This window comes from Polypterus senegalus, chromosome 10 (genome assembly GCF_016835505.1).
Source record: "Polypterus senegalus isolate Bchr_013 chromosome 10, ASM1683550v1, whole genome shotgun sequence".
In the NCBI taxonomy this organism is placed as follows: domain Eukaryota; kingdom Metazoa; phylum Chordata; class Cladistia; order Polypteriformes; family Polypteridae; genus Polypterus; species Polypterus senegalus.
Window position 1 is genome coordinate 75,559,044 of NC_053163.1, and position 564,894 is coordinate 76,123,937.

The following is a 564,894-nucleotide window of genomic DNA, read 5'->3' on the forward strand; positions in this document are numbered from 1 at the left end:
GGTTTGGGATAAAAGGAAAAAAGGTGTAAAGAAAGGAAAGTTGCCTTTTCTTTTATATAGTATAGAGAGATGTGTTCGCTGGCGTTATGATCGCTTTTGGGGACAGTCGGGTGGGTCTTGTGTAGACTGGTGAGACGCCCCGCCATTAATCGGCTGTGATGGCACTGTCAGTCCTCCACTCGTATGCGTGTCTTCATAATCCGAGCTGACAACCTCATAATCGTAACGTGCAAAAGAAAGTGTGAATCGCCTTAATATTATTTTGCCGGTGTAGAAAAGGGGTCCCGTGTTTGCACTTGTCTGGGCTATAGCGCAGGGGAGGATGAAAAAATTAAAAGTGCTCACTTTGACTTAAGGCAGAAGCGCAGTCAGCGTCTCAAAGGCCGGCACAGCTATGCGCGCTGGCTGCTCGACTTTTGCTGGGCAGGAGACTACAGTTTTGCAGACACGCTCATGATATCAAAAGTCTCAGCGCTCTTTGGAGGTCATTCATATATTATATATATAGCAAAATACCCGCTACGCAGCGGAGAAGTAGTGTGTTAAAGAAGTAATGAAAAGAAAAGGAAACATTTTAATAATAACGTAACATGATTGACATTGTCATGAGTGTTGCTGTCATATATATGCCTGCCTAAATAAGTCACCCTCGCTTTGCTCTTACTTTATTTACCGTTCATTTAATCATGGCTAATGGCGGAAAAATTATAAAATGGAAGGAGGATGGCTTTACCAAAACAATTATTGATGGCGAATCGATTATTCATAAAGCTTGAATTGGTGATCTGTTTTTCTGTGTTAACCTCATATTTTTCATACTTCTTCTCAAACTAAGGTGGTGCGAGGGTAAAATGAATCGGGATGCGCTGATCAATGTAATCGTGTACCAGGAAATCATGCATTGACAAAAGCTCCCTTTGCTTGTAATGCAAAGTGTGATTAAATGCATTATTTTTAGCGTTATGGAGCACATGCATGAAGCTTCTCAGCTGTGCTTGTGCTAAGAAAAGGAAAGATTTTAAAAATAACGTAACACGATTGTCAATGTAACCTTTTGTAAGTAGTGCCTGGAGGATTCAGTGTGGAGAAACTCTAGAGACAGCGTGTGTATTAACTTGTGGATTTTTCTGTGAGTATTTGGTGGCAGTGTGACAAAGTTGCTTGAAGAGGCGGCGTGGAGCTCAGCTCAGAGCGAAATGAGGTAAATGGGAGGGGAGATGATGACGTGACTCCCCCACCCGCCTTAACTGTCAATCCCCCACAAACACAGTCTCGGAATTTGCATAAGCACACCCCTTCACCTACAATTTTAACTTAGTTACAAAGTGATCAAAACTCGTTTATATCCTCGTCCTCTCATTAAACTTGTATCCCGCATTACCTGTGGGCATGTGAAACGCCAGCGTAGCCTGTCTATGAACTTAATTTAAAGTTTAGGTTTACACCTTGCTTTCTTTCCGAGGTAGCAGCAGTCATGAATATGGTAGTATATGTCACTCGCCGCTTCTTATTGTTTTCGCTGCCTTCTCAATTATATAATGCATGTTTTCTTAAGCGCTTTTGGAGGTCTTCCTGGTTTTCTACGCACTGTTGACAATCAGTTCACGTGATTACGTGGGAGGCGTGATGATGTCACACGAAACTCCCCCCACGTCATTCCAGCTCAACTCCATTACAGTTAATGGAGAAAAATACCTTCCAGTTATGACCATTAGGCGTAGAATTTCGAAATGAAACCTGCCCAACTTTTGTAAGTAAGCTGTAAGGAATGAGCCTGCCAAATTTCAGCCTTCTACCTACACGGGAAGTTGGAGAATTAGTGATGAGTCAGTGAGTGAGTGAGTCAGTGAGGGCTTTGCCTTTTATTAGTATATATATATATATACATATATATATATATATATATATATATATATATATATATACATATACATATATACATATACATATATATACATACATATATATATACATACATATATATATATATACACATATATATATATATATATATATATATATATACATATATATATATACATATATACATATATATATATATATATATACATATATATATATATATATATACATATATATATACATATATACATATATATATATACACACACACACACATACCCATATTAACACATACATACAGTGGAACCTCGGTTCACGAACGTCTCGAAACACGTACAAATTGCTTTACGACCAAAAAGTTCGGCAAACTTTTGCAGCTGTTCATGACTACACACTCGGTATACAAACAAGCCAGTTTCCCTTTCGGTTTGTGCGCGCCGATGATTTCCGCACGTGTTCAGTCTCTCCCTGTGCAGAGAGAGAGAGAGAGACACAAATACACACACGCACACACGAGAGAGAGAGAGAGAGAGAGAGAGAGAGACGCACGCACGTGAGAGAGAGACACACGCAAGAGAGAGAGAGACACATACACACGAGAGAGAGACACGCGCAAGAGACACACACACACACACACACACACAAGTGAGAGAGAGAGACGGCTGGACGCATAAGGCCAAGAAGGCAGTTAAAGAATGCACAAGGCTTGTTTTTAGAGAGATAGATCCGAGCATTGTTTTAACCTCGTTGTATTTAATGAAGACTTTTTTCTATTGGATGTTAACCTCCACTTCACTTCTGTTTACAGCGATCGGTTCATAGCGTGCATTGTTGCAATGTTACTTTTCTTGATTGTTTATTAAATTACAGATTTTTCCAAATGTTCATTTTTTCCCCGTGCATAAAACTCATTTAAAAAAAAGGTGTTTTTAGCAAACGGTTCGTAGCGCAATAGCGCAAACTCTTGCAGTGTTAGTTTTCTAAGTTGTTCAAGGTTTTCTCAGTGTAATTCAATGTTTTTACATTTTGTTTACTATAACGTTGTACATTCTATGGCATAATTAATTATAATTGTGCTTAAAAATCGTTAAAAAAATATATATTTACATACAGTTCGTATGGTATGGAACGGATTAATTGAATTTACATACAATCCTATGGGGTAATTACTTCGGTTCACGACCAAATCGGTTTACAACCAGAGTTTTGGAACGAATTATGGTCGTGAACCGAGGTTCCATGGTATTGTGGATGCTAGAGGCGCTGTTGCCCGGTAAAACCCAACTGACAGACGTCCCAGACACATGTTTAAAACACCAAGAATAATTTTTTTAATAATATTCTTCAATAAAGTGCACAAAGCACCGTGCACTCCACAATTCTTCCAATAACCACAATCCTACACTCCCAGCAGCTCCGTTACACTCCCTCCTAACTCCGGCTCGGCCTGCTGGTTTTCCCTTTTCCCAGGGTCCTTTTATAGTCCATGACCCAGAAGTATTCCTTCTCCGGGTCAAACGCCCCATCCTCCTTCCTTAAGTATCCCGGAAGTACTTCGGAGTCAAGTTCTTGTTGAGCTCCCCCTGGCGGCACCCACGGCATCCAACAGGGCTGAAGAAACGGACTCCATGTCCCATGTTGCCCTGAGGGAATCTGGGGAACCATTTCCGTCCAAAGGAGCTGTCATCTAGTGTCCCGGGGGATGTAGTGTCCTGAAAAGGCTACTTTTCTTCCTGTTCTCTGTTGAGTGATGTCCCGGCCAGGCCATTACATACATACTAGTTGTCCCATGTGGCTCTGCCTGCGTAGTAGTGAAACAGGACAAACCTAAGTGGAGACAGGGCACGCTGCAAAATGTGGCAAGAGCTAGATTGATTTGAACGGAGGCTGGCACGTGGCCCCATCTGGCTCCCCACTCCTGGGATCAAATGTCCCCTCCCCTCCCCCCTCAGCCTGCAGCCTCTGTGTTGGATTAGTGCAAATAAATCACTCCTGCTCGAGAACTATGATACTTACAGTGGGATGCAAAAGTTTGGGCAACCTTGTTAATAGTCATTATTTTCCTGTATAAATCGTTGGTTGTTGGTCAGTTGAATATATCATATTGGAGACACACACAGTGATATTTGAGAAGTGAAATGAAGTTTATTGGATTTACAGAAAGTGTGCAATAATTGTTCAAACAAAATCAGGCAGGGGCATAAATTTGGGCACCGTTGTCATTTTATTGATTCCAAAACTTTTAGAACTAAAATTGGCTTGGTAAGCTCAGTGACCCCTGACCTACATACACAGGTGAATCCTATAATGAGAAAGAGTATTTAAGGGGGTCAATTGTAAGTTTCCCTCCTCCTTTAATTTTCTCTGAAGAGTAGCAACATGGGGGTCACAAAACAACTCTCAACTCTCACCTGAAGACAAAGATTGTTCACCATCATGGTTTAGGGGAAGGATACAGAAAGCTGTCCCAGAGATTTAAGCGGTTTCCACAGTTAGGAACATATTGAGGAAATGGAAGACCACAGGCTCAGTTCAAGTTAAGGCTCGAAGTGGCAGACCAAGAAAGATTTCGGATAGACAGAAGCGACGAATGGTGAGAACAGTCAGAGTCAACCCACAGACCAGCACCAAAGACCTACAACATCATCTTGCAGCAGATGGAGTCACTGTGCATCGTTCAACCATTCGGAGATGCTGCATGCGAGAGTGATGCAGAGGAAGCCTTTTCTCCGCCCACAGCACAAACAGAGCCGCCTGAGGTATGCTCAAGCACATTTGGACAAGCCAGCTTCATTTTGGAATAAGGTGCTGTGGACTGATGAAACTAAAATTGAGTTATTTGGGCATAACAAGGGGCATTATGCATGGAGGAAAAAGAACACAGCATTCCAAGAAAAACACCTGCTACCTACAGTAAAATATGGTGGTGGTTCCATCATGCTGTGGGGCTGTGTGGCCAGTGCAGGGACTAGGAATCTTGTCAAAGTTGAGGGACGCATGGATTCCACTCAGTATCAGCAGATTCTGGAGACCAATGTCCAGGGTGACAAAGCTGAAGATGCGCCGGGGCTGGATCTTTCAACAAGACAACGACCCGAAACACTGCTCAAAATCCACTAAGGCATCCATGCAGAGGAACAAGTACAACGTTCTAGAATGGCCATCTCAGTCCCCAGACCTGAATATAATTCAAAATCTGTGGTGTGGTTAAAGAGAGCTGTCCATGCTCGGAAGCCATCAAACCTGAATGAACTAGAGATGTTTTGTAAAGAGGAATGGTCCAAAATACCTTCAACCACAATCCAGACTCTCATTGGAACCTACAAGAAGCGTTTAGAGGCTGTAATTTCTGCAAAAGGCGGATCTACTAAATATTGATTTCATTTCTTTTTTGTGGTGCCCAAATTTATGCACCTGACTGATTTTGTTTGAACAATTATTGCACACTTTCTGTAAATCCAATAAACTTCATTTCACTTCTCAAATATCACTGTGTGTGTCTCCAATATGATATATTCAACTGACCAACAACCAACAATTTATACAGGAAAAAAATGACTATTAACAAGGTTGCCCAAACTTTTGCATCCCACTGTGTGTGTATATATATATATATATATATATATATATATTTATATTTATATTTATATATTTATTAGGGGTGGGACTCGATTAAAAAATTTTAATTAATTAGAGGCTGTGAAATTAATTAATCTTCATTAAACGAATGTAAGCACACATGAAAATTTGCCCCAAATCGCAAATGTTTTTTAATTTAAAAGGGTTTTAGTGAGCGACAGAATCAAATAATAGAGCATTATTTCTTTCAATCAGGTTCGTATTTGGAGGACATGTTGTGTTCAAGTTTATTCTGTGTTTGTCAACCGTTGTAAAGATAACAGTTTTCATTCATCGAAGTGTTCACCACCCAAATCGGAACTCGTGAATGCAAGATGTTCAACAGGCATTCCCGGTGGTAAGTTGTGGAAATTGCCTGTGAATATTTAGCGGTATCATGTGTATGAACTTAATTTAATCTTTTCCAGTCCTGCAAAGTCAGTTGACGCGAGCAGCTCGGAGTACATGCATCGAAGCTTCTCAGCTGTGCTTGTGCGATCTCGCGATGTCCACGACTTTATTTAATGTTAGCTAAGACCAGGCACTTCAAAGTTTCTTGCTACAGCAATTTTAACTCCGCAACAAAGTGATCCAAAGTCTCGTTTATACCTTGTGTCTTCTCATTAAACTTGTATCTCGCGAATACCATACTTGTCGTAGGCATGACATACAGCAGCGGGAGTGTGTCTATAAACTTAATTTAAACTTACGGTTCACACCGTGCTTTGTTTCCGCAGTTGTGTAATTCGGTTTTTGTTCAGCTCTTTGGAACTGTTGCTTTTTGTCTGTGCACTGCGTTAGTTCACGTAAGCCGCTCGGTGTACATGCATCGAAGGTTCCCAGCTGTGCTGGTGCCATCTCGTGCGATGACCACAGCTGTATTTAATGCTAGCTAAGACCTGACATTAAAAGTTTCTCTCGCAGTTTTGCTGAGTTTGTGCCAAACACCACCCTGACCATCTCATCTTCGTCTGCATTAGCACAGTCCTTCACCCGTGAATATTTAGCGACAGTGTTTCTATTGGATTGCCGCTGACGGACGGCCTTATATGGACGGGCACTAAATTACGTGGGAGCCATCGAGCAGACGTCTATTATAGTATATGGATGAAAAAATAGGTTCCAGTTATGACCATTACACGTAGAATTTCGAAATGAAACCTGCACAACTTTTGTAAGTAAGCTGTAAGGAATGAGCCTGCCAAATTTCAGCCTTCTACCTACACGGGAAGTTGGAGAATTAGTGATGAGTGAGTGAGTGCTTTGCCTTTTATTAGTATAGATATAGGATAAAAAAATATATTGAATTTCATACAATATTAATGTTCAGTGCTCACAATCTCTCTGGCATTGTCATCATATTTTGTGATCTTTGCAAGAAAAGGAGGTGAAAAATCTGGCTCTCCTGCACTGCTTTCTGGGATGTTTATTTATTAACATGACATGTACAAAACATCCCATTTGTGAGCACAGACCAAAAATTCCTATCGCATTCACAATATTTTTGACATCGACATGGGTTACAGATACAGTTGTATTTGTTTTCCTTAGCTCCCACACTGCTACTGCCTCTGTTAGCTCTCCAGACAACTACTCACTAGTAAAACTCTCAAGTGGGTATACCTAAAACAAGTGGATTTCAATTTCCATTCTTCTGTAAGGTAGTGTGCTGCCACAGTCAGGTAGCTCTCTATAGACCCAGACATTCAACAGTCTGTAGTTAAAAGTGGCAGTTTGCACTTCTGTCAGTCTTCAAGTTGTACTTTTGTCTTGTTGTAGAATATAGGAATTATTGTTAAACTAAAATGTTGTTGAGATGGAATGTTGTAATGTGGCACATGCAGCATTTTCCTGAATCTTGCATACTCCACTACTGAGTAGGGCCTCACATCAGTAACCAGAGATATTTCAACTGCCACAAAGGATTCTTTAGCCCTAACTGAATCAATTGATTGAAGCTGCCTCAGGTTGTGCTGCTTTATTCTTTTGTCAATGTTTTTTTAATATCAACACAGGTGCATGCCACTCTCATGTAACATAATGGCCATGCTAAGTTATGAATTGCCACTATTGATTCTTCACAGTCACAAAATAGAGGAAAGCCAAAGCACTTCAAAACATGTTTTAGTTCCCCAAGTAGTACGTTTTGAAACTCAAGAGTATATACTTTTGTCTCTTGTATCTGGTTTTGTAAAAAAAAAAAGAATGCTGTAGTTTCGGAGGAAGAAGGGCCCCACTCACTTCTTTAAAATTTTAAACACATCTCACATAATAAAAGAAACACTTTGTTTTATAAACAAAACTTTTATTTTCTCACATCTACGTTGTGTTGTTTCATTCACAACATTACAAGCCAAGAACCCCATATCAAACGATACAAAACAATAATGGTGCATTGTTACATGAATACATGTCATATGAATACATTCTTAGTTTCACTAGCCCTTGTGCTTAGCATTGTCAATTAAATTTAAAATGCAGCTCTGATGTTAAAGCTTCTATAACATTTTATATGCATGCATTTCCCTTATTGAATTTCCGACATGGTAGCTCTTGTTCTCATTGTTCTCCTCATTATAAATTATAGTTTTGTACATAAAGTTTTACTTCATTAAAATGTGCTGTCTGAATTGCTACAGATATGATTATTTGTGCATTATAATTGAAAAGCTGAAAAACTTGCCTTAACTAAGCATTATACAGTCACAAATACCTACTCTTTCACTATAAAGTGTCAAGTAATATTAATCAAACTCTGAAAGTGCATCAATTAGTAAGCCATTGTAATTTTGAATACACCATCTATATTCCAAAAAAAAAAAAAAAAAAAAAGAAAAAACATTTTTTAGTAACAGTGCTGAAATATTTCAGTTCACTGGTAACAGCTTTTTTCAGTGACTCAGGAATGATTATCAACGCATGTAACTTGCATCAGATTTCATTATCATTACATCATATCCCAAAAGCAATACGTGAGATGATATGAACTAAAACTAACCAATGCTAAGGAAAAACCTGAACACATTAAACAAACCCCTATATTATGCCACTATGCAAAACAACCTTTCAGGCTCCATAAATGTATATAAAAAGATACAAACTGGACAATTCCATACACTCCAAATTTACACAGATGCTTCCCATTACAAAATAAACATATTAGCAGCAAGCCAGCAGTTATTGGAAATATAAAAATAAAGAACTTAATTTTTCATTCACTAATTCATATTCCAAGCCCATTTTTTGCAATTCAAGGTAACAAGGGGTCAGAGCTTTTCCCCAAAAACAAACAACCTGAACCAATTGTCCTGAAAAAATGTTTGTGGTTTGTGCTTACAGTGATGACTTCAATCTAATGAACCAAGTATATGATGAGTAAGGCCCAGGTCTTGGCAAAGAGCCCATGACTAAGCAACCTTTAGAAAAATATCCAATTATAAAATCTATCAAATGATACATACATTTGTAAAACTACCATTACAGCCATCTGGTAGAAACAATGGAGCAATGAAAACTACAACGGCACACAGTACTTTTAGGTAAATAAGAAAAGAAAAAAAAAAAAAACTGCCCATTTTTATGTTTATCATGTTTACATCCAATATCCACCTAGAGCTTCATTTTTTATTTTTATTTTACATTGCTCCATTAACATCATCCACAATCAAATGATAGACATAAAGCAAAACAGATAAAATTAGTAAAAAATAAATGTAATTGATTTTTCAAACAGCTTAACCCAAGAACACATTATAGGGGACTCTTGCATATTTTAGAAGCACTGGGCACAATGCGAAATCACCAAGGACAGATGAAGGTCTTCAAAGAATTGTGGGATACACATACACATCAATGACCCCTATTACTAAGTCAGACCAATAGTAGTCGATTAACCTAACCTGTAGGTCTTGATGAACAGGATAAATTCAGCCTTGTTTGGATTCTTATGAATCAAGAGATAAGAATTGTATTCCCATAGACTACCACACCTCCCATAAGCTTTTAACTTTACCCTCACAAACATTTTGCATTAAGCTGTAAAAGAATTATGCAAACAAGATAAAGAACATGGCACATTATGCACATTATGTACTGGGATCAGCTAAAAAAGCTTTTATACAATCATACATTATCTATAGTATATTATATACATACAGTGAGACTTCTGAACTCTTTCAAGACCCTCTGCAATGGGATGACACACAGAAGTGCAACTGCTGTGTGAGCTAATGGTTGCTTGTCTGTCACTGAGGCAACTGCAGATATGCAGTGCCACAGAAACAACTACAAGCTGACCACTGCTATGCACAAAGCACCGATCACCCAATAGGTGATGTAGGGAACGCAACTTGGCCCTGGCCCCAACCCTACTTGTTTGCTGTGTCTGTGTATAACAAAATGGTAGGTCCCATTACAATAAATAACCTTGCTGTTCCTGTTTCGAAATGAATAAAGCTGGTTTTACTGAGACTCAGACTCAGCCTCGTCTTTGGGGTGCAAGACTCACTCATTACATGGTACCAGAAGTGGGATCTTAAACTAATGGAACCCCAAGAGGCATGCAACATCCTAATACCAGCAGAGCAAAATATGGTTCCTGCGGGGGCACTACTGTCTTCACGCTCCCCAGGGATGTGCTGGTCAATATGGCTCCCTTGGAAGACCCAGAGTGCTTCCTATTCTGCTTCAAACGCACGGCAACATTGTACATGTGGCCCCATGTCGCCTTCTGAAGGTAACGAGGAAGGTGATACATGAGGTTCAATAGATGCTCAAGATGGGTGCAATTCGTGAAAGCAAAAGCGAGAGGAAAAAAGCCGTATTGCTCTTGTCTCCAAACTCGACAGTTCGGTTTGGTTTTGTATTGATTTTAGTAGGTTAAATAAAATTTCTAAGTTTGACACATACCTGATGCCATGTGTGGATGGCTCGTTGGACCTCACATATTACCACCCTAAATCTCAGAAAGGGTTATTGGCAAGTGCCCATTGAAGAGTCTAGTTGCAAAAAGACTGTGTTCGCCACTCCAAGATGGACTATTTAAATTTAAATATTTAAAGGGTCCCTTTCGGTATCCATGGTGCCAAGTTGACCTTTCAGAGGATGATGGACCAGATTGTGTGTCCTAGTGCTAGGAGGTATACTGGTCCATACTGAAAACCATTTTTTATTTTTGTTATTTTTCTTATACCACAACACTGGTTTAAACAGCCTAAAGAATGTTCAGAACGTGGTGCAGCAGGAAACTGTTTAAGGGGGGACCTTTTTCACAGCTACACCGCTAAACATGCATACAATGGAGTACATGTGTTAGTGGAGGCATTGAGCGGTGAAAATGGACAGAGAACATTCTGAAAGTGAAGCTGTAGCAGACAATAAAGTTAAACTGGATGACACAGAAGAACTTTTGCTGAAAAAAAAGGACCTGTGTCTGTTTTCTGGAGCTTACTTTGGTTTTAAAAGGTCAGATGTGGACCAAGCCACTATTAACTGCAAATGCTGTCGAGCTAAAGTTGTCACCAGAGATGGCAACACAAGCAATCTGCTGCTGCAAACATGCTTTGGAGTACCATGAACGTATGGAACTAAGATTGGCACCCTCCACGTCCTCATGTAAAACTGAAAAAACTAGAAGACACTCGAGTCAGACGTCACTTGTAGACGCATTTGCTAGAGGTACGGTCTACGACCAAAACAGCAAGCAGTGGATCGAGATAACTAATGCCATTACAATCCATATAACTAATGTGTCAGTGGACAAAGATTGTTAACATTAATGGAAAGTGTAGTTGGTTTACAAAAAATATTCAATATTTATTCCTTTTCTAAGACATATTCAGTGCATTACAAGTTTTGACAAGCACCTTTGGATATTTTACTAAGCGTTAATGCCTATTTGGATGGTTGAAAATATGTTGTCAAAATTATAGTTTAAGTTGTTTGCAAAATGTGCTCAATAATAAGGTTCTATATTTTGACTGCAACTGTCATGCAATGTGATTCCTTCTCTTCATTAGTGACAACCTCTTGAAAACTATTACTTTATGGGGCCATGAAAACCTGTATTAATACTTGTGCGCACATTAAAATGTTTTATTGTACAATGTACAATTCTCATGATAATGGAATACATTATTCTTAGCCAGTCTACTGCAGTAATTGCAATGGAAAATGTGATTAACATCCACTCATGCATGGGAAAAAATTACTGTTGAATACCGTGAAACCGGTATAATTTTAAAATACTGTGATATAGAATTTTGGTCATACCGCCCAGCACTACTGTGTCCCCATTCCACATACGCAAGAGCATATCTAAATGATGATGTAGTCATTTTTAGTAATGACTGGAGATCTCATTTTGTTCACCTGCAGGCTGTGCTTGACAGTCTGAGACTGGCAGGGTCGGACAGCTAACCTTAAGAAATACAGACTGGGTATGGCAGAAGCTCATTATTTGGGATATTCCATGGGGAAAGGTTTGCTCAAGCTTCAAACGGACAAGGTGGGGCAGGTGCTTGCGTATCCACATCCCGAAACACAGGCAGGTTTGTGCTTTCCTTGGGCTCACAGGATATTACAAGCGGTTCATTCACAATTTTGTGCATCGAGCTGCCGCCCCCCTCACTGACTTGACAAAGGGCAGGAAGACCATAATGTTGTATGAACCAATACCTATGACACAGTCTTCTCAGCCCTAAAGTCCGCTTTATCCTCATTCCCGGTTCTGTGAAATCCAGACTTTGAGGGAATTTATTCTGCAGACGGATGCAAGTGCTTTCAGTTTAGGAGCAGTGTTTTCACAATGTTTTGAGGGGGAAGAACACCCAATCGCGTTTCTCAGTAGGAAACTGCTTCCCAGGGAGCGCAATTACTCAACCATTGAGAAAGAATGTTTACTGATTAAGTGGGCTGTGGAAGCTTTCCGGTACTATTTGGTGGGAAGGTGGTTTACCCTAGTGACTGACCACACCCTGCTCCAGTGGCTCTACAGACAGAAGGATACGAATGCCCGGCTCACTCGGTGGTTTATTAGTTTACAAGCATTTGTTTTTGACACACATCAATGCTAACATTCTCGCATACCTGGCCAAGCCTAGCTTGGATGGTCGCATTGCCCACATTGGAGTGGACAAAGCTAAGAGAAGGGATGCAAGACTTCTGAACTCTTCTGAGACCCACCCCAACAGGATGGCACACAGAAGTACGATTGCCTCCTTTGAGACCCTCACCAATGGGACGACAGGGTTGCTTCTTCTTGCCGAGACAACCACGGATTCGCAGCACCACAGAAACAACTACAAACTTACCACTGCCATGCGTAAAGCAATGGTCGCCCGATGGGTGATGCTGGGAACATTATAACTTGGCCACTGACCTGGCCCTGACCCTACCTATTAGCTGTGTCTGTATATAGCATAATGGTAGATCCCATTACAATAAATAATCTTGCTGTTCCAGGTTGGAACTGAATAAAGCTGGTTTTGCTAAAGTACTGGGAGTCAGCCTCGTCTTTGGGGTGTAAGACTCACAAGTCATAATACACACACATACAGAGTCAAAATTATGTTACCACTAATGGTACTGCTATGTACATACTTATATACAATTTATGTACCACATATGTCAAAAGTGTTGAACGTGATGGCAAATAGGTTGAGACATTCCTGTAAATCATCTTGCACATATTAAGTATGTTTTGTGAATAAATTGTTACCGCCATTCAAATTGGTAACATCATTTTGACTCACCCTGTGTGTGTGTGTATATATATATTCTTATTAAGGAAATATTGTTGCTATGCTAACAGGCCTGTATTTTGGCATTTTCTAAAATTACACGGTAAAATGTGTTTTCAAAATTCACCAGATCACCGTCTACTATTGTTAATAAATAATAAGTGTTCCATTTGCTCTGAGAACTACCTTTTTTGAGGACATGGGCTATGCTAGGTGTTATGTTGGTAAAAATAAGTTTGAATTTTCCCCGCTCCAAAGACATGCATGTTAAATTAACTGGACACAAGAATGGCTATGTGCAACTAAATGCAATTGTGAAGGTGTCCTCTGATAGACTGTCAGAATTTAATGCTGCATAGTCAACCTAATACTGCTGGAATAGATGGCTGGTCCCCACAACACAATGACTTTAGTTTGTCTAGAAATAGACAGAGTGATATTTCTTGTGCTTACAAATGTAACTACTCAACTGCATGGTGGGTCCAAATTAAAAAGGCAGTATAACCAGATCATAATGACCCCTGGATGGGTCTCATACATGTTACATAGAAACATCACAAAATGGCAGTAACCATATGCTTTCTGCTTATGTTTTAACATTCATGACAATGTCTGCCACACATATCACTCATAATATAACATAGATGACTGTACCTGAACAGCACGGACTGTTACTGACCATTAACAAAGCGTCCTAATTTTTTCTCTTGATGAACACTAGATTAGCAGACAATTGCGCATTTCAGACTACACAGTCCCATCAGTACAACTACCAGGACAGGAGGTGCCAGTGTATACCATTGCTCCTCATCAACTTACACAGGTATCCTTGTTGTGCACACATAAATCTTTCCTTTATTCCGATTTTTTTTTTACATGTTTCTGTCACCTGATTTCAGACAATCTTGATTCAACATCCTTTTTATATCATGATTTCCATATTTAACATTTTACATAAGCATTGCATGCCTGCAGCTGCTATGCTTCTCTCTCATGACTGATTAATTTCACATTAAATATTTCATCAGGCATATAGTTTTAATTCCCTATATTAATGTGAGTATTTGTAACTCTCAAAACTCTGCATCGTCTGCAAATTAATACATCCTTATATTAAAGACGTTTCTCAGAAGCGCACCTATAGCTAACAATCACGTGTACAGAGATGACAAAGCATTTTTTAAAACAGTACAGTACAGAATAACACAACACAAAGTGCTGGTTTTCATTTTAAGGGATGTTTTGGTTAGAGACCAGATCCACATGTTCAGTTAAAACTTTTTTTAAATGACTAGGAAGGAGCTATAAATAGGTTTTACATCTGAAGCAACATGAGGATAGAAATTTGTGCGTGTAATATTTTTTTCTTGTCAATATATTTGTTTATGACATAATTTCTGTTGCTGCACAAATATATGTTAAAAAAATAACTAACTACACAGTGGTACAAATGAACTGAAAAAAGCTGCTGAAGAGATGAAACAGAGATGTTAAAAAATCTTAACACGTTACAAAAAAAACGAATTTTCATGGCAAGTCATTTTAAATAACATTACGCCACTGATGGTTTTATGAGCAATATATTTCAGTTAAATGGATTGGTTTGTCACTCAAGATTCTGTCTGTGCTACTTAATGTGTCACATACTAAATGTGCTTAAATAGGACACATGAAGCACGTGCATTTCTGTCGACACTCTTCGCATAGCCGTCTACTTACCAGTACTGAAATTTAAGCACTGGACCCGAGTACAGTCTCTGCTTAGCTGCAATGTGTGGCTCTTTCTCCTCTTGCTTTTCCGGCTTTAGGCCCCTGCTGTCTTTGGCCTCTTGCAGCTGAACTGTTGTTTTGCCCAAATAGATATCCCGCACGGTCAAAACAGTAAACAAAATCAAGGCCACCATAAGGCCAGTCTGATTGTACTCCGCCATCTATACCCACAAACACGAAACCATGCCAGTCACTGTTAAAAAAAAAAAAACAGGAACCTTCCTGACGCAAACAGGTACTAGGAAACTGAGAAATCCTACTATAGTAATACGGTAGTAAGGAAAAAGGCGGGGCACTAGAGATAAGTCATCGAGTTCACCAATAAAACGCTAACAGGGGCGGGGAAAATGTAACTAACTCATCGATTGGTAAACTCCATGCCAATCTTTTTGTGCCGAAAGATCAGTTAAGCGAAAAAGATGAAGAGGGCTCAGATTAAATGTAAAAAACATGCAAAATGGTTTACCTTGAAATAAGCAGCGCTATGGAATATAATCAGTACTACCAACATATTCCAAAATAACAGGATCATTAAAGAAGTACAGCAAGTGAGTTTATTTATATCAGACTGATTTTTTTTCTTCGAAAGACAGTTGGATGGTCTGTGCTCCGGAAAGTATTTCACCATCTCCCGCTAGACTTTTAAATGTATTTCTCTTAATGTTATTATTAATAGCATTACCAAAAAACACATGAAAAATGTATCCTTACTTGAACTTCAGGTTCAAATAATATATTAGTTTGAGCAAAAGTCTAAATTAAAGTCGTTTGTCAATCAGTTTGTCAGAATCAACAAATAATTAAATAAACAAATTAATCTGTAAACCCACACTACAGTATTATTAGCAAATATTATAATCACTGGTAAGAGTATATGTGTTTTAAAGTAAAGTATACTTATAAATGCTTTACTTTTATTCAGATGTTACAGGTGTGTAGGTGTTCATATCTCAGCTTACATGCATTTTCAGCAGGTTTCAATGGTTTTAAGAACCATAGTTCTGATAAATTATCTATCTATCTATCTATCTATCTATCTATCTATCTATCTATCTATATAGACCTTAAATACCTTAAAAAAGGATAAGTATGGATAATATTTGTGTGTCTGTCTGTGTTTCTCTCTGTTGCTGTATATGTCTTTCCAAAAGACAGCACATCACAAACATTTTTATTAATAAAATGCATTGTATTTTTCATTCCATTAAATTGTACATCACAAACATTAACACTGTTTTTACAAATCCCATACCCAATAGCATATAAGAGACACACATGTATTGCATGATGCACACTGCAAATGTTCATACCGAGGCTTATACTGATTATTTAGATTTCAACTCATCTTAGATGGGTAGCCCAGACAGTCCTCTCCTTTCTTCTTCAGACCTGGTGACCGATTACGGGAAGACAAGTGGAATCACTTCCAGGTTCCCTGAGCCCATCTCTTCTACCTTGCCTGGCCAATTTCACCGCTATCTTGCCTCAATCTAGCGTTGGACTCATGTCTGGAAAGACATTACCGCTTTTGTTGTCAAACCACCCTATAATTTTTTTTGCAGTTATACAGGGATCATTGGCTGGTGCCCTAATTCTTTATGTTCCCTTTGTGTTTTCTTTCTTACAAGAGACAAGGTCAATAGCGAACACCACAAAACATAAATCTAAGTTACCTTGATTTGATCTTTTTTTCTCCTATAAAAAACATATAAATTCTATTTCCTTATTTTTTTATCTGAAGATATGCCTCCTAAAACTGTCTTCATGTAGGACATTTAGGACATACTTTTCTGAGAGTTCTGGTGTTTCAGCCAGTCAGGTATTTTAGTCTTCCTAGTTTTCTTCCTTTTCAGCATCTGCACTAGCTTACCCACCTGCCTCCCCAGTGTTACTTGTAAATTTATGAGAAGAAACTTTTAAGAGCTTATAGGCTTACTCTTCTCACCAAGTATTATTCTGAGGTAAGGTAACACCAACAACCAAAATGATATGTATGTTAATACATTCTCTGGTTTTATCCTAACTATAAAAATATAAAGTATACAGTTTTTGTAATTGTAATTTGTCTGTTGGATTCAAGATGTCTCAGATGGAGATGATGCTTTGTTTCTGATTCCTTCAGGATCAGCTTTTCTTTGACACACACTGAAAGGATGCTGTGAGCACTTTCTCCTTTGTGTTCTCAAACACACTTTCCCCATTCTTCAGCGAGATACTTTTACATACAGTCTCCCTTGTGCACTTCTCTGTCCTTGACTCAGCAGGGCACCCACGTCCACCTCTGTTATGATGTAACACTACGTTACCCTTTGGACTAGAGGTGTCTCCCAGGCTTTGTTACAGCTACACCCTAGGTAATCAGGGTCTATCCATCCATTTTTTTAACCCACTTATTCAGTAAGTATATTAAAATATATGGGCAACAGAATATTAAAAAGAAAAGTAAAAAGCACAAAAAATAATTGTTTTATTGTCCATTATGTGAATTAAGGGAAAACCACCACCATGTCATAACTGTGACAAAATCATTTGTTGAGCTGTAGTCATGTTTTAATTGAACATAACATGTTACATTTCTTCTGATTTATGGTCAAAATTGTACTGCTTAAAAGAAAGACATTTTTACTGTGGTTCCCTTTCATTTCTTTGATGCTTATATTTTTTTGTCTTTCCCATTAGATATGACACCATATTAACTCTAGAGTGGGTTTCATTGATTTCATTCACCATTAAATTGCACATGCATTACTTTTCACTTTGCTTGCATCCATTACAACATATATTTCAGCATATCTAATTTCCTTTTTTCTTATACAGTTTTCTTGTGTTTGATGAGTCCACTTTTTGTTTTTATTTTATAGCATTGTCTAAAATTGTCTTTTGGTTTGCTTTTTTTATTATTCTATTTGAGGTCCTGTGTTTTGCACCATACAGGTTCTTTAATTAAATTTATCACCTTCCATTTCCTGTTCCCTATCTTGCATTACATAAATTATTAATATATTACTATTTTCTTAGTCATTTTTTGCTTTTCAGAAATATTTTTCCATTTATCCATACTGCAGAAATACATTTTTGCTTAATGTTTCATATAGTCTTCCCTTAGGCTTTTAGAATTTTATCTTGTTCTTTTGAATAAAATGTCAAATTCATCAAGATACTTGTGTTGGATAAATTCACAGATAAGCAAGGGTGCATTATGATGGAAATAACCTCAGAGTGAGGGTTTAAAGTTCACCTCTTTGTCAGAAACCTTCAAGTCTAGAGTTTGGTAGGAGGTTAACAGAAAAGAAGACAAGCCAAAGTAGGAAAAGGGACATGAGAGGTGATAGCGAAGAAGCTTTCTGGAGGTGGGAAGGTGGAGAAACATAGTCATATAAGTAAACCAGTGGCACATACAAAAATAGACAGTAATTCCTGGAGAAGACAACTCAACTTTTGTGACACACCTGTCTGTTATGATAATTGTGTTCACTTATGATGACATCTTTGCATATGATTGACTATGGCGGCAACAACATCTGGGCTACAGCCCGAAGGGTTTTTTGATTTCTGTCAGGAATCTAAGGTTTTTCTAATAAAGGAATGTTCTGTCCAGGTTTTGCACATATAGATTTTATTTTTCTATTTGATTTTTTTGGGCGGCACGGTGGCGCAGTGGGTAGCGCTGCTGCCTCGCAGTTAGGAAACCCGAGTTTGCTTCCCGGGTCCTCCCTGTGTGGAGTTTGCATGTTCTCCCCATCAATCAATCAATCAACATTTATTTATATAGCACATATTCATACAAAAAAATGTAGCTCAAAGTGCTTTACAAAATGAATAGAAAAATAGAAGACACAATAAAAAAATAAAAATAAGTCAACATTAATTAACATAGAATAAGAGTAAGGTCCGATGGCCAGGGTGGACAGAAAAAACAAAAAAAAACTCCAAAGGCTGGAGAAAAAATAAAATCTGTAGGGTTCCAGACCAAGAGACCGCCCAGTCCCCTCTGGGCAATCTACCTAACATAAGTCAAACAGTCCTCTTTGTATTTAGGGTTTTCATGGAAGGACCTGATGATGATGGTCACATAGACTTCTGGCTTTCAGTCCATCAATGTTGGAGCATCATGATGCTTTGAGTAGGTGGTGGCGCAGGCCGCCACCACCACAAAGAAACCAGAAATAGAAACAGAAGAGAGAGTTGGGGTCAGTATGGATTTTAGAGCCACTATGAATAGTTATTGTGATGAATTGAACATACAGAGTATCAGAATTAAGTTAAAGTGAAGTTATAGAAAGGCCATGTTAAAGTAATGTGTTTTCAGCAGTGTTTTAAAGTGCTCTACTGTATTTGCCTGGCGAATTCCTATTGGCAGGCTATTCCAGATTTTAGGTGCATAACAGCAGAAGGCCACCTCACCACTTCTTTTAAGTTTAGCTTTTGGAATTATAAGGAGACATTCATTTGAAGATCTAAGGTTACGATTTGGAATATAGGGTGTCAGACATTCTGATATATAAGATGGAGCGAGATTATTTAAGGCTTTATAAACCATAAGCAGTATTTTAAAGTCAATCCTGAATGACACAGGCAACCAGTGTAGTGACATCAAAACTGGAGAAATGTGTTCGGATTTTCTTTTCCCAGTTAGGATTCTAGCAGCTACATTCTGTACTAGTTGCAAACGATTTATATCTTTTTTGGGTAGTCCTGAGAGGAGTGCGTTACAGTAATCTAGTCGACTGAAAACAAAAGCGTGAATTAATTTCTCCGCATCTTTCAATGATATAAGAGGTCTAACTTTAGCTATGTTTCTTAAGTGAAAAAATGCTGTCCTAGTGGTCTGATGAATATGCGATTTAAAATTCAGATTACAGTCAACAGTTACCCCTAAATTTTTTACTTCCGTCTTAACTATTAATCCTAGTGCATCAAGTTTATTTCTGATAACCTCACTGAATCCATTATTGCCAATTACTAAAATTTCAGTTTTCTCTTTATTTAGTTTGAGAAAATTACTATTCATCCATTCAGAAATACCAGTAAGACATTGTGTTAGTGAATCGAGAGAGTCAGAGTCATCAGGTGCTATTGATAAGTACAGCTGTGTGTCATCAGCATAGCTGTGGTAGCTCACGTTGTAACCTGAGATAATCTGACCTAACGGAAGCATGTAGATTGAGAAGAGCAGCGGACCCAGGATAGAGCCTTGTGGAACACCATATCGGATATCATGTGTCTTTGAGATTTGATTACCACAACTCACAAAGAATTTTCTACCTGCCAGGTAGGATTCAAACCAATTTAAGACACTGCCAGAGAGGCTCACCCATTGACTAAGGCGATTTCTAAGAATATTATGATCAATGGTGTCAAATGCAGCACTCAGATCTAAGAGGATGAGAACAGATAAATGGCCTCTGTCTGCATTTACCCGCAAGTCATTTACTACTTTAACGAGTGCAGTAACTGTACTGTGATTTGTTCTGAAGCCTGACTGAAATGTATCAAGAATAGCATGTTTATTGAGGTGGTCATTTAACTGCATAATGACTGCCTTCTCTAGAATTTTACTTAAGAAGGGCAGGTTAGAGATGGGTCTAAAATTTTCAAAGGCAGAGGGGTCAAGATTATTTTGTCCCCGTGGGTTTCCTCTGGGTGCTCCGGTTTCCTCCCACAGTCCAAAGACATGCAGGTTAGGTGCATTGGCAATTCTAAATTGTCCCTGATGTGTATGTGTGTGTGCGTGTCCTGTGGTGGGCTGGCGCCCTGTCCAGGGTTTGTTTCCTGCCTTGCACCCTGTGTTGGCTGGGATTGGCTCCAGCAGACCCCTGTGACCCCGTAGTTAGGATATAGAGGGTTGGATAATGGATGGATGGATTTTGTTTTTATACTATTTTGGAAGCTTGTATGTGCTCATATTTTTTATTACCAAAATTGCTGTTATTGTTCATGTGATTCCTCTAGCCACACTAATAAAAATTGCATGAAGGTGTAAAGCCTCCAAGAAACCCATAAAACAGACCAGGACCCTCAATAGGTTGCTCAGAAAAGGCCTCACTGAACACAGCCTGGCCCAAAATTCCACATGCAGGCTTCGGCTTACTGAGGCCCAAAAAGGGGGGTTTTGGTTTGAAAATTTAAAACATTTATCTTAAAGATCCACTCCCCAGCTTCCCAATGCGCAGGCTGAGCACTGTTCTTCTGTGGTGACATCCGGTGTTCCCGCCTCTTACAGTTTCACCTACAAAGCACAAGGAACATAGAAGAAGAACACAAAAATACTAAGAAAACAAATATTAAACAAACAACAATATTAATAAAATGTTTATAATTAATTTAAACAGATAAAAATAATACATCAGAAAAAACAAGAAGGGCAAAAAAATTAATAAAACAAAAGGATCTGACATTGTATTTCATGTGGAAGCCTGGCCAATGTGTTTTGGACAAGTTAAGTCCTTCTTTAGCACCGCAAAAAGTTTAAAGAGTTTCAAATTACAGACGTGACCAGCCAAGGTAGGGCCAATCAGACTGCCTGAAAAATGTATAAATAAAAGTGAAACTACAGGACACATTTGATAAAGTGGAGAGTATTCAATAACCTACTGAATAGCTCACCTGCACAAACAGGGTCTACAAAAGAAGAAAACAATAAAACGTTGACAGAAAATTAAAAGAAAAACTAGTAACTCTCTCGTTCCCCTTCTTGCCCAAATTAAGCACACACACATCACTTTTTCTCTCCTAACAAAGCACTTAACATTTTTACAATTTCTCAGAACACAGGAATGTTATTATTTCCATATCACACTAGCCAAGGATAATTCCCATAGTAATCAAAAGCTGACATTTCTAACTAAACAAAATATTCTGAATCCTGCGTTGCCTTGCAGCTTTCCCAGAATATTTTGCACTTATTCTCAGCTTGACAAGACTTTAAGGCTTTGACCTGTTACCTGAAATCTGTCAGATTTAAAAGTTAAAGTATCCCCATACTGCAGCAGATCCAATACTTCTGGGTTTTTTATTTGCTGTTTGTGAAACTGACACAGTTTGTTGAAGCATTTTAGATTCTCACAAATACGAAGCATATCTTCCACCTTATAATGTTTTCACACGTCTTTTAATCACTATTTGTACATGTCTCTCAGACCATGCTCTGCAATGTTGATATCACATGAAGCAGCAGAAGGTAACTTATGAAGGAGCTATTACTAGGCAGGAGTACTGACCAATGATTAAAAGAAGGAGATGGTCCTTAATTTAAAACTTTATCTAATTTCAGTGTACTCTACTTTTGTTCACAAGATGATATTTTGGAAATGGTTTATTTAATAATATGTTAGCAAAAATACAGTATATACTATCGGATCTTTTAAGTATATGGCTGGATACCTTATATGAGGAATATGCGACCAGTAATTTGAGATTTTTTATGGACATTTTGGTGTTGTTTGCTGTTGTTCAGTGTTGGTTTCCACAGAAGCCTACTGTATCAGGAATTTTTGTTTATCTTGTTCTTCTTCTTCTTTCGGCTGCTCCCATTAGGGGTCACCACAGCGGATCATCTTCTTCCATACCTTTCTGTCCTCCGCATCTTGCTCTGTCACACCCATCACCTGCATGTCCTCTCTCACCACATCTATAAACCTTCTCTTGGGCCTTCCTTTTTTCCTCTTGTCTGGAAGCTCTATCTTTAACATCCTTTTCCTGATATACCCAGCATCTCTCTTCTGTACATGTCCAAACCAATGCAATCTTTCATTCTACATAAATACATATGATTAATATTTTATTCAGCCATAACTACAAGCAACATGGGTTAAGTAACAGATAAAAAATTACCTTTTTTGGGTGGAGTTTTCCTTTAAGAATTTAGTTGCTTAGGTGTTTTACAAATTAATTCCAATTTTTAAGTTATTCTGCAGTGGTATAAGTTAAGTTCATATATGCTGTGAATGCCATAATGGAGGGATGGCATCCAGAAGGAGATGGATGGCAATATCTTGCCTGAGCAGTAATCCACAATGGAAAAATGTGGAAGTACACACATCCGGCCATTGTGATTGTTGGTAGCTTTCCTGGCCAGGCGGCCATCATGGAAAGAAAGAGGAAGACTGCTTCCGGGGACCATGTGTTCCCCTTATGTGCAGGGTGGTAATATCCTTCTGATGGAACTCCAATTTGTACACCCATAGGGCATATTTGGAGCTGTACTCCTGATGGGCAGGCCTATTCATGTACTTGGGTGCCACCAGGGGGAGTTGCATGGAAACACAACCACTACTTTGGGGGTCTTCTGCCTGGTCCAGAAGTGCTTCTGACTCACAGTGTTATGGCACAGAAAGTACTCCCAGGCACTTCCTTAACATCAGAGAGTCAGAGTTATGAACTCACAGATGACACTCATGGAGGAGTGGTGGAGGAAGGAGAGAAAGGTGACCAAGTGTATGTTATTCTTGTGTTGGACTGATTGAAATCACTGTACATGAAACTAAGTTTTATTGTACCAAAAATTGTGTTTTGCTCAGTTGTGCCTGGTGTATGGGGTTCTGGGTGCCCCTTGGTGGCCCCAATGCCCAATTGCTTTCAGTGTAGTCTAGAGAGCCATAATAAATATATAGAGCCAATAACAGCATGACCTTACCTCCACCCTGAGGCTGCTTTCGTTGTCTCTAGCTCTCAACTCGCCTGACCAAACCAGGTTAATCAGGTTTAGAACAATAAAGAATGGATTTTTAAACCGTTAAATTACTCTATTTCTTTTATAATCCATCTTTGTTGAAAGCAAGACACTGATACAGTACTTTAAAATCATATTGAAGTGTCTAATTCATTCACACCTCTGCAGCAAGTTCAGAGAACAAAGTGTGAAGATGAAATCAAAGCTCACTGTGGGCAGTGGGCATAATTTTATCATCATGGGCCCACATACAGTACCTCAAAGATACTCAGCCTCACTCAGTAAGAAGCAGACAAATATATACAGCCGAGGTCATAATTAAACGGCCTCGGCAATTAAAATGCAAAGGAGAATACACAGCGGCACCCCGGTAAGCTTGCAATTAAAGGCGGCCTGTTCTGATTCCCAGCAGTCCAACCTATTTAAAGCTAAAACCTTTAATTATCTCACAAGTACTCTGTGTGAAATAAGAGGAAAAAGTCTTAAGACGAGTGATATACCAGTGAGAGAATTATGAACGGATTATGATATTGAGTAGGACTTTGAAAACAAACCACAAACAAGGAAAGGTAAATCACTGTTGTGAATCTACTGAAATCTGCCTGCAGTACGCCAAGCGTATCTCATTAGAACCGTGTGACAGTTTGATAGCTTTTGCTTTCGGGTGGCACTTTGTTAGCACTGTTTTGCCTAAGCTCAAGGGACGTGGCTTTGATCCCAGGCTTTTTTGTATAAAGGTAGACATTCATCACACATTCTGGGTACTTTCCAAAGATGCATAAGTTAGGGTTACTGCTGCTCAGCACCCGTCAGTCTACCACGGATGTCAAACTGTCCAGTTCCGTGCCTACAATAGAGCCTGCCTTCCTCACCAGTTTGTCCAAGCGTGAGGCGTCCTTCTTCTTTAAGCTGCCTCCCCAGCACACCACCGCATTGAAGAGGGCACTCGCCACAACCATCTGATAGAACATCTGCAGCATCTTATTGCAGATGTTGAAGGACGACAACCTTCTAAGGAAGTATAGTCGGCTCTGACCTTTCTTACACAGAGCATCAGTATTGGTAGGCTGTATTATTTAAGGATGAGTGGAACTCACCAAGTTTGTTATAGAATTGGTGTACTCTTGCACCTTAAGCTCAATACACACACACACACATAAACACACAGATCATATCCACACAAATATGTATGAGTGATGCCTACACTTCCAGTCACTCTCTAGTACTCAGCCTGAACAACATATGGATGTCTGTGGAAATAAGACAGACATAATTGCTACTTTGGTCCCCAAGAATATCCTAGACCCTTTGGTTATGTGCCATTTATCAGCCAATGATATCCTACTTCTGTTCCACTACTGGGGTGCCCCTGTCTGCCTGATAATCCTGGCAATGCTGATTATCTCCCCTACCCCAGGGGCCTTGTATTCACTTTATTACTTCACTCATGGCAGATATATAAGCAAAGAATAGAACCTTAAAAGCAATGTGGTATTTATTAAAGTAGAATAATACCAGTAGAAGAAAGTGTAATTGAAAATAAAATAGTAAAGTCATGGATTTATATATTAGAAAACATATTGAAAATCAGCAGCAGTGTCAAAAGTGGCTGTTCTCCTGGGCAGCTTTTGATTCAGCAGCTGGAGTGATGCATGAGTTGTGTTCTCAGACATCCAGATGGAATAGTATTTCTCTCTGTAGGGTATCTTTGTCTTTCACATTGCTTTCACCCTATCTTGTTGCTCTCTAGATCTTCGGATGGGCCCTTATTTACTGTATGTCAAAAATACACATGGGGTTCTGGACCATGTGATATTACACACATATGACTGGCCAGCTATTCTGGGGATGGATGGCTCAGCCCAAAAGCTTCGATCCTCGTACTTATCTCTCCAAACTCTTGTTACCTCCCAATTTCTTTATTATCATGTTGCAAACTGATGGACTTTTATATAATATTTCAGTCAAGGTTCCTCCCCTGGCTGTGGTTCAGTTCTTTCTTTTATGCCCTTTTCATTCATTTTTGTAACATATGTTAGGTTGCTTTTATTACTTATCTGCGTTGTTTTCTATGCCTGTGGTATGTGCCTTGTGTCTTATGGGTGGTTCCCACAAGCTTGTGCTTTTGTGATTTTCTAGATTTTTTGACCTTCTGCTCAGTTAGTAGACCATTCTCTGGATTACTGTATTGGGTATTGTTACCCTTTGCAATCATTGCATGCTTTTTGTGCTCTTTGGAGTGTCACTGTGTATCAGAACCTTGTGTGAAATGAATCTTTCATTTTATAAAGATCCCATGTTTGCCCTTATAGTTGACTGTAAATCCCCCTAATGGCCATTTTTGGAAATATTGTGATTCAAAACTGTCATTACATAATACTAACAATTTTAACTCTTTGAGGGCTGAATATTTTTTCCAAAAAACAATGGTTTCACTCAGAAATCAACATAAAACATCTGTTGCTGCATGCTGTGGCTGCCAGTTTGTCAAGAATGTGCGGCAGGCTTTCTGCCAGGCTGTCTACGCGTGGCAGGGACAGCAGCAGCGGCGGTCACGGTTGCAGTGCATTACATTCTGGTTTCTACCTCTAGTCATTGTTAAGTGTCAGTCCTCCCTGGCGAACAATATTAGTACCACAACTAGCTGGGGACTGATCAGCTGAAGCTGGAACCTCACATTTGTTTTCGATCACTTGTATCAAAAACTGAGTCCGACAAGTCATTGTCCAGTTCAGAGATAACAGGCAAAACGTCTTCCACGGAGTATTTTGCTTTAAGCTTTCGCTTTCATCTCTCGCCAGATGTTAGTGCCATTTTTGCCCTTGTGTGCGCATTGCTAATCACACGAGCGCAGGGAATTTCAGTCAAACCAACGAATCTACCTTTCCTTCTAGCAAAGAGAGTCCAACTAAAACATAACGGTTGGGTTTGTCACAGTTTACAGTTGATTACCATCATCAAGTCCTCTTTTTGACAAAAGTCTACATCAGCCCTGAAAGAGTTAAACAAAAGCACCAAAAATAACTTAGATAACAAGATATATAGCTTTTAGCTATTGGTAAATTATTGGTCACAAGAAAACAGAATGTATGATTATTGATCAAAATGAAGAAAGAATGCAGGTGCAGTTAGATAATGTGTTTTCAAAGGACCTGTAAATTACATTGTAAAGTATTTGATCCTTTATTATACTTAGTTTGAGTAAAATTTAAAAAAAAAACTTATAATAGAAGCAGTTTGCAGTTTCAAAAAATGATGATTTTTATACTCCAAGTGATTGTGTCCTGCTATTATCTGATCTCCTACCCAAGGATGCTTCTGATCTTGCATTTAAAACTGAGTTCCCAGTTTACAATTAATACAATACAAAATCCTACATAGAGTGCACTATACAGGTCAACGGATGTTCAGGATGGGTTATACGTCTTCTAACAACTGCTCTCACTGTCAAGGCGACACCCCTGACATCTACATCCATGCTCTTTTGTTCTGTCCACCTGTTCAGAGGTTCTGGAGCAGGATTTGTGAAGACTTATCAAAGTGTCTGAAATGCACCATTCCAACCTCTCCTTCAGTCTGCTTGTTGGGCGACCTAGACTGTGTCACCACAGAGATTAATATAATCCATATGGCTTATATCGCCTTATGCATTGCTAAGAAGACTGTTCTCATGAACTGGAAAAATAAAAACAATCTTAATATCAACCAATATAGAGACCGTTTGTTGGACTATATTTGTCTTGATACAGCTTCTGCCACCACATTAGATCAATCTCCCTGGGCTCCCTTGATCAGTTCCATTACTTAGTGGGGGTAGGGATCGTGGCTCTGTCCCACTTTGGTCTTTGTTGTTGATGTGGGGGGGACATACGGGCCTGGGGCATCTGGGGGCTCACGGGGGCAGGTTTCTTGGGGGTGTCAGCGCTGGGGCTGTGGTCCTGGCCTGGACGGGGCATAGGGGGCTCTTGGATGGTGCGTCTCTGGTAGCTGCATGCTTCGCTACTGGCGGAGCCTGTGCTGGTGGGACGGGCTGCCAGCCTGGTAGCCGTGCCGCGCCCGGGAGGCTCTGGGCGGGTCTGGGGTTCTGGGGCTGCTCCGCCTCTGGGCTAGGTTTCTGGCTGGGTCTGGGGGGCTTGGGTCCTGCGGGGTGTGTCGCCGGGGTTGTGGGTCAGTGAATGTACTCGGGCCCGGCCCTGGCGCGGGGGCTCTCAGCGCATCGGCGGAACTGGGGGCCTCGTTAGCTGGCGGGGAAGTTGTTGCCATCTGTCTGCAGGTGGTCCCTGCTTATGAGGTGCCCACTCTGCAGGCGGGGGGAGCCAACAGAGGTGGAGGATGGACTCGGCCTGGGTTTCTATTGTCATATGTAGTTTGGGAGTTGACTGAATGTTGGGATGGGCATAGTTTTTACATGGTGGTGGGGACCAGAGGGCTGCGCCGTTCTCCGGGTCGCCTGGTGGTACCGCTGGCGTGGGCCCTGGTCTCGTTGGGCCTGGCCCCCCTGCCCTGGATGGTTTCTGGGAAGCGGGGGTGCCTATGGGGGTCAGCAGGGGAGCTGGCACTGGGGTTGGGGGGGCATTCCCCCCATTCTTAATTTCCTTCCCATCCCTAAATGCTCCCCTTCTCCTGCTCCATCACACCAACACTCATGTAGGGCCTTGAGGTGCAGGTGAGTCACTGGGGTGCAGGGGAGGTATTCCTCCTTTGTCTCCTAGTGACCACCTGTATCTCTATTTTAATTCACAAATTAGACATTCTCATTACCTACCCTTTCATGACACATACATGTAGGGCCTTGGGGGTGGACACACTGAATGGTGTCAAGAGGCGGTCTGTTCATTCAGCCTTACCTCTGGCCAGTGTCTACTTCTCAATTTTAAATCACACATAGACAGTGAGGGTTCTCGGGAGGAGAGGTGTTCAGAGCCATATCCTCCTCCTGTTTTAAAAGCACTTCAGAACAACACTCACCAACATCATATTAGAGCGGGAGAGGCGGGGCCCCGCTCTTTCTGTTCGCCGGCTGGGGCTGGGGGCTGAGAGGAGGAGCTGGCCGTCGAGTCAGGTTCTGGGCTGGTGGGAGCTGGGGCGGTCCTCCTGGTCTACACCCCAGAGGTAAAGTATACATGGGGAGTGTGAGTGTGTGTACAGTGTTCATTTTTGTATGTCTCCATGTTGGGTGAGTGTGTGAGCGTTTGTATATGTGCACATGAAGGTGGGAACGTATGCTTGTGTATACGTGTGCCTGTATGTCTATGTCTTTGTGTCAGGTCAGATCTTAGACTCCACCTCACTCAAAACATCGCAAGCCAGAGGGGGCCTTACTCCCCCCACTCCCTTCCGGTGGATGATCCCCCCAACCGCTGTTGTGTTGGTGGTTCTCGATGTCCGGGGCTGGATACTCGGGTGGGTACTGGCTCACTCCTGGCGATTGCTTGGCGGGACCTGGACCTCACAGCTGTGTCAGGCCCCTGCTGGTGGGCGGGGGGCTCTTGGATCCCGGGGCACAGGGCCGGCCCTCCCTGGTGCGGCCGACTGCCGACGGGGCCCGCGGGCTCGCCACCATGGCCCCCCAGGGCTTTGGCACAGTGGCTGCTGGATGACCTTCCTCCGGGGCTCTCCTCTGCTTTTTCTGAGTGGGGGCTGCAGTCATCCCTGCGTGGATCCACCTAGGACTCCTGTGTCCGGGGGTTTCTCTGGATGTCTGGGGCATGGGTCTCCTACATATCTGCTTCGGGTCCTGGGGAGCGGAGCTGCTGTTCCCCACACACACTATTACACTATTAGACATTTACATGGAAGAACCTTATGAATACAAGTGCGCTCACATATACGGGTGTGCACACAGGTGAACACGTGTGTATAATCAGGTAATCACAGACACACACTGTCTTGCCTAGCGGCTCCCTCTAATCCTATCTTGTAATATTAGTACTATGTGCTGTTCAATAGCATTTAATATTTATTAATCACTGTGATTGATACAGATGTTGGTTGCTGTGTTTTTGTCTGCTGTTGTTTGTTTTTTTGTTTTTTTTCCCTTTTGCTCAACGGGTATTGAAGCAGATTGTCGGTGTTTTGTTTTGTCTCCCCCTCTCTCTCTATCCTCCTTTTTATCTTTTCTTCCATTGTCCACCATCTGACTCTTTCCCCACTTTCTTCCTTTTTTTTTTGTTTTTGTTTTCCCCCGGTCCTGTCTGTGACTATAACAAACCTATTTAAAAGAAAAATAAATATATCCATCCATCCTCCATCCATCCATTCTCTTCCGCTTATCCGAGGTCGGGTCGCGGGGGCAGCAGCTTAAGCAGAGAGGCTCAGACTTCCCTCTCCCCGGCCACTTCTTCCAGCTCTTCCGGGAGAATCCCAAGGCGTTCCCAGGCCAGCCGGGAGACATAGTCCCTCCAGCGTGTCCTGGGTCTTCCACGGGGCCTCCTCCCGGTTGGACGTGCCCGGAACACCTCACCAGGGAGGCATCCAGGAGGCATCCTGATCAGATGCCCGAGCCACCTCATCTGACTCCTCTCGATGCGGAGGAGCAGCGGCTCTACTCTGAGCCCCTCCCGGATGACTGAGCTTCTCACCCTATCTTTAAGCCCGAAGAGGTAACGTGGGTCCTCCTCCCCATGGGCTCACCACCTATGGGACGGGCCAAGGAGGTTGGGTGCAGTGTGAGTTGGGTGGTGGCCGAAGGCGGGGACCTTGGCGGTCTGATCCTCGGCTACAGAAACTGGCTCTTGGGACGTGGAAAATAAATATATATATATTTAAAAAAAAAAAAAAGCCATGAATGATCACAGCACAGCTACACATACATTACATACGCATGTGTCATCTGTGTTACTGACAGGCTGAAAAAAAAAAAAAAGAGTTTAAAACTGAGCGGGAAGCTAGTAAAATGCTAGAAATTGCTGGTTGAAGAAATGGCTGAAGTTGGGAAAACTTTCTAATGTTTTTAAATTGAAAAATATGAAATGCTTGTTAGGGGAAAAATCCCAATTCCAGTCTGCTTCAGCACTCATACATAAAAATGTTCTTCAGACTGTAGCACAGCTATATATAAGAAATTTATTTAACTAAGTTGACTTTGGAGCACCACATGCACGTTACATTGTAATCACAGGTGTGCTAACAATCCTTTGTTAAACAAAGCCTTTAAAATGTGTGAATAGAGCTGATAACATGTTAATCTAATAGAAATAGGTCCATATATGGGACATTAGGAACATTACATTCTGTACTAGGTTACATAGGGAGATAAACATTCCAAGCCTGGGGCAACCTTGAGGGACTGCTTACTAAAATGAGGTCTTCCTACCTAGAATAGTTAGACAAAATGTAATATAACTGAAAAGCTTAATAGCCTAAAAATATTACTGCTGCATGATCTAAACATTTTATGTATGGAAGAGATGGGGAAATATACATTACCTGGACAGGAGGCAAGAGTGATGACAAAAGGATATTGGTTGGCGGACCAGAGTAATAACTTTGTGCCTAATCAGCACATGCTCCCAAACACTACCAGCAGCCAGCAGGAAATAATGGACGGACCAGCAATAGTCGGAAATCGAGAGTTGTCCCATCCCTCATACAGTATGCTAGATGGCAGTGGTTCTCATATGGGAACCCAGTTGGGATGCTTGAGAATTGTAATGCGGAAGTGCAGTCCTGTCGGAGTTGCTACATATCGATAGAGGTCACTGTAATGGGAGGACCTCCCTAATTTTCTTATAACCTGGAAGTGTTTCCCAAAGGATATGACATGGCTCTGGAAACACTCAACTGGAGGAGAGAAGGAGGAAGAATCGCTAATTTATTGTATGATTTACTGTATTTTCTGGCTTACATTTGGAGAGGATTGTGGAAACTGATCTGGGCGAGAATATAAAGCCTTTGTTTTATCCTAATAACGTGGTGTATTGCTGGGTCTGTGGTTTGGGGCTCTCTGGCGCCCCCTCGTGGTTACAGTGTCTTACTTCTACTACAGTTTACTGATGCTGACTTTCAGAATCATACTTTCACATTGTCTTGCTGCATTATGTTACAGGATCCTGCTGTGTGAACCAAACTGTGCAGAGCTCTGATTTATTTATGATATTTGGCATTGACCATATATTAAAGCTGTCAATTGTATGCAATATTTATTTATGTTTTATTAATCACTGTATTTCAGACTGCACAAAAGTCACAAAAATTAATTGTCAGGCTTGAAGGGTAAAGAGTGTGAGAGAAAAGTTTTTTCATATAAAGGTTTATTTAGAAAGTATTTAAAGGAATTAATCTCAACTAACTATTAACCACCACCACCTCTTAGGATTTTAGTATAAAGGCTGAATGCCAACATGAAAACAACTTCACAACAGAATTAAAAAAAAAGAAATTGTAATTTGCTGTGTGCGTCAAAGGTTCTTTTTAAAAGGTTTCTATGAGGTTACCTCAGTAAAGTTTTGGATGACAGCAGGTAATTTTTGCATACACTCCAGATTGCAGCAAAGCAGACAGATAATCAACATCATCACTAGCGTACGCATCAACACATCTATTTTGTGACAGTTTTAAGCTTCTCCAGGTGTAAGGCGTAGGCAGAACTCATTTAAAGTTGCTCTAAAATTAGGCAGCGGCAGCTGCTCTTAAATCCTTTGGGACTGCATCCTGGACAGGAGGCGCTGAAACAGCAAGCGTTTTATCTTCACATCAAAATATTTCTTGAGAACTTTCTCATTTATTTTTCAGCTGCTAGCGTGTAACCAAAATAATGAAAGATATGATACAAATTGAATGACTCAGATTTTTTGGTTCTGTGTTAATTACTTGTTAAAGGTTTATTCAAATATATATTCAAGGGTTCCAAAAACTAGTCTCGTGCAGTCAGCATCCAGGAACTCTTATACAGGAAAGCATACTGTGTGGCCACTTTATTAGGTATGCTAATGTGATAGTGATGTCATCACTCATTTGGCGAACAACAAACTGAATTCGCAGTGTGCTGACTTTGAAGTATCCTGTTTGCTAATGTTGGCTCTCCAATCTGAATTGATTATTACATGTCACCTAAAAGGCGCTTGATAGGACTGATATTTTGTAACTGTAGGCCAGTTTGTTAAGTTGAATTTACTGTCAAGGCTTGACTAGCTTTCAAGCATGTGTGTCATGGTTTTCTTCATATAGAAGTGCTAACTGAATAAATATCACCACATTTACATACAGTGAAATGCCACGGGGGGCTGGGTGGGTGGTCTTTTGTCTATAGAACTCAGAGAGATTTATTTTCTCCAGGTGTGTTAAGTCTACTGGAAAGGCCAGCAAGGCGTAAAGGGATTGGAAATACAAGACAAGCAGAGGAATAAGAACAGAAAAACAGTTGTATCTTTCAACTTTGTCAGATTGTTAATCAAGAAATCATAGGGAAGAAAATCAAAGCAAAAATCAAGAACCAGAAAGTCAGAATAGCAAAATGAATGTATGCATTAAGGCTGTTTTTATCGGAGTAGCTGAAAGCTTGAATGATGACATGTCTGATGCCCTGCTTTTTATATCATCACTTAGGTTACGCTAATTATGGCATTTCTGGAGACGTGCTCTGTAGCAACTGACACCATTTCGTAACGACGGCAACTCAATGTGGAGGTATTCATAAAAAAATAAACTCAACAGAAATGGCACAATTATTTTTATTCATAACTGAAATAATAATAATACACAGAATCATAACAAAATGGAGTTTTTGTTTTCCTTTCCTATTTGATTAATAGGTTAAAAGAACTGGACTTGAAATTATGATGATTTTATTTATTTTATTTTAATACATTTAACTTATGTGAATTTCTCCTTGGGATTAATAAAGTATCTATCTATCTATCTATCTATCTATCTATCTATCTATCTATCTATCTATAATGCTTTTTTATGATGTTTAATATTTAAATTACTATGTTTATTCATTTTTACAACCTAATTAAAAGCACTTTGAGCTGCACTTTTATGTATGAAAGGTGCTAAATAAACAAAGTAACATCCATCCATCCATTATCCAACCCCCTATATCCTAACTACAGGGTCACGGGGGTCTGCTGGAGCCAATCCCAGCCAAAACAGGGCGCAAGGTAGGGCGCCAGCCCACTGCAGAACAAAGTCACAATTACTATTATTACTATTATTACAATGCTGAAAATAGATTTTTCAGGTACTCTGTAAAATTAAAAGGCGATGATGATTGTATATTCTTGCTCTTGGCATGTAGTTAAGCCAGAAAAAGAGTGAAAGTTGGGTGAGACTTTTACAGGATCCTGGAGCAAGCATATAAGCTACTTCTACAGTACAATTGGTGAAAAAAGTAGGCCAATGAGGCTGAAAAGTGCTTTATTGTTCCATTATGTATGTTGTATTTTTCCAAATGTTATTCTTCCCTGTTGTGAGATAAATGTCTTTTCTTCTTTGCAAGCTCTGGTGTCCTTTTCTCCATATGGGGTTCAAAGACAGTCTGTCACAATAATAAATCAAATCTTTACAAATCTTTGCCTGTGTGTTAAAAAAAGTGTTGTTGAATTACTTAATTTAGGAACTGCATGCACTTTTAGATTAGAAACAAAATTATTAATAAAGAGTAATCCTCGAAATTAGCAAGTTCCTAGATTAATTAATATTAATAAATTCAAACTTTCCCAGGTAAGGCTGGTATATTTTGTACAGGGTGTGTCAAAATTATGTTAACATTTGAATGGTGGAAACAATTTATTCACAAAACATACTTCATATGTGCAAGATGATTTACAGGCCTGTTTGCCATCATATTCAACGCACGTATCATATGTGGCACATAAATTGTCCACAAAAATTGTATTTAAGTATATACATAGCACTACCATTAGTGTTAACATAATTTTGACTCACCCTGTTGTGACAGATAGGGGGTGCTATCGCTCCCTTGAACCCCTGACAAAAACTCCAGACACCTAATAAAAGTCCAAATGTTGGCTTTATTAATTCACCACAGTGCACAAAAGCACCCTCTCCTCCACTATACTCCCCCGATTCCCAGACGCATTGCCAACCTTCCACCCAGCTCAGCTCCCCGTCTGGGAGCTCCCACAGTCCTCTTAGATACCCTGTCCCGGAAGTGTTCCCAATCCCCAGTCCATGTGATTCTCTATCACTTCCGGGTCAGGAACAAGTCCTTCTTCTCACCCCGGAAGCACGTCACTCCTGTCGTCGCTCTTCCTGTGACGCACTTCCGGGTTATAGGGCACAAATGATTCTTCGGTCCTCCCTGCAGCTCCCTTGTGCGGCCCCTGTGGTATCCAGTAGGGTCGTGTATAAAAACTACATAGTCCATGACTCCCTGCTGGTCTTCGGGGCACCTCCATACTGCAGGGAGGGCTCCATCTGGTGGCCTGGGGGTATTGGCCGGGATGACAAGCCGGCCAAAGACCACACTGTATATACAGGACTTTCCAGAGTAAAGGTGATCCAGTACCAAGGTTGCGATAGGCTGTTTTTATATGTTATTAATTCGATGGTTTGTTGGTAATTGTACAGTAGAGACCCCAGTCATGATCAGGAATGCTGGTTAAAAAGGTGGTGTATATAAAAGTCAGGGCTGTACAAGGCCCTAATAGTGAGAAAGATGCATATGCTGGAATTAGCAGTACATCATCGTATGAGTGCAGTTAGTTGAGTACTACTACCAAGTGATACAATCTTTTAATACCCTTTGAGTGTCCAACAAGGAAAACAGGTTGGAGGAAGCCGCCTACCTAAACCTCCATTAAGAACGAGAATGAAGGCAAAGATAAAAGGCCTTATGTCCTTGCAGGGAATTCACAGGAATGTACAGTCCATTATATTATTCAGCTAGCTAAGGCTAACTAGGAGACCTGGTTCTTTAAGGCCAAATGAAGGCTAAAAACATACTGAGACAGCATGCACCACTGGAATTCATGTCTCTTTTGCAGTTTATAGTGCACTATCTCCATAATGTAATTCTGGGACTAAGCTAGAAGTGACCCTGGGATGGGGTTTATAGGCCACTCCATAACAGGCATCTTGTGTGAAGCTGGGAGCAGATCAAGGACATACCAGCTTGGAAGAGCCATCACATTAATGAAAGACATCAGTATTTTTGGAGGGAATTTTTCTTTATTCAACTGGACATTAAATGGGGAGTCCCCGGAAACCACAACCCTTTCCCTTGTACCTTGTGATTCTTTTACATACTGTAGGACTTTCTGGGATATAATCAAAGCTGTCAGGTGTTTTGTTGTGTTAGGGTCATAGGGTGAGCCCATTCCCCTTTATGCTCTTTATTTTGCATAGTTTAACAGAATGCTCTAAACTCCATATTTAACTAGACTGTTAGGGTTTACTTCTGTTGTAGATCAGTATCTCCATCCATCCATCCATTATCCATCCCACTACATCCTAACTACAGGGTCACGGGGGTCTGTTAGAGCCAATCCCAGCCAACACAGGGCGCAAGGCAGGAAACAAACCCCCGGTAGGGCCCCAGCCCACCGCCGTGAATATCTCCACCTTTTTTTTATATTCTACTAGCCGTCCCCCACAGTTTCGCCCGCATAGTAGTGAAACAAGACAAATTTTTAAAATCAATAAACAAACAGGTATCTTTAGCTAAGCGGAGGCAAGATACACTCCATAATGCAAAGTTAGAACAACTTGAACAGAGGCTGGTGCATGAGTGAGGAGGGCCCCACCTGGCTCTCCACTCCTGACGTAACGCTTCCTCCTCCCCTCAGCCCGCAGCCTCTGTTTCAGAATAGCGCAAATATATCGCTCCTGCAAGCAAACTATGATACTTAGCATGATGAGAGAAGTTGCAAAATCAACCGGAATATTCAAGAAAATACCCGATCTAAATCTGTTAAGTAATTCTCTCGTGAAAAGTGGACAGACAGACATTGGATTTTATATATGTAGAGATGAAGAGTATCAGAACAGGCAGGAGAAAAAGTTACACATTTATCCATACATAAATAAATATTTAAAGAAGCTCTTTAAAGAAATAAATACACAGCTGGACAAATAAACATATATTCACAAACAAAATAGTGTGAACAAACACCAGAATAACTAAAAAGGACGACAAAATTAAAAAGAAAGAAAGAAAACATCTGTCTCGGCAGTCACAGTAAGGCATTATGCAGGCATATTGCTGTTGGTATGAAGTAGAGTTTCTTAACACACTTTTGCTGAATAATTTGTTGGCTGAAAGTGCTCAATGTTAGTGTGTCAGACAAGGGATGTGCAGCATTGTTCATAATGGCACTCAGCTTTGTTTTAATTCTCTCCTTTGCTACAACCTACAGGGAGATCCAAAGTGTCTCCCATAACTGAGCCTGCTCTTTTAAAAAAGCTTGTTCATTCATTAAGTGTCTCTTAACATGATGTTATCAATATAACACAAAAAGTATTGAATCATCTCAGAATTTCTGCAAGTGACATGACCTGGTGTTGTATTGATAGTCAAAGGTGTACAGAGTGAAGAGAAAAGGAGACAGGACTGTTCCTTGTGGTGCTCCAGTGTTGCTCACATCCATATTAGAAACACAGTCCCCGAGTCTCACAAACAGCAGTCTTTCAGACAGACAGTTCATTATCCAGGACGCCACAGGCTCATCCGCCTGCTTAACTCTGAGCTTACCCCCTTAACAGGGATGGCTGGATGGTATTGAAGGCACTGGAGAAATTTAAAAAAACACAATACTCAGTGCTGCCAGCTTTGTCCAGGTGAGAATAAGCCTCGCGGAGCAGATAGATAATTGCATCCTCCACTCCAATCTTTGTCTGATAGGAAATCTGCAGGGGGTCCAGGTAGTCTACCACAAGAGGACTGAATCAGTCTAGGACCAGCCTCTCTCAAAGGTCTTCATGATGTGAAATGTAAGTGCCACTTGTCTGTAGTCAATAGGTGAAGAGGCTCATGCCTTCTTCAGAATAAGAACAATATAGGATGTTTTCCACAGTAGCAACACTTTCTGGAACCTTAGAGAAAGACTGAACAGGTGACACCACAAAGTTGGCCAGCATAGACCTTAAGAACTTGAGGACTGAATCTATCTGGTCTCCTAGATTCTCCTGTATGTAGCTTCCTCATTTGTCTTCTTACTTGGTCTTTAATTATGGACAGCCCATACTGATGATCATAGGTGGACTCATCACTGGCCAATCCAGTTGGTGTGGCAGGAGTTACTGATGTGGTAGGAATGGTATGGGAAGACTAGTCATTGGAAAAGGTGGCAGTGGGAGAGAAAATCTATTAAAAAACTGGTTCAGGGCATTAGATTTGTCCACATTTCCTTCTAGCACCTGAGCCCTGAATTGCTTGAGTACAGCAATTATGTCCAGTCCATTCCTGACATTGAGTCTGTTTTCTATTTTAGCTTCATGAGCTTTCATTCCTTCACTCAGGTTTTTCTTAAGCATTCACTGTGTGTCCTTTAGAGCCTCTTTGTCACCAGATTTGAATGGTGTCTTTTTTAGCTCCTTAGCAATACAAGGTTTGTTGTCCAGAAAGCAACATACTATCTTTGAGGGTACCATTGTGTCAACACAAAAATTAATATAGTCTGCGATGCAGTCCCTCGATATCATTCCATTGTGACTTACGCCTCATTTCACAGTTTATCATTTGGAAGCAGGCAATAGAGCCATTTCAGCCTCCTAGCTCCACTTCTTCACTATCCTGGTGGTAACATGTTGCTGTCTAATAACAAGCTTGTCGCTGAGAATGACATGAATCAGGCTGTGGTCAGATCTGCCCATAGGTGCCAGTAGTTTACACTTAAAGTAATCTTTCACATTTGAAAAGAGCGTGTCCAGCTCGTTTTTTCCGGAATTGAAACAAGACATAAACTAGTAGAAATTTGTCATTGTTCCTTCCATAGTCACATGGTTGAATTCACCACATATTATAACTGCAGGGTCTGAGTGAGTCATCAGTAAAGTGTTGGTGACAGAACAAATCATTTCTGTTGCTAAGACCGCATTTGCAGGGGGAAGAATGAAAACATTAATAAGGATGATGTAGTTCATCTCTCTGGGCAAATAACGTTGACAAATTCAGACAGCCAGAATTTCAATGTCTGAATTACTAACTGTAATTTTAACTGTAATATGCGCCCTTTTACACCACCCACTCCTGTATTTTTACACTCCACACTGGGTATCTGTTGGCTCAAATAATATGAAATCCTTCCAGCATTAAAACAGTGTCAGGCATATTGGGTTTAAGCCAGCTCTTTGTAAAACACAAAAATGCCACTGAACTTGTATACTCCATGACCCACTATAAGAGCAGACAGTTCCTCCATCTTATTTGACAGCCAGTCCTAAAACCTTTTCACCTTGCTTTTACTCTCCATCAGTAGACAAACAGCTCCTGCAGTAAAGTGAAACTGAGCTGCTTAGACTCTCATGATCGCAGGGCAAGTAGCTGATTATGGGTATATTTAATATATTTTAATTTTCTCAGTGTCTATTACGTTTACAGGTGTTGCAGATATAAGGCAGTCTTCAGGTCCTCTTCACAGCTCCATTGAACTTTGCAGCACTTTTGAAGTGTAGTCAAGACATGCCGGGGTTTGCATGCATTGCCATTGGTTGGTAAATTTAAGATACAATACAATACAATACAATTCATTTTTTGTATAGCCCAAAAATCACACAAGAAGTGCCGCAAAGGGCTTTAACAGGCCCTGCCTCTTGACAGCTCCCCAGCCTTGACACTCTAAGAAGACTAGGAAAAACTCCCAAAAAAATCCCAGTAGGGAAAAAATGGAAGAAACCTTGGGAAAGGCAGTTCTAAGAGAGACCCCGTTCCAGGTAGGTTGGGCGTGCAGTGGGTGTCAAAATGAAGGGGGTCAATAAAATACAGTACAATACACAGAAGAAATCCTCAATACAGTATAAAAATAAAAATTTTACAAGTACGGACCAGAATTTAACAGTAGATGATATCACATAATATGATTTGGATTTGTTTAGAGTCCTGGAGAACTCAGCCATCAAGCTGCCTCCTCCATTTGGCCACACAGCTGAAACAGCGCTGGGCCAGCCAATTCAATGAAAGGACTCGACTACCCAACGAATCAGATAGATAGATAGATAGATAGATAGATAGATAGATAGATAGATAGATAGATAGATAGATAGATAGATAGATAGATAGATAGATAGATAGATAGATAGATAGATAGATAGATAGATAGATAGATAGATAGATAGATAGATAGATAGATAGATAGATAGATAGATAGATAGATAGATAGATAGATAGATACTTTATTACTTTATTAATCCCAAGGGGAAATTCACATAATCCAGCAGCAGTATACTGATACAAAGAAACAATATTGAATTAAATAGTAATAAAAATGAAAAAAAATAAAATAAAATTAATGTTATCATTTACTCCCCCGGGTGGAATCCTGCGATCCTCCATCGGGGATGACTTTACCTTAGGCAGGTGGGCCGTGGCACCAAGTGTCACATTTGAGTACTGAGAAAGGAAACAGAATAAGTGAGGGTTAGTATCCAATTATAACTGTCGTGTTACTTATGTTTTAGTGCTAATGACTAACAACAGGGATGCAGTCTGTACAGTTAATCAGCAGCTCTAGTCAGGATATGCTAAACTGAAGTAGTGAGTCTTCAGCCGGGATTTAAAAGCTGAGACCCAAGGGGTGCCTCTTATAGTAGCATCCATTTAAAATATGTTTATACAGTTTCTAGTGTCTACTATTAGTGACAAGCCAGTGGACAAGTCAATTCTAACCCTAAATAAGATTAGTAACTAGTAAATAAGTTCAGTTACCAAAAAAAAAAAGAGAAATATGGAGTGTCTATAAAAGACTACTGCCTGCACAGTGCCCAGAAGTAGATTGATATCCAGATATTAATATATCTACTGTATATATCAATAGATATCCAGGTACTTCAATTTTAAACTGCCTTCTCAAACCTGCTACTCTCTCAATCATCCCATCCATTCCAGAAAGCCTCGTAGAGTGTAAAGTGTTCCTGCATACCTGGCCCGCTCTGATCAGCTCCCGCCCTCCCTGTCACACATCACCAGAGTACATAACGAAAGGCCTTATCTGAACTTGTAAGTCGCAAATGTTCCAGAGCAACAACTGGCTTATCTAGGTTCCTGCATTTTAAAATTAGATAGTTAAACAATAACTTCCCTGCCTGTTCAAACATGTATTTTGTTAAAAAATACAAATAAAATATATTTTCAAACTGTATGCTAGATATTATTCTCTTTTATAGTAAGGTTGGTACACCATCATTCACTAAAGTAGTGGCTACACTAAAATCAAAGCCAGGAACAAAACTAAATTAAAGTAAACATGAAATTCTAAATTATTTGTTTACTAAAACACAAATCATTTGCAGAGTATTTTCTTTAATTTTGTTAAAGTTCACATGCTTTTAAATACACATGGCCATATTTTTTAGTGTGGGCATCATGATGTCACACATCATGTAGTCTGTGCATCACATACCTAGAAATACACAATGTCTGAAACTCCAAAACAGTGGCAAACCTTACAAAAGAAGCACACAAAATGGTCACAAGATGATGTTGCCAAAATAATGATAGAAATATAAACAATTGCTAATAAAAATGAATAATGGGTTATAACCTTTGACAAACACTAGAAACAAATTTGAAAGGTGTTCAAGACACATTTATTTCCCTCAGTTTCTATTCTTTTTCAAATGTCCGGTTTGTGTGTGTCGGGAAAAAGTAGAAAGAAACCCTGTCTACAAAAAAGAAAACATCAAATTATATAAAGAAAGTGATTGTATTTCTTTAAAGAAAAATAAAACTAAAAAACAAACATTCAAAATACAAAACATAGAATCCTAGAATTAAAAAAAAAGAATAATCTCAGAGGTCCACAATCCAAAATACAAAGCCAAAAATCAAAACTCAGACAGGCCAAAACAAAATAGTCAAGGACCACTAAATTACAATGAAGAAAAAGAAGGACAAAAGTGTCAAACGAACGCAGTTATTGCTAACCAACGCCACTGCAAAAATATAGCGGCAGACAGAACCTTATATAGTCACCAGATGCAACAGGCAGAGTAAGAATAGCACAAGTGTCCTGTAAATTAATTAGGGACTTCACCTCTTTTACATTAAATACAATAAATCACTTGATAACACAATTAACAGACAGTAATAAATTCAACTAATAATAAGAACATAATAATTACAAAAATCATTAAGAGACATCAAATGAAACATCTTCAGAAAAAAAGCCAAAACAATACAAAAGAAAACTCCAGGGCAAGATTCACAACAGACAATAACAGAGGTCTACACTAACACTAATGCATGCACAGTTTCCCAAGTTTAACATGCAATTTAATTGCATCTACAGTTAGTTCAACATCTGTGTGCTTTACATCTTTCATGGCCTTTACCTGCTATGTAATAAGTCCTTAGGTATCACACCTACAACAGAACTTTTTCAGACCATTTGGAAAAGACGTTTGTTAATTACAGTTACACAGCATCTCTTTAGTTATAGTCTTTGCCTGTAACTCCTGGTATATTTTCTTTCCATCATTCATAACACACCATTCTAGTTTGTTTTCATATAAATTTTGGACTTTAATCTTTGTCATTCAAAGTACAATATAAGTAGAAACATATAACGATTGCATTTAATGCAATGGTCAAAAGAGGTGGATAATAAAATGTTACATTTAAAATGAAAAGTTAGTTGTCCTTAAATACATTGGGGGAAAAATGTTCTTGTCATAGTAGTGGTTGGCAATGATACTTCTTGCTTTTACTCGAGTAAATCTTTAGACAAAAAAAAAAATGTATATTTATTCCAGTCAATTGTTTAACATTTACATTTATTTATTTGGCTCACGCCTTTATCCAAGAAAAGTTACAACATTTGAGAGATACAACTGGTTGAATTCTTTTTTTTTTTCGCTTTTCCAATTGGAGCACAGGCTTGTGAACTAACTTGGCTTGTGGTCACACAGTGTCAATTGCAAGATTTGAACCCACAACCTCCTACATTAAATTTCTGTCACCCATGTTACCATTACATCTGAATATTTCACATTTTGTGTTTTAATATGCTGAAATATCTTCTACGGGGCGGCACGGTGGCGCAGTGGTAGCGCTGTTGCCTCACAGTTAGGAGACCTGGGTTCGCTTCCTGGGTCCTCCCTGCGTGGAGTTTGCATGTTCTCCCCGTGTCTGCGTGGGTTTCCTCCGGGCGCTCCGGTTTCCTCCCACAATCCAAAGACATGCCGGTTAGGTGGATTGGTGATTCTAAATTGGCCCTAGTGTGTGCTTGGTGTGTGGGTGTGTGTGTCCTGCAGTGGGCTGGCACCCTGCCCAGGATTGGTTCCTGCCTTGTGCCCTTTGTTGACTGGGATTGGCTCCAGCAGACCCCCATGACCCTGTGTTCGGATTCAGCGGGTTGGAAAATGGATGGATGGATGGAAATATCTTCTACTGTGAAGAAGTAGCAATGACACCTTATTCTGTAAATGCTATTGATCAGTTTCACCTGTCAGTCACAGATTTCTTGGCAAGTGCTTTTAGCCAATAGCAAAGCCTCTTCATTTGCCAATGACTTATTCTGTGGAGTCCACTGCCCATAACTGGCTGTCAGTCAGTACTCATCTAGTGTCACCAAGTCCAGAAGGAGTTGTCTTAATGCAGCAATATGCTAGCAAACATGTCTCAAAAACAGAAATGTAAGGAGAAGTCAAGAAGCAGAGGAAGAGGTTGAAGAATCCAGCAATCGACAATAAACACAGTAATAATCACAAAAGAATTCACCAAAACCACCAAACTCTTTCAACAAACCACAGGAGCTGTGTGTTTCTTCATCCTAAATAGGGCAGCCCCTTGATGGTGATGGCCTCTTGAGATGGCAGGAATCATGGGAAAGAGGGGTCCTTTCATCGGATTGGCTGGCCCAGCGCTGTTTCAGCTGTGGAATGGCCAAATGGGGGAGGCAGCTTGATGGATGAGGTCTCCAGGACTCTAAAAATATCCAAATCTTATTATGTGATATCATCTACTGTTAAATTCTGCTCCGTACTTCTAAAATTTTTATTATTATGCTGTATTGAGGATTTGTTCTGTTCTGTGTATTGTATTGTATTGTATTGACCCCCTTCTTTTGACACCCACTGCATGCCCAACCTACCTGGAAAGGGGTCTCTCTTTGAACTGCCTTTCCCAAGGTTTCTTCCATTTTTCCCTACAAGGTTTTTTTGGGAGTTTTTCCTTGTCTTCTCAGAGAATCAAGGCTGGAGGGCTGTCAAGAGGCAGGGCCTGTTAAAGCCCATTGCGGCACTTCTTGTGTGATTTTGGGCTATACAAAAATAAACTGTATTGTATTGTATTGTATTGTATTTGAGTGATAAGGTTTTAAAGTAACAGTACTTTTACTGGCACACAGGTTTGGGCTACTCTGTCCACATAAGCTTAACAGACTATTGTTCAAATATAATGGCGTTTACTGCATCACACAATGCATTAAACATTCTAAATATGTCTTATAAACAATAAGCAAAAAATGAAATCGAAGCAAGTGAAAATGTTTAATGCAAGCCATGAAATCTTGTCTTCCTTATTGTAAGATTTTTTGACTTATCAAGAATTTTGTATTTAAGATGATTTAGTTTATTTTAAGAAATCTGGCCAAGTAAATTTTGATTACACCATTGGCAGATTTTTTGTTAAATAAAAGTAATACAACTCCAGTATTAATTTGTTTCTTTCAAATTTTTTTCATAGTGTACACTATATAAATGACCAGTAATAGAAATATTCAATTTCTTTCAGTATTCTTCCCAAAAATGCCAGGTAACACTAACATGATATTGTATCTCCTGTACTTCTGAAATACTGCACTTTATTACATTTTTAGCCAAACCGTTTTCCTTGGAAGTGCAGAATACTGGCCAAGACTCTCAATTGTAAACCACAAACCTGCACACTCAACTTGTGTCTCTAATGCGCTGTAAGTCCATTAACCTAACAGTACATCAACTGTATAAGAAACTGGCTGTCATTGTATGCAATAAATCAGATGTGTACAGTTTATGACACTAAGTTTTTTTTAAATACTGAGCTGCTTAATTTAATGGATGGATAATGACTCTAGTGAACAAAGAACTTCTCTTTCCACTGAAAACTCATTCTGCATAATTAAGAAAGGCATTTAAATTTTCCCTGTCTAGCCAGCCTTTCTTACCAGACTTACTGAAATGTTCACTGTTTGCGTGGGCGGCTCCAGCTGTTTGCACTGCCTTTGATAAGGCTTCATGGAAAAACACAGCTAGCAGCACATGTGTTGTGTATTGTTCCTGGGTCATTGTTTTCAGTTTGAATTTCTATGAGTTTCTGAAATAAGATATTTAATGCCATACGTATGTGAATATATACTGTCACACACATGCACACTTAGGAAGCAACCAACAAGTCCTGAGGTGGGTGAACTGTCGCGAGACAAGGGGGTAATATCAAGTAATAACGCCTCTCTCCTTCTTTCACCAGAGTTGTTGAAGAAAAGTAATAATTCACTCACCTTCAACAGTTCCGGATTCCCAAAATGGCTCCCATTTCATTTCATCACTTCCGCCTCTGACTCCCAAAGACAACGTCACCTCCAGTCGTCCTCCCTCTGACCTTCCCTGATGACGTCACTTCTGATGACATCACTTCTAGTCACTTGCTAATGACATCACTTCCAGTCGCCTCCTGATGACGTCCCTTCTGTCATCCAGTTATGACGTCATTTCCACAACTACTTCCTTCCGGTTGCCATTTTCTATAAATACTCACCTCCAGCTTCTGTTGAACATAAAATGTTGATCTTGATCACCTTGTTTTGCTTATTTTTGTGCAAGCTCGCCAGATATTATAAGGGGACAATTCCCCAACTCTTTTTTGAGTCTTTTGGTCAATCATTTTCCTACAATATATATTCTGAAATATTTAACTAGGCAAATGAACACGCTTTTATCAATCCAAGAATAAATTAAAGTAATACAGGCAGCTGAGACTTTAACTGCAGAACCCCAAAGCTGTGGAATGATGCACCATTTTCTCTTTTAAATCCAGGCTGAAGTCACACACTACTCGAGTGTTAAAGTCCACTACTTTAGAGATAATGTTTAGCTGCTCACATTATAGTACTGTTTGTTTGTCTTTTGCTCAAAAATACATGTATGGTAATCTGTATTAACTGCTACTGACCCCAGTCTATCATCTTTGTCATCTCTGTAATCCGACTGTATTACATTGTTGAGCTGCCTCTCGGACATACGAGATACAGTAATCCCTCGCTATATCGCTCTTCGACTTTCGCGGCTTCACTCTATCGCAGATTTTGAATGTAAGCACATCTAAATATATATCATGGATTTTTCGCGGATTTCTGCGGACAATGGGTCTTTTAATTTATGGTACATGCTTCCTCAGTTGGTTTGCCCAGTTGATTTCATACAAGGAACGCTATTGGCGGAAGGCTGAGAAGCTACCCAATCAGAGTACGTATTACGTATTAAATAAAACTCCTCAATGAAATACGATCTGTTTCCCGTGGGGTGCTTTTCATGCTTAAAAGCTCTAACAGCACCTATTAATTTTTTGATTGTTTGCTTTTCTCTGTGTCTCTCACTCTCTCTGACATTCTCTGCTCCTGACGGAGGGGGTGTGAGCAGAGGGGCTGTTTACACAGAGGTTGTTTGCCTAGAGGATACGGATGCTCCTCTAAAAAATGAAGAAAGACTACCTTCATATTGCGCCCTTCCTTGCGTCCGCTTTATCGCGGTGCTTCACATAGTTAAAAGCCCAACAGCACGTATTGATTTTTGATTGTTTGCTTTTCTCTCTCTCTCTCTGACATTCTCTGCTCCTGACGTGCACTCCTTTGAAGAGGAAGATATGTTTGCATTCTTTCAATTGTGAGAAAGAACTGTCATCTCTGTCTTGTCATGGAGCACAGTTTAAACTTTTGACTAAAGGGTGGTATTTCATGTCTGAGGGCTCTAATAATGTTAAAAAATGTATTTAGAAGGTCGTAAACAGGTTTTCTATGCTCTAACTGCAAAAATATTAGATTTATAAATAAAGAATCCTACTTCGCGGAAATTCATTTATCGCTGTAGAGTCTGGAACGGATTAACCGCGATAAACAAGGGTTTACTGTATAGAGAGCCTCGGGATTCAATTACTCAAGGAGTTCATCTTTTTATACTGTCCAGTATGTACTTATAATACTGTAGGATGACTGAAACAGTTCACATCCATTTGGCTAACATCATAAGAATTAGGTGTTTATAACCAACAGCCAAATCTCCAGAAGTTTATTGTCTCCAAAAATGCTTTTAGGTGGACCATTTATAATTATGCTAAAAATTATGTCTTTAGTGGGATGCACACTGTCATGATTTGTTTATGAACAAATTAAACTGCTGTTTTAATTTGTATTTAACATGGTTTCTGTTTTCATGCAAGTATGGTGTAAGAAAAGTGCTATATAGGCCCCTGACCCGACACAGATGGACACGGAGGCACGTATAAAAACCAAGAAACATTTTTTGTTCTTCACCTGTGGGGTACTTCTTTCCCATAATCCTCGCAGGCACAACACAGTCCTAAGTATACAAACAGCACTTCAAACACTCCTCTCTTCCGGCACCACCACTTCTTCTCCAAGATTCGTCCTCACCCACCCGACTCTGGCCAATGAGTGACGGTTGCTGGCTCCTTTTATTAGGCACTCGGAAGTGCTCCAGGTGCTTGATTGCCGATATCCGGCTGCACTTCTGGGTGTGGTAAAACTAGTGCCCAAAAGGGGCTAGCAGCTCCTGCTGCTGCACCCCCTTGCAGCGCCTGTGGTACCCAACAAGTCTGCACCAAACTCCAACTCCCATGAAGCCCTGCGGGAGTCCGAGGCACTGCTGCAACCCTGGAAGGCTGCCATCTGGTGTCCAGGGGGAGATATTGTGTTTCCCATGCTTGCTCCCCTGGAACATATGTTGCAAGGGTGTCCCAGCCAGGCATGGGCCCCAGCCATCTGTCACAATGGTAAATGTGATAATAAATGTGAGCAATGGTATTGTTAATGCATTAAAGTTGTTAAACAAATATTCCACCCAAAAATAATCGTGAACATTGACAAAATAATATCAAAATAGCTATAAAATAAAAGTTATCCAGCTGTATGCACCAAACATGTGTATTTTAACATAACTACAAATAACATGGGGTAAGTAACAGATAAAAAATGACCACTTTGGGTGCAGCATTCTTTCAATATGTCCCCATGTGACCAGGTCTGTACTTGGTGAGGACCACGTGATAGTAACACAGGGTGCAGCTCTGTGTGTAGCAAACAAGGAGTGGTAAAGGGCAAGTACAGGGCCTGAACAGAACTATTCAGTGGTGGGGGAGCTCCTGACAGAATGGTAGCACTGGTAGCAATTAAAGATCATAATCAAATAATAAAAACACAAAACATATTAAAAGCATATTTTACATTACTCTCAGTGCAGTGCACTGCAAAGACTCCATTATTGACTGTTTTTTTTTTTTGTTTTGTGTTAATTTGGCTAATATGCTAAATAACATTAGCATTGATGGGTATTCACATGAAATTTTCTCCACCTCCGATTGAATGTGAATGCAGCATTAAGTCTTTTAAGATGACCTTTAAATGTGCTATATTTACCATGTGTGATTGACCAAATGACTTGGGTTTGTATAAGAGAGGTAACAGTCTGGGAGATGTTTGAATCAGGTAGGTAGGCAAAGGGCCTTAATTGTATGAGTTCATATAGGCCAACCAAAGAGTATAGATGGACTAAATGGTGCATAATTTTTCCCCTTTAGATTTAGACTACATAACATTCCCTAATAAACCATTTTCAAACCTCTCCACCTTCTACCTCGATGCTCATATGCTCTAATTTGTCACTTTTATATACAACTTCAGGTCCAGGGGTCTATAAACCAGTGCTTGCTGTTACATCCTATAGCGCATTGCACCAGTCATTGTCTATTACTCATTTATATGGCCATACACCTTTTGCTATTCACTGTCTGCTTTTTCTCATAGTCAGCAGAGTTTCAGGATTCCTGGAGGAAATAAATCCCAGAAATAAGCTTTAGAGAGTAAATCTTCTTTTTTGGAGTATGCTGCCTATAGAGAGTGAACACGCATTACGCCAGATTAGGAAAGTGCATTCAGTTTTATAGGCAGACAAGGGGGAAATAACTCAATAAATTGGAGTATACCCTGGAAAAGGCTAGAGAGCACAGTGCAAAGTACATTGAGTGTCTGTCCTTTCAACAAATTATTAACTGATCTTTTAATCAAGAATAATTAATCAGTGTCTGTAGAAATGCATATGCTGTATTGAGATTTCTGTAGCTGCAGCAAGGGCAAAGACTCTGAAGTTATATTACAGTCAAAACGTAGTGAAATTTGTGCCTGCAAATATGAATAACAATCACAGCAGTAGTAGTAGATGTATCAGTAACATTGTTACTTATAGAGAGTCAAGTGGAACTATTACTTGCATTTTTAAACAAAGTGGGTGGCATGGTGGCACAGTGGTAGTGCTGCTGCCTCGCAGTTAGGAGACCCGGTTCGCTTCCCAGGTCCCCCCTGCGTGGAGTTTGCATGTTCTCCCTGTGTCTGCGTGGAACTCTGGTTTCCTCAAACAGTCCAAAGACATGCAGGTTAGGTGCATTGGTTATTCTAAATTGTGCTTGGTGTGTGCCCTGTGGTGGGCTGGTACCCTGCCTAGGGTTTGTTTCCTTGCACCCTGTGTTGGCTGGTATTGGCTCCAGCAGACCCCCGTGACCCTGTAGTTAGGATATAGTGGGTTGGATAATGGATGGATGAATTTCTGAAAAAAGCAGAATTAATAGGAATGGACATGGAAATTAAAGATAATTGTGGCACAAAACAAGCAGGGTTCTGCAAAAGAGAATAATATCTAACATATTGATTGATAATAGATTGATATTACAATGTTAGAAAAATAGATGTTTAGTCATGTCTTATTTTAAAGGGAAGAAAGCTATATAACAAATTGTTTCCCTTGAACATTCATGTCCATTTCTAAATCAGATAAGATCTTTTGAGCCATCTGAGGGGAAGAGATTACCACAGTTGGCCAAGGAAACCTAACATTCTTTGAGCCTAATAAAGTATCTATCTATCTATCTATCTATCTATCTATCTATCTATCTATCTATCTATCTATCTATCTATCTATCTATGAGCCTAATAAAGTATCTATCTATCTATCTATCTATCTATCTATCTATCTATCTATCTATCTATTGTAAGATATGGCCGGCCATGTACCCCGGCCAATACCCCCAAGCCGCCAGGTGGAGCCCTCCTTGCAGCATGGAGGTCCCCAGAAGACCAGCAGGGCATTATGGACCATGTAGTTTTTGTGCACCGCCCTGCTGGATGCCATGGGGGCCACGAGAGGGAGCTGCAGGGAGGACCGAAGAATTCTTCATGCCCTATGACCCGGAAGTTCGTCATAGGAAGAGCGACGGGCTTCCGGGTGAGAAACATTATTTACCCTGACCCGGAAGGAATAAGGACTTGTGGACTGTTGGGAAGGAACACCTCCGGGTCAGGGAATATAAAAGGACTGTGGGAGCTCCCAGACGATGAGCTGAGTTGGGAGGCAGGGTGGCTAAGCGTCTGGGAGTGGAGGTTTTGTTATTGATTATTGTTTATTGGAGTATTTGGGAGTAGAGGGTGCTTTGTGCACTTTATTATAAAATAAATATAATTATTGGACTTTTACCTAGTGTCTGACGTGGTATCTGAGGGTGCAAGGGTGCGAGAAGCATCTTATTCTGTTACAGTTGGCGTAGCTCCGGCAGGATTCTCTGGCCGTCAGTTTGGCAGAGGACCTGAATTTAAAAAATTTATTGTGGACAGAATATCCCGGGAAGACAGCGTCACGACACACACAGAAAAATCGCCAGAAACCTCATCTTTATCAAGTCCGTCATGGGGAAGAAGAAGACAAAGCAGAGCGCCAGCAACAGCGGAGGTCTAGCGCTCGGCATTGCCTGCGCTCAAGAGGAGCTATGGAGCGGCTACGCATTTCGGAGAGATTTCGGAGGAGGACGTCACCGGCGAGGTATGTACGGGAATGTACTGAATAATCTTTTTAAATTAACACATGATGTCCCATGTACATACCTCCCAGATGTCCATCCGAAGGCTCTGCGGGAGGCAGAAGACCGACCCGAAGGCGATGGCGCTCTCATTCAGGCAAACGAGTAACCCGAAGCACTTCCGCATTACGGGTGCGGCGAGGACACGTGACCTACCACAAGGGATTCCAGGAAGGTGACGTTCCGTATCCAGCTGTTTGTGGCTTCGCCCAAGAAAAGACGGACTTGAGTTTTTCGAAGGGGAAAGGGGAGGCGATCGAAGTACCGCTCTCCCTACAAAAAGGTAAGGAGGTCCGGGAAATGATTGATCGGTCCGTCGATAAATTGATACAGACGGATCACAGTCAGCCAAAAGCGGCACCGCGTCCTCGAAAAGAACTCCAAATCCCAGGCTCCCTTGCGGGACCTGTCTGAGCACGTGCCAGGAGCGGCCGTGTTTATTGGCTCCCACCCGGAGGGTAAGGCTAATGATGGCTCGAGCATGCCTCCGGGTGAATTAAGTAACTTTTTGGACGTGCACGAGCTGGAAAAGTTGCTTCAGCCCGTGCACAAATTTTACAGGTGGTGGAGACAATAAAGAAGATCACTGGGGATCTGGGAGCAGCGGCCGAAGCGCCTTTAAGGAGGGTGGATGAATTCCTACGGCGATTTGGTCAGGAGTCTCCCATTATGATTGATTTGGCGGTACAGGTGAGTTTTACCGGTACCGTACAGAATAAGGGGACACAGAGTGACGGGCCCGCGGTTAATTAGTAGCGGGTGCCAAGTCACTACGAGCCCTACAAACGAGTGTGGTGTGATGACAGAAGGCGGAGGAAGCACTGATCGTACCAGAGCAGCTGAAAAGTGCTGTCTCGGAGCGATGCGGTGCTGAAGACGCCGCCTCTGGTTTCTTTAAAGTCAACGGGCATGCAAACAGCAAAGAGGCTCTCTTTCTCTAATAGAGACTCAAGCTGTGCGCCGACAGAGTAAGCAGGAGATCCCGAAATACACCGTGGGTCTCCTGACAAGGTGGGAAAAAGGGCGGAGAGCAGCGAGAGGCCAGAAAACCCTCCTTGGCGGGGAAAGGGTGGAGCTGACCGAGTTCCCGAGATGTTTCAGGTCTCGGGAAAAGAACCAACCAGGAGGACTTCGTCGGTGCTACAATTGCCAGCGACCGGGTCACGAGTGGCGCCAATGTCCCCGGGGAGACAGGAGGTACACCGTCCCCCCAAGGTTTGCTCGAGGACAGGGACAACGCAGTCAGAGCCCGGATGACGCGTCCTCTTGGAGGAAGACTTCCTCTCGGGGCAGGCCGCTCCGAATCTTTATAATTGCCGCTGGGGAGTACTGTAAGATATGGCCGGCCATGTACCCGCCAATACCCCAAGCCGCCAGGTGGAGCCCTCCTTGCAGCATGGAGGTCCCCAGAAGACCAGCAGGGCATTATGGACCATGTAGTTTTTGTGCACCGCCCTGCTGGATGCCATGGGGGCCACGAGAGGGAGCTGCAGGGAGGACCGAAGAATTCTTCATGCCCTATGACCCGGAAGTTCGTCATAGGAAGAGCGACGGGCTTCCGGGGTGAGAAACATTATTTACCCTGACCCGGAAGGAATAAGGACTTGTGGACTGTTGGGAAGGAACACCTCCGGGTCAGGGAATATAAAAGGACTGTGGGAGCTCCCAGACGATGAGCTGAGTTGGGAGGCAGGGTGGCTAAGCGTCTGGGAGTGGAGGTTTGTTATTGATTATTGTTTATTGGAGTATTTGGGAGTAGAGGGTGCTTTGTGCACTTTATTATAAAATAAATATAATTATTGGACTTTTACCTAGTGTCTGACGTGGTATCTGAGGGTGCAAGGGTGCGAGAAGCATCTTATTCTGTTACACTATCTATCTATCTATCTATCTATCTATCTATCTATCTATCTATCTATCTATCTATCTATCTATCTATCTATCTATCTATCTATCTATCTATCTATCTATCTATCTATCTATCTATCTATCTATCTATCTATCTATCTATCTATCTATCTATCTATCTATCTATCCTCCTAAGGAGAAAGACTGTAGTGGAAGAGATATGTAGAATGTATGACTCAGGAAGAAAAGCAGGTTTGAGAAGGCAGTTTAGGACTTTACTACAGGTGTATTCTTTGTTTTTGTGTTCATCAGAAACTGGAGAGGATGCTTACATACAGGAACGAAGCAGCAGAACTAGTTGTGGCTGTGCTCTTTTATTGATGAATTCTGCAGCACTACTCTGATCCTAGAGGTGTCCAAGAGGTGTACCAGGGTCTACAGAGCCATAATAAATAGAGACTTGCATGCTTCTCTCTCTCTCTCTGCCATTTTCCATCCTGAAGAGACCATATCTCTTGGTGACCATTTTCCAATAAGTCATGCTGCCTTATTTACAACCCATTGAAATTGCATGTGTGAGCAGAGAGCAGTCAACATAATAAGACAGAGAGCTACCTTATAGCCTATTATCAGGCTACCTTATTTTACCAACACTCATTGCAGTCTACTGTTTTTGGGCATATAATCTATGGTGCATTAATAAATTTGTAGTTTTTCTCTTGTCTATTCGGGTACTCTACAGAGTTACATTTTTTACAGATGTAAAAGAAACGGGGAAGAGTTGAAGTACAGTAGCAGTCAACCCTGACAGTGTGGTAGGATTATGGATCATTCTGTTATGATCTAGGTAGGAAAGAGTGTGGTGGAAGGCTGGGGCTTATGCCCAGCTGGAATGCCCAGAGAGTGGAAGGACCGGTAGATGAGCAGTACCTCCCCTGGAACACGAGAGGGCACGGGAGCAGAGCTTGGGAGGGCTGTGGAGGCCCGTGGTCACTGCCAGGGGGCACCTGGACAATTCCAGAGCCCTGGAAGGCAGCATTTCCTCCACACCAGGAAGTGCTGCCAGAAGAGAATTCAGGCATACCTGGAGTGCTTCCGGGTGCTCATGCAGCACTTCCTCCACACCAGGAAGTGCTGCAGGAAGACCATCAATGAGCACCTGGAGAACATCTGGGTACAACATAAAAGGGGAGTTGGGAGGTGGAGGACAGAGCTTGAGAAGGTAGGAGTAGAGGCAGCAGAAGAGAAAAGGAAAAGAATGAAGGGACTGAGCTATTGTGGTGATTGGAGCACTTTGTGCTGCGTGCTAAAAAGAAAATAAAATAAAAGCGTGAGCTTTTGTAAGTGTGCCTCTGGTGTCTGCCTGTGTCGGGTTGGGTGGCTGGCACGCCCCGGCAGAGTTGTCACCTTGGGACCCTACCATGACAAAACATGATCTAAGCCAGAAAAAACAAAAAATATATAAAAGAAACCAAAGTCAAAAATGTTAACCAAAAGTAAAGATTTAAATCGCATGCAAAATCCTGCTTCCCTAAAAAAAATGACACTAACTAAACACATGACAAAGTTTTATTTTCACTCTAGAAACTAAGATTCTACCAATAGTTGCGACCTTCTTAAATAGGAATGAACCATCACGCCCATGACGCCTTCCAATCAAGTGGTAACAGTTGTACAAACAAATGTAAACAACAGGGGTGTAATCAGGAATTAATTTTGGGGTGGATGAAAAAGTACATGAATCATAATTTTGTCTATTATCAATCAGATGTAACTATCATTAAAATATATTTTGGGGGGCTTCAAATTCATAATATTCCCATTTCCTGGGTATACCCATTGTAGTTTTTACACATTTCTATACATGCATATCTAAGTTATTTTTATAAGTACAGAATTTGATTCTTGTAGAATTGTTAACACTTTATACATATAATTTTACTTAGTTTATGCTTTTTATATGAATAATTCTAATTTTGTGGTTAGTTTTTTTATTTAAACTTGTTTTAAAAAGGGTCTTTTCGTTCACATCTCACATTTATTGTTTATGCAACACTCAAAGTAGTGTCATGTGACTGATTCTGTTGTGCTTATGATGTTTCCAGAAATGCCAATATTCAAGTTGGTCCTGGTGTCCTTTTGATCTCTTCACTGCTGCTTTTTGCTCAGTCCTTTGGTTTTGGTTACTCATTCTTTTTCTCTGCACACAATAGTGAATGTTTTCATAACCTGGTCATTTCTTCTTTTTTTACTGACAGTAAATCCCAGAGTCCTGTTGTCCCAATAGCCCTTAACAATTATGTTATTCATTTTGCATTTTGAGTTGGAAATAAAAAATCAATTTTTATTACCGTCTTCCATCCATCCATTTTCCAACCCGCTGAATCCGAACACAGGGGTCTGCTGGAGCCAATCCCAGCCAACACAGGGCACAAGGCAGGAAACAATCCTGGGCAGGGTGCCAACCCACCACAGGACACACACAAACACACACTAGGGCCAATTTAGAATCACCAATCCACCTAACCTGCATGTCTTTGGGAGGAAACCCACGCAGGCATGGGGAGAACATGCAAACTCCACGTAGGGAGGACCCAGGAAGCGAACCCGGGTCTCCTAACTGCAAGGCAGCAGCACTACCACTGCGCCACCGTGCCACCTATTACTGTCTTGATTTTCATTATTTTTGCAGCACATATTATGGATTATTTGACCACATCAGTCATACCTGTGACATCATGGGACATGTCACATAAATATTGTGACACTTGCACTTTCACTTATTCCTGCCAGTTGGCTTTAATTAGGCCGTAGTATCAGGTTTGATTGCCTGGATTTTAACCTTCATAAACCTTTGACTATAATTTTTCTCTGCCCTCTTCTGGTTAGCCATTATCATTTTGTCTTCTGGCATTTTTGATCCTCTCTAATCCTTTTTGACTTTGATTCTCTGCTTATTCGCCATGATCCTTTTTACTCACAATAGTCCCTTATTACCTCAACAGATAAACAACATACCTGCATTTATGAAAAAGCTTACACAAAGCTAAAACTCATAAAATACTAATAAAAATGCTTCCAAAAACTAGTACAAAATATAAAATAAAAAAGAATCATAAAATACAGTACATATAAAATAAAAGTCAGAATCATTAGCACCATAATAAAGAAGAATGAATTAAAATGCAAAACTTCATTTTATTTAATAGAAACCATAAATCTACCTATATGATGTTCCTGTTCTTATATCCATTCCTGAAACCCTAGTGGAGAAAAACTAGTGAGACCAACTACCGTATAATTGGTGTAAACTGCAAAGTGCACAAATCCCCATGGTATCAGCACGGCATGGTCAAGACACTGGAAATTAAAGGCTTTTACCAATAAGAGCATCTCTTTACTAATCTGCATCATCCTAAGGAGCAAAAAGCCTAATGATGTATTTGTTGTCATGTACTAAAAATATTTAATATATAAAATTACATCTTCCCAAGAGAACAGAAGTTTTCAAAATGTCATCGGCACTAAATTTATAACATTATTACCATCTAGTGGTTGATTGTTGTAATTGAAGTTTTTCTCAGCATATTTTAATGGAAATGAAACGTGACTACTCAACCATCCATCCAGGTATAGCGCAACAGCGTTGCAGGAAGCCTGTGTCAAGCAAAAACAAGTTTGGATGGCATACTAAGTTCAGGGCAATGTAAAGTTGCCAATCAAGCTAAACTATAAAACCTAAAATAATACCGGGAGAAGTAATCTACACATCGACACTGATCAGATGTGAAATGAAGTTCCTGGAGTAGCGAGGAAGTGTCAACTAGAGAAAGTGCTCTCAAAATAAGATAAAAATGTCAGATCCATGAAAGGTGTGCACTCCTGCTAGTTACTGGCCCCCTCCACTATGCAAGGTTAGTGTTAAGATGCCTGTTGAAGAAGAGAAGATTAACTGGGATTGTGCCATCTCCAAGATTTGGTATTTTTTATATTGAGATGATTATTATGCATATATATACACTACTGGTTGAAAACCTTTAGAACACCTCAGTTTTTCCAGTTTTTATTCAACTTTGGTCAGTTTAAAGGCAATGAATGACCTAAAATGGTGAAAGGGTAAGCAGTAAACTGCTAGAGGTTTAACTTTAAAGTTTAGGTTAGCAAAAACTGAAAAAGGAAGTATCAGAATATTACAAATGGGCCTTCTTCAGGGATTAACTAATAGGACACAATATACAGATGTTCTGCAGAAATTAAAGTAAATTAAGCCTTGCAAGGTGAAGCAAACAATTTACAAAGGTGTCCTAACTTCGGCTGCTTATTTAAAAATCCTCTGCCTGTCTTAAAGCAGAGTTGGAACAGACTGTGTTACTACACCCTCTGAAGTACTATTTGGACAATATTCCAGTGATAATGGCAATTAAATGAGACAGATCATTATTACGCTAAGAGGTGTGCTTTTCATTTGGAGAAACAGCAAAAAAATCAAAGTGTCAGTGAGTGTGGTGTCCTACACAATCCAAAGGGAATTGAAAACTGGGAGAAACTCTGATAGGAAGAGATCTGGTAAACCCAAAGTCACAACCCAATCAGAAGACAAGTTTCTGAGGGTCACCAGCTTGCGTGATCACAGGTGCCTCGCAGCACAACAGCTTCAAGCACAGCGTAACAGTAGTTGATTAAAACAAGTCTCAGTTTCTGCAGTGAACAGGAGACTTTATGCTGCAGGACAAGGTGCAGTAAGAAAGCCATTCCTTTAAGGACAAAACAGAGTCTTCAAATGCCAGCTGTGGATTACTGCAGACTGGACAAAGACTCCTCTTCACAGAAGAAACTAATATTTGCGCATTTTTCTTTTAACTGTACCTCTGTGTCTGCCTCCTTTTCTGCTTCACTGCCTTCAATCTCTATGTCCTAGTTCTGGTCATGCCTAACAGACAGGTTGAGGACACCAGGGCTTCACATCCATATAGAATGTTCCTCCTTTTGCTCCCACCTTTACCATAATGAACCGTGGTGGTACCATAGTAAGGTTAAGTTTGTTTTCCTGGTGGAGGAGAACTATGGTTTTAGTACTTTAATCAAACACTACTATGGTTCGACCACTATTATTGCATTATTATAGTATCTCAACCATGGTTCTATTACTACAACTATGTTTTATAGTGTTACATATATGTGTCAGAGGATCGCTTTACGGACTCATCTAAGTTATGCAACACCACTCCATTAAATGTGTCATCTCCCTTTTTCTCCACAGTTCTGAGAAGACACCCAATTAAAGGAACTGACTTCTCTTATGGTCAGAACCCTATAAAGCCAGGATGTCCCCAGAAGAAAGGGTCTATTTGTGGACCAACCAAACCTCAGGAAGAAGCTCCTACCATTTCTGACCTGCTCAAGAGAGAAAACTAACCCAGATTCCAAAGGTTATGCCTTGCTGTTTGTTTTGTTTGTTCCTATGCCACACCAATGTGCGCTTGTCTTGATTTTGAGACCACTGCTGATTAAAAAGGACAACCTGGTTGTCACCCTAACATTTCTTTTTGGCCTCGGTCATTCCCTTATCCTACCACAATTGTTTACCCAGTTTATTATATGGGTTTTGAAACTTCCATAGTTTACCAACTTCAGAAAAGTTATTCAATACAATTGCCCTTAAAGTGTATACAAGAGTGGATATCTCAATCTTGTGAAAAGCATAAAAAAGAGACAGAGCACAGTACAGCACAGTGGAATAGCTAGGAGTGGGCGGTCTGCCCCAGGCAGCACATTGTTGGGGGCAGCACCTAAAGGCTCAGTACAATTCGTGTGTAAGCAGCAGGGTTCGGAAAAATATCACTCATGAATGAAAAAAGTAAACTTCTCTGATTTTTATCCACAAATAATACAAAAATAATTTTCAGACTGTCCTTCTATGATGGCATCAGACACAGCAGTTGAAATTTTTGAGGCAATAACAAAAATAAACATAAACATTTCACCAATAATAATTTCTAGAAAGACAAACAACTAATTTACAATTTATAATTTCGTTTTGTTATCAATCCAAATGCGTTCTTGCTCTGCGCAGAAAACATCCCCACCTATCACTTGTACATTACACTGGTTCTGGTTTTCGCAGCGTAATTATATTAAACTAATAATTAGCACACGGCTTATCAGTGCGTCTATACTAGATTCTTATCTAGTTGGTACTTATAAATAATTAGATGTGTATTGCTGTTTCTCTATATATGAATAAATCTATGCAAAATGTATCTTAATTTTTTTCTATATGTCATTTTAATTTTCTATTTAAATAGGTTAACATATTCAGATATGTTGGAGGGCGGCAAATTGAAGCACCACCAGGTCCCAAGCGGCATGAACTCTAGCTATGCCACTGGTACCGCATTTAATAAAAGAAAACAAATCAATTAATGACATTTTACAACTGAACACCTGCTAAATCAAGGAGCTGGTGGGAGATTTTAGGAGGCCCAGGCCCCTCATGGACCCCGTGATCATCAGAGGTGACTGTGTGCAGAGGGTGCAGACCTATAAATACCTGGGAGTGCAGCTGGATGATAAACTGGACTGGACTGCCAACACTGATGCTCTGTGCAAGAGAGGACAGAGCCGACTATACTTCCTTAGAAGGCTGGCGTCCTTCAACCTCTGCAATAAGAGGCGGCAGATGTTCTATCAGACAGTTGTGGCGCCCTCTTCTACACGGTGGTGTGCTGGGGAGGCAGCATAAAGAATAGGGATGCCTCACACCTGGACAAACTTGTGAGGAAGGCAGGCTCTATTGTAGGCATGGAGCTGGACAGTTTAACATCTGTGGCAGAGCGACGGGCACTGAGCAAACTCCTGTCAATCATGGAGAATCCACTGCATCCACTGAACAGGATCATCTCCAGACAGAGGAGTAGCTTCAGTGACAGACTGAGGAGATCGTTCCTCCCCCACACTATGCGACTCTTCAGTTCCACCCCGGGGGGTAAACATTAACATTATACAAAGTTATTGTGTGTCTGTTATACCTTCATTTTTATCACTCTTTAATTTAATATTGGTCTTTATCAGTATGCTGCTGCTGGAGTATGTGAATTTCCCCTTGGGATTAATAAAGTATCTATCTATCTATCTATCTATCTATCTATCTATCTATCTATCTATCTATCTATCTATCTATCTATCTATGATATTGTTCCTTATCTATCTATCTATCTATCTATCTATCTATCTATCTATCTATCTATCTATCTATTTACTAAAATATTCAAGAATAGTCCCACACACTATTTCAGAAATGGATATATGTAAAAATAAATAAATTAATTAATAAAACAATGGCCTAATGTCTCCATGAGACCTGTACACATACAGAGAAGGATGGAGTGATGAGACATATTTTGAAGGGTTGCAGGCAATGTTGTGGCGTTTGTTTACTGTACTTACAGTGCCTTCTGGTACAGCTTGCTTTCATTGTTTTTAGCCTGTATGGGAAGCCGCCACTAAATCCCTGACGTGAGCTGCAGCAAATTTTTTCAAGGTGTGACAGAAATTGAACTAAGACGATTTTATTTCTGCCATTGTATTGTTGTCACCTGTTCTGCACAAGTGTGAATTATGTACATTGTACTATGTACACATGACAACAAGCTTTACTTGAAATTTAAAAACACAAGACATGAGGTACCTACTTGCTATTTTAAGTCCTACAAAAGTGATACTGTTCAGAAAAGAGATTGCAATAATGAAAAAAGCTGAATGACATTTAAATTGCTCAGACACTCTAAAGGCCACAGGTGTTCCTTCTGTTGTATTAATAGAGTTCACTCAAATAAAAATTGCACTGAGAAATTGACCATTGAGGTGAGGTTTGACATTTTCTTCGGCACTCCCTTTGTGGCCAGTTAAGGAGTGTGTTGCCAACTCTCTTCTGCTAAGCACCACACCAAGGACATTACAGGCCAATTTTGTTGGATCCTGATAGTTACACCCCAGCTGTTGAGGTCATGTTGTTGAGCTCTGTGCTTTCTGCAATTAGGAACAGAAAATATAAAAGTGACACATTAATTTATTCATTTCTAAAGACTAGGGGGCGCTGCCCCCTGTTCGCTTCGCTCGCCTACCCCCAGGTTTGGTTTAGCGGATATAAACTTTAAATAGATTTTTTTCATGGGAATTGTTACACACATTTGCATTATTTTCACTTTTACTTTAAAACTTTTGTAAAACCAATACTTGTCCTTTATTTCTGGTCCTGGGCGTGGTTAAATCTCTTTCTTGCAGGACGTATAATGCTGCTCGCATTGTGAAGGGGGCTGAACACACGCTAAGGAGATGCTGTCGGATCATCTTATGTCTTATTGCTGCTGTCTCACTGTGTCGTTTTCTTGTCGTGCTGTGCGTCGATCATTTAAAAGCCTGTACAGCAGCTGTACTTTTGCCACTTCGCGTCTCTGCCAGTCCCGTTGTGAATGGGGGGGGGGCTGAACGCAAGCTAAGGAGAAGCGGTTGGATCATCAGCTGGCTTCCTGCTGCTGCTGCTGCTGCCGTATTCTGTTTGTTGCATGTCGTTCTTTTAAGAGCAGGGAGCGCATGATGTCTTGCCTGCCAAAAGCATTCCAACAACTGCTAGCTTAGATGTCCGTGAACTTGTTTTAAATGTCTCACTGCCTTGTCTCGTATGACGTTAAAGTGGCTGTCGCAGGACGTCAAATTGCAATCTCTTGGCACCAACTCTCATGTTTAAGGTCCCCACGAGACGCTCCGTGGTAAATCTCTTTCATCTCGTGGGTCTTTTAAGTGTCTTCCGAGAAGACCACGTCTCGTCTCCCTGGTCTCCCTTCCACCAAGATTTTTTTTTATAATAGAGGGATATAAATGCATCCCAGGTCATCTAGCAGTTATTTCCCCTGCTTTCTTTGGGTGGCTACCTTTGGATTGATTGACTTCTTTTGGGGTTGTAGGGAGTTCAAGTCAACTTGGGTCTGTATTGAAGAGATTAGAGGGGAGATAGGAAGTGGTCTTGTTAGGTTTTCTCTTAGCTTGGAAATAATATTCTTCCTCTCCGTCAACACCGTCTCCATCCCTTACACACAAACAAAAAACATTTGAGTCAGCACAGATATACACAGTAAGGCGGGACTAACGTTTCCTTCACTTTAAGTATTAGTAAAAACAAATTTACCTTTCACAGTATTTACTGCGTGAAGCGTTGACTTCTGTTTCTCTTCATCGAGTCACTCGTTGCTGTAGGGCAACACAATTCACACATGGTGCTCCTGAGGGCTGCTATTCAAATATTCTTCATTTACAATTTCATACATACTCTATAAGGTGGTGCAGTGGTAGTGCTGCTGCCTTGCAATAAGGAGACCTGGGTTCACTTCCCGGGTCCTCCCTGCGTGGAGTTTGCATGTTCTCCCTGTGTCTGTGTGGGTTTCCTCCAGGTACTCTGGTTTCCTCCCACAGCCCAAAGACATGCAGGTTAGGTGCATTGGCCATCTTAAATTGCACCGTGTGTGTGTGCAATCTGCAATGGGCTTGTGCCCTGCCTGGGGTTTGTTCCTGCCTTGCGTCCTGACTGACAGAAGTGCTGTCCCCCAGGTATCAAGGACCAGCCGAGTGCCCAGGGAAAAGAAGCGCCACTCCCCTGGTTCCTCCTGTATATTTTTAAACAATGTCCTCACGCTCATCTTTGGAGGTTACAGTGCATCCGGAAAGTATTCACAGCGCATCACTTTTTCCACATTTTGTTATGTTACAGTGTTATTTCAAAATGGATTAAATTCATTTTTTCCTCAGAATTCTACACACAACACCCCATAATGACAACGTGAAAAAAGTTTAGTTTTTTGTGAATTTATTAAAAATAAAAAAATTGAGAAAGCACATGTACATAAGTATTCACAGCCTTTGCCATGAAGCTCAAAATTGAGCTCAGGTGCATCCTGTTTCCCCTGATCATCCTTGAGATGTTTCTGCAGCTTAATTGGAGTCCACCTGTGGTAAATTCAGTTGATTGGACATGATTTGGAAAGGCACACACCTGTCTATATAAGGTCCCACAGTTGACAGTTCATGTCAGAGCACAAACCAAGCATGAAGTCAAAGGAATGTTCTGTAGACCTCCGAGACAGGATTATCTCGAGACACAAATCTGGGGAAGGTTACAAAAAAATTTCTGCTGCTTTGAAGGTCCCAATGAGCACAGTGGCCTCCATCATCCGTAAGTGGAAGAAGTTCAAAACCACCAGGACTCTTCCTAGAGCTGGCCGGCCATCTAAACTGAGCGATCAGGGAAGAAGGGCCTTAGTCAGGGAGGTGACCAAGAACCCGATGGTCACTCTGTCAGAGCTCCAGAGGTCCTCTGTGTAGAGAGGAGAACCTTCCAGAAGGACAACCATCTCTGCAGTAATCTACCAATCAGGAAGCCACTCCTTAGTAAAAGGCACATGGCAGTCCGTCTGGAGTTTGCCAAAAGGCACCTGAAGGACTCTCAGACCATGAGAAACAAAATTCTCTGGTTTGATGAGACAAAGATTGAACTCTTTGGTGTGAATGCCAGGCGTCACATTTGGAGGAAACCAGGCACCGCTCATCACCAGGCCAATACCATCCCTACAGTGAAGCATGGTGGTGGCAGCATCATGCTGTGGGATGTTTTTCAGTGGCAGGAACTGGGAGACTAGTCAGGATAAAGGGAAAGATGATTGCAGTAATGTACAGAGACATCCTGGATGAAAACCTGCTCCAGAGCACTCTTGACCTCAGACTGGGGCAACGGTTCATCTTTCAGCAAGACAACGACCATAAGCACACAGCCAAGATATCAAAGGAGTGGCTTCAGGACAACTCTGTGAATGTCCTTGAGTGCCCAGCCAGAGCCCAGACTTGAATCCGATTGAACACCTCTGGAGAGATCTTAAAATGGCTGTGTCCAACCTGATGGAGCTTGAGAGGTGCTGCAAAGAGGAATGGGCAAAACTGACCAAGGATAGGTGTGCCAAGCTTGTGGCATCATATTCAAAAAGACTTTTAATAAATTTGCAAAAACCTCACATTGTCATTATGTGGTGTTGTGTGTAGAATTCTGAGGAAAAAAACGAATTTAATCCATTTTGGAATAAGGCTGTAACATAACAAAATGTGGAAAAAGTGATGCGCTGTGAATACTTTTCGGATGCACTGTATATTCAGTTTTTCATTTATTTGCCTCTGCCACACAGTTCATCATCATTCTCTTTCATTTTGGTGAACATTTCTCTTTTCTTCACAAGGCTGTTCTTAAATTCTTCCTTTGGAATTCTGCACTAAAATAATCAGATCGATTAGCACTGCCACTGGCTCCAGGATGAACTCTTAATCCTTGGGTTTGCTATCTTTATTTACATTAAGAAATCTAAGATTAAAACTACCCATTCCTTAGGTGTTGAAGATTGATCCTACGATACACCATGCCTTTCCTTCTACATTTCTTTATAACAGACTTGGCTGTGCATACCTTTTCATTTTCACTCCAGCTTCTATTCAAATCTGCCCCAGATAAGCACGTTAAGATGGATATTGCTCAATAACAGTCTGAATTCATGTGTATTTTATATTTTATTATTGTTTGAATTATTATTGCTTTGTACGCTCACCCTCCATAACCTTTTGTCTATGGGGGAGGAGCAAAGGCTTTCAATTTCTCAAAAATTTTGATCTCTGGTTTTTGATCTGGTCCCCTTATACCTAAAATATTGATATCTTGATGATGGGTGTGTGTCTGTCTGTGTGCGTGTGTGTTTTCGTGTGACACTGTTTCCTGAGGGTGGTCTAAAGATAAAACGGCTGGATGGAAAAATACCAAACTCAAAATGACGATGTGCTGATTAGTTTTTGAGCCAAATCGTGCAAGAGAAAGAGGCCCTCTAGAGGAACCCTCAAATACAGTAATTATGAATTCTTCTTGTCAATTGCTATTGTAATGACCTATTTTATGATCATAATGATCAGCATCAGAGCAGTAAATAATTACTGAAATGTTATAGAATAGTTTGGGTAACTTGGTTCCTAGGCGCAAAGCCTACTTACGCTCACGTCTGAATTTTTTTTCATACCTTTACATCACAGCAACCCTCTCCAGGTAAAGTGGTTGAGAAGATGGATGAGATGATGTATCTTTATGTTATTTCTGTTACACTTGTAATTATGTCCTGTGTGACTCCATAACATTTACTTTGTGGATGAAACCACTGGAGGCAGAACCGCCCTGACATCACCACTCCTGAGTCATCCCTCGGGCTATTTAAGGCCAGAGACCAGGAAACTCGAGTCGCAGATCACTGTGTCTGTGGAGGAATTCATGTGTGACTGGTACTATTTTGTTTGATTTTTTGGTTTTGCTGATTTTCTTGCTTCTGTTCTGTGGATTCCACTTACTAGACTGTGTGTTTGGGCTTGTTCACTTCAGATTACCTTCTTAGGCAAATCCTTTTTGCCTCTTGTTGCTCTTTTGAGCATTCTGTTACATTTTTCTATTTTTATGTTAATGCATCTGTACTCCTAGTTCCTTTCTTTTCCCTTTCGTTTACAAACCAGGGGTTTATGGTTACCCTCTCTTGTTGGGCTTTTTGATATATTTTGAGACATTTCTTGTTGTTTTGCCAGCTCCTCATGTTTGGGGCCTGCTAGGTTTAAGTGTCAGGTAGTTGTTGGAGACTGGCTAGATCTGGGATGTGTCTCTTCTGGCAGGCTGGTGAAGGTACTGGCCTGTCTTTATGGTCAGTTTAGGAGGCCTTAAACCCCTTTTTGCTATTTTTGAGACTTGGAGTCATACAACACATGTGACTTATGTTGTTGAAAATGGATGTACCTTGTTGTTTGTAAAGCACCTATTAAAAACAGGATCTTACAACACTATCCATTAACTTATGAAACGCGTGAATATACTAATTATAAGGGTAATAGTGGAATAATAGTTTATTTTTTTTATATTTTGCTTATTGCTTCACAATTCCATAAGAATAGATTCAAATCCTGGACAAGTCATTCTCTGTGTCTAGTTTCGTCTACTGTATGAGGGCTGCAGAACGGCCAGGAGCCTCTCCCTGTGACCCTGAGTAATGAATCACAAATCACACCTGGGAATGGCTGGCAGTACTTTGCAGGGCACAATTGAGTGCCCACTCAGAGCTGGCCCATCCATGTAGATTAGGGCACGGCCTAGATTGTTTCATTGGCTACGGTGGCTGCAGTCAAATGTACCACTTTAAGCTATTATGTGATATATCAGAAACTTGTTGATAAGAACACATTCCTACCAAGCTTACTCTAATCATGATAAATGTCTGAGAAATGTGTCAGTCCCAGCTCAGTCCTCCTCTGACTTTATGGTACTGGCACTAATTGTGATAAGTGGGGTGAGAGATTTTTAATTAACAGCAAAGTGCAGCATATTAAAAATGACCAAAACTGTCTGGCTCTTTCTTAAAATCCACTGAATTAGATGGTAATATTAAGAGGACTATTCACACTTCCCGTCTTGGTGACTTCAGTAGAGATGAGCTTCTCAAAAAGCAGAAACCTACCTTTGCAGTGCAATGAAGAGGGGATGAAACAGGCAAGTTTCAATTCACATACATTTTCGCAAAACTGACACTAAAATTTGTTTCACAAATGACTTCATAATTGCAACACCCACTAAAAAATCTTTTGGGATTTTAATGTTGGGTGAGATACAAGAAATATTGCTTCCTAATAGCTTCCCTATTGCTTCCTAAAGCCTCATTCACATAAGCTACTTAAACCATGTAAGTTGTATCAGTTAAAATCAATTTAATTTATGCCTCTCATTCACATCACACAGAATACAGTGTGTTTTATATAAAAGTGACATGCTGCATATTTTCCAAATTTTCTCCAAAGGAAAACTCACTACATGGACTATCTCTGATTCCAACCAGACCCCCAAGTCCACTGCCATTACATAGCAGCCATCTTAGATAGATAGATATCTATACTGATAAAGAACAATATTAAATTAAAGAGTGATAAAAATGCAGGTAAAACAGACAATAACTTTGAATAATGTTAACTTTACCCCAAAGGGTGGAATTGAAAAGTCGCATAGTGTGGGGGATGTAATGATCTCTTCAGTCTGTCAGTAGAGCAGGACAGTGACAGCAGTCCGTCGCTGAAGCTTCTCCTCTGTTTGGAGATGATGCTGTTCAGTGGATGCAGTGGATTCGCCATGATTGTCACGGATGTCAAACTATCCAGCTCCATGCCTACAACAGGGCCTACCATCCTCACCAGTACCCCAAGCGTGAGGTGTCCCTCTTCTTTATACTGCCTCCCTAGCACACCACCGCGTAGAAGAGGGCGCTCACCACAACCGTCGGATAGAACATCTGCCGCATCTTATTGCAGATGTTGAAGGACACCAGTCTTCGAAGGAAGTATAGTCGGCTCTGTCCTCTCTTGCCCAGAGCATCAGTATTGGCTAGGGAATCCATTCCTGGACATTTTTAATTCCCGCATTCCCGGGAATGAAACTGCTGTAATTGCCAGCAAACCGGGAATGGCCAAGCTCGCATATATAGCGTGTAAAAGTGTAAAAATTGATCAAGAAATAACAGAGTTATAGCTGAAAATAATTAAGTGGCACGGTTTTTTGGCCCACGGTGTAGTGTGTTGCCAATTAATTCAGTCAACAAAACACACCAGCAGCAGTCGTCAGTCTCCCGGCTCTGACTAAGACTGAGCACAGTGGACTGGGACGGACGGGGCAGACTTCATTGACGTCTCTCAGACAATAGCTTTGAACAGCAACTTGAAATTGCAATGCGTCAGTCTGTTGCATCCGCATTATCTGTGCCAAGAATCTTGTCATCACAGAATGATGACAAGAAACTGGATGCATCAGTAAAAGCTGAAATGGCGGTTGTGATGTATGGTTGGCCGTTCATCCCGGCCAATACCCCCACGCTGCCAGGTGGAGCCCTCCCTGCAGTATAGAGGTGTCCTGAAGACCAGCAGGGCATCATGGACACTGGAGTCTTTATGCACAGCTCTGCTGGATACCATGGAGGCCGCTAGGAGACGCTGCAGGGAGGAATGACGATTATTTGCCTTACGCCTCATCATTCCCCTTGTCCATGTGACTCAGACGTACTTCCAGGGTGAAGAAAAGAACTTTTGATCTGACCCCGAAGTGACAGGAGATCACATGGACTGGGGATTGGAACACTTCCGGGTCAGTGATTATAAAAGGTTTATAGGAGCTCCCAGACGGAGAGCTCAGCTGGGTGGAAGGGTAGCAACGCGTCTGGGAGTGGAGGATTGATTAGTGATTGTATTGTGATTATTTAATGAGTATTGTGGAGAGGAGGGTGTTTTGTGCACTGTTGTTTATGAATAAAGTCAACTTTTGGACTTTTATCTGGTGTCTGGCATTTTGGACAAGGGTTCAAGGGAGCGATAACGCCCCCTATCTGTCACACAGTGTTTCAGAGCAACGGCAAGCGCGGGCATTGTTTAGAACAAGTGTATCAGTATCTGATGACTGTGCCGCCTACTTCAGTGGAAGCAGAGCGTGCTTTCTCAGCAGCTGGCATACTCTGCATGAAGTGCGCTCTTGCCTGGACGACTGCACGCTGGACACGTTGTGCTTTCTACGCTCTTATTACCACAACTAAATAGATACATGTACTTATATGACAGCATGAACTGCGTGTAGATAAGGTTAGTCTTTTATTGGCGTCAATATATTGCAGTAGTTTTATTAAAAATAAGTGTTGGTCATTCTAAAACCGTTCACATGTGAGATGCCCGTGCACTGTGTCATCCCCGGGAGCCCGGGATTCCCAGGAATGACATGCAGGATTCCTGAATTCCCAGGAATGGATTCCCTAGTATTGGCAGTCCAGTTCAATTTATCATCCAGCTGCACTCCCAGGTATTTATAGGTGTGCACTCTCTGCACACAGTCACCTCTGATAATCACAGGGTTCGGGAGTGGCCTGGGCTTCCTAAAATCCATCACCAGCTCCTTGGTTTTGCTGGTGTTCAGTTGTCTTATCTTAGTTAAGGACATGCACACTTCTGGTAATTTTCTTTCACTAAAGATCTCTATTTAAATACTATATGATTGGCAGATGCATGCAAAATTATTGCATGAAAACGCTTCCAGATGTGAACTAAATGCCTTTTTCACTTTTGTGAATGGCACAAATTTCACTGAGGTAAAACACAGTTTATTTTGCTCATTTCTTTCAGTTTCACTATGAATTAAATTTTGCACAAATCATATCACTCATCGGTGGACAGGATAATGTTAATGGACTGGCTATGATTTCCACAGAGCATTAAGTGGCAAAGAAAATTGAAATAGAATATTGTAGCCATGTAGGTCTGGTCTGCACACTTCTAAAACACAAGGTTCATTAATGTAATAATATAATTAACATAATAGTACTTTTTTTAATTAAGTACACCTCCAGTCTGGCTTGTGCAATTTTTTTTCCACTGTAGAATTTCAGTTTTCTGTGTGATTTGCACTGGCACAACATTTGCGTATTGAACCTCGGTTAAAGCTTCAGAAATCTTGCAGGGCTCCAGCTGTTCTGTAGCACAGTAAATTAATGTTTAAAGCGGAAATGCCTTAATGCTACAATATTTACTCTTAATGCATTATTATATTATTATATTGTGATCCTGCTGATTCAGAGAGGGGTAGCACAACTGTGTTTTGCCTAAGGCCGCAGAATGACGTGTGCCGAGCCAGCACACTCCCACACTCCTTCTTACCAAGTCAATTCAGAGTTGCCTGTCATTGTAATCTGTTTGTAGGTTTATACTGTATTTGGGATGTGGAAGTAAAACTCACACAGATATGGCAAGTTATATTGATGTCAATGTGAATAAAATAGAAAAAAATGTGACGTAGTGTTGGGGCCTCAAGTAAAATTCCCTATTTAGTCTTCAAAAGTTAAAAGAGCAAAAATGTTAAAGATTGAAAAATTCTAGAAGGAGAATGTCTACTTAATAAGGTCATGATTTGCTTCCTTTAGCATCATCCAGTTGAATGACACTGGCATTCCTGTGTTGGGGTGATTTGTATTCCAGGAATCAGAAGGGAGGAATTCAGAAGGCACATCAGGTTTCCTCACTGACATCCATCCACTCCACCTAGGGATCCAAATGGCCTTCGACTGCTACTGAATGGAAATGTTGGCACGACTGAAGTGCGACCCTCCTTTCCAATCCTCCTTGTGTCCGCATAAACCTGTCCCCATAAGACACTCACCAAACTGAAACATTTGAACAAAACAAAAAAATTAAGTTTCCCATGACTTTGAACACTCAATTTAAAAGCAAATGATTTCCAAGGCACTGACACCACTTGATGTGGAGTGAGGTCATCATTTGATTCCCTTAGGGGGTCTCCCCTTGATCTGTTCCTTTTTCTGATTCAAATTAACGATACAGATTCTGATATAGTTGATAAACTTGTCAAATCTTCAGATGATGGAATGACAGACACTGAGGAAGCAGCAAAGACAAATCAAAAAGACTTGGACAAGCTTCAGAAATGGGCAAACACTTGGAAAATGCAGTCGAATGTAGAAAAGTACAAAGTACTAGAAGTGGGCAACAGGAACGTCAATTCTAAATGCAACATGAGATTTGCGCAGGAAACAACCTGTGAAACGGATTCAGTAGTTTATGTTGACACATTTTTATCAAGTTAGCAATGCAGAGAAGCAAATTAAATGCCAGATCATATCGTAAAATCTGCTGAATATCAATTAAGGAACATTTTTCTAAATGCACTAGTGAGACCACATCTGGAATACTGTGTGTAATTCTAGTTACCAAGCTATAAGAAAGACATAGCAGCACCTGAAGCAGTACAGAGGTGAGCAACCAAGAATTAAGGACATGTCCTACTCTGAGAGACTAAGAGGATTAAACTTTAGTCTCAACAATAGGAGTCTGCATGGGGACCTAATCCTAGTCTTAAATGCATCGATAAAGTAAACCCAACAGAATTCTTTCAGCTTAAGAGTGAATCACATACTCAAGAACACCAGTGGAAATAAAGGAGAAGTGTATTTAGGGCTGATGCCAGGAAGCATTTCTTTACTCAGAGGGTTGTGGGAATCTGGAACAAACTACCGATACATGCAGTTGAAGTGGAAAGCCTGACAACCTTTAAGAAGAATCTGGATGATATATTGAGACAGCTTAGCTACTAGCTAAACAAGCAAGTTTGAAGGGCTGAATGCTTTCATTTGTCCAATCTCTTATGTTCTTGCTGATTTATATTGCCTTGGACACAATAGCTAGCCAAGCCCATTTTAAGATGGGGCCGATGTGGCAGTAATGAATTACTTGTCCAGAAAGAGATGTGCATCACAAATTCAAAAAATATCAAGAGAGGATCGTAATAATAAACATTTTACCCTTTGACATCTTATAACCAGAAACATTTTGCACTTTACCTATTCATCCATTTTTTTAATGCAAGTTAGGATGGAATGCCACTCACTACTTGGAAAAATGATTGTCTCGAATGAATCCACAGTAACATACATTGAGGCAACCAGAGGCTAAGAAGAAAGTCTGCAGGAACACATTAATAATGTGTGGACACTACACATAGACAATGACCAGGCCTAGAATTGAACTTGGGTGTCTGGAGCTGTGAGATAGCAGCACATACCATCCCAAAATTGCAGCTGCCTTTTCATATCTTATATCATCAATGTGATTGCAGAATCTGAAAATCCAAGCTTTTTCCTAAAGAACATCATAGGCTTAGTTCCTGGGGTTTCGGTGTTGCTCTTCTTTCTTAAATCTTGTTCAAAACTCACGTTGAATGGAGAGACAGGTTTCTTTCTCTGGCCTACTTTTTCCCCCGTAGCCAAGTAGAGCTTAGTGAGTTGCGACCTTTTTCTTATCTGCAGACACCAACTGTCAAAACCGACACCTCTCCTGATAAGCCGTCAGTGTGCTAAAGCTTCAGTATGTTTTAAGCACAGCCACTGCCTGGAGAGTCCCGATAAGTGCAACAACAGCTAATCCCTAGTATGTCTGTTAAGCATACGTTTGAATTATTCTTTCATCAGACATTTTTTCCTTCTAATTTCATACATCTGTTACTCAACTTTCCTGTTTAGCAAAGCCAGCTTCACAGATGTGTAGGCCACATGAAGATTAGCATCACTTCTCTATTAGGAGTCTCAAGGCTTGACTGGCTGTAGATCTTTAGCACCTACTGGCCCGTATCAAGGCAGTGAGACGCAATGTTTTAATGTGTTTACCTCCAGATTAGCTCTTTGATAGTGTTCAATTTGTACCGCTCTGTGGACTTGTTCATGAGGAAAAGGCTGAGAGATGACGAGTTTGAAAGGGACAATTTAAGGTAACAAAAATGTTAACTTTCTAACTCTCTCTGTTATGGGTACACGGTGACAAGGCATCAGTCTACACTTCTTTGTACACAATGCAATTGAGAGCTGCACATACTTTGAAATAGCAAGCCATCTTTAATTTTATAGCATTTTACTACAGTGAAGTCCTTCACAGACAGTTTAGCATAATCCTATCTGCAATATAATTTGATTATAATAACCAGACAAGCAGAAAAAAACATAAAGAGTTGGAAAATAGGCCAGGCCTATTTTTTTGTTTATTGTCATAACTGTTTGAGGTGGACGGCTGGCTGCTCAACCTGGCCAGGATGCCCAAAGAGGAGAAGTAAGGGGAAAGGCAGCTACTGTGGGACACTGCCACCCCCAAGATGCCAGATGGTAATTTCCCTGCAGCATAGCGGTGCCCCGGATTCCTGCAGGGCATCATGTGATCTGGAGTTTGGCTTCTCAGCCCTGCTGGGTAGAGTGGGTGCTTCCAGGAGATGCTGCAGAGGGACTCATACTTTATATATAGTCCTGAAGTACTATCGAGTCATGGGGACAGAAGCTCCAAAGTACTTCTGGGCTGACCAAAACCTCAACTTCTCCATCTGACTGGGAAGTGCAGGAAAGTCACGTGGACAGAAGAGCCAAAGTACTTACAGGTCAGACACTATATAAAGGACTGTTTGAGAACCAGCAAATGAGCTGGAGTTGGGAGAAGTAAGATAGAGCTTGCTGGGAGGTGTGGAGGAGTGAATTGTAGTGATTTACTGTTGATTTACTTGTGTTTATTGGTGGCTGTGGTGCTGAAGGAGCACTATTTAAAGACGAAAAATATTAAATATCTTCTTGGTTGTTTTACCCTGTGTCTGCATATCTGTCTGTTTGGTTTAATGGGACGACAGCGACCCCTAACGTTTCACACTGCTATTGTATGGAGAGAAATAAAAAAAAGTAAATAAACGTTTAAAGAAGCTACCTACATCTTTTTACTACCTTTAGGGAACTTAAAGAGGCAGATTTTTTGGGCAAACAGCATTTTTGTCTCTAGAGTGAAAGAAAGAAGTATGCTAGACTTCCTATACAAGAACCTGCTCCTTCATGTATTCCCTCAGAAGCATTCCAAAGAAGAAATTTTCAGTACATACATCCGTAACAAAACAGGACAGCCATTCAGCAGCTCCCCACACTTTGAATAATGCCATAAAAGCCACTGTTATTAAAAATGAGACTTTTCTCTATTATAAAAAAAAATCTTGCGATGATACAAGACTTTTCCTGTGACGAGACGTGATCTTTTGAAGAGAGACAGAGAGACACCTTCACGTCATACTTACAACCTTTGGAAACAAGTCCCCTGATACACATGCAGAGCAGGTTAAAGATAATGGAAGTAGGAAAATTCGAATTCGAAAATACTCAAAAAAATTAGAGTAAAGATCTAATTAGCGGTAAGATTACTCGGTGAAATAACAGAACAGCGAAAAGAGATTGCATAGTGTTTGAGGATGTCTGGGGGACAAGCCGGTGAGACAAAAGGACAGGTGCTGTACAGGCTTTTAAATGGTCGAAGTGCCACACGAAATTCAGATCACGCGGCAGCAGCAGCAAGCCAGTAGCTGATCGAGTAAAGAGGAGGTACAAAAAAATGTATTTGTTTCCCACTGTATCACTGTTTAAGAGGGTTTCAGAGAAATTACTGCGTCTCCTTGGGGTGTGTTCAGCCCCCTTCTTCACAATGGCCCGTAGCACTGGCGGGGTGGGGGGGCGGGGTTGGCAAGCAAAGGGAGCAGGGGGCAAAGCCACCAAGTTTCTTAGAAATAAATTAAAATAAGGCCCAGAGGGGAGAGCCAAAGTACCAAAACAACAGCAGACTTGTAAAATTCTTCTGCCAGGGGGGAACAAACGGGACTCTTGTCCGGGGCCCTAACAGAAGGGGGCCCCTTCACGCTTGATTTTTTTTTGTATACGTATTTGAAGGTTTTGGCATGTGGGGACCTGGGGGAAGGCAGAGGGGCCTACACGTACCCAGTTGTCTGGGGCCCAAATATTTCTGGCGGCGGGCCTGCTTCTGCCACTATGGTCCCTCCAACATGGATTCTGAAACCCTCTCTGGATGGTGTGATGGTTGAGCCAAACATGAGAAGTAAAAAGAAGATTGAGATCGGGAAATTAAAACAGGTCAAAGGTTAAAGTGAAAGACGTTACCGGGAGGGCAGTGAAGTGAGAAATCAAGGTGTTCTCTGGAGATCTCACATCCACAGCTATGGTCTGAAATGCTATCAAATAGTTGCTAAGACTTCAACTGCCTTCTCTTAAGGGATTTATCATGGCAGATCTAACATGGAGATCAAAAAAACTTTTGAAAATCTTTTAAGAAAATGTCTAAGGAATTAATTCTTGGATGGCTCTCCCGGTAAACCGTAAAAAGAACAGCAGAGAAAGTAGAGGTTAGTACGGATTCTGGAGCCACCAAGAATGATAATGATAATTAAATGCATATACAGAATATCAGAGTTAAGCAAAAATAAAGCTACAAGAAAGCCATGTTAAAATGATGAGTTATCTAAAAGTTATATAGATTTCAAAAGACTTCCAATTTGTTCAGGACTGGCAAGCCCAGCAAATTCAGCCTAAGAGCTGATCATTGAATACTAAAAGAAGTCTATAAGAACCCCAGAGTTTCATCTGCTTACAAAAGTTGGTGTCAAAGTACATTTATCTACAATCAGAAAGAGATGACCTGCATGCAAAGTTTGCCAAAAAAAAGCCTTTGCTGTTCAAAAGGAACATTAGAGCAAAACTGTAACAAATAGGTCAAAACCAGGCCCCCTGGAACAATACGTTCTAGACCAGGGGTGTCGAACTCTGGTCTTAATTAGTGACTTCTTTTGCCTTAATTTTAATTAACTTGGCTCAGGCCCCTTTGCTATTTCTTTTCCCATAATTAGCAGCCAAGCAATAATGAGACACAAAATGAGCTGCCACTTGACCAGCTCACTTGTGCCCATCACACAATATGTGGAAATAAAGAAGGGTGAAGGTCTCAGTAAGGTTGATCTCTCAGGTCACCAAAACTTTTTGAAGTTGTTCTTAGAAAAAACAGAAAATCAACAGTTTTGGTAATGTCTTCTGTGGCAGCATGAGGGCAACAACAAGCCATGGAATTAAAATACGGGCTTAATTAACAGCAACATCAGCTTTTCATTAAGAAACTGGTTGGAGTTTGAAGACCCGATTTAGCTGGTCATCTGTCACCTCATTTCACATCTCATTTCTGTTTGACAACCATTAAGGATGAAAGGAATCAATTCAGAGGACTGCATCCTTAAAAACAGGGAAAATAAGTTAATTAGCAGTGAAACCTGGTCACTGATAGGAAAAGGTTTAGGATAAAAACCTGCAGCCACTGCAGCCCTCCAGACACAGAGTTTGATACCTGTATTCTAGACAGACAGATGAATAAAAGATTGAGATATCTGGCTGCAGTAACAATAAACAAGTTGGGCACAAAATGATTTCAGGAGAAGAACCTCATACCAACTGTGATGCACTGTGCTGGAAATGTCATGGTTTTCTGCTTCAGAGTCTGGTCAGTTTGCAGTTATTTTGTCAACTATGAATTCTGCCTCATATCAAGTGTTCTTATGAGGCCATCTGCCCCAAAGTTGAAACTGAACCAGAAATGGACCTTTCAACACACAAGTAAATCCACCAAGGAATGGCCCAAGAAGAAGGAATGAACAGACCTACACAAAGCCCTGATTTCAGTCCCATTAAAATGGTGTGGGGGTTTGAAAAGGGCAGCACATGCAAGAAGACCCAATTAAATCTTGCAGCTGAAGGAGTTTTGTGTTGAAGGAGTGGTCAAAAATGTTGCCAATTCAATGTCTGATTTCTGAGAAATAAGGGAAATCCAGCTTCTAAGGACATGGGTGTACTTACTTTTCCACCAATAGGCCATTACATCTATTAAAATTTTTGTTGTGTTTTATTCAAGTATATCACATTTATCTGTAGGCTACTGTTTGCCTCTTCAAATATGTTGAAAAGGTCAAATATTTTCAAATGGCTGTATTTTATTTTTCATAAGATTAGCCTTTGGAAAAACTTCTATGGCACTTTGCCTAGGGATACAAAATTAAATTACTGTGAGTATTACACTGCTGTCTGTCCCTTCATATAAGGTTCTAAATTTGTCCTGTCCTAAACTGTTACTCCTCCATTCTCTAGTTCAAACAACTCCTAACTAACCTACTCATTCACCTCCACAACACATTGGTACCCCTTCTGTTCAAAGGTAACCTGTTATAGCAGAACAGGTCCCAAATGTTCCAGAAGAAGTCCCTATAAACCTATGCCCCTCTATCCTATACCAAGATTTGAGGCACGCAATAACCCTTCTAATCTCCTCAGTCTTACCTAACAGACGAATGGCATAGGACTTGTATTGTACCAGCTTCTGCTCCTCAGCTGGCACATAACTTTTCAGATTTGCATGGAAGAACTAACATCCATGCATCCATCAATTTTCCAACCTGCTGAATCCAAACACAGGGGTCTGCTGGAGCCAATCCCAGCAAACACAGGGCGCAAGGCAGGAACCAATCCTGGACAGAGTGCCAACCCACACACCAAGCACACACTAGGGCCAATTTAGAATCACCAATGCACCTAACCTGCATGTCTTTGGACTGTGGGAGGAAACCCATGCAGACACAGGGAGAACATGCAAACTCCATGCAGGGAGGACCTGGGAAGCGAACCCAGGTCTCCTAACTGCGAGGCAGCAGCACTACGACTGCGCCACCATGCTGCCTAGAAGTAACAGTCTGCTTTTAAATATATCATTAGTGGGCAAAGACAACTTGCTCCACTTTCCCACTCTGGCCAAGAGCATATCCACCCTTTCAGGCAGATCTCCCACTCATGCACCCAAAAGACAACACACTATGTGAGACTCTTTGTCACTGTAGTGTAAAAAAAACCTGTGTCTCAATTCCTCTAATAAATGAGTCCCCTACAATCACACCTTTCTGGTGACTGATTTTGAGGTGCCCTATGGGAGTGCCTCATCTCTACACATCACCGCAGAGTTATCTGAACCAAGCTCCACAAGGTCCTGAAAATAGGTGGAAACCTCCAACTCTGGGGTTGATGGCCCTGAACATTGAGCACCATTGTCTTGTTCTTGTGTTAAACCATGACCCACCCGTTTTTAACTCTCTGATCCGGAATTACCTCCCACACCAGTTTAGGGGTGCACACTATTCCCGTAAAGGACACTTGGGCAATGATCTGCCAGTTAGTTACAACACTGCAGGCTAAACACCTCCTCCTTGAGGTCAGCAACCCAAGCTCAAGGTGTTGGATCAGCTGGCACCTCTCACAGATACAAGATGAAAATAGACTTTCAAAAAGCCCAGCATCATACAGGACTTGTATTGTACCAGCTTCATGTTTAAAAATGGTTTGTGTAACATCCATCCATCCATCCATTTTCTAACCCACTGAATCCGAATACAGGGTCACGGGGGTCTGCTGGAGCCAATCCCAGCCAACACAGGGCACAAGGCAGGAACCAATCCTGGGCAGGGTGCCAACCCACCGCAGGACACACATAAACACACCAAGCACACACTAGGGCCAATTTAGAATCGCCAATCCACCTAACCTGCATGTCTTTGGATTGTGGGAGGAAACCGGAGTGCCCGGAGGAAACCCACGCAGACACGGGTAGAACATGCAAACTCCACGCAGGGAGGACCCGGGAAGCGAACCCAGGTTAAGACCTTTTAAAACTGAACATAATTTAATTATAGGTTATCAGACACGTGCGCTTGCGAGTCAACCAAAGGGACCAGGAAACGCCAATTCCATGCTAGGCCAGGGGGCAGTGAGGTGCACTAAACCGCTCTCTTTTCTCTCCACAGACCAACCACGAGAAATCCCTCCTGTCATGGCCCTGAGGACGTCACTTCCTGTGACCCACCTATAAAAACTCCTCATCTGCCAAACTTAAACAGTTCAGTTCTGGACTCTAACCTGTACACATTTTACACACATGTAAGCCTTTTGCAGCCAGGGAAATTATACGGGTGGCTACCCCAAATCTTCTATTTCTTTCACAAGGTTTAACCTGTTTAATACTCACAGGCCCTCTCTAAGACCCTGTATTAACTGCTGAAGGTGCTGTCACTGCTAAATGCTTTCTGCATTCTTCTGCTGTCTCAGTTTAAGCAGCCTGTTGAAGGTGTTTTTATTTCTTTTTTATTTTTATTTTTATTAATTTTATTACAATCCATACAAAGCAATCAAGTTTTTATTTCTTACTAGATATTCCCTTAAGCCTGTCTATGTTTTCAGCCCAACTCTACTATACGGCGGAGTGGTGGCTCTGAGGCTAGGGATCTGTGCCAGTAATTGGAAGGTTACTGGTTCAAATCCCGTAAACACCAGACATGACTCTACTGGGCCCTTCCCTTAACCTGCAATTGCTTCATCCTGGGTATGACATAAACCTGCATCCAGCCCTGCGAGCAGGTCCTCCAAATATGGGTGTTGGTGGCAGGATTGGCACTCCAGCCACCATAAAAAACCTCACACTGTTCCAGTGTGGTGCTGAGGTGTCACCCACTGCACTCGGGTCCCAATCCAGGTGGTTCTGCATGTGGTGGGTGCGGCAATGTGCTATCAGCATATGTTCCAGCCTCCCTCAACTCTACTATAAATACTACAATCATTTAAATGTCTGCATTTTTAACTGTAGCCCCCTTGCATCAGTCATCACTGGCTTGCACTTAAGGTACCTGAGCTGACTTGTAATCTTTTACTAGAGTAAGAAAAATCTGTGATACCTTACAACTCCTTCAAACCAGAAATTTAAACTTTAGCCATTCACCATACCAAAGAAAATTTTGAATAATGCAATTTAAAGCTGAACATGGCAAATAAGGATAATTGCAAAAATGTGATTAAAGTTGCGTATTTCAGTGAAAGAGTTAAAACTCTGTGGTGTCCCCTCCTCTTGCTGCCTTAAACACGGGCTTATTTTAGTTAATGGTTAATTGAAGTCTGACAGGAACACAAACCTGAAGAAGACTGGCCCACTGCTGATGACAGAATAATCCTCACTGTGGTAAAGATAAAGCCCCAAATAGTCTTCAGGGGGCACATGTGTATGTGTCAGAGACTACTGTCCGCAGAAGACTTCATGAACAGAAATACGGAAGCCACACTGCAAGATGCAAACCACAGATTAGCCAGAATAAAACAGGATGGCCAGATTATAGTTTGTGAAAAAGTACTTAAAAGTGCCTGCAGAATTCTGGAAAAAGGTCTCGTGGACAGAGGAGACAAAGATGAACCTGTATAAGAGTGATGGCAAGAGCAAACTGTGGAGATGAAAAGAAACTGCCCAAGATCCAAAGCATACCAGCCCATCTGTTAAAAAGGGTGGTGGCACAGGTACTGGCATAATTATCTTCATTGATAATATAACTGCTGATGGCCATCACACAAAGAATTCTGAGGTGTACAGAAACATCTTATCTGCTCCAGATCCAGAAAATGCCTTCAAACACATTGGAAGGTGATTTATCCTACAACAAGATAATGATCCCCAAACACAGTGCTAAGGCAAACAAGATTTACAAAGCTAAAAAATGGAACATTCTTCAATGGCCAAGCCAGTCACCCAATTTAAATTAAATTGAGTATACTGAAGAGAAAACTTAAGGGGACAAGCCACCAAAACAAGCAGAACCTCAAGATGGCTGCATTAGAGGCTTGACAGAGCATCACCAGAGAAGATCCTCAGTACCTGGTGATGTCTTTGAATTGTAGATTTATGCAGACATTACATGCAAGGGATAAGCAACTAAGAACTAAATATTACTGCTTTAATATTCCTGCCATTGCTGTGTGTCAAACATTATGGTGCCCTGAAATAGAGGGACCATGTAGATAAAGTGTTGTTATTTCTACACGCTGTGATTGAAATGTATGCAAATACCCTTAAATGAAAGTCTGTATTGTACACTTTAATCATGTTTGAATTGTTTGATTTGTAATTTAAAACTGTGGAGCAGAGGGCTAAATCAAGGAAACATGGGACTTTATTTACACATTATAGAGGGCACTGTAGCAAATGTTTTAAATTGTGCAAATGAAAAGAGGCTTTTTGTTTTTGTACTCTGGAGTCAGCACAGATATCTGCTAGATGTTTTGTGTTTGTTGAATCTGAAAAGAAACTAAAAAACTTAGGCCAAGTCTGTAGCCTGTTCTAGCCTGCTCCATGCTTATTGACTGTCAAAATTATTCAATATTGCGACAGTTTCACAACAAAAGATTAGGAACTGTGATGAATGGAATGAATGGATGTGTGGAATTGTGTAATCAGTCACCCTCTGTGATTTCTTGGCATATAATTTGAGACTTTCAGAGGAGCAATGAGATCAGTAATGAACAACCTTCTACTGGAAGTCACGTCACGTCCTATAGAATGATGCCAGCCTAAGGGAGTGCCTTGAGGTCTTTACATTCTACTGAAAATTTTCCTATATTAATCAATCTGCCAAAACTCAGGTTTACAGAGAAGTTACAAGTAAATTATAACTATTAAAGACTCCTAAATATTTGTGAATAAGTCACAGAAGCTTGGTATGCCCTGTGATAAAGCAGGTCAATCAGTGTGATCTCCTTGCTGCTGTTGCCGGATGCTACCATGTCAGCCAGTCTCTGAAGATGAGAACTGAAACGCATTAGCCTTCTGTGCATGGTGCCAGGCCCTGCTCTTTAAAAGAGAATTCAGGAGATTTATTTGGAAAGAGTCAAAATACTTTGTGGTCTTTCTTTACAATAATCCTAACGAACTGGATCAATGAACAAATTTAATAACTACCCTGGAGAGTAGGAAATTTTATGGAGCACAAAAAGCTTTGAATTGAAATTCAGAATATTATTATTTTTTTTTACCTCAGCAACATTTATGAGGATTTTCAATTGTGAATGCAATATCACAAGTGCCCACAAGACTAATTCATACCGCGCTAGTACATGGCGCACTCCAGTCATAAATTAATGCTAACAAAAAGGCCAGAGGAAAACTATCATTGGCAAATTAGGTAGTCGGCTAAGGCTGCTTGCAAGACTAGATAGCGCATTCATCTGAAGGGCTCTGTGGACCCTCATTGAGCAAAGTAACTCATTTGCCATTGTTGAAATGGTCTATCAAAAATGCATTCCCTGCTTTATTAGAAATTCAATTATCCAGGCAGAGCAGAACGCCTTTCCAGGGGGAATCTTAGAGATCTAAAAGAATGAAAGGGAAAAAGAAATGGATGTGTAACTAGTCAAGCTCTCTGGAGTGCCATTGAACCTCGAGTGATAACAATATGGTGAAAGCGAAAGAAAAGCACCTGCTAGCTTTTGTCTTCTTTAAATGCATTATCTTTCAGCTCCTACTTTGCATGAAAATTAAAAACTTACATCAGAATTCCGGCATAACTGTATATTTTAGGGGACTAATAACTCTGAATCCAAGTATTATGGAGAGAAAATTACAAGGCACAAGCTTTTTTTCATCAATAAAAACTTGAAGTGAGGTCACATTGAATGGTTTGTGCAGGATTACAGAGTAACCTATGACCCAGTGTATTTTACTCCAACACCTAAGCTACACCAAAAGAAAAATTTGCAGCTAACAAATATTGTCAATAAGTGTTGGCAGGGGAGTAAAGTCTCAAGACTGATCTTGTGAGTTTTTGTCCTGCTCAATCAATATATGTAGATTTTGCGTATCTTTGTTTTTGGTGTCCAATCTAAGAGATTATGCTAATGCACCTACTAAGGCTTTCTACGGAAAAAGCACTTTACTATCTCATTGGCGCCTTAACAACTCAGATGTATGGACTTAGTCCGAATTTAAACGGTGCGTCGGTAAAGAACAACTGCATAAAAGCAAAGCCATATGTTAGCTGTGTAACTGAGAAGTTAAGTACTGTTGTAACACAACACATTTGTGAAAACATTTATCCTGATGTCACCCATAAACATAATCTCAGTTGACACCCAAACAAGTTGAGCCTAAACATTCTACGTTGGAGATGGCAGATTGCTACAAGCTTCCATTCAATTTGTATCGCACACATAAAAAGTTTTAACCTGTAAAGATTTGAGACCCTACAACATCATTGAAAACATGGGCTTTTGACAAATGATACTGGGTTTTGAACTGCAGTATGCTATACCAACAGAAAGCAAACGAGTGAAGTTATTGCACCTAGGCTTTATGAAGATTCTTTAGCAAAGCATCAGCACATCTCTCAGGCCATTGGAGACAGTAGCCCTAACTTGAGACTGCTGAATATTCAGGGCAGCAGATTTGTACGTGACAATCACATGTCACTACATTAAAAATAACTGTGTTGCAGACAAGCGTGTTACATGCCAGTCACAGAGGGAAACAACCTCGCTGCCAAAACAGTATGCAGAGCAACTCAGATAGCTTTCTGTTGTTACAAAATCTTTCTAACATTTTCAATATGCTGTTCCATCACGTGACCGCATCAGTCACAAGTTTGAGTGTTGGCAAATCCAATAAACATTGCTACAGTGGAAAATGTTTGCTACGTGCCTCACCCTCAATTTTCAGAGCAGCCTGTAATGCCAACGTGAACGTGTGCAAAAAGCATCCAACGTGAAGTATCTCCAAAATCTGCACCAAACAAATCATATTACTGACATTGTCAGTCACAATGGCCAGTTCAATTTTTTTATGCTCCATTCATTCATCCAACACCACTGTCAACAAGCATCAGCTCTTGATCATCATTTTAAAATGCTTCCTTTTTGTCTGAGGAATATCAGGACGCATTTTCGAGACTGATTAATATTATTGTAACATGTGAGCAACTGAAGATTTGTGTAACTTGTAGAATTCTAGAAAGACGCGAGTCTTCCCACTGCATCTTTAATTTCAACTAATTCAAGGTTATTTTAAATGTCCAATAGGGGAATAAATGTGGCTAACAGTTTAGTTGAAGGGTGTCTACATGGAGATTCATAGCACAAAAATAGGTTATTGAATAATGTCTATTATTTAAGAAGCAATATTTGACTATTTTATAATGATATCATTTGCAAGATAATAGAGATGTTTTATAAAGTAGATTCCATTGCATTGTGTTAAAACAAGGAGCCCCCCCATAATATTTGTGGACTCTGATGGTCTCAGTCCAACTGGTTCATCATGTGGTGGGTCTGGCAACTCTCTGTCTCAGCGGATTCTCCCAGCCTGATGTAGCGATACATATGTTATGTCAGTTAAATTATAGTGAATTTTATATTAGTGCAGTGCTTTGAATTTTTTTTTAAAGAGCAATAACATTTTGTTCCACATCTTGAAAATACTGATGCTAACTGTTCATTACTAATCAAGTGTTACTTCTTAAATGGCATTCCGTGCTTATGTATGTGTTATGAGGTCACTTTGTAGACACCCTTCAAATGAAGAGTTACTGAAATTTGTCACATTATATTAATGTTCTCTATCTATGGTTAAGTAATCTCTAAAAAAGCTACCACTTCAAATATATCAGTGCACACTAATTCAGTCAACATAGAATCGATATTGAGTTGAATCACGGCATTGTGAATTAGAATCAAATCGAATCAGGACATCAGTGCCAATACTCAGCCATAGTGTGGACATAGTCTGAGGAACTCACCCTCCAGCCTGAAATATATAGGATGAATGAATGTTTTCAAATATACACAATACAAAAGCTGTAAATAATACCATATTAACCATAACAAAATTAACAAAAATTGCATAAAAGGTAAAACTCATGGAAAATAATAATTCAAAAATGACAAAAATAACAATAAAATAGTACATAAACATAACCCAGTTTTTTTGTCTATTCTACTTTCCGCTTTTGTATTATTAATGTGTAGCCTTTGTCAGAATGCCTCAAATCTCACAGACTTACCACTGTTTATAAGGTATTGTACGATATAACATCTCCCCACCTTCCCTTCTACATTTATAACCTCAGGCAATTAGGTGTAGTAAAAGACGAGCAGGAGTTAAGTTACACTTTAAATAATGTATTATTGATAATATTCATAAATAATAACAATATGCAAAGTAAAAGTGAATATTTGCAACCATACAACATGATAAATGCTGATGTGTAGTTTCAGGCGGCACACAAACTTGTAGTTACTTTAAATGTCTCTAGTTAAGTCCTCAGTTTTGGTCAGCTTTCTTCAGAACAGGCTGCATGCCTGTCCCAATATGGAAGCTGAATTGTGTTCCTCATGACAATGGTGTGACAGAGAGATACTTCTTCATCAGTTGGTATTAGAGAGAGGGAGGGACTATTCTTCTTGCTGTTCCTATCAATAACAGACATTAGTATTATAAGTAACAAATAAAGACATACAAAATATATATGAACTTATATGCAAAATTTCATAGGAAAACAAACCCTGGCTGTAACATAAAAGTAAGACCTGTTTGCTCATAAAAGTCAGCTTTTGAAAAATACTTCAACGTGGGTATGATTACATATTCAATACAGATGCACTGGGACACATCATAAGTGATATAAGCAGGAGATCTATGAGTGCTTTGAGTCTTTCAACATCAGACACCCTCATCTAGGATAACCAGCCAGGGGGGATTGCGCTGAGTTACTCTATGTTGATGATTTTGTGCGTGTTAACTATTTATAGATGTTATTTTTGGTTTAATTAGTTACATAGGGGAACTTACCTTGAATGTTAGAAGGAGATGTTGATGAGAGAGGAAACAGCAAGACAGCTGTGCAGGTTCACACATTTGCAAAGAAAAAGGGTGAGTGATGGGGCGCTACACCTCATCTGGACGAAGACATGAAGAGGCACCCTGGTGAGAGGTACTGAGCTGCAAGAAAGAGTAAAAGTATGAAAATGAACCCAGTGAATGGAATTACTTACTGAAGAGTAGTCAGAGTTGGAGTGGCTGTTCATGCATGGGCAGGAATTTATTGGCTTGCCTCTAGGTAATGGAACATAGAGGACCTAGAGGCACTAGGTAATTGGGAATGGAGGAAGGGATCAAGGGAGTGGACAAAAATGGGAAGATGGTCATCAGAGATTGCCTACATTGTCCACATTGAGTCCATCTTAGTGGAAGGTGCACTACAGTACTCCTGAGCCACATTAAAATGTAATGGGTGAACTCACTCTTGTTTACCCCCTAGAGCACAGATAATAGGAGATAATGTGGAGAGCTGGATGTTCATTTTATTTGAGTTATTTTTCTTTTGGAAGAAGTCCTTCGTTCCCTGGAACAGCATAAAGAGAGTGAAGGGAAAGTCACTGGGAGTTGTTGTCATGTTTGTTTTTGTTTTCTACTTAGAAAGTCCTAAGTCTAAACTAACAATATAGTACATCCCCCCAGAAGCTGATCCTATTAAATCCTGGTATTCAATTTTAACTGAATTAAATTCTTTCACCAGGATCGATTTACCCAATCTGTATAGAATAATTTCTCAACTGAAACCCTCCACCTGCATCCTTGACCCAATAATATCAAGCTTTTTCAAAGAAGCATCCAATGTGCTAATTGAGAGTGTTCTTGACATAGTAAATTCATCATTAGATACGGGGGTCTTCCAAGACTGTCTTAATACTGCTGTTGTTAAACCCCTACTCAAGAAAAATAATCTGAACTACACTGTTTTTGACAATTTTAGACCCATTTCTAATCTGCCTTTCTTAAATAAAATCCGAAAAAAGGCAGTCATTACACAGCTAAATGATCACTTGAATAAACATGCTATTCTTGATAAGTTTCAGTCAGGTTTTAGTACAAATCACAGTACAGAAACTGCACTTGTTAAAGTAGTAAATGACTTGCGGGTAAATGCAGACAGACACAGCGTATCTGTTCTCATCCTCTTAGATCTGAGTGCCGCATTTGATACCATTGATCACAACATTCTTAGAAATCGCTTTAGTCAGTGGGTGCCTCTCTGGCAACTTTTTAAATTGGTTTGAGTCTATATTTATCAATAGCACCTGATGACCACGACTCTCTTGATTCACTGATACAATGTCTTACTTATGTTTCTGAATGGATGAGTAGTAATTTCCTCAAACTAAATTAAGAGAAAACAGAAATTTTAATAATTGGCAATAATGCATATAATGAGGTTATTAGAAATAAACTTGATGCATTGGCATTAAAAGTCAAGACGGAGGTAAAGAATTTAGGAGTAACTATTGACTCTGACCTGAATTTTAAATCACATATTAATCTGATTACCAGGACAGCATTATTTCAGTTAAGGAATATAGCAAAAGATGGATTCCTTATAACTTTTCAAGATGCTGAAAAATTAATTCATGCTTTTGTTTTCAGTCGACTAGATTACTGTAACGCACTCCTCTCAGGGCTGCCCATAAGAAAGACATCAATTAATTACAGTTAATGCAGAATGCTGCTGCCAAAATCTTAACTACTGTAGGAAAAGAAAATCCGAGCACATCTCTCCAGTTCTGATGTCACTACACTGGTAACATGTGCCATTTAGAACTGATTTTAAAATCCTGCTTATGGTTTACAAAGCCTTAAATAATCTTACTCCATCCTATATTTCAGAATGCCTTTGACCTTACATTCCAAATCGTAACCTTAGATCTTCAAATGAGTGTCTGGTAATATTTCCAAGAGCTAAACTTAAAAGAAGTGGTGACGCAGCCTTCTGCTGTTATGCATGTAAAATCTGGAATAACTTACCGATAGAACTTCTCCAGACTAATACAGTGGAGCACTTTAAAAAATTCCTAAACACCGACTATTTTAATTTGGCTTTCTCAAAGCTACATTTTAGGGTAGCCCTGATAAACTATAGAGTATATGCATTGAATAATCATTTTTTCATTGCTCCACAATCCATACCAACCACTACTTTTCTCTACTGTTCTTTTTCCAGTTTTTCTGTGGTGGTGCCACCACCATCCGATCAAAGCACCATGCAGTCCCTACGTTGAGGGGTTGAAGGCTAGATATCCACATGACCATCATCATCAAATTCCTTCACGTGAAGATTGACAACCATAAGGACTGTTTGAGATCATTAATGTTAGGTAGAATGCCCAGTAGGGGTTGGGTGGTTTCGTGGCCTCGGAACCCCTGCAGATTTTGTTTTTTTTTTTCTCTCCAGTTCATCTGGATTTTTTTCTGTCCTCCAGGCCTTATTTTATTTATTTTTACTTAGTATTGCTAAACTTATTTTTGTTTTAGAAACTTTTCTTTCTTCATCTTGTAAAGCTCTTTGAGCTACACCATTTGTATGAAAATGTGCTATATAAATAAATGTTGTTGTTGTTGTTGTTGTTGAGCAGCCTGGACAAGGGTTAAGGAAAATGATTAGTCACTGTGTTTTTATCTATACTGTATTTGGATTCTTTATTTCATCAGTTTAATCCACAAAAATCAACTTTCATTTTGATGGACTTTCTAGGGTGATTTTTCACTTCATTGATTGAACTTCAACTTTTAACACTTAATTATTTTAGATCTGTTTTTGAAAGCGCCCCTGTCTATTTTTGTATCATCTTAAGTCCCTCTTACTCACGCTGGCTTATCCTCGGTATGACTACTAGATGCCCCCTGGTTAAATCGTTGCAAGGTATGTGGTGGGATACGAGGCATCACAGTGGTCACTCTCCAGCAACAGCAGACCTTAAGGCCTCCCTCTTTGGCCAGAGTCATCTAGTACAACATCAGTGATTTTATTAGCAGGCTTTTTTTTTCGCTGCAAGACATAGTCTTGGATAATGATCCATATAATATTTTCCTAAGACTTAAAAAGTGAACACCTAATCCCTACAGTGTTTATTCACCTCCTTACCACTTTATTAAAATTGATACAGGAGAAAATAATTTCTTCATCGTGAAATAGGGGCTTATGTCAATACTTCCCATGTGAAAAAAACATTGAGCGAGATGAACTGTGGGTTATGAAAACACAGAGTGCGTACAAGAAAGCGAGATTGGATCAATTTTCTGCTCCTATAAAGGAGTACAGTAATGAATATGGCAAATGTAACAGTCAAAGACTCAGTGAGAGGGAGAGATTGGAATGACAATCTCCGTGTCATCTCTTGCATAACAAAACACCTATGTGAGCTAAGACAATAAATACAAACAAATTGACTTCAGAGGCCTTTTGTGTTTCCATTGTACTCCTGCTCTTTTTTTGCCTCGTCATCTGTTTATATACCAGCATAAATTAAGGTTTACAGTGCGAACGACTCCCTAAAACAAATGACAGCACGGTGAAATGTAATAAGAGTGGTTTAGCAATGCGACAGCCAGCCCACGCAGTGGCAGCATCTGGCAGTGATTTATTTATCACTGTAAGCGCTCTTGTAATGCTAGGAGCCCCAGATGCCCTGTAGAAAGGAAATTAATTACTTTACTGAAGCGTGGAATGTACACGGGTGAAGATTAACCAAAGAGATCCATGATCAAGCACTCAAAAGCAGATATTGCCCAGGTCAGTGTCATCCTCTATAATTGCAGGATACTTTGATGATCTAGCTTTCCTTATATTTTATAATAACAAGTTTGATTTTTTTTTTTCTAATCCTCTAATTTAGACTGTTTTAAAATGCAACACTGGATGTTTTTGCCAATAGCCTTCATTAGTGGCTGCGAAGCATTCAATTACCTTTTAATAAATGTGGCCCAGAAAGTTACTTTATGCTGCCCTCTTCTGGTCTCTCTTTTGAATTTTATTTAGGCACTGATGCAGGGCTTCAACAATCACATAAATTACATTCTTTAAAATAAGTATAAAGATAATTGCATCTTTACATTTTCTAAACTCATACATTTGCTTTAAATAGCTGCAAATAAATGATTGCTCATGCCAGAAGCCATTAGCAAAAGCTCAAGTCTCACTCTGCTTACTGTGGAGCTATCAACATCATTACATTCTTAAGCCCACTTAATCGAGTTAGACTTATGAAGGGGTGAGCCTATCCTATCAGCATCAGCAGCAAGGCAGGGCCCAGCCTTGGACAGAGTGCCAATTTGGGATTGACAGTCAAACTCACTGGCACATTTTGGGTATGTGAGAGGAAGCCCCACACAGGAAAGGACCAGGCACAGGATTCACATCCAGGATGGTGGATTCTGCAAGGTGGCACCCTACCCAAAACCACTTTAAATCTCTCCATTATAATAAAAAAAATCTTGGGAAGAGAGATGAGACATGACTTTCTCAGAGTGATACTTTCGCATCCTGTGATATGAGACGTTGTGTCAAGAGATTTAACGATGCCCGGAGCTGGAAATAAAAGACAAAGGGTATATGACAAAGTAGAACGTCGTAAAGAATTCAAAAAACGTTGGCACGATACACATACAGAGCAGGTCAAAAATAATGAAAGTACTAAAATTCAAAAGACTCAATAAAATGATACTAAACATCGCATTAGCTCAAACAAACGGAAATTATTACTCGGTGAAATAATGGAACAGAGAAAAGAGATTGAATCTATTGTTTGGATTTAAACTTTAAGTCAGAGACTTGTAGATCGTCTAATTCGTGTTGCCATCAGGAAAAAGTAGTGTTTCTTCCCAATGAAAGGATGTGTTGTTTGGTAAAAGTGAAATTCACATACGCTGTCACGCTTGGGACACAGAGTTGCACAAATACACAAGAGATTTTAGAAACAGAAACGTTATTCAGACAATTCAAACAAACAAGCCAGCAGCTGATTGAGCCAAGAGGAGGTAAAAAAGGGTTTCAGAGGAATGACCGCGTCTCCTTGTCTTCACAACGTGAGTGGCAGAGATGCGAAGTGGCTGGTGCATAGCACAGGCCGTGGGCGGGGGGTTGGTGAGTGAAGCGAGCAGGGGCAAAGCCCCCTAGTACTTTTCAAACAAATCATATGCTTATTTATTTCGACTTTTACAGTAGACAGAGATGCGTAAGGGTCAATAATTAAGCAGAATGGTTGCATAGCAACAGACTGGTAAAGCATGAAAAACTACATGTAGAAACATAAATGATGGGATGTCCACGTACCTGTGAGTTCTGCATAATGTGTCAATATTGTAAAATTCTTTATACAGCATCTAACACAACTGTCTCAAATGGCCTTACAAGGCAACTACAGTAAATAGAAGCTGATAATCGTGCCAATGTACGATTTGGTAAGAGTGTTTGTCAAGGTTACGAGGGGCTGGAATCTATCCCAGCAGCACTAGTAATATGGCAGGAGACAGCCGAAAGCTTGGATATGCTGCCAGTCTATTGAAGGACCCACTAACGCATGCACCCAAACAAGCCAGGAAGCACTTCTTTATTAAAAGAGTTGTGAGACTCTGGAACAAACTACCAAGTCATGTAGCTGAAGTAGAAACTTTGACAGCCTTTAAGAAGAAGCTGGATGAGATACTGGGTCAGAAATGGGCTTGATGGACTGAATGATCTCCTCTCATTGGTCAAATTGTCTTTCAACAGGGCCAGTGAACGTTACCTGTATGTCTTTGGGGATGTCAGAGGAATACAGGAGTGCTTGGAGGAAAAGTCAAGCAGACAAGGAGAGAACATGACCTCTCCACAAAGACAGCAGCTGGGCACAGGATTCAAAGCCCGAATTCTGGAACTGTGAAGCAGCCATGTGCCATGCTGCCCAATGAACATTTTTTTTAAAACAAAATTTCCTTTTCACATTAGAGCTTAAAGGAACCTGCCAGATCTTTATTTATTTATCAATAAAAGTGGGGTGATATGTAAGAAATCTGAACGAGGTTTAGATGATGTAATGAAAAATCACTCAGTGCATCCATTATTAAACCTGTCTTATTCAGCAGCGTGCCACTGATGTGAAGAAGTATCGCAGGAGCTGCATTGGTGTAGGTTAAACAGCTTCCAATTGCAGTCATTCTATAGCATTTATTTATTTATTTATTTAAAGGCGCACATGCGTCTCGGTGCCCTCTCAGTTCTGTAATGGCTGCTATGAGGTGAGGGTTTTATTCTTTTGGCTTCTTATAGTGTTTCAATTGTTAGTCAACATTATTATTTTAATATTAAATGTAAACCTCTTTTGTATTACAGGGCATGCATATGATGAGACCCTGAAAACATTTTGTATTAGAGGTATCTGTTATGTTTAATAATTTTAAATTTTCTAAAAAAAATAAAAGTTAAGTATCACTTCTGGTTAATAGAAATAGCCCAAAAGTTGATAGAAATCTATGTTTTGTACCTAATACTTGTATGCAAAATTTGTTTGACCCAAATGAGAGCTTACTCAAGTTATCGTGTTTACATATACACACATAGACAGACACACGGACATAATTCCAAAAATGGCATTTTCGGACTTAGGGAGGTCTAAAACGTTGAGATGCTTCAAAATCTTTTGTGACAGATAGGGGGCGCTGTCATCCCCTTGAACCCTCAGATCAGACGTCAGACACCAGATAAAAGTCCAAATAATGACTTTATTATAATAATAATGTGCAGAAGGCACCTCTACCTCCACAATCCTCAATAAATCAATACAATTCTCAATATTAACAATCCTCCAATCCACTCAGCAGCTCAGTCACCCTTCCTCCCAGCTCAATCTGCTGGGGTTTCCCATGGTCCTTTTATAGTTCTTGACCTGGAAGTGCTTCCTTCCCTCAGTTCATGTGATTTCCCAGCACTTCCAGGTCAGATGAAAATTCCTTCGTCTCCTTAGCCCGGAAGTAGGTTTTCTCTTCTGTCCCCCTGACTGCAAAATACTTCTGGGCTATACGGACGATATAAATCTCTGAGCCTCCCTGCAGCGTCCCCTAGCGGCCCCCATGGTATCTAGCAGGGCTGTGCATTTAAACTCCAAGGTCCATGAGGACCTGCTGGAATTTGGGGCACCTCTATGTTTCAGGGAGGGCTCCATCTGGCGGCCTGGGGGTATTGGCCGGGATAACCTGCCGGCCATATACCACACTTGAAATGGAATTTTTGGAGGATTCCAATACTTTCCCCATACTTCATATACAAGAAAGTCAGGTAGGTCTAAAACATTGAGATTCATCAAAATCTTGACATCGAAAATTTGGATGATTACAATACTTTCCCTATACTTCGTATAAAAATGTCACTTCTGTAATGACTGCTGTGAGGGCATTCAGGTGCTGAGAATCTGTAAAAATGTTGGATTACAGTGAAATAAAGAATTAGAGACGTGTTGGACAAACCCCTTTTAGTCGCCTCTAAATGCACATAAACCACAATGTAGAGGAGAGCCAGAGACAAAGCAGCAGACGGAAACAACAGGTGAAAATGATTCCAAGTCTGACTTTTTCAGCACTGAATTTACTGTTAAAATAGAACAACATTAGAAATCTGACAAAGGAGAGGAGACCATTCAGTCCATCAAGCTCATTTGTTCAGTTAATAGCAAAGCTGTCCCAGGTACTTCTTAAAGATTGCCAAGGTTTCTGCTCCAATTACATGTCTCAGTAGTTCATTTCAGATTCCCACAATTCTTGGAGTAAAGAAGTGCTTCCTGGTGGCAATCCTAACTGCACTCTTCTCCACTGGTGTCCTTGAGTATGTGATTTGCGATTCAGCTGGATCCACTTTATCGATGCTTCTGAAGATTTTGCAGGCTTGGATTAGGTCCTCCTGCAGTGTCTTTTGCTTGAGACAAAGAAGGATTCATTGTCTGACAGAGTAGGACATGTCCTTAAGTCCTGGAATGTTCCTGGCAGCTCCTGACTGCTATGATTTTTTTTGTAGCGTGGTGACCAAAACTGTACATAACACTCCGACCTAATGTATTGTACCATCCCAGTTTGATGTCCCCAGTCTCAGCATTTGGCTACCCTAACCAGAAGCCAATGGGCTTAGATGACAAACCTAACATGAACTGGCGTTAAGGTCCCATCCCAGAGAATGATTTTAAATAACACGTGAACTGATCTGTAGAGATGAAGAACAAGCTGATTCAGAAGAGAAAGCTCTCGATTTGCTAGTCAATATACGGCCCTACCCTCATCTGTGGCCATGAGCTTTGGGTAATTACTGAAAAAATTAGATTGCGGGTTCAAGCGGCCAAAACCCGGAGTGTGGCTAAGCTCTCTCTTAGAGATAGACATCTGGGAGAAGTTTGGAGTAGAGCTGCTGACCCTCCACATTGAGAAAAGTCAATTTAGGTGGTTCAGGCATCTGATACAGATGCCTCCTGGGCACCTCCCTGTGGAGGTTTTATGGCACAACCTGCCGAGAGGAGATCCTGTGGAAGAAAGGAGGATTATATCACTCAGATGGCCTGGAAGGCCTTGGGATCCCACAGTATGAGTTGGCAAGTGGAAAATGAATGAAAGAATGAATGAGGACTTGGCCAGGGTGGGCTGGAGAAGTGAAACTGCTTCTGTGGCTGGCCATATCATAACCAGAGACAGAGAAATATTAGAGTTTGCCTAATTTGGTGGGGACTACATCTCATTTAGTGTGTACGGCCAGTACAGAAAGAAGAAGTTTTCATTGTCCCCTGTCATTCTGCATTTAACTGAACTCCTGTTGTAATTAAGCAAGCTGTTATTAACCCAAATTCTATCTTTTAGTGTCAATCTAAAAATGACAGAACTAGGTTTCCTAAATTTTAAATGGCATTTAGCAAGCATTCAAATATATTGCAGTGGGATAATGTAGTATTTTTATTCTGGATTTAAAGATATCCATCATCACATTATGATTTCATTCCATTTTTCCAAATAAGCCATTACTTACTAATGACCCTGCCATTGAGTCTGACACAGAAGTAAGTGTGGCCTTTTATTCGGTGCCGTTTGCCACTGTGTCTATTCTGCTCCTTGTAAAATGGCACTATGTTAGGGTACAGGTAAGGGAGCAAATCCACAGCAAAAAATAAGTTAATAGGAACACCACAAATGACAGTTATGTAAGCTTTAAAAGAGACTGCAGAAATACTAACATTTCTAGATGTCTTAACAATGTAAATCAAACACTATTGTGATTTTTTTAAATGCAGAAAAAATGAAGAAGTAGAAAAAGACCAGCTAAATAAAGTTACTGATTGTGAAACTGAGCAGCTCCTAAACCTGTAGCCATTGGGGCTGACCTTGAGAAGCCCTACCATAGTGGTTACAGGATATTTTTGACATATGGCCGAGGTACTCATATTTTAGGTACACCCCTGTCTATTCAGTCAGAGACTATGCTGTCACTTCTCTTTAAAGCTAACAACCATGCCAAAGGATACAGGCTTGTTATTGGTTTATACAATCACATTATGCATTAAAACATCACAAAAAATATTTAATTCACCTGCAAGTGCATTTTGTATGTCTGTATGCATTTTCTAGTGTATCTCACACACTATTGAATTAAAACATGAACGCTGTCAAAACAAAACAATGCAATTACAAATACACAGATATTCCTTATTCATTTGTCATTTTGTTACATCACTATTTCACTTCACAAGAGTATTCACATGTCCAGTTGCATGTGTGATGTGTTTTTTAGTTAGTCAGATAACTGGCACTGCATGGAGTCAACAAGAGAGGTGTATGGTGGAGTGTAGCCACTTAGGGTCACTCTTATGGAGTCATTTAAATGTTCATCTGTCAGTCTTGTTCTGAACTTTGACTTCATGACATTCATGTCAGACTCACAGAGGTATGTAGACCCGAACAAAGCAGACATTTTCAGAGCTGCTTGATGAAGATTCTTATAGCTATCTGGCTCCAATAAGCTCCACAAATGCTGATAATGCTGTTGAGACTTTAACTGCACATTATTTTGAAGGTTTACTAATATATAATATATAAAATCCAATGGCTGTCTGTACGATTTTCACGAGAGAACTACTTAACAGATTTAGATTAGGTTTTTTTCTATAATTTACTTGAACATTCCGGTAGATTTTGCAACTTCTCTCATTTCGCTGTGTATCATAATTCACTTGCGGTACCGATTTATTTATGCGAATCTGAGGAACACGCAGTGGGCTGAATGGAGGGGCCTTCCTCACTCACTTGCCAGATTTGGGTCGTGTTCCTTAATTCTGCTTAGCCAGTAAACGAGAGAACAATTGAATTCAACTTTGTTTGATATTTAAAATAAAGTATTACTTTGGTCTTGATGAGTTTGAGTCCAGATATTCTCTTAAGTGTATGCCACATTGAAAATTCAGATTGTGGATCGTGATATGATTTTTTGGAAAGATCGCCCACCCCTAATTTGACTAATCAAGTTTTCAAATTGGAGTTTGCATGTTCTCCCCGTGTCTGCGTGGGTTTCCTCCGGGCACTCCGGTTTCCTCTCACAATCCAAAGACATGCCGGTTAGGTGGTTTGGCAATTCTAAATTGGCCCTAGTGTGTGCTTGGTGTGTGGGTGTGTTTGTGTGTGTCCTGCGGTGGGTTGGCACCCTGCCCAGGATTGGTTCCTGCCTTGTGCCCTGTGTTGGCTGGGATTGGCTCCAGCGGACCCCCGTGACCCTGTATTCGGATTCAGCGGGTTAGAAAATGGATGGATGGATGGATGTAAGTTTTCAAATTTATGTACGATTCCTACCCTTTGGCGAGCTACTTGGAAAGGGGTTGTGAGCTACCGGAAGCTCGCAAGCGACGTGTTGGAGACCCCTGGTTTAGACATAACATATACATTACAATACTGTAAAGTCACTCCTGGAGTATTAAAGCAGACAAGCAGAAGTTCCATCAACAATAACTCAAAATATCCAAATGAAATCTGCACATATGAAAGGAAACAAAATTGAAAGAAAAACACAAAGTTCCCATGGCCACATTTCTTTTTTATTCATTTTTTTTTTCTGTCCAACATCAGCACTGGTTGGTGTTCCTGGAGTGCTTATTGCAACATTACATCGACATATTGCACAGTAAAGACAGATATTCACCATTTGCACAAAGGCTGCAGACAGGGGGTGCTGCTGCTGCCCTCTGCTTAACGCCCCAGTACTACATTGCTGTTCCCTTTCCACACGGGTGCACTTGTCCGTAAAAACAGGGACCTTGCTTTTAGTAGAAAACTGCACTATTAAGAAATTGCAAACATCTTGAAAATGTGAACACAAACAAGTGTTTTAAAATGTAGAACTCATTTTGACTCCCTGTACCTGTTAACCAGTACCTGGATTTTACGCCATTTATAATTAGAACTTAAAGCTTTTACAGAGGCTCTCGCAAAACCTCAAAGACCATTTTCAAAAATGTTTGTTTTTTTTTCTTTCAATTGACTTATGGCCACAAAACCCAGGGACAGGACAACTCCTCACTAAACTGCTGACAGCCAGGAGTGAAAGGCTTCAGAATATGCTACAGCAGTTAAAGGAAGAAGAGCCAGGGATGCTGGTGACAATCCGTAAAAACAGTGAGCACACGTGTATATTCATATTCCCATTTTTAGTGAAACATGCAAGGCATAAATGTGAAGAAGACCCAGTGACAAAATCCATGCAGGGACAAATGTCTACAAGATGTCGTTTAGAAAATTAGCATAGCAAAAAGATAAAAAGATGAGGAGCTTACTTAAAATGGGGGCTGATGCGGGGAAAAAACTGCCAGGAAAAATCAAAAGGCGGACGAGTGTTTACGAGCGGCCATTTAAATCTGACCATGTGATTTTCCTGGGAGGCAATTTCCAAAAGTACAATCATCAGCGGGCAGCACAGAGGGTAAGGAGACCTGGGTTCACTTCCCGGGTCCTCCCTGCGTGGAGTTTGCATGTTCTCCCCGTGTCTGCTCCGGTTTCCTCCCACAGTCCAAAGACATGCAGGTTAGGTGCATTGGCGATCCTAAATTGTCCCTAGTGTGTGCTTGGTGTGTGTGTGTGTGTGCCATGTGGTGGGCTGGCGCCCTGCCCGGGTTTGTTCCTGCCTTGCACCCTGTGCTGGCTGGGATTGTCTCCAGCAGACCCCTGTGACCGTGTGTTAGGATATAGCGGGTTGGACGATGACTGACTGACTGACTGACAATCTGGATTTTGTGCTCATCTTCTTTTTGCTCAGAGGGTGAGTTTTCTAAGGGGGTACAGCACAATCGGCCTCACCCTTTTGATAAATCACTCCATATATCATGGTGAAGTTTGCACATGTTTTACTTTCTGAAACCAAAAGAATGGATTCTTCATTTCACACTTTTATTCCTAAGAAGATAAACCATACATAAAGCTAAACTCACAGGTTTAACAAAATCAGTAATACTTTTACTAAAGAAAAACCTTATGGTGTGAATTGTAGCTCCTGTCAGAACACCAGGCAGTATGATGGCACAGTGGTTAGCGCCTCAGGCTCACACCTTTAGTTTCCTGGGTTCAAATCCAGCACCTGGTGGGTATCCTTGTGGAATGTCTGCAGAGGGTTTCCTAAGACACCCCCCCCAGACTTCTATACAGCACTGGTTCCTGCTTTGCATCTGATGCTTCCAGGACTGGCACTTACCTCCCACATCCCTCAACTGGACTGAGATGGGATGAAAATGTTCTGCTAGAATAACCCACTTTTGTTTCCTTCCTGTGGGGCTGAAACACTTTTCAGTCACAGTGAAAAAGCTGTAAAAGAACATATTAGAAGATCATATTCTCAAATAAATGCATAAATAAAAACACAATGATAGGTGAGCATAAAGAATGAAATGTGTTTTTCTTACTTTTATCTTTCTGCATTTATTTATTTTTTCATTTACATATGTCAGTGACACCACAAACAGCATGAAATTTGTGTTGAAATGAAAACTGCCATGTCAAGTTGAGAGGGAGGGCTTTAGCAGGCACGGTTTCTTTCATTGGTGAATTGTCAGCAGAGCACCATAGATATTTGGCCATCATGTGCTACATTTATAGTCAAGTCAATTTTCTTTAGGGAGCACATTTAAAATCAACTGAAGTTAACTAATGTTCTGTACAGCTTCCATAAATACACCAACACAGCACAAACAGTATATAAATACACAATAAAAAATAAACCAAAAAAATAAATACTAACATGCAAGTTCAAAAAGCTAAGGCACACAGATTTTAAAGTGACCAAAGTTGGTGCTGACCTTCTATAATAAGGTTGACTATTCCAAAGCATAAAGCATAGGGGCAGCCATTGCAAAAGCACAGTCTTCTCTAAGCTTTAGTCTAGTAACTTGTCACAACCCATAACCTCTGGTCAGAGGACCTCAGTGATCGTGAAGGAGAGTATGGGTGAAAGAGGTCAGTTAGATAAAAGGGGGCTAAACCATTCAGGGACTTCAAAACAAACAGTCAAATTTTAAACTCGATCCTGTAGTGAACAGGAAGCCAGTGAAGAGAAGCTAAGACTGGTATGATGTAATTCTGTTTTCATGTGCCTGTTAGAAGCCTGACAGCAGTGTTCTGGACTAGCTGAAGATGAGCAAAGGATGACTGATTAACTGCAGTTTATAATAAGTTGCAATAGTCAAGCCGAGAAGAAGCAAATGCATCAATTAGTGTTTCAAGATCATGTACAGTACAGAAAGAAAGGGCGTGACCTTAGCCAATACCCTGAGATGATAGAAACATACTTTAACAACAGAGTTCATTTGTTTATCAAATTTGAAGGAATATCAAAAATCAGACCAAGATTTTCTGCTAAGGGTTTACAGTAGGTTTTGAAGGGACCAAGACTAATTTCTATAAGAAAAGTAAGATCAAAAGGTCCAAAACACACAACCTCTGCTTTTTTGTCATTTAAACTAAGAAAATTTTAACAGGCAGACACCACGCGTCAGATATGGCCTCCTGATTGGATGATGTGTTCAGAGCTTCTAGAATTTAAGTATCAGCTTTGTGAAGTCATTCTGGCCAATGTTTTCTTGTTGGGCTCACACAGTCATAACCCTAAGCAGGCACTTTGCTGGCTTTGGGCACCCTGTGGCTCACAGGCAAGTACAGAGTTGTGACTGTGAGCGTCCCCTTTACTGGTGATTCACCAATCACAAAACAGTACTTGTGAGGACCCACCCTCTCAACTTCAACAGGTAAAAAGGACAGTTTTCATTTCAAGCCATATTTCATGTTGCAGAGATCCACCTTAAAGAAAGGACAAGCGTCTGTTAGTCTGCCTGTGTCCCCGTATGGTTGCTTTTTCTCTGTCATTCCCACAGTTGATGCACCACAAACTTTTTTTTTAGCAATAAAATACATTGCATTTGTCATGTCATTCCAACAGATGGAGCATCAGACACATTCACTCTGTTTTTAAGAATCCAGTACCAAATGGCACACAACAGAGACACAGGCATTGCATAGTGCACTGCTAATTTTCATGCCGACGTCTACGTGGATTACTTAGATTTCAACCCATCTTAGACAGGTAGCATAGCTAGTAAATAAATAAATACATAAGGAAATATATATTTCATGGCACATTTATTTATTTATGCTCACATGTCATTCATAGTCTTTTCATTTATTTATTTATTTTCACATTTCACAATACTTTTTATTATTTGCTTGTCCCAAAAATTCCTCCATGCAGAATAAGTCAAATATTTAACTCTCTGTCTTCTACCAAAACTCTCCTACTGTTGCTCTGAAGTAAATGACCCTACAAATGGACAGCCAATGAAACTGTTATCATTTAAAATCATAAAGACACTATCATGGTAAATCCAGCATTTCAACTCTGCTCAGGGTTAAAAGCTGAAAACAGTATAAATCCTATAATTCAGCATATTTTTCCTTCTGAAAAGCAAAGAACAATACACCCTCATAAAGTTGCACAACAGCCAGGAATAAATGGATGAATAAATAAAAGAGAACAATTCAATGACACTGGCAAGAAAATGATTCATTTTGTGGGCTTCAGATGGTTAAGGCACCTGTGCTATGACAGCCTGGACAAGAAAGCCAAATGAAGCCAAGAGAGGAGGGCGACACTCCAAAGTGAAAAAGCGCTTTTCCCTGGCACAGCTCACTGTTTATGGCTTTGTGGGTGCTCAGTTTCTTTTTTCATCATCCCATCTTTTTAGCCTGACATACACAATGCTGTTTCTTCTGAGAGTCAGGTTCACGGGTACACACATTTTTTTTTTTTTTTACCCATAACTACACAATATTTGCTCTCTTTAGTCAGATAACGTAAACATTTCTTACACTGGCAATATGTTGAAGAATTCAGAGTGCAGTTACCAAAGAGGCAAACTACAGAATAAGCGAGGCCTGACAATCAGTTACTGTATGTACAGTAGTTGCTGTTTACAACCAGACTTGAGATATTTAAGTCAGGTCACCCGCTGTGGGGGTGAAATTATGTTCAAGGTGGAGCACCCGATAAGCAAACATAAGCAGAGTCCAATTCATAGCGAAGGTTCATATTTACATACAGGTATGCACCATTTTTTGATGTTAAAAAAATGACTAAACTTGAATAAATTACCAAACAAACCTAAACATTTCCCTAGTTAATTTGTCTTAGATGCCCCTCATTAGTCGTTTGCTTAATGTGAGCAACCATCTTGGACACTCTGAGCCACTTAACATGCACATCACGTGCCTACCAAACAGACGGCATTACAGCTACCAGACACAAATTAAACAAATATTCCCCCAAAAATCATCAATAAAAAATACATACATTTTAAATCTTGTGTTTTCATGGAGAAAGGAAATAACCTTTCTGATAGAACGGGACACATTAGTGACCAATGCAGTACAATGGCAAACATTGATGAGAAATAGGAATAAAAATCTCATGTTAGTTTGTGTCGCTTAATCCACATGTCAGCTATCCAGTCGTGGGCTCAAAATGCCAAAACACATGGCTTTTTTTGCTAAAATATTGTTAAAAATTGACAAATAATAAACAAGAAGGTAAAAGCATTATGGGAAAGATTTTTTCATTAGTCAGAAGTTCTGTCTTCAATTAAAAAAGTCCTTCCCATTATGCTTACATTTCCTCTTTATGATTTTTGAAGTCAATATTTAACGATATTTTAACAAAAAAGCATGCATTGTGCACATGCTGAGCATACAACTGGGTAGCTGACATGTGGATTATGCAATGTGAGTAACGGGAGATTTCTTTTTTTCTGTTTTGTTTTTTCACAATGTTTGCCGTTGTACAGCATTGCTCTCTGTTGGGTTCTGTTCTATCAGAAATTTTGTTATGTCCCTTCTTACCGATAACAAGAGATTACAAATGTTTCTTGCCCACCACTGGAAACTGCAAGGAATAAGTAATATATACAGTGGAACCTCGGGTCACGAATGTCTCGAAACACGTACAAATCGGGTTACGACCAAAAAGTTTGCCAAACTTTTGCATCTGTTCATGACCACACACTTGGATGACAAACAAGCCTTCCCTTCCGGTTTGAACGCGCCGATGATTTCCACACGTGTTCAGTCTCTCCCTGTGCAATGAGCGAGAGAGATAGTGTGTGAGAGAGAGAGAGAGAGAGAGCAGTTAAAGAATGCACTGGGCTTGTTTTTAAAGACACTGCAAGGTTAGTTTTCTCTGTGTTATTCAATGTCTTTACATTTAGTTTACTATTAAACTGTGCATTCTATGGTATAATTAACTATTTTTGTGCTTAAAAATCCATCCATCCATCCATTTTCTAATCCGCTGAATCCGAATACAGGGTCACAGGGGTCTGCTGGAGCCAATCCCAGCCAACACAGGGCAGGAACCAATCCTGGGCAGGGTGCCAACCCACCGCAGGACACACACAAACACACCCACACACCAAGCACACACTAGGGCCAATTTAGAATCGCCAATCCACCTAACCTGCATGTCTTTGGATTGTGGGAGGAAACCCACACAGACATGGGGAGAACATGCAAACTCCACGCAGGGAGGACCCGGGAAGCGAACCCGGGTCTCCTAACTGCGAGGCAGCAGTGCTACCACTGCACCACCGTGCCGCCTGCTTAAAAATCTTTAAAAAAAAATATATTTACATACAGCTCGTACAATCCGGAATGGATTAATTGTATTTACATACAATCCTATGGGGGAAATTACTTCGGGTCACGACCAAATCAGGTTGTGACCAGAGTTTTGGAACGAATTATGGTTGTGACCAGAGGTTCCACTGAAAAAAATATTTTTAGATGGAGTATTCCTTTGATGATATGGCAAGTAGTTTTTGATGTCCATCCATCTTCTAACCCGCTGAATCCGAATACAGGGTCATGGGGGTCTGCCAGAGCCAATCCCAGCCAACACAGGGCACCAAGCAGGAACCAATCCTGGGCAGGGTGCCAACCCACCGCAGGACACACACAAACACACCAAGCACACACTAGGGCCAATTTAGAATCGCCAATCCATCTAACCTGCATGTCTTTGGATTGTGGGAGGAAACCGGAGGAAACCCACGCAGACACGGGGAGAACATGCAAACTCCACGCAGGGAGGACCTGGGAAGTGAACCTGGGTCTCCTAACTGCGAGGCAGCAGCGCTACCACTGCACCACTGTGCCGCCCTAGTTTTTGATGTGCACATCATAATCCTTACACTACGGTGTGATTCTTTTTCATTGTAATGTTTGTTTTGGACTGATGGAATGGTCCAAATAGACAAAATTCTTATAGGTAAGCACAGGAGATGTGTAAACATTTCTCTTAAATGAAGAGGCAAGAAGAGTAGTCTGAAAACAATCAGGACTGTTAGACATGAAGATGTAAGACTGGCCATTAAAACCAAACAGAGCCAAAAATCTGCACCAGAAGAGTTTCTCTAACACTTTAACTTTTGATACTCACAGGTCATCATAATAAGCTGGACCCTTGATTAATGCAAATGTCCGTGGCTGCCATAATGACCCTTCACATGACATATAAATCATGGGGCTAACAACCACTTAGCATCATAGTGAACATACACACAAAATGGTGACAATCATGAAATCTACACACATCAATGAAATCTACACCCATGAACAAACTAATATAAACAAGTGAAAATGAATATTAAATAGAACAGGGGTGGCCAATGTTGGTCCTGGAGGACCACAGTGGCTGCAGGTTTTAGTTCCAACCCAGTTTCTTAATGAGAAGTCAATTATTGCCGATGAAGCACTTATTGCTCAAGTGTGATGCTTCATTTTAGTGGTCTCGCTTGTTAAAGTTCCTCTCCCTTTAATTGCTTATTCCAGTCTTAAAAAGCTGCACTCTGTGTGTCTTTAATGGCTCCTGATTAGCAATAAGCAATAAGTTCTCCATCTAACATGTTTCCACTTACACCATGTATGAATTCATCATGCATTGCTTGGTTTAATAAAACACTTACGAGAAAAATGTGACGGACTGAAAAAGATCTGTTTTAGGCCTCAAATCACTTAAATGATCTCCTTGGAAAGGAAAAAGTCTACGATATAAAAACCTAACATTGCACCCTAACAAGCCATACAATTAAATAAACTCTGAGATTGGCAAGGATTTCGAATTAAACAATTGGGCTGGAATGAAAACCTGCAGCCACTGCGGGCCTCCACCCCTGAAACAGAATATGCAAACAACATAATACTGCTCAGTACACCGGACATGTCATAAGACCACTGGAAGTGAAAAGAAGGTTAATACTTGGGAATGATGGGTTATTTTCCAAATTCCTTACAACAAATACATCAGAAAATGGGGAATGCTAGCTGCACAGAGATGGCATTCAAATAATGATGAGCGAAACTGATAAGTTTTGATTGAAAATAACACTAAAATTCAGTTTGCAATTACGAAACACAAAACTTACTAAAAATATAAACATTTCAAAGTTTCGAGGATTTTTTTGCATTGAACAATAAGGAATACTGTTGCCGAAAGCCTTGTTCACATTTTTATGTTAACTGGTGTTCTTTTCCACGGCTGCCTGTGTAATGGAGGTAATCAACTACATACTGTAGCTGAAAAATCAATTTTATGTGCACCGCTTGTTCACATCATTATAGAAAACCTCAGTGTGTTTTTTAAAATTGTGAAATGCTCCATATTTTTCACATGAAGATGTGTTTTCTCCACAGGACATCTAACTCCACAAGAAGCAGCCTGCCCTCCACTGGACCAGCTGTTACCTTGCAACTGCCCTTTTCGGCTTCTGGATTCCAGCAGATGAACTTGATGGAACGTGTGCTCCATACATGGTGGGGCTTCTGTATCCAATGCATCCTTAGGACTGCCATCACTAAGATTATACCCGTAGAGCAACCACAACTCACACCTGCAAGGTCAGCAGAATGTCTATATGTGGCAGGAAGTGAGTCTGGTTATTTTTTTCTTTTTGTTTCTCTAAAGATTTTATTTACATATGAAATGACAGACAGATGTGTGTAGAATGAATGCATGTATATGGTTCCAAAAAGACCTAAACGTTTTTCTTCTTGTCTCTATAAAAAACAATTTTTTTGCGAATCGAAACACTGAGTTTCGCTGCACATTCATTTTCATGCAAATTGTTCCGCCCATCACTGCTCCCAATATAAGTGAATAAAGATGCATGGCAACACTGCACCAGTTTAGCATTCTGATTTGATAACAAATCAACTAGGAAGCATGGTGACCGATTTGAAAAAAAAACTTCTTTCAAGTGTGCTGTTCCTGTTAAAAGGTTAAACACAACCATTATTTTAAAATATACTGCAAACACCAGGGATGTGGCGACCAATGGACAAGGAAAGTGAGAGGAAGAATGATAACTTTGTCAAAGGGTAAACACTTTTCCCTTCAAATCTGAACAGTAAGTCATTTTGTTTTTTTATTAAATTTATATTGAACCCACACAAAGTGATGTAACGTAACAATCGAAAAAACAAAATGAAAGCATCACTTCTCTTGAAAAGCAAGAGGTATACCAAATCAATCCCATTCATAAAAAGGTTAAAAGCACAGTTGTCGGATCCACGTGATTTACATCAAGCATTTCTGAAATGGAAAAAAAATCCATTCTTGGGCAGGATGCCCAAAGTTGTAGTGAAAGAAAACAAATGGACAGCAGCCGCCTTGGCTTTCAGCAATCACTTTAAAAAGGGAACTCTCCAAGAACAGAACAAAGGGATCAATATCACTTGCAGACAGGAAATGGAAATTTAAAAATAATAATAATTAAAAAAAAAAGGATTGTAAAAGCGGTTTGATTGGATCAAGTCAGCAACACAATGCAGGCACATTCTTGTTATCTAAAAACTCTAGACCATCCATCCTCAGCACGGACAGGCGTTCTTGATGGTCGATTCATCACTGAGCTTCACTTTGCCCTCTTGCCTCTCCACATCTCTATACAACAGAGACTTCTGAGCCTTTAGACGGCAAGCTAGGCACATGAAAATGGACTCTACGTTTTGGCTCTCCTTGGGGTCTTTGGCAGAAGTCTCGAAAAGCAGCATGTTGTGGGAGTCAGCAAACTTGAGGGCCATGTTGGAGGGTACCTGGATTTGGTCCACTAGGTCACACTTGTTGCCCACCAGCACACGAGGCACACAGGGTGAAACGTGATGGCCATTACACTCCTGGATCCAGGTCTTGAGGTTCTCGAAGGAAGCCATCTTTGTGACATCGTACACAAAGACCACAGCATGTACGTTGCGGTAGTAATGCTCCACCATGCTCTTGCGAAATCGCTCTTGACCTGCTGTGTCCCACACTTGTACCTGTTAATAAACATTGAGAGATTCAGTTGCGGTTTTCTTATATCTGGAAGAACCTAACTTTCAGTCAGCAACAGTGCAATGCCCATGGGGTTTTGATCGAATGAAAGCAGTTAATATCACAATACTGCACTTTTGTAATCAATGACAAAAACACTGTAGCAGTGATAAGTACAGAGGAAAATAACACTTATTTAAAATAGAGATATAAAATATTTCCATAACACACAGTAACAGCAAAATTCACAATGCCCAAACAAAAAGTGTGCATATTTTTTACACTTAGGTGATGGGAAAATCACTTTTTTCCCAAACCGCTTCTCTCGATTTTGAGGTTGTGACCAAGGGGTGTGTACAGCCGCCCTAACCCGACACAGAAAGGCAGAGGCATGAGTTTGCCACACAAAACACATTTTATTCACAGCTGGGAAGTGCTTTTCCTCACTCCCCACAGCACACTACAGTCCAAAGCGGCAATACCAAAAGATGGTCCTCCTTCTCCTTTTCCTTCTCCTCCTCCTCCCCTGACAAGTTGGTCCCCCTCCTCCCGTCTCTGACTCTCCGAATTGAGTGAAGTGGCTCCTTTTAGTTAACACCTGAGAGTACTCCAGGTGGTTCATCAGGATTACCTGGAATCACTCCCAGGTGTGGTGGAAATCCATTGAATGGCTCTGCAGCTCCCCCTGGTGGCCCCACGGAACCCAACAGGGCTGCACCAAACTCCAGCTCCCAGCGTGTCCTATGCGAATCCATGGTGCCACAGCCACCCAGGAGGGCTGCCCTCTAGTGTCCCAGGGGAGGTATTGCCTCAGCGGTGCTCTCTTCCCTGTTTCTTCCATTCCATTTTCATCCTGGCTGGGTAATGGCCGAGGCCACCCATTACAGGTTTTGTACTAGTAACTAAATGAGCAAGTCTGACCAGACAGTGCTACATCAACTATGTGGGTACAAGTCCGCCAAGAAAACTCCCAGGAGCTCCAAGGCCAAATGAAAAACAGAATACCATCAGTGTGTACAAAAGACACATAAACCAGCACATCATAGGGTGTTAGCAAACTTCAAGGCCATGGTGGATTATCTGGGTCTGGGGCACAGTGGGTCACATCTCTCAACCGGTTCTGCCTAGGGCTGAAATGCAATAGACGCCCACAAACTTTTCACTTTCTAAGTTAGGTAAGTTAACATTTGATGGTTCAATTAAGTGAAGTGCCATTCAGAACAGTATCTCACTAAAGATGTTTTGACACAACATCAGATGAACTGTTGGTGGTGCAGCAGAAATGAAATTTGGATAAAATCAACACAAGGCAATCATAAATATCTAGGATAAGTTCTGTCATTGAATGCCTGGCTCCTTTGTGTCAAATGAAGTGTTCCTCACAATAAAATATCCACTGACACTCAGTGAGTTTTGGGCATCTCTTGAGCAGCCATTATTACATACTATATATTTAGTGTAAGTGCTCATCTTGGATGGAGTGGCGACCTAACTTGGATTGAAGGTGGATCTTTGCCCGGCCTGGAGGCCATAATGGAAGGACACCATTGAAGGAGGCAGAAGACTTGATTATTATCCCATTGGGGTGAAGAATTAATGGAGGGACTGGGGGAGGTTGTTTCTCAAGAGCAGTGGCTCCCCCAGTGCAATGGATGACGGTGCTCCTCTGGTGTAGACCCGATGTGGACACCCACAGGAATCCATGGAATTGCAGACCTGAAGCACAGTCCTGTCTGGGTCTTTGGGTGCTGCCAGAGAAAGAGGGACCAACTACTTCACAGTGCTTCCACATGACCCAGAAGTGCTTCCACCATTCTGTACTATGGCACCAGAAGTACTCCTGGGTCCAAAATAAAAGGAAGCCATCTAGTCTACTCCAGTTGAGTCAGAGTCGGGAGGTAGTGGGCGGCACTCAACTGAAATGGAAGGAGAAAGAGATTTACTTGTTTTGAGTGTTTTGGATGGCATTGGTGTGTAATAGTGGTAACCCAGCCACATGGGATGCACAAACCAGTGTGTTTCATCGTATCGGTCCCAAGCCCAGATAAATGGGGAGGGTTACGTCAGGAAGGGCATCCAGTGTTTGGCAGTGTTTTGCCAAATCAATACGCGGACAACAATACAAATTTCCATACCGGATCTGTCAAGCCCCGGGTTAATAAGGACCGCCACCAGTACTGTTAGCCAACAGGGTGCTGGCAGAAATTGGGCTACTGTTGGCCAAAGAAGAAGAAGGAGAAGAAGAGGGGGGAGACGTGTCCGGAGGCAGGAGGAGAGGAGGAAAGTAGAGTGGAACTGAGGGTAGGAACTTTGAATGTTGGCAGTATGACTGGTAAGGGGAGAGAGTTAGCAGATATGATGGAGAGAAGGAAGGCTGATATATTGTGAATGCAAGAGACTAAATGGAAGGGGAGTAAGACCAGGTGGATTGGAGGTAGGTTCAATTTGTTGTATCATGGTGTGGATAGGAGGAGAAATGGAGTATGGGTTATTCTGAAGGAACAGTATGTCAAGAGTGTTCTGGGGGAGAGAAGAGTGTCAGAGTAATGATTATGAAGCTGGAAATTGGAGGTGTGATGATGAATGTTGTTAGTGCATATGCCCCGTAAGTTGGGTGTGCAATGGATGAGAAAAAAGATTTTTGGAGTGAGTTGGATGAAGTGATGAACAGTGAACAGACTAGGGACAGAGATTTCAATGGGCATGTTGATGAAGGGAACAGTGGAGACGAGGAGGTGATTGGTAGGTATGGTGTCAAGGAGAGGAATGAAGAAGGTCAGAGGATAGTGGGTTTTGCCAAAAGGATGGACATGGCTGTGGTGAATACGTATTTTAAGAAGAGGGAGGAACATAGGGTTACGTACAAGAGTGGAGGAAGATGCACACATGTAGATTACATCCTATGCAGCAGAGCTGATCTGAAGGAGATTGAAGATTGAAAAGTGGTGGCAGGGGAAAGTGTGGTTAAGCAGCATAGGATGGTGGTCTGTAGGATGATGTTGGAGGTCAAGAAAAGGAAGAGAGTGAGGGCAGAGCCAAGGATCAAATGGTGGAAGATGAAAAAGGAAGACTGCAAGGTTGAGTTTAGGGAGGAGGTGAGACAGGCACTGGGTGGCAGTGAAGAGTTACCAGACAGCTGAGAAACTACAGCAGATGTAGTAAGGGTGACAGCGAGAAGGGTGTGTGGCGTGACATCTGGACAGAGGAAGGAGGAAAAGGAAACCTGGTGGTGGAATGAGGGAATACAGGAGAGTATACAGATGAAGAGGATGGTAAAGAAGAAGTGGGATAGTCAGAGAGATGCAGAAAGTAGACAAGAGTAAAAGGAGATAAGGTGCTAGGTGAAGAGAGAGGTGGCGAAGGCTAAAGAAAAGGCGTATGATGAGTTGTATGAGAGGTTGGACACTAAGGAGGCAGAAAAGGACCTGTACCAATTGGCTAGATAGGGACCAAGCTGGGAAAGATATGCAGTAGGTTAGGGTGATAAAGGATAAAGATGGAAATGTACTCACAAGCGAGAAGAGTGTATTGAGCAGATGGAAAGAGTACTTGAGAGGCTGATGAATGAAGAGAACGAAAGAGAGAAGAGGTTGGATGATGTGGAGATAGTGAATCAGGAAGTGCAACAGATTAGCAAGGAGGAAGTAAGGACAGCTATGAAAAGGATGAAAAATGGAAAGGCCATTGGTCCAGATGACATACCTGTAGAAGCATGGAGGTGTTTAGAAGAGATGGCAGTGGAGCTTTTAGCCAGATTGTTTAATGGGATCTTGGAAAGTGAGAGGATGCCTGAGGAGTGGAGAAGAAGTGTACTGGTGCCGATATTTAAGAATAAAGGGGATGTGCAGGACTGCAGTAACTTCAGGGGAATAAAATTGATGAGACACAGCATGAAGTTATGGGAAAGAGTAGTGGAAGCTAGGCTAAGAAGTGAGGTGATGATTAGTGAGCAGCAGTATGGTTTCATGCCAAGAAAGAGCACCAACGATGCAATGTTTGCTCTGAGGATTTTGATGGAGAAGTTTAGAGAAAGCCAGAAGGAGCTGCATTACATCCATTAAAAAAGAGCCTACTGCCTCATCTCTGGGAGTTAGAGTCGGGAGATAGTGGGCAAAGCTCATCAGGAGGAGTGAAAGGAGAAGAGACATTTATTTATTTATATTTGTGGCTGTGTACACTGGAAAAAAGCTTGGTGAAAATAAAAATCTATTATTTTAAACTCAGGGTCATGTTGGGAGATATTGTGTCTGAGGTCTCTGGCTCAGTGGCGCCCCCTTGTGGATTCAAAAGGAAATTGTACATCTTGAAGCTCAATGCCTGACATTTCTTGCTGAGCTGCGGCAACATTAATGCCCAGAAACCCCCAGATACCTCTCCAATTCAGAGAATAAGGTGCGACGGCACGGACTGATCAGACTGTCCTCTCAAAAGGGAGAACTCAGCAGATGTCTGGCTTCAATAAGCATGTGATTGAAAAAAGTTGCCTCATTCTAGAAATCAAAGCAGATGGATGATGTTGGTGTTTTTTATGAAGTGTTAAACTCACACTCAGAAGCACTATGAGAGAGCCTGGACTCTTATATTCTTACAATTCTCAACAAAGAAAAAAGCATTTGGGACAGTTAGGGAAAGTAGGGTTGGAATTGCTGCTTTTAGTCCGGAAAAAGTTTACTTTGAGTCGTCTCGTGGTAGTGAAGTGGCACGATGATGGGAAAGGGTTTTGCAGCCAGGCGAGAACTAGTTTGTTAACAGACATCCAGACCCCCATCAAGACAGAACCATTTGGTAACAGCTACAGTTTGCTTCCATGGAAAAGAACTCGGTAGGTTCTGGGAAGTGACCAAATAATGAATCTGCAAGTATAAGCAGCCAAAGTGATCTTCTTGGTATGCAGAGTCGCTGGACTTGTCCATCACGATAGAGAGTTTAGAACTCAGTGACATGGAAACAGCTTAATACTTTTCGTGCAGTGAAGACTAACTAAAGCAAATGTATTTCATTTAATTCAGCAAAACAAAGGATAAAGAAATTTAAAAAGTGAAAAAAAGTTTTCTCCTTTAAAAAACGAAAATCAACAACAGAAAAAGTAACTTGATAGGTAGGATATCAGCCTAGCTACTTTAGCCCTACATCACATTTGGCCAATCAATTATGCTCCTTTACATTTCTTAAAGTTTTGAATACTGACCTAATCTTCACAAGGAGCCTAGCACCCTGGCTGAGGTGTACACCAAAGCAGAATGGAAAGCCACCCCACCCCTCCATTTTTGGTTCCAAATGTATGTTAAATATGTCAAATTCCAACCTGTATCTGGACCCTTATCTTAAAGGGGAAGTCCACCCAGAATGAAATATGGGCTTAGTGTTGATAACCAAACGTTTTTTAAGTCTGTGGTCAATGAAAAGGGAATTGACTTGCACTGGTAAGAACGAGGTCTTTTTTTTAAGCCGTTGATGTTATATTTGAATTATGCTTGTAATTCAAATTGTAAGGATAGATCACTTACAGTTCATTATAACGAATGCTTATGTGTGTCAGTGTTGGAGGGTTGTGCACACTTCTGTAACAAATTTTACTTCTGTAGGTCTTTGTAAGCACTCTTAAATCAAAAGTGCTCTATCTGAAAAAAATGAACTGAAAATAAGGGGACACAAGGATTAGTGCTGCTGAAGTTTGAAGTGCATGAAGTTTGTCCTTTTATCTGTCTTTGCGTTGATTTTCCCCCACAGTTATGTTAAATAACTTGGATTCCTCTGTATATGAACGGGTGTGGGTACAAGTGTGTGCTCTGGTTTGCCTTGTGAAGGACCCCTGATTTTAATAGTCAGAGGCCTATCTCTAAAGTCCCACTCCTAGCTAAAATGTTAGAACAGGTAGTTGAATCACAGCTGACTGCTTTTCTTAATAAATATCAAATTTTATATCCATATCAGTCAGGCTTTAGGAAACAACATTCCATAGAAACGGCACTTCTTAGGGTGGGCTAAAGACCTTCTGATGGCTGCTGATGTGGAGGAGTGTTCGGTCCTTGTACTTTTAGTCCTTACTGCAGCATACTGTAGACCATAAGCTTCTAATTAACAGGTTTAAGTATTGCATGGGTACCTTTGGGACTGCTGCAGACGGGTTTACTTCTTATTTGGCAGGAAGGAGTTTCTCAGTTGGCGTGGGTGAGTACTCGTCAGCCCCAGCATCCTTGTCGTGTGGAGTGCCGCAGGGATCGGTTCTTGGGCCAGTGTTAATTTCCTTGTGCATTCTTTCTTTGGCTCAAATTTTAAATTCTTTTAAAGATATTTCATATCACATTTATGCTGACAATATTCAGCTTTCATGCTCTTTTAAACCACCTCCATAAGTTATCTGCCCTGGTCAAATTTCAGAGTGAATGGCTATCTGCTAATTTTTTATAGTTCAATTGTAAAAACAAGCTGAGGTTTTCATTATTGCCCCTTTAAATTTGCATGCACAGATCAGTCTCACGTTATTGGCTGTTTCACTCAACTTTAAATCTTGTGTCTGGAACCTGTTTGACCAGTCTTTAAATCTTGATGCTCATGTTAGGTCCCTTTCTCATTCTTGCTTTTATCAGAATCCCTTTTATTAGCCAGTACTTAATGAACAGGAATTTCACTTGGTAGGAGGAGGATGAGGAGAGTGGGAGCATGTGCTTATGCAGCGCATTGTTGCACCCACCAGACGACGAACCACCCAGATTGGGACCCAAGTGCAGCCGTACAACGGGCTACTCCTCAGCACCACACTAGTTCGAATGTAGTGGAACAGTGAGAGGTTTTTTATGGTAACTGGAGTGCCAATCCTACCACCAACTCTCAAATTTTCCGTGCAAGTTGGAAGACCTGCTTGCAGTGCTGGATGAAGGTTAACGTCATACCGAGGATGGAGCAATTGCAGGTCAAGGGCCTAGCTCAAGGGCCCAATGGAGTGGAATCACTTCTGGCATTTATGGGATTTTAACCTCGGTAGATCTGATTGAAAGCTAAGAACAATAGCATCGAAGGCTCAAATGTTCAAATGAGACGTTAGTGCATGCTTTTATTTTTTTACGTCTTGATTACTGCAATTCTTTATTTACATGTTTAAACAAGACATCGCTGCTGTGTCTTCACTCTATTAAAAATGCTGCTGCCAGATTTTTAACCCGTTTCAGGATGTTAATCTTATCTTTATTGGCTTCCGGTGAAAACTGGAATTTTACTAATCACCTTTAGAGCTCTGCATGGTCAAACACCACAATATATTTCCAAATTTTTACAACATTGTACTACCAGTTGCCCACTTAGGTCAAATAACCAGGGCCTTCTTATTGTTCCACGTAGTCCGCTAAAGTCTCGTGGGGATCGAGCTTGTAAGTTTGTTGTACTGTAATTGTGGAATAGCCTTCCTTGTACTTAATGGGCTGCTGATATAATTTCTACATTTAAAAAACAGTTGAAGAGGAGCCTGTTTAAGTTAGCATATGGGTAGCTGTTTTTGGCTCTTCTGTTTTATGGTTCATTTGTTGAAATGTTAGTTTAATTTCATTTTGTATTGTTTGCAATTATTTCTTTCAATTGTTTTACTTGTGACTCTGTCTATGAAAGGCACTTATATAGACAAAAAAAGCTGTCACCTATCCAGGGCTGGTTCCTGCCTTGTGCCCAATGCACTAGCCTCTAAGACTCTAAACTGCCTTAGGTACTGGCAGTTCAATGATGGATGGAGGAATTAATAGCAAAAAAAATATTAATTTCTCTTTTCTTTGAGCACCTCAATGTTTTCTTACATCTCTGTGTAAAAGATTAGTTGAAAAACAGACTATGCTTAGCCTCTGAGGAATTCAAGCAAGATCACTGAGTTTTATTCACAGGAACAAACAGATCGTACTTATTAAAATTCTGCTCTCTTATTTCTTTCAGAATGTCTCTCATTTGAACAAGTGCTTGATGATGAATGCAAAACAACAGATGGATCTCCTGTTCGTGATATATAGTCATTGTCACTGCTGTTTGTTAATAATCCTTTCTAAAATAAGTTGTCAATGATGCAAACTGTTAATAAGAAAACAAAATCTTAAAATAGAAAGAAAATAATACAGAGCTTTACGTGTGAACACAACACTAGCGTGATCCAAGCATTCTCTGCACTTGTTAATCTTTGTCAAATTGGTGGGAGCACACTACCCAGCCAAGCATCATCTGCACTTTTACTTATTCTTGTTATTAGTTTTTTTGTTTTCTTTTTTTTACAATTCCTAAAGCACTCTGAGCAATACTTTTGTATGAAATTGTGCTAAATACATTTTGTTGCTGATGTTTTAACAAACATAATGATGGATGTGTAAAGATGATGCCTATTGTGAAAAATTCAGCTACCAGGCAGAAACCAAACTTGTATGGACTGATGGAATGTGCAACAAAAAATACCACCTGTGCACAGGGAGAAGTCAAAGACCTCACACAGAGAAGTGAACAAGATGGAACTTACTAATGTTGCTGGAATTCCTTACATATTAGGCATTAGCTTTGACACTTTTCAACACCCATATTATCTAGTTTTTGCATTCACCATCTCAGAAACATCTAAATTAAGATAGTCCATTCATCGGATTGGCTGGCCCAGCACTGATGCAGCTGTGGAATGGCCAATAGGAGGAGGCAGCTTGATGGCCAAGGTCTCCAAGACATTGAACAAATCCAAATCATATTATGTAATATCATCTACTGTTTTATTCTGCTCTGTACTTGTAATAGTTCTATTGCACTATATTTGTATTGATTACTTGTGTTCTGTTCTGTGTATTGTACGGTTTTGTATTGACCCCCTTTTTTGACACACACTGTACGCCCAACCTACCTGGAAAGGGGTCTCTCTTTGAACTGCCTTTCCCAAGGTTTCTTCCATTTTTTCCCTACAATGTTTTTTTGGGGCTGTCAAAAGGCAGGGCCTGTTAAAGCCCATTGCGGCACTTCTTGTGTGATTTTGGGCTAAATATAAATACACTGTATTATATTGTATAGTCCCTTAACATGCAGGATTAAAAAACAAGATACTGTATTTCACTTATTTACAAAACTGACTGCTCCAATTTATTGTACATCACAGGATCTTCAAGGAATATCTTTAAGGAATATAGGTAAAGTTAGACCTCTTATAACTTTACAAGATGTTGAAAAATGAATTCACTCTTACGCTTTTTCAGTCGACTAGATTACTGTAATGCACTCCTAACAGGACTACCTAAGAAAGACATCAATCAGTTAGTTAATTCAGAATGCAGCAGCAAGAAACTTAACTAGCAAAAGAAAATCTGAGCACATCTCACCAGTCTTAGCGGCATTACATTGGTTACCCATGTCATTTAGAATTGACATTAAAATATTACTAATGCTTTACAAAGCCTTAGATAATCTCACCCCATCCTAAATTTTTGAAGGTCTGTCCCCTTACACTCCAAGTCGTAACCTCAGATCTTCAAATGCTTATAATTCCAAGAGCAGAAGTGAAAAGAAATGGTGAGGTTGCCTTTTGCTGTTATGCAGCTAAAATCTGAAATACTTTACCAATTTCAATTCACCAGACTAATACTGTAGAACAATTTTAAAAACTTCTGAAAATCCATTACTTTAAAATGGCTTTTTTGTAGCTACATTTTAGTTGTATCCCTATTAGTCTACATGGTCACTGAATTATCATTAACCTCTGAGTTCTGCAATTCTCTACTAATCTCTACCTGATTAAGGTACAATGCTGCCCCCTGTGTTTATGGACTCAATGGCGCGTGACCCAGATGTCCACATGACCACCATCCTCTTCAATTTCTTCCACGTGAAGCCTGAAAACCACAAGGACTGATTTAGACCACCTACAGTATGTTAGGCAGAATGCTCAGAAGGTGATGGGTGGTCTTTTGGCCTTGGAACCCCTGCAGATTTTGTTTTTTTCTCCAGGCTATTCTGTTCTCCTGGCCTCTCAAACTTACCTTTTTCTTTGTTACGTACTTTAAAATATTATTGCCTAATCTTGTTTGTTTATGCTTTATATTAACTTCCTTTTATTTCCTTTAGTAAAGCACATTATTTGTATGAAATGGTGCTTTATAAATAAATGTTGTTCTTCAACCTGCTCTGCGTGTCATTCAGAAATTTGCCGATTTAGGAAATATGGCTGTACATCTTCAGTCTTTAAGTCACCACACTTTCAGTTAACTTAAGAAAAGATTTTAAAATTCTCCTATTGACATAACCACCTTAATACAGTAAAATGACATGTGTCTGTCTTTGTGTGTGTCCATCTGGTTCATGTACCTTTGGCATTCCACAAAATGGTGTATCACAAACTTTTTTTAGTAATAAAACACATTGCATTTGTCATTCCAACTTATGGGGAGTGCAAAAATTAACACTGCTTTTACAAATTTCATACCAAATGGCATATAAGGGAGACATATTCTTTGTATGGTGTATTGTTCCCTTTTAATATTGAATTCATTTTCCTTGATACCAGCAGTTACAATGCTGGTATTGGTGTTTTTAAATATGATAACAAGAGTTATTTAATTGATATCAACTTTAAAAAATGTGATATCAACACTTGGAAATTTGATATGGAGCACTTGAAATTTGATATCACTTGTTTAAAATGATACCAGTTTTCCCAAATTTAATATCATGCTGATCTTAAACTCTCATATCATATTTTGTAATTTTGAGGACATGTTAAATTTAATATCAAGTTTTTAAAATTTGATATTGAGCTTTTAAAATGTAATATCAAGTTTGAGGATATTGATATCAAATTTCAAAAGCACTATATCAGATATTTTAAATTTGATATTAAATTTCATAAACTTGATATCCAATTTCAAAACCTTGATATAAAATTTTAAAGACATGATATTAAATTTTATTAACCCGATATCAAATTTCATTAACGTGATATTCAATTTCCAAAATTTGACATCAATTTTAAAAGTGTGATATCAAATTTTGCCCCAAAACATGATGTTTTTTATTCCTCCGTGCCAAAGTCAAAACAGCTAAATTGTGTAACGACTGCCAATGCTATGTGCATAACAGTGACCAGTAGTACTTTCAAAGCATGCCATATGTAATTGTAAAAAGGTTTCATATCATATTTCAGACTCATGATATCAAATTCCAAAAAGCCGATATCAACATTCGGAAACCTGATCTCAAATTTGGAAGGCTTGATATTATATTTCAATATCATGATATCAAATTTATAAAACCTGATATTGAATTTGAAAAGCTTGATCTAAAATTTAATAACCTCAATATCTCATTTAAAAGCTTGATATCAAACATTACAATAGCAAATGTATTTCAAACGGGCGGCATGGTGGTGTGGTGGGTAGCGCTGCTGCCTCGCAGTTAGGAGACCCGGGTTCACTTCTCGGGTCCTCCCTGCATGGAGTTTGCATGTTCTCCCCGTGTCTGCGTGGGTTTCCTCCCACAGTCCAAAGACATGCAGGTTAGGTGCATTGTCAATCCTAAATTGTGTGTGTGCCCCCTATGGTAGGCTGGCACCCTGTCCGGGAATTTGTTCCTACCTTGCGCCCTGGGATTGGCTCCAGCAGACCCCCGTGACCCTGTAGTTAGGATATAGTGGGTTGGATAATGGATGGATGGATTGATGTATTTCAAACGTTTGGTATCAAATTTTAAAAACTTGATATCAAATTTCATAAGCTTTGATATTTAAATAAAAAAGTATAACTTTTTATATCAAATTCTATAAATATCATACAGTACAGGCCAAAAGTTTGGACACACCTCCTCATTCAATGTGTTTTCTTTATTTTCATGACCATTTACATTGGTAGAATCTCACTGAAGGCATCAAAACTATGAATGAACACATGTGGAGTTATGTACTTAACAAAAAAGGTGAAATAACTGAAAACATGTTTTATATTCTAGTTTCTTCAAAATAGCCACCCTTTGCTCTGATTACTGCTTTGCACACTCTTGGCATTCTCTCGATGAGCTTCAACAGGAAGTCACCTGAAATGGTTTTCACTTCACAGGTGTGCCTTATCAGGGTTATTTAGTGGAATTTCTTGCTTTATCAATGGGGTTGGGACCAGCAGTTGTGTTGTGCAGAAGTCAGGTTAGTTGGATGATCATTTATTTTTCAACAGGACAATGATACCCAAACACACCTCCAGGCTGTGTAAGGGCTATTTGACCAAGAAGGAGAGTAATGGAGTGCTGTAAATGGTCATGAAAATAAAGAAAACACATTGAATGAGGAGGTGTGTCCAAACTTTTGGCCTGTATTGTATATGCAGCAAGCCATTTTCACACTTAATCACTCTCTTTTGATATCAAATTTTCAAAAACAGATATCAAAGATATAACAGTTGACATCAATTTTCAAATATCAAATTGATATCAAATTGTAAAATTCTGAAATCAAATATAAAAAGCCCGATATAAAATTTCTAAGTGCTGATATCAAATTTAAAACTCATGATATCAAAGATTTGAAAGCAGATATTCAGATTAATAGAATTCAATGTTAACACAGCCTGCCATGGTGGTCTACGTTGATAGCTTGGATTTCAAGCCGCCTTAGATGGGTAGCACAGCTTAGTAAAGCCAGAAATGGCTAAGGGCACTCAATCCACTCCTGGCCTAATAGGGTTTTTATAACTTTATTGCTCTGGAACATACACTGAGGTCTCAGAATGCAAGTCTTTTTTATTTATCTTGTAATTTTAAGAACTATGGGGCCCCAAACTAGCTGCGAACATTATAACAGAAGACACTCCTTTACTACTGCACCATTGAAATCAAGCCTCATGATTTTAGCATAGCATGCTTTGTTATTGCTACTGACATTGTCATTTTGTCACTACTACCCAAAATCCATAACTTAAGACCTAATATTTAATTCTCTTATTTGATTCACACAGTTTTCCTAGCAGTTTTGGAATCATTTTGTGCCAATGGTTACCTTTATGCCATAGTCCCCAGTCTGTGCCCTTCATGTTACTTTCATCCTTGGCTTTACTTTTTGTCATTGCCACCACTTAGCTACTCAAAGTTACCATTTCTTGCGTCCTCAGTGCTCTGCACCAATCTCCATTTCTTAATATTTTACTCCAGATCACTATTTCACATTCTACTTCAGCCTATTACACATTAGCGTCACCTATGGGTATAATTGATATGGCCACCTGTTGCTTTTTTCCCAGTTTCTGCTTCTTCTTGATGTCCCTCTGTGATATCTAGTGACACTGTGGCTTTGACTAAAAAAAAAAACTCCATCTGACTTTGGAACCTCACAATGGATGGGAAAAATGGCATCATCATTAACAGGCCTACAGTTAGCCCCTGACAAGATTCCACTGCAATTATGATCATCACTATGCACGACAGGCTGCCTGAATTATTTTCTGTATGACTGGAATTCAATTTTTCCTCCCTTCCATTGCTACCTGCCCTTTAAAGTCATGAGCATATTAACTTTTGTGAAGTATTGTGTGGTATTTTGTTCATGTTGTACCAGGGAACTGCTTAAATCTGAAAATCTGTGCAGCGCGCCCAGCCTGTTCAGATACATAAGGCTATACCATTTATACCTAAAAGTATTTTGAATTGGTAGGATTATAGGGTGCCATTGTCTCCATTGTTGCCTCTCACTATCAGTGCCTCAGGTTCAATTCCCAGCCTGGCACCTTCCTCCAACACCCCAAAGATGAGCTCGGATTTGCAATGTGGATGGGCACCGTGTCTGGGAGTGCTGTCTGTGTTATGTTCAGGTTTGGCAAAATAGGACTCTGAAGTAAGAGGTCTGAAAAATGAATCAAAGTTTGATTCGGTAATTTAAATATACTATGCTGCATCGTCACAAGGCGCTATATTTCAATTTGTTTTATTCACATTCAGGTTTTTCAAAAAAAAAAATCTCAGAGCACATGCACAGATTCACCAATAATAATGTTAAGATAAAAAGGAAAAAGAAAAGAAAACGAACCAAGATAACAATACAGCATCAAAACAGACGCATCCCTGGATCGCCATGTTATGATACATAGCCTACATGGTCCGGGGGCCACAACATACATTCCTGTCAATGTGACTGCAACACATATGCATAAAAAAATGGAGACATGAATTTGGTAAGTGAAGGGTGAATATTGAGAAAGTGAATTGAAAGGCCAACTCCTGTGAATGCTCACAAAGGCTTCTCTCTCAGCTACATTGTGGGCACTTTCGTGTAAAATGATGCCGTTTAAATACGCGATTAATACGCCTGATGCCCACACAAGAGGCGCAATCCCGACTCGTTTATCACAGGATGCTCGCTGGGGCGGAAGGAAACATCCACTTACTAGTGTCATCACACTGGCGAAGAGGGGGAACTTAAAGAAGACACAAAAGAATAATTAATATGGAGTGATCCCCCCGCCCCGAACATGCAGAACCTATATGTCAAATTACAAAGTGCAAAGAAAGTGACAGGAAGAGAAAAAGGAGGTTCTTTTGTTCTCATGCCCAAAGAAAAGAACACCAGATCGCTTTTACGGGGCGGCGGTCACTTTACCTTGATTTTTTCCCCTTCTATTTCGACCGTTTTTTCCCTGAAGTCAACACCTATAGTAGCCTCCGTTTTATCAGGAAAGCTTCCCCCGGTGAAGCGGAAGCTGAGGCACGTCTTTCCCACGTTCGAGTCTCCGATCACTATAATCTTGAATATCCGGGTCTGGACACTGTGATCCAGGGATGAGTCGAGCTCCAGAGAGGATGCCAGATTCCTCGGTTTACTGCTGCTATTGACGTTTCCACCACCAGATAAACCTCCATTTGCCATTACGGCAGTCAAGGATGACCGTGAGGTATGATGTAGGGGGTGGGTGTGTGCTGGTCACAGAGCACAGCTGGGCAACGTAAGCCAACGAGAATCCGCCGCAACACCACTGGACCTTCAGATCTCGCCGGCCTCCTTGTGGTGCACGCGCACTTCTCTACTCTGTCAGAAAGCCGCAGTGGTCGCGAATCATTTTAGCCTTTATAAGCGACTCATCCCATAGGATGCTGATCTCGATGTGATGCAAGCGAACTGATCAGCACAAGCTGCTTTTTCCCCTTGTTTTCCAACTGACCCTCAATCGTTCGTCTCGACCCGCAGCTTGGAGATAGACAGGTGCTTCTAGGGCTCACCAAACCACGCCCACCACACGCTCCTTCTGTTGGTCACGCCTCCACCAGAAATCGCCAACGCAAAAACTGCAAATGTCAGTTCGTGGGTTCGTACCTGTGATGTTTGTGACATTTAATGAAGTGCCACATGTAGCTATTTACTATAGACGGCTATTTATCCTTAGCTATAATAGTGCTAAAATATTAAGGGTTTCTTATACCGTAAAAAAAGTAGTCTTATGGGAAAACTTTTCTGGAGCTCCATATTCAGATATTCTTTGGTATACCGGTAAGCCCTGGACGTTGCCCTTTCAATTTTGTATTTCAAATAAAGCTCTACAAAAGCATCTAAGAAATTTGCACAACAATTACCGTTGTAAATATAATCTAGCCAAATTTCTTAATATTGAAGACAAAGGCAGCAGCAATTCAGAAAAGTTAATACATTTATTTTATACGTGTACCAATTGTATTAAACTTTGTCAGTGAATGATGAAAGATTGAGTTGCATTTAGTTTAGCATTCCTAAGCAATTATTGATACAAACATTTAATGGCGAGAGGATTTTGTATTTTTTATAAAACAGAATTCAACATAGACCATGCAGCATTCAGAAAAACACCAAAGTGATTCATCTTTATCTTTTGCTCATGGTGGCGTCATCTACAGTAATGCCATTTATAGTGTGTAGTGACCTTTACAGGCCCTAAGCATTTAAAAGATTTTTGTGCCCCCAGATATATCTAATTTAAAATATAAACAATAATTAACTAGAAAATGAAATTTAATTTTTCAAAATGAAACAAAAGGTACAGTAAGATGAGGGGATGCGGGAGCCCCTTCTTGTTGAACCCGATTCAACTGCACTATTTGCAGGTTTGTATCATATGGTCCATAGTAAATCCAGCAATGGAAAATTTCTGTGGTGCCCCTTTCTCTTGATGGCCTAAGCACCTGCTTATTTTCCTTAATGGTTAATGTGCCCTGGCAGTTTCCAAAGCCCTTTGCAAAACAGTATATAGCAATACTTGGAAAAATGTGTATAAGGAAAACACTAAAATTGAAACATATGTTTATTTACTAGAGCATCCTTGGTAATGAGCATTTTCAAAAAGCCTTTTAGAAATCAATGTGCCGCATCACGTTTTGAAAGAACAACACCACTATGGAACCACACAGTGCAACAACTATTGTGGATTACCTGTGTGAAGGGTGCTGAAGTTGGATCGCTGCTGTGGTGTTGGTTTTTCTCATTTTATTTTAACGTTTCGTTATTCAGTTTTGCTTTATGTTTCCCATTTTGGTTTTAGGATTCTACTGCCCCATCAAAACTCTTAAGTCCTTTTTGGATTTAGCTTGTTCTCCACATTTGACAAGAGTTTTGTCCATTCTTGAACCACTGCGAATGGTAAGGTGGATGGCGATTTCCATATTTAGGGCACCTTTGAAGCTGGAACCAGAAAAAGACTGACATGATGCTTCCAGATGCTTTTTTTCTGTTACATGCAAGAACCCTAAAATAGGTTGTATCCAGAAAGGATGCTCGGAAAGGCACTTTGGAAGGGTAGTTTTGCTTAAAGCTCAACCTCTGAGCTACAACAGCAACAAAATAACCACCATAACACAAATACGACCACAACAGCCCAAAACACCTGCACTTCAGAACAGGTCATCCAACTTAAGCTAAGCATGTTCAGGAATGGGAAACATAGGAAAAGCTTGGGTTGCTGCTAGAAGTGTTGGAAAAGCCATCAGGGGACACTTACCCTGTTTGTGAATCCCAATGCCTCAGTGCAGTGACAGGGGCACTGTGCTGTAAAAATGGTGATGTCACTCAGCTGAGGCGTAAAACCGAGGTTCTGACTTTCTTTGGTTATTAAAGATCTCTGGGTTTCCTTCATAAAGAGCAGGGTGCATCCTGAAATTCAGTCTAAATTGCCCTACATGGCCATTTAGTAATTCTGCCCACCTAATCACCCCCTGTCACTATTTGGCTAATTATCTCTCTCACCACACCACTTTTGGTAGGGTGTTTTATTTTTGCCTCTCCAGTGTACCTGTTGTCACTTTCATTGGCACCAAAGCAGGTGAAGTTGAATCACAATCGCGTATGCTTCATAACTGGACAGACTGATATCCCTGAAGCTTAATTGACTTAGTTTTAGACCGTGATGATTAAATGTTCCCTTAATCGTTGCCCACCTATATATATATATATATATATATATATATATATATATATATATATATAGTAGGAGGAGAACAGGAACCCCTGTTGGATCAGAGGACGTACCATTAAACGGAAAGGACGCCCAAGAGGAACAATGGATGGATTGGTCAGCAGGGCAGAAAGATTACTCTTTGCCCAGTTGGTATACAATAATGGATGGATCAGTGGAAGCCAGAACTTGGGAGTGGTTCCATCCCCCATGTGCTAGGTGGCAGAACCCAGTTGGGAGACCTACAGGGGTGCTAGGAAAATGGGGTCTGGAAGTGTAGCCCTGTAGGGGTTCCTTGGGATCAGTAGAGGACTTTGTCGGGCGAAGACCACCCTAGTTTGTCCTTCCTAGAGGAGACAGAATGGCATCGGAAGCATTCCTTTCTAGGTCCGGCATAAAAGGAAGCCTGCTGTCACACGTGGATAAGACAGAGTCGGGAGACAGCACAATTACTGTGTAATTGTGGCTCACATCAAGAGAGGACTGTGAATAGAGCCTAAGAGAAGAATAAAAAAACATTATTTTATTTATACGTATATTGTGTGCATTATTACTGTGTCTGTGGTTTGGGGCTTACTGCAGTATAATCCTGGAGAGAATCCTGGTGCACCTTGGGAGAAGGTCTGTTTTTCAGCAAGACAACCAGGCCATAATAAAGCCAAAGCTACACAGGATTGTCTCAAAAACAAAAATATGAATGTTCTGGAGTGGCCGAATCACAGCCTAGATCTCAAAGTAAATGAAAATTTGTGGCTGGACTTTGTAAAAGGCAACTCACTCACAATCCCCTAGCAACATGACAGACCCTGAGCAGTATTGCAAAGAAGAATGGGGAAAAATTATTCTCCAGATATGTAAAGCTAACAGAGACCTGGGCATATGGCTGTCCAAGCTGCATCTATTAAATACTGACATGAAGGGGGTGAATATTTATGTGGAATTCATTTAGAACCCCTTGCAGAGATCTGTTTTCTCTTTGATATTAAAAAGTCATTTTCTGTGGATTAGCGTACAAAAATCAAATTAACTCCACTTTGATTCAATGTCATACAGAAATAAAATGTGAAAATGTCTAAGGTTACTTTTTATAGGTAATGTATATGGTAAATAAACAAAAAAGATCTGTCTTTTTTCCCAGTAGCACCTTACCATAGATGTCTTACACAAAAATACTAGAGAATTGTACAAGAAAGATGTGCTACAGTTAAAACAGTAGAAGTAGATGAACGCTGCAATACCTTAAGTGGGCAGGGACAGGCTTAAGACAGAAGCAAGTCTGATATTAGAACTGCCTGCTCAGATTCATGAGGCCATACCTGAGTTAAGTTTTCAATTTTCCCCTTGCATTCTTCAATGTCACATCGGTCACATTAAGGATTTATTTTCAGCCAAAGCCCATAACTGCCATTTCGCTGCTATGATTCCAGGAAAAGAGTGTAATCAATAACTTGTATTTGCAGTATTGCATAATTTACTCTTTGCCAAGCTTTTATTTACTTCATCCATTTATCCAATTACCAAATCTGCTTAATCCAGTTTTAGAGTCCTGGGGTTCCAGAACCTAACATTTTTAAAATAAATTTATTTTGCAGTTAGATTGCTATGTACATTTGCTCTGTAATTTTTTTTACTGATCATTAGTATCTATATCATGCCACTTAACAAAATATTCTACAGTAGACACTGAACAGTTTCTGTGCAAAAAAACAACCACAGAAATAATCTGTTAATTTTACTTAAATATCCCTAATCAAAATGATTTGTTGGACTTTTGCAAGGTCTCAGAAGATCTACATAAATCCTAAAAATTTCTGCAAAGATGTGACACTTGAGGGATGGACATTTGTGAAAATATTCAAACAAGGTTTCATTAGGGGATGTGCAGTGGGTAGTGCTGCTGCTGCTTGACAGATTATCTAAATGTCACGGGTGCAAATCCTGCACTTGGTTGTTGTCTGTGTCCCATGTGAATGTTCTGTGTGGGTTCTTCTCTGGGGATATTGACTTTCCTCAAACATCCCAAAGACATGAGTGTAAGGTTAATTGGTGAATTTAAGCTTGTGCCATGTTCAAGAAGAAGCCTTGTGATGGGCTTGGGTTTTGCCCAGGGTTAGCTCCTGTCTGATACTCTTGGAGTAGGATCTGAATTCTTGCCCCCCTATATTGGACCCAAATAGGTTTGAGAATGTTATACCAGTTCATTAATGTTCAGGAAGCTTTGTTTTGTTCAGGTATAGTATGTGCGAATAAAGTCATGTGAAAAAGTAAATACACCCTGTGGAATACAGTTGGCTTTGTCAACATATTCGAATAGACAAAAAGTAGAACTTTTTGGAATAATGCCTACAGATAAAGGTGATATACTTGAATGAAAGCACAAGAAAAAATTGTGTTTTTAATCATTTATGCAACAAAAATATTAATAAATGTAATGGTGTATAGAAAAAAAAGTAAGTACACTCAGCCTCAGAAGCTGCTATTGCCACCTTTAGCAGAAATGATTTCTCATAGAGGTTTTGCATAACTGCTAACCAGTTTCTGACATTGAATTAGTGAGATTTTTGGCCACTCCTACCACACAAAAATCCTTCAGTTTTAAGATGTTTCTAGGCCTTCTTGTATGTACTGTCCATTTCAAATCCCCCCAAAACATTTTAATCGGATTCAAATCAGGGCTTTGGGTAGGCAGTCCATAACCCTCCACTTCTACTTTCTCAGCAATTCCTTGGAGGATTTGCTAGAGTGTGTTGCATTGTAATCTTGTTGAAAGGTTCATTTCTGACTCAAACTCAACTTTTGGACAGATGTCCTGAAGTTCTTGCCAGCTGCTCAGACCTTGAGACAATAAAACAGCCCCAAACCATAACATTTACACTACCATGCCTCACATTGGGTATAAGGTTCATCTGCTGAAATGTTGTGTTCAGTTTGTATCAAACTGTTGCCAATCAATTCTATCTTTGATTCATCCATCCATAGCATATTGTTACAGAAGGCCAGGACTCATGTATAACTCCTTGCATAGAATTTACACTAAAATATGGCATATGGACAAAACTAGAAATGTATGTATGCACAAAAAAATTCAGATACATAAAACTGTGCGTAAGCAAAGTTTTATGCAATTTCTCTTTATAAATCCCAAACAAAGTTAAATTTAAGCGCCCACATCCCCACCCTGACACGCGCGGAATTTTGCCTATTTGAATATTCAAATCAACATAAGTAGCACCTTCTGTTCAGTGTTTTGTTAACAATGTCAAAAGCATGTGTAAACAAGAAGAATTTCAGTGAATGCAAAATGGAGGTCCTGCTGAGTGAAGGCAAACAAAAACATACTATTTGGTGGCTTAAGCAGTGGTATAAGCAACAGAAGGAAACTGATGAAGTGGCACAGAGTGGCGAAGGCATTCAAAAGTTCAAATTTAGAAATTCACACAGTGCCTGAAATAAAAAAGAAGTGGTCACATATCAAAGTCAATGTGAAAACGAGAGCCACCGCCCACTGTCTGAGTTTCAACACCACTTGAGGGGGCAGCGGAATTCGGGGCTCACATCGTTTGTGCAACAAGCTGCTGCAATTATTGGCGAGACACTAATATATCTCACAACAACATTAATAAGATGCATTTCCACAGATAATTTTCACGTTAATAGTGTGGAAATGCTTTCTATATACATAAGCAAATTCATTTTTTGAAGGCGCCTTTATAGCAATGTGTGTGCAGTTGTCTACTCCGATTACATTTGGAAAACCAAATGCTGCTGCAAATTGCTTTGATGTTTGCCTGTTCAACTACAGTGTAAGGAAATCTTATATATCTGGATGTCAAATGGGTCTCAATACTCAGAGATAACTAATAAATACCCGATCGGTCAGCCAGTTCCCGCTGAAAATCTCCTGTGGCTAAAAAGCTAAGAGTGGACAGAACTTTCAAAGGAGCAGGTAGAGCACAATTCCTCAAAGTCTTCCTTTGTAAAGCCAGCCACAAGTCAGCACACAATTCCAATAGGATTGCTCTAGGAAATCAAAATCAACTTAGAAGCCAGTCGTCTTCTAGGGGCAAGAAATCTGTATGATCTCTAAATACATGCTCTCTTATAATTCTTCCATTTGCAACGTTTTCTAACAAAGCTAAAGCAGACATGTTATTTGGAATAGTTTGGCCATTTCGTGCACCATTATATTGTTATAGACTGATTACAATCAAATGCTTTAAATCTGTAAACGATATGTAATTAATTTCAGTGTATTTGATAAAGTCTGCATCATTGATGCAAATCTACAAAAGAAAGGGAAACCACAAAGAAACAGTAGCACTGCTTTGACACTGAGTGCTGCCTGTCTGCAAAACCGAGCAGAAAGGTGCGTACGTATGGTGTGAGGCTGCTGTGAAAATGTATGTGACATCATGCCAAGTTTAGTTTTTATACATCTCGACATAAGCGTGGAAATAGGTGTATGCACTGCTTATACATAAGGCCGCTGGTCTTTCCCTAAATGTCCAATGGCAAATTGTAGTCTTGCTCTAATGTTTTATTTGGACAGCAAACGCTTTTTCCTGACACACCAAGCCATGAAAGTTGTATTCTTGCAATCTCTGATTGCACGTTGACACCAACATTTGCAAGTGTTATATCTACAGATTAGATTCCACAATGAAATTATGTGGTTTTGCAAGACTTCTTTTAGTATCAGAGAGTCAGCTCTTTGGCTGAACTTTCTGGACTGGCCAGTCCTGGACAAATTATCAGTTGTTTTAAATCTACATCACTTGTAGACAAGTGGTGATAAATGTAGGGGTCTACTTGCTTTTTCCATATGACAAATCTACACTTTACTTAATTTAGATTATAAAAATGAATACACAATGTGAATTTGTGTGCTATTTGTTTAGATATATCAACTTTTTCTGTAATTACTGTCTGAATGAAGATCTAATATTTGCCTGTTGTGGCAAGCGGCTGGGGGTGGCACTCAGCTGCGATGCCTGGAAGGACTAGAGGAGGGATTGCGCCTCCTCCAGACTGCGAGGGGGCGACCACCCTGGTGGCTTTGGGAACCACAGGAACTGAGCTTGGAAGCTCAACCCTATAGGGGCCCATGGTCACCCCAATGCCTGGAGAGCCCTAGTCCTCAGCACTTCCACCACACCCGGAAGTGCTGGGGGGGAAGATGACCAGGGACACCCGGAGTGCTTCTGGGTACGCAGCTGGTACTTCCCCCACACTGGGGAGTGTCGGTGGAAGATTATCGGGAGGCACCTGGAGCACATCCGGGTGATTATAAAAGGGGCCACCTCCCTCCGTTCAGTGGCTTAAGGGTGGAGCAGAGAAGGACAGAGCTCGGGAGGAGTGGAAAGGAGGCGGCCTGAAGAGAAGGCAGTGTGAGAAAGGCCTGGACTTTGGGGGAGTTTGGGGTTGGGTGCTTCATTGTATATAATATGTACTGTATAATAAACGTGTGTGGGTGTTTGAACCATTGGTGTCCGCCTGTCTGTGTCAGGGCCAGCCTCCACCCTGTTCAGATATAGAAGAAAAAGTGAACAATTTCCATACTTTTTCACAACCATGTCAGCTGCTTGCACGAAGTTATTCCTCATGCTGCTGGCAGTTGTACCAGATAAGATAAACAAATTTTAGTAGAACATTTATCAAGTAAAATAAGAAGTTACTCATCTAGAAGTGAATGAAAGAGAATGATCCTTAAGCATAAACTGTTCTGCACAGAGTGATGAAACATATACTCAATATTTTCATTACATTAAAAACAATACTAAGAGCATGAATGCTAACCTTTTTCTCCAACATTCAAAGTGTCCCAAGCATATCTGACTGTTATGTATATTTTATCTAGTTTCAGTTGAAGGTGCTGATTCCTCACAGTTGAGTTGCAGTTCAAGTCTGGTCCATGATTGTGTGTGGTGTGAACCTTTCTTCATGTTCATGTGGCTCTTCTCTATGTACTACCAATTCTATCTCACATCCAAAGCATTTGTATACTAGGTTGATTGGTGACTCTAACTTCATCCTCCTTTACTCATTGAAGTGTGTACCATAATGGAATTCCTTTAATTCCTAACTGGTGCCTGTACCGTCCTCTTCAGTGTCCCGTGGAATGAGTGGGCTCAGAGCATAGATAGTTGGGTGGACAGTTTTTTCTTAATTTATTTTGCTGCTTAGTGGCCATCTGTCTGGAGTTTTCATTCTTTCATTGTGACATTGAGTTTCTCCAGGTACTCATGTTTTTTTCTACCAGAGGATGTGGCCCATGGTGGTTTGAGGTTCCTCTCAGGTTCAGTTCCTGTCTGGTGCTTAGTATGAGTGGGAACCATTCCAGCTTTCTACAAAATTGAAATGAAAAATATAGGCCAGACAATGGATGGACAAATAAATGTGGAAGCTTTGACGTTACAAATATTTCTTTAGAGCATCTGTCACAAAAATAATGTTAATGAGAGCTAATTTATTTTTTAAGTAATTTTGGCTAATATAGCGTCAGATATATGCGGCTGAATGGCATTTAAATATTTCATTGGCATATCACTGAAACAGTTTTCCTCCCACAGCCCATCGGCATGTGGTAAAGTTAAAAGAGGACATGAAAGTAGCCTGCTGTGTGGCCAGGTTGGCCTCCCACTCCCCCAAAACCATTACCGCCTAAAAGTGAGTGTAGGGAAACCAGAGCTCCTCCAAATGTTTATAACACATTAAAAATTTGTATTTAACCAAAGTATCTTCCATCCCCCCTCTTTTTAAGAAAAAAAAAACACTTGTTTCCATAGGAACCCTTGGGACTTCATCCCAGGCTGCTCTCCTCCCCCAGGCTGTCAGGACTGCTTGAGATGAATGGTACACTAAAACACACAAACTGCCATAGTGAAGAAGACAACACGAGCCGCAATCATTTGGAAAGCATCGCATGAATCAGGCATCAGATGTTGCCGTACAAAAAAGAGCAGGTCTTTGATTTGCCATTGCTTATTATGTTCTAATTGAATATGCAGGTCTATTGAAACAGTTCAAATATTATGCAACAATTATAAGCATGAGAAAATCATCTTTAAAAGACGGATAACAGGAACATGAAGCAATAATGATTTGATATGAGCAGGACTTTTAATGTAAATATATGATGCAGTAGTTGGTGCTCCTGCCATAAAGATCCTGCTCCCTGTGTTTCAGTTTTTCACCTGGGTGTTGCACTTGTGGAGTCTGCATGTTCTCCCTGTGTTTGTGTGTGTTGTAACCTGGCATTTCAATTTTCCTCCCATGTCCAAAAGAAGTGCAATTGAAGTTAACCAGCGAATTTAAATGAACCCTGTGTGCCCAAGCGGACCCTTGCAATGGAATGCTTCCTGTCTTAAAAATGGTGACTCTTTCAATGAATCTGTCTTTTTCAGACATTCACCATCATAAAGCACTTTATGCAGAAGCTCAGAATAACCAAAATTCTTGAGTTTTCTGAACGTTTTATTAGTGGGGCTCTATGCCTAAGTCTTGCAGAAAAAGGTAACGTTGTGCAAAATTAAATAGGTAGTAGATTCATCTTTATAATTTAATGTAGTGTTAAAATTTTTATTGCAAGTTCAATTTACATATCATAATCACTTTCTATTATGTGCTTAATCTAGAAAAATATGTTTGAAGTATGTGAAATATTCTTTGTGTCTGGCATTATCAGCCTGTTTCCGGGTTGCTTGGTCAGGCACTTGGACCGCATAATGTCCTAGATTTACTTTTGTTTAGGTGTGTTGTGACACAATTTAAATGTAAACTTGCATATCTAGCTATTTTGGAGTAGTCATCATGAATTCCATCAATTATTTTATCTACAATATGTCTTTACTATACAGTACACCCCTGAAATTCATAGGGGTTACGCTCCTAGTGCACCCGCGAATTGTGAAAAACCGCAGATTTTGGATGTGGTTAAAAAAAAATGCCTACAAATGCCTATTTTTAATAGTTTAAACCCTAAGTATGCCCACAAAACACTTTAATTTCATTTCAAACTCAGCTTAATACATTACCTAAAAAAAATGTAAAGGTAAACCCGTATACTGTACAGTACTGTACTGCTATGTCTCCCACACTGCTAGAATGTAAAATACCGATGTTACCACTATATGTACTGTAATTCATGCAATCGTGTTTTCTTTGTTATAAGTAGGGTAAATATGTAATAATTTAATTTAATAAAAATACAGTAAAATGTATGGGTCCTCACCAATAATGAATGATATTGATGACGATGATGAATTAGCTGTGCAGTACAACGCAGAGGATTTACAGCTTCCTGCAGTCGGTGATCCGCATTGCCAAGGCAGATTCCATCCCGACTCTTATTTCTTACAGTCGTTACCTTTTTGGTACTATCACTGGTATTCCTGATTGCTGCCTCGTTCTTCATTTAGTGTAAGGTGCTTTCATTGATGACATAATGGCACGCTGCTGTGACATAACTTTTTAGTTCCTGGAGCAAATCCAGTAGTTCAACCTTCTCCTGGAGTGTCTTAAACCTCTTCTGGTGCTTAGGCTCATTGCCAGAAGCCTTAGAAGTTGCAGAGCGTTTTGGAGGCATCTTGGGGCTTTAAGAGGAACAAAACGGAAAACACAAGGACAATCAGCCGGAGATGCGTCACAGGGCAGCAGTCAATCAGCAGCAAGGAGAAATGAATAATGCTCTCAGATTGGCTACTTTCACCATCCCAAGCTGCGTTTTCCTCTATGGTTGCTTCCTGTTCTCTCTACAGTACAGTATTGCCACGAAAAAAGTAAAAAAAAAAAAAAAATTGAGGAGGATATGTGGGGTTTCCACTAACAATTATTAATTAGGTTCTAAGGAAAAATCAGTGAATGACTGAGGCTGCAAACTCTGAACCGCGACTTTGCGGGGGTCTACTGTATTGTTTGAATAAAAACTGTAAATTTTTGAAAATTCATCTGCTTTCTGTGTTGAGCTTTTCATTCTACTGTCGATACATCTTTAATACTGTCTTCTGGTGGCTACAGTGTACAACTATATGTTTACAGAGTTTTGTGTGATCACATTTTGTGTGATTTTTTAAATGGTATTATTGAACCAACAATTTATCAACAATGGTGTAAGGTTAGCCCAGGGGTTCTCAAACTCGGTCCTGGGGGACCCCTGTGGCTGCAGGTTTTTGTTCCAACCAGCCTCCGTTTTTAATTGGACTCCTGGACTAATTAAGTGAACTGTTGTTTCCCAAATTTCCTGTTTTGGGAACAATATACAAATTAGAAAACTAGGTTTGGTAAAAAAAAAAAGTATTAAAATGTACTAAGCAGTTACATGTATTTTTTTCTTTTTAATAGTATTTTCATCTTGAATGTCATTCTACTTTTGTTCTAATTGTTTCATTAATCCATTATTTACTACTTTGTGGGGCTGGCACTAAAGCAGTTGCAGCCTTTCACGATTGAGTGTTGTTTTCTTGGGTTTCGGCTCTGCTTGTTTTAAATTGTCATTATTAAGATTCAATGAAGGGAGCAAACTGCACAGAGAAAGGGCGAAATATAATAAAAATAGAGTTAATCATTTAAATCCATAGCAAAACCAGAAATATTTCTAAGTTTCTTATAAATGTAAAAATCATGCTGCTGTGCTTTTGTGAATGTAGAATAAAACATAAATAATATCAGCTAATTAAATGAGATCAGTGCTATTACGTGTTGTCACCGATTAGGAATCTGGTTGGAACAAAAACCTGCAGCCACAGGGGTCCCCCAGGACCGAGTTTGAGAACCCCTGGGTTAGCCTAACACATTGTGAAATGCACTGTCCGTTCCTCACTCATGCAAGGTTTACCAAAGGCCACTTCCATCCAACTCTGTTGCAACAGCTTGGATCTTAAAAGCTCCTTCCTGGTGGCTCCAATCATCTTTTTTCTGCCACATCCACTGCCTGTACATGCACACTGCCTACTCCCTACCACATTATTTGGGTGGTGTCAGGGGCAACACCACCTGCTTCACTTTCCCCAACTCTGTGAGCTAATCTGACACAATCCAGGAACCTTTCTGAGACTTGCCTGTCCCAGGCTAATGGATTTAAGAAGAGGAGCAGGTCTCACACATTCTGCTGTCCCAGTGCTCCATCATCTTCTTTCCACTTTTCACGCACTTGTCCATGCTCCCTGCATGGCTGCTCAGGATGGCTCCGTTCCTTCTGATAGCATCTCTCTCGAGTGATTCGACAAATTCTTTATTACTGCTTTACAAAATATTACTTATTTGACAGTTTTATCTTTTAAGAGGAGAAGCTCAAGACCCCAACTAGACTAAGTGTTCCTGTATCATAGCTTTATTTTTTGCATTTTCATTGTGTATAAAGATCGAATATATTAATAAGATAGGAATAGTGGACATGAAAGCATTAGCAAAAATTCAGGTAAGAAAAGACATTAAAGGAGGGGTGACATTTTCTGCATTCAAGTTTGAGGCATATTTTATAAAATTTAAAAAATAACTAGTCCCCTCTTGCAGTTTAAAATGGAGCTAATGGGTACCACCATCCCATTGTGAAAAAAAGCCGTAAAACTTTCTGAATGTGCCCAGTTTGAAGTAGCCAAGGTTTGAGCCTTCACCATTTCTAAGGCATGTGACAGCAAAAGTAAACTTGAAATAATACATTTTATCATATTCTTGGTATTACTTTATTGAAGTAAAGATACATTTTTGTTCCTTTCCCTGCTTGCAGCAGCTCTCACTGGTAAATTGACAACCCCCACTTTGCCAAGCTATATCCTGTTTATCATTCTACTTTTGCTTCTGCTCATGGCTTGTAATAACAGACCGATACAATCATATATTCCAATCATATGATTATTTTTTCCTAAATGGTGCCCAGGTTTCAGCCATTACTTTCTGTGTTGTTATTCTACATAGCCTACAGAGCAAAATTCATTGTACCTTGTAAAATAATGATAGATCTAAACTGGACTGATTACACTGCATTGTATTTTTGAATGGCACAGTCATGCACATGCACAATTATGTATGACTGAGCAGACTGAAGCACCACAAACCAATTTTCAACTTTTTCAATGCATGAGGAGTCATTCTTGCTGAGAACATGTTAATAAAAGGATGGACAATAATGTTTTTGAGTGAGTAAGGTCACTGACACCCACTGATACTGTAAATGTGTAAATACACAGGGAGAACATACAATCTCCATATAGAGCCTGGCACTGTGAGGCAGGAGTGACAGCTCTGCCCTACCATTCTGCCTATAGTAAAGTATCCTTACTAAATTTACCAAACTTGAACCTGATCAAACATAAGTGGTGTTGATAAACAGGCCCTAGTGAGTGTGTGTAAGTATTCATCCTGTGAGGGACTTGTACGCTGTCCAAGTACTGATCCTGTCTTGTACCCGATGCTTGCTAGGATAGGCTCCAGTTGTCTTGGGACCCTGCCCTAGATAAGTGGGTTAGGAAGAAGGATGGGTGGATGCCTGTAATGTCTGCTCAGTTCTTGTAACTTGACTGCATGCTACATGCATGGTCAATATTCTTTCACACTGAAGCAAACTCATACATTATCAGTCCAGTGGCAGTAGGATGTATCTTTGCGAAATAAGATTTCATGTAGTGGAACAATATAAAAAACAGTAGCATGTGACTTTTTTCAGTTATTATTGTCTAGGTTCTATCTACAGAACAGAGACAGCAATTCACATTTGGACATCAATATTCAATGTCAATAATAGCACTTGGCAAAAACTTTTTCAGGTGAATGCACAACCCCAGCTCTGAAATGTGCCGAAGAGGAAAATGAACAGCATAGTGAAGAGCACAGCTGGACCCCTTTAAACAATGGCTGAACCTCACAACAATATTTTTCCTTCTTTAAAATGACATGGAATCACAGTTTTGCAATATGCGTGCAGTCTTTAAGATGCAAATCAATACTCAAAACATTTTTAGCTTGACAAATTGACATATTTGGTAAGTTTTAAAGCATTTTTTTTTACAATGGGACACCGATACCCGTAAGCTCCAATATAAAACTAAAGACTAAGGTAGTTATTTTTTAAAATGTATAAAATATGCCTCACTTTACAATGCAGTTTCATGGGCAAAATGAATAAATTATGATTGTGAGGAAATAATGAACAAATCAAATGGAGAAACCTACAATAAGAGAAGCATGCAAAGCTGGAGCAAATGATACTCTGAATCTGAACTCAATGCAGAGAACACCTCACCCTCAATCTTTTAATAGTTTTCAGAAGAGATGGGAGAACAAGGAAAAGGAGGCTAAGGGAGAAATGTCAGTGACAGGAACCTTTCCTGGACACTAGTGGGCACATTGTCTTGGAAGGGCAGTGCTGTTTCATATACTGAACAGGCCAAGTTTTGCCTTTGAGGCCTGGGACTTTAAATGAAGGTTCAGGGTGGCCTCAGGACTTTAGGAAAACTGCCCATGGTCCTAGAGGCAATTTCAGGCTTATCCAGAAGAGACCTCCGCCCAAATCAGCCTCACCACTAGGGTCTGAGTGTAGAGTCTGCAGAAAACACCTGATTAGCATAAATATTCAGGCTAGAATATAAAGTGTTAGGGTGTGAGAAGAAGGAGTGTTTAAATAGTATAGGAGGTTGGAAATGGGGCCAGCATTATCCTGGTACACAGAGGAAGTCCCAGACAGGCAGCAGCATCTTGTGTTCCATTTTGTTTATTTTGTATTTTTTACTCCTTGGTCCAAACCCTCTCGGCTTTCTTTATTTTGCCTAAAAAGTACACCTTTCCCCTCATGTCTGTTGTTTTGCTATTATTCCGGATTCAGAGACACTAGTAAATTCACTGCAGACAGTGTATTGGTACAAAAACAGCAGTAAGCGACATTGATGCAGGTTGAGGTATGGTAGGTGGGCCAGGGTGTTGATGACTATGTGACGTTGTGTGGTAAAAGGACTACAAAGATATTAAATTACCCTTTACCTTAGCCTTAAAATGCCAGCAGTCATCCTAAGGGTGTCTTTTCCAAGGAGTCAACAAACTGTTCAGTCATTCTCTGAACCCATAAAACTCCAATCCGCCCAGTTCATTTTAATTTTTTGTTTCATTATGTATACTTTGCTGTTTTCAACAGCAACCCGTTACCAATATGAAGTGGAATGCAAGCTAACCATTAGGCTGTCTATTGAAATCAAAACCTCCTGGGGTTAGGAGACTGTAATTACCGCTTAAAGTTGTAAACACTATATAATTTCTGTGAATTTGGTAAGCCAGCAATGTCACTAGAAACATTTCAAGGCATGGATTGGACATGAACGCTCTGTCAATATTTCAGAACAATCTTACCATTCTGCTAGACACTGATTTTACTTATCTTTTAGCAAATATATTTAAGATTTTTTAACCCATTGCATCGAAAACATTTCTTTAGCCACTGTATAACTATATGTATTTTAGTACATTTTCAGGAGTCAACAGTATAACCAGCTCTACTGTTTTGCCTCCCAGAGTGCTCTATATTGACAGGATTCCCAATTCTATATGACAGTGTTAAGTCCAGCATGACTCCTTGGTCATTCTCTTTCAAGTTTCAGACTTCCATTGTGTATTTAAGACTGTACTATATTAACAAAAAAATGAATGTAAACTGGTTGTAAAAAATTCAATGACTACAGTATATATCCAATCAGTACTTTTTACTTCTCATGGATGTTTTCATGGCTTCTAATTTGTCCAGCCGACAGAAAAGCACTCCAGTATCTGGACCCAAAGCACGTCCTTCAAAGGGACAGTAGCCCCCCCTATACTTTCTTAGAAATGCGAGATCATCCCAGGTTCTTTCACTACTTTCTACAGAGAGCCTGTCTAATAGTCTATCAGCCAACACAGGAATGACTGGCTGCAACAAAATCCCAAACACACGTAAACACTCCAAAGAAACATGCAAAATGGTGTTGAGCCAACGAAGGTCATGCTCATCATTTCTGTTAAGCTTCCATGGGGCATGTCTCTGGACAAATCCATTGGTTAGTCTCACGCACTGATTGATGGCCTCCAGTCCTTTATAAATTCTGAAATTTTCAAAGTGATGCTCCACCTCTGCTGGAAGACAAGACACAAGTTTTATAAGGTGGTAATCCTCCATGGAAGACCTTCTGTTAGATGAACCAGTTGATGTAAGTTCAGGGAAGCAGGTGGTACAAAACGAAGGATATGTTTGTTCAGGATTCATATTAACAGCTGTGCAACGGTTTAAAAGGCCCCCTAAAGAATCAGCGAGCTCAGAATTAAGCAGCTTGACCATCTTATCATCATAATAGTCACAGTCTGTATCTGGGACTCCCTGTCTTAGAAGAAAATATCTTAGACCATCAACTGTAAACCTTTGGGACTTTTCATGTGGGTTGACTACATTCCCTAGACTTTTAGACATTTTTAGTCCATTAGCTGTCCAGTGAGAATGCACATATATTGCCTGAGGGAGAGGTAAGCCAGATGCTATTAAAAAAGCTGGCCAGTAGATAGCATGGAACTTTAGAATGTCTTTGCCTACCACATGATAAGTTACCCGACTCCAGTCTTCATGTTCTTCAGGATATCCAGCTACAGTGAGGTAATTTACCAAAGCATCAAGCCAAACATAAATAGTTTGCTCAGGATCTCCAGGAACTTTGATACCCCAGTTTAGACGACTTCTTTGGCGAGATACAGAAAGGTCTGGAAGGTCTTCCTCAAGCCAACGGAGGACAATATGATAGAACCTTTCTGGCTGAATGACTCTGGGATGTTCCTGGAGCCAGTGAAGCAAAGGGATTCTAAATTCTGAGAGACGGAACATATAATTTTCCTCTTTCATCCACTCCACCTGTTAAGATATAATCAGCGTTACTATTTTCACTAAAAATAAACCTTTCTCTAATACCGTGTTTCAGTCCCCACGGCTCTAAACTACAACTGGAAAAGGACTAAATGATAACGGAGTGAACAGCTCAAAATGTTTACCAGAGATTAAAACTAAATTCTGCATTGGTGTGAATTTGTCTACATTTATAATGATTTATGTATGAATAAGGAGGTTTTTTTTCCCCCCATGGATGATAAACATTTAATTGTGATTACAATTCACATAATTAAAATTTATAATTAAACACAGTTGTCTGCTTATTTATTGTTCTGAAAAATTAATTTTCTGCTTATTTAGAGTTACTGAAACTGGTATCAATAAATTTTAAAACCATTTACTTATTATAAACTATTTGCTGTTTGCACATTTCAATAATTTTGTTATTTTATTTTGAACTGTGCAGCCTTATACTAGGGTTATGTTATAGTCTTTATCTAGAAAAAATTAGTCCCATGAATATAATGCAACCTTGCACAACTTAATTTTTTCCAGTCTGCGCAATAACCAATTTGTTATTATAGTTATTATAACTATTTGGTATGAAAAGTGCATCCTCCATGTCAGAACCCTATGTTTTCATAGGCATTTTTAGAAATAGAGGTTACACGTTTGGTGCATTAGTTCATCTAAGCTTGTGGCTGTAAAATCTGTTGAGATTAAACACAAGTAAAAATTCTGATGTCCTGGTAAATTAAGCACCCAGATGATGCTATCAAAGTATGTTGATAACCATGTAGTCAGAATGCTTACGGCTTTTTGGTCGGATGGTCCTGAAAGATCAGCCATAGTGCAAAACCGTGAGTGTGGCCATAAAAATATTATTATTACAGCATGCATATTTATATAATGCTGTTACATGACAGGGTGGAATGGTGACACAGTGGATAGTGCTACATCCTTGGAAATTCCGTAGCAGCCAGTCATTGCACATTATGAATTTATGCCTGTGCGGACCTCTCGCATCCCCCAAGACAGGCAAATTAGGTAAAATGGCTATATTAAATTAGCCCTTTCTTTACATATGAGTGTGTGCACAAGTCGTGCCTGCAATAAACTGGCACCATGTTAGTGACTATTTTTGCCTTCCAAGGAAAGGCTCTTTGTGAAGTCAACGTTTTATTAGTTTGTTCTTATATGCATCTACACCCTGGCTCCACCTCTGGTTTATTTATAGTAAGTGTTCCCATTAAAAGGCAGACCATCTGACAAACCAGGAGAAAACAGGGAGACGTCTCACGAGATGGAGCAAATTTGAGTGTTAAGGAGACTGCAATAGTAGCAGTTGACAATGCATTGGCAAGATTAACCAGTGCCATTGTTTTTCCTTCTGATAAATGAAGAATCTATTTCATACGTAAAATTCTCTTCTGTATTACAATAGGCAGATATGTTTACAATCAATTTAGGCAGATTTGGGGGTCTCATGTGAGCAAACAAACATTTAATTATACAGAGTTTAATTTAAACATTTACATTATTACCAAAATCCTCCCATATGTAACAAAATGTAATTTCCTCTTTAAGAGGAATATGACTGAAGTAAAGTATATGTAAATGGAATGGATAAACATCTGCTGTTGGAATTTTTTTGGAGTTACTCAGTCAATAATTAATTAATGACATTTGTAATTTACTCAAAGCACATTAAATACATAATGGGAAACCACTTCAATCACAGCCAATGTTTAGGATCCATCTAGATGATGAAATGGCAGCCACTTCAGTGCCAGTATGTTCAAAAAACATTAGTGAGAGAGAGATAGTCAGTTAAAGACAGGAGGCCAGAATGACCAGGCTGGGCTGTGAAATTTAGCTAGGATATTGGGAAACACCATACTCTTTTTGAAAGATGCCCAGGGATCTTTGATGACCACAGAAAGTCAGGAACCTCTACAATACTTACAGCACAGTGTTACTGTCACTGCTCCGCATACGGAACACAGGGTGAGCACACCCAAAGGCCTCACCAACCTCTCTACCAGCAGTAACACCCAAGCTTCTCCTAGATGTTCTCCCATTCAAGTATTGCCTGGGTCAAAACAGGCTTAACTTCTGCTAGATTGCTTATTTTGAAATAGGTGGTATGGATGCTTTCAAAGATATAAGACTAATTGACGCGATGCACAGTTGTCCTCTAACTAAATCTATTTGAAATGGCTTGCATTCTTTATTTAAACAAAACATAACATTTTATTGCCCTGTCTAGCGGTGCCTCCTGCCTTGTGCCCAGTGCTGCTGGAATAGGCTCTGACTCCTTATGCATCCTGACCAGGATTAAGTAGGTTTTATAATGCTATGTTATAATATTATAACACTATATTTAGTAGTTTAGTTACTAGGTGATAATTCTGACTCAATGTCTATTTACTTGACTAGATAATATTAAGACCAGGAAACCACCCTATTGCTGTCATTTACAATTACATGCAATGCAGTAGTACATAATCAAATATACAACACTAGTGAATAACTATGCAGCATCACAGCCAAAAGGACCTGGGTTCAATTCTCTGGCCAACTAGTGTCTAAATAGTTTGCTTTTTACAACTTTCTCTGTGTGTGATTTCTTTTGTTATCCTAATTACCTCATCCATTCCAAAGACACATATTTCCGAATCATTGAAAGCGATGCAAGGATGGCACCTGCCTTGTGCCTTGTGCTAACAGGTATCTTGGACAAAAAAAAAAAAAAAAAATATTTTTTGTACCTGATGACCACTGTCCAATGAAACCTTGATTGGATTTCCATTTTTATCATGACTACTGGTAACCTGGGATTCTGTGAGGAAACTTTCATCAGGAATGGAATACCAGCCTTGGTAAGATCCTTTATAAATGAAACCATTATCAAACAGGATCTTCCAAAAGTGTGAAACGGCTCTCAGATGTCTCTCTTCAGTTGTTCTTACATAATCTGTATAGGAAATGTTGAAAGTCTTGAACAAATCTTTAAATGATTCAGACACCTCTGTACAAAACACCAATGGGTCTTTCCCCGCATCTGCTGCAGCTTGTTGTATTTTCAAGCCATGCTCATCTGTTCCTGTATATTAAAATGAAAGAAATATTTTGAACCCGTTTTTTAATGTTAAAATAGTTGTCTGAACTGTTATTCTTTAGTATTTAATAAAGCATTTCAGAATCATATTGTATCTTATTGCTAACTTATTTTTTAAAATGATGAGTATGGTATTTTTCAAGTCAAAGCTATTCCTTCACAAGAATAGTATATATGCATTTGCCATGTAAAATTGTATACTGAAGTTAAGTGTTTTCTATAAATTAAAAAAAATATCTTGCCCTCATGGATGCTTTACAATAAAGACTAATGGGCCATGGGGAGTCACTGGAAAATAAAAGACTAAAAATTCACCAATGAAGCAGCAAAAATTTTGATATGAGAAAACATGCTGTGTTTGATGCATGTTTGTGACAACAAAAGGTACCTGGAAATAATCATTTTATCCTATATTCCAGGTACTGTTTTTTCTTATGGTGAGGATATGTTTTCTAATCACTTGTGGGAGTCCTCACATAAATATGGAAATAAATGAAAAAAATCAGCTATGTGGCATGAAAGGTTTACTATTATTTGGTCTTTCAAAAGCAAATCACACTTCCTTTGGGGTTATTCTGAAAGAAAACAAATGCTAAGATGGCATGCATACAAGTCGCCTTTTTAAAAAGGCTGAATCTCATAATACTGTATTGGTGTTTTTGTTCAAAAATGGCATGCATGAAGTATTTTACCACATGTGTGTAATCACAAGATGGGGATCAATACTTGACAACCTGTATTGGATGTATTAGTTAAGTTTTTAAGCTTTTATTTTCTGGTGATGCCGCAGTAGCTTCCATTATAAAGCACAAGTGAGGAGAAGATTTTTTTTTTTTAATTTATAGGAAGAACTTAACTGTAGAAAAGAATTTCACATGGCTAATTCATATACTACATTTGTGAAGAAATAACTGACTTGAAAAATACCAAAAATTATTCTCTAACATCAGGTAAGCAATATGTTATACACATTTTATCAGTCAAAAATTAAAACACAGTATTAAGAGTTCTTGGAGTTGGAAAAAAATGTCCATTTAATTCAGCAGGCCATTGCACAAGCATGGAGTCAGTACCTTAATAGAATGATACCACAGTTTAAGACTGGGCTAACACAGTGCCTTAAAGTTTTATCACCTGAAGATACTAATATGTGACTCTAATCTGCCACAGTAGAAGCAGATTATGAAGAACTGGCACCCCAGCCATACTTTCTATGAGAGCCTAATATCATAATACTATCTCTGACTAATGCACACCTTTGTTTTACTACTAAAATAAACATGCTTTTCACAATCAATCGTCTGATCCAGTGGAAGGGGTAAAGGGACATTTGTACCAGCCCCAACTTTTGCAGCTTTATTCAGGTTGGCCACAGCATGCTAGTTTGCTTCTTGGACAGAAACAGTGACACTCATTCTTGGACACTGCAAATTGCTTCATTTTATACTATTATTTTCTCATCACGTCATTGTTGCTAGGGACACTGAGCAAACATCGATTTTAAAAATATACAATTCCAAGTCTGAGTCACATACATAACAATGTGTGCATCTAACTCTCTAAAGGATAGATAGATAGATAGATAGATAGATAGATAGATAGATAGATACTGTAGATAAAAAGTACACTACCTGGACCCAGATCGAAATTTAGCTTTTTACAAAAGCAAAATAAACTTATTCTAAAAACAACCACCACCCTCTCAAATACACCAGAATAACTAAAAAGAAAGAAAACTTCAGATGTTGCTAAATATAAAAAAGAGCATTAACAGTGAAGCATTATGAACTTCTATTGCTCTTGGCATAAAGAAGCCCGAGTAGTGTTTCTTAACACATCTACTGAATAATGTTGGCTGAAGATGCACAGTGTCAGAGAGATGTGTAGACTGAAGTGAGTCTTTGTAGTGCCAATACACAAGTACACTACCACTCAAAAGTTTGTACATCATCAGACACTTTCATGTTTTTGATAGAAATTGACATTTTTATATCAAGATAACACTTAAAAATATAACCAAGACTAGTGTTTCTAGTGAGCAATTAATGCTTGAAACAACTAATTTTTAATTTATTATTGACTGCAAAACCCCATTTTCAGCAGCCACTCCTTCAGTATCCTAATGGTAAACTTGCTTAGCTCATCTTTAATTTGTCATGGATAAATGCTAATTGGTTATTACAGAAACCATTGCAGTTGTATTAGCATCACTGAAATATGTTACTCCGAATAAAGTGGCATTCCTACAGGTCATCCTGGGGTTCAAAAATGGCCAAAAAGGAACGGTTTCTTCAAGAAAAAATGTCTATTTTTCTTGAAAACTGAATGATATTCCAAGCAGTAGACTGCCATGGAACTTAACATTTCACACAAAAGTGTCTATTACTGTGTTGAGGGAAGAGGGAAAACTGGATCTAACCAAGAACGAAAAAGGAGAAGGCTCAGGTGCACAACAGCATAAGCAGATAAGGACTTCAAAGTCTGTAGTCTGAAAAACAAAGCTTTACACATCCTCAGTTGGCTTTTTTAAATACATGCCAAACACTAGTGTCACCTGCAATACAGACACAATGACTCCAGGATGCTGGACACTGAAACAGAGTTTCGAAGAATTGCCATAACTGAAACCGCCAAATAAAAAGAACACAAACTATGCCTAACACATACTTTGGATAGATGATGACTGGAAACGTGCATTATAGTTAGCATACTGTATTCATATATATTTTTTTTTTGCAGATGACACTGATATTTGGTGTGTATTTAATTAAGATGCCAGCGGAGGGCTAGCAAAGAGCTTGTTTCTCAAACTACAGACACTAATGTAGTGCAGTTGTGCATCAGGGGCTTTCTCTTCTCTCAAGAAGTGCAACAGGCACTTTTGTATGAAAGCCTCAGATTCTAGGCAGTCTGTTCCATGAAAAAACACACACAGAAGCACATAAAGAGTAGACCATTGTGGATATTTTTTTAACCTTTTTTGAACTGTAGGAATGTCAGTACCTTTCAACCCAAATGAATAGCAGCGTTTATTGTTGCTAATACAATTACAAGTTTCTCTAACAACCAATTTATATTTATGCATAACTAATCATGGATGAATGGCTGCTGAAAATATGTCAGTGATAGGTGAATAATAAATTACTCTTTTCAAACTGTAACAGCCATTAGCCGCACTAATAAAGTATTGTCTGCATTTTCAAATCTGCACTCGTGTTATAACCCCGCAACTAACCCCAGATAGCGCTTCTCCGTTGTGCGAATTCCTGTGCGGAACAAAGCTCAACGGCGATGCCCCATTCGATGTTATACTTATCGACATTAGAAACTTCGCGATAGTAGTGATAGTTCAAAAGTAATTGAAAATCAGATTCTACTATTTTTATTGTTTTGTAAATAAACGAAAGTAAAAAAAGATTACGTTTTTCTCCTGCCTGTGGCGGGCTTATGACAGACGAGTACCTTAATATTTACTTAATGGTATCTTGATAAAAAAAGGTATCAATGCATTAAAACATGTGGGTGTATCCAGACATTTGCATGGTAGTAGAGGCATAGACCTCTCAATGAAATGAACCTCATCTATCTGACTATGACCCACCGTTAATGATCAAAGATCTGCTAAACATTTAGGGTGATTCAATTTATAAACAGCCGTAGTAAGATACGTATAACATGGAAAAATGGAAGGATAGTAACAGATTACCTGTGGAAAATTTGGACTTGAAGCCACGTAAACGTTTATAGCGACAGAGACAATCCGCAAGAACCGCCGAATACAGATGACCAATGTGTGGCCCGGCGTTGACGTAAAAGATCGGAGTTGTGAGGTAATATTTTTCGTTGTGTGAAACGCTGGTACCCAGGCATCGAAAAGGGACTTGACTTTCCCAAGTTCGCTGGCTTACGCATTCACCGCTGGCAGACTTTTTCTCAATACACGGAATTCGAGAAGATGTAAAGGTTGAAAGTTTAAAGCTGCAAAACTCTTTTCTAAAACGGACATAGTGCAAAATAAACCTCGAAAACATCGCTGGATAAAACAAATAACTGAACAAAACTTTGATGTCCATACATTTATAATGAACGTGCGTTTACAAAAACCTATTTCTTTGTTTAACCTGGAAATAAAACTACATATACACTAGCAAAAGACAACTTGTGATTTGGTCCACACGCTTCCAGAGATACATTTCGAGGAATTAAATTATCTAAAGTTTCACAGTGATACTAAAGTATACATAAAACTCAAAGGCATACTACAGAAACCGTCACAATTTCCCATGTGACATTCAATGAAATATTCCGGGTTATTGATCCGCCTATAAATTAAGTGATGACTTTTTTAGCCAATAACTAGACATGAAAGAGCCACGTGCATTTTTTAAGGTAGTGGATTGGATGCGCATTGACCTTCGTTAAGTAAATCATTTGATTGACAACGGATGACCTCTAAATTCGTAGGCGGGAACCTTAGAGGGTAAAGGTTGCAAGTCTTAAAAAATCTATCCAATCAAGACGAAGCAACCGTTAGTAACTCTGAGTGATAATGAAGTAAAGCAATCTGAGGAGACATTTGTAACATGCCGTCACCAATTAGGATACAGCACTGTCTCTGAGGGTGGAGATTCTTCTAAGGTTAACCACGGCGAGAGGCGGGCTTCGTTGACTGCTGCTGCCTGGCTTGTGTGTCCTACTGAATGGTTCTCTCTGAACGTAGGGCACGTTAGAAAAGAGTCTGCAGAATGTTGAAGTGTAGGGCGACGTGGCAGAAGCTGGCTCCACTGGCCAGGTCCTTCACTCCGTGGGGCCGAAAGCCCAACGGTAAGGATAAGGTCTTTTTGATTGTGATCGCAAACGTGTTTTTTCGATCGGATTAAGATCCAGTAACGTGGAGTTTTACTTGAGCAATAATGTGCCAGGTCGATCTGTTAAGAGAATTTCCCACATTGTGATTATCACCAGTTCTATTGAAGTGGTGACATTTCCAGGATTCCGTACTCAGAAACGTATTGAAATATTTATTATAATTATATATAGTTATACAGTTAATATTTAGTTATAACATATTCAACGTTTTGTGGCAAGGCCGTGAAGTTAACTTGTATCCAAGGTTAGCTTGCAGCCTTCTGTCATTACATCTGAAACGCTGCAGAGTCGGATGTAAGGAGTTCTGTCATTTCTTGTTTTGCGATGCGTGTTTTTTACTTTGAGCAACTCTTGATACTCCGACAGGCGTCTGGCAAGAGTCACGAAAACCTCTTACTGTTCCTTTAAAGTAATCGATTGTGTTAGCAGAATGTGAGATGAAATTTGCGCCACACAACATGTAGCACTGCACCGCGATATTTGTACAGTAGTTTTGCACCTTGCTGTTTATGCCATAGGGTAACCACCAGCGTCGATGTAAATACATACTGTATTCATGATGGCATGGAAGGTTACTTAAATCATCTATAGTTCGTCGTTTCGATACAATTATACCAGTTGTCACTGACATTTTCACTTCTTAAAAGAATGTTTCAGCTCAAAACGATGTATCCCTATGTGTATATTTATGTAAGGTAGACTTTTATTATATAAGAAGCAAACTGAAAACGGGTCATTCTTCTGTAATTGATGTAGTCCTTCCCCAGATTTATTATACTTGTTCAGTTTGTGAGTTAATGTTATGAAGCAGCTGGAGGAAAAACTCATTTTCCTCTGCGTGAAGCTGGTCTCCCATATTAGTCAAGTAAATTTTCTTTATCCACGTGTTTTTTTTAAATTTTTTTTACACAAGGGAAGATGGGCAAAGTCTAATTAAAATGATAGCAGCAGATGCATTTTGAATCTTACAGAAACATTTGGAGGCAAACAGGACAAATATATATCGTAAATTGTGTTCCAAAGTGAAACATTTTTTTATAAATATAAAAAAATAACTACCCCCACTCTTGTGTTTTAAAATGGAGCTTATGTATACTAGGGTCTACTCATGTTAAATAAAAACCGTAAAACTTAGTGCTTGATAACATTTTTGACTTGAAAAATGGAATTGAGTATTAATCCGCATTTTGAGATTACACTCACATTACAAAACTGTGTGTCCATGTTGTTTTAAGATTTTAAAAGGCAAAAAAAAAACCATTGTTGTGAAATTCAGCCATTTTAAAAGGAGACTGGATATGCCCTTAATTTCACCAACTACGCTGTTTGTCTTCTTCCATGGCACCAATTTAGCCCCCTGGGAAACTGTCCTCACTGCAGAATGGTATGGAATCACCTCAGAAACTCATTGTGACATGATGTTGTTCGCATTATTAATGTTGATGCCCAGTTGTGAATTCCTGCCTACGTTCTGTAGACAACTAGACAATGACAACTAAAAAGGGCACTTTTACGCTTGGTTATATTCTTTAAATATATGGAGGCTTATTGCTTTTTCAGAGATACTGTCTGGTGCCACTTGATTGATAATGAATGTGTGTGCTTCAGTGAGAGAGTGCACACAATCAAGTGACAGGAACTAAGCGCATGTTACAAGCATTCATTCATCTATCCATCCATCTTGCAGAGTTGCTGGGCAGGTGGAGCTTGTGCCAGCGAAAATTGGGCAAAAGGCAGCAACATAAGTTTATTTAGTCAGACTGAAGTTTAGTAAGTTTACCACAGTTTAGCATAAGCAGAAGGGTTGCACAGAGCATTCATTTTTGCTTCTCAAGTGCAGGGTCTTTCTCCATATGTATTATGGACTGTTTGGAATAAATGTGTCAGTGAGTTTACTGGCTCGAAACACATTGTGCAAAATTATCCTGGCTCATCATACATTTTAAAAAAGCCAGTAATTGTTTTTTGGTGCTTCACATTGGTCTATTGGACACTCTGCCTTTTCCGTGTTCTTTTTTTATTTTGCAGATAACTTGGCTTTTTCAAAAATGTAAGTCTTTTATAAAAATACAATGTGGTGTGATCAGTTCACATCAGATTTCTTGTTATTTGTACAAAGTACTATACAATGAAACAAATGCTGTTTTCACTATGCTGTTACTTGACAGTTACAGACAAGCAAACACAAAATGTATTCTTACCTCGAGAAAAATACTTTTAAGAATCTGTGATAACATAATTATTTCCTTTTGTTATCATAATGATGCCTCGTAAAAGCAGAAGACATGTTTTCTTAAATAGAAACCTTTTCTTATGCAAAATGGATGTATTTGGAAAGTTTTAAAGCTCTTTCATTCACCTATGGACCATGGGAAGAACAAACAAGATATTCTTAAAATTTATCAAAAAATGTTTCACTTTAGAACACAAATGTATGTTTCTTATTTATTTGTACAACAACTTTGAAGAAATAACTTTGACTTTAAAAATACTAGACTTGTCCTGTAAAGTGGTGTTTTGCAACCCAATTTTCCTTTGAAATTATATTCATGACACACCAGTTTCCCCCCTTGACGATCATCAGAGTACCTTGGTCTCTCTTGATGAATTAAGCACAAACATCAGAGTGCAACCCACTACTATTTCAAACATTTGCAACTCTGCTTTGAAGGTACTATTTTCCAGCATAACAATAACAGTATCGTCAGTTTAAAAAATCAAAATAAGTTAATTAGGTATAGGCAAGAATGTTAATTTTTAAACACTTGTCTGTATATAATTTAGGAGTGGGCAGTATGGTGGCACATTGCTTAGTTCAGCCTCACAGTTTTCGCTTACATGTCTCGAACCCTGTACCCATTCTTGTTCTGTACAGTAATCCTTCCTTGATCACGGGGGCTGCATTCCAGAACCCCCCGCGATAGATGAAAATCCGCGAAGTAGAAACCATATGTTTGTATGGTTATTTTTATATATTTTCAGCCCTTATAAACTCTCCCACACTGTTAACATTATTAGAGCCCTCTACACATGTAATAACACCCTTTAGTCAAAAGTGTAAACTGTGCTCCATTAACAAGACAGAGATGACAGTTCTCTCTCACAGTTAAAAGAATGCAAACATATCTTCTCTTCAAAGGAGCGCCGTCAGGAGCAGAGAATGTCACAGAGAGTGAGCGAGATAAAAGCAAACAATCAAAAAATCAATACGTGCTTTTAAGCAGCGCTTAATAAAGCGTCATTTTGTAGAGGAGCGTCCGTATCCTCTAGGCAAACAGCCTCTGTGCAAACAGCCCCTCTGCTCACACCCCCTCCGTCAGGCGCAGAGAATATCAAAAAGAGTGAGAGAGACAGAGAAAAGCAAACAATCAAACGCCGCACGGGAAGCATATCTTGTATCATTGAGGAGTTTTAGTTAATATGTAATACATGCTCTGACTGGGTATCTTCTAAGCCATCCACCAATAGCGTCCCTTGTATGAAATCAACTGGGCAAACAAACTGAGGAAGCATGTACCATAAATTAAAAGACCCATTATCCGCAGAAATCTGCAAACCAGCGAAAAATCTGTGATATATAAACTGCTCAAAAAAATTAAAGGAACACTTTTAAAACACATCAGATCTCAATGGGAAAAAGAAATCCTCCGGGATATGATATAGACTGGGTAATGTGTTAGGAATGAAAGGATGCCACATCATTTGATGGAAATGAAAATGATCAACCTACAGAGCCCTGAATTCAAAGACGCCCCAAAAATCAGAGTGAAAAAATTATGTGTCAGGCTAGTCCATTTTGCCAAAATTTAATTGCAGCAACTCAAAATTGTACGCAGCACTTTGTATGGCCCCTGTGTTCTTGTATACATGCCTGACAGCATCGGTGCATGCTTCTAATGAGATGACAGATGGTGTTGTGGAGGATCTCCTCCCAGATCTGGACCAGGGCATCACTGAGCTCCTGGACAGTCTGAGGTGCAACCTGGTGGCATTGGATGGACCAAAACATAATGTCCCAGAGGTGTTCTATTGGATTTAGGTCAGGAAAGTGTGGTGGCCAGTCAATGGTATCAATTCCTTCATCCTCCAGGAACTGCCTGCATACTCTCACCACATGAGGCCAGGAATTGTCGTGCACCAGGAGCCACTGTACCAGCATAGGGTCTGACAATGGGTCCAAAGATTTCATCCTGATACCTAATGGCAGCCAAGGTGCCTTTGTCAAGCCTGTAGCGGTCTGTGTGACCCTCCATGGATATGCCTCCCCAGACAATCATTAACCCACCACCAAACTGCTCATGCTGAATGATGTTACAGGCAGCATAATGGTCTCCATGGCTTCTCCAGACCCTTTCACTTCTGTCACGTGCTCAGGGTGAACCTGCTCTCATCTGTAAAAAGCACAGGGCACCAGTGGTGCATCTGCCAATTCTGGTATACTATGGCGAATGCCAATCGAGCTGCATGCTGCTGGGCAGTGAGCTCAGGGCCCATTAGAGGACATGGGGCCCTTGGGTCACCCTCATGAAGTCTTTCTGGTTGTTTGGTCAGAGACATTCACACCAGTGGCCTGCTGGAGGTCATTTTGTAGGGCTCTGGCAGTGCTCATCCTGTTCCTCCTTGCCCAAAGGAGCAGATACTGGTCCTGCTGATGGGTTATGGACCTTCTATGGCCCTCTCCAGCTCTCCTAGAGTAACTGCTTGTCTCCTAGAATCTCCTCCATGCCCTTGAGACTGTGCAGGGAGACACAGCAAACCTTCTGGCAATGACACGTATTGATGTGCCATCCTGGAGAAGTTGGACTACCTGTGCAACCTCTGTAGGGTCCAGGTATCGCCTCATGCTACCAGTAGTGACACTGACTGTAGCCAAATGCAAAACTAGTGAAGAAACAGTCAGAAAAGATGAGGAGGGAAAAATGTCAGTGGCCTCCACCTGTTAAACCATTCCTGTTTTGGGGGTCATCTCATTGTTGCCCATTTAGTGCATCTGTTGTTAATTTCATTAACACCACAGCAGCTGAAACGGATTAACAACCCCTTCTGCTACTTAACTGACCAGATTAATATCCCATAAGTTTCATTGACTTTATGCTATACTCTGATTAAAAAGTGTTCCTTTAATTCTTTTGAGCAGTATATTTAGATATGCTTACATTTAAAATCCGCGATCGAGTGAAGCCGCGAAAGTCGAAGCGCGATATAGCGAGAGATTACTGTATTCACAATTTGTCATATTTTTGTAAATAAATGTAAAGTATTATTTGTAAGAAACAAGAATGTGATATTATGTGCAATACAAAAGAGAGTAGCACTGTCATTTCAAAACACCAATAATGTACGATGTCATAGCCTGTGCAGGCTGCTTGTTTATTTGGTGGATGGGTGAAGAGATGCTTGTGGATGACGAATCTCTACTCACTCACTGTATATAGTGTCTACACAGCTTTTGCTGGAGCTTCAATTTACATGTCTCTACCTGTGAGTATAGGCATTTTCACAACTGGTTTGTTTGGACCAGTTTTTGTAACTCTGATGTGATTTTCTTAAAAGCCTGTTTTGTTTTGGTAGATTTGAGAAGCTAGTTGCTCCCTGGCACAAACCAAAATGACTGTACTGAGACCCTTTTTTAAGTAGTGGTCTTTGTGCAGTACCGAGTGAGCCATGGAGCAGTTTGCACGAGGTATAAATGTGATCTGACATGTGACAGATCCGACTAACTACATGAAATACTGTGCATGGTGGATGAAATTGTGCATGCTGTTGTAGTCATGGTCAGCGTCCACTGTCAGTAATCGGGAATCTCATTTACAGCATAATGTGTTGAGAATTAACATGGAACATTTTTAAACTATATAGATGTACAAATAAAAATGCACGTATGTACAAATGTAACACAATTCACATAAAATGACGCAAATACCAGTCAATCAGAGCAAGCCAAGCACCTGGTTAGGCTCACTGCTTCTCTCCTGTGTGTGATCAGAAAATACAGTAGTTGTAATTTCTCTGTGATCCAGTTGATCAAAACACATTGTAATGTGGCAAAGTCCCTAATCTTGTACTGTGAAAGTGGTGCTCAAAGGTGATATGTACATATGTAGCAAATGTTAATCAAACAATTCAAAATTAACATTATTAACAAAATATATGCAAGAATTAAGACAGTAAACGTGTTATTTGAGAGAAGTTAAATTAAGGTTTTATGTTTATAGGGTGCCTACTGGAAGTAAATACTGAACATTGTACGTTTTAAATGAAACCTGCCTGCTATGTCTATTGTCATAAAACCAAAGCACATTCTTTCCAACAGATCTGGCTTTTTTTTTTTTTTTTTTTTTTTGTACACTTTGCAATTTCAAACCTGTCCTTTTTATACCAGGCATAGCAATGCATAATTTGCCAGTAGTCTTCCACTTGCATGATAATACGTGTTTTGCTCAGACAGTCGTGTTTGGTAAATATTCCATATAATTGGGGAAATCGCAGAGCTGCGCAAACACAATTGTTGACCCTTCATGACATATTTTCCCTGTAAAATATGTTTCTGCCCAATGAAAGAAACTCATGACATGGCCTTGGGGTGTTTATTGATATGATTAGTTTGCTTGAAAGTTTGCAAATGCAATCCAGCTAACTGGAAATTGAAACGGAGAAATTAATCTGATTCAGAACAAAAGAAGTGGTGTGACAGACCTCATGAGTGCTGGACAGCTTTCTTGTGATATGTGCGAATTAAAAAAAATGTGTTGGCTGAGGTGTGACACTTTGAAAAAATTTCTGGAAATGTTTGGTCCATCATTGATTTTTATTCACATTAACAATGTAGACTGCTAATCGACACTGTCATCAACCATCGTCTCAGCCCTAAATTGGAGGTTCTAATCTTGAGAGTACATCTTATAAGAATAACTAAGAAATTGCTGTAGAGTCTTTAGTTTCTACATCCAGACCGAGCACAGAAGTGATTAAGAAGACTAGCAGGATGTTAACTTATATGGCTCAGCATGTGGAGTATAAATCAAGGTAGGTTATGATTAAGCTATATACCTGTACAGTAATATACTATTGAGGCATCATTTTGAGCACAGGATGCAGTTTTGCTTTCCATATTAGTATAAAGACAGTAGTGCTAGAGAAAATACAAAGATGTACAACTAGACTGATTCCAAGACAGTGAGCCATGACTGTGATGAAAGTTTGAAGCAGATGAGCCTATTTAGTTTAGCAAATGGAGAAGATATGAAGGCTAGTAGTACAATGAATCCTTGATATTACTCAAAAAAAAAAAAAAATCAAGAAAATCATCAGTTTCTTCACATAGAGAACCACAGATATATGGCATTAGTTACCAAGAATTGTGGTATATACTAGTACTTTAGGGACTTTCAAAACTCTACTTGATGTCATTTTAGAGAAATGTTGTTAATATAATTAGTAGCTTGTTTGGCTGAATGGAATTTTCTCATCAAAATTGTGTGAATGTTCTAATGTCAGTCTGAGCTACACAACCCACTTGCACAGATCACCTGGGGTTATGCTGATCTTGTTCTCCATGTGCATAGTTTTTCACTGTACAAGACTGGTGTTTTTCAAAATTCTAACTCGAAAACAAATGTTAAGAAAAGGTAATCATTAAAATCCTGAGAAGTGTTGGTTGTTTTTCGTTGCAGTATACTTTCAACCAGCCCAGCCACAACCCCTTAAGCCATGATGTCTTCCTGTTCCAAAGCAGTTAGTGTGATTGGAATCTACTGCTACTTATAAACAAGCAGCAAATTGAGAAATAAACTGTAGGTATGGAAAAGGTGGGTGAAAGAAGTGGTTAACCACTTGGATCACACCTTTGTCTCTGTAGTAAGTGGCCTACAAGTTTGAAAAATTCTCAGTACATTGTTAGCAGTCAAACATCCAAATGCTTTTCTCTATGTAATTAATGACAACTGCCAGTTTATGTTGCCAGATTGTGCCTTGTTGACTCCAGTGATCTGGTGCTTGTGACGAGTCACCAGGGAGTGTGGCATATATTTGTAGATGAATTGTGGCATGTAGCATTGCAGTCTTTTGGCCCCTGAGCTTCTAATCTCTTTATAACTATAGTACCATTTGTGTGAAGTTTTTAGGTTCATGTTTTACATACATTTTTTTAAGCTTACTTCTACAGTCAAAATGCAAACTTGAACTTTTATTTTAATAGGCAATATAAATACTTGGAATTATTCAAGGTGTTTCAGCTGTAGGTATAATTAACAATAGTGATATTATCACAACAAAACAAAGAAAATGATAGTAGTATACAAGAACACAAATGTATACCATAATTTGACATTGTATGGAATTGCACTTGTGTCCTGTATCATAGAAGTTGTTAAAAGTAACCATTCAGTAATTTAGGTTTTATGGTAGTTTTTTGGAAATTTCAGGAATGCAGATATGAATCAGTGTGGAGAGAAATGTTTTATTTGGCATGTGGATTTTGCTCCGAGTGAATGGTACTACAGTGGTACCTTGGTATACGTCCTTAATCCGTTCCAGATCCTTGGACTTCTACCAAACGGATTTTTCCCATAAGAAATAATGGGAAAATGATTAATTCGTTCCCATGAAAAAAAAATCCTATTGTTATTGGCATATTATACATTGATGGGGTTATATAAAATAATTTAAACACTGCTTAATACTAAAATACATAAATACAAAAGCAATTAGATGAAGTAAATGAAAATGACTTGTCCAATAACAATGAGTTTAATTTTACTGCACAACAAAGGAGAGCGTTACACCTCTTCCAAAGGAGCCTCTTCAGGCGATTGTGAAGCACTGCCCTTGTTCTTCTTCTGGCAGTCTTCAATCCAAATCCCTAAAGCAGATTCCATCCAGACTACTGCCTTATTACATCCACTTACAACTCGTTTTGCACCCTGGTTAAAAGGACACTGCGGCCATAGATCTTATATTCCTTTCCTACTTTTTAAATAAAAAGAATCGTAGCCTTCAACAAATCCAAAACGTTTACCTTTTCGGCAATCATTAACATCTTCCGTTTGTACTTGGGCACGGCCCCTGAAGCAGTAGCAGATCGTTTTGGAGCCATAATGAAGGGCTTGACTATGCACAAAGATAAACACAAAAGAGCACAAAAGGTAACTCTTCACACAGCGAAACACGTTAATGCTGAATGAGCGAGACGAGACTTCCTGGTTAACACTGCATTCAGCACACAGGAACTTAACTGCGTGCTCTGATTGGTTAGCTTCTCAGTCATCTGCCAATAGCGTCCCTTGTATGAAATCAACTGGGCAAACCAACTGAGGAAGCATGTACAGGAAGTAAAAAGACACATTGTCCACAGAACCCACGAAGCAGCGAAAAATCCGCGTCATATATTTAGTTATGCTTTCATATAAAATCCACGATAGAGTGAAGCTGCGAAAGTCGAAGCGCGATATAGCGAGGGATTACTGCACAGGTTAAAACTTATTCCAAACACGTATTCCAAACAAAGGTCGTATACCAAGCAAAATATTTCGCCTCTAAACAGGACATATACCAAGTTGGACTTATTCCAAAGCAGACGTATACCGAGGTACCACTGTACTTTTGTGATGGTAATAATTGAAAGAGATGGTTACCTGGGTAGGTGTGATTTTTGGTTATACTGCCTGCTCATTTACTGACTTAAGGTGTTTATGTGTCATTAAAAGAGTTCAGTTCCAGGCCTGCAGCCTTTCTGCTGTCAAAATAACACACTGCAGTTTGTTTTGAATAAACCATATGCACTGACAAGCCAGACTGTTATGGAGGAAGGTAAGGATGTGTTTGGTACCTACTGTTTCAAATGAGACCAGCAATGATTTGGAAACACTTAACTTTTTTATTTGCTAAAGAAAAAAAAGTGATTTTGATCATTTTTGATGTTTTATCCTGATATACATGATGTGTCATATTACCAAAAAATTAAAATGATTAAACACTCTTGTTGGTGACTTTATTCATAACTGGGGCGCAGGAGAAGAATGATGTGTGTATGTCAAAGTTTACAATCCTTTCCACTGTTTTCAGAATATTGAAGTCCTGGTTGTTGAGGGAAATCTGACAAGACAACCGATTCATTTCCATCTGGTATGATGTCATCAGCAAACTTAAGTAGGTGTGTAGAAGGATTGGTGAAGGAGCATTCATTGCTATATAGGAGAGGAATGGATAGGAAAGACAATGCACCCCAGGGGAACCCTCTGCTAGTGAATAGGGACTCGTAAACTTGCCCTGCTTCACTGATTGAAGTCTGTTTCTTAGAAAATCACATATCCAGGCGCATGTCACATAATCCAAGTCCATATTGTGGAGTTTCCTATAGAGAGGCTTTGGTATGATTGTAATTAATGATAAACTCAAATCCATAAATTGGATGCACTATGAAAAGATTTAAAGAGCCATGTCAACAGCATTTTCTTGTGATGTGTTCTCACAATAAACAAATTGATGCAGGTCTTGGACAGAATCTGTGATAGAATTGAGATGTTGAAGAATTATATGTCCAAATGTTTTTATTAATACAGAGGTCCATGCCACTAGTCCATATTACATAAATCAGGAAGTGTTTTATGTTATGGGCTGCAGGATAATTGCGAAGATGGACTGTGTATTTTTTTTAGGATGACTGAGAATTCATTAGCTCTGTAAACTGAGAAATTAGGTTGGAAATGAAAAATGCAACATAATTACTAAAACTTATTTTACTGTTCTGTTATTTTAATTTTTCCATTGTTTGTTCTGAAGAGAAAAAAAAAGTTATTTGCCCATGATCAAATGTGCTTCATATAATATTACAGCTCCAGGTACAATCCCAGCAGAGTCTGCATATTCTTTTTATGTCACCATTGTTTTTTTTTTTTCTGACCACCCTAGTTTTCTCCTACATTGGGAATTGGTGAATCTAAACCAGTCTGCTTTGACTAATTGAGCTTGTATGGGAGTTTCATGTGTCTGTGCTGTAAAGGATTCATATTTATGTTTACATTTCCTGCTTCTTAAGAAAGTGTATGTGTCTATTTTAGCTGTTTATTATGAAAACCATAAAGCTACAATTAAATAGAAGTAGAGTTTGTAAGGTGCAAATTTAGTTGGAAAAGAATGTTTTTATGGTTTGTTAACATATACTGTATAAGACTAAATGCTGTTGTTATTCTGACAGTTCTTTCCATTTTGATTGCCTTTAATTCATTGCAACCCTGAATTGGATTAAACAGGCTTGGGAAATATATAATAAACTACCTGATTTATCTTAGTATCTCCACTTTCTAAATTTATTCTCTTACATTTTCTGTCCAGTTGCTGAAAAGAAATACTTAAAATCCATATTAAATATAAAAATTTAAATATTAGTACACATGCACTTCGAAATTAGTGAACTACAAGATAATTCCAGATGTTTCCATTTAAACCATCTCTTTAAAGCTGTTTTTGTAACAAAATGCTTATAAAGTCTGATTTGTCAGTGAACTCTGGTCGATCTCCTGCACATTGGGATGCAGCATCCCTTGAGGTGAACCTGAATGGCTGCCCTATTAGTTTTTGTGGGGACAGCCAGGGAGAACTATTGGGAAATGAATGCCCTGTTGCAGGGTGATTCAGGAAGTGCTTCCATGGGGCAGTGATTTGGGCATTGGAAGTATACTCCATGGTTGGGTTTGAAAGAGAGCCCTCCGCTTTACCTGGGGAGTTGGATACTGCAAAGGAGCTTAGCTGGGTAACACTCACCTGGGAAGAGTGGAGGAGAAAAGAAAATGTGTATTATATTATACTATACTGTGCACTACTAAGGAAAAGTAACCTGTCAGAGGTACTGCTTGCATATAAATATAAGCTTTGGTTAAACCAAAGTTGGGTTTTGGGTTTGGTGCTCAGTGATACCCCATAGCAGCCACTCTGTACTCTACAAGTTTGTAATTGTGAGATAGCATTACATTCTTCAACGTACCATTCAAACATATGATGTGCTTTCTCTTATGGGTTATACTAATGAATGTTAGTTTGCCTCCAAAAGCCAAACAAATGACATAAATTTAGTGTTTGCAGGTTTGTATTAACCAGTGAAGTATGCTGTATTGGTTGTCCTGCTGACTGCTTGTTTCAGTGATTAAACATCTCCGTTAACACAGTACATGTTGTATTAATAGGGAGATATGCATTGTCCTTTGAGGCATTGAAACACTAAATAAATATTATTTTGGTATTAACAAATGGAGCAGCTCATGTTATTGCTGGTGTAGACAACCCAAATCGCAACATTGTTTGAATTTTGTACCTTTGGTTACTTCCTACAGTTGATGTTGACACTGGCAGTTAGCCCCCAGTCCTATATGCATAACTGTGGATGCGTGTGAGTTGAACCCTGGTACAACTCCAAACGGTAAACACTGGTTAGAAAATGGGCAGATGCTTGGGCTGATGGACATCTATAGAAGTACTCATTACAATTGGAGAATGAATGTGAAGCCTCCATTCATTTATTGGGGCTGTCTAGAACACTATTTAAAAGTGATTTTTCCATTATCTTTTCATCTCCTCTTACAAATAAATGTGTTATAATACAAGTTAAACAATTACACTTTATTTGATTGGTGACATTATTTCACTTTTGAAGTACAAAGCACAAATCTGTTTCTGAATTAATTCCATGGGGTGGGGGGGAAGTACCAATGTCGTGGATGTGTGTGTCTGAATAAACACAAAAGCATTTCTAGACATGACCTCTGCTGATTTTCTTTTCAACATGTGTGATGAAGTGGTGTATCAACACTATGAGACATTTTTCAATGAAGTTTTTACCCTGGTTTTATCATGCATTATTGTGCTATCTGAAGTAATTACCTACTTGCCGTTATGCCTGAGTGTAGTACCGCCTTTCTTGGTATTACCGATATTGTAAGAAAGCTGGTACCAACTTAACACTGAAATATTGGTTCTTGTGACATCCTTAGTTGCAATTATAACAACTGAAATAGATATCTAAACAGGAGTGACATGTATTTCTTAAACATACAAGAGAATAACAATTGTCAGTTTTGTAAAAATCTGCAGTTTAAAATACCAGTGTTCAGAAGCCACGGGAATACAAAGTGTCCATGTAGAACAGTTAGTGATGCTAGTAGTTACCCCTCTCACTGTTGTAGGCAAGCAACTAGTAACCTCCATGCCATTGTACAATATTCAGGAAATGTGAAAAAAGGTGTTAATTCTTTTTCATGTAAATGACAGAGTACAGAGGTAGACACTGACAGTATCAATTTTCCCAGTTTCAATTAAAGCCATTAATTAATCTGACAAAAAAATGATTTTTTTTTTTTTTTAAGTTGCTTCTAGAGTGGGCCTTCCAATAATTCTCCAAACCAGCAATCTTGTGCTCAGAGTTTCTCGGTGCACACATCACCCTTAAGCGAAATGGCATTTGATCAAAGGCTTAATCCTGCTTTTTACATTTTGCTGTCCAAGTATATTCCAATATGTTAATAAATGTAGACAGTGTTCCCTCACTTAATAGAATTTTTACAGTGTGCCTTTCATGGAAATATTGGTAAGTGAGGTTAATCTATGAAATTCATGTAAATTTGGGCTTTTAAAAGCTCAGTGGTGTCCCTGAGGATAGGCATCTGCAACGGTAATTGGAAGGTTGCTGTTTTGAATATCGTAAAATGGCAGAAGTGATTCCACTTGAGCAATGGGAATGACGTTAACCTGCATCCAGCCCTGCAAGCAGGACAACCAACTTGCAGAGAAAACTTGGGGGTTGGTGGCAGGATTGGCACTCTAGCCACTGTAAAGAAAACTTGCACTGTTCCATTTCATTCGAATTAGTGTGGTGCTGAGGTTGTTATCTTTTGCATGGCTGCACTCGGGTCCTAAATTGGGATCTTGAGGTGGTTTGTTTACGTGGTGGGTACAGCAGCGTGCTGTATCAGTGCATGCTTCCATCTTTTCCTCAGTAATAAAATGAAGAGACCTCCAAATGGCACTGACACAGCTGTGTGCACAAGAATTTTGTTTTTAACCTGCAGACTCAATAAATAGTGGTGTTTTGTATGTATGCAGTGCTTAGAAATCATACCTGTGGAAACACTGCATTAGTAAAAGCCATGTTTAAGCTTCCATATTGTATATGCCAGTAGTTATTTTCTAAAAAAAAAAATATGGTCAACATCAGACAGCAAGCCTTTCTTGATGCCTGAGCTGCTGGAAGATGCTCTTTAATTCTGTATTTCACCTGGGTCTGTGATCTCCATAAAGCAGTTTAGTGTCTTCATCTTAGAGTTTTTGATGTCTTTTATGATTGAAAAAAATTTACATCACAGTATTCTTGACAACTGCAACTTTAAAAACCTTTAAACCTTTAAATCTACAGTACTGGTCAAAAGTTTTAGAACACATGCATTTTCCAGTTTTTAGTGAAGTTTAAGCAGTTCAAGTCAAGTGGATAACCAGACATGGTAGAAATGTAAGTGTTAAACTTCCAGAAGCTTAAAAAAAGCAGTTTAGGTTACCAAAAACTGAAGAATAATGCAGTTTTTTAGAGTTAGGAACAAAAGCCATTTTCAGGGAACAAGTAATGGGTTAACAACTTGATTGATGCAAACCATTTCTATAGGCATCCCAACTCTAGTTGATAATTTGCAAACTTTCAGTCCGTATGAAATCGCAGATGGAACAAACTATGTTGCTATACCCTCTGAAACATTATTTGGACAATATTGCACTGCATTTTGTTAGTTGCCCGACCATATTGTTACCATTATAATAATAAATTGCCAAATATTTGTAGACTATGGCTTGCTTTATTATGAGCCAGTAAAACTTTTCCCCCTCTACTTTCAGTTTTTTTTTCTAATTGTCAGTTTTGTTTCAGTATCAAATTTCTTGAATTTATTCTCTGATTTTTTTGTTAAGAACTGACATTGTTGAATTTAAATTTAAATGCTAACACCTATAACATGAAGAGATTTTTTTTGATTGCATTTTAGCAGTGTAATAGCATAATAGTAATCTTGTAGAATACTTGAGAGCACTCTGTAGGAACAATACATTTGCATATTTGAAAATGTGGCCTTCATCCACAACACTGACACAGTTACCATTTTAGTAAATATTTAAAATTAAACGGAAAACTACCGGTAATTAATTCATTTTAATAGTGGGAGAATCACTGGTTTTGCCTGCTAATACTAAACTTGCACCTTACAGTTGTTATGTTACACAAGTATGAACTGAACAGGAATGCACATAAATGTTTCATATATGTATTTAATGTCCTACGTTCCATTAACTATTTTCATCTTTTTTTCCCTCCTTAGTATCAAAATTCAAGGATCCTTGCGGTGGTGTACCTATAGCTCAGATGTCTTCAAATATACCAGGTCGTAGCAGTGAAAACATGATTTATTATCTACTTGTAGGTGGGACGTTTGTTGGTTCTGGTATATATGTGAGTATTTACTTTCTTTATTCATTTTTTTTAAGTTTTCAATAGATGTATCCAAATATCTTGAATATGTCATTAATTATAGCAATGGTGCTATTTTGTTTTGAATTAGAAGCAGCACCAGCATTGCAGGGGTAAGTGATTTTAAGCTCTGGTGCGTTTGTTTGGTAGTCTGGTATTGACTTGTTCTGAGCTACCAGGTTGATATTGTCAAAGGAAAAAACAAAAAAAGCAAAGGTAGCCCCTGGGTGAGAATTTTGAGTCGGGATCTTCCCCTGATCAATTGAAGATGGTGTCTAAATTTTGGCAGAGACTGGACCGATGGTGTGGATTTATATACTGCGCACACACATACACACACACACACACGCACACAGATTTGAGTTTTATATATTAGTTAAGTATGGAAAAATATGTATGGATACAGTGCATTCTTTCTTTCAGTGTGTTATATTCCTGCCATAAACATCCAAACTTTTTCTGTACATTCCTATTTTAATCTGCGTCACTGACTGTGGGAGACCAAAAGGAGGCAACTGAAGCAAACCAGGGACTGGTTTCATTTATCATTTTGATTTTTTGTTCCCCACATGTTTGGGGAAATATCGAAAAGGTCCCTGCAGCAAAGATCTAAGCATCAGACAATAAAGATGTAAAAAAAAATATATATATTACAAAAAATGCAAGTGCAAGCAGGACATAATTCCTATGCCATGCAGTGCTCATGTTATTGAGTTTTCATACTACTTGTGCTTAGTCCAGCAGTTGACATTTCTGGGCTGCATTTGAAACAGTAAATTAAATCTGATCTAGCTTATGAGTGTTCACACTTATTGAAAGGTAAACTAGTTAAGCTAAACCACAGGTGGGAAAGCTAGCTCACGCCAAGCTATCACTCCAAGCTATATTGTACCAAAACACTTCTCTTCAATTGAGTGTGATTAAATATCGACACATAGATTAAAATCCTAATATGAAACCAGTATTTTACTTGCACTCCTACATGAGGAAAACTCAAGGCTTAAGTAAGCATTGTGTTTGGTTAAGTTCACTACCTTTCTTTCAGCTATGACTTTTGTGTCTTTGGCTGAAAACCTCTAGTGAAATAGTTTTCTAAATTGGGGTTTTTACTAACTAGGGAGTAGTGTTTTATTTTTATTCTTCTTTATGCTGCATTTTCAAAAGGATCTGAGTTTTTCTAAATCCTTCCAAAACCCAGCATTTTATGAAAATAATATCTGTCTTTTATCAGTAGCTTTAAGGCTAGTTCATCATTTGTTACTGAGAACAATAATGTGGAACTGTGAAAATAATTGTTTTTATACCTGAAAGGAAAACAACAACATTTATTTATATAGCACATTTTCATACAAAAAAATGTAGCTCAAAGTGCTTTACATATTAAAGAATAGAAGAATAAAAGACACAGTAAGAAAATAAAATAAGTCAACATTAAATAACATAGAATAAGAGTAAGGTCCGATGGCCAGGGTGGACAGGAAAAACAAAAAAAACTCCAGACGGCTGGAGAAAAAATAAAATCTGTAGGGATTCCAGACCATGAGGCCGCCCAGTCCCCTCTGGGCATTCTACCTAACATAAATGAAACAGCCATCTTTATATTTAGGGTTCTCATGAAAGGACTTGATGATGATGGTCACGTAGACTTCTGGCTTTTAGTCCATCAATGTTGGAGCATCATGATGCTTTGAGTAGGTGGTGGTGGCGAGGCCGCCACCACAAAGAAACCGGAAAAGAAACAGAAAGAGAGTAGGGGTCAGTACGGATTTTAGAGCCACCATGAATAGTTATTATGATGAATTGAACATACAGAGTATCATTAAGTTAAAGTGAAGTTATGAAAAGGCCATGTTAAAGTAATGTGTTTTCAGCAGTGTTTTAAAGTGCTCCACCGTATTAGCCTGGTGAATTCCTATTGGCAGGCTATTCCAGATTTTAGGTGCATAACAGCAGAAGGCCGCCTCACCACTTCTTTTAAGTTTAGCTTTTGGAATTCTAAGGAGACACTCATTTGAGGATCTAAGGTTACGATTTGGAATATAGGGTGTCAGACATTCCGATATATAAGATGGAGCGAGATTATTTAAGGCTTTATAAACCATAAGCAGAATTTTAAAGTCAATTCTGAATGACACAGGTAACCAGTGTAGTGACATCAAAACTGGAGAAATGTGTTCGGATTTTCTTTTCCTAGTTAGGATTCTAGCAGCTGCATTCTGCACTCGTTGCAAACAATTTATGTCTTTTTTGGGTAGTCCTGAGAGGAGTGCGTTACAGTAATCTAGTCGACTGAAAACAAAAGCGTGAATTAATTTCTCAGCATCTTTCAATGATATAAGAGGTCTAACTTTTGCTATGTTTCTTAAGTGAAAAATGCTGTCCTAGTGGTCTGATGAATATGCATTTAAAATTCAGGTTACAGTCAACAGTTACCCCTAAGTTTTTACTTCTGTCTTAACTTGATCATTAATTAAAAGTTTATTTCTGATAACCTCATTGAATCCATTACTGCCAATCACTAAAATTTCAGTTTCTCTTTATTTAGCTTGAGAAAATTACTATTCATCCATTCAGAAATACCAGTAAGACATTGTGTTAGTGAATCGAGAGAGTCGGTGTCATCAGGTGCTATTGATAAGTACAGCTGTGTGTCATCAGCATAGCTGTGGTAGCTCACGTTGTAACCTGAGATAATCTGACCTAACGGAAGCATATAGATTGAAAAGAGCAGCGGACCCAGGATAGAGCCTTGTGGAACACCATATAGAATATCATGTGACTTTGAGTTGTAATTACCACAACTAACAAAGAATTTTCTCCCTGCCAGGTAGGATTCAAACCAATTTAAGACACTGCCAGAGAGGCCCACCCATTGACTAAGGCGATTTCTAAGAATATTGTGATCAATGGTGTCAAATTCGGCACTCGGATCGAGGCGGATGAGAACAGATAAATGGCCTCTGTCTGCATTTACCCATAAGTCATTTACTACTTTAACAAGTGCAGTTTCTTTGCTGTAATTTTGTTCTAAAACCTGACTGAAATTTCTCAAGAATAGCATGTTTATTGAGGTGGTCATTTAACTGCATAATGACTGCCTTCTCTAGAATTTTACTTAAGAAGGGAAGGTTAGAGATGGGTCTAAAATTTTCAAAAGCAGAGGGATCAAGATTATTTTTCCTGAGCAGGGGTTTAACTACAGCAGTCTTAAGACAGTCTGGAAAGACCCCCGTATCTAATGACGAATTATATGTCCAGAATATTGTCAATTAGCACGCCTGATACTTCCTTGAAAAACCTTGTTGGTATTGGGTCAAGGACCCAGGTGGAGGGTTTCAGTTGAGAGATTATTCTATGTAAATCAGGTAAATCTATCCTGGTAAAAGAATTTAATTTGTTTAAAACAGAGTACTGGGGCTTAGGAGGTTCCGCAGTGTTGGGGAGATGGACTATGTTATTTCTAATATCATTAATTTTTTGATTGAAAAATAAAGCAATGTTCTCACAGGTTTCACTGGAATTATTTTGGGGGGCATTCCTTTGTGTTACCTGGGTTTAACAGACGATCAGTTGTAGAAAATAAGACTCTGGGATTACTAGCATTGTTATTTATAATCTTCAAGAAATAGCATCGCCTCTCAAGACGGACTGTGTTATTGTATTCTGTTATTTTAACCTTCAATATCTTATAATGGATAGTTAGTTCACTTTTTCTCCATTTACGCTCAGCTCTACGACATGTTCTTTTTAAATCAGACACTCTTTGGGTCTTCCTGTCTTTTCAGGTGCAACCATGTCAACAGCAGCTCTTACTTTAGAATTAAAATTTTCCACCTTACTATTTACATTATCCTCGCTATTATAGTTGGCACTATAAATGGACTGATTGCTTAGAATGTTTGTAAGTTTTAAAGCTGCTGATGAGTCAAAGAAGCGTTTTTTAACAATACGCTTCTCATGAATGTTTTCTAACATTATTTCTATATTAAATAGTAGAATAAAGTGGTCTGATAGACCAATATCAATGATCTGCTTCACATCAGCTTTTAGACCTTTGGTAATTACTAAGTCTAACGTATGACCTGCTTTATGTGTAGGTTGATTAACGAGCTGTCTCAAATCAAGAGTCCAAGAGATTCATGAATTCCTTTACTTTTAGGTCACACTGAAAAGCACTACTTATTTGTAAATTTTATTATTTTGATGAGCAAGTGATGCCTGTATATTGCAAATAGTTCTGGTATTTAATGTAATACTAGGGCTCACTCTCTCCATTTTTACTCTAGGATATTTTTATGATTTAAACTTATCTAAACAACCACACAACTTAAAAGAAAGGAATACTAACTTTCCCTTAATATCTAAGTAAACTGGCTGTTTTATACTTTTTTGTTGAGCCTACGCCCTACGGCAGTGGCTGATGTGCAGTCCCTCAAAACTCTGTCAATGTGTCTCCTACGACACTGATTGGACAGTTTGGTTACTATGTATTTCCTGAAATGCGGTTCGGTTCATTTTCCACTATTCTGAGGTAAACATGTAGCAGATCGGATAAGACTTGTCGAAGAAGTTGGAAAATAAACATTTACTGTATATGATACTTAATCACAACACTGTAAAGACAATCAGATGGTGGTCAGTTTGCGGCAAATGTGTGAAAAAATGCAAAAATGTAACAGACAAAAACGTTTGCCTAAATAATAAAATGTGTATGAAGAGGAGTAGAGATCCAGAAGGAAAAAAACTGCCTGCATTATAATGGACTAGCAGAATACCCGCGCTTCGCAGCGGAGAAGTAGTGTTTTAAAGAAGGTACGAAAAAGAAAAGGAAAAATTTTAAAAATAACGTAACATGATTGTTAATGTAATTGTTTTGTCATTGATATGAGTGTTGTTCTCATATCTATATCTATATCTATATATATATATATATATATATATATATATATATATATATATATATATATATATATATATATATATATATATATATAAAATACCTGCTTGGCAGCAGGAGAAGTAGTGTGTTAAAGAAGAAAAGAGAAAGAAAAGGAAACATTTTGAAAATAACGTAACATGATTGTCAATGTAATTGTTTTGTCACTGTTATGAGTGTCGCTGTGATATATATATATATATATAGCAAAATACCAAGGCAGCGATGTCATGTGTTAAAGAAGTTATGAAAAGAAAAGGAAACATTTTAAAAATAATGTAACATGATTGTCAAAGTAATTGTTTTGTGTATTTGGTGGCAGCGCCACAAAGTTGTTTTCGTAGCTGCATCAGAAAATGTACCACACGCCTGACACGCCTCCTTCTTAGTGTTTTCTCACAGCTTGGATTGCTGCTGTCATATACACACACACACACACACACACACACACACAACATACATACATACATACATACATACATACATACCTATATATATCTAGATAGGGGTGTGTGTGTGTATATATATGTATATATATATACATATACTTGTGTGTATGTTTGTATGTGTCTATATGTGTGTGTATAGCTTTGGTCACTGAGTGCAAGGGAAAAATAATGAAATATAGTCTATAAGTTATTAAACAGTAAAACATTAACGTTTTAAGAAGTACAGGTACATTGAGCACTACTGGAGTGGTTATGGGTAAACTACATTTTAAAGACTGTGTAACAAAACAGGTAAGTAACTAACAGCAGCTAAAATGTATATGGATCATCTCTCGGTAGTAGATCCCTTTTGAAAGGCGCTACACGACGGCTGTGGTATAGAAATTACATTTTCTATGTGAACGCTCAAATTTGTGCCTCTGGTAATGTGCCTTACCGCAATTAAAGAAAATTATTTTTGTGTCCTCTGCCGTGTTAAGAGAGAAAGGCTTTGGTTTGGGATAAAAGGAAAAAAGGTGTAAAGAAAGGAAAGTTGCCTTTTTCTTTTATATAGTATAGAGAGATGTGTTCGCTGACGTTATGATCGCCTTTTGGCGACAGTCGCGGTGGGTCTTGTGTAGACTGGTGAGACGCCCCGCCATTAATCGGCTGTGATGGCACTGTGAGTCCTCCACTCGTATGCGTGTGTTCATAATCCGAGCTGAGGACCTGATAATCGTATCGTGCAAAAGAAAGTGTGAATCGCCTTAATATTATTTTGCCGTGGTGTAGAAAAGGGGTCCCGTGTTTGCACTTGTCTGGGCTATAGCTCAGGGGGCGGATGAAAAAAATTAAAAGTGCTCACTTTGACTTAAGGCAGAAGCGCAGTCAGCGTCTCAAAGGCCGGCACAGCTATGCACGCGCGCTGGCTGCTCGACTTTTGCTGGGCAGGAGACCCAGTTTTGCACACACGCTCATGATATCAAAAGTCTCAGCGCTCTTTGGAGGTCATTCATATATTATATATATAGCAAAATACCCGCGCCCGAGGAGAAGTAGTGTGTTAAAGAAGTAATGAAAAGAAAAGGAAACATTTTAATAATAACGTAACATGATTGACATTGTCATGAGTGTTGCTATCATATATATTCCTGCCTAAATAAGTCACCTCGCTCGCTCTTACTTTTTACCGTTCATTTAATCATGGCTAGTGGCGAAAAATTATAAAATGGAAGGAGGATGGCTTTACCAAAACAATTATTGATTAGGAATCGATTATTCATAAAGCTTGAATTGGTGATCTGTTTTTCTGTGTTAACCTCATATTTTTCATACTTCTTCTCAAACTAAGGTGGTGCGAGGGTAAAATGAATCGGGATGCGCTGATCAATGTAATCGTGTACCAGGAAATCATGCATTGACAAAAGCTCCCCTTTGCTTGTAATGCAAAGTGTGATTAAATGCATTATTTTTCAACGTTATGGAGCACATGCATCAAGCTTCTCAGCTGTGCTTGTGCTAAGAAAAGGAAAGATTTTAAAAATAGCGTAACACGCTTGTCAATGTGACCTTTTGTAAGTAGTGCCTGGAGGATTCAGTGTGTTGAAACTCTATAGAGACAGCGTGTGTATTAACTTGAGGTAAATGGGAGGGCAGATGATGACGTGACTCCCCACCCGCCTTAACTGTCAATCCCCCACAAACACAGTCTCGAATTTGCATAAGCACACCCCTTCACCTACAATTTTAACTTAGTTACAAAGTGATCAAAACTCTCGTTTATATCCTGCGTCCTCTCATTAAACTTGTATCCCGCATTACCTGTGGGCATGTGAAACGCCAGCGGTAGCCTGTCTATGAACTTAATTTAAAGTTTAGGTTTACACCTTGCTTTCTTTCCGAGGTAGCAGCAGTCATGAATATGGTAGTATATGCCACTCGCTCGCTTCTTATTGTTTCGCTGCCTTCTCAATTATATAATGCATGTTTTCTTAAGCGCTTTTGTAGGTCTTCCTGGTTTTCTACGTACTGCGTTGACAGTCAGTTCACGTGATTACGTGGGAGGCGTGATGATGTCACACGAAACTCCGCCCCCTACGTCTTTGCAGCTCTACTCCATTACAGTTAATGGAGAAAAATACCTTCCAGTTATGACCATTAGGCGTAGAATTTCGAAATGAAACCTGTCCAACTTTTGTAAGTAAGCTGTAAGGAATGAGCCTGCCAAATTTCAGCCTTCTACCTACACGGGAAGTTGGAGAATTAGTGATGAGTGAGTGGGTGAATGAATGAGTGAGTGAGTGAGTGAGTGAGGGCTTTGCCTTTTATTAGTATAGATCACTGGCTTTTCTTGTGGGCCACAAACGCTGCCAGGTAGCATTCAGGTATGTGCCTACAGCGAGGCACGATGCAGAAGTATAAACTGCTTCCTAAGGCCCTGCTTACTGCTTTGGCTTGACCTAGAAGTGTAAATATGCCAAAAAGGCAACTTACATAGTGTATCCGGAAAGTATACACAGCGCATCACTTTTTCCACATTTTGTTATGTTACAGCTTTATTCCAAAATGGATTAAATTCATTTTTTCCTCAGAATTCTACACACAACACCCCATAATGACAACATGAAAAAAGTTTACTTGAGGTTTTTGCAAATTTATTAAAAAATAAAACTGAGAAATCACATGTACATAAGTATTCACAGCCTTTGCTCAATACTTTGTCGATGGACCTTTGCCAGCAATTACAGCCTCAAGTCTTTTTGAATATGATGCCACAAGCTTGGCACAACTATTCTTGGCCAGTTTCGCCCATTCCTCTTTGCAGCACTTCTCCAGCTCCATCAGGTTGGATGGAAAGTGTCGGTGCACAGCCATTTTAAGATCTCTCTAGAGATGTTCAATTGGATTCATGTCTGGGCTCTGGCTAGGCCACTCAAGGACATTCACAGAATTGTCCTGAAGCCACTTCTTTGATATCTTGGCTGTGTGCTTCGGGTCGTTGTCCTGCTGAAAGATGAACCGTCGCCCCAGTCTGAGGTCAAGAGCGCTCTGGAGCAGGTTTTCATCCAGGATGTTTCTGTACATTGCTGCAGTCATCTTTCCCTTTATCCTGACTAGTCTCCCAATTCCTGCCGCTGAAAAACATCCACACAGCATGATGCTGCCACCACCATGCTTCACTGTAGGGATGGTATTGGCCTGGTGATGAGCAGTGCCTGGTTTCCTCCAAACGTGACACCTGGCATTCACACCAAAGAGTTCAATCTTTGTCTCATCAGACCAGAGAATTTTGTTTCTCATGGTCTGAGAGTCCTTCAGGTGCCTTTTGGCAAACTCCAGGCGGGCTGCCATGTGCCTTTTACTAAAGAGTGGCTTCCGTCTGGCCACTCTACCATACAGGCCTGATTGGTGGATTGCTGCAGAGATGGTTGTCCTTCTGGAAGGTTCTCCTCTCTCCACAGATGGCCTTTGGAGCTCTGGCAGAGTGACCATCGGGTTCTTGGTCACCTCCCTGACTAAGGCCCTTCTCCCCCGATCGCTCAGTTTAGATGGCGGGCCAGCTCTAGGAAGAGTCCTAGTGGTTTTGAACTTCTTCCACTTACGGATGATGGAGGCCTCTGTGCTCATTGGGACCTTCAAAGCAGCAGAAATTTTTCTGTAACCTTCCCCAGATTTCTGCCTCGAGACAATTCCTTTGACTTCATGCTTGGTTTGTACTCTGACATGAACTGTCAACTGTGGGACCTTATATAGACAGGTGTGTGCCTTTGCAAATCATGTCCAATTAAATGAATTTACCACAGGTGGACTCCAATTAAGCTGCAGAAACATCTCAAGGATGATCAGGGGAAACAAGATGCACCGGAGTTCAATTTTGAACTTCATGGCAAAGGCTGTGAATACTTACGTACATGTGATTTCTCAGTTTTTTTATTTTTCATAAATTTGCAAAAATCTCAAGTAAACGTTTTTCACATTGTCATTATGGGGTGTTGTGTGTAGAATTCTGATGAAAAAAATGAATTAAATCCATTTTGGAATAAGGCTGTAACATAACAAAATGTGGAAAAAGTGATGCGCTGTGAATAATTTCCAGATGCACTGTATGTGTAATGTTAATGACAAATATTATTCTAAATGAATGTCAATGAACTACTAATAACCCAAATTAGATTTGGTACAATAGTTGTGGCTCTGAAAGATATAGAGGGGGAAAACCCCACACTTTTAGAAATGTAAATGCGTAGAATTAAATGAGCACTAGAACGTTTTGTGCAGGTGACGTTCACACGTGATTATTTATGAAAATAAATTATTTAGTGAATTGAACATTGACAGTCTGAGAGATTTTCCCCAGGTTTCCTTTTCAAATTGTAAAGCATATTTAGCATCGAAAGACTTTAATAATGTCATGACCTTAATGAACAGATTTCTTTTTGAAACTAACAGATATTTCCATTTCTTTGTATTTTGTAGGTATATAGACATTTACAGGAGGATAAAGCCCGATTTAATGAAAGAATGGCTCTTGTTCTGAAACCTGTGAATGAAAAACCATTTACAGGTAAAATATATTTATTTTTCTAATTATTATAATTTGGCAGAATTACTAATCAGCTATGGTATCAGGTATCAGTTTTTTTTCTTTTTTCAAATTTGCACATGAAACATTAAAAGGCAATGGAAGAAAAATAAAGTTTTTGAGGATTAACAATATGTTAATATGAAATCTGTTGCTGGAAATTCTTCGGTATTATTGACAATTAACAATTTTTCTGTTAACCACCATGTGTGGACATAAACATCTCACCAACCTGTGGGATTAACACACATTATGTAGCACTTTTTGTAGTATACACCATTCCCAAGTATTGTACATGTGTGGGATGGAGTGGAGTACACTCTTGAATTTTCATGCCTTTTGTCTCTTTCAGTGTGAGGGCATATGCTACTGTGCTCAAGTTTCTTAGTAGTTGTAAAATAATTTTTTTTGGTCTGCGTTTCATTTGTTTTAATATAAGAGGGGTTGAAATGAAATTAGCTCTGGCGTTTGGTCAGACCATCTATTCAATTGCATCATATCACACTGAAAACATTTCAAGGTGCATTGTTTTATCAATTTATTTTATACAGTCACTGAGGATGTTTGTGTTTCCTTGTGTAGGGATACCATTGCACTTCAGTGGATCTTTTAGGAACAACAAATAAATTCATAGTATGGATACTTTAGATAATTTCCATTCTGAATTTTGTTTATGGCAGAACTCTCTCAGTTTTGCATTGGGAGCAGTTTGGCTGTGGTGCTAATTAACAGTCCATATAACTATTGTAGGGAACAGTGAGTTGTGAGAAGGTAATATTTACTCTAATGGAAATTAACATTCTCTTTGCTTTTTTCCTGAAACTTGCATGCCCTTGTGATTTTAAGATTTTTTTTTTTTTGCTCAGCTTAACAACTTTTTTTTTTCTGTAGTTGAAACAACACTATAATTTAAGTACAGTCTCATCATTTGGGTTTTCTGTTTTTTTAATATTACCTTATTGTTGGTTGCATTTTGGTTTTGAAATCAAGATTCATCAATATATGACAAATCTCCTGTGGCTAAGACAGAGGTATCCCCAGTTGTAGAAGAACAGGGGCCTAAGCCCCCAGAAGAAAGTGCAGGTGCTGTCACTGAGGAATTGCAAAAAGTGTCCACTGAAGAAGCCTTTAAAGAACATGCAGGTTTTTAAAATTTTCATTGTGCCAGAGTAACAGAAGATATATCTTGCCTTATGCTTTGAGCAAAAAAATCAATAAGCTCTAAACATAGTTTGATATGCCTTTTGCTTTAATATCAAGCAATTTCTATGCTTATTCCTTTTTTAATCAGTGAAAGAGGCTGGATATTGTAAAACAAATCTTTTTTCTGTTAAGGACAAAAGATTCAGTTCTTTCTCTGCATTTATTTCAATGTTTACTAACTGCTAACCCAAATCTATTTATTGGGGATTTAGTTTGGTCTCCTTTGGTACTAATGACAAACCTAAACCTTGCATTCTTTGTGCTTTGTACAAACTCAGTATTCAACATGTGAGGTAATCTAAATGTTTTAGAGGTGATGCATGGTCATCAGTGGGCTTCATTTTAAGTGTTCTTTTCATTTCTTATTGAAGCAAGATTTTTTAATTCGCTAACATATTAAAATAAGGGATGGTGTTTTGAGGTTATGCACATTTCATTCATTTTTATTATAGAACTGAAATTTCTTTAAAATGTAAAATTGTTTAGTTTAATTTATGTTTTAATTTTATAAGTAATCTCAGGAACAACTTTTACATTTTTTACTGTTTATTTTAGGTACAAGTTAATCTTTTTTTCTATAATTTATTAACTTATGCACTTGTGGACTGTTTTTATGTTTCGTAGTATGAATGCATCAATTCTATTTTTATATTCAGTTTTCCACAGCTGTTTTATTTGAATTTATTTTAATTTCTTTTATTAATTATATGGTCATTTCTTGCAGAGATTACCACATCTTCTTCAGAACCCATATCAGTGGAAAAGAATGAACAACCAGAAGGGGGTAAGGTCCAATTCAGTTTTATCTAATTAAATACTTAAAAATTGTACAAAAATTAAAGAATTAAACAAATACTTTAAGTATTGATTAAAAAAGTTTTTATGTTGTCACAGAATACAGAGCCTAAATTTGTAATGCATCCTTCAGTTTAAACTTTTGTAATTTGTTATTGTTACTTTTATGCGAGGGAACAGGGGAAATTAGGGGGATACATTTTAATGTTCGTTGAAAATGAGTAATAATGCAGAGCAAAGTTAATATTTGAGTGCAAGAACTCATTCATTAGGAGAAACCATCCATTAACCGTTGAATGTCTTTTCACACTGATGAATGACATATGAGGGAATTTCAAAGGGACAGTTTTATTTCCTAGATATGTTTGTGTAAGAAAGGAAACTGATCCTAGTGGTTTTTTTGCATGTTACTACTCAGATTTAAATAGATTTACAAAATCTCCACTTAGCAGCGCAACAATAATAAACCTACTATCTTTCAATTAAAAAGATTTCAGACTCCAGGAGGGAATGAAAGTAGGTTTGGTTTGGGGAGTCAAAAATCCACAGTTTAAAAAGCAGTTTAATATTAATATGTCAGTGGCATTTTTTAATTTCACAGCTTCTTCTTTCTGATGTTTACATCAGTTTATACATTTATTTAAAGTTAATTCTGCATGTAGATGTTTTCACTCATACTCAGGCAAAAAGCCAGACTTGCCAAGAAAAAATTGCATCAGTAGAGTAATACAAAAAAGCTGCAGAATGTAAAGTTATGTATGCTGAGAAAAACACACACACACATATATACATATATATATATATATTATATATATATATATATATATATTTATATTATATTATATATATATATTTTATATATATATATATATTTATATTTATATATATATATATTTATATATATATATATATTTTATATATATATATATTATATATATATATATATATATATATAATTTCATATTCACATTGTAGGTGCATTCCCACTGTGAGAGACAGAATGTAAAAAAAAAAAATTCTGGAAATCACATTGATGTATGATATGTACAGAATTTATTTGTATTGCACTGCTGTACATAAGTATTCGAACACCTGGCAATCAGCAAGAATACTGGCTCTCAAAGACCTGTTACTCTGCCTTTAAGAAGTCCACCTCTACTCTACTTAGTAATCTTAATTAGTAGCACCTGTCTGAGCTCTTCAAAGACACCTGTCCACCCCACAGTCAGTCAGACTCCAACTATACCATGGGCAGGACCATAGAGCTGTCAAAAGACACCAGAGACAAAATTGTGGACCTCCACAAGGCTGGAAAGGGCTACAGGGCAATTGCCAAGCAGCTTGGTGAATATCAACTGTTGGAGAAATTGTCAGAAAATGGAAGAGGCTAAAGACGACTGTCAGTCTCCCTCGGTCTGGGGCTCCATGCAAGATCTCACCTCGTGGGGTATCACAGATGATAAGAAAGGTGAGGAATCAGCCCAGAACTACACGGGAGGAGCTGGTCAATGACATGACCTCTGCATGTCCTGAAGTACAAAAGAAACGGCACCATACAGCAACATGTGCGAACTGGCAAGATCGGGGAAAAACACGCGGTCACTGATTACAAACCGCAAGATGAATGAAAGAGACAATATATGTAAAAACATCATCGCACTAATGCAATATTATTTGAAAACGAACAGCATCAGATCGGGTTTGAATACACCCTGACGCTGTTACAGAAGTAGTCAGCTTATTCAGTGCAGCAGTTTCAACGCACAGTACATGCAATATGATTTGAAAACGAACAGCATCAGATCGGGCGCATATTCAAACCATGCAGAGGACAGAATAGTACAGAGCAAAAAGTTCAGCGCTATATGCAATCAGACAGACAAACAGGCAGAGAAGGCACTAGATATATAAATAAACAGGGAAGGCACTGTATAATAGATATATAAAAAACAGCTAAGGGGATAGATATATAGATAGGTTGGAAGGAAAGGCACTATATGATAGGCAGACAGGGAAGCTCCTATATAATAATAAAATTACTGTTATTACTATGTAGATAGACAGGGAGTTCAGCGTCGCAGCGTGTATTCAAACCCGATCTGACGCTGTTCGTTTTCAAATAATATTGCATGTACTTAACTATTTTAGAATAAAAACATACATTTGATTTCAGTTTTTTTTTTTTTTTATTCAGTTCCATTCTCTCAGTCGCGTTCACGATTCCCCCCCATCAATCTGACAATGCTGTTTTCACATAAAGATGCGCTTATAACTCAAATGTGATTTATTTGGAGATGCGCTATACTCGAATGTTATTTATATAGGGAAGAAAGTACAATGTCAGGTGCTCATTCAGTGTAATAGGAACCATAGCACAGAGAGATGTGTACACTGCAACAAGTACACATGTCGTGAATGTAGGAAGGGTGTGTGGAAATTGTTAATATTTGAATGTGATGATTTTATATAGCACGGATCGGAAATCAGCAGTTCTTAGCATTGCACCACGCAAGCTGTTGTATCAACCGCCTACTGTAACTTGCTTTATTTTTTCTTCACTTATAGTCTAGAATAAAAGTGCACTTGTTTTTTTATTCTTGTACACCAACATATGTTCCTGTGTTTGAGCGACACGGGCATGCTCAAAAAAATAGACGTAATGCCACGAAAAGTGCACGCAGGCACTTCAGTTCGCAAGCATTGCTACGAGAATGCAGTCACAAGTACGCTGCAGAGCTACAGCGCATCTTTATGTGAAAGCAGCATTCTCAGATGGGGGGTAGGGAAGGATCCTGAACACGACTGAGACTGAGAATGAAAAGTGAATAAAAAAAACAAACTAACCTTTACAAGTATCATAAATTACTGGCTGTTACACACTGAAATCAAATGCGTGTTTTTATTCTAAAATAGTAAGAATAAGAGCAGTTTACTTCTCAAAAGTGAACCATGTGGGATCGAACTCATGGCCTTTTGGATACTAGTCAGTGGCTGATACCATTATGCTACCGTGGTAGCTGTAGTAAGCATGTGTCAATATGGCATGCTAAGGTGGCTTTTTTCTGCAGTTATATTTTTGAATAAAAGCATATTTGTTCTATTATATTTGTACCTTTTGTGGAAGTGTTTGATATTTGGACTTCAGGCTTCATACATTATATAGTTTATGCTTACATTTTGTCATTTACTACTACAATATGAAAAACGTTTCTGTTTTAAAAATGTGTTTACACGGATTATAGAAACGGAACACACGGAAATGCGTGTGTTCCAAATAATGATCTATTATTTCCACTCTAAAACTCCACTTCACTCCCAGATAATCAATCAAGGCATGAGCTGGGAGAAGTTTGTGCACGTTCTAAGTCGGTGGGGGGATGGAATAGCCGGCTGCTTGCAGCCTGATTTTTATCAGCACATTTAGATGACAAAAGACGCTGGTGGAGAGCTGTAAACGATTTTAAGAAGCGATTTAAGGTGGGACGGAATTACGAGTTTTTTCGTAGGCTCCGGTAATTCTAGTGTTAAACTATTATACAAAGTTAATGCACCACAGAACCATGCCAAGTTAAATTTATCTTTTTGTTTTGTGAGTTAACATCACACATTGATCCAAAATACCCTACTGACCTTGTCAGCTGTAGTTCCAGACTATATCTACAAATAACTTATAATGTATTTCCTTTTAAGAAAAATGAATGTCAAAAATGCATGAAGCTGAGATCTCTCTGCTTTGATAATATCGTCTTTGCTAACTGGGGACAAATATATGATTTGTCCAGAAAAATAAGCACTGGAAATGTGGCTGCTTTCTCTTCACACCTAGAGGACTGCTATTGAGAGAAATACAAGATTTACTGCTGTATTATTCCTTCTTGCTATAATCTACCCCTATTTGATTGCTGCTTCAATTAGCAGTTGAATATATAATGAGAACTGTTCCAATAAATTGAGCTTTACTGGTTCCAGTAGAGTCCCATTTGAAATCAAGCCTGTGGATTCAGTAGTGGACTTATGAAACAATGTTGATGCTGCACTCATCAGAGAATAGTATTCACTAAATTGTGTGTATGAAACATTTAAAACCTGTGGTCCCAGCCCACTTTCATGTACAGTAATGGCTATGTTGCGCATCAACAATTTTTACTTTTACATCATTACACAGGCATTGAATAAAGGTTCTGTCAAAGTTTACTCAGTGCATCATGTTACACCTTAGTTCTAATTTTTCAGTCAGATTTTTCAATCAAATTCCCTGCTTTCAACTAAAGATGTTTCATTTGCCTACATGTTTCATTTCAGTTATGTGGTAATGTCACACAATATACAATAGTGTCACATTTTGTATTATCAGTATTCTGTATCGCGGCATTTGAGACAACACAATTTTATATCATGCCTAGGAGGAGAGACCAATTTATCATTGTATTGGTCTCCAATAATAAACAAGTTTTGTGACTTTATGCTTACTTCGTATAATGTGGTTTATTTTCTTTGAAAATATGCTATAAAAATGTATTTATTTTATATGGAGGATTTGCTGAATTCAGATACATTAATGCATTCTTTTTAATTTTTAAATATAACTGTAGATTTAGGTGTTTTGATTAAAATTTGTTGTATTTTAAGTAGCATTGAAGATCACTCTCCTTATTTATTTGATTTTCAGCTCAAGAAGCGACAGTTGTTCAGGCACGGCCTGAAATACCTCCGCATGCTCCTTACCTCCTTATTGGTGGTGGTACAGCATCTTTTGCAGCAGCAAGATCCATTCGAGCTAGAGATCCAGGTGCAAGGGTGAGTTGTTAACCATTTTGATCAAACACATTTTTAGATTCTGGCTGGAGATTGGATTAATCTATTATTTGGCCAACTGTTGGCATTAGATTTTGCTAAGCTATGTGAGATGGCGCCACATAATGAAAAGGTACAGTATAATTGATATAAAGGTTATTATTTTTACAAACAGCAGCATGAGTATTTACCTAGATACTTATTTTTTGGCTGAAGCTGTGTTTAGTAATTTTATGGAGCATCACATCAATTAGAAAAGCTTACATTGGTGGCAAAGGGGATACCAGTCCACTAGTGAAACAAAGGTCACTTTAAGTGAGAAATGTTTATGCATTTTACATTACATATTTAGATTATATGCATATTAAAAGGGTGGTAATTTTAAACTGTTTTCACAAAGGTACAGTATTTTTTTATTATGAGACTTTATTGCAGCAAGTGATTTTCTCTCTCGTATTTGGTAGCTAGTTTCTTGAAAGATCAAGATATCCAAATTTCTTTCAAAGCATGTAGAGAAACAAGATGTTACTTATTCCACTGATATATCCAGCGTTTGGGTAGTGAAACATGAGAGTAAAGGTAGTGAAACATATATACATTTGTTGCTAAGATTTGATTGAGATACTGTCAGCATTTGGTAGAGAAAAAGTTTGTGAGTTTTGTGGACCTTTCAAACAGAATAGGCAGCTGAAAACATTGCATTCATTTGCATTTTTGTTATTACTATATTTTTGTATTTTTAAATTGGAAATATGTGCTATTGATTGAGTATTATTATCATCATCATCACTGGTATAAAGATCATTTTCAGGGTTTATCCGGGTTACCCAATTATAATCCCAACCCCAAACAACCCCCCAACATCTTTTTCTTTCACTCTTCATGATGCTGAGCAGCGATGGTGTAAGACCCATTTTCTTATCATCCTGCTCCACCTCCAGCCACATCTTATTCAGCCTCCCCTCCTGCTTACTGTTTAGTCATTGTGTGGGTGCTGAAGGCCAAATGAGTTGGCAGTGACAGAATTATTTTATCCAACTTCAGGACACCTTTCACAATAAATTCTTTTCATCAACCAGTGGTAATGTTGGATGGAAGTCTTTTTTTCTCGGTATAGAAGAATAATTCAGTTTTGTGCATTTTAATTACTGATTTCACATTTTTGACGTGAATATTTGAGGTCCTTTTTTATTATGTTACTGCTGTAACACAATATGTGTTGCATCTTGATCAGCACATACAAGTATGCATTTCACTGTACTGTATAAATGTGACAGCTATGACCCTAATAAATTACTAAGTAAAGTCACTGCACTGCAAAGCCATACAAATTTAAACTTTTTGTTTCCTATGTTATCAACAAACATTGCTTCAATAATGTCTTGTCGTTTTATTTTCTGATTGATTGCCTTACTCTGGCCCCTTTAGCTGTGAGTCCTGACTGGATCTACGAAGAACTTATAATGTTATTTCTGTTTAAGAAAAATAAGAATTTAAACACTCTGCACTGTAACAATATCCTCTGCAGTTGAAAACTCATTCACTGGGCACAGATTTAGCAGGGACAAATTTATGATTTCACCAGAGAAGCATGCATTGGGAATTTGGCTGCTTTCTCTCTCCACCATGGTAGAGGACTACTGTCGAGCAACACGAGGTCCACTTCTGTATAATTCCTCCTTGCTGTAATCTACCTCTGTTTTTGAGTCAGTATCAGTGAAAGGTATATCTGTGGCTTCTGAGAGCTGCAGCAACTGTAAGTCCTGAGTATATTAAGACTGCTATTCCAGTATGATGGTAAGTGTGTGCTTTGCTAGTTGAAAGAAAGGTAGATTTGAATAAGAGCCGGTGGGTGCAGTGGTGCATTTATGAAAACTGAGGCAACTCACTGAACTGTTTTTATTTGAAACTCATCATCTGCGGTCCCAAACCACTTTCATGTACAGTGATATCTGTGTTGTACATTTACAACTTTTACCTTTACATCATCATACTGTTGGTCTGGTAAACAGTAAACCAAGGGCAAATGGGTTGTCCTCTGCAGCATCAGGCTTATAATGTAATGTGCTTGTTGCACATTGTTTAGAACATTTAATACTGGGCTTTGACCTGCTCTTCCTTGCACTCTCCTGGTCTGCCACAGCAGTAATTCTAATCTGAAGATGGGTTCTAAAGCAAGGCGATTGCCCCCCTGTTGTTGCTCCTATTTTGTGTGCTTGAGTGCTGAAGTAACAGCTTCTATGTTGGATGAAGTCTTGAGACTCTACCTGCCTTCGATATACACTAATAAAGTATCTGTATTTTCCTTGGAAACCTGGACTCACCTTCTTGTCTCATGCAACTAACTCTGTGACCCACACTTGACAATACCTGTAGTTTATATTAAAAAAAAAAAAAAAAAATTATTAAACTGAAAAAATATTTTATTTGAAATTGAGACTTTTTTTTATAGAAATATAGATATGAATACAGAATGAAAATGAGACATTAAATGTAACTTTTTTTTCATATGGAAATACAAACATTCTTCTAATTTATTGTTCAGGTCCTAATGCCCGATCTTTAACTTTGTCATCTATTTTTTTGATCCTTGGAAAATTGTTGATAGTGTTAAAGGTGCGATTCCGAATGCTTTTGCCACGTCATTTTTCATTTCAGAATTAGCTTTTTCCAGGATAGTTTACACTGAAAGAAAAATGAACAAACACCGTTTCTCAGTTTTTTGTTTATTGCAAAGAAAACTTTGAGAAGCGTTATGAAACTTGAACAGTACAGTATCCACACACACCCATGTGGACACTTGATTGAGCACTGACTCAAAATTCGGCGATACCTGTATGATGTTGCACCTACAGTCTTGCCGAGAGTACCCAAGACTGGAAATTTTGCAACAGACTGTCCCTTTCTTTTGGTCTAACCACAAAGGGACAGCTTGTTGCAGGGTTCCCGAGACTCGGCAAAAGTGTAATCATGGCATTAAGTATTTTTGCCATTGCATTATTTTATTTGCTGGCTATTTTGGGTCGAAAAAACATTTGTTATTCGTCAAACATGATGTTGTATGAATGTTTGTCCGGGCCAACAAAAAGTATTTGTTATTTTGAACATTTTGTTACTTCAGTATTGGCTATTACAGGATTTGACCTGTACAAGTCACTCTTAACATTAGCTCCTGATTAATGCTGTCATTTTGATGATTGCTGATTTTTTTGGTAAAGATCTGCTTTCGGGTATTGATTATTTCTAAATCATCTAAAGCACATTTTCCAGACCCTTATTGATCCAGAATGGATCTAAATATTGGGAGTATGCTAACTATCTACATTTTTGTAGCCATGCTGATATACTTTTAGTGTCTATTTTACATAGACACTTTTGGTTATGGAAATTAATTTTAACGGTGTTATTCAAAATATGCTGTGCTACTTAAATATTAAAATCAAAGAGATACATCTGGCAAATAGTTGTAAATTAGTATTAAAACTGTGGTTGTCTAAGTGTAATTAAGTTCACAGTTTAGTATTCAGATTTTATTTCCATCTTTGTGTATTTCTACATATTCTATTGACAGAATTGATACTATTACTGCTACATTTCTTTTGTTTATTTTCATTTATTTCTTTAACAGTGCAAACTTCATAGTGATGTGTCTAAGTCGATTGTCAGTAGTGCCCAGTAGGGGGCAGACTTAGACCAACAGTAGTTCATTTTGTGTATATGGACTGTAATTACTAGGTCTTTCTTTCTTGTAATGTTACTTCAATTTTTTTTAGTTTGGACTTTCTACTTAATATAACTCACATAACTGAGGAACAAAAACTGGTTAAAAACTGATTTTGCCTTGTTCAGTTTTCTTTTACAAATTAGACTTCATGCAACAGTGACAAGAGGACCTGAATAATAGATAATAAGCATCCAAAATGGTGTTTTGTTTTAAACAGAAACATTAATATGTATAGTTGCACTGTCCTCTTTCCAAAAAAATGTACTGAATTTTTAAAAATGTTTGTTTATATTCATGTGTTTTTCTTTGACAATTAATGTGTATATTACATCAGCATATGTACTTAACCTGTTGTATTTCCTTCTCTAATTTTAAACATTCCTGATGAACAGTGTCAAACTATCCATTAATTTTTTTACATTGATAATCCGGTTCAAGGTTGCATGGTAGCACGATCACTCATCCTTATTTTAAAAGTTGTATATCCACTTTTATCTGTGATAGGTACTTATTGTCTCTGAAGAAGCAGTTCTGCCATACATGCGTCCACCACTTTCCAAAGAGCTCTGGTTCTCTGATGATCCAAATGTGAAAGAGACATTAAGATTTAAGCAGTGGAATGGAAAAGAAAGGAGGTGACTTTAAAGCTTAATTCAAATCATAATAATTTTAAGATATTTCTTGGACAAAATTCAAATTCAGATATACACTTGTATGTGGTATTACTTGGGGTGGAATAGGGATACAAAGGACAGTGTCACTTTCTCCTGGATTTGAATCCAGTGATAGCTGACCATGTGTAGTTTGCACATTTTATTTATTTATTTATTTATTTATTGATTTCAAGTTGGCTTCCTATGTATGTGTGTGCATGTGGGTGTGTGGGAGTCCTACTGTGGACCTTTTCAAGGCTTTATCCTGTAATGTGTCCACTACTACCAAATTAAGTTGTCCCCTTTACCGTCCTTGGAGTTTGAGAATGCTATGTTATATTTGCTGCTTATCAATTTCCTTTCTTCTTTTTTTCTGTAGTATCTATTTTCAACCACTTTCTTTCTACGTGAGCCCACAGGATCTGCCTTACGTAGAAAATGGAGGAGTAGCTGTACTTAATGACAGAAAGGTAAATGGTTCTCTTAATAACTTCTTTTATGTATATTTTCTACACCAATATTACTGCTTTGTTGAGTAGCAGAATACTGTATTATACAAAGTTACTACTATAATAATCCATAGATCAAGGTCTGATCTGAACATAGGAGAGGTATGTATACTGTTACACTTACATGAATTTAGTACATAAAGTATGTTTATTGTCTGCATTGAAAAGGCTGAATACTTGGCCTGGTGGATAAAGCCTGGAAATATGGGATTTGGTCATTATAATATATATATAATATACACACACATCCTTATAGCCCAGAAATGCTCCCTGGAAGACATGGTGTGGCACCAGAAGCATTTCTGGGTCTGGCATAAAAAGGGGCCTGCTGCCTTATGTAGTTGAGTCAGAGTTTGAAGGCAGAGGGCAACACTGAATGGGATGAAGAAAGGAGGAAGAATTTGTATATTTTTGCTAATCTTTGGGATTGTGATTATTGGAGAGGTGCTGCATTTAAACATCTTTTATTTGAACCCAAAAGTGTCCTGGGCATTGCTGCATCTGCGGTTTGGGACTCTCTCTCTCATATAGTTTATTACACCTAATAAGAAAAACTACTGGATTCATTCATCCCTCTGGTATATATTTTTTTAAATATTTCGAATTTCAAGTTTTTTAATGGTCTTCTCAATAAGATTAGGAATACTTGGTTGTTGTAAGTAATACATTAGTACATCCTCCACATTTAGCTCTTGGTGACATATTTTGAACTGAGCCCTTGTTTTTTTTTAGTATGGTTGCCTACAAATGTTTAGGACTAGAATGTTACATATTTGTAACATACTATTTTCATGATGGGTAGCATAGTTTTACAGTAGTTAATGCTGCTGCCTCACGTATGCAGCTTAAAGGGTTTGAATGAGAAATAGAAGAGAGACTTTGTGTATAATGTGTGCTTCTCTGCTTTCTTTTTAATTTAAGTTTCTGTGCCTGAAGAATCCAACATTATTGGATTATTGATGGCATGAGTATAAAAGCATACCTGTAATGTGGACGGGAATGAGTTGCCATGGTAGAAAGGAAGGACAGAACCTACCTACAATTAGGCTTATTTTTACAATTTGAAAATTAAAAGGCTATAGTTTCGTATCTGATAGAAAGTAGTCAAGTATTTTGGTAACATCAAAGCTGTCCAATTAAAATAAATAAGTAAAAATATTCTGTCTCTGGCAGTGAAGTGCAAAGATGAGAGAGCAATCTGAAAAGACAAACCGTGTCGCATACTATTTCAGTAGTAACATGATGCTGAATAGAGACATTGTACATTTTGACATTTCCAACTATAATACACACTCATATTATTTATAGGTAAGTCCAAAAAGGCAATTTTCATGTGACAGTGCTTGCAAAATGCTTGTTTCATACGAAGCTGTTTCATATAGATACAATCCTGTGCTAATTTCTGAAGCTATACTTTTGTGGTAAATTTTGTGAAGTGTCCATCTATCCTTGTCAGTGAGTTTTGACTAGCGACTATGCTTTCTTTTTGCCAATGTAGTATGTTCGTGTTTGTCATATGCTATAACTATTTTTAAGACCGTTTCCCCTTGACGCATTAAGTGGCATTGATGCTCCTCTGAGTGCAGTTTTACTTGTTTCTGGTTAAGGCAAACTTTTATTTATATATATATATATATATATATATATATATAAATATAAATTCATGGATATATCTATTAATATCTTCAGAATCTCTACAAATGTGCAGAATATTCCAGGAATTTACCCTTAAATGGCTGCGTTATAAGGACAGAGATTTTGTGAAAGGCAAGTCAGAAATTGCTAAGTTTGGTTCTTACATAATTTTGCTTATGGCTACTTTAAATTATTTTTCATAGGTTGTTCACATGGATGCCCGGGGAAACAAGGTGAGACTAGATGATGGCTCTGAAATCTCATATGAAAAATGCTTAATAGCTACAGGTTAGTGGCATAAAATAATGGTTTACAGAGTCTCTGCCATTGTTAAGGAAATATTCATTTTAAGTTTTGGGTCTGATGATAATTTTTTCTTTTTGCTGTTTCATTTTTTTTTTTTTTATTTAGGTGGCACACCAAGGAATTTGCCATCTATTGAAAGGGCTGGAGAGGAAGTGAAGAAAAGAACAACACTTTTCCGAAAGGTTATCATTTTTCTTCAATAATATTGCATACTGTCATCATTTTTGATATTTAATATTGGTTTTTTACAGGTTTTTTTCTCGAAATACACTTTTGTTTAATTAGGGGGATCTGCCCCCTGCTCGCTTCACTCGCCAACCCCCAGGCAGGTGCTATGCGTTAGCCACTTTGCGGCTCTGCTGCTCACATATGAGGAAGCAGATGTACAATTTAAACAGATTGTTATTTTCATGGGAATTGGTACATATGCATAATATTGTAGAACTAACTATTTTACATTACAGTGAGTAATTAACCATAGTAATAAACAGTAAAATGTAATAAATTGAAAGAAAATTTTTCATGTTGCGTTAGAGGTATTCGTTGCGTTATATATTTTCATTCTGTTTGGCTTTGAAATTAATACGCAAATACTTTTTAAACTTACACTTACACAAGTAATTAACTTTTCTTCAATATCGCATTGAATTTTGATTCCGTGTTTGGACTTGTACTTTGCGTTATCACGATGTAGCTGCCCATGAGTGTATTTTTTCTTTCTCTCTAATAAATAAACCGACTTTTTCGAATGTTTGTCTCTGTGATTTGTTAATTGTCATAGCAAAAGCTGTTCTAATGGGAAACTGTAAACGTTTTAATACAAATGGCATATCAAGATCTCCTTTGGCCTCTGTTATCTGAGGAATATGTACTACATTACCTTTCTTGTCGCCTGTTTTACATGTCAGAATTGTTCGACCAATTTTCAATAAAACTAATCTTTTCAATTGCATAGCCCATCACTCGAACATAAATTACGCATTAACATTATGATACATCCTTCTTTCAACAGTAATTTGGCCGCTGGAAGACTGGATGGTGTTAATGGTTGTAGATATTCTATGGGATATTGTTAGCTGATGTTTTCATCTTCCGCACTATCCCCACCAACTTTTTCAGCATAGTCTATTGATATGCATTTAACCTGTAACTGATCGACAATTCTCGCTTTAGTTCATTTGACTTCGTTTCTCGGTGCTAAGATTGCCCATGTACTCATTTCTGCTGCTGTTAATCCTTTGGGATAAAACAGATCAATAACATTTGGATATAATAAGTCTTCTTTTATTGGGAATTTAAAGTGAGGAAAATGTAAAAACTTATAAGAGCTGGGAGCGCAAAAACTGTGTCTGACAAAAGCATTCACACAAATGAGATGTGAGAGGACTGTGGCCGTGGGCCATTAACCAGAAATGGTTGAGAGGAGGGTGAGACCCCCTCTACCAACTTGAAAAAATCTCTTGGCAAAGGTCTTGTCTTGTCTCAGGATTTTCTTTTATAATAGAGAGATTTGTATATGATCTATTGTTACAAATGTATTTTTCAAACATAATAAATAACAGTAGAGTTGCAGATGGAAAAGAGTACTATGAGAGGTTGATGAATGATGAGAAGGAGAGACAAGATTGGATGATGTGCAGATAATGAACCAGGAAATGCAACAGATTAGCAAGGAGGAAGTAAAGACAGCTATGAAGAGGATGAACAATGGCAAGGCTGTTGATCCAGATGACATAGCTGTGGAAACATGGAGGTGTTTAGGACAGATGGCAGTGGAGTTTTTAACGAGATTGTTTAATGCAATCTTGGAAAGTAAGAGGATCCCTGAAGAGTGGAGAAGTGTACTGGTAGGTGATGTGCAGAACTGTAGTAACTACATGGGAATAAAATTGATCAGCCACAGCATGAAATTATGGGAAAGAGTAGTTGAGGCTAGGTTAAGAAAGGAGGTGATGATTAGTGAGTAGCAATATGGATTCATGCCAGGAAAGAGTACTACATATGCAATGTGTGCTCTGAGGGTGTTGTTGAAGTATAGAGAAGGCCAGAAGGAGTTGCATTTTTGTCTTTGTGGAACTTGCAAAAGCTTATGACAGGGTGCCTAGAGAGGAGTTGTGGTATTGGCAGAGAAGTATGTAAGAGTTGTACAGGATATGTACAAGGGAAGTATGATAGTGGTGAGGTCTGTGGTAGGAGTGACGGATGTGTACAGATATTGGCTCTGAGCTCTTTTTTATTTGCAGTGGTGATGGACAGGTTGACAAAGAAGATTAGACCGGAGACAATGATGTTTGCTGATGACATTTTGATCTGTAACGAGAGTAGGGAGCAGGTTGACGATACACTGAAAAGGTGAAGGTATGCTCCAGAAAAGAGATGAATTAAGGTCAGTAGGACCAAGACAGAATACATGTGTGTTAATGACAGGGAGGTCAGAGGAATGGTGAGGATGCAGGGAGTAGAGTTGACGAAGGTGGATTTTGGGATCAACAGTTCAGAGGAATGGAGAGTGTAAAATAGGGGTGAAGAAGAGAGTGCAGGCAAGGTGGAGTGGGTGTAGAAGAGTGTCAGGAGTGATTTAGAGTGTACCAGCAAGAGTAAAAGGGAATGTGTACAAGATGGTAGTGAGACCAGTTATGTTATATGGGTTGGAAATGGTGGCACTAACGAAAGACAAGAGACAGAGCTGGAGGTGGCAGAATTAAAGATGTTAAAATTTGCATCGGGTGTGTTGAGGATAGACAAGATTAGGAATGAGTAGATTAGAGGATCAGCTCAGGTTGGGTGATTTGGAGAAAAAGTTTTGACATGTTTTGACATGTACCGAGAACAGATGCTAGGTATATTGGCAGAAGGATGCTAGGGATGGAGCTGCTAGGCAAAAGGAAAAGAGCAAGGCCTAAGAAGATGTTTATGGATGTGGTGAGAGAGGACATGCATACAGGTGATGGGTGTGACAGAGCAAGATGCAGAGGACAGAAAGATATTAACTGAAGAAGACGACGAAAGTGGCATGCAAAAATTTTAAATCCCCTTGAAAGTCGTCATAACAGTCTATATGACTAAAGGTTTTACACCTATTTGTCCATTCAGTATTTTCAATGTCAACTCTTATGCTTTAACAATTTCCAAAGTCAAAATAAACTCTTTTGTAGATATTTAACCGAAGAGGAAAAACTCAAAACTTAGTGTTTGCATAATATTTAAACCTAAGTGCTTTGGTACAAATGACTGATTGATCAGAAATGACACAAAGGTGACAGTGATTTGACCATAATTAAACATAATTAGGAACTACATTTGAGTTCTTTATATCTCCCTCTGGATGTATGGGCAATCACTGCAAAAATGAAGATGAAGGAGCATTCTGCTGATGTGATTAACAGAGTCATTGAAATACACAAGGCAGGAAATGGCTACAAAAAAATATCAAGGAGTTTGAATGTCCCATTAAGTACTATTGGATCCATCATCAGAAAGCAGAAATTTCATCACAGCACTAAGACTCTTACTGGAACAGGCCATGCCTCAAAACTAAACATCAGAGGAAGATGTCAACTGGTGAGAGAGGTTATAAAACTCAAGGCATCACTCTCAGAAGTCTGCAGTGCTCTTTTGTTGAAACTGGAGTGAAGGTGCATGGGTCCACAATTTCAAGAGCTTTCTATAGAAAAGGGTCTCTGTGGAAGGGTAGCTAGAAAGGACTCCTTTACCGAGTTGTGCAAGTGATTAAACTTACCAAAGCATGTTGTTGCTCTTGGCTTGTATTTGTACATGGGGCTTGAAATGGGCAGGTACACCGTACTTACACTTTCCTGTTTCTGCTTTGTGAACCATGACGCACGTCGCAGTTTGTCCAATGGGGCAGACCTTTTCTATTCAATATTGCTTGTTTTTTTAACCCCAATGTGAAAATGATGTTCTTTATACAGTAGTATATGCATGTAAGTGCATTCAGAAATCCAATCCTGCTTGAGTTTAAACGTATTTTATACCGCATTGGGAAGAATAAAACTATTATGTGCCATTTAATGAAGAGCCGTCTAGGTAAGAGTTTTTGAATGACTAAAGAGTTACCAAAAAAAAAGAAATCTAAAATATGAAACCTAAGGTTCTTTGTGATCTTTACTCCACATTTATAACATGGATTTAAAACACAGCATTTGGGTTATTTTCAAGATGACAGGAAGAAAAAGATTGTCCAAGGATTTATGTCTCGTTAATTTTCGTCATTTTAATGCTGCTTTTTCTAGGAATTCACTCTATCTCCTGGGGAATTCCTATATACATGTAGAGTTGTTAACAAAATTTAATCCCTGCTGCATGTTTTTGGTCTGCTCCCGGTGTTCTTGATGCTTGGTAAACACCAGAGAGTGTCCTAAGTATATGTTCAAACCGTCCCAATGAATCCCCTTTATTCCAGGGAAGCACTGCTTCTTCTGCAAGGTGCTCCCATATTGCTGAGCTCTTCACCCTGTTATTGACAGAAAGCCCAGTGATCCAGTTCAGAAATCTCATTTTGGCTTCTTGTACTCATGATCACATTTGTTCCTTCACTACCCAGAGGTCATAACTGTATGTGAAGATGGGGCTGTCGGCTTACTGGTATATCAAAAGCGTTGTCTGAGGACACAGTGCCATCTTCACTACCATGTTTTGGTATGACATCTGTAAAACAGGTGTCATTTCATTGATTTATTGGTCAGTCTTGCAGTTATCTGTACCTTCTCTTTTCAACCTGATCATCATGCATTTCTTCTTTGTAATCATAAATTAAGAAATGCACATCAGTTTTGACATTATAAATTAGAAGGCAGGTGTCCCGGGGTTAAGAAATACTGTAATTAGAAGTCGTGCGTAACCTTTTTGCTTCTGGTCATAATTCAAGAGACAGAGGATAGTCAAGATTTGTGTTATTTGGGAGTACCAGTAATATCTGTGACATATCCATCTAAAACATGTATTTTACTCAAATTCTGTCTCTTTTTCGCCATTTCAGCCTGCCATTATGCTACACTGATTAACTACTTTCTAAATTACAGTATAAAATTGTACTACACACCATTACACATTCATTATGAGCATCTTTATAGGTTCAGAATTCAACGCATTGGCCACTTCATGATACAGTTCTATACCTATTTTTTTAATTTTATTTTAAAAGAGTCAGGTAAACCTGACTACTCTATATCGGGTCATAAGTAATTTATTTACATAGTGCTATTCACCACATTCTAAGGCTAAAATGACTATTACAAATGCATACTCTTTATACAATGGCTATTTTGCATTTTGTCTAACCTAATTCAATGATTTTATTTTTTTTTCCTCTAAAGTAGCCCTGTGTTTAGATTGTGCTTTGCTTTTAATTTTTCTTAATGGTTAGACTGTGGTTCCCCATGATCCTGAATTACAATAATTGGGTCTGGAAAATGTTTTTTCTTCTTAAAATACACTTACTTTTTCTCCTTTATTTCTAGATTGAAGATTTTAAGTCTCTAGAAACTATATCCCGAGATGTAAAATCTGTCACTATTATTGGTGGAGGTTTCCTTGGAAGCGAATTAGCTTGTGCTCTTGGAAGGAGAGGTATACCAAAATTTTTATATCCTTTTTTTAAACATATGACTAATTAAATCTGCAATTATATTTTTACAAACTAAGTGAATCCTCAAATTCAGTCTATTTTCATTAGTACAATATATATGTGGGTATAGCATGGTAAACTTAACTGTAAATACTGTGTAGAAAAACACAAAACAAGTTAGTAAAGTTTGACATATATTGTCTTTAAACCTCAGAAATACTTTAAAAATTATTGTATACCTGCAGTTATGCTGAATGTGCTTTATTTATTTAAAATGGTCAAATATATATTTTTTTTATCAAAGCACAAGAAACTAGCCTTGAGGTCAACCAGATATTTCCGGAAAGGGGCAATATGGGGAAAATATTACCAGAGTACCTCAGCAACTGGACCACAGAGAAGGTCAAAAAAGGTATGTGTATTAAATATAATTCATTTTAATGATTCCTTGGTCCAGGTACCTGGCAGATTTTTTTTTTTTTGTTTTAAGTACTATTGAAGCTGAGGTATTTTAAGTTATTTTCCCATGTTAGAATAAAATTTACTTTGTATGGTTTACACCTACAGTCATGAGAATAAGTAAGTACACCCCATGTAGTGTTCTTTTTTCATTTTTTAAAATATGTGGACATACCAAGATTAGATTAGAGGATTATAACTGGCTAAGTTGACTTAGATTTCCAAGAACTATCCTCTTGGAGATATGTGCTATTAGAATACTAAGATGTATACTTGATGTCATTTTTATGATGAAATGCATTAACGTATGTTTATTACATTTTACAGATAAATTGTTTAATTATTAACAGTATAAATTTAAATGAATTTAATATGTAGGGGCACGATAGCACAGTGATTAGTTTATAAGCTGATGTCCCGTCCAGGGATTGTTCCTGCCTTGTGCTCTATGCTTTCTGGGACTGGTGTGACCCTGAGTAGATGATATAATTAAACAGGTATAATGAAGATTTTTTAAAGTTTTGAAGAATCTGCATTCTAAGCTTACAGCTGGTTTTACGTTTATTACAGTTGCTTTAATATTATTTATTAAAGAAAACAGAGGGACAGGAATTGGGGGTTGGTATGTTTGACAGAGACCGTACTGCTGCAATAAATTATTCCATCCAGGGTTGCACGCATTCTAGCAAACGTCTTGCCACAGTCGGGAACAATCCATGGACAGTGCGCCAGCTCATCACTAATGCTATGCCACCATGCTCCTGCATGTTTAATACATGCTTAATGCATTTCATCATAAAAATGATATCGAATATATATCTTAGTATTCTAAAACATTCAGAAAGCTGTGATATCACAAATGTAATCTTTGTAGCGATCACTGCCTGTGCACTCCAGTTGACTGGGTTGAGGAACACTTAGAATACGAACCATTTAACGTGCTTCTTTAGTTTTGATGGGGTTTGAGAAACTATAGTAAATTAAACATTAATGTTAAGATGAAGTTTACGATGTTCTACTTTAATGACAAAATAACTATGAGATTAAATTGGAAATTTCGAGATTAAAGTCAACATTTCAACTTTAACCTTGACATAGATCTTATTTTTCTTCACTGTGTCCCAATTTTTTTTTCCTTCCTTTTGGCCCTAATATGCTTCTGTATGACACTCAGACACTTGGATTTTCATGTCGACTTTGACATCTGACCACTTTTTTTATTTTGGGTCCTGCACAACTTTGTAAAATTGAACTTTTAAGTGTCACACGTATCAATTTTCTTTTGTTGGTAATATCACTGCCTAAGCCACCAAATAGTATGTTTTTCCTTGCCTCCACTTCACTGAGTAGGACCTCCACTTCACAGTCTGTGGAGTTATTCTTTTTTTACACGTGCTTTTACCATTGTCTTTTAACAAAACGCTGGATGGAAGGGGCTATTTATATTGATTTGCATATTCAAATTTGCAAAAATCCTGGGACGGTTGGGGCTGTAGGCATGTGCATTAAAATTCACGTTGATTGGGATTTATAAAGGGGAAGTGTGTGGAACTGTACTTATGCACAGTTTTATGCATCTAAATTATTTTGTGCATATGCACATTTCTGTTTTTGTCCATACGCCATGTTTTAGCGTGAATTCTATGCTTGTCGTTATACATGAGGCCCCTGGTTTTTGCCTGGGTATTTATAGGCAAACTTTAGTCTTGCCCTGATGTTCTTTTTGGAGAGCTTCCTGGCACCTCATTGATATAGATCAAATTTGTGTAGACAAATGCACTTTTACATCAGCAGTAGTAAGAGTAGGTCCTGTGATGACATTTTTGGAATTCTCAGAGACTTCAGCTTCCTTCATTTTGCTCTTGGGCTGAACTTGCTGTGGTGGCCTGATCTGGAAAGTTGGGCAGTTGTTTAGTAGAATGTTTGATTTTTAGTTACCTGGGATAATTTTTAAATCTCTTCCCAGACCAGATTTATAACCTTTATGAGAGAGCTCTTTCGATTTAGGTATGGTGATAATACACTTCAGTAACAAGTTTCAAGTCAAACTAAATTTCTGGAGTTTAAATAAGACAGGTTCCTACAAGATACTTGATAAAGGAGTTCGTATTGAATGTTTTGCGCATATGGAGCTAGAGTGTATTCTATGCATGGCTGCCTTCCGTTCCTTTTCTGAAATATTAAGTGAAAGGTCTTTTCCCCACTGTATCCAGAGATCTTTGAAAGGAAGGGACTTTAAAATGTTTTTATATAGTATAGATATGCTATGTGAGTCTTCAAAACTGATCAGTGTTTCCTCAGGAATGGAAATGGGTGGGAGGTGTGAAAAATTGGACAGGTTTTGTTTAGCAAAATTTCTAACTTGAGAGTAGCAGATAAATTGTGTTGATGAGAAGTTAAACTTAAAGTGTAATTGTTTGTGGGATGCAAACATATTATCTATTTACAATTCTCAATGTTTTAATCCCAGAAATTTTTCAAACATTAAATACTGTGTATGTTTGAGGGTGTAGAAAAGGGTGGTTGTCATGTGGAGATACAACAGATAAAAGCTTCTCATTACTTCCTACATTGGTTCCATATTCTGAGTGAATGAATGGCAGTTGGATTATTAGTATATTGATAACTAGCAAACAAAGTACTGCATTAAAATTTTTATTAAGAAGAAAATTAAACCTTTTTAAACTGAGGGAAAATATGCCAATAATTATTTGTTAAGGATCTCTTTGTATACCATGTTGTCAGTTCGGGCCTCCGGTTGTAACATGACCAAGCTGTGCGCTGAGCTTACGCTTGAGCATGTAACTTACAGTTGGCCATGTGAACAGTAATCTTGTCTCAAATGTCACAGCTTGGATTGCTGCTGTCATAATCGGTTTGAGTTTCATGGTTTGTTTCAATTGCGACAGTATTTGCAGGATTTGTTGTGTTGAAGTGACATTTGGCATCTGTCAAGCGTTGTAAGCACACAACCGGTTTCATTGATAAAATCACACCCAGTTTTTGAGAGTTTAAACATTCATAAACATCAAAGTGTCCACTACTGAAATCGTCCCCTTTGAATCTAAGATGTTTAAGAGGCATTGGCGGTTGTCGAAAGGTGTAAACTATTTGGCCATTTCGGTACACTTGAAAGCGACAACCGAACAATTCAGCAGCAGCCATCAACTCACATGCAGAACCATAGGTGAAGGGCTTAAGCATTTCACTCTTCTAGTGCTCCTGTGTAGTATAATTATCTCCTGTACCATCATCAGTCCACACCTTGAACCTGTCCCAGTCATTCAATACATAAGACAGAATCTTCCTCAGGATATCAAGAGTGAGCCTGATCTGGCCGTGCAATATGTAACAAAGAGAATAGAAAAGGTAGGTGCTATCTCCGGGCATGGAAACCACTCGGTAAGTGACAGTTCTTTGATCGATAGTGATCATCTCGATAGACATGGTAATGGGGGTTGGAATGATAAAGGAAATGGGTACCTGAGCAATGTAAAGTAAGTGTAAAATACCTATACAATAACTATAATTGTAATAAACAAACAATAAAACAGCGGAGAAGCCGTGGATTAAACAAATTAGGGCTGTAGTTATCAGTAGGGAGACGTGAATCCCGTGGCGAAGCAAGGAAGGGAATGTAGAGACCGGAGCGACGGACAGTCTTATATATGCAGGCAGCCAGCCAACAACATGGGAGGCGTTGGGATGGGGGACACAACGCCACCTCACGCGGTGACCGAGGTGCAGGCTATGGACGTATATATATGCGTAAGTAGGATTCAGTTAGCGTTGGGAACCCGTGTACCAAATTTCTTGAAGATGGGCCCATAAGTAACAAAGACTGTTGAAAAGTTCAATATGTCAGCCGACAGTGGCGTCATACCACCGAAATAAGTATGTGCATTGGTTTCGGTTAGCTCAGGGAAGCCACCTACCAAATTTCGTGAAGATGGGGCCGTAAATAAGAAAGTTAAACATGGTGGACGTTGTTGACCGTTATGACCGTTACGCGTAGAATTTCGAAATGAAACCTGCTTAACTGTTGTAAGTAAGCTGTAAGGAATGAGCCTGCCAAATTTCAGCCTTCTACCTACACGGGAAGTTGGAGAATTAGTGACGTTGGAAAGTTCAATATGGCGGCCGACAGTGGTGTCATACTAACGAAATAAGTACGGACATCGGTTTCCGTTAAAAGTTCAATATGGCGGCCGACAGTGGCATCATACCACCGAAATAAGTACCAAATTTCAGCCTTCTACCTACACGGGAAGTTGGAGAATTAGTGATGTTGGAAAGTTTAATATGGTGGCTGACAGTGGCATCATACCACCAAAATAAGTATGTACATTGGTTTCGGTTAGCGCAGGGAAGCCGCCTACCAAATTTTGTGAAGATGGGGCCATGAATAAGAAAGTTCAATATGGCGGACGTTGTTGACCGTTATGACCGTTCGCGTAGAATTTCAAAATGAAACCTGCTTAACTTTTGTAAGTAAGCTGTAAGGAATGGGCCTGCCAAATTTCAGCCTTCTACCTACACGGGAAGTTGGAGAATTAGTGACGTTTGGAAAATTCAATATGGTGGCAGACAGTGGCGTCATACCACCGAAATAAGTACGTACATCGGTTTTGGTTAGCGCAGGGAAGCCACCTAACAAATTTCGTGAAGATGGGGTCAGTCTTCTACCTACACGGGAAGTTTGAAAATTGGTGACGTTGGAAAGTTCAATATGGCGGCCGACAGTGGCGTCATACCATCGAAATAAGTAAGTACATCGGTTTCGGTTAGCGCAGGGAAGCCGCCTACCAAATTTCGTGAAGATGGGGCCATAAATAAGAAAGTTCAACATGGCGGACGTTGTCGAACGTTCTCGACCGTTATGACCGTTACGCGTAGAATTTTGAAATGAAACCTGCTTAACTTTTGTAAGTTAGCTGTAAGGAATAAGCCTGCCAAATTTCAGCTTTCTACCTACATGGGAAGTTGGAGAGTGAGTGAGTGAGTGAGTGAGTGAGAGAGAGTGAGTGCTTGAGTGAGAGAGAGTGAGTGCTTTGCCTTTTATTATTATAGATTTGTATTTACTGGGGCACAAAGCAGGGAACATAAAGAAGTACTGCAAGATTTTAATTCTATTGCAGACCATGCTTGTCTATGTTCATCAATTTGTGTCGCTGTCCGGGTCTTTATGCCTTGTATATTTGTCGCCCAGGAGTAAAGCTGAAAGTTGGGTAGTGCCATGCCCCCATCTGCTTTAGGTCAATGTAGAGTCACCCTATGGATGTATGCATGTTTCAAATTCCAAATAAATGAGAATGTGATTTACAATTTTTTTTTTAAGAAATTAGATTCAATGTATTTTAGGATGCATTAAAATAGAAAAAGAAGCTTGGGAAGGATGGTTATCTTAACAGTGTTGAATCTTCCTGCTAATTTGAGGTGGATGGCAGGCCATCTATTCACATCTTTTTTTTACCATGCAGATTTTTTTTTAAAAGAGCTGTGTGTCCACATATGTTAAAATAAATTAATGGTGTATACTTAATTATTCACATGAATGTTTAACTTCTATTTGTATTTACATATTAACTACTAATTCTGCCTTCAGGACTTCTGTAACCCTACTACTTGCACATGTCTGATAAATTAGAATTCATTTCACACATCCTTCTCATAGGATAACTCACTCTCACAGTGTTTAATTCCACCTTAAGCAGCAGTCTCTAAAACTCTGTACTTTAACATCTATCTAGAAAGGAAAAGTGTAAGCATTCTAAACTAAAGTTCCTTGATATATAGAACCTTTGTAGAGTGGTTTCTTAAACACTCTATTGTACTCTTAGATGAGAAAAACATAGGTGGAAAAAAATGCAAAGTAATAAGTGCTGTCTTTTCTGGGAGGCAAACGCTTAGAAGTATTATATACTCTGTATATAAAACAGATATTTATGAATTAAGATGATAATACTGTGTAGTTGGCTATCAAACAGATAGAATCATTAGAAACTGCTTATTCAGGTCAAAGGGTCATCTTATTTATTGGGGAAAATCTAGTGTATTGATCATAGCCATATAACAGATTTCCTATGCAGATTGGAATGATGATGTATATACATTATAAATAAGTAAATGTAGAGACATTGTAAACATTTGTAACAGATTTTAAAGGAAAGCTTCATTAAAAAAATTGAGGCTTATTTTACAGATTTTTTTTTTATGCTTTTCGTGTAGAGGGTGTGAATGTGATGCCAGACTCCGTTGTAAAATCAGTGAATTATGAAAATGGAAGACTGTCAATTAAACTAAAAGATGGCAGAATGGTAAATATTTTCCTTGTCTAAAGTTAGTTTAAATGGCCAATCTGTAGATCAAATTAATATGAATTGTATGAAATGTTGTTTATCACCATAGAATACTAATTATGATCATAAAATTAAAACTTTAAGGGGGTAATTGTGTGAAGCCTTTGTAGAATATTTTTGTAAGAACTGGAGCATTCTGCATTAAAGCAAACCAGTGTTGTTCTTATACAGTGCTTATATGAGTGAATAAATGAATGTATCAGTTGTCCCTTTATGGGACTTTTCAGAAGAAAATTATTGAAAGATCGTTTATTAAACAAACAAGCAGTGTTTCTTATAGAAATCTGATATGGCAGTGGGGCCAACTCTTTAAGTGGAAAATCCATAGCGGTAAATATCACTGTCTTAGTCTCATGACCATTTCCATTATATTTTAATGCTTACAGTTACATTTTTTTCAATTTATTCATAAATATACTGTATTTTAAATGGGATGATTAATGGTATTACTTTTTTATACTGCTAAGCTGGGCAATTAAAAAAAAAAGCTTTTAACTTTAATTTTTTAATAATAATAATAATTAACAACAATATATACGTTAACAAATAATAAATAATAGAAATTCAAAGTTTCTCTGTATACATAAAGATTAAAATGTAGCTGCCATGATGCACGCAAACTTCTTATTCAAAATCTATTAATTCTTTGCATGTTAGTAATGTCTTCTTGTTATGAACACACATCATGTACAATAAGTACAACCCCAATGTTTTAATAAGCATCTTGAGAGCAATGTTAAGTTGAAACAATGAAATTAAGTATCAGTAAAATTCCATTTTGAAACTACGTACTATGCTGTATAACTCGGGTTGTATGTTGGTACAGCCTGCATGAAACTGCATACCACGACAAAGTTTTGACTTGGTCACTATCTGAACATGAAGCTTGGATGTAATTTAAGAGCTTGCATTAAGTCAATATAAAGTTAAAAAAACAAATATTGACATCCCTTATTGAAAGTATATGCATGTTGTCTTTAGCTTACCCTATTACTGCTTGCACAGCCACCATCCTATAATGAATAAGCTAGCTTGGGAAATACAAGATTGGACATGAAGGTTGTAAGCAGATAGTGTTCTGTCATTGTCCAAAAGACATTCATGGTATCTAGTTGAACAAATCAGTTGGGTTGATTGTCTGCATAGCAATTAATAAATAGCTTGACTGGTTTATCAGTGCAGTACAATCACAAGGAAATCTGGTTATGAAGTCATTATCTAGGTAATCGTAACATTGCAAATGAAAATGTATAGATAATAGATATGTTTAAATACCATATGGTATCAAATTGATTTTACTTTGCCTGCTAAAACACCCACAATAGGCAGTGAACATGTCCTTTAAACCATGACGTTGCAAAAACTCTAACAAATTAATTCAATAAAAAGATACCTTGTGCATATAGTTTTCACAGCATGAATTCCTAAAATCATTAAGTGCAGAGTGAAAAATAGTTATGGATTTTCATTATTTATATAATTTTGTAGCAGCACGTGTGGTGGAAAGTTTTGCAGCAGCAGCCCCTGCTAAATTTTCTGTGTACAGGAAACAATGAAACAAATAAACATTTGAAAATAAAAAAACAAGTATACATTAAAAACCACAAAGAACCCAAAAATATGCCCCTTGCATTGAACATCCCTTTCTGCTAATTGAATGTGCTGTCATTTTGAACATACTCTTAACTTCATAACACTTTTTTTTTCTTTTCAGAAATCACACTTAACCTTTGAAGTAGCCAGTTATTTCTAGAGTGTCATGAACTATAAAGATGTTTTGCCATTTTTTTCAGTGCTGTTTATAATGCGGGTAACACAGTGTTAGTGCTACTGAATTGCAATAAGGGGTTTGCATCAGTGGTTCTCCTTGTGGGGAGTTTGTATGTTTACATTAAATGTTTACATTAGCATCCTCTGGGTGCTCCAGTTTGCCTCCATCAGTTTAGTGACATGCAGTTTAAGGGTACTGTTGTTACTGAATAGGCCTAGTTATGCATATGTTCACCCTGTGATGTATTGCCTTTCTCCCAGTAATTGGTGGAATAGGCTGAAATTGCACTGTGTTCCTGCCCTGGGTGAGTAGATTAAGAAAATAAGTGTATGGGTGGATGTTTACAGTGTTCAGAACAAATAAATCATATTGTCACCAGTCATTTTCTGCATTTGCTATTTCTGTGTATTCCAGTGATTAATATAAAAAAAAAAATCTCTTCACAACAAATCACAGTATGTTACTAAATAATCAAGAAACAATATCGGTGCAAAATATGCAATTGACTGGATTTATTACACTAAAGGAGTAATATTAGATGACATTGCATTCGATTTGGGCCAAATAAGGTACAGTAAAGATGAGAATAGTCTTTAATCATGATTTTAATATGAACATTGAATGAGCCTGATGATCATAAATAATAGTTAATAGGGTAATACCAAAGTGTGTCATTTAAGATATCTTTTCACTAAGAATATGTCTGATTTGATTAGGTTTTGTTTCCTGCTTAAAAAATAAAAAAAATATTGCATAGTATTGTCATATTCATGTACACAATTAAAACATATATAAATTAGTATTAGATGATGTTACAGTGCTTGATGTTAGGATTTGAGATACATAGCCCAAAATGAGCGAATCTAATAAGGAAGTGTAAATCAAAATTACACGTTCTTATGAGTATGCTTTCTTGTTTGTTCGGGCAGCCCCAGTCACATTTACACTGCCTTAAGACACTTGAGCCAACGTAGCTTGCACTTGGTCTTTTGGCTAGTTTCTCGGAATTCCTTACTTTAGCAAGAACTTACTGTCGGCAGTTTAGCATAACATTAATCTTAAACATTATTCAGTGACAGAGTTCACTTTCAAGATTGATGGCAGCTGTGATTTCTTCTTAGATTTACTAAAGCTTTTTTTTTTTTAATTATGTGAAAAGTTAATTGATCAGTTTTGAAACATAACAATAAGTACCTTTTATATAACAGAATATATATTAAAATATTCTGAAATTGAACAAGGTTTCGTTAATATTAACAAATGTTTTATCCTAATATATTAATTTGTATAAGGGTTAACTGTATATTTTCCTTAACTTTTGAACACATTTAAGCCTAAAATAATCATGCTTTATCTTTTTTATTCTTGGTATTTTGATATTTAATTTGTTTTAGATGCCCAGTATTTTTTAAAATACTGTTTTGTTTTTTTACAGTGTCATTTTGAAATCTTATTACACAATTGCCATCAAAAAGGTAAAAATTATGAATCTATATTCTTATGGTAGGTGAAAACAGACCACATTGTGGCAGCTGTTGGTTTAGAGCCAAATGTTGAACTTGCGAAGTCAGGAGGCCTTGAAGTAGACTCTGATTTTGGAGGGTTTCGGGTGAACTCAGAACTTCAGGCACGATCAAACATATGGGTGGTAAGTATTGTTTGTTATATTAATCTATGATAATATTTCTAAGGATTGTACATATAAAATTATGATAGTCCTGATCATATTAGGAAATGCAATTTCTATCAAAATCTAAAATTTAGCAAAACTTATTTCAGATAAATGCTTACTTAAAAAAAAATGCCAGTCTTTTAGTTTTTAGGAATAACAACATCATTTGCGTGAAATTTAATTTGGAGATGCTCCAAATAATATGGCCTCAATATAAATATGCAAAAGGACAACGGTAAGTGTAATTCCCCAACAACCCACAAAAATCAGATTGAGCTAATGTTACAGGGTTGTTACAAGGTTGGAAATTGTGGTGCTCAGTATCTGAGCACTTGCTTAAGTTACTTAAATTTGGTATGCAGGAACAGAGTCATCATTGATCATTTGTTTTTCCAAATTAACCTGTGAAACACAATATTTTTGTTGTGTGATGAATAAGAAGAGACAAAACAATACAGATGACATACAGTATGCTTTGGATTGAATGGCTTGGAAATGGAATCACTTAGCTTCAACATTTTCTTTCTGTCTAAAAGGAAATCTAGTAGTCAATAACTGTGTGATGCCAATGTCTATCAGTTAATTAACTGTGTTATAGTAAAAGCAGTTCTGTTGTAAATAAAAGCTACCAGATGTGCTAGGTATTTTTTTATGTTTTGAACAGTGTCAAAAAGTTTCGGCGACAATCTTACCTCCATTTACCTGTTCACTCTATAGGCGAACAGGTTTTGGTCCAAATGCTATAGGGAGCAAAACTGGCTATTAGTTTAATATAGTTTAATTATGATAGATGTCAAGATTGGTTTATAGCCATTGATTAAACAATAAGAATTCCTTTGGAACATGTATACTAGCTCGCAGCTTTAAGCAATTGGAACTTTTACCTACTTGACTGAAAAACTAAAAACATCTACAAATGTAGGAGCAATCTGACTAGCACAGCATTTTAGTGTGCTTGGTGAAATGAAGATGTACTGAGATAGTCTCTTGTTTTTCCTGCTTGCAGAAAAGTTTTGCATTGTGTTCCTAAATGATAAAGGACAGTTTGTGGAACACCTCTGCTTGTCTGAGTGAAATCCACCATTTCATGTTTTTGGAGCATCAAGTTACCCTCACCTCCTTTACATACTTTTATGATTTAGTATTTGTATTTAGTACTAAAGATGACCCAGTTTTATCTGTTTATAGTATAAATATGTTTTTTGTAATTTTGTAATGTATAATTTTTTCCATTTACTTGATTTATGTTATTTTTCAATATTGGTTACTGTATAAAATGTAATTTTCTTCAACCTATAGGCTGGGGATGCAGCTTGCTTTTATGATATTAAACTGGGACGTCGGCGTGTTGAACATCATGACCATGCTGTAGTCAGTGGCAGGCTAGCTGGAGAAAACATGACTGGGGCAAGCAAACCATACTGGCACCAGTCCATGTTCTGGTAAGGGTTAGTTTTGGTTATTTTATTGCACAATAAATGAAAAATGTTCAAAAAAAAGATATGGAACCGAGTTTTGTTAATTTTAAGTTATTGTTTATACAGTAATTAAAATTTAATAACTGATATTTTAACCTTCAACTTAATTTTTCTTTTAATATTCTAAATAGATTAGACAAAATACCTATTATTGCTTGACAATATGAAGACTGTGTTTACTTGTGCATTTTTACTTTTTTCTTTTTCTTTTTCTAATTAGGCATTTGTCTAACCTATCTGTCTGCAGTCTAAAACCTTACACAGTGGTTATTGCTGAAAGCGAAGCAGCTCCAAATGTGTTGAGAGTAGTTTTCAGTGGAAGTTAAATATGAGACTACATTTACATTTCAGTGCTACATTTTAGGTTTAAGCAGAACAAAATAAAGCGATACTGACTTGTTGCATTTTGAAAAGTTTTTTTGTTTATGTTTAAATGATTTTCAAGTGAGATATGACAGTGTAAGATACAGAGCTTGCTTTAGGGGATATGCTGTGTTGGTGAGGCAAAGAAATGAGAGATTGACTGTTAAATAAAACTGCACAATCCTTTTGTATTCTGCTGTGTGTAAAGTGGGAAACAAGTAACAATTTTTCAGACTACGATAGAAGGGACAGTAGGAATGTGACCAACTATAGTGATGTGCTGTACTTTGTGTAACCTCTTGATTTCTATGAATACTTCCTTAACCTCTGTAGTTTTAATAAGGAATACAAAGCCCATTTTAGCAATTACGGAGGCAAGAAAGTCTCTTACACTTTTCATACACTGAGCTAACAGGATGGCACCATGGTGTAATGGTAAGTGCTATAGCATAAGTAATCTTGGGTATATCACTGTGTAGAACTTGTATGTTGGGTTAACTGGTGTCTCAAAATTCACTCACTGTGGAGAATTGTGGATGTATGCATGAGTTTGTCTTACTATGAGTGGTATCCCATCAAGTGCTAGTTCCTGTTATGTGTATAAAACCTTCCAGAACAAATGGAGTCTTGCTGTCACCTTGAAGTAGAGTCATGGATGAATTTTATGACTTGGTCTTTCATGTTGGTTCACTTTTAGAATTACTGATTGAGCAAAGATGGATATTTTGTTACTTTCTGCAGATGGTTCTTTTCATATATTTTCTCTGACTCCACAGTGGTAGCATCTGTACTTCTATGTGCAAAACTATACATGACTTCTAATTCTGAGTAACTGACAAGGGAGGATGGGAACATGCATTGTAATGTGATTGAAAAGAAACTTCATTCTCCTACTTCACACTAACAGCATTGCAGTCAAAAAATAATTAGGGCAAAATTCATTACTGGACAATATTAAATTAAGAATCCTTTTCGAGTTAATTCAGCTGTTCAGGGATAATTTGTCATTATTGATGTAGTGCGCTTGCATGTAGGAGATGCTTGTTTAAGAAAGATGCAAAATAGGTATACAATTAATGATATGGCTCAGAAGTTTGAAACATTTTTAATATTCTTTGTACTGTGTCTTAACATGATCCCATTATTTTTATTTTACAATGATGTATCAATTCAGTCCTTTTACAAGTTAGCTCCTGTTGTCTGGGCAGAATAGCTGTTAGACATGTAATAAATAAACAAACAAATAAATGAATAGTTATTGATCAACTGCCAGGTTTTTATTCTTAGGGGGCAGGCTAGAAAACTCCAATTCAAATACAAAAGTAGGGATACATCCGTAAAATGTAGACTAGCAAGATGCAAGTTGTCATCAAAACTTTTTTTTTTTCTTCATTTGAGTACAGTTTAAAGACATTGACTTTTGCAGGTTAGGAATCCTATTCAGGTTGGGTTATATAGGTTGGGCTGGGTGGATATTAGGAGTGTTTAATGGTTATGTGATGTCCAATTAACTTGTCTTAAGGGTGTACACTGAATAATCTTATCAATTATACTCAATGATTAATATAAATTTACAGTAAATTGAAAATGTAATTACCTTACTGTACTGCAATAGCTGAAACAAATTTTTAGACATTAAGTTCATAGATGCATGTGGGTTTTATTTCAGCTCCCTATCCCCACCCCCCACCCCCCATATACTGAGGCTTTTAGAGAATTAATGAATGCTCAGTATGCTTACTTAAAGGCAATATTTAAACATATTTACCAAATTCTAAAAAGGAGTTGGACAGTTCCTTCAATGGAAAATGTGATTTTTATTGTCCTTAATAAAATAGGACTTTCTTTTCTCATCATGTTCTAAATTGTTCTTTTGGGATTTTTTCGGTTGAATAAGATAAAAGTGAAAAGTGAGCAATGCAGTGGGAAATATAACAACATAATTTTCAGTATATAGTAGTCTATCATACCATCTGATCATAATATGAAAGTGCTGTAAATAGATTAGGAGTAATAATGATTCCAATACTGTCTGACAGGAAGGCAAAGATTTATTTTTTTTCGTTAGTATGGTCTGAGTATAGAATGGTCCCAAAATACTTGGTCAAGCAATGCAGGTCCTGATGACATTGTTCACAATTAAAATTTTATCCTGGGTAGAATTTAGATAATCAATATTGAGGGACATGCAGTTTATAATTTTTAGTTTAAGTTAAACCAAGCTTTTCACAGATCAATGAAGCTGCATCAAGTTCTTCCTATGACAGTAACTGTTCTTGGCTTGAAGTCTGACAGTAAATTGGTTTCATACACAACTGACTCCAAAGCATATCAATATGTTTTCCTAAACAAAACTAAAACCTCTTCTCGGAAATGTATCATTGCATCATTTTTGGGTTATTAAGCAGTGTGTGTATTTTTAAGTTTAATTAATAACCCTCAAAAATTGATGATGAAATATGAAAATAATAATCTACTCCTCACCCTTTCTAGGTATTCCCTGTTCTTTAAATCATGTAGATGAGGGAAAATAGTAGCTATGAAAATAGTAAGCTATTAGATTATAGTACTATCTAACTTATCCTGCAGTTTGTGTTGTATTGTCATTGTTGTAGCTGATTCCAATCCCAATGAAGGCAGGCATAAGATCATGAAGGCGAAATTCAGCCTAGCTTTAGATGGAATGTCGAGGTCTCTGAGAATTAATGGTAACCTAAAAAAAAAACAAAAAAAAAACCACAACATTGGTTTCCTGGTCCCGGACAGGACTGACAGTAACAGATAAAAGGCAGGGACTAACTTTGGACTTTATGGCAGTAGATTGTAAGGCACACTCACTAGTTTTCGGCCAATTCAGATTTCTTAGATAACCTAATTTGCATATCTTTGCAACATGAAAGAAAACTGGAGTACCTGGATAAAATCCACACAGACCTTGAGAGATTGTGCAGGATCCTCATGCAGTACCTGGCATAGGGTTTATACACTAACTCGTGTGCTGCCATATCTCCTGCAAAAGAAGAACAGTCTAAAGTTATAGTATTTGGTGTAAACAGGAACAGTATGATTTTTGGGAGAAATAAAAATATTCTTATAATTGCTTTATTGATCTATTAGTAGCTTGAGCGCCACTAGTGCCTTTCATTCAATATCTTATCACAGTCTGGGCTTGTTCGGTTTAATCCCATAAAGATAATAAGCTAATTTAAAAAAAAATGGTTATGTGCTGAAAATAATAGGAGTATGGTTAAGTTTGTATTAGTTATTTTCTACCTCCTACGTGTATTTTTCAAGACCGCTAGTCTCTGTGCTTTCTTGTTACATTCATTTTCTGAGACTAGTTTCTGCTCCCAAGGTACTGACATGTATCAGTAACGAGAACATCTCAAGAGATTCTCATTAGCTTGTAGGTAGCTGAAATCATTTGTAACATTTGGAGATGGAGAAAGTATCCCTGTTTTTAAAATCTTTTACCTTTATGTCATCAACTGTTGCGTAAATTTAAAGTAATAAAATGACATTTTCAGTATAGGTATTTTTTTTTTCTTCGCAAGTTTCTGATATGTGTAGTTTTGCATGTTGATGTATGTAAGTGAAGTGTTCGTTTGTATGTTTTTATGTACAGCAGCCTACATACAAAATGTAGAGTACAGCAAATAATGCAATTATCTTTGGAACAAATATTTGTTATGTGGTTTGAGGAATTATGCGCATACATACATTCTATAAGAGATTAAGATAATTATTTTATTTCATATAATTGCCATAGGGTTCATTCATCAACTATCAAGCCTGCTTATTCATTTTCAAGTGTACAACCTATACAGATAACATTGGGCACAAGACCAAAACCAGCAATGAAAAGATTGTGAGTTCACTGTATGACATACTCATGCACATACCCACCCTCATCCATAATGAGCATGTTACACTAAAATGTTTTGTCTTTATAATGTAGGAGGAGACCAGTTTCACTGAAGAATAATTCACATGCACACAGATAGTGGCTAAGCTGGGATTCAAACACATTCTGGAGGTGTGCTAATTAATGCATCACTGTATAAGTGAGAAGTGTATTATCTAACTGCTATTTTATAAATGAATCAAGTTTATTACTTGGATTGTAGTGCTGACCTGTACCCCGTGAATAACAGTTCTGTGACATAAGACTTTCTACCTCCATCAGAGATGAAAAGGAAGCACTAGACACGTAGGGAGAGCTTGATGATGGGCACCATAGCCCTGGAATCATCCATCCCCTTAACTTGTGTATTAGCTTGGCCACATCAGCCTTTTTGCAGGTCTCCTTATGGCATTCTCCATCCTCCCATTCCTGTGTTGTGGTTTTAGGTCAAAAACAATGACTGGCATAGGACTTATATTAATCATAAAGAGTTTCATAAGGCTCCTGAGGTCTACTCCTAAGCATCTGTTGTAACAGCTGCTTTTTCTCTAAACTGTTCACTGCAGCTGACTAGACATGGTCCAAATCGCCATCATACATTGTCATTACTATATCTCAGAGATGCAGATGTTTTTTATGAAACTGTTGCTTTGATTCTGTGTTTAGTACATTCAGCAGATTTTAAGTCTTTGTTTCTTTTTTTTCCTGCCGTTCCACAGTATGTGCTATAAATTTAAGCAATTTGGGGGAGATACCATTTTTTTTTATAAAGTTACTAAATATATTTTCATTAAGAAATAAGTGTTTGGCGGAATTGACAGTAGACAGTGATTGTGGAAAAATAACCATTTTAAAAATACCACATTATTTTAAATGTTAGAGGGCTCCCTTTTTCCACAGTTTACATAAAGAAGAGTTTCTGTCATATTCTCCTGGTCATTTATTTTGCAATTAAACCACTCTTAACTTGCTGCTCTGTAACTATGGGAATGATGGTTGTCTTTGTCTTTATTCAAAATAAGTTTTATGCCTGTCCATTGTTCTGAAAGAGGTGGACTGTAATTATCAGATCTCCCGAAAAAGTATTGGATTAGCACCTAATGAATGCAACTTGACAATTTCACTTTGTTTCTTAGTTTCCTAGCTGATGGCTTTCTGTTGTTTAACACATGACAAAGAGCTTGCACCTGATTGCAATACTAAATTCTAACCCATGCCATTTTATGGTGAGGTCTATGCTTATAAAATACATCTTAACGCTGTTGGATTAAATCTGGATGAACTTTGACCTTTTGCTTGTACATGGTACGTGTTAAGCATCCTGTGCTCCACTTCATTGTTTCAATTAGTTTTGACTTCAGAATGGTCACATCTCACTTGTGCTCCTTTGCTTCTTTATTCTTTAGTATGAAACGTGTCTGCTGAATAGAGACATCAATGAAACCGCTACTTTAGATTGGTATGTTAATGTATTAAAAAAAAAATCCCCATAGTATCCAGCAGTGAGGTTGTTTGGAATTCTTTCATATGTATGGAGTCTTCATGCTTCCCAATAAAGCTCCTCTGCAGTAATTTAACCTTTCTGCAAAGTAAACTCCTCAATGCACCTTTCATGAGTTTTTGGAATGCTGTCTTAGGGAGAATGCAGTATTTTGAATCCATGCATGGAAACCATTGAACTCTGTGAAATGATTTTTCCTTCTCCTTTTACTTCTACTCTAGTATTCCTGATTTTTTTCTTTTTTGTAATTTCTCACAAATTTCGAATAATATTCTAATACATTTTTGAGACCCGCTCTCTGTCACCTTTTTGTTTCCTCCTGTCTGTCTAGTGATATTCAAGAAAGTGTAAAGTCATAATTCCCCCTCCCAGAATCAGTTTTTGTGCCTCCTTTACCAAGTTGAATGTGTGATTGTACCTAGGTTGCTCCCTGCTTTCATCCTATACAGTATATCAAGGAGAAGCATAGTTTGACACTTGATCACCTTTGTATCAGTCACTTATTGTCCCTACTTTGCAGTAGCCAGTGACTAGCTCACAGGTCCGTTTTTTAATTCCATCTGTTGCCTTGTGTTGTTTCTCTGCACACGTCCCTGCATGTTACCAATCTCAGAGGTTCCATTCCACCCTTAAACCTTTTGTTCCTGTTAATAATGTTAAATGTATTACTCTAAGCTGGGTTATTCTATGATTTGAATTTTTTTTTGTTATTTTATTTTTTATTATATATTGCCAAACTTTTTTGATGAGCTAAGCAAGTTATTTGCCCACAATTGTCAACCCTATCTTGTTTTTACATGTTTTTCCTTATCTGCGGAGCTTATTTTTTGTAGTGTTTAACTATCAGCTTTCTTCCTGTTTTTTTTTTTTCTTAATTTCATTTTGCTGTTCTTTGCTATTTGATTATTATTGCCTATTAGCACATGATTCTTAGTTGTATCATGTACATTCTTCCATATCTATTTGCAACGTTTGGTTTATACAATGGAATAAGGTTTTGGCCTCCAGACTTACCAAGGATCTATATCAAGTTTTCAGTCTCTGCATATCAAATTAAAAGTTTTTATAAAAGGTATTAGTCCTTAAACAGATTGCAATTTGTAAAGGAAATGTAAACATTATGTTAACCTTTCATCAGTTTCAATCTGAAACTGAGCATGGAAAAGTTTATATCAGTTCTTACTCGATTCTGTATTTATATGGATGGGTTTTAAAGATTTCATACTAGTTGTTTAATTTAATATCTCTGTTAGGTTAATTGACAACTTTAAATATGCTCTGTGTGTGCGTGTGTGTGCGCTTTTGTTCTTGGTTGATGCTGCCAGGAGCCATGCAATTGAATGGAAAATTGAAGAAAATCGATGGATGGGTAATTTTCATAGTAGCTTTTAAAATGTAATTGCATTTTGGCAAGGGTTACAGATGATTAAGACCTTTTATGTCTGCATTTCTTCTTAATTCATATTGCATTTTTTTCTCTGTCTCTAACAGGAGTGACCTTGGACCTTATGTGGGTTATGAAGCTATTGGGATTGTAGATAGCAGTTTACCAACTGTGGGTGTTTTTGCTAAAGCAACAGCAAAAGACACACCAAAAGCAGCAACAGAGGAATCAGGTATAATGCAAAATGTTTGCTTTCTGCACAATGTGCTGTAACGCATTAAATGCAGCTGCATTTATACACACAAAACATATTCATAACATATTCTCTAATTAGTAAAGCACCATTCTGGGCATTTTAAGATTGTGCTGATCTTACTTGCTCTATGATTAATATAATGCACACTTTCCGTATTTAAACATTCATTTTTTTTTGTTTTCAATTTATATTAATGCTAATTATATATAAATGGAGGTCCATTGTAATATTGAGTAATGAACAGATACAGTACAAAACTGTTTTATCTTTTTTGTTTTGAACATTGTTCCAAGGTGACAGTGCCTCAAGGTCATTATAAGCATATTTTTAATTCATTTAACTTTTGCAGGTACTGGTATCCGATCAGAAAGTGAGACTGAAGCAACAGCTTCTGGGGTTGGCATTTCCACTAAGGCCGTGTCTACACTTAATACACCTCAGCAGGGAGACGATTATGGAAAGGGTGTTATTTTCTACCTAAGAGACAAAGTGATCGTTGGTGTCATACTCTGGAATGTATTTAACAGGATGCCTATAGCTAGAAAGGTATATTGTGTCCATTTTTGGTACTTATTAGTATATCCTTTTTGTTTAAATTATTAACATGCAGGTCTGTGTTTCTGGCATTTTTTTTTAATTAAGATGATAAGGAACTTTCTTTGTGATGACAAAGCTATGCCAGTGTAGAATGGCTATTTTTTTTATTGTTAAATCAGTAATTGATAAGGTGCCATTTTGAAAGGCGCTTACCACCAGCATTGTCCCACTTTTTATAATACAATGTTAAAAGTGAAAAAACCTTTTTGGTCTGATTAAATGCAGCTTGCCCACTTGCTTATGCATGTTTTGACTTTGTGCTTGCTGTTAGACTGGCAGAGTACCCAGAAATGTATGACACAAATCTTAAATGGCTTAATTTGAAGTATTTATTTATTTTTTTGCTATTTGTACATCAATGAGAAGACAAATGTTAAAGGCCTTTGTTACAAGATTTGTTAAGGCGAGTTGCTCCCCATTCCTGTCTTAGAGAGCCAGAGTGACTGACAGCCAGTGTCTTATCAGAAACAAATTTCTGCTTTTGATGAAAAATGTACTTGATAAGATCGTTTATCTTATGTTTTTGTCTGAGGTATCAGAATTTAATAGTAGTGTTATGGGACTCTGTTAAGCCTCTGACTGTTTAAAATTCACAGAGACTGGGGCCTCATGTATAACGCTGTGCATAGAATTCATACTAAAACATGCCATATGGAGAAAAATGTGTATATGCACAAAAAAAAAATAAGATTCATAAAACTGAGTAAGCAAACTTCTACACACTTTGCCTTTATAAATCCCAATAAACATTACACCTATTTGAATATACAAATGGATATAAATAGCCCGTTCCGTTCAGTGTTTTGTGGGGGGAAAAAAAAAAAAAAACAACACTGGCAAAAGCATGTGTAAATGGTGTGGCTTAAGCTGTGGTATAAGTAGCAAATGGAAATTGATGGAGTGGTACAGTGTGGTGAAGCCACTCAAAAGTTCAATTTCAGAAAGTTGTACAGTGCCTGAAATAAAAAAGAAATGGTCAAATATCAAATTCGACATGAAAAGGCAAGTCACAGCCCACCGGCTGAAAAAAGGTCTATGTCAAGAATAACATCAAAATGTTGACTTTAATCTTTAATCTTGAAATTGCCACTATAATGTCATAGTTTTATTTTGTCATTAAAGCATAACTTCATAAACTTCATGTTTAAATTGGTGTTTAATTTAGTAGTTTCACAAACCCCATCATAACTAAAGTAGCATGTTAAATGCTTTGTATTCTGAGTGTTCCAAGACCCAGTCATTAATCGCTACGTGCTTCTCTTACACCGACATGAGTGCACAGGCTGTGATCACCACACAGAACACATTACATTCAAGATACTACAACTTTTTGAACATTTTAGAATGCTATGATGTATACTTGATAGCATTTTTATGATGAAATGAATTACAGCATGTATTAAAAATGCGGGTACATGGTAGCACAGCAGTAGCAGTGGGCTGGCTCCTTGTCCAGGTATTGTTCCTGCCAGGCACATGATGCTTGCTTGGATTTATTGCAGCAGTACTGTCTCTGTCAAACATTCCAACCCCCAATTCCTGTCCTTTCATTTTCTTTTTCCATGTAACCAATTGCCACACAATAAGTGTCTGTAATAAATGTAAAGCCATCTGTCAGCTAAGAACGCAGATTCTTCGAAACTTTTAAGGAAAATTAAAAATCTTCGTTATACATGTTTAACTATTCCATACATCCAGGGTCGCACCAGTCCCAGCAATCATTCAGAGTGAGGCAGGAACAATCCCTGAACAGGGCGCCAGTTCATCGCAGTTTAAATATGAGACACGCATATACAAGTAGCGTCAATTTAGTATCATCTGCATGCCTTTGGAGAAAACCAAAGCACACAGAGCGGGGACACCCAGGACATGATCCCTTTATTGCGAGACAACAGTGCTTCTGCCGTGCCACTGTGCCCCCACGTTTACTAATTAACAGTATACGTTGTTTAAATGAAGTTAACAACTAATCTGTAAAATGTAATATACATAGGTTAATGCATTTCATCAGAAAAATGAAATCAAGTATACGTCCTAGTATTCTAACAGCACACAGCTCCAAGAGGATAGCTCTTGGAAATCTAAATCAACTTAGAAACTATTCATCATCATGGGCCAAAAAATCAGTATGATCTCTAAGTATGCGTTCTCTTCCAATTCTTCTATTTGTAATGTCTTCTAACAACGCTAGATCAGCCATGGTAATTGGAATAGTTTGGCAATTCCATGCATCATATTGTTACATAATGATTACAATCAAGTGAATTAAATTTGTAAATGATAATCAGTTAATTTTGGTGTATTTCATAAAGCTCACATCATGGATACAAATCTAATAAAGGGAGACCACACAGAAACTGTAGCACTGCTTTGACACTGGGTGCCACATGTTTACAAAACCAAGCAGAAATGTGCACAAGTATGGTCTGAGGGTGACATGAAAATGTGCGTGGCTTTCACAAAATTTAGTTTTTATACTTTTCAAAGTGAGTGTGGAGATTTATACATTTTTGTATGTAAGCACCAGGGGCCTCATGTATAATGCTGTGTGTAGAATGCACATTAAAACATGATATATGGACAAAAACAGAGATATGCGTATACACAAAAAAATCCAGATGCATAATAAATCTGTGCATATGCCAACTTCCACGTTCTTCTACTACATAAATCCCGGTCAGTGTGAAATGTAACACATGTGCAAGCACCTGCCGCCCCACCCCAACTCCTCACAGAATAGCACTTCATTGAATATGCAAATCAATGTAAATAGCCTTTAAGCTCAGTGTTCTGTGAAAAGACAATGGCAAAAGTACTGGGAAAATAGAAGAATTTTAATGAATACCAAATGGAGGCATGGAAAAACGTACCATTTGTTGGTTTAAACAGTGGTATAAACAACAAAAGGAAGTTGATCAAGTGACAGAAACTCGAATGTTTAAGTTCAGAAAGTTATATAGTGCCCGAAATAAAAAAGAAGTGGTCAGATATCAAAGTTGCTATGAAAAGGCGAGTCGTAGCCCACCGTTTGAGTGTCATATGAAAGTGTATTGAGATACAGAGAAAAAAATAGGTACAAAGTGGAAAAAAAAAGGTCAAAATGTCAACTTTAATGACAAAATAAAACTACATAATTAATGTGGAAATTTCGAGATTAAAGTAGAACGTCATAAACTTAGTCTTAAAATCGTTTAACTTACCAGTTTCTCAAATTCCATCTTAAATAAAGTAGCATGTTTAATGCTATTTGTATTCTATGTGTGCCATGTACGACCCTCGATGAAATAATTTTATCCTTTTCTTTTTCCAAGCAACCAATTGCCACACAATCAGCTCTGTAATAAATGTCAAGCCATCTAAACGTTTAAGGAACATTGAAATATCTTTGTAGTACATGCTTAATTATTCCATCCATCTATCCATCTAGGGTCACGCCAGTCCCAGCAAGCTTACAGCACAAGGCAGGAACAATGCCTGAATGTGGCGCCAGGTCATTTCTACCGCTGCGCCACCATGCCTACATGTTTAATTATTAACAGTATACATTATTTAAAAAAATATATCTGTATAATGAAATATATATATATATATATATATATATATATATATATATATATATATATATATATATATATATATATATATATAATGCTTTAAGGCATTTCATCTTAAAAATGATATCAAGTGCTCCAAGAAGACAGGGCTTGGAAATCTAAATTGACTTAGAAGCCAGTTGTCATCTGTAAATACATGCTCTCAATTGAATTGAATTCCTTTATTGTTATTGTATGGTACAGTGAGATTCAATATGCAGATCCTCCATAAATTTATTTTCCAATAAAATGATAACAACAATAACAATTATTATAATATGATAAACAATCAGGCAACATTTTTGTGCGTACACACCATTTATACATGAAACCCCAGATCCTTACTCTTGGTGTTCTAGTTGTAATATTTGCTTCCATATATGCTTCAATAAGTGTTAATATTCTTAATTTTCTGGAATGGGATTCTAGAGGAGTTTTTCAATTTCCTGAATGTTTGTTTTTCTTTGAAGAAATCACTTTATATAATGCTTTTCAGAAACATTTAATATGAAATATTTAACATTTTCAGGTCCATATCTTGCATCTTCTGAAGTCACACAGAGCAGTGTTTTGAACAGAAAGACAAAAAGAACAAAAAGAATGCTCATAATTAAATGCTAACTTCTGAAATGATTTCCTTACAGATTTAAATTGTATTCACATGCTTTTTTTAATTTTATTTAGATCATTAAGGATGGAGAAGAACATGCAGACCTGAACGAAGTAGCCAAGCTATTCAATATACATGACGACTGAAAACCAATTATATTTAGCACTTATGGACTAGTTTTTTAATATTGATCTTTTTATGTGACTTTAAACCACTCAAGAGATGCTCTTAAAGACCAGAAGAGTGCACATTTATTTCCTCTGTATTGTCCCAGCTTCAATCAGTGAATGTTTGTTAAAATTGTGTTAAGACTGTATGATCTGCAAGTTCTATGAAAATAAATGTATATTTGAGTAACAGCTGACAACTAGTTTACAAAAAATTGACTTTTGTAATTGGTAGAATTTTACGTATCCTTTCTCCAGCAAAGCTCTTGATTTTTAAATGGTCATGAATCTAAATAACAAACTATCCCGTGAAAACTCATCATTAATGGATATTCCAGTTTCAAGTGTGAGAATTTGTAAAATCTATTTTATTCATTTGAAAACTTGACTTGGTCAGCTTGGTATTAGCACAGATTTCTACAGCATTTCGGCTGGATCTTTCCCAAACAGATACTATTTTATATTCATGTTTTCTCATAATGAAAATCTATATATATGTGAACAACAAATAAAACTTCTAAATTTGCATAAAAATTGCATTAATGCATTGAAAGAATTTTTTAATATCTTTTTTTCATAATTCAAACCAATTCAAAAAAATGAATGCCTTTATCCATTTTTGTTGCACTTAAAAATGTTAACACAACATTGGGGACAAGAAAGCAGTATATTAGAACTGCAAAGTTTGGTATTTCATCAGATTCCTTATTACAAGAAAGCATACTGTAGCTCTGTTCTTAATATCCTGAATTGACATAGCACATTCTGAGTTTTTAACACAATTTAATGTTTACATGTTGCTAATCCACTTTAAATAGAGAATGTGTGGTGAATAGCTAAGCATTTTTGTGTGCAGTTTATTAAAAAAATAAATTTAAGTTCAAACTACAATGAAAATGAATTGGCTGCAAGCAGAGTGAGTCTGTGGAGAAAATAAAAGTCTGACGCACTCCTCACTTCGCATGCCAAGGTTGAAGGCAAACGTGATCAGTCATTTGGAAGACACAGTAGGTCCAGTAGTGAATAAGGAAATGACGTTTTCTCTATACTTTTGCCCTGCTTTTTAGAAAAACTGTGTTTGGGTGTTACTAAGTAAATGAATGATATTTATTCTGGAATTGGATTATTTTACCAGGAATTAAATTGCTTGTGGTTTAAATTATTTTTGGACAGTAGATGTTTTACCTACATCCCTGGAAAATGACTGACATTATCTTATATACAAAACACTCAATTTGCTATCTGAATAGATTCATCCAAATGAAAATGGTGGGCTCATTCAAAGTGTTAATTTGTGATGTTTAAGCAGTGAAATGGAGTTTTATAATTGCTAAATTAGTACAAGAGCGATTTATCCTTTTAAAACATTACCGGTTTTGCCAGGTAAACGTCTCAATGTTTTCTGTAAATCTGAGTTTCATTCCTTACTTTTGTTTTTGGGAGTGGAAAGTGTCGAGTGTCAGCATAGTCAGATTTCTTATTGTGGCGGCAGTCTTCGGATGTTTCATTTATGTCACAAATCCAAGAATAGTTGGAATTGGTGCTCATGTTTATAGAAAAATTCAAAGGAAGCTATGATGTCATTTACAATAATTCTTCAAAATGTTATCGGTTTGCAGGCAGCGTTTCGGAGTTCAGATGATTACTTTTTTCCACTTTATGGAACGTTTGTTAAAACAATCATGAAAGAATACTGATGTGCTAAATTAAGAAATACACATCACTTCCGAAACTGGTCCCGATTTCTTATAAAGAAAAAAGAAGTTTTAAAGATTAAGGGGCAAGTGTGTGATTGCTCATTTGGATTTAAAAGAAAGTTCAGTTTTTCGTTTAGCATCTCACATACAAGTGCACACACTTTCACACAATGAATAAGCTATATTAACTGTCTAAATGGGGTCGAGAATGCAAATCGTCATAGCGATTTCTTACTATCAGTTTCTATCCACCTCAATCCCGTAAACTGTTTTATTTTTCTTTTACTGTATTTCTGTATGTTATAGCGATTAATGGTGACAATAGAGCCGTTGCAAATTTCGTCACCTTCGCCAAACATGAGCGTGACTCGTGCTACTGCTCGGACATTCACCAAGTTGTTGCTGTTTTTACTACGCGCCAGCAGAAAGCGATCTATGTGAACACCAGACTTGTGCCAGTAGTACCTGCCTGTTTGATAAACCCTTCGATCTTAAAAGGCGTAAAGCATCCTTTGTAAACTGAAAACATCGCGGTTTGAGAAGAAAGCAAGAAAAAAAAACAGAGTGACGTCTAATAAGAACAAAAAACAAGATCATTATTTATCAACTTCCCATATGGTCTAGCGGTTAGGATTCCTGGTTTTCACCCAGGCGGCCCGGGTTCGACTCCCGGTATGGGAACGAAGAGTTTTTTTTTCCCCTGTTTATTTCGTTTAACTCCCTTTTGGCATTTTACGTTTTCATTTTGATGTTGTGATAACGGGTTTCACTGCGATTAATGCCCAAAATCTGCAATCAGTCGCGGTATAACAAATCTTTACCCGTTTCGGAAATGCTACGTCAGGAACTTTGCCTCACATCACCACAGTCATTTCATCCGTCAACCCACTCCAGCGTTGTCTTAATATCAAGGGGACGGTGTTTTTTGGACACTTTTGGTCTTAATCAAAAGTTATTTAAAGATAGGGACCATCTCCAAAAAACATTTGAGAGCCTGGTACGCATACTACTAGCACGTTCGCGTACTTTTACACCCGGTTGAAGTGTTGCGTTAGGATCACTGAACGTTTTGTGTCTTCCATCTATCGCTCCATCCATTATCAAATATTCATTCAAATACAGGCAGGGTATACTTACCACATATACAAATTAGCGTATTTCTTACTTTATGCGGCTGTTGAAATTCAGAGTGTGCGCTTCAAATGTGTAAGTTATGCGAATGATTAAATAAAAGGAAAATCATAAATTCCTTGTAACACATATGCCTATACAGTGCCTCTATCCCATCAGTCGTCTTAAAACATTTTAAAGGGTTAAGATGACATCCCAATAGCCACGTACGATATGCATGAATGAAGTCAAAAACAAAACTGAACGGGAGAAACCAACGACGCGACGATTCATACGTAACGCGTGTCGACAAAAGAGGTTGTTTTTCGCGATACTCCCTAAGTGTGGCCATTGGCCAATGTTATGGAAAAAATGTGACTCGCCCACATGAGCCAATCAGGGGAGAACGCTGCTAGGAAATCCCCAAACAGTTACGGGACCAAGTGGGATGCGCGGCGCTCGCTTCATCTGCATTCTTCTCAGGAGCGACTCTAAAATTAGGAAGTGGGTAAGTGTGTCGGAGACACGAAGGCACAAGCGCCGTATCGTCCGAAATCGTATAAGTCTGGAGCGTGACAGTGACTGGGATTTTAGCGTGTTGCCGCTCTTCGGCTTGGAGTGAACAACGAGAGAAGTTGACTTTCTTGTTGCTGAAGCTTTGTCACTGATGCTATTGGTCGGTCCGACTTTTAGGTGTGTCTGGGGATGCTTTCGAGTATCTATCTATCTATCTATCTATCTATCTATCTATCTATCTATCTATCTATCTATTTTCTATCTATCTATCTATCACGAAGTGATGTATCGGCAGTTATGTGGCTACATGGCAACAGACACGCCTGACGAGTGGTTGTGCGCAGTTTTCATAAGTGCAGCGTGGATGTTCCACAACAGAAGGATGCCCCGCGGATGACTTTAAAAGTTTTGTGTCTTGTGTTATGTGCAGATTATAGTGGGAGGGTGTGGTGCTACTGTCACGTATTGTCATGCGCGGGCCAGCCGAACCCTTGCTTTTTTGAGGGTAACGCGCAGTCCGTGACCGGCTTTCCACAAGAATGTGACGCATCGGAGGTTACGCCACACAGCTGTATTCTGCCTCTGCCCTGGGGGTTCCCGGGGGAGGGGTCTGGCCCCTTCTCGTGATTTAATCTCATATTTGATCGGCCAATCCCGAGTGGACATGCCAGATAACTTTGGCACACTCTTGCATTCACATCACAGGCCTAACTGTGCCATTTAATCGCCCCTACCCGTTTTAACTCTTTACCCGTTTTAACTCTTTAGTTTTTTTATGGCACAGTTAGCTCTCCATATGCTTAACAGTTTAGTTATTAGTGATTTTAACTCACAAGTCCAGATCAGCTGGTGCTCATCCAAGCCCACAATCAACAGTGGGCATAGTGCCAGCTCATGACAGGGTTGCAGGAAGTACGTGAGTTTAAGTCTGAAGAGGTGACATGCCCTTGGAGACACACGTACACACACACATACACACACACGAGTCGCCAGAAGCCATACCACCAGTACTTAAGAACAGATAATCCACTTGTAGCTAAAACACATTTGGACCCAGCCAATACTTGGGTGGTAGACCAGCAAAAAAAGCTTGGGTTGCTGCTTGACGAAGTGTTTATGTGGACAGCAGGGGGTGCTTACCTTGTGGTCTGAGAGTGTAGATCCCAGTGCAGGGGCGAGGGCACTGCGCTGTAAAAATGGCACCGTCCTTCGGGTGAGATGTAAACCTAAGGTCCTGACTCTTTGTGGTCATAAAAGATCCCTTGGAATCTTTTGAAAAGAGTATATCCTGATTAAATAGCCCATCCTAGCCTTGTCTATTCTGCCCACCCCCCAATCATCCCCATCGCCTTTCTCTAACTGCTCACCCCTTCATCACTTGATAGCTAATTTGTGGTGAATGTACTTGCACAAAAATGGCTGCCATTTCATTATCTAGGTGGATGCTGTGCATCAGTGGTGGTTGAAGTGGCTCCCATTTGTCTATATTCAGCACTTTGAGTAGTTAGGAAAGTGCTATATAAATTTCACTAATTATCATCATGTGATGGACAGCATTCATCCACTTTGTTTGCTTTACCGAGAAAAGTGTAAGTGCAGCTTATGTCCACTGAAATCACTCCTGATATGCCTATTGATGTCATTTGCAACATACCTGATGTCACATGCAATATGGCCGTAATCATTGTCACCAGAACTCTAATTATCTACTACTGATCACAGAAGAAAGATCAACACGACTGATGTACAGTTAGAGTAAGATAATCTTTGTCAATCTTATTCATAACTGTAAACTTGCATTATTGCATCCTTACAGAGGGCCTAGTGTAATGATATTTTTTGATAACATCATACAGGGCACACATATCGAAAAATGAACAGTTGACTAGGCGCTTTGTGAGTGTCATTTGTAGGCTTCACATGAGTCGGTCACATCGTGGGTGCTGTAGAGTGCTGTTACATCCTGTTGGCTTTACGTAGTACAAGATCACAGGACAGCAATGGCCACAAGGTATGACACACTCATGAATGAGGTTCCATTAGGTTTGGAACTGCATATGTTTGGGTGGTGGTTGAAAATGAGACTCCTCAGGAAACCTGCAGGACTACGCAGTCTGGAATGGAATGGGGGTAGAGTGGCACGTTTCACCATTGTGCCACCCTGTAATGGATACTTGGTAGTCCACCCCTTTTTTTATCTGCATATCCAGGGAGCTGCAACACAATAGAGGAATCTGGTGGAAGCCTGTTGGATGAATTGGCGGTTATAATGTAACATATCAGAACATTGTGAGGCTTCTTTTGTCCAATGTGGTGGAGCCAGTCCCAGTCACACTGGGTACAACCCAGGAGCCAATCTGAAATGGGACACCAGACCATTGCAGGACACATTGACATCTATAAAGTTCTTTCTAAATTGGACAGCCGTACTCCTCTATAGAATGTAAGAAGAGCACCACAGAAACAGCAAGTGTGTTTAAAACCCAGTTTTCAGGCTCCAATTATTATCCGGTTATGTAAACACCACACTGTGATGAAATATTCTCAAAGGTTCAGATCTTGGGAGGTCTCCTGCCTTAAAACCAGTGCATGGTTTGACCTTGTACAGTATCAAATGGTTTGAGGTAAAACTCAGTGAAATAATCAGATCTCTGAATGTATTTTTTATGGGTATAATCACGTGAATCTTTTGAATAGCTTGTGATTTTTGTTAGTTTTAGTTAGTGGCTCAGGTCTTGTGGGATGTTCTTTCAATCTCAGAGATTAAAACAGAGCTGAAGTCACAACTCTTAAGGATCCTGTAAGAAATAAAAACCAAAAAGGTTTTCTTGTATAAAGCTCAGTTTCACTAAATGCCTAGCAACCAGATTTGCATGAATATTTGTTTTAAACCAGCAATGTCTCTGGTTGCTTAAGTTTGGACTGCCTTGACATTACCATATATGCATGGCACAGCAAGAATAGCAGAAGTGAATCACTTCGGCTACTTTGAAGCTTTTGTGTGGTTTAAAGTGATCTCAGCTTTTGCTCATGTCTCTCAAGAATCAGTGGACGTTGGTAGGCCCACAGATGGGACAAATGCATGAGTAAGTGTGTGCATGTGATCTTTTTGTCTGTAACATTAAGGTCTACAGGTATTTGCCAGCCAACTGTCCTGGCATCACCCAGGTAATACTAGCACTTTTTTAGAAACTGTTGCAGTGTTGAAAAACTAATATTACAAGATGTCTTTGTAATGAAGCACTGGCTTCCACAAGGCTTATTTTAGAAGTAGGAGTGAATATATAAATATTTTTCCTTCTCAAACTCTTGAACCCCATTTTATAAGAAAAGAGCGAATCTTTAGGTCACTAGTTTAAACTTGATATTAAGTAATGGATGTCACAAAGACAGGACCTACTGGAAACTGTAGGCATTTTCAGTGTCAGTAGGAGTGCTCTGAGAAAAAAAAATAGCATTTATTTTGAAAATACTAAAAAAACTGAAGTTGCAAACAAAAATGAATTTTTCTAGCAATAAAGTATATTAAAAGTGCTGGATTAGGAATTGTAAAATGGGGTTTGAACTTTTTAAACGTTTCTTCACAAGCTGAAATCTGTCTCTTCATCATGTCTCTTTAGATGGCATTGGTACAAAGATAGGGGCAGAGCACATCCATGTTTATGTACTTACTCTGTCTGGATGAAGAGAAGAGATTTGTGTAATATAACATAAGAACTTAACATTTCCATACACGTGTAGTTTTTTAGCATCAGTAAGAGGAAGAGCCATTGGATGCAAGGCAAGAACCAGACTTGGTCGGGAAACCAGTCCACCTAAGACATTCTAGTATTGGGTTTAAATGGAGTCATATTCAGAATTGAGTTAACCTGGCAAGTCTGGGGATAAAAGTAATCTGTCTCCTTCTCTGAACAAAATGTCTTTTGCATTTAACTAGCAGTGTTTTCTGGTGTAATCCAAGTTTTATTTCAAAATGTTCCTGTAAAATCTTTATAAATAACTTTTGGTCACCAAAGAGAGAAATAGTTTGACAGGAGATTTGTGGCTGTAAAACATACATAGATTGACACGACGAGGTCACTGGACCACATGAAGGAATAAACACAGATTCTCTTTTGTCACATACTTCATACTATTAGGATATTGGCCTCTCATTCTGTTCACACGCTTCCCCAGGCAGACGTCATTTATGCACAATCAATCAGATTTAAAGTTGGCTATTAACATTCATTTTATTGGATGGAAATTACTGATCAACATCTTGACAATATCAGATTTGCTGAGCCCTCCCTGCCACTGAATTAAGATTCCATATAGCCTTTCTTAAACGTTGGACTACCCTGAGTTATTTTCTGTTTTTTTTTTTTTTTAAAGTACAGCTCTTTTCAAGTAATTCTGGTAAAAACATATGTAGTATAGATACAAACAGATGCCACATCCACTTTATTTATGTAGACGTAAGCTGTGTTTCCCCATTTTGCCTGTGTATTACTCAAAAAGCTGGCTGTAAATTTAAAAACAGAAAAATGATCCTGCTTGGAATACATATGTTAAGTGATTCCAATTTTTTAATGTGATTTGGTTTAGTTATTGGATTACGACTATTGAGCAGCAGAGTACAGTTTCAAGTGTGCCAGAGAAACAGGGCAGAAGGTTTTGCGCTTGGTGTACCGGTGAGAAATTACATATGCAACTCCAAATCAGACTCCAGAGGCAATATGGCTCCACCTGGTTTGACTTGGGACCATGATAAACATAATAAAGGAAATACTTCATTAAAGAAAAAAGTTTAATGTAATGAGCAGGAACCAAATTCGGATGTCTTGCTAGCATACTAACCGTTACATTACCATTACAAGGTGTTGTTGTTTCTCTGTCAGTAGGTCACATTTTAGTGTTTCAACTGCCTGTGCTCCAATTGAAAAAACACAAGGAAATGTCACCAGTTGTATCTCAGATATTGCAAGTTGTTCTGGTTGAAGGCGTCAGCCAAATAACTAAATGTAAATGTAAATAATATACATTTCCACTGTGTACCCTAAGGCCAAAGTGATCTGTTAAAATACAAATTTTTGGTGAGAATACCAGTAGCAGAACAGTGCATAAAAAAAAAGAAATTGTGTTTTATAAATACTAGGGGGCTTTGCCTCCTTCTTGCTTCGCTTGCCTATGCTATATGCCAGCCACTTCGCATCTCTGCTGCTCACGTATGTGGATTTCTCTTCCACCAAACAACAAATCTTTTAATTCTCGCGGATACGCCTCTTTATTGGGAAGAAACACCACTTTTCCCTGATGGCAACACGAATTAGACGACCTACAAGTCTCTGACTTAAAGTTTAAATCCGAAAAATATATTAGATCTCTTTTCACTGATCCGTTATTTCACCAAGTAATAATTTCTGTTTGTTTGCGCTAATGCGATCTTTGCTATAATTTTTTTGAGTCTTTTGAATTTTAGTACTTTAATTATCTCTAACCTGCTCTGCATGTGTATCGCACCAACGTTTTTGAATCTCTTTACAGTGTTCTACTTTGTCATCTACTCTTTGTACTTTATTTCCGGCCCCGGGCGTGGTTGAATCTCTTGGCACAAAGTCTCATTTCGCGGGACATGAAAGTATCTCTCTGAGAAAGTCATGTCTCATTCCAGACTAAAAAGTCTCATCTCGTCCCAGGATTTTTTTATTATAATAGAGAGATAGGTTAACAAAGCAGTATTGACGTATGACGGTTCCACAAATGTGAATAAGCACATACTACCTCAAATCTTTTTTTTAACTAAATTTCAGTTAATTTTCATCTAGCAACTAGTTATATTTAAGCATAATGACGACATACTGTGCAATTTAATTTAAACTGTTTGTGTTTTGTGATTAAAAGTACAGTAGTATTGCTTCACTGTCATTATATTAATACATCTGAAGCATTTTTGTATAAAGCAATTAATAAAGATTATGCGTATTTGCAGATTTTTCACTAATGTGCATTTGAGCTCTGAGTTTAGCCCGTGGCACATTACAAAACACCTGGTTGAAGGGCATGTCAAACTTAAAAACTGTAGTTGTTGATCTGAGTGCCATCCTCTCCCTGATACACTAGCAATGAGTACTTTCAGCCAACACATTATTCAGTAAAGATGGGTCATGAAACACTACTGGGGCTCCTTGCCAACAGCAATACACCAACATAATGCCTCACTGGGACTTCTTTTCAATTGCTCTGGTGAGCTAGTTGTAATTGTTTGTAATGTTCGAATTTGTCTGTCTCTCTGCCTGCTTTAATATCCCTCTTGTAGTTGAGTTTGAAGTATCACCTAAGTTTTTTTTTCTTCAAACTTTCAGTCTGTAAACTTTTTTTAGAGGTTTGTATTAAACCAAAGTTTTGACCTATTGATTCTGGTAGAAAAACAGCTTTGTCTTTTGTGCCTTGATGAAGGATGATATCAAGTTTATTTATTCCTAACTCAATTCACAGTTTAGCTGGTAGGCCCTGAAGTTTTATCATCTTTCATTTATAACTCATGCTGCTGTTGCCCTTAGCTGGATTGGCAATTTTCTTTTTTTATTAGGTTATTTAGGATCCACTATTCTGTTGGCTGCAGTACTGTTTCAGTGTGCTCTTTTACAAAGGCAGAGGGGTGCATCTTTAGCAGCAGGCCTTAGAGATGGTTTCTTCACACCCTCTCGGCTCTCAAGCACAGCATCTGCTACAAGCTGTGACTTAAGATACCGTGGGTTCAGTGTGATTCATTCTCTCCACATGACTGCCTGCTTTGCAGTCACTTTAATTTTTAACCGTCAGGCACTTTCTGCTTATTTTGCTTCAGTATAGGTTTTCATGGAAATTACAGAGAAAGGAAAAAATATGAGTTGGTGGCATCTGAATAGCAGATTTGTTTTATGTTGCATTGGATCAGCATCCTGTTTTAAAAACATTACAAGAGCTGAGTACCCAAAATTGAAGTAGCGGGCAGTCACATTTTATATTGGATTATAGGACTGAGGTCCAGAGCTTGACAACCAAATGCATCATTCTTTAGTATAAAGGCGGTGACTACTCTTCATGTTAAAATTGTTATTCATTTAATAAAAATAAATATTAGTTTATTCATTATCAGAGTAGTAACTTTTTAACCCTTCATGCTTTTAAGCATCTTTGTAAATTAATGTTTGTCTATTTTATATAGCATCTTCCTTAGTGATGAGCATTAATGCAGAGAGCTTTCCACAGTAAAATCCAATTCAGGAATGCATGTAAAATAAGGACTGTTTCCTTGCTGTTGTTCTCCTGGGCATAAATTGATCCAGTGTCTGCAAAAACATGATGAAAGTGTCCCGTGAAGAACAAATAATGAATGTTAGGTATATGGAGAAGTTCACATTTTTATTGGGAATAAAACTGTATGTTTATGAGAAGGGACAGGGCTAAAATCTGCAGGCCTTCCTAGGAGACCTCTGCCATGTGATCCGAAAGGGGGGAATAAATGGCACTTTGAAGTCTAGAGGCAGGTGAATGAGGGTGATTGTTACAGAGGCAGAACATATGAATAGATTGCCAGTGGCATGAAAAAGAATTGTAGAGACGAGGGGATATGGACACATGCTTCCAAATAATACAGAGCTCAAGCACATTTTCTTTTTATTGCACCTATTTTACAAGTGCAGCACAGGGAAATTAACTAACTTGCTCAGGGTTACACTGAGAGCCAGAGGTGAACTGGCAAACTTTTCATTTATACTGAGACTTTTAAGCTAATAGACCACACTGGCTGCCACAGAGGGCCCTTTGCTCGTTTAATTCAGCCTAGTGGAATTGTTATATTTTTATCTTTCTCATCTTATGTACGCATAAAGATGTCCTTGGACATTAGGAGAATAACTTTTCCTGGGATCTTAAGCACTGTGCTTCACACTTACCATGGGTGTGCCCTATCTCTCTGTATTTATGTGATGCATTCTGAATTCCAAATATAAATCCAAAACAGCTGAGCAACCTCATTTTATTGGATACACAAGCAAAAGTCTCTGACAGTCTGCCGTCTTGGCGATTTCACATCTCAACTGGGGGAGTTTCCTCTGTCCGCACTGCCATACTTGCTATTAACACGCAGCAGCCCTGCACGTCTGTGTCCAAGCAGATAAGAGCAGTGGGCGAGTGGATTTGTAATGCTTAGTTTCTCCAGTGACCTTGGCAAAGCATATTACCTTGCATTTCTGTCAGTACATCTGCTCCTTTTGTTCATAATTAGTGGCTTTGTTCAACTGAGCACTCCTCTGCATTTTCTTTCACCAAGCCAGAAAGATGTCTGTTTTAAAGCCTGCCATTCTGCACTTCCCTGAAATGAGCTTTGATTTATCTGTTGTTGCCATTGCTCTGCCCTGCTAATTTATCTTTCTATTTTTTATTTTCTTTTAATTATAGCCTTCCTATTCTGTTTCATCAGCACACAGGAGCTCACATCACTGTATAGCATGTACCCCTCTCGTAATCGTTCTTCACTCTTTGGCACTAAGGAAACATTTTTACATAGCAAGTTATGAGGTTTAAGGAAGATGGATGTGACATACTGGATAAGGCAATGGACCCTCAACCACAAGGCAATCAGTTTAGTTTTTGTGTCTGACACATTTTGTAGCTTTGAGCAAATCACTTAAGCTGCCTGTGCTCTGAATTTGGATTGTGTTAATGGAATAAAGGCGCTATATAAGGTAAAAGTTTGTTGTTTGAATGGAATGAAAGGAGGAAACTGAATCACATATGTGTTTGTGTGGAAGAGGAAGAGAAGAGAAGGGATTGATTTGGAGGGTGGTATGTCATTTTTTAAGGAGAGACGGGCATTTGTGTATGTGAGGAGTCAAGGCGGAGAATCATGGAATGAAGAGCTGCATTTTGACTGTCATGGTGAAGATGACATGAAAAAAATAAGTCTCACCAAAAAAAAAATCTAGGAATGTGGAAACAGGAGGAACGTGATTTGGGGGTAATCAGCCAACTTAAATAAGCAAACATAATAGCCATTTGTGGTTCTTTTTGCATCTCTTGATTCAGTATCTGTGACAATGCGACAATACAGTATCTACATGGCACTGATGAATCATTCATACAGTCATGGAGCCATTAAATATATCACATATGAAGTGGAGATCCGGCTTATTTTCTTGATCTGCTTATTCCAAAGTTATTAGAGTTTGTTTTGCCTGGTGTGCCAATGCATCGAAATGGTATACACATTTTGTTACCAGCTTGCACTTCATTGTTATTTTGGAGGAGCACAGATGTGAATGTGCAAATTAAGCAGACACTTGAATTCCAACCAGGATTCTGGAATTGTGAGGCAGCAAAGCTAGCACCTATTCTGCCATTTCATCAAACTTAAGGTAGTAATAATATAAAAGCATTTAGAGGAATTTAAAAGAGACTTTATTTGTGATTTCTGTGGTTGAATTTTTGTAGATAATTTTGAAAAGTTTTAGATTATTGTCATGAGTGCATGGTACAATGAAATTCTTAATTGCATGTGCTCAAAAATCAACGACAATACTACAGAATCAACAAAAGTCATATACAAAAGTATACAGCTGATTCTATGTATACTTTTGTATTCACACTTACATGTATATGTGTTCATGTATACAGACATTTACATGCATATATACGTGTGTGTGTGTCTGTATAAATGTATATATGCATTGTGGGGAGCATCCCGGACACAGACAGGCAGACGTCGATGGTTTACCACCACACATGCCTTTATTAAACATTACTACTGTATACAATGTCCAATAGCACACAACCCAGTGCCCCAGCACCGATCATCTTCAAGTCCAGGCCTTACACAATGCCTCTCTTCACTGCCTCCACTGCTCTCCTCCAGGCGTTGTCCTCTTCCATCCGACTCCAGCTCCTGAATGGAGGGAGGTGGTCCCTTTTATGTTCACCTTGGATGTGCTCCAGGTACCTCCCAGTGAACTTCCACCATCACTTCCTGGTGTGGCGGAAGTGCCGGCTGCACACCCGGAAGCACTCCTGATGTCCCTGGTTTTCCTCCCCCCAGCACCTCTGAGTGTGGCAGACATTCTGACATCCAGGGCTTCTCAGGCATCTGGGCGCCCCCTGGAGGTGACCATGGGCCCCTATAGGGTTGGGTTTCCATGCTCCGTTCCCATGGTCCCCATACTAACCAGGGCGGGTGCCCTCTCGTGGTCCGGAGGAGGAGTAATCCCTGTTCCAGTCCTTCTGGGTGTACCGCCTGGGTAACGCCCCCAGCTGCTCGCCACAGTATATATACAGTCAACAGCCACATTATAATGTACACCTGTTTAAACCCAATGCATTTAGTCGGTTAGACATTGTCAAGGCGACCTGCTGAAGTTCAAATTGAGTATCAGAATGGGGAAGAAAGGTGATTTGAGAGACTCTGAACGTGGTGTGGTTGTTGGTGCCAGATGGGCTGGTCTGAGTATTTGAGAAATTGCTGATCTACTGGGATTTTCACACACAACCATCTCAAGTGTTTACAGAGAATGGTCAGCAAAAGGGAAGAATATCCAGTGAGTGGCAGTTGTCTGGGTGAAAATACCTTGTTAATGCCAGAGGTCAGAGGAGAATGGTCAGACTGGTTTGAGCTAATACAAAGGCAATAATAACACAGATATCCACTCGTTACAACTGAAGAGCATCTCGGAATGCACAGCACGTTGAACCTTGAAGCAGATGGGTTACAGCAGCAGGAGACCACACCGGGTACCACTCCTGTCATCTAAGAACAGCCAACTGAAGCTACAGTTTGCTTGGACTCACCAAAATTGGACAATAGAAGACTGGACAAATGTTTCCTGATCTGATGAGTCTCGATTTCTGTTGTGACATTCAGGTGGTAGGGTCAGAATTTGGCGTTAACAACATGATGGATCCATCCTGCCTTGTATTAACGGTTCAGGCTGGTGGTGGTGATGTAATGGTGTGGGGGATATTTTCTTGGTACACTTTGAGCCCCTTAGTACCAGTTGAGTATTGTTTAAATTCCACAGCCTACCTGACTATTATAGATGACAATGTCCATTCATTTAAGACATCAGTGTACCCATATTCTGATATCTGCTTTCAGCAGGATGATGCACCATGTCACAAAGCTCATGTCATCACAAAACTGGTTTCTTGAACATGACAGTGAGTTCACTGTACTCCACAGTCACCAGATCTCAATCCTATAGTGCACCTTTGGGATGTGGTGAAATGGGAAATTTGCATCATGGATCTGCAGCAACTGGGCGATGCTATCATGTCAATATGGACCAAAATCCGTGAGGAATATTTCCAGCACCTGGTTGAATCAATGCCATGAAGAATTGCGGCAGTTCTGACGGCAAAAGGAGGTCCCACCTGGTACTAGCAAGGTGTACCTAATAAAGTGGACAGTGAATGTATAAGCACTGCAGAATATGCATATGCAAAAACTACACAAAAAAAACAACTTTAAATTGGAGATGTTATGCTTTTATTTAGCAAAACATTCTGCCAATAGTGTAAGCCAAACTTACTTGACCAGATTTCTTAAAGTAAGCTAAATAATTGTAAATATAAATTTCTTATCCAGGGTTGGCCCTTGCCTCACACCTGTCATTGCCAGTGAACACATTGAGTTGGACTAAGCCAGGCTGAGAATGTTATGCTAACATAAAAAAGATGTAACTCCACAAGTACTCCATGGGGATCTCCGGAGCCTCATTTATTATTACGAACATAATGTTGGATATATGAGGCTTCAGCCTTACACACTGTGGCACCATGTTGCTGTCATATACTGTATTTATTTACTTGTTTGCCAGACACGTTTATCCAGGTTGACTTACAAAAGCAAACAGTAATACATACAATTTTTGATGACTTGAAAGTATAAAATTAATAAGCAGTAGGGAACAATATTCAAACTAAAGAACAAAGATTTTAGTATTATGGTTAGCTCCAAGGACATATGAGGAAGTGGATTTCAAACAGCATCAAAATTGCTTGTCTTGCTTTCCTTGCTCCTAAAGTTTTGGAGTGGTTTATCATTAAAAGCATTAATGGTGAGCACAGACATTGGGGTCTGTAATTCTCACCTTTTTGTTGCTCTTACACATTCATCTATCCCACTGGTGGATTTTGACCTTGCAGTTTGCCAGAGAGTGTGCCGTTATCTTGAGTGTTGCTCATCTTATTATGACTGTGACTTGATGGGTCAGGCATTTATTAGATTGACGGCTTTAAGATATTTCACTGCAGCTGCTTTAGCAGTGATTAATCTTTAATGGAGTGGTGCGTTTTAAAGAGACTGCCGGTGAGCTGAGTTTTGCGTCATTCCCCAAAAAATCAATAGATGAGACGCCATCTTCTAGAACACTTTATTACAGTAAGTCAGGGTGACATGTTAACAGAGTGGAGACAAGGGGGACACATGAAGTCAGGAATATGTTAAATATTACTGATAGCTGTGTTAGGATATAGCAGGTTGGACAATGGCTGACTGACTGACTTACTGATAGCTTAACATCAGTGGTGACTTGTGTCTAGTTCAGTAAGTTAAGAAACTTTGCTAGCTTTTACTTACCTTGCTATCCTGGATGCTAAGTTTATTTTGTGCATTTTCATCATGTCTAATGTAGACCAAGGCATCCCTTTCCCCACCTAATCTACTTGCACCAAATCTTAGCCAATTACAGTGCTGCTGCCCAGATTTTCAGTTTAACCAAACAATATTATTAACTTCTATCTCATCTTCATTGTACTGGCTACTTCTCCATTTTGGAATATTTTTCAACAGCTCACAAAGCTCAGAAATTCAGCAGCATAATTTTACAAGTAGGCTGGTTTCTTTTTGGCAATGACGTTTTGGAGCAATGATTAGTTTTGCTACATCATCACACTTCCAGAGTCCCTGGGCCAAATTCCAACCTGGACACTCTCTAGGCAGAGTTTGCACATTCATTTTGTGCCCATGGATGTTTTGTCTTGGTGCTCAGTTCTCTTACTATATCCCCCAAGACATGCATGTGAGATTGACAGTTGAATGTGTCCTACCAATGGAGTTGCATCACATACTCAGAACCTTTAGGATGTTGCTTCCTACAACAGTATAATTAGATTAGGTGAGGTTAGACAGAGAATAGATAGATGGATTGATGAATTGATTGAATTAGCTTGAGCTACACTTGTTTTGAATTGCACCATTGTGTCCTTTTTAAAGTTCCTGGTACTAGTGTACGTAAAACTAAAATGTATTATTTCTAGCGTAAGAAAAATGAATGGCTTTGGCAGCCATACAGTCATTCTCTTTGATGCTCTATTCTAATAAGCAATCTCAGAAAATGAAATTTCATGCAAAGTTCACATCACAATTAAATATGAAATGAAACAGAGCCCAAAATGGACACAATCAGCTTGTTAACTGCATGTACCTTTTCTTGGAATTAGAATATATATGTGGGGCATTGTTGAAGTCAAACGCCTGAGTGTCAGTGGAATGGTTGTGTGTTGGAAGCAACCTGATCTGTCTTCTTATGTTTTAATTTGTGAATCTCATAAAGTTTATTGACCTCAGTACCCCTGAATTTGAATATGCCAACCACACTGGACACTTATGCAGCATTTTTTGAGAGAGAATATAGAGCTGGGCTTTTCAGCCTCAGCAGTCCTAGCAGAGCAATTTTTTCTTTCTTTCTTTCTTTCTTTCTTTCTTTCTTTCTTTCTTTCTTTCTTTCTAGTTTCACATTTAAAATCCAATGTAATGTCATGCACCAGCAGTAAACTGCACTTCTACATGCAAATTGCTTAAGCCATATCTGTTATTGGTTATTGCTGGTCATCAGAGGACACCATACATTCTAATTGAATATGCCTTGCCTATTAAGATTTGTTTCTCCCTAGTTTGTTAAAGCACACTGGCATGGTCTGAGCAGCAGGATTGAAAAAGCCACTGAAAGCAGGAAAGGAGTCAGCTCTTTACGAGAAAGAGCATAAAGGAGATGACGGGCTGGGCCTGGGGGTTGGGTTTATGGAATGATAAAGGGATGTGCCTGCAGACAGCAATTCTTCCATCAGAGACATTTTATAATTCTTTGCCAGTACATATTCACAAAGGAGGTCTGGGTGATGACTTAACAGCATTCCTGGAAGTCATACAATTTCTTTTGTCTTCATACCCTGCAGAGGGAGAATTTATCTGAATGTAGTCTGCCACTCAGGGTCACTTTCCCAACATTATGTAAAGGTGAGTCTTTTTGACCAGCATAAAGGCTCATTTCTAACATTTTTGAAAAGATGATAAAGCAGTCACTTGAAATTGCAGCAGAACAAAGAACTGGAAGCCTCTCTCACACAAATCCAGTGTGATATCACTGTGATCACTGAAGTGCCAATCTGCTTTGTTTTTGAGGTGGTCTGGGTGATAATTGGGTCATGTACTGAGTACAGCCCACTTAAATGAGACTCCTTGTTACCATGTGACATGGTTGTGGAAGGTGTAATAGGGCATTGTTTAAAATGGAAGGTCTCACAAACCCCATTGTTCACTTCTGGAATATGACCTAGAGAGATCTGAGCGAGACACACACAATGGGTGGAGGAGAGGTCATGGTTAGAGCTTTAAAACAAACCTCCACATCACCAGTGTATATAAAAAGGCTTTTAGATTTAACACATTCATTTTTTTTACCAAATGAACATGATTAACATTCTTTCAACAGATTCATCATACATGCTCGATTGGTCAGCAGCCCCCTACCGTTTTATTAGTTCTGTTCTGGGTCATGACCTCTGTCCTTTAAATGTTTATTTGATGACATCAGCAGAGCTCCGCAGTAGACATGGAGTAAACTTTCACGTTTCTCTTTTTTTTTTTTTATAAAATATCTTACAGTGTCTCATTAAAAGATGACTATTCAGTTACTTGACATGATTTTACTTAATATATTCCGCTTTCCTAGCGAGTGTACATTTCAGTTTGTTTTGCTTATTTCCTCTGATGTAGGTAATGCTGTGGATGGCCCAATGTACATAATGTTTAGTACATAAACTAAACCAACCTTTGTACATTATTCCACTTTAAACCATACTTCTCGCCAAGGGTGCTCAGCTCCTTTGAATATAAAATGTTCACAACCTGAAAAAGTTGTTTGACATGGTGCAACATTTAGGTGCATTTGGGGATACAGTTAACTGATTGAAAGTTGTAGTGTTTTACAAGTTTTTAGTTATTTTGCCTAAGAATCAGTTATCACATTTTTGTTTATTAAACATTTTTGTAACAGTGAGGCATTTTCAAAAAAACAGTGATAATGACTTCATTAAATACATTCTTTTTAACAGTACTATGTCATTTAGTTATAAACATAATCCAAAAAGACTTGTGGTGACTCAATAGCTCTCATAAGCTGCACACTCCGATTCAAGTAATGTAAAAATGGCATCAGTTGATGTCTGTTATTGGTTGTGGGGAGCTGTCGCTAATTGTAGTTCAGATTTCTTAAACTTTACATTTTTGAAAGAAACACCTGATGGAGAATTCAAGTAACTGTTGAGTCATAAGGTAAAATTGTTGGCTGATGGTGAGCAGGTCTGGAGCTTTGCCAATAAGTTATAGCATCAGAGAAATATTGAATCATTATAATGTGCAAATAAAGCACCTGTGGTGTTGTTTTTAGTGTAATGGACGGTAAATGGCGAGTACATATTTGTTCACTCTTTGCTTATAGAGTGACGCTTACATAATTACTTTTTTCTTACATTAATTTATGTGCCGCTCCCCGCATTTGACAACTTGTACTGGGGATCCGTTTTGCTGTCAGGAGGAGCTGTCAGATGAGTAAAACTGGAAAATATGCAAGATATACAAGCTGAAGTAACATCCTTCAAAGTAAATTTGAAATGGCAAACCAATCCATAATTAAAGATGCACAGAATGTTTCTCAAGTTTAAGATAGACGTGTTCTCAAATTCCCCAAATCTTTTCAACGTATGGATTTGAAATTTCTAAAATTTGTACTGCGCTCAATTTGAGAGGTCTCAACTAAAATTTAAAACTCAAATTTCCTTAAATAGTAAATGGGCTGAAATTAAATAAAATCATTCCACCGGAAGCCAAATTGTTTCAGATGGACAGACATATAGACATGACAACAGCAGCAGGTGCTTCTCACATTATATGCAAGTGCACCATAGACTTCTTTAAAGCTTTGTCAGTGTGTTTTTTTTCCTTTTGAGCAGCATGTATGTTCATGTGTTTGTGTCTCCGAAACTGAAATTCTTAAAATAATAAAGTTTTTGCATGTTTCTTTAATTATATAGCTACATGAAAGAAGATATGTGGCATTTCACATGCCCTAAGGTCTATTAGTTTTACCTGTTTCACCTTCCTTCATTTCCCTCTACCAACGTTTGATGTAGTTTTTGAAATTCACTGGGCCTTGCCTGGCATTTTGGGCCGGAAATTTATAAAGGCCTTGTGGAAAGAGATGTGATGGCTTATCTGTGTGCTTTCTTTAGGATTTTGACAGCAATAACATTTTTTTCTGAAAAAATGCTTCTCTGTGCATTTGTACTGGTTTCCATTTGTTTGGTATATTTTTTGGGTGTGCTGGATATTTATGCCACATGAGAAGCTATGTTTATTTAGTCTGCCTAGATGGAACAACTGAGAGCATGCAGATGGCAAGTCAGATGGTCCTGGTTTTTTACTCTGCCTGTGTTGTCATTGCAAGAGAGAAATGAATACAAGCAAGAGAAATTCATGAAAGTTATCTTGCTTAATCAAACTCAATGTCACAGGGAGCTGGAAAATGATCCCTACATCAATGAGGTGAAGGCCAGAAACAGCCCCGGATGAGGTGCCAGTCCATCACAGGGCTCACTTATGCACCCAGTGCCAATTGGGAATCAGCAATTAACCTAACATGCACATCTTTAAGAGGAAAAACCAGACAGCATTTACATATTTGGCTGACACCTATATCCAAGGAAACTTGCAACATTTGAGACAGAATTGGTTACATTTATTTTTTAATATGAGCCCAGGCAGGTGTAGTGACTTGCTCCTGGTCACACAGTGTCAGTAGCAGAAATTGAACCCAGAACCACAGGGTGCAGAGTCCAGTATTAATAATCATTAATATTTAGCAATAAAAACCATTATTATTATCTGTATATGTAATTCACTAAGGGCTTGCAACATAGTGAGCGCAAGATAGAGAGCCCCGCCCACCAACTCTAAGACCATGGGATATGCATGACAGAGCCCCGTCCGCCAACTCTAACCCTCCTCCTGCATCATGGGATATGCACGACAGAGCCCCGCCCACCAACTCTAACTCTCCTGCCGTGTCCACTCTTGCTCTCGAGGCATGCATACTGCCTGCTCATGTGCCTGTACGGAACACCTCACCAAACATAGCCTCAGTCGCTTTCGTCTCTGCTACAGTCCATATGAACCTCAGAGCCACGTTGACTTTTCATTGTTCTTTTCGATACCAGCTGCTTTTCTATATATATATAATCGACCAAGTCGCCCGACCACAGGGTATGCACGAAAGAGCCCCGCCCACCCACTCTAACCTTCCTCCTGCGTCATGGGGAACGCACGACAGAGTCCCGCCCGTCATCTCTGATCCTCCTTCCGCGTCAACCGTCACTCTCGAGGCTAAAGAGAAGGCTAAACCAAACAGCAATAATTAGCAAACAAACAAAGATAACTGATAACAAAGAGCGGTATTTAGTATTGTATTCTGTAGTTAACAGGGAGACAGTAAAGTTGAGAGAGAATAGGTGTAGTATGTTCAGTGGATTTAGAACAGCAGGTTATTATCCTGGCAGCAGAATTTTGAATAAATTGTAAATGATGGATGTTTTTGTGCGATTACAGATAGAATAGCATTACAGTAATCTATACGTGAGGTGACTCGGGCATTAACCAATACTTTAGTACTGTGTTGCGTAAGAACAGGAAGAAGTCTAGAAATGTTTCGGAGATGGAAGAAAGCAGTCCAAGAAATGTTACTTATACAGGAGGAATTATTGAATAACAACAATAAAAATAATAATTATTATTATTTAGTAATTGCCATTATTAGTGTATAAATGGATATAAATAATTGCATGTAAACGATTCGCCAAAATCTGTTGTATGTAAACGATACTGTTTAAAACATTATTGTTTTTTCATCAGAAAACCCGGTTTCCACGTCTACCTTTATTAGTTTAGATGGCACTTTTACCTCTCGCAATAGTGAAGATGCAATGACTTACCGTGTCGACTGGGCAACACAGTGATTGCGGCTATCTATATATGTCTATGTTTTCCATAGCCTGCTACAGGCTTGACCATTCTTGACCATTGGCATTGGTTTCGCTCCTTGCTATTTTCGTTTTACTGCAACGGTGGTTTCCTAAGCCTTTGTTATACTGAATTCCTTTCTCACCATATTCTGTTCCTATCCTTACACCGCCGTATGCTATGGCGGGCTTCTGCTAGTTATTATTATTACTCATAATAGTTAGTCTATATGGCTTTCAAGTATGACAGCTTGACCATAACTAGATTAATTAGAGTTAGACAGTGGATGGTTGGTGATGGATTAAATTAATTTGCACTGCTGTTGTTCTGAATTATGTTGCGTGCTTTTAAAAATATCCTCTACTGGTTTACTGTGCATAAAATAAAGATTTATTGATTCAAACACAAGATAACTGATGGCTAGTGCAAATGATGAGTTTGCTCCTTTGACCCTTTATTGTAATAAACAAGCTAAGAAAGTAACACTTTCAACAAGACACAGTGTTACATGTGAAATAGAAGAGAGCCCACAACAGTCATATTTAGCATGTTCATTGCACATGCCTTTTTATAAAAGAACAATATACAGGTAGCTGTGCACTGTAAAGCCTCACTTAGAGACTAGTGTCACAAGGGGGTGCTCGCAGTACTTTTTACATAGAAACTCTCAGTCTTACCAGAGCGTGACTCTTTCCTATAGGGGACAACCTTGAAGTCATATCCTCCCAGTGTCAGGAGAATGGCTGACTGTTGGATGGTCCCTCGTCTGTCTTCGTATTGTTGATTTGTTAATACCATGGAGGTTGCCGAGTCTCATTAACTCTGCATTTGTAGCTGGTAATCAATCTGGACACTTCCAGCTTTGTGTGTCTAATGCAGGATTTTGCTAGGTGGGCTTTTGAACCTCAGCATTCTTGCATTCTTGCCAGCATACCAGGCCAATGGGGGTTGGATATTTTGAGTTTATGAGGCAAAACAGAGCACCTGGAGGAAATCTACATAGGGAAAATGTGTAGGCTCAACAGAAAAAAGATCAACCACAGAATTTAAAGCCAGAATGTTGGATCTTTGAGAAACCACTGCTAAGCATGTCACCAATATGACACTTGGGTGAAGTAATAAAAATAATGATAATTCATCTACATGAATTTCCTGTGGGTACTCTGTTTTTCTCTCCCATTATAAGGAGATACATATTAGATTTATTTGCATTTCTAAATTGTCACAGTTTGGGTGTGGTGTGAAATGCTGGTACGCTGGTTAACACTGTTGTCTCACAGATCTATAGTTCTTAATTCACATCCCTGCATGGGCTCTGTTTCTGTGAGGTCTGTACAGTCTGCTGGTGTCCATGTACATTTTGTCCTCATACACTGGTTTCTTCAAGACATTTAAAAAAAAATCTTGTGATATTTTCCATTCATTTTGTAAAACCACATTTTTCAGTACAGACTTACACTGGACCAGATCCGACCCTGGCAGCATTGAGTGCAAGTCAGATATCAATTCTGGATGAAGTGCCACTTTATTACAGGGCTTGTGCACTCACACTCATTCACACCAGATTAGTTTTAAGGTGCCAGTCAAGTCTTCCTGTATGTGTTTATAGTCAAATTAAATTCATCTTTGACTAATACCATTCTTTGCAATTTCTAAATGCTAAAAATTCATGGCGTATTAAAATTAAAGAGTTTTATATCTGCAGGGGGACATTTGTATTAAATAGGTAAAAATCTGCAGTACTTTAAAATGTAGGCTATACATCACAGTCACTTAACTTATGGAGTCCCTATAATGGTCCAAAAAAACCCCTAAAATTATTTATGTTTAGTGGGTATATTATAAAGACCTCCTGGTGCAGTCAGGGACCAAACAAGTGGTAAACATTATGCCAACCTGTCACTAGAATAATAATGCATTTTTATCCTAGGTATTATTGCAGTTCCTCCCTTTTTTTGCAGATAGCTTAAACAAGCAGTGCTTATGATAAATGGTATCAATATATTCTGGTGTATCTGAGCACTCGTGTATGCTTGTGAGAAAGATGACTTAGTTAAGAGAGTAGGATGAGCCTGTTATTTTTGAGAGTGTTGGAAGGTTGTACTTAGGTTTGCCTTTCTAAGGTGGTGTTGTTTGATTTGTCTGTGTATTTGTAATCTTAGTTGATACTGGAATCTAATAAGCAGTGCAAATGTTAGATATGTGCCATCTGTTGGAACGTATTATATGTTTCATTAATACAGATGACACATTACAAACATTAGCACTGCCACAGACATTCCAATGTATGATAGTTTAAACCTAAAATCTGCACCTCGATAAAAACCGGAGTGCTTCTAATGTCATTAAATAAGCAGGGTTGGTATTGGTTAGTGGCTGGAATAAATGTTGTCTATGAATGTGAATGTCTGTAAGCTGTTTTCATTTTCTGTCCACTAGGAGGTGGTGTTTCGCCCCTTATCATCATCTGCTTGATTTAATAAGCAAGCTGGAATGGAGGAGATGTAAAAAGTATTTTGGATGAGAAATAAACAAAAAATATGTTGTTTTCTTTATAGATGACTATCCATTCAGTTATAGCAAAAAAGTGAAAAAAAACATTTTTTTTTTCAATTGGATGTTGATATTCAGTCCAGTTTTTGTCACTTAAAGTAGAATTTAATGGACATTGGCATTTTTTGCTTATAAAGGCAGTGCAATTTGTGTTTATTTCTTTATTATCTAATGGCTAAAGATGTACTACAAAGAAACATATTCATACCAAGATGCAGAGATTTCCTTTAGAGTCATCAAGTGGAGCAGGATAGTTGTTGACAAATAATTACTGCATGCAGAGTCAAAATGAAGATATACACATGCTTTTTTATAGGCTGGGTCTAAGGTCTGTGCTAAAAATGTATCCACTCCTTCAGAAAACATGATCAAAAAAGTCTGGAGATGACATTAGTTAATGAAATAGAGGCACTGTTTAGAATTTAAAGTGAATTTGCTGGTTGTAAATGAACTAGGCCACTGTCATTATGCATGGGTGTAGTTTTGCCATAGCCTATTTTTTTACTCTGGGCACAAAGCTGGATGTGAGCTATGAAGATAATGGGAAGCAGGAACAAACAATGTTTGGCTAATAGCTAAGGCTAATAATAAAACGTTTATTTTACAAAGAAATATGCTTTCAAAGGAATTAATAGCCTATAATGTATTAATGATATTGTACAGTATATCCCTTTTTACTCTATATGATGAATACATAATGTGTGGTGGCGTACACAGTGAATACTGTAGTGCTGATTCTCATGGATGATGGTACATTGCCTTTGCTGCATGTTGTCCTCATGTTCACTTGGGTTTTCCTACAGAGTCTATATTACCAGATCAATGGTCACACTGCAGAAAATTAAATCTAAGTAAGTGAAAGGTATTTATATGAAGACATTAAATCCTGTTTTCCTTATTTTAAGAATTACTGACTTATCAAAAAATTTGTATTTATGATAATTTAGCTTCATTTAAGAAATCTTGTGAAGTAAATTTTGCTTACCACATTGGCAGATATTTTTGCTAAATAAAAACAAAACAACTCCCATTTAAAGTTTTTTTTGTCTAGTATTTGTATATGTATTTTTTTGCAATGTATCTAATTTTGTTCAGAATGAGTGCATTTTATGATGGTCCATCATCCCAACTGTGTCTGTATGTGGATTTAAAAATGAATGGATTCACTAATGTCTAGATTCTTATGGTGCAAACAAATAAAAAGCGATAATACACTAAAGGATCAAGGAAGTATGCATTCTGGAGTAACCGATTAAACTAGAACATGGCCTGTCTTTACAGCTTTTTTTTTTATTTACGAAACTGACTAATTTCGTTTTTGGGTTACAGGGTTGCAAAACTTATCCTGACACCATTTGGTGCAAGGCAGCCCCAAGCATGATGTGATTTAATCTCGGGGCAAATTCACTTATACTGTGGTAGTTTAGAGTTAACCTGCAGCTGTTTTGGATATGGGAGGAGAAGCCAGCCTATTTGAAATAATATCCACATGAACAATAGGAGAGCACATCGAGACAGTGACTGGGTATGATATTCTAACCTATTTCCTTGGAGGTATGAAACAGGAGTGCTAACCACTAGCCATCATATGAAATACCAAAGATGAACTTGTTCACCATGGGAAAAGACCACTTTAAGCACAGCCAGGCGTAAAGAGCTTAATGGAAGGGTTGTAATATCAAAAGAAAATGTAAGTGAATTTAAAAAATGGCCACTAGGTGTCTCTGTGCCTCAGGGTTGGCTCTTCGTACAACATTTATACAAGTATAAAACGTACTTCACCTGCCAAGTGTAATAAGAGAGAGGGGTGTTAACTTTTGTGTGTACAGTGAAGTCACATATCCTGGACTTTCTGCTCCTGTCAGTTAGAGCTCTGCCTACCTGTGAGCTGATAAAGTGCCTGTTTGTTTAATTTACTGGTAACAATCAAGCTGTTGTATTTGACCAAAATGGCTGTCAGAAGGATTGTAAAAGTTTATTCCTTTTTTCTTAGATACCACCTAATTATAAGTATTGCTTCAGAAATGGAGTAATCTGTAGCCTCACACGGGCACATAAAAGAAGGGAATGGTCATTGGAAGAAAAGTCGAAGCATGTGACAGCACAACTTACCATATGTGCAGTCAGCCTCTTGAGAGACAGAAAGAGGAGCAGAGGCAGCTGACCCCATGGTAGGAAGTGGCAACTTCACTGCTTTTCTTTGTACACCCAGTGTAGCTTCTGCTTTAGCTGTTTTCTACTGGGACAAGAAAAAGAGTTTTCAATGGTAATCACTGCTTTCAGTCAAAAGGAATGCTCATACTGTCTGGCCTGGGTGCTTCCCAGGTCAGACTTATTTGCTCCTTTAATTGTTTGCTTTGTTTGTCAAGGAAACTTTGATTTGACGCTGTCTCTATCAGGAGTTATGGATAGTGTACAGGTATAATTACAGCGGGGTGATTGTTTGGATTTTCAGAAGCCAAGAAAATCATTTCAGAAATGATGCAGAGATTCTGAGTGGGTGAACTTTCCTTCAGAAGTGTTACCTCTAGTAACCAGAAATATGGAGAACATCCTCCTCCAATATGTGTTTTATTACAGAGGATTTGCCCTGAAAGTGTAAGGCACAGAGGACTTTCTTTAAGAACAATTCATATGGTTTTGATTCATTGGAAGGACCTTGTCGTATCTCTAGACTTCCCTGAATTTACCTTGTTCAAAGGTGATTAGAGGCAATGCTCTGACACCACTGACTGTTCATGCAGGTGGCCAACTGGCCTCGATCCACCAGATGTTGACTTTGAACTTTGTACAGACGTTTCTATAAACTTTTCCTCTCTGCTGTCAACCATCTTTAAATGAGAAATATATTTTGTGTTTTATGATTTTTGTGTGTGAAACGCCCATTCATTCTTCAAGTTTGCTGTCACAAGAAGCTAAGTTATACCAGCAGTAGTGATGCTGCACTAATACCAGTGAAATTTCAGGACACTCGATAACTATTGAACACCATAGAAATTCCTTATACTGACTTTTTAATTTAAGGTACCTCTGTTATTCATGTTGAAAATATTGTGCCTATTTCTTTAGTAGAATATAAAATATATAAATACTAATATTAACAGCATCTTTAAATTAGTGGTATACCAATCAAATAGGTGCCCAGTTATTATTTAAGTAAACTAGTACTGGCATTCATAAATATCAAATTACAATGCGAGACTTCAATTTAATTTGTAATAGACCAGAGTGTTCCTCCATTGTATCATCCAGTTAGGGGGATGTTATAATCTTGGAGGGATTTCAGAATAGGGCTTTTTAAAAAATGATATCATCATGGGTTATCTGATTGATCTTAACATGTTCACAATCTAATTTTATTTTCTGACATTTTATCTCCTGTAACTACAAAATACTGCTTTAAAGCAATCCTAAAAATACAGTTTCAAACATTATTATATCTCTGGGCACCACGATGATGCAGTGGAGTGTGGTGTCTCACAGCAAGGAGAGCAAGGTTCATGTCTCAGGTCATCCCTGGGCAGAGCTTGTATGTTCTCCCTGTGTCTGTGTAGATGTGCTCTGGTTTCCTCCCACAATTCCAAAAACATGCAAATTTGACTGTGGTGTGTGTTCACCCTGACCATGGGCAGATGCTGTGCTTACTGGGTTAGGCCCTAGCTTTTTATTTACCCTGTTCAGGATTTAACAGGCTTAGAAACTGGTACGGTATTATATCTGTACTAGCCATCCACTGCGGCTCTACATGCATAATAGTGAAACAGGACAAGCTTTAAAAATCAATAAAGAAACAAGTATCACTAGCTAAGTGATAGACAAGGAACACTCAAAAACGTGGTGGCAGGTAGACCGACTAGAGTGGAGGTTGGCGTGTGAGTGAGGAGGGCCTGTAGCATCTCTCTCAGATTAGTGTGAATATATCGCTCCTGCAAGCAAACTATGACCCTTACCGCGATGAGAGAAGTTTCAAAAATTCTAGAAAAAAACCTGATCTAAATCCATTAAGTAGTTCTCTAGTGAAAAGTGGAAAGACAGACAGACAGACATTGGATTTTATATATACATATATACATACACAAGGTAGGCCAGCGAGGAGAACAGGCAGGCACTGTCACTGTTCATCCGCACCATGTGGTGAGGGACCATTACTTCGTCAATATAAATCCTTTCTTCCTTGGTCATAGTATTGCAGGTTTATTTAAAGAGGTATAAACTTCATAGAATAATTTGTTTAGAAAGTAAGAAAAAGAATAAAATAAAAAAGGTATGAAAATCAAAATCCTCAAAAAAATACATTTGCTTTAATATACCTTGGAATAACCTAACTAAATTATTTTAAAAAGATAAATAAATGTCAAATTATAAACACTTTGTGGAAACTCGAAAATATCAAAACAAAACTTGTACTCTTCAGAAAAATGAAAGTATTTTTAATTTACTTTAAAGAAATTTATTTTACAAAGAAATGGAGTGAATGGGTCTAAAGAACTACTGTATAAGAAATTTCACGCTTGGACCGCGGAATTTTTAAAACCATTTCTTAGCGAGCACCTATAGGCTAAGGGTAACCTACATTCCAAATGTCAAGTCCAAAGTCTTGGTTCGGGAGATTTCCTGATTAGTGAGTCAGTGGTGTTTGGCTTTTATATTTATAGATTGTTGAATTAGTGAATTCCAAGGTAATTCAGAATATTTTCATTTAAGTTAACTCTTTAAAGCTGTTTTTGTAACAACATGCTTTTAAAATCTGTATTTTGTCAGAAAATAGCATTGATAGATTTGTGACATTTGCCGTTGAACAGATTTATATTTGCATCATTAGCTGGTAAAAACGTCATAAAGATTAATATGTAATGAATGAGTCAAATCGATTGAAATTTCAAATGTCACAAACTCCTGAGACTTTAATTGACCAAATTTGTCGCATATTTTACATTTGTCCCAACTTCAAGGCTTCCTGTGTGAATTGTGAGTTTTACATGAATCTGTTAATCAAGGATCTTTATTTAAACTGCCTTTGTTGTTCTGTTTTCAGGGTATCTTACATGAGTGATCAGACTTTGTTATTGTGTAGCATGTGTAGAAATCCAGAATTAGAAAATGAATGAACTGATATTTCTTGTCAATTAATTGTAACTTAGAGACTGTTACATTTCTCTGTGTACCTTTCAAATATATGATATACCGTATGTGTTTTCTCTGTGCTCGTCAAATATTTGGGGTTATACTCATGAGCGTTAGTTTGCCTTTAAAAACAAATCAACTGACACTCATTTTGCATTTGTAGATTTGTATTCAGTATGATGTTTTGCCCGTATGGCTGTAAAAGCGTGTCCCAGTAATGTGTTTCTGTTAGCACAGTAGATGTCATATTACCTGAGAGTCATGGTTTGTGCTTTGAAGCATCAAAACACTAAACACATTTTATTTTGGTATTAGCAAATGGTGTGGCTCACTTTATTGCCGGTGTACACAATTCAAACAACCTCCTAGTTTGAAACATGTCTTGATACTTTCTTTCTAAAACTGCTTTTAACACTGCTGGTGGTTCCGTTTTCTCCTACATTCCACAATTCTATATGCGCGATTCTCAATGCATGCAAAGTTTCCCCTCTAACTTTTAAATGTATACACCAGTCAGAAAATGGATGGATGATCAGGCAGATACCTGTAGACATCCAATCAAAGAATCAATGCAAAACCTATGTTCCTTTATCAGGACTGTGTAGGACATGGTATTAAAAAGCAATTAATCTTGCTATCTATAAAATATAAGAATTATTTTACTCACATGTTCATAATGGGATACCAAAAGCTTATTTGTGTATGTTTTGCCTTTTTATTTTATTGATAGGCATGGTTCTGGCAATTACGTGCAGACAATTCTCCACCCTCAGACCAAAAAGGATTCCCAGACACGACTTCTGCTGTTTTTCTTTTTGAGATGTGTTATTGCGGTGTCTTAGCACTGTGAGCCATTTTCATGTGTCATATATATTCACACTTTTTATCACACATTGTTGTTCCTTAAGAAGTAATACGTTCATTTGCAGTCACTCATCAGTGCAGTACGAGCTTTCATGTCATACTACTGATACTGAAAAAATAACTAGTACCATTTAAAATTTTCAGCACTTTGTTATTGACTTGGTACTAAAGGTTCAGTTCTTGTGACATCCCTAACCAGCAGTATCAAGTACAAGTGAAGGACCACCTATGTACAAACTTGCAGTGCATTATAGCCCACATGCTGCAGAAACCCGAACCAATTTGAGTTCCCACTCACCTTAACATACATGTCTTTCAGATGTGGGAGAAAAATTACACAGACACAGAAAAAATTTGTATACCGTCTGAGAGTCAAATGCAGTCTCCTGGAGCCATGAAGCAGCATCCCTAACTACTACTCCATTACAGTTAAACGTTCAGTGAAAAGTCATAGCCTGGCGATCACTATAATCACTATTCCTAACAGCATTTTAGCAAAGGTGTTGTATAAAGTTGTGATTGTTTCCTTGGGCGGTCTATTTATTTGTTCCTGTCTTAGTGTTAAACATGTATTTTCCTGATTCTCATTGAGTGCTTGCCTTTAAATCTGCTTTTGTTTGTTTTTCTTTTTAATTTCCTGCCCACACCGACCTAACATATTAGATATGATCATGTTTCTTTTGTGGTGGTGCAGTGGTGAGTGTTGCTGCCTTGTGTTTAACGTCCTGGGTTCAGATTTTTTCTGGTTGTTGGCTGAATGGAGTTTGTACATTCTTCGTGATGTGTGTAAGTTTCACACTTTTTGTCCTAAACACATGCAGATTAGGTTAATTATAAACTGTAAATTGACCCAAGTAGGCATGTGTACAGGGTTACTTTCCTTCCTAATACTACTGTGATATGCTCTGCTGTCACCATGCACTGTATTAAGCAAGTCTGGGAATGTATGTACTGAAAGTGTACTTTCTGGGGATGACACAATACTGTCTCATAGCTCCAAACTGCAAGATTCAAGTCCCAAGTTGGTCATCAATGTTTTTAGTTTCAGTCACATTTGTGTTGTGCTAGTTCATGTTACACAGGCCCACAAGAACTATTCAAGAACCGTTCATGTACAAGTGTGCATATTAGTTGGACCTGAAAGTTAGTAATATCACCGTACTCTATGCAAGTGATACGACTACTACTATTTCAAGTGACAATTTTATTTGGTAAAAACGTTCACCTCTTACACTTAATATTGTACTTGGCGGTGTAGTGGTTAGTACTGCTGTCTCACAACACTTAAGTCCAGGCTTTGACTTCATCATTCATGGCTGGTTCCTGCCTAATACCACCAAGAAAGGTCCTAAGCCCCTACAACTCTATTGGAGTAAGCAAGATCATTGAATGAATGGATGCACATTTGATTGCTAAATTTGTTGGTTATATGGTTTAAGCAGGTTGAATACTTTTTTTTTATCGTTTTAACTATTATGCAATGTAAGTCTCAGCTTTGAATGGCCATGCAGTTTACTAATCTACTAATCATTCATCAAGCCTGTTCTTTCTAATACAAGAGTATATGTGGCCAAAGCCGGCCCTTGCATTATTATTAAATTGATGGATAGCTGTTTTCAGTGATGAAAGTATGGATGCTGCTCTCTCATTTAGGGTTATTGTGTAGCATTTTGTAGTGGCCTAATGATCTTGGATTGGATTAAGCAGGTCTGAAAAATTATTGATGGTTTGATTTCATAATGGTCTCATTTTGACAGGTTTTACTTCATCTATGGTAGAAACAAATCTTGATTTTAGTATGTTGGTGTCCTATATAAAGCAACCCTGCAATCATCTGTCTTTCTTTTCAGCAACTTTACCGTCTTCCTGTGTAGCCAGGTGCCTTTTTAGCCGGTACTAACTAATCTTTTGCTTCTGTTGTAAATTTCTTTTTTTTAATTAAATTTTATTGATTTTATTGTAACCACACAAAATTCCATTCAAATAGATACATTTTTACAAAAATAGGATTGAAAACAAATCAACCCCCACCCTTGAGAAAGAGAGCATGGCCTGCAGAGTAAAAGTTAAAGCTAGTAAAAATAAATAAATAGATTAATTAATAAGTGAATAAAGATAAACAGAGAAGAAAAAGAAATTGGGAGAGAATCTGCTTCCTCAGTTTTTTATAAGCTTATTCTAAAATGTTATTGATTAGATCCTGCCAAGTTTTGAAAAAGTTCTGCACAGATCCTCTAAGTAAGAATTTGATTTTTTCCAATTTCAAATAGTATATGACACCAGTTACCCACTGACTTAACAGAGGAGAGTTAGGATTCTTCCAGTTGAGTAAGATATGACTATGTGCCAATAGTGAAGTAAAGGGAATTACAGTTTGTTTGTCCTTCTCCACTTTAAGCCCATCTGGAAGAACACCAAACACAGCTGTTAATGGGTTAGGAGGGATTGTGACACAGAGGTTGTCTAAAATGCATTTAAAGGTTTTGTTCCAGAATGATGTTAATTTGATGCAGGCCCAAAACATGTGACCCAGTGAGGCTGGAACTTGATTGCAGCGTTCACAGGTTGGATCTTGCCCTGGAAACATTTTGGACAATTTTAATAATTTTGAGTTGAATATTTGTATGCTTTGCACATATGTAGCTCAAGTGAATTCTCTGAAGTGCTACCTTCCACTCCTTTTCTGAGATGTTGAGTGAGAGATTCTTTTCCCACTGTCCTCTTGGATCTTTGAAAGGGAGGGACTGTAAAATGGTTTTATACAGTATATTGCAATGATGCTGTCTGAGTCCTCACAACTGAGCAATACTTTTTCCAGCATAGAGGGAGGTGGGAGGTGAGTAAAATTGGGCAGGTTCTATTTAACAAAGTTTCTAATTTGAAGATAGTGAAAGAAATGTGTTGCTGGAAAGTTAAATTTGGAATGTAATTGTTAGTAGGATGCAAAGACATTGTCTATGTACAGATCTCTTAATGATTTAATCCCAAATATTTTCCAGATATTAAAAACTGCATATGATTGCAAGGGTTGATAAAGGTGGTTCTCGTGCAGAGGTGCCACAGATAAAAGTTTCTCTATCTTAAAATACTTCCTACATTGGTTCCATATTCTGATTGAGTGAAGCACAATTGGGTTGTTAGTATATTGGAAATAACTTGCATTTTTTGGGGCACAAAGCAAGGAATATAAAGAAGTACTGCAGGATTTTACTTCCATTGTGGACCAAGTTTGTGTATGTTCTATTTGTGTCCATGTCCAGGTTTGTATAGTTTGTATGTTTGCTGCCCCGTAATAAAATTGAAAGTTAGGTAGAGCCATGCCACCTTCTGCCTTAGGTCTTTGTAGGGTCACTCTTTGTATACGTGGATGCTTTGAATTCTAAATAAATGAGGTTATGGTTGAATCTAATTTCTTAAAAAATGATTTACTGATGTATATTGGAATGTTTTGAAATAAAAAGAGAAGCTTCGGAAGGATATTCATGTTAACAATGTTAATTCTTCCAGCTGAAGTGAGATGAAGGGTTGACCATCTATGCAAGTCTTGCTTAATTTTTTCCATACTGACGCAAAATTTTGTTGATAAAGAGCTTTATGTTTACTTGTGATGTTTACCCCTAGGAATTTAAACTGATCTGCGATGATAAAAGGTACGGTGTCAAATCTAATATTATATGCTTGAAAATTCACTGGAAAGAGCACTCTTTTATTCAGATTAATTCTGAGACCAGAGATCTTTTGAAATTCTGTAAGTGCTTTTAAAACTGCAGGCACAGTATTTTGTGGGTCTGATACATACAGTACCGTATCATCTGCGTATAGAGAAATTTTCTGTTCAAGTAGTTCTCTGATAATCCCCTTTATCTCATAAGCATTTCGACAGTGAACTGCCAGTGGCTCAGTGGCAATTACGAAAAGTAATGGTGACAAGGGGTATCCTTTTTTGGTACCACTTTCTAAGACAAAAAGTCCTTAGTACGGGCTGGCTTCTCTGCTGCCACCAGGTGGCACGGTGTGAAATTCTGCAGACCCTTCTTCAAAGAATCAATAATGGAATCTCCATAAAGTGTAATACATATTCTCCCTCCAATGTGAAACATACCCCTGGCCCAGAAAATTCCTGCCACCTCTTGTGCTGTAATGTAAAGCAGCAGAGCACAGTAAGTTGGACATTAATAGAACAAAAAGGAACAGCAGAGGAAAAAAAACTAAACACTTCCTCTGCTGGTGACTCTGCCTTATCTTCTGTGAAAATGTTTCTGTCTTGTTTAAAAAAAAAAGTGAAGGGGAACTTGACTGTCAGGCAGACTCTTCCTCTTTTTTTTTGCTTTATTATATTTGCCTTTGTTGATGTGCAAAAAAAAGGGCTGGGTTTCATTTCCACGCCAGGCTGGAGGGAAGGGGATCCAAAACAATGAAAAGCATTGATCCATTCAGACTCATGTAAAAGACGGTTAATCTTGCTGCGGAATCATCATCTTCTCGTTTCACTGTAATGTCCAGGAATAATATGTGGCTCAGTGGTTAGTGCTGCTTCTTTGCAACCCTTACAGCTCTGAGTTCAAATGCTTGCCCGTGGCTGTCTGTGTGGATTTTGCATGTTCTGCATCTGCCTCTGTGAGGTTTATTCTGGAGGCTGTTCCATGTTCCAAAGACACACGTTAGGGTAATTAATGAGTTTAAATTTACTCCATATGTGTAAGTGTCCTGTAACAGAATTTTGCCTCATTCAGGTTTGGTTGCTGTTTTGCTCTTAAGACTGCTAGGATAGGCTTTGACCCATCTGTGACCTCGAAGATGGTTTAATATTGAATTGTATTTAAATGTTACCTATTAGACACTCATATTCACCTTTTTTCCATTTTCCTGGAGGATTGCTTGCCTATTTTTTTTGTCTCTGGTGGACTACTCTGCCTTTGCCAGCTTTTTTGATGCAGGGCTCAGTGAGAACTGTATTTCTATTTCTGGGCATTGAACTATGTGACTTCTTGTCATTGTCCTCTTCATTTCAGCTCTTTCTTTTTTAGTTACAGGCAGCTTGACAACTTGAAATATCTGAATAATTAGTGAGCTGCTTTTTATTAAACATAGCAGATGTGCGTTGGTCTTTGAGAATTGGCTTGTAACATCACTAATGCATCTCCTCGCCAATGGACAAGGAAAAGTGAGTGTTAGAGAAAGATCCAAGGCTGTGCAAGGAGTATAAATTCAAGCCTAGGGCACTGTGGCCACTTGGCATGTCTCTGGGTAAGTTGCTCCAGTAATCTGTACCTGAATGATACTTGCACAAAACACACACCAACAACCAAGCATTACAAAATGTGTTATATTTCCAGCTTCACTAACCTTCTGTGTCTGATACATTGTTTTATGGCAAAACAGAAGTCTTTCTATGTCTAAAGTTCCTCATGGATTAGAATCACTACATAGGTAGCACATTGGTTAACACTGACACCTCACAGATTTCTACCAAGGAATTAGTATTTTGTTGCATTCTTCTCATGGGTTTCCTTCCAAAGTCCGAAGATAGGCTCTCAGTTTGATTGGCATGTCTACAGATGTTGGTCATAAAATTAGAATATCATGACAAAGTTGATTTATTTCAGTAATTCCATTCAAAAAGTGAAACTTGTATATTAGATTCATTCATTACACACAGACTGATGTATTTCAAATGTTTATTTCTTTTAATTTTGATGATTATAACTGACAACTAATGAAAGTCCCAAATTCAGTATCTCGGAAAATTAGAATATCAATTAAGACCAATGCAAAAAAAGGATTTTTAGAAATGTTGGCCAACTGAAAGGTATGAACATGAAAAGTATGAGCATGTACAACACTCAATATTTAGTTGGGGCTCCTTTGGCCTGGATTACTGCAGCAATGCGGCGTGGCATGGAGTCGATCAGTCTGTGGCACTGCTCAGGTGTTATGAGAGCCCATGTTGCTCTGATAGTGGCCTTCAGCTCTTCTGAATTGTTGGGTCTGGCATATTGCATCTTCCTCTTCACAATCCCCCACAGATTTTCTATGGGGTTAAGGTCAGGCGAGTTTGCTGGCCAATCAAGAACAGGGATACCATGGTCCTTAAACCAGGTACTGGTAGCTTTGGCACTGTGTGCAGGTGCCAGGTCCTGTTGGAAAATGAAATCTGCATCTCCATAAAGTTCGTCAGCAGCAGGAAGCATGAAGTGCTCTAAAACTTCCTGGTAGATGGCTGCGTTGACCTTGGACCTCAGAAAACACAATGGACCAACACCAGCAGATGACATGGCACCCCATACCATCACCTTGACTTTGGAAACTTTCCACTGGACCTCAAGCAATGTGGATTTTGTGCCTCTCCTCTCTTCCTCCAGACTCTGGGACCTTGATTTCCAAAGGAAATACAAAATTTACTTTCATCAGAGAATATAACTTTGGACCACTCAGCAGCAGTCCAGTCCTTTTTGTCTTTAGCCCAGGTGAGACGCTTCTGACGCTGTCTCTTGTTCAAGAGTGGCTTGACACAAGGAATGCGACAGCTGAAACCCATGTCTTGCATACGTCTGTGCGTGGTGGTTCTTGAAGCACTGACTCCAGCTGCAGTCCACTCTTTGTGAATCTCCCCCACAGTTTTGAATGGGTTTTGTTTCACAATCCTCTCCAGGGTGCGGTTATCCCTATTGCTTGTACAATTTTTTCTACCACATCTTGTCCTTCCCTTCGCTTCTCTATTAATGTGCTTGGACACAGAGCTCTGTGAACAGCCAGCCTCTTTAGCAATGACCTTTTGTGTCTTGCTCTCCTTGTGCAAGGTGTCAATGGTCGTCTTTTGGACAACTGTCAAGTCAGCAGTCTTCCCCATGATTGTGTAGCCTACAGAACTAGACTGAGAGACCATTTAAAGGCTTTTGCAGGTGTTTTGAGTTAATTAGCTGATTAGAGTGTGGCACCAGGTGTCTTCAATATTGAACCTTTTCACAATATTCTAATTTTCCGAGATACTGAATTTGGGACTTTCATTAGTTGTCAGTTATAATCATCAAAATTAAAAGAAATAGACATTTGAAATACATCAGTCTGTGTGTAATGAATGAATCTAATATACAAGTTTCACTTTTGAATGGAATTACTGAAATAAATCAACTTTGTCATGATATTCTAATTTTATGACCAGCACCTGTATATTAATGGGTTGGAAGTGTGTGTGTTTTTGTGTGAGCACTGGCTTGCTTCTCATCCTAGTTTGAGTTTCTGTGTTTTAGCTTTTTTTCTGGACTTCCTGTATCCTTGAAGTGGATGAGCAAGAAGACTGACAATATTCTTAACATCCTTTAGCTTAATAAGGTATAAAAAGCTCTTCAGTGATTATTTTGACAATGCACCTGGAGTCTCTTACCTGCTGTGTCAGCCTACCTGCTTTTCAACCAACCCCCGGTCTTACCCCACACATGGTTCAGCGCTTCTGGTTGCACCGGCACTGTCACCTAAAGTATATAATAAATCGAGTTCCATGGCAGGTAAAAGCACTGTGCTCAAAGTTACTGCTTTGCATGACATGATTCTGTGTTGCTGTTCCTCTGAGATGCAACTTTTTGTTTACAGTGTGCCTCATGCACAAAAGCCAAAAGGACCTGCAGAAAAATAAAAAAAATTCTGAATTCTCCATGTATTTATTAATGTTCTTTTCTTGCAGTATATCTTTATATATGTGAGGTTAGCTGGCATCTGTAAACCGGCCTGGTATATGAGAGAGTGTGTATGCACATTTATGTGTGTGTGTGTCCCATCCAGGACTGATTTCAGTTTACACTGTAATTAATAAATGCACCTCTAGAATAGAAGGCTACTCATATACAGACTCTTGGAGGCACCATCATGCACTATGTGAAAAACATCCCAGCTCTCTTTGTCTAGCAAGAACTACTGAGTGGGTTTATGTGCTAGAAACGCTCTGTGTCTCTGCTTCTATAAGTGAGTTTAGCCTGTATTTTCACATTAGGGCTTGTTGTGTAGGAATTAACACACCAGATATATCATACTTTCAGCAATGTAGCCTTTGTAATGCACTTAGTCTTCATCAACAAATCTATAGAATAAATACGCATAATTGCAATGAAGCATATGGCTCTGCTCCTTAAATGCCAATTTGGTGTGCAGATCAGTGTAAAGCCGTGTTTTGCAAATTTTCTAGCTCTTTCCACTATTAATTTTTTATTCATTCACTGACTTCTAGTTAATCTTTGCCTCGGCTATACTTATCTGATCTTTCATTCTATATAAATCAGAACATGACAACTCTCAAGATGTCAGTCTGCTAAATGGTTAAGGTGAGGGTTGCATGGATTAATAACAGTGAGGGGTCAAGCTTTTAGCCACAGAGTCCTCAAACTGTGGAGTATCTGCTTGCTAGTATTAAAGATGCACCTTCAGTCTCTCAGCTTTTAAATCCTACTTTAGTCTAGCACACTGTGATTAGAGTTGCTAATTTGCTGTGCTCTGGTTTAAATCATTTGCACAAAAAATCTAACAATTTCCATAATTAAGAACTGTTTCTGACCCTTTGTTCTTTTTTAAATCTGGATATCTTGGTGTTATGCTTGATGCTACTGGTCTTCTAGGTTGTTTTACTGACCATAGGAAAGGCCATGGACTCTAAAGGTGAAAAGGTTCTGCCATCTTACTAGATTTCCCAGAACAAAATTATACTGTAGGATTCCCAGAAGGTGGTAGGCAGATAGTTGGCCTATGTGACCAATACTGTGACTGGATCTGATTTTGTCTTTTCACTTTCAGCTGCAGTATAACTGATCATAGATCCCCCAGAGGTTTATTTTCTCTGGGGATCCTACTGACTTTAGTTTTGGTTTTCCTTTGCTCTTGTCTGTTGCCAGTGATATTAAAAGACACAAACTTTTCTAGATCCTTTCATATCATTTAGTTTGAAGTTGCTTGATTTTCAACTAATCCGTACCTTCATGTACAGTGTGTGCATTAGAATCTTGTCATGTTTGTAATTGTATTTTTTATGTAAACTTGTTATGGTTCTCAGAGCCTGCACTTTGTGAAGAGTGCTATTGCGAAAATCAACTGATTTGAATTTAATTTATTTCTCAACCCGTTTATTCCAGTTGTTGGTTGTAGGGGGCTAATCTTCGATGGAAACACTGTTGTGCACAGCTAGACTTCTAGAGATTAAAAACAGTGTACATGCTGCTAATAAAGGTGAATTTGTTCATATTCCAAACCTAATCCTCCACTTCAAACTTGGAGAGAGGAGGGTCTTGAGTCAGTCCTAGCACCCGTGGGACAAGGCCATAACCATTTCTGGACAGGATACCAGTTCATTGAAAGTTACAGTCACTCATATGAATCATGCTTACATTGCCCTAACCTTAACAGTTATGGAATATGGGAGAAAAGCTAAAATACCTGGAGAAAAGAATTCATCCATCCATTATCCAACCCACTATATACTAACTACAGGTCATGGGGGTTCGCTGGAGCCAATCCTAGGCAACACAGGGCGCAAGTCAGGAAACAAACCCCGGGCAGGGTGCCAGCCCACCACAGGGCACGCACACCCTTGGGACACTTTAATAACTGTGGTACCTTTTGGTTCTGTGTCCACTATATTGAATTGGAAATCAATGGTTACTTCTAAGACATTGAACACTTTAATATCATCTGTCAATTATCTGAGTGTGCTTGCATTCAATCATCATGTCTTCTAATGATTTAGTGCCATGTTCACCACAAATTTGTGATGTAGAAGAGGCAGATGGTGTAGCTACGTCTCTGGGCTTTATCCTGGCCTGTTCTTAAATAACTCTCTGTGTCAGTCCACCCCGAGTGGTTGGCTGCCAGCTATCTCTAGTCCTCCACATGTCTGTGCTGCTAAGGTATCGTCAGTTCTAAGAGGGATTCTGACTTTTGGGGGTTGGGTATTAATTCAATAGCAGCTTTGCACCAGTGGCTTCTCAGCCAAGTGCATACTGCAGATGTTTGAACCAGTGGTTCCTCTTGCTTCCAGCAGGATCTCTTTTGCAACAATATATCAGTGGTAGGGTGTCATCTTACAAGTGTCTAAAACTAGCTCATATTGCATGTTAGTAAATGAGCAGGGTCACAAGGAGCTGAATGTTACCCAGCAATCAAAAATAGTTTACACTTACTCACCGATGGCTAGCTAGCTACCTGCATGTTTTGGGTTTATGAGAAGAAATTGGTGTAACATGAGAAAACCCACATGGAAAAGGAGAATGTGTTAACTAACATGTTGGAAAGAAGCAGGGGAAATCTAACACAATTTTTAAGGCTTTATCATTCTGCAGTCCTAAGTTGGATAGATGGGTGATTTGTCCATTACTGTATTGTATCAGCAGTCAATAATTGTAATTTTGTTTTCATTAACTGAAGTTGCAAGTAGTGCAGTTGAAATAAAATTGAACAGTTATCGCTTTTAAATTTCTCATCACTGTACTCTACTGTACTTTTATTTCTAATTGTAAAAATTATCTGGATTTTTTTGGAATTTTGCTTTCTGGTGACACAGAAACGTAAGGGTTAGTGCTTTGACTAGAATTTGAAATCATTACAAAAAGTGACAGTTCAAGGCGTGAATTAGGCAAGATTGATAGGGGTTAAAAGTATTGCACATACTTAAGGGCTTCCCAGGGTGTGCTACCAGAGACCTTGTGAAGAACAGTTTACTTTTCATAAATTTAGCTTAACAAAGCTTGATGCCAATTAAGCAGTAATTAGAGTAACTTGTGAGCTCATTCATGACTGAAATATACCTACCATAATCCTCATTTATGGTTGTGGATCATCCATATTGAATGGGTCACAGGCAACAGGATGACACCTTACAGAACAGAACATGGAGATGCTGGGAGTCATGTGACACAGCACAAGAAAACTGCAAATAATGTGTTATAGAAAACCATAATTAGGGGAAACATTAGGAAGTCCAGAGAAATATGACTTCATATTGTTTTCTTTGTAAATTGTTGCTTTTGTGCTCATTCCCACACAACTTAACTTTTTTGAAAAGGGTTGATTCCAGCTTGCTCCCTGACACCCTTCTTTTTAACGTAAAATATTGATGTAGGAGGAATTGATATTTAATTTTTCTGTTTTCTGTGAGTAGATATCAACAGCAAATTAATTTATGACAACAGTCTTGTTCTTATTTCTAGTCTACATATGGTATTAGTTGTGATGCTGTGGTATTTGTTCCACCCTCTGTCTGGACCTTCTTTGGCATCAACAATCCTTTGAACAAAAGCCCATCACTTCCCGGTTCCTTTAAGAAACTCTTTGTTTGTTTCAATCTTCTTTTTGGAAACAATGTTTGTTTTACTATTGGTAATTTTAGGACGCCCCTCTTTCTCTGTTTGCCCTTATAATACTGTATATGACTGTTGCCAGTTGGGCTGCTCTCTGTTTCTGTCACTCAGCATCCTCTAAACTGATCCTTTCCCACTGTGCAAGTATGGTACAGCGGGTCCATGGCCCAAAATAGAGTGTCCGTTTTAGTAAATAAATAATGAAAATGCTCATGCTAGGGAGTGGGAGCAGGTGCGAATTTTCTACTGAAAACGCCCTGTCTCCCGGTTGGTGCGAGGCGGTCAGCCATCCGTGCACTGCCTTGCCTTATTATCAGCCAGGAACAGCAATCAGGCGATTGCATCTGCAATAGCTCCCCAGCATATAAAAGGCAAGCACACATTAAGAAAAGAAAGGAAGAACAGAAGAGTCAAGAAAAGAGTGGAGGTTAAAAGACGGGAGAAGAAGCAGGCAGGAGAAGAGAGAAAAGAAGCTGGTGAACAGAGTGAAAGCAGCTAGACGGGAATAGAGCCCAAGGAGGAGTGAGTGGCCATCGCTCAAGGGTACTTTCGCTGGGTGAAGTAATTTGCTACGGTGAAAGTGCGGAGCACCGGCACTGGATGGAGCCTGGAGTGGCAGCAGTTTGGGCAGAGCAGGGCTCGGTGGTTGCCCGCTGACACCGTGGGATTGGCAGCGTTGGACACGAGCTGGAAGAGATGGGTGTCTGCACCTGCTGGTTGACGTCTATCCAGACTGGAAGGTCCGAATAGGATAAGCCAGAGAGGTATTAGTTTTTTAAGGAAAGCACCGGGGCTTGCAGATTTTAATTGAGTTTCCTGCAATTCGTTGTTTTGATCTCGTTTTTAGCAGATTTTTCTAATTATTAATTTTAACCACCACATGAACACTGTTTTTAATAAAAGCACTTGCACTTTTCACCATCCCCTTGCTTGGTGTGTTTTGTCCTCACCTGCCAAGCTTATCTCGGTTACGGTACTGACAGTGTTGTAGGGAGGATCAGCTCACTCCAAACCATACACCAAAGCCCTGGAGATAGTTGTAACCACAATTTCAAATAAAGGTCATGATTATTCTTTATCAAAGAGGAGCTCATGTATATATGTAAGCAGAAGTTTATCCTTTCTGACAATGGTATAATAAGTTGTTGCTTTTGTGAAAACTCAACAGAATATTTTAAAAATGAAGCTGGCCAAGCACTCGCAGGCATCAGGGAGAGTGGATGTGATGCAGTTAAAGTACAAACAAGTCATGAAATAGTGGATTCCACTGAGCCAAAGATTTGTGTGTGTGGTTAAGTGATGTCATATTTCTTATTGTTACATTCAAGGCATTATACAGCATCAGTTATAAATACTTCAGACCTGGAATTTTCCTGTTATATGGAAAAAAAATATCTAATATAAATTAAATGTAACATAATTCCTAACACAATTTAATCATTTACATTATTACCACATTAATATTCCTTATGAGACCCTCCCATACAATATAGGACCGGAGTGGCTTCATCTGGTTTGTTCTCAGACTACTGCAGTAAAAATTATGTTTGCTCAAGTATGATTTATTTTATACAATTACATAAATCAATCTAATACGAGGTGAGACACAAAAATAACTGGATTGGTAAAAAAATATATTTATTGATGAATTACAACATTCTAAACATTGTCACCTTCTGTGTACTCCCTCTCCCAATCTCTACACCGCTTCATACATATCCTCCATTGATTGAAACAGTGCTGGAAGTCTTCTTGCTTGAGGCTCTTCAACAGGCTTGCTGTTTCTGTTTTCACTTCATCCATTAAAGAAAAATGTGTTCCCTTCAGGTCACTTTTGATTTTTGGGAACAAGTAAAAATCACAGGAAGCTAAATCGGGCAAATAGGGAGGATGATCGAGGACAGGAATGTTTTTCTCAGTCAAAAACTGCTTCATGGAAAAAGCAGTACAATCATTACGAACAATTTGATTGACCGTTTTGATGTTTTAATCCGTCCAAGAGGAGCGTGGGTGACCTTGGCGTTTAACGTCTTCCACATTTTCTTGCCCTTCCTTGAAACGTTTGTTCCACTCAAAAACTTGTGTGCGAGAAAAACTTTTTTTAACACCATACACTGTTTTTATCATTTCATAAGTTTCTGTGGCTGTTTCGTTCGATTTCGCAAGAAATTTGATGTTGATTTGCTGTTTGATTTTTTTTCATTTGACATTATAGCAGCAACTTGTGTAGCAATTGTAGTGCAAATACTGATTGGGCTATTCACAGGATATACCTAGCCGGTCGGCAGTTTGAGAGGACATGTAGGAGGGGATATAGTTCTATGATTCACGTTCGACCAACCTTCAGACGGTTTTCCAGGAGAGCCCCAAGCCTAGTCTGGTTATTTTTGTGTCTCACCTTGTATATCAATCTGTTTGTATACTGCATATGCATGTCCATTATACAAATCCACTCTAACCCTAACCATAACCTCCCTCACTTGATCAGGGAAAGACTGAAGACTATGTCCCAACTCAAAATTTTGATCCTGAGGGGTACCTTTGGACTTTTATTTATCATTTTCAATACAGTTGAGTGACAGTGCCAGACAAATGGACCAGAGCTTAAAATTACTTACCTGTACAATGCTGGGTGCTGCTTGTAGTATAACACAAGACAGACAAGAGGTAAAAGATTTTAAGAGTTAATGGTCATTGGCTCTAATTGCATATAATACAGGCCATTCACATCCATGTTCGTTCTCTTGAGATACAGGCATGAAATTTATCAAGCCTGTCTTTCAGATGTGTGAATAGTATGCAAATTCCACACATGAAGCGAGTAGTATGAGAATCAAACCCAAGTGTCTGGAGCCATGGCATAGCAGTGCCACTGAGTCAGCATGCTGTCTCTGTTCAACTGTCTTAACACTCTCAACACAAGTTTTTAGTTAATTACCTGTTTATATTGTCAATTAAACACTGATAATATAATCTAAATTTCATTGATCTTACTGCCTTTTAAATCTTAAGCATCTAAAAACACAGAAAATTATAGCAAAGTAAAGTCTCTGTGGATTATGCACATATGTTCCTTGTCCATTGCTCCAGGTTCCTTCTACAGCTTCTTCTTCTTTTGGCTGCACCCATTAAGGGTTGCCATCCCAAACTCAAATGTGTTAGGTCAATTAAAATTATCTTACAATGAGTGAGTAGTGGTATGTGTGTTGGTGACATGAGATGGACTGGTGCTCCGTCCAAAGCTGGATTCTGCCTTGCACCTAATGCTGCTCACATAATCTGCTGAGTTCTATGTCCTGTAATACACTTAATAGATTAGAAATAGAAAATGAAGAGATGGAAGAATGGATGGAAACATACAACACATCAGCTTACTAGCCTGACATTGTGTTCTTGCCTTGGGAATTGCACCGAAGGACTCTCTCAGCTTTACTCTCCTTTGTGGCTCATTAGCACCTATACACCCACAGGTGCAGCTGCTCTTCACAGAACTAAGTGGCAACACTGCATTCTCTGGGATGAAAATACTGTCTTGGTCAGGTAGAAGTCAGTGACCAAAACAGATAAAAGTGGAGACTTTGGGTATCAGAATTTGACATCTCCATCCTTCATTTTTAGAGAGAGCTGAAACTGCAGGGTGGTGAATTTACAATCATATTTTTTAAAGATATTTCTTTAAATCTTAGTTTTGAAGTGTGCTATATTACAGGATGGTTAATTCCTTAATTGTGTTAACAGCAGGAATTAGCAACTTATATTTTTAACTTTATCTCTCATTAGACAACAGGACAAAATACCTACTTTAATGTTTTATCCATCCATCTATCGTCTAACCCGCTGAATCCAAACACAGGGTCACGGGGGTCTGCCGGAGCCAATCCCAGCCAACACAGGAACCAATCCTGAGCAGGGTGCCAACCCACCGCAGGACACACACAAACACACCCACACACACACACACTAGGGCCAATGTAGAATCGCCAATCCACCTAACCTGCATGTCTTTGGATTGTGGGAGGAAACCGAGCACCGGAGGAAACCCACGCAGACACGGGAGAACATGCAAACTCCACGCAGGGAGGACCCGGGAAGCGAACCCGGGTCTCCTAAGTGCGAGGCAGCAGCGCTACCACTGCGCCACCGTGCCGCCCTTTTAATGTTTTATGGAACTGGAAAATCCCCCATGTAGATATATTTTATTTTGTTTCAATTCTGATCTAACTTAAATGACACCACTGTCAGCTCCTCTGTCTTTTTGCCTAGTTATGCCACCCTGCATTAAAGAAATTGTTGCACTTCTGCTGTCTGCCACATTATTGTTAAAGCAGAAATACCTTTTGCACACAGCCATTTCATTACTTGAATTCTTTCTTCTATATGTAGCTTCTGATGTGTTGAGGTTGGGCTATTTTTGCTCATACCCATGGATGAATTCTACCAATTGCATTCTTTGTACTCGTTTTACTGTTGTTGAGCAAAACCTGTTCATAGCTAAAAGACATGTATAACTTTGTGTCTTCTTACATTTGTGTGCCCGTTTTTATAGTTTGTAGCCCCTTGCTCCTAATGTCTGCAATGGTAGCACTATGCTGCTTCTGCTTGACAGCTTGTCTTGTACAGCATGTCTTGAGCTGGAGTTGGGCCTTTCTTGTTCAAGAGCACAACACTGGTAGAGTATTCCACTCTTTGCCTGCCTTCTACAAAGAGTTTGGCTACTCATCTTGTTACTCAGTAGGTAGAATTGCACTGCTTGCTTTTTCATGTGTTTGTTTTAGAATGATTCATTGGTAGAATGCTTCATTGGTAGAAATGTTAATGGAGTTGTGTCACTCTTGTTCCTAGTGTGTGCACTGGTTTAGCAATGTTTCTCCCCTCTACACCTCTGTGAGGCAGAATTATGCTTTTGTGACGGCACACTGTGACTTTGGTTCAGCTGCTTCCTTGTGCTTTACTTTACATGGTTGAGAACTAAAGAAAAGGTCCAGTGTCCATTTTCCTACAGTTTATTGTATTGGTTATTAACAATAGAGGAGAAAAGTATCAATAACAAGCCCATTTAACCCAGCTTAGATTCAAGTGGCAGTCCTATCAGTACTGGGGGAAGGTAGGAACCAGCCATAGATGGGCTGGTAGTCTTTCACAGGACTTACTCAAGTATTCACTTCATGCTTTAGTAATTTAGAATTGCCTAACATGAACAATTAAAAAAAGGTGTGGTGAGAGACCCACACATGGGGAGAATATGCAAACATTACATAGCAACTAGATACAGTTAATCCAGGACACTGAATTGTATAGCTTCCCGTCCCCTTTGTTCCCCTATCTATACAGGTAAAATTCCGTTATAACGAATATCTTTACAACAAAATTTTTGTTACTGCGAAGTACATTCAGCAGATACTTTCATTATAACAAAGTGCCCAAAAGACCTTGAAATGCCTAAATGAATCATCTGCAGAGCAGCTAGTTCTGTGGCCGCAGCTCAGTTGTGCACAATGATCCCCAAACAGAAACATTGTAATTTTTTTTCTTTGTTCGAACTTTCCTCGTATTGTTTTTTTTTTTTTTTGCCCTTTTAGTTTCCTGCGGTTTTCAGTGATACCTTTTGCTTATTGTTTGTCAACATTTAAAAAACATCCATTGGAATTTAACTCATTGTCACCCTCCTATAGAAACGGCAGACACGGAAAAATGATAACAGTTCATATCAGAAAAAACACTTTACATTTTTGCACCTCTCGATTGCAGCAAAAAAAAAAAAGATGTTGCCAGTGAATTCGGAATTTCGCCATCAACACTGTCAACTTTAATGAAGGACTGAGCAAAAAAAGAAAAAAAATCTCGGGGTGCAAACGTATGTGAACTGCTGCATTTGAAGACGTCAAAAAAGCAGTTTTTATGTGATTCAGAGATGCTCGTTAAAGAAACATTCCTATTAATGTGGCACTTGTTCAAGAAAATGTGAGGTTTGTAAACTCCCTTGGGACCTCTCCTAACTGGACGACACACCGAAGAGCATTGCGAAGTCTGATCTCTGCGTCTATGGAAAACTGTTTATCTGTTGCTGGGGCAACAGCTGGATCAAAGATATTCTGCATCTCTCAGCAATGCTGCGTCCCTCCGCCAAAGCAAACAGAAAAGATATTGATGGGTGATGCAGCCTGACTGCTGTGTCTGTGTATAGCAGAGTAGCAGATCACGCTATAATAAATACTGTAAGTGTGCCATTCCTGTTTCAAGCTGAATAAAGTTGGTTTTCCTAATGTACTGAGACTCAGCCTTGTGTTTTGGGCTGCAAGACAGGGACTTATAGCGCAACCCCGATCTTTTATGATTTGCTTCTGTGTCACTTCACTGCAGCACTATGAGCCTGTTTTTGCCCTTCCCCGGCAACGGACAAACAATCTTCCACAAACGCTGCAATCGTGCTTCAGGAAAGTGTATTTTCATAGGAAATGCTGAGAAAAATTCTCGTCAGCATAACTTGTAGGCAGGAGGAGATTAAAATTAACACAAAAGAAGCTATTGAAATGATTGCAAACGCCTGGGCTCAAGTTAAAGAAAGCACTATAGTAACAAATACAGAATCTCATTACAACAAAATTTTCGTTATAACAAAATATTTTTTAGGTCCCTGGGAGATCGTTGTAATGGAATTTTACCTGTATTAGGTTTCATGTGCAATGTATTGAAATGTTTGGTCGTTCCCTACTTGTGATTTAATAGGTGCTTATGATATCTAATGCTGCAGCTTTTACACAATTTTTGTGTAATGTAAGGAAATGTCACACTTTCCCTTATGCTGGTAAAAGAAAGGCTTTGAAGCAAAATGAAATTGGTTGCTTTGCTGTGAAGGAAAAGCTGACCCCGCCAAGCATGGAAAGTTAGATTTCTTTTCCTGGAAGGAACCTGAGCAAGTTCTAGCAGCTGCCTGGCACAGAGTGCAAGCTTCTTACTCAGTGATATGAAACAAATCCTGACCGCCTTCATGAAGTCTCCCTAACAGAGCTCTCAATGCAGAAATGTTGGCACAGATATCCCACACTCTCTAGTTCTGTCTCACTGGTGATGTTTAAAGAGAAGCAGAGGAAAGGATGAGTGGGTAGAATACTGATCTGTGGTCCCTGCTGGCAGGAACACTGACTCATATTTCTGTTGACCTTGTTAAGAGACAATTCCAAATGAATCTGCAATATTTTAGTTGACATCTAGCTCTAGATTTGATTGATTAATAAAAAGATGTTCATTATATTGTCAGCTTGCTTGTGGTAAATGTAAGCAAAGCGCCACATTTTAATGTTGATTGCAGGACCTAAACTGAGTTTATGTTTTGTGATGGATGGCATCCTGTCCAGGGTGTGTTCCAGCTTTGTACCTGATGATTCTGGAATTTCCTAAAACTCCATACAACTCTCTGACGAGAGTGAATAAGTAGTCAGAGGAAATTTTAATAGGCAGCGAATGATTATCATAAATAAACTGAAAACTGCACACATAAAGAGCCCCATTTGTTTTATACAAAGCAATGCAATGTGCAAAATACAGTACTGTATTAGCTATAACATTGTACCTATGTGGCATTTGCTGCAAAATGTACTATACAATATGATTATAGTTGATACATTTATGGTGATATCAAATATGTTTGGCAGGAAATATCAACATCCTTAGTTGGGGTTAGAACAAAAAGTAGCTGCCTCCCAGCTTTAGGAATATTATCTTGTTTCATTGCTCAGTCACAGACTTTATGTTTTATACACACCCCTGTGTGCACTCTCTATGAATGCTGCAGTTTTTTAGCCACATATATAAGATATGTCTCTTAGTTTAACTGGTTTCTGTAAACTTGGCCCAGCATGGATGTGTAAATGCATATACTGGTCCACTTTTGCTTCTGCAAAGGCTTCTATTATATGTTTTTATAGTCTTTTGCTTTTCATCCGTCCATCCATTTTCCATAACTGCTGCATCTTGAGTAGAGTTTGAGTAGACTTGGAGATCATTTTGTTATCTTGTATTTAAATTATAAATCCTTCAAAATCATAGAATATTGAAGAAAAAAATCAAATATTTAGTAAGTAATGTACTGTGTTTGCAATTGTTTTCGTAACCTACAGTGTCAATGTTTAGTGGTACTTGCTTGCTTGATAACCTACAGTGTCAATGTTTAGTGGTACTTGCTTGCTTGGTCAGCCTGAGAACCTAATAACTTGGAGTGATGTCTTTAAATGTTAGATTTTTAGCAGAACCTCTTGCCATAGGTAATGTTCCACAAAAATGTGCCTGTCAACACTGCCTACAGCTAGTTTGATTTTTTTACTGCACAACTAGTTTTGATATACAGTAAAATGCAAGTTGTGATATACAGTAAAATGCAATTGTATACATTCGCTTGATTTGTAAAATCAAATGATGACATAATGCAGAACCTGTAACTGAGGTGAAAAACAGAGTGCAACTTTAATTCCTTCTGTTGGGAGGTAGTGCTTGTTTTTCAAATGTATTTATTTATCATTTCCACACGTATAGAACTTATAAATAAAGCTATAAGTAAAGTAACTGTCAGGCACAAGGATATGTGATAAAAACGCTTGATATTTATGGTAAATCTGAACAGGCACAAGGATATGTGATAAAAACGCTTGATATGTACGGTAAATCTGAACAGGGGCCAGGTAGTGTCCTACTGGGGGTTAAATCTAGGAAATCAATTTTGTGTTTTTACAAGTGTGTTGTACTCTCAAATTAAAATTTTCCCTACTGCCTGACATTATAATGCGGAAACTGTTTTCCCTTTTGCCTGTCACAGTTTTTTCTTCAAGTTTGAAATTCCTATACAGATCTGGTAGTTGTTTGTCCAAGGATTCATTCTGGTCATAGCTCCCCCTTGAACTGAACTATCACATTTATTCAAATCTAATATTTTTCCTAGCCTATGACCTGCAACCATATGGGTTCTTTAGCTAGTTTAGGTCCTATCTCCTGCTATCCAGTTGCAGTTCTTTATTGTGCCATCTTTGTGGTCCTGTCCTCTTCTGTGCCAGTGTCTAATTGAATGTAAAGTATTTCTTAAAAATCATGTGAACCTTTACAGTTAGTACATTTATAGGTTGTTCTCTTTTTTATCCGGAACTCTCTTCTTCTTGTTCAAGAAAGAAAACAGAGACCAGGCTGCCATGTTAACATGTATCACAAAAATCCAAGATGATTTGTGGTGTGCAATTCTAGAAGTTTTTACTTTCACAAAAGCATCACAAAATACTGATGATGAGAATGTTTTTAGTCTCAGTCTAGCTTTCCGCTGTCCAGAATGTAAGATGACAGGCATACTTTGACCCTTGAACTATGTAATAAAACAGACAGGCTGACAGCTTTATGTTTACGCTTGGATTCAGGGAACGGTTCTCAAAGCCAATGATTGCGTTGTCCTGTCCCAAATGAAAGTTCTTAAGGATTTTGCTCAATTGCATTAGTAAGACCTTTTTTGGTTTTTGGCCTTGGCATTCTCGTTAGGCTCTAAATTGCAAGCATGTCTATCTTAACAGATCAGGGTTCAGAGGAGCCTTCAGGCCTAGGCACAGTTCAAGGGGAGATGAAATTCATCTGATCTGACCAAAGCAGAACACGGCACGCACAGACCAAAAACTTTCATCACACCATCACTCCACCCCCAGTACTGGCAGTTTATGAGGAGACATGTTGAGACAGCATGGAACTTTGATCATTTCCCCAGCAGCCTTTTGTAATCAAAGTCACATTTTATTCTAAGCTGAAGACATTTTGCAAGAGGATGGCATGGTGGTGCAGTGATTAGTCTGTGTGGTTTGTACATTTTTCACATAAATGTTTTGTTGTTTTTTTCAAGGTTTCACCTTGACTTCCAATGACATGCAGAGTAGGTTCAATTTGCATGAAGTGAGTGAGTGAGGGAGGGAGGGAGTGAGTGAGGGAGGGAGGGAGGGAGTGAGTGAGAGTGTGACCATCAACTGATTAAAGCTCTGTCCACAGTTGGTTTCTATCTTGTGTTTGTAGATGCTTAGGTAGACTGTGACTACCTGCAAGGCTGAGTGAAAGTGATATATAAAATAGCCATATTGGTAATATTGGCAATAATTGATCAGACTGAATTTCTAGATGAATTAATTAATCTAAAATGAAAAGAATAAATAATGTAGGCAGGTGGTGTAGTGTCCTAAGTCCTAAACTGTGAGGTTGATGTTTAAATTCCCTCTATGACTCACTGTATGACCCTAAGCAAGTCACTTACCCAATTTGTTCTCAAACTGTAAAAAATATCTGCAACATTTGTAGCACATCCTATAACTGTAAATTACATAGAGTAACTCATTCAGGCAAATCTATAGTAATATTACTCATTACATTTCCTGTAAAAATCACAATTTCACCAGAGCTGAAAAAGACACTGCTAGAACTCAGTATCCTAGTCTGGAAATTCTCTGCATTTATGAGACATGTTGCTACCCGAATGCTCAGCTCCACCCCCTTATTCATTCCTTTATACAGTAAATTCACTAAGAGTGTGAGCATCATGGCTAGGAATGGTTCCTGCCAGGGACACCATGCTACTGAAATAGTGGGATTGAAGATGGAAGGGTGGATTGATTAATGATGATTTTGTTCATTTGTCTCATATAACTTTAATAGTATGCATAAACCCTCTTCACAAACTGAGTATGTGTGTCTTTTCTCAGTAAAAACATGGTTTTAATCATCCAGGCCTGAAAGATTTCACTTCTGTGTGAAGTATGTGTACTCTTTCACCGGGTATAACATTAGCTGGGGTGGGCCTGTGACCTCTGTTCTTCAATGATGCTCATTTCATGCAAGTTTCAGTTATCTGTTTATGATGGCCCAGTTACTTAGCTATGTTGTCTTAGTTTAACACACAGTAGACTTCCCTTAAAATAGTTTTTGTTGGCTTCCTGCTTGTGGTTGTCTTTGTTGAGGCACATTTCAGAGATGAAAAAATTTAAAGGTTGTTTTTTTTTTTACTTGACTCACAGTACAAATAGTTTTTATAGTCAGAGAGCACTGTCAGTGTCAGATACTAAATAGCACAAAATTATTTTAACATATCAAAATGGAAAATACTTAGTAAATAATCTGAAAAGGGGATTCAGTGTCTGTTCACGAATTTCTTTTGTTTTAGCATATTTTTGTAACTTCAAATTGAATAAATATACTTTCTTTTAATTGAGTGCAGTTTATAATGTGCCATTATATACTGTATAATGTACAGTTCTAGAAAGTGAAAGAAGCCACTTGCTTACTGAAGCATGTGTGGTCTTCTGTGTTGTTTTCTCTGTTGGACTGTTTCCTACTGGACACCATCCACAAGCATCAACAGGGACGTCAGTTTAAAAGGCTTGCTCTGGGTCACTTAAAAAACAGTGGCAGGACTGAACCTGTCACCTTGCGGTTTGAAGTCCTTATACATTTTTATTTTAGTGTTGTTCCTTAACATTGTTTCTAATGGTCCAGTCACATTATTAGTTTTGTTTGATAAATTATTCCATTGATACATGTAGCAATTTGATTAATCAAGACCTTTTGCTTAATAATGAAACAGTGAATATTATGGAAATTCTGTAAAGCTTTGGATAAGCTGTGTGAGCAAACCAGCATGTGTTGTCATATAGTGGTACATCTTTAAAATTCTTAAACATGCTTTCTGTGGGACTGCCTCTGTAAGTATTAAGGATTATGTACTTTGTGACTGAATCATTGCTATCAGTTTTTGTACCTTTGACAAGTCATGTCACAAGGTGTTGTAATGGGTAAAATTATTAAAATAATTTTAGAAATTTTAGTGCTTGTCTCGGTATTGTAGCTTTTATGGAAATGTGGCTTACACATAAGTGCCTGCAATCACAGGTGTTTGTTAGTTACGGTGGAATTGGCAGTAATCAACTAGTGACAGCGGGGGGTTATCACAGTGTAAAAGTAAAGTAAAATAATTTGGGGTGTATCTTTTGACTGTGACAGGATGGAAAACATTGGTTTTGCTGAGCTCCGTGAGGGAACAGGACCGGTGGCTGTGTGGAGGGGGAACAGAGTGTTGTGGCATTGATGTGGAGAGAGCAGAGCAAAAGGATGTTATTGAGGGCTTTGTTAGGGAAAAGAGATGTGGTAATCTTGCTGTTCCAAGTGAACTAGCCTGCGGGTTCTGATGGAGGTAGCAGATCAGTATGATGTCGGGAGGACTTCACAGGATGGATTTGTTCTTGTGTCCTGAGATCAAAAGGAAATGAATCAAGCATGAGTTTAATTTTAGTTGTATTTATTATTTTTTATTGTACTTTGGAAGACATTGTTTTATGACATTATTTTGCAGAGATGTATTTATTTATTAATGAATGCACTGGGGCACTTTTTGTTTGTTTTTAATAAACACTGGTAACTGTTTTGCACTTGTACGGTAAGTTGTCTTCCTTCTCACTTGCTCCTTAGTGGTCCATCACAGTCATAAACTACAAAATACTCCAAAAAGCGTTGGTGCCTATGGCTGCAGGCACTGGGGCATCATATTGTCTTCTCACCATTTTTAAGCTCTTTAGCAGTTTTTCCATAAAATACAGTAGGTTAAGTAAGGTAGTAAGGGATTTAGAAGATGCTCAAGCCCACTGATTGGAGGAATTAGAAATGTTATCCATTCATTTTCTTACCTAGTTTGGAATCAGTGTTCAAAAAACTAAGACTTTCATTTACCAGGCAACTAATTTCAAGCCAGCTTAGAAGTGGTCCCTTCACCATCTACATGGGTTGGCACAGTATTTGAGGGTCTTCACAACCCAGTGTCATCAGATGAAAATTATACTTCAAGCCAGTTTTTTGCTGACAAACCAGATTATTCTCATCAGGTGCTACAGTTGGTCCATCAGCACTGGGTGCATAATAGGAACCAGTCCTGGATGGGGTCATTGCAGGCTGCCTTTCATAGACACCCAAGTGCTGGCCCTCCTCACATGCACAGCCTTGAGTTATGGGTGGGAAAACTGGGTTATTATGAAAAGCCCTCACGGGATGAGCAATCATCATATAGGTTGTAGTCAGGACAGGTTTTAAACACAGTTACCTGGAGCTACGGGTCAGCAGTGCAGTCTCCTGAAATGAGACATAGCACATCCAAATCTGAGGTCTTGGTACTTTGCTGGCAGTTTTCCCTCTTGATAAAAGAAGGAAGTAGCTACCACTAGTAGAGGACTGGAAAATGTACCATTCCTGTTTTCAAGAGAGTATAAGCAGTTTATTAGACTGACAAGGAGAATCGTGGATTGATGGCAGTTCTGAAGTTGATTTACCTATCATGAATTTAATGCATCTGTAAATTTTCAGGAGATTCGCAAGATTTTGGGTAGTTTGAGTAATGACTTTTTTACCTCATCTGCTATAATCACTGCTCTAAGGACACGCTGATATGTTGTTTATTTCTTCTCTTATTGTGTAAGTAGACCTGTATCCACTCCACATTTTAATTAATGTTTCAGTAGAAAATGAGAGGTTTTTCAAAAGTACCTCTGGACTTACTCTGTAGAATAAGGTGAGAATCAGTCTGGCCTTAAGATTGACAAACTTGAGCTGCTAGCACTAGAGTCTAGCAGACAGAGCTCATGACAGAGAGAGCACAGAAAAAATGCAGGAGTACACCCTTAGTTATTACAGGCTGAATAGCAGACCTCATTTTATTTATTTACTGCTGTCATCATGGGTGCGTATTCAACATCTCACGATTATTGTTAGAATTAGTCTTCAAGAAAATGCATGAAAACAGAGTTCTTCAGTAGGATACCCTAGAATTGTCAAACCTGTTTAAATCTTACTTAGGATTACAAGGCACTGAAGCCTAGGTGCAGGAAACCAACCCTAGCTTGGGTGCCAATTCATCGTAGTGCCCACAGACATCCACATCCTCACTTAAACAAAGTCAAAATAGAACTGCCAGTTAAGTAGTAAATCAAATGTACGGTCTGCTTGATCAAGTATATCTTATGTTTGGTCTCAGAATCTCAGGCTGGGATCTGCTTCTTCTATGAAATTTAAAGTAATTATATATAATTTAGATAAGGAGCCTGTAGTACCGATACTTTACAATGACTATTAATCTGTTAACGTAGCTTCTATAAGACTTGTACTTCATTGCTTTTTAAAACATGATATTGTGAACCCTTATCAGCAAAACTCAGCCATTTGTGTCAATGTTAACCTGGACAAATCTGTTCCCACCCTTAAATCTGATTGCCTTACCTGATTTTTTTTTTTTTTAATTTTATTACTGAAGATAAAATAAAATAATGCCAGTGTAATTTTCAAAAAATGAACAGCCAACATTAGTAATTTGGATAGGCCAGTTCATAAGATAAATGCAGGTGGAATGTGTAAGATAAATGCAGGTGGAATGTGTTATCTGTGTTTATTCACATAGAGGACTCGGTATAAGCGTCTAGAGGACCCCAATGGACACTGCAAACTGTCCATGTTCTTTACGAAGCCTCATTTTTCTCAGAATGCAGAGGAAAGGTGTGTCTCCTGCACTTAGTCACCACAGTCACATTTACCAGGGGGAGGTTGGTTACACTTGCAGCCACTTTCACCACAGTTTGTTTAGCGCACTAAACTTAAGCCACGCCTTTTTCCCTACCCCCCAACCTTTTTTGCCGCCTACTGAGCAAACTGAAAGGAAATTATCAAGTAAGAACTGATGCCAAATAGAATGATGGTGGGACTCCGGGTAGTCTGAGAGTTCCAAGTTTATACCAAAGAAATAGCAGCATCACGCAATCCTTAAAAAAAAAAAAACTCTCAAAGCTTTACAAAAAGATTCCCACATTGTTCAGTTTTTGTTTTCTGGGTAAGTCAGTTCCATATTGAAGTTATTTTACTTTGAATTTTTTTTTTCAGAAACTAAAAGAAAGAATTGATCATTTTCTGTTTATGAATGTGAGTCTTTTTTTTCTGGATTCTTGCAGTTTTCCTATCACATCCCAAATTAACATATTTAATTGTAAGTTGATATGTAAGTTGTCAATTGGCCCCCATTGTGTGTGTGCCCTACGGAACAGCAGCCACTGTAGACTTCATAGATGTTGGTGGTTAGAAATAAAAGTTTGACGATAAATGTTGCTGATCCTGTCTTGACTTCAAAAATGATTAATAACCATTCATTTTATAACCATGTATTTAATGTCTTGGTTAGTCACCTACTCTTATGACTGATCATGGTTTTGTTGATAGCAGCATAGCAGTGATAGTTTACTTATTGAATTCCTCCTGTCTATTGTGTAAGTAGACCTTTCTTAACCCTTCATTTAGTATAGATACAATAAGGAAGTAAAGTGCTCTTAAAAGGGTGGATTCATAAAAAAATATTTTTTAGTTCACTTTTAAATCATATTTATTTGATTGGGTGTGACAATGAGTTTACCATATCACAGTGTGTTTTGGAGGTGGTGAATTCAAAATCTTTGCATAATTGCCCATTTCATAAGAGTTTGTAAAGATATACTGCTATATAGACATTTAAGAGTAATAATCTGTTGTTTTACTGGAATGAAAGTAATGGACATGCAGACCCCCAAATTCTCACCCTAGCATTGAGTACTGCTCATACCTCTATTACATTTGATCTTTCCTAAATTAATGAGGTCTGGAAATTACACTTAAATATTGGACAAGTTGATGTAGGGATGGATGATGTAGGGATGGATTCTAGCAAGGCCAGCCACATGACAGAATAAAGTCTATTTTGCATCTGAAATGTATGACTTGTACAACACCAAGACACAACCTGTGATGTTTAGTGAGAAGGGTCATAGTTTTGTGGGTTCTGATTGTCAGGTGATGAGCCTGTCAATGGCCGATATACCTAATTTTTACAGTGACCGGTTTCATGGTTCCTGGTTGACCTTGCAATTGTTGCTGTAGGAAGTTTAGACACTTTTAAAGGTGACTCTGATCCTTGTGTGTGCACAGAAAATACAGTTATTATGTGTGGAATAGGTGTCACACAACCAAAATATTGTCAGGTAGGTGAATCTGCCCAAAGGCACTGCACAGTTGCTAAAGAAACATTATTATTATTATTATTATTATTATTTTGAAATCTATGTTGTGGAAGGTGTTAAATGAATTACTGTATACATTTCTTTCTTTAGTGAAAGTAAGCGTACAGTAAGAATTATGTTTTCTTTATGACATTTGGGAATAGAGCAGCTAATAATAGAAAATAAAACAACTAAACGGGAAAGCATGTTGGCTGCTTTCCATAATACAGAAGCTAAGGAGATTACCAGCAGATCAAAGTACTGTCAACAAGGCGTACATGATATATATATAGAAGATACGGATGTTGTTTCCATCAATTGAGGAAGAGAGACCTGTCTCTGTCCCAAAAGAGTATCAGAATTTACATGAGATGTGTCAATTAAACAGAGCCCAAAGAAAGAGTTGGTGATGAATGTTAATAAAGAATTGGAATGACATGAAATGAGTAAACTTGGGGGAAAAAGGAAGATGACAACATTTTTTTATAGCACAATTTTATATACAAAAATAGATTCAAGGATTTTACAATAGTAATAACTACACTGAGTTACAAAAAAAAGTAAAAAATAAAGTACAGATGTGTATAAAAGGTTGTATGAAATAGTAGAAATAAGAAAGAATATCCAGTATAGTAAAACATGCTGTTGTCATATGGCCAGGAAGGAGAGAAAAACAAAAACACCTGACAATTTGGTCTGTGGATTCCAAAGACAATAGACCATGTTGCCCCCTCATTGCATTCTACATATCATAATTAACTGGATACTCTTGTTGAGCTTTCTTCATTTTCTCAAACACAGTCTGTCAAAATCTTACGTAGTTTTAAATGATGCTGTGTTTCACTGTAAAGATTTACAATTTTTCTCATAAATTATGACTGTTGCTGCAGTGGAGAACTGAAGAATATAAAATATAGGAGTTATGAAATGAAGATCAAAGAGAAGAATACAAAGGTCACTTGTCTTGATACCAAAAGAGAAAAAGGACACATGAACTTGTTAACATTTACTTATTTTACTGATGCCTTTATCCAAGGTAATATGCACCATTTCAGATACAATTGGTTAAACTTCTTTTGTCTCAATTAGGGTACAGACAGGCAAAGCGGCTTTCTCATGGTCACAGTGTCGGTAGTGGGATTTGAACCCAGACCCTAAGGGTTTAAAGTACCATACCATGCCACTTTGTAAGCTTGTATAATCCTGAGCAAGGTCGTTGGGGCAGGAATCCATCCCAGCAAGCATAGGGCACAAGGCTGAGCTTGCTGAGCTCAGACGATGGAATGAATGAAGATACAAGAAAAGCCTATACAGGTAGTCCCCAGGTTACGAACATCCGACCTACGACATACGAATGGGTCCGCAGCTGCGACGCATGCGCCTTAGTAAGTGCCGCTCCGTCATCTTCTGCCTGGGGACGCTGCAGTCGGTGGCTGGAGGGGGGCGATGTTGCTGCTCACGCAGTGTAGCGTCACGCCAGGCAGCTCCCGGCGGCCTACTACACACGGCTGCCTGTTCATTCTAGGTGGGCGGCTGGTAATGCTGCAACTGGTGACCCGGTTGTGGCTGAATGGAGGCCATTGAGGGTGAATGTGGCGGCGGGGGGTAACATTGTAGTGTGCCTCGGATGGCTGCGTGTTGAGTGGGGGTGGTTGTGCGGCGGACATTGCAGGCAGCATACTGTAGTGGAGGTGACTGTAAGGTGGGCTGGTGAACCACCCCTTGCTGTCCCCATTCATTCTCAATAGCAAGCCTGCTTGTACTGTTATGCACATAGCAGAAAGTTGTCTCTTGTCAGTAAAGGTTGTATAAATCTAATTATGCAGAACCAGATCGTCTGGATGAATTTGATTTATGCAGGGACGATTCCAGTTCGGCTCGAAGACGATTCTTCATGTCGTCAGTTCGCAAACTTCTCGATGGTGCGGAATTTTTCAGGTGATTTTCTATGTAATAAACTGAATAAGTTATAGCGTAATGAAAATTGCATAATTAGATCTGGACCACCCTATACATCAGACGTGTTGACATCTGATGCCTTCCTGCTGTGATAACGTGCACAGTGCTGTGCAGAAGAGCTCATCTTAACCTTTTGTCTTCACCCTTCAAGAATGTCTCTGAAACACAAATCTGATGCAAGTGCAGGTGATACAGTAAAGATGAGAAAAACCATCATCATTGAAAATAAATTAGAACTATCTTTCATTGGCAGAGCACTTGGTTACAGTTGGTCAACAATAACATTTATTAAAATAATGTACCTATTCCGACTTACATACAAATTCAACTTAAGTACAAACCTACAGTCCCTATCTCGTACGTAACCCGGGGACTGCCTATCTACTGTAAATCTGAGGTATTTAATTGTGCTTCTTGGACAACATAAAGTAAGATGGTGGGCCACTGCTTTTTGTTTCTTCTTGTCTTTGTTGGTATGAGATAATTAACTTGAAATATTCAAGAATGTTATGTTCATTTACTGTCACATATTAGTTCCCCTACTCTGCCGAGGATGTTATTCTATTTTTAAATGATAATTTGTAACTTTAGTTGATAAAATGTTTACCTGGAGACATGTCATGTTGGTGGTGGCTTTGTGTTTAACATATGTGACCCATCGGCAGGTAGCTGAGTCAAAATGGCCATAGATATATTACAGGTGAACCAAACCACACTGAGCTCAAGAAGAAGATCTTTCAGGTATTATAGAGTGTGTTATGGTTGAGAAATGTTGATATTAAGTGTACAAAAGATAAGCAGGTAAGAGGATTTTGAAGTAGGAAAATTAAGGAATGAAACTGGTCAGACCATAATATGAATGAATGAATCTTAATAAAAGAAGGTAAAATACAGAGACCTGGAGTATTGTTTCAGGCTAACAGAAACCATTTTTTACCATAGTTGTACATTGTCTGTATATCTTTTTGTTACTTTTATGTTTCATATTTTAGCTTTACAGTGTAGCCATATCTTATTCTCATAGATGTTTTGATACTTTAATTTTCTGTCTAGAAGTCCAGTCTTCTATTTTCTTCTATTTCTTATATGTACTGTACTAATTCATGATTGCAATTTATTTCTCTTAGCCCTGTAATGCATCTGGTGATGGTGTATATAGTAAGCTAATAGTGCTATATAAAATGAAGGTTGACAGAGTGAAAGAGCTTTGTCTGTATGGTTTTAAAGTGCTGTTAATTGTAATAGGGTGCTATTACTAGTACTACAGATGACATCTCTCACTTCACTTTGATAGTATTCTGTATCATTTTATATTTTATTCTTTATTCTGATATTCTGTTTATTTTCTGTTGTTCTAGTAAAATGACAGCTATGATCCGTTCAGTAAAAACACGGATAAAAATACTAAATTACCTACAATGAAAGAAGAAGAGCTACAATTTGCATAGTTTCTAATGATATGCAGTTGCTCTTGAGATTTAAAATGTGAAAAAATCACAAAATCATACTTAAAAAATTATTCAAATCTGAAAAGGATCTTTCCGACAAATTAGTTCCATAGTACAAAAGCAGCATCATTGGAGTATACAAAAATACAAAAATTGAGTATTTGCAGTAAGTGTACCTTGCCTTGATTGTTGACTGATTGACCCAAAAGATATTTTAAATTGCTTAGGAAATGAATGGATGCTCCTGTTTAGTGAGTCAATCATTTTCTAAACTGACATTTTGATTATAGTACTGTACTATAGTTAGCTGGAACATAACATGGCAGCATTGAGCATAGCACAAAAACCTTACCTTGACTGGCATATCCATACTTACATTCATATTTCCAGATTATGGTGAAGTTTAGACTTGGCAATCAATCTAACCTTATGTGTTTATGATGGGAGGGTAAAGTGATGTATCTGGAAAAAAACAAACAGAATGTGACCTTAAGGAGACCATGCAGATACCACCCAGACTGTGTCCGGGTATCAAGCTTGAGTCCTTGGAGCTGTGAGGCAGTCGCAGTACATGCTGCCACTCTATCCAGTAATCTTAATAAATGTAACTTTATTGGTATTTGTATAGTACAGCACAGAAGATAGTTACCATGGTACAAGGCTGTATGCCTTTCTACCTTTTTCATTAGTGGCTTTTAAATGCATGTGTATGGATTGTATTTAAAAATCTTCTTTCTTAAAATATACATGACTGTGTTATCTGAGGCTTCAGTAGCAGTGTTATTATTTATATTTAGCTAATTATCTAGTAGTTTTCATAACTAACAGAAACAAATACCCTGCAACCACCATTGTGCTCCTTGACATACTCATGGCAGTTCTCCCCACAACATCTGCACATCCTATTTTAGTAAATTCAATTTATTTTACATGTTTTTTATGACCCCATTTTTCTCATCTTAGAATACAACGTTTCTGTTTTTTTCAACTGGTCAGACATTTCACAGTGCCTCGATACATGGTTTTAGAGTGCATGTGTCATGTTAATGAATATTAAACGAGGTAGGATTATATTTTTTTATTCTATTTCCAAAAGAAATGGCCTCAATTGAAGATGGTGTAATAAAGCAGGCTGTCATCTCATATTTTGCCCCCGTGTTTTTCTTTTTTCCAGTGTTGTTCGACATTTTTATGTTTTTTCTTTCATATAACTTTGCACGTGTTGCTTGACAAAGCCAGGTAATGGTGTTTATCTAGCAATGAATATGACGGTGGAGAAGGTGGACATACAGCAGATTCACCTATTTGGGGGAAACCATAATGGCATATGAAGCACAAACCAACCTACCAAGACCTCTTTGTGGGTATCAAATAGTGTAATTTCTGCCAGTTGTTTTTCTGACATATAGCATGGGCAAAAGATAAGTAATGTGTCCACTTGTATTGTGCTAAAGTCCATAATGAACTTGCTTGCTCCCAGACAAAACACCTTTGTGAACAATACCAGAATACTGCCCATTGATTGGCGTGGTTAAAGATGACAGGGATGCTCTCTTAGAGGGTTCTCAGACAGAAAACCATGAGTTTGATAAGACAACCAATAAGAAAATGGCTAGATGTTTAGCTTCTCGGGAAGACAGGGAGGTGCTGTAAATACTTGCTTAGATTAAATCCCTGAATCAGAAACATGCAAATATCAGAGCTACTGAAAGGACACAATTGTAATTTGTTTTCTACAGTCTTATCCCTTTTTCCCTTATATTATTTTACATTGTGTGCTGAGTCAGAGAAATGCTTTATCATCCAGAAACGGTGACTGTGGGCATATCATGAATGTATACCCTACATTTAAGTGTGTTTATGTTGTTCAGTGTTGTCAACTGAAACAAGAAATTTCCATTTATGGACAATGAAGGCAATAAAAATTTTTTTGCAGTCAGATTGCTCACAAGCCGGACACTTCTTTATTCTATGGCTAGCCTTCTTTTCTTTCAGGGAGCTGTATAATTTTGAAGAAATACATACTTACAACTTTATTTGAGCGAATTTGCACATACTATAAAGCTGCCTGAACCTTGCAGCCTTTTTTAGCTTTTCAAACTGTTTCCTGTTTACAGAATGTATTCAGGGTGTAAGTAATCCTCTAAACTTTAAGAGGTTCTGGTGGAGTTCATAAATAATACTGAATAATAACTAATCCATTAAAGCATTAAACACCAAATAAAAATAAATAAAGGAATCACAAAGTCCAGAGTTAACACATGAAGACAATAGAAAAGAGGATATTGCATAAAATCTCACAGTTTGCAATTTTCTCTGGAAAGAGAGCATGAAGTGGAATAAAAGGTAAGAAAATAAGTGTAAGTTAAGAACCTTCTGTGGGTGACATGTCTTAATTTGCATTTTTGAAGAATGTATTGAGTCAGCAAGCCTAATTATTTTAGTGTTGCTAAATGTTTGGGTACAACAGAAATAAAGGCTTTATCATCCTTAGAGCATAGGGCGTATGGGGCAAGCAAAGCTTTAATGGACCAAAGTGGACATGCACGATTGTAATGCTGGTGGTTACTTACGTAATTTAGTGCCAGGTCATTTAAAACTTCATGAGCTAGGAACAGGATTTCTTTATTCAGTCCTTCAAGATACAGGAAGCTATTGAAAGCTGAACAAAATATGCGATTGTTGTAAGACTCAATGTAGATTCTGGCAGTAAAGTTTTGAGTTAACAGGACCTGAGATAACAGATTAGAACAAGCACATCTCAAAAGAGTTAGAAAATGCTGGAGGTAATGAAAACATAGGCAAGCTTCTTAGTATCAGAAAAGGATGAACGAGTTGACATATTGTCAAGGTGGAAATAAGAGGCTTTCTTGAAGGAATACTCCACAAAAAAATGATATATTTTTATATATCATTTACTCCCTATAGTTTGTAGTGATGGCTTAGAAAATGTTTAGTCGAATTTTTTGTGGAGAACGAACATAACAAAGTTCCTGATTAAATGGGACCCAATGGTGGCCAGCACTGGACAACAGCAAACAGTATCAAAAACATCCATGAAAAAATTTCACTTTAACTGAAAATCACACGTTACTTTTGTCACATAGTCCACACATTAAGTCATTCATTTGTATGCTTACAATGTGCAAAATGTATGAGTTTTTAAGTAAATATTGTTGAATGCTGTAAATAACTCTGGAAAATGAAAGTAGTCCACAATCAAGAAGCCCCTTTACATGGGATAGTGCTTTTGAGTTGAAAATAGGATTCTTAACCTATGAATGATGAGTGGGTGGTGGGGGGTTGTGGCAGATCTTGAATTCAAAGGTGCAATTACCCAATGTTTGTCACCATTGGGTCCATTCTATCAAAAATTTTGCTATGTTGTATTTTCCAAAGAACATGAAAGCATGAGAATGAGACTTTTTGGGGTAAGTCACATAAAAAATATTTTGGGTGGAAAATTACTTTTAATATGATTTATGTAAGCTAAGTAAGAAAATGAAGAATCCAAGATGGTGCATGCTAGTATCATCACCTAGACTGAATAAAAAGTTAATTTTAATAAGCTGAATTTTTGACTCAGTTATTTCTCTAGTTTATATTTAAAAGGGTTGTTCTCCAGGGTGGCATTGTAGCACTTCTAACTTGCAGTAAGGAGACGCAGTTTTGCATCCAGGCTGTTCCCTGTGTGGAGTTTGTACAGTATGTTTACCACAAGTGTGTGTCGGTTTCCTCTAGGTTCTTCAGTTACCTCCCGCAGTCCAAAGACATGCAGCTTAGGTGAATTGCCATTGCTAAATAGGCCTTAGTGTGTGTGTGTTTGTGTGTGTATGTTCGCCCTGCAATAAGCTGGTGCCCTGTCCAGGATTTGTCCCTACCTTGTTCCATTTAATTGGCGGAATAGACTCCAAATGCCCCACAAAACTGCCCTGGATAAGTGGGTTAGGAAAAAGTATGGATGGGTTGTGGTCCATGTAGTATTTAATCTTTATAAGGCAAGTCATGAAACAGGAAATGGCTGATGGACATTTGCTTTTACACTGAAATAAATCAGCATATCATCTGCATAAAAATGATAACCAAGCCTAAATATTAAAATAGAAACAATTACTGTATGTTGTATTGTGATTATATTGTACTTTGTGGTTTTTATATGTCTTTTTCAATTAGGATATACTAATTAACAAGAAAACTGGAGTGTCTGTTTGACTCTGTCTATCTTGTAATGAAACTCAGGTTAAAGTATACTAAATGTTAAAAAAGACTATAAAGCATAATGTCTGTGTATGAAATACTAGGTCTACCTGTGATATGGAACTGGCAGCATTCCTTTTTCTGTAACTTCTGGATTAAATTATGGGGCAAGTGAACAACAAATTGTATATAAAACAAGCATTCATCTGTTCTGTGACTTTCAGCTACAGGTATAACATTTGTAGTTAATATAGTATTACCTGTATTCATTGGACTTAAACTTAAATAATATAGCCAAGAGGAAGCATGTAAATACAGAAATGCAGAGTGAAAAGCAGTAACTGGCACTAAGGTACCAGAAGTGAGGTGACAGCATTACTTGGCATGGTTGGTACACATATTCTTTGGTGATGTAATCTACCTCTCTGTTATCCTCTTCTTATAGATGATTAACTTCAAGAGAACCGTTTTTGCATATCTCTGTTTTGTGTGGAGCAGACTCAAGGCATTTGGCTGCATTATTTGGGATGATGCTTACTGTGAAGGATACCACATAGTGCATCATTGGATAAGACGACTTGTAACAGTCTGCCCCATCAACCCCACCCAAGATAAAGCTTCTTGTCTGATCGGAGCTTGATAAACATTTACTTTGTGATGGTTTGAGTCTCTGAATTCCAACAAAGATACTGGATTACCAGGTAGAGCATCAACATTTTTTATTATGTATATTAAATTTAATTTTGACACTTTATTATAAAACATATCTTGGGAGTTTCTAGATTTGTGAAACTAGATGTATACATATTTTAAGACAGATAAGTGACAAAAGTGAGCAACAACAGAGGTGTAAGAGTGTTTTAGCCAGTGGTAGTCAGTATGGTTTCATTGACCAAATACCCTCAACCTCTCCTCACGTCAAGGGAACACATTTATATTTGAGTCAGTGTCTTTAGCTCCCAGGTGCATATGTTAATTTCCCTAGGCTGATTTTGGACACACCACTCCCTTTACAGTCTCTAAAGTTCAAAGTCCTTCACTGAGCCAGTAATTGTTCATGGTAGACTGAAGTACTTTTTCAGCCCTCCCCCACAAACAACATCTGAAAAGCCAGTCTCTTCAGAATGCATCCCCACTACAGTCAGCTTCTTGTTGTGCTAAATAAAGATGTGAACTTTTCTCCACTGCAAGACAGCATTACTTGTCAATGCTTTAACCGCAGGATGGCTAGCAAATGAGGTGGTCAGTTTTATCTCTCGTGCACCATAAAAATAGGAGCTGTGCTTTTGACGCATGTGACAAACTTTTGTTTGCGCTGCCCTGCCAAGAGCAGTAACCACATGCGCATGCCTGTAATGCAGCCCACACAAGCCTTTGAGGGAACCTGTGAGTGGCCTCCTTTAGAAGGAGAAAAGCACGGCCTGCAGAAACTCATTCAAGACTTTGTTGTCTAGTTTCTTTGTGAGATATTGTTCAGCGTGGCATTAACAATATAAAAAAAAATTAATTAATACATATGTTCCTCTGTGCACCCATATTCTGAAACCCTGCCCAAATATCGGTTCAGAGCACTCCATATGAAATTTCCTTGTTAATTTTATGTTTGTGTGGCTTTCCTTCACATAGATTGTTCTTTTTACATGTCTTGGTGTGGAAATGTTCCTTCTGTACCTTGCTGTGTGGTTTGACCATAATAAGGAAAATGGATATAGACAGATGTATGTTCCTTTCTTCTTCAGTGTTCCACACCCAATTGGCTAAAATAACTTTTCTTAATAGTATTCTAGCAATTTCATTGTCAAACAAAACTGTTTCTTTCCTAACTCGTGGTGATTGCATATTATATTTTAACAATATAATACTTTTACATGTACAGTATCTGTCTCTTTCTCTTTATCTCTCTGCTATTATTATAAAATACCTTTCCTTCACTTTTATTTGCTTTGCCAATATATAGTCCTTCTTCTAGTGCTGACTTATAATTAGTTCTCATTACCTTTTCACACAGCTTTTATGTTTTTATGGTCAGTTCTGTAGTCTTGCTTGCTCTGTAAGGGGCACCATAGCTTAAAGATAGTGTGTTGTTGAGAACCCATATGTCATTTCTGAAGCAAACACCAAACTACATATTCAGCTTCAGGAAAGATACTGAAGAGATGTAAGTAGTTTGCCGGTTTGATTGTTTCCTCTTGAGGCATCTCTCCAGGTTTCGTTAATTGGCAGTGATTTGCAGAGGTTAATGGGTGTCTAATAGAGATTCCAGAGGTAGAGTGGCAAACCTAAGTAAGTGGGTGTTGCAAATCCAATGCAATTAGCAATACTCTATATGTGTATTTACTGTGTTGTACGGTTTTGGGAAAGTAAGGGTGATTAAATTGGTAGACATATTGTAAGTCTGTATATATCAGATGCTAAGGGCTGTCTGTTTGTTATGCAAAAACTTATGAACCATTGGGCCTCGAACCTTGATCTCGGTCTATATCGACAGTATATGCCATGATATGCATAACATAACCCATGAATTTGATGTGTGGACATCCTTGGCCACGTGGATGGGCTTCAGGTCCTTCTCACTGCAAGTAGCAGCATGCACAGGAAATGAACATCAGTGACATCTGCTGAAATTGAGGCACATTACACTGGCAATTATGATCAATGACATCACCTCAGCATCAAGCCAAAAGCAGGGGCTGTTTCACTGACAACGAGCAAGAAATGATGAGATGGTGTACTATCTCAAAGTTAGAGGTCATCTTGAATATAGAGCCCTTTATCCACTGTACAGAATGCAGTACAAGAAAACAGCAGTGGCACCATGCACCATACATCATGCATCATGCATGATACAATTGCTTCTGAAAAATGACAAAAAACACTTTGTAACTTCCTTTAGGATGTGCAAAAAAAAAAAAAACTATTTACAGCACATACATAGTATCAGCAGCTGTGAGTGTGACATGAATGATGCATGGTGTTTAATACAGACTACAGAATGCAAGAATTGGAACAACAAAGACATGCGTGCTGGTAAAGTAGTAGAACTTTGGACATTTCATGACATTTCATTGGACATTACTTGGCTCTGCAAAAAAGAAATCATGCACAACCAACGAATTGGAAGTGCAGATTCCCTCTGCACTCTAATTGGGCTCTGAGACCTTCACAAGTTATTGGCTCCCAAGTGCAGAAGACAGTCTTACACACCATTAGGTCACAAAAAGTGTGGTAGCACCTTTGCCACAGTTACCTGGGAAGCTGTGTTTTTTAAGAAACACATTAATCACCTTTCTTTGAGAACCAGGAGTCTGAGTATTTCCAAATGAATGAGTAAAAAACTACAAGGCCATGATAAAAGACTTTCTTCTTCTTTCTTTTCTTTACATCAGGAGTATATGCAGATTAAGTGATTTGCTCAGATTCTTATTTGTGAAGCTGGAGCTAAATGATCATAGAAAGCTCTCTTTATATCAGTCAGACTGTGCCTACATCCCCTATGGTACAAGTGGGCCAAAAAGATCTTCTGAGCTCACTCTTCATTACAGGGCGAGGAGATCAGCAATACTTGAAGATGATGAGCAGGTTGATTTAAGCATATACAGTAGTTAGCATACTCCTGAGTTCCTAGGTGTGCAAGACACAGCTCGTTGAGAGAAGGCTGAGGGACAGACCCACTGTGGAAGAATAATTTTTCTTTACTGCAGTGGGAGAATTTGTAAATTCCCCAGGATGATCTAGATAAAGTATCTGGAGGTAGGGTGGTCTGCTGACTGTTTAAACCATTACCCTTATCATCTAAAGCAGAATAAAAATGATGAAGGATAGTAATGACATATTTCATTGGAATGCAGTAGTATGTAAGTACTAATGTCTAATTCAAACACGCATTCTTTTGGTGTAAGAAGGTTATTGTTTCACTGGGTTATGCAATACAGTTAAAAGTATAATTTGGCTCGTCAGTTTGAATACTTTGGTTAACAATTTGTACTGATTATATATATATATATATATATATGTGTGTGTGTGTGTGTGTGTATGTGTATATATGAGTATACTTTATACATAAAATATATGTTGTTGTTAACTGAATAACCTTTATAGCACAATAACGATTCAATACATTTATGGTCACTACGGTATTTGGACTTAATAATCTTCATGTGGGAAAAGGCTGACTCACATAAATAAGTAGAGCCGAATAATGCAGTCAATGAGGTGGCACATTTCCTCATGTTTGTGTACTTTTTCTTTGTGAGTAAGTTCCAAAACTGTCCAAGAGCACCAGCTGTCATAGCTGAATGTCATCCTGTAGTGTCAAAATCTCACCCTCAACATCTTCCGTAAATGGATAGCACTTAAATGTTGTGATTGGCTCAAGTAAAGCTGAGTCTTGAAACCGTCTGTCAAAGTCTGCAAGCAATTTTCAATCTATGCTGTCAAGTTACGCACACGCATACGCTACAGAGCAGATTGAAAATTGCATCTCCAGCTCTGACGTGAGGTTTTGGATGTTCCCCAAATATCACCCGGAACGATGCTTTGATGTGTCTGCCTTTGCTTTTGAATTCAGCCGAGTGAAAAATGACGGCTGTCCGATTAACTGTGATTTTAGTTCCCTCTTCTTTCTCTTTCTCAGATCGCTTTTCGGAAGGAATTCATTTTCATAGTTTTTATGAACAGTTTGAAAGTGCCTTTTCACATTTTTCTTCCTTGGAATAGCAATTATAAATTGACAGATCAGACAAACGCACTTCGATTGTGATATTGTGAGAAAAAAAAATCCTCTTCCAGTTCACATCCAGCCCATACCCTCCCCAAAGAATTTTTTTTTAAAAAAATCCCTTTTTTAGTCGATATAAATTGGAAGGCTAACTAGATCACTTAGATAGCCGGAGTTTTGCAGTAGCTCGTGCATTTGATCATGCGTGCGGAATGACCAGTGTGTTAGAAGAAAAGAGATCTTAGACTTAGTATGTCAATCAAGTGGCAAATGCCATACGGAGGATATATGATAGACTAACATTTAAAAAAAAAATTATTTGAATGCAACGCGATCAACCTGCACTACCTTTGCGATCTACTGGTCTATCACGATCGACGCATTGGGCACCCCTGCATTAGACCATGATTAAAGGGAATACATAAACATGTTTTTTAGTTGTTCTGTAGGATTTGCGTGGTGGGCAAGTATTGCCAGGTTGGAATGTGAAATGAAATAAGTACAGGACAAAGGAAACAGAGAAGACTGTCTGAAGTGGCAATGGGAGTACATCTTTACTAGTGTGGGAAGGCAGACATAACTAGGGGATGAAATGCCCTATTGCAGTAGAGCAGTAGTGGGTACCTCAGAAGTCATTTACCTGGGCATATCAAAGAAAGAAAGAGATGAAAATGTGCTAAAACCTTGAGAGGAAGTTACTGGATATTTGGCCCAGTAGGGAACTTTTGATCATCTTAGGTTTGGAGAATTAATAATAATCATTCTTCACATTTATATTACGCTCTTACTCACTTTTCTCTTTTAAGGATTTTGTCTTGGAGGATCAGCTGGACTCTAGTCATTAGGTGTTCAGGCTGGTGAAGTATTGCACAATTTTGGTAGGAAGGTGTCTGAAAGCCCTGTCCCTCTCTGGGCTGTTAGGGAGTGTTTTAGCCTGTTTTTCCCAAGCAAAGCCATCTCTCTCTAACCCAGAAGTGTTTCCACACCTTTGTCAGAAGTACCTGGTTTACCTTTCTGCAGATATTCATATTTTTAAACAACATTACCATAACATGATCACTAGGTGTCAAAGCTCGTCTCAGGCATTACTGTACGTGACAGGAAACAACCCTTGAAAGTATGCTAGTCTGTTGCAGGATTCGGTCACAAACTTCTGCACTTATCTTCATTCACTCACATTAGGCCTTTGTAGATTTATTGATTGACTGTCATTATTTTCCGTAGGTAATAAATCTTTTATGTTTCACACTGCACCTCTAAATTCACTTATTCATACATCATTATCAAGACTGGCCACATGCCAGGAGTTGCCAACAGTGTAGCATCCCTAAGCATTTTAGGCTTCGAATAGAATACAACGTAAAATCCAGAGAGAAAAAAGAAGACATGAGAAACAGCCCAATGTTTTATTCCATGATGTCTTCGATAAACCACAGATGATTTTAAAGCACACTTACAGTAAGCAGGACATCCTGTCCTGTAAGAAGTCATTCTCCTTGACCATTTTTTCATATGTTGTCTGGAGCAGTAGTCCCTTTATTATTGTTTTCCAAACCTTCTAGAGCAGACATCTCCTATGTAGGATCTGTATGAGAGTTTGGGTCGACTTCTGCTTTGATCACTGGGCACTTCCAACCTGCCTTTGCCAGTATACAGTAATGATCCGGAAGGTCAGCTGACAGCAACTACAATTTCATATCTCAACATCGGGGTCCTCGCTATTGGGCACTTGTCTCAACTGAAGCTATTCTATCACTGGAAAGGTGGTCTATCTGTGCTTGTTTTCTCTGTTACCTTATCCATCGTTAGAAGATCAGTGGACCCAGTGAAGCAGAGTCTGTTGAATAGCACACGTATCTTTTTTAAACACTAGGCATAAAAACCTGTCCTAGAACATCATACAACTTTCTAGATACTCTGAACACACTCACTAGAAGCTCATCTGTGCCTTCTATTTACAATTAACAAAACCAACATTAGTGGTCACTTAACACATTTAAGAGGACTATAAATATCTAGAGCAGCGGTTCCCAAACATTGGTACGTGTACCACTGGTGGTACGTGGAGCCTTTTCAGGTGGTACGCATCGCGGTCCCTGAAATTTTATTTATCTGTGCAAAACCCTTTATGACAAGCCTGTTGTGAGCAAAAACCAATGAAACTGTTTAAATACAATAATACGTGGATTCCCAAATTTAGTGTGGTGTGAAATTTCGTCATCTGCATAAATTAAACCTATTATTCGAATCAGTATTTAGTTCATTTAACACTACCATAATTCCGTTTCGTGGAAGTCAGCTTCTACTTCTTCACTGTTTGAGCTTTTGGTCACTAGACGAAAGCACACCGACACTATTTAGTCTTCGGCAACTCTGCCTCACAGAAACCGCTCGCATTTGTTGTTATCCGTGTACTGCCGCTGTATCCCATCATAGTCACTAGATCTAAGCACAAAGCCAATACCATTTCGTCTTCAGTAACTGCATCACATACAGGCCGAAGGCAGGATTTAGTTTCGGGGCAGAATTTATCAATTTATGTACATGCACAAATTTTTTCATTAATTTTATGCATAATTTCTTCCAATTCTTTAACTTTTATTCATATTTCGGGGCGGTTTAGACCCGAACTCCCCCCCTTACAGCTCTCCCTCCCTTTCAACAAGGTGCGGGTGGTACGCAACGCAACTCACTTAACCTCAGGTGATATTTGACGTACAAAAGTTTGGGAACCCCTGATTTAGAGGACAGATTAGAGTATCGTTGACTGGTATTTTCACTGGTAATTTGATGATTTCTATGATTGCTGAAAAACAGCTGAAAAGTTTCAAAACGTGTTTTAAGCAGATAGTCTGCATATTTTATTATTAACAACCACTTTCATTTGCAGCATTTGTACAAAAATAAAACTGCAGTGCCTCAGAGGGTAAAACCTTTTCCTACCATGAACATACACAATGACTGGAAAACTCCCAAAATAATTGAATTAAAATATCAAGACTTGTTTTCCATACCATTTACAGTATTTAAAACATTTGTTCAAAAGAGGAACTTTTTGGATCTCTTTTGTTGAAAAAATGTAAATCATATTCAACTGAAATATTGCTTTCTATGAACTGATTTTGTTCAAAATCGTCATGGTTTTAGCTTTTAAGGATTGTTTGTAATAATTGCCAGATTTGATCATTATCATTTGATCTTTTTATATGTTATGTGGTCCACAGACACTTCAAGCTGTGTCTGTGGCAAGTGTTTGTCATTAAAGCATGTCCAGCTATACCTGAAATCTGTCAAAAACTCAAGATTGACATTTCAACCCTATAACAGTGCTACAACAGAACAAGACCAGTAAATGGGAGCAGTGAGGTGCTGAAAAATAACATGGCAGCTATTCATTTTGGAGAGGCCATTACACCTAACACATATTTGGAATTTAGGAGAATGATGAATAACCCAAGAAGAACCTCAAACAAACATAGGGACCACATGCAAACTCCACCTAGGTCTTGACCAGTCTGGGAATTGAACCCTGTGAGGCCAGGGTTATTATTAGCCACTGCATTACTTTGTTGAAATGCATTAATTTTAAATACATTATACTGTATCTCTATTATTAAAAAAATCAGGAGAAATTAATATTAATATCAAAGAATTATTTACTGGCAAGGAAAAATTTCAAATGCTTTTGTCTTTTGTAAGTCTGCCATGCCCTTGTGTACCTCCCCTCCACTTTTAGTTCTTTAGATGCAACCACCTGTGCTGACTTATTGTATGTAGGACAATATATTCATATAACTCTTTGATTAGCTGATAGCTACATTAATGGAGCTTAGCATCTTATCCATTTGCTTCCTGGAAGACAGCAGTTTTTCCACTTCAGATCCATGACCAGGTAGTTTACTGCAGACTCAAACAAGAATTGAGCTTAGAGATGAGAGGGTTTAGTACTCAAAAGCCATTCATGTACAGGGCTGTAGTCTAATCAAACTTAAAGTCACCAAGGTCTTTTATCTTAAATAAATGACAAAATAAAAGACAAATAATTACATTTTAGGACAAACATGGCAGGTCATCACTAGTTGTGTAGTTAGCACTGCTGCCTTGCTGTGCTCAGGCATGATATCTTGTCTTTTGTACTCTTCTGCTTATTGCATAGATTTTCTCTCCTAGTTACAGTTCTATTTCCTTTTGTGTCTACAATGATCCAGTGTGAGTGTTTGCATTTTGTGTGTTTATGAGCAGGCTATGTGATGGAGTGATTGTATAAAGGACTAATTTCTGCATTATGAATAATGCTGTTGGGTTAGGCTCCAGCTCCCTACTACTGTAAAATGAAAAAGTGGGTTTAGGAAATTAATAGATGGATTAAAAATACTGTACATTTGACAGATTAGTATAGTCAGCATTAGTGATCGGACAGAAGTAGAATAAAAAATCTAAATCTGAAGGACTATGCAATCAGATAAAAAGAGATGTCAACAGATATGTGAAGACTTTTTGGGTTGCATAGACTCTCCTAACTTTATGGATCTGAATTGTTTATTTATAGAATATGTGGAACATCACAAAGGAAAGGAGAAAAAAAGTTCATTTTGCCCTATTAGTTAGGTAGCAAGTCCTTTATCAGTCCTGATAAGCAAGGGCAGAAGTAGAAGGACAGTTTCTCTTTATTTCTTATAATAATTTCTCTGTTCAGGATCCCAGCAGGTGATTCTAAACACACCTTGAAGTGCTGTAAAAGGAGAACGCCCTCTAGGGATGTCTCCACACCTGGAATAATACAAAGGACAGGGCCTATCAAAATAGGTGTGCCAGTTTTAGACGTAAACCGTACCTGTTAAGATTAAAAATTACTAATAATTGAAGAAAGTAAAAACATCCATTCTTATTGTTTTGAAAGTATTAAAAATGATTTCTGCAAACTATCCAGAATGGACTCCTTGGGTGGTGCATTGATATGTTAATTCCAGGGCTCTTTGACACCAATTTTCCTCTAGAATTTCCAAATGGGGCTTGTGAAAGCCAATGCAATCTGCATAACAACTGTTTGTAAGAAGAATCTTCTGTAATCACTGACATTTTCTGATGCTGCCTTAAACCATTTTAGGGGACATTCATGCACACCTCCTAGTCTCTCTCAGTTGACAAATTCCAGTTAACCCAACTGCTTGCGTTTAGGCCTTGTAAACGATCCATCTGTCCCTGGAGGAAACCCAGGGTTTCAATTGGCTGTGTGGCCACCACATTACCAGCTGTACAACGATGCCACCCAGTACAGGTTTACTGTATATTTTTCAGAGATTGGAATATGCGCTTGATGTAAATTGCTTGACATTTATATGCATGACCACTGATACCCAGTTTCTTTACTTTGAAAACAGAATTAATAAGACATATGTCACAGCTGGCTACTCCATATTTCCTTCCTGTATAAGTATCGAGTTGGAAAAATAGAGGGTAATTTAAATAAAATTTAGAGGCATTTGTTTAGATCTTGTTTAGATAGCATTTAAATGGTGGAGGGTAGACTCAGTACAGCTTTACTTTACATTATCCATGCAGTGACCACTCTATGAGGTACACCTACATGACACCTACAGTCAATCATGTGGCTGCGACTCACTGTATACAGTATGTTTCGTTGTTGTTTGAATGAACATCAGAATGGACACACGTGTGATAAATGAATTTGACCATGGTATGATTGCTGTGTCATACAAGAAGAATACAACATTTTTGGTACAGCTGCCCTCTTCATTTTCACAAATTGCCATCTCTAGAGGTTACTGAGAATGGTGAGATAAACAAAAAAGGTGAAAGTCTATGGATGAAAATGTCTTGTTAGTAAGAGAGACTTGCTAAAACAATGGCCATAAATAATCAAATAACACTTTTGTACAGCAGTAAAGTGAAACAGAACATCAACACTTAACATGTTGGACCTTAATGTAGATAGGCCAGTGACCATGCTGGATTTCGCTCCTGGCAGCAAGGAACAAGAAGATCGGGGCTACAATGGGCACAGTTCAAGAAAATTGTACAATTGAAGACTGGTTGTCTAGTCTGAGGAATCACAATTTCTACTATAGGGAGTCCTCGGGTTACAAAGTTTTGACATACAACGTTTCGAGTTTACAATGCTCACTCCCATAAAACATAAAAAAATTGAGACATTAGAAGGAATAAAGATAAGGATTTTTTTTACACTTATTTTTTCAGTTACTACAGTACAGTATATTTATGCCCTTTTCTTTTTTCTCAGGCTTACATTTTGTGTTTTAAGGTTCTAGATTATGATTTTGCAAATATGTTAAGATAGGTAAATGACTTAGGCTAGAGTGTGTTTTGACTTACACCAAAATTCAGGTTACATCACTGTTGCAGGAACGGAACTGTGTTGTAACCCGAGGACCCCCTGTACAGCATGCTAATGAGGCTTCACCTAAAAACAAGAATTCATAGATTTATCCTGCTTTAGGCTACTGGTGTTGAGTGATGATTGTCCTAGGATCAGAGTACATAATATGCAATGAAGTTGCATCCCATCCATGGCTAATTCATTTACTGAATTCAGTGCTTTTGGGGTAGGCTGTGGTTCTCCATTCCTTGTAATGGAATAAGTAGGTTCATAAATTGAATATACAGTGGTGTGAAAAACTATTTGCCCCCTTCCTGATTTCTTATTCTTTTGCATGTTTGTCACACAAAATGTTTCTGATCATCAAACACATTTAACCATTAGTCAAATATAACACAAGTAAACACAAAATGCAGTTTTTAAATGATGGTTTTATTATTTAGGAGAAAAAATCCAAACCTACATGGCCCTGTGTGAAATAGTAATTGCCCCCTTGTTAAAAAATAACCTAACTGTGGTGTATCACACCTGAGTTCAATTTTCGTAGCCACCCCCAGGCCTGATTACTGCCACACAAGTAGACCAAAAGCACATCAAAAGCTAGACATCATGCCAAGTTCCAAAGAAATTCTGGAACAAATGAGAACAGAAGTAATTGAGATCTATCTGTCTGGTAAAGGTTATAATGCCATTTCTGAAGCTTTGGGACTCCAGCGAACCACAGTGAGGGCCATTATCCACAAATGGCAAAAACATGGAACAGCGGTGAACCTTCCCAGGAGTGGCCGGCCGACCAAAATTATCCCAAGAGCGCAGAGACGACTCATCCGAGAGGTCACAAAAGACCCCAGGACAACGTCTAAAAAACTGCAGGCCTCAATTAAGGTCAGTGTTCACGACTCCACCATAAGAAAGAGACTGGGCAAAAACGGCCTGCATGGCAGATTTTCAAGACACAAACCACTGTTAAGAAAAAAGAACATTAGGGCTTGTCTCAATTTTGCTGAGAAACATCTCAATGATTGCCAAGACTTTTGGGAAAATACCTTGTGGACTGATGAGACAAAAGTTGAACTTTTTGGAAGGCAAATGTCCCGTTACATCTGGCGTAAAAGGAACACAGCATTTCAGAAAAAGAACATCATACCAACAGTAAAATATGGTGGTGGTAGTGTGATGGTCTGGGGTTGTTTTGCTGCTTCAGGACCTGGAAGGCTTGCTGTGATAGATGGAACCATGAATTCTACTGTCTACCAAAAAATCCTGAAGGAGAATGTCCTGCCATCTGTTCGTCAACTCAAGCTGAAGCGATCTTGGGTGCTGCAACAGGACAATGACCCAAAACACACCAGCAAATCCACCTCTGAATGGCTGAAGAAAAACAAAATGAAGACTTTGAAGTGGCCTAGTCAAAGTCCTGACCTGAATCCAATTGAAATGCTATGGCATGACCTTAAAAAGGCGGTTCATGCTAGAAAACCCTCAAATAAAGCTGAATTACAACAATTCTGCAAAGATGAGTGGACCAAAATTCCTCCAGAGCGCTGTAAAAGACTCATTGCAAGTTATCGCAAACGCTTGATTGCAGTTATTGCTGCTAAGGGTGGCCCAACCAGTTATTAGGTTCAGGGGGCAATTACTTTTTCACACAGGGCCATGTAGGTTTGGATTTTTTTTTTCTCCCTAAATAATAAAAACCATCATTTAAAAACTGCATTTTGTGTTTACTAATGGTTAAGTGTGTTTGATGATCAGAAACGTTTTGTGTGACAAACATGCAAAACAATAAGAAATCAGGAAGGGGACAAATAGTTTTTCACACCACTGTATGTATGGGCATTTTTACTAACTAATAATTTTCCTTCTTGTAGTCATTTTAGGATGTTGTGTAATATACAATTATTCTACAAGTGGGATTCAGCCTGCTAACCCACAAATCACTGTTGAGTACTTTTGCCACACAGCCACGTAATGTACTTTTAGCTCATGCTGAGCTCTAATTATTTTTGTTTTTCCTTGCTTTACTGTTAGATGTGAAAAAATACAAGAACAGTAATGTCTAAAAGTCAGGAATAAAACTTTGAAATTATTCTTTTAGGTCAATGTACCATTGATACAGTAGATTCAGGAAGTATTCAGACTGCTTCACTTTTTTTTTTACATTTTGCTATGTTACAGTCTTGTACGAAAATATTTAAATTCATTTTTTAGCTCATCAGACAACACTCAGTACACTAGAATTACAAACCAAAAAACAAGACCTTAGAAAATGTTGCAAATTTATTAAAAATGAAAAACTGACATAAGACATTGACACAGGTATTCAGACCCTTTGCTAGAACATCATAGTAAAAACCAAGCTATGAGGTTGAAGGAATTGCCTGCAGAGCATAGAGACAGGATTGTGTCGAGGAACAAATCTGGGGAATACAATAAAAAAGTTCTGCTGCATTGAAGGTTCCCAAGAGCTCATTGCCCTTAGTAATTCTTAAACAGAATAAGTTTAGAAAAATCATGACTTTTCCAAGAGCTGGTGTCTTGGCCAAACTGATCAATAAGGGGGGTAAGAAGGTGACCAATAACCGGATGGTGGCATTGGCAGAACTCCAGGGAACCTGTGTGGAGAAAGGAGAAACTTCCATAAGGACAACCATCATTGCAACATTCCATTGATCTGAGCTGTATGACAGAGTGGCCAGACATATGGAATCCTGCTTGACTTTCCAAAAAGGCACCTAAAGGACATTCAGATTGTGAAAGATGAGATTCTCAGGTCTGATGAAACTGAGATTATTATTGTGTCCTGAGGAAACCAGGCTCAGCCCATCGCCTGTACAATACCATTTCAACAGTGAAACATGGTGGAGGCACATCATGCTCTCAGGTTGTTTTTCATCAGCAGGAACTGGAAGACAAGTGAAAATCAAAGGAAAGCTGAACTGAGCAAAGTACTGAGACATCCTTATTAAAAACTTGCTTCACATTCAGCCAAATCTTTACCTTCCAACAGGACAATGACCCTACACACAAAGCAGAGACAACACAGGAATGGCTTAGGAATAACTCTGGGAATGTCCTTGAGTGGCCCAGCCAGAATCCAGACTTGAACCCAGTCAAACATCTCTGGAGAGAACTGAAAACAGCTGTCCACCGATGATCTGAGTTCAGCCCGGCAGAGCTTAAAAGGATCTGTTCAATGTGGTATTTAATTTATTTTTTTTTTATAAATTTGCAAAAACTTTTCATTTGCTGTTATCATTTATTTTGGGTTATTGAGTTTTGCTTAACATGAGAAAGAAAGTAATTTAAAGAAATGTATCACAATACAGTAGAATATGAAACAAGCGAAGGGGAATACTTTCTGAGTACACTGTAGGTAGGACATGCAGAGACCTTGGCACAAATGGGTAGGCAGCTCCAGTACTTTATATTAAATGGCTGCTTGTTGTTTTAGGCCCAAGTTAATCACTGACTCCATGATTGCTAAACCAAAAATGCAGATGTTCTTTCAAAAAAGATGAGTTAAATGATGAAGGCTTAGATGCAGTGCCTCACCAGATGGAAATAGGCAGCCACTGGCGCAGGTAAAATTTATTTGCACAAGAGACAAAGCATACATTGTTATACCACAGTGCAGCTCCTGTTTGCTTTTTTAATTAGACCCCAGTCACTTGTGGTATGGCCTGACCACACTGATGAGGAGCAAATTTACAAAAAATCACTCAGTCCTCCAAAACCAAGTTTTTGAACAGAATGGTTTTTATTGTAAGAAAAGTTTGGAAATGCATGTGAAGTATGGATAGAGATAGATAGATAGATAGATAGATAGATAGATAGATAGATAGATAGATAGATAGATAGATAGATAGATAGATAGATAGATAGATAGATAGATAGATAGATAGATAGATAGATAGATAGATAGATAGATAGATAGATAGATAGATAGATAGATAGATAGATAGATAGATAGATAGATAGATACTTTATTAATCCCAAGGGGAAATTCACATAATCCAGCAGCAGTATACTGATACCAAAAAAAAACAAACTATTAAATTAAATAGTAATAACAATGAAAAAAAATAAAAATAAAAAAGCAGACAATAACTTTGAGTAATGTTAGCGTTTACTCCCCCGGGTGGAATTGAAGAGTCGCATAGTGTGTGGGAGGAACGATCTCCTCAGTCTGTCAGTGGAGCAGGACAGTGACAAAAGTCACTCTGCCTGGAAATGACACTGTTCAGTGGATGCAGTGGATTCTTCATGATTGACAGGAGTTTGCTTAGTGCCCGTCGCTCTGCCACAGATGTTAAACTGTCCAACTTTACTCCTACAATAGAGCCTGCCTTCTTAACAAGTTTGTCCAGGCGTGAAGCGTCTTTCATCTTTATGCTGCCTCCCCAGCACACCACCGCGCAGAAGAGGGCACTTGCCACAACCGTCTGGTAGAACATCTGCAGCATCTTATTGCAGATGTTGAAGGATGCCAACCTACTCAGAATGTATAGTTGGCTCTGACCTTTCTTACATAGAGCATCAGTATTGGCAGTCCAGTCCAATTTGTCATCCAGCTGCACTCCCAGATATTTATAGGTCTGCTCCCTCTACATATGTATGTATTGACACTTAGGCATCTTTGGTCTCACAATATACTCAACATATTTACTGTATTTGAAGAACATATATTTTTTATCGTATCACTTTCGGTGTGTATTTATGTTCAGTCCTCTTTATAATTGAGTTTTCCTCCATGTACTCCGGTTTTCCTCCCATGTCTTAAAGAAGAGTGTGTAAGGTTTATTGGTGACACTGAATGGACACTGCAGGCATGAGTCAGTGTATCTATGTTGTGGAAAGCATACCCCCAGACACAGACAGACAGACAGCAGAATGTCCAAAACACACTCCTTTATTTCTTTTGAGCACCACAATGCCTTTCTCCAACAAGTATCTTTCTTTCTCTTTCTCTCTATCTTTGTCTTTCTCTTCTTCTTCTTCTTCTTCTGACCTCCACTCCCCTCCTCACAAGCACCATCTCCTTCCTCCCAACTCCGGCTTGTCTACTGGAGGGAGGCGGACCCTTTTATCATGACCTGGATGAGCCCCAGGTGCACCCACCTGACGACACTTCCTGGTGCCCCTGCGATTACTTTCGGCAGCACTTCCTGGTGTTGCGGAAGTGATGCCATCCAGGATTCCCTAACCGCCTGGGCGCCCCCTGGCGAAGGCCACATTCTCCCATAGGGGTGAGCGTCCCAGCTCCGTTCCCGTGGCCCCCAAGCAGACCCGGGCAGCTGCCCCCTCGTGGCCCAGGGGAGGTATCGTTCATCTCAGGGACTGTCCAGGCGTCCCATCTGGGTAGGGTTCTCAGTCATCTGGGACAATGTCTATATGTATCCTGTCCACATTTGTCTCCTCACTTGTCCATATTGCTTAGATAGACTCCACTACTAAATTTCATTGATGACTAGAAGCGTGCGCTGTCTTAGTGCACACTCCAGCTCTCTGTGACCTTTAATTGTATTTAGAGAATTAGAAGATGGAAGAATGGGTGGTTTAGACTCCCACTAGGCAATAGGTATAAGAAACCTTTACTTGAATAAGCAGTTTTGAAATTGGATTCCTGCATAAAAAAAAAGAGGGATGCAGCTTGATATAGTGCCTTTTGCTGGCAGCTGCTTGCCTCTTCATGGCTAACTCAGCTTTAAGGTGGAATAATTTCTGTTGGTGAAGGTGAGGGTAAGCTCTTCAGCCGATCTGGCAGACCTGTGCTTGAGACAGTTTTGTAGACTGCCCATACTCTGGATGAAGAGTGGCTGCTTTTCAGATCCGTGCACAGTGTCTTGCCAAACCAGATGGCCGACTGTATGGTCGTAAATAACTTTGCTCGTCAAAACATTTTCTGCACATTCCTCCTGGTGCTCGCTCGGCCCTGTACAAGGCAACCAGTTTGTATGCTTTGATCTGAATCCAGACCCATCCCTTAAGTTTTCTAGGTGCCATTTCTGCTCGCTTGACCTAGTTAGTAGTAATTTTGAAGGATAGTTTCAAGTCAGTTGTGCACGTGGAATAGAGAGTTTAATGGGGTGGGCTGGGGGGCAGGAGGTGTTTCGTCATACTGGCAATAGTAAAGCTCTCGTCAGATCTGCCCCTGAGCTGGCTGTAGTAGATGCAGGTGTAGTTTTCCTCCCCCTGCCGCCCTTTACCTGTGGCTGCTTGTGAAACAGATGAGCAGAGATAAAGCAGTGTTGGAGGTGCTGGGGGGGAGGGGTTCTTACCTGAAGGTAGATTTGCCTACTGGCTCCACCCCTGACCTGTGATTGGCTAGGTGAAACAAGGCTTATCTGACCTCGCCCCACGAACCACTGACTTCTCTGTGTGAATCACTTTGAGAAAGCGAGCCACTACAGAGCACTTCTGCTTTTGGTTTCCACCAGCAGCCATTTCAGTGCTACAGTTTTTTTTTTCTTTTTTTTTCTTTTTCTTTCTACTGAGTTGTCAACCTGAACCTAGGTTTTAGAATTGATTACAAACCTCACATTGAGTACACTCAAGGATTGCTTTCTATCATCTCCGTTTTTTTTATTTCATTTTTGATAAGTTTGTTTTGCATTTTTTGTTTGGATTTAGTTGGTGCTTCTTAGCTAGTGACTCTGTTTTTTAAATTTTTGATACTTCTGTTTCATCTGTGTGGACTCCGGCAGAAAAATTCCTTGGCTTTAAGGTTAGTCAAATGGCTGTATTCTGTGTGGAATACAGGTGTGTGTCTATGCGTAGGTGGGGTTGGGCTACATTAGGAAAGAATCCTGGGATTCAGTAACTTGTATCATTAGCATGTTTAAATGGCACTGGACAATAAAGTCGTGTTTTTATAATGCTAACGCCTGTTGTTTTGGTTTTAAGGCGATAGGTAGTTGCCATGTTTGTGTAGCTTTGAAAGTAAAGTATTTATTTATTATTTGACTTGATTATTTGTTTATCAGTCTGCTGCTTAATTTACTATCAAATAATGTAACCGTGGAGCATACATGGAAGAGCTTGTCTTAATAGTGGCAGCAGGAGTAAGGTACAGGGTGGCTCCAGGCATCAGCAAAATTTGTCCGTTCAAGCCCCGTCAAAGCTCAAAGCGTGCAATGTAATGACAGTTCAGGAAAGGCATGTTGCCCCTTGTTCACGACGATCCTGCTGTCACTATTAGTTTGGCCGACTTGCTTCTCTTGTCTCCACACCTTTACCTTGTATGGGCAGCTTCCCTCCATGTTGCAATAGAGTTTTTAAGAACCATGTTGTAACTGAGGGCATTTGAGCCTGCATCTCTGACAGCTACAGACTCTACAGAGTGTATGTGTGTGTGTGCATGCGTGCCTGTATTTTTGGGAGAATAAACTAAAGGCTTTAAACTTGCTATCCCGTAGTTGGAAGCTTTTATTTTTTGGATGGAAATACAAACATGTTTTATTTTAATTTGTAAAAAGACTTGCTTCATACAATATTCCATTATAGATAAAGATTACGCTTTGTTGATTGAAGATACAGAATTTCATTCAACTTCCGTGCCCGTGGTTATTAAGTTTCTCTGCTGAGCATTTACCCTGGTTTCTGCTTTAAATATTTATTTCTTTGCTAGTCCATGGTGGGATCATATCTATCTATCTATCTATCTATCTATCTATCTATCTATCTATCTATCTATCTATCTATCTAAATATTTTTGTATGTCTATTTATTTATTTACTTTCAATAGCTGCAGTTTTATTTTTTCATTCAAATTTACTAGATATACTATGCAACCTGTTGCCTAGGAGCTCCTTACAGCTTTAATGCAGTAATATACCCTAAAACTATATTATGAAATTTAAAATGCAAAGTCATCTAAATTAAAATGATTTGTTATTGTTGTGTTAGGCTCATCTTTTTAATTTTAATTTCATTTTTAATTTTTGTAATTTCACTGTAAGTTTCATGTTTATACTATAATTGGAAAGTGAAAAATGGCAAATACTGCACTTGCTTCTGTATTTGAGGACATATAGTGTTATTGATTATAGGTGTCTTATCTATCTGTTTATTTAGTGCCTCATATAAAGCATATTGCGTGAAGCTGACATACCATGCTATTAGTTTTCTTTATAAAATCATTAAGTACTTCCAGGATCTTGTTCTGTAGGGAAAATTGTTTTTTTTAACAAGGATTTGCCTTCTGGCTTTACCTTACAGATGAAAGCTTCCGCACAATTGTCTGCTGTTCCTTTAAGAGCCATTCCAGGCACACTGGCTTGGTGACCTCAGGCCCGTGGGTGTTGTATGCTCCTCTGTCGACGTCAGCTCTGTTTTGTCATTTGAGAAGGGTGTGTCTAGGATCTTGGCTCCCTCCTGTTGCTGCAATAAAAATAAAAAAGCTCCTTTATCCTATACAAAAACCTACAGCAATCTGGTGTGTATTGAGTAAGCTTTTTCAGTGCTGTTCTGCATCAGTCCTGGCACTTCTGGTACATTTCTTTTACTTTACAATACGTTGCTTAAGATAGGCACCATGGCACAGTTACATACTGGTTAAGTGCTGGTTCTGCACAGATATCAAAGAGCACATGTTCCCACAAGAGTGAATAGAGTGTGGAACATAGATGTAATTTGGGGACCTCTAAGTTTTAACTTTATAATTTATGACATACTGATTGCATAGAAATGGATGAGCTATGCTTAGCTTGTTTCTAACAAAATGTTTGTTTATCCTACATTTTTTTAAATTCCCATGTGCTTATAATTTCCTACTTTTCTTTCAAACCAATTTGCATTGTAATGCATGTGTTGCAACCAGCCAACAATTCTTTGTCTCTGTAATGAATCCTGAAGGATGGACCTGTATAGTAATTTGGCCGCTTATTTTATTTTATTTTTTACTTTCTGGAATACTTTGCAGATTGGGATTACTATGTACAGCCCTGTGTGATGCAATGTTTATGTGACGTATGACTTCAAGCGTGTTTTACATACCAAGCATTATAATGAGTAAAATTCTTTCAAGTTTGGAAGCCCAATTCTGACACTTATTTGGATTAATATACTTTTTGACTTGTTTTACTTATATTTTGCCATTTTTACTTGTCTTTTTGCCCATTCGCCCTCTTATATTAGAATCTTACAATCAGTTTTTATTTAATATAAAGCACTCCAGAACAATGCATTTAAAAACCACACAACAATACGACTTAGAACAACAACACAGAAAGTACAATGCAAAATAATTACATCCATCCTTTTTTCTGAACCCACATAACCCAGTTCTAGCATTATAGAGGCTGGAGCCAAACCTGGCAACACTGAACAGTTGGTAACAGGTAACAGGGTTCCAGTCCAGACCAGGCCACACTTGCATGTAGGGAGTCAATTTAGAGTCGTCAATCACTACAATCCTTTTGGGTATGCAGAAAGAAAACACTGTCATACACAGACAGAATATGCCGAAATGTGAAAACAGTCATATATATAATACATTACAGCGAAATAATCAGGCTAGGAAGATTAGCAGAACACACTTCAAAATAGCTTGACATTAAGAGCTGATAAGGTAATGTAATCGAGTCTTCTTCAGTTTGGTCTTTACAGGATAGTAGGTTAGAAAATTCTTGTTATTGACAATTCAAGATGTACAAAGAAACACTGGAAAATGAATGGTAACAGTGATGGAGCCTTGCAGTATAGACCCGGGAGATGAAAAAAGTCTGACGGTAAAAATAAATGCACACCTGTATTATGACATTTAAAAAGGGAACCAGAAAGCCTAGTTTTCTTTCCAGTCATGTGTGCACCATGCAGTTTTTGAAATGTGTTTTTTTTTAAATAAAAATAAAGATACAGAAGTGGATCTTTTGCCTTCCACAATGTAATGATCATTGGTAGGCAGTGATTTGTAGAATTAGTACTGCATTCTGGCTTTGGTGCCCACTTCACTTATGGGCTGAGTTAAGTTGAAATTAATCTATGTAATTGTACTAAATCATGATTAATATTGAACAAGGAGATGTTAAATGTGAAAAGAAATTAAAAATAAAACTGAAAAAGTAGTTTAAGTTGTTCTTATCTCAGTTTCTAAGCAGTGACATGGAAGAAGACCCACAGTACTGGAGTACTGTTCAACATTGCTTTCTGCTTTCTAAAGTAGGGTTCAATCCCTAGTGTCAGCTCACAGCCTGGTGTAGGCTGTCTCTGGGTACTTTTTGGCTTCCTTCCACATCTGAAGGACATGCTCATTGGGTAAACTAGAGTCACTAATATGGCCTGCTGTGGATGAATGTGTGCATGTTGAGTGTCTCAAAGTGAGCCTGTACGTTGTTCCGGTTCTTTTCAGGCCTCAGTGGCCTAGGTTCTCACAGCTCAGCACTTGTCCAGACAGGGTTACGTTTTCTGGGTCATTGCAGCTCTAGGTTACCCCAGTGTATGTTAACATCGGAACCCCTCTTTACTGTGCCTTTCTTAGCTCCAGTGATAGGTTCCTGAAACTCTAGAGAAGTTTTGTGTGAGTGCTGCTCTAAAAAGAAGTATCATTTATACCTTGATACTTCACTAGATTCATCACCTACTAGCCATGCTGCTTAATGCTGCTGCATGGTGTTGCGTAAAAAGCCTTTGTCCATTTGGGAGGTCATGAGCTTATATCCTATGATACTGTGGTGTATAACACAGCTACAACCTCTCATCTCATTTCTTTGTATAAAATTTAAAGAGCAGTAGTACAAATTGACATCATTTGGTTATACTGTGTTGCACACTTCATGCAATTAGTTTGCTTTAAACTTTCAAGAAAACAATTAGAGCTAATCTTTAATTGCTTTTTGTGTGGATCGAGAATGAAATCAACCACAACCGCACGTTCCTCCCAAAATGCAAACTGGAAATAAAGTGAATGAAATAAACGTTATACGTTGTAACTCCAAAAATTCTGAAAGCAAGTGAACGCGCTGAACCAGCATTGTGAAGCAAACAGTTATACTGGTTTTCATGCTGTGTCAATGACTGAATCCTCATAAAGACGTCTGCATGTTGTTTGGAGATGCAGGCATAGCTGTGCTTTATTTATAATAAACTCTCCAGCACAATGTTTTTCATGTGTTTTTCTGTAGAGAATGTGTTTAATTTGATTGTAGAATGTAACAGACATAATTTTTTGAAAGTCCTTTAGGCTTTTCACCCCAAAAGACTAAGGTGTTATACCTACTCTTGTCAATGAAAGCAACAAAAAAATTGTTACTGTGGGTGGTTATTGTAATATGAGAAGCTATGAATTGTGTGCATTCATTAAAGGCAATGCACAGTCTTGAAAACACAGTTGGGCTTTAGTCTTAGCCTTTGCATGGTATGAGGGGTATGAGGGTTGGAGTCCGTGGGACAGTGATGCTGTATTTTTTTTTCTTTGACTTATGCCCTGTAATTCTGTTTCTCCTTCAGAGGATGAAAACTCCCAGCATCGTCTCATCTTGTGGGCTGCCAGGAAACGCATGAAGCTAGCTGCAGAGAAGGTGAGATGATTTGCATGTGATTTACATTTGAGACATTTGGTTTCCCCTTTTACAGAAAAATGATTCTTGGTTCAAATGCAAGTGTGTTCAGTAAATGAACTGAGAGTGGCGCTGCTATGGCTGCTGTTTATTTATGTATTTATTTCGTTACAAGCCTTAGGCAAATGTGGGAGAAAGCCGGCAGCAGGTGACATTTAATCATGTCAGCCGTTTTCTTTCTTTGTTGAGAGCCAAAGGTGCCGAACTGATGTGCTGGATATGGAAAGGAAATACAAATGAACAAAAATTCAGAGGATGGAACAAAAAATGGGCATTGAAACAAACTTGGTAAATGGAGCACTCCAAGAAATTGCCATGGAATGAATGGCATGAGATTAGAGTGGTGCCTGTCACCTGCAACTTTCTTTGTTTATCACATAATTTTTTTTCTTTAATCAATGACACTTTAAAGACCTTTTCTGGAATAAAACAGTCCAAGAATAGAGATAGAGGTCATTAAAGAACAGTTGTCAGAGACTTTGTCCTTGTTTGGAATCGAGTTTAGATTAATTCTGGGTAGTTTTTTTTTTTTTTGGCCCTTACCTCAATGGTCCGAGCTTTGGCTTTTGTTCTTGGAAGGGAGTGGTGTGTTTGGCGCTATGCGTGGCATGTGCTGAAAGCTCTTGTTATTTGCTTGATGAGCTGGTTTAACTGCACCTCATCCAGCTTTCTGGGCTTCATTGTTTAACACTGGAGGAGTTAGTTTGCATACGGGCTAGCCCAGCTCTAGCTTGCAAATTGCGACACCCTAGTAAGGAGATTTTTTTCCCCACCTCTCCCACCAAGGCTTGTAGTTGTTTTTTTCACCATATTTGAGCATGCATCAAACTACTGTGTGTAGACAGGGTGGTTATCCTTGAATTGCAGTCGTGCTCTGACCACCACCTCCCCCCTTTTTCCTGCCTTCCATTGTTGCTTATTCTTAAAATTGCTTAATTGTTTTTAAAGCCAGGAGGAACAGCAGAAGGTTGCACATTAATGAGTCACAGACATAAAAAAACAAGGCTTCAGAAGCCATGAGCTCCACCAGTATGGCTACACTTTGTCTGCAAGTCCATTTTCCCTCGGGAAAGTTACTATTTGCAAAGGCCTTTCTGTGAAACTGGCTGAAAACCCCAAAACGTAGTATAAAAGCGGCCAATTCTTATTTTAGCTAAACTGCAAACAGCTCACCTCCAGCTGACATTTGACAGAAACCCGTTTTTCTTCTTCTTGTGATAGGCACCAGGACCTCCTTTTCGGAATGAAAATCAGTGAAGGCTTAAAGATTTGTGGAGGGCACCATTATATACACTGCAGTGGCATCTTCAGCATTTTGTTGTTCTATGGTTAACAGTAATGTGATGCTCAGAAAAGTGGAAGCAGCAGAAAAATTCCACCCGTCTCAGTTAATAATTCAAAACTTTGTATAGCGCCTCTGTTAATGAGTCTGGATTTTCTAAAGGAGGACCAGAATAGGGAAGTTCAACAATTTGTTTAATATAGGGATTCAGCACAATTTCATCCTTCAGTGAAGGGAGGAGGGAAGGCACAGTGGTTAGTTATGTTGCTGCCTTATGACTCTGCAGTCGTAGTTGTAAATCCTTCCCCAGCTGCTGTCTGTGTGAAACTTGCATAATCCCTTTCTTGCTTTGTGTGAACTTTTCTCCAGGTAATCAATTTTTTTTCTTCCAAAGATGTGCAGTTTTAGTTTAATTGCTATCTCTAAACTATGAGTGAGTGTGGGTATATGAACAGACCCTTTAGTGGACTGGTACCCTGTTCATAATGTTGTTGAGGTAGGTTCCAACTGCCACTGAAGTTGAATAGGAACAAGCGGGTTAGTCCAGTGTTTGTCAAGTTCAGTCCTGGGGGCCCCCCTTTGGCTGCAGGTTTTTGTCCCACCCGTTTCTTCTCTTAATTGAACTTCTACATTTTTTTTGCAACCATCCAGAAATTACAGACTGATTATACCATATTTTTACTGAAAGAAGCAGGACTTTATATGTGCTAAATGGGTAAAAAATGAATTCTGTTTCTTTTTTATTTTTTTAATGTTTAAGGTTATGGTTATTTAGGCAGTTATTTACTAATAAGCATGTATGTGGGTAACACTAAAATAGTTTATCCTTTTAGAGTCATTTGTGCTGTGTCTTCTCAGCTCTTCATTCATTTTCCACATTCAGATACAATTAAGAAAGCAAAGTCTACAGAAAAGGTAAATTAAAAAATAAAACAAAGTGGGATTTTAAAGATACAGTGAGACAAAAGCCGCTGTGTCATCACTCAACCCAGCACAGACAGACGCAGGAGGCACACTGATAAAACAAACAAATGTTTTTATTTTATTTTCTTCACCTGTGGGCAACACCTTCCCTGTTCCCACAGTCTCAACACAGTCCCAATAAGCACAAGCCCACACGATTCTTCTTCTCTTTCTCCACCACTCCTCTCCAGCAAGTTTCGTCTCCCTCCTCCCGACTCTTAATCTTGGAGTGGTGGCTGCTGGCTTGTTTTATAGCCCACCCGGAAGTGCTCCAGGTGTTTGATGACCCATTTCTTGTTGCACTTCTGGGTGTGGTGGAAGAGCCGCCCACATGGGCTAAGGAACCACTGCGGTGCCCCCTGGCGGCATCCCCAAATCTCAACAGGGTTGTAAAGAATTCCATCTCCCATGGACCCCTGCGGGAATCTGAGGCACCACTGCCACCCAGGGGGGGCTGCCATCTACCGTCCCGAGGGAGGTACTGTTCCCCCGGACCAAATAAAGAAGAGGTGTCCTGGCCAGACAAGGGACCCAGCCATCTGCCACAACAGAAAAATACAAGTATGTCTTAATTGTCCTATAAATGTAAATTACATACATCTGCACTGTTCTAAATGCAAAATAAAAGTAAAAAATGGGTTAGCTAATTGAACAGTGAGATCAATTAAAGGTAATAATGACTCACTTATTGAGAAGCTGGTTGGAACAAATACTGCAGCCACAGGACGCACCCTGGACTGAGTTTGAGAACAACTGGGTTAGACAATGGATGGATGGTGTCAAGGGAGAAACTGCATGTTAGAGAGTTTAAAATTTTAAAGGTCTGGTCATGTCAAACCATTCTGGTAGGCAATTTCTTAGTCCTGAGGATACCCTTTTCTTATATTGTTTTAAAGATTTTCACTATATAGAGTCTCCTTGTGACAAAGAGGAAATTAACCTTGTCTATCCCCATCAGTGGAATGCACAAAACGGCTCTGCATCACCCAGTAAAATTGGAATCCATTGTGGCCACTAACCAGTTGCACCACATTTCCACTCCCGAGCACTATCAGGACTCTACGTTCAAAGCAAATGGTCTCGCCTCCCTGTTGTCTTCAAATTGTTTATTTGTTAATTCTAGAACAGTGAAACTCAATTGTCTTTTCATATTCTTAGGCTCTAATAAATTACATAAAATGGCTTTTTTTGGTCTGAGAGCACCCCAGGCTAGGTCATGCGTGCAACTTGAGCTTATCTATATTTGGTTACCCAGTACTTGGAGAGTTTGTTGACTTTGGGGCTAGCACATCATGTTATTTTAGTTTTTAATTCACTAAGTAAAACTGTTGATACTGTATATTATCTATCAGTTGGTCCAAGAATCTTAAATTATTTACAAGAATGGCAGGTAGTTAGGTGTAATGGCTATGGCGTTAGCCATTAAACCCCAAGGGGCTGGTTCAGTTGCTGCATTTGACACACTGTATTACCCTGAGCAAGTCACCTAACCCAGTTGTTCCCCATCAGCACCCTCAGGGTCTGACCTACTAATTTGCCCATTTGTAAATAAGAGCTTAAAAAGCCATAATACCAGGAAAGGCAGAATTCAAATTGTGATCATGACTGTGATTTAAATCTTAAAAATTAAGACAAAGGAACAATAAATCATGTTCATGTAGCACACATTACAATAAAAATTTAGAAAGCCCAGTTTTGTTGTTTTATATTGATACCTAAATATTGAAGCTTGGAAATAACAGTTTTCTTAATTTAGGCAGGAGTTCAATCTAAAACAGAAGTTGTTCGGGACAAAAACCAGTATGCGACTTAACTGAGCCTCAGATGTCCCCCCAAGATACTGAACTTAGGAACCACTTTCCTAACCAAACTATTTCAATAGTGTAAAATACCAGTAAGCAGTTGTATCCTAAACTTGTAAGTTGCTCTGAATAAAGGCATCGACCAGGTGTAAAAGTAAAAATTTTTTAATTTTAATTTTGTTATTTGTAAACTTAGGAGTCAGTGTTTCAGCAATATACTGCATACATTTCTTAAAAGATTTAAACATAAAAAGTAATATATTGGTGGTTGAAATGTGAGAAAAGCAAATCTTAAGGAGTGAACAGAAGGATAGCTGGGGAGTAAGACACCCCTGTCAGCCATTATGGCACTTCTCACTTGTGATGTTCTCTCTATGTGTCTCTTCCCCTCACTTGCCTACTCTTCAGCTGATTCCTTAAAGGCTCACCTTTGGCTCTGTCTCTGTTTTCCATGGTAATAACACATTTTAACACACGGAATCTGGAATCTTGTGTGATTGTCTTGTTCACACTCACTGTGTACTAGTAGTAGTAGTAGTACTAGTAGTAGTTGAAGTAGTAGTAGTAGTTTAAGTAGTTATATTTTTGTGTTAGTTTGGTTCCTTAATTTCAACCATTTTGCCCAAATCAATGGAAATTCTTTTCAGTTTGATTATAACTAGAGCCCATTTTCTCAGCAGAGCAAGTAAATTCAGGACCATTTCTCTTGGATTATATACTAGTTTACTGTTCTTGAAAACTGTGTTGCAAAATTTCACCTCAGCTAAGTCTGAGGCTAGCTCCATTCAATTTCCAGAGAGTTTGCAAGCAGCCAATACTTGGAAACAATCCATCCATCCATCCATCCATTACCCACTGCTTATCCGAGGTTGGGTCGTGGGGGCACCAGCCTAAGCAGGGAAGCCCAGACCTCCCTTTCCCTGGCCACCTCCTCCAGCTCCTCTGGGAGGACCCTGAAGCGTTACCAGGCCAGCCGGGAAATATAATCCCTCCAGTGTGTCCTGGGTCTGCCCCTTCTCCCAGTGGATATCCGGGGGGTATCCTTACCAGATGCCCGAACCACCTCAACTGACTCCTCTCAATGCGGAGGAGCAGCGACTCTACTCCGAGTCTCTCCCGGATAACTGAACTCCTTACCCTATCTCTAAGGGAAAGTCCAGCCACCCTGTGGAGAAAACTCATTTCGGTCACTACCCAAAGCTTGTGGTCATAGGTGAGGATAGGAACGTAGATCGACTGGTAAATCGACAGCCTCGCCTTTTGACTCAGCTCTCTCTTCACCACGATGGACCGTTGCAGAGCCCGAATTATTGCGGTTGCCGCACCAATTCATCTGTCAACCTCCTGCTCCATTCATGAACAAGACCCCAAGATACTTGAACTCCTCCACTTGAGGCAGTAATGTGTTCCCAACCCAGAGAGAGCATTCCACCCTTTTCCGGCTGAGAACCATGGCCTCGGATTTAGAGGTGCTGACTCTCATCCCCACAACGAGCCTTGTACCCCGTACTCTTGGAGCACACCCCACAGGATGCTTTGAGGGACACGGTCGAATGCCTTGTCCAAATCCACAAAACACATGTGGACTGGTTGGGCAAACTCCCATGCCCCCTCCAGGATCCTGGCCAGGGTGTAGAGCTGGTCCAGTGTTCCACTGAGACCCCATATGGATTTAAATCAATGATTGGTGTTTCCCTTGCTCGGGAAAGGGTACCCGGGGCCCCACCCTGGAGCCAGGCCCAGGGGAGGGGCTAGCTGGCGAGTGTCTGGTGGCTGGACCTTTGATTACTTGGAAACAAAGAAAATTAAATTTCCCGCTTCTATGTGTTTTACTCAAATTGTATCATAAAATGTCATCATGATGGTTTTTATGGTTGACCTGGGAATTATGCAAATGGTGACTTCCCAAGAACCATAGTGGATCCCAACATTTGAAATCTGTTGATTTCATCTGTGAATGTAACTGTGGTCAAAGAGATGCAGTTGCTACCAGACTATATCCTCCAGAATATAACCTCCAAGATTTTTCTTTTATTTGGATGTGATGAATACTATCTCCGTCAACATTGAAAATAAGTGTGGTGTCTCTGACTTTTTTGTAATATTGTTGTTGTAGTAATTTATACTTTTATTTGGTAATTGTTATTTACTGCATGGCTGCACAGCAGTCAATGTCCGTGTCTCACAACTCCAGGGTTTCTGGGTTTGAATCGTTGTGGAGTTTCCACATTCTCTTTGTGTCTCTCCACAAAGAGGTTGATAAGGTTTATTAGAGACTCGAAACTGGTCTCATATGTTTGTGTGCCTGTAAATATGCCCCATGCTAGAATCTTATCTAAGGTTATGTGGTGTCTCGTGTTCATAGATGATTGGGTGGATATTTTCAAACTTAACTGTAACACAGAAGGTCTGCTTTTGAAGTAAACTGAAATTATATACTTTTATTTGATAAATGCCACAGTCACATGTACTCTATTATATTCATGGTGTTTTAGTTCATTTGCGAAAGCAATAAGGAAAGGTAAAAATGACCCTAGGCAAAGTGGGTTAAAATATATCAGTATGAAAGCAAACACAAGCAGCTGAAGGCAAACTTGCTTTTAAACTAAACTGCTAATTTGCTTAAATCACCAGAGCTAAACAAGCTTGACTAAAGCTCTGTTCTCACATTTCAACTTACTATAGATGTACCCATGCTACATAAAACCATAATGTTGAACTTCTAGCAGGGTCTGGTTCTGCACTACTGTGTCATTGCTATGGAGTGTTGAAAGTTCAGCAAGAAAGTCTTGGTAGTTTCTTATAGCTTAAAGGTCACACTGTTTCCTTAGGCTGTTGTACGTATATTGCCATAAGTACTCACAGTCACAGTGATTAAAGATTTATGGGTTGCTTTATCAAGTGACTAAATACTGGGGAGGAATAAACAAAAACAACAGCTACAAATACATATAAACAATAAAATAATAAATCCTATAGCCATTTTGGCCTGCCTACACAGACTTTATTTTCTGCATATCAGGTATGGTTGGTTTTCCCACATACCTACCATAAGTAACATCAAGCAAATGCTTACCCTATATGTCACTCTCATAAGGCCCTATTACATTACACAACTTTACTAGCAATTTAGAATCTCAGACTTCGTTTACATAATCTTATGCAGTCATGTAGTCTGACAAACCTGGCAACTAAGTCCAACAAGTCTGCATCTCACCTCAACAACAAAATCCAATGGGTTTACTTTTATCTTAAGTTATAGGTTTGGGCCCTGTGTGTGCAAGAGATGAGAATTAATGAACACTCAGCTGGAAGTACAATGCATATATAATGCAGGAATAAGAAACATGACTTTTTTAGATCTCACATACAGAAGAGAGGTTCATCTGTCTGATGTCTGATGTTTTATGTACTGCAACAGAGGGAAAAAGGGTTGAGATTGAGGCTGAACTTGCTATACCTGCATATAAAGCATATGTACAGCACCAGCTCTGTCAGGCAGCATGCTATTGGCTGTCAGAGAAAAGGGTGAAAGTGGTGAAACTGAGCTGGAAAGTTGTCACAGGGTCATGTAATTTGCCAGGCCCTGCATTTTCTAGTCCTGTCATCTGACATAATCCGGCGACAAGATCACAAGTACTGTCGTCAAGTTTGGCATCTCCTCTGACTAAAAGTTATGCAATGTGCCACTGGCTTTTCTCTCGCTCTCCTCTCCCTTCTTCCTCACTATTCAAATCTCTCTTCCTGTCATAAGCGAGCTTTTTGCCAAACTTGTCTTCCATTGTAGTTTCAAGGAATGTTTTGATTGAAGTTGCTTTTAATCCTTGAATTACTATAATTTCTTCACTGGTTTCTTTGGGTCAAGGGAGGCACTACTTTGGGCTTCCAAAAGAATATCTATCCAGTTTTTAGTTCAACTGTGAGCCTTCCATTACTTTCAGAGCACCACTTCTCTAATTAAGCTATTTAGCTTCATAGCTTCTTATAGGAGGAAGTCGTTAGTTTCCCAGCCTATGCCTGTGTGTTGCTGTTTATCAGGACAGAGGCCTTTTATCCTTTTCATTTAATGTGCTGAGAAGATGATGTGCATTGTCACTACCGGTGCATGACATATTTTCTTTTCTATTCATTTGTTTTATATTCCCCTAATTTTTTTCACCATCTGACTCTGAAACCAATTATCCATCGAGTGACTTACCAAAACACAGGCACCCAGTGTATTTCTAGTCCTGCCTGCCCCAGAAGTAAATTAAGAAGGTTTGAAAATGTTTTGGTGCTAGTGAAGGCATTCAAATACTCAAAATAAACTCAAAGAATCTGACTCAAAGTGAAAGAGGGTGACTTTTTGACAAAACATAAACATACAAGAAGAGGTAGAATCAAAGGAGTTGTAATAACAATAGATAAACAGATAAAGATACCAAAGCCTCTTTCAGCCTGCATGTATAAAGTGTCCTTCTCTAATCCGTGGGGTGGCTTCTCCATTCACCCTCAAGGAACCATGAATAGGAATTTATTCTTACCTCATTGCCTAGGTCCATTTTCTCTGCCAGGACATGCTACTGAGAGTGCCCTATCCATAGTATTTGCTTATTTTGGTGTGGTCACTTTTACTAGATTTTATATATATATATATATATATATATATATATATATATATATATATATATATATATATATATATATATATATATATATATATAGTATATTTATTTATCAAACTGTATATGCATGCATCCTGTGCATTTAGACAGTGTTCATTCTGAAAGGTGCAGTATGAAGTTAAAATTGATTTTTTTTTTCAAATAACACTAAAACCACTGAGACTCTGTGCTTAGCTCAAGCTTTAGAGTATTTTCTTCCATGAGGTAATATGAGATCAATCTAACTTTATATCCTATTTTATGTCTTTCATTCTTAGTACATAGAATCTGAAAGTGAGAAGTAACAGTAGAAAGTCCACATGAAACCGATTTACCTAATCTGTAAACATGTGCAATTTTTGCCTGTTAGACTAAATAATTATTCAGATTGGAGCTCAGGAATCTATTTGCTACAATAGACTGCTGCACATGATAATAATGGAATAAAAATGGCATAAAAACAACATAAGCAATACACCTTGACTTGTTGTTCAATATGATTGTCCATCATTTATGTTTTGCCTCTATTCCAATGAAAGATGACTCATTGTTCCATTTTTTCAGTTAATTTGCATACACAGATACAATAAGATTGTTTTGGTTACATTTACTTCAAGACAGAAACAAATACTGCATAAGACACCAGTTTTTCTTGGGGCACACTCACACACAATCATATTTGCCAGTACCAGGCCAAGGTAATCTAATACTGACAAATTTATGTTTTACAAGAAGCCCAGGTGAGTATAGTGAGAGAATGTGCCATCTTCACATGGATCAGGCCTACAAATAAACCCATGTGTTCTGAGAGCTCTGAGGTAGCAGAGTTAGCCCATGTAATCTCCGCATATGATAGACAAAAGAAATACATAAGTAATGAGATAGGTTGGGGCATGCCAACCTCCCATTCGGTCTGCTAGATAAGAACATTTGAAGATTATATTTGTGTTAAACAATTAAAGTATAATCCCAAAATAATATTATGTGAATCAGAATATACTGTATACTAAGCAAAGAAAAATATTACACACATGAATACTTTGTCATCATCATATTAAGTGTGGAATCAGAGAAAATGGAGAGGCTTAGGTTTTATCTTTTAATGTAACTCAGTTAAAGCTTGTTTTGAAAGGTCATGGGAGTAAACTCCAAGAAGAGATGCCTAATATGCATGCAACAAATGGCAAGTTGTGAATAGTATATAACTAGGTGTGTACTTTAGTGGATACTTAGATTTATCTTTTTTGTAAACTAGCTGTAGTTCAGTAAAAACATTTACTTATTTTATGTCTGGTTTGCCTTTTTTCCCAAATCATACTGTAACTAAAGGTGATACTCTTGTAGCACATTCTGTTTCCCACAAAGAAGCCATAAGGTATAAAAAGGTGAATGAACAAAAGGAGTAACTAAATCATAAAATAAAAAACAAACATATTAATCTGTAGCCTGTCTTTGCTTCACTAACAGGTATTGATCGCTCAAACACAACAACCTAACCCACTTGGCTATCTTATGGTACCCATCTCTCATTCTCTTCACATTCTCTTTAGTGTGTCCTCTTTACCTCTTGTACCATACGTATGAATATGTTCCTGTGTTGTATGCCATTTGTGAAGAGAAAATTTATTTTGAATACTTGGTATTAAGTTAAGGCCATTCAGTGCTTCAAGAGTACATCTTCTCTTGCCTCTTATTCATGATTTTGTTGACAGGTTATGAAAGTGCATCTGAAGTTTGGAGGGTATCTAGATTGAGAACCCAAGGGTTGCGTCTGTTGTTTACTGATTTAGCTCATTACACAATAATCACTTCACACTGGAATGATCCCAGCAGACTATGATGTGGTTCAGGAGTGAATTAGTGCCTCCTGATCTGAAGTCATAGTTCTCTGTCTTAGAAAAGTGTGACAAGTTCCCAGCAGGTAAGAAAGGAGCAGTTGCAGCAAATAGATGAGTTTGAGTGTTTGAGTATCTTGTAGTTTAGTTCACAAGTGATGGTAGAGATTACAGTGAGATTGACAATCAAATCAGTGCAGCAACAGCAGTTTTCTGAACGTTGTTTTGCTCATACCTATGGTGGTGAAGTGGGAGACAAGCCTGTGGACAGAGTTGTTAATTTACTGGTCAGTGTACATGCCTCTATTCTTCTGTGGGAATGAGCATAGAGTAGTCACTGAAAGAAAGAGATCATGTGTACAAGTAGTACAAATGAAGTTTTGTGCAGGGTTTTCTGGGCCAACTCTCGATGACAAGGTGAAGTGCATAGCAATATGTAAGGATATCAGAGTAGAGGCACTACTTCTCCATATCAACAAGAGCCATTTGAGGTGGTTTAAGCATTTAGTTACGATTCCCCCTTAGCAACTTCCTTCACAAAGCACAACCTATGTGGAGAAAACCTAAGGGCAGATTCAGTATATGCAGCAGGGATTATATCCATCAACTATTGTGGGAGCATCTGGGTAGTCACCAAGAAGGCCTTAAAGAAATAACTGGGGATAGGGAGTCCTATTTATCCCAGCTCATCGTGTTGCTACAGTGATCGGCACCAGAAAAAATGGAATTAAAATGGTGAAGATGAGATGTAATTACTTGAGTTAGTGTAACTCTTAAAGTAGGATGCTAAAAACGCTGTTCATTTACTCTCACCATGGTCTGACATGTTTGGATGTAAAGTGAGGTGTTCAAGTTTTAAACTCCATTTAGACTAAAATATTCCAAAGTATTCCTTGAGGTTCATTGCAAAGCAACTGACATCACAAAGCAGGCAATCCAGGGCTGCCTGTGCTGGATTTCCTAAAATGTTCCTAGGTTTATATGGCATCATTTTGTATTGCCAACTGTGAGCAGCAAATTGACCAGAATACAAGAGCCATCCCAGCTCTGGAAGTGATTTTAAAAGGCAGAACTAAATAGATCAAAGCATATGTGCAGGACCTCTGCTTACAGCCTCAATACTCAATTAACGGAATAAACAACAGATCATGAGCCACAAAGTAAACCAAAAAAGCATTGCCTGAAGACAATTACAGGCTTGCATGGGTCCATATTTTATGCAGTGTTTTCCATATTTAAACAGAAGAGGTCTCCTCTTGTATTAAATCAATATGGGATGTTGTTTGTCTCAAATTTAAAACAATAGTATCTAGATAATTAAAATACCATTTAGTTTCGCTATAACATTACACGGCACTTTATGATGCTTGTTTATATAATTTGGGTTATGTACTAAGAAATTAGTCTGATGTGCAGACTATTTTAAAAATAGGTGAGGAGAATGAAAGCATTCAACAATGTGTGTTTAACAGAATTAATCTTCTATGCATACATATGTCTAGGCAATAACATCAAAACAGCCTGTTGGTCTATGAAAATGTGATGATGGTTAGTGAAGACGGTTGAAGAGTGCACCAGTTTTTTGTACTAGTCTAGCCAGATATCCTCAATTTCCTTTCCCAGAATCGATGTTACTTTCTATGTTAGTTATATGCAATCCTCTTAAACTTTTGTGTTGTAAAACTAATTTGTAGGTCATGGTGAGAATTAACTGTTTTATTATTTCTATGATTTAAACTCAGAAAAAAAAGATATAGTCGTTGGAGAAGAGAAGGAGAGATTCCACTTTTAGTACATTTTTACAGGACAGTTTTAGAAAAAACACTGTCATTACACCAATACAAAGTGTTTTACAGAGGAAGTATCATTAAAGTACAGTATAAAGCAGTTAACTCAGTATAACAGTACAGCTGAATGTCTTGAACAACAAATAACTTTTAGTGAATGTCAGTGATAAAATATAAAGTGTTATAAAAGAAAAAACACCAGATACAATGTGATTCTTTATGATCTCTCCTAAATGGCCTTATTTAGCTACCCATCTATACATATAATAATAATTCTTTGCATTTATATAGAGCTTTTCTCACTACTCAAAGCACTCAGCAATTGCAGGTTAAGGGCAATGCTCAAGGGCCCAACAGAGCAGAGTTCCTTTTGGCATTTACGGGATTCGAACCGGCAACCTTCCGATTGCCAGTGCAGATCCCTAGCCTCAGAGCCACCACTCTGCTCTAAGTCTAATGATTGCCCTTGTCAACTGGACTTAAAGGCCTCAGCCATGGTCAACATACTAGTCTTTTCTTCCAGGCCACTTATAACAGAGTGCCACCCCTTTCCTCCTCCAGTTCCACTGAACACTGCTTTTCCAATCATTTTGTTTTGCCTTTTTTCCTGCTCAGAATCCTAAAGAGCTGAAATTTAGAATCAGATGAGACATATCTGGAAGCAGCCTAGAAAGAGACCTTTGTTCATCACATAAGTCAAACATAGTTAAAGTCACTCTTACTATGCCATTTTGCAGTCATCAGTAAAACATGAGTATTTTTTGAATTTTATAGGGAATTGGAATTACAGAAGTTTGATTTTTGAGTTTTATATCTATGTCACAATCAGCCATCACAGGGAATTCTCCCACTTGAGGAATACTTTGATCTCAATTCGCTGTGTATCCATCCTGTACTCATTAACCTGTTTCAGGTCACTCTATATTAGTAATAGAGTAATAAATAGAAATAGTCGTCCTAGGGCTGTGGGGGATGCTGGGGTTTCAGGTTTTTGTTAGCACCAAACACTCAGTCAGTGTCACCCATAAATTACCCCCTTCCTGAGATTCTTTTCACTGTATTCAGGGTACCTGGCATAGTAAATTCTTCTTAATTTTTGTTCATGGTAGTGCTAGTTGTATTGCTTTTAGAACTTATCAAAGAAGTCCAATTTCTGTGAAAAAAAGAAATAATTTATGATTTACAAAAGGTGCAGATGTGAAGTACAATGCACTCTTTATTAGAACAGCAACCATGTTGTTTATGTCATTTTGGACTCCTCACTGTAAACTGATCTGTTCATGGCCTTTAATAAAAATTCTTGAAAATTTTCTAAATCTGCAGTAATGCCTTCTTGTGAAAGCCACATTTTGTTTGCAAAGTCATTCATACAGCATGCCTTAAGAAGCCAGTTAAGTACTGAATTTGTTAGTGTGCATTAAAATAGAACAACAAAAACCCAAAGACCCCCTGCCATAAACAATTTAGCTGCATGTTTAGAGACATTACAATAAGTAAGAATGTCAACTTCTGCTGGCACGTCTTCAGCCTTTGTGTGAAATTTGAAGAGAGAGTTCCAGAAATCGAATCCCACCAATCTAGAGAAACTTTATATATGGCAGTACAGTTTTGCGTCATCTTCAGAAGTTTCTGCATTTGCAAAGTGTTAGATGGGTTAAAAACAGTGATGAAGGCCAGTCTGAGGTTTCTACCATTTGAGTGGGCTGTATGTCAGTAGCAGGATCTTCCAGAAAAATAACATTATAAGGGCTGCAATGTTTTATGATGCACAGTATTGTTAATTTAATTTACTGTAGATGTTTTTATTTAGGAGAACTTCACTTTTTTCTTTCTTTCTCTCTTTAAAGAATCCACACTCTTTTAGATAGATAGATAGATAGATAGATAGATAGATAGATAGATAGATAGATAGATAGATAGATAGATAGATAGATAGATAGATAGATAGATACTTTATTAATCCCAAGGGGAAATTCACATACTCCAGCAGCAGCATACGGATAAAGAACAATATTAAATTAAAGAATGATAAAAATGCAGGTATAACAGATAGTAACTTTGTATAATGTTAATGTTTAACCCCGGGTGGAACTGAAGAGTCGCATAGTGTGGGGGAGGAACCATCTCCTCAGTCTGTCAGTGGAGCAGGACAGTGACAGTGTCACTGAAGCTGCTCCTCTGTCTGGAGATGATACTGTTTAGTGGATGCAGTGGATTCTCCATGATTGACAGGAGCCTGCTCAGCACCTATCGCTCTGCCACGGATGTCAAACTGTCCAGCTCCACCGCGTAGAACAGGACACTCGCCACAACCATCTGATAGAACATCTGCAGCATCTTATTGCAGATGTTGAAAGACGCCAACCTTCTAAGGAAGTATAGTCGGCTCTGTCCTTTCTTACACAGAGCATCAGTATTGGCAGTTCAGTCCAATTTATCATCCAGCTGCACTCCCAGGTTTTTATAGGTCTGCACCCTCTGCATACAGTCACCTCATGATCACAGAGTCAATGAGGGGCCTGGTCCTCCTAAAATCCACCACCAGCTCCTTGGTTTTGCTGGTGTTCAGTTGTAGGTGGTCTGAGTTGCACCATTTAACAAAGTACTTGATTGGGTTCTTATACTCCTCCTCCTGCCCACTCCTGATGCAGCCCACGATAGCAGTGTCGTCAGTGAACTTTTGCACGTGGCATGACTCCGAGTTGTATTGGAAGTCCGATGTATATAGGCTGAACAGGACCGGAGAAAGTACAGTTCCTTGCGGCGCTCCTGTGTTGCTGACCACAATGTCAAACCTGCAGTTCCCAAGACGCACATACTGAGATCTGTCTGTAAGATAGTCCACGATCCATGCCACCAGGTATGAATCTGCTCCTGTCTCTGTCAGCTTGTCCCTAAGGAGCAGTGGTTGGATGGTGTTGAAGGCGCTAGAGAAGTCCGGAAACATAATTCTTACAGCACCACTACCTCTGTCCAAGTGGGAGAGGTATCAGTGTAGCATATAGATGATGGCATCCTCCGCTCCCACCTTCTCCTGGTATGCGAGCTGCAGAGGGTCGAGGGCGCGGCGGACCTGTGGCCTCAGGTGGTGAAGCAGCAGCCGCTCCATGGTCTTCATCACATGTGACGTCATTCAGCTCACTAGGATGTGATACTATTGGGACTGGGGTGATGCAAGATGTTTTCCAAACCCTTGGGACTCTCCCGTGTTCCAGGTTCAGGTTGAAGATGTGCTGTAGAGGACTACCCAGCTCCAGGCCTTCGGCAGTCGTGGCGGTACTCCATCTGGACTAGGGAATCCATTCCCGGGAATTCGGGAATCCTGCATGTCATTCCCAGGAATCCTGGACTCCCGGGGATGACACAGTGCACGGGCATCTCACATGTGAACAGTTTTAGAACGACCGACCCTTATTTTTAATAAAACTACCGCAATATGTTGACACCAATAAAAGATTAACCTTATCTATAAGCAGTTCATGCTGTCATATAAGTACATGAATCTAGTTCATGGGTGCCCACACTTTTTAGGCTTGCGAGCTACTTTTAAAATGACCAGATCGAAATGATCTACCTACATTAAAAATGCTATATTATATACTGTATATATATTGCATAGTTTTACTGTCAAATAATGCAAAGAGCATGCGACACGTGTTTCACCCTTTACGTTGCGCCACGGCGTGTGGTTAGTTTATTTGACAGCATGTAGATCGGGGTGATTACATTCATGGCATTCGTAGTCTGAATCACAATCTGATTGTATGTGTGCATGTGGGATGACCAGTGTGTTAGAAGGAAAGAGATCTCAGACTGGCCGCCCTGTATGTCAATCGAGTGGCAAATGCCATAGGGAAGATATATGATAGACTAATGTTTAAAAAAAAAATTTTTTATTGAATGCAACACGATCTACCTGATCAGATACTGATATACTTGTTCTAAACAATGCCCGCGCTTGCCGTTGCTCTAAAACACCGCCATTTCAGCTTTTACTGATGCATCCAGTTTCTTGTCATCATTCTGTGATGGCAAGTTTCTTGGCACAGATAATGCGGATGCAACAGACTGACGCATTGCAATTTCAAGTTGCTGCTCAAAGCAGTTGTCTGACAGACGTCAATGAAGTCTGCCCCGTCCCGGCATTCGTGAGGTGCCGAGTGCAGACTCCTCCCAGTCCACTATACTCAGTCTTAGTCGGAACCGGAAGACTGACGACTGCTGCTGGTTGACTGAATCAATCTACAAAACACTACACCGTGGGCCAAAAAAACGTGCCACTTAATTATTTTCAACTGTAACTCTGTTATTTCTTGATCGATTTTTACACTTTTACAAGCTATATATGCAAGCTTGGACATTCCTGGTTTCCTGGGAATTACAGCAGTTTGGAAATGAAAAATGTCCGGGAATCCGGGAGCCCGGGAATGGATTCCCTAATCTGTACCCACTGCTTTGCTGGCATGAAGTCTCCTCAGCTCTCTGCTTACCTGGGCTGCTGTAATTGTGGATGGGGGGAAAACATTTTTAAAGAAGTTGTTCATCTGGTTTGCTCTCTCCACTTCTCTCTCGATGGTGGCACCCTGCAGCCAGTGATGATTTTCTTCCCATCCCACACTTCCTTCATGCTATTATTCTGCAACTTTTGCTCCAGCTTTCTCCTGTACTGCTTCTTCGCCGCCCTGAGCTGCACTCGGAGTTCCTTCTGCATGAGGTTGAGCTCATGCTGATCACCGTCTTTAAAAGCCCTTTTCTTCTGGTTCAAAAGGCATTTGATGTCACTTGTAATCCATGAATTGTTGTTAGCATAGCAGCGTGTTGTGCATGTCTGCATGTAGTGTTTGCACTGGTAAAAAAATACTATAAGTGGTTTAGGACCACTGTCTGCAGAAAACCTGAACAATGTAACATTTTCCCAGCACACTGTGAGGTCTCTTTTTTGTTGTTATTTACAGAGCTATTTCTTGGGATCTTTCCATGTAATTATATATAAAATTACCAGGGGTTTTCACTGTGACTCTTCTGGATTTTTAGAACACTTTTTCATTTCATCATTTGTTTTTCTTAAGTGTATATGTTACATGTTGTCATACATGTTGTCATTCTTCAGTTACAGTCCTAATCTTCATTTGTATTTTATTTTTAAGTTGCAATGTAGTTCACTCTTACAATACCATTGAAAGCCAGTTCATTCAAAAAATGTTCAACTTCACCAAAAGCAGAAAACATCACTTCAGGTCTGCTTCTCCAGAGTGATTACCCTTCGGCATAATCTCATAGTTTTGGTTTTGCCAGCTTTAGCAGAGCTCAGGAAAATTGAATTTAATTTTGTGAGACACTTCAGGGATAAAAGAGAAAATTGCAGTTAACAGATGATTTAGAGAGTATGTAGAGGTTAAGAGAAATGTCAAAGACAAATCCACAGGTTAGATTAGAAAAATAAAAGCAACAGTGAAAGAAAAAACATAATAAAAATAGGACTAAAGATGAACTTGCTAGCAAGTTTTTCTCCTGCACTTTTTTTTTATGCTTAGTATCAGAAGTCACTTGTTTAGCAATAATACATGCTAGAAAAAAAGCATGAAGATGGAAAATTGAGAAAAATCAAATATTTTTAGAAATGTGCTCCCCTGCCATCAGAATGTAACAGAGAGTAGAAATTGCTGGCCCATGTGCAGCTCATACAAAAATGCCAGTTAATCATAAATACAAAATACTAATGCATATACACTCTGTGCTCCAAATTAATCTGTCAGGTTTCTATTTCTCTTTATTTTAAATGCGTGGTTCTTGTTCTTTTTCTAAATATTCCTGAGTTCTATCAGTGTACTAAAATTGACTGTACTACTTTAACATTGGTTGGAATGGAATCCACAGGTTTGCAGAAGAAGGGCTTGTTACAAATTCGAGCCTAGTCAAGGTTTATATGGAGCTGGCACTTAACACCCCATGTTTACATTAGTTTTTCTTTTGTTGCTGCAGTTTATTTCCCATGTCCCAAAAATTTTTCTGTTAGTTTGATTGATAACTCTGAATTGGCCTGATATGAGTGAAAGTGCCTCGACAGTGTGTGTAGGTGTGCCATGTTATGGGCTAGTGCCCCCTTCAGGACTGGTTCCTGGTTTTCATCCAGTGCTTCTGGGTTTGGCTGTGACTTTGATTTGGATTAAGCAGGCTGAGAATATAGATACCATAGTTGCTTTGATTGTTTTTATCAGCTGACAAGCAGACTGTTTAATCCATCAAAGCAGAAATTTACTTAGATTTGTTTTATTGCTATTTATTTTTAGAATGGAAATTTCCTGAATGTTCTTGTAGTGAGAAGTCAAGCAAAATGACACCTTTTATTGGCTAACTAAAATGATTACAGTATGGAAGCTTTCGAGGCAACTTAGGCTCCTTCGTCAGACCAGATGTAATCAAAAAGGCTAATGGCTAATATGGCACAACACCCTAGTACTACTGAATATTCTTGTAAGTAAATTCTGGTTTCTTTGTTAGCCTGAAGGACAAGGGCTATTTAACTGTCTGGAATTTTTTTTCCCTCATATGCATTAAGATTGCCAAAACAGTGTTTAGCTCTCTACCATAATATGTGTGTGTTTACATTGTACAGTATGCATAAATTATAATGTTTTGTGGTTTACTCTTAACGTATTACAAGAGTAAATGTGTGTAAGCTTACCAAACCTGTATTCAGTGAAGTGAACTTTACAACAGGGAACTGAATTAAACTGAACTGAATCTTTAGGCACACTTTTCTAGACTACAAAATGTTTGACTTCTGATTCAGTCATCACCTCTGACTTCCTTTGTGTCCTTCAACTAGTCCCTTAGCCTATAGAAACTTTCAGTTATTTCCACTGTATAAATAAAATACCTTATTATGTCAGAGTGTATAAAATTGGGACAAAATATAGAAATAAGGCTTATTTCTGAAAATGTGGTCAATAGACTGTGAAATTGGACTCAACACATTTTTATAAAGAAGTCTCCACCATCCATTATAGTTAACATGGGAAGATTACTGAACATGCATGTATGAATCAGAATTATCAGTGACAGGGAAAGGAGTTGCTTATGGATTTTAATTGCTGAATTACTTGAGGATTATTATTATGGGTGAGTCTAAGAATAGATGGGTGAATCGGTGAATACTTCTCTTGAAATAGAGAAACCCCAAGTTTTTACTGCAAGTTGGAGGTCCGACTTGCAGTGCTGGATAAAGGTTAACGTCATACCAAGGATGGAGCAATTATAGGTTAAGGCCCTACAGTGATATCATATGTGTGTATATATGTATGTGTATATGTACAAGCTGTGCTATCCATCTAAGAATCAAATCTCCATGCTTGTAATAGGTGTATAGATGTGAGATATATATATAAATATATACATATATATATATATATATATATATATATATATATATATATATATATATATATATACAGTGATCCCTCGCTATATCGCGCTTCGATTTTCGCGGCTTCACTCCATCGCGGATTTTAAATGTAAGCATATCTAAATATATATCAAAGTTTTTTCGCTAGTTCGCGGATTTCTGCGGACAATGGGTCTTTCAATTTATGTTACATACTTCCTCAGTTTGTTTGCCCAGTTGATTTCATACAAGGGACACTATTGGCAGATGGCTGAAAAGCTACCCAATCAGAGCACGTATTACGTATTAAATAAAACTCCTCAATGATATACGATATGCTTCCCGCGCGCTGCTTCGCACACTTAAAAGCTCTAACAGTCCGTATTGATTTTTCATTGTTTCTTTTTCTCTGTCTGTCACTCTCTCTGAGAAATACAGGCAGATACTTATCCATCATGCAATACCATCAGGAAGGCGTATGATTGGCCCCATTATCTGCTCCTGACGGAGGGGGTGTGAGCAGAGGGGCTGTTTGCACAGTGGCTGTTTGCTTAGAAGATACGGACACGCCTGTAAAAAAATGCTGAAAGGCTACCTTCACATTGATCCCTTCATTGCGCCGCTTTATCGCGGTTCTTGCATACTTAAAAGCGCAACAGCCCTATTGATTTTTGATTGTTTACTTTACTCTCTCTCTCTGACATTCTCCGCTCCTGACACGCATTCTTTGAAGAGAAAGATATGTTTGCATTCTTTTAATTGTGAGAAAGAACTGTCATCTCTGTCTTCTCATGGAGCACAGTTTAAACTTTTGACTAAATGTGTTATTTCATGTCTAGAGGGCTCTAATAATGTTAAAAAACGTATTTAGAAGGTCGTAAACAGGTTTTCAATGGTCTAACTGTGAAAATATTAGATTTATAAATAAAGAATCCTACTTCTTGGAAATTCATTTATCTGTCTGGAGAGGATCAACTGCTGTAAATGAGGGTTTACTGTATAACTGTGCGGAGAATATTTGTAAACAGTGTGGGAGAGTTTCTAAGGGCTTAAAATATATAAAAATAACCATACAAACATACAAACCAGACGCTCCAAAAATCAGAGTGAAAAAAATATGTAACAGGCTAGTCCATTTTGCCAAAATTTAATTGCAGCAACTCAAAATTGTACGCAGCACTTTGTATGGCCCCTGTGTTCTTGTATACATGCCTGACAACATTGGTGCATGCTTCTAATGAGATGACAGATGGTGTTGTGGGGGATCTCCTCCCAGATCTGGACCAGGGCATCACTGAGCTCCTGGACAGTCTGAGGTGCAACCTGGTGGCATTGGATGGACCAAAACATAATGTCCCAGAGGTGTTCTATTGGATTTAGGTCAGGAAAGTGTGGTGGCCAGTCAATGGTATCAATTCCTTCATCCTCCAGGAACTGCCTGCATACTCTCACCACATGAGGCCAGGAATTGTCGTGCACCAGGAGCCACTGTACCAGCATAGGGTCTGACAATGGGTCCAAGGATTTCATCCTGATACCTAATGGCAGCCAAGGTGCCTTTGTCAAGCCTGTAGCGGTCTGTGTGACCCTCCATGGATATGCCTCCCCAGACAATCATTAACCCACCACCAAACTCCTCATGCTGAATGATGTTACAGGCAGCATAATGTTCTCCATGGCTTCTCCAGATCCTTTCACTTCTGTCACGTGCTCAGGGTAAACCTGCTCTCATCTGACAAAAAGCACAGGGCACCAGTGGTGCATCTGCCAATTCTGGTATTCTATGGCGAATGCCAATCGAGCTGCATACTGCTGGGCAGTGAGCTCAGGGCCCATTAGAGGACATGGGGCCCTTGGGTCACCCTCATGAAGTCTTTCTGGTTGTTTGGTCAGAGACATTCACACCAGTGGCCTGCTGGAGGTCATTTTGTAGGGCTCTGGCAGTGCTCATCCTGTTCCTCCTTGCCCAAAGGAGCAGATACTGGTCCTGCTGATGGGTTATGGACCTTCTATGGCCCTCTCCAGCTCTCCTAGAGTAACTGCTTGTCTACTAGAATCTCCTCCATGCCCTTGAGACTGTTCAGGGAGACACAGCAAACTTTCTGGCAATGACACGTATTGATGTGCCATCCTGGAGAAGTTGGACTACCTGTGCAACCTCTGTAGGGTCCAGGTATCGCCTCATGCTACCAGTAGTGACACTGACTGTAGCCAAATGCAAAACTAGTGAAGAGACAGTCAGAAAAGATGAGGAGGGAAAAATTTCAGTGGCTTCCACCTGTTAAACCATTCCTGTTTTGGGGGTCATCTCATTGTTGCCCCTCTAGTGCATCTGTTGTTAATTTCATTAACACCACAGCAGCTGAAACTGATTAACAAACCCATCTGCTACTTAACTGACCAGATTAATATCCCATAAGTTTCATTGACTTTATGCTATACTCTGATTAAAAAGTGTTCCTTTAAGTTTTTTGATCAAATACATTTAATTATGGCTAGTTAGTTTTTTACTGAATTTACTAAAATCATGCAGCTATTTTGTGGAATAAGTGGTTCTTTAAAACAGAAATTCTACAATGAACATAAACAAGTACTAATAGGGCCAGATTAGTTAGTTAGTTTTTTATTGCATTTATACTTTATTATTAACAGTCATTGTTACCTGACTTAGTTATACTGTAGTGCCAAGGATTAATCAGATGTGTCAGAAGTACTAGGTACGTAACTGGATACTTTTCCGTATACAATATATTTTTCCCACCCCGGGGATAAAATTATTAGTTCACTGAAGCTCCTTACTCTTGAACATACCATAGCATTTTCTAAGCCCACTTAATCCTAAAAGGGGGATCTGGAGCCTAATGAACACAAAACAGGAACAATCCTTAGACAAGATGCCAACTCATTGTGGGGTGAATGCACACACACACTTTAGTCAATTTAGTGTTATCAATCCACCTAATCTGCATATCTTTGAACTCTGGGAGGTAATCCATGCAGACACAGTGCGATCATTCAAACTTCATACAGGGAGCACCCAGAATGTGAATTCTTGTCTCCTTACTGCAGGGCAGCAGCGATACTGTACCTCTGCCATTCTGTTTTACCACTATTCCTGAACATTCTACATAAAGTAAAACATTCCTGCCGTAAATCAGGTCTTGGTTTTTTTAGTGACTTAGCTTTTGTTTAATGGTCATAGCAAAACACCATTTTAGAGAAAACTGTTCATTTAAATTCAAACAGGTAGTTAGGGCTATTGTGAATTTTTGGTATCAATATAATAACACCTGTAGCAAATCCAGTAAAAATGGTCAGTCATAATGTAACACTTTGAATATAACACTTTGATGTGTGTTGGAGGGTTTAGATCAAAAGCAATATACACTGAATTGTGGTTTACTTTTAACTCATTACATACAGCAGTGACGTTTAAAAGCTGCACATATACATGTCCCATGGAACAAATTCTATGTTATAAGTATTGAACAGATATAAAAAGGTGAAAAGAAAAAATATAGGGCAATAAGTGCAGTTTCTACCTCCTCTATGTACTGTCCATGGGGGATCCCTTTAGTAAGTTGCGCAAGCATTTAAACTGACTAAGGTATGCCTTTGCCTCCAGCTTGTGTTGTATATTGAGCTTTAAGTGGGTTGGTGTACTGTACTGGCACTTGTCTATTTGTGCTATGTGAACCAGGGTGTAGCCGCACATTGTGGTCTGATGTTGAAGGGGACATCTCAGTTCCCTGCAACACTGCATGCATTTTACCACTAAGCCAACCCCTCCTACAACACATTCTTTGAAGTTTTGTATATAAGATTGCTCAACAATCCAATCTTCCTTGAATTTGAATTTATTTTATATTGCATTGAAAGGAATAAGAAGCCAAAAGAGTATGGAGTACTGTTAAAAACCCAGAGGTCACTTACTAATCACATCCGTGAGTTTCATCTGACTTTTCTTTGTCCACTTAACAGCTCATTTTCTATGCAGCTTGCCACCTTATCTCTTTTTCCTTTTTTTACTCGCTGCCAGGCCCAATTCACTGTGTGATTACTGTGTCAGCTGGTACAGTAGCATGCTTCTGCTTGTGGCATTCATTTGCAAGAACTGCCTGCCCCATTTTTCTGCTCAGTCACTACTGAAACAAAATGATTCCTAAAGCTAACGTCACATAATATGTTTGTGTTGTGGAATATGTCAGATTTGCCAATCTCATTGTCGCACCATTTTAAATTACACAACTGAAAATTCAGCCCATGTCACCTTTACCAACCAAGCTCTGATCTTCCAGTCTAGTCGTAATTGCCACTTTCTCTGACGACGTGTTGCCTGATGGAGTGGCACTTTATGAAGGGATAATAGCTGCAGCGAGTTCAGCAGCGATCTCTGCCTTTTAATTCTTTTTTCCATTTTGTTATGATATATAAAATATGAGATATCAGATAGACAGATAAACTTCTCTTGTTTTTGTGAAGTTCAAAACACAGATCTTCCTTATTCCTTGTCAGTCACACACTATGCATTGTATTTCTGAAGGAGCATTATTAGTTCATTTGATCGCAGCTGTCCAGCATATATAGCCCACCCCTCCGACTAATGAGAAAATTAAATCTGTTTGATTGCAGACTAGTTGGTCTCAGTCATTGGGTATGTCACATCAGACATTGGATTTTATGGGAGTGTGACGCCAAAAGCTTATGACTGGCTAGGATTATGTAAATTAAAGCTATGTCTGGAAATCACGGAAAAGTCATCTAGTGTGACATAGCCTTTAAATTCCCCACTGATTACAGCTTTATTATCAAAAAATATTCAAAAATAAAAAAAAGTGTCTGCTAATTTTCTGTTTTTTATAATATCACCAAATTTCAATTAAATCAAAACATTTTTGAAATTTGGGGGTATTTAGCTTTTCTTTTGGGGGGGGGTATGGGCTGACAGGTATCACCTCTAAATATTGATGAAATGTCCTTTCCATCAGTTACCTTCTAACTTCGATTTACCTTCCTGCCAAATATCAGCTTTTTAACTAGCAGGATATAGTATTGTTGTTAAAATGTGAGTAAGTTAGTCAATCATATTTGCATTATATATACTGTACTTTATATACAGTAGATATAGATTGGCAGCTGCTAATTTCAAAAAAGAGGGAACAAATTCTTTGGAATTCTAAAAATGGATTCCAGGTATGTTTTGTTACCAGTAGTAGCTACCAATAAAAACCTACAGACACTGTAGACACCACAGGAGCTGCATTTGAGACCCCTGCCTTAGAATAACTCAGTGAATCAGAAGCTGACAGGCTGCCATATGCTGATAAGTTTGGCTTTTTTGTTTTTAACTTTAGCAATGTGCACACACACATCAGCTTAATTTAGAAACTGAGATCAGTTCAAAATGATTGTGCTGCAGTTTAATAATAGAAATTGTGGTGATGTATCAGTGGTCTTAGATATCTTCCATTTTGACCCTTAAATGCAAAAACCAATTATATAAATAAAAAAAAATCTCACTTCTGACATTGGTCAGCAACAATTTAATGGTAGCTCACTTGGACATTCTCTTATCACTGGCCCAGCACCTTGCATAGGCATCTCCTCTCTGTGGAATTGCTGTGCTCATTCATTGTTCATTCTTCATTACCTTCATTTTACTTTGAGCCCTTGAACAAAACTAAGGTGAGTGAAAAGTACAACTCAACTTGGAGGTTTTTATTTCTGAGTAGTGTGGACTTTGCCACTAAGTGGCTGTCATAGGTGTGAGAAATTATGCAGGACTGTTGAAGGCAATGAGATGACCCGATAAAATAAACCCATTTTGATTTTATTCTCTTGGTTAAATAGCAAGACTCACAGAACTTGGTGGGGAAAATTATAGCCATATTCTTTAACCTTCTTTATATATACAGGTAATCCCCAGGTTACGGACATCCGACCTACGACTTACGAATGGGGCCGCAGCTGCAACACATTTGCCTCAGTAACTGCTGCTCCGTCATCTTCAGCCAGGGGACACTGCAAGCGGTGACTGGAAGGGGGCGATTTCGCTGCTCGCACAGGGTAGTGTCCCTCGGGCGGCTCCCGGCAGAAAGTGGTGACCCGTGGTCCATAGTCACTGGGGCCACAGCTATCGCTCGTGTGCAGGACGGAGGCTTGATGGAGCAGATCGCTGCCCGCCCACTACTCCACCGCAGCTACTGCTTCTGACTGGACGCAGGCTGGATGGAGCATAGGGGGGTGTTTCACTGCCCGTCCATCACACATGGCTACCCCGTTCGTTCTCGAAGGGCGGCTGGTAATACTGCAAGCGGTGACCTTGTTGTGGCTGATTGTAGTGTGCCTCAGATGGCTGCCTGTTGAATGGGGGCAGTGGTGAGCGATTCACTACCCGCCTTTGGTCGCACCATGTTTGTTCTCAGTGGGCAGACGCTGCAGGCAGCATACTGTAGTGGAGGTGGCTGTGTGGTGGGCGTTTGAATAACCCCCCCCTTGCCGCCCCCATTCATTCTCAATAGCAAGCCTGCTTGTACTGTTTTGCACATAGCAGGAAGTTGTCTCTTGTCAGTACATCAGACGTGTTGACGACGGGTGCCTTCCTGCTGTGATAGCGTGTACAGTGCTGTGCAGAAGAGCTCATCTTAACCTTTTGTCTTCACCCTTCAAGAATGTCTTTGAAACACAAATCTGATGCAAGTGCTGGTGATACAGTAAAGAAAAGAAAAACCATCACCATTAAAAATAAAGTAGAAACAATAAAAAGGTCAGACAGAGGTGAAACTCCATCATTCATTGGCAGAGCACTTGGTTACAGTCGGTCAACAATAGCATTTATTTAAACAATGTTCCGACTTACATACAAATTCAACTTAAGTACAAATCTACAGCCCCTATCTCGTACGTAACCCGGGGACTGCCTGTAATACCCTTTATAGAGCTTTACATTAACAGTATGTAGTTCATACTTTGATCCATGTTCTGAGCCAGATTTTTTCATTATGAAAAAGCTTACCAGTTCCTAAAGTCAGTCCTGGCAACATCAAGAAGTGGCCTGGGATGGAACATCATTCCATCACAGGACACACACTCACTAGTTTAGAGTGGCCAATTAACCTAACCCATAAGTCTTTGGGATTTAGTAGGAAAATCATGTATGTCTGGATAGAATAAGCAGACTCCACAGGTTCAAGGTAAAAGTTCCTGGAGCTGTCCTTAAACATTAAAATGTAGGATAAACAGCCTTGTATTGTAATTGCAAGAGTAACTTGATTAAGGTCAGACAGTGAGCAAGCCATGGGACTTAAACCCTCCACTGTGTGTTGAGGCACTGATCCATACTGTGAAATGCTAGATGCTATTATTATTAATTAGTATTTTACTTATTTGCAGCTAGGGACTATAGCCAGTCTTCATCTTATTTATTAAAACTCCCAGGTTAGTGTCTGTCTGGACTTTGCACATTCTTCCTAAGTCTCTATGGATTCTTCTCAGTGACAGTTATAATTTAGTCTGGTATGAGAGAGTGTGGTTGTGAACGTGAATGTACCCTGCAGGGAAATAGTACCACATCAGCTGTTGATTCCTACCTTGTGCCTAATGTTGCTTGTGCACAATGTAATAGTGGTCTGCTGTGACTCTGAACTGGACAGAGCAGCTGCCAAAAAATTATGTATTGACAGACTTTAGCAAGAAGAAAATACTTTAGACATAAAATATTACACTTTGTTTAAGTGTTTCTTCAAGTGACTGATACATGAACAGTTTGCCAATGCCATTTGGTTTGGGACAACAAGGAAACCACATCATTAAGATCATAAAATAACATTCTCAGATCTGCTTAATCTAGTTCACAGCTGCAACGAGGAAGAACCTATCCTAACACAATTGGATTCAAGGCAGGAACCAGCCTTGGACAGGTCACCAGTATATCTCAGTGACTACTCATTGGTTCACACAGAGCCAGTTTAGAGTTGTAAATTAACTTAGCCATTCTGTAATGGAGATAACATGCAGAATCCACATGGACTACAAATAGGCATGAGATTTATGTATAGGACACTGGGTTTTTGAGGTGATAGTATTAACCACTGAGATGCCTACATTACAATCATATTGCTAAAAAAACCTAAACTGTCAAATCTCACAAAGTATCCCCCATGTTATAGATTAGGTTCTGATCAGTAGTATATTGTGTGATTCTCCACTAATGAAATGGTTCTCTCCTTTGATACACTTCATTTAGACAATAAAGACAATTTTTCATTATCAGGTGGAGACCTTTTTGAGTGGAGGAGGTTTGCAAGCTCTAAATACAGATATTCTAAGTCTTCAAAGTGAATCCAGACAAACTTTTCTACATAAACAGTGAAACAGCAGTGAAAACACAAGAGGAGCCACAGTATATTCAGAGTGGGAAACCAGACAGCACTTCTTCCAACCAAGAGTGACTAATAAGCGACTGGATGTGATATTGGCAAAAAATATTGTAGCATATCAAAGGAGCAGCTAAACTTTATTGCACTCTTGGTATGCGGCTCTCACATGATCACATTTTTGTGTGCTAACTGTGGCACACCTCTCTTCCTTAGCAACGTTCAAGCTATTTAATTGGAAAACGAAAAAGCTCTGTCAGAATACTTCAGTTTGAACTAATACAGATCCAGTCTTTATGTCTGCAACCAAACACTGAAGAGATGAGTTGGGGCCAGAATTATTTTAACTGCCAACTTGACCAAAGCCGTAGTTGGAATTCATGTAAGTACTGTAATTTTCATTAGCAGGCGTATCCCAGGATCATTGACGCTGGATGATAAGTACCTCCCTGGCTTATTTTTTATGCATGACATGCAATATGATACAGTGCTCACTTCCTTTCTTTGAGGGTGAAAAGCATGTGGAGTGAAGCCATGTCTGAAGAGAAAAGCCAGTGTGGCATATATTCCTGCAGTTTCAAGTCTGATCATTCTTAACCCCAAGCCAAGTAGGAGACGCATGGTTTTAAACTGTGGTGGAACATGGTCTATGACAGTAGATCCTTCATTTGTGACTTGCAAGTCTTGTCCAGCTGGAGCACAGTTTACTGTACACACCCATAGAGCTTACAGATTATGTAGAGAGAACATCTCCAGTATTATTGATCATTTGCAAAAATAGGAAGCTAAAGAGCCATATTTTTCTTTATAGCAATGGTTATCCTTATTTTGTCATCATCATTAATGTTCTACCTGCCTCAGTGCCTCTTTAGTGCACCATCCAGCCACATGCATGATGTGTATTGATTGTGTTTTTTGAATATTTGTATTGTGGTGTTATTTGATCTGATGTGATTTTTGATAGTGACAATTTGGTGAAGGTACTATATTAAATGATAGACAAAAATTTTGATTGCAGAAATGTTTTTTTTTTTATTTTATTAATTTTATTGCAATCCATACAAAGCAATCAAGTTTTTACAAAAAGAAAAATTGAGTTAAAGAACAGATCGATCCCCACCCCTGAGAGAGAGAGCAAGCCAAACGGCGTAAAATTTAAGGCTTGTAGACATACCTAAATTAACACTAGAATTACCAGAGCCTACGAAAAAACTCGTAATTCCGTCCCACCTTAAATCGCTTCTTAAATCCCTTCACACCTCTCCGCCAGCACCCTTTGTCTTCTAAATGTGCTGATAAAGAGAAGCTAGGAGCAGCCGGCTATTCCATCCCCCCACCAATTTAGAACGTGCACGAACTTCTCCCAGCTCATGCCTTGATTGAGTATCTGGGAGCGAAGTGGAGTTTTAGAGTGGAAATAATAGATCGTTATTTGGAACACACGCATTTCATGTCTGTTCCGTTTCTACAGTAATCTGTGTCAACACATTGTTAAAACAGAAACGTTTTTTATATTCTAGTAGTAGATGACAAAGTGTAGGCATAAACTATATAATGTATGAAGCCTTAAGTCCAAATAGCAAAGAAACATTTTCATAAAAGGTTCAAATATAACACAACAATTGCGCTTTTATTCAAAAATATAATTGCAGAAACAAAAAGCCGCTTTAACATGCGACATTGACAGCAGCTTATTATAACTGCCTCCGTGGTGCAATGGAATCAGTTCTCGCATTGGAATCAAAAAGTCGCGAGTTCGATCCTGCACCACTCTGTTTTGAGAAGTAAACTGCTCTTAGTCTTACTATTTTAGAATAAAAGCATACATTTGATTTCAGTCTGTAACAGCCGGTGCAATTTATGATTCTTGTAAAGGTTAGCTTTTTTTAATTCACTTTTATTCTCTCAGTCGCGTTCAGAATCAATCCATACAACCCCATCTGACACGGCTGTTTTCACTAAAGACGCGCTATAGCTCTGCAGTGTACCACGATGCATACTAACGACCCCCAAACGGGTTCTGACACACAAACGCTGGCGAAGCTGCCTTCTTCGTATCTCACCGTCACTTGCTTTTCTTTTTATTCAGTTTTATTGAGTGTTCCTGCCAGTCCCCGCATGTTGCTGTGTGCTGTTTCTTTTGTACTCCAGGACATGCAGAGGAGAGAATGGTAAAGAACAGTAACTTCGCGCTTATATGCAATCCTAACCTTTACAAGGATCATAAATTGCACGGCTGTTACAGACTGAAATCAAATGTATGCTTTTATTCTAAAATAGTAAGACTAAGAGCAGTTTACTTCTCAAACGGAGTGGCACAGGATCGAACTCGTGACCTTTTGATTCCCAAGCGGAACTGATTCGATTGAACCACAGAGGCAGATACAATAAATGGCTGTCAATGTTGCATGTTAAGGCGGCTTTTTGTTTCTGCAGTTATATCTTTGAATAAAAGTGCAATTGTGTTATTCTTGTGAAAATGATTCTTTGATATTTGGACTTCAGGCTTCATACATTATATAGTTTATGCCTACATTTTGTCATCTACTACTAGAATATAAAAAACGTTTCTGTTTTAACAATGTGTTTACACAGATTACTGTAGAAACGGAACAGGCATGAAATGTGTGTGTTCCAAATAACGATCTATTATTTCCACTCTAAAACTCCACTTCACTCCCAGATACTCAATCAAGGCATGAGCTGAGAGAAGTTCGTGCACGTTGTAAATTGGTGGGGGGATGGAATAGCCGGCTGCTCCTAGCTTCTCTTTATCAGCACATTTAGAAGACAAAGGACGCTGGCGAAGAGGTGTGAAGGGATTTAAGAAGCAATTTAAGGTGGGACGGAATTACGAGTTTTTTCGTAGGCTCTGGTAATTCTAGTGTTAATTTAGGTATGTCTACAAGTAATTCTAGTGTTAATAAGTTCTCTGTGCTTCATGAACTTATTTTAAAATATTACTGATTAGATCCTGCCATGTTTTGAAAAAAGTCTGTACGGATCCTCTAAATGAGTATTTGATTTTTTCCAATTTCAAATTATGTAACACATTGGTTTCCCACTGACTTAAAAGAGGAGAGTTTGGGTTCTTCCAGTTTATCATAATAAGTCTGCGTGCCAAAAGTGTAGTGAATGCAATCACAAGTTGTTTGTCTTTCACCACCTTAAACCCATCTGGAAGAACACCAAACACAGCTGTTAATGGGTTAGGAGGGATTGTGAGTCCAAGGCTGTCTGAGAGGTAATTAAAAAATTTTGTCCAGAATAATGTTAATTTGGTGCAGGCCCAGAACATGTGACCCAGTGAGGCTGGGACTTGGTTGCAACGTTCGCAGGTTGGGTCATACCCTGGGAACATTTTGGAGAGTTTTAGTCGAGATAGATGTGCTCGATATATAATTTTAAGTTGTATTATTGTATGCTTTGCGCATATGGAGCTCAAATGAATTCTCTGCAATGCTACTTTCCACTCCTTTTCTGATATATTAATTGAGAGATCTTTTTCCCAGTGTCCTCCTGGATCTTTGAAAGGGAGGGATTGTAAAATGATTTTATATATTGTAGAGATGGAGTCTAAGTCCTTGAGATTGAACAATATTTTTTCCAGCGTGGATGATGGTGCAAGATGAGGAAAATCTGGAAGGTTCTGTTTAACAAAGTTCCTGATTTGAAGATAGTGAAAGAAATGTGCAGCTGGAATGTTAAATTAGGAATGTAATTGTTCATAGGATGCACAGATGTTGTCTATATAAAGATCTCTAAGCAAGTTAATTCCAAATTTTTTCCAGATATTAAAAACTGCATATGTTTGTGAAGGTTGAAAGAGATGGTTCTCTTGCAGAGGTGAGAAATATGTACTTTTGATTGGTGGCATTCATCACTCATTAAAACTGCAGCCCTGACATACAAAACATAATATTAAAGTAAAGCATCATCATAACCTATAAAGAAAATGCTACTTCAAATGCAAAAAGAAAAAAGTGTTGAGTAGTTAAAGGGTATTTTCAAAATGGCAGACAGCACATTCAAATAGTGGAGTAGATATTCAGTGCAGGGGGATGTATTTAGATACAAAGTGCTGTGTTATTTCTGGAGGTTGCAACTAGGTGGAAGGCGGCATTTATTTACAGACACTATGTTTCAACACAGGGTCCTTGCCTTTTTTAGAAGACATGATCAAAAATGAAAAGTAGCATAATACTGTGAGAGGATGCCTGGTAAAAGAATAATTTTCTTTGGTTTAAACTCAACTCATCCTCTGCATTGTCACTTTTCCACTAGTGCGAGGAGTTAGCCTAGATCCTGTTTTATTTTTGTTTCTCAAATGTTCCTGGAACCAGCCATGGAATGTAACTGCATTTGCCTTTTACTTTGTATCTGGAGCCCTTGCTGACCTGAGAATGTCTCAAAGATGCTGCTGGATGGTGTGGTTACTGATTCGTTTCAGTCCATGACATCATGATATTGTATTGTTTTGGTGATTTGGATGCCTGGAAAATAATATAAAAAAGCAGGAAAAAGTTTAATTAACATGGTTGTAATTTCCTCTGTATCATCCATATGGGTAATTATACAAAGGCTACTTTTCGCAACTTATGAAATAAACTTATAGATATTGCCTGTTTTACTATATTTTCCTTCAATGGAAATGCACTAGTAATCAGAACATCAGCATTGCTCTTATTCCTGGTGTTATTGGAAAAGAAATTACGATAGAGCAGTCCACTCTGTTTAAATGCAATCTCTCTTTTGAATTCTGAAACTCTCTTTTTTTCTTTTATTACACTTTGCTTTTTATGATAGACATTTCTTTAGAAATTGTATTATGCACTGCAGGGCCACCACAGACAGATAATTGCCATCTTCAGCCATAACTAGGTAAGTTTTATTCCTCAATACCTTTTGAAAAGTGAGTTAGTGCTCATTTGTCTTGGCTCCAGATGCCTAATTTCAGTTCCCAGAGTACTGTCTTCTAGCAATTTAGACAGGTATCTGAAGTGGTCTTCATTCCTTTCACTCCTCAAAAACATGCACATGAAGTTAACTAGTGGATAATCATTTGTATGAGAGTGTCCAGTGATAAGCTCCTTCATTGTTACTTCGTTCATTGTTAATTAATGTCTTGTACCCAGTACTGCCAGGACAGTTTTCAACCATGCCATATATCATATCCATTTGAAACCCACTTAATCCAATTTAGGGTCACAAGGAGCCACAGCCTTTCCTTGGCAGCACTGGGTGCAAGGCAGTAAACAGCCCTGGAGTGGGTGCCAGTCCATAGAAGAGCCTGGTCACACACACAGCCACACATCCACCAGTTAACCAAACCTGCATATCTCTGAGGGTGTGGGAGAAATCCCAGGGTACCTGGAACAAAACCCTTACAGACATAGGGAAAAAATGGCAAGTGATACATGGACAATGTCCAGTCATAGGATTTGAAGCCGGGATTACTGGATCTAAGGAGCAGCAGGACTAACCATTTGCTGCAATCCTTTATAAAATAATTGGGTAATCTGAAAATTAGGAAAAAAACTTCCATCGTTGTCCATTAGAGTTTTCTACTAAATATTTATGTGCATGTTGTAATATGACAGATGCTTGTAGTGGTACATTATTAAAGAGTACAAAAAGAGTGGAATGGCTATCTATCTATCTATCTATCTATCTATCTATCTATCTATCTATCTATCTATCTATCTATCTAACGTACCTACCTACCTACCTACCCAACTACCTACCTACCTACCTACCTGTGAATGTTGTAGTAGTATATCTCATATATCTCATAAAAGGGAACCAGAACTGTATCTCTTAGAGACAACTCACTGCTGTAAATGAAAACAAACACCCACCCAAGGCATTCTTTCTCCTGTACCCAAAGTCCTGGAGAACACTCAGTCCCTTGACTCTAACCACAGTACCTGTAATCAGTAACCCATGTAGACTTCACTCCAAAATGATTTGAACCATTCTTACTGTCTAAATGCTCAATGCAATGTGTTTTGTACCTTACACTACCAAGGGAACCAGAACTGTATCTCTTAGAGACAACTCACTGCTATAAATGAAAACAAACACCCACCCAAGGTATTCTTTCTCTTGTACCCAAAGTCCTGGAGAACACTCAGTCCCTTGACTCTAACCACAGTACCTGTAATCAGTACCCCATGTGGACTTTACAATGATTTGAACCATTCTTACTGTCTAAATGCTCAATGCAATGTGTTTTGTACCTTACACTACCAAGCAGAATACACCCCTGCAATGGTTCTTCCCATCTTCCTGAAAAACATGCTTCCATCATATTAGAGTGTTCATGTTCTTAAATGAGTCCTGATAGCCAAAACAGAATGAAGCCTATAGTTAGGCAGTCTGCATTGGAAGTCAGATCCAAACAACACAGTCTGGTTTCAGGAGGGTAACTTTGAATATTTTTGGTATTGTGTAACCTTCCATTAAAAATAACCCTGTGTGGTTGCATATTGCATTCACACTAGCGTAGTCTTGTCAGCTTCATTGGGTCCTAAGAGGAATTCAAGAGCTTATTTAAGGCTTACTTGTTCAAGTGCTAATATTAATGGATACCCTTGTACTTACAGTACAGACATATAATCAACTTCAGAATTTACTTGTTATATTTGTTTGCGAGCAGTGCAATGGTTTCTCACACATGCAGGAAATGGGATTTAATCTGATTTTTCTTCCATTTAACCATTCATTTTCCCTTCATCCTATTGTTTTCTTCCCACATCCCTGAGATATATAGACTTGGCAAATGTTTACTTCCTTTATGGGTGTGTGTTAGCGTGAACTCTGTTTAGGTGTTCGTTTTTCTGGCAAGATGCTTTTCAGACAGACAACTGTGGTCTTGACTAATATACCTAACTTGCCTGAGCATAAGTTGGTGGCACAGTGGCGCATCAGTACGACAGTAAGACATGCAGGTTAAGTTATTTAGTAGTAGTAGTATAGTAGACTTGTACATATGAGTGAATCTGCCTTGTAATGGCAAGGGGTGTCACATCCAGGGTTGATTGCCTCTTTGCACTTGGTGCTGCTGGCCTACAATTCAGGTCCCCTTGACACTGATGTGGATAAGGAAGATTTAGAAACTGAAATTCTGTGAATGTGATATCATTTTTATTGATATCATTTTTATTTTATGTTTCTAAATAATGTAGAAAGATCAGGTGTGGAGGCAAGTATACAAGTTTGAAGTTTAATGCTACCACTCTTGATAACAAGATAGTGTGTTTAAAATGCATTTGACCTCTTAGTCCTTATCTGTCGTTCTGCAAAAACCAATGTCATCATCGTTCAAAACAAGTGTAACATTTTGCAGTTCACAAGTTTCAGTCTTTGTGCTGTTTTAATGATACATGCATTTGTAAATGGTATTTGGTTTCTTCATTTATAGCACTATTGATGGAAAAAATGTGACACTAGCTTTAACATAGTGTGAAAGCTCATACAGGGACGGGCCTTTGGGACATAGCATGCAGCTTTAAAGCGACATGGGCCTTGCAGCGCTGTGGCTGAATGTGCACTAACCACCCTCCTGAGGTTTCTTGATCTGACTGCGGCAATCACATGACTAAATGAGCAGCAGTTGCTGTCATTTCTTTCATCTTGTGAGTATGAGGTCAAATTCTATCCTAGCATCTAATGGCATACCTGTACTCTTTATATATGGAGACTTTCATCATGAACACTGTCTTAAAAGTATTTTCCAAATAAGAACAGTAGAAAAATAAAAAAACAGCATTTTTGAATTTTTGTGTAACCCTAATTCATCCAAGTCCTTCCATCTAATGGGTAAAATGGCTGTACATATGTGCCCACTCTCCTTTTTCATCTCACAGGTTGACTCCTGAGAGAGTAATCACTGAAAAACTAAAAAAGGGAAGTTATAGTAGGAATAAAGCTGAATAAAAGAAGTCCCTTCCAGGGCCATTAAAGGTTTAGGTATGCCCAGCAATGAGGGAACAGAGGCTCGAATAAGGTCAACTAATGTGTGATCTGATGTGTACCATATGGCCTTTTTCTTTACTGTTAGATAAAAGAGGAACCACCCTTTAAAATGTCCATGTCTCATTTTTTTGCAGTGGACAGACTACTGTAATAGTAAGCTTTACTTTCATCCTTTTCTGAATCCTTAGAACTAAATAAATAAATTGGCCATGTCTTTAAATGAGAATGCTGCTGACATACTTGTTGAGTATAAGGGAATGTTAGCAAGGACAACAACGTGTTCACAGTCAAATGAAGTAACGCATAACATGAGGGACATATGTCTTAGAGCAAATGAGGAGTTAACAGTAATTAGTATATATAAACTAAGAAGAAGGTGGGTTGCATATTGAGTATGAACAGAATAAAGATGCACAAACCTGCAGAGATGGCAGAAGTTAATTCTGTTGTAGGCAATATATTTGACAATTTGCTCTACAGGTTCAGAGGCAGTGTGAGGAATGTGTCAAGGTACTGCCCTAAGCCAACACAAATATGCAGCGTGGCAGGTGGTGTGACATGGTCGCTGTCAAGTACAAAGCTATCAGCTCACATCCCATCATTAGCCTACTGTACAAATCTGAGTAAGTCATGTAACTTGTTTATGCTAAAAGTGTAGAAAATAAATTTGCAACAAATTTGAATTGTAAAAAAAATTGACTTCTGATGGGATAAGAAACATCCTAAAGATTTCAAAGTGAGCCAAGTGCTGGTAACTGTAAAGTTCAGTGCCTTATTATTTAGGTAAGATTGTGTGTTATACTGTAGATCATAAATAATGAAGGTTGTTTGTTGAAGTACAACAGCAGGGAAAACAAAAAATTGGCCATTTCAAGCAGAAGTATATATTACATAAAGATCGAGTGACAACCATCAAGCAAACACTGGGATCGAACAAAAAAGTGACATATAAAATGGATGGATAATAACTACAGACAACCTAGAAAGAAGGAGAAATATATTAAAAGGAAATGTCTTCATGGTGTTTTCAGTTGGTAATTTGACATGCAAAACTGGTGTGTGGCTTTAAATGATGAAGAGATAATGTGGGATCGTTCTTTATTACTTTGGATTCATGAAGAAGGTGATTAGAGTAATGTAGAAAAATGAGCATAAAGAGCTGACCAACTGGGTGTCATTTACCAGTTTGTTTAAGAGGTTAAAAAATTTCCGTCTTTTATGACAGATTCAATTCCAGAAATACTATTCCTGAAGATGCATTGTAAAATACTGCAAAGATACATTCTTGGTTATCTGTCCGCCTATTTTGAAAGCTAAAAATTTGACTTGTATGTTTTTAGAAGCCCCTGAAATAACTTATAAAAATAACACTGTCAGAGTTTATATTTATTTCATCCTTATATTTGTCATAATAACTGTGATGGTTGGTAGATCAGAGTGTAGCACCTAAAAGAAATAAAGATTGAAACCAACAATAACTGCTTGCTTAAAAAGCACTGGTTCTGTGCATCTAGACAATGACATCCTTTATCATCAAAAGCAAATTGGTCACCATTGCTGGTGTATCACTTATTGCAAGAAATGTGCATTTGTAGTGACATTTAGATCACATGCTCCTCCATCGTTTCTCTCACCCATTTATTCTGGTTTAGGCCTGAGACAGAGTCAGTCCTGGAAACAAGGTGGCAATCCATCAGAGGGTTCACTAACACACATGAAGCCAGTTAAGAATCACCTGCAGTACTTGGATAAAAGTCACTTGTAGTCCTAGGGTGAATGTGCCAACTCCACACAGGCAGTGGCAGGGCCAGGATTTGAACCCAGAACGATGAGACAGCAGTGCTAATTACAGTGCTGTTACGTCACCCCTTTATGTTTTGTACTGAGCTAAATTTGAATTGTACAATACTTGGATTTGTGATTCACACCATTTGATCCAAATTAATTTTAGTGAAATTTCAAAAATTCGTAGCAAGTGATCGTAATGAGGAGCCCACCCAAAAGGTTCATTTTAAATCTTTAAACTTGTCAAATTAACTAAAGAAATATGTTTCTGACAAGTCTAGTGTCCCTGCATCTTCCCATAGCAAAGGTGAGCCCACACTGTCAAAGGAGAGCTGACCTTAAGTATTTGTATCGTCTGGATTTAGCCAAATAAATACAGATGTTTTGTATTTGTTTTCTTCTTTTTTGCTGTTTGTATTTGAGAAGAAGAGAAAAACATGTCTTACAAAAAGCTCTGTGACATAAAAAATATTTTTACTCTTGGTTGACCAGTTTTGTTTAATCCAGTTTTTTAGGTTTGCAGGGGAGCTGGACCTTAGTGTAACAGCATCAATGTCAAGGCAACAGTCACCCTTGGACAGGATGCACTCACTCACACAAACACACACACGCACAAGGCCAATGTAGATTATCAATTAAACCAAACTGCTGATTTTTGAGATAGGGAGGGAACAATATGCAGACTTCATGCAGAAATGATCAAATGTGTGATTCATACACTGGTTCCTGGAGGTATGAAATAGAACTGAAAACTCCTGCACTGGCTACACTTTTACTAACTAATGCGAAATGCTGGTGCTGTCCTTCTATATTAACCTCTTAGAAATGGGTAGAGCCGAGTGAGCAAATATCACTATAAACACCACCCCTTATTGTGTCATTGTATTTAAATGACAGTGCAGACAGCATCTGCTTAACATTGTCCCTTTCCACATAATTCTATGTACTCTCACTCTACCATGTATCAGTATAGCTTAGCTAATAAGAGCAAAAGAGTCCATTATACAGATCACATCTGCACCCCCATTGATACCATCTTTAATCCAGAGGCCATGTGTCTCATTTATAAAACTGTGTGCATTTCAGCGTGAAATAATGTATATGCAAAAAAATAGGAAAATGTATATGTCAAAAATTAAATTTATAAAACCTGGTGTACACACATTTGTACACAATATATCCTTTATAAACTGTAACCATCTTGTAATTGTCTGTATGTGAACACTTCTTTAACCACACCTGTTTGCCACCTTTAAGCAATCATATATGGATGTATGCTGATCAGTCTCATACATAAGCAGTTATGATGCTACATACCTTAATTTCAGAAATCATAAAGCACTGGATAGGACATTAATCTGTTACTGGGCACACCTAAGCAAACATTTGCACTCACTCATACCAAGTCAGTTTACAGTGTCTAAATAATCTAATGTGCATGTTTTTTGGGATGTGTGAGGAAAGTGAAGTACTCAGAGAAAAATATGTGACCAGGGGAAAATGTCACACAGTCAGTAACCTCCCTATTAAATATAAATGTTGTCTATACATTCATTTGCTAAATATACATTCTGCATTATAGTGGAAAGATGTTATAGGTAAATTCTCCTGCAGACACCCACTCTCCCTCATACTGATTCAGTTTAGAGTTGCCATTTAACCTAAGATGTACAGTTTGTCTTTTGGGATATGGGAAAAAGCAAGAAGTACAAAGGACACGCAAGCCCAGGTTCTTGATGACATATACAGTATACTTTCAGTTGCCAATTCATTTGGTACACCTATCTATTACTGAGTAGGAAATGCTTTTGCATCTTCAACACGCTGAAATCTGAAATAGCATCACATGTACTTTCCAGATTTTTCATCCACACATTCGTGCTGTGATTACTCCATTCAAACTTATCTCAAAGGTGCTGAATTGGATTGTAATCTGGCAACAGTGCAGTCCATTGGCATAAGATGAAGTCACTGTCATGCTTGTATAACCAGTTTAACAAAATGTGTGCTTTGAGACATGGTGCATTATACTGCTTTAAGTATCCATTTGAAAAAAGGGTATTCTGTGCTGATAAAGAGGTGGAAATAGTTAGCAAGAAATCTTTAAGTAAATTGCAGCTTTCAAGTAACACTGTGTTAGAGCTAATGTGCTAAGAAAACATTCTTCATACTGTTAGACTGCCTTTATTGATAGACCTATAGATTCATGCTGTTTAAGTCAAATTCTAACCCTACCATCTTCATGTCACAGCAGAAATAAAAATTGTGTAGATAAAGCATAATTTCCCCAGTATTCAGTCATCTGTTATGGTGAGCACATATCAGCTTGTACCCTTCATTTTCTTAGCTGAGAGGAGCCCAGTGTGAGCCACTTTAGCTCATCTGCTTCAGGGTCTGACACACTGTGCCTTCAGATATGCCTTTCTATACACTCATTGTTTTAAAGAGCTGTTATGTGAGTGTTTGTGGCCTTTCTGTTTACCTGAATGAGTCTGGACATACCTCTCTGAGCTCTTCGGGCTCAGAACAGCCTCTTAATGGCTGTTTTTTTTTGTTATCACACTTTTTTCTGAAGGCAGCTGTTTCTGAAATGATGAAACAACCATGCTGACAACAATCACACCATAGTCAAAGTCACTTCAAACAGGTGACTTGCCCATTCTGATGTTTGCTTTAACAGGAATGCCACTGCTAGACTGTATGTGCATGCTATGTTGTAGTCACAGGATTGGCAGTTTAACTATTTGCATTAATAAGCAGGTATGCCTAATAGTACCAATGAGTGCATGTTACATCTGTAAAATACATCTGTATCTTATGATTGTGTTGATTTTGATCTTTTATTCCCAAAAAACAGCATATACATGCAATTGAAAGGTTGTGAAGTATTTTATACAGTATATCCTCCATTGCCCTGAAATCTTTTTGATTATCTCATCTTCCAGTGGTTTGTGTTATGATCTGTTTTTTTTTCAATGTTTTCCAACTTTAGTTTGCATTTATTTTGGATTATTTTTTCTTTTTAGGTTTGAATGCATATAGATTTGATCTATCAGTCTAAAAATGTATTCAGGTCAGAGATCATGGTTTATTACATCAGCAGCGTGGATGTAATAACGGTCACCTCTGTGGACTCTTGGGTCATCTGAGATTTGGATGCAGTACTGTATGTGCATTGTACTTTGCTTTTGATGTTTTGAACAATCTTTTCAGACTTCTTGGTTTATGGGTTTGGTGCAAGACAGGACTGACATTTTTGGTTACAACATTTGCCTGGTTTCTGACTCATGAATCATCTCCCAACCCTTATTTGAAAAGAAATATCTCTGCTTTTCTGTGAAGGCAAATTAGAATACTTTATAGATAGTTGATGAGACTTAAAAAGCTCTGCTACCATACAAACATTTGATGCAAACATTTGTTGTTTTCTAGGACCAGAACATCTATCCACCACCAGTTTCACTTAATTCAGTTAATCTCAGAGATCCTTATTTGTCAGCACTTGGTAGAAACTTACTCTGAGTGACAGCATTTTACGAAACCCATTGTCTGCTTATTTCAGCAAAGCAATTCTGCTCAATTATGAACATATACAGTTTGTTGAGACAGTAGTAGAGTGAGTGAGTGAGAGTTAGAGCTTCTACACTTTGCTAGTAACCCTACGGATACCTTTCATCACTACATAGAGAAAACTTCCTTCCTCTCAGGAGATGATAAAACTATTAGAAGACCTGGTTGCCTTTATATCAGCTGAAGAAAAACAAGCCAGAAGCTTAAACCTTCAGATTGGTTTATTTTATTCAGTATCTTCAGCCCACTCATTCACTGATCTACCATTTCTCACCCACACAGAGTCCAGTAGGAAACTCAAGAGAGCAGGGTTGGACAGGGTCTTAAGCCTCTTGCTCTTAAACTGTGTGTCAGTCATGGTGAATATTTGCTGCTTGAAACAACAAAGGAAAGTAAATCTGTCTTTGTCACCAGACACTGGTATATTGCCTTAAGGAGGTACATTTCGTGAAGCTAAATTTATGAGGTTCAGTTTAATAACCTACATTTAACACTTACAGGTTGGGAGCACTGGAATTAGTTTGGCAATAAATTTGTCCACTTGAAACAGCTACAAAATATAGGCCTGAATGTGCAGTCTGTTTTGGTTCTGTAAACAGTGGTTCAGGAAATTGTTACACAGTACAATCAAAGACCTTTGTTTTAGGTAGCTAAGCCATTCACAACATGTCTGCTCTAGTATCTCAGCTAAGATATTTAAAAAATTGAGAAAGTAAAAATATATGCTGTATATATATTTTTTGCATTTTGCAGCAAGACCCCCATTTGCATGAATTCAGTTTGGGTAGACCATTGCATCACCAAGAGTGTCTTCTGGTACATTACCAAAGATGGACTACAATATGAAATTCCTTTTATGCCCTTGGTCTGCCTCCTTAGTTTTGGCTGCTTTGTTTTTCCTTACCCTTGAAATTTATTGCAGAAGTATAGATTTGGCTGTAGTAACAGCAAACATGTAATTAACTTCACAAGTACAAATAGATTGCTTTTAAATCCTCATCAGCTTGATTAACACATTAATGTTTATATGGCACTTTTCCTTCACAGTTCTCTTAGCGCTTTATATATTTTCATGGTGTGACTGAGGCTCCAGTGAGGCCCCCTAGGAGTCGTGTTATAAATTGAACTTAGACAGGGAGATGACTATTATCTGGTAAGCATCTTTAAAATAATAGATTCATCTTTTCATTAGTGATGGCAGACGTGAAGAGAGAGAAGACATTCCTTGTATGCCCAAAGTTAATTTGCTAGCTGGGAGCCCTTAGCTACAGTAGAATTTTTCCTGAGAGATTCACATAATATGCTGTGGGCAGGCCTCCTTCATTTTTGTCTGTTTAAGACAGCAGGACACAGGAGCAAACAACTATGGATTGACTAGTCACAACTAAGGACTGAATAACCACCCAGGACAGTTTAGAATTTGTATTTTTTTAATCTCTCTCAGTTTACTTATATTGTTCAAGTAACTTCTGTGTTAGATATTCTTGATTATGCAGTGCATAGTATGTAGGACATGTTTCTTTTGCTATGGCAATGTACTTTATTGTCTATTTAGTTAATGTTTAGCATAAATTGTTCACCACACCATTGGCATATCCTCATCTTTTCAAAGGACTCTGCACCTTTAGATCCCCAAGATTTTTGCTGTGAGAATGGCTGGTTCGGCAGCATCAGAGACCAAATGCCAGAAATTATGATTTGTGTATCAGAAACCTCAGGAACATGGTTTGTAGTTAGTCTCTGGCTAAGAAGATGTTTGACTTGTATCTACTCTGTAAGTCTGATGCTTGTCCCTGGTAAAACGCCTGATATTTGGGGAGCTGTTATGTTGATTACTGGGACCATGTAATTGGACTTACATTTAGAAGGGTGGGCATGTCACTATTAAAGGATGGCACTATAATCTTCATATTATAGACATGAACGCTCATGGAAGTGCTACCTGTACTGTTCATATCTTGCAGGCCTAGCACTGTTGCTGTGGAATGCTATAGGTATTACCATAGAAGATGCAATAAGCTCCTTCCTGGTGTGATCAGCTGCTCCAGAGGTAGTGACTAGTCCTCAGATGGCCATTACTGTGCTGTTTTGTGTTTTATGACACTTTCTTGATGGCTGTGCCTTTCTCTCTATTAACCCTCCCCTGCATGTTTATTTGTAAAAATTAAACAGAAATCTTTTATGTATTGTGGTCTGATACTGTCTCTTTTAGATCCTGAGCTACACAACAGGGGGTCTTTTACCACACAGAAACCTAGCTGTTGGCACCACCCAGAGCTGTAGTGTTTTTTTTGTTCTTTTTCTATATATATGCAAGTTTGTCTTCTACTTTTAGGCAGTCTGTCTTCTACTTTTCATTTTTGTCTAAAGACTTGTTGGTCTTCATTTTATTGTACGTAGCCCACACCAGTATGCTTTACAAAGCAGTTAGAAGGAATTCAGAAAAGGCTAATGTTGGGTGCACTCCTACTACCAGCATTAACTTTGCACCATATTTTTAAAAAAGCTGATCTGCATTCAGATGTACTATAAATGAAAATAAGTGCAATATTCTACTAGTTTTCATTTTTTTAAAAAATGGTGAGGGCCAAAAGCATATTTATGCACATGGATATGAACTGTGTGAAACATGATGATATGGGAAACATTTTACATGAGGATGCATGAGGATATTAATATTCTTTTTAGGGAAAAAGTCACTGAAAATCCTAAAATTTTATGTCATCACATCAGTTTATACAACCACTTAAAGTCAATTTATTACGCAATATCTACTCCAAAAATAAAGTGAGACTTAAAGGTATGATATAAAATGGGGAGGGGGCAATGTTTATCAAATCCTTTGCCCAATAAGAGGATTTTTCAGAGAAGAAATTTTTGAAGAGAATATTTTTGCACTTTGTTTCAGGGTGATCTAACTGTCCAAAGAGGTGTGTGCTGAGTGAATGATTTTATGCCCTGGCCATTTCCTAGCTTGAGGTATAGGAGCAGAACAGATTTTGTGCAGTCTTCATGACCAAATAATTTTTTTCTTGAGTAGTTAGGTGTATTGGCAAACCAGCCCATTATTGAGCTATTGGGATGCTTTTGGTCCAATAAAACTGAGTTGAGATGACAGGTAATAAGGCAACTGAGAAGTAATATTTATTACAGAACTTTCTGTTTAAAAGACGTAATAATGTACACCAAAAGATCAGGGTGTGATTGGAGTCTTTTGATTAACAATCATACTGTTCTGTTCATAACCATTTAATTTTGTTTTGTGAATGTCAACCAAGTGTATCTGTACATGTGCTTCATCTTACTTAATGAAAACGGGTATTGAATTGTACTGTGGTTGGGGTCTTATTGAAGATAAACATGGCAGCTTTTTAATTTTTCAACTGTTCCTCTGTCTCTCTCTCTCACTTGCTTGCACATTCTACCTGTCTTTTTCTATTTTTCTTGGAAAAAAACAAAAACAAATCACAGTAATAGCGCTGAAAATGGGAAAATCATCAGCTATCATCTGATATAATGTTTTGAAAGAAGCCAAAAGGATGATCACAACAATTTGAAATCTTAGAGCAATCATAAGCCATCCATTCACACAATGTTTGAAAGAAACCAAAGAGGATCTTTGTGTTAAAATTCAAAGGGAATTTCAAACAATATACTATGGGGGCCCTTTAAAATGTGGGATCACTTAACATTGTAGCCTATAGCACCATGGACCCCAATTTTAAATGCTTAATAAGCAATTACATTTAATGTGCACATTGTATTCACTTCCATAGCTGATCTCCAAGGTGAGCAGCCTTTGGCTATTTAGAGTAATGTATGCAAGGCAAGTTGGCAAGTCCCTGCTGGATCATTTATGCCAGGTTGAAAAGCAGAGCTTGGGGCTAACCATGTCCAAATGAGAGGCCAACCCCAAAAATACACACCAAACATTTTCCATGATCATCCAGTACAGTTTAGATGATAATGCTGTGTAGTGCATTGAACTTATTATTTTTATTCATTATTTGATGCAGTAATCCCTAGAAACATGCAAATTTAATAAGTTAAGGCACATATCTAATTGTGCTTCTGTAATTTTGACATTTGGTTCCTGTTCCTTATTCTGTTTATTAACATTCTTTTCCAACTTCAGGAAATGTAGGATTTTGAAATTTAAGATCCAGAATGTGCTGTGTGCTAGAGATGTTTTTGTTAGATTCTGCAATTTAAATGTATGCGGTACCTGCCAAAATGTATTTGAAAGAGAAAAGCTTATTTTTGATATGTGATATTTGCAGATGGAACATGTTCTAACATTGGGGAGTGTATGTTGATAGCCTGTTTAGTTAAAAGTTATTGAAGGTGGAATTAATAATTTAAATGTATGTTTGGTGAGTAAATATTTTTTTACATATTTATTTTTATACCATACAGTATAGTAACATGGTAGCACAGTACGAAGCTTTGCTACCTGACAGTGCTTGGACCCCTGTTTATTATACATACGGGGTGCCTTGTTTTTAGATTTTGCATAAGTGTCATTTGTAAGCTTTAGTTTCCTTGAGAGTATCCAGTTTCTACCCACAGTCTACTGATGTACTGTATTTCTGATTTGTACTTCTAAATCAGTAAGTATGGATATATGGGGTTGTCTGTACAAGTGTGTGCCTTAGAAAACTGACATCAGGCTTGGGCCCTGTGACCCTGGTAAGCAAGTTTAATAGGTTGTAGAAATACAAATGGATGGCTTTTGGGAAAAGGTTTAGTCTTTCTTTATTCCCTACATACATAGAATAGGAGAATGTATTGTTAATGTCATTCTAATTGATAATGATTTGAACAACAGGAACTTCGTAGCTAGTAAAATAGTAACTAGTATTGCATTGTACTGTTTGGTTTCAAACTGTTCACTTGTGACAGCTAATTTTGCAAACTTGTCCTGTAACCCTTGTTTGAAAACAGTCCTCAGTTTGATGTTTACTCAGGTATGTTGAAGTCTTTTGTAGGTCACGTTGGATAAAGAAGTTTAGTAGTAAAATTGGTACATGTAAATGTAAATATGGTAGAAATTTTAAAGACAAATGTTTTTCTGAATATACCTGTACATGTAATGTTTGGTGACTTTCGAGGCCAAGAATGTCAAAATAAGTTTTAAGGTGGAAAAATTACTAAAAACCTCAATTCTACTTGATAGAGAAGAAAAAGAAAAGGAGGCAGTAAAGTGAGATGACATTTTGATAAAAGAGACGTGTTAAAGAAAGGTTGTACAGCAAGTCAAGGGCGGGCCCCAAAGAGACTAATGGGAGAAGTCAGCAGAGGCCTGCAGGCAGTCACATTTTGAAGAAAAGTATCATGTGGCCACAATGACATCAGAGCAGCTTGAGACCTACTTTGATGGTAAAATTCTTTCCTGGTATGATTTAAGACACTTCTCAAAATCACCTAACATTTTTATCAAAAAGATTTTTTTTTTCATGCTTTGGTTTCTGTCTTGTTTTTTTTTTTTGATAGCATCTTGCTTCCCATACCAAGCTATTTTGAATCTCTCTAAGTTTGTCTGTTAGTTTTTTTCTTTCTTTTCAACAGTGAGATCATTAATATTTACCAGAAGCAGGGTGCTATCAATTCTAGGAGTTTTCATCCAAGATATGCTTACACTGTGCTGTGTTATACAAGAGTTACTCTTGAATGTCCCTCTGAGCAGAGAACTTTGAGAATTTTCCAATGTGTCATTACTGCTCTGGTCATTTAGTTTCCCCCATTACTTTGTGTTCTTTGTATTCTTTGTATTCTTTGCATGTGTGAGATCTCAGTGTATGTCTTTTGTTGATTGGTGCTCCAGTAAAAAACTGAACTGATTTGATCCTATCTTTGAAACATCAGGGCCTACAAATATTACAGTAATGACATGCACTGTGTGAAGACCTCATAAGCCTTCAGCAGGCATAATTGTAATGGCTTATTCAGCAGTGCAGCTTCATCTTAAAGAAGTCCTATTTGTATACATAACACAGTTTTGTAATCTGTATAGCATAGGTTCTGTACAATGTGCATTTTTTAAATACTTGTCCTTTGAAGCCAGCATTCACATTATTTTAGAGCCTCAACCTGACAGCTCTTCCTCAGTACATTTCTTTGGTGTCAGTGCTACCATTTATTAATGGTTTATTGCCAGATAGTACTCATAATATTATTATATAGCATATAACTGACCAACAAGTGGAAGGCCATCTATGGCTATTTTTACAGCACAGTGTTAACCAGAGTTACCTGTTGCTTGACAGGCCTGTGTTGAGTTTACATGCTCTTTCTGTGTCCTTCAGTGTTTGTGGGCATTCTGGTTTCTTACCATGTCCAAAGAGAAGCCGATTGGGTCGATTGAAAATCTAACATGTATATTTATGCGTGTTTAAGCGTGTCTTGTGTTTGACTAGCAGTCCATCCTGGGTGGGTTCCTGCCTTGCAGCAGATGCTTTTAAGATAGGCTTCAGTCCTCCGTTATTCTACATATTTGAAGAGCATATCATGAAAAGCTATACAGTCTTACTAACAAAGGAAAGATAGCATGATGGCACCATACAAATCTGCATTTAAATCCCAGCCTGACCATTGATTCTGATTCTTGTATACTTAGTTTTTTCTCAAGTTACTCCAGTTTTCTTCACACACCCTAAATGCCCATGGGTTGTGTTGATAAGAAGTTGTATTGATTTCAGTGTATTTGTCTGACTGGGCCTTATGCTACACTGATGCCTTGTCTAAGGATAGATTACACCTGCTCTCGTGACCCAAATTTGGGTTTTAAGTCAGTTCAAAAATGGATTAGTGTGTGAAACAAAAGAAGCAGTTTTATCTCAGAGGTCAGCAACTTATAGTGTGAAATATTAAACTTTGCTCTTTATTATGTATATTTCCATAACTCTTTTTATCATCCAGTGCCATTTTCCCTGCTTTCAGACATTTACATTTGTGTTAATCTATTATATTACCTATAGTTTTTTGATTATTTGTTGTACAATATCATTTCCCACAATCAGTTGTTTTCCTGCCTTCATTATGCACTTCTTTTCTTGAAATATGGCAGAGTAGTCTTAGCTTCCAAACTACCACTTCCTAACCAGGTACTTCCTCTTTTCTTTCAGAAATGCAAATGGCAGTAATTTTCACTAGTGCCTACAGTGTAAGTGCAAATCATTGGCCAAACATTTGTTTATATTGTATTTTTCATGTTTTGCATGTGCATCACGGCATACAGTTAATTCTACTCTGACATTCTAAATGCAGGCTGTGAAAATGAGCTTACAATTGAATCAAGTCTCAATCCTGTTTTAATCATTGTTCTGCATTGCCTAACTATTTGATGTGCTGCCTTTAAAACAAATAAGCTACGGTGGTGCAGAAGCAAATTATGTGATAACTGTAATCGTGCTTGTATCATTCTACACACAGACAGAGCAGAGCACACATGTGAAAATATAATATGGATCTAAGATGGTGGTGCTCGGTGTTCTGTCTCTTCATCGTTTTCTTGGTTATGTCTCTTAACCTGCATTGTATTTAGTGTTCTTGGATTTTATTGTGATAGAGTAGGTTTTGTATTGCTTTGATTTTTGGATTTAGACAATGCACTGCTACTCCTTGAGGACCATGTGCATGTGAGGATTGAGTTTTCCTGTAGTGGTTAGACTTCAAGATAGAAGGTGTGGTGTTCTGAGATCTGACATGAAGGACCTCATTCTAACTCCTTCACTGGGTACTCCGCATTACCAGACCTCCACAGATGGTGACATGTGGTCAGGGGGAGGAATTTATTCTGAGAGAGTCACGCTGTGACCAGCATCTATTGTGCATGGGTGGGGATGATTGGCCTCTTTGAGTTCCTCAGGTTACAGTTCTCTGGTTACCTGCCTTGGACACTGAAACCTTATTGAAAGTGACACAAGAGCACCTTCAGACTGACCTTTTTCTTATTGTTGTATTCTGTATTTTGTGTTATTTTGTTATCCATATGGTAGGTTTTGTTCACTTCAAACTGAATTAAAAACTTTGTTGTAAATATTGCTTACGTCAAAATAAACCTAGAACCGAAAGGAAGGAGAATCTAAAATAAGCAAGATTATTGATTAGTGAGTCTAAATAGAAAACAATATTTTCAGTTACATTATACACATTAAAATATGCAAACATTAAGAACACAAGTGCTGCAAAGTAACTAGACTATCTCAGGCTTACTCTCCAGGTCCTTCCATTTCCCCAAGAGATTTACAGTGTCGGAATTTAGTTCTGTGTAGGTAAAAGTGTTAATGAGTCTTGGAAGTTAATTTCAAAAGTGCAACTAGACAGACTGGTCAGGAATGCATTATTCATTTCTTTAGAATGTTTGATTTTTTTTGTGTGTTATTAACTTTTATTCTAACTTTTTGTTATTTGTATCATTATCCTGGTGAGATCATTGCACTGCCATTTTTTGTATCTGTTTTCATACTGGTCTGTTTGGTGTGGCTGTTTTGTGTAACTTTGTACATGGACAGTGCAATTTGGAGTTACAGATGCAATGCTTTGTTGGGCATGTGACGTGTACATTGCATTGACATGTGACATAATCACGTCTGCACAATTAAAGTTCTCTGTGCACATTAAGCAAGTGTCCAAACGTAATTATTAAATTACTTAAAGTAATGATTCGCAAGAATAACATACAAGCAAACAAATCAAATATTTAGGGAGTGAAGTTTTTGTGTACAGGCCCTTGGTGCAAACTTGACTATTATTTTGCTTAGCCATTCAATTAAGACTTCTGTATATTTTCTGCTACCCAATATTTAAAAATTCTGAAAATATTTTAAACTATCATGATGTTCAAGCACTACAGTTGACTGAGGAGAAAATCTTAAGAATCATTTGCTATATGGTATTGTATGTAAATATTGAAAATGAGCTCATTCAGCACCCTTACGGAAATCTTAAAGCTTAGACATAAATTGGGTAGCATTACATCAGCCTTCAAGAAAAAAAGTGTAAACCTCCCAATAATTAAAATATCTAAAAATAATTTTAAAAATTACCACAGTAAAATACATTCAGGTGTTGGTAAAAAAACATACAAAAAAATAACAAAGTTCTATGTTCAACATAGAACATGCAACATGCAACACTTAATACATTTGTGAACTCGTAATATAAAGCAGCTCTTTCTCCATTTAGAGAGGCATAAATACACACACATGACTAATTATTGCCAGCAGGCATTTTCTTTATTACTTAATGTCTTATAAAAGTGTTTCCTAATGTGGTTAATTCACAAATAAATTTAAAGCAGGGATGCATAACACCAACAAGTTTTTAGGAGTGAAACAGTCTTACCTTCTTTCTTAAAGTGTAAAAAAATTAAATAAAGTTTAAGAAACTGGAGTTGTTGTGCCATCATTTCAAAATCACTGTTACTTTTGTAGTCTAAATGGAAACAAATTTTTGCCATGCCAGGAAAATAGGGAGAGGCTGGAAAATACAGTGGTTTTATGTAATGTTTTTGCTTTATTTTTATTTTATTAAGACAGAGGTAGAGATTCCTGTGATTTCTTCTCCCATTTCTTAGTGTTTCCATTTCTTTCCCCAATATGATGGTGTCTTAGATCTTTAAATGTTTTTACATTCTCTACATAATAATATTATAAAGTGATGAAATCTTGCATTCTACAGTATTCCCTCATTGTCATTTGCTTTTGCTTTGAATCCTTTGTCTTTTGTAAAAATGAGGGTGCTTGTATGTCAGCACCCCAATGTCCTCAGCCATTTTAACTAGCCTTGGATTTCTTTTTGGAGAAAGCTACACTTTAAGGTATTTTATCTTCATGTCAGGCAAGGCACCATCTGTCTTAGTAAAGGTCGATTATTTGCAAAGATTAGATATTGTTGACCACTACTGTCAGCTGTCCATTTTGTACAAGTTGTGCAATGATAGAAGGAGAGGTGCCTTGTGGCCTCATGAAGGTTCTCTCTAATTCGTGTTTACTTGCTTGTGGATCAGAACATTACTGGGAAAAATACATTTTCTAACAACCCTGGAAGGGCCACACTTGATTGAAACAGATGGAATATTTCAGGAATTGTCTATCTTTGGATTCCTTGGGTTTCATATTTGTGGAAAAACAGCAGGATATACAAAAGTCCCTCTAAAACAAGATGCAGAGAGTAATTTTTTTTTTCTTTTTTATCCTAATATTAGACAGTACTTGTAATGTGTAAGCAGTTTGATCTTTTCCATTTAAACACCACACAATAATTGCAGTACTCCTGGGTGCTTCTAAAGCATGTTTTCAATGAACTCACATGACTTACAGGCTGATTCACTTATTTGGAAGTTCTGGGAGTTGTTCAAATTTGAGCCAGTTGCTGACTACAGGTAGAGGGCTCAGGATAACTGCTTGCTTCTACTTGGTTTAACTCAGTTGCCTCATCATCACAGATTATGTGTCTTGCTTTTTTAAGCAGATGGAAAGGCTGAAAATACTGAAGTTCATGTCACATTATGTATTTAAATACAGGAAACCCAAGTGCTAATGATAACAGTCTATGATAAGTCCGGAAGAAACACACAAATGTTAGAAAACTTTTCACACCAAGAAATGTTGAAACATCAAAACTATTCACTTGCCACCATTTTTGAACTAGCACCTTGGGTAACTTCAGATGTTAAGAGAGTATTATTTTGGAGGCACTGTATAAATGTGTACTGATAAGCTATGCTGAGCTGGGTAGCATTTTCTTGTCAGAAATACTTTTGTTTTATCAAGAAGTGATCAGGTGGAGGTGAACTTTCGTATACCTGAATGGGAAATTCCATTAGTCTGGTGTGTTAAATGTTGAATAACTCAAAATATCAGATAAAGTTAACTGAAAGCCAGCAGTAAGATTTAAACACACATTTGGTATGCATATTTCACTATAAAACAGTCAGCATTTATGGAATCACATGGCAGACCCACTTCACCATTCAAAAGCTTTTTCACTGACACTCCTTTTATGGGAAACTCATGTATAAGTAGAAAACAGAGTCAAAGGAATCACTTTATTTTTAGTTTATAGTTTTTTTTTAAATATAGTAAGCAGTCATTATTCCTTAATAATCTCACTAGTACATCCATTTACAAAACTTTAAGTTTTTGTGACAATGAGCCAAATCTGATTAAAGCAGCATTTAGCATCAGGTAGTTGTATATCTCAGTTACTCGCAAAGTACAATCAATGGCATTTTAGCTATTTACGGTCTTCTTTCAGCCTGACCATCAAATAATTGAGATGTAGGAGAAAAGCCAGAGAATTTAAGTAGAACCTGAGAAGATTGTATTAACTCCACACAGAGAACAGTCAAAACAGGGATATGAACTATGGACTGAACCGCTGTGCTCCCAGTTTCACCAGCCCAGGAATGATTACAAGGGTTTAGACTCCAGTATGGTGTATATTGCTAAGAATCCATTTACATCTGGACATTATCCCTGGTAAAGGTAAGCAATTATCCAGAGAGATATCAAAAGTTTAGAGGCCAGAGTGTTTTCACAATTATGTACTACTGTTACTGCCATTTACAGGACACTTTAATGCATATAATAGTTTAACATGTGCCACCCTGAGAGTCTAGGCCAAGACTTGCTTTCTTAACTCTGTGGGACATGTAATTATCATATAGCAGCAGTGCTGTCTTCATAATCTGGTTCTTGTATTGGAATGCTATATTATGTAAACATACAATATGGATTAAATACGTAAAGGACCACCAACCACAACAGTGGCATTCATTTTGTTTTTTATCTTCATACCCAGGGTCCTTTTTATAGATTTTTAATACTTTAGATACCAACTGGTATTTTGTGGTTAATGATAGTTTTGTGGCCTTACAGACCTTCAATATGTACTGTAAGCTCATTAACATGAGAAGAAGAGCATCAAATCTACATTTAAAAAATACAAAACAAAAATAGCTCTTTATTACAATAAGCCAAAGCTTTATTCCAAAAGTACCCACTAGGAGTTGATGGTTATATAAATGGGGCTTCATCGATTTTCTGTGACAGGGAAGCTTAAGCCTGGTTTAATTGTGTTGATGTGATTTTATGACATTTCTACAAGAATTTATCAGTTTTAGAATGGCAAATCTAAGCCAAGAGAAACCCTGTTTGACTTTGAATACATTCTTTGATGATCAGAGTATTCTGTTACCACGTGATTCACATATCTCCTTGTGTCATCTCAGTGTACATGTGTGTGTATCTTAGCACATCTCAGTTCATCTCAGCTCATCATCATCTGCCGCTGCATGTTGCTTTGAGCACTCCGATCTAAAATGGACATTTGGAGTGGATACATCATCACATACAATGGATCTATTTGAAGACATCTTCTAACAAAATATTTGACTATGCATCAAATATTTAAGAATGTCGCTGACCTAAAATTGTTGAAATTAGCACAGACACAGCACTAGGATTTCCATTCCACTTCCTGCCCTTTTTTGTTTTTCATTGAAATGTTTTCTCATAACAAGGCCCTGATGATCAACAACATGACACAGTACACTACATAAAATTGTTCATAAAATTTGATCCCAGTACCATTCAGTTATTAATAATCTATAGGACACAAAAAAGAAATGATATTAAAGTAAGGGACAGCTAATCACCTTTAATGCTGAAATAACATTGTGTGATTGTGATAAACTAAAAAAGGAAAAATACAGATAGTCTGCTAGTCACATACTGAAAAATGAAAATAATTGAATGGTTTTAATAGCCTTATTTGATTTCAGACAAAAATTAATTTCTATACATATATTTATGTTGACTGTTTTTTGTGTTAGGCAAAATATGTAAGTACAGTATGTCATAAAGATCTGATGATAGAATTATGTACCTGCAGTTTCTCTCTGTATGCGTTTAACTTGCATAGAGTTTTCTAGTTCACCATGAAGGGTCACAAAATTCCAATTTCGGAAGACCGCAAGGACATAATGTAGTGGATCACCAGAAAAGACCCAGGGGACTCTTGATAACTTTGGCAGAATACATGTGGCAGATCTGCATGTCAGTAAAAAAAAGACTGGCAAAAAGTACTATAGGTTCTATAAGGACATTACCAAGCAATGCTACCTTCATTATGCAGTATATACAGTATGTCTTAATGGTGAAATCCTGTCAAGTTTTGGTAATGCTGGGACCATCATTATGGGAATAAAAAAGATATTATACATTTTTTTAATATTAAACCAGCTTCAAGCTAGCATGCTGTAATGTGTCTTTCACCTTTTAATTGTCTTTTTTGCTGCCCCTACAATGGGACTTCTGTTTTAATGTATATTTTTCCTACCATTTCAATAGTATTAAAAGGCTGAAAGACCTCTTGATGAGTTTCCTGCTTTATTCACTGGTTAGAGGCTCTAAATGATTTGTCAACAGTAGTCAGAGGGATGCCAAAAGATCTTTTCCTGCAGCTGAGGAAAACATATTTAAAAGTTGCCTATTAATACTTTCTCCACCTTTAAAATGTGTTTTCTTCTGCATTGCAAATAGTAACATAATATATTATGTAAAATAAACCTTTCAGTGCTCAGCATTATAAACCTTATGTCAATCATCATCAATCCACCAATTTTCTAAATTTGCTCATCCCACGTTAGGGATGCCTTCCTTAACAGTATCAGCCAAGACAAGAAACAATTCTGAATGGGGTGGCAGTCAGTTGCAAAACATTCCCGCATGTTTTTGTACTGATGAAACACCAGGGTACTGGACAAAACTTACTTTGGACAAATGAAGACCATGTCAGAATTTAAATCCCATCTCATGCTGCAATAAAACAGTCATTAAGCTATTAAGTAAACCCTGTCAGTAAAACATCACCCAATATGAGGAAAGTCCACCTGAAAGCCTCACAGTTAAATTGAGTGTGTCCTGCCCAGGTTTTGGTAAGGAGAAAAACAAACGAGTGCTGATTTCAGTCCACAGTTGTGGTGACTGTGAAATTTATTTTGTTACTTTCAGTATTTCTTCCAGTAAAATAAAACCAAATTGATTTCAAAGTAAATAAGTCCAAAATAATAATCCATGGCATGTGTTTATGCTGTAATTCTATGAGCCATGTGCATTTAAGTTAAATATAGGTAACAGGCAGTAGCTCTACTATAGTTGCTCCTTTATGTTCTTTTATAGACAATTCAGGTATACCTAGACTAAATAAGGATCTGTTTCACTGGGTGAAGTTTGTAAACATCATCAAATGTTGGGAGGATTCTGCCATACACTGAATTTAATTTCCATTTGTATTTTATTGATCATTTTTATACAGTGAAACCAGTTTAATGAAGTGCATTGTGGCTGAAGGTATACCAGAAATAATCCATTTCAAAATCAACTTCCTTCCATTCTACTCATATCTGAAGTTCTTGTTTTGACCTTGTAGTATTTAAGGAAAAAAAGATGGAAGTGGTGGATCTTACAGAATTAAAGTATGGCACCTTGCTGATCTTGTTGGCTGCAACATGTTCCAGAAGAGACAAACAGATGTTAGAGCAGGAGGTGAGAGTAAAGTTAACTTCAAAGGTACCGGTCCTTAGTGAATGTGGTCATAATGGAACTAAATCTGTTTTTATGATCAATTCAGCACAGTTCTGCATCAATTTCAAGGGAAGTACACTTGACTTAGTGCAATCTATTTTTTTAGTTAGGTGATGTTTCAAGTTTATTAAATAAACCTAATACATGTGTAATATTATTGGACATTATTTATTATTTATGGTATTCTGTTTGCAAAAAATTTGTGTAATAATGGAGAAAATGAATATTATATGTAGGGAGACACACATGATTTCAGTGAGTATATCAATTGACAGAATATTTTGATTATGTATTGTGTATTACTGGCTGCAGCCCCTTTAAATATAAAATAGTGAGTTAAATTTAGTTTGGAAAGGAAGAATATGGAATTTTAAATATACGGATAACATTTTCCTCCAAAGCTAAAAACAACAGTTTGAAATAAAGGTTTTGTTGATATCCATGAAAAGGGGCATTATGGTGGTGGAGTTGGAATTGTAGGATGAGTCACATGTACAGTGACTGTATACTGTTGTGTGATGTTGATGTTGTATGTGGTTTTTATTAAATGAATAAACACAATATGGTCAGGATGTAATTTATGAATGACTTTGAATGCGCTCTGCAACAACATTTTTATAAGCAAATTGGCATGTATTTAAATTATTGATATGAGCTATTAATTCTGGCACATCTTGATAACTCCTCCCCCCACACTCAGCTCTTCTCACCTTCTCCATTGTCCTCCCTCCTCTCCTGTCCGCACAGCTTGTCTCTCTCCGTCTCTCTCAGCTGATGACATTAGAAGGGAACTGTGTAGACTTCATCCCAGTAAAGCTGCAGGTCCTGATGGCATCAGGATGGCTGTGTGGAGTTCTACATCTGATCTTCAACAAGAGTGAAACTGCAGAGGGTCCCATCACTCTGGAAAACATCCTGCCTGGTTCCAGTCCCCAAAAAGGACCACCCGTTGACCCCCAGCGACTACAGGCCAGTGGCTCTGACTTCACACGTTATGAAAGTGCTGGAGAGACTTCTCCTGAAACATATGCGTCTGCTGGTAGAACCTTGGCTGGACCCCCTACAGTTTGCTTATCGGCCCCGTATCGGTGTGGAGGACACCATCATCTATCTGCTAAACCAGGCTTATGTTACAGTATTGAGTCAATGAAAGTAAAAGAGAAATCATGGACTAAAGGAGCAATTAACCTCAAAACCTGAAAAAAAAGCTGTAACATCAGAAATGATGGCCTGATTTGAGATAATTCATTTACCATTTAGGAAATGTCATATAGTATGAATAATAATGTTGGCAATAATGATAAGTACCTTCTACTCCTCCAGTTTAGTACAGGCAAATCATTAGGTGACCTGCCTTAAGCCACTGCCCACCCTGCCAAGTTGAGGGATTATTTCAACTTTGACATTTTCTCCTAATCAAAATAAGAGTGCTACATAACTTTAAGGATGCTACAGAAGTGATATGACACAGAAGACATGAAGACAAATGCACACAGATTAAACAAATTTGGTGCCAGTAGTAGGGAAGGAAAAATGTCAAGTGCAGGGTGTATGACATTCTAATTAGATCCGAAATCCTAACAGTGGAATTGTGTTAATAAAACTAATGGGAGAAAATGGTCACCATGATATCACTATCCAGTGTACATGCGTGAGCTTCACAATCCTCTTGCTAAGTTCAAGTAAGTGAATGTCTGCACAGATGGTGAACCTAACAGGAAACGGGTTCAATTCTGTAAAACTTCTCTATCTTAACTAGTAACATCAGGTACCAGTGATTCTTGCAGGACAATATATGTCTACATGCCAGTAGATGCAGACAAAGCAGATCAGATGTTCGTAGGATGTTTTAGCTCTAGGTGTTTTACAGGGCCTGGTAGTACTTTTGTCTCACAATCCCAGGTACCTGGATCACTGTTTCAGAATATATAATTCAATAATGAAACTGAATCTAGAGTATTGTATACATTTCTGGTCCCCACCCTTCAAGAAAAGACATTAAGCTGTGCAGCGCAAGGCAACCAGGTGCATCCCAGGATATAAGGTCATGTGCATTTAGGGCTGAAGTCAGGCAGCACTTCTTTACTCAATGAGATGTGGGAAGCTGGAACAAACTACCAAGACATGTAGTTGAAGCTGGAAACCCTGATCATTTTTAAGAAGCACCTAGATGAGATATTGGGACAGCTTAGCTATTATGTAGCTAAACAAATGATCTTGATTGATTGAATGGTCTCCTATTGTTTATTAGTTTTATTAGGTTCTCAAGTTATCACTTATCATTGTGTTTTCTCCCATGTTGCTGTAAGCTTGGTGTTGGTGTTGGGTATTGCACTTTCATCCTGTATTGATTGAAGACTCTAAATTGATCTTGTGTTAGTGTTTGTGTGTGTCTTCTCTACAGCAGGTTGGTATTCAGTACAAGACTGATTCCTGCCTTGTTCCCATTGGTGTGGAGTTAAACTCCTCACTAACCCATGCTGAGCAAACACGGTATATGAATGGATGGACAGATTGCATATTGTTTATACCCCTTTACTAGTGTGTACTGAATTGCTTTTCTGTACTCTTGTTTTTTTGCTTTTGTTTATTGAAGTGTCTTTGTATTATAAGTCAGAAATCAGTTGTGGAAAATACCATGTGCTGCTTACACATGCCAAATAAAACTTGATTTTGAAACTATAGATCTTGAAAGAAAGGGCATATTGCTCATCATTTTGTGCAAATAACAAAAGAACAAAGTATGAATTGTCTACTAAAAGTGAGTAGACTATTCATTCCTAGCACAGCCATAATAAAAATATGGATGAGTGCACCTGGCCAGGTAAGCCTGCTGTTTTGAAGATGCCCTGTTCCAGTCGTCGAGCCATCATAATTTGGCCATAATCAAAGTTGCTCAGATCCTTACACTGTCCCATTTGTCCTGCTTCTAACATATCACCTTGAAGAACTGACTGTTCACTTTATGCCCACCACTTGACAAGTGCCATTGTAACGAGGTAATCAATGTTACTCACTTCACCAGTTAGTGGTTTTAATGTTGTGGCTGATTGGGGTATTATCTAGTATGAATTTGTAAAATAAAAATCTGCCCATTTTCTGTTTGTGTTATGCTTCTGGTAAAGTATTGATGTAATGTGATATGTGGGTGTTTGGGGGCACTTTGGAGTTCTGTTGGGTGTGGGCATCCTTCAGTAGTCTGGGCATGGCTATTCTGAGCAAATCAGCTTTGTTAGAATGTGACAGCAGCTTTCAATTACAGCTGAACATCTTGAGCTGGAAGCTGGGCTGAGTCATGATTGTTTTGTTGGTGTCTTTTCAGTATTTTTCCAGCCTTCCCATGCTATGACATGTTAGTAATGGTATGAGTGATGCGTGCAAACACAGCCCTAAGCTAGAGCTATGATTGTGAAAGAGTGCCAGAGCAGCTCATTGCTGAGCCCTTGGTTCACTGTCTCACACTGAGCATGTCGCTGCAAGCCTTTCTGCCCACCCTTGTACCTTAGCTGTAGCTTCTCTCTACTTAAGACATCCCGGGTATTATGAAACCGAATTTGCTTTTTTTTTTCTCCTTGTTTTCAAAAATACTCTTGTACCAGATTTAGACCAGAAAATCCTGTCCATATACAGCATTAATGAATGGCTGAAGTATTGTAGGCTATAGAATAACAGGGTAAAAATAAAGGAAAAGAAGAACAACGAGAAAGGTAATTGCCTTGAAGATATAATGTAATAAGAGCATTAAATGAAGATACCCTGAACTTGTGTTGTTTAAGTTTAAAGTGTCCCACAATGATTACATTTGAACTTTAATCTATATTTTCATTTCAATAAACATGTTTGACCTGTTTAAAAATGAATGTATTACGTATTTCACTTTTTCAAGTATCAGTTTGTTATGTATCCCTACAGATTTTATTTTTTCTCCAACCATCTGGAGTTTTTTTGTTTTTTCTGTCCCCCCTGGCCATTGAACCTTACTCTTATTCGATGTTAATTAATGTTGATTTATTTTGTTTTCTTATTGTGTCTTTTATTTTTCTGTTCTTTATTATGTAAGCACTTTGAGCTACTGTTTGTATGAAAATGTGCTATATAAATAAATGTTGTTGTTGTTGTATCATTCTTGTCTTTAATGAATTAATTATATGTCAGAAAATGAGCAAATTATATGACACTGCATTATACTGACTAGATTCAACATACATTATTTTATAGTTGCCAATGATTTTAATGTGTTTAAAAATTGTTACATCACTGGAAAAGATGACTCATTTCTGGCCACTTCAACTGCAGATTCCCAGTTAAAGTTGAAACATAATATACATTTCAAACCTGCCGAATCTGATTCAGAGCCACAGGAGCCCAGAGAATATACTGATCCATGGCATTAGTCCATACCAGGGCCCACTTATGCAGTTGCTGACTCTCACACTAGACCAAATTAGCAATTACGGTTTACTTTACCACCAAGTTTTTAAGAGGGAGACCAGAGCAAACACGAAAGCATTTTGGAAATGTGCAAAATCCATTAGGAAACTGCCTAGGCTAGGATCTGAACCTGTGATTCTGGATCTATGAGGCACCAGCACTGACCGCTATGCCAACACCAAACCCCCCCACCATATAAGAAGCCTTCTGTTATCTCCTGTTCAATTCAATTTTGCAGTTGGAAAGCATGGTGACAGTTGCAAGTTATAAATGATTCAAATCTCTTAGTCTATTAATAGAATGTGAAAATTGTTAGTGAAATTTCCACAAGAAGGAAGGTGACCTGCATTCTTGTATTAGTTCCATCAAATATACATTAAAATACATGGAAATCAGCTACATGCATAGAAAGAGATAACTGCATAGGGCAGTAGATTAAACCTTGTAACCTATTCAATGATATAGGAAGAAAAGGAAAAATTGTATCTCTCTTTAGCCAAGAGCTGAAGAAAAATTAATGTAAAATGAATGAAGGATTCAGTTACCATTGTAGAAAGACTGAGAGAATTAAAAAAAAGCATCATTTTCAAATATGGTGTAGCTCCTAGCGAGATATGATAGCATTTCTTGCCCATTTGTGAAGGCGGACAGCGACAAACGTACATTTTTGGGGCCCTGCAGCTTGAACTGTTACAGAGGCCCCTTAGCAACTAGCAGTGGTCTTGGTAACCACTATTGAGAAAAACAATAATAGGCTTAGGCTAATCTAACAGTGCTTCTCTTTTATTACTTACCTTACCTTTCTAAATATAACATTTTATTTTTAAGTATGGGTAATAAAAATATTGTATCCTTATAAACACTATACTGAAAAAAATCTTGTCTATCATGTTGAAAAGACAGTCATAATGCTAACGTTGTGATTGCCTTTTCAACAGCTCCACTTTTTTATTATAAAACATCATCTACTGATTATATGTACGAAAGGAGATATTTTTATTGCCTTTTAATTTTTACTGTATTTTAATTGTACATACAGGTTGGCAAAATTGTTAATATTTCTTGTAATAGTATTTTATATTTAATATATTTTAATATAGCATTAGATTATTTAACTACGAAAAAAATTATAGAGATGTTGGCCTTTACAATGTCCACAAGCAAAGAAATATGATAAAATAATTTAAATACAAACTTCAATTTCTGTCATAAATATTAATAGTGCTTTAAATTGTTTAGAATCATTTTATATTAAATAGAACAAAACACCCTTAATCCTCAATCTGAACGCATTTTTGTTTACAGCTAGCCTACATAATGCTTTAATAACATTTAAATTTTTATTTTAACTATTTTGTATTGAATTGTACTATGTTAATATCATTTTAAAAAAAATCCCTTCTCACAGTAGACACCCAAAAAGTTCAAGCAATGTGGACTAATGTCGCTTCTGAGTTCCCTACAGAATTAGAAGCCCTAAAGCTTAAGCTTCCTTAGTTTTATAATATGGACACCCCTGGTGTGCCTGAAAGGTGTTATTTAAATGGATGTTGTCCGCTGCTGCCCAAGAACTGTAATATTAGACTAATGACCGTACTTACTCCCCTTTGTACTTACCCATGGCAGTTTCACCATAGTCCATCCAGGGCCACTAGCAAAACATAGTCTCTAGCTATCATTTCATTTTGAAATATGTCAATTCCAGTACTAGATTGGGGTGCCCAAAACCAAGCTTAGGAGCATAGGAAGGAACCAGCCCTGAATTGTGAGCCTCTCCAAGTCTTTGCACACCAATGCTCAGTCAAAAGAGGTAGATTTGCATTCTTAATTTAAGCTAACAAAGAGCAAAGATCACAGAGACAACCTCCTACAAACATGAGGCGAACCTGCAAACTTGGCAGTGCTTCAGGTCTTAAGAGCTTTGAAATAGCCTCAGCAAACACTGTGACACCATGAAACCACAAAAGACTATAGTAACACATATTAAACCTGTAGCACATATAGAACATTGTCTTTCATGTTTCTGAATCACCTCAATTCTGTGCAAGTATGGCCCTCACCTTTCATGTTAAATTAATCTCCTCAGTTTAGTATTTCTATTCTTGAAATAGTCTATGCCTGTGTTACTCTACATGGATTTTGGCATGACTCACTGTGTTTCAATGAAAAGATATACCTTACAATCATCTATTCATAGAGTCTCTTTTGGTTTACTCCAGTTCAGAACTGGAATTTTGCTGAAACGCAGATGCAACTTTAAGGTCAAATTCAAGTTTAGATTTATTGTCATTTGTATATGGTACAATTCATAATTGCTCATAGTTCTCTTAATGATGCTGCAGTCTCAGGTCTGTTTATTGTATGGTGTTTGTGTGGAAAAATAATTTCATAATTTCCCTTTTCAAAAAAATTTTTGTTAAGATATTTCATTCCTGCGTGAAACTGGCATTGATTACTGAAGCTATTGTTTAGAGGCTGTGATGGTACTGTATGTAGTTTTGTTGTTACTGCTTACTAATAAAAAGACAATAAATTTGGAAACTGCATGTTAAACTCTTATAACAAAAGCAGGTAAAATGGGCTGGGTACACTGTTCAAAGTGCAGTCTTTAGGAAAGAGTTTAGGAAAGAATTACATTCAGAAAAACATTTTAAACCTTTATGTCCAGAATGGGGAATCTTTGTGCTTCATTGTCAGCATTGGATGATATTTAGCTTGTACCTGTTGTAGATCTGCTCACTCGTGGTTTATAGGAGGCTGCCAAAACCAATGTATGTCTTTTATTTATACACCCTGCCAACTCTCGCTTCAACTCTTCTTACTCCTAGTTAAGAGTTCATGCATCTTGGTGAACAAACTGATGTAATTAATACATGTTTTTTTTCTGTTAAAAAAGCAAGGTGTTTGTTGTATGCATATTTATATTTCTCCTCTCAGAATACTTGGTGAGTTAAATGTTCTGTTAGATTCTTTTAGGGAATTTTTCAATATTTGATTTCATGAATATTATTTTAATGTTTTGTTTCCTTCTTTTGTTATCACTGCCTTGATGACATGATGTTGTGTTTCAGCCCTGTTTCACATCCAAGGACACATTACTATTGTAGTAATATCCTCCTCATGCATTAATTGATAAGGCATCAAACGTTGCCTGTTTGAGAGCCTTTTCAAAAATAAATTTTAAAAGACTTTTGTTTAGTTCTGCCTCTGATTAAATCTGTATACTTCGATTTCATTTTTGCCATCTAAGTAAAAAAAATTTTTGAAATCAAAAATTGTTTGACCCCTGCTTGTCTTCGATTTTGATTTCCATTTAGTGTTTTCAACCCCTGCCACCTGAATAAACATTTGATTAACACTCTGCTCTATTTTCTTTGAAAGACTTTCTTCTAGGTCACATCTCCTTTGAAAATGTATGTAGAAATATTTATGTGTACACTGGATACGTGTATGAATCCAGTTGGTATATGCCATCGTGTCACATTACATGAGGGGAAGGATACTTTTGCCAGTAGCAATTACAGTATATTGTCAGATGACTTTGAGTAACATTTAGTGATAGAGTTAACACTGCAATTTTATGTGGTGCTTCACCCCACCCTCAATATCTACCATTTACGATATCCCCATCTGACCATCCACTGTTTAAACCAAGCTTTTCTATTACATGATTGTAAGAAGGAAAGTACAGTGATGAAGCCTGAAAGTTGTCCACTGCAGCAGTGTTTTAACTGCTACATCATTGTGTAGGTACGGTAAATATCTTTGCTGCCTTGCACCATGGCATATAAAACAAAAATGGTATAGCCTACATCAGTATTGTATTAGTTATTTATATTAATTTCTGTCCAGAAACCTGAAGCTACCGTACAGCTGCATGCTTGTACATATGTACAGGAAAGGCTTCACTCATTTACCACATCTAAAAGGCATTTCACTTCGGTCCTAAGAACAGTTGATGTTTTAGAATGGGTGTCATTTCTACAATGCACTCAACTGCTGCTGGGGTTGACAGATTGATAAATGTTTTTTTAGTATGTTAGAACTGTTATATAAATTCAGTGATATGTAGCGTGGATATGAGTGCTACTCCGTCTGTAAAAATGTACAAAAAGAAAAAGTAGTAGTACTAAGGTTAATACAGAGTCATTTTTTCTTTGATGTCTTTGAACTTTGTTCACTTTAACACATATCTTTTACTGGTGATGCATTAAATGTAATGAAAAAAGGTGAACTGAAGCACTGAGGGGAAAAAAGAAACCATTGCCAAAAATACAAACGCGACTGAGAACGCCTTCAGTGAAGAAGTCAGCTAGTCCAGTGAGGCAGTTGTGCTTCATTGCTGCAATTTCCTGTGCTGTTTTCAAAAGCTCTGAAGATGGCAGCTATAAGTTACAAGGCCTGTCATTGCTCTGTGCCTACAGTTTCTTCATAGTGTAGCGACCCTAGGAGGAAAGATGACGCGGCCAAGCTGTTGTGTACTGTTGTGAGTAAATTACAGATATTTTATTTATTATGCTTTGTTCCAATCTGCAAGCCAGGAAACCCATGACGAATGTTTGTGATGCATTGTAAACCCCAACAGCAAATATTTAGAGCAGAATCTTATTTATAGGTATTATTCATCTAGTAATATGTTTAGTCTTTTCAAGAGTGTCTTGCTAGATATGTAAAATAAAATGATAAGCAGCAGAATCATTGAATACTGTAATATTTTAAATTGAGGGAGTGGTAGCTAAATTAAAGTAGTGTTAAGTTCTGATATGCTTCTATACCTGTCTCCAAAATACCAGAATTTTAAATGTATGGTGTGTGATGGGGTACAATAAATATGAATGTAACCTCAATAATTTAAGCAGTACTTGCAGAGTGTTAGGCTGCAGTGCCAAGTAACAAAACTACTTGTAATGCAGTCCATTAGTGAAATGTCTCTAGTCGTGGAATCCTAAATCTGTGATTTATTTTTGTGAATTAGGAATTTTTACTTATAGTAAAGTCAGCATTTTTATATAAGAGGGGACCTGGACCCATTACCTACTATTTTGTGTGTGTATGTACTGTTTTGTATCTTGAGAAAATGGCAGATTGCTTCTGCAGAGACAGGTTAGACGGTTTCTGGGTTGGGTTCAATATGTCTGTCTTCATTTGTGAGCCCAATTCTTTATTAAGCTAAAATACCACAACAATGTTCTGTGAGCTTGTTCATCTGTTAAGTTGCTGTACCATGTTGTATTTTTTTGCGGAGTTCATCTTTTTGGTTTGAATGGCACTTTTTTTTCCCGCTATAAGTTCCCTTAAAGTGCATGAACAGACTATCATGTTTGCTTTTCTAAACACGTACACCTTTCAGTAGTTCACATGTTTCAAAGATGGCTTCAAAGTAAACCAGCACAGCTAACACAGCATTTCTCAACTAGCACAGCTTAATTATCTTTCCTATTTTGAAACTTCTAAAGTTCTTGTCGAACTTAAAAAAAAACAGGAACAGTTTTTTTTTTTTTCTCAGAAGAGAAATGCAGAAGCTTTGTGGTAGAGGGCTAATGCACACTGTAACCATTGAGCTGTCAAGCCAAGGAGGGGGGCAGGGAACTTTAATTTGTTGTTTGAGCCAACTATTAAAATGGTGCTGGTTTCTAAACATTTCATCCAGGTACATCTTGTCACTTAAATGCCTGCTTGGCTGAGGCACTACAATACAAATAAGATGTGAATTATAGTAACATGATTAACAAAAAAATAATTTTTTCCTTATTTTTTCCCTTCTGTAATTGCTAGTAGTTCTCCCTGTGTCTGTGTGGGTTTCCTCCGGGTACTCCGGTTTCCTCCCAAAGTCCAAAGACATGCAGGTTAGGTGCATTGGCGATTATAAATTGTCCCTAGTGTGTGCTTGGTGTGTGGGTGTGTGTGGGTGCCCTGTGGTGGGCTGGCACCCTGCCCAGGGTTTGTTTCATGCCTTGCGCCCTGTGTTGGCTAGGATTGGCTTCAGCAGACCCCCGTGACCCTGTAGTTAAGATATAGCGGGTTGGATGATGGATGGATGGATGGATGTAATTGCTAGTAGGCCACGTTTTCTTATTAATAATCACACTCAAATAAATCATACTGGACTTCTCAACTAAGTTTATCACTTTGTCACTTATGGAGTTTCTCCCTTACAGTGTCACAAAGTACACGAGTAGCATGAAAAATACAGAAAGTAGCTCCAGATTGGACAACGGCCTGTCACAGGGTGTCCTAATCCACACACCTGCTCTCACTCACACTATTACCTGATGGGAGAAAACCTGCAGAAATTCAACTCTAGGTCACAACTGTACATTGTAATACATTATGTGTGCATATCATACACTAACAAACTTCATAGTGAGCTTGAGTACTTCTTAAAAACAGTGGCTACAACGTATCTGCCAAAGATAGAAAATTATGAAAAAGCTGGAATATTATGTCTTGAAACTTTTTTTTTGGTGTGAATAACTAATACATGCTGATACATCCCTTCAGTAACTCCATCTTCACTCATGTATGAGTTTTATATTTTAATGATCACTAAAGTAGTGTTGTGTTGCTCAGGTGTTTTTCTACCAGAAGCTTATGGAGTTCATCAGAATAGCATAAGCTTGTTCTTGTTGACATATTCAGTGACAAGCCAGTCTACAGCTACTGTTAACCTCCAAGAAGCACAATGCCTGGTCTGTTTGTTATCACTCCATTGAACAGATGTAATCGGTGATCATCAGTCCCATACAACTACACCTGGAGGTACCTACAGGGCCCACTAGAAAGTTTATTGTCTGCAGTTTAATTAAACAACAATAATGCCTGTGTGCATTGATTTAAAAAATCTTTCATTGTTATGATATGCTAAAGTTCTCTTCACTATGTAAATGAAGACCTGTTGGTAAATTACAATAATCTATGGTCAATAGTTAATGCTGTATTTTGCAGCAAGTATCTTTAAGAAGATCGATAAATTGTAGTCAAAGTGAAGGTCTGTACTTTCTATACCATTTCTCCTATTATGTAGTACTTAGAAAAAGTAACTTGGAGCACTGTACAGTACAGCAAGACAGTAAATCAAATGCAAGTTGATTTGATTTTTTGCATTTTAATTGAATAGTATTAAGTTCCAAAGCACTTGAAAAAGGGCTGATAATTTGTCTAACAGCAGCAACCAATACCGTAGCATTGTTGTATATTAGAACATCAGAACTATGGCAAGAACAGGCCATTCAGCCCAATAAGCTTGTCAATCCTAATTGTCAGTCAGACATTGTCCAACCCGCTATATCCTAACACAAGGTCACGGGGGTCTGCTGGAGCCAATCCCAGCCAACACAGGGCACCAGCCCACCGCAGGGCACACCCACACACCAAGCAAACACTAGGGACAATTTAGGATCACCAGTGCACCTAACCTGCATGTCTTTGGACTGTGGGAGGAAACCAGAGCACCCGGAGGAAACCCATGCAGACATAGGGAGAACATGCAATCTTTATGCAGGGAGGACCTGGGAAGCAAACCCAGGTCTCCTTACTGTGAGGCAGCAGCGCCACCATGCCGCCCCAATCCTGATTATTGTTCTTTAAATGCTCAGTTGCTTGTGGTGAGTCTAGAAATCTCTGATAATAAGGCTAGCAATGGGCTTGGTAATCTTTCTGTCACGGAGCTGACTACTGCTATTGTCGGAGAATGCCCATCGTTCTCGTTGATAGCAAACAGATTGGGTGAACAGAAAAGTGTATGTAATGACAACGTAATCTATCCAAGGAAAGTTCTGGTTAAGTAGCTCAAGAAAACATGTTATTTTTATTTATTCTTTTACTTGTATAAATTTTGTCAGACGAACAGACATTATTTAATATGTAATGAAATGGGCGCCTGGTTCGTGGCAGCTAGTCCTGTTTTCAAAACATGATTTAAGTCCTGTCTGTGTGGAGTTTGTATGTTTTCCTCATGGCTATGTCAGCTTTCTCAGAGTACCCTGGTTTCCTGCCACATCTCAATGGCACACCCGCTCAGCTAATTGATAGATGAGTGTGGGTGTGCCCTTTGATGGACTGATATTGTCATCCTTCAGCACAACCCTGCTTCGGAACAAGTAATTTTGGAAATGATTGAATAATTGAAAAGACGCCTGTGCAACACATTGGTGTGTGGGTTTAGATCCAGGCCTAGGGCCTTTCTGTATCCATAGAAGTTTTCTCTTGATACTCTATTTTACTCCCATATCCAGGGGTTCCTTATTTGCTATTTCTGAAGTTCTAGTTGCTTTTATCCCTGTATTGGTTCTAGAAAGAAAGTGGGTTTGGGAAAAAAAGGAGTCACAGCCTAACAGATTTGGTTTCCAGATGTGGAATACATTTATTTATATTAGTCCAATGATGCACAGCGGCTTAGCTCTACCTGTTTCTGGATACACAATTATACAATGCAGGTTATTTTTTCAAATATTTGTGCTGCTTTCATGAACAGAAGCATTCCATGTCTCACTAATGTTCACCCACTACTTTTGAAATACTTAAATACTTTAATACTTTAATTTTCATATCTTGCTTAATACAAGTGTAGTATCATGGGGAGTTGAAGCCTATCCTGGAACCATTAGATGAAAGGCAAGGCAGTAAGCGTCCCTGAATAGAACAGTAGTCATTCAAGTCAGGCCAATTTGTTTTCTCCATTTAACCCATTATATATGTGTTCTGTGTTGACACTGGATGCAGTGGTTACATGTGATTGCATGTACATTGATGTCATGGTGGTTTTTTATTTAAGGTTGAGAAATTGTCTAAGCTTTGTTTGGCAAAGGGAATATATTTAGTAAATTTAAACTAGTTTCCCAAACATTTTCTTCCAAAAGATTTTGATGCTGGTTTTTCACTCTTTTTTGTTCATGAATTTTAATCTGGTTTTGCTCCAATTTTTTGATTGCTAGGCTGATTAAGTCGTGTATGTAGGAAAAATGTAGGTTTTGGTGCGTCCTAGAAGTTTCCCTAACTGGCCTTTTATCTTCCCATGTTCAGCAGATCAGGCCTACAAATGGCATACTCATCATGAAATCATTTGGTCTTCCCTTAATTATTTGCTTGTATTATTTATTTGTTATGGAGAGACCAAATGCCACAATGTTGAATGAGGAGGAGGGGAACATATTTTCAAATTCCGTGAAACAGACTTTTTTCCAGTGACCTTGATTTGTTATGTGTCTTAGTTGATTTTTTAAGCTCACTTGAAAAAATATCTTTATTTCGCTGATAAGAAAGAATTTTTACTTTTTTGGCGTCTGGTCTGACCCTTTATTGCATCTTTTGCTGATTTATTTTCGGATTTGTGCTGTGATAGTTAGGTAGTGATTCAGCAGTAACCAAAGTGATTAAAATTTATCTTCGTTCATGGTTTTAGGTATTCATAAAGTGAACAAGAGCAAGTATGTTTAGAAAAATTATCTCTTTGAAAAACAGAGTTATTGTGGCTCTCTTAAACCTCAAAGTACACAAATAAGCTGCAACTTGCTGACTGTGTAGCTTAGGCGTAAAGTGTTGCATATCAGAGTAGAGTCACCTCCATTAGCACTTGGGACATGAGAAACCAGCAGCTTTCAGAAGTAGCCATTTTGTTGGTGTGGGCGAGTCATTTAGACTGCTGATATCTGAATGTGCTTTAAGTTGAAGAAGAGCGGCTTTGGACCTTTGAGAGAAGCAGATCTTTTGTTAATTTCTTAATCATAGCTGTAATCAATGACTCTTGGAGTTGTTAGGTGCATCATCAAGTTTTTGTCTACATCATTGCTCTAATTGCTGGCTTGGAGGATTAAATGGGGCATTCTGCAATAAACTGCTTCTTACTTGTTTGTCAGGAACAACCTGAAACCTGCAGAGTCGCATTTTTATCGCTTTGTCTTTTTTTTTTTTTTTGAAGGCCAGTTGGTGCACACCCTTTTCTTTCCCAATATCTAGCTGTTGAATACACTACTGAAACTCAACAGTTTTCATGTGCTTCATTTCCTAGCTCATTTTAAAGCCATCACTTCAATTTTATATCTGTTGCTTTAGGTGTTTAAACACATGGCTGCCCCATTTTATTTGATAACGTGTATTGAAATGGCCTTAAGCCCAACATTCCTGCCTTGCTCTGTATGTTTTACTGTGTGAATTCGGGGGTAAGCCACTATATAGATAAAATGTATAATTATTGTTATTATGGATTTTTAATTTGAATACCAATCCTCTATGAAGTAGCATTAGCACTTTATCAGATCACTAGCTGAGTCTGACAGGAAAATAAATTGGTGAAAATAGCTAGAAGCATTAGTAGTGACTGGTCAACAAAAATTTAGCAAAGCATGGCTTTTGAAACAAATTGGCAATATTCTTGAAAGCATTGCACAACCTCTATTAATTTCTTAGATCTTCTGAAGAAATAATTGTAGAGGTATTTAAACAGCAAGTCCGTTTAACGTTCTTTCTTACACTGAAACTCCCTGCTGAATACCTTCAGGTTGTAGTCAAAAATTGCAGGCATAGTGATCTTTGAAATCTCTGACAGATAATCCATTTTATCCGCCTTATATAGGGTGAGCCAAAATGAAGTACCACATTTCTCAAAGTCATTGTGTGAGGTAGAGGCAGCCGATTGGGTTGGGGGTAAGGGGGTGTCCTTTGATAGGTGAGCCCTTGTAGTTTTCAGTCGGCAACATATCTTGGTCCAGTGTGCACCATGCTTTCGCTGTCAAAGTGTTCTTCAAAAACAACAAATCCATAATCACTATGCGATGCACCTTCTGAATGCACTTCAGCATTCCTCCTAACAGTGATGTCCCAAATTGGAAAACAGTTCTTCAGTAGGTGGCTGAATTTAGACAGACGGGTACAACATTGAACAGAAAATCTCCAGGCCATCCTCAGACTGTACGAAAGCCTGAAAACATCTTAGCTGTAAGAGCATCAATTTTGCAGTCTCCTGGATATTCAGCATGCAAACATTCTTCTTCCTTAGGCATTTACAAAACGTCTTCGAGGAGCATTTTGCATGAGGACCTAAATTTCCATTCATACAAAATGATGGTACTGCAGGAACTCACTGAGAGAGACTGGGAGAGCCGTAGAGAGTTCTGCTCAAACATACTGCAAACCGTTCGTTGTGGTGCCATCATCATGTGCAGAGACGAGGCACATTTTCCTTTGAACTTTCTCTATTGGGCTGAACCCTCGTGAACTTCATCAGAGACCGCTGCACAGTGAGCGTGTTACAGTTTGGTGTGCCGTTGCAGAATTTGGCATTATAGGCCCATACTTTTTTGAGGAGGGTGGAGCAACGGTCACCGTCCCTTGAAATGGCCAAACGAGTCATATGAGTGTCTCATCACTAATGATGGCCACCACCATGAAGACATCATTTTGAAAACATAGTGAAAAAAAATCTATTTTGTAAACCCTTTCTTGTGTCGTAATGAAATTTATTTTATCTTGTACCGTTTCTGTAGAATAAACATTTGAAATGTGGTGCTTCTTTTTGGCTCACACTGAAGGCAGCTTCCCCTCTCTGATGCATGTGAGATTTCTCATAAGGGTGATGTGATTTTCTCATCACAGTCGCTCCATATGCAGAAGATAAAGTTTCACTTTGCCTTTCCTTTTCTATAGTCTTTGAAGCATCTTAATATTGATAAAAATATGCCACCTAAAATTAATTTATTTTCTGAACTCATACTCCCCAGTACAATTACATTTGGGAGGTGTGCACAAATCAGAAACCAGCCATTGAAAGGATGCTAATCTGATGCAGGGCACACACACTCACTCATACCAGAATAATTTAGAGGCATAAATCGTCCTAACATACATAACTGTAGATATGGGGAGAACTCCACACATAAGGAGGCCATACCTAGATTATAAACCAGAAATCTGAATCTGTAAGGCAGCAGTGCTTGCCACCAGAACACTGCATCATTCACCCTATTTCATTGGACCAATTTCTGTTTCATTTACTCCACAGCTGCCCAAAAGCACTGGCAGAAGGACGCTGTCACTTGCTGCATGATCATGTCTTAAAGCTGGTAGCAGAATCTATGTACACAGCTGTAAATAACACGGAAAGCCACTGTCCAGGCAAGTTACTAGTCATCTTCATCAGGGCAAGGTCACATCCACAACCACAGCTGTGCAAGAATGCTACAGAAAAGGATGCAGAGCATGATATGACCCCATCGAAGTCGGGTACAGAGGATTTGTTGTCACCTTGTACTGCAGAACTTACATTTTGCTTATTATCATAGGGGTAGTAAGGAGCAGAGCCAGCAGAGCAGCCACGGAAGCTGCAGAGAAAGCTTCCAGATGGTTCTGGATAATGAGCAATGACCTGTGGACTAATCCTGCTGGAACATAATTCTGACTAGGTAGATTGGACAAGAATATTCTTTTGTTCAAAGAGCTGAAATACCCATTTACCGTAAGTAACATCACTGATGATGTGTATCAGCGTACTGCTTGAAGAATGTTTCATCTATGTTCATCTATGGCTATTAACACCTCCATTAAAATGTACGGGTACTTATTTGTACAGTTATTTGCATCACAGACATGACAACTGACTTGCTCAGGATGCCCCTTATAACCTCAGTAATTGAATGTGAAGTTGCAACTTTCTGTTTGCAAATCCAGTTTACAAGAAGCAAGTCTGTCTGTTATAGACTCAATACACAACTCTCTTGTCATTATGGGTGCAGTGCAGCACCATTCTCTCTATAACCACAGAGCGATATATTTCACTTGTTAGACTTGGGCAATAACAACAGTTTTCTGTGGTGTGCCTTAATGGACCTTGCATGAAAAGCAACTACTCTTGCTCTGGACGTAATCATTCTTTTTAATTTTTTTTGGGCATTAATGTTTTTGTTGCATGAAATAGATGTTGCCAACCTGTAAACCTTTCTATAGGTCAATTTTAAAGGTATAAATCTTAAAACGCAAAAGTTAAAACATATGCGATTGTTCTATTCTTGTTACCATTTTATTTTATTTTTTGGCCGTGAAACTGTGATGTGTACACAACTGATTAATGATTGTCAGTGCACTCATGTGGTCACTTCATATACAAAATAATGGAGTGAACAACTCTGTCATGGAATGGCCAGTTTGCTTCTAAAATGAGACACACAGGGGGCTGTCTCACAAGATTAACATAGATTTCACCAAGTACCCAGGATATTGAAAACAAACAAAAACACTGCCTGCTTAGGTAAATGACCAGCATATCAGTCTTTTAGATATCACACCTAAGCATTTTCTTCTTACTTCTGAACACTCTCTTCATGACATTGTCATGATTCTGCACTCTCTTCCTCCCTCCAGTGAGCCTTTGCCCACACAAGACTACAAACATATTAATCCCTGAATGTGAGGCAGTTTTAACTTCCTTACTGGGGTCACTTCCAGGTCATGCTTTGGAATTACATCCTGAGTCAGAGGAAGCTCTTGTTAACTATAGGGTCAGCAGAATCTAACTGTCAAGGTGCTTCTGGTGTCCTTACAGCACAGGGCTCTGCATAGCTTCTAATAGCTCATATCTTTTATGCAGCCTCCATACTTCCTGCTTTATCTTTCTGGCAGCGCAGACCCAAATATGAGACATCTGGTGCCCCCCCTGCTGGCCTGGATTTCATTTCATATCTTAATAGTCATCCATGGTCTCATTTTCAAATAAGCATCTTGGCCCTAGTTTTCTTAGACTGCTCCTTTCAGCCTGGAGGTTTTGTGGTCTCTTGCCAACCCTCAGTGGAGATATTGGTATCTCACTGAGAGTGGAAGGCAGCTTTAGCTTACTATATCTGTCTGTAGGTTTTTCAGTGCCCTTTGTTGTCCTGAGAGGTAGCTTTCAGCTTTGTACTGAGCCACCAAGACCCCTTTACCACTTTTGATGTGCTCAAAGGTTTTGTTTCTGATCATCCATCCTGACATGATTTGTCACCCCCTAGTGGTCCTGGTTTTTCCACAAAGGTATATAGCTGTACCCTGGCATTACAAGTTTTATGTGGGATTGTTTTTGCAGCACTACTGAGTTTAAAGCTCTGATTTCCTCCAGTCAGCTTGGGAAATCTTCAGAATATCAGGCTAATTTAAATTAAGGGCATAAAACAAACATGGAGGGTAAAGATGATAAATTGAAGTGCCCACCTATTTAAACGTCTACGGATTATATAGTAAAGGAGAAAATGGGTGATTTAGTGTAAAAATGTTAAAAAGGTCAGTGTTATTATTTGCCTTTTCATCCAACAGGAATTGCCAGTTTAACTGGTTACTAAGACCAAACCTGAATATTTACCCAGCAAATCACCTTTCTACTTGATCTTTAGACTAAATGAAGCATTTTACCAAAAGCAATAACGAACATCATGAACGTTACTGAATGTTTTCATGTGATGTTTTATAAATTTTTTTTAATGGCAATGGAGGTCAAAGGAGTAAAATTAGAGTATTAAGAAATTACAGTATTAAGAAAGTATGAGAAACAGACGTTAGCATCAGTTGAATAAAATTTAAGAAACACAGTAACTTTAGGCTAAATTTTAACATGTAGCAAAATGTTATTAATTATATTCTTAGTGTATATTTTTACCAGTTATGTATCTATGAATGTTTTACCAGAACATATGCAGATCATCAAGACAGGATTAGCTTGTTCTCGTTAACCTATTATATTCATTACCTTTTAAATAAAGGTAGATGGATTGATTGAACAGGTGACAAGAACAAATAGACTCAGCTTCTTGTTAGCTAACTGATAAAATTGTTGACCTGAATTGGTTCCAATTGAATGTAAACTTGAAGTTCTAAATTTAAGACGTGCAAGAAAAGTTGCAGATGGAGCAAAGATAGTAGTTATGGTTATAGACCCTCAAGATTGTGCAAGAAGTGAATACTATCTGTATTATGTTTTGTTTTGGCACCAAGAAGAGTACCATAGCTTTGGATAGCCTACTGGAAACTCCTAGCTATAAGGCATTTGGAATAATTAAGCTACTGTTAATACATGAAAGAAAAGAAATTCATATTTATGTAGAAAAGATATGCACTGGACAAAGTAATTATAACATTACACGCTGCAGTTCCTATTTTCGCTCTGCTTGTTATACTGAAAAACAATACTACACCAGTTCTCAAGCCTACTTAATCCAAAAAAGTTTAATGGGGGGCTGGAGCCCATCCCAGCAATCATAGGGCCCAAGGCATAAACAGTCCCTGGATATGGCACCAGGCCTTTGCTGGGAAAATACGCCAGTTTATTGTCACTAGTCCACCCTACCTGCATGTCCTTGGACTGTGTTTGAGGAATCCACAGCACCTGGAAGGAAATTCACCCAGAGGATATGCAAACTCCATGCAGGGAGGGCCTAGGACACGAACCCTGGCCTCCTTACTGTGAGACATTAACACTACAACTGTGCCACCATACCTCTTGCTGAAAATGAATTTGTTTTCTAAAATATTGGGTAGAGAAGAAGTGTCATTGTCTTTCTTACATGACCCAGTTCTTTTTTGGATTGTTGAGGACAGGAAACTGAAAAGTAGCTGAAACGTATCATTCACACTACTCCTGGCTGTTTTGTATTAAAGCCGACCTGATTATGGACACCTTAAAACATAACAGGCTAACACCTTTGTTTTAATATATATAAAACGTTCTGGCTTTCATGACTGCAGTGTTTACACCACACACAAATGAAATGGAAAAAAAAGATACCTTGATGCAAAACTAAGCCATGTTGGAGGCCCAGGAAAAAGGGGAAGCCAGAAACATTCGTCTTTGCTTTCCATGTCAAGTTAGAACTGAATTGTAACACAACATGGAATAATCACAAAAGGCTAAACAAACTGCAATTTCAGAAAGCTGTCAAACACTTCGTCAGGATTTCACTTAAGAAAGTGACAGAAGAACTGTCTTTCTACAGCTCTTCATCAGGCTGCCACACTCTTTCCAGTTTCTATGTTGCATTTGGTTTGCAGGTTGGTTGATTCCATTTGTGTTAATAATCTGATGGCCACATCCAACACATAAGGTGCTGCTTAGTATTTTTTGGAGGCACACTGTGGTTTAATAATTCATGCTTGGTGTTCCTGGACAAATATTCTGAATAAAACATGAACTAATGAGACTGCGTTTTCTCAAATGCAGATAAAGAAGGTTTTTTTTTTATTATTATTATTAAGATCACTTTATTTCTGTAATGTCTAGGTATGTGTTTTGATTTTCTGTATGTCTGTATCTTCAATAGATGTGTGTATAAATATATGAATTGTAATATTGTTAGAAGGAGAATTGAAAGTGAGTATTCTCCTTCTGTGTATGTCTTATTTTTCTACATTTGTCTCCATAGTAATATAAATATTTTAATGTCCATCCATCTATTATCCAACCCGCTATATCCTAACTACAGGGTCATGGGGGTCTGCTGGAGCTAATCCCAGCCAACACAGGAAACAAACCCCAGGCAGGGCACCAGCCCACCGCAGGGTGCGTACACACCAAGCACACACTAGGGACAATTTAGGATCGCCAGTGCACCTAACCTGCATGTCTTTGGACTGTGAGAGGAAACCCACGCAGACACAGGGAGAACATGCAAACTCCACGCAGGGAAGACCCGGGAAGCGAACCCGGGTCTCCTAACTGCGAGGCAGCAGCACTACCCACTGCGCCACCATGCCGCCCAATATTTTAATGTGCATTAGGGAATACCCATTATTTTTGAAGTATGTTAATATCAATACATCTGTTTATATATATTCTTTTTTTAAACTCTTTTATCTACTTCAGTGTTTCAATATATTGCATACATTAAAGATGAGTAAAACATGAAGCACTGTATTTTATTCCATTAAAGTCATAGAATCAGACTGATTCATGTAGCAATATCATCCATTTCTTTTTCTATTCCATTTATTCAGTTCATTGTAGGGAGGTCTATCTTAGCAGCACTGAGTGCAAGGTCTGAACAGGGTTCCAGTTTATAGTGATACTGCAAGGTAATGCAGTCGTTAGTCCATCTGCCTTGCAGATCAAGTGATCAGGGTTTGATTTCTGTACCTGGTTGCTGCATGTGCAGAGTCTGATTATTTACCCCATGTGTATAAATTCTCCTGCTGGTAGTCAGGCTTTCTGTTCATTTCAGAAAAGACATACAAGTGTAAGTTGGGCCTTTATGGGTGTACCCCATAGCTTACTGACACCTGCTCAAGGGCCAGTTCCTACCTTAAACTGATTGCTGCTAGAATTGGCTAAGGTCCCTATAGCCCTGAGCTGAATCAAGCAGAACTGAGCATATTGTGTCATACTACATCTTAATTAATCATGGCTAAGTTCTTACTAAGTACTGTATTGTGTATACTGGGCAGCACTCATGACATTCTCGGTTGACTGCAACTGGTTCTTCCTCCTTCTAGACTGTATCAGTCTCTCTTAAGTCTTTTTGACAGTGCTACACTGCCCCAGTTTAGATCTTCTTTGTCCCATCTAAGTATTGTATTGTTATTTTGGAGTATCAGTTGTCAGAGATATGTGAGGTGTGTTCTGCCAAAAGACATTACATTCAGCTGTAATATCCTGTAATCATTGTGTATGGCTTCTTTTAATTTGTAAATGATGTAACTAAACTATCTAAAATAACATCATAATATTTATTTGTAGAGGTACAACCTCAAATTTTAAATGCTGAGTACATCTTCTCAATAAAACAGACATGATTCATTAGACACTTGGAAGGCATTATCATAGTGCTTTATTTTTTTGATATTATACTGGACTGTAGGTTATCTAAGCAAGACTCAACTGAGATTGAAGAATTCTGGAAATCCTTGTAGTAAATGTATCCAGTGTATGTGTGTATATTTCTTAAAGGGGCATGGCTGTTGTCATTCTGAAGCCTGCTGTGATATGCTCCTGCAGTTGTTTACTGCCCAAAAGGGTGTATAGTAAGTGGGAGTGATTAAGGGACAATTCAGGCCTGTTCTGTCATTGGCTGTGGTGCTGTCATAGTGGTAAATCGAAGTACAATGTCAAATGTTTAATTTCACTGAAGTAAAAAGTATTTCATTAAAAAAATACATAAGTAAAGTTAAAAGTATTAGCTTCCAAAAGCACTCAAGTACCAAAAGTAAAAGTACATTTTATAATAATGAGAAGGTGCAAGGCTTTGTATAAAAAGCAGTATTAGTATATAGTATTTTATTTTTTCATGCCACGTAATATTTTTGATACAGAAATGCAAACAGAATAATGAATCATGCAAATCCAATCATTCCTGTGTTTGATCAGTACATAAATGCAGTCAGTGCCACAGTGATGACATGTGTGGTACCAGTGAGTGTGGATATGACTTAGGCTGTGCCTCCCCTATTGGGATACCTGGCAACAATAGACGAGGCACTCCTACTCGAGAGAAACTAATAATAAAATAAAATATAAAAAAAAAATAAACAAATTTAAGTGATCAGCCCTTCACCTTATCACTCAAACAGATACACTATATAAAGTAACTGAGTGAAAATCCACACAGATTGGTTTTATTATTTTTATTAATAATTTGTTATTAACTGAAGTAAAGATTGATTTTAGAAGGGCGATTATTACAATAAACACTATAACACCAATTTCAAAGTTGTTGTTTATCTTTAACAAGAAGGAAACAAGAGGACAAAACGCTTACTTTAACCTGCTTTTTTATTTTGAAGGTGAATTTTTGAAAGCAGAAATTTCTTTAGGTGCTGTTTTTAAATACAACCATGGGGAAAATACACATTCAATTTCCATGTCTCGACAGTGAGTGGAAAGCATGGGAATGGCCCTCAAATAAGCAGTGGAAGGCGCTGTTCTTTTAGTTTTGAATGATACATTGAATTTTATTGTTTGTGTCTGAGGAACAATGAACTTTAACTTAAGTTGACACCACACCTGATAGGTCTGTTTTATGATTTTTCAATAGTTTGGTCTGTGTAAAGAGTAACAAGGACTTGCAGGAAAATGTAATGATACAAAGTGCTCTTTGACCTAAAAATATAGTGGGGTTAAAGTAAAACATGTATCCCTACATGAAATGTACTCATGTAAAGTACAAATAGCTAAAAAATGTAATTAATTAATGGAACAAAGCAGTTAGCCTTCGTTATTTTTCATCTCTGGGTGCTAATATTGTTGATTAAAATGTTCTAGTTAGGTTGTTTCACAAAGAAAGACACTCGATTTCAGTTTTATACAGTATGCTAAAAGTAACATAACTAGGCAATTTACCAGGTGTCCTTGAACTAACAGTAAAATCGCAAGTCGTACAAATGGCAAAAGTGATGTAGCAAGTGATGTAACTAAAGGGCTTATTACATGCATGCTTACCATCAAATAAGTGCAATTTATAGTCCTTTTCAAAAATTGAACAGCTCCTAATTACCTGAGTAATTTTTGTCTGTTAATATAGTAATATTAAAATAAATGAGAGAATGAACAAAAAAGAATTAAATCAATAGAACTTAGTTTACATTTATACTCTGTGTCAAACCAAATCAATATTATTCAAAATAATTAGATTTCCAGTTTTCATATTATCTTTATTAACATAAAACGTTTTGTGTCTTCCTACAGCAGGAAAGCTGATATCAGAGGAGCTCCTTCAACTGAAGTTTACAGGATTATCAGGTCGTAGAGGAACTGAGATCTCATGTTCTGAAAAAGTGCTTTATGTAAGTAGAAAGACTAACTGAGGTAATTGTAAATGGTCTTTGTGTAAAAGCAGAAGACAGACAACTTTTCACTTCCTACTTAGAAAGCTGTTTTCATGTTTTGGATATTAGCATGGCTTCCTACTTTATAGGTGTCTGGATTTAATTATTCCAACAGTAACCTGTCAAAAGCAATACTTTTGGTGTTGTTAGCAGTGTGGGCTTTATCAGTATTATTAGTCAATTTCACTTTGCAGGGTGTTACTTTTTAACTCTGATAACTAAGAACCTCAGCCAAGATTGATTTTGACTGCTGTTGGGTTTTCAAGATGTATTTGCATAAAATGAGAAAGCACCTACTGCTGCTTGTTGCATTGTTCTGTCTATCAGTTTGGCCACGTGAAACAACTCCCAGTGGTTTCATTTTGTTTAGGTTTAATATAGTCTTTCTTTGAAGACATTTGTCTGGAAAGTTTAGTTTTCTTGGCAATATCTTACACAGAGTGCACTGTACAAATACTTAGAATTTCAAAATTCTTATTTTAAATTTATTGGTAAATTTTCATAATCATCTTTCTTAAAACAGGGAAGCATTTTGTATGGTCACAATTACTGATTCATATACTCTTTTACTTTAGGAGTGGTAATTTCAACCTGTATATTTTCCTCTTTTACACATTCAATAGCTGCTCCAGATGGTAAAAACAATCCACAATTCAAGTTATTGAATTGTCAGTAGAGCTGGACTTCAATTTTAACACTCCACTTCTTTCAGCAACCTTATTTTCCAGAAATATAAACTAAAATTAACTATAGACCCTCCCCAACTAACAATAGTACATCAGTTGATGTAATGTTTATACGTATCTCTTGAGTTAAATGTGGTGCCTATGAACACTACTTCAGCCACTACAAGTCTGTGTTTAGTTTTTAATTAAATGATATTGTAAAACGCTTTTAAAAATCTGTATTTGATCTGCTCTACTAATACATGCTTGTACATTACATTATCACTGTTATTTTTAAACAAGGCATTGTTACAAAAATATGTAATAAACAAGAAAATGTAATCTGTTCTGCGGTGGGTTGGCACCCTGCCGGGGATTGGTTCCTGTTTTGTGCCCTGTGTTGGCTGGGATTGGCTCCAGCAGACCCCCGTGACCCTGTGTTCGGATTCAGCGGGTTGGAAGATGGATGGATGGATGTAATCTGTTTTTGATGAAGTAAATAAACAAATAAAAAATATTCCTACCTTAAAAGCAGTTAACTAAGTCCTTGAATGCACTGGACTGTTTTGCCATACATACATTTTTTCACTTGTTACACCTGTTTAAAGAACAGGCTGGACTGGAGAGGACTTGGTAGCTGTGTCTGGGAACAAATTTGCATACTATGAAAAACACCTCTGCATTTTCTAATACAATTTAGATGTATTTTATTTTTTGATTTTGACCATGTTTTCTGTAATCTTCCTGCTTATCATTTATGGTAATGTGCAGTGTGGCAACAAGCATATTCACTTTATGTTTAATATTAGCGTGGCAATGAAGAGTGAAATCTGTTCCTACAATAAATTTATTTTGGCAGTATGTTTTCAAATGTTGCTGGATAAAAATGGTACATTCTTTATTCCAGTTTGGATTTTTATTGCAGCTGCTTTGTTTAAAAATATTTTTAAAGAGAAACATATTTGTCGGTGAACTGAACTCTGCTACATGTAGAAGTATTCATAACCCTGCATGTTTCTGGTGACATGGTTATAATTGCTTTACATTGTATACCATTGAAGTTACTGTCACATTTCCTGGATAAAAATTCCAAATCTATCTAGGAGTCATTGTCTACATAGAAAATTTGAAGAAATGTTTAAAAATGAAGCATAAATAAAGTCTAAAAAGTCTGAGATAACAAGATAAAAATCTATCAGTTTCGCCTCAAAGAAAAATCTACAAATGAGGAAAAAGACACAAAACTAATTTAATGGTCTTGATTCTCACTCTGACCATTATTAGCTTAATAATTAAGAAATGCCAGATGGAACTTAGAGAAGGAAATCTTTCAAAATTCAATACCTGAACAAGAAAGGTGTGTAAGAGAAGACATGGAGAGTCCAGAGAATGCAGTAAAAGTGCATCTGTCAACTATATTAGGAGCCCTGCATATTGCAAGTCTGCAGACAGGATGGCAAGAAATGAGCAGCTGTTCAAAAAGAGCCATAAATGAGTTAAATTTAAGGGAAAAATGTGATTAGTTGAGGCCTAGACTGAGGGTTTTGCCAAAGTACAAAGTAGTGTGCTTGGTGCAAGCGTAACGGTGCCCACACCCCTAGAAACACTATCATATAATAAAATAAAGTATCTATCTATCTATATAATAATAGTAATACATTTTATTTATACGAGGCACCTTTCTAAGCACTCAAGGACACCGAACAAACAATAAATAAAAAAGAACCTTATAAACAAAACTTAAAACATCAGAAAATTTAATAAAACCAAACAAAGCCACTGTAATCATAAAGAAAAAGCCATTTTAAACAGATGAGCTTTAAGTTTACATTTTAATGTCGAAAATGATTCAATATTTCTAAGCCCAGTAGGTAGTGAGTTCCAGAGCTTAGGAGCGGAATGGCTGAATTGCTCCCAGTGGTGGTTAGACGGGCGAGAGGGACGGTCAGATGAATAGAGGAAGAGGATCTAAGATTACGGGACGGAATGGCAACATGAAGAAGGTCGGACAAGTATGGAGGGGTGAGATTATGAATGGCCTGTTAACTGCAGAATTTTAAAATCAATTCGAAAGTTAATCAGGAGCCAATGAAGCTGCTGCAAGACTGGAGTAATATTGTGAATAGACAGGGGTCGAGTAATGATGCGAGCAGCAGAATTCTGGACTAGCTGAAGCTTATGGAGAGATTTATTAGAGAGACCAAAGAGGAGCGAATTGCAGTAGTCCAGATGAGAAGTAAAAAGACTGTGAACAAGGATGGCAGTGGTATGGGAAGTGAGAGAGGGACAGATGTGATTAATATTACGTAGGTGGAAGTAAGCAGACCAGGTGATGTTATTAATGTGAGATTGGAAAGATAGAGTACTGTTAAGGATGACACCCAGACCCTTGACCCGAGGTGAAGGGGAAACAAAGGAGTTATCAATAGCAAGTGAAAGATTATCGGCTTTGGAGAATGTTGATTTTGTACCAATGAGGAGAACCTCAGTTCTGGAGGTGCCTCTTACCAGCAGTAAATGAACAACTAGTTAAACTGGAAGAGAAACAGATGAAGCAGTGGGGGAAGATTTTTTCAAAAGGGATCTTGGTTTAATATGTCAGCATGACAGTGATCCCAAGTAACAATGGGGAGGCTCAACAGTTAAAGATAGAAAAGTTTGTGAAAGGCCTACTTAAAGTTTCAACCTCAAGCTCATCAGGAATCTGTGACTTCATGTGAAAATGTGCAAACACATGATCCTAGAAATTTGAATAGAGCAAATCTTTGAAGAAAATTCTGCAAAAATCTCTCTAAAGTGGTGTGTAAAGTTAACAGCACCTAATTTAAATGATTCAGAGCTGTTATTAAAAGATCACTAAATAAAAAAATGGCTTAATAAGTATTAGCTGTTGGGAACGGAATACTTACGGAAACCATTTCATTTAACAGTTTCAGTTGTCAAATCATTTTGCCATTCACATTTTTCTACGAGATTTAAAGTTTGAAAAAAACAAGAACAAATTGTAACCCAGCAGCTTTTGAATGCTTTTCAGGGGCCTGTGTACTTTTGGACTGTTACTTGGAAAGCTGGTAAGTCAATAGGTTGTGGTACAATTGTTACAGTTTTTAGAAGCAGGGGATTGTTGTTTGCACATAAGACGTGTGCAGTGAACTTGTGAAGTCTGTTAAAAGTATTCTTAAGTGCTACCATGTGCAGAAACCAAGTTATAAAGGAAATCTGCTTTGCACTTGAAATTGCTGCTTCATTGGTATATGATTTTTCATATAGTGGAAAGTAGTTTTACTTCACTCTTATAAATTTCACCTATAAAAGAACGATTACTGCCTGTAGTTTTAGAGATATTATTGTAACTTTACTCAAAAAGAAATAAAACAACAGCAAATTTTACACTTTGCAGTTAAATATTTCTGCGCTCAGAGGATTGGTAGGAATGAGTTAATCTGGTAGATTTCATATAGTGAGAAAGAGAGTTTCCATTGCTTCAAGTCACAGCAACAAAAGAGAGAACTTAGTGTCAGTGTGGTCTAACAGACAGGAAGTGACAGAAACCCCCTTCCATTTCCTGAAGTTCTAGATTCTCGGGTCAGTTTGTGGGGACCTTTTTTTCTTTCTCTTTCTCACTTTCTTCCTGCTTACACTATTAAAGTGTGGTGTGCTACATGAAGATAAGAGAAATCCTTAAATATTATCTGCACAACTTTTTATGCATATATTTTTTTGGTTCAAAGCAGAAGAAAGCTTGTCTGTAAAGTATTCTTTTTTTGCTGATTCCACTAAGACCTGCTTATCTTTAGTTGCAAATTTTTAATCTTGTTTAATGAACGCTACATGTAAGCCTGTATTTTAAATGCAAGCACTGCAGACCTAAGAGCTTCTAATATTTTCCTGGTTCCTAAATGGCTGGATAAGGTTTTGTCATCAACTGTGTCCATGAAATGCTATCTATATTATTTGAAACTATCCCTACTTACATTCAAAAGTATGCTGTTTTCAATAAATATAAATATTATTTTGTCTAATTGAGACTATAATTTACTGCAACATGAATTGAACCTTACCCATAGACAACATGCAGGAGACATGTAACATAATGCCATTTGAGTTGTGGTCCTGCTTCATGGTTCTGTGAATGAATCCTTCATGATATAATAGTTGTTCCCATCATTCTATCCTTGTTTATTCCAAAAAGTATACCACAGTAAACCAGAGAAATGATTCCCTTTATTTTCTGTAACTACACTTAAAAAAACCTTGTTCATCTTGCATATATACCTATCAGACTTGAAGTCCATGGTTTTTTATTCTACTTGTGCCTTTTCTTGCTCCAGGCTATCTGACACCCATTAAAAAGACCCTAGGATAACTAAAAACATCCTGATAATGAAGCAGGCCCAGGTAACCTGACAAAATGGAGTTGATGTTATAGAGCTGATGAAATTTAAAGATGAAGAGCAGCAATATATGTCATTTCATTTTGGGCAAATTGGACAAATACCTTGCCAGTCTCAACAAAGTCAATGTGGCCCATTGCCTTTTTTTAGAAAGGTAATGGTGCCAGCCTCTTTATCCTGTACCTTGGCACACCTCCTTCTAGTTATATGTTGCCTTTCAGAACAAGCATCCTTCAGAATGTAGCTGGTCAGCAGCCAATATATAAGAACCCTGGGGAAAGCAAGGATATGTCAAGTGCAATGATTCTTCAACCCCTGAAGAAAGCATGATAGTGATTACCTTTTGGCATAATGTCACTGCTGGTTCATGGGTTAAAGGACCTTGGTTGAATTCCTGGTGTGGTTATTGTCAGGATGCATATTGCATGTTCTTTTTGAGTCTTCTTTGAGTATTATGGGTTCTTCCCCCATAGCTAACACATCCATGTTTGTTTATTTAGTGATTTCATGTTGGTCTGATGAAGGCATGAGTGTTTTCCTGGTGTCATTCCTGCCTTGAGAGTTTTACTGCAGGGAGAGCCTCTAGCTCTCTGTGACCTTATACTGACATAAGTGGGTTGAGGAAATGAGTCGATGAACCACTTTATTCAGTATATCATTGAAACACATTTAAAATGTAGTGTAATTTAGCATTTTAAAAAATGTTGTTTTTATTGTAAATTACCCTACTGCAAATAATTTGAAAATGCCTGACTGATTTGGTTGAGGTTTCCATTTTTTCATTTTTTTATTTAATATGCTTTACAATTCAAAAGACATAAAATACAATAAATGCAATAGAAAGGTTTTGCTGTTGGATAATGCTTCATAAATGTGGTACATTTGTGACAAAAAGATTTGAACTAATGTCACGTAGTAGTGCTGTGGTTTCATAGCTTCAGAGGTTTGTGTTCAACTCCTAGTGTTTGAAGTTAGTATGTTCATTCTGTGTTTTATCCAGCTTTTCCAGCTTTCCTCAATGATTAAGCATATTGGGTTAGTTGCAGACCCTAAATTTATAATTAAATCTAATTCCAGTGTGGGCATGTGCACTTTGTGAGGAGCTGGTGGTCCCTTCTAATTGTGAGCTTTAACTTTTACACTTGTCATGCATTATAGGCTCTTATTCTAATGGAAATAGCAGGTTCATAAAATGGGCAGTCCATTTAGTCCATTGACAATAGCTGCTTTGCCAGTTTCTAATAAATGTGTATTTGCACCAGCTTTTATGTTCACAGCAAGCTTTCTGACACATCTGTGATTAATTTTATGACCCTGCCATGATTTGCATTGCAGTGCACAAAGTCATATTTCCTGCTCATGTTGATCTGCCTCTGGATTGTTATCTTATGGTCAGTAACTACAAACAGTCCTGTAACTTGGCACTCAACAAGTCAATTGTACTTTTTGCTGTTTTGTGTTTTACTTTACTTAAAGCATGTTTAAAACAGCTGATGTGAGTGATACTGCGCCAGAAGCAACAAGGAATGACTTGCCATTAGAGAGGAAATGTTAAATATTTGCTGGTAAAAGAAGTTCAGTGTCTTTGTGTTGCTGTTTCTTTGCAGATGAGTCTACAGCCATCCCCTTTGCTGTGCCATTTAAGATGCCTCTGGGAACTCTAGCTTCCTTCCTTAGAAATGCCAGTCACATAACTGCAAGTGATGTATATGTGTGGCACAAATGAGACTTGAGAACAGATACTGTAGATTAATATGTTTTAATTTCTTAACGTCAGAATTTTGGGATAGCACTGCATCTGCATTTGTGCTTCCAAGTGTGATTGATTATAGTGTAGCACAAAGAAGTGCTTGACTTGTTCATTTTTTGTATTTTCTGTCATTTTTATTAGCTGTGTGTTTTGCACTTAATTTACAGAAAGGTTTAACAATAAAAACATTAAATTGTCTGTAACTGAATGGCAACTATCTCCTAAACTGGATAGAGTGGGTGGATCCAAGTTTATTTTCCTTGCCTAAGGTGTGTGTTTTGTCAATATTAAAGCATATCCTTAGTTTTCCTTTACCATGGCATTCTCATATTTTACTTGGTTACCACATTATAGGATGTATGATATGACCCTTAAGCATTATTTACAAAACCTACAAGCTTTCTTAGTGTGACAGGTAGATGAATCCCAATCATTCTTAAATTTGTGCAGATATTTATCCTTATCTAAGAATAAAATAAAGGGTATTGTGAGAAGCAGTTTGTCATGATTAAGAAATACTATAAAACATTTTCATTTTCTGAAACTTCTTTTTTATGGCAAAGCTGCTAGGCATACATGTAGCTCCAACTCATTCCGACTAGGCCATCTAAGAGTCATCATTTTAACTATTGTGCATGTTTTTGTAATTTGAGAGAAGCAGAGTTACTGTATAATAGGAAAGCTTATAGAGAAACAACAAGAACATGCAAACTGCTTGTACACTGACAGGATCAGAAATTAAAACTTTGTCCTTAGATTTATAAGGAAGGAGTTCTAACCATCGTGCTTCTATGCTGCCCAGCTGTTAAATACGAAACCATCCAACCATCCATTTTCTCATACTACTTAATACAAGTCCATGTTTTGAAGTGCTGAAGTTTGTTACAGTAACAGTAACACAGGTAGATGAAGGCTATCGCTGCAGCACAGATCAAGAGCACAGCCTAGATGAGGTGTCAGGCCACTACAGGATACCCTCATGTATATTCTCACAAAGGACCAAATTTATCCCATTCAATTAAACTTCTAAAATTCTTAAGAGACATCCATTCAGCCATTATTGAACTTGCCTAATCCAGTTCAGGATCACAGAAGCAGGAGCTTATATTGGCAGTATTGGGGGGAAGGCATGAACCATTCCTGAAAGAGATGCCAGTCTTTTGCAGGCAGATTCACATGAACTAATTTAATTTTTTTATCTTCAAGCTATGAAGAAAATATCTGCAATAGTCTTGTATCTGTCTGTTCATTCCAGCAGCAGTTTAATCCATTTCAGGATAATGGAGGCTTGAGTCTAAATAGGCAGATGTGACTGCAAAAGTCAGTACAAGTGCCTGTTGATTACAGTGCATATTCACTCTCATTCCTAGCTGGCAAATTTAGAACTTCCAGCAGACAGTGACTGGAACGGCCTAGAGCTGTGAGGCAGGAGTGCTGTTCGCTGTACAACTGTGCTGTCAACTTTAGAAACATATGCACAAATTCACTTTTTATCTAGTTATCTTAAAGCAGGGTGACTCAGAGAATAGAACAGTTTGTCAAAATAAATAAAACAATAGTACAAACACTACATTTTAAACAATCAGATGAAGTATTTGCCACTCAGCTGCTTTTACGTGATGAGCAGTCCAGTTAAATCCTTCCATGTTCATAGCTGTCCCCCTTTTTTATTAATCATTGAGAAGTAAATGCCCTCTCAAGGTGGAATCTTTTACTTAGAATATTGGATAGATTGATAATCTAATTCTATCTAATAAATTGTATTCCCTTTTTCCTTGATATGTACTTTATAAAGTCATTGTAAGCCATATTTTTAAGACATGTCTGATTAGATTATGTTCTTAAATTGAATTGTCTTCGGCACACCACACCCTATAAATACTACTAGAGCCCTGACAGTTTGGTTACTTTAGTTGTTAAGAATAAGCTTGTAATCACCTCACTTTTATAGGTGTCCTTCCACTTTGTAGTTTCTTTTAACAAAAAAGTGAATAATTAGGAAGTGTTGTAAAAATATTTTTGAGTAAGATATGGTGCATGACTTCACAGTTAAGGCTCTGGACTTTAAACACGATGTTGTTCGTTCAATCATGTGTCACCTTAAAAAGCTCATATTATCTGCCTGTGCTGTGATTGTAGCTTGTAACTGTACTTATGTAACACTTGTAGTAAAGGGAAGGCAATTTTATTGACAATCATTTAAAATGTAAGTGGAGCCTCAGAGTCCAGAAATCTGAAAACTAGTAAACTTTTACCCTATAAACATGTTTGCGTTCCGTCCATTCCATTGAATGTTGTTGTCCCGAAAAAGGAGTTCCACAGAAAGGAATTGTTAGGCCAGGCCTGCTGGCTAAAGTTTAACTCCATGTAATATTTATAGAGCAAATTTCCTTTGAAATAGTTAAGTGGTAATGGTTTGGATTCTTTCCCTACTTCTTTAATTACATAATGCCTTTATTTTTAATAAAGTTACATAATTCATAATGATTATTAATTTTCAGTTGTTTGGTATTTAACAGAATACCCTCTTTAGTAAAAATTCCAATAACATTTCTAATGCTCAGGCTCAAGAGATAGCTGAAGTAACTTTATTTGAGTGTTTTCACATTTGCCCTAGAAATGTAAAAGGTGTGTGGTGGGTTTAAAATCCTTATCATTCTCTTGCACGTCAATTGTTCAGCCTCTTCCTGTTTCTACTGGTTTAACTGCCCAATCTTTTTTGTATGTAGTATTTACTGACTATGAGGACTCATAATATCATGAATAAAGATACAGTGACACAATCAAACAGTGATAAACACTGCTGCCTCACCACTCCAGGGATCTGGGTTGTATTTACAACTGTGTTTCCAACCTTATACAAAATGTTAATTTATTGTACAGTTTGATTTGGTAACATCATGATCATCTGCATTTTGTGAAGTTCATCACAATGATGCTGCATGTTGTTGCATATGTGGACCACACATGGCATGGTATAATAGTAATAATGATAAATTTTTTTATTATATCACGTGACCTCGTGATAGCCATCTTATTTAAGATTAAGCAACTTTATTATTTTCCAAACTTTGTTAAAAATAAATAAAAAAAGTTGAGCATTTCAATTTGGAAGATTGATTTGGTTCTGATTCTGTGATTATTTAGTTACTTTGAATTTAGTTTTGCCCTGTAAATTGGTTTGCCCATCTCTGTCCTTGATTGGTTTATGGAGTCATTATTGTCATGTGTACTGAGTACAGTTAAAATTGTACTTAGAAGTGCTAATCATCCTGCAACACATTGAAAATCTCTGGCACCATGGTACTGTAGTGAGTAAAAGTACTTTACCTCAGAACGTTTGTCTTTCTTACCTGAAGTAACTACCTTATTATAAAATTAGTGTATCATTGCCCATGGTCGTCTAGTGACTCTGTCAGTGTTTGGCTATCAGTGAAATTGTTTTCCATTCTAATACATTTCATTTTTTAATAGAGACATACACAACAGGTTGTGTTTACTCTAGGAAGTACCCGTAGCCTTCAACATTCAAAAGATGTGAATACTTGGTTAATTGGCTTGCTATGAATGAGGTTGTCAGCGCGCATGAGTGTGTTCATAGGAGTGAACTGGTGGTCGTGGATTCTTGCTGCATGCCCAGTGATATTGGAATAGGCTCTAGCTATGCAAACTGCAATATTGGGAAAAGTGGCTTTATTAGTTAAATGGGAGCCTGGTGCTCACCTGAGTTGATTTATTAAATAGAATTATTAAATCAACCTTATTTGTTGTTCATCTGAGAAAAAAAATGAGTGATTACATTAAGGCACAAAGGATATTTGTCTCCAATCTTCCATTTTGAACCTCTCAGCATGATTTAGGCTTGTGGCACTATCATGCATAAGGCAGGGACCAACCCTGAATTGGGTGCCAATCCGCCATAGGGTACAGTTATATTTATACCTACTATCACTGTGATAAGTGTAACTTAAAGTTAACTGGTAATCTAACCTGCATGTCTTTGGGATGAGGAAGGAAACCCCAAGTGCCCTGAGGGAAACTTGAAAGGTTCACATAGACAGTAATTAGGCCAGGACTAGACTAGGAGTCTATTGCTGTGAGGCAGCAGCATTAACTGGTGTACCATCTTGCTTGTACTGTATGTTATGCATATAATAAGTCTTTGCAAAAATAAAAAAAAAAAATCAATTTTTGTAACTTGCTGATAAATAAAGAAATCGTCAGTAAGGCATGTTTGAGACCCTATTTTGCATATCTGATTTTAACAACCACATTGATTTTACATAGTTTTGGAAAAATATGGTAAGTTTAAATTTAATTTGGATAGGTGAAACAAAAAACAATTGAATAATTAGTACTATTTTGGTTGCACATTCTTAGTAATGACACACTCGTTCTGAACGACTTTTGTTTTAGGGAAATGAAGGCACCAAAAAGGAGCTCCAAATGCAAACAGTCATTTGACAGGCAAAAGCTGTATACCATAAAAAATGAGACTTGAAACAAAAATGTAGTGCCTAAACAAGAGCTAAAATTCTTTTGAAAAGCTTTTCAGAACTCCTAGCTACTTTGTGATCATTTCTGTCAATAACTAGTGCAAAGCAAGAGTCTTTTGTGATTTTTATCCATATATTCAAACACAGCTACTGTTACAGCATCTTCCTAAATTTCATCAGCAATTGTGACATCATGCGTAGCTTTGACATCAGAACAATTCTGTTGCTTGCAAAAATACTTCAGCAAACATAGAAGAAGCCACAAAAATGCACCATTAACAGAATTCTAAAACATAATAACCATAAGAAACCATAAATCTAAAAAATACATAATCATGCCATAATAATCTTAGAAGCATAAAAGTAGAATAATAACACTTAAGTGAGCACTGTCACAAACACTTTGATTACTTATTTATGAAGTTGAGCTGGGTCAAAATTTTCACTAGACTAGTTAAAGAAATGGATTGAATACAAGCATTTTATTAAAACAGTGTAGGATATTATATTGAAAAATCAAAGTTCATATTTTTCAGCTATATAACATAATTTAGTTCCTTGCCCTTTGTTTTTCAAGTCTTGGAGTCACAGTTCAGTGTTAGTGTCTGTTTAACTTGTTTCCTCTTCTTTTACCTTTAATGTTAAGTCTTGATGTATTCTCTAATAAGCCTTATGTTCTTAGATATGATGAAAATATTTTATTTTTAGCTGAACTGTAGATGAGGCCAGTAAAAGTGTACAATGTTTCCCAGTAGCAAAACATAGCTGTAAACGTTATGCCATCATGAAAGTGGAGTGGAAGATACTGGATTAAATACGTTACTGTGCACATCATGAGCTGGAAGGTATTCAAATCATTTCATTTTAAGTCAGGTAAAACCAAATGGGAGTACTGAAATCATCTGTTGTCAAACTAAAGTTAAGACATATCAGACATCTTTCACCCATCTATCTTCTAAACCGACTTTGTCATAAGCAGGGTTCTGGGGAAGCTGGAGCCTATCTACAAAATGAAAGCTAAAAATAACTAAAACAGGCAGTCAAACCAAATAGATCATAAGGTAGAAAATAAAGTGGAAGGGGAGGGTGGAGTGAACATTATCACACAATATGAACTGAACAACATATACTGTAGTAGAGAGAAAAGTTTGGAAAGCTGGTTTTTGTTGAATCTCCAAGAACTGGATACTATATGGATGAAACAAAACCAAAAGCACATGAATAATCCACTCAATTGGATTTTAGGGCGTCCAGGACCCCTAGCCTATCTTGGGCAAACCTGAACAGAGTGCCAGTCTATTGTATGATTCACTCAGTTTCACAAGGGAAAATGGCAAACTTAAAACAAAAAGACCAGGGGCCTCATGTATAACGCCGTGCGTAGAACTCGCACTATAACATGGCGTAAGCACAAAAGCCGAAATTTGCTTACGCACAGAAAAATCCAGATGCAGGAATCTGTGCATATTCCAACTTCTACGTTCTTCCGCTACATAGATCCCGATCAGCGTGAAAAGTAATGCTCGTGCACGCGCTTTATGTAATGCCCCAACTCCTCCCAGAATTACGCCTCTTTGAATATGCAAATCAATATAAATCGCCCTTAAGCTCAGCCTTCTTTGAAAAGACAATGGGAAAAGCATGGGGGAAAATATAAGAATTTCAGCGAATACCAAGTTGAGGCAAAGGAAAAACATACTATTTGTTGAAATAAACCGTGGTATAATCAACAAAAGGAAGTTTATCGAGTGACATAGCATGTTGGAGAAACTTGAAAGCTCACGTTCACAAAATCGCACAGTGCCGGAAATAAAAAAGAAGTCACATATCAAAGTCGTCGTGAAAAGGTGAGTTGTAGCCCACTGTCTGAGTGTCATATGAAAGCTTATTAGGGTACAGAGAAAAAAAGGCACACAGTGGGGAAAAAGCACGAAATGTCAACTTCAGTCTCGACATTTCCACTTTAATCACGTAGTTTATTTTGTCATTAAAGTAGAACATCATCAACTTTGTCTTAAAATCGTTTAATTAACCAGTTTCTCAAATCACATCGTAATTAAAGTAGCGCGTTTAATGCTTTGTTTTGTATTTGATCTTCTATGTGCACTATGTGTGTGAATCACTACTGACTTCTTAAACTGGCTCTCTTCCTCCAACTGGACACAGAATCCATTACATTCGTGATATTACAGCTCTCTGAATAACTAAAATACTGAGATGTATACAGTACATGATATCATTTTTATGATGATAGGAGTTAAGGCATGTTATTAAACATGGGTTTCACGTCGATGAAATAATTTATTGCAGCAGTACTCAGGGGCGGCTCTAGGCTTGTGGTGGCACTGGGCAGAGGAAGAATCAGTGGCTCCTTCGCCCGCCAATGTCAGTAAGGTAGCTCATGCACGGTGGATGGCCACGTCCGTTGCAGACACTGCATAGCCGCCTCGTGCTCATGACACAAGCATTTAACTTTTGCCGAAATTTGTCGCTGTTTTTAGCTGTGTTGTTATTTTCTCTTTCTGTTTTATATTCAATATATATTGGCGTAGCCGCCACTGCAGTCCTTGCTTTTCTTTCCCCAAATAACCGATCGCCACACAATCAGCTCTGTAATAGAAGTTAAGCCATCTGTAAGCTTAGCGCCGATTCTTCAAAACGTTTAAGGAACATTGAAATATCTTCGTAGTACATGTTTAATTATTCTGTCTTTCACGACACTCCCAGTGAAGAATATAGATTATTTAAATGAAGTTAAAGATTTATCTGTATAATTTAATAAACATATTTTGCTGCATTTCACCTTAAAAATGATATCGTCATCATATGTAAATACGCGCTTTATAAAGTGGCTCAGGTTGTGCAATATTATAACTATAGTGCAAGTTTACAGTGGGGTGATTGTACTTATAAGTACAAACAGTTCTACAAGGTGCAATTGATTGAGTGCATTTAAAGTTCTTGGGAGGAAACTGTTTCTGAACTGCGAGGTCTGTACAGGATAGGCTTTAAAAGGTTTTGCAGTGGCTGTAACAGCGTGTCCTTGAAGCTGTATACCGATCAACTGCTGCTGTGATTCACACTCAGATACAATGATATAAATACTCCGAGTGCTGCAGTGAGAGTAATGTGGAAAAAGATGATCCGGTGTGGCAACTCCTAACGGGAGCAGCTGAAAAAAGAAGAAGAAGGAGAAGTGAGAGTAGCAGCGCTAAAGCAGTTATGGTATTTGGAATACTATGGCTGTTCCCTGGACCATTATATTGTTACAAGTTAATTACAATCAGATGCGTTACACCAATAAACAGTATGCGGTTAGTTTCAGTGTATTTATAAAGCCGCGTCAGGAAAATAAGGTGTAACCACACAAGAACAGTAGCACTGAATTGACGCTGGGTGTCGGCAGTCTGCAAAACCGAGCGGAGAACTTGCGTACGACAAGGTATGAGGTACCGTGGAAAAGTGCGTGGCTTTACGCCAAGTGTAGGTTTTATACATCATGATTTGAACGTGGAAAAGTTCTTACGCAACTTTTCTGTGCGTACGCACCGTTTATACATGAGGCCCCAGGAGATGAGAAGAACACTACATATAAATGGGTCAAGGTTAAAACCAGGAAGTCAGAAAATGACAAAGCCCAATTCTCAATTCAAAAATCAAAATCAACACCCCTAAAGTCTTTCATGAAAAGAAAAGCACACAAATGTTTTTGAAATCACTATCAAGAAGCTTGAACATGGAGGAATGGACACTGCAAAAGTGACATAGTACATAAAAGATAAGGATTGGACTGATAGCTTTGTGTTTAAAGTCCAGAGCCTTAGCCATGATGTCATGCACCATCAAAATATTTTTACAACAGTTCCTAATTATCCACCTTTTTTGTTATAAGGAGATACAGAGTGGAAGGACACCTATAAAACGGAGGTGAACACAGGATATCAAGCAAAAGAACGTGGTAGCCAGATTGCCATTCTTAAAAACAAAAATCATTTCCCACAGTCAAAAAATAAAACTAAATTTCAGTGAAAATGTAAACATTATTAGATTAATCACGTTATGAAATAATAAATTAAAAAATGCACCAAAATTGTTATTAATTGGTTTTGTTTTCTGTTTTTTCCACATTTTGCAAGCCTTTATTTGGGACTTTATACATGCAATCATAGGGTCTTTGAGTTGATGAATCTATTTCGGATTCCATTTTGTTGTGATGGAGGCTGCTTTTATAGGTTTTTTTGTATATAATTGTCAGTGAAGATGCCAACACAGAAGAACTGGAGGTCATGACCTGTGATGTCATTGGGTCAATAGTTTTAAGGTGCACAACATACACTCAGAGACTATAGATAAAAAACTTAACTTGTTGGGATGTACTATGCGTCATTTTTTTCCTTAAATACCAGACTTGTGAACTTCAATTTTCATTTATAACATTTGGGTTGTGGTAAAAGACAGGACTGATAATTGGCTGTAGACTTTAGCTTGATATTATATTGTTAACTCTTTTCCTGGTACTTTCAAAAAATTCACTTACCTTTTCCAGCAGGTATAACAAAAATGATCCTAACAACAAATACATATCACGCTCACTTATGCTGGGCTGGTTACTGCAACCTGTGCATCTTTGAGATGAGGAAGTATGTAAAGTAGAAAACGTACAGACAGGGAAAATTTGCATGGATCAAATAAGACCATTTTTGGACTAAATCTGTTAAAAAGGTGGGTGGTGTCATGGATTAGTGCCTGTAATGAAATTGCATAATAAACTATTGGCACATTCTGTTCCAAGGTGAATCAGGCATATTCATGTATCTGCTTCAGATGATGTTTTCACAGATGAGGCCTAAACTTAAGTTCAAGTGATATAAAAAATAAAATTGTGGCTTTATATGTACAGGATTGATAACAAACTCTTGGGTTGTTAGCAAAGTCTAGAACTGTCTACAAATTCAGGCTCTTTTAAGCTTGATATAAATTCTTAAATTATGCTTAACTTTTTTCATTTTTATTTAAACATGAACTTTATCTTAATATTTTTGGCCACTGCATGAGTAATTAATTTTAAATGATAGATATTGTTGTTTCTTCATATAACCAATATAAACCTATTACTTGTTACCAGCTCTAGTTATTAAATTTATTTTAAATAACAATTTTTCACTGCTTTGTAAGCATAACTGGCAGTTTCATCTTTCATAGTAAATGCTGGTATATCAATAGGAAATACTTAAATATGAATATATGATGTGATAAAGCCAGATATTTATTCACTTGCAAATCCTTATTTCAACTACAATGAAGCTTACTTGTAGAATTTATTAAAAGTTGGATATTTTTTTACAGAACAATATAAGAAAAAAACAGTAACATAGTTAAGATAATAGGGGTCTGATTTGAGAGAGGACTTAATAAAAGCATGAAAGTGCTACAGAAATATTTAAAATCTGTAAGCAAATTTGATTGGAAGTTGTGCAAATTATGACTACATGAGCCATTATTGTTTGTCGAGTAAATCGGAGGTATCTGCCTGATGATTTTGTTATCAATGATACAATAAGCATTAATGATCATTCCTAAATTAATTGGTAATTAGTCCCCATGCATTTGTCTGTTTTCATGAAGCACTTTTAATATGACATTCATTTGCATTGTATAAATAGAACATTCACAACAGCATGTCTCAGCAATGACAGCTCTTCAAACAAACATATTAGTAATGTTATCACCCATTAAATTACCGTACTGATACTGTATCACTAAAACCTCCAAGCACAGTTAGAAGTTACCTTGACGGCTCATAAGAGTGATAATTACCGATACTGTGTTTTGAATGGAATGATAATAAATTGATCAGGTAAATGTGTAAGGTCTGAATAATTGTACTAGTCATACATGCATCTCTATGAATATGCACTCAAAGGTGGCTGCCGTTTTGTCTGGTATTTAAATAACATTTTATAATAGTAAATGTTTAGCCAAAGAAGACAATTGAAAGTATATTAAGAAAAATACTGTATGTACCCCCTATTTGAAAATGGGACAATATTAATCTAACAAGTGCATCAAGTAAGTGACAGATTTAGAATCACTAGTATCAAGTTGAAATCACAAAGTATAATAAGACATAAGGAATGGACAGATTTCAATGAGTCAGCAATCAGTAGAGTCAAGTTTGTTTTTTTTTTCTTACACTGCCAAGTGTTTTAGTAGATTAAAGAAAACGACAAATGCTAACAGTTATTATTAAGATTGTTTGCTATTGAGTTCCAAAATGAAGCAGATTATTCAAACAAAAATTCTCTATATTTCTTTTAAATTAATTTTGATTACACAACATTTTCAAATCTTTTTAATCCACTTCAGGGTAAGTGAGGGCCAGTCCTTTACAGGGTCATCTTACACACACCACAATCCCAGTCACACGAGGCCAAGAGGGAATTGACAACGAAACCAGCACATGTTTAAATTGAAGAGGAATGGGGAAAAAAAATGTTTTACTTTTGATAAAGATTTTTTCTACACATTGCAGATGATGCATCACACAGTGCAATCATTAGAGTTATAATACATCCTTTGTTTACCTATTTAGACATTTTGTTTGCAGTGGAAGTATTTCTGAGAAAATACAAAATTAAATATTTAGCATTGTAATTATGGCAGAGGTCAGTCTGTGAAATGCTTCATTAATGTAAGTCACAACCTTAATGCACAAATTTTACCACCCTTCAACAACCTGTCAGCTAGTGCTTTCATGTTTTTTATTGAAAAACCAGTTCAAGATATATATTTTCCCAGATGACTGCATACATAGAAAAAAAAACCAAAAGAGTTAAAATGAGTCCACCAGAGATGAAATGCATGGAATAAAACAATGAATTTAGGTGAGAATATTATGTGCTATTGAAAGCTGAATAAAATAATATTTATGAATGTAATGGGCAACTAGTCAACTAATGCCTGTTAATAATTTACGTATGTATCTACAACTTGATAAAGTAAATGTGAAAGTGTATCACATAATCTCTGCATAGCAGCCACAAGCAACATGGCTGCAGCCATGCAAAGATGGATGCAAAATAGTGGCACCTGGGACCAAAAACTATCTCAAAATGGTGGTAAGGTGGTGTCCCAGACAGAGCAGTAAACCAAACACTTTCGGAAATGCTCAAAAATTTTAAAAATGATTTTAAATAATTCCAAATGTATTAAAAGCAAAGATTAATTACAGTAAACTTTTAAACAGATCAGAAGGAAAAGGAACATAAAAGAAACCCATTACAAAACTGCTGGAACACTGTCCTTTAACATGTATGCTAACCTTTAAAGAAACACAACATAAAAATATAAAGTGAAAAGAGGGTCTAAGTGGATTGTTCACATTTGCAAAATGATATGTACATAGCCGTGATTAGCATTTTGCACTCATTAGCAACACAAAAGGCACCATTTTATGGCACTTGATATTCATCAGGCTGCTCACCTTCAGGTGCGTTTCTTTCAGTTTCTTCCAATGTGGTCCTACAGTTCTATCTTGTACTAGGAAGGCTGTTGCAACCTTTTTAGGTACACTGACTCTGCTAGCACCGGACAGACACCATGCTTTATAGAATCTACACACCTTTCAGTGACTTTTTGTACCCTATAGTGGCTGAAATTGAATTGATCCTTGGTCATTATCACATGATTAACAGTGCACACACCCAAAGCATCTGCCAGAAAATCAGCTGATATGCAAATTTTCTCACAAAGCAACTTACCTCTCAGTTGTATGTAAAGTCTACACAAGTCTGCACAAACTTTTCTTACTGATAATAACGTCTTCTCGGTGAAGATGTTTAAAATCAGGAAATCATATCAAAATCAGTCCCAGATTGGAAGAGGGTCTTTTGCTTTGAATGTAAATATAGACAAATTTTAGTTTTTTGCCTATTTTATCTAGTTTTCACAGGGTAATCATTCATTATGTACTATTCTTGTTAGTTTCATAAAGCATCATGTAATGGTATATACCGTGAAATGAGTCATGTATAATAAATTAAGATGACATTAAAAGCTTCTCTTATTTTTTCTGCTCAGTTTGGTGCATTCATGCATTGCCTATATTGGTAAGGCTCAGAGCCAAGCTTATTAACAGTCTGAGCAAAACAAAAAATCAACAGTACAATAACACACTCAATAGAACATTTTTAAAATAAGGCTTTAATTGGAATATTTGATCCCCTCCCCTCAAGCAAAATTACTGTACAATTAGTCTATACTTTTGAAGCAGCTATTTAATAAAAATTAAATTTTTGATAATTTACGTAATTTAAATTACTCATTCCAAGGTAGGTTTGCTCGAGTCTGAATAAAAATTTAATTTTTGATAATTTACTTAATTTAAATTACTCATTCCAAGGTAGGTTTGCTCGAGTCTCTGGCCTATCACAGTATCATTTAAGCTTACTAATTGTGTTGTTTTAACATATAATTTAAAAGAAAAACTAACAAAAGCAAAACAAAAAAAACATTTTAAAAGTATGTATATGGTTACTTCATTAGTGGCAATTATAAGTGTATGGGTGGGGCTAAGCCTGTTTTAACTGCAGGTGACAAAAACAGTTTAATTTTGGTTAGTGTTCTGGTTGTAGATGTATACTATGTATAAATTTACTGTATCTGTTTGAGAGCATTCCCATCTTGTGGAATGAAAAGAGGTATAATCAGGTGTAAGCCAACACATTTTTGTGAACCTTTTAAACATTTTCTTGATGCACCGGAATACTGTGATTATGTCTCACTTTAAATTGCAAAGTCTGGCGTCCATTCAACATGTTATCTAGAGGAGCAAATCTTTTATAGCCCATCAAAATCTAAAATATTTCGAAAGAGAATGTGATTAAAGAACATCATAATTTGCAGTTTGTTCCAATTATCTGAAAGAATGTACTTAGATTAACTCAAGATCCATAACAATGCAGCATACGTGAACAATATGGGTAATTATTTGTAGTTTTAAAGTCATTTATTTTACTGGGAAAAAATTAATAATGAAAATGTTACAAATAATTCTTTCCTTTTTTAAAAGAGTTAATAAAATAGTACAAAAACTTTAAAAAATACTTGCTGATTTCAGCTTCTGACCATTTTAAATATGGCAATGTAAGGAGCCATTTAAAACAGAAATGATACATTTGTGCATTAACATGGTGAGCTGGGACAGACCCTTCATTGAACTGCTATTGCTGTGACCGCCTCGACTGCTTTGGTTGTTGAAATTTGATTGATGATTCTAGGCAGTGTAACTGACTAGTTTAGTTAACGTATGATGATGAGATGGAAAGACATACTCGATTTTACAGACAAGACATGTGTAATATTGAGGGTTAATTATTACATTTAAAGAGGAAGTGAAAAGATAAAATAGTCAATATTAAAAGGAAAATTTTTAAAAACTTGTAAACTCATGAAGGAAAAATAGTGTGAATGAAATGTGACAGATTGTTTTGCTGAGGACTCTTTCATGCTGTCTCTTGATGTTGTACTGAGTATGCCAGTTAACAAAGAACTTTGTATTTCAGTTAAGTTAGCCTTCAAGCTATCATGAGCCCATGATGGGTATCCCATGATCTGACATTAAAACAAAATGTTCAGTTTGCCAAAAATGCAAACATGAGCTCAGAAATATGCCTATGCACGGCTTTTCTTTCAAGACGTTACTTTGGAAAGGAAATATAGTTCATAGTTATTTTAATCAACCAATTTTAGTGTGCATGGAAAAGCTACCACCAAAACTGTTCTGTATAATTTCTGTGTACTTGGATGTTTGATACAAATGTGGCCTTTAAGTAAAACTTTTTTCCACTCTTATAAACTAGAACAAAGAATTAAAATAATTCAGTTTTCAGACATCCACATCATATGAAAATAAATTCAGAGACTTCTGTTAACATTTCTGTAGCATTGTAATGATTTGAGCAGACTTCTGTGATTGTATTTGTTACAGTATATGTGCATGTACTTAAGTCTCAGCCCTTTCCAATTGATCATCACTTACATCTTCTTCAGTTGTTCCTTATTTAATCTATCACTTGTAATTCACTCCTTCAATGGATAAATAAATAGCTTTGTCGCCTTTTTTTGTAATGGTTGCTTTTTGCATTTGTCTCAAATATTTACCTGTAATTCATAAGTCTAAGATGTTCTAAACACCTGCCACATCCTTGACCATACCATGCACTGTTCTGCTGGCTTTTCTGTAATTTCTGAATATGGCAGTATATTGTGCTATTGCTTAGTCAAGCATAAAGTAGTGAACAAGACAAACTGAATGGATCAGGTGTCAAAAGGTCTCAGATCACGTATGATTAATTTTATATAAGCATACCAGACAGAAGGTACTATGTTTTTTCCTACATATTGGAGACGTGTGTGTTTTTTCCCATATACCTGAGACATATGTGTTGTGCTAATTGGCAATTCCACGTTGGACTAGTGTTTTTGAGTGTAGAGGTGATCCTGAATGGTCTGTGCATTCATGTGGTTCAGGTTTGGTTCTTGCATGGATCCAGTTATTGACTCAAATGATTCCGGCCAGTGTGTCCCAGAACCAGAATAAAGAACAGTACAGTATCCACACACAACACAACTACCCACACAGATGTTCTGTGGAGCGCTGACTCAGAATTTGGCTGTTAGTATGATGTTGCACCTACACTCTTGCCGAGACTGTCCGAGACTGGAAATTTGTCAATAGACTTTCACTTTCTTTTGGTCTAACAAGAAAGAGAACAGTCTGTTGCAGGGTTCTTGAGATTCAATGAAAAGTGTAGTGTGGCATTAAGTATTTTTTATGTTGTATTATCTTTGGTGGCCATATCTGGCTGAAAAAAAAGTTAATTATAGTGAAATTTACATTTCATTAAAATTAAATCTTTTAAACATGATGTTGTATGAACATTTGTCCGGGCACACAACAGGTATTCTTTATTGTGAAAGTTTTGTTACTTTGGTATTCGTTATCGTGGGATTTGACCTTTATTATGATTCATAATTTAATCTTTTACAAACTACACAAATGATAAATGTGATCATGTTTTCTTTTGCAAATGGAAGAAATTCTTTTAAGGCAGAATAGCAGGGAATAAGTACTCTTTTCTGAGCACATTTTCCTGAATAAACTGGCTGGTTTCTTTACTAGGTTTATCATGTCAGTCTGAGTATGTGTCCATTTTTTCTGAGTCTTGCTCTGTTTTCAGTGGTGGTGTGTGCACATATTTTAGTTATTTTAAACAAAAGAAAGTATGACATTTGTAGAAATGTCTATGTTATGCTTTGGTGACAGTCCAGTGAATGAACACAAACATGAGATAAAACAACCTCATTAACTGTCTTATTTAACAACCTCGGCTACTGTAGGTTTGGTTGGTTGCTGCAGTCAGTGCATTGTGCTTGCTCAGGATTGGCTGATAATATAGTCATGGAGTTTTTTCTAATTTGCGACTCGTTCTACTAAACAGACAAAGGACGATCATTAACCAGTATTAGTCAAGTGAATTAAACTGTCAATCTACAGTGGTGAATATAAAATGCTAAAAACTGGTTTAGCTTGCCCTTCACACCTATAGTACATTACCTCTTGTTTTTCAAGTGACAAATAGCACTGCTTTATAATGAGCATGAAAAAGTTAACATTGTCATTTTTGTTGTAGATTAAAAAAATACCATGCCCATTATAACCATTAAAAATCCCAAAAAGCCGTAAGCCATTCATTTAGTGTCATGAAATGAATGATGTTACATATAATTATAATGATAAGGCTTTTGCTTTTGATAGTTTATAAATTTTTCTTCTCAAAAAGTTGTTTGGGCCTTATTTTAAGGTTTTTAGAGTTGAGGAAATTTCATTTTTACATTCATTTTTGTGCCTGGTATGGTTTTAATGATAATGAAAATAGATAGCAATCTCCTGCAACACTATGCTGCTTTTCATATAAGCATCGCCATTTTGAGAATTTTTTTTGACATTTGCTATGCCATTGCAAAATAAGGTCAATCAGAAGTGTGCAGCGCGTAACAGGTCAAGGGATAAAGGTCCCTTTGTACACTTTCTGGTTTTCCTTGAAAGATTCAACCTAAACCTTAAAAATGTCGTTTTGAAAAATTTCTGGTTATGTTTGTGTTTTAATGTTTTTCATAGATCTGTCTTTTCTATTTGACTATGATTTCAGTTACATGTATTGATCCTTGGTTAACATTTTTTAACTTCTCATTTATGGCCACATGTTTGGTTAAAATTCCTCTTCTGATTCATTTGTAACTAAGTTGTGCTGTTGTCCTGTACAGTTAGTAACCCAATCACCCAGCATTTTTAACCCTAGCTCTGTGCGCTCCCAGTACTCCAAGCCCCAATTACTTGTTTGCCTAAACAACATCTCATCCAGAACTGATTGGTCAGTCATTCTCTAACCCGCTAAGCTTTCAACAAGTTTATGGGGACAGCTGAAGCCTGTCCCAGCTAGCAAAGGGCACAAGGCAGGAACAACCCCTGGAAAGGGCGCCAGCAGTAGTGATCAAACTTATATTACATCTATAAAAGTTATCATCAACCAATTTGGCTGTTGAATGAATCTCAAAAATGCAGGGATGTAACAAGATAGAACTTGTTTCACACTTTTCCGTAAAGTGCAGGCAAATCGTTGATGACCAGTCAGTAAGGTTTTACCTAAATAAGAGAAGGCATTGGGAGGGATTCTGAAGCATTTCTCATTATGTATAGAATTCTACAGGATTCTTGACACATACTCACATCTATACAAAGGATCACGCGTTCTCAGTCAGATTAAATAATCCAGAGACTGATTTCTGTATCTAGTCAACCATATGCCTTATTGATTTGAAGATGTTTTTTGGCTTAGTTGCTTGCTAGAAGTTCTGTGACTGGGTTACTGCTTTTTGGTATCTCCAGCAAGGTTTGTGGTCAGAACGTACAGTTCATTATACCATTGATTTTTAACAAGACAGCCTCATAACCTAATTTTTAAGCAGTCATGCTTCAAAGGAAGATTGATATTTGTTTCTCTTCATATTCCAAATGTACTGATAATCCAAGTGACAAAACAATTCAATTTGGATCATCTCTGACAAGAGCAGACATTTCCTATAAGGCTAGCCACTTTAGCCTTTCAAATGATAGCTAATTGTTGATTTAGAGGCAAGATGATCCCAAAATTCGATCATGTAGTTCTCCACTTGTGATTACTCATCCTTCTCACTGTGTTTGTGCATAATATACAGTTGCATCATGTTTGTTTTATGTCAGCCATCGTTTTAATAGTAGCTTTGAACTTCTTTACATTGTCCCAATATTGTTAAGGAATATGTTTTATTTTCTAAGTATTTTTGTACCAGTTCCCAGACAATCATTTGTCTCTTTTAAATTTTTTGTCTTTTCTATTGGAAGTGACGATAGGTTTTATTTCATGTTACCTATTTTAATAAAAACACTGGTAAAATGGGAAATCAATAAATATTTCATGAAGTTATTTTAACGTGGAGGGTCCAGTAATTCAGAAAATCTTTAAATACAAACCGGATTCCAAAAAAGTTGGGACACTATACAAATCGTGAATAAAAACTGAATGCAATGATGTGGAGGTGCCAACTTCTAATATTTTATTCAGAATAGAACATAAATCACGGAACAAAAGTTTAAACTGAGAAAATGTATCATTTTAAGTTGATTCAGAACATATTCAGAATTTCAGAATTTAACAAATCCCAAAAAAGTTGGGACAAGGCCATTTTCACCACTGTGTGGCATCTCCCCTTCTTCTTACAACACTCAACAGACCTCTGGGGACCGAGGAGACCAGTTTCTCAAGTTTAGAAATAGGAATGCTCTCCCATTCTTGTCTAATACAGGCCTCTAACTGTTCAATCGTCTTGGGCCTTCTTTGTCACACCTTCCTCTTTATGATGCGCCAAATGTTCTCTATAGGTGAAAGATCTGGACTGCAGACTGACCATTTCAGTACCCGGATCCTTCACCCTACGCAGCCATGATGTTGTGATTGATGCAGAATGCGGTCTGGCATTATCTTGTTGAAAAATGCAGGGTCTTCCCTGAAAGAGATGACGTCTGGATGGGAGCATATGTTGTTCTAGAACCTGAATATATTTTTCTGCATTGATGGTGCCTTTCCAGACATGCAAGCTGCCCATGCCACACGCACTCATGCAACCTTATATCATCAGAGATGCAGGCTTCTGAACTGAGCGTTGATAACAACTTGGGTTGTCCTTGTCCTCTTTGGTCCAGATGACATGGCGTACCAGATTTCCAAAAAGAACTTTGAATCGTGACTCGTCTGACCACAGAACAGTCTTCCATTTTGCCATACTCCATTTTAAATGATCCCTGGCCCAGTGACAATGCCTGAGCTTGTGGATCTTGCTTAGAAATGGCTTCTTCTTTGCACTGTAGAGTTTCAGCTGGCAACGGCGGATGGCACGGTGGATTGTGTTCACTGACAATGGTTTCTGGAAGTATTCCTGAGCCCATTCTGTGATTTCCTTTACAGTAGCATTCACGGGCATCCAGTATGGTTTTACGGCCTTGACCCTTACGCACAGAGATTGTTCCAGATTCTCAGAATCTTCGGATGATTTTATGCACAGTTGATGATGATAGATGCAAAGTCTTTGCAATTTTTCGCTGGGTAACACCTTTCTGATATTGCTCCACTATCTTTCTGCGCAACATTGTGGGAATTGGTGATCCTCTACCCATCTTGGCTTCTGAGAGACACTGCCACTCTGAGAAGCTCTTTTTATACCCAATCATGTTGCCAATTGACCTAATTAGTGTTTATTGGTCTTCCAGCTCTTCGTTATGCTCAAATTTACTTTTTCCAGCCTCTTATTGCTACTTGTCCCAACTTTTTTGGGATTTGTTGACACCGTGAAATTTTGAATCAACATATTTTTCCTTTAAAATTATACATTTTCTCGGATTAAACGTTTGATCTGTCATCTACGTTCTATTACAAATAAAATATTGACATTTGCCATCTCCACATCATTGCATTCAGTTTTTATTCACAATTTGTTTAGTGTCCCAATTTTTTTGGAATCCGGTTTGTAACTATATTAGAATAAATGCCTGTAGGTACTGTATTTTTGACTTTAATAATAGCTCATCAGCTTTGCATTTTGTTTTTATGTATAACTAGCAAAATACCCGCGCTTCGCAGTGGAGAAGTAGTATGTTAAAGAAGTAATGACAAAGAAAAGGAAACATTTTAAAAATAACGTAACATGATTGTCAATGTAATTGTTTTGTCACTGTTATGAGTGTTGCTGTCATATATATATATATATACACACACACACACATATAAACATATATATACATATACAAAGTACATATATACATATATATATACATATCTACATATATACACACATACATACATACACACACATATATATATATATTTGTGTATATATATGTGTGTGTGTGTGTGTGTGTGTATATATATATATATATATATATATATATATATATATATATATACTGTATAGCAAAATACCTGCGCTTTGCAGCGGAGAAGTAGTGTGTTAAAGAAATTATGAAAAAGAAAAGGGAACATTTTAAAAATAACGTAACATGATTGTCAATGTAATTGTTTTGTGACTGTTATGAGTGTTGCTGTCATAAAGGATTTGATTATCATTATTTTATTCAATCAGGTTCGTATTTGGAGGATGTGTTATGTTCAAGTTACATTCCGTGTTTGTCAACCATTGTAAAGATAACAGGTTACATTCATCAATTCCTTTTTTACTGCATCAATAAACAGCTCGTCTTCCTCTTTATCTGAGATATCACACACTGCATGCACTGTTTTTTTTTACACTGTCTTCCTTTGGCTGGACATTGACTTTTTCCACCGTGTGCTTTGTTTCCGCAGTAGCTGCACTTATGAATATGCTTGTATGCGTCACTCACTTCATATTCTTTTGCTGCCTTCTCAATTGTGTAATGTGTTTTTTGCTCAGCGCTCTTTGGAGTTCTTGCTTTTTGTCTGCGTACTGCGTTCACAGTCAGTTCACGTGAACTGCTCGGAGTACATGCATCGAAGGTTCTCAGCTGTGCTTGTGCTGTCTCGTGTGATGTTGCGATGTCCACGGCTTTATTTAATGTTAGCTCAGACCCGGCACTTAAAAGTTTCTCTAGCACTTTCGCTGAGTTTGTGCCAAACACTAGTCTATCCCTGACTATCTCATTTTCGTTTGCATAAGCACAGTCCTTCATCCGCGAATATTTAGCGGCAGCGTGTCTATTGGATTGCTGCTGACGGACGGCCTTATATGGGCAGGCACTCAATTATGTGGGAGGCGTGACGATGAGGGACGCAACTCCACCTCACACTGCGGCCATGACCAAGCTGCAGGCTATGGCCGTATATATGCACATAAGCAGGTTCCAGTTATGACCGTTATGCGTAGAATTTTGAAATGAAAACTGTCTAACTTTTGGAATGAGCCTGCCAGATTTCAGCCTTCTACCTACACGGGAAGTTGGACAATTAGTGATGAGTCAGTCAGTCAGTCAGTCAGTGAGGGCTTTGCCTTTTATTAGTATAGATCAAGGGTGTTGGTAATTCTTGAGTTAGTTGTAACTAACTGAGAAAGTAATTACAAGATTATTTAATGCCACTGTGAACATCTATATCTTAATTAATATGTAATAGCACATCATTCCAGAATATGTCCATCTAGTCTATTGCCTTCTTTAGTCTGAGGTGTGAAACCATTTTTGATTGAGCTACGATTCTTCATGCAATAATGCTTAATGAACAAAAAAATCAGTCTCTGCTGACAAATGCTTGTTAGTTTTGATGCAGTGCTTGTTTTTCAAAATAAACAAATGATGGATTATTACATACCCGGACATTCCAGAAATCTGATATGCTGCATTTTAATACTGTAACACTGCTGTATGATGAATCCTGAAGAAAAACAAATCCATGCACTAATTTCAGAATTAAAGTTTCCCTTTTCCTCCTTTGACCACTGAGTTGTTAACAGCCCCATTGGAAAGTAATCAGAAGCCAACCTTTTAATAAATCTAGAAAGCGACTGAAAATAGGCCTTATAGGAAGAAGACAGAGCTTTACATAAAATACTGAAACCTCTTATCCCTGAGAGGTCATGTAATTTGGATTTAATCGTTAAAAAATGAATTAGAGTTTAATATGTTATATGGCCTATTTTATGTCATATTGACAACTTCTGTATGTAATGATTTAATTACAATATCAAAGATTTATTCTATATATCTGTATATATACCGAGCTATTCAAAATGAAAGAGCAGATTTCAAAAATGTGTTTCAAACAAACTATACAGAAACCCATTCCGCACATCACTGGATAGAGGAAAGTTCAAAGTTTAAAAGCCCTCCTTAAAGTACCAGCGCTGTTTCTCGTTTGTAGTAAAATGGCGACAACACCACAAGAGAAATCATTTTGCGTGCTGCAATTTGCGAAATGTGAGTCCATTGTTCAAGGGCATTGTGAATTCCACAGATGGTTCAACAAACAGCTGCCTCGTCATAAGCAAATTTACGAGTGGCATAAAATATTCGTAGAAGGTTGCATATGCAAGCATAAAAGCATTGGTCGTCCACACACATCAGATGAAAATGTCGAGCGTATCCATGGTTTGTTCAAGCGGAACCCTGAACAACACCATTCCAGGACGATGGATTAGAAGAAATGGACAACAAGATCTTACTCATCATCTATGGCCTCCTAGGTCTCCAGACCTTACCCACTGCGATTTTTATCTGTGGGGTTACATTATAGAAAGAGTGTTTGTTTCACCTGTGCCCGCTAATTGTCAAGATATGCCGACATTGAATTGAGTAAGCTGTGAATTCATTAACTAGGGAGCAGTTGACTCGTGTGTGACAAGAAATGGTCTACCATTTTGATGTTTGTCGCACTACACATGGTGCTCATTTTGAGTACATGCAACCTCAAGGAGTATAGGACCAAACTTTTAACTTTCAGTGATGTATGGAATGTGTTTTTGTCGTCTTATACAGTTTGTATGAAATACATTTTTGAATAAACACAGGGCTATTCAAACTGAAAGAGCAGATTTCAAAAACCAGAAATTTTGGAAATTTGAGGTGACTTGATGTTTGTGTGTATTAGGGTTATTTACAGTTTCTACATTGGCCTCTTGTTGGAGCCTGCATGGCCTCTGTGCTCCTTCAAGGGTTAATTGCTACCTAGCACCTTCTGCTACTAGGATAGGCTGTATTCCCTGAATGGATATGATTGAGTATTGCATTATGTTTACCAAAATGGATTAAGATTTGGCTAAACAGTTTTTATGTTCACCTGTAGTATATCTCAAACAGTCTTGTAAAAAAATAACAAAATAAATGCAGTGTCTCTGGTCACATGTAAGTAATAAAAAGTTTAACTTAATTGAGCTAAAAACCTGTTAAGTATGTTTAACTTCTTTATTCAAATTTTCTAAATTAATCATCAATTATATGAATCTGCTTTTTCTTTTGTGGAGCCGTAGACAGATGTTAATATTGGGCACAAAGCAAAAATGAACAGAGAACTGAATGAGAATGTGTACACAGTTTTGCAGTGAGTTGATTCAGCATCCCATTCAGGGTTAGCTCATGCTTTGAATTTCGTGATGTATTGCTTTCAAAAAGAATGAATCTTAAACAGAAAGTTTGCTTTCAAGACAGGTTGCAATATATCTTATCTTTGTGATACACTTCCCTTTTTTTTTAGTAATAAACTACTTTTTGATGAATTTCTCCATATTTTCTCCATAGTGTATATAGTCATTTGTAGCAAAAATGTACAAGAGGATTCCAAAAAAGGATACTTGATAATATATTTTGCAATTCCCCAAAATATTTTAAATGTATTATGTTTTCCTCTAAATGTGATATTTTTGCATGAATAATATTAGATATGTAGTAAGAAAATCAAAATAGAACTGGTAAATTCAAGTTTTGCACAATCTTCAGATTAAAGATAAACAACATTGCATCAAACAAATATGCAGCATTTTAATTTGTTAGTACATTTTGGACTGATCACGTTCAGTTGAATGAAGGAATTTTGTTTGTCCACTACTAGATGGATGTGAATATATAATACAGAGTAACATAGGTCAGGTTTTATTTTATTTTTTGCTTGTAAGCTTTGGGTGTGTTTCAGTTGACATCATTATTTACTTTCAGTATCAGGATTCTGCATAAATTAATGTATCTGATCATGCAGAAATACGCATCAGTTATTTCCTCTATTATCATCAAGCTATTTTCCACCTGTTTTTGCAGAAATATTAAATATGACTTATGACCAATGTCTTATGTTTCTTGTGTTATTTTTATCTTTCAGTGATTTACATTACTTCTTATGGGACAAGTCAATTGGTCACATAATTTCACCCTGATGGATACATGCTGTATATGAAAAAAAGACTGTGGTTTGTTATCTGATTGACTAAAAGGGCCAATCAATAAATCAACTTCAAAGTCCCACTGACTCGTCTGTAGACACATCACACCATCTGGAAAGAAACTGAAGAGCTTCGACTTTCTGGTACAAAGTGACGGCTTCCTGTATTCTGGCAGATTACCTGAGAGAGGGAACCCCCCTCTCTCCTTATCTCCAAAATCTACTAGTGGCCTAGGCGTAATGGCAACAGTGGTCCACCCAACAGAGCTGGTGTTTGAATTTGCCAGCAATGGGATGGATGAAATAAACCAGGTAATGCAAACATATTTTCTTGCATACTATAGCTGGTAAGATTCTTTGTTTCACTTGCAGCTTAGTAATATAAAATTCAACTAATTTAAATTTCAAGCTTGTTTTTAGTTTTTATAGCTATGACTTTTCTCTTAGATACAGAAATAAGTATAGTGGGTGGAAGAACGCTGAGGAAGCAGTTTTATCATTGTTTATCAAAAAAGGAACTTAGGAGAAGTGCATTCTGTTAAAGGACAAGCCCTGTTTAGATATTTGTAATGGAAATGCTATTTCTGCTAGTTACTTATAATAGACTGTGGTTTTCCTTTTAGATTGTGTCTAACTTTATTTATTTAATATTAAAATCTGAAATGTACCAATTGCACATTGAATAAAGTGACTTTCTTCTTTATACAAATCATGCTTTATATTTGAGCTTTTAGGGATGTGAAGCCATCCTACACTGCACCAGTATGTTGTTTTTAAATACTTCTTTTAAGTATCACTGCTTTTATTATATGTTTTAATTGATATCTAGCTTTAATTTGATGCTTGTTTCAGGTCCATTTAACTGAATTAAATGAATTATGCTAACAGTTTAAACATAGCTGAACATATGTTATTTATACATATTCTTAATTTGAAAAATTGTTTAATACAAGAAAGCAATACCTATATATTCTTAATATATGTGAAATAAAAGTCAATCTCAGGATTTTATGTAAGTCACTGGAATGACAAAGATAAAGAAACATTCACATTTATTAGTCACTCACTGTTTAGCACTGAACTCAGTGCCTGTGCTTCCTGTAAAGTCATATTGTGTATTTTAAAACAAACATTGTGAACTATGTTCTATACAGTTAGGTTGAATGGAAAATATAAAGTCTACTTGATATGTCTCAAGCTAAGAGCAATGCTAATAACAGCATTTTAAAGATAATGCATATTCACTTAAATAGTGAATTTTAATTAAAAAAATGTGTTTTATGTCTAGCTGGATGACCCCTCTGTGTTCCCGGCAGTAATCGTGGAACAGAACCCTGCTGCGGATCTCATGCAAGTGTATTCAGGGCTGGAATCGGATGAAGTTCCTAATGGGATAATGGCTGATACCTCTTTGGATGTTGCAGCAGAGCAGATCATTGGAAGCAATATTGCACTTGCAGGTTAGAATCACATCATTAGGCAGCTAAGCACCATATCTGCTGAATGTGCTCTAATTTTGTGATGAGTGCAATTAATTTCATCCAAATGAAGGGAGCTGCTGGTGTAGTCTATTGTTCTTACCTGCTTTCATTAATGTTACTTAATGCTGCTATATTTGTATTTATTTTTAGGACTATTCCTATTACAAGCACCACAAATGTAACATATTAGACACATGAACAATATTCAGTGAAATGTTTGACCATTAAACTCCTGTTTTTGACTATCTCTTCTCTCTGTACTGCCTTGCCATTTTTTTTCTCTGCATCTGTATTGGAAGCCTCAGAGTATGTAACTTAACACTTTGCTTCCAGTTCCCACAGCAACAGACTTAAGTGGCTGAAGTAAGTGCTACAGTATTTCAGACAATGTCTATCATGTGGTAAAGGCATTTCAGAGAAGGTATGAAGTGTTGCAGTATTGTGTTGCCTTTGGGAATAAGGAATAAATAAGCAATCATTCCATGTTCCCAAAAAACAGTAAACACCAAAGAGACACAAAAATAATTGCCAGAAAGTTTAAGAGTATACCTTTGCCTATCAGAAGTGGCAGGTTATTTGCTTTAAACTCTTATCTTTAATAATTCCTACCTTCTAAGATTTTGTAAATAATAGCTTTCCTGATTGTTTCCAAATTATAACCACCCTTTTCCATATTATAAATATAATTTCCTCTGTAATTTTATTTGCTTGGAAGGAGGCAGCCACTTAACCCCCTCCCAACATTTACTTTTTGAATTCCTCCACATCATTTTTAGAGGCACGAGAGTCCAAGTGAAGTGTAAAGGTCTCCACATATAGTACCCTCTGGTGGCTTATTAGTGCCTCTGAATTTACAAATGGTTATATTCCATTAAACAACAAGGCAGTAAAATGAGTTCTTGGCCATCTAGCACTAGCTAGTAGATAACAGAGTCTCATTAGCATAATGTTGAGAATCCCTGGTGCCCTTTGGCTGTCTGAGGAACATGGGTCAAGCTCATTTTATGGTCCCTGTTTTTTTGCCCTTGTTCAGTACTCTGTAGTTTCCAAATTTCAGGTCCCCTAACATAATGCACACCTTCTCATTTAGGCCAGTCATTGGATATTACACCTACATTGATCTGATGATCACTCTCTTCTTTCCATAGTTGCAGCAAGGCTTTTGCCTCCTTTGGTTAGGAAAACCTATGTACTTTGGTGATTCTGGTGACTTGTCAGATAACCTCTATATCCTTTGTAATTCATGGTATTGTTTTATCAAAATGGCAATCAAGGTGCAAATTATGGGTGTCCTGTTAGATAACCTTGAAAACTTCAAAATCAAATTTACAGGGGGATAGGGTCCTTGAGAATAAATATTAATGATATGTCATGGTATTATAAATCACTAAGTGCCCTCTACTGGGTTTGTAATAAAATATGCTCAAGTACAAACACTGAAGATTTGGATTTTATCCAAAAAAACAGTGTGCTTATGTTGCATATAGTGTTAAATAACTAGAATTATGCCATTGGTTTACTATATGCAGTTACTTTATGCAACATTACAAGATTGTCATTTTAGCCAGTGATATTTCATTTAGCCTAATTCCACCCAGAAATTAAAAAAAGAAAAATGTTTTAGGTTATCTGATTCTAAAAAAGATAAAAAAAAGTTAAGGAAAATGTTCCAAATGATGAAATTTTAACAGAACCTTTTGATACGGTTGAAGCGAGCATGAGCACAGTTACAGCAAGCAAGTAAGGAGCTTCACACAGAATGTCCTTTGCGTAGATAAAATTTGCCATTTTGCATGATTCTGGGTAAAAGTAAAAGTAAATATCATTTTGTATGTCAGAGTAAAATTTTAGTGATTAGCAAACACTGGAGCACTAATGTAACCCTGGATTACTACAAGGTATTTCCTACACTAGGGTTGATCAAAAACTCTTAGTTGAGTTTATAGATGGTCAAAGATTAGCATCTATTTACAAAAATTATACTAAAACCAGTAACGGCGTACTGGATGATAATGTGAAGTGAATACACTTGACATGAGCATTCCTAGTTTTCATACTCCTTCTCTGTCTCTGTTTAGCATTCGTTTGCTCAGAGGCTGATGCGCTTGCTGCTTCTGAGCAGCTCTTCTTTTCTCCACCCAACCAGCCCGCTGCTTCTCTTCTTTCATCGGCATCTTTTCGCGTTAAAACTGATTAAGTTAGTTTTTGTGTTGCAATTACTTAGTATGTTTTCTTTAATTTTTCACTTAAGCTGGCACTTAAGTCTTCAATCTGCCTCAAGAATGATTAACGAAGGTGGTAGGGAATGAAAAAGTCACCCATACGCATGCGCCGCACGGCCGCCATGCTGCGCGCTGCCGAGAGTTGATTCTACAATAAAATAAGATAAAAATAAAAAGATTAATAAAAACCATCACCCGGAAAGCGGATAGTAGACGTCATGTAGTATATGTGTACCAAATTTCAAGTCAATAGGTGAAACGGTTTGCAAGCTACAGGTGATTTAAAATCCTGGACAGACAAACAAACAGCCACAGTAACGTATTATATAAGAAGATATTTGAAATTCGAGATCCCAGCATTCATGGTTTATAGTATGTTTCTTGTTTCAAATCCAAATCAACACAGATGCTGAAAACCTTAAAATCGTGTGTTGTGTAATTTCTGATTTTCTAAAACTAGAGGTCAGATATACCTTCAGAAATTCATTCTTGCATAGTCAACATATATCAGGACCAATCCACAATTTTGAAAGGATGTCTCTCAAATATAAGCCAAGGTCTGGGTGACCTACAACACTAATAACCAAAGGAATTGTTGCTGCAGTGGAGTGAAACAGTAGACACGAAAGGGATTAGTTAAGGGTCAGCTGAAATCATTCTTCATGTATAATTAAACGTGAGGCAAGGTCAGTGTACATTGGTGTCCAGAATTTTGACCCTTGAAATGTAGCATCACCATATCTAATGATCCAAAGAGAACCTTAACCTAATGCATTTGTTAAGAAGTAATTTATTAACCAGAGATGAATCTTGGCAATGAACAATGGCACAGAGTTTAAACAACAATCGAAATGATGGAAGCATGGTGAATTTCCAATGTCAAAGAAATTCAAAGTGAAAAGCCAGTGCCAGTAAAAACATGTGCATAATTGTTCATGACACTGATGATAATGTCCATTTTAATTGCACTTTTCAAAGTCCCAATAACTGCTCCATGTTATGCTGGCTTGCTTTGGGTTTTACAGCAGTCAATCAAGGTAAAGTGGCAAGGAAAGCTGCTAACCATCCCCACTGCTTGTTAAGAACAATGTCTCTGCAAATACTGTTTGGATTGCAAAAGATGTTCTACAAAACTTCGGATGTGGACAGATGCCATACCTACCCTATTCCCCAGGCCTAGCCTTGTTCAAATACTGTAACTCCTTTTTCTCAATCTGAAAGGAACCTCCATGGGATTTCAGGTCAGTTACAGAAGACAAGTTGCACTAGCAATAGAAAACATTTTACCTGAGTGGAACAAAAAAATTTTAACCAATGTATTATATTGGTTAAAACATGACTTGTTTAGTGATACTCTTACAGTTGAGGTTCAAAACTTTTTGTTCAACCCACATTTACATAGCGTTCAACAAGACATTTCAAGTAAAACACATTTTTGTTGTTTTATTGTAAAACTGTTGAGTTTAAAGTTTTTGATTTGTTTTATATCTAATTTTCAAGTAAGGGACTGGTGCACCTATTGGTGTAGACATGCCAGTCACAAACGTATGCAAAGTAAACACTCTTTTTGGTTCTGCAGTTAACTACTTACTTGGTTGTTACATCTGCATTCTTTTTACAGATACATTTTAAAACAATTTAGTGCTGTGCTAAGTTTTAAAATCATGCTGTGCATAATCTAGTGTATGTTTTTTGTTTGCACTGCTTTCATAATTATCTTCACAATTTTTAAGAAGGATGAGAATCCTGAAAATTACTTTACCTTGGGGACAAGCCTGGCAAACTGATGTCAACCTATATATCAAACTCTGTTTGACCCTTGTCACTTTTATGTTAGCAACACTAACACTTCTCCACTACACACTATTTTATTGCTTTGATTAACAGTTTTTAACTTACATGTGAAGCACAACTGCCCTGCTGTTGGCCTGGATTTAGATATGTCTTCCAGGATTTGACTTGTTTAAGTCTACTTTGCCATCTTAGTGGATTCTCACTCTGCACTGTTGCTTTATATTTTTTGGCATATTGACTGCTGTTTACAACCACACTATCTATACAACTGCTATAGTGTTACTGTCGTTCCCAGCTGCGGGAATTCTGTTTCTGCTTGGCTAAAATTCTGCCATGTCCTGTTCTCAATGCAGAGTGTTTGGGTCAGGGTATAATCAGAATAAGTTGCAAGTAAAGTACTATTCATGAAGCTCTCCTGCAAGCAACCCTTCCTTTCACAGCGCTTTACTTTTTTAAATAACAATTAATGAACAAAAATAATTTTCTTTATTTCACAAATTAATTATGTTTTTTATCCTTCTTCATAATTAGCAAAACCACTCTATTGCATGTAGTAGTTGAGGTTTGCTTTCCCTGCCACAAAATAAAACAAAACACAGTCAATGAGTTTGTAAATGAGTTCCACTTGATTTGCTCTGGTGCTGATTGGGCACCATATATTTCTAAGTATGTCACTTTCATTACATACTGCAAAGTTTAAAGGTATTTTCCTCCATCCATTTAATAAAACAACTTAATCCACTTCTTGGATTCTGGGAAAACTGGAGCCTGTCCTTTTAGCATGAGGTTGCACGTAAGGCACCTGGGAGGGAAAAGGGAGTTCCTGGGAAAGAAAAAAGCATACAGGTTTGGGGTAATATGCGAACTCAGCACAGTACCCAATATCATTTATGAAGATGGATTTAAGTGTATATTTTGTTGGATTTTGCTTCAGAACACTGCCAAAATTTTAAATTATAAATCCCTACTGGCTGGAATCATTTAGTTGGATTATATACTCATTGTGAGGATCTTAATTCTCATGTTTATTTATTGCATAACAGCTAACAGTGATACTACATAGCAGACATATTTTGTTACTATGGCCATGTTTGGAAAATATTGGATTATGTGCAATATCTGGGATGTTGGTCAGTCATTCAGAATAATGGCTTTTAATTTAATAATTTTTAATTTAACAATCACACTTCTCTCAACTTTTAAAACCAGAATAATGTCTCCACCAACCTGGCAGCATTTTCATACACTTGAGCACTGCATGAAATGACAAAGAAGTCAATGCCAACATTTTACTTCTCTTTCATTTCCAGCAGTACTCCAGCTCTTGTACAAGTTCAAATGAAACACAATATACTCAGTCTTATTTTGCTCCAGAGTAAAAGAATAGATAGTAAGTGAGCTGCTTTTCTTAGGGAAGCCTTTTATGGCTATAATTATCCATATCAAATAGCCACATTTTACATGTTTTAAGTATAATTCCTCAACATGAATGCATTTCATGTTTATCAGATTTTCCAAAAAAAAAAACATATACTGATGGGTAATTTACAGTAGCATCAGGGTGTGCAGCAACAAGCCAAACAAGCAGAGCTGAATAAACTGCAAGAATATGTAGGTAATTAAGAAAAAAACAAAGCTTGGTGAACCTGGGGTATAGTGTGCCAGGGCCAAACGTCTAATTAAAGCTGTAAGATTTAATTTTGTCACAAGTCAAGTGCGTATCAGATAAGGTTAATCATAGTTTTAACCATCCATCCATGCATTTCTGTTACAACTTAGTTGGTGATACATACAATAAATGTAATGCATTTAAAACTTTGTTTAAACAAAAGACCCCAGCAAATATGATATACTGTAAAGTGCTATAAAGCTAGGATTTTCAGATTTATGGTGTGACTAAGCCATCTAGTGGTTAAACTAAAAATAGCACAAACAGGTTTAAATGTTTAAGGTTTCATTTCATCATGTTTAAAAAAAAAAAAAAGAATTTTGACCTTTCAGTTTATTTGGCATTAAAATCAATGTTCAAAACGTAGTATAAAAAAGTTGCTATTTCAGCACTATGTAGGTTTTTCCTAATATATGATCATTAATTAAAGGACAGGATATTGTAAGTGTGAGCTTTTGACCCTGGACAATGGGAAGCCTTGTTTTCTTTGGGTTTTCTGGGCTTTGTAGATTCTCGATAAACAACTTGCAAACAGATGTTTTGGAGATGATTTCATTTAACATAGTCTTATTTATAAAACAACATTCTGTATTTTGTTTCTGTGACAGTGACACTTGATTGTTACTAAAGGTACCCTTTTAATTTTTTTAAATTATTTATAGGAAGACTGTAGACAGTGCAGTACAAAGTTTGAGTAAATTGGAAATACTAAATGCACCCATTGCCAAAGGTAAATTGTTAGAGACAGAGAATTATATTGAACTTCACATTTTTTAAGGACATATTGAGTTCAGACAGATACAGTGCATCCGGAAAGTATTCACAGTGCATCACTTTTTCCACATTTTGTTATGTCACAGCCTTATTCCAAAATGGATTAAATTCATTTTTTTCCTCAGAATTTTTCTACACACAACACCCCATAATGACAACGTGAAAAAAGTTTACTTGAGGTTTTTGCAATTTTATTACAATTAAAAAAACTGAGAAATCACATGTACATAAGTATTCACAGCCTTTGCTCAATACTTTGTCGATGCACCTTTGGCAGCAATTACAGCCTCAAGTTTTTTTGAATATGATGCCACAAACTTGGCACACCTATCCTTGGCCAGTTTCGCCCATTCCTCTTTGCAGCACCTCTCAAGCTCCATCAGGTTGGATGGGAAGCGTCGGTGCACAGCCATTTTAAGATCTCTCCAGAGATGTTCAATCAGATTCAAGTCTTGGCTCTGGCTGGGCCACTCAAGGACATTCTCAGAGTTGTCCTGAAGCCACTCCTTTGATATCTTGGATGTGTGCTTAAGGTCGTTGTCCTGCTGAAAGATTAACTGTCGCCCCAGTCTGAGGTCAAGAGCGCTCTGGAGCAGGTTTTCATCCAGGATGTTTCTGTACATTGCTTCAGTCATCTTTCCCTTTATCCTGACTAGTCTCCCAGTTCCTGTCGCTGAAAAACATCCCCACAGCATGATGTTGCCATCACCATGCTTCACTGTAGGGATGGTATTGGCCTGGTGATGAGCGGTGCCTGGTTTCCTCCAAACGTGACACCTGGCATTCACACCAAAGAGTTAAACTTTTGTCTCATCAGACCAGTGAATTTTGTTTCTTATGCTCTGAGAGTCCTTCAGGTGCCTTTTGGCAAACTCCAGGCGGGCTGCCATGTGCCTTTTACTAAGGAGTGGCTTCCGTCTGGCCACTCTACCATACAGGCCTGATTGGTGGATTGCTACAGAGATGGTTGTCCACAGAGGACCTCTGGAGCTCTGACAGAGTGACCATCGGGTTCTTGGTCACCTCCCTAACTAAGGCCCTTCTTCCCCGATCGCTCAGTTTAGATGGCCGGCCAGCTCGGAAGAGTCCTGGTTGTTTTGAACTTCTTCCACTTATGGATGATGGAGGCCAATGTGCTCACTGGGACTTTCAAAGCAGCAGAAATTTTTCTGTAACCTTCCTCAGATTTGTGCCTCGAGGCAATCCTGTCTCGGAGGTCTACAGACAATTCCTTTGACTTCATGCTTGGTTTGTGCTCTGACATGAACTGTCAACTGTGGGACCTTATATAGACAGGTGTGTCCCTTTCTAGATCATGTCCAATCAACTGAATTTACCACAGGTGGACTCCAATTAAGCTGCAGAAACATCTCAAGGATGATCAGGGGAAACAGGATGCACCTGAGCTCAATTTTGAGCTTCATGGCAAAGGCTGTGAATACTTATGTACATGTGCTTTCTCAATTTTTTTATTTTTAATAAATTTGCAAAAATCTCAAGTAAACTTTTTTTACGTTGTCATTATGGGGTGTTGTGTGTAGAATTCTGAGGAAAAAAATGTATTTAATCCATTTTGGAATAAGGCTGTAACAGAACAAAATGTGGAAAAAGTGATGCGCAGTGAATACTTTCCGGATGCCCTGTATATTCAAAGGTGTATAGTAGTACAACTAATAGAAATACTACTCTTGAAATGTAGTAGTAGCACTATTGTCATGCGTACAGAGTTCTGTGAGATTCTTTCTTTTATATCTGACCAACTTCAAACACATCATCACTTTCCAACAACAACATTTATTTATATAGCACATTTTCATACAAACAGTAGCTCAAAGTGCTTTACATAATAAAGAATAGAAAAATAAAAGACACAATAAGAAAACAAAATAAATCAACATTAATTAACATCGAATAAGAGTAAGGTTCAATGGCCAGGGGGAACAGAAAAAGCAAAAAAACTCCAGACGGCTGGAGAAAAAATAAAATCTGTAGGGTTTCCAGACCATGAGACCGCCCAGTCCCCTCTGGGCATTCTACCTAACATAAATGAAACAGTCCTCTTTGGATTTAGGGTTCTCACAGAAGGGCTTGATGAAGATGGTCACGTAGACCATCCAGAGCTATCCCAGCAACATCAGATATTTCTGTTATCATAAATTTAGGAAATAAGCAAATGAAGCCTTATGGTTTTAGTTTATTTCTTGAAATATTTATATAGGGTCTGCTATTAGTCTTTGTATTAAAATAAAAACATATAATTTAATGCCAAACATAAATATTTTTTAAGTCATATTTCTTTACTTTCATATTATTGTCACTTGCAGTGAGCATAATCAAAGCTCAGTGACAAACAGTAGGAAAAGAGCAAAAGGAATCCAAGGACAGGCACGGTTTACATGTAAATCTTACAGCTTTAATTAGATGTTTGGCCCTGGCACACTATACCCCAGGTTCACCAAGCTTTGTTTTTTTCTTAATTACCTACATATTCTTGCAGCTTATTCAGCTCTGCTTGTTTGGCTTGTTCTGCAGTCCATCCATCCATCCCACAATCCATAATGAAACCCACTTTAGGGTTAAAGTGAGGAAATAATGAAATATTCCATATAGAATATTTGATATATAAATTAATTTGATATTTAAAGTCATTCTTTTTATCTCTTATTGGTGATTATTCTAATAAACCCTGCTTACACTGAAGCTCACTTGAGTTTTTGAAGTACCAATAGTTTCAGTATTTTATTAAATTTTGACATGTAAAATTATATATGCATTATTTGAACAACAACAATGTTTATTTAAATAGCACATTTTCATACAAACACAGTAGCTGAAAGTGTTTTACTAGATATCAAAGAGAAAGTTACAAGAAAAGAAAAACAATTAGGCAATAATATTAAAGAATAAGTAACAGAGAAAGAAAAAAAAATCTAAATGATCTTAAAAAATAGATAAATATCAATTAGAAGATCATTTAGAAGAGTAGTGTCCTTATGTACAATTTCATGATGTAAGGCACTAAAGATGAGTCTGGTGATAAGATCAGATGGCCGGGAGGACAGAAAAAACAAAATCTCCAGTTGGGCTGAAGAAAAAAAAAAACCAAAATCTGCAGGGGTTCCAAGGCCAAAAGACTGCCCAGCCCCCATTGGGAATTCTACCTAACAAAGATATTTTTGAACAGAATGACAGAGAAATAACAGGTAATGCTGGCCAAGTTACCCCATGTTTAATTTTCGGTTAAAGTTAAATCTATGCAAAGTGCATTGAAGCTTTACTGATGGGCTTCATAAAAGCTTTACGTAAATGTTTTTTTTATTTATTAGGTGCCTGAACATAAAATAAGGCTACTCTTCTGAGAGCTATTTTTGTAAACACAGCAGAGCTGGATATACTGATAAGGAACCTGTCACTTGAATTTAAACAAATACTTTGGTAGTACCTTGATATTTGTTTTTCCTAAAACCACCAAACAACACAAAGAGAAATCTTCAAACTACTTTCTCATCGCTATTGAGATATTTAAAGCAGACTAAAGGATACAAAGAAACTTTTCCAACAAAAGACAGACTCTAAGAAGTACTATAGTTGTTTTCATACAAAATTCTAAATGTTCTTAACACTTAGAAATAAGAAATTAGACAAATAGAGTGAAAGCACACTTCAAGTATTTATCAATATTTATTAAACCATTTTCATGACAGTAACCAGTCTTGACTCAAATGGCTAGTTTTTTAACACAAAATTCAAAGGAGTAAACCATTAGCCACTTTGAGATGATTACCAGTTTACATTCTTATATTGCACAGTTATAGCATTTATCACTCAACATTTGCTAAACATTTTCAGTTTTATAACATTTACTTTGATTTGTGGAGCTACTTCTATTTTTTTAACTACTTTCCAATTCAATCATCTTAAAAGCATGTGTAAATTGCATACTTATTCAAAGTGTAGTTATCATATGATTGTGTTTGAATATTTTTCAATGCAGAGTGACAGCAATCAAGCAGAAATGTAAAATGAATGCATAAACTGTTAAATGACCTATCATTTTATATTTATGCATGACAAAAATATTGTGGATGCCCTTGGTGGTGGGTGATGTACTTAAGGAGATATCCACTGTGTTGAAACTGACATTTAATCTGAACAGCCTTATAGTGTCTGTGGTGAAATTTACCAATACCTATGCTGTCAAAAAAGGAATGCTGCTTTGTAATTGGTATTCTTAGACTATTGGTGCAAGGTTTATCTGCTACTAGCAAAATACCCGCGCTTGGGGGGTGTGTTAAAGAAGATATGAAAAAGAAAAGGAAACATTTTAAAAATAACGTAACATGGTTGTCAATGTAATTGTTTTGTCACTGTTATGAGTGTTGCTGTCATATATATATATATATACTAGCAAAATACCCGTGCTTCACAGCAGCGAAGTACTACCTTAACATTTTTATTAAGAAGAAAATTAAACCTTTTTAAACTGAGGGAAAATATACCAATAATTATTTGTTAAGGATCTCTTTGTATACCACATTGTCATTTCGGCCCTCCGGTTGTAATATGACCAAGCTGTGCGCTGAGCTTACTCTTGAGCATGCAACGTACAGTTGGCCATGTGAAAAGCAACTTTGCCTCAAATCTGACAGCTTGGATTGCTGCTGTCATAATCGGTTTGAGTTTCATGGTTTGTTTCAATTACGACATTATTTACAGGACTTGTGTTGAAGTGACATTCGGCATCTGTCAAGCGTTGTAAGCATACAACCGGTTTCATCGATAACTTCACATCCAGCTTTTGAGAGTTTAAACATTCATAAACATCAAAGTGTCCACTACTGAAATCGTCACCTGTGAATCTAAGATGTTTAAGAGGCATTGGCGGTTGTCGAAAGGTGTAAAATATTTGGCCATTTTGGTACACTTGAAAGCAACAACCGAACAATTCAGCGACAGCCATCAACTCACATGCAGAACCATAGGTGAAGGGCTTAAGCATTTCACTCTTATAGTGCTCCTGTGTAGTATAATTATCTCCTGTACCATCATCAGTCCACACCTTGAACCTGTCCCAGTCATTCAATACATAAGACACAATATTCCTCTGGATATCAAGAGTGAGCCTGATATGGCCGTGCAATATGATGTAACAAAGAAAATGGAAAAAGCAGGTGCCATCTCCGGGCATGGAAACAACTCGGTAATTGACAGTTCTTTGATCGATAGTGATCACCTCGATAGACATGTTAATAGGGCTATGGTTGGAACGATAAAAGAAATGGGTACCTGAACAATGTAAAGTAAGTCTAAAATACCTACACAATAACTATAATTGTAATAAACGAACAATAAAACAGCGGAGAAGTCGTGGATTAAATAAAAAGGCTGCAGTTATCAGCAGGGAGACGTGAATCCCGTGGCGAAGCAAGGAAGGGAATGTAGAGACCGGAGCGACGGACGGCCTTATATAGGCAGGCAGCCAACAACGTGAGAGGCGTTGGAAAGGGGGACCCAACGCTGCCTCACACGGTGACCGAGCTGCAGGCTATGGATGTATATATGTACGTAAGTAGGATTCAGTTAGCGTTGGGAACCCGAATACCAAATTTCTTGAAGATGGGCCCATAAGTAACAAAGACCATTGGAAAGATCAATATGGCAGCCGACAGTGGCATCATACCACCGAAATAAGTATGTACATCGGTTTCGGTTAGCGCAGGGAAGCCGCCTATCAAATTTCGTGAAGATGGGGCCATGAATAAGAAAGTTCAACATGGCGGACGTTGTCGACCGTTATCGACCGTTATGACCGTTACATGTAGAATTTCGAAATGAAACCTGCTTAACTTTTGTAAGTAAGCTGTAAGGAATGAGCCTGTCAAATTTCAGCCTTCTATGTGATGAGTGAGTGAGTAAGTGAGTGAGTGAGTGAGTCAGTCAGTCAGTCAGTCAGGGCTTTGCCATTTATTAGTATAGATTGTCAGGGTTTTATTATTCCTAGAACAAAATCAAACTTATTCTTTAAGGAAAAATCATTCAAATTCATCTAGTCAGTTTTAAACTTAGCATCTGACATTATAAATTATGAAACAGATAAAAACATGAAATACACTTGTTTTTAGAAATAAAGTCACTTTGTTATACGAAAAACAATCAAAATCATCAGAGATTGGATAAAAGAAAAACCTCTCGTAATTTAAATTCTCAAGGAATGGTGAATGAGTGTGCTGGAACAACAACTTTGATTTGTGCTTTAGTCTGGACAGTATGGTAAATAACTCTCCTAGCTCTAATGTCCTGGGTTCAAATCCCATTCTGGGTAGTATATTTATTCATCGTATATATTTGTGGCATATTAGACATATCTCATGACCAGTTGCATTACAATGTAGTATGGAAATTCTGCTCATCAGCAGAGTGCTGTGTTCATTGATTCAGGATGTTTATAATGAGCAGCATGTGAGTAAAGCTAGAAGTGTCTCTGCATAGTTTGCACATATAAGCCACGGGTTGTTTGGTCATTTTGCATCCAGCTAACAGTAACAGAATATTCTTCTGTACATCAAACTTCTAGATTCACAAATGGCTTTTATCCATAAATAATAAACTCATCTTCTTTGCATGTTTTGATTGAACTGTTAATTGTGACATCTGTTTTTATTTGATGCATTCATTTACTTGTTCTGCAAAAATATCAAGTCATAGATTATTTAGTCTTTGTTTGGTTAAATATGATGTTCTTTCATTTGTTTATTGCCAGTCACTGTTGTGTTTTGTTGTGATTGTCAGTCTTCATATACTGCCTTTTTATTGTGTTACTGATGTATTGTTACATTATGAGACCATTTTGCAAAAGCTTCACTGCAATTATACTAATTTATAATCATAATGACAGGAAACTGAATTGAACTGAGGAGGGCAGGAAATCTGAGTTGATAAACGGCCTCTGTGGTGTCTGTGGAATTTACAATGTCCCTGTTTCTGTGTGGGTTTTTTTCCCATATCTCAAAGATGTACAGATTACATTACATTCAGTTGACACTATAAAGTGGACCATTGTAAGTGAATGTGGGTGTGCTATCATACATTGCGATCCCATTCCGGGTTATTTCCTGCATTGCATCCAGTGCTGCCAGCAAGGACTTTATCCCAGTATCCAGTAATGGGATAATACAGTACTGAATTATGTTTATTTTTTCTGACTTCTTGTTTACAGAGTAATTAAGAAACCAAGCAATATGAATAAGAATTCCATTACTAATAATGTACTTTTCATTTGTTCTGTTATTTTCCAGGCACTGTCAAAAGACAGAGGCTTTGTAGTTACTGCACAACTTGAGTTTACAGGTTATTTGATTGTATTGCCTTAGACTTGGGGTCTGTTTTTAAAACACCGAAAAGACTGAAAATTATAATTCCTGAAACACATTGGTTACAGGTTAAAACAGTTAAGAAAAAAGAGCTGCACCGGGTTGGTGTCTGGGTAGGCTTTGCACAGTTGTGAGAACGAGTTGGAGTTTGTGTTTGTGTGAATGGGGCTTATTCTAGCCTTGAGTCCACTGAACCCAAGATAGGCTTTGGGCTTGCAAAACACTAATTAGATTGAGCAACTTGAGAATGAAGTGTTCATTTAACTGTTTATACATACCAAGTTACATTGAGTACACCATGCTAACATTGCATATAAAGTGTAGTAGCCCATAGGAATACAGGTCAGATTTAGTGTTCAGAAAAGTATGTTCAGCTGGAGTGACACATACTAGACTATACCAAATTCAAAATAATGTAACCTTACCTAATGAGTGTTGTTCCCTTTTTATCTTGCTTTACAATTTTTTAACATTAAAAATGATAATACTTGGCATCTGCTTAACATTTATTTTCCTTCTCTTTTCCTCTTCTTTGCTTCTGAAACCAAATTTACTCTATTTGATCCTAAAACCCAGGAATACTTTAAGAGTCAAACGGACTGTAGTATCTACAGGGGGATAAAATTGATGAGCCGCAGCATGAACTTATGGGAAAGAGTAGTGGAAGCTAGGTTAAGAAATGAGGTGATGATTAGTGAGCAGCAGTATAGTTTTATGCCAAGAAAGAGCACCACAGATGCGATGTTTGCTCTGAGGGTGTTCATGGAGAAGTATAGAGAAGGCCAGAAGGAGTCGTATTGTGTCTTTGTGGACCTGGAGAAAGCATATGATATTTGCAATGGGGATGAATAGGTTGACAGACGAGATTAGACAGGAGTCCCTGTGGACTATGCTGTTTGCTGATGACATTGTGATCTGTAGTGATAGTAGGGAGCAGGTAGAGGTGACCCTGGAGAGGTGGAGATATGCTCTAGAGAGGAGAGAAATGAAGGTCAATAGGAACAAGACAGAATACATGTGTGTAAATGAGATTGAGGTCAGCGGAATGGTGAGGATGCAAGAAGTAGAGTTGGTCAGGACCCTGGATATCACCAAGAGTGAAAGGGAAAGTCTACAGGACGGTAGTGAGACCAGCTGTGTTATATGGGTTGGAGACGGTGGCACTGCCCAGAAAGCAGGAGACAGCTGAAAGTGGCAGAGTTAAAGATGCTAAAATTTGCATTGGGTGTGACGAGGATGGACAGGATTAGAAATGAGTACATTAGAATGTCAGGTCACGTTGGACAGCTGAGACACATAGTCAGAGTGGCGAGATTGCGTTTCTTTGGACATGTGCAGAGGAGAGGTGCTGATGAGTATATTGGGAGAAGGATGCTAAGGATAGAGCAGCCAGGCAAGAGAAAAAGAGGAAGGCCTAAGAGAAGGTTTATGGATGTGATGAGAGAGGACATGCAGGTGATGGGTGTAACAGAACAAGATGTAGAGGACAGAAAGATATGGAAGAAGATGATCCACGGTGGCAACCCCTAACGGGAGCAGCCGAAAGAAGAAGACTTTAAGAGTCAAACATCTTCCTAAGAAAATGTGCCATTAGTCACAGTTTAAGATTTCCTTCATGAATATTAATCATTATGATTAGTTCCTGTTTGTATTTGACATCAGTATGCTAGTTATTGCTTTGCTACATTATATTATGTAATAAATCACATAATCATTAGTTCAACCGGTATTACCATTTAGACGTTTCCAGAGCCATCCAATGCACAAACATTCCAACAGAGATAGTATTTTTTATTCATAATAAACAGGGTTGTTTTATTAACATCACAGCCTTTTTTGTCATTCCCTCTTCTTCAATGATGTGAAGCTTAGTAATCTCTTTCTAATATATTTCTGTAAAGTTTAACAGAGTCAACAGCAATTTGTTCCAGCACAGGGAGATAATAGTTATGGGATTTTACAAAGCCGAATGAAGTGAAAGCACTTAGAGTGGAAATGTATCTCAGCAAATTGGTTTGAGATAACCTAATATTTCTGGATGTTTGCATGACATTCTTGTGATTACTTTATATTTATAAAGCATCAGATATGTGGAATAAACTACCATATTTTAAATTTTGAATTCTTTGTCAGTATGATATTATAATAAATTCCATACCTGATTGTGAAAAAAAATGAAAAGATATAAAACAAAAAAATTACAAGACCAACCCAGGACTATTTTTATTTGATATTATTTGTAATAAGTTCTTATAGTGTAAGCCCAGAAATTTAAAAAGGGTGGCCAAAAGGTGAGGTATAAACATGCTTTAACTTTAAGTATGGCTTATGTAATATTAAACTGCTTAAGTACTGCATGTTGATTTATGATAGAGGAAGTTTATTCTTTGCTCGGGCAAAATAAGTGAATTAAAAAATCCTATCTATAACAGTCACCTGTTGCAATTATCTTTATATAATAGCCAATGTGTATTTCTATAAATGAATGTGTGGGTGTGTGTGTGTAAGCCGTATGAAATCTCGTATTTATATAAATGTATTTTTAGGTATGCTTAGTGCCCAAAAAGCCATGACATTCTATATACAAGGTTCAGGAAAGTCTGTGCCATCTGTTTAAATCTTAAACAAAGTGGGGAGCCATACAGTGATAACCTTTCTATCAAACTGTACCTTAATATATAATAATAATATATATAATAATAATAATTAATAATATTAATAATTATTAATTAGAAAATGTTAGTGATGTTAGATGTCGCGGCAGCAAGTTAAGCAGAGAGGTATCAAACTGTACCTAGATTTCCAAATTTTCTTAACTCAATGTTAACTTCTCCATCTCAGTTCGGGGGACAAAACGGTAAATGGTTTTAATTTCATTTTTTTTCTTTTTTCCCAAAATAGATGGGGTTTGAAATACATCCTAGAAGCGTCTGTTGATTTTAGATTTTCCAAATAAGTAAGCTTTTTTTACCTTTCAGGCACTGCCATGTTATGATATACATTGAATCTTTAGTATGCAGTGATTCTGTAGTGTTAGGATGAGTGGGAAAAGTTATGGCCCTGTAATATGAGGCTCAGAGTTTTTATTTTTGTTTGTTCCTGTAAGTTATTCAATTTCTACAATTTTTTCACTTTTAGTTGAACCTTCTTGTACCAATTCAGAAGACAATATGGAAACCATTGTGGCTGCTGAAGCACTTTTAAACATGGAGTCACCTAATAATATTTTGGATGAGAAAAGAATGCGTAAGTGATGCCTTCCCTTTTATCTGTTTTTATTTTTACTTAAGCTAAGGTGTTAAATACACTTATTTCAGAGAGAATATTAGTATTTTTGAGTGGACCTGAACACCACTTTGACAGTGATTAGTTCAGATATTAAACCAGGTCTGAACATTACAATGGCATGCTGCTCAACCAAACATATTATAATAACATAACAGGTACAACCATTTATTTTGAAATTAATACAAAGGAGAAAAAAGAGCAAAGTAAGATTCAGCCCCCACCCAGGTGAAAAAGAAAAAGAAGGACAAGGGAAAAATCAAACCAATCTAACTTTTAAAATTCAATAAAACAACATAAGAGAGTCACTCACAGACTTAGCCTGCTTATTCTAAAACAATATTAATAAATTTTTGCCATGTTTTAAAGTTTTGAACATATCCCCAGAGAGAGATTTTGTTTTTTTTTTCTAATTTGAGATATTATAGTGTGTCATATGACCCACTGAGTTACAGAGGGTGGGTTGGGATTCTTAAATTTGAGCGAGATAAGTCTGTGTGCTAGTAAGAGTAGTATAGGCAACTAGCTAAAATACCCAGTGTTGCACAGGAGGAAAATAAAGTGTTTTTTTTTTTTTTTAATTTTTGAGAAAAATATAATTAAAAAAACCCACAACTTTTTGTGAACCCGGCCCAGACACAGACAGGCGGACATGTTGTCTTCAAACCACCACACGTTTATTACCACAAGTGTTTACAATACTGGTCATTGGACCTAGTCCAATGGTCACTCAGACCCAATTCAAAGTGCACAATACCCCACTAAATACACAGTCCTGGCAACAATGCCTTGTCTTCGGGCCGCCTCCACATCTCCTCTTGCCTCGTCCTCCTTCCACCCGACTCTAGCCTCGAATGAATGGAGACGGCCCCTTTTATATGGTTCCCGGATGAGCACCAGGTGTTCCCGGCATTCCTCCTCTGGCCACGCCCCAGCGTGACGGAAGTGCCGGCTATCCTCCCGGCTGCTCTCCGGGCGCCGTCATAAATCTTCCCCCCAGCACTTCCTGGTGAGGCGGAAGTGCTGGGATAACAGGTCCCTAAGGCATTGGGGCGCCTCCTGGCGGTGACCACGGGCCCCTACAGGGTAGGGCTTCCATGCCCTGTACGCGTGGCCCCCAAAGCAACCCGGAAGGCAACCCCCACGTGATCCAGGGTGGGTGCAGACCCACATCCGGTCCTTCCCGTCGTCCCGGCCGGGTCATGGCCCCTGGCATCCCTGACAATATATATATATATATATAGATTATGATTGATTTATGCACTTTAATGCCTTCTGGAAGTACACCAAATAATGAAGTGAATAGTGAATGTAATACCAAGGCCATTTGAGAAGTATGTAAAGATTTTTGTCCAAAATGATGTTAAAGTATGGATTGCATCACCAAAACATTTGGCCTAGTGATGTTAGAACTAGATGGCAGCGCACAGGTTGGGTCTTGTCCTGGGTATATTTTAGACAATTTTAAACAAGATTAATTGAAACTTGATGGCCCAAAGAGCCTTGGTCCTGAAACCCCCTTTTCCCATAGGAGGCATACTGCAGTATCCACGATTTCCATATCTACATGATTTTTTAGGAACGTAACTCCCATGGATAACAAGAATTGACTATATACAATTATATATACTGTATATAGTCAGTTGTGGATTCTGATTGATGGACACAGGAGGTTACAGGGTATGGTTTCAGAGAGCTCAGTCTCCTCTGCTGTTTCAGGTCAAAAAAGACAACATTCAGCTCAGCTGCCCAGTTATATTTGGCCACTCACAGAAGGGAAAGGGGTCTTAGAACATCAAGCAGAGAACGACAAGGCATTGTCTCCTGGCAGTGAATCCATGCTGTGGAGGAAACAAGAAACATGATTAGCAACAGCGCCCCTCCTGCCTGGCAGTGGTATTACTTGGCTTACCTGAGTCACCTGGATGGTACCTAATGGCGCTTTTCCACTGCATAGTACGGCACAGCACGGTTCAGTACAGCTCACCTTGGTTCGGCTCAGTTCGGCTCGGTTTGCGTTTCGACTGCAGTTTAGTACCGCTTTAGAGTGGGCGGGATTATTCACATGTCGTTATAGTTGCGCCGACCTCCTGAAAAACTTTTTCATTCCGCGTCGCCCATCCAGCTCTCGCTGGATCCGCTCCTCGGCTACCAACGAGAGGAACGTCTGTACTTCCTCAATAGACCACGAAACAGCCATTTTTGGTTAAAACAAAATGGTGCGTCCGAACCTTCGCTGGCTGTGCTAAAAATCTAGCGGGTCTGTTGTGTCTCGTGTCGCAAGTTCAGTGATGCAGTAATGACGATTTTCTCCGGTCAATCAGTGACCAGCAGAGTTTACACGTCACGTTTTGGTAACGGTTCGGCGCGCTTGGAACCTCGGCTGAGGTGGTACTAAAAAAAGGACCAGGTACTGTTCCCAGTGGAAAACCCCCCAAAAGTGAGCTGAACTGAACCGTGTCGTGCCGTACTATGCAGTGGAAAAGCGCCATAAGTGTGCATGCATGAATATATATACACAGAAACAAACATTTGTGAACAGATGCCAAGCTTAAATATGTAATTATGCAACATTAATTTTAATATTTTTCTACAGAAGGCTATATTAAGTAGGTCCTACTATGAATTCATTATGAAAAGGCTTATTTAAGAAAATGTGTTTTAGTGATCTTGATAAACTGTACTAGCCTGAATTATCCCTACTGATGAGAAATTATAGATATTAAAATCAAAAGGCCACCTCACCAGTTATTTTACATTTCACATTGAGCAAGCCAGTTGTCAAAGATCTATGGTTACCTTTACAGGAGTATGGGCATATCTTGAAATGCAAGATTTTTGATAATCTTACATGCATTTAGAGTATTTTAAAAAAGCTAGTTTAACAATGCTGATTTGGGTAAAATGTGTTACAGTTTTATCCTTATAATTTTGGTTCTTGCTGCTACATTTTCAACAAGATGAAGCAGATTTTTATTGTTTCTTAATAGCTCTGATAGGAATGTATTGAGGCAATCTAGTCAGCTAAAAACAAAAGCACGTTTTAATCTTTAAGGTTCTTTAAATGATATTAAGGATCAAGCTTGTGCTATGTGTTAGTAAAGAGAGTGGAGAGGTATGAGGTCAAGTATATAACAACTGCATAGGAAAATAACCATAACCATTATAGAAGAAAAATTCTATAATATTATGCCAAAAATCTTAGGTAAGATATCTCATGTTCTAAGTACTTTACTTTAATAATAACAGAGAGGGAGATAATACAGCAAGTAAAGAAGTTAAGTTAAATAAACAGGAGTAAAGAACATTTATTCTTTAGTCTTTAAAGACTAGTTATTGTATTAATAGATTCTTACCCTAATTTTTGGTAGTCAGCACAAACCAGAGTAATTCAAACAGGCTCATGTTTGATTTTTAAAAATCAACATTTTGAAAGTAAATGCCATTTTTATTAACTTATGTTATATAAGTAACAATGGAAAAAGTTATAGAAGAACAGCCAATGTTCAGTACCAGTACATCAAGAGACAGAGAAGAATGTATTTTACTAAAGTGCTGTAATGTTAAGAGAAAGCCAACAAACATATGATTTTGTTTTTGTCAGAAGAACATTATGAGACAGTAAAAGTAGAAAAGCCCAGAGAAGAACTGCTGGGTATATTGTTCAACTGAAGGACAGCCAAATAAAGCATAAACTAAATAAAGACATGGCAAATGTATTTAAAATTATGAAGGTCATAAGTAAGATTATTTTAAGGTTACATAAAAATAGTTTCTGAAATAACTATCTATGGGTACCACATGTAGCTGGTTAAGGGTAAATCTACCACAGATATTACATAGTATTATTACTTTCTCGTATACATAGTATAGAGAAATCATAGGAATTGTGAAAAAATTCATTCTCGAGATTTTGATGAATCTTGACGTTTTAGATCTTCTTGAGTCTGAAAAAAACATTTTTGAAATTATGTCTATGTTTCTGTGTGTAAACACAATAACTTAAAAACGCTTTGACCTAAGTCAATAAGATTTTGTACACCTGCTTTATATCAAAACAAAGGAATCCTGTCAACATTTGGGCCACTTCCAACCAACCGGAAGTGGTACTTTAACTGAATACTTTTGCAAATTTTCAAGTAAACTATGGTTATAATTAAAGAGAGATGATTCAGATTTTATTTAGATATAGTGATAAAAAGCAAACAGATATGAAATTTGAGAAAAATTATTAAACCGGAAGTGTATTTTATTTAAACGACCATCCAAATTTTTTATATCATGGAAATATAAATGTGTACATGATGTTAAAAACTGTATTCAATATAACGCATATTCTTTCAATAACTATTATCAGTCTTATTTTAATTTGTACATCATCAGTTTAACAATAACGTGTACACATTGAACATGCCATGTAAATATAAAGATATAATTGGAATAATAAGCTGCTACGTTCCTGTCATTTTCCTGGTAATATATTTAATTTAATTTAATGATTTTTTTTATTTCTGCCATCATTATCATAATTAAATGTAGCTAAATGCAGTTTTACCTATTGCAATTTATTGCAACAAATATTATTTCTATGTTTTTAGGTGACTATAACTCTTTTTACTTTGCACATAATCTAGGGTAATGCATATGTTATCCTGAAAAAATTCCACCACCGTTTTCAATCTCCCTAAGTGCGAAAATATTTTAATATAAAGTTTGATTATAGAGATAAATGATTGTGTGTTGATATTATAAATTAGTTATGATGAGAAACAAACACATACGATATTTGAGAAATATTGCACAACTGGAAGTGGTTCTGATGACCTTTTCCTCTATCTCAGTATAGGAGAAAGTCAAAGGGAGCACTCTTTTGTAATGACAACTGTTAATAGGCAAAAAGAAGGTGGCTAATAGGTTGATTTAAAATGTAACTATTTTTATTAATGAGATTCTTCCGCCCTGAATTATATAGAAAACAGGTATTTGTTTTCAGGTATACATACTGTAAACGACAGTAGTGATTTATTGTAAACCTTTAAAACGTCTTCCAATCTTTTTAAGAATTACTTTGTGTGTGTGTGTGTGTGGATCCAGGGCAAAAATTAGAATTTTACAGTATGCTTGTCTGTCACAGAAAACTACTCCACTAGGTCAGTTTATATTTTCCAATAAACCAAACCGCTTTTTCTTGAACTGTGAGAGTAAGAGAATAAGCAAGATCTACACAGAAAGGTAAAATTACAAATAATCCATGGTTACAGTCAGATTAATATGAGGCTCTATCAGACCCATGTCCTGATTGAAGCATGTTAAAACCTGCAAAATGTCAAAAAATGCAATTAATGTGCCGTTTATTTTAGAAAATATACAAAAGGAATGGGTGAACAAATGTGGGGAACAACAATATACAAAATAAACAAAAAATAGTAAGCCCTGTTGTCTGTCTTTAGGCTTTCCTAAACAAACTCTTCACAAGGTCAGATTGCTTTCCCACCATAAAGTGTGACACAAAAATTCAAGTTTTCCACCCTCTAAATCCCCAACTCTGCCTCTGGCTGATCTCTCATCTTTCTATCAGTCATTTGTGCATACATATGAGTATCATCTGGAAGTTGTCTAGCCTTCTCCACGGAGCTTCTTCTGGCAGACTCAAGTTCCCCTGCACCCCTGATCTCCAACTTTTGTGGCAGTTTCCTGGTGGCCTGTCCTCCATAACACATAGAGTCAGTTGGATCCAAGGTTATGCAGCATTTTAGAATTTTAAAGTTGTTCACTTTTTAATAGGTCAATAGATTTTACTCTTACTCTTTTGAACACTTCTTGCATTGTCTTTGCACTGCATTCAGCTGTTAGCTCAAACATTTATCATTTCTAGTGCTGCATATGCATTCTGATCTACAGGCAATTCTAAAAAAAAGTTCTCATTTCATTATGAAAGACTGGAGATAGCTGAATGAAATAAGAGAACAATTGAATGCAGAAGTGTTTCATCATGTTGAGGCATATTTAATATTAGTTTTGTTGGAGGAGGAAAAAACTAAACAGATGTGTTTTGTATCTTAAAATCTAAAACCCAAATTTGGTTTGCATTGCAATGACATGTCTGCAGCTGAAGGCAATTTCTGTGAAAATCTGTTACTGTTTACCATTTTCAGTGGTATGCTGACATTATGTAAAGATTTGTTCCTTTGCTTTTATTTAGAGTTTCTTTAATTTCCTATTTGCCTTCCTTCCATCATTTCCCCCAGTTTCTTTCAGTTTAGCTGTTTTATATAGCAAAAGTTATCTAAAACATTTAATGTTCTGTTATTAATGATTAGACTAAAGTAGAATAATTTGAATTGTGGTAGTCATCATGCATGGTATAAAGAATTACATTATTATTTCTCATTTTTAACAGTTCATGGCTACAGTACTTTGCTGGAGAGTGAGCTCACATACATATCTCTCCAGCCTGAGCAGCTGCAGAACCATAATAATGGAGTAGATGTATCCCTGGATGAGGAGTCCACTGATGAGATTTCACAGAAAAGTCCCACAAAGCCGCCAAAGAAAAAGAAAGGTAGGTTGATGATTGGTTTCTTTTGTATTATGCATCTCTCCTGGGAACACTGGCAGAAAAAAATCTTAACAGCAGTATTGCCATTTCACATTCAGCTTTCCTAGTTATTAAGATGGGAGAATAAAGTAGATGGCTTATAATTTAATAGATTTAAAATGTAGACCATATATCTTATTTCCAGTCAATGTGTGGCGTCACAAGTTTGTACTACTGTGTGGCCATCAGCTGCATATTTTCTAGCCACATTGTATTGCATTGCAAACAGCAGGTGTCTGTGTTGCTCAGAGGAATTTCAAGAAATCAAACTGGGGAATAAATTATAATCAGATGTTTCACATAGTGTCAGACATTTATAATTTAAAAAACATTAATTATTACTGGCCCAGCAGTGCTGAGCACAAGATGGATGGCACAGCAGTTCAGCATGTATATGTTTTACTTTGATTATAGTTGACAGCTATAAATATATTGGAGATGAACAAGAGTTTTAAGAGTTTCCTTCATATGACTTCTTCTTCATTTATTTATGGCAACAGTTAATATTCTTTACTCTCAGGTAGTTATGTATGTAATGTCATTTTTATCTCTTTCAGTTTTTGTATTCTGCTCTATTAATGTCATATGCCTATTACTGATTAGAACTCTTACTTGAAAAAGTATTACATTGCCTTTATTTCTTCTACCAGTCAGGAAACCCCGGCCAGTCAGACCATCATCACCAGTCTCCACACCTAGTCTACCTCTTAGAAAGAGGAGCAAGGATGGGAAAGGTAAGGATTCTACAGACATGTACCATGTAAAGAATCTTTCTAAAGTGACAACCATCCCTGAAACTTTACAAGTATACTATTATGATAAAATTCTGCCCAAATGTAATATTAATAGTTGCTATTAGTTGGTAATAGTCACACAGTTATGGAGATTACACATGCTGCACAGTGCTTATATCAAAAGGGGTCACTGCAAATGACTAATGTTTAGTTGGACTTGATGTCTGTTGCTTTTAAATACTTTGTTACAAAGGACATTTTTTGTACAAGATCTCTTTATTGCTCACTTCAACACTGGCTTGTAACCCAAAGACAAATGTAAAAGTGAAGTGAAGCTGCTAATGTGTGAGAATTGCTAGAGGATATAAAACTAGAACTCACCAAATAACATTTAATTTTAAGAGCTATTACAGCTAACAGTAGAAAACAACGCCAGCCCATGACAAAGCTTTTACAAAGTGATTTTTTTTCATATCCAGAATGCAGTTTATTGCTATATTTCTGATGCTATTGCCTGCATTATAATGCATTTTTATATTTAGGCTCTGCAGAAGTAAGTGTTCAAGATGTTACATTCAACCAAGTGCCCTGGGTGCATACTGAAAAAGCCAGGGGTCTCGGCACCATCTGGCTACATTTCTTGTTTCAAATTCAGGCAGGAGTTGAATGATGGATGGTGCAGTGCAGTAAGCTGGCATGAATGAGCACCCTGGTGTGGGCTCCTCGTCTGTATATCTTAACAGTCCTCCACGTAGGACCAGATGCAGGGTTACTTTGTTTTGTTTTTCACTGTCCCCGGGCCAGCAGGATCTCCTCCGAGACTCACTTGGTTCAAACAGGACCGATGCCTGAAAAGAGAGGACAGCCGTTGGCACCTCAGGGAACTCATCTGCAGACACTGTTTGAATTCAGTGCTGTCTGTCTTTCTGAGGTCAAACCACTGAGAATATGAAGCATTTTTCATGTTTGATCGATTGCTTGTTGATAGCTCATTTGTTTTCGCAATTATGTTTAATTTTGTATTTCACTGAGGTAGTTACCGTCAGGGAATACCAGTACATTCATTCAACTCTTCTGCAGGAAAAAAATAAAAATAAATTACATTGCTTTCTGTTAGTAATATGGTTGAGTCATTTAGTCAGTGATTTCTTTATTTATTACATTTCCTATTATTACTTGCTTGAAGCAATGAGAAAATGTGAATTGTTATTCATTTTGTTTGTAAAATGTGTAAGAATATTGAAAGTGCTAATGTGTTCTGTGTGAGTGAAGCCTAGTTGAAAATAAGAACTTCTTGGTTGCTATAAGATGAGTGTGAAGCAGAAAAAAACAGGTCATGGTCAAGTGGAAAGAAGTTGCTGTATTATTACTAAATATATGTATGCTTATTATTTCTTAGTGCAGTTTGGCTTCACAGTGGCGAGCAGTGCTGTCAGACAGGTTTACATCCTGAGATCAAATCCTGTACCTGTTTATTACCCGTGTAGACTCTGCTTCAGTAGTCCAGGATATGCATGCTAGGTGAACTGGAAATACCAAATTAGCCGTGCATAAGTATAAGAGTGGCTGTGTGTAAGTGGGCCCTACCTTAGGCTGCAGTCTTGTCCAGGGATGGTTCTTACCTTGTGCCCAGTGCTAGCAGACTATGCTTTAGTTCTCTGCCCCCCAAATTGGATAAAGTGGGAATGAGAATTATGTATTGTGTTATCATTTCTTGTTTAGTGTGAAAATCTAATTTTACTATACTGCACGGGTGTCGAACAAGGTCCTAGGGGGCCACAGTGGCTACAGGTTTTCATTCTAACCATCTTCTTAATTAGTGACCAGTTTTTTGCTGCTAATTAACTCCTTTTGCCTTAATTTTAATTAATTTAATTCAGGCCCATTTGTTGTTTCTTTTTCCTTAATTAGCAGCCAAACAATAATGAGACACAAAACAAGCTGCCCACACGACCAGCTCACCTGTGCCTATCACACTATATCTAAAAATAAATAAAAATTAATGTCTCAGTAAGGCTGATCTCTCAGGTCACCAAAACATTGGGATGGTGTTCTTAGAAAAAACAGAAATGAACAGTTTTGGAAATGTCTGCTGTGGCAGAATGAGAGCATAGCAACAAGCCATGTAATTAAATAATGAGTTTAATTAACAGTAAGAATCAGCTTCTCATTAAAAAACCGATTGGAGTGAAATTGGTTGGAGTTTGAAGCCCCAATTTATCTGGTCATCTGTTGACTTGTTTCACGTCTCATTTCTTTAATGAAGAAAATCAATTCAGAGGACAGAATCCTTAAAAACAGGGTTATTAAAATGAATGGCCAAAGGAATTTAATTAGCAGTGAGAACTGGTCACTGATTAAGAAAGGTCTTAGAATGAAAACCTGCAGCCACTGCGGCCCTCCAGGACCAAAGTTCAACACCCCTGCTATACTGCAAAAAATCTAGTACACTGGAGATTTTACCTCTTTTGTTCGGCTACTGCAAGTTCAACTAATTTGATTCTTTTCTCCTTAGGGAACACAATTTACCTTTGGGAGTTTCTCCTTGCTCTTCTTCAAGATAAGAACACGTGCCCCAAATACATCAAATGGACACAGAGAGAAAAGGGAATTTTTAAGCTAGTAGACTCGAAAGCCGTCTCCAAACTGTGGGGTAAACACAAAAATAAGCCAGATATGAACTATGAAACCATGGGGCGTGCTCTCAGGTAAGGCTACTTGTGTATCATACCCTGAAACTGCCAATTTTTTGCTGCCACATGTTGTTTCTCCCACTTTGCAACAGAAGAAAAAGAACCCTCACTACATTTTTAAAATATGAACAAGCTTGCCAAGCACATTTATAGAGAATTATTTCGTAGTTGAAGATCTGCCAGTGATGTTGGGTATTTCCATATCCATAGGATTTTTACTGGATGTTCACCTATTTGTTCCATATGAACAGCACATTATTTTGTGATCTATACATTATGATGCATTTAAAATAATTTTCTTAGCTGTGGGTTCCCTGACATTTTTACTCACATATTTTGTTTACTTCCAGCATTTGTACAAAATTATAAGTTAAACCTCCCCTTTCCTCAAAGAGTGCAAAGTAGATCCAGAAGAATTGCAGTATTTATAAATAACAGATTGTATAAACACTTAAGATGGTATAAATTTAATTGCTCCTGAGTGATGAGGTACCAGATGTTTTAAGTATGCAATATCTAATGAGTACGCACAAGAGCATTCTATTCAGCAGTAGGGGCACATTGCCTAATTTCTGGACATTGTTCCATACTGCTCAAAATTTCAAATCTGATGAAAGGCAAAGCAGGATTCTTTTTAATGCTTAGTGGGTTTTGAATGAAACACTGTTTTCCAAATTGAGCATTCCTTTTAATTGTACCTTACAAAAATGTCTATATTGAGCAAGCACCAACCTGTTCCAGAAAAAAGTACAGCATAGTAACTAAATATAAAATAATACAGCCCATTCTTTATAGTTTCTTTCTCCTGCTGTTTTCTTATATTTGTCATGTTCTTCTTCCAAACTAAAATCTCTTTGATCAGAATATCCTATACTTTTTGTGTTTTTCTTAAAGATATTATTATCAGCGTGGAATTCTTGCCAAAGTTGAAGGACAAAGACTTGTATACCAGTTCAAAGAAATGCCCAAAGACCTGATAGTGATTGATGATGAGGATACTCAGGTCTCTGATTCAAGACCAGATCAGGCACTTAACCACTCGGTTAGTCAAGGTCGAGGAGGACAACGAGCAAACTCACGCTCAAGCCAGGGAAAGTCTCCTGCACATCCAGTTCTGTTGAAGGCAGTCAGGCAACAGAACCCGGGAATGACATTCCAAGAAATCAGTGGGGGACAATCGGAACAACTTCTGCAAACTGTTCATGTCCTCCAGCCGAATCAGGGCGCAGCAGTCCCTGCACCTCCACATACCATTAGGTAAGAGAAAAGTCACATTTCTTCAAATGACCTAATTTATTATACCTGATTGGCTCCAATACTTTGCAGCTTGGGGCATTTGAGTTTAATATTCTGTGTTGTGGGTGCTTTTGTCCTATTACTAAGTTTCCTTCCAAAGTATACTTGTTTTATATATATATATATATATATATATATATATATATATATATATATACACACATATACACAGGGTGCTCCAGATCTAATTATGCAGATCCAGATTGTCTAGATGACTTTGATTTATGCGGGGACGATTACAGTTCGGCGTGAAGAAGATTCTTCATATCGGCAGATTGCACACTTCTCAATGGTCTGAGATTTTTCTGGTGATTTTCTATGTAATAAACTTAATAAGTTATGGTGTAATGAAAATTGCATAATTAGATCTGGACCACCCTATATATATCCTTTCAGAGTAGGGTAGGATAGTCTTAAGTTTCAAGTGAACTTAAGAAGAATTTTGATCTTAAAGCTGCAACCTTAGTCAAAGTTCAGTAAACTGGAGTGTTATCTGAGCATAATAAATTGCTACCTAAGCATATTATGTAGTGGTATATAATATGCTGAACATAAATGAGATATAATAATTTAGTCTATAACAGGAACTGAAAATCACTTAATTCTCTTATGCATTCTTTTGCTAAGCAAAGGTGAAAATTCTATTTAGGTTAAAATCAGTACATAAGTCAATAAATAATCCATTAAAATCAAGGGTAAAGTAAAAGTCAGGATTCAAAATATTGAAACCACAAGCCTCAGTGCATCCTTCTAACTTGAATACTGATTTCACCTTCAAAGTTTCTTTCAACACAAACCCAGTACATCTTTCTCCTTCAACTCCACAGCTCACCCTTCTCAGGTCTTGCTCACAGGTAGAAACGCCGAGAGCTACAGACCCTCTTTCTGGCTATTGTCCCAGTTACCTCAAGCAGTACCCACTGGGGCACTTGGAGCCAGACTTCCATCTTCCTGCCACCTCAGGACCCCTGGAGCACTCAATCATATCTTCTCCAAGATGTTCAGCAGGAGCAACCTAACCCTGGGGCACTGCTCCTCTTGCTCCCTCGCAGGGCCTCCAACTGGACCGCCTTCCTTCCTTTCTTCCATTATACTGGCTCATACTCCCAAAACCTTCTTTTTTGAACCTTCACACAAAAATCTAACCACATCAGGCATCTTTTAAACCATTACAGGTGCAGGTGCCTTGATTATGCCCCATGAAGTGCCAATGAGAAAATTCTTAGTAAACACCTGGAGAATTCATGGATACATTACTGTACATACCCACTCCCCGAGCACGCTGTTTGTTATTTTAAACATGTACCCTGCCATGGACCTCTATGTGCTGCATCACACTGATACACACAGTAATCAAACATTCAGCATTTGACTAGAAAATATTATTTTCCTCTTCGTGAAGCCCTGGCAGATCCCCGTGACCCTGTAGTTAGGATATAGCGGATTGGATAATGGATGGATGAATGAACTCGCCCCCAAACAAAGGTACAATTATTGTTAACTGTTTTCTCCTGACTTGTGTTACACAGGTTTGAGTATGTTAAGTTATTTTAAAATATTGGTTAACATATTTGCATTGATTAGGTGGTCCCCTCCCAATATAAATATGACTAACTTAAGCCCTTAACATTAGAGTGATCTGGCCTCAACTAAAGTACATTCCTGAAAACTTATCAGATCATTAAAAAATTGTAACAAGAACAGGCAATTGAAGCCAACAATCTTGTCCATCCCATTCAACTTCTACAAAATATTTGTTGATATGCATTGGTCTGAAAAGTGTTACAAAGCATTTTCTAAGGCTCTGGGCTTCCACTGTGCCACAGCAATATTTTCTAAAAGGAGAAAAAAAAAATTTTGGCCAGTAAATATTCCAAGGTGTGGATGTCTGAAGAATTGATAATATTTACAGTAAACAATGTGCAAAAATGCAACAAATCAGAGTGGGTGTATGTACTGTATTTTATATTGTACAATGGTACTTGATGAGTGACTGGTTAATGTTTTACATAAGGCACATTGAGATCATCAATCCAACACAGAAAACCAGTAGAACTAATTTCATTACACATTTTTGTTGCCTGCTTTGCAGTACAGTAAGACTATCAACCTAATAAGACTCAGTATCATGGTTTTCATTTACAAACATCTTACAAAGCTTTTTAGGCATAGATGACATTTGTAACTGTGTGAGGACCACCTCTGTTGAGTCAATCTACTCTTAATTCTTGTACTCACACTTAAACTCACACTCTTACTGAGGCCAATTCTTCAATGAACCTAACCTATACATCATTAGGAATGGGGTAGGAAAACCCACACAGACAAAAGAGAGACTGTGCAAACTCCATACAGTCAATATCTGGGTGCAGGATTTGATCTATGAGGCAGCAGTGATAGCCTTTGTGGTACAATGGCACTCGGTGCTTAAGTTCTATACTGGAAAACTACCTTATTTAAGATTTGAAAAAAAAAAATTTTTTTTTAGTTTTGCTCAATTGGGAGTGTTTATTATATTTTTAATAGAAAATGCCTGAATCTTCCAAGGGGAATCTGCTGTCATTATGACAGTAATGATTAACAGCCATTTTCCTGGCATGTTGCACGCAATAATCCACAGTGCCAAATGACACCATCCATTAAAATTTCTCATTATAGTTTTTGTGGCTTACTGTGTGGTGCCATTGGGATTTATTTTACATTGACTTGACCGTGTGAAATTCAGTTTTAATAAAACATGAAATGTTTTCATCCTTTTTCAGGACCATTAATGTACCAGCTTCAGTCCAGGCAAGTGTTCCAATGATGCTGACATCCAGAGCACAAGCTACAGGGACAGTGACTCTACAAACTGTGCCTCTAACAACTGTAATTTCCAATGGAGACCCTGCCTCCTCTACTAGCCAGCGAGTCATTCTTCACACTGTGCCTTCCTCTACCCCAGGGATGAAAGATATGATGGCATTTCAGACAACTCTACCCTCCGCAGTCAATGGGTTGTCTGACAGCTCTCATCAGCAACTCTTAGCTACTTTGTCATCCTCTTCTAGCAGCTTGATTAACACCACAGCGCAGTCTCAACCCATGAATGGAATAACTCGTCTTGTCACACTGAATGCTAGTGGGCAGCCTGTTGTGGCGCAACACCCCGGCACAGTTATTGCTACTGTCCTCAAACCTGGTGAGGTGAATGGTATTAACATTAAGGAGGAAATCTTAGATGCAAACTACTTTCACTCTTTGGTCACTGGGGATTCTGTCAGTTATGCAGGATCAATCAAAACATCCGATGAAGATACAGATCTCGGTTTCCAGACTGTTATTATTGGAGGCTCTCCGGAACCCACTCAGGCAATCACAAACCACATCAATGGGCATTCAGAGCACATAGCCAATGAAACGGTCATCAAGGAGAGTAGCAGCCCTACTGTTGGTCTGACACCTTCTACAGAGCTGGAGGAGTTCCACAACATGCAGCTGACAAGGTGTCAGCCACTGACTGTTCAGGTGAGCTCTCCATCCTTCAGCCCTGTATCAGTAAAGCAAGAAGCTGCAGATACATAAAAAGGACTGATTTGAATAAAACCGGGACCATCATTTGTGTGAATGACTCTTTAATTTATTGCTCTTACAAGGTTTTCTTTTGACCTGCTGGACTTCTGTTTGCTTCCACATAATGTGCCTTATTAATGTTTCAGAGTTGTCCTCAATGCAGTTATAGGGAGCATCTTATTTATCCTTCTACAGACACTGTCAACTCTGTTGTGACTGATCGGAAGAGGTATCACTTTAATCCGCTACACATTATACCCACACATCTGTACATGGTGTAGTGTACAGAAGAGATTCGGCTAAAGGAGAATGCTGATATCTCTTGTCCACATTCAGGGTTTAACAGAGTATTGCATTCAGTGGAGGAGAATCAGATTGTGGTGGAATATGGTGCCATATTTCCAGCCACTCATTTGTACCACAGGGTAACCGATGACACCAAAATAACACAGATTTCCTGATCTGCCAGCCAAAACAACTCATGACAACATCTTTCAGTTTTGTTTTTCCTGTTCTCTTCTGCACCTTGTTAATGTCAGAGAGGCTGAAAATCTTTGATGTGTCTTCACTGGCACATCTGCTAGCATCTCTTCTTAAAGCATGAGACCCTGCGTAAGGGAAGTCTCTCCAGATTGTATGTCAAGGAATATCAGGCGCTACCTTTGTCAACAAACCAAATTAAAAGTAGCAATTAAGATCAATTTTGCATGTGGAAGGTTTTATAACTTTTTGATATTGCTGCTTACTTTCCAATTCTTAATATAAAAACAATTGTAAAATGTGATTTCTCAGTAAGGGGTAATCACAGAAAATGTGGATTCCATAGAATCGTAAATATTTTCCTTAAGTATCAAGGGTGACCAAACAAAGTTTTCTCATCCTCATAGCATTATTTGCAACCGTTGTATTACTGGTGTGTAAAATGTGTTGTACAATTTAAATTAAAAGCAAAGCAAATTTGGAAAATTATTCAGAAAGCCTTCTTCAAATACGATGCTGTAAGTAATATAGGAAAAAGAAACGTCTGTGCCAAATCCAACTTTTAGAAACTGTGAAAGTTTACATCTTCATTATTAGCTTGCCCCCGTTGCAATGTCCAAAGTCCAAATAATGTGCCACTGCCTCTCACAGCAGCGTCTGATTGGCTCTTGTCTTTTATTGCCATTTACTGGGCCTTGCCTCTTCTGTTGATACAGTGATTGTTCCCTCTGAACCTGAGTGGCTTGTATAGACCTCGATTATTTACCATGAAACTGTAGTTAAAAGCTTTAACTCTTGTAAAAGAGGAACCCGGCATGTGACAAGCAACTTAGTATATATTGACTTGATGCTCAAAGAAAGGACAATGATTTTTGTGAGAGAAAGTCAAGGGGTGTCATATTTAAAATATGAAGTTCACTTTTTTTCTATGGCCTTTAACTTTGCTGTATTTTTTGTACATTTTATTTTTAAAAAAATAATTCAACATAAAATTTTATGGTAGGACTGCTTAAATAAAAAACTGAGGAAGATGCACAGTATGTATTTTTATATATGAATAAGAATAAATTGCAGACTTGTAGACTGGTGAATGAAGCAGGGCTTCTAGTTCAAGTTAGCTAACAGGAGCTGTGTTTACTCCACTTCTTTCAGGCACTTGTGACACGGTTTAGAGGACTGTGTAGTAGCAGGAGAAATACAGACGTCTTCCAGTGCCTGAGATTTACAATAGTTGACTTCCTCTACCAGGAAGCAGCAGTTTTATTCATTCTGGTATGGTTGTCATGGTAATGAGCAATTTCTGTTGACGGAGCCTGGAGGTCCGCAGCGCATGTATATAGCTGTAAACATCATATATGTATACACAAACAAACAGACACACACACACACATTCCATTTCTGTTCTTTCGGTATCCACCTATCTGGGTGATGTCTAAAGCCCAGATATATACTGCAAGTTTGTGCATATGTGTACAGTATATATGCGTGTTTATGAAAAGAGATACTGTATAAGAGAGGCAGGATGGTGGGTTGAGAATTATTTATTTATAATAAATTCTTTACAGGTATACACACAATTATATATGTGCATACATATAGCTGTACTGTATTTAAAAAAGATATCTGAAACCAAAAATTTTTGTACAAATTATAATTTAACAATAAAACACACATATAACTTCGTCTTAAAAAAAAAAAATTAAAAAAAAATTTGATTTTTTTTCTAAGTCAGTTTGTTTCTCTATAAATTTTGGCAGAATTTTTATATTTCCTTTGAGTTAAATTTTAAAAGTTTAATGTAAATGTAAAGCTTTGTATAAACAGTTTTAACCAATTGTTTGTGTATATAGATTTTTTTCAGAGGTGTATTTTTGTTTTCTTGTACGTTTTAACGTTTAGCTCGCTTTGCTGGCTGTACTGTATGTTTGTAAGTTGTTTACAGCTGACATACCTCCATTGCCATTCTAACAGTGTGAAAGCATGGAGCAAAGCTATATTTATTTAGACATCAAATGATTAAACTCAGATATACTGCCTTCCTTAGTAACGCTTGGCTGGATGTCCTTATGATAGCCAGATGAGTTAATAATGTGAATGCACAAGTCCTCAAGCTCAGATGGTGGCCACGTTAATTTGAGTGCAAACAATTTGACAACAAGCAGCTCAATTTCTGAAGGTACAAATCATGACTGTTATAGTAGCACAAATTTAGAAGGCAATCCATTGGTATTTCCATTAGTCCTTAGTGTAGGAATGCCATGTGCACTTGCTTATGCATTTATAAACTATGTATGTGATAAAGAACTCATGCTTTGAGTGTATTAAAGTACACTTTGCTGTTCAAACCCAAATTCAGCCACATGGCAGGTTTATAGGGGGTTGCAAAATATGGGCCAACACATCCACTTTATGAGAGCTTGTCAGAAGTGGTATCATATCATGCCAACAGCAAATAGGGAGATTTGCTATCACAGACAAGTAAGAGAGTGTATGTTTGTATGCCACACACACACTCACACACACACACAGCACAGCACAATAAGGTTGGACACGTGAATGCAATGTTGTATGAATAAAAATGCAGACCACATTAGGGTGATGGATGACGATGATAGCTGATCATTCCCTATGCTGTGGCTTGTAGACGTGCTTTAGTTCTCTAAAGCAGGCAGTTTATTTTATTACATGGGTTACAACATCACATTAAGATAAAAAATAGTGGTCTTGAGTGTTTTTAAGAAAAAAATCCACTGCACTGTCCTTGAAAAGTTAACATATCACTCAGATAAATAGTATTGGTCCACAACCCCCTGTTCCTTAAAGTGCCCTCCCTAATTGTCCTAACTGCTGTTGGTTGTGGAAAAGGTGTTATGACAGCTGTGTGTTTTCTTTTTATTCTTCTTTTTTTTTTTCTGAAACCATGGTAATGCTTTGCATCAGGCATATAAAGTATTGTGTCTTTTTTTGATTTTGAAAACAATAAATTCTTTTGCTTGCCATACTTTTTCCATTGTTTTAGAAATATGTTGGATGACCACTCTCGGCTGAATGAGAGGCTTGGTCTTTAGAACAAGGGTCTTTGCCTGCCCACCCCAATCAGCAATTTGTGAAGTTTTGCATTCCACTGTCCTTGTGGCAGCCGCGCCTCATCTAGTAGCTTTGTGTCCTAAAAGGTTTTATCAGATAAATGTAGGGCCAGCCTTTGTTGACAGATTGAGCTTCTCTTGCCTTTCTTTGTTCTCTTCTTTCAAAAGATCATGCAACAGATTTATGTTACACACCTATACTGTATATGGGGCTCTCAATTGTGTCTTTTATACTTGCCTCCATTAATTTCTCAGGTTGCACTTTAATCCTTTAGCCACCAGGGTCAGCCTATTCTTCGTTGTGTGACACTGATTAAGTTGCATAACATCTCTCTAATCCACGTTTTACAGGTAATGTGTTACAATCAGTTGCACTGCAACTATAAAGTCTAGTTTACTTCATTTGTTCATGTCTGTGAATTCTAACATGAAATGTTATACATTTTATTCAAAGTTCCACACTGTAGATAAGAGTGTAGTGCTGAATTATCTTTGAGCATTGTAAAGAAGTTAAAAAGACCCTAGCAGTAAGTGACCTGAACATCTGTGGACAGAATAAGATATGGCCAGCTCAGAACACAGTGGTGTGTTTGTGGCTAGAAGAGACCTGAAAATATCAGTTGAAGCCAATGAGCACATATTCTTGATTATAAAGTCTTAAAATTAACAATATAGAGTTACTGTATTGTTACATTTTGCCTTGAACTGAAATTCCAAAGATGGTTGTTTATAATGTTTCATTTCTAGACAAAACTGAATTAGCCATAAACAGAAAAAGGACACATCTGACTTTGTTTTCTTTTCCACTAGCAGATATTATTGTTGCAAAGAGCTGTGGAGGCTGCTGCTGCCTGTGGAATATTGCGTGTTAACAAGAAACATGTCAGCAAATTTGAGTGGGAGCCATGTAGGTGAGGTTCACAAGCAAACATTCATGAAATAATTTGTGCAGATTACTTAGAGGAAGGAAAAAACAGAGAACATTCTACAAAACATTTAGTCTTTTTAAAAATGGACATATAGTCAAGAAAAATGACAAGAACTACTGCAAAAAATATTTTAAAAAGTATTTAGTGATATCTCTCTATTATAAAAAAAAAATCTTGCGACGATAGAGAGACAAGATGTGATCTTTGGAAGAGAGACAGAGAGACACTTTCACGTCCCGTGAGACGGACAAGTCACGTCATACTTCCAACCTTTGGAAGGATGTCCCGTGACACACATGCAGAGCAGGTTAGAGATAATGAAAGTAGGAAAATTCGAAAGTCTCAAAAAATGAGAGTAAATATTGTATTATCACAAACAAACGGAAAATATTACTCGGTGAAATAACAGAACAGCGAAAAGAGATCGAATAGTGGATGTCTGGGGGTCAAGAGACACGAGGCAGTGAGACAAAAGGACAGGTGCTGCACAGGCTTTTAAATGTTTGAAGCGCCGCATAAAATGCAGATCACGCAGCACAGCAGCAGCAACAAGCCAGCAGCTGATCGAGCAAAGAGGAGATAAACAACTGTTATTTGTTTCCCATTGTATCACCGATTAGGAGGGATTTCGGAGGAACGACCGCGTCTCCTTGGGGTGCATTTAGCCCAACTCTTTATAACGGCGCATAGCGCTGGTGGGGGGTTGGGGGACGGGAAGAGATGGACAATCGAAGTGCAGATCATGTGGCACAGCAGCAACCCAGCAGCTGATCGAACAAAGAGGAGGTTAAAAAAATATAGTTTTTTCCCATTGTATCACTGTTTAAGAGGGTTTCAGAGGAGCGGCCCCGTCTATTTGGGGTGTGTACAGCCCCCCACTTCTCAACGGCACATAGCCTAGTAGTCTAGTTCTCAGTTGAGAAAAAATGCAAAAGAACTAAAAAAATTGCAAGTCCAGGACATCAACGATGTGAAAGCTTCACCAGGGGCAAATGTGATACTTTTTCATGACCAGAGTTCTATCAGTTGACTTTATGCTTTTGTATCTTCACAGTAAATATTAAAGTTACTTTTTTCTACACACACATATATATACTGTATGTGCTATCTATGTGAACACAAGGTGGTGCAACCCTGGATATGTAAACGTCAAAATCTCCACTTGCTGCAGGGACATCGAACTATTGGCCATAAGTCTGGGTCCCTACTACTTGTCCAGAGAGTTTCCCCCCTTGGGCAGACATGGAGATAGCGGGTGACATCATCCACGCTGCTGTTGCTAAACTACAAACACAGCACCCCGAGGCACTTGTCCTAATCTCTGGAGACTTTAACCATGTGACGCTGGACAAGACATTACCTGTCTTCTCCCAGTATGTGGATTGTAACACCCGTGGAAATATAGGACTATTGATTGACCTACTGTATGCAAACGTTAAAGACGCATACAGTGCCACCCCGCTGCCTATACTTGGGAAAGCAGATCACAACCTTGTTCTGCTTCAGCCTCACTACAAACTAAGAGTGAGGGAGCTATCTACAACCACACACTTATTTAGGACGTGGTCCCCAGAGGCAGAGCAGGCTCTGAGAGACTGCTTTGGAACTACGGACTGGGAGATCCTGAAGGGGTCAAATAGTAAGAACATTGAGGAGGTTGTTGACTGCACTACTGACTACATCAACTTCTGTATGGACATTTTAGTTCCAGTAAGAACAGTACGCAGAAGGAACTCCGAGTCCAGCTCAGGGAGGCGAAGGAGCAGTACAGGACAAAGCTGGAGCAGAATTTGCAGAGTAACAGCATGAAGGAAGTGTGGGATGGGATGAAGATCATCACTGGCTGCAGCTTCAAGCGGACTGCCACCATCGAGAGAGCAAACCTGATGAACAACTTCTTTAACAGGTTTGACCACCCTAACCCACTGTCACCTCAGAGTACTGCATCCTCCACACATCCTTCTGTTGACACCAACATAGGAGAGAGTTTCCCCCCACCCACAATTACAGCAGCCCAGGTAAGCAGAGAGCTGAGAAGACTTCGTGCCAGCAAAGCAGTGGGTCCAGATGGAGTATCACCAAGACTGCTGAAGGCCTGTGCATTGGAGCTGGGGAGTCCTCCACAGTGCATCTTCAACCTGAGCCTGGAACAGGGGAGAGTCCCGAGGCTTTGGAAAACATCTTGCATCACCGCAGTCCCAAAGGTATCACGACCTGCTGAGCTGAATGACTTCCGGCCTGTCGCACTGACATCACATGTGATGAAGACCATGGAGCGGCTGCTGCTTCACCACCTGAGGCCACAGGTCCGTCATGCCCTTGACCCTCTGCAGTTTGCATACCAGGATAAGGTGGGAGCGGAGGATGCCATCATCTATATGCCACACCGATCCCTTTCCCACTTGGACAGAGGCAGTGGTACCATAAGAATTATGTTTTTGGACTTCTCTAGCGCCTTAACACCATCCAATCTCTGCTTCTTAGGGACAAGCTGACAGAGATGGGAGTAGTTTCATACTTGGTGGCATGGATCGTGGACCATCTTACAGACAGACCTCAGTATGTGCGTCTCGGGAACTGCAGGTCTGACATTGTGGTCAGCAGCGCTGCAGGGGACTGTGCTTTCTCCGGTCCTGTTCAGCCTATATACATCGGACTTCCAATACAACTCGGAGTCCTGCCACATGCAAAGGTTTGCTGACGACACTGCTATCGTGGGCTATATCAGGAGTGGACAGGAGGAGGAGTATAGGAACCTAATCAAGGACTTTGTTAAATGGTGCGACTCAAACCACTTACACCTGAAAACCAGCAAAACCAAGGAGCTGGTGGTGGATTTTAGGAGGCCCAGGCCCCTCCCGGACCCTGTGATTATCAGAGGTGACTGTATGCAGAGGGTACAGACCTATAAATACCTGGGAGTGCAGATGGATTATAAATTGGACTGGACTGCCAATACTGATGCTCGGTGCAAGAGAGGACAGAGCCGACTATACTTCATTAGAAGGCTGGCGTCCTTCAACATCTGCAATAAGATATTGCAGATGTTCTATCAGACGGTTGTGGCGAGTGCCCTCTTGTACACGGTGGTGTGCTGGGGAGGCAGCATAAAGAAGAAGGACGCCTCATGACTGGACAAACTGGTGTGGAAGGCAGGCTCTATTGTAGGCATAGAGCTGGTCAGTTTGACATCTGTGGCAGAGCGACGGAAACTGAGCAGGCTCCTGTCAATCATGAAGAATCCACTGCATTCACTGAATAGTATCATCTCCAGATAGAGGAGCAGCTTCAGCGACAGACTGCTGTCACTGTCCTACTCCAGTGACAGATTGACGTGATCATTCCTCTCCCACACCATGCGACTCTTCTGTTCCACCTGAGGGGGAGGGGGGTGGGGTAAAAGTTAACACTACACAAGATTATAGACTGTTATACCAGGCTCACACTCTCCACCTTGCATTTTTTTAACTTGCACTGCGCTTTTATCACTAATTAATATTGTTTTCATCAGCATGCTGCTGCTGGAGTATGTGAATTTCCCTTTGGGGATTAATAAAACACTAGCCCACCCGTGGCGTACCATACGCTACATAATCAGGCCGGTTTTTTAATAATTTTTAAGCACAGGGAGAAAATTAACATTTGAAAAATCAGCAAGATTTTGATAAATCGGCAAGAAAAGCAACATTGTAACAATGCACAGAACAAACCAACACACAATCGTCCGTGCGGCACTCAGGCGCGAAGGGTGGAACGGGGGGAAAGGAGAAGGACGTCCACTCTGCTCCCTCTGTCATGCTAGTCTGCTGATTTCTCGTTCAGTATACACTGCCTGCTCATGTGCCCACCTCCAACTCGTCACTCGAGTCGTTGTCGTCTTTGTACAGTCCAGATGCACCTGTGACTCACGTAGACTTTTCACTGCTCTGTGCGGTTTTGGCTGCCTTTCTATATATAATCCACCAAGACACCCGACCACGGTGGAAGCAGTTTGCTATGGTGCACGCGGTCGTGCGTCGAAACTAAAAACTCATTTTTTAAAGACTGCTCACTTCATTGTGTTTTAACCTCAGTTGTCAAGGAATGTTTTAAGGATCCCATGGGATACCCCTCGGAAACAGTTTTACACTCTGCATATGGCGATTCACCTCCGTGAGAAGCATACCTCTATGAACAGTCAACGTGGGTCGGAACTGCATGTGACCTCTATGACAGACGAATATAAATGACGGCGGTTTTTCTGTGTCGTCGTGACCGAGTTGGTGGGTGCGGCTCTGTGAGTTGTCGTCGTATCCAATGGAGTTGGTGTGCGTGGCTCCTTCCTGCGTGAGCCATAGGTGTCTCACTTGTCGGCGGCTTAGTGAATCCACGCCCCTTCCGGCATGCTTTTCATGGTTGTCTTGCCTTAGTGAATTATATATATAGATACTCCTGTTACCCTTCTCTCTTCCAGCTGTATGTCTTCACTATTCTACTGAACGAGGTGTCCTTTCCTGTCTTTCTATACATACTGCTTATAGGTTTGTAAATTTGAGAATTACATTTTCCTGTCACATTCTAACCTTTAATGACTTTTTTCTGCCATCTGTGAGCTCTGTTGAATCCTCACTTCTCTGTATCTTTTATTTTGAGGATTAATTGGCCACTCTCCTTGTTCATAAATCAGCTGGCCGTCTTATTATGATAAACATGAAACTATAATACAGAGAGAAGGTCTCACTGTGAACATTTTTACCCACTTCACCACAACTTACACTCAAGACAGCACATTATAATGTCACTGAATATGTATGCAACAACTTGATGTTAGACATTTTGCTTCTATTCTAAGTGCATTTACCACATGTATCCCCAGACCATAGGGCTATGTGTTCTGTGCTCCTGCACTCAGACAAGTGAGCATCCTCCCCATCTGCCCTTCTCTTATTATTAGGCAATAAGGAAAAGTACAGAAATGCATCCAATGGTGAAACACTTCTATCTATCTATCTATCTATCTATCTACAGTAGGTATACCCACCCAACCTTCCATCCATCCATTTTCCTAACCCACTTTATACATACAGGGTCCTGGGGCAGCAGGAGCCTATCCCACCCATCCTTAGTTATTTAGTAGATACGAAATTAATCCTTAATAAAGGAAGCTCCCCATGCTTTAATACAGAACAATCAGGTGGTGCACAGCCAGAAGTGCATGCAGTGACAATTGTGGGCCGTTAAAATGCAGAAATAAACATCAAAAATATTGAAATGTTTTAATCAGTGGTTTTCACACTCTGAGGACCGCCTGTGTCTGCAGGTTTTTGCTCCAAACGGTTTCAACCGGTCATTTTTAGCTGATTTCATTTTATTAGCTGGGTTTTTTGAGTAATGCGCTTATTAGCAAATCATGGAATAAATAACAGGAACACCTCAAAGCAGAATGAAAATCATGATGAGTATAGACATCTTAAAATCTAAATTAAAAAATATACTGATTTATCCACATGTAACATGCTTGATTCATTGTAATAAAAATGACTAGACTTAGTTTTCTAATTTCTGTTTTGAGCCCAAAATGGAGAAACTGGAAAATAGCAGATTGCATAATCAGGCTAGGAGTCCAACTGAAAACAGAAGTTGGGGGCCCCAGACACCCCGACAAGTTTGAGACGTGTTGGTTTAAGGCAGGGGTTCTCAAACTCGGTCCTGGGGGCCCAATGTGGCTGCAGGTTTTTATTCCAACCAGATTCCTAATCAGTGACAACACGTGATAGCACTGATCTCATTTAATTAGCTGGTATTATTTATCTTTTATTCTACATTAAGAAAAGCACAGCAGCATGATTTTTACATTTATAGGAAACTTAGAAATATTTCTGTTTTTGCTGTGGATTTAAATGCTTAACTCTCTTTTTATTACATTTCGCCCTTTTTCTGTGCCGTTTGCTCCCTTCATTGAATCTTAATAATTACAATTAAAAACAAGCAGAGCAGAAACCCAAGCAAACAACACTCAATCGTGAAAGGCTGCAACTACTTTAGTGTCAGCCCCATTAAACAATTAGAACACCTAGAAAAGTAGAATGAAAATCAAGATGAAAATACTGTTAAAAAGAAAAAATACATATAACTGCTTAGTACCTTTTTATCATTTTTTTTTTTTTTTAACAAACTTAGTTTTCTAATTTCTATATTGTTCCCAAAACATGGAACCTGGGAAACAACAGTTCACTTAATTATCACAGGAGTCCAATTAAAAACAGAGGCTGGTTAGAACAAAAACCTGCAACCATAGTGGGCCCCCAGAACCGAGTTTGAGAACCCCTGGTTTAAGGCAATGTAAGGTAACCAGCCTTTATGATTACTTCTCTTTTTCATTAACGGCACACATACACATTTAATTTCAGTTATGACACATTAGCCTCTCATGAACTGTGATTTTACAATTCACTTTATTTACTTTAAAGATAATATTTTAATAAAAATTTTAAAATGTGGCAAAACAAAACATATAATGCAGGAGGAACACAATGCACAAATGGACAACACAAAAGCCCGAAAATGAAATGGTAATTGTACTGTATAATTTATAGCACGACATTATGTGCAGTCCTTTGCAGAAAAATGTAAAAGAGGCCTCCGTGCAGTGTGTCAGTATTAACTGTTGCAGACAGGGATTAAGCTGGACGGTTTGGGGTTTGGACGTCTCTGAATGAGGTTTGAATTTGGAACTAAATGTGATCTGCAAAACATGAGGCCAGTCTTGGCAATCCACTGTTTACTAAAAAAATGGATGCCAGCTCTCCACAGAGTTGCTACTCTATTGAAGATTGCCAATTATCCTGTCTTGCAAATTCAACTGTTTTATGGCAAACCTGGCAACCTGTCTTTGCTGCTTTCCAATATAATGTGTCTTCCCGATTGTCTAACGGCTACAGCTCTAGCGTCTCCTTTATAAAACTTTCAGTGGGTCTGAATTTGAAAATAATTGAATGCCAAAAAAACAGGGAAATGAAAAATCTGATTTATAAAACATGGCATATGCACATTATCTTCATAAATCACAATCACCTTGTAACTGTGTGTAGACAGACACACCTTAAACATATGTGCACAGCATTAGTGAACCTCATACATATGCAGTCCCGACACTGCAGGACTTCATTGGCGGGCACAGCAGCCTCCGTCATTACGCATTGAGACCACGCCACCAGCAATCAAGAGTATCTGGGTGTTTTCCGCAGCTGAGAGTGCAAGATCATAGACGGCATTATAGCATCCCTCTCCTATGCATTCTAGGGGTCAGAGAGGGGCATAATTGCCAATCTCTAAGTGGGCAGCTGCAATTCCCTGGCACATATAATGACATGGTTACTGTTACAGTGAATAGTATCGACCATATACAAGTCTGAGGGTTCAGCCAGTTACCTCACTACCAAATCTACGACCACGTACAGCACCATCACATCTGTCAGCTACTTTGCCTCACAATAAATGAATCACGAGTTGACTCAGCCCACAGGAACGCAACGTTTGTCAGTCACAGATGGCTTGTGCATTAATTGAATGTCACTGCTCACAGCAGCTTCATTCTCGCTAGGTGCCCTTATTGCAATATGAGTGCAGGAAATTGCTCAAATTATAATAGGAGAACCGGGCACTGCTGCAAATTGACTTTTTATGTTGGAAAAAACATGTTCTGTTTTGTGTATGTTCACCCACACGAAAACCGGATGTAGCGCCTTGCTGGTTGGTTAATGGCTTCCAGCCCAGCAGGCATGACAGAGTGAAGCTTGACTGAGACATTCCTGAACTGTTGGCCAGTTGCCTGTCACCTTCTCCTGTTAAGTTTTATAAATCACACATTTGTCTGGAAAGCTGCGTATGCACAAAAAGAGGCTCAAAATCTATATATTTATAAAAGTCAATGTATGTATGTATGTTCCAGCATCACTTCCAAACAGCTGGAGCGATTTTCATGAAACCTGGTACACATGTTTCTCATTGTTTGACTAAGAATACTGCAGGGTGAAATCAACCATAACTCACCCCCTTTTGGGTAGGGTGGGGGGTGATCTTGTGGTCTTGTATGCATGTTATCATAGAGTTGACACTCGGAACGACCACCAGAGGGCGAACTGGAGGTGACTGCCAGCATTCTTTATGTTTGAGTGCCACCACCGCGCCCCTGGTGATTTTGAAATTAAATCGAGTTGTACGCGTGGAAGTGTGTGTGTCTGTCCAGCCCGGAGGTGAGATGTAGAGTCGGGGTGAGGGCTCCAGCTCCGAGGATACGCAAGCGAGGTAAGCACACCGGCAAAAGAAAACCTCCTAAAAAAGACAGTCGCTTAGCTGTGACGTGAGCAAGTCGGCAGCACAAATCCTCATAGCAGAGAGATGCCCAGAGTAGTTCTGACGATTTCAATACTTTCTAGGATCCATAACAGGCGACTGCCAGCATGGTTTATGTTTAAGCACCACCGCACCTCTGTTGCTTTTCAAATTAAATTGAGTTGGCCACGTCCGAGCGTCAACTGAATGATAAAAGACCGCAAGACAAGGACATTAGTAAGTCTTTATTGTTTGTTCATTTATTTTTATTTTTAAAGTGTTTTTGTTTGTTCGTTTATTTTTATTTTTAAAGTTGTGTTTTTTTAAATGATGTTTTTCTCAAACAATTAAAAAAAACACTTTTATTTTCCTCCCGGGCAACGCTGGATATTTCAGCTAGTGTTTTATAAATCTGACAACTGGAGAGGAAATCCCATTTTCCCCAGCAAGCATGCTTTTCTCCCACAATGGTTGACTTTGTAATTGTTATATAATCATGGACCTGTTTTCCACAAAAAGTGTTTATATACCGAATTGTGAAACTAAACAGGAATATGTTCTTTAAAAGCCTGCAGGTTTAATACACACTTTTACATAATTCTTTTCATGTTGTTACCACATTGTCTTCTGCCAGTAAGAAAAAATAGGCAGGCCACCAAGACTTTGGGTTAAAGAAAAACGCAAATTAATGTGAAATAACAGAAGGAGTATGAGAGAAAAAAGACAATAAAACACCTGTGAGACTGAAACCAAAAATGCTCGACAAAGCTCATAATCAAAAAACATTTGCAGTCCTAATTCCTCAGGAAAAGTTTGAAATAACTAAATCACATGGCGATGTATTTTAGAACCAATCCTAAAACCTGGACATCGAGACTAACATGCCATCTTTTACAGCTGGCTGTCACATGACTGTGTTGACATAAAATCAGCAGTTTTCGAAGCTCCAACTTGCAACATTCCAGTTTCCCATGTCAGTGTGTGCACATGAGTTTCCAGTCAGATTTTACGATTGGCTTACATTAAAGGTCAGTGTTACATGACGACTCAGAGAAGTTGGGCAGCACTGTTTTCTCTCACTTGACCGACTCAGTACTCCAATTTTCTAAGGCATTCAAATGAAATTTCCAAATCGGAAACTTGGATAACCCTAATGTGTGATAGCTTGTGAACGCAGCAATACCAATAGTAAACTACCCATGGCTCTACTAGGACAGTCACAAAATCGCCATGAGATGGCAAAAATAGAATAAAACTCGGGAGTGGTCTCCCCTAGACTTTCTCATATGCTAATATATGGGGATGGATATTTGAGGAGTAAACCTCAAGACAATGATATATTTTATATTACATTGTACATTAAAGAACCATCAACAACAATTCAAATTGAATTAACAATATATTGAACAATTATTGTAAAAGTAAAGTTGATTAAATCAGACTCCGCAGCTTCATGAATAAAACGAAAATTGCAACTTCCGGTTAATGGAAATATCCCAAAAGTTGAAAGAAATCTATGTTATGTACCTAATACTTGTATGCAAAATTTGTTTGACCTAAGTGAAGCGTACTCCAGTTATCTTGTTTACACACACACACACACAGACATAATTCCAAAAATGGTATTTTCGGACTCGTGGAAGTCTAAAACATTGAGATTCGTCAAAATCTTGAAATGTGATTTTTGGAGGATTCCAATACTCTCCCAACACTTCATATATGAGAAAGTCAAGGAGGTCTAAAACATCGAGATTCATCAAAATCTCAACACAAAATCTTGGGACGATTACAATACTTTTCCTGTACTTCGTATATGAGAAAGTAAAAATGGAGTCTTTAGAATAATAATAAATGATATCTGAAAATAAAGGTGCCTAAAACAAAATAATAGTACCATAAAACTTACAGTTGTGATGTATGGCTCTTGTAAATTACAGTACAATAGAAGTGCAAAACAAAGTTGAAGAGGATTAGCAAACATGAAGTAAAGCAAAGAAACTACAAGTTATCGTGTGGAATTTTTGAGTTGTCTTTAAGGCAGTGAAGGAATTGTTAAAAATGGCACATTGCACAACATGTTCTTTAGTATGCTAGGCTCAGTGTATCAACAAAAAAGCATGTCCGCTATCAGCAACGTGCATGAAGTAATGCAGCAAACAGATTTCAAAAAGCAAGGAAACTGCCATGGAGCTGCAGGAAGCCTCCAGACATTCAAAAATGGAAAACTAAGTCGTTAATCGTGCCAGACACGCATTTTAATTTTCCACCAAAATGTAGTTCTCAATATTCTTCCAGGTTGACTGAGGTGAAGTTTAAAAAAGCAAGAAGAGTTAAGAAAAAAAAATCTTTGGCTCCCATTACCCTGAATTGTAATAGTGATGTGAATGCCATGGAGGAAGGACTAGCATCCTGACTGGGATTGAGGGTGAGTCCTTGCCCGGACAGGAGGCTGTAATAGAAAAACAACATGAATGGAGGTTCAAGCTGGCCAAATAATGGATGAGCCACCGAAGACACCGTATCAAGAACATTTCATCCCCCAGTACAAGAGGTGGCATTGCTCCTCTGACTTGGTTTCAGTTTGGACATCCACAGAGTTGTATGGGACTGGTAGCTTAGAAGGACAACCTTGTCATGGTCCTTGAGTGCTGCCGGTAGAGGACCTGTCTGTTTTGTTGAACTTCCATATGACCCAGATGAGGAAGAAAGAGGGCAATGCTTGTTGAGAAAACATTTATTATAATGTACAGTGCTGGATTAAATAAGATGCATACAACAGTACCATTACAGCATAAAATAACCCGGGACTGTGTCTGGGGCTTTGAGTCACTCACTAGTGGTCATAGTGGATTTGGAAACGTAATACAGTACTGTGTTAAGAGGGGGAGAGCATGTGCTGATTCAGTACGTTGCTGCTTCCACCAAACGATGAACCACCACTGGATCCCAAATTAGGAGCCGAGCACAGCTGTGCAACAGGTGACACTTCAGCACCATATTAGTTCAAATGGAGTGGAACAGTGTGAGGTTTCTACAGTGGCTAGAGTGCCAACACCCAGGTTTTCCCAATAAATTTTGAGACCTGCTTGCAGGTTAACGTCATACCCTGGAGAGAGCAATTGCAGGATAAGGGTCTTGCTCAAAGGCCCAGCAGAGTAGAATCACTTCTGGTACTTAACTCTTTGAGGGCTGAATATTTTTTCCAAAAAACTCAGGTTTCTGAAAAGAACACATAGCGATGGTTTGACACATAAGTCAACATAAAACATCTGTTGCTATGTGCTGTGGCTGCTGTTGGCGCATGTTTGGCATCTCTGGCGGCAGTGGGGCACCTCGATGGTCAGCAGGAATACACGATCGACCAGCTGCCTAGCTGTTTTCGCACAGCAGGTGGGTGGCAGTTGCACTGTGTCGCAATCTGGTTTGTACCTCCTGTCATCATAAGTGGTGGTCCTCTGCTGTAGGCGTTCAGCACCACGATCAGCTGGGGACCGATGAGCCGATGCTGGTACCTCACTTTTGGTTTTGATCTCCATCTCCAGATCACTTGCATTAAACTCGAACTCCTATTCAACGAAATAATGTAAAATATCCATGGAATATTTTGCTTTGCACATCGCTTCGGTCTCTCGCCAGATGTTGGCACACACATAGGGAATCGAAGTTAAACCAACAAAGCTATGTAACTTGCCTTCTAGCAAAGAGAGTCGAACTAAAGCGTAAAGGGTAAGTTTAGTTGCAGTTTACCGCTGATTACCGTCCTCTACTCCTGAATTTTGACAAAAGTCGACATCAGCCCTGAAAGAGTTAAGGGATTCGAACCGGCAACCTTCCAGCCCAGATCCCCAGCCTCAGAGCCACCACACTGTGTTAAACCCCTCCATATTTAATATTTAAAAATAGATTAGCAAAGGAGATCTTAGTGACCGTTTGTTGGACCAACATCAGCAACTAGCATCTATAGACAACATGGCAAACTTTTTAACTTGCATGTCTGTGCATTAATTTGATATACATAGGAGGCAAACATAATTATCCGGATGCGGTTCACTCCCACTGAGAGATTAGCCAGGAAATGACATGCTGTGTTCTTCTTGTCTTGAACTCCCCAATCTGCAATAAAACTTTCCATCTCTAAGCTCTTCAGTTATTCTATATCTGGGAACCCCCTCACCCAACCCAGTGAATGAATCCCTTTTGGTAACTTTTCCTGTCTATGAAGGGTCTCATCCTTAAAGGTGCAGATCCCTGTTTTTCCCAATGGGAGGCCAACCCAATCCAACGCAGGTTCCTGTGTTACATGTAAGTATTACACAACTAACATAAGGCTGATAGTACAAAGCAAGCCTTCTTCTTTTGGCTGCTCCTGTTAGGAGTTGCCACAGCGGATCACCTTCTTCCATGTCTTTCTATCCTCTGCATCTTGCTCTGTTACACCCATCACCTGCATGTCCTCTCTCACCACATCCATAAACCTTCGCTTAGGCCTTCCTCTTTTCCTCTTCCCTGGCAGCTCTATCCTTAGCATCCTTCTCCCAATATACTCCACATCTCTCCTCTGCACATGTCCAAACCAATGCAATCTCGCCTCTCTGACTTTGTCTTCCAACCATCCAACTTGAGCTGACCCTCTATTGTACTCATTTCTAATCCTAACCATCCTCGTCACATCCAATGAAAATCTTAACATCTTTAGCTCTGCCACCTCCAGCTCTGTCTCCTGCTTTCTGGTCAGTGTCACCGTCTCCAACCCATATAACAAAGCTGGTCTCACATTTCTGTGACTACAGTAGCTAATATTATCAGTAGGTTTAAGGCGACCGTCCTGGATGTGACTGCAAGAAAATTGACTCCGGATTGAAAGGATGATAATTTGAATGATTCATGCTGACCTCCAACATCAAGGTATGACTGTTTCAAGTGAACTATCTAATGCTACCTGAATGAAAGTGGACTCCATGGTAGAAGACCTAGGACAACCCCATTCCTGAAAGGAAGGCCCAAACAAGCCTGACTGAAGTTTGCTAAAATGAATGTGGACTACAGTTCTTCCTAGAGTATATCTCCTTAATACAGATGAAACTAAATTAGAGCTTTATGGTATGTCACAGCAGCTTTATGTTCACAGATGACAAAATAATGCTGACAAAGAAAAATAACATGAAACATGGAGGAGGCTCCTTAATGTTATGAGGTTGCTGTGCTGCTGTCTGGCACTGGATGCCTTGAATCTTGCAGGACACAATGAAATCAGAAGGTTATCAAGGCATCCTGGTGCAAAACATACCACTCAATGTTAGAATGCTCTGTCTCAGTTGCTGGTCTTGGGTTCTCCAGCAGAATAACAACCCAAAATATGCACCCACAAATGGTTGAAAACAAAATCCTGATCTGAACCCAACTGAACATCAATAGAAAGAGCTGAAACCAGAGAGAAGGAATCAATGAAACATAAGAGACCAGACTGCTCAAGCAGAGTGGATCAGGTCACCAGCTGATTGGTGTAGAAGTCTCATTGAGAGCTGCAGAAATACCTCAAAAAGGTGTGTGATTGGAGGTGCCAATAACTTTATCCATGCCAATTTCATTGGTTTTATTTTTTAAACAATGTATTTAGTTCTGAATGAAAAGCAAAGTGTCTGGTCTATGGAATAAAGAATGGTGGAGGCCAATTACTTTTATCAATTTCAGCTTATTCCATGTCATTCCTTTTTAAACAGTGAAGGGCTGCCAATGCTTTTGTCCAGTACTTCTTGGAGTTCCTTCTGTTCACATTCTCTGTCCTCCAGCTTCTTCTTTTATTGGGGTCTGCAGAGACAGGTGAGTGGATGAGGTAGTCCTCTGCTTGACCCTCTTGGACTGTCCTCACTCCCAGACACCTCAGGGTGATTTACTGGACATGTCCTCCATGCATTCTTTACAGTCTGCAGAAGAACTCAGAGAAGACCACACTCTGAGGTAAGTGGATTCCTTGTCTGCTCCCTGTGCTCCCATCTCGAGCAGAAGGAGCAAATTGTGACAATGTAAAATAAAAGCAAATGCTCTGTATACTGGATATTGTTAAAAGGTGAATCAGGATATTGTTTAATGTGATCAAATATGCAGATTTTAAGTTGAAATCAGCAAAGAAGGCTATTCAGCACTTTTGTAAATTGGACAGGGATTTGTATTTCCCATCTGCATGCAGTAAATGCAACAAACCAATACCCACCTTCATTCTTCTTTCCTGCTTTCATTAAAGAAATGACCCTGGATATTCTTCACAGTACAGAATAACTCTGGAAAAACACTTTTTGATGATCTGTGCCTTAACTGCATGCCATGTCTACTGTAACAATTACAATTTAAGGGCTGCCACGAATGCAGGTTTTGAGTATTAATTGCATAAAAGTGTGAAGGTTTTGGAGTGGCCTTGGCAAGAGCAGTGTGTGAGTCTTTGGTAAAGGCATGGCTAGTAATTCACTAATAATTCAGTCATTATTTTATAGGTGCATTTTTCAAACATGTCCATACAGCTTTCTCAGACAGAACTGACCATCTTGCTGCATCTCTGCTGTACCCATAAACCTGTTCTGCAGACTTTCTTCACAGCCTGTAAGAGATTTATTGATTTGCACATGAAAGTCAATAACCCTTTTCGATCAGACACGGTTACACAAACTATAATTCTCATCCTAATATACAAGGAATTGCTTTGGAATATGTGGACACTGTATTTTTAAATATGACGCATTGTTATTCTACAATCTAAAATGACCATCATGAAAGAATCAGCCTTGGCAGCCGTCCAGTCGTCCTCTACGGGTGCTGCCTCAGTTTCAGAGTAGCTAAATGCTGTAATTAAAGGTGTGCTCTTTCACTGAGCGAGGGGGATTAGTAGATTCATAATCGCTCTTGATTTGGTATAATAAATGGACTTTTACATGTTGTGCTTGTCAAGGCTCTGGAGAACTCTTGAGTTGTGGCAATCGTTCAGTAGTTTTACATCTAATATGGACGTTAAGCACTGCATTCATGATGATCAGCAGAAGATGGTAAAAACAAACTACTTCACCGTTAATGATATTTGTTTACAAAATGTAGATAAAAGAGTTCTGCTATTAAAGATGAAAGTCATTGAGATGACATCTGAAGCAAGGTCAAGTCCGAACCTTCTCTGTGCAGGCACACTGCAATTCAAATCATTGTTAATAATTTATACTCTTGTCACCTAATGTGATCTCCTGCAACAACAAGCCTGAGCGTCTGTGGAGAAGTAGAAACCCACCACTGATTGGAGAGTTAAAAAAGAATCACTCGTCCTAATTTAAAAGAAAAATAAAAAACAATGCATACTGCAGTAACAAAACAACACGATAACCTCCACACATCTGTTCTTATTTAGCGGACTGACGTAAACCAGAACTAAACAATACATTATGTGAGCTTAAATTTTAGCCCCCAGTATAAAACACCTAAGCAGGCAGATTATGTTTTTCGCATTATGTATGTGAGAACATACAACAGGACTTGGGGCTTTAACTTTATGGAGACATTATCTTTTGGGGTTCAGATTTTGTTTGCTTTCCTGACTGCTTGTACCACCTTCACTTCTCGGCCATCATATTCTCCATCAAGGAACTACTAGCATTCTCATCCCTCATCCCAGCACCTAAAACTTCTTGTGTTATTAGGAAGTTTATGGACATGTGCTACATGATGTTTAATGTAAATGAACGTTACTCATTTAGGAAATACAAATATTGTATATAATTATATATTGCAAGCCTGACGCATGAGGGAACACCTTATGGGAATCTGAAAAGAGTTTTTATGGACTCCTTGCCATCCCCTATCAGTGTAATGAAGAACTGGAGGTTGGGTTATGGGACACCATATTAGTAGGAGCCACGGTAGGCTACATTTGTGAGGCAACACATGTGGAATGGTGTGTGGCAGCTTTAGTCTCCATGTTACAAAATGAATGTAAGCGCTACACAAAGTCCACACAAAAGTTGTGGGACATTCTTTGTTCTGAAGCTACGTCCGCACTGCTATATTTACATTTAAAAACTGTGTTTTAAAATGAAAATCATCTCGTCCACACTTGTGTTTTCACATCATTTACAAAAGTATCTTTACAGGGTGGTCCAGATCTAATTATGCAGATCCAGATCGTCTGGATGACTTTGATTTATGCTGGGATGATTCCAGTTCGGCGCAAAGACAATTCTTCATGTCGTCAGTTTGCACACTTCTTGGTCCCAGAGTTTTCGGGTGATTTTCTATGTAATAAACTTAATAAGTCATAGTGTAATGAAAATTGCATAATTAGATCTGGACCACCTTATACTAACGCTAAAATGAGCAAAAATGCATATGATTTAGATGTTAGCCTACACTGGGCAGTGGAAACGGAAACACGCTAACATTCATTTGCATCTTTCGTTTACACACAAAATAAGAAAAAACAAAAAAACAGATTCTTTTCTTTGGACTGATGATGAGGTGGAGTTGTTTTTGAGAACAATGCACGAGTATAAGGCAAGAAAGCAGCAGAGAAAGTGTAGCAGGAGCAAGATCCAATCAGGGAAGGGTGACATAATACACATGAGCCAATCAGATTGCAATAAGCATCTGCGTTTTCCACCCTTTCACACATCAACACTGAACCAGAGCTATATACAACTCTTAAAGACATCTTCAAAAGTGTTCCAATGGTCGCTAGGGCTCACCCGACTTGACCACGTCATGAATGACGATGTCTGATGAATGATGGGCGTTGTGCCAATCGCTGAGAAGATGTGCAAGGCCGGGCTCCGATAGTATGGCCATGTCATCCGTAGCGGCAATAACTCAGAAGTGCAAACTGCGGCCCATCTCAGCCCATGCACCACGAGGCCGACTGAAGTGTTGGTGGATGGATTGAATTAAGAACGATATGTAGCACACGAACGTAGACCCTGAGGACACTCTTGACCATGGAAAGTGGAGACATGCGTTGTGAGCTGGACAGCAGACCCTGCACCAACGCTGGATAGTCGCTGGGACAAAAAAGAAAACATTTTCAAAAGTCTCTGTTTTTTAGGAGATAAAAGCGGCAGGGTAGTATGGAGAAAAGGCTAAAACAGAGACTAATGTCTGCATTTGTAAACAGAAACTTGATGGTGTGGACATTGACGATGGTTGCAGATGATAAGATTTGAAAAAAGATTGAATCTTTTTAGCTGAACCAAACAGATTTTAATATCACAGACAGCAAGAAACCATGCAGTTCATCAGCTAATGGCCATGTTGTCTCAGTGTTTGTCCCTGTGGAGAATGCGATGTGTGTTTTCAGTATCTGAACAGATTGCTTAGGCTCTGTGGGTGCAGGTGCAAGCTGCTGCCAAGCTATGGGGTATTCAGTGGGGAAACTGGGTGATCGCATTTTAACGTGCAGTCATGATCAGTTTAGCTAGTTTCCTCATTGACACTCCGCAGGTCATAATGAAGGAACCTGCACCCACAATCGCATTAAAGGAGCCTGAGTAGGTTTGACTGAAAAAAAAGAAAATAGAAGGAAGGAAAGAGAATGAGAAAGATGGAAGTGAAATCAAAAGAGAGAAAAACAAAATTAATGTTAGGTTCATGGCAGAGCTGGAGTAGCTGAGAGGAGTCATGGAAGTCAGGGAAGAAGCAGAAGCACTCCAGAGATAGAGTCGCTTCTGCTGAACACTGTAGAGGAGCACAACCAGCTGATTGCTCTCTTAGGTCTCACGGATGGCCTAGGGTTGGTGGTGGGGCAAGGGTGCAGGACTCACATGATCCCCACAGACACCGAGGGATGGAGATGGAGAAACAAGCCATTAAGGTCAGACTGTACCCACCAAAGGACGTCTCCATCTGCTTAGCAGACCCTAGGAGTGAGCAGAGGAGATGTGGTTGTGGAAGAGTGCACTGAAGCTCAAGATGGGCAAGAACTGATCCTGTGTTTTAATCCTCTCATTTGGATTATTTATTGATTGGGATTTTAACCTCCACAAAGACCCTACTTCTATCAGATTACTTATGCGTTTATTGACAAATGCACCACACTTTCATTTGGACCCTGCTTATTTATTGTTAAAAATTACTGTAAGCACTGTTGCACCAACGTTTTCTTGTTATGTGACCTCACTGTACCAGTCCAACCTCAGTTCATGACTGTCGTTGACCGGGGTTCAAGAGGATTATACCAGCTGCGGGCAACCTGGAAGTCACACTCCCATCACTCCTTAGCTACAAGTCCCATGATTCTAAAGTACTTCTTGGTTTTTGACTTTAATACACTTCATAGTATTTTCTTCTCACATTATATACAGTCTCCTTAAGTGGCTCACTATTTTATGATGTCCAAAGCCTTTCAAAATATTAAAATGATTTTTAAACAAAATTTATCCAGAGCAAAATAAAAAAATAAAACACATACGGTATATGGGTAATGTTATATTAATAATGCTAATAAGTTTTATTTATGTAGCACCTTTCATGCACTCAAGGAAACTTTACAATTCAATAAACACATACAAGAAAACGATTAATACTCAATGAAACAGAAGTTTGAAATTAATAATAGATTTTTCCTCGCGAAGGCTGAGAGGATGAGAATTCCAAATTTTAGGGGCCATGTTGCCTAGGGATTCTAATTCAGCCTGTTTGAGTTGTAACGGGCTGGCATCACAAGTTGAGTATGTTGTGGTGTCTAGAAGACTTTCTTTTTGGTCTTGTCCTTGTAGGAGATGGGCGTGAAGAGGGAGCTCCGCTACCAGCGGTGTTATTTTACCTTTTTTTTATTATCATTCTGAAGTATGCTGTATTTACTCATCCCGAGAATTTCATTTTATTACACACAAGTACAAATAAGCATGAGCAGCAAAGAAAGGGCTTAGAAAGAAAGGGAAAAGGAAAAAGATAAGGCACCAAAAGTTCCATCAAAGTCTAAACCGGCTTCAAGTTTATGGTATGGCCTCCTACAGACTGACCTGGAAAAGACGGACGAAGGTACAGACCTGCCCGGCTCCAGCCGAGAGCATTAGTAGGAGGGAAACTCCAAGCGAGGTGGGACAAGACTATTTGTCGAGTCCAGGAGGACTATTGGAGCCAAGCATGGCCTCTTCATCCCCACTGCCAACTACAGCTAATACCCACCTCGAGTTACCCACTGGAGTCACAACTCTGCCTATGGAGCCACAGGGAAGATGGAAACACACTCTCCGAGCTGAAGGTAATGAGTGCCGCACTCAGTGGGGACATAAATGATATAAAGAAAGATATAAAGAAGAACAATAGGGATATAAGGTGTGGAGGATTGCCGGCTTTCCATGCCGGTCCGCACCCCCAGGCTGCCAGGAGGAGCTCTCACGACAGCAGGATCGTGCCCTGAGGTCCAGCAAGGCCTTATGGACCTTGTAGTGTTTATACACAGCCCTGCTGGATACCTTGGGGGCCACCAGGAGTCGCTGTGGGGGGACTTATGGGCTCTTTTGTACCCTATGACCCGGGAGTACGTCATGGTCATGTGATAGGAAGGACCGACGTGCTCCCGGGTTGAAGAAAAGGACTGTTTGCCCTGACCCAGAAGGAATGAGGAACTATGGACTGTCGGGACAGGAACACCTCCGGGTCAGGGACTATAAAAGGACGGTGCCTCAGTCCAGACACTGAGCTGAGCTGGGAGGTAGGAGGGTGAAGTGTCTGGGCGAGGAGGAGAGGTTATTGTGTTGGTTAAAGTATATGAGTAGTGTGGAAGGTGCTTGGTGCACTGTGAGTCACAATAAAAAGTATTGGACTTTTACCCGTTGTTTGGAGTCATCCCTGAGGGTTCAAGGGTGCACGACTGCCCTACTGCCCCAAAGGATTATAAAAAACTAAATATAGGGCCTAAATGAGAAAAATTAGAAACAGCTTCAGGATATAAAAGACCTGGATATACGTTTAAGTTCTAAGTTTACTATAACCTTTACAGAAATGTTGTGAAAAATTGATGAAAAATACAGGAAAACAAAAGTAAAGTAGAAAGTAAAATTAAAGTACTTTCTGCTCAGCTTGAAGATGTTAAGAAAATGTTTATGACTCACATTGAAATAGTTGAATAATTGACTTATGCTGTAAATTAAAAAGCAACGGCTACAAAATCAGAATGCAAAGTGCTTACTGACAAACTGGCTGCACTGGAAGACAGATATAAAAAGGAACAACATCAGAACTGAAGGTCTTCCTGAAAAACGGGAAAGTCCAAATCCAGTGAAATTCACAGCTGAACGATTCCGTAAAATAACCGGAGAGAACTTTAAATCAGACATTGAGATTTCAGCAGCCTACCATATACGTGGATTGAATGCCTCCAAACCAAATAGTCTGATTGTCCGTTTTGGCAAACTACAGGCCAAAGAAAATTTGATGTCTCTTCTCAGATGGAAAGGAGAGATTATATTTGAAAATACCCGCGTTAGTATTTACCCAGATTTCTCCCCTGCAACGGCTGCTAAGAGCACCTAATTCTACAGCAGTAATGTCAGATACAGCCTCTTACACCCTGCCAAACTGAAAGTGGTCATTGAAGATCAGTTTTACACTTTTAGTTCTCTGGATGAAGCACAGCTAAGAAAACTGATCCTAACATTCTTTTGAAATACACAATCATGAGTCAAACCGTGTTCTGACAAGATTCTGATTGAAGCTTGCAATCTGGGCTAATGCAACTTTTGCCGTAACTATATATTATATTTTATTTCCTTTTCGGCCATCCCTTTCCTGTTGTTTTTTTTAAGCTTCAACTATTATATTTATATCCCTTTCATTAATTATATGTATATTTTGGCTACTTATGGCTTTTTTATGACATTTTGGGTACCATAAAGTAACCGCATATTGACAGTTTTTTCGTGTAAGTTTTATTTATTATATTGAAATTTCTTCCATTAATTATGTGTACACTTTGGCTACCACAAAATAACCAGACTTTTTGTAAAATTTTCATTTTTATTTTGAAATTTCTTCCTTCAATTATATGTACACTTTGGGTATGGCAAAGTAACCAGCTATTTACAGTTTTTTTTTTTTTACATCATACCCATGATATACTATATTTGGACTGTTTAAGATCATATCTGTGTTTTATTGTTCAGTTCTGTACCTTCACAAGATATCTCAGTTTTAACCTTCTCTTCACCACTGATGGGAGTTTCTTTTTACGATATACGTACGTACGTGTGGCAGAAAAGTAATGAGACTGGCAACACTGCAAGCGATCTGGCAACGCTGCGCTGTTGTCCTTGATAGAGCACGTGTATCAGTACCCTCCCATAGCTCAATGCGAGTTTCAACTCTTTCCGTTAACTACGTGATTTTTGTGACTGCTATTAGCGAAGTTGTGTTTTTGGTTGTGCGTCACGCAAAATGGAACAGCGGAATTTGGAGCAACGTTGTGCTATTAAACGGCAAGTGTGACGTTTGAAAAGTTAAAACAGGCCTATGGGGAACATTCTTTATCCCGAGCTCAAGTTTTTCGCTGGCACAAATCATTTTTGGAAGGCAGAAAACACGTTGAAGATGAACACCGTTCAGGGAGGACTTCAACTTCAAAAACCAATGAAAACATCGAACGTGTGAACACTCTTGTGAGATCAGACCGTCGTTTAACATTAAGAATGTTGAGTGAACAATTAAATTTGAACAGATTTACCGTTCATCAAATTTTGACTGAACATTTGCACATGTGAAAGGTCTGTGCCAAAATGGTGCCGAAAAACTGCCCTCTCCATAACAGAATTTTTGACCTCAAAAAGGCATTCCTGTAGTTCCCCAGCCCCCTTATTCACCTGACCTCAGTCCGAGTGACTTTTTCCTTTTTCCTAAACTGAAAAATGTCCTCAAAGGACGTCATTTCGGGACTTTAGAAAACATCCAAAAGAGTGTAACGGACATGCTGAAGACCATACCAGTTGAAGACTTCCAGCGCTGCTACCAACAGTGGGAACAACGTCTCCATCGGTGTGTAGCTGCCCAAGGGAACTACTTTGAAGGGGATAACATTGATGTTTGAAAAAAATAAAAACTTTGGTAAATAAAAAATTAGTCTCATTACTTTTCTGCCACATGCTCAATATTGGCATGTCAGAGGAACAGGATTTTGCAAAGTGTGTTTTATCTCACTTGTAGAGGAAAAATGCTGAGGGATAGACATGCTATTTCTTTTTTACACCTTCATCCGCAATAACCGCAGGTACCAACATAACAATAGGCTCCATAACAATGGCAATAACGTGAAGTCTATGTCAAAGCGATCATATGTAACAACCTTAACCTAAAACTACAAAATGTCAACAAAACTTCAGATGCAATGTCTTTATGACCAAATAATGAACTTTGCGAGCTGGAATGTTAAGGGTCTCAATCATGAATTAAAGGGAAAGGTCTAATTGCCAAGATAATATTTTTGCAGGAGACTCATTTATTAACCAAGGACCAGTTTCGGTTGCAAAGAGAGTGGTCTGGACAAATTTTTGACACCAGCTATACAAAGAAAACTCTTAATACACAGAACTATTCCATTTGTAGTGTCAGATGTAATATCTGATTGTGAAGGGCGAAATGTCATGATGACGGGAATTCTTCTAGTACTAAAGTGATTTTGATTAATATCTCTGCACCTAATGTGGATGACAGAGATTTATTCCAAAATGTATTTTCATCTATCATTAGTATGAACACTCACAAAATTGTAATGACCAGAGAGTTTAATTGTGTTTTAAATCCAGGTCTGGCGAGATCCCTAGCTATAGTGACACTAACATCTAATACTTCAAAGATAATTATACCACTTGTAACAGATCATAACTTATCAGATCAATGGAGGTTTTTAAATTCTAACCTAAAAGCATACTCCTTCTTCTCACAAGTACATCATTGTTTCTCAAGAATTGATTATTTCCTCATAGACAATAATTTTTTGCCCACTATCAAATCTTAAAAGTACAACACTATTGTTATTTCTGACCATTCCCCTCTTATCATGGAGCTTAAATTAATGCATTCTACAAGGTCAAGAGAACTATACAGAATTCATATCCAAGCAAATTGATTATTAATTTCTTGAGACAAATGCACAATTATATGTCTCAGTAGGTATACTCTGGGAAATTCTGAAGGCATTTTAAGATGTATCTTTCTCACAAAGATAAATCAGTAACCAAGAAGGTGTCTGAGTTAATCAGCATAATTACCAGAATAGATTTAGAATACGCCAGGACTCCAAATGATGCACTTTGTCAGAATTTAACCTCTTGACTTCTAAAGAAACAGAGCAGCTCATCTTTAAATCGTGACATCATTATTATGAACATGGAGAGAAGGCTAATAAGATCTTAGCCTAACAAATCCACAAGCTGGAAGTCCGCAATGCAATAACAGCAATTACCAACACAGACGGAGATAAAATTATTGACCATAAAAATACTGTATAACTTACATATTTGGAGACTACTATAAGTCCTTATATTATACTCAGTTTAAAGAAGATAAGACTAATTTTGATGAGTTTTTTATTCATTACAGATGCCACACCTAGATATTCTTAGTGCTGTGGAACTGGATATACTTCTGACACTCCTCAGAATTACTAAACGTTATAAACTCACTTCAAACGGGGAAAGCAGTAGGGCCTAATGACTACCCAGTGGAATTTTATAAAAAAAAATTCAAATAAGTTAGTGCCACTGTTATTAGCAACAATTCTAGAATATATAGACAAAAAAATTCTACCTCTGACTTTTCACCAAGGATTAACTACCATCTTTCCTAAGAAAATAAAGACTTACTACAATATGCATCATACAGACTAATCTCACTTCTGAACAATGACATTAAGATACTCTCCTGAGTTCTAGCCAGAATGATTAAGAAAGTGCTTTCTTTTGTAATATCACAAGACCAAACCTGATTTATTAAAGACAGACATTTAACTTCTAACTTCTAACTTTCAATGTTTGTTTAATATATTATATTCACCCATTAAATATAACATCCCAGAGATCTTATTATATTTAGATGATGAAAAAGCATTTGATATGGTTGAATGGGACTACCTATTCATCACATTGCACAAATTTGTGTTCAGCCCAAACATATGTGCATGGATCAAACTACTCTATACCAGTCCAGAAGCCTCAGTTTGTATTAACAACATTATTTCAGACTACTTCAAACTAGAATGTGGTACTTAACAAGGATGCCCATTATCACCTTTGCTGTTTGCAATCTCCATTGTACCACTGGCAGTTCACTTTTAAAATATTTCTGAGATAAAGAGGATTGTCGGAGAAGGACTTGAACAGAAAATATCATGGTACTGTATATGTCAGACCCACAAAATACTGTGCCAGCAGTCCTAAAAACATTAGCAGATTTTCAAAAGATATCTGGACTTAAAATCAATTTGAATAAAAGCATGCTATTTCCAGTGAATTCTCTAGCACACAATATTGGACTGGACACCTTCCCTTTTATCTTAGCAGATCAGTTTAAATATCTAGGGGTAAATATCACAAATAAATATAAAGCTGTTTTCAACAAAATATTGCTGTCTGCATGGAAAAAAATAAACAAGATGTGAATAGATGGTCTACCCGCCATCTCACATTAGCAGGTAGAATCAACACTGTTAAGATGACCATCCTTACCAAGATTCTTTTTCTGTTTTAAAACCATCCTCATATAGATTAACTAAGAAGAAACTAATTCAGTCATGAGATTCAATCATGACCTAATTTATTTGGCATTCTAAACATCCACACATCCAAAGAGCGACTCAATGACAATCTAAAGCAGAAGGTGGCATGACACTACCTAACTTTCAATACATGCATGTGCCTGCTGCCCCACCCCAACTCCTCCCAGAATTACACCTCTTTGAATAGCGTTCTGTGAAAAGACAATGGCAAAAGCACAAGGGAAAATAGAAGAATTTCAGCGAATACTAAGTGGAGGCAAGGAAAAACATACAATTTGTTGCCTTAAACAGTGCTATATACAACAAAAGGAAGTTGATCATGTGATCAAGCTCAAGTTCACAAAGTCACACAGTGCCTGAAATAAAAAAAAAAGTTGTCAAATATCAAAGTTGCCGTGAAAAGGCAAGTTGTAGTCCACCGTCTGAGAGTTATATGGAAGCTTATTAGGGTACAGAGAAAAGGGAAAAAAAAATAGGGACACAGTGGAAAAAAATACTTGAAATGTCAACTTTAATCTTGAAATTTCCACCTTAATCACGTAGTTTATTTTGTCATTAAAGTAGAACATCATAAACGTCATCTTTAAATCATTTAATTTACTAGTTTCTCAAATGCCATCATAACTAAAGTAGCATGTTAAATACTTTGTTTTGTATTTGTTCTTCTATGTGCTCTATGTGTGTGAATCACTACGTGCTTCTTAAACAGGCTTTCTCTTCCTCTAACAGGACAGAGAAACCATTTCATTCGTACTATTACACCTCTCTGAATAATTAAAATACTTAGATGTATACTTGATATTATTTTCACGATGATAGGAGTTAAAGCATGTTATTAAAAATGGGAACACGGTGGCGCAGTGATAGTGATGAGTTTTCGCCCTGTCCAGAGATTGTTTCTGCCTCTTGCAAGATGTTTGTTGTGCCGTGCGCAACCTTCGATGAAATAATTTATTACAGCAGTACTGTCTCTTTTAAACGTACTAACCTCCAATTTCTGTCTTTCTTTTTCTTTCTCCAATCGCCACACAATCAGCTCTGTAATAGATGTTAAGCCATCACTTTTAAGGAACATTGAAGTATCTTCATAGTACATGTTTAATTATTCTGTCCATCTATCATTCCAGTGTCACGCCAGCCCCAGCAAGAATACAGTACGAGGCAGGAACAATCCCAGAACGGGGCGCCAGCTCGTCGTTAATTATTAACAATATAGATTATTTCAATGATGTTAACATTTTATCTCTATAATAAACATATTTTTCTGCATTTCATCATCATATGTAAGATGCGCTTTATAAAGTGGCTGAGGTTATGGAATATCATAACTGTATCGCAAGTTTACAGTGAGGCAATTGTACTACTAAGTACAAACAGTTCTACAAGGAGCACTTGATGGACTGATTGAATGCGTTTATAGTTTTTGGGATGAAACTGTTTTTAAACTATGATGTCCCTACAGGAAAGGCTTTGAAGTGTTCGCCGTATGGGAGAAGTTCAGTAGACAATGCGCATGGCTGAGGCATCATGTGCTTGATGCTGTATGCCAATAATTCTCTTTCCGATCAGCTGCTGTAGAGCTGTGATTCCACACTCCGACACAGTGGGAAAAATACTTGAGAGTAACAATGCTAAAGCAGCTATGGTATTTGAAATAGTTTGGCAATTCTGTGGACCATTATATTGTTACAGGTTAATGACAATCAGATGCCTTAAACTAATAAACAATATGCGGATAATTTCAGTGTATTTGATAAAGCCGCATCAGGGATGTGGATCTAAAAAAGAAAGGGAAACCACACTGGAACAAAATCACTGTTTTGATGCTGGGTGCTGCCAGTTTGCAAAACCGAGTGGAGAACTTGCGTACGCCAAGCATTTAGCTGGCGTGAAAATGTGCGTGGGTTTACGGCAAGTTTAGTTTTTATACATCGCGATTTGAGCATGGAAACTGGAGTACGCACATTTATGCGCGTATGCACTGTTTATACATGAGACCCCTGGACATCGACACAAATAGATGAATATACACAAGCCAGGTCTGCAACAGAATTAAAATCTTGTGATACTTCTTTATATTCCATGTTCTGTGTCCCAGTAAATTCAAATTACTATCAATACTCCAATTGCCCTTCATTCACTCACAATATGGAACCAATGTAGGAAGTACTTTAAGACAGAGAAGCCTCTATCTGTTGCAACTTTACATGAAAACCACTTTATTTCACCCTCCCAAACATACACAGTGTTTAATGCTTGGAAAATGCCTGCGATTAAATAATTTACAGACTTGTGCATTGGTAATGTTTTTGCATTCAGCGAGCAATTAAGCTTCAAATTTAACTTCTCATCAAAATAAGTTTTTCACTATTTTCAAGCTAGAAACTTTGATAAACTGAACCTGCCCAATTTTTCCCATCTTCCACCTATTTCTATTCCAGAAGAAATATTGATCAGTCTTGAAGACTCAGAAAGCATCTCCACAATATTTATAACAATATTTTAAATTCCAATCCTTTTCAAAGATCCCAAGGCACAATTGGGAGGGAATCTTTCACTTAACAATTCAAAAAAGGAGTGGAAGGCAGCCATGGACAGAATTCATTGTAGCTCTGTAAGTGTAAAAAACTCAATTATTCAAATTAAATTGTCTATGAAGTGCACTTAGCTCGGTTAAAACTGTCCAAAATGTTTCCAGGGCCAGATTCAACATGTGAACGTTGCAGTGTAGCTCCAGCCTCACTGAGCCACATGTTTTGGTTGTGCCCCAGATTAACAACATTTTGGACAAAAATCTTTGAATGCCCATCAGGCATCCTTGGATGTCGCAATCCCTCCTAACCCACTAACAGCTGTGGTTGGTGGACTCCCTGATGGGCTCAAAGTGGAGAAGGACAAACCAACTGTGATTGCCTTTACCTCACTACTAGCATGTAGACTTATCTTGTTCAACTGGAAGAATCCCACCCCACCACTTTTAAATCAATGGGTAACTGATGAAAAAATCTAATTCTCACTTACAGGATCTGTTCAAAACATTTTTTTAAATATGGCAGAATCTAATCAATAACACTGATGAATAAGTTCCTATACCAGGGAAAAGGACATTCTTCCTTCATTTCTGCTTTTAAAGATTAGCTTTGATTGTTGGTTCGCCTCTCTTTCTCTTGGGTGGGGGTTGAATTTTGCTTTGTTAAGTTTGACTTGATTGTATGGAATGTTATCTGCTTCTAATTAAAATTAAAATCAATCAAAAAACAATAATAAAAAAATCTGCTCTTTTCAAGAATGGTATACTAACTCTGATACCAGGAGAAAAAAAAATCAAAGCTCTCAAATGAAAAGAAAAGATCAAGACTAACAAAGGTTTATAACAGTGATTCTCAACCTGTGGGGTGAAGTAACAAAAAAGGGGGGCGAAAAGATGTGAAAAAAAGAAAACAAGAATCGAAAATATGAAAAATACATCTATTGAAACCAAAACAAATTAACTTAAACTACATTCTGATACTAGAAAAATAAATATAGAGTTAGATAAATGTCGATAAAAGTTAAGTAGGTATAATAAAACTTGTAGTGGTGTATTGGCAGCAAAAAATATAGGAATACATTTTATTAGGGTTTCAAAAAAACTTTAGGGGTGCGCGATTAAAACTGTTATGAAAACTCGGGTCACCAATACTTAAAGGTTGAGAAACGTTGGTTTATAAGAAACCACTCAAAGAATTCTAATCTCAGTATTTCAAATCAGGCTTGGCTTGAAGCCCACAATTTAAAAAAGAGGGCAACCTGTGTAAACCCTGGCTCAAAAGACAAAACAATTATTTCTATAACTTATTTTATTAAATTAAGGGAAAACTGCAATTAATACAATCAAAGTGAAAAACGAAAATCACTAAAAAAGACAGACACAGTCATAACACCAGGAAACCCTACATGGAGACTGCATCATTTATATGCGAATTTAAAGAAGACTTCCAAAAATGTTAAAATAGAATCCTATTCTTCTGTAGGTAACCCCAAATTATTCACCATAACATTAAAATCAATATAAGACAGAACATCCATCCATGTATCCATTTTCTGCTGCTTATCTGCTTTTCTTCCCTCCACCTCCTCCAAGGAGACCCCAAGGCATTTCCAGGCTAGCTTGGTGATATAATCTCTTCAGCATATCTCTGGGTTTGCCTGTTGGGCTCCACCAAGGTGGACAATCCCAAAACACCTGCCCAGGGAGGTTTCTAGAAGGCATCCTAAATGGACACCTGCACCACCTCAACTGGCCAAATGTCCATGTTCCTCGTCCTATCACTAAGGCTGAGCCAAGACACCCTACAAAGGAAGCTCATGTCTACTGCTTGTATCCCTGATCTAATTCTTTTCACCACTGCCCAAAGGTTGTGACCATGTAGATCAACCAGTAAACTAAGACCTTTGCCTTTTGACTCAGCTGTCTTTTCACGATGATAGACCAGTGCAATACCCACCTGACTGCGGATGCCACTCCAATTGTCCTGTCAGTCTCCCACTCATGAAACAACACCCCGAGAAATTTAAACTCCACCACTTGAGACAAGCACTTCATTCCCAACCTGGAGAAGGCTCTCTACCCTTTTCTGGTTGAGGACTATGATCTTGGACTTGGAGGCGCTGATCCTCATCCCTGTTGCTTCACACTCAACTGCAAAATGCCCAAGTGTAATTGGATCTCCTCCATTCTATAAATTCTGTCCATAAAAACTATAAATAACGTTGGTGACAATGGGCAGACCTGATGGAGTCCCACGCCCACTAAGAGTCTGACTTACTGCTGCTGGCAAAGAGATAGGGGCAGAGTAGCCCCCAACAGCAGGCCCGGTACCCCTTACACCTGAAGCCAAAATGATTTTGGATATCAGAACGATAATCTTTAATGATTTAAAACTGGATGACTGTCCTTTGAGTGGGGTTGGTTCATAAGATGAAGGCAGGTGTTTTGTCTTGGTAGAGAACAATATTACTCTACTTTCCCCTTTTGTATTATTAATATGTAGCCTTTGTCAGAATGCCTTAAATCTCACAGACGCACAGATATGGTATTGTACCATATAACTTCTCCCTACCTTCCTTTCTACATCTATAACCTCAGGCAATTAGGTGTAGTAAAGGACAGGCAGTTGTTAAGTTACACATAAAATAATGTATTATTGATAATATTCATAAACACAGTAATCCCTCCTCGATCTTGGGGGTTGCGTTCCAGAACCCCCCGCGATAGGTGAAAATCCACGAAGTAGAAACCATATGTTTGTATGGTTAGTTTTATATATTTTAAGCCCTTATAAACTCTCCCACACTGTTAACATTATTAGAGCCCTCTAGACATGAAATAACATCCTTTAGTCAAAAGTTTAAACTGTGCTCCATGACAAGACAGAGATGTCAGTTTTTCTCACAAATAAAAGAATGCAAACATATTTTCCTCTTCAAAGGAATGCGTGTCAGGAGCAGAGAATGTCCGAGAGACAGAGAGAGAGAAAAGCAAACAATCAAAAAATCAATACATGCTGTTGGGCTTTTAAGTATGCGCACTGCGATAAAGCGGCCGCAAAGATGGGAGCAATGTGAAGGTAGTCTTTCAGCATTTTTTACAGGAGCGTCCGTATCCTCTAGGCAAACAGCCCCTCTGCTCACACCCCCTCTGTCAGGCGCAGAGAATGTCAGAGAGAGTGAGAGAGACAGAGAAAAGCAAACAATCAAGCACTGCGCGGGAAGCATATCGTATATCATTGAGGAGTTGTATTTAATACGTAATACATGCTCTGATTGGGTAGCTTCTAAGCCATCCGCCAATAGCGTCTCTTGTATGAAATCAACCGGGCAAACAAATTGAGGAAGCATGTACCATAAATTAAAAGCCCCATTGTCCGCAGAAATCCGCGAACCAGCGAAAAATCCGTGATATATATTTAGATAGGCTTACATTTAAAATCCGCGATGGAGTGATGCCGCGAAAATCGAAGCGCAATATAGCGAGGGATCACTGTAATAACAATATGCAAAATACATTTGAATATTGGCCACCATACAACCTGATAAATGCTGATGTGTAGTTTCAGGCGACACACAGACTTGATAGTTACTTAAAATGTCTCTAGTTAAGGTATCATTTGTGGTTCTGCTTTATTCAGAACAGGCTGCATGCCTGCCGATTTCTGCTCTTCATTGTGTTGTCCTTTCAGTTCATGCATCAGTTTTCATGCATCAGTTTGGTGAGAGAGAGAGTGAGGTTAAGCAAGCAGATTTATAGATGTTCTGTCCAACCCCTAGAGCCAATAGGATGTCATGGTACTTAAAGGCTTCTGATACAAGCCAGTTTCAAACAGCCATACTTCGGACCAATGGGGGGAATAGAACACCTTCACACCTGCCACCCCCCAAAACCATATGTTAAGGTAAAGCTTGGCAGTTAGGCAGCCTGGCTTTCCTATGGGGGTTGAGAGACTTCATAGAAACATTAGCCAAACAGCAGGTTTTCCCTTCCATGAGTAAACAGTAGTTTGTTGCTGGTGCAAATATAATTTCCTTACCTCCCACACTCCCCATTTTACTAAAGTAACCACTGCGACAACATTACATAGGCATGGAAATAGAAAAGACAAACATTTGTGAATTTTCCCTTGGGATTAATAAAGTATCTATCTATCTATCTATCTATCTATGATGCCCTAAACAATGCCCATCCAGTATAGTTTTTCAAAAATCTTCTAGTCCAGCTTCTAAGGCCACCTTTTTCCCACAATGCCCTGTGCCAAACACTGAAGAGTAATGTGCAGTGTGTAGCTGTCGGCAGGTATACTCCATGCAGCTCACATTCACTTACAGAACGCTTACTATGGGTATGCTGTGTTTGAGTTATTTTTAGTCCCATTTAAAGAGCGTCACTGAGACAGAAGCCCATGACATCTCAGTTGTGTTGCAGTCATTTGAGCACAATTTCTACTTTTCAAGAAAGCAGCATCCTTAATTCATTTTGTAGTGTCCATAATATTAGGCATTAAGAAAACAGCAGGTAGCAGGGTAACTTCATATTGTATGCCTCTTGTTCTGCATCTGGCTAATCGAGGCTGAGCCATGGGGGATCGCAATCTCGTCAACATCAATAAAAGACACAAGAAACAGAAACTGCAAGTTAAACTGTGCTGAAGGGAAAGGATTGTGACCATGAAAAAATAGTGCTGGAACGCCACAGGGATTTACCCCCTCTGCACCTTCACCTAGACAGAATAATTCAACCAAAATATTTAAGGCCAACATTATTGGATTAATTTCAAGCAACAATGATAATGAATTACAAGCAAAAAGACATGCGTAGTAACATCGTGTGAGAGCAATGAAACAAAGGCCTCCTCGTCAATAGTTTATAAATAATTATAAGCTTCAGAAGATCACAGAATCAAAGAAAAGAATAAATGGTCCATTTACTACCACATACTTTTTAAAAAGGTCATCATTCATGTATCACCAAATCATTAAAAAGACGGCAGGAAGGCCCTGCAAACACTACATGTTCTCAGGTAACTGAAACACAGCAGTGGGTGAAATTGTCTTCTGCGATTATCGACAGCGTTCTAATAGTATGGAGTTAGTGCAAGGCAATGTTGGCGTGAATCTGCAAAGGAATGAAAAGGATGAACATTATCACCATGTTGAAAATAAATGAAGATAATAGATACAACATTTGGGCTGTATAGCGTTCATCAGGTTTGCGACTGAATAAAGCAGAAAGCCAGGGCAGATGACAGGAGAAGGTGAGAGGAGGTGAGAAAAAGCCGATGACGATGAAGTGAGAGATTAAAACGTTAGCTGGTCATTAAGACCTGGAGAAACAGGTGATCCCAGGGTGACAATGAGCTTAGAATTTTGTTTTTCTTTGGAAAGTGTCTTTGAAGCCCTGTGAAAGAACACAAACAGAGAGATTCATGGATGTGAAGTGTTCGACAGTACGCTTTGTAAGGTCTTTGAAGTCTTCATGGCTCAAATGTGCTTCCTGAAGCGGTCAGCTAGCCCTCTCCCTGTTTTACTTATGAAGATGGCTGGATGCTTCCCACAAGAAATGTAGCAAGTTAGATTTTTAAAAAGGCAAACGTCCTGTTGTTTTGTATCAATACCTGAAAGATATGATTATATATAATAAAATGAGGGGCGGCACATTGGCACAGTGGTAGCGCTGCTGCCTTGCACAGTGGTAGTTCTCCGCTGCTGCCTCCAAAGCACTTAGGAGACCGGGTTCGCTTGCCCGGGTCCTCTCTGGCGTGGAGTTTGCATGTTCTCCCCGTGTCTGCGTGGGTTTCCTCTCACAGTCCAAAGACATGCAGGTTAGGTGCATTGGCGATTCTAAATTGTCCCTAGTGTGTGCTTGGTGTGTGTGCACTCTGGTAGGCTGGCACCCTGCCTTGCGCCTTGTGTTGGCTGGGATTGGCTCCCGTGACCCTGTGTTAGGATATAGCAGGTTGGATAATGGCTGACTAACTGATAACAAAATGAGTAGAGAACCGGCAAACTGCACTACTCCTCTACTGAGCTCACACAGTACAGACCATACCGGACACACTAAGTACAAAACAAGTTAAATCTAAATGTCTGTATTGCAAGAATGAAAATGAAACAACACACAGTATAACAAATACTCTTCTTGTGATGCCTTCCACAATACTTAACACAATATGAAAAGAACACATAAGTGCAGAACACAATCAAAAACAAATGATGGAACTTGAGTAGGAAACGTCCAGCAACATTATTGGAAAAAGAATTTGAATTGAAGTCTTGACAGAGTGATGGGTAAAGAATTGAAAACAGTTCAGGACTACTCCGGCATATTAGCTTCCTTCCAACACATTAAATAAAACCCTTAGAACATTTCACTTTAGCCTTCTTAACCTTTGTGTTGCATTCATATTTTTGTTACTCAACTGGTATTCATGGGTCTGGTACACCCACAGTGTTAAAAATAGTAAAATAATAATATTTTATGTCAAACTACTGAACAGATGGGGACTTTTTTCACTTACAAACAATACAGTAAGTAAATATGTTTAACATTTACTATTCATCTCTGCTAAATCAGATTTGCCAATGAAAGTGCTGTTCAATTCCTATTATAAAATATGATTTTTGTGTAGAAATCAATAATTTATGGAATTTATCATTAATATTGAACAAATATAAATGAGACAAAGTTTTCAGAGCTATTAATATTTATTGTTTTGAATTGAACAAATTGAAAGGACAAATGGGGTTATACTGAAATGGTACAATTAGCCCAGTTGAACACAAATTATAGTATCTATACAGTGCATGAAAGGCAGACTTTCAAAGTGTGTTCCATGCTAATGTATTTCTTGCACTTGAAGCATGTAAACTGTCCTTCTTGGGTCCTCAGACATCACAGCCTCACATCAGCCTAGAATGATGACAGTGCTAGTTAGTCCTAAAAGTCTACTGACGTCACTACGTGTCTCTGCTCCTCACACAAACATATAAAGTATACAGGTGCATCTCAATAAATTAGAATATCATCAAAAAGTTAATTTATTTCAGTAATTCAATTCAAAAAGTGAAACTCGCATCTATATATTTAAAATTCTTTTCACGTTTGAAACAGAAATTACGTATGACCACAAAACATACTACCTGTATAATGCACTCGCGCACTCGCGTTTGAAATGGAAATTACGTATGTCCACAACAGTCAGGTTACACAGAGAAAGTGAGACAGAAGCAGACTCGCTGATCAACGTATACGACAATCACAGTTGAGTGCTGAACAGAATCGAATTCGACGGATGCAGTATTCACAGGCTACCACGTCACACAGGCGTCAGGGTCTGTATATGGAGGGATTCAATTATAACATTGAAAAAAATTATTGCTTACATCCAAAAGTTACAATAGGAGAAATGAACATCATGTGTGAGTACTGCCAAGCACCGAGGGTTAAATTTGAATCACGTGGCATGTGTTGTTCAGATGGCATTAATGCTGTTGCCCTCATGAGAGCCACAAATTTTTCCCTTCCACTCAGTGAGCGAAGCCACTGGGTAATCTGCTAGTATATCTACACTCACCTAAAGGATTATTAGGAACACCATACTAATACGGTGTTTGACCCCCTTTCGCCTTCAGAACTGCCTTAATTCTACGTGGCATTGATTCAACAAGGTGCTGAAAGCATTCTTTAGAAATGTTGGCCCATATTGATAGGATAGCATCTTGCAGTTGACGGAGATTTGTGGGATGCACATCCAGGGCACGAAGCTCCTGTTCCACCACATCCCAAAGATGCTCTATTGGGTTGAGATCTGGTGACTGTGGGGGCCATTTTAGTACAGTGAACTCATTGTCATGTTCAAGAAACCAATTTGAAATGATTCGAGCTTTGTGACATGGTGCATTATCCTGCTGGAAGTAGCCATCAGAGGATGGGTACATGGTGGTCATGAAGGGATGGACATGGTCAGAAACAATGCTCAGGTAGCCCGTGGCATTTAAACGATGCCCGATTGGCACTAAGGGGAATAAAGTGTGCCAAGAAAACATCCCCCACACCATTACACCACCACCACCATCCTGCACAGTGGTAACAAGGCATGATGGATCCATGTTCTCATTCTGTTTACGCCAAATTCTGACTCTGCCATTTGAATGTCTGAACAGAAATCGAGACTCGTCAGACCAGGCAACATTTTTCCAGTCTTCAACTGTCCAGTTTTGGTGAGCTCGTGCAAATTGTAGCCTCTTTTTCCTATTTGTAGTGGAGATGAGTGGTACCCGGTGGGGTCATCTGCTGTTGTAGCCCATCCGCCTCAAGGTTGTGCGTGTTGTGGCTTCACAAATGCGTTGCTGCATACCTTGGTTGTAACGAGTGGTTATTTCAGTCAAAGTTGCTCTTCTATCAGCTTGAATCAGTCGGCCCATTCTCCTCTGACCTCTAGCATCAACAAGGCATTTTCGCCCACAGGACTGCCGCATACTGGATGTTTTTCCCTTTTCACACCATTCTTTGTAAACCCTAGAAATGGTTGTGCGTCAAAATCCCAGTAACTGAGCAGATTGTGAAATACTCAGACTGGCCCGTCTGGCACCAACAACCATGCCACGCTCAAAACTGCTTAAATCACCTTTCTTTCCCATTCTGACATTCAGTTTGGAGTTCAGGAGATTGTCTTGACCAGGACCACACCCCTAAATGCATTGAAGCAACTGCCATGTGATTGGTTGATTAGATAATTGCATTAATGAGAAACTGAACAGGTGTTCCTAATAATCCTTTAAGTGAGTGTATCTTGTCTCTATTTGTTTATTTCATTCTGTCTGTTATTAGATGCAGCTGAGAAGACAAATTTCATGTTTTCTTGTTGTAAGAGGAGTATCCCAACCTGGGAGGAAGAGGATTCATTACCCAGATGGGAGGCCAGAGAAAAAAGTAATGAATGGACCAGCGATAGCTGTGAATTGGAGGCAGTTCCATTCTCCATATGCCAGATGGCAGTAGTCCTCACCTGGCAACCCATTTCAGCAGGGGTGCTTGGGATCTGGGGTTCAGAAATGCAGCCCTTTTGGGGGCCCTACGTGCCAATAGGGGTGCTTAATGAGGCGCTGATTCTTGTCGTTAATCAAACTTGTCCTTTACTTCCATGGCTTCTTGCTGCTCTCATTGTGCAATAGCAGACATTTCGAAAATTGTGGATTTTCTCTTTTCTAAGAGCAGATCAGCATTCCTGAGACCTTCACCTTTCTTTATTTTCAGATATGGTATGATGGTCACAGTTTGCTGGTCCGGTTTTGGTTCATTTTGCATTTCATTATTGTTTGACTGCTAATTAAGGAAAAAATATCAATTGAGGGGTCTGCGTCTTCAAGAGCAAGTTAAATAAAATGAATTCAAAAGGAGTTCATTGGCAGCAAAAACAGGTCACTAAATAAGAAAAGGATTAGAATGAAAACTTGCAGCCACTGCGGCCCTCCAGGACTGGAGTTGGGCACCCCTGCTTTAAATGCTCTCTCAGTCTGGTTCAGCAGGCCACACAATCCTCCGGGGAGGTCATTGCTAAAGAAGCTGGTTGTTTACAGAGTGCTGTATCCAAGCAGACTAATGGACAGTTGAGTGGAAAGATAAAATGTGGCAGAAAAAGGTACACAAGCAACAGGGATAACCAAGAGCCTTGAGAGGATTGTGAAGCACAGCCCATTCAATCTGAGTACCATCCAAATGAGAAACACATTATAGGCAGAGATATCCAAGATATTAAACAATATTACAAGTGGCCAACGTAGGGTTCTTTTTTTGCAGCTCTAACCACTTACTAACTTATCCAGGTTATCCACTTTTGTAGCATTATAATCCATAATGATTTGTGGTTTATGATGCTCCATGCCACAGCTTTTTCTGGTCTCTAGGCAGGGTGCTCATAAATACCACACTTTTTCCTTTTCTGGGGATGTATGACATCAGGTATGTGTTCGGCTGTAAACAGAAACTTACTTGAACTAACAGGCCTGTACTTTGTACTCATCAGCTGAGGTGGGAGCTCGGGAGCTCTGGTTTGTTTTACTTTTTGTTGTAAGCTAAATGATTTAACTTTTCTATTACATGTAACTTGAATAACTGTCCGAATATATATCTACGCGCACAACATTTGCATAAAAAAAATCAAGCGTGAAGGGGCCCCCTTCTGTTAGGGCCCCGGACCAGAGTCCCATTTGTTACCCCCTGGCAGCGTGCCTGGTTGATGGGAGGGGTTTTTCATGGCTGATAGTGATATAAATCATTGCTGTGATTGGTATGATGGGATTAGGTTTGGGTTTTGTGGAAACAACGCTTCTAAAGTGATGTTATTGTTGTCTTACAGACACTTTCCACAACTGCCTAGTAGACCCAATGCCACCAGTAATACGTAAATGTGTTGGAGGGGCACAATATATACTCATCAAAAAATGTTTCCTTAACGTGCTCTTTAAAGAAAAGGAGCCAAGGATATCAAATTACTGGTTGAAAAAAGGCAACATTTTAAATTGGTCTCACATACCTGATAGCCTCACAAGGGTTAAGGTGCTGTTTTCCTACTATCACTGTATTTATCACAGACTCCTTCCCTTACTGGCAAAGCACGTTCCAACTGGTCCATTCCAGTTTTTATTCCTACTGCAAACATCATAAGACTTGGCCATTGCTACAGTTTAATACTGAATTAACTGAGAGACCTGTTACAACGGCATTGTTGGTAACATATAATTGCGTGTAACACAGGGTTTCCAGCTACAACTTAAAGTGACTGTTGAGGAATGCGACTCTCCTCTGTGAAGTGAGCGACAGGTGAGTATTCTGAGTTTTTTAGGTGGTCAAAAGAAAGAGATCAAGGGTAGGGTTATGGAAAAAGGGTCCAGTTGAAGGAGGAGCCTGCAAAATTGGTAAATTTCGTTTGAGACCTGTGGGAGAGATAGAATGTTAGCGTGGAATGGGAGGACCAGCAGAATATGGGCTTCATTACTGGGGTACTTCTTAGAGTGGATGTTACAAGGTCTACTTCTAGCTTGATTGAGTGCCTTGTCTTCAACCTAGGAAGGGTATCCTCTGTCAATTAAGAAACTCCACATTCTGAGTGCTTTTAATGCAGACGTCAACCTCATCACTGCAGAGGTGGTAGAGTCTTAAAGAACTGTGGAAGAGGTAGAGAATTTTTAGTTTGTCTGGGATGGAAGGGGCTGTAGAAGAGGTAACGGAAGGTGATAAAATGGTAGTGTTTTGGTAGAAACATTGACTATAAAGCTGGGAAAATGATTGAAACTAGTAAAATGTTGATGAATTTCTGTAGTTGGCTTCTGGAATAAGAGGCAGCATCAACACAATCATCAATTTATCTTTTGGAAATTTCTGGTATGAAGCCTAAATAGTCAAGTCAAGTCAAGTCGGGGAGCATGCACTGGTACAGTGCGCTGCCACACTCACTACACGATGAAACAACTCGGGATCCTGGTTTGCAACCCCCCAGGTAGACACGTGGTCCAGTCCCACCCTCCGGCAGTGACCCTCTATCTGCTGCAGCCAGGTGTTACGTGGGCGACCCCTTGGTCTGGTCCAACCATTCGGATCCTCAACGATGAGGACCTTACGAGCCGGATCAACCTCGGGGAAATGCTCCACATGGCCGAAGTGCCTTAACAATTCAGGTAATGTGCCTCATTCGGGACTCCAAGAGCAACTGCTCATTCGACACAAAGTCAAACCAATGGTACCCAAGGATTTTCTGGAGAGACACAGTACCAAAGGAGTCCTGTCTTTATCTCAGGTCACTGGATAGCGTCCATGTCTCACAACCATATAGCAAGACAGGAAGCACCAGGACTCTAAAGACTTGGACCTTCGTCCTTTTGCATAAATATCAGGAGCGCCACACACCCCTTTCCAGCGACCTCTTGACCCTCCATGCTCTCCCAATCTGTCTACTGACTTCATAGGAAGAGTCACCAGAGACATGAATGTCACTGCCAAGGTAAGTAAACCTCTCAACAAGGTCAACACTCTCTCCGCAAACAGACACACTGCTGATGGCTGTGCCCAAGTGGTCATTAAAGGCCTGGATCATGGTTTTTATCCAGGACACTCGCAAGCCCACACACTCAGACTCCTCGCTCAGACTCTCAAGCACCCCGATCAAGGCCTCCATTGACTCCGCGAAGATCATCAGCAAAGCCAAGATCCGTGAACCTTTCTTCACCAACATATGCCCCACAGTCAATGGACCCCATGACCTTACCCAACACCCAGTCCATACAAGCATTGAACAAAGTAGGAGCAAGAGTACACCCCTGATGAACCCCAGAATCAACTGGGAAAACCGCAGAGGTCCTGCCTCCACTCTGCTCAGCACTCATAGTACCAGTGTACAGGCCAGCCATGATATCCAGCAACCTCGAGGGGATCCCATGAATCCTCAGGATTTCCCACAGGGCAGCTTGATCAACTGAGTCAAACACTTTGCGAAAATCGACAAATGCTGCAAAGAAACTCTGGCAATATTTGCGTGTGCACTCTATGAGAACCCTCATTGCCAGGATACGGTCGATGGTAGACTTCTTAGGCGTAAAACCAGACTGTTCCGGTCAATGGTAGGTGAGCAAGTAATCACAGATCCTATTGAGGATGACCCTAGCAAGGACCTTACCCGGCACTGAGAGCAGTGTTATCCCCCGGTAGTTTCTGCAATCTGCAATCCTTTCCATATATGGAGGACAACTCCCATTTTCAAGTCAGTTGGGATAATGCCAGTCTCCCAAATGGAAGCAAAGATTGCTTGCAATGCCAGGAGGACAGCCTTACCACCAGCCTGGAGAAGTTCACCCCGGATACCACAGGTCCCTGTAGCCTTTCCCCCCACTCAGCTGGTTCACCACCTGTGCAATCTCAATGAGATTGGGCGGTTCACAGCTAAATGGAGGATCAGCCTCAAGATCTGTGGACCCAGAGATATCAAGTCCTAGCCAGAGGATCGGCTTTGAACAACTGCTCAAAGTAGCCAGCCCAGCGGGTCACAACTGCAGTGTCATCCGTAAGGACCGTTCCATCAGCTGTCCTGACTGCGACTCTCCGAGGAACAGATTCAGATGTGCGTAATGCTTCGATTCCTCTGTAAGCAGGACGTGGGTCACTAGACCACAGATGGTGTGTTTCTTGCTCACAGATTCCTCTAACAAATGCCTCTTTATCTGCCCTCAGAGCCCTCACAGCTGTCCTTCTCAGTTCCCAGTACAGACCAGACTTGCCATTGGGCCGTGCGCTGCGACTCCTCTTGATGATATCCAGGGTGCCCTGCGAGATGAAACACCTCCTTCTGGGAACGCTGGTAACACCAACACAACCCTCAGCAACCTTCAGGGTCTTATCATGGAAAGTCTCCCACATCACATTAGGATTAACAGTCGTACCCACATCTGAATGTTTCTCACACTAACTGCGTGCAAACTCATTAGAAACAGCCTGGTCTTGGAGTCTGGCCAAGTCCAGGCTCATTTTCCTAGCAGGTGGTAACCTACTGGACCTAAACTGGATCCTAAAAGTAGCAACAACAAGTCTGTGGTCAGAATTCACAAACTGGACACTTCTGTAGACCCTGCAGTTTTACAAGAGCCTCCAGCCTAAATAGGAAGAAAATAAATGCTCTTCCACCCTGCTGATAGAGATGTTTGCGTAGCCGAGTACCATTCCGGTGTTCATTATAACACCACTAACTTGATGAAAAAAGTTGTTATTGAAAGAGAAGGAACTGAGGGTAAGGACCTGCTCTGCCACTCTCATGAGGGTGTTTATGGGAGGATCCTGACCTGGAGGTACATTGAATGCCTGTCTGAGGGTGATGAGGCCTTCATCATAAGGAAAGGCTATGTACACAGAGGTGATGTCCACAGAAAAGTCAAAACAGTTAGGACCATGAAACTAGAGCATGGCTAGTATCTTTTAAATATGAAGGAAGACCTCCAACCAGTGGTCTCATAAAACTGTCAGGAAAGCTAAAATATAAGTAGTGGGACAGTCACATTCAGAAACAAGAAGAGACCCAGTATTGTCTGGTTTGTGGATTTTAGGGATAGGGTCCAACTGATACTGAGATACTGTATCTGTTAAAAATGGGAGGCAATTCCTTTGTGCTGATGAGAAGAGCAATGGTAGAACTTACCTCCTGCTGTTAATCACCTGCTGGCTCCTGTTTGAGGGGAAGATAGGCGGCCGTATTAGAGAGTTGTTTAGAAGCTTCTGCAATTCATCAAGTAACTTTTCAATTTCTCACTTCATCTTCCCTAATGGCAGATTTCCCCAACTGCTCTCACCTTTTTTCCTGTCACCTGCCCTGGCTTTGTTCCCTGCTTTATATGTTAACCTGCTTGTTCCTTTTCAGTTGCACATCTGATGAAGACCGTACAGCCCAAATGTTGTGTCTTTTAACCTTCTTTTCTTTTCAGAATGAAAATAACCTTAAACTTTTTTATTCTAATAGCACACATTATTATATAGTATGGCAGCACAGACTCCAAAACAAACATGTTATCCATAAAGCGTCAAATTAATGGATGCCATCTTCTGTCAGTCCAGTCTCTCTCTATCAAACACATCACGCAGAAGGATATCAAAATTGTCTCTGACTCCATTCACCCGGCACATCAAATATTTCAGTCTCTTCCTGCAGGCAGACGACACAGACTTTTAACTAGTAAGACCACCCACTATAAGAACAGATTTTTTCCCCTTCTGCTGCCAGAACTCTCATCTCTCGGAGTTAATCACTTGTCTCTGTTTGGCACATCGCCCTCCCTGTCTGGCACTGGAGTCTGCTTTGTGTTCATCTTGCATATGTTCAAAGCTGAAATGAACAGTAACACCAAATCACCAGCGGGTTTGTGAACGCATGCTCTTCATACACAGTATACACTACCTTGAACACTGGAGGAGTTCATTTAATGTTGGTAAGTTTGCCATGCACCACTCTTTTCCTCATTTCAGTTTCCATGCAATGAATAAAGCAAAAGATCAGAGACACAGAAAACAAACTGTTGCTGCTTGATGTGTTTGCTCTTTTTGCCTGGCTGTGCTTTCTTATAAGACATGTCATGTTTGCCATTTTGAGGATGCACAGTCTTTCGTTCTTCAGTTCTGCTGCCAGCTGGCCTTACTGTTCTGAGACAATGTGGGCAGAAAAAAAGGCTTGTTGAATTACCACTGCATCACAATGATTATTAGAGGAAATTCAAACCCCGTGTGTGCTGTCAATGCCACTGCACTGCTAGCTGGCTGGATGACAGTGCAAGTGAGGCAGTTATCAGCATGTCATATGCTGCAGTGAATATATTTAAGTGAATTTTAGTAGTGAGTGTCAAAGCCCACAAAAGGAGGTAATTAAGAAAAAGGAGCAGGAAATGGAATTGAACTAAAAGAACAAGCAAAAGAGTAAGCAGATGACAAGAAAATCGGTCTAAATGGGAAGGAACAAGTCAGGCATCAGTTCACAAATCAAAGAAGGCTGAAACCTTAGTCCAAAGGAGAATGTCCCGACAATCTTGACACCCTTTTCCTATTTAAAACACAAAACGACATAACATAAAAACTTCTGTAAACATGGACATTGGGCTTACTGCGCTGCCATGTTAAATGCCAATCATGTGATGACATCACGTGTCACAAAGCTAGTGTTCATGAGGCAGCAACAGAAGTCGTCGTTATTTACAAAAGACTAGCAATCTGTGCAGTGAAAACTCAAACCAAATTGGCAATGTGATGATGTCACAATCATAACGGTAAAATAAATTAAATGAGGATTAAAGGTAAAAGTAAAAACAAATGGCAATAATTATCATTTATAACATAAGGCCAAGTCAGCACCTTGAATTGCGTGAACAATATTTGCAGTGCGGCAGGTTGCATTATCCTGCTGAAAGAGGCCACTGCTGCCATGAAGGGATGTACCCTCTTCACCTTTAGGTAGGTGGTAAACATCAAAGTAACATTGTGGTGATCAACTTTTCTTACCTGTCCTACTACACTTGTTGACTAGCAGGCCCTAACCTAATATTACTTGATTATGTTTACCTCTTTTGTAAGTCACTTTGGATAAAATTAAATGTAACTTCCACATGAATGCCAAGAGTATAGTTTTCCCAAAAGAACATTGCCACAGGAACTAAAGGACAATGTGATCCATCAGACCAGGCCACCTTCCTCTGCTGCTCCCTGGTTCAGTTCTGATGCTCACATGCCCACTATAGGTGCTTTTGACAATAGACAGGGGTCAGCATGGGCACTCTGACTGGTCTGTGGCTTGGCAGCAAGTTGTGACAAATGTCATTGTTATATGCAAAAGAAAAATCACATAAGACTAGCATTCTGTGCAATGAAAACTCAAACCAAATTGGTGAAGTGATGATGTTGCAATCATAACTGTAAAATAAATTAACCTCAAGAAAAATCAGAATTAAAGGTAAAATTAAATATAAATGAAAAATGGCAAAAATTATTCATAACAAAATCATGGCAATTGTTCTATTTTCAGTCTTTTCAGCCAAACAAAGCTCATTCATCATCGTATTTCTCGAAAATAACTTGTGAAGCTGCCCCAGAAACCTGGCAAAGCGAAGGCCTCAGCCGATGTCCCTAATTTACCAGCAATGCTAATGATGGCCTCCCTTTGCCTTAATAGATGCTATGTTTTGCCTTGCCAGGGTAATGCACCCTGCCGCACAGCAAATATTGTTCAGGAAATTCAAGATGTTGACTTGTCATCCAAATTCCACAAATCTCAATCCAGCCGAGCATCAGTGGGATGTGCTGGACAAACAAGTGTGATCCATGGAGGCCCAACCTCGCACCTTACAGAACTGCTGCTAACATCTTGGTGCCAGATACTGAAGGACACGTTCACCGGTCTTGTGGAGTCCATGCCATTGATGGCTCAGAATCAAAGGTCAGGATGTTTCACAGAACCAAAAAATTTGAGGGAATATTCAGGATACAAAGAGATGGAGAAGAAAGGGTGAATACCAAATTGTATGCATCATTGCTCACTGACTATCTATCTGCCACTATGGTTTAACACCTGACTGTTGTGCTGTTGAATCTCATTGAGCCATCTAGTCGTTGGATCCTCAAACCAGGTCCCCTCAACATAGTTTGACCAGAAACCTGGCAAATCGAAGGCCTCGGCCGATGTTCCCGTTTTACTAGCAATGCTAATGATGACCTCTCTTTGCCTTAATAGATTAAATGCTGTGTGTTTTGTCTTGTGTTCAAGTGTTTGGTCTTCTACCTCTAATTCTGAAGTGTATACAGTATGTGTGTGTCTATGGGCCAGTATCAGTTGGTGACATAAACAGATCCTATTCTTCCAGGAGTGTGTGCCCCCCATTGAATAGGACACTGCTGCCTCCCAGCTGCATTCTCGGCCTGGTTTGATCCTTGCACATTCTCTCTGTGTGTGCAACAGGCTTTTCTCCAGTCCTCCCACATTGCAAAGACATAAGCAGTGGCAAGAAAAAGAATGGGATCCCTAACAATACACCTGTGAATGGCTGAATGAAATATTCAATAAACTGTTCTGACACCATTCTTTCATGGACAGCATTGTACATTTTTACCAATTTGTGCTATAGTAGGTCTTCTTTGAGATTGAACCAGACAGGCTAACTTCCCATGCACATCAATGATCCTTGGGCACCCATGACCCTGATGCTTGTTCAACTGATTGCCCTTTCCTGAACCACTTTTGGTAGGTACTAGCGAAAGCATACTGGGAGTACTCCACCAGAACTGCCATTTTGGAGATGCTCTGGCCCAGTTATCTAACCAGCACAATTTAACCCTTGTCAAAGTCACACAGATAGTCATGCTTGCCCATTTTTCTTGCTTCCAACACATCAATGTCAAGAACTGATGGTTCACTAGCTGCCTGATACATCCCACCCCTTAACAGTGGCCACTGTAATGAGATGATCAATATCATTCATGTTACCTGCCAGTGGTTTCAATGCTCTGGCTGACTGGTGTACGTGTGTATGCAGTAATTGCTGCTGCAACGTTGTTTCCTGCATTGTCCCCAGAGTTCCCAAGATGGGCTCCAGTGCCCAATGACCCTGCACTGTTAGGAGATGAGAAAAGACCCTGCTGGGGCAGCCCACATGAAAATTCCCATATGCAGTTCTGTTCAGCGGAGTCAGTGAGAACTGTCCTAAATTACGTGTCGATCTCCTTAAAGAAACAACTCAAGAAATGTCTCAGAACAAAGAGACAAACAGAGAACACCCTGAAAATGCCAAGAGGCGCCTCTCACAAATGGATGGTGTGTGATCTCCATATAAACAAAAGGCTTTAAAAGATTAGGTCTAATCTACATCAATTTTTGAAGCTTTGCACAGCTCTAATTCCCAATTTAGAAACTCCGAATCCTTAATGGCTTTTTAGGACTGCATGTAAAATCAAGCCTAGCATGGTGCTTATTAATGAATCTGTCCGGAACGACTACATTGTGAGCGCCGGCAGTCTCTGAGGCTTATGAACATGTTCAAGGCTGGCTACTTTGGATTTAATTTCTAATAAGATGATAATAATAAAACGATTCAGATGTCACATCGGATATTATATGCAAATTCAGCTTTTTCATCCCTCTTTATGAACTGAAGAGAGAGGAACCTCAACAAGCAGATGGGGATCACTGTGCTTTCAGAATATTTCTTTAAACAAAATGCTCTAAAACATGATGCTGGCCACACTAAGCCTCAGACACTCTCCTTCCCTTAATTTCTGTTTTAACACTTTTATTTCTTTGGACACACCTGGTAAATTAAAATGTCTGCATGACTTTCTTTCAAAGGTGTCTGCCACACACTTATCACATTCAAGTAACTTATTCTACTCTTTGTACAATGCATCAAAACTAAATATAACTAAAATAAACATATTAACATGCTGAGAAAATAAAAAAGCAAACTAGAATATTAAATAACCAGATCCCTCAAACTTAGATTAATCATCTCACACTCACAAAACTGTCCAGTAGCTCGTCTCAGGCTGTGCAACAGAATATAAAAAGACACGACCCAATGACGATTTGGGGGGAGTCTCCCAGAGTGCACGTCAGGGTTTTTAGCCATTATCCGCCATACTCTATACTGTATTTATTGAACTTTACTATTTCTATCACTGTGTAGAATTTTGAGTTTCCTAGTTAATAATTTGTTAATTACCATAAATAACATCTGATCTTTGACTACCAAGAGCACTAACACTGCAAAGGTATAAATAACTCTTTTTCCCTGCGGACAAATGCTGGAAACTCTAAGGTTCACGGTCTGACTATTCATAATTGGTAATTATCTTTAATAGTAAGGTTTTAGATTAAATGTAACACACTGTAAGTTAAGCTTCCTAGCCTCTGATGTTTTATTCTGAAATTCATGTTAAGAAATGGCGTCAAGGCTTTGAGTTTGCACGTGAACTGTTATTAATGTAACATACACTAAGAAAGCTACTTAGCCCCTGAGGTTTCATCATAAAGCACATACAAGTTAAACTGAGCTTAACCTCTGAGCTAACATATGAAAGGTGACTATTAGCCATGGTTGTAGTTCTTTCTAAAGTTATATAGCCTAACGTTTTGCAAGTAATAGTAAAAGAAAGCTACCTCAAATAGTACAGTAAAATATAATATAACACACTGTAAAAGCAGTCTTTAAATTTCTATATATATATAAAATAAAATGTCTGTCTGTCTGCATGTATGTCTGTTTGCTTTTCACGAGAGAACTACTTAACAGGTTTAGTTAGTCAGGATAAAAGTAGAAAAAAAATGAATTCAGCCATCAAACATGTACAGGGTGGTCCAGATCTAATTATGCAGATCCAGATTGTCTAGATGACTTTGATTTATGCGGGGACGATTCCAGTTCGGCGTGAAGACAATTCTTCATGCCGTCAGTTCGCACACTTCTCAATGGTCCGGGATTTTTTGGGCGATTTTGTATGTGATAAACTTAATAAGTTATAGCATAATGAAAATTGCATAATTAGATCCGGACCACCCTATAGAGTAACTTGTGATGCCTTTACATTCGCTAATAACCCATCAGCCATTTCTGCATGGTACTTTCTGACATGTGTGGCATGCTGTGCTCTTCTATCTTGTTGTTGTTATTAACACTGTGTGGATGAACAGTGCAAAAAAAGCAAAAAATAAATGGATGCGAAAGAATTCAGAAGATCAGGCACAAATTATGGTCAGCAGGCAGGCAAAGGTCAGAAAAACTGGCATAAACAACAAGAATCAATCATCAAACCGAAATGCGGAACCAAAGCCGTAGTCAACATAACTAGAAAATTCTGACATGATCTTATTTTAATTACCCCTCACTGCCTCTAATAATGTCTTTTTCAGGAAACAGATTTAAATTTAGGATGGAAAAAGCTGGGTCTTAAATTGGAGCTGCATGATGCATCACGTGAACAAGAATAATACAAAAAAAAATGTAAAATTCTAAAACTAAGTTACATAAACTCAAAATTAGACAAAAATTAGTCCAAGGCTTCAGAAAAATTAGATTTGTAACAATAGTGGAGAAATCCAAGGCTAACTTTCTTGGTTTCCATCCTATACAGTTAAGACAGGAATTTGCTGACTAATAAAGCAGATTTAAGATGAATTCTAAGGCAGCAGTTTTCTTCCTTGACTTATCCTTTAAAGTAATTTAAGAAATTCTTCATTGCACGTTCTCCAGTTGAGTAAAAATTATAAAAATTGAGCAAGAAACAGCCAATCACTGGCCTTTAAACTTGGGGTCACTTTTGTCCAAATCGGAGACAGCTGTGATGAAAAATCTGTTGGGCAGCCTGTTTGTTTTTAGAAAAAAGAAAGCGAAAAGCAAAGAACTTCTAATATGTGACTGCTACCATTTTAATGTTCTTTAAAAGTGTTGACTGTTTGTAGGTGTTTTTTTTGGAAAAAGACTACGTTTTTTTTATCTGTGCAGCTCTGCTCAAGATGTTAGGTTTTCAATTGGGGTCCCGGCACATCTGGTTTATATTTTGGTTATGTCCATTTTCAGACATCATGGTGTATTAGAGAAAATAGGATTCACACCTTTATGTCTCTTTTCTTCTTTCATTTTGTTTAAAATTGATTTACATGTTCAGGTCTGAAATTGTTCTTCTAGTATCCAGCTCCGCTGTTATTACACTCCTGTAGAGCCACATGAAAGGGGACTGTTTTGTCTTGGTAGAGTAATATATTGCTCTACTTTCCGCTTTTGTATTATTAATATGTACAGTAGCCTTTGTCAGAATGCCTCTGATCTCACAGACTTACCACTGTTTATAAGGTATTATAGTATATAACTTCTCCCCACCTTCCCTTCTACATCTATAACCTCAGGCAATTAGTTGTAGTAAAAGACAACCAGGAGTTAAGTTACAATTTAAACAATGTATTATAGGTAATATTCATAAATAATAACAATTCAAAGTACATTTGAATATTGGCAACCATACAACCTGATAAATGCTAATGTGTAGTTTCAGGCAGCACACAGACTTGTTAGTTACTTAAAATGTCTCTAGTTAAGGCATCATTTGTGGTCAGCTTTCTTCAGAACAGGCTGCATGCATGTCTCAATATGGCTGCCGAGCTGTGCTCTTCATTATGTAGTTCTTTTCAGTTCATGGTGTGTGAGATGCTCCTTCATCAACATTTATAGATGTTCTGTCCAACCCTTAGAGCCAATAGGATTTCTTGGTACTTAAAGGCTTCTGACACAAGCCAGTTCCAAACAGCCATACTTCAGACCAATGGGGAATAGAACATCTTAATACCTACCTGCCCCCAAAAACCATATGTTAAGGTAATGCATGGCAGTTAGGCAGCCTGGCTTTCTTGCGGGGGTTGAGAGAGAAACTTTAGCAGAGAAACACTTGCCAAACTGGTTTGAGGCACTCCAAGCCTATCATAAAATTCACTTTCCTGACTTAGTTCTGGATTTGTAAACATTAATGCTTCCCACTATTGTAACACTAATATTGCATTGCTTTGCCTAAGTTACAAATAAAGACATACAAAGTATTTATCAACTTGTATGCAAAATCTCACATCACAACAGGAACATAAACAGAGAGCCCCTAAATTAGTGTATTATTAAATACGATGGGTGAAGAGCAGCCTGGCTGGTGGACTTCACAGGTCGGGCACCATTTTCAGAGATCTTCCTTTCAAATCCAATCAGCCTGGCCAGGTGCTTTTCTAAGGGTGGGTTCACCAGCTTGCTGCACCAGCTGTCAGATACAGTCTGATCTTGCAGATATTGTATAGAATGAATCTACAAGACCGAGAGACCATAGCAATATGGTCAGTGAAGGGCAGCTGATCATCAATTACCACCCCAATGTTGTGAACAAACTTGGCACAATGATGAGCCGAGGTGAACAGAGATGGGGAGCTAAGTAGTGTGGACGTTAGGGGGCGCTGTTGCCCCTTAAACCCAACAGACAGACATGCAGGACACAGGGTAAAAGCATCAAGAAGATATTTTTACTTTGCCTTCTTGAAAATAGTGCCCAAAGTACCACAGCCACCATACACAGGCAAATAAACACACTAGATATAATACAGCACAATTCTCTCCTCCACACCTCCCAACAAGCATTGTCCACCTCCTCCCAACTCTGGCTCGCTTAATGGGTCTCCACCAGTCCTTTATATAGTCCTTGACCTGGAAGTCTCCGGGTCAAATGGAGACTTGTATTTTTCTTCAGCCTGGAAGTACTTCTGTGCTTCTGTTCCCATTACTTTGGAGTACTTCCTGGCTATGTAAGCAGTTGGGTCTTCCCAATCTCTCTACAGCATCTTCTTGCGGATCCCACAGTACCCAGTGGGGCTGTGTTGCTGAACTCCAAGTCCCATAGTGCCCTGCAGGCATCCGGGGCACTGCTGCAGTCCAAGGAGCTGCCAACTATCGTCCCGGGGGAGACAGTGTCCCTGATAAGCTGCTTTCCCCCATCCTTCTGTTACTGGGGCATCCCGGCTGGGGTAAACTGTTGGCCGTCCCTTACAACAGACAGATCAACCAAGATAACAAGAAGCTCCACCTTTGCCATGTTGAGCTGGTAATGGTGTTTCTTCATCCAGGTTGCAATATGAGAGAGACATGCTGATATTCTAGCTGGAATCATATGGCCCTCTGGAGAGAAAAACTGCTGCATAACATTAGGAAAGCATTGATAAGAAAAGCCATGGGGCCTGATGACAGGGCCTAGTGAGGAGGCATATAGAGAGGAGAGCACTTATCTTTGAGGGACCCCCATGTTTGTCTGGTGCACACTTGACATGTTTAAATTCCGGGACACATGGTAGGATTTGTCCAAGAGGTAGGTCAGTGATACCAAGGGCAAAGAGGGGGGCAAGGAGGATATGGTGGTTGACCATGTTCAAGGCAGAGGAAAGATCTAACAGATTTATCCCTGGGATCAGTACATCTAATCTAATCTACTGTAATCTAATCTGAGGATAAGGAAAGAAGTCATGTTGGTAGCTCTGGCCTGCCGTAATGTGCCAACAACAGTAAGTAGAGCCATCTCTGTGGAATGGCTCTTCTTGAAGTCTAATTGATTAGGACCAAGCAGTCTGGCACACCCTTGTCCAAATTCACTTACTGTATCATATGAGGACAGTTAACCTGCTCAATTAGATGTGGGAGGAAATTGTAGTAAACAGTGAAAATTCACATGAACGCAGGGAGAACAAGATCACTCCACACACCAAATGATTATGCCAGAACGGACATCCTGCCCTGGGAAGCCATCTCACTCAGCATTCAATATTTCTTTATTTTACAGAATACATTTAAAGAATCAATTTATATATATATATATATATATATATATATATATATATATATATATATATATATATATATCCATTATCCAACCCACTATATATATATATATATATATATATATATATATATATATATATATATATATATAAATTGATTCTTTAAATGTATTCTGTAAAATAAAGTAATATTGAATGCTGAGTAATCTATATATATCATATATATATTATATATTTTAACGCAGCTGGACATGGTTTTACTTAGTGTGCTTTTATGGATACCTAGGAGAAATCCTGTGTATTATCAATGGTTTTATAGGACTTGCCAGGTGTTTTATTAGGTTAGTCTACTCTCACACCTTAAGATTATCACATATAAAGATACGTATCTTAACCAAAAAAAGTTTAAGAGATAACATGATTGAAATGTTTAAAATCATGAAGGGAATTAGTACAGCGGATTGGTACTTTTATTTTAAAATGAGTTCATCAAGAACATGGGGACAAAGATGAAAACTTGTTAAGGGTAAATTTCACACGCACATTAGGATGTTTTTCTTTACACAGAGAACCATAGACAAGAGGAAAAAGTTACTAAATAGTGTGGTAGACTTTAGGGACTTTCAAAACTTGACTTGATGTTTTTTAGAGGAATTAGGTGGATAGGACTGGCGAGCCATGTTGGGCTGAATGGCCTGTTCTCGTCTAGATTGTTGTAATATTCTAATGTTTTAATATACACATAGGGATCCTGTAGATAAATTCTCAGGTGAACGCCTAATTGTCAGTCACCCTGCAATATTCTACTTAAAATCCCCTTACATTCACACATACTGTACATATCCTTAAAGAGACAATGGAGAATATGTCTCATAATATTCTATAGGAGTTTTTAGTTGCATGAATAACCTTAAATGGACAATGGAGCCTTAATATATCTCACAATATTCTATAGGAGTCTCTAGTTAAGAACTTAGTATCACCAGCACTGACAAATATATGGGAGTCATCATGACACAATTCAAAGTGCGGCCCTTTTGGATATGCCACTTACCAACCATACAATATGCTCTACTTTGACCACAGTTGTCTTTTCTTTCAAGGAGCGACCTTTTAGCCTCAATAAACTTCATGGGAAGGTAATGTGGCTGCCCCCGATACATGTGTCTTAATTTTCAGTTTATTATTTCAATTGCTCTAAATATAAAGACAAAGTATGGAGTTAAAGCTAAAAGCAACTTGGTATTTATTAAAGAACAATAATACCAGTAGAGGGAAGCATAAAAAGAGAATACATATGGATTACAATACATAAGTCAGGATATATATAGTCTTTAGAAAAAGCTTACGTAGAATGTCAAAGATGAATGTCCTTGGATGACTTTTGTTCTAGCAATCGATAATGTTAATGAGATACTTCCGCTGACGATCAGATTAAACAGTCACATGTCTCTCTCCCTCTTCTGACGTCGCTGTTTGGTCATCACTCTTTCTATTCCTGTGTTCGATACTTTTTGGTCCCTCAGACATGACATATTTATTTTCACATTCCATGTGGGATTCTGGAGCATGTGATGTTACACACTTTTGACTTGGAATATGATGGATGTCCTTGCTCAGATTCTTTGATCTGTTTAAGTATGTCAATTTCCCTTCCTTTCCCAAGCTGTAAACCAAATTGGCAATTCCTAGTCCCTTGGTATACATCTGTTCACAGGTTATAAAGTAATCAATACATCCTGAAGTATAATCCTAGTCTTCAGTTTTGTTTACACAGATATTTTAAAGGTGGTACAATTCAGGAAGAGGAGATGCTTTAATGTTAATTACCTCCTTAAGTGTTAAGTTCATCCTGTCCATCTGACAAAATATTTGATTTAAGGTGTTACAATTTAGGAAAAGAAGAAACTTTGATGTTAACTGCCCTTGTAACATTAAGTTTATCTTTGTTTGTTTGGGCAAAAAAATAAAACATAAAATTTAAAATTCACAACACTACACTCCACCCCATTTTTTCAGTCATACAAACTAAAGGTGAACTGTGGGCCCTTCAAACCCAATAATTCTAATTCTAATTCTAGTAATTGTTCTTTGAGCATAGTTTATAAGTATAGGAGTTGCTTTTAGCAAACATCAGTTTGGCATGGCTGCCTTTTCCACAAGGTCTATTACTAGTCTGGCCTTTCTGGAGCTGTGACAGCTGTTCAGACCTCTACTCTGTCACCAGTCCTCAGTAAGCATCCTTTTGGTAGACATTTGGTAACTAGAGGCCCAAACTATGTTTTTGTCAAAATGACTTTGCAACTCAGGCTCATTCTCCAACCTTAGGGTGCACAAAGGCATTATGAAGACAAATGAAGCCATATATATTTGTGTACTGTATTTATATTTTTTAGTTATGATACTAATCAAGCCCGACTTACATTTGAAATATTTCAAGAAAACCCCTATAACATAAACATACACACATCATATTCTGACAAGCTTCATCACTCCTTTGAGATGCTGACAGTGGACACAATCACCTCGTAACATAAAATGGTTCCATGCCCTCACGGCTTTTCATAGAAATTTTAACTGATCCTTGAGGCTTCAAGACCCTCACATGAGTCAGTTTTTATGTTGAGTCACACTGTTGACACCATAGAGCACAGTTCCAAGTGTAGAACTTGTGGTTTTGTTCCTCAATAAAGGCTTCAGAACTTTTATTAATTGGGTTGTTCACATTAAGCAAATACATCAAGTTGTTATGGAAACAAAGTCCTGCTCAATTGCCCAGTTTGTAATGACATGAAGAAGACAGCAAGGGCGTGTCTGCATATAACACTACTAAAGTGAATTTAATGACATATTAAAGAATATGTAAAGATGTGTGAGCACCTCAAGGCAGATTGTTTAAAGAAACATTTAATGTCTTTGTAAAGGCACTGAAACAAGAGCTAAACTGATGATTTTCAGAACTTTGTGTTCATATACTAATGTTGTTAAGATACTGTGCTTGGACCCCACATTCATTACAAGCACCAGAGCTCTCTGAGTGCTGTTTGAATGTTCTCTCTCTGTTCATGTCACTTCCAGTAGGGCATCAAGCTTTCTCCCAGAGGCTGAAAATGTTCAGACTGATCAACTAGTAACTGTGTGTGAGACTCTCTTTTACAATAAAGTGGTCATTCATGCTTGATCCCAGTCAAGATAATTTGATTAAACAAAAGGAAGACATCCCTGACCAGACAAAGGGTGTTGATTGTTCTCCCTGTTCTCTCCCTCTGTCCTTACCTTTACTTTCTTAAAATTGAAGACACCACTCCTAACCTTAGTCCTCTTAAAGGAATACTCCTTTTTTATTGTTACTTATTCCATGTAGTTTGTAGTGAAGACTGAGAACAATATTTAATCTCATGTTTTAATGCATAATAGAGACAACAAAGTTTCTCATATATGGTAACCAACTCTAGGCAACAGCAAACAATATCAGAAGTGCCCATGAAAAAAATCTCATGTTAGTCAAGTTGCATAATCCCACCGATAACAAGGGCATCAGTCGTGAACAACTACTGTGTTAGAATTCCAGCCTCCAGTGCAAAAACACTAAAGGAATACTCCACTCACAAATCATACATTTGATTTATTTGCTACTTACCCAATGCAGTGTACAATGATGGTTGAGAAAAATTTTAGTGTTATGTTTTCATGAAGAATGCAGATAGCAAAGTTTCTGAAATAATAAGAGTTTATAGTTACCAATGCTGGAAAACAGAAAACAATATCAAAAACTTTGAAAACATTTCACATTATTCATCTTGCATTATCTCATGGTCAAGTCATCCTACGTTTGGAAGAGACAGTATTGCTACAATAAATTATTTCATCGAAGGTCGCACATGGCGCAGCAGCATCTTGTGTGAGACATGAACAATCACTGTGCCACCGTGTTCCCATGTTTAATAACATGCTTTCATTCCAATCATCATGAAAATGATATCACGCATACAACTCAGTATTTTAATTATTCATTCGTAATATCACGAATGTAATGGATTCTGTGCCCTGTTGGAGAAAGAAAAAGAACGGAAGCACATAGTGATTCACACACATAGAGCACACAGAAGATCAAATACAAAAGCATTTAACTTACTACTTTAGTTACGATGGGATTTGAGAAACTAGTAAATTAAACGATTTTAAGATAAAGTTTATGATGTGATTAACGTGGAAATTTCGAGATTAAAGATGACATTTCGTACTTTTTTTTTGTCTGTACCCTAATAAGCTTTCATATGACACTCAGACGGTGGGCTACAACTCGCCTTTTCACGGCGACTTTGATATGTGACTTCTTTTTCATTCCGGGCACTGTGCAACTTTGTGAATTTGAGCTTTCAAGTTTCTCCAACACGCTATGTCACTCGATCAACTTCCTTTTGTTGATTATACCACGGTTTAAATCAACAAATAGTACGTTTTTCCTTTGCCTCCACTTGGTATTCGCTGAAATTCTTACATTTTCCCCCGTGCTTTTCCCATTGTTTTTTTCACAGAAAGCTGAGCTTAAGGTCTATTTATATTGATTTGCATATTCAAAGAGGCGTAATTCTTGGAGGAGTTGGGGCGTTACATAAAGCGCGTGCACGAGCGTTACTTTTCACGCTGACCGGGATTTATGTAGCGGAAGTACGTGGAAGTTGGAGTACACACAGATTCCTGCATCTGGATTTTTCTGTGCATAAACACATTTCGGCTTTTGTGCTTACTTCATGTTATAGTGCAAATTCTGCGCACGCCGTTATGCATGAGACCCCAGATGTTTGACAGCTTTTACACCTCTGACATCACATCTGGTGTCCATCCGCCTAAATCCATTTCTTGCTGCGAAAAAAACCTCATAGCCATTTTTGGCAGTCGACAACCAGACTCCTTTCTGAAAAGACATCTCGTAATGTTCTTACCTGCATTTTGTTTCTTTTTTTTTTGAATTAGAATCACATCCAATGCTGCCCACATAGGCTGCAACTCCCCCTAAAACTTAAAAGGATAAAATAAAGTGCAAACGTTTTTCTACTTATTTAATAGTTTACAGGGGTTTTTATAAACATATCATGTAATGTCTCATTGTGAATGAGAATAAAAGAAATTGTGTATATTTATAAACTGAACTCAGATATTTGCTTAAAGTATGCATATGGTTTAATCCTGCCTGATAAGCAAGTGAATAATATAAGTTCAATGTATAATATCATGAAACCTACAAAGAAAGACAATGTGATGCTAGCTGGGAGACATCGCTATAGCTTTTGGAATCTTTATTCACATCACTATTTTAGTTTAATTTGCTATTAAAAAGAAATGAGCCCAAATCTTGAGTTCAGACATCCAGACATTTGCCTCCCCAGCCACTACCAGACTAACAAAGTGCTGAGACAATGTGGCCTTAACGAAGGACCCCTATGGTGTACAGAGTGACAGTCATTCCATTCTTATTGTTACATGAAGTCGTTATGAACTGTGAAAATGTGACTATATGAGAAGTAAATAATAAAACTATTTTTGATCATATCAGACAGTAAAAGGTAAGAGGAGCAAGGTTAACGGTATTCTGTTAGAAGTCCACCTTCTCTGCTGTAAAATGTCAGGTTTGAAGTTTATGTGATTGTTCCCCTTTCTAAAGCAAATGGTTTGTGTTATTCAGCAGTTTAATGTTCTATTAAAGTTTTCTGTACCATCTAAAACAATCTTTATCTTTATCTACTCTGTCTAATGGGTTTCAATGTCTTGGACTGCTGAGACACCATATAATTCAGCTCATTCATTGTTTTTTCCTGGACCTTGCTTCCTCTGCTATTAAGGTGTAAGGATCCTCTTTATACCTGACATAACATGGATTTGTGTCTGGTCATAGAGACATGAGCAGGAAAGGCAACATTGCTGGGTTATAAATCATGATCCATACTGCATGGTCAGACTCCTACATAAATACAAATACTATTAACCTGTGTATCTGGTGTACAGTCATAAAAGCCTTCACTGCACCCAAATTGGGAACCAACCCTGCACTGGGCACCAGTCCACCACAAGGCAGTCACTCCCACAGGGCTAATTTAGAGACAATACTTTGCCTAACTGGCATGGAGGGAATGTGCATGCAGACAGTGACCAAGCCCAAGTTCATGCATCGGACTCCCGAGATGGGAAGCAGCAGCGTTTCCCTTTATACAACAGGAGTTTTTCATTTCTTTCCTGGTGGAGTTTGTGGAAGGGCTCCACAATGCGACACTGACTTGCTCATTTAGAAGAAATGTTCATAGGAATGTTAAGATCTGTTCAGAATGCACACACCATTAATTCTTAGGCTGAGAATGTGAAAAGGTCAGCAAGAGATGTAAATGAGTGAAGAAGTCCATTTACAGTATATGAATAAAAAGGTCTGCTTAGTAAATGGTCGATTTTTATCTATTATCCACATTGTTTACTCAATTTCTCAGTTCATTAAAAAGAGGCAATTTGCAGGAAGTTTAATCAAAATACATTAGCAAATGGATAAGTGCACGTGTCCATGCACATTTTACTATACATTGTTGTGGATGGCCGGGATGCCTCCATAGTGGTAGGACTAGGGAGAGAACATGCACAGGGCACTACCTCCCTCAGATCGCTAGATGGCAGCCCCCCACACGGGGCCCACAGGGCCTGTTGGGTTTTGGAGGTGCCGCCAGAGGATGCTGCAGGAACTGCCGAGTCCTATTTAATCGGACCTCAGCCACACCCGGCAGTACTTTTGGATCATGCTAATGGGCCACCTGCAGTACTCCTGGGTGCAGCATTAATGGGACCATCTCACTTTATTCAAAGAGGTAGAGTCAGAAGGGAGAGAACAACGCTTGCCAGGAGGAGTAGAGGAGGAAGACAGAGAGACAGAAAGAAAGAAGAGAGAAGACAAAGGCAGAGATAGAGAGTGTGCTTTGTACTTATTGTGTTGTGTTCTTCTGTGGGAAGTGACTGGGAAGAGTTTCCCACAGCCAAATCAAAGCTTTGTGCCTATGTCTGTCTATGTCAGGTTTGGGGCGCTGGAGCACCCCCTGCATCCCTCAACGTCTATGAACAGATGGGGGCGCTCCACACTGTAATGCACTCCTAAAGATCACATTATCCATATTTCCCATTCATTTTTCCACATGCATCTCTAAATCTGAACAATTGTCCTTACATTTAGTTGAGTATTTACTGTATGTGTTGCAATCACACAATCATATAAAAACGTATTCAACTTTAACCCATAGCAACAATAAAAAAAAAACTTTCATTGTCCTTAGTTGGGAGAATTGAAGCAATCAAAATGGCGATATTTCTGACAATGTGCCCCTATCCAGGTTTATCTATTTATGCAAAGACATTTTATAACATTGTTCTCTCTGTATGAATGATCAGAAGTGTGAATCTATTGACATGCCAGTCAATACTTTTCTTTAGGAATTTTAGGTTTAGGAAAAAAAAAAGTGTTAGGAACACTTACCTAACTGCCAAAATATACTGTAGTTACCCTTAGTTGCAGTAGTGGCAGCAGTCATGGTGTTGTCACTTGTACTGAGTACAGCTAAATGTTCACATCTAACAGACATGCAATGCTGTGCACCAAGATTTTATTTTAAAGACAACACTAATTACCTTACCTTATCTAGCTTATCTTAACTCCCATTTCTTGAAACCATTTGGAACAAATACCTGAAAAAAACTCCATTATACAGTAGTGATAACTGACCTCGAATAAGAACTTAATCAGTTATGTTGTTTTAAAAATATGTTAGTATATTGAAGGCAACATACAGTATATCGCTGCCACCTATGGCTACTATGTGCAGTCACTGCAGGACCTTCTGGTAGGGGCTGCATCAGTTTGTAGCGTAATACTAGTGAACAGAGGAGGGCTGTTCTATATGTATTACTTACATTATTTTTATCAATGACAATGTGAATCTAACTTCATTTGTGAACTATAATACTTTCTTCATGTTTTCTATTTATAAGAACTACTATTCTCGTTAAAAAAAATCAATTATGAGCTTTCAATAAAACAAAAAATTGCTATCCCGAGAACATGTTTTGGAAAGCCGCGTGTCTGTGTGATTGTATGTCGGTTGTAGAAATCTTGTAGACAATCCAAAATGAATGCACAGATTCTTAGGAAATGTTATAGTCCACTTGCACTCATTAGTGTTAACAACTGATTGGGTTTTCAACTCATTCACCTGCATTTTAAAATTAAATATTCATAAAGCTGATGCGATAACACTCAAACCAAATGCTCAGAAGTTCACAGGAAGTGGTCCACGTTTAGGACTTTTGTGAAGTTAGAAATTTGAGCTTTTAAAATTCAAACTTTTCTCGTGTGTTAGTCACAGCAGCCAAATTCTTAATTGTAAAGAAAGATTGATTCATATTTTATGCCTTTATTAAATCACTAATGTATCTATTTGTTTGTTGGTAGGTAATTACTTTTGATTTTGTTTTTTACAATTGAAAGTGCTCCGACTCGTGATGAGTGACCTAAATTGTGCAAAACTGAACTTGCAGCTAAACACAATATTTTCCTTACAAAAAAATGGTGAAGAAAATGGAGTTCCACTTCTGGTGAAATTTGCGTCATTCACACAGGAAATGTTTACAGCATGCGTATTAATACCACATGAATCTGCCTGTCAATTCATATTTAGATAAAAATATCAAGTGAATAAATAAAGCCACCAGAAGTGTGCATATCCTCAACTAGGATAAGGCAGCCACTTGTCCACTTTTATAGAGAATCTCCCAGCAGAGCCTGATTGTGAATTGTCCGCTGAATGAATAAACACAAGCTAAGTATAAAATTATTATTACTTGTGTTGTCATCAGGTTTTTGTTGTTGTTGTGGTCTATTTATCACTGTGGCTTTGTGGAGTTTCTTTTCCACAATGCACTACAGAGAACGTGGTTCATCCATGGAGCTGCTCTCCTTGCTGGCCACATTGATGTTTAGATCCACTGACATTCTCTGGCTCCTTCTTTTATTAGATTTTCTGTGTCCTTTTGGGATGATGTTTTCTTCCTCTCTGGGGTCACGTGGAGAGCCATTTAAAAGGTGGAGTTTATTAATGTTGTTGCTATGACTGAATTATGTTTTATATTTATTACAACTTAATTGTTTTGTTTTATCTTGGACATTCTGGTTCATTAAAGAGTTCTGACAGTTGCTTAATCGTATTTTGATAACATTTTGCTGTAAACACCTTTATTTAATGAGATTTAAAATATTTTAACATCTTTTGGCAGCACCATTTTGTTTTCTGTCTGTGCAGCCATTTTGAGTCTAGTGTGTGTACCGTTGCTAGCCATGTTGCTATGCAGGATGATCAGAGGTCATGACCTGTGATGCAATGAGTTTAAAGGTATAAAGGTTGGCTCAAAGACGTCCTGGTTATATGAGTTCTGGATAAAAAAAATTTTTTACTGGTTAATGCATTTTGCTTATTAATCTTCTTGTTATCAGTTAGTATTTTGTTTTCTTTTGACTTTGATTTTTGGTATTTTCATTAAGTTTGCTGACAGATCAGTTAGACTTTATGGTTTTAAACTTTGCAAGGTTTTAGACTATGCTTCATTCCCTAATTCTTCCTTATTAAACATCTTTCCTAACATTTTCTATGGCAGAATAGTTATGACACCACCATTATAGAGCTAAAGCTTGTTCATCGTCACTACTCTTTGAGAATGTGTGCCTCCCCACTCTGATGTCATAAGAGCATCACGTACTATCCTGAAATAATCTGAGATTTGGATACAAAGAGATTTACTTGGGATTTATTTTATTATTGCTTTCTGGTTTATTAAACCTAAGCTCTGGCATTTTGAAATTTGATTATCATTTGAAGACCGATTTGTTTAGTCTTTTTGGTTAGAACCATTGCACTGATTTTTGATGTTGTCTATCTGTTCCTCTTCCTTCATTAAAATCTTTTTCTGCCTCATTTCAGATAGAACACACTGTATATGTACTCTGGCCCAATGTATTTTTGTATTTACCATCTCACATCTGTAAGTAGACTAATTTGGCATGCTTGGGGTATGATTGTGAAGACTCTGAACAGACAAGATGACTCCCCAGTGCCTGGACTTGGATTCAAGCCATGGTGGTGGAGCTGTGAGGCAGTAGTGTTTACCACTGCACCATCATAATATCTGCCATCTATATTTATTTCAGTGATTTTTTTTACCAGTGCAATGTTGTAAGGAAAACCAAGATGAGAGTGACAGAGACACTACATGCTATTAATATTTCATCCCAAGTGTACAGCATTATTGTAGAACCCAAACCAGGCAAATATTGAAAGCTCACACACATTGCAGCATTCCATTGATTTTATCAATGTCTCACAATTCCTCATGATTCACTGTTCCATTGAAATGGGTCGCTGAGAAATGCCTCCAGAAGTACAAATACACACTGAAACCATGGAGGGCGCTTCTTTCCTGCTTCCCTTCACATTCACTTTGCAGACCTGCAGGTTCCTGAACATCTCCCTGTCATCTCTTGTCCAGTATGCCATCACTTCTTCAGTGCTCCAGAGTCTCTCAGCCTATAGATGGCCCAGCTTCCACCATCTTTATGGATTCTTCTTGCTTTGTCCTCAAACATGTCAGCTCACCCAGTTTCTTCCATCTTCCAGATGTCTCCTCATAGGCCTACATCCCTCATGCTGGACTATCACTGTACTTCTACTAAAATCACCCAAGCTGAGGTGTGCGTAACCTCAGCAAATACAGTAACTTATCTGAAGGTGGTGGAAAGATTTTCTGGAACAGTCACTGTTAGTCCAGGTAGTTGCTCCCACTCAGCCTTTTACCATTTCAGTATTTAGTCTCCCAGTCCATTGCATTCCCAGCTGCTGGCTGCATGTTGTCTACTGTTCACTGCAGTATGTTGTGCTCCTGAATGGCATGTATGTCAGTAAATACAGTTTATCTTAAATCTGTTTCTGATATTTGAATAAATTCAAGTGCGTTCAGTATGTCACCTTGATCTGCTTACACTAATAGCACTCTCCCAGGGTTTTAGCCACCTCAGTTCTGAATGTTTTGGATTGTGGGGTGGTTAGGGTGGCTGAACGCACGCAAGGAGAAGTGGTCGGATCATCTGCTGGCTTTCTGCTGCTGGCGAGCTGCACATTTTGCTTGTCACTTGTCGTTGTTTTAAGAGCTGGGAGCAAGTTAAAGTGTCTCTCGCGAGAAGATCACGTCTCCCTCCCAAAGATTTTTTTTTTATAATAGAGAGACATAATTACACTGTGCATAAGGAAAAGTGTTTAGGGCTGTAATAGTTTTGTATTTTTTTCATATTCCCTTTTAGAAGTCAGGTTCCCTAATTGCTGCTTCTTTAATTGTACTGCCCCTCATGATATTTGGCTCATGGCAGGTGACTATAGGCATCCCACAAATAGCCCTGTCTCATGCCTACACTTGATTATCTCCATTACTTGAACCAAAGCCACTGTCTCAGTCTGTGGTGTCATACAGGGCATGAGAGAGGCTCAGGTAGCCATTATGTACCTGTCAGCCTGGTCCTCTGCTCAACACCTGCCTGCTGTTCTATGAAGAATCACAAGAAAGAACCATAAAATGGCATTAATTAAAGAAGTCGTCTTTTTTAAAAGTGTACCTGAAAGTCTGAATGTAGCTGGGCCTAACTTATCAATAACCTGTAGTGGGTTGGAAAGAGAGGAGCTTGTGGTCTTGCTGAGGCCAGCGGATTCTGACCTAATCCAAGAGTAATATTAGGAGTCTTCACCTCCTGCTTGTTGTTGATGTGCAATTACATTCTCTGAGCTTAGGACATGTGTGAGAAAAGCAGGAGCATCCTGAGGCCACAACCACAGACTGGAAAACTGCGGAAATCAGCAGATCGCAACGTTTCATACTGTGAGACCTTAAATCACTCCGTGGTCAAGCTGCTGTAGTTTTAATTACAAAAAGGTGGAGTAAAAAATACGGCTGTGCTTAAGAAGTTTGTGAAGAGAACGGGATCTCCTATGTGAAATTGGGTACATTTTGTAATATCAGATGGTCTGCATGGAGGCATGACACACTGATAATAATATCAAAATTATTGACAGCCATTAAAATGCAAATGGCCATGAGTGATAACAGCGACTTGCAGCGTATCTGCACAGACCAATTTCAGTGCTTTCTGGGCAATGTGCTTGACATTGGCAAGATTTTGAAGACCACATCCATTGTGTTTCAGAAGGAAAAGCTGAGCATTGGAGAATGTAAGGTTGAACTCATGGTGGCCATAGGAGAGTTTACACTTTTTTTTTCTTGATGCTGAAGGCCACTACAGAGCATATACTGTTTCTAATGCTGATGCAGACAGGGAGAAGATAAACTTACTCAGGGGGTTAATTGAGGAGTTTGGAATCAGATATGACTCACTGAAGCCATGTGATCATTTCTTAGTATTTGATCCTTCAACTTGGTCTCAGTTGGTACAGTTTGTACCATTCTTCAGAATTATGAAGCCACACTGAGTCTTGACAAAGACACAACTGCCACAAAATGGATGTGCTTAAAGCAAACAGGGAAATGCTTGGCAGCATCCTGTGTATGACTTGGTCCAGATAATAAATACAAGAAATTCAGATCTTTACTCCAACATTGTCAAATTGGTTAAACTGTCTCTTACACTGCCTTTGAGCAGTGCAGCCTGTGAGAGGGGATTCTCAAATCTTAACATAATAAAAATCAAGCACAGATCTCGTCTGTGACATGCTCGCCTCATGGCCCTAATGCACATCCACCAGTCAAAGAAGACCACAGAGACATTTGAGCCAAGACCTGTGGATGGAGACAGCTAAGCGGAGGCTTAACCAAGGAGAGGGAGATGCATCTGCAGCATCATCTACCATGTAGGAAGCTGAAGTAGAGGATTATGAGGAGGACAGTGAGGAAGGTTGCACTTATTAAAACCTTATTCTGTATAGAGTGATCAAGTATTTCTGATTCTTACCTCTTTTTAAGCTGCTGCTATATTTTTATTTTTTTTATTATTGTTGTATCTGTATTTATTTTTTACCCTAATTCTTTACCTTACTGTTAAATCTGTTATAGAAATTGTTTTATTCCAATTTTTTCAATTTCTTTGGCAAAGCTGTTTATGGTCATGCCAGTAAAGGACTTTGTATTGAATTGCGTACCAAACTCCATCTGATGGTACTCACTTGAGTAACTCACTGAAAAAGTTGTGCACCCCGGCCTATAGAGTCATTCCCACCTTAGTTTTATTGTACACATGCTACCAGTCTGCCTAGTCCTATGCATGTTTGTCAGGCTTACCTCACCTGGGGCCTCATGTATAAACGGTACGTACGCACAGAAATGTTGCCTAAGAACTTTTCACATTCAAATCGTGATGTATAAAACCTGCACCTGCCATAAAGCCACACACTTTTCCACAGTACCTCATACCTTGTCATACGCAAGTTCCCCACTCAGCTTTGCAGACTGGCGGCACCCAGCGTCAAAGCAGTGCTACTGTTCCTGTGTGGTTACTCTTTATTTTCCTGACGCGGCTTTATAAATACACTGAAACTAACCGCATATTGTTATTAGTGTAATGCATCTGATTGTAATTAACTTGTAACAATATAATGGTCCAGGGAATGGCCATAGTATTCCAAATACCAGAACTGCTTTAGCGTTGTTACTCTCACTTCTCCTTCTTCTTCTTTCAGCTGCTCCCATTAGATGTTGCCACAGTGGATCATCTTTTTCCATATTACTCTCACTGCACCACTCGGTGTATTTATATCACTGTGAATCAAAGCAGCAGCTGAACGGAAATAAAATTATCGGTATACAGCTTCAAGGACACGCTGTCTCAGCCACGGCAAAACATTTCAAAGCCTTTCCTGTACAGACCTCGCGGTTCAGAAACAGTTTCATCCCAAGAACTTTAAATGCACTTAATCAATTGCACCTTGTAGAACTGTTTGTACTTATAAGTACAATTACCTCACTGTAAACTTGCACCACAGTTATAATATTACACAACCTGCGCCACTATATAAAGCGCGTATTTACATATGATGACAATATCATTTTTAAGATGAAATGCAGCAAAATATGTTTATTATATTATACAGATAAAACTTTACCTTCATTTAAATAATCTATATTCTTCACTGGTACTGGCGTGAAGGATAGAATAATTAAACATGTACTACGAAGATATTTCAATGTTCCTTAAATGTTTTGAAGAATCGGCGCTCTAAGCTTACAGATGGCTTAACGTCTATTACAGAGCTGATTGTGTGGCGATCCACCATGCATAAGATGACATATTGACATTGGACTTTCTCTATTGGACATAGAGCTGCCCATGAGTACTGCTGCAATAAATAATTTCATCGAAGGTCACACGCAATCACGGTGCCGTGAAACCCATGTTTAATAACGTGCTTTAACTATCATCATGAAAATGATATCACGTATACATCTCAGTATTTTAGTTATTCAGAGAGCTGTAATATCATGAATGTAATGGATTCTGTGTCCTGTTGGAGGAAGAGAGCCGGTTTAAGACGCACGTAGTGATTCACACGTATAGAGCACATAGAAGATCACATACAAAACAAAGCATTTAACGTGCTATACTTTAATTACGATGTGATTTGAGAAACTGGTTAATTAAACAATGTTAAGATGAAGTTTATGATGTTCTATTTGAATGACAAAAAAAACTACGTGATTAAAGTGGAAATTTCGAGATTGAAGTTGACATTTCGTGCTTTTTCCTCACTGTGTGCCTTTTTTTCTCTGTACCCTAATAAGCTTTCATATGACACTCAGACAGTGGGCTTACAACTCAGCTTTTCACGGCGACTTTGATATGTGACTTCCTTTTTATTTCCGGCACTGTGCGACTTTGTGAATGTGAGCTTTCAAGTTTCTCCAACACGTTATGTCACTCGATCAACTTCCTTTTGTTGATTATACCACGGTTTATTTGAACAAATAGTATGTTTTTCCTTTGCCTCTACTTGGTATTCGCTGAAATTTTTATATTTTCCCCCGTGCTTTTCTAATTGTCTTTTTACAGAAGGCTGAGCTTAAGGGTGATTTATATTGATTTGCATATTCAAAGAGGTGTAGTTCTTGGAGGAGTTGCGGCGTTACATGAACCGCATGCACGAGCGTTACTTTTCACGCTGATCGGGATTTATGTAGCGGAAGAATGTGGCAGTTGGAGTACGCACAGATTCCTGCATCTGGATATTTCTGTGCATAAGCACATTTTGGCTTTTGTGCTTACGCCATGTTATAGTGCGAATTCTGTGCACAAATTCACAATGTAATATCCACAGACCCCCACATCATAAAACACAATTCGTCGCCCAACCTATCTTGTGCTACAACCACAGGACAAGTCCAACCTAAATCCTATTCTGCCTTTTCAATCAGGATACCTATATTTCCTTGAACATAAATTTTGTGCTCCTTTCCTTCAATTTCTCAATTGCTTTCTGATTTAATTGAGTGATTTCACTAAACCTGCCAAAAAATTATCCTCATATTATTGTCTAGATCAGTGTTTCCCAACCTTTTTTTTTGCTGTAGTGGCACACTTTTGTAACCAAAATCATCCCAAAGCACACCACTATCTTACTCACCATATATTCTCACTTATATTCATACATGTGCTTAACTGTCCAAAAAGGCAGGGCTACCAGAGAAGCCGGTAAAAACGCAGCTCCAAGATCAGTGTTCACAGACACAGCACTTTGCTGGCATCTCCCGGCTGCTTTGTTACTTTGCCCGCCCTTCTCTGCCTCAGAAGCAACTCGTATGCCCAATATGCACTGGTCCTGAGAGCCTCACTGGCAACCACACAACCAGTCTGATGGACTCTAGCAGCTTGGCGATGCATCTGAAGTGCTTGAAGTGCCGTGTCTGCAACATAACGATCACAGAGCTGCTTGTATAGCACCTTCTCCAGGCAGTCCTGTGCACCTGAGACAGGCCTTGACCACTTGAGGAGGTTATCCCTCTCTGGTTCAGACTCGGGTGCACTACACTATTATTTTCATGGCACATCTGGGTAGCTCTCACAGCGCACTACTGTGTCGTGGCACACTGGTTGAAAAACACTGCTCTAGATGACTGAAGGCTACTTTGATGCCACTTGCATTTTTCAGTAAGATGTTTTAGGTCTCGTAACCCCATCATTGTCAGTAACACTTGGACACTTTGGAACAGCAAACATGGAAAGCAAAAAAAGGCGTTACTTACACCACATCCACTTAGCCAACTCTGTCATAACAAGAGTGGAAAAAGTCTGAATGTAAGCTCATCCTCGAACACTTGCCTGCTACTGAATCTGGTTGGTCTGTTCCAAGCTCCTTTATCTTCTATTCTTCTTCAAGTGAAAAATTCATGAAGGTGTATTTCATTAAAGAAATAACCAAATTTTCTTTGATTTCTGAAGTTCCACTTGAAGCTGCCATCTCTGTACAGTCGCCTTGTAGTTACATTAATGGTGGGAGCGAACTGTGAACCATTGATGTAAACCTAAAACAGTACATTGACTATTGTCCAATCACATTAGATTAAAAAAAAACTTATTCACTGCCAATAAATGTGGGAGTGTCCAGGTTGCAGAGAGCTGCGCCCCCAGAAAAATCTGAAGCAACCAATTAAAAGGCAGCCTCAGGTCACCTGCTTGCCAAAAGATCAAGGACTTACATAAACTCTCATTTGGCCGGCACCCTTCACTCAGGAAATATAAGTATTCACACAGAAATTAAACAAGTACAAGCCAGAATCTGTTCTTAATGGATGTTGACATACACTAACACGAGGCACATTGTGCAAATAAATTTATTTCATGATTATTTTGCATTACCTAATTAATTTAAGTATTTATTAAATTTAAATATTTGGAGCACTCCCTCACTGCTCAAATAGAGTCCGTCTGACAATTACACACAATTGAGTCCAGACATCATAAAAAGATTTGGGGCAGCCACCCGTATAATATCCCTGGCCGTAAAAAGGCTTTTTAGTAGCAGAGATGTTCACCAGACTGAGTCCAAAACAGAACTGATTACATGTGGCAAAGATGGCAGCTTCCAAGACCCATATAGGACGTGACATCATCAAAGTGGGGTGTAACCCGGAAGTGACATCATCTGGAGCAGAAGTGACATCATCGAATTTGCAGAATTTCCTGCGAAAAGCCTGCAGGGAACTGAGAACAGTCGGTGCACCCTGCTGCCCCCTGGTTGGGTGTTTTATTACAATTATGTAAGCCCTTTAGCTGCCTCTTAGTTGCAAAGTGAGAAGACAAAAGGATTGTGGCAGCAGAATAATCACCCATAGTTCCAAGGGTTTTAAAAATATAATTTCCCTGTCTTCCTAGGGAAAGCATTAGCAGCACCTTTTTGTGTTATCCATGCTTTGAGGCCGAGGGCTGCTCAAACGACTCCATCTAGCGAGTGCATGGTGGTGGTAGAGAAAGCTTCTTCCTCATTGCCAGTGGTAAACAGAGAATCAGGGAGACTCAGAAGTCGTTATAAACATGTCACTCTTGTGCTTTAGACAACATCCCTTCCCCTAGACTCACCTGCCATTTGCAATGTCTGCACTATCGTGCTGACAGTAATGTAACATGTGGCACCCCGCTGCCTTCCGCTCAAATAAAAATCTTCACTACGAAGTGGGTGGAGTACCTCGATCATTCATAAGATGCAAAAATTTCAGTATTGAGCAGATCAAGCTTTTCTTCTGCATAAAATTTTAGGAAAGTCTGTTCACCATCAAGAAGACTATCAGGGGAAACCATTTGGTTTGCATCAGATTGAATTGTAAAAAAATGAGGCAAAGCTCACAGAACTGGACTTTGATGTCTGCATTCAATATTTAATCATATTCTTTGCTTGTAGCATGTCAAAAATTTTCCATTTCTATTTTACTCAGTTTGAAAACAGCATTTGCTGTAATCAGTAACCTTTATCCGCTACACTCTCAAGTGCATCTGATGTATCCTTTGACTCATTTTTTTTTTTTTTGTTTTTTACTATAATGCTGTTATTTACTTAATAATAATTTTTTTGATAGTGCTCACTGTGGAATCCACTAGATAAAATAATGCTGCAATTGATTGATGCATTGTAGCTGAGGGTTAAAGGCAAACGAAGCAGAAGCAATCCTGGTAATAAATGAAAGTGACCACAAGATGGCAGTCACTGCACAGTCATCTCCATCTCCAGCTGCAATGAGGCGCCTGCAATTTTCCATTAAATCAGACTTTGCAAGGCATATTGTCGACATTCTTAGCTTTGGCAGTGCTTTTTTTCACTCATTATCATTCAAGAGTTTGTACAGTCCAAATAATTAAAATAATAATAATAATCCAGTGGACATACTTTATATTCAAGAGCTGCAAATGCATAGAAATAACAGGATGTGCACTCTCTGCCGTATGAATATACATTTTATTAGTATCAGTTCTATGTTTTTTTGGTAAAGTGGGCAGATGGTTAGTACAGTATGTTTAGAAAATGTATCCTACAGCCATTTTCTGCATGGATTCACATCAAAACAGTGGCAAAGCAGCCTAATACATTCAAATACATTTGTCCAAACACCCAGAGGGTGTAGAATTACAAAGCAGACAGGGTAAAAATCCGAAAATATGATATGATTTTAAATGCCAGGGTTTAATACGCAGCTGAACTGGTGTATAAATAGTTCAAGAAAGGATTTGCTGGCACATACACCGAGGTGGGAACAGCTTTTCGTTTTGAAAGGTGAGAATGCATACTTGCTGCTGTGACAGTATAGCTGACCCAAGGCCCCTGCGTGCGCCATACCGGTATGGAAAGTAAAATCAAATCAGCAGATCGTCATGGAGGAGACGGACGTGATTTCCTCTATGCGGCTTCATCAACAGTCCGCACTTGTTTAGCACACAGAAGCAGCTTTAATGAGGAGTGCTGGCTTTTTTTGCCTACTGCCGAAAATAAAGCCTTTAAATTAGAAGTTGGCTTCGGAAATCACTGCATTATGCATTAATACAGAAAGCAGGGACTGTCTGCTATCATTTGCTTATCATTTTAATGGTAATTATTTTAATATTCTGTTTGTAAAGCAAGAGCTGCATTAAGCATTTATGACTGTGCTAACTTATGAAATAAATGTCCCTCGATATTACAGCAGCTCCACATAACTGCAGCCCAAGATAGAGATGCTAGCTGCTTTTTTTTTTTTTTTCATCTTATTTTTCTTGTATTTTTTTTTTTTCTATGAATGGCCACAGGTCAAAGTAGAAAAAGAAAGCATTTTCTTGATAAGTGGAATTGGACGGACTCGCGCAGAGACCAAATTGGGCCAAATTGGCCAGCCACAGAAATGAAGCTATTTCCACTGCCGTCAGTGGGTTTATCAAGAATGCTTAGACATTAATAAATATTTAATGGAGACAATAAAGCTGCTAATTAGATCTAACAAATGACTTACAACGGCAGATTACCTTTTTAAAGGCTTTAAAAGAATTAAATCTATTAAAACAGTTTAATCTATATCACGAAGAACAAAGACATTGGCGAAGAGAGGCTGGTAATGAAGCATTTAAGATCATTAGCAGTATATGGCTTGATGATTACATGGCATCATTTGTTAATAAACTGTTACTTCACTACTTGCTTATCCCCATATCCAACATTTTTTATTTTCCACAGTTTTGCCACACATTTTTTTTTTTTTTTTTTGCATTGTATCAGCAACTTAACTCACGTGCAAAAGGCTTTAAATCCAGAAGTAAAATGGAAAGGCAGACTAGAAAATGCTTCTTGTTATTTGTCATTATTGGGGTCCTGATAAGGGAACAACGTTTGCAGAAAAAGGTGAATATATAGTTAAACGACAAAACAGAATTAAAAAATTTCTAATTTTCTTATGAATGTGAATCTCACACTAATGATCTTTTCTGAAAGCAGAATAAGAGAAGAAATAAAGTCCAGCTAATTAAACAATGAGATCAGTTAGACGTAAAATGACTGTATGATTGTGAATTTGCTTGGAACGAAAACCTATAGCTACAGGTGGTCCACAGGTCTTAAGGTGACCTTAACCCTGTGGTTTCCAATTTATCCCCTTGGTCCTTAGGTGGCAGTGACAATGCGGGTCTGCTCTATGCTGCCATCTCTCCTCTGGGAGCCTCTCTCTTTATGCTGGCTGGCTCGTCCTCTTCCTTTCGTCCCCAATGCTGCTCTCGCTCCCTAAGCCTTTTTTTTTTATGTCTCTCCATTTCCTTTCTGTTCCCTTCCTCTTTGTGCCGGCCCCGGCATGATCACGCCCATGGAGACTGGCACGGTGAATGGATTATTTAAAAGCCATCAGTCTTTCATAACTACAGACCTGCTACACCAGACCCCCCACCCCCCGCCCTTTAAGCCACTAGCTGCATGGGAAGGCTCCAGGCCACTACCAACCCAGTGCAACTTAGCTGCCCAAGTCCGCAGCTTGGCCATAACACTGCACTAAAACCACAAATAATAAAAGCGCTAAAATCAATCCCACTCTAAAACCGATCCATGCCCCCCTTGTTAAAACAGGACATTAGAAGAATAAGAACTTTAAAAATGACAAAACCAGTCAATAAATAAATGTCTATTAAAAAGCTCAGTCCTTTAAAATGTCCTCCTGCTGCTTGGGTCCGTGGGATCTTTTCAAAGTCTGGAACCTATGCCACTTGCTGTTCTGTCTCCTGCTCTTTGGTCCCCACTGTCAGCTCATCCCACCGCTGCCACCATTTGTGACGGTGCAGGTCTGCTCCATGCTCCCACCTCTCTTTTGAGAGCCTCTCTGTTTATACTGGCGGGCTGGCTGGCTTGTGCTCTTCTTTTTCCGCCAATGCTGCTCTTGCTCCCAAAGCCTTTCTCTCGTTTCTTTTACGTCTCTCCATTTCCTTTCTGTTCCCTTCCTCTTTGTGCCAGCCTATTTTTAAACAGCTCCGTGGGTGCAGCATCCCAATCGTGTACCGCAAGTAGCCGATTAAGCAATTGAGAACGATCACACCCTCACTGCATCAACTTCCCGCAGCTGCACGATCGCGCACATGGAGACTGACAAGGCGAATGGATTATATAAAAGCCGCAAATCTTTTATAGCCACAGACCCGCTACAAAACAGTGGCTTGTCAGTTTTCAGAGCATGCTCAGGGTTGGCGCTAGAGGTGTGCGGTCGGCCTTCTTTCAACATGGAGTTACATCGATTACATCTTGCCTGAAGAAGGGGCCTGGGTTACCTTGAAAGGTTGCATATTGTAATCTTTTTCGTTGGCAATAGCAATTTAAGTGTTGGGTGACGTCAGATGACCACTCCTGCTGTGGTTCAGTAGGCCTTGCAGGATTAGTTTGGTTCTACACAGGTTCATCTACATAATGTTTCCATTTCTCTGTAGCCCTTACATCCACATTTTGATAGATTGGTCCACTTTGAGAAGTCACCCTTTTCTTGTGTCTGTCTCTGTCTCTTCTGTTGATAAAAGCAAGTGTAGAATCTCACACAGAAAGCTGTTTTCATTTGGACCATGAATCTCTGCGAAGGATGTGAGAGTGCAGAGTGTGTGCCTTACAGTGGAGTCTGAATGAGTTTGTAATTAACAACCTGTAAAAAGCATTCTTGGTTGTTTAGTTGTGGAGTGTTGTGGCATGGCAGCAGGACTTTAGTGTTGTTGCTGGACATCTTGTACCATCTTTTGGCTTGGCTTTTGGTAGTGGAGTGGTACAGAGCAGAGTTAATGCATCTAATGTGGTCTGCCTTTGTAAATATTACAGGTTCGTCTGATGTTGTGGTTTAAAATTACAAACAAGGATTTCAGGTATCCCACAATGGCCAAAAAATGTTTCCTAGCCCTTATCGGCAGTACCAAAGTCCATTATTTATACTTCTGGCTGTTTAGAATGAGAATCAGCCACAGTCATAAACGTGCTCCACACACAGTTCAGCTAAATCTACATGCATTTGTTTGTCAGAGTACTTGGGTGGAGTTTTTCTGGATGGGGTATCATCTGGAGTTGACAGGACTGACTATCCATTTATTTGTCACTCAAACTGTGGGAAATAGTCTCCACCCTAACAACTCAGCAAGTAATTTTTGGAAAAGCTTAAGATCAACCATAACTCTCATGCCCTGGAACTGTGAACAGTGAAATGTACATTCGGAAAAGGTGACAACTCATGTTTATGAGCGATATCTGTTGACTTGTTTCATTTAGTTATCATTACCACTGCAATTAATAAATAGGATTAGTATGTATCTCCTTACACATTTAAGTGGCGCTGACTGATAATGCCTGTACTTGTTGGAGATGGAACACTTCTTCTGCATCTGGGTAGTCACAGTGTCCCACACATAACAGAAGCTGAGAAAGGCTATCTACAGTATGTTCACATTATTTGCTATCTTTCAATATTTTATTATATGCAGTAACATATCACAATTGAGATCGTCAAGAGTTGGGGCATCAAATGGTGAACCCCGTATAACTGATGTCAAAACAACAAACACGCCTTCAAACTAATCATGAATCCATCTTCTTATTCGTGAGTCCACGTATGAACTAATTCAAGATGGTGGATCTTCTGGTTTTCAGCCCTTCCAGCAGGATGTGGCAGGTCCAGGTGGAGAGACACAGGAAGTGATGTCAGTGGTGTTACAGCCATCAGTCTCCCGGTCTGCAGAGGGAGGAAGAGAAAGGGCATTAGGACACAGCTCCAACCCCTGGAGCAGTGGGGAATTACAATCATTACAGTCCTTAAGCTGTGCAGATGCACGTGACAATACTTATAAAGTGCAATATAGTTTTTCTTTGCATCCTTGCTGTTGTCATAGACAGAACTACTTTCTGTAGATTACAATTTGTAGTAAGGGGATGGCGATTAGTGGGAAGTGTCGGCTTCAGACTGTGTGGGGATTGGTGGAGTTTTTTCTTTATCAACTCACAATCCGTATTTTCAAGACATTCAAGGGCCACATCCAATTGTTCCAGGTACATTGGTAACAGTTAGGTGGACACTGCAATAACTGAGCCATAGCCCTTTGAAATATGGCTGGAGCTGATGTAAATTACAAATAGAAGATGAACAGAGCTGAGCAAACCTTTCTGAATGGTGATGCTGAGAGGTTTTCCTGACTCTTTATTGACCAACATCTGAAGGTAGGCATGAGAGAGGTCTAATTTGCTGAAGCACTGCCCTCCTGCCAATCATGAAAAATGTTGTTAATGCATGATATGCTCAATGTTCAGAACAAGGTTCAGAAATATCCATAAATTTTCATTTGCCAATTGTTCTTCATTACTGGGACTATTGGAGTGGACCAGTCACTGTATTGTGTGGGTGATAACATATCACTTTCAGTCTCAAATTTTGGCCACGGCATATATAAAGAAACCTGGGGATTGCCTCCGGGCTTCAGTTACACATTTGTCTGAATTTTCTTCATCACTACAAACCCTTTACAAAGGACTGCAGCATGTTTCTATAACGCAGCTTCCAGAAGGTTTTTGTCTCTTTCCATTTTAAATCTGGATTTTGCACCCATGTTCTGCTAAACTCTATTGTTAACTGAATTTAAAAAAAACCTTGGGATTCATTTTTGTTCCCTCCATTTGCATATAATTAATTTTTGAGCTTAAAGAAAAATTTCATCCTTGAGATGGTAACATAATGATGGCACTATTTTATTGTTTTCCTATTTGAGCTTGCTTAGTTTTATACTCATTTTACGTGGCGCCTGCCATGCTCTTTAAATGTATAATGCCTGGCACTAGCTATATAAGTCGGATGTGTTACATCATCACACGATCATATTAAGAAATGATGGGGCATTAACACAGTCATAGATTTCAAAGAATTTTTCTAGAACTTTTACTTTTTATTAGTGTTTTGTACTTTACTCATCTTGCTATTCTGACTCCATTTCTCTGAAAACGAGTTTCTTTGCTACCTTAAACTCCATCTACCAGTTTGCACACCTCCGTTCTACACATTCACTCATACAAACACCCATATTAGCACAGGTAGAACATACAAAGTCCACACCATGGAAGCGCTAATTAAAGTTGCCTAACATTGGGTAGGTTGCTGGGAAGAAATACAATTAAGTAGGCTCTTTAAGAAGAAGTCAAAAAAGACGCCAAGGGGGATTGCAATCAACTGTCTGTGTTTGTTTTTTACACATCACATACTCTATTGGATTACACCTCAACCACTGTGTATTAAAGTTTCTTCTGGTTGTATGTGCTGTCCTGTGCCTGCTTGTCCATGTGATTTCACCTTGGTTGGCTGCGTCTTCATTTGAGGAGCGCCCTCAATCATGCCAAATCTTCACGCTACAACTGGAACCTGGTAGGACAAAACATTACTTTTCATTCAGAGGGATTTTCATTCCACACATTCTATGTCTTCTACACCTGCTGTACTGGAGTGTGTTTGATCTTGACTGTAAGTATTTACTAAGCATTGTCTGTTGTTTCATATGTATGTAGATAATTATCGTGAGTGGGGTGTTGGGAAGGGCTTTTGTGTATGTGTTGTTTATTTAATAATTAGTTTTCTTTCTTCTTTATTTGTTGAATATATATTGTATTATCTTCACTATATTGAGCCACTCATCAGTGTCTCTGTGTGTGAGTTTGAGTGCATGGCAGGTCAAGGCTGAGTGAGTTCCTGGGATTCCTGTAATAAAATAAACAAACCACCATCTTCAGATGGTGCGAATCTTAGCATCCTCACGACTGTTACACCACTATGTATTGAACCCAGGTCTCTAGAGCTACGAGGCAGAAGCACTAATCACCACATCACTGAGCTTTCTTTAAATTCACAGACAAATGAAAGGTGAATTCTTATTTCTTTGGTTTTCTATTTTTTAATTCACATTTCCAAATTTTTCCATTTCTTTTCTGTTAGTTGCTGCTCTTAAGTGACTACAGATTTAGCTTTACATTTCTCATTAGTCATATTATTCTGTAATTTTCAGAAAGACAGTATAGTCTTGAAATTAAGGTGTAACCATGAAGCACAAATTCCTTAACCTGCCAATTACCGCCACAATGTGATTAAAGAAGCAATGAATTAGTGTACTTGCAATTTCTATGCATAAATGCATAATATCCTCAAAGAGTGAAAGTCTGCCCCAGCAGCATCGGGTTCACTGCAGGATCCATCCCCATACATAGTGGACAGCCCACCACAGAGCCCACTGATTCACTTTAGGATTGCCAAATAATAGACATTTCTTTGTATGAAAACCAGACTACCAGAAGAAAAATCCACACAGGCTCAGGGAGACAATGCAGACTCTGCAGAGAGACAGGAATCAGCTATTGGAGTCAAACCCAGGATGCTAGATTGACTCTATGACCAATTTTGTTGATGATATGGAACAATCCATACACTTTCTAAGCCTCTTATCTATTTCAAGGTCAACGATGGATGGCATCTATCAGACAAAAGACCCCAGATGGGGTGAGAGTCCATGCACACCCACAAGCACTAAAAGCTGGCTGATTCACCATAAAATGCCTGTGTTTGAGAGGTGTGAAGACAACTAGCACACCAGGGGGGAACACAATCATGCAGAAATGAATTTTTGAACAAGAAGGATCTATTCCACTCCATTCTTACATAAACTCATTTCCTTACTATAAGCAAACAATAAACAATGTTTGAGGTATAAAATGAACAATTGAAAAAAAAATAAGCAAGGCGGTCTTTGGAGCACAAGGTTTAAAAAACATTTAGCAGCTGATCCAACTGAGGGCTGAAAGCTCGATAATCTCCACAATGTGAAGGTTTTGCTCGCATGGAAGATTCTGCTTTTAGGCTTATGATTTGCTCTTTATAAATAAATAAACAATGATTTTGTGAATGTGCAGTGTATAGGGAATGACTATAAACATGTTAAATCAAATAATTGAACAGGCCCTATGGACTGAATCAATTACTCACAAGCAGGTGGCTGGAGGTTTACAGCAAGTCTAGTAGTTCTTGGCACAGGGTTACGCCATTGATCTGCTTCGCCCTAACATATTGAATGCCCTCAGGCTTTTGGCCTTCCCATGGAACCAGCAAAAAATGAATAAAGTCATCCATTTTAAATGTTTCTTTAGGCTAAATAAAAATTTGGCTGCAAAGGTAAATTCCATATTCATACAAGACAAGATTGAATTTGTTAAGATGTAGTACACTGCATTAGTAGTGATCTAATGTGATTGATATCCAGGTTGCTGCACTTTGGCTTATGTTTTTGACATTTGCAATCTCTGTCTCATTACGAAGTTCTCAAGGACAAAAAATAAACAAGACATATAAAAAATGAATTGCAGAAAACTGCCTGGTCATTCCGTTATGGCAGATGGCACACATTCAACTGCCCTATCAAGGTGGCCAACTGGTATATGCCATAGAAAAGTTGCTAGAGGGTGTCAGCAATGAAAGAACACAAAGCTAGGGTTTCATCACTTGTAAAGAACTTGGCCCAGAAAGCAGGGATCCATGCATTCCAAAATCAGTACACTCCTTGGAGGTGGCACTGGACATTCATCTTCTGAAAAACTCTTTAACCTGTTTTGATGTTATGCTACCACTTACTACAGGTCCAACAGTCAGGAATGGATCTCCTCCTGCAGGTGGATTTGTCCTGTGAACGGGGAAATGGCCAATAAAGCAGCCAAGGTTCATTTCTTTTGTGTTTGTGGAGGAGATGTTGCTTCTCTCCATAATGTAACCAACAGGCATAACAGTAGCAGGACCAGGCCACAGCTTATTTGTTCACAAATGTGCAATCCTATCTGCATTGCCTCTGTTAAACTGACCTGCAAAGTGAGCTGCTTCATTCAGGTTAGTTCGTCATTTTGTCATCTTAATTGGCAATCATAATTGTTTTCATGGTGGGATTGATGTCTTTGAGGTATTACATGCATGAAATGTGTGATACAACAGTACGTGTGCAGCAGTCAGAAATGGATCAACCCAAGTTGTCTTTTGGCAAATAAAAACTGAAGAGTTTTGTGAAAGTGTTTGGTCATCTGAAACAAACTTAAAATAACAAAACAAACATAAGAAGACAAAACACAGCATTACAAAACATAACTTAATATAACATTCTTAAATCAATTCATCCAATTATTTGGAGTGCTAGAGCCTGTAATGGAAGCATTGGGGTCTGTCTGTCTGTCATTTTCAGAGTAGTTTGCGTGGTGTGCTCTATGGTAGCCTGACTGAACAGAAGACCACTCTAATAAAGTAATTTTGCAATAAAGTTAGAGTAAGAGACAGATGGTGCAAACACTGCTTACATTACATCCATGGCTTGAAGAAAAATCACATCATGTTCTTCCGATGTTAACAATCATACATCTATTTTTTATCATTGCACACCTTTTAGGAGCATATTCTGAAGACTGTTCCTCAATGGACTTTTATTGTACACATGCTAGTCAGAGCTCAAAAGAAGAGGGTGTGAAGGTATACGATTGGTGCAGGCTAATAACACGATGAAATAAAGTGCCCATAAAAAGTATTCCCCTCCTTGGAAGTGTTCATATTCTCTTGTTATGCAACATTAAATCACTGTGCATTCAATTTGCCTTTTTTGACACTGATCTCTGCAAAGTGGTCTATTACAAATAATGAAGCACCAAATGATTGATCTCATAAGTATTCATGCCCTTCAATTCAGTATTTAGTAGATGCACCTTTGGCAGCCATTACAGCCTTGAGTCAGTGTGCTCAGGTCTCTGTTAGCTTTGCACACGTGGACACTGCCATTTCCCCCCCTGCATCCCACCCTCCAATTCTTATTTGCAAAACTCCTGAAGCTCTGATTGGTTGCATGATAGTGAATGAAGAGTTTTCTTTTAAGTCCAGCCACAAGTTTTCAATTGGAATGAGATTTGACTTGGCCACTCTATGCCCTTAACATTGTTGTTAAGCCATTCCTGTGAGTCTTTTGCTTTATACTTGGGTTGATGTCTTGCTGAAAAATGGAACATTTCCTAAAGTGTAGGCTTCTTGTAGGCTGCATTTGGTTTTCCTCCAGGATTTCCCTGTATTTTGATGCTTTAATTTTTCAGTCTATCCTCACGAATCTCCCAGGGCCTGCTGCAGAGACGTACCCCAGCGTGATGCTGTCACACCATGCTTCATAATGGGGATAATGGTGTGTTTTTAAGAATGTGCAGTGTCTGCTGTTTAGTCTGATTACCAAAAAGCTCAATTTTGATCTCATTAAACAGAACCTTCTTCCAGCTGACTTCAGAGTCTCCCATGTACCTTCTGGCAAACTCTAGCTGAGACTTCATGTATGGTTATTTTTTTAACAGTTACTTTCTCTTTACCATCTCCCATAAAACGGCTTCAACAGAAATTGTTGTGCCAAAGTCCATCCATCCATCCAGAGGCGACCTTAGGGGTGTACAGGGCTGCCCAACCCCACGCCGGGCCGTTTACGTCAAATGCTGTTACCAGTATGTGTGGACTGTATAAACTTTCGTGTGAATTTAATAAAAAATAATGTTGACATACACCGGATTTTCTCATTACGGTATTCAGCTAAATTTTTGCAAGATAACATGCGGACTTCATCAAAATCTAACGATGTAATCCATTAAAAAAAGTGCAATTCAGATTTCCTGACAATACCATGACAGTGTGAAATGTGATGCGGTGTCATGCGGAAATTAGCAGGGCCTCTTCTTGAAAAGTACCCAAAATCCACTGCAGCTTGTAAGTCCTTCAGAGTTATCATGGGTCTCTTGGCGGCCTCCCTCACTAGTCTTCATGCCTGATCACTCAATTTTTGAGGACAGCCTGTTCTAGGCAGATTTATAGTTTTGCAATTCTCTCATTTCTAAAAATTGATTACTTGTACTCCAAAGGATATTCAGTGACTTAGATGTTATTCCCTAATTTGTATTTTTCAATCCCCTTTTCCCAGAGTTGCATGGAGTGTTCTTTTGTTGTTATTGTGTAGGTCAGGCCGGAATCCCCAGACAGTTGCTCTCCATTGATCTAAGTTATGGGACTTCTACAACCATTTGACTGCCCCAGTAATGATTTAGGTGTGTCATATTAAAGATGGTGACTGCTTATGTAATCTTTTTTTATATATGTAACTACAGTAATTTAGGCCAGTTTGATGGGTTTTATTTTCGCTCTGACTCTAACGAGTGTTTTGATGCTATTGATCCGTGTCAAACAAGGCAAACTAAATCTTCTGCCATTCAGTGTTGTGCAACAAAAAAACTTGAAAGCTTCCAAGGGGCTGAATACTTTATTTTACAGACACTGTACATGTGCCAGCCTGAGGTTCAGCTGCCATTCACCACATTGAATATTTGACAGCAAGATACACACAAGCAGAGAAACAAATGTGTCAAAGACATGATGTCAGATGTCTGCTGGATTCAAGGTCTGCCCAAGAAAAAGCAGTTGATTCCTTTTTTTATGGCACAAAGTCTACTGTAATTTCCCATTGATTACTTTGAGGTGAAATGTAAACCACTAGAAGCACTTAATAACATTTCAAGTAATAATCTAAATGCATCATTTTGGCATTGATTGCAGCTAAACAGTAATTTGCCAATCAGCTGTTTTCAAGTGCATACCACGCATGACTTATTTGCTCGAAGGCTTACCTGGTATGCCCAATTGGGGTTGGACGATTGCAGGGAGTAAAATGATTTAATAGAGGCAGTGGTGCTGTGGTCTTTTGCTTCAAGCTCTTGCCTGGTCACTCCCAGTGAGGAGTTTGCCTGTTCTCTATATATCCAAGTAGTTCAATTCTTTCCCCAGCCCACAGACACGTGTTTAGCTTGTTTGGTTACTGCAGACTCCCTCTGTATGTACAAGTGTGGGTGTGGATTGGCCTCCTATGCTGGGTTATTTGATGTTTGCTGCTGGGATAGTCTTGGGGTTCCTGTGACCCTGCATTTGGGTTAAACGGGTTAAGAAAATTGATGGATGGATAGCCCACACATTACTAGGCCCTTTAAATAGCTTGGAAATTAGGGCTTCAGATTGTTTGACTCATCCACTGCCATGTATTACGTGTACTACTGATGCATCATCTAATTACCTTAAGATAGTCTCTCTGCACATAAAAAGGTTTATTTCAGGGCACACAAGTAGTTTACCTTGAAGAAGGAGCTACCTGACAAAAGCTACAGAAAGAGAGGCAGAAAGGAGGCCTATCAAGACATAAAATGAAGTGTACTGAGGTGAGCTTACATACAAGTAAAGGGACGGAAGCAGCATATAATCATAGCATGAAGTCGTTCTTCTCAACCACCAAAGCTCAGTATGGCTTCTATTGTTCTGTTTCTATTTGCAATGATCGTTTTAAACCGAGGAAATCAAAAAAGCGCAATGTTTTGAAGACTGAAGAAAATGACAAGCCACTGTGCGTCTTTGGCAGCAGCTGCCTAAATCCACTCCCATCCACTTGATTCAACTGTACGTTCACGCCACCCACACTAAATCATTACTTGTTTGTTCACAGGTAAGAGAAAACAAAGTTGTTTCTTCTCATTAGCTGTCACGGCTCATAAACCCTTTGAAACGTGAGCCTTGCTTTGCAGTCAGTGAACAACTCAAAAGGCTTATTTATTCTGGAAAGCAGTTGCCTCATGGAGTATTGAGCTGGAGATCCATGGAGACCCGGCTCCTCCACCGCTGGCTGCATTCTTTTATGCGTACAAAGTGTGCTTTGCTCTCTTCTCTATGCCGCAAGAGGTGCTAATTTGATGGAGTCTGCGTTCTTATTTTCTCTGGTGGTCACTTATGGCTGCTGCCATTCCTTAGCACCTCGGGTGAGCAGAGAGTACTTCATGCAGACCACAGTGTGGCAAACAACTGCAGATATTGAATACAAGGCAGCCAGGCTGTTTCTTGCTCCATTAGTTTTATGCCCTTAGGTTTCTCTCTTTATTCATTTCCTTGTTGTTTTTAATAATAATAATAAAAATGTTTTAGATATAATGAAATAGCACTAGGTGGTACCAAATGTGGCTTGCATTAGGAGCTGTGGCATGATGCTACAGCTCATACAGTCCCTCCCCTCAGGTTGGAGTGTCATCTGCGTGTAGTTTACATGCCTCTATGCCTTTACGTAAGTTTCTTTCCTTGTGATCTTTGCAGACATGTAAACAGCCACCTGGAATGATCCGTCAGTTGGAGCCTATTTTCAGGAAGTGCGTAGATGCTCTTGTGCATTGCTACTGTAACTGAAGACTACAGTGTAACTCTGACAGTTCCCTTTAAGTTGCAAAAGGTCACTACAAATGCCAGGTGGCACAGTGGTTGGCATTATTACCTCACAATTCCAGAGTCCTGGAGAAGTACCTGGCCATTTGATTCTGTTCAGAGTCATGTAGTGTGATCAGTTTGAGGTTTCTACGTTAGATCTATGCATCTGAAATTCTGACTTCTCCACAAACATACATACCACATTGTAATCATAGCCAGTGCAGGCAACATTTTGTCACTAGTAGAGAAAAAGGAGTAAGTGTGGATATGTGTGTGAATGTACCCTACATGTGGACTGCTATTCCATTTGCCCTGAATCTGACTGCTATGACAGGCTCAGACAGCCAGGTAACCACCATTAACAAGGTAGGCTGATTAAATGAACGGATGGGAATCTAAGAATGAACTGCCAAAGTCCATCCATCCATCCATCCATCCATCCATCCATCCATCTATCGATTTTCTTTAGCTCCTTATGGTCACAGCTAATCTTTGGTTAGCTGCCTGACTGCTCCAGGCAAGGCAGATCTGATTCCACCCTCTCTGTTCAGTTTTCACAATCTGTTTCCCGCCATTTTCCAAAGAAACAGAGTTTAGCTTACCTGGTGACTTCAAAGTGTGTTCTTCTGTGAGTGAGTAAGTGAGTGAGTGTAGCCTGCAAGAATTTGGCATGCCATTCAAAGGATGGCTTGTTTGATCCTACTCAGATATGTCCCAGGATTCTATGATAAATTAAAGCCCTGGTGATCTTCTTCTCCTTTCGGCCTCTCCTGTTAGGGGTTGCCACAGCAGATCATCTTCTTCCATATCTTTCTGTCCTCTGCATCTTGTTCTGTTACACCCATCGCCTGCATGTTATCTCTCACCACATCCATAAACCTCCTCTTAGTCCTTCCTCTTTTCCTTTTACCTGGCAGCTCTATCTTTTACATCCTTTTCCCAATATACCCAGCATCTCTGGAAATACAACTCAAAGGATGGGTGACTGAAAAAGGAGAGAAATTTTGAAATTTCTTTGTATTTCAGTGGAAACAGAGGTTCATCATTACTAGAAGTGTCTACTTATCTGCCTGTATACCACGGCACTGCCTAGGACAGAAGAGGCTGAAGGCATAAACATGACAGGAGAAGGTTGGTACTTTGGAAGGAGAAGCCCACACTGGTAACTGGGGAGCCCATTGTGGCTAAACACTGTCCAATGGCCGCATGCTAGGAGTAGTTAGTGCATGGGGACGGATGTGAAATAAGATTTATGGAAGCTGAGCAGAATGTTGAATGCGTTCTCCCAAAACATTGTTGGGAGCTTCTAATTGGAATCGGTGGGGCCCTCCATGTTATGGTGGAAAGACAGTAGTAGAGCATCCCTGGGCTCCTAGGTCTTTCATTTTGTACTAAGGACTTAGCATTGTGGGCCAAGTTTGAGACCAATTTAAAAGAAAGGTTCTATTAGTTGTAATTTAGATTTGAACCATCAGCTAAAAAAGGGTGGAGTGAACCATCACCCGGAAAAGGGTGGAGTACCCTCTCAAGGTTGGGGGAGAGATCCTGCCCCAAGTGGAGGAGTTCAAGTATCTCAGGGTCTTGTTCACGAGTGAGGGAAGAATGGACCGTGAGATCGACAGGCGGATCAGTGCGGCATCCGCAGTAATGCGGGCTCTGCATTGCTCTGTCGTGGTGAAAAAAGAGCTGAGCCGTAAGGCAAAGCTCTCAATTTACCAGTTGATCTACGTTCCTACCCTCACCTATGGTCATGAGCTATGGGTAGTGACCGAAAGAACGAGATCGCAAATAGAAGCGGCTGAAATTGGTTTCCTCGGCAGGGTATCTGGGCTTTCCGTTAAAGATAGGGTGAGAAGCTCAGTCATCCGGGAGGGGCTCAGAGTAGAGCCACTACTCCTCCGCATCGAGAGGAATCAGATGAAGTGTCTTGGGCATCTGATCAGGATGCCTCCTGGACGCCTCCCTGGTGAGGTGTTCTGGGCACGTCCAACCATGAGGAGGCCCTGGGGAAGACCCAGGACACGCTGGAGGGACTATGCCTCCCCGCTGGGTGGGGAATGCCTTGGGATTCTCCCGGAAGAGCTGGAAGAAGTGGCCGGGCAGAGGGAAGTCTGGGCCTTTCTGCTCAAGCTGCTGCCCCCGTGACCTGACCCCGGATAAGCGGAAGAGGATGGATGGATGGATAAATGGATGGACCATCAGCTAAACAAACTGACAGGAACAGCAATGTGTTTGAAAAATAAAATCTGTAGGGATTCCAGACCATGAGACCGCCCAGTCCCCTCTGGGCATTCTACCTAACATAAATGAAACAGTCCTCTTTGGATTTAGGATTCTCACGGAAGGGCTTGATGATGATGGTCACGTAGACTTCTGCCTTTTAATCCATCCATCGTTGTTAGAGCATCATGAAGCTTTGAGTAGGTGGAGGTGGCGCAGGCCACCACCACAAAGAAACCGGAAAAAGAAACAGAAAAGAGAGTTGGGGTCAGTACGGATTTTAGAGCCACCATGAGTAGTTATTATGAGGAAATTGAACATATAGAGTATCAGGATTAAGTTAAATTAAGTTAAATTGAAGTTATGAGAAGGCCATGTTAAAGTAATGTGTTTTCAGCAGTGTTTTAAAGTGCTCCACTGTATCAGCCTGGTGAATTCCTATTGGCAGGCTATTCCAGATTTTAGGTGCATAACAGCAGAAGGCCGCCTCACCACTTCTTTTAAGTTTAGCTTTTGGAATTCTAAGGAGACACTCATTTGAAGATCTAAGGTTACGATTTGGAATAAAAGGTGTCAGGCATTCCGATATATAAAATGGGGCGAGATAAAGGCTTTATAAACCATAAGCAGAATTTTAAAGTCAATTCTGAATGACACAGGTAACCAGTGTAGTGACATCAAAACTGGAGAAATGTGTTCGGATTTTCTTTTCCCAGTTAGAATTCTAGCAGCTGCATTCTGCACTTGTTGCAAACGATTTATGTCTTTTTTGGGTAGTCCTGAGAGGAGTGCGTTACAGTAATCTAGTCGACTGAAAACAAACGCGTGAACTAATTTCTCAGCATCTTTCAGTGATATAAGAGGTCTAACTTTAGCTATGTTTCTTAAGTGAAAAAATGCTGTCCTAGTGATCTGATTAATATGCAATTTAAAATTCAGATTACAGTCAACAATTACCCCTAAGCTTTTTACCTCCGTCTTGACTTTTAATCCTAATGTATCCAGTTTATTTCTAATAGCCTCATTGTATCCATTATTGCTAATCACTAAGATTTCAGTTTTCTCTTTATTTAACTTAATCTCTCAGCTGCCAGTGTGAATGGTGTGCATGGATAGTTGCTGCCAGTTTCTTCCATGCTGGATTCTTTCAGAATTAGAAAAGGAAAATGGAGCAAGCTTAAAAAGAGAGTGGCATAGATTGTCGGTGCTTATAACATGCTGTGTTTTGAAGGGGGTTAAGTGGAGAGACATGACGCTGAACCTCTGTGTCCAGACCCAGTGGAGGCTCCAGGACCATCTTAATGTATGGACACTGGCTGGGGACCCCAGGATCACAGGGGCCCATGATGTTTCTGATGCCTATGCATGTTTCTCTTTTGCTATCAAAACAGGGGCCCCAGCACACTACTTTGTCCAGGGGTTTATGATGCTGGTAAGACGGCCATGAGTGGAGCAGCTAGGGCTTGTCTTCTGTTTATTTGATCATCCCGCTCTTGCATGCTTTATATAATACAAACAGAATTTAGATTTGACTGCCCATTTGTCCCGGTCATGTGTTGTATTGTGAGGCAGTAGGTTTATTTGTATGCAGGAAACTGCCTGATTATAACGATTTTCTGTATTTACAATTTAAACCCTAATTCCTTGTCTCCCTTTTTTTGGGAGAGCTGGTGAAAATCAAAAGAAATGAAACCTTCACCAGCAACCTCTGAAATCTGTCATAAGTTCCTTAGTTAGTTTAGTGTTTTGTTATAAAAGGATACCTGAAGAGTTTCACACTGTGGAGAAAGCTCCTTTTAAAAAAAAAAATTCCAACTCAGATACATTTTGGGAAAGTATATAATGTGAAAGCCGCTCGCTGTGCAGCTGATATCAGCGTTTTTTCACCTCGTGTTTTGGTGTGTTGTGAAGATCTAAGTCTCACTTACTTAGAGGCGGGTGTCACGTTTGCATAAGTATGGGTAGGGGACCGCTGCTTTTCATTTGAGAAGTTGTTTCATTATACAACAGTGGCAACGGGAGCTGCTGACTAATGCGCAAAAAATAACAAAACAGAACTTTTCAGAATTCCAGTGTGCTCAGCTTGTTATGTGATGTGAAAAATCAAAGGCAGCAAGCAAAGACAATCCAGGCCTGCCAACACTGCCTGTCACAGCCCTCTTTTTTGCGGAGCGTATCTTGTTAAACACCTAGGAAGGTTTTGAACCAAATGTTTGCCACTCTAGACACTCCAGATGAAAATGAAATCCTATCACGGCACCCTGGTGTGCTGTCTGGAACGGAAAGTAAACTTATACCAACTGGGAAGACCCAAAACAAAGTAGCCAAAGTTATGACAAAACTGTTATTTTTTTATTTCATATCTGAAGCAGAAATGACAAACAGAGTTCAATCAGATAGTCTGTGTGCAGCCTCAATTTAATAATCCTTTTGTTTTCACAAAATATTGCATTTTGATGTGTAAAGCTAAGAACTGGTCTTACTCACTGACTATTTAAAATGCCACATAACATACAGTGAATGTAGTCTATAGATTCTTATCAACGCTCTTTTCACCTTTGCTGGTTTTAATTACCTACATACAGAAAAGAAAAATCCATTCTCCCATCTCTCTGGCATCCACCCCATTCCATTTGTAAAGCAATTTGTAATGGCCAGTGATAATTCTGCAGAGTGATAGCATCCTATTGTGTCCCATAATCTATAAATAGACCCCAAAGCGTATGGAAATAATATTTTATTTAAACGGAAGCATGAAAAAAGGAACCAAATAAGGTGCAAACTCAGTAAAAGAAAATTCTTGGCATTGCCTGGGTTTGAACCTAACATCTATGTAATACAGCAGTGGCACATCTGCTTGTCTTCACCAAACCAGACAGACACACCACTTCACATTTACCCCCCATTGTAATCTCACTACCTTACTGCCAGTAAATTCTCTCCCAAGAAGACTGGCAAGGTTGGCTGTTAAAATACCCACCATAGGCAAGCCTGCAGCAGATCCCTCAGCTTACAGGTTTCCCTTTTAAATGGAAGGATAAAAAGTTTAAAATAAATGAAAGAGTTCCAGCTACAAAAAACACTTCCAATGACCAGGTTTTCCTAGCGAAAGCTTTAGGAAAAATGATAATGAAGCACGGCAACATGTCACCAACTGCCATTCACAAAAATACAGGCTTCTGCTCTTCAGAAGGGCTGCTGGATGAATGATGATGTCCTATGATAATGTCACCAGATGGGGTGGAGTGGAAGTGACTCCAATCCTCTTCTGGGAAGTATTCCCCCATTGTAGAGAAAGAAACCAATGTTGCCAGCCAACTGAGCTATTTTTGATCCGTGCCTATGAGGAAAGATGGAATTTCACGGGTCATGGTTTTTGGGCTGTTTTACAAACCTCACTCTATTAGCACCATTTTACATATTGGAGGCCCCCTTCCACTGCTCTTCAGATGTCTTTATCCTACTTTATCACTCTCAAATCTTTGCGGGTGGTCCCCCCTACTCTTTAATGATATATATGCATTCTGTCACTCTCATATCTCCAAGAGGGGACAGCCTACCCCACACTCTTTAATGGTATATGTGTAATCCATCACTCTCTCTTAATCTCTGAGCGGGAACTCGGCCACAACTTTTTAGGGGTGTCAGTTTGTATATCCTAAGTATTGGGCTGCTTTCTTGCACCACCATTTCACCTTTGAGCTGTTCTTGGGCTGGAGATCATTTCAGGACCTGGCAGCCCTGAAGGAAACACAATCCCGATGAAACTCCCCTCTGTTTTCTCATTTGCACCCATGAAAAGGTCCCCATAAGACACTCGCTGCACTCTTATGTTTCAAACCCTGTAAGTGTTAAGCCAATGTCACTGTAGTGAGGCGTGTCTTACAGGATGTTTTAATCGATTTAACGCATTGGTGTTTTTAGGATTATACTTAGCCCGCTGGTTAATGGACATGTACTCACCTTAACAAAGTAATTGCCATTTAGTGGTGTGGATAGTGCAGTGCATTGGCTGAGGTTGGTGGTGTGTATTGAAGAGAAGAGTTGCGAAGTAAAAGATGAAAAAAGAAATGAAGAACCAACGCAAACAAGCACAAGCTCGAGACAGAGAGATAAGAGCAGGAACAGGATGGCGTGAACTTTAAATGGGATAGAGTAGTTAGGATTCTGTTGGAAAGAGGGCGCAGATCCTGAGATGCTGAGTGACTTCTAAGTAGCAGTGAAGGCAGAAGGAGGCTGGCAAGTGGAAGGAATGGAGCAGAGGGAAGCAAGAGAAGCTTCTGCTAGGTGTGGAGCTTGGGGCAATGGTGGTCGAGGGTAAGTTGTAGTATAAAGACGAAGCTAAGTGCTGTGATCCAAACTCCTAGGAGGGGCCAATCCTCGCACAATGGTCAGTATCAGGATTTATGCTTAAAAAGACTCTGTCTTTGGTTTTATTCTTATTCTTAATCCTCAGATTTTAACTTATGTCACACACGTGGGAGGTAGGAGGGCCTGAATAATAGTAGTTCCACGCCAGACCAGGGGGTGGCGAGGTGCACTGACTTTCTCCCTCAATCCTCTGCAGACCATCCACAGGAACTCCTGTATGGTTCTTGTGCCACTGTTGTCATCACTTCCGCTTTTTCCAGCCCCTTTGATGACATTACTTCTGGTCCCAAAAACATCACTTCCGCTTTCCAGCTCCATCAATAATGTTGCTTCCAGGTTCATCGATGACATCATTTCCAGTTCCGGTCCAGATGATGTCACTTCCTGTCTCGGCCTTTAAAGCTGCCATCTTTACAGCCTTAAAGTCAGTTCACTTATCTTCTTGGAAGGTGGTTGACTGGGTTATGTTGCTCTTGTGCATTCTGATGCATTGTGGATGCTTTATTTGTGGTTGTTGATAAACCAGCAGTTTTTTGCACCTTACGTCATGTGTTCACTTACTACTGATCTATCATTGGTCTATGAATTACTAAATGTTCCACCCAGGGATACTACCATAGGCTGCTGGCACAAGGCATAACAGTCACATTATGAAACTTATTGTACATGACTGAAAATTGCTGGGCATGTCTAATTTACTTAACGTGTGCTGACCTTCCAGAACAGAAATGCCCACCCAGTTTTTGTTACAGCCAATAGCGTGCTGACTGATGGTCCTTTTGCTGTATGAAGGGTTAACAGATACAGTGAGTTTAGCTGCAATCTCTGCAATTTTTCTATTCTATTGTGGTATGTAAAACACAAGACATCAGAGAGACAAGCTTCTCATCTGTTTGTGAGGTATAAACCCCCAGGTTCCTTATTTCTCATTGCTGCCATGTATGACTTGTACCTCTGGGTGAGCATTCACTAGTTGTCATGTCTCATGCACACACAACACACCCCTATGACGAGGCTCAAAATTAAACCTGTACGATCTTGTCCGAGTGGATTGTGGACTAGTTGGAGGGAGATACTGGCCATGTCCCACTATGGAACTGATTTCTCAGAAGTGCACCACCAATTGTCTACGACTCACTAATATAAAGGAAGGCTACGGCTGAAAGTCCTTAGAAAAGTCGTCAAATGTGACATGGCCTTTAGATGTACCATTAGGCTATATCGGGGAACTCAATTATGGTGCCGGAGGTCCACAGTGTCTGTGGGTTTTCTTAACTAGTTTCTTAATTAGAACCCATTTATTTACGGATTAAGCAATCTTTTTTGAGGGTTTAGCTTTAGCAACCTCACTTATTACGATTCTCCCGTAAATGCCTATTTTAGTTAAGCAGTTAATAATGAGGAGCAAATAACAAAGGAACCAGTAGGCCTCCAGCTAACATACTTCCATTTAAACCTGTGTGCATGACGTACCCGTGTTAACAGGATGTTTTGAAATAAATGAGAGAGGAGGGAAGGACCATTAAAGATGTGGATCAGAACACAAAAAAATTCCATTTCTTGGAAGAATGAAAGCATTAACAAGCCATATTGAAATGTGCTATTTAACATTATTTATTAGGCCTGACTTCTAATTATGAAACTGATTGGAACAAATACTTGCAGCAACTGTGGACTCCTGGACTGTAGTTGAGTACCCTACTCAATGTGTAGTTGATGTGGTCACTACATCATCCTCTAAGGCCCCCAATGTCAGACCCCCTGAGCTACTCTTTGACTTGCCTGCCTTTCATCAAAACACCATACCAGAACTCTCTAAAGGCATCCAGGGTGTGAAGGAAATATAGCTGACACAGAACCAATCTTCACGGATGTTCCCAAAACGTGGTTCTCCCTGGATATTTCCATTCATGACCTCGGATATGCATACAAGAGACTCAGCAAAGCACCTTACAGCTCTTTCTTCTGCTTTGTAGCAACAGAGGCCGCAAAATGCATAAAGAATGGAAATATTTATCAGTATGTTAGCCTAGCCATACTAAATATAAATAACCAGACTTCTACCATGAAAATAATCCGGGAAAAATATTTTTTATAGTTTAATGCATCCTGAAGAGAGCCACACTTAGAGCTGGCAGATATGAGAGTGACAGTCTGTTTCTCTCTGTGTCTAGACGTCCGACATAATGATTGCTGCAGCTGTGATGATTCCCTCCTACAGATACTGAATGACATGGAACTTTTTGAAGTGGAGAATATTTCACACTTGCAAGCAGAGATACATCTACGGCATTATCCCTATATTGCAATTCTAAAAAATAGTGGGATTTTGGCTGCCTTTTACCACTAGAAACATCCATCTTAGGTTTGCTTGTTTAGGCTGATCTGCACTATAATCTACAATGTAATTTCCTGAAGGTGTTGAGTGGAGTTGTGACGGTTTCTCTTTGTACTGCCATGTCATGTCTTAAGTCTTTTGGATGAATTCTGCCCAATTAAAGGGTCAATGGTTTTGGTTCCGCAGTGGTAGCGCTGCTGCCTTGCAGTTAGGAGACCTGGGTTCGCTTCCTGGGTCCTTCCTGCGTGGAGTTTACATGTTTTTCCCGTGTCTGCATGGGCTTCCTCCGGGTGCTCCGGTTTCCTCCCACAGTCCAAAGACATGCAGGTTAGGTGCATTGGCCATCCTAAATTGTCCCTAGTGTGTGCTTGTGTGTCCTGCGGTATGCTGGCACCCTGCTCGGGGTTTGTTTCCTGCCTAGTGCCCAGTGCTAGCTGGGATTGGCTCCAGCAGACCCCTGTGACCCTGTAGTTAGGATATAGTGGGTTGGGTGATGGATGGATGGTTTTGGTAAACTTTTGAGTGAACCTGTAGATGGCTCAGAGGTTTAACCATAAATGGAGAATTGCCTGGTGTTGGACATGTTTGTTGTCACTCAAAATGATCATCATATACAATACAATACACAATACCATTTATTTTTGCATAGCCCAAAATCACACAAGAAGTGCTGCAATGGGCTTTAACAGGCTCTGCTCTTGACAGCCCCCCAGCTTTGACTATCTAAGAAGACAAAGAAAAACTCTCAAAAAACACCCTTGTAGGAAAAAAATGGAAGAAACCTTGGGAAAGGTAGTTCAAAGTGAGACCCCTTTCCAGGTAGGTTGGGCGTGCAGTGGGTGTCAAAAAGAAGGGGGTCAATACAATACAATACACAGATCAGAACAAATCCTCAATACAGTATAACAATAAAAATATTACAAGTATGGAGCAGAATTTAACAGTAGATTATATCACATAATATGATTTGGATTTGTTTAGAGTCCTGGAGAACTCAGCCATCAAGCTGCCTCCCCCAATTGGCCATTCCACAGCTGAGACAGTGCTGGGCCAGCCAATCCGATGAAAGGGCCTACCAACCTGACGATTCCTGTGATCCTCCATCAGGAATGACTACCTTAGGCAGACCAAACAACTTGGCAGGTGGGTCGTGGCACCAAGTGCCACATTTGAGTACCGAAAAGAGAAACATAATAGGTGAGGGTTAGTAACAAATTATAACTATCATGTTACTTATGTTTTAGTGCTAATGACTAACAACAGAGATGTAGTCTGTACAGTTAATCAGCAGCTCTAGTCAGGATATGCTAAACTGAAGTAGTGAGTCTTCAGCCGGGATTTAAAATTTGAGACCGAAGGGGCATCTCTTATAGTAGCAGGCAGACCATTCCACAGTTTAGGGGCCCTGTAACTAAAAGCTCAACCTCCCACTGTTATTTTATTAATTCTTGGAATCATAAACAGATCGGCATCTTGAGATCTTAATGTGCACTCTCATTTGTAAGTCATGATAAGTTCAGAGAAGTAAGCCGGATCCTGGCCATTTAATACTTTATATGTTAAAAGGAGGATTTTGAAATCTGTCCTAAACTTAACCGGGAGCCAGTGTAAGGATTTAAGAACTGGAGTTATGTGTTCATATTTTCTTGTTCTTGTAATAATTCTTGCAGCAGCATTTTGGATTAACTGGAGGCTGTATAAAGAACAGTTTGAACATCCAGTGAACACCGCATTGCAGTAGTCAATCCTACTAGAAATAAATGCATGAGTTAATTTCTCAGAATACTGTTTATTTAGAAAGTGACTTAACTTGATTATGAGGTATAAGTAAGAATCAGCTCTTTCAATTTCACCAGGAGGCTGCACTTAAAGTGAAGGCAGGGCATTTTAATGTCAATCCAGTTATGGCAAAAAGTTGAAGAACATGCTAGCCCAAGTGCCACAGAATGCTAGAGAAATCTAGTTAACTGGTTGATGAAGTTTGTTTTGCTGAATGGCCTGCTTCACTTAAAGTTAAAAAAGATTAGGAGATTTGGCTCCTAGTGGGCAGGTTTGGCTCAAGCCACATATCCCAATAGCATTTCTCTGGGTTAAAAGAGTGGCGATGATGTTCGCTTATGCTGACCAATGTAAGGCCTGTGTGTTCCAGACTTATGCTCCTCTATATTTCTACTTTTACAGAAGCCTGACCCTGAAGCCTTTTATTAGAAGGTGCTGCAGGAAAATTCATGACTTCAAACAGTCAAGACCTTGTAAAAGAAAAAAAAAAAAATATATATATATATATATATATATATATATATAACTTTGGTTAAACCTTCAAAAGACTTATGACATACTATTTAAAAGGGCACATCTTGGGCACTAAAAAATGTCACATTTATAGCGGATCGTTTCAAGTAGTTGACCTTTTAGGCAGCTGTCTGTTTGGAGGTTTCAGGGCATGGTGGAATAAAGCCTGAAACATTGTTTAAAAGGCACTCAAGCAGCATTCCGTGCAACATCTCGCTAGCTGCACATCTTGTATTTGTAAAAAAAAAATTACAAACCCAGGCTCGGGGGACGTTTCATTTGTTTTCTGGTATTGTTTTATAATGTGTGTCATGCAAAGCGTAAGTAAATAGAATTATACATGCTGGAATTATCATACAGAATACCAGACATTGTTATTAATGATATCTGTTATGAATAAGTCATAAATACAACTGAATTCTTAGGTTCTTTCTTTTTTTTATATTTTTGCCTTGCTTATCACTCTAAAGCCAACTTTTAGTTTATTCTGCAGTTAGGTTTATAAAAACTATCGCCAGTAAAACTTCCTCCATTTTCCGCACCCATTAGGATAAAGGAGGGCGCCTGTTGGCTGGTACCACATCCAGAGGTTTCAGCGTTGTTCTTGTTACTTCTGAGATAGGCCCCTTGTGACCCTGCTTCAGAAAATGAATAGATGGATTAAATCCAAACAATTCAGTTAAGAAAAGGTTATTTTCTGTAGTGCCTTTCTATAGTGCAGACTTCCCTGAGGCAACTAATGTGATCATTTTCAATGACACTTTAGAGTAGGGGCTACCTAAGTACATTAGTCACTTGCTGCTACGTAACAAACCCTTAACAAATAGTTTTTTCAGTCCTTAAAGGACTTCAAAACATCAATGACGACAAGTTGGAATAGAGGCTACCTATGGTGCATCCATTAGTGACTTACTGCTATATACCATAACAAGACCTTTAGAAACCCATTGTTTGTGTTGGAGTGTCTAATAGATGCACTATAGCAAGCCTTGGTTTCAAAGCATTGCCTCAATTTCTCTATTTGCCAGACACAAGAGTGTGCAAAGTCAAGTGGAAAGTGCTGTACATCAATTGCTAAGCATTAGGGACAGTAAAGAATCAACAACCCAAAGGGTGTCACTTTGGGGGCCGCTCTTCAGCTTGGAGATAAAATGCTACTGCTGAAACTTCACAGGCAGACCTCTGAATGGCCGGAAAATACGAGCAGCAAGCCATTTTCCAGCAATTATAAGAGCATGTACACTTTTAGCAAATATATCAGATCAAAACAAAAATACTGGAGAAGAGCACACAAGGTCAAGCACTGTAATCTTGGTCGATTTGAACCTTTTCAGTGCTGCAGAAAGTCGGCTCTGATTGCGGCTAACTGCTTTTGTTCTGTCTTCAAAAACCATTGAATAGTGTCTGATATTCCCAGCATTTCACTAACTGGGCTGTGATTTCATCTTTATGATCAGCATCTGGACAGCTCCAATACACACACACACCCATGCGTGCACACACACACACTTTCAAGTTAAAAGCCATCAGGCTTTTGTTAAGAGATTCCATGTGCTGTCTGAACGCTCTATTGACAATGAACTGAGGCATCTAATCTGAAGCGTCTATTTATCACGGAACCCTGGCTGGATTGACAAGGTATGATAGATTTATATTTGCTTTGGTTTGAATACCTTTCAAGTACAGTGGCCCAGCGCAGATTCTTTATGCACAGGCATTCTCTATTGTCCACTTTCCTTGGGATGGAACAAACAAGGCTGCTTATTCAATTTCTTCATATTTCAGAAAATGATCTCTTTGGAAAAAAAAAAAAAGTGTGTGTGCGTATTTGTGTGTGTGTGTATGGTGGCAAATGAAAGCCTGACTGCTGGAGCAAAGGAAAACAAAGGTGGAGGAGGGTGTGCTTTAATGTTTCTAATGTATGGTGCTTTGCCTCAAAAAATGAATGCATGTGCTAATGAAATGTTATTCATATATATATATTTTTTTAAAGAATCCTTGACTCCTTTCAGCCTCCCCAGAATGCATTCTGTCATTGCTATATTAACAAGGAAATGGATGTCAATTCATCACCTGTATAAAACTGTCACCAGCACAGCCATCACATAGGCCCGTTAACCCTGTTTTACCTCTGCACTCACCAAACAATATTGCATACTTTTTCATTTAATAGGCATAGATTCCTTTAGATAGCTCAAGGTCATTCATATCAAAGTGGGATTACTGGTGAGCCAGGGCAGCGATACCTTTAATAGGCCAATCCTTTATAAAAGAAAAAATAAATAAATATAAAAGCTGGCAGTCACGTAAAGAAAGGCTGCTAACAGAAAGGAGGGGAAGGTGCTGAGCGGTACCCTTCATTCAGTCTGCCTACAGGTCCCCAGGCACTGGCCTGTTGACTGCATTTACACATTATATTACTTAAGCGTTGCAGACCGGAGCATAATAACATTATTCCTTGAAAACTGGGATTGTAACCATACATTAGAGTTACTGACCTGTGGAGGAATTTCTCCAATGGGCAGATGAGCACTGCTTGTTCTAAAGCGCTCATTCTTCAAGAAGCAGCTTTTCTCGGCATTTCCTGAAGGCTGCTCGAAATAAAATGTTCACTGAGCAGAGTTCTGTAAGCACTCCTTCGAGTTTATTTATAAATCTTTATTACTTGTGTGGCCAGGCAACCTTAATTGTCACTTAAGGTCTTGCTTCTCCCCTAAAGAATATCTCCATAAATCATCTTTGAAGTGTTGGTTTGCTCTATCTTGTTAGAGATACAGAAATGATACCATCTTTTAAACATTTGTTATACCTATTAAATAATTCCATCTGAAGTTTAAAGTCATTTGTGAGGAATTATACATGAACAACTTCTGCCCTTTCTCCAAGCACAAATCTCATCATTTAACAATTAAAACTTGTTACTGTATTTAGATTTAACCATCTTTGTACATCTTTATGTATGTGAGATATTTTGCCTAAAGGCAGGTTTTACAAATCCATATTCATGATAGTGTGCTTTCAGAATAATAGCTGAAGCAGTATGTATACCTTTACAGCTCTCCTCAGATGCCAGTGCAGGACTGAATGATGTTGATATCAAGGCTAGAGACTCATCCAGTCTAGCCTGTTGCTCACATGGACGTGCTGCTTCAATGCTACACATAGACATGGGCATTGTTCAGGACTGGGTGTAGTTTAATTTGATAATCACATGGGGGTAAGGGTTAGGGTAGGGAAAGAACAGGACTCCCATGAGCTGTAATCACTTCCCTACAATCTGAGCTGTTTATTTTTCGGTGTCATGGGTGCCCAGAGTTGCACAGGTTAGAGTAGAGGAGGTAGAATGTCCCCTAGGGTTAGGGGTAGGTTTAGGGTTCAGGTTATATTCTATTGCTGCATTTTCTATTTATTGCTCAGGGCTAAATGGAAATCATTGGTTTCAACTAGATGAATGATGCTGCTTTTTGAGCACTGAACTCTAGGCAGAGCTGCTTCCAGCCTTAATTTTGTTACATTCAGAAAAAAATAAAAATAAGGTATCTGGAACCATCTGTAAAATTTCATGACTTGAGTAGTTCTTGTTGAGCCAATAGGCCCAACTTACACATCGAGAACACAGTAGGCAAACCATTGCTTCTCCCTGTGATATTTGAAACACTCAATTAACCTCGTTTATTTTGTGCTGTTATAACTTTTTTTGTTTAAAAAGGATCACATAGGAATGAAAATTCAAAAGAGATCAGCTTAATACATTTTTCTGTTTCTCCTAGAAAACAATAAGATCTGAAAGAAACAAAATGGAGACTTTTTTTAGATTTTTCCCGAGATAAAAAAGGAACACCCCAGTATTCTCACCTTGACTTTCAGCAGAGATCTCGGCAAAGTCATACAATGCGCTCAGATTTTCCTAGTAGTGTCTTGACATTTTTTGCAATTTCAAAGTATACCAGTTGTGTGCCCAGTAATGTACTGTAAAATATATAGACAGTTGTTTGTGATAATGCAATACTTTACCATTATTACAAAACTATAGTACTTGCTTCTGAATAATACAATTAGTTGCTCTAATTTATATTGCTGTGTCCCAGTTAGGAAGAAAAGCCAGGTATTGTGGCTTAGTGGTTAAAACTTTGGGCTTGAAACCCTGAGGTTATTGGTTCAAATCCCACTACAGATACTGGGTGATCATAAGCAAGTTGCAGCATCTGCTTGTCCTCCAACAGGAAAAACAAAAGAAATGTACATTAACAGTCTAAAATGTTGGAATCCACCTTGGTAAAAGGCATCAATTCAATAATAAGTAAAAAAAAAGATATCTGAAAGATTAAAACAAGACTAGAAAGAGATCTCCCAAAATGCAACATGCTTTTCAAGGCAAATTTTCAATTTTGACTCCATTTACCTCAGTTGTATCTCATGTTTGCTTTTTGTCTAAAGCTATTTCACCTAAGAAATGTTAGGAGAAATATCTGTGCCAAAGCTGATTCTTAAATGAAACATAAATGAGAATCTGTTTTTAAGTTATGTACCATCAAAGATCAACCTTTGAGCAGTACAAATTTCCTATGGGAAGTTACCATCGCAGTGGAGCACCAAAGAAAACCAACCAATTATTACAGTTTAGGCTAAAGTGAGTGTTCAATACATCAAGGAAAAGTCAGATAGAGTAATGGGAAAGTAAATACATGAATATCATGAAAAGCTGGAAGAAATGGGTATTGTAAACAGCAGAAAACAAAGCATAATATTCTCGTCGTCATCATCATCAGTGGATAAGGAGGCCTGGTTAACTGCTGTGACCCTGTAGCAAGTTGTGCCACAGGACCTCTAGTAGTCGGCTTATCATGTGTCATTTTCAACTGTTTAAAGATTAGGGGGAATATAAACGGGTAAGAGTGCCTGCACTTATAGTACGTGGAGAGGAGGGTGCTGGAGGTGGTGTGCTGTGAGTAGCATGGGAGCGACTGCTGGGGTGTATGTTGGGTACCTGGTGCTGTCGGTCTAAGGAGGGAGGCAGCATGATATTTGTCGGCAAGAAGTGGGAGGATATAGGATCCACTGGGAAGCAACGAAAAAGAGTCTTTAACACGTACTGTATAGGTAGTATTACATATCTGTGGGATTACAACACATTTTTAAAGGTTGGCAGCTTAATTAGGAGAATACATTGTGAAACCAGCTGAGGATGACCGTAGCTCCTCCAGTAGGGTATGTAAAGGAGAAGGTGGAAGACGTTGATGAGAAGCCACTCAGGAGTGGGTCTTTCTTGTTCTTATATCCCACAGATTGTGCTCCAAGCTACTGAACCCCAGGAAAGAAGAGCAGGGAAGAGACAAGGGTATGATTTGGTCCCCGATTAATGATGCTATAAACTTATTCATCTCTAAACTAAAGCAACAAAATGAACAATAAGGACTTACAGTGGTTCCTCCATATCTTCCCTACAGGTGAAAATGCAAATATCTTTAACTTACAGTTTGTTTGAAGTTAATTAAAAATAATGCCTCCTTGACAGTGGGGTTTATGATAAAAACATGACAGTGACCGGTAACTCTGAGTAACCCTCATTATGGCACCTCAGAATGTTGTACATATCAAATTTCAGAATACTGAAATTTTAATGTTGTCTAATATTTCTATCATTCAGACAGTATCATCTAGATACTATTTTTGCTGCATCCATCTTCTTTATTGTTACTGCGCCTGTTGCTGATCACTTAACTTGTCATCACTAGTGATGAGTGAAATTATACATGTGAAACTGAATTTACAGTGAACCTCTGTGTTTTTTGCTCTGCAAAAAAATTGTGAAATAAATTGCATTTTGCATCCAGCGAAATTCATGCCATTCACACAGGAATAAGTATGTTTAATTCCTTTCTGGAAGCATTTTCACATGTTAATTCTGCTTGTGTCTGTTTGCCATTTGGTATTTTAATGAAGATCTCTAGTGAAATAAAAAAAAAGTCAGTTAAGTGTGCATATCCTCAACTAGGAGAAAGCTAGGTTAGTGGTTCTCAACCTGTGAGGCAGGCCCCCCTAGGGGTGTCCAAAGATGTGAAAAAAAGAAAGCAAGAATCAAAAATATGAAATAAAATCTGTTGAGACCAAAACAAATGAACTTAAACTACAACTATAAGATACTAGAATAACATACTAGATACTAGAACAATAAATATAGAGTTAGATAAATGTCGATAAAAGTTAAGTAGGTATAATAAAATATGCATCTACATTTCAAAAAAAAAATTTAGGGGGGGCGCGATTAAAACTGTTATGAAAACTCGGGTTGTAAATACTTAACGGCTGAGAAATGCTGAGCTAGGTAATGCTGCTTGTCCTCAGCAACTTTCCATGTCGTTGTTTCCTGGGAAGAATGCATAGTAATACATGATGGTTTGGAAAATAGGCAACATGTCACATTTTGAAAATTGGTGTGGCGAGAGGGAAAACAAACATTGAAGAAGCCTGTAACATTGAAGTAAACTCTCTGAAATAATAATAATAATAATAATAATAATAATAATAATAATGACATTTTGATATAAATGTAAAGCATCAGCACAGACAGTTTAAAGAGCCTTCAGCACAACTTTAAAAAACAGAACGAGCCAGCAGTTTCAATCATGACATGTCATTTCTGCCTTTAGAAGACCTACGTAATTTTTCGGACTTTTTTGACTATGATTTTAGCATTTCCGCTTTGTTTTGATAAAATATATAATTGTGTGTCTGCATTCTTTCTTCTTTGATCTCATGGAGGCACGGTGGTGCAGTGGTTGGCACTGATGCCACACAGCTCAGGTGACCTTTTTGGCCACACTAATCAGTCCAGTATAGTAGCAAGACATTTCCCTAGTCAGCAGGGATATTTTACAGACAACTGCACCCTTATAATCCTGGCAAATCCAGTTCAGTTAGTCCTTCCCCTTTTACTTTAATGCAGTTCGACAAATTCCACAAATATCACAAACATTTCCATGATTTTGAGAGTCTCATGGTAAAGCAAACTCGGCAATGTTCGCTCATCACTATTCACTAGTTATATTTGCCATGATAATCATTTACTGTAAGAAAAATATCGTACTATTTTTTTAAGAAAAAGGCTACTCTTTTTTTATTTCAGTAAAGAGGTGGGCTTAAACTGTAATTAGATGATACTGAAAAAATACATTTACTCTACAGTCCCAGGTCCTACCCGTGTGGAGTTTGTATGTTCTCCCTGTGTCTACATAGGTTTCGTCCTAGTACTCCAGATTCCTCCTACTGCCCAAAGACATGCAGGTTAGGTGAATTAGTGACACTAAAATCATCCTAGTGTGTGTTTGGTGGCTGTGTGTATGTGTACACCCTATGATGGACTGGCACCCTGCCCAGGGTTTGCTCCAGGCTTGCACCCTGTGCTGGCAGCCCTGCAAGCGACCTTGGTCTGGATTAAGTGGGTTAGAAAGTGACATGACATTTACACAATAACCTGATCACACACTTGTCTACACCACAGTATGCCATGCATCTCTGCTTGCTTTGCATCAATTTTTTTTTTTTGGTGCAAGAATTAGAGTGGAAGTTAAATAAGATTTTTTTAAATTATGTATTCAATTGGTCAATGTACTGTATGTATTTGTTTTGTGCTATGCATTTTTAGCATGTGATTTATTAAAGCTTTCACTCTACCATCCCAAATAGGTGAAAGGCTGTGACATCAGACTGATCTGAATGTACATTACAAGTACATAAGGAACACCTGCTTATACAGGCCATTCCTACCTGCAGAATTGGATTCTGATTGGTTGAGATGATTAGTCTCTGTTAGCTGAGATGATTAGTCTCTGTTTGGAGATGTGGCTTCAGGTGTTCAGGTAGAGTGATTCATCAGAAATGGCTGCACTTTCATTTGGACTGAGGACTGCATGGGGATTCATACAATGGCTCAGTCAGGATGCTGTTTCAGTAACTGGTAAGGTTGACATGCAGTCACACTCCTGGTCTCTGGAATGAGGCATAAATCAGAATTAGCTTCCGGCCTCCCCTTAGCCTGACTCCCTTCTACACAATTTTATTATCTTGTATATTTCTTGTAAACAAAACAACACTAGCTAGCAAAATGTTAATCACTCTGTATTAACTCTGTATTTTAAAGCCTGGATGGGAGAATTACCAGAAAAATCAAGCTAAAGTATTGGAAATGCAGACTTGGCACACAGAAAAGTTAACAGTTACATATTGCATTAATCTTCACAATCATAGGATAATTGCCTGAATTTAATTTCAAAATGCTTACTTATTTCAGTGTAATTGAAGTGTAGTTAAGATATTCAGAATTTAAATGTTCTGTAATGAAGTGCATGTAAGGGGTCTGTCGACAGTGTGCTTCAGCAGAGGAAACTGTTGTTTGGGAGCTGGGAGTCAGGCTTGCTGTGAAGGGTGAACTGACTGAATTAATGAGAATTACACACAGTGGAGAAATAACCTGGTTGCTTATAAAAGAAAGTCATACAAGGTAAGATGGGGATTATGATTACCTTAGTCATTCATTCATTCATCCATCCATCTGTCCATTTTGTCATCTTCATTCAATTTTAGGTCTGCAGGGAATCTGAGCCTTTTCTGTCTGGAACCAACCCGAAAGAGGGTAGCAATCAATTGCAGATTACTCCTAACATGAATGTCGGGAAGACTTCATGACAACATGACAGAATGTGCAAACTCCATAGAGAGGAAGTGATCAGGCTGGAATTAAAGCTTCTCTCCTAGAGCTGTAAGATAGCACTGGGTCGCCATGACACTCACATACCAGCTACTGAATGCTCCTTCAGAGTTCTCAAAGGCTTTCTTGATGGTCTCCCTCACTAGTCATCTTTTTGCAAAATCACTCAGTTTTTGTGGATGGCCTGCTCTAGGCAGAATTACAGCTGTGCCATATTCTTCCATTTCTTAATTCTTGATTTAAATGAACTCCAAGGGATATTCAGTGAATTGGATATTTACTTGTCTCTATTCGCTGACTTGTGCTTTTAACTCAGCAGTTACCAGAATTTCTTGAAGTGTAATTTTGTCTTCATTGTATAGGTTATGCCATGATGCTTGGCAACCTTAAGTTGGACCTTCTCGATAAGGCGCATTTATACTCCAATCAATTGAAACCCCAGACAGACAATCTGGCTGCACCAGTGATAAGGTAGGTGTGTCATGTTAAAGGGAGTGAATGCTCCTACTTATGTGATTATTTTGTGTTTTATATTTGTAATCAATTTAGACCACTTTGCAAATATCTGCGTTCACTTTGACATTATTTTTTTTGTATTCATCGGTGTCAAAAAATCCACTGTGATTCAATGTTGTATAACAATAACATTTGAAAACTTCTAAGGTGGCGAATACGTTTTATAAGCACGGAACATTGTGTCCTTCTGTGCCTACTAGTGAGGTCAGTGCCCATTACAGTCTCTCAGGACAGCAAAAATCCAAATCCGTGAGGCTGTCCTGTTTTTAGTTTCACAGAGCTATGCACACATATGTGTGGATCTAATTACCATGTGAAAGTAAAAATTAATGCAAACAAATAATGCAGCCTAATAACCATAATAATTGTGATAAATCCTCATGTGGATTAAAGCAATCAGCTGAACAAACACGACTGGTACTCCAGTGAACCAAGGCCATCTAGTCATTCCCTATCTGGCCAGCAGGTGTCTCCATTGTGCCACCACATCATTGAGAGCTGAGAGATTTCTTACAGAGGAAACTACGCAACATTGGTGGAGACCATGGCACTGAAATAATGCTTCTCAAAAACCTGAATACACTCATTATTCAGCTTAAATACATGCTGCACATGCCTTTGCACCCTCACCCTGGGCTTTTACTATAGTTTTTTTTTTTATATTTTCATGTTTTTCCATGGGCATGGTGGCGCAGTGGGTAGCGCTGCTTCCTCGCAGTTAGGAGACCCAGGTTTGCTTCCCGGGTCCTCCCTGCCTGGAGTTTGCATGTTCTCCCCGTGTCTGCGTGGGTTTCCTCCGGGTGCTCCGGTTTCCTCCCACAGTCCAAAGACATGCAGGTTAGGTGCATTGGCAATCCTAATTTGTCTCTAGTGTGTGTTTGGTGTATGGGTGTGTGTGTGTGACCTGTGGTGGGCTGGCACCCTGCCTGGGGTTTGTTTCCTGTCTTGCACCTTGTATTGGCTGGGATTGGCTCCAGCAGACCCTCGTGACCCTGTAGTTAGGATACAGCGGGTTAGATAATGGATGGATGGATGGATGTTCTTCCACTTGAGGTTTCCTTCTTTATAATTTAATCAGCTAAGATATCTTGCACTAAAACATTTGCTTTCTTTTAAATAAGTAAGGAAAATTCATGATAGTCAACACAATATCTTGTTGTTCCTACAATCTGAAGTAGTAAAGAGTCCTTAAATCTGAAAATGTTCTCGTGTTTCAGGCTAATTATTGTGAAAGGATAGAAGATTATGTCCCTTTGTATGCTTATTTTTTACAGCTTGAGTTAGAAATAAAATACGATTAGTGTGCTGTTTTCTTCATCTTGACTTTCTGCTGGGTCTACTTGAAAAAGGTGCAAAACGTAAAATTGCCTTCCGCTGGGATGACTTTATCCTTGTTATTTTCTGACGATTCCACATACACAATGTTTCCCCAAAACGATAAAAATGCCAGAAATAACAGGAGAACAATCTACCTATCTATCTCGGGATACGTGTGCACTCACAAGCAAACAGTGCCATAGTAAAGCCCCTGTGACACTATACAACACTTCAAACAATTTGTAGTCGTAGACGTCATTTACATGACCTTAGAGACTCTGGGCAGTCATGACACACTAATGTGACTGCAAATCATGTAGTTTAACAATCACAGCGGTCAGTCAGGCTTGTTGGCCTGAGATATCAGTTAAAGGAGAGCTGCAAAATCAAACTGACCTTGCATCATAGGGCAGCCACCTTATGTGTGACAGCTTGCTACCTATAAGCACTCACTCTGAAGTACAGTGCATACAATGTAGCTGCAAGGAAGAAGAAAAAACAAATGTTTTAGATTGCAAAAACAAGAGTGGCCTGTCTGTCTGGTGTCTCGTGTTTGACATATCAGGACAGAATGAAAAAGATGAGTGGAGGCTAAGGCTGATCCTTCCATATCTGAAAATATTCATACAGCCCCCAGCACTACTAAACAACACATTATCTGGCGGGTGAATTTGTGATACTTTGGAAGATTGAGAAGTTATGACGTGTAATTTTTTCACTCGCTGCATTTCATAGTTGTGTAATTTGATATTGGTATGACAATGAGATTCAACAACTGGAATCATTAAATCTGATGTGCTTTCCAACTAGAAATCCTGTTATGTCCTGACCAATACAGAATCAACCAGTGTTGTGCAAGTTCACACCTCACAAGAACTAGCTCAAAGTTCAGTTTACACAGATTAAAATGAATAAATTCACATTCATAGTTCACCATTTCAGTTTTGAACTAGTCCATGTTCAGTTCATTTTGAATTTTTTAAGGAGTGAGAATAAATGACCCATGAGTTTACTTTTTTCAATTTTGCATGCCTTTTATTAGGCTATTACAGTGTTCTTGAATAAAATACAATAATTATGAAGACTTTTTTATTTAAATACACTTCATTGAGTTATACCCAGCAGCAAACACATACAGCCATATATGCTAATATCCTCCCAGTCAAAAAGAAATTAAATAGATGCAAGTATACATATAAATTACCGCTCTGTTTCCAACCGTGTGACACAAATAGTGACTGTGGAACCAGCGTGTAGGTGAACTAACCTATTACGCTGCTGGTCAAAATTCATGTCATATATTGCATGTCCAACGGGGAAAAACATAAAGTAGCCTCGCGAAGTACAACGTTTTCCTGAAAGCGAAAGTGGAGCTTCACCGATTGCTCGTGTCAGTGGGGGTGCAGCTTAAGCACAAACAGGCAGACACAGATGGTGCCTATTTTATTTTACGTTATTTTTTCCGAATACAAATAAATGGCGAAAAATTCGTACAAAATAAATATTCGTAAAAATGAATATGATGAATATCATATTCAGATTCGGCTCCACCCCTACATTACAGGATAAGACAAAACATTTAATCTGGACCTAAAGCAGATCCAGAATGTCACATAAAACTGAACTAGCTCACATTCAAGTTCTTGACTTGGAAATACATTACGTTCAGTTCACCGTTCTTAGAAAAATGAGTGAGTTCAATGAACATGCTTTTCAGATCTAGTTCATGCATAACACTGGAAACAACAACATTTATTTCTATAGAACATCTCGTGCACAGGATGTAGCTCAGAGTGCTTTACAAGATGTTAAAGAAATAGTTACAAGAATGGAATGTTATTTGATTGTAATAAAATCAATAAAATCCAAAAAAAAAAAAAAAAGAAATAGTTACAAGAAAAGAAAAACTAACTCAACTAGGGAAGAATAATAATAATTTAGTAATAAAAAATAAATCAATGCAAGATTACATAACATACAGTAGGTACATAGAAAAGTAGAGTGCTTATTTTTAATATTGTACTGTAAGTCTCAATATGAGTCAGATGATAAGGTCAGATGGCCAGGAGGACAGAAAAAAAACATAAAAAAACTCCAGGTAAGCTGGACAAAAAATCAAAACCTGCCACCCAGTCCACACTTTTAAAGAGCAGCGAGAAGATGAAGATGCCAAGTAAAAGGACTAATTACTGATTAAAAGTGAGACACTGGCACACATAATTATAATAAAATGATTCTGTAATAAAATTATATGCATTGACAAGTGCCTTCTCCTGCTGCTTGTGGAAATACTGGTAAGGTGAACTTGCGCTAATTGCCTGGAGATCAATTTGTGGGCGGTTTGAAGCCATAAGACGTCCCATTCTGTCTACATCATGGATCATGTAAAGGTGAGAACAAAGACTCTTGGCAGACTACAGTCCCAAACTGGGAATCATGCTCTGTATGGACAATTGTCATATTTTGTCTTTTGATTTTTTATTTCCTATTTTTGCTTAAAATAATCTTCTAATGGATGTGGAGTTCTTTTAGAACCTGGATGTGACCACAGAGAGAACATGTTTTCATGGGAAGAGCATAGTGCAGGTAATCTAATTCTTTTTGGATAGCAGAATTTTTTGCACCTTGTAACCTTTCGTAGTGAAGCAAAATCAGAAATCGTAGTGAAAAGAGCAAAACTATAAACATGTAAATATAATTGTTATTGTTATTATTATTAAAGATGTTATATTGTGCTCCACTTGCCACTTCACCCATTGTGTGATATGTTTCACTCCTTAACTCTTGAAAAGAAGGCAGTGTTCACTCTGGCATTTCAAGCAAACCTTTTCACTATTTGCTCTATTTTCACCTCCATTGTCTTAGAATAATATCTTTAAGAATATCTATCTGGTCTGCAAAGATTCTAATTGTAAATGCATTCAGTTTATACTTGTGCATAATTTAAATCCTAGCCAACAAAAATGTTTTGCCATAGGGTTTGCTTCCAACTCTTTGTGTATCCGTTGCTCTCCTGACATCAAGTCACGTCAGGTTTATTGTTATGCACAGCACATTGAAATTTGTACTTTCATGGCATACCTTTATCTACATATTTTGTGACTGTCCTCTGTGTTGCTTTCTTCTGGTTCTTTGGTTCTAGCTCTCTTTCTAAGGGTCTGTCTTTGAATGTTCCTCCTCTACCTCAGTTTTGTGGCTCCAGAATCGATCTGTGTCCTGTCTTTCATGTATGGAATGTAGACTTTAATCATTGCGTCCCATAGAAATGAAATTAGTTTTAGCTTCCCTATGAAAGTCTCCTGATCCTTTTCCTGCTAACCTGTTTTTACAATTGATTTATTTTGGAACTCTCTCTATCCCAGATTAATGTGTTGTCCAGTGCCATCAAAGAGTGGTCAGCTGCTGTACAATGGATGTGCTCCGGTGACTTTCGTCCTTTTTATTAAATTTAGTTGCTGTTGAGTTTTTTGCATCATTATGGACTCTTGGAGCTATCCAGGCACCTTTCTTCTCATTCTCATTCCCCTTTTCCCATGAACCATTCAATGGACAGTGTTTTATTATTGTGTACTTATTATTTCATTGTCAATTTTTCTCAATAACATTTTATCACAAAAATATTTTTGGCAAAAGAGAACCCTTACAATACGTTCAAATGCTGCCTCAATGCTGCGCCTTCCAGGTCGTCTTTAAATGAGTTCCTACAGCCATTTTCAGGTTTCATAGATGTTACATTTTTCACCCAAAACCCATTTAAAATTGATTGGCCATCAATACCACCAATGACCCTAACCTTTAGAACAGATGACATTTCTGATATTTTTAAGTGTTGTAAGAAAAACAAAGTATGTTAAAATCCATTAAAGTATAATGGGTCAAAATTGACCTGAAGGACATGGCAGTGTTCAACATGTGTAGCAGCTGTACAGGAATGTGACATTTGATCATTTTTATTCTTTTTGTAAAGTTAGGGCATTTTACTAAAACCCTCAATTTTCTAAGCTGAAAATTTAGAATTTATTTAGAATGTTTTTATGGATTGTGAACAAACAAGCTACCTTAAATTGCAGTGGAAAAATCCATTAAATTCAATGGTGGGTCAAAACTGACCTGAACAACATGACAAAGTGAAAATTTTTTTAGAACCCGTGCAGATGAAGGTGTGTAACTTTTTTTTTTACTGTTCATTAATTGGGGGAAAATGTAGAAAAAAGCTCTAAAGTTTAATCTTAAACAGATGAAATGTAGGGTGCTTTTACTGATTTCAAACACAAAATCCAAATCAAATTTGATCTCAAGATGTTTTAAGGGTTACACGTAGAAGAAATTTTGTGGAAATCAGATTAGGGGCATGTGAAGCGATGAAATATGTTTTGCTGAACCATTGACCACCTAAAAGCTAATCCTATGACTGACAGGATATGCCCTGTGGCAGACTAGAACAAGAATTCTTTACAGATGCACATAGCAAGAACTCACTATTCGAATGTCCAGGCTGGTTCTGAAAGTGTTTATGTGCCTGAAGATAACAAGCAAATGCTGGAAAATATTTAAAAGCCTAAGCATGAGGGTGCCGGGACTAATTATTTACCTCTAACTGTTGTTAAGTGTGCAGACTGCTGAGAGGCGCCTGAATCCAACACACACCCTATGGTGTAGTGCAACTAGATATTTGGTTAGGTCAAGGAATGACAGAGGATGTGCTATTTTGCCAATAATTTTCCTTTAAATACTTTAAATTGTCTCTGTTTTCTACTTTTATCTAAAATGGTGACAAAAGCGAAACAGCTCACATAAACTGCTGTAGATATCACCCCTTAAGAGCTTGAAATCCAGAGTAAGACCATCTTGAGTGGAGTCACTGTCAGGTCACGTCACCGATTACACTGCCGCTAGCCCATACATCTGAAGTTAACCTCGCTAGAGGCATGCCAGTCTCTTCTAAAGCTTGGCCTTCTCTTCTTCGAAAAACTACAAATGCCCAAAGCACTCTTTTAACGAGGAATTACTGGACTGACAGTATGTCATGTTTCTGAGTAAGGAGGAGAAGAGGGATAGCAATGTGTTAACAGCCTTATTAAAACGAAGAAACATAGGGCACAAGTCAAATCTGGAAGTAGCAGTGTTGCAAATTAATTCCGAAAGGCAACTGCTGGTGAGGCGGAATTTAATGGGGCTGCCTCATATCAAATGAACTAAAAATATAAATAAATAAATGCAAAGCTGTACTTATGATACTCATGTGAAAGCTGTGAAAAGTGCAAATACATTGTAGTCCATTCAAATATAAAATCCTCTGTTTAAGTGGAAGTGATTACAGTTGTATAAATTCGGGGTTTGAATCCCACTTTGGTCACACTCTGTGAGGAGTTTTCATGTCTTCCCCATTTTTCCCCCATTGGTATTGCTGTTTCCTTCTTATACTCCAAAAAGGTGTTTGTTAGAATAACTGGTGAAACTCAACTGGCTGTTTATGATGCTTCTCTTTGGGTGTGTGTGTGTGTGTGTGTGTTTGGGTGTTCATGAATGTACCTTTGCAACCCACTACTGCTGCATCCCTGAAATGAATCAAAATGTTTAAATAATGGATGAGTGTTGGTGTGACAGTGCTGTGCAGAAAGAAGGGGTTGAGAAGGAGAGAGATGGAGCTCAGCTGATGTTACCAGAAAGCGCTCTGCTCACAGTGTTCAGAAGCAGTCTCCATGTGGCTGAGACTAGGAGTTCTTCTATTAGCTCATGCTGTAAGGACACCGCTTCTGAGCCAGACATTGAGGATTTGTGGCTGGCCATCTGCAGTTCACCGGAGAAACAAACCTGAAAGCTAGGATACTTTGTGATGTGAGTCCACAGCAGTTTACGTGGCAACAAGGGTGGGATTTACCCTGTGAATGGATGGAGTCTAGCGGTAGTGTTGTGCAGGGCCCAATGTCACCAGAAAGCACTTGTGTTCAGATGCAGTCTCTGTGCGGCCAGTTCTTCAATTAGTTTACTCTGTAAGGAGACTGCTTCTGAGCCAGACATTGTGGGTTTGTGGTTGACCAACATGCAAATCTGGAAACTGAGATTCTCCGTGGTGTGAATTCACAGTGGTTCAGACAATTTATCAGACAAACTAAAGTTTGAGGGAAATTACCCAAGAAAATTCTTACCTATACTTTCTGCTGGGCCCTGTTAGGAAGTTGAATAAAACCTGGAACAAACACATATGCTTATGATCTACTGACACTATCTGTAATTTTAGAGCTTCTTGCCCTGTGTAATCTGCTCAATTCTTCAAGCAAACAAAATATATAAAACCTTACTGCTTCCTATTAGTTCCTATTTGTATCACCTGGAGGGGCATGCCTAAAACACCAAACGAATCAGCAGTGTGTCCTAACAGCTAAGAATAGAGGTCTCTACCTTGGACTCACTTAATGTCTCTGAGCAGATCACTTAATCTGCCTGTGCTCCAATTTATAAAACATCAATGTTAACAATTCAACACATAAAAAACTGGTACAGAACATAAACATGTTTAACTAGCCAACCCGCCGCGTACCATACGCCGCATAATCAGGCTGGTTTTTTAATAATTTTTAAGCACAGGGAGATAATTAACATTTAAAAAAATCGGTAATGTAATAAATCAGCAAGAAAAGCAACATTGTAACAATGCACGGAACGAACCAACACACAATCGTCCGTGTGGCACTTAGGCGCTGAGGGTGGAACGGGAGGAGAGGAGAAGGACGTCCACTCGCTCCCTCCGTCATGCTAGTCTGCTCTGTCTGCTCATGTGCCCACCTCCAACTCGTCACTTGAGTCGTTGTCGTCTTTGTACAGTCCAGATGCACCTGTGACTCACGTAGATTTTTCATTGCTCTGTGCAGTTTTGGTTGCCTTTCTATATATAATCCACCAAGACACCCGACCACGGTGGTAGCGAGGTGGGAGGGGGGTGTGTACAAAGTGCAGGAGCATCTAAGAAGAAGCATGTTTGTCGCGGATGCGAATTGCTGTATGCAGCGTGTAAAACAGTTTGCTATGGTGCACGCGGTCGTGTGCCGTAACCGAAAACTCGGTTTTTAAAGACTGCTCACTTCATTGTGTATACGACTGTAGGTGAATGAAAAGATGCAACTCTGGAGAGGGCAACATACAATACAGTGTTTTACACGCTGCATACAGTGATTCACATTCGCGACAAATTGTTTTACATGCTGCATACAGCGGTTTACATCCATGACAAACATGACTCTTCTTAGATAGTCCTGTCGCGTCCACCCTCGTTCTCGAAGCATACACACCACCTGGTCATGTGGTGCCTCTGTGTGAACTGGTCAGGCACAGAGAAGGTCAGCTGCCGAGAGAGCGTCTTGACTGTTGCAGGGCCTGCATTGGTGATGCAGGTGAGACGGTAATGAAACAGAGGCACAGGGCTTATTGGTTTTTAAAGACTGCCTCCTTCATTGGGTTTTAACTAATGCACGGAATGAACCAACACACAATCGTCCGTGCGGCGCTCAGGCACGGTGGGTGGAATGGGAGGAGAGGAGAAGGACGTCCACTCCGCTCCCTCCGTCATGCTAGTCTGCTGGTTTCTCGTTCAGTATACACTGCCTGGCTCATGTGCCCACCTTCAACTCGTCACTCGAGTCGTTGTCCTCTTTGTACAGTTCAGATACACCTGTGACTCACGTAGACTTTTCACTGCTCTGTGCGGTTTTGGCTTCCTTTGTATATATAATCCACCAAGACACCTGACCACGGTGATAGCGAGGTGGGAGGGGGGTGTGTACAAAGTGCAGGAGCATCTAAGAAGAAGCATGTTTGTCGCGGATGCGAACTGCTGTATGTAGCATGTAAAACAGTTTGCTATGGTGCACGCAGTCGTGCGTCGCAACTGACAACTCGTTTTTTAAAGACTGCTCACTTTATTGTGTTTTAACATCAGTTGTAAAGGAATGTTTTAAGGATCCCATGGGATACCCCTCGCAAACAGTTTTACACACTGAATATGGCGATACACCTCCATTTGAAACATGCCTCTCTGAACAGTCAACGGGGGTCGGAGCTGCATGTGACCTCTATGACAGACAAATATAAATGACGCTGGTTTTTCTGTGTCATCGCGTCCGAGTTGGTGGGCGTGGCTCTGTGAGTTGTCGTCGTATCCAATGGTCTTGGAGTTGGTGGGCGTGGCTCCTTCCTGCGTGCGCCATAGGTGGTCCCCTTGTCGGCGGCTTAGTGAATCCATACCCCTTCTGGCGTGCTTTCCATGGTTGTCTTGCCTTAGTGAATTATATATATAGATAATTGTTCAGTAACATAAAGGACCCTGTCACTTGAAATTTCTAATGAAACAGTGATCTGTAGCTTAATGCATTTTCACACCTAATTCGTTTGGACCAGTTTTTTCGAACTCTGGTGTGATTTCCACTTCATTTAGATAGATGTGAATGTGCCGATCGTACTCCAGTGCAGACCAAAAGAACCACACTGAGACTCTTTGGAAAAGGTGGTACTAAGTGAACCCTGGAGTGATTTGCATTAGATCGGAATGTGATCCAGCACAGGACTCATTTAACTACATGAAATATGCACATTGTGCCTAACATTTTGTGTGCTGTAGTAGAAACAATGAGCTCCTGCTCTCAGAAATAGGGGAATCTCAGTCATAGCATAATGAGTCAAGGATTAACATAGAGCATTAAAAACAATAAAAAGATAACAATAAATAAATATGTACACAGCAACAAATGTAACATAATTTTTATAAAATGACTTGCACAACTAGAGCAGCACCTGATTCAGTCTCAGAGCCTCTTGTGATTATGTTAAAATTTACTTGTGATCA

At 38.6% G+C, this 564,894-nt stretch overlaps 5 protein-coding genes, 1 long non-coding RNA gene and 1 other non-coding gene across 13 annotated transcripts in view; 3 read left to right on the forward strand and 4 right to left on the reverse strand.

Moving 5' to 3' along the window:
• The window catches only part of selenot2 (selenoprotein T, 2), a 38,476-nt gene extending 23,201 nt beyond the window's left edge, over positions 1-15,275 (reverse strand). The window contains exon 1 of the mRNA XM_039765988.1: positions 14,940-15,275. Within this exon, the coding sequence (XP_039621922.1) occupies positions 14,940-15,151 (212 nt within the window). The 5' untranslated portion in view covers positions 15,152-15,275. The remainder of the gene's footprint in view (positions 1-14,939) is intronic.
• Positions 15,276-84,363: 69,088 nt separating this feature from the next.
• LOC120537221 lies at positions 84,364-97,855 on the reverse strand. The gene is made up of 3 exons (XR_005635285.1): positions 97,644-97,855; positions 84,926-85,075; positions 84,364-84,546 (listed from the first exon to the last, which is right to left on the reverse strand). It is a non-coding gene; the product is annotated as an uncharacterized LOC120537221 (long non-coding RNA).
• A 7,037-nt stretch (positions 97,856-104,892) lies between these two features.
• Positions 104,893-121,010, reverse strand: rab33a (RAB33A, member RAS oncogene family). The gene is made up of 2 exons (XM_039765989.1): positions 120,370-121,010; positions 104,893-105,802 (listed from the first exon to the last, which is right to left on the reverse strand). Exons 1-2 carry the CDS (start codon positions 120,634-120,636, stop codon positions 105,356-105,358), a joined length of 714 nt encoding a protein of 237 aa, XP_039621923.1. The 5' UTR covers positions 120,637-121,010; the 3' UTR covers positions 104,893-105,355.
• A 15,839-nt stretch (positions 121,011-136,849) lies between these two features.
• mars2 (methionyl-tRNA synthetase 2, mitochondrial) lies at positions 136,850-145,428 on the reverse strand. The gene is made up of 3 exons (XM_039765990.1): positions 144,839-145,428; positions 140,783-141,117; positions 136,850-138,035 (listed from the first exon to the last, which is right to left on the reverse strand). The coding sequence occupies exons 1-3, from the start codon at positions 145,203-145,205 to the stop codon at positions 136,857-136,859; spliced, it is 1,881 nt and encodes a 626-aa protein (XP_039621924.1). The 5' UTR covers positions 145,206-145,428; the 3' UTR covers positions 136,850-136,856.
• A 296-nt stretch (positions 145,429-145,724) lies between these two features.
• Positions 145,725-214,966, forward strand: aifm1 (apoptosis inducing factor mitochondrion associated 1). Of its 2 annotated transcripts, XM_039765991.1 has the most exons (18): positions 145,725-145,956; positions 161,349-161,479; positions 171,338-171,425; positions 172,434-172,586; positions 173,371-173,430; positions 178,111-178,238; positions 182,464-182,594; positions 182,992-183,082; positions 184,960-185,044; positions 185,168-185,244; positions 190,543-190,651; positions 190,954-191,061; positions 197,337-197,425; positions 200,746-200,886; positions 202,210-202,352; positions 209,648-209,772; positions 210,146-210,342; positions 214,671-214,966. In XM_039765991.1, the coding sequence occupies exons 1-18, from the start codon at positions 145,878-145,880 to the stop codon at positions 214,740-214,742; spliced, it is 2,007 nt and encodes a 668-aa protein (XP_039621925.1). In that variant the 5' UTR covers positions 145,725-145,877; the 3' UTR covers positions 214,743-214,966. The 2 variants fall into 2 exon arrangements, with proteins under 2 accessions (XP_039621925.1, XP_039621926.1); XM_039765992.1 differs by lacking the exon at positions 172,434-172,586 and having other exon boundaries at positions 145,731-145,956.
• A 2,103-nt stretch (positions 214,967-217,069) lies between these two features.
• trnae-uuc lies at positions 217,070-217,141 on the forward strand. The gene has a single exon. It is a non-coding gene; the product is annotated as a tRNA-Glu (tRNA).
• Positions 217,142-218,002: 861 nt separating this feature from the next.
• Positions 218,003-450,504, forward strand: elf1 (E74-like ETS transcription factor 1). Of its 6 annotated transcripts, XM_039765994.1 has the most exons (12): positions 218,003-218,078; positions 280,381-280,636; positions 302,459-302,529; positions 382,621-382,718; positions 413,496-413,867; positions 414,844-415,015; positions 432,004-432,111; positions 438,551-438,712; positions 439,399-439,482; positions 441,998-442,190; positions 443,070-443,432; positions 446,234-450,504. In XM_039765994.1, the coding sequence occupies exons 5-12, from the start codon at positions 413,796-413,798 to the stop codon at positions 447,033-447,035; spliced, it is 1,956 nt and encodes a 651-aa protein (XP_039621928.1). In that variant the 5' UTR covers positions 218,003-218,078; positions 280,381-280,636; positions 302,459-302,529; positions 382,621-382,718; positions 413,496-413,795; the 3' UTR covers positions 447,036-450,504. The 6 variants fall into 6 exon arrangements, with proteins under 6 accessions (XP_039621928.1, XP_039621930.1, XP_039621927.1 ...); XM_039765996.1 differs by lacking the exon at positions 280,381-280,636 and having other exon boundaries at positions 218,028-218,078; XM_039765993.1 differs by lacking the exons at positions 218,003-218,078; positions 280,381-280,636 and adding an exon at positions 297,406-297,737.
• The last annotated feature ends 114,390 nt before the right edge of the window (positions 450,505-564,894 follow it).

Bases quoted from the DNA above. Each gene is read 5' to 3' on its own strand.
- elf1 (XM_039765994.1), top strand. From the start codon at position 413,796: ATGGCAACAGTGGTCCACCCAACAGAGCTGGTGTTTGAATTTGCCAGC. The intron at 432,112-438,550 runs GTAAGTGATGCC...CATTTTTAACAG, and splicing joins TTTGGATGAGAAAAGAATGC to TTCATGGCTACAGTACTTTG. The intron at 443,433-446,233 runs GTAAGAGAAAAG...ATCCTTTTTCAG, and splicing joins GCACCTCCACATACCATTAG to GACCATTAATGTACCAGCTT.
- mars2 (XM_039765990.1), bottom strand. From the start codon at position 145,205: ATGGACATCAAAGTTTTGTTCAGTTATTTGTTTTATCCAGCGATGTTT. The intron at 141,118-144,838 runs GTAATCTGTTAC...TTTAATATACAG, and splicing joins CAAGTCCAAATTTTCCACAG to GAACAGATGAGCATGGCTTG. The intron at 138,036-140,782 runs GTACAAAAAATA...ATATCTTAACAG, and splicing joins CATTGGACAGTGGTCATCAG to GTGGAGTGGATGAAAGAGGA.
- rab33a (XM_039765989.1), bottom strand. From the start codon at position 120,636: ATGGCAAATGGAGGTTTATCTGGTGGTGGAAACGTCAATAGCAGCAGT. The intron at 105,803-120,369 runs GTAAAGTGACCG...GTTTATTAACAG, and splicing joins TAGAAGGGGAAAAAATCAAG to GTACAAGTGTGGGACACAGC.
- aifm1 (XM_039765991.1), top strand. From the start codon at position 145,878: ATGTTGAAGTGTAGGGCGACGTGGCAGAAGCTGGCTCCACTGGCCAGG. The intron at 183,083-184,959 runs GTAAATGGTTCT...TATTTTTCATAG, and splicing joins CTGTACTTAATGACAGAAAG to GTTGTTCACATGGATGCCCG. The intron at 190,652-190,953 runs GTATACCAAAAT...TTTTTATCAAAG, and splicing joins TTGTGCTCTTGGAAGGAGAG to CACAAGAAACTAGCCTTGAG.